Genomic DNA, 528,595 nt, shown 5'->3' with positions numbered 1-528,595 from the left:
GTGAGAAATATGTAAATATATTGCTTTTTCATTTAACATAATTGGAAAAATAATTTATGCCCTGGTAGAAAGGAACTCTTTAGGGATGGAAGTATAACTATACTTCTGTAGGCCCTTTCTAACAGAAACAACCATAATATAGCTTTTTAAAATCATTAACAAAAGAAACTCTGTTAGTTTAAAGTAATGCGTGCAAAGAGATAAAAATGCTGAGACAGGGAGAGAGAGAAGAAAGGAGAGGTAAGAAGCCCAAAGAGCTGAAACAACAATGTATCTAAGCATGAGACCATGAAGCTGTAAGACTATGGAAGGTGGAATATGCCATGTGCTGAACTATGCAAAGTTCTCACATATAGGTTTAAAGATACAAAAATGCAGACCAAGCAGAATTAACAACGGATAGGGGCTCAGCTGCTAGGGTGATGGAAAATTTTTAGAGGACTGTCATTTAATAATTAACAATGATGTAATAGGTGTTGATAAATGTGATCAATATCCAATGAGAAACTTAGGGGCAGATACTTAATGTAACTAAAAAGAAAGGGTATAAACCTGTAAACATTAAGGAGGGGTGTGCCTATTGCTTCTAGATGCACCCATCTTTGCGAGGGTGCATTTTAAAATAATAAATTAATTAAGACTTGTTTCACCAAATCCGGTTTCATAAGTTCTTTTTGTATAAGTTCTCAGGTTATCTGGGGGCTATTTATAACACAAACATCACACTAGTGTTCCTTATATTGGCAGCATCTGATGCCACCTACAGGTAGCTGGTGGTGAGGCCTGCAGGGTTAGCATGAAGCAATAGGCATAGAGTTGCTGTGACAGGTGGGCAGGGCTTGTAGCATCAGCGTGGAGCAATGGGCACAGAGCAGACAACAGCTGGGGCCTGAAAAACAGCAGCAGTATAATGAGAGACAGAGCAACATCAAACTGTATATAGCAGCAGATTTCCTAACAAACTCCACCCCTAGGAATGTTTATATGCAGATCACATAAAAGGACATATGCAGATGTCGACACGTGTACTTGTATGCACAGCTTTGTAATAGTCATTTTCTGCCAATAAAACCACCCATTATAAAATAGAGATAAAATAGGTAATTTATTGCCATTTCACATAGGTGCCCAGTTATGAATTTGCCCCATATCCCATAAAAGTGGGCACCATGTTTTCATGGTAAGTGCCTACTTGAGCATGTAAAATGTTATTCTACGCAATCAGGCCACTTATAAAATCATCCCTGTGAATATGTCCATATATGAGAAAATATCCTTTTAGAATCCTGCATGCTAAAAGTGAATAACCCTTATGGCTTTGCCAGAGAGCAGGAGTTAGTTGAGGGTTTATAGATACATGGGAGGGAATGGAGGCTAGTGGTGGAGGGACAGTTGTGGGCACAGCAGGGCTGCTGAGGGACATGGCCAGTCCTGGGGCAGAACTGGACTGCTGCAGGCTGCCCCCCACTTGTGCTGCCTCCCCTGCACCTTTTTGTCTTTGCCTCTAAGAGGGGCACGGGCCCAGTACTGGCAGGCCACTCGCACTGCCCCCCCCCCCCCCAGTTGCACTGCTGCTCCTGCACCTTTTTGTCTTTGCCTCCAAGGGGGGCCCACGCTGGCAAGCCATTTCCTGTGTGCCTGCTCCCACAGTCACAATCTGTCCTTTCCGTGCTGGGAGTCAGGACCCGGATGATTGCATTAACACGATATCGTGCTAATGCAATCATCCAGGTCCTGGGCGACACGCAGGAACAGGGGAGGACAGATCCGGAAGCAAGCAAGAAGAAGAAGCTTGTCGGCACCGGGCCCCCCCCCCCCCTTGGAGGCCGGGCCCGGGGAATTTTGCCCCCCCATCCTCCCCTCTTGGCGGGGTAAAGGGAAACAATGTTATGAAAGAGGGAACTGGCAGAAGATGATGGGAAGCACTGGGAAAGGCAGAAGGAGAAGCTGGGAAAAAGGAAGAGAGGCCCTGGCATCAGTGCTGAATGAAATAGGGATGGTCAACTCCATTTTTTTCAAGCAGAGAATGTAGACAAAGTACGGTGAGTCACCACAGTCTGATAAATGTTAGAAAAGCTGATAAATGTTTTAAATAAGCTAACACAGCCACAGTCCCACAGGGAGCCTAATGTAACATGTGTTGTTGCTATAGCAACCGTACACTCTGCGTCATGCAGGGATCACAAGAGGAGCAGGAGCCTGTGTGAAGTACATGCTTCTCACCGCCTCTCCCCTCAACAAAAATATTTGCATTCCTTAGTGAAAATATAATTCCTCCCCCAAAACAGACCTTTTGCGTAGTTGTTTTGGTAAGGAGGAGACAGCAAATGGGTTTACAGCTAACATAAATACCCTCTGCAGCTTGGGTACCTATTTGACTCACGTCCCATAGAGTGGCAAGCACTATTCCTACCTCCGGAGTAGAAAATTTGATGGTAGATATAATAATTTTAATTTATAGATCTCAGCCTTTTCATTATCTCATTACAGCTCCTACCTTTCCAGGGTCATGTCCCTTGTAACTGAGTTGGACGGCAGTTCAGATACAGCACTGTGCAGCTGCATGAGTAACAGCACATAGTCCTTGAACAAATACCCTTCAATGCCATCTGTATGAGCAACATTGTGCCAATATAAGTTAAAAGAGAATTCTCACGCCCTAACGCCAGGTAGCCTCAGCAAACATCTGATAGGAGTTTCTGTCTGCTTACTTCTCACAGTACATCCTATTGTGTATGAGTTTTACCTCTTAGACGTTTGGGTTGACTTTTCCTTTCATTATTCATTTTGCAGATCTCTTGGTTGATCTCATATAAATTATTATTTCTATATAAAAAGGGGCATTTTTCATAAGACATACTAATTTATGCTATCAATTGTTTGGGAATTAGATTGTGAACCCACTAGGGACAGAGAAAGTATCTGCATATAATGTGTACAGCGCTGCGTATGTCTAGTAGAACAGTAGAAATGAATAGTAGTACTAATCGTAGTAGGACTTAATTCTGCCAAATTGAAAAGGTAAGTGGTTAAATATTTAGAGACTTTTGAGGGTTGGAAGTCTTTTTTTTTTTGTATTTAAAAGATATCCAGATACATTTTTCAGATTTTTGGTAGGCACCATTTAAAAATAATCATGCCATATAGTGGGAGTAGCTTCTAGCCATACCCGACAGAATGAATCTTCCAAATCCCCTAAATCTATCAGTGCACTGTGCCAGGATTTTCCTCTGAACAGCTGCTTTTGCTTGAGATACCTGTGCAGCTGCATCGTGCTCTGTAAGAGCTGCTTCAAAATGCTCATACTTTTCTCCTCCCTTGAAAGGCCATCATTAACCTGTATGTTTCTACTTTTTGAGGGATAGGGGGCATGGGGTGCACAAATGAAGATACGCAAATGATGACTAGAGTTTCTGTCTGTAGGTTTCTGGTAGCAGTGACTGTATTTCTCAGTGGTGGACCAGCTAATTGGCAAGCTCCAGGTAGGGGGGAAACACAGAGCTCAGTGGGCTGCCAGAAAGCCTGGATCCACTATAGTTGGGGCAGCAGAATCAGCTAGAATGTAGCTAAACAATTTAAAGCCTGTTTTTATATATTTTACTCCACCTGTGTTTTATGCAAGACTGTTTATCAATTTGCAGTTTTATATGTAAGTGTTAGTATGAATGTACTGGGCTATGTCTTCAGTAGGTAAAAATCACAGTACAGATTTTTCTTCTCCTGCTAAAGTACTTTTTAAATTTTGGTTGTACCAGAATGCTGCTGCCTCCCATGATTGGGGTTTACTCTTTAACCATTCAAACTGAATTCTTACTTAAGTTATATCAAGGTGTGCGGCTGTCTGTTGTAGTTGCAGTGTGCCCCCATCACAAACTCTCCTCCCCAAAAAAAACTCTTCCAGAGACTTCTCTGATTGTTTCCCAAGCAGTCCTCTTATCTCACTGATGTATTTGACAGGGCAGGAGCGATTCCTTGTTGCTTCTACTCTATTGATGTGCCAGTAAACAACGGCGCCAGCAGGTTGAGGTCAGTGCCATTGTTAATTTTGGCCTTTTCATTGTGTGGCAGAAATGCACAACTTTGTCCGCAGGTATCATTTGTTACTGCCACACTGGCCAGGCAGGACGTACCAGGGATCTCTCCTATTCCATGAACATACATGAGTGATATAAGAGGGTATGGAGAAGATGTAACTTGAGGTGGGAGGGGATTGAGACAGGGCTTGTGAAGGTTTGTATTGTTATCTTTTGCAGCAAGGGCAAGAACCCAACATTAAAAATAAATTGTTTTGCTTTCAATTTCTTTTTTTTAGAATTGTGCTTTAAAAAAAAAAATTAATTAAATGAAACAAACAAATATCAAAGAAAAACCTCACAAATGAAAAACAAAATGAAATGAAAAGATATCTGCATACACCACTAAGAGAAAGCTCTCAGGAAACTACATAGTAGAGATCACAGGCCTCCCAGTATGCATTGGTCTTTATTCAATAAGCGCAGGTTACACAGGAACAGGAAGTGAGTTGTCCCCTCACTGTCTGCATCTCATAATGCTCTACTGTCACTGTTTCAATATGATCTTCTTACTAAATTCACTGAATTGTTCACTCTTTGGATGCATCAAGGTGCTTGTTTTCCCTTCTTCTTTCTTGTCCTTAAACTGCTCTGGTCTGTTCATCCCTTCATGCTTCCTGCCCTCCTACAGTTCTGATCTTTTCATTCCATCAGGCCTTCTGGCTCCTTACTGCCCTGATCTAGTTATTCCTACCACATTTCCTGCTCTCATACTGCTCTGTGCTACTCATTCAAGAACACCTCCTGCTCTCTTATCACACTGAGCTGGTCATTTTCTGACACCTCCTGGCCTTATAACGGCCGATTATTCCATATGGAGTTCAATTGAAATCTAAGTGACTATATTAAAGTTGTCTAGATTTACGTCAGCTATCCCCATGCAAGGGGAGAGCTAGCTGACTTTGGGGTCCTAATAAAACTAGTGCACACTAAATGTTAAGAAACCCATTCACATGCTAATTCTATTAGCGCTTGCTAAGCTGTAGTAAAAGGGCCCCTTAGTGCTGAAAATTAGCAGTAGCTAGCTAAATTCTTCTCTACCATAGGTGCCAGCTTTATGGGTACAGTGGGTGCTTGAGCACCCCAAATAATTTCACTGTCTAGAGAGGGGGGTACTCTGTGTTGAATATAGCACCCTCCATCTTTTTTAAAAGTGGGTTTCTATGCCTCTGCTCCCCAACATGTGACCTAACTATGCCTCCAGCACTGCTCAGAATATAGATGCTCTGTGGGGCTACATTTTCATAATATCGGTCTACTCACCTAACTTTGAATGTTAAGCAGCAAGTCCCTTTCAAAATCTTCTCCTTACCACACTGGTCATTCTGTCACACCTCTGGGTATTTTACTCCTCTGAGTTTGTCATTCCGTTACACTTTCTGGTCTCTTATCACTCTGGAACAAAAGACAAGAAGCAGACCTTGATGAAGAACCACAGTGGTTCGCTGCCAAAGCATACTGTATGCCCCTGATGCAGCCTATACTCTTGGCAAAACATGGCCATGTCGGACATCTGAGTGTGAACCCTGGGAGCATCAATACGATTTATTAAAGACTGCGTTTTCTTCATCAAAGTCTGCTTCTTGTCTTTTGTTCCACGGTAGATATTGTGGATCGATTGCCTTCTTGTTTTCTTACTTTTATCACTCTGGGCTTGGTGGTAAGGAGCTGCTGAGGAGTAACAGAAGAAATGATAGAGAAGGGTATACTGTGGGCAGTTGAGGAGGGCAGTGGGAGAGAAGGGTTGACAGAGCAGGCAGGGGGTGGGTGGAGGAGAAGATGGCATTGGGTTGGGCAATAGGAATTTACCTACCCAAAAAGGTAGAATACCAGAGAGAAAGAGTCCCAATCAGGGCCTATTGGACTTACTGTGTTACTTCCTCACACCTTTCATTCTCCTACTGAGCAAGTCATTTCTAGCCATATCTTGCCCTCTTGCGGATCTCTGTTATCCATTCCTTTACAGTTTTACCTGCTCACTCCTCTGTGCTGCTCATTCCTTTTGTTGGCAGTCTGAACAGCAGTAGCAGCATCTGATATTAGAATCCATCATCGGATCATTTGTGCTCTGCATTTCTTGTTGATCTGTGATATTTTATGGTTACCAAGAGAAGGTGGGTTTTTAATACAATTGTTAGAACTGCAGCTAGAATGAGTCAGGATCATGTGACCTGCAGAGGTGAACTCATTTGCATAGAGGCTGTATTCAGGAGTAGACACACCTTCAGAGATCTGAGCTCAGGAAATGCCCTATCTCATATGGGTAATGTGAATGGCACATTCTAGTGAGAGGTTGCTCCTGGCGAATACTGTCTGCTCCCTGTGCCTGAGAGGGCAGCTCAGATTCACTGTGCATTTGTGCTATGGACATTTCCAGCTCTTTACCTGCCATGGTGCTGAGGGCCTGCAGACGGTGTGGGCCTCTCTCAGTAAGTGCTGTGCTCTTTTTAGAGAGGTGTATGCGTGTTTGTGTATGTGCTTGGAGTTATGTGCAATGCACCTGTGTACAAGATATTTGAGAATGTGTCAATTCTGTGTTTCTCCTTTTCTTTAGCATGGAAAGAAGTCCAAAGACCTTCCCACTATAGATTGGGTAAGTGCCACTGTGCTTTCACAGAATTCTTGTACTCTGTGGTGAAGGGTCAGCAATGTGGTGGTGTGAGGTTGGGTTAGGCAGCCAGTTACGTGTGCAGCTGGATGTCAGGAAATGAAACCACCTGGGTGTAAGTGCATGTGGATGGCAGAATAACAAGTCAGCTGCATACTTTTGCAGCTAGAAGTCAGGACAGCCAGCTGTGTGTCTGTGCAGCTGGATGAACTCTGGAGGATGCTGTATCACCACTTACAGCTGGTGGAATATTTGATCACCCAGTAACATCTCCATCTAATAAAATCAGAATCCGATGATGAGTTTTACTTACTCTCCTTAACTGAAAGATTTTTCACACATAGCAAAGGGTTGCTGTTAATCATAGTTTAAAATTTGTATGATACCTTTTTGTGGTGAATTCTAAATTGAGCTCTATCACGATCATTTGGCATTGCTATATAGATGGGATGAACTGAAGTTTGTTTTTATCTTGTTTTTGCATTGTCCATGATATCTAAATCATCCCAGAAGACATTTGTTTAACCTGCTCTTAAAATCTCTGATGAATATTTTTACAGATTTTGGGTAGAGGTAACAGAAGTGATTGATATCCTTCTAGAATATCTATTTGGCTATAAAGGGAATGCAGGTGTTGTGGGTGTGTTTCTTAGGGGTCTCACTCCAATTTTGGCTCTGGCCACAGAAGAATTGACCTGCAGAGAAAGGATGTGGGTTCACTTTAAAAGACGAATGGCTCTCAGATGCCTTAAATGTAATTCTTATGGAGACTGTGTTCTATGTTAACAGTGAAAGCCTGAATAAGTTTATTGAAGCTTGGAAGGGTTTGCTTGTGTCCTTTATGCCATGGTGCATGGTTAGCAAAATGCTGGTGGAGATTTCAGCTGCACCATTTAATTACAGCTTTGTTTTGTATACTATGCTGTATACAGACTCATATTTTTCCTGTGTATTACATTTTCTTTTCATCTGTACAAGTATTAACATTTCAGTAGAGAAATGCTTTTTAAAAAAATGCTCCAATGACAGCAGTTTCACCACCTCCCAATGCGCTGTGTACCCTACATTTATGACTAAAAAGATATTCTTATCTATTTTAAGTCTTTATTTAAATATATTTTTCTTGTCTAATCACTGGTGGAAATGTGGCATAACCGTTACCATTTTCTTTATAATGCCACCACTAAGGGCTCCTTTTACTAAGGTGCGCTAATAGATTTAGTGCATGCTAATGATTAGCATGCGCTAAATTCTAAGATGCCCGTAGGAATATAACGGGTTTCTTAGCATTTAGCATGCACAAAATCTGTTAGCACACCCTAAACATTTGAACAGTGCTATAAAGTTCTCTAATTCTGATTTACTATGAAAATGAATACACGCAGCTCATTTGACCTTTCCTCATAGGTGCTGTTTTCACAGACCACTTAAATATCTTGCTTTTCTCTTGCTTTTCTCCTAAATCACCAGGTGTTATTTTACCACAAATTTGTGCTATTTTGGGGTCCCACTTTATGCAATGAAACCCAGTTTCTAATAACTTAGGTTAACAGTAAAATAATCCTTTGTAACTGTAGCTCACATTGATAACTCCCTCCCCTTAATGCGCTAATACTTCTCTGTATAGTGTAAGTAATTTCTGTAACAATCTTATTTTTTTCATGTTGAATTTGTAGTTTATTAAAACTGGCAGATCCTTTTTTTCACTGCTTTTATCTAGCTAATCATGATGTTACAGGTTGTATCTGTGCTTCTGATTTATCATTCCTGTGTAATACCTGGTTTTTGTCATCACAGAAAATCATGCTATTTATTTCTGAAAATTTTTCAATTTTGCCAAGATGATTTTAAAGTTAATCCCTTCTTTCAGTGTGTTCATATCTCTTCTCTGCTGGTGCCAGGGAGGTGTAGTCTTAATGAATTTGGAGAGGTCCCCTGGAATTGGTGGGAGAGAGGGATCCAGGTTTAATACCCATAAGTATTTTCAAAGTTATATTGGTGAAATTTTCAGAATCTTCTCTGGAGATGCATTGATTTTACTGGAAGCTCAACACATGATAAATATACTTTCTAGACTCTGCACCAGTAAAATATAGAATCTGTAGGATAAAAGTACAGTTTTTGAGTGTTATTGATATACTGTTGTGCATTTTCCAATACTCCATAATTTATTTGGAGCCTCTGGATATTACAGGATGAATATATCCTGTCCTGTTATTCGCCAAATGCAGAAGGATAAAGTGTTAACTACTCAAAGCTTTAAGGTTTTCAGAAAGCTGTAACAAGGGAAAACGGTAGGGAAAATACCTTGATCCTGTGAGTATTGTTTCTGTCTTGGTTTCATTGGGGGTGATTTGGAGCAACAAATAATTAAGTGTTGCAAAGCAACTGCTTTAATAGGAGGGATTGGAAATTTCAGGGAGAGGCAGATTCTACATGCCTGAAGAACCTAAAAACTGTTTCTGTGGATGCTGTTGGTGCCTGAGTTTTTGATTACATGACATGATGTAAGAGGCTGTAACACTGAAAAGTAAGCATCTATTTTTTCTTTATAAGATACTAGCACAAGTCGCAGAAAACATGCTTACATTTAAGATGTGATCATTTAGTGTAAATGCCTGTGCCTAGATGTTAGCCAGAATGCACGTAAATTAAAGTATTTTATAATTTACACACAAATTTGCACATTTAGCCCATGATATACCCATAGGTAACGTATGTGCCATCAAAACATGGTGTGTACTTTTTCACTAATCGGTATTCTATAAAAGACCATTTGTGCATGTAAGTGATCACTTATGCATGCAAATGATTAGAATACCAACAAAAGCCATGCTGTAAGCCAAAAGTGGGATGAAGGAAGTGCTTTATTGGAGCTACTTAAATGACCCAACATGGGCCGTGTTTCGGCAACCCTGCCTGTGTCAGAAGTCATTTTTAAGCATAGAGTCAAGACCAAATTAGTAGCTCTGTGCTTCCTTTGCAATCTCAACATCAATTGAAATCCCAAATATCACCATAGATCAGTTACCAAGAAAGTAAAATTAATACTTGGGATTCAGTTGATACAGAGATTGCAAAGGAAGCACAGTGCTACTAATTTGGTCATGACTATATGCTTAAAAATGACCTTTGATGCATTGATGAAACATGGACCTTCTTTGCCTCTCACTTGCAGAGCTGCTGGCTCCTATAAGTTGTTATATTTCTGTCCTCCTCCTGACTTTATAACTGTTCAAGCTGCTAAATTTCTGCCCCCTCCTGACTTTATAACTGTTCTTTTGCCTTGTGTTTTTTATGCTGAAATTGTTTAATAAGGGTACTTTATTTCCAGATCTATGTTTTGAATCTTCTTCCTACTGCAGAGTTGACTGAGGTTTAATTTAATTAATTTGGCTCCCATTGTACCTGGTACCTAGTAGGGTCTGTGTCTTTAAGGGAGGGGCTGCTTACTGGAGAGTTGGGAATTCCTGAAAAGCACACCCTTGTGTTTTGTTGTACTGCATGCCTAAAAGCTAAGCTTTTCTGAATTTATATATTTTAGATTTGTGTGTTTGGATTGATTCATAGATTCTAAACTGCTCTCTTACCTGTGTGTCCCTCTTTCTTAATATCTTCCTTGATAATCTGCTGACTTTACCTCTATCTATCCTATACTGGAGAAAAAAAAAACCTTTTCCTCTCAGCTGCAGAGATGCTAGTTCCTATAAGTTGCTATATTTCTGTCCTCTTCCTGACTTTATAGTCCCTCCCTCTCCCACCCACCCCTAGGCTAGTTCTCCCTATATAGGAAAACCAAGAGACAATTATCTTCAATAAACCCTGATTTGGATAATCCTGCTCATTGATATCCCTTAACATAGTACATCATCTCACACTTGTTAATCATATCATCACGACTTTCATTCAATGCAATGTATGTTGTGCCTTAGTCCTAAAGCAAACCATCTGGATTTTAGAGCTTTCCCCATCTGTCTCCAAATATCAGCTATGAAAGATGAAATCAACAAACTCAAGAAGATTTGGCTGCAATTAAGGAAGCATCCAGGACTACCCAATTCCCAGCCAGTTTACCACAGCACTGCCACAAAGAATAAAGCAACAGAGGAATAGATGGGTCACAGTAGGCTCAGGTAGATTATGACCTGTGTCACAGAGGCAGTCACCCTCCCAACCTTTGCCCCTATATATTTTCTTTGCTACGTTGAAGCATTATGATGCTCAGAAAAGAAATACCGAGGTGGAGCCAGAGACAAGGAATGTAACTCAATCCAAAGGACATCCCCAAAACAATGACTGATCATCTCAAAGCAGAAAATTCTTACTGCTAGGAGGCTCCATTATAAGAGGCATCTCACTTTTGGCTGATAGCATTGTTCTTGTTGGTTTCTTTGATGTTGTGTTGCTCATTCTCTTTGTTCTTGTTTCAATGACTAGAATACTGCCATTTAAAGGAATGGTGAAATACTGTAGAGGCTCATTTTCAAAGCACTTAGCCTCCCAAAGTTCCATAGAAACCTATGGAACTTAGCCTCCCAAAGTGCTTTGAAAATATGCCTCAAAGGCTCTCAAAAGAGGCTATCTGGCTTCTTTCCTTAAAATCCTGGTCTCTTCTGGACATTTATTGCCCTCCACCCTCTGTTATGTGAGGCTAATCAGTGAGCAATGATCAGTGATATTTGAACATATTTCTTCCTTTATTATTTTCCCTTTTTTCTACAGCAGCAGTAGTAATGTTATTTTGTTTAATATACATATTGTTCACTGTTGTTCTTTCTACCTTTGTTGCCATTTGTATTATTATTGCAAAATTTGATAAATAAAACTGGGAAAAAAGGAAACTGCCATTTACATGCATTCCTACCACCTATAACTATATGGTTCCTTATAGAACTACCCCTGTGCAGGGCAATTGTATAAAGAAAGTGCCTGCAGTTAAATGCCTGATATATGTGTTCACACAGGCACATATATGCTGAATTTCCACTTAAGTGCTAGTTTATAACTATACATGTAGCTTATATAGTACATAGTCTAGGGTGGGCATACACATGGGCAGAGTTTGGCGGAGTGTGGATGGGGTGCAAGGATACATACACATCATAGAATACTAAATATTTATACCCACATTTGGGGGCCTCCTAGGGGGGTCCAGAGGGGTTCTCATTCTGAGGGGGAGCCACAGGAGCTCTTTGTAGGGGGGTGGAGTCTAGAGGGGCTATCTTTGTTGGGGGAGTCTGGAAAGTCTATCTTTATTGAGGGTGGGAATGGGTGCCCTATTAAGGCTCTCTTTGTTGTGGGGGGCTGGGTATGGTCAATGTGGCTGGGAGATTCTACCAGGGTGGGGGAGCTGCCATTGGGGACTGGGATCAGGCCCTTTGCAGAGGGAGCAGTGATTTTAGAAAGCTGGTTCCACATATATATTGGGGGGAAGAGTACGCTTTTTTCCTCATTTCCAGCTTTCTAAAATCATATCCTCTGGATATGGAGGGGTTGGGATATGGAGCCCTACTACTATTTTATAAACACTTTGTAGAGCCTTTTGGAAAACAGAATGGGAATTCCACAGATCCTGACATGAACATTTTTGAATTTACCTTCACGCATCGTTCTAAAATGCTGCTGAAAATAGGCATTTTTTTCTCAATGGATCTATTTCATTCTCTCATTCTTGCAGTCACATTTGAAGAAAGAACCTTTGTGATCTGAAATAGGTGTTTTATGGCCCTCTTAGAACGTGCACATGTTCTAATATCCATACAGTATAACCTTAGCACATCAGCACACATAAGAAGTCTCTCTGTTCTTTTTTTGAAATGTACTGTATTGAATAAATGTAGTTAATTTATTCACAGTTTGTAGATTCTTAGAAGCTTCTTGTCCTAAGGCAAGAGGCTTCATAGTTCTGAATGCTACTGCAGTGATGGAAGTGGAATTTGAAGAGAAAGGCTTTATGGCGGACATAGGCGGTCGGTGGCCCAACTGTTTGGGGAGGCTAAAGGGGGTGGTACTTACTTCCATAATTGTCTGACGACACACAGAAAAAAAAATAAGTAAAATAAAATAGTCACAATTAATACCTTTTATTAAATTTAGATATTAGATTGTAAGCTCTATTGAGCAGGGACTGTCTCTTTGTGTCAGGTGTTCAGTGCTGCGTGCGTCTGGTAGCGCTATACAAATGTTAATAATAATAATATTAGATATGTATCATATGTCAAAGAATAAAGTGGTTGCTCAAAGCATAAGCTAACCACAATCGCTCAACTGCAAAACACTATGCACAACTTTGTGCAAAAACACACTCAGAACCTTACTGTACCATAAATATTACACTGGACAGAACCTAATACACCAGTATACCACCCATACGGAAAATGCAGACCGTCAACAATATGAAACAAAGGATCATAATATCACAATTCTCATGTAGAGCCACAAAACACCCTTTTAGGGTGGATAGTGTTCATAATGAGCTCCTTTTATTAACAACTATATGTAGATCCTTCAAGAGGTAGTATGTCATGATTTAGGCTCTACACCCTTTCTGATGTTTTGGTGCCAGCTCAGTAAGGCCAACACACAATCTCTCCACTGCAAAACACTATACACAAACTTGTACAAAAACACACTCACAACCTTAGCAAACCATAACAGCACTAATTACAAGTACAGGACGAGCTACAACTTTATGCGTGGAAAGGCAGCACTGTAATTACACTGGGCTCTAAAACACCAGTACACAAGCTAGTGAAAAAAATAAAAAGGGCTGCAAATACTACAAGCTAGCTGAATACTGCACCTTGAAACACATGACACAACAGATATGAAGGCAAAATACTGAACTGGAAAGTTACCTCAAGAAGTCAGTCTCAGCATGCAGCAATACTAGAAAAATTTAAACTTGCATGCAAAATATCACAGATGCACATTTCCAAAAGCTGACATATTCCAATTAATAAATTCTGAATAAAAAAATGTTTTCTACCTTTGCTGTCTGAGTGTTTAGTTTTTCTGTTAGCTTTGGTCCCAGTTTCTTCTGTTGTATGCAGCAATTCTCTTCTCCCCTGCCCTCACCTCCTCTCCAGGGATCTGTTCTCTCCCCCTGCCTTCCCCTTCTCTCCAGCGATCTCTCCCCTCCCCTCCATCCATCCACCCATGGCCAGAAAATCGCCTCTCCCCTGCCCTCCCCTCCAGCATTCTGTTCTCTCCCCCTGCCCTCCACTTCTCTCCATGTCTTGTCCAGCGATCTGTTCCCCTCCCCTCCCCTCCCCTCCCCTCCCCTCCATGTCCAGTGATTCTCCCTGCCCTCGCCTTAACCGTTTTACTCTCCCTGGCAGCAACGTCTGTGAAGAAAAAAAGCACTGCAGGCTCATCTCCGGCTTCAGCTTTTCCCTTTGCTCTTCACACAGTGTTGTCCCGCCTTCGCGATGATGCATTTCCTGTTTCCGCGAAGGCGGGACATTGTGAAGAGCGAAGGGAAAAGCTGAAGCCAGAGGCAAGCCTGCAGTGCCTTTTTCTTCACAGATGTTGCTGCCAGGGAGAGTAAAACGGTTAAATGCGGGGGCGGGGGCGGGGGCAAGGAAGGCTGCCGGTCAGGGTCAGGGAGAGCAGGAAGGAAGGAGGGACGGTGGGAGAGCTCCCTGGCTGCTGCGCAAGCCCTGCGTTTGTGAGGGCAGCAGCCAGGGGAAGGTCAAGATTGGGCTGGGGAGGCTTAGCCTCCCGAAGCCTCTTATAGGGGGCGCCTATGATGGCGGAGGTAGGAGAGCTGGCAGGTAGATGAAGGCTGTTTCTGAGATAAGGAGCTGAATGGTGTAATACTGTGGTAAAAAGGCAAGTTCACTCCAGGGGAGCAGAAAGATAGATACTTCCATATTGTCTCAGAAGCACATGAGCTCGTAGGGACAGAGTAACCTAGAAGAACACCCACAAGATCAGACGGTCGGTGAGGTGAAGAGACCAATAGGGACAGAGCTTGAGACCAGGTTGCAGAGGAGGTCATAGTCCTTGATTAGAGAGAGGTCATACCCTTGCTGACACATCAGAACAAAGATAGTAAAGATAATCAGGAAATAACAGCAGGTAAACAAAAGACTCACGCTCAGCTGAGAGAAAGAGGGGGTCTCTGCAGGAGAAAAGACCACTAGTAGTGAAGCTTATACAAACAAGCAGGGATGGCGGCAGTATATATGAGACTACATTACATACAATGCATTGCTCACATGTCATGATAGGAAGTGTCTGTGGCACTAAACTTCTAAAGAGTGAGAATATATTTAAGGGTATTAAACACATTATAGAGCTATGCTATAAAGACTAGTATAAGGCTGCTGGGGGCAGAACAAGGTGTGAGGACCTTATTAAAAGGAAGTTTCAGTCCCAGAAATGAGTATTAAGCTCTGGAGGTTCCTTGGTTGGAGTAAAAAAACAGAAACAGAGGCAGTGTTTATTTTTGTTGTGGGACTCAAGCAAAGCCTGGACTGGATTCTTATAGTAAAAAAGAAGAAGAGCAGACCATCGTGATGAGGTAAAACAGGATTTATTCCACACAGATGAATTAAAACTACAAACAACTTTCTCTAACTTCCTAACATGGCCATGTTTCACCCTCTCAAGGGTTATGTCAGGAGCTTTCATAGGGAAAGGATACCCTGGTATATGTTCCAAGTGTGAACAGACCTTCACAACAGTATTCAGAAGTGTGTGTCAGGTGCCTCTCCAGAGGTACCAACTTATAATTTTATCAAAATACAGTCTTTCCTCACAACATCAAGATCAAATACACTATTCATATAACAAAGCATTTAACTATTCACTCTACCATTGAAGTATATAAAAATGTATAAAATGTTCATGCTTATTGGAAATAGCTTTTACTTAACTGGGGTTTTAGTCCTGAGTCCATTTGTTCACTTGAACTGGGCTACTGGTTCCACCCAAAAATTTGGGCTGCATCAGTAACCAACTTGCCATTGTCATGGGTATCTGATCAAAGTACCCAAGCAGAAAGTCAAGCCTATGAACTGAATCTTGAAGCTTAAGTGGATTCTTGTGATAGTTGGTATATAAACAAAGGTGGCATTTGAGTGACTAAACAAGATGGATTCACATTTTGTCATATTAAGAATTAGTTTGTGGGGATAGAGCCACTCTTCCATACATGAAATGTCTAAGCAGAAGGACTCCACTGACAGTAGCCCTATGAGATGAGACTTAGGGATCTAATCATGTATGTCTTGGAGGAAAAATGAGACAGGAGATACGATAGAGGAAAATTTCAATACATGAAAGGTATTTGTAATGCTCTGAGTGGCTGAGGGTCTTCACACCAGGAATACAGTGTGAAGGGGGAAAGAGCAAAGCATCCAGGCTCCTGAACATGTTGGGTGAGTTGGGGTGGGGCAAACTCTCAGGGTCTGTGGGATGTTGTCTTCCTCCTCTGGCTATACCTGCTTCACCCCTTAGGCCCTCTATAACGTTCACTGTCCAAGCCAAAACATGGGTCAAAATATCCAGTTAGGGTGGTCAGCCCGCACTCCCACGCATATTCAGTTCATACATGAACTGAGCCTGCACAGGGAGTGAGGTGTTGGCAGCTGGAAAGCACACTGCTGACTTCCTCGCTGCTGCAGTATAGAAGGCAATTTGGGCAGCAGAACTTTTTGGCTGGCAGGGCTTGGGCATCTCCACCAGCCATTCAATGGTTCTGCAGTTGTGGGGGCCTGAACCCAAAGTGAGGGACCCAGGCCCCCAAGGCACTCCTCTCCGTGACTATACCCGTGACTATACCACTGGTTTGCAATGATTTTCAGTGGCATTATCTGCATAATGCCACTGAATATCAATGACTACCTGGCTGCTGCTACCCAGATAAGTGTTTTTGAATAATAAGCTAACAATTTATTCCTGTGAGTTCTTAAAAGTAAAAGGCCAACACACAGGACTGGAATGCAAAGAAAAATCTCTGAAAACACTGTAGAGTAGTCTGAATTTTCTTCTAGTTTATCTTCACTGGCCGTGGGTTTAGCCATATTTTATCTTTTTCTTTCTTCTGGTTCCTGTTTTTCTGTTTTGTCTTATAAAGATGCAGTACTCTTATCCCCAGTTCCTCCATAGGCTCTCCAAGACACAGACTCTCTGTAGGGTTTTCAACTGGCTGGTATTCAGCCGACCTGGCCAGTTTCTGAAAGGCCAGGCTGGCTGCCTGCAGACCCTTCAAACCGGCAATTTAAAAGCCATTTTTTTCTTTCAGTTTTCACAGCATAGCACAGCTGCCAGCTGGTGATGACAGACATCAGCCTGCCCTGCCAACATCTGTCTGACTCCAGCTCTGGTCACACAGAGGGGGCATAATCGAATGGGGACGACCATCTCTAAGGACGCCCATCTCTGAGGCATCCCGTATTATCGAAACAAGATGGGCGTCAATCTTTCGTTTCGATAATACTTTCAGGGACGTCCAAATCTCAACATTTAGATTGACCTTAGAGATGGTCGACCTAAATGTTGAGATGGTCGACCTTAGAGATGGGCAACCTTGGTTTTCGCTGATAATGGACACTGAGGACGCCCATCTCAAAAACAACCAAATCCAAGCCATTTGGTCTTGGGAGGAGCCAGCATTCGTAGTGCACTGGTCCCCCTGACATGCCAGGACACCAACCGGGCACCCTAGGGGGCACTGCAGTAGACTTCACAAATTGCTCCCAGGTGCATAGCTCCCTTACCTTCGGTGCTGAGCCCCCCAAAACCCACTCCCCACAACTGTATACTACTACCATAGCCCTTAGGGATGAAGGGGGGCACCTACATGTGGGTAAAGTGGGTTTCATGTGGGTTTTGGAGGGCTCACATTTACCACCACAAGTGTAACAGGTGGGGGGGGGGGGGGGTATGGGCCTGGGTTCGCCTGCCTGAAGTGCACTGCACCCACTAAAAACTACTCCGGGGACCTGCATACTGCTGTGATGGAGCTGGGTATGACATTTGAGCCTGGCATAGAGGCTGGCAAAAAACGGTTTAAAATTTTTTTTTTAGGGTGGGAGGGGGTTGGTGACTACTGGGGGAGTAAGGGGAGGCCATCCCCAATTCCCTCCAGTGGTCATCTGGTCAGTTTGGGCACCTTTTCGAGACTTGGTCGTGAAAAAAAATGGACCAAGTAAAGTCGGCCAAATGCTCGTCAGGGACGCCCTTCTTTTTTCCATTATCGGCTGAGGACGCCCATCTCTTAACCACGCCCCGTCCCACCTTTGGTATGCTGCTGACACGCTCCTGTGAACTTTGGTCGTCCCCACGACGGAAAGCAGTTGAAGACGCCCCAAATCTGCTTTTGATTATGCTGATTTGGGCGACCCTGAGAGGACATCCATCTTCCGATTTGTGTCGAAAGATGGGCGCCCTTCTCTTTCGAAAATGCCCCTGACAGTCTGCTTAGTCTCAGTAGACCCTCCCTCTTCCTTTTCCTTAAGTTCCTCCTTCTCTCCTGGCCCCATCCCCTCTGCCCACAGTTTGCATCTGACTTTTCTAAAAAAACTTACTCGCAGCTTCCAAGTTTCTGTCTTCTCCAGTTTCATCGGCCAGTCCCGGGACCTCTGCTGCACTGGCCTTGGTGTAACTTTCTGTTTCCTTATAGGCGGGCCACACAGCAGCAGTCACAGCCTGTGAGTGTCAATCATTTGCCAAGTCTGGTCTGTACTGGCTACAGCACAGCCTGACACTCAGCCACTGTGAGTGATTGCACATCAACGATGCTGCCACCTCTCCACTCCAGGCTATCCAGGTTCTTTCAAAGCAGTTCTTCCTGAAGCAGTGAGCTCCAGTGAAACAAGGCGCTCTTGTTGAAGATTCAGAGTAAAATTTCAGCAGTGCACCAGGGAGGATCGCTTTGAGACAGAGCAAGTTTACATGATTGAACTAAGTCTGGATCATCTTCCTGGTTGGATAAGTATCGGTGTTTAAAACATAATTTTTTTGGCATTCTTGAAAGTATGTTTTGACACAGGCTTGTTGAAACTTATAAAACATTAGGAAAAAATGCCCGTTTCTGAGCGGAATGAAACGGGCGCTAGCAAGGGGCCCCCTCCCTCCGTCCGTCGAAGCTACTTGCCTTGTTCGCTGTGGGCCGTCGAGTGTCATAGCTCCGCCCTCGAGGTCATGACGTTTTGACGCGAGGGCAGTGCAGACACTCCAGGGCACACCGGATATCTCGGGCGCCTCAACTTCCGTGGAGGCTTCAGAACGTTGGGGTTGCCTTTTATATATATAGATACTTTCAGTTTGTTTTCCTATTTAGTAAGTTTGAGCCACATAAGAATAGCCATACTTGGGTCAGTCCAGTGGTCCATCTAGCCCAGTATCTTTTTCCCAACAGTGGCCAATCCAGGTTACAAGTACTTGGTAGAAACCCAAATAGCAACATTCCATGCTACCAATCCCAGGGTAAGCAGTGGCTTCCCCATGTCTATCTCAATAGCATACTATGGACTTTTCCTCCAGATATGCTAACGGCTGTTACCACATCTTCTGGTAATGAGTTCCAGAGCTTAACTATTCATTGAGGGCGGTCTTTTACTAAAGCTTAGCTCGAGGTAGCCCTGCTGCAGATAACTCAAACTAAGCTTTAGTAAAAGACCCCCTGAGTGAAAAAAATATTTCCTCTTATTTGTTTTGAAAATATTTCTGTGTAACTTCCTTGAGTGTTCCCTAGTCTTGTACTTTTTGAAAGAGTAAAAAATTGATCACTTCTACTTGTTCTACATTACTCAGAATTTTGTAGACCTCAATCACATCTCCCCTCAGCCGTCTCTTTTCCAAGCTGAAGAACTCTAACTTCCTTAGTCTTTCCTCATACAAGAGGAGTTTCATCCCCTTTATCATGTTGTTCACTCTTCTTTGAACCTTTTCTAATTCTTCTATATCTTTTTTGAAATACGGTGACCAGAATGAAACACAAAACTCAAGGTGAGGTTGCACCATGGAGCAATTCAGAGACATTATAGTATTCTTGGCCTTATTCACTATCTCTTTCCTAATAAATTCCTAACATCCTGTTTGCTTTTTTGGCCGCCGCTACACACTGGGCAGATTTCAGCATATCGTTTACAATGACACCTAGATCTTTTTCTTTGGTGCTGACCTCCAAGGTGGACCCTAGCATCAGGTAACTATGATTTAGATTATTCCCAATGTGCATCATTTTGCATTTGTCCACATTAAATTTCATCTGCCATTTGGATTCCCAGTCTTCCAATTTCCTAAGGTCTCCTGCAATTTTTCACAGTCCGCATGTGTTTTAATAACTTTGAATAGTTTTGTGTCATCTGCAAATTTAATCATCTCACTTGTAGTACCAATTTCCAGATCATTTATAAATATGTTAAATAGCACTGGTCCCAGTACAGATCCCTGTGGCACTCCACTATTTATCCCCCTCCATTGAGAAAAATGGCCATTTAACCCTATCCTACATGGCCTCCTATTCCATGACTCTTTAATTTTCTCAAGAGTCTCTCATGAGGAAGTTTGTCAAAAGTTCTCTGAAAATCTAGATACACTACATCAACCAGCTTACCTTTAACCACATTTTTATTCATGTCTTTGTGTATCCTGATGATAATTGCAAGGTGGTGGTGGTAATATTGTTTAGGTGAGGTGGCTAGCATGAGTGTAGGCTTATTGCAAATTTAACCAGAAACACCAGAAAAGGAACAAAATGTTCTGCAGTGCAGAAAGTAGTCTAAAGAAGAGCAGAACACATGTCTTAGTATGATAAATAGGCTTTGTGCCACTCTGTAAAATGTCCTGATGTGACCATGTTTTGCCTCACTAGAGAGAAGGTTGCTGTGTTTCTATCTACCCTGCAAGCTGCAAGGCTGACTGTTGCTGCTTTCATTGGATTTTAGCTCTGTTGCGTGTTTGTGCCCTTTGAGACCACAATAGCTGTTTTAGCCACTGATGTAGCCTCTGTGAAATGTCCCAACGTGGCCACGTTTCGCCTCACTAGAGTGGCACAAATAAAGCCTATTTTCATACTAAGACATATCTTCTGCTCTTCTTTGGACTAATTATTGCAAATTTATTCAGGATGATATGGAAATTGGTCAACGTTTGACAGATTTATGCAGAAAACAAGCTTTGTATAGTTTTATTTTTGAAACACACTGTATAGCTTTCTTTGAAAGATAGTGTAGAGAGGGCGTGCTGTGCCGAGCAGCCTTTATAGAATTGCATTTAGCATGAATTTCGCTCCTAACTTTGGGTGCCAACATTTATGCCTGTCAAAAGCTGGTGTCAGTACTGGCGCACAATTTAGAGCAGTTAGGTGCATAAATGATACTATTTTATAACATCATGTCTAACACCTGGGAATGCCCCCTGATCCGCTCATGCTCCTCCAATGGCCACACCCGGTTGGAGTTTCACACTTTAAAATTTAGCTGTACATTTTATAGAAAAGCACCTAGGGCAAATGTGCGCATATCTCCAAATTGGTGCCAATTAACATCAATTATTGATTGCTGACAGCTCATTAATTAATTTGTGCACCCAACTTTGGGTGACCTATATGGTATTTGGGGGATAGGAGTAAATTCTCTATACATTGCTTAAAGTTAGGTGCCGTGATTATGCACACTACATGTGAATTCAGTTATGTTTGCAACTGCTGTTATACTAGCGTAAGTCTATGTTTATGTGCCTAACTTTAGGTAGGAGCATTTACGCTAGCTCAATGGCTGGCATAAATGTTCACATGTAAATACATGCCCCTGACCCACCCATGCCCCTCCCAGTCCACAACCCCTTGAAGTTGCATACTCTACAATTTGAGCATGTAACTTTTACAAGACCAACTAAGGAGCTACATGTGTAACTGTCAGTTAGTGCCAATTAGCAATAATTAACTTCATTATAGCCAATTAGCAGCTAAATAAATCATTAAGGGGCCCTATTACTTTAGGCATATGGACTTCTTAGCATTTAGCGTGTATTAAGCATAGTAAAAGGGCCCCTAACTTATTCTATAAGTTGTGCATGCAAATTTGCATGCTAGTCAGAAATTTGAGCATGCAACTTTCTAGGGGGGAAGTTATTAATGTGGGCCACCATTAAGGCGTGTTAATTTATGACAGCTTGTGCTATTTTAGCACAGGTCTCATTTTATGTAGTGAGACCTAGTTACTGATAGCCCGGGTTAATACTAAATTAACCCATCTTAAGGGGTTGATAACTTCCCTCCTTAGACACACCATGGTCCTTCCAGTATACAGGTCCTGGGAAGGATCAGATGCCAATCAAAGGTTTCAGGTCATGACCATCTTTTTAAAGACACAGACTGCCAGCAACTGTACAGGGGGAGAGGGGAGGGATATGGCAGTCCTCCTACCACCCTTCACCACCAAAACAAACTGAGAGGTTCTTCTACTAAGCTGCGGAAAAAAGGGCTCTGTGGTAGCGGTAGGGGCCATTTTTCCCACGTGCCAGGGCCCTTTTTATAGCAGCGGGTAAAAAGCTCCTTAAAAAAATGGCCATGCAGTAAACCATACAGCGGGGAGTACTTACCGCCACCCATTGAGGTGGTGGCAAGAACTCCTGTGGTAACCCAGTGGTAACCAGGCAGCGCACAGCGATGCCCAATTACTGCCGGGCTAATGCCATGCTATAAAAATTGTTTTTTTCTGGAGTGCTAGAAATGGCACGCGCTTGAGCCAGAACTACCACTGGTGGCCACGTTGGGCCAGCGATAGTTACGGGATAGCGTGCAGTAAGCCTACATTGGGCTTACTGATGCTTGGTAAAAGGGCCCCCTGAGCTTTTAGGAATGGCACATAAATGTACAGTTTAACTCACACCAAAAAGTGGTTTTCAGAGTGTCAATTAGAGGAGTACTGTCCCAGCAGAGAGAGAGAAGGCTGGAGCACAAGAGACTTGAAGGCCAATTCTATAACTGGATAAGCACAGTTACACGCACTAAGCACTATTCTTTAAGGGAGCATGTCAGTACATGGGGGCATACACATGGGTGGAGAATGGGCAGGACATGGGCATATCTTCTAATATGTGCCACTAATTGCATGCACTGCATGGCGTATTTAGGCGCACCAACAAGAATGGAGCTAGCGGAAGTGGGTGTGCGCAAATCTAGTTGCCAACTGATGCTAGTTAATAAAATCTGGGCAACTAATAAAATTAGTGCTCAGTGCATGGCATTGAGACACCTAACTTGAGGCCCCCTTGGCTTCTTCTGGTTCAATGTCCCCAGTGGGAAAGGAATTCTGCAAGAACAGGCTGAGCACTGGAGATAACTATGAGCGGAGGAGGTGCAGACTTTGCAGTCTCTGGGTCACCAAAGGCAGTAGTTTTCCCTCTGGTGGTCGCTAATGTCAGTGGAGTCCCAGTACATGACTAAAGGAAGCTTCCACTATGGCAACAGATGTGCTGTTTGTCTCAGCTATGTAATTTTTCCAAGAACTCTGCTTGGAGGTTCCAAGAATGTCATTACAAAGTTAAAGCTCATGGTACTGAGAGAAAAATATGGAGCTGATAAATACTGCTAGAAATAAGATGCTGCCAAATGCTTCTAGAAATAAGATAATTTAATGCACTGGGGTCATCTGGTAAAACTGGAAGATATTAATATGGACTGCAATCTACAGTTTCTGAGCTTTCCCCATACTAAATTGATATATCCAGGGGAGTTGTTAAAAGAACTACTGTTTTGAATGTAGCCCCACTATCTGTAAAGCTTATTCTGTGCCTAGATCAGTTTGACAGCTTGATTCAGAAGAAGGGCCAACAGATGTTCGGAGGCAGTGTATTATTATGGATTAAGAGCTGGTTAAAAGATAGGAAGCAGAGAGTAGGGTTGAATGGTCATTATTCTCGACGGAGAAGGGTAGTTAGTGGGGTCCCTCAGGGGTCTGTGCTGGGACCGCTGCTTTTTAACATATTTATAAATGACCTTGAGATGGGAGTAACTAGTGAGGTAATTAAATTCGCAGATGACACAAAGTTATCCAGGGTCGTCTCGTCGCAGGAGGAGTGTGAAAGATTGCAAGACGACCTCATGAGACTGGGGGATTGGGCGTCCAAATGGCAGATGAAGTTCAACGTTGACAAGTGCAAAGTGATGCATGTCGGAAGGAGGAACCCGAATTACAGCTATGTTATGCAAGGTTCCGCGTTAGGAGTTACGGACCGAGAAAGGGATCTGGGAGTCATCGTGGATAGGATGTTGAAATCTTCAGCTGAATGTGCTGCGGTGGCTAAGAAGGCAAACAGAATGTTGAGTATTATTAGAAAAGGGATGGAAACCAAGCAAGAGGATGTTATAATGCCGTTATATCGCTCCATGGTGCGACCGCACCTGGAGTATTGTGTTCAGTTCTGGTCGCCTCATCTCAAAAAAGATATAAAGGAATTGGAGAAGGTGCAGAGAAGGGCGACAAAAATGATAAAAGGGATGGGACGACTACCCTAAGAGGAGAGATTAAGACGGCTAGGACTCTTTAGCCTGGAGAGAAGGCGGCTGACGGGTGATATGATAGAGGTCTACAAAATAATGAGTGGGGTAGAGCGAACAGTGAAGCGTTTGTTTACGCTTTCTAACAATAATAGAACCAGGGGACACAAGATGAAATTAGAATGTGGTAGGTTTAAAACAAATAGGAGAAAGTTTTTCTTTACTCAGCGCGTGGTTAGACCCTGGAACTCATTGCCAGAGAAGGTAGTGACGGCAGCTGGCCTTGCTGAGTTTAAAGGGGGTCTGGACAGATTCCTGAAGGAAAAGTCCATTGATCGTTATTACATTTTGGGGTTTTGCCAGGTTCTTGGGGCCTGGATTGGCCGCTGTCGGAGACAGAGTGCTGGGCTTGATGGACCTTTGGTCTTTTCCCAGCGTGGCAGTGCTTATGTACTTATGTACCTCACCTGATAGTTTAAACTGTACAGAGACATTTCTCAAACAAGTTTTCTTACTAATTCCAGGGATACATCACACATCTCTGCCCAGGGCAGCTGTCCCTTTTGCCCATTGGTAAAAGTGGCCTTGATTATCAGGTTTATGCAAGTTCTCATATGAACGTTTTTGATAGTGCTGTACAAGCACATATAATATACTAAAAAACACAGTTAAGCCACAGAATTATGTCAGAACACTAGGCTTTGAGACTGCTTCATGATGCAGGATAGCATATGGATGTTCCATACTATCATGGGCAGATTTCATCTGCCATCATCATTCTCAGTTTATGTAATGCTGGCATACTGCAAATGTGAGAGACAATTGGCACTGACATTTAGAGCTTCTACTTAAGCAATTAGAATGGTGACAAGTACGGAAACTGCATATGCCCAGGGGGTGGAAACACAAGCCAAAATCAACTACTTTTCCTCTGCTCAGGATGTGTCATTTTATTTGCAGCACTTTCCACCTCTCTAAAGTATGTAACTGCTATTGTAATAGTACTACTCATATGCAAGTTAACCTTTCTTATCTCACAAACCAAAGCAAACCTGAGACTGAATAAGACTTGACATGCACATGCTGCAACTTTCACTACTGTCTCATGCTGAGCTGGCTTATGACCATAACTGTGATGTCATCTCAAATCTGTCATGCCATTGGTCAGTGCTTCAGCAAATATGTATTTTCCGCATCTGTGGGTCTAAGTGCCTGAATACAGAGAGACAAGTATTATTACTGATAATATGAGACATACAAAAGGCATAATGAGCCTTCTGTAAATACTAATGAAAAATAAAATAAATACAGCAGAACAATCTTTTTCCTTTATAAAAGAACTGCACAGACATCTTAACTGCCTTGTAAGAAAATATACACAACAGAAACCAGAGCAGACCCGAAGTCCAAGGAAACAGACCCGCTCAGTCTGAGTGATTAATAAAATATTTTTCTCTATTAAGCACCCAGTAACAAAGAAGGGATATATCCTAAGACATTATACAAAATTGTAAGACTGAAAGTTAGTTTATGCCTGTATTTGTCCTTGTAGTCTAAGACTCTTATGTATATAAGTAAAACAAAACGTGCATTTAGTAAGAAGATAATTGAGCACCATAGTGCTTTCAATAAACGATTGATTGAAAAACCACTAGTGGAACATTCTTGACTAATGAACATGCATTTGAGGAGAATCGATTATTTGTTTTACAAAAACCAAAGATACATGACAAGGAGGAGACAAGATAAATTACTGATTAAAACTGAGCAGAAATTAATTTTTGAGTTTAACACTGTGTCTCCCCTATGGCTTGAATAAGGAAATTGATCTATTGGCATGTATATAAAGGGCTATTGTAGCTGCTGATACACTTGTGAATCAACAAAATCACAAGTGTATCAGCAGCTACAATAGTTTAAGCTGCAGTACTGCACAATTAAAGGTACATTGAAATCTGGTGTTATATGAGAACTAGAGTGTTGAATACATCCATATTGAAGAGATTCCTGAGGCAGGCCGTTGTAGCCGAAACACAATTCATGTAGAGTCCATTGGATGTTTGAATAAAATCTTTCTATGATTCACACATCATCTACCTCCATTTTCTTTGGTGTCACGGTCGCTGTGTTTGCTTGCTCTATAAGCTAGCTGTGGTGACTGTTTCGCTGGGAACCTGTATTTTATGAACTTGAAGCATTTTGGTGTGAGTGAGTCCCATACTTATATTTCATTTCTGCCTTACTCTATATTACCTTCTTGCTTGTTTCTACTCTCCCCGACCCCTTTTCTCCCCTTCTCTGTCTAGCATTTGTTTTTTCTTCTTTCTTTCTTTTCTGCCTGTGTCTGCATATAGGTGTGTATGTGGTTGTGGACCATTACAAGAATTGGTTCATGGGTGCCACTTCTACTGTGCTTTGGGTGCTATTGTTGAAGCACTGAAGCATGAGTGCAAGTGATCTGTTGCTGCTGTAGGTACTGAGCCATAGGAGACAGAGAGCACAGAGGAGAATGAGAGGCCATGTGCAGAGGGTATACAGGCCTAGAACACTATTTATGGACCTGAAGGATGAGCAGTGTGTGCGCAGGTATAGGTTCAATAAGAAAACAATACTATACCTCTCTGTGACTAGATGCAGGAAGACCTTGAACCCACAATGTGGAGGGGTCAAGAACTGCCAGTGCATTTGAAGGTTACCACAGCCTTAGCTTTTTTTTCCCCCACAGGATCCTTTCAAACACCCCCTATGGGGTTCTGTGAGTTCCATATGCCAGAGTGGACTCTGCCTCTTCATCTCTGCTTCCCCCTTGGCCGGTGCCTTGGGGCTGCTGTTGGTATTAGTCAGGCAGTTGCTTCACAGTGTATCACACTGTTCCTACAGAGCTTTCTGCAAAGGGATATTTAATATATCACATTTCTCATGCAAGAGGCTGAGCAACACCAAACTATAACTGAGTTTTATCAACTGGCAGGCTTTCCTTCAGTGCTGGGGGCAATAGACTACACCCACATAACCCTAAGACCACCTGCTAGGAATGAGGCAACTTACAGAAACTGTAAATCCTATTATTCTGTAAACATGCAGGTCATATGAAATGCCTCTAATATTATTACAGATTTATGTACAAGACACCCAGGTTCCTGTTATCATCCATATATCCTGTCTCAATCAGGCATCCATGAGTGTTTTCAGAATGGCCAGATCACCGAGGTATGGCTATAGGTAAGCACATAAATACTAAATAAATTGCAGACAAATTTCATAATAAGCAATCCTCCCTCTAGTTATCTATTCAATAATGGAGAAAATTTTTTTTAAAATAATATAATTATACAGTTTACATGAAGGTGCCCAATCCAGTCTTTGAACATATCTAGCCATCTTGTGCATTGGATGTCCTTCAAAATTTCTAAATTGTGCACTTAGCTTGATATTATAAATCACTTTCTGGACGAAGAGGAGAAGTGATTCATATGATATTTATGATTTTGAGCGAATTTTAAGAAGCACTTTCACTAAGCACGAAGCATGAACACTGTTCTCTTCAAGCCTGATCCAGTGTGATTTATAACATTTTTTTGAACAAGCATTGGGATTCTAATATCAAGCTAAGTACACAATTTAGAAATTTTGAAGAACATTGTTTATAACATCTAGAGGCTCATTTCCAAAGCACTTAGATTTATAAGGTTCCATAGGTAACTATGGAACTTGTAAGTCTAAGGGCCTCTTACCAAACTGCTCCAGCATTTCTCAGTGTAGCAATGCTGACAAAGCCCATTCACTTTTCCATGCAGGTGACCTTGGCTAATGACTCCAATTGTCCATCCGCAAGGAGCTGCTGAGGAGAGATATAATGAAGCACAGAGGAAAACAAGGGCTGTAATAGAATGGACTTTTGAGATCCTTAAGTCAAGGGTCAGGTGTTTGGACCATTATGGGGGAGAATTATTGAACACCCTGTCACAGGTTTGTGACATGTTCACTACCTGCTGCATGCTCCAAAACCTGACTATAGCTTGCCAGATATCTGAACCTGTGGGAACAGTTATGGAAATGATGACAGGGATAGTAGAGTGACACTCTTACACAAGTCTTGTTCTGCCTTTACCTCTTTCCTCTTCAGTGTTAATAGTCAGGACAGGTACATTGGCAGAGTTATCAAACAGCAGGGGATACTGTATGGAAGGATTGAGATAACTTTGAATTAAGTTGTCAATAATTGAGTAATGTGTATATATAGCTGTCAAAATGAAAAGTGATATTTCTTGTGTAGGTGCTCCACTAAAACTCATTTCTCCACTAAAGAACATTACAGATTAAAAACAAAAGAAAACCATTTTGAATATGCAGAGTGGTAAAATGGCCATTAATGTACCAAAGAGAAGCATTTTCTTTGCTACTCATGGATAGTACACATACACAGCTACTAAGCAGATGATGCTTGGTTTGATTACTCATACTACCCCTCTCCTCAAGACCCTTCACTGGCTCCCTATCCATTTTCGCATCCTGTTCAAACTTCTTCTACTAACCTATAAATGTACTCACTCTGCTGCTCCCCAGTATCTCTCCACACTCATCCTTCCCTACACCCCTTCCCGTGCACTCCGCTCCATGGATAAATCCTTCTTATCTGTTCCCTTCTCCACTACTGCCAACTCCAGACTTCGCGCCTTCTGTCTCGCTGCACCCTACGCCTGGAATAAACTTCCTGAGCCCCTACGTCTTGCCCCATCCTTGGCCACCTTTAAATCTAGACTGAAAGCCTACCTCTTTAACATTGCTTTTGACTACCTGTAACCACTCGCCTCCACCTACCCTCCTCTCTTCCTTCCCGTTCACATTAATTGATTTGATTTGCTTACTTTATTTATTTTTTGTCTATTAGATTGTAAGCTCTTTGAGCAGGGACTGTCTTTCTTCTATGTTTGTGCAGCGCTGCATACGCCTTGTAGCGCTATAGAAATGCTAAAAATAGTAGTAGTAGTAGTAGTAGATTCCAAGGACCCCCAGCTACCATTATGATCCTGCAGGGAGTTAAGATTAGACTTTTGGACATCAACTATCCAAGCAGTCAAGCTGAGGTTTTATGCTGACAGCATCTTTCTTCTGTTCTTCTGACTTCACATTTTTCATCTTATTTTTTAAAGTTCACCAAGAAGGAAAATTCTTGGCAAGCCTTGAGAGATATAGCAATATGCTTCTGTTAATGGTTTATTGCTGTAGTGTATCTGTCCAGAATTCTAAGACCAAGTTCTACGTCCATCTCTTAGCTGTATTACCTCCTTATTTCCAGGGCAGGATTAACCTTTTGGTGAACCCTATGCAATCAAATATCACGTTTATCTGCTTTTGGTTGTATGACTCCATTCCTCTCACTTTGCGGTCTGACCCCTCGTACATCAGGTTTACATCCACACTAAAAACCTGGTTGTTTAAAAAGGCTTTCTCAATATGATTCTAACTTCACTACGTGTCCTTTTGTTTTCTGGTTTGTTTCCCTTATTTTGTCATAGGTAAATTATTGTTGTGCTATATATCATTCCCCTCCTATTGTGTTTTGCATTATTATTATGCTTGTTTCTGTTTGTATTTTACAGATCATGGTATCTTGCCTTGTTTTATTTTATGGATTGCTGTTTATATTCTGGATTATTGTAAACCGCACTGATACTTGCCTGCTTATTTTCGAAGGAGAAGGGCGGCCATCTTTCGACACAAATCGGGAGATGGCCGGCCTTCTCCTAAGGCCGGCCAAATCAGTATAATCGAAAGCCGATTTTGGCCAGCTTCAACTGCTTTCTGTCGCAGGGCCGGCCAAAGTTCAAGGGGGCGTGTCGGCAGTGTACCAAAAGCGGGATGGGGGCGTGGTTAAGAGATGGCCGCCTCGGCCGATAATGGAAAAAAGAAGGCTGGCTCTGACGAACATTTGGCTAACTTTACTTGGTCCTTTTTTGTTCACGACCAAGCCTTGAAAAGGTGCCCAAACTGACCAGATGATCACCGGAGGGAATCGGGGATCACCTCCCCGTACTCCCCCAGTGGTCACCAACCCCCTCCCACCCCCCAAAAAAATTAAAAGCATTTTTTTGCCAGCCTCTATGCCAGCCTCAAATGTCATACCTAGCTCCATCACAGCACTATGCAGGTCCATGAAGCAGTTTTTAGTGGGTACTGCAGTGCACTTCAGGCAGGCGGACCCAGGTCCACCCCCCCTACCTGTTACACTTGTGGTGATAAATGTGAGCCCTCCAAAACCAACCAGAAATCCACTGTACCCACATCTAGGTGCCCCCCTTCATCCATAAGGGCTATGGTAGTGGTGTACAGTTGTGGGTAGTGGGTTTTGGGGGGCTCAGCACACAAGGTAAGGGAGCTATGTACCTGGGAGCAATTTATGAAGTCCACTGCAGTGCCCCCAAGGGTGCCCGATTGGTGTCCTGGCATGTGAGGGGGACCAGTGCACTACAAATGCTGGCTCCTCCCACGACCAAATGGCTTGGATTTGGCTGGTTTTGAGATGGCTGCCATTAGTTTCCATTATCGGCGAAAACCAATAGCGGCCATCTCTAACGCGCATTACAAAATTCATGTAAAAAAACCCATCAGCACTAAAAACTGAGTGAGACTGTGCACTGGGCGCGGTGCATATTTTCACACTGGAATGTGCACTAAAAACAGCAGTGAAGATACTACTACTACTACTTAACATTTCTAGAGCGCTACTAGGGTTACGCAGCGCTGTACAAATTAACAAAGAAGGACGGTCCCTGCTCAAAGGAGCTTACAATCTAAAGGACGAAATGTCAAGTTGGGGCAGTCTAGATTTCCTGAGTAGAGGTGTAGTGGTTAGGTGCCGAAGGCGACATTGAAGAGGTGGGCTTTGAGCAATGATTTGAAGATGGGCAGGGAGGGGGCCTGGCGTATGGGCTCAGGGAGTTTGTTCCAAGCATGGGGTGAGGCGAGGCAGAAAGGGTGGAGCCTGGAGTTGGCGGTGGTGGAGAAGGGTACTGAAAGGAGGGATTTGTCTTGAGAGCGGAGGTTAAGGGTGGGAACGTAAGGGGAGACGAGGGTAGAGAGGTAAGGAGGAGCTGCAGATCGAGTGCATTTGTAGGTTAGTAGGAGAAGCTTGAACTGTATGCGGTACCTGATCGGAAGCCAGTGAAGTGACTTGAGGAGAGGGGTGATATGAGTATATCGGTCGAGGCGGAAGATAAGACGTGCAGCAGAGTTCTGAACGGACTGAAGTGGGGATAGATGGCTAAGTGGGAGGCCAATGAGGAGTAGGTTGCAGTAGTCAAGGCGAGAGGTAATGAGAGAGTGGATGAGAGTTCGGGTGGTGTGCTCAGAGAGGAAAGGGCGAATTTTGCTAATGTTATAGAGGAAGAAGCGACAGGTCTTGGCTATCTGCTGGATATGCGCAGAGAAGGAGAGGGAGGAGTCGAAGATGACACCGAGGTTGCGGGCAGATGAGACGGGGACGATGAGGGTGTTATCAACTGAGATAGTGTCGAGTGTAGGGGACGAAAGTTAAAAATGTAGAGGCTCTCTTTCTTTTCTAGCTTGGGAGCTCTGAGCCAGAGACCCTCTGTCTTGGGAGCCTCAAGCCAGTGATCTTCTGACCTGGACCCCCTGTGCCAAAGGAACTCTGCCCTAAGACTTCTGATCCAAGTGGATTTGTCAAGCTGGGGACCCTCCAACCCAGGACCCTAAGCCAGAGAGACTGTAGCACGGAAACAGAGAGCCTTGAGTCCTACCCTTTACCCATCCATCCACCCACCTACTTACCAATTAACCTACTTAACCCCTCCCCCCACCACCATGGAGGCTTTCAGTGGTCCTTTCATAGTTACCAATGAGGGTAACAGCCTTATTATACTCTTTATTCTCATTCATGCAGCGGCTATTTTAAAAATGTCATAGGTTCAGCTGTGGCTATTGACTTCAGCTAAATCTGCAACATTTAAAACATGGCCACAACATGAAAAGGAGGGGGGGGGGGGGGTGATGTTTGCTGTTGATTTTGTTCATCACAGTGGTTCTTGGTGTGCTGGTTGTATGTTTTTGTACTTAACCTAATTTGTGAATCATATCGGTCTGTTATACAAAGTGCTCTGGGAAGGTGAGGGGCTCAGGGGGAGGGGGAGTGCAGAAGGGTAGGAATAAAAGTGTAATGTTGTACTGTTTTCTCCTTGGATGGTTGTTTCAGAGTTATTTTGGTGCTTGTTTATACCGTGACAATTTCTCAATAAAACAGTTAAATACAGTGCAATCTGCTTAAGTGCAAGGGACTGGGACCAAAGAAATACATGCAGTTAACCGGAGCGTGCACTTAACCGTTGTGACCCAAAGAAGCTTGACATCTGATAAACATATGTACAGTACTGCTTATTATACATACAGTATACAGTCTCCGTTAACTGATGTTATACAGTCTCCATTAACTGACGTTAGGCTTACTTGAAGTAATCAGTCTTAGTACTCTGTACACTCTTGTGTCTGTGAGTTCCATAGACTATCCACCTTATAATTGAAAGAGAAAAACGCCTAGATTTCGACCCAAATCGGGCGATAGATGTTTATCTCTCAAAAACGAATAAATCGGTATAATGGAAAGCCGATTTTGGACGTTTTCAACTGCACTCCATCGCGGAAGCGTACAAAGTTGACGGGGGCATGTCGGAGGCGTGGCGAAGGTGGAACTGGGGCGTGGTTATCGGCCGAGGAGAGATGGGTGCCTTTCGCCGATAATGGAAAAAAAGTATGCGTTTGTAGCTAGAATTTAGGGCACTTTTCCTGGACCCTGTTTTTTCACGAATAAGGCCCCAAAAAGTGCCCTAAATGATCAGATTACCACCACAGGGAATTGGAGATGACTTCCCCTGACTCCCCCAGTGGTCACTAACCCCCTCCCACCACAAAAAATTATGTTTCACAACTTTTTATTTTCACCCTCAAATGTCATACCCACCTCCCTGGCAGCAGTATGCAGGTCCCTGGAGCAGTTGTTAGGGGGTGCAGTGGACTTCAGGCAGGTGGACCCAGGCCCATCCCCCCCCTACCTGTTACAATTGTGCTGCTTAATGCTTAGTCGTCCAACCCCCCCAAACCCACTGTACCCACATGTAGGTGCCCCCCTTCACCCCTTAGGGCTGTAGTAATGGTGTAGACTTGTGGGCAGTGGGTTTTGAGGGGGATTTGGGGGGGCTCAACACACAAGGGAAGGGTGCTATGCACCTGGGAGCTCTTTTACCTTTTTTTTTTGTTTTTCTAAAAGTGCCCCCTAGGGTGCCCGGTTGGTGTCCTGGCATGTGAGGGGGACCAGTGCACTACGACTCCTGGCCCCTCCCACAAACAAATGCCTTGGATTTATTCGTTTTTGAGCTGGGCGCTTTCATTTTCCATTATCACTGAAAAACAAAAATGCCCAGCTCACAAATTGTCGAATAAAACATGGACGTCTATTTTTTTCGAAAATACGGTTTGGTCCGCCCCTTCACGGACCCGTTCTCGGAGATAAACGCCCATGGAGATAGATGTTTTCGTTCAATTATGCCCCTCTATGTCTGCCAGACGGTCAAAATTGTCATAGCACTGACATCCAGTGGCCTCCAGATAGGTCCGCACAATGTTGAGACTCTCCAGCGCTTTTGCAAAAGTGACAGGAGTTTGTTGAATTTTGTCAGCATGTGCCTCGCTGCTCATTTCATCATCTGTTTCATCATCAGCCGTTGCCTGCGTGTAGGCGCATATCTGGACATCAGTGCTGTCGTCAGCTGTTTGTAGATTGTAATCAACAGCTACGTAGTGATGAAACTCCTTTTCAGTAACACCGTCTGGATGTCAATAGCATGTTCATCTGACACGTTTGCAACAGCTGCATCTGTTTCGTCCCTCTTCACATCCCTAAAAAAGCTTGCCCGCTTGTAGCAGTTCACAATGGTTGCCTGTGTAACATGATTCCAGGCTTCTTTCTGCATATGTAGGGAATCCAACAGTGATAGATTATGAGCCAGTTCAACAGCACGTTTATCCTTGCCAGTCCGGTCATCCATAACGCTCATCAGACAACGTAGCACAAGAGCCCGATAATGTTGTTTGAAATTGGCTATTATGCCCTGATCCATAGGTTGGATCAGAGAGGTAGTGTTTGGTGGCAGGAAGACCACCTTGATGTTTGACAGCCTGACATCATCACTGTGTGCAGCACAATTATCACAAAGCAACAAAATCTGACACTTTTGTGCCCGCATTCTAGTGTCTAACTTTTTTTTTTTATTATTCTTTATTAATTTCAAATTATACACCAAGTATTACACTGGTAAAGAAAAGGTACATTTGTCCATAATTTTTAAAAGAAATATTCAAAGAAATAATGAATCCTGACTAAGTACACACTAGTCCTCAAAATTAGATCCAAGATTTACAATAACCAGAGAATATAGTAACAATTTTAAGGAGAACAAAAACCGGTCAGGGGTTTTTTTCTTTTTCTATTCAAGCATGTTCTTTTCACTTCAAAGATCTTTTAGCAGTTATAAATTCACTAAGTTGTACAGATTCAGAAAAAACATATTTGACCGATCGATAGCAGCCAATGCACTTACAAGGGTAACGTAAGAAAAATGTTGCACCTAGCTGGAGAACTCCTGGTTTCAATAATAAAAACTGTCTGCGTCTTTTTTGAGTCTCCTTAGAGACATCAGGAAATATACGTATCTTAAAGCCCATAAATTCTTTTTCTCTATTTTTAAAGTATTTCTTCATAACCATAATTTTATCAATAGGAATAGCTAAGGTTACTAACAATGTAGCCGGGGCTACTAAGTCCTCTGTTGGTGTCTCCAAAATCACTGATACGTCAAGTGGTTCCTCTTGTTGTTGTATAGAGGGCCCAGATTTCGATTGTGGTAAATAATAAACTTGACTCATAGGTGGAAAAGTTTCATCTGTGAATCCTAAAGTTTCTTTCATATATCTGGCTAACATCTCTCTTGGAGGAATAGTTACAGCTCTCGGAAAATTCAAAAGTCTTAAATTGTTCACTCTTTGAGAGTTTTCCAGATTTTCGATTTTTTTCCTCATATTAGTAAAGTCTCTTATCATATTAATTTGTACCTCCTGCGTTTTTTCCACTTGTTGTACCGAGGTCTTAGATTTTCCCATTAACTCTTTATTCTCTCTTTCTATTGATTCAACATTTTTTTCTAAGTTTTTTACTCGTGACTCCAAGTCCAATATTTGTGGGCACAGTACTTTCCCTAAATTAGCAATCAAGCCCCATAAACTTTCCAGGGTAATCTCCGCTGGTTTATCTTGAAGGAAAGTCAAAGTACCTTGTCTTTGTGTCTCCTCGGCCAATGTCTTCTCTGCTTCTGTATTAGCAATAACCGCCAATCTTCCTCCTGCAAGCTGAACACTATTTTCCAGGCTTGAACGAGGGCTCTCAAATCCTTCCGCCCCTCGACTCTCCGTCGATAGATCATTTCCCCCCAGAGGCTCCGCCATTAGCCCAATTCCTGGGTACTTCGGAGACGACGCCAAGACCGGAGAGAGAACAGCCTGGGGTTGCGGAGGGGGTGCTCGTTGGTCGGGGCTAAGGGTGACATCATGCACAGATGGCGTCTCAGTTCCTCCGTTTGTCCCGGACGCTGCCAGCGTGCTGCCCTCCAACCTTCCAAAAACCTCCGGTCTCCGCAGATATGCATCAAGAGGGCCGATCTGTGAGGAGGTAAGTCGACCTGGGGGAACAGTGGCTGTTGACCTGCCTCTGCGCTTCGGCATTTCGCAAGAAAAAAAATCAGAGCGTGGAGACCTACGACCGGTTCAGGCGGCCATCTTGGATCTCAATGAATTTACCTAGTGTCTAACTTCTTTAGCCACTGCTTCCAAATTTCCCCAGTCATCCATGAATTTGCGTTAGCCTCATATGACACAGGAAGTCGCTTAACATTCTTGAAGCAATGGGGCTCTTTGCTCTTTCCAATGACGAGTGGTTCCAACTTTTCACTCCCATCCATATTGCAGCAAAGGAGGATCATCAGTTGGTCCTTCGACGTGTTACTTCCTGTAGTTTCAGCTTGTTTGAATGCAAGTGTTCCATCAGGAATCGCTCGCCAGTAGAGACTGTTTTCGTCAGCATTGAAAATGTCACGAGGTGCAAACTTGTTCAAGATAGTAGGAAGAACTGAAACAACCCAATTTTCAGTACCAAAGTCATCAGCGTCTTGTTTTTCACCATGCTGTTTCTTGAATTTTATGTTGTTCCTCTCCTTCCATCTTTCCAACCATCCAACAGTGGCTTTGAATTCAGTTAGTCCAAGACTTTCAGCTAGCTGATTAGCTTTCTCCATAAGCAGTGGACCACTGACAGGAAACTGTCTGCTTCTGACTTGAGAAAACCACCGAAGAAGAGCATCTTCTACCTCCTCAGCTTTTCCCGCCCGTTTTCGTTTCTGTTGTGGATTTGTATTGTTTTGCCAGTCTTCCAGAAGCTGGTCTTTCTGCTTCAAGTATGTGAAATTTGACTGGGATTGACACCATATTCTTTAGCAATAGATGCTTGACTTTGTTTGTTTTCTAATTTTTTAAGAACTTCTATTCGATCAGCCAGTGTTAAAGTCTTATAGTTGCGTGATGACAACGACTCCATTGTACACTCTAACAACATTCTTTCACTTCTTCTGCCTGTGGCAGTTAACCAACGAGATTTCAAATTTACCACCCCTTTGTCACGCGCCAATCGGCTTCCATATTCCGTGCATGCGCTTATGTGAAGTCTTTCCTGCAGAGGAGCGGTCTTAAACCATGCATATAAGCAAATCTTGCACTTATCAGTGGTGCACTAAACCGAAGTTTGTCCCCATAGAAATTGATGGCGCCAAAAATGGGACCGAAGTACGGCATGCAGTTAAACAGAGCTTGCGCGTATCCGACATGCACTTAAATGGAGTGTACTGTATATAAATTTTGGAAGAGGAGGAAGAGGCTGTCACCTTCAATAGTAAGTGTGAAGGGATTACAGAGAGTAGGTGGGCTATAGATAGAAGGATGAGGGGCTAATTTGATAGGTAGATAGAGGGGACCATGATCCCAGGTATTATTTTCAATTTCCATTTACTTCCGCTGAAATAAACGGAAGTTAAAACTTTACCTTTAGGGATGGTGTTGACAAATCAGTGCAAGGAAAGAAGATAAAAAGTACTTTAATGCATTGTCCTGAATTGCAAGTAATTCTGTGTGCATGGAATTCCACTTGCATAGAAAGTACAGTAAATTGAAAGTGCATTTTTGTAACACACATTTTTGTCAGTGCTAAAATCCATATCAAATATGGAAGTAAAAGTGCTGAAGAATTTGGGCTAAAAAAACCCCAGAATAAAAAGCATGCTAAGTTTGGTGTGCTTTATTACCTCAGGGCCGTAATCTGTTATTTTCTGCGGGAATTCAGGGTAAGTGTGATTGGCTATGACCTATCAGTTGATCTCCTCAGCATTTTCCTGTGTTTTATATAATATTTTGGTTTCCAGAAGATTTCATAAGGATCGTTTCCTTCTATTTTTGTCTACATTTTCTATTTTGGTGTCATTTTCTAAGTCAAGAAGGGTTCTTTGGGTAATATTTCCAGACAGTTTTCTGAGGCAGAACTGTTCCCCATACTTGTAATTATCCAGACCAGACTTGTGTGATGAGTTACTCTGCTTTTGCGAATTACTAGGTGTGTGACAGAGTGGTCTAATCCAATATGGAACTGCTGGATGTAACTGAGATCATTCTTACAAAGGAAGGCAGGGTAGAAGCATCAGCCTAGAGTGCCTCCAGTTCAGTGGTAGTGCCAATGAAAGGAAGTGTCCTGCAATGAATGTACTGGTGGTGTTGGCTGCTCAGCAATAGATGCTGGAGATCATGAGAATGCCATTGCCTTTCGTCAGTGTTTTGCTTTTGATGGCCTATCCAGGTGTGAATGAAAAGCATACAGTTACCTGTACAGAAGCCATGAGCTTGCTTTTGTGATGGAAGTGCCTTTGGATGGTTGCCATGGATTTGTAGTCCCACCAGAATGCTTCAGAGGAGATTAGCAGAATTGAGTGATTCCAGTGGAGTTACCCATTTCCTTGAAAAGAGTTGGATTTGGAGCAAGGGATAATCTTGAAGGACACGCCAAAACCACAGAGAAAAGAACCCTGTTGCTACTACTACTACTTAACATTTCTAGAGCGCTACTAGGGTTATGCAGCGCTGTACAAATTAACAAATGAGGACAGTCCTTGCTCAGAAGAGCTTACAATCTAAAGGTCGAAATGTCAAGTTGGGGTAGTTTAGATTTCCTGAGAGGAGGTGTAGTGATTAGGTGCCAAAGGCGACATTGAAGAGGTGGGATTTGAGTAATGATTTGAAGATGGGTAGGGAGGGGGCCCGGTGTATGGGCTCAGGGAGTTTGTTCCAAGCATGGGGTGAAGTGAGGTAGAAAGGGCGAAGCCTAGAGTTGGCGGTGGTGGAGAAGGGTACTGAAAGGAGGGATTTGTCAAGAGAGCGGAGGTTACGGGTGGGGACATAAGGGGAGATGAGAGTAGAGAGATAAGGAGGGGCTGCAGATCGAGTGCATTTGTAGGTGAGTAGGAGAAGCTTGAACTGTATGCGGTATCTGATCGGAAGCCAGTGAAGTGACTTGAGGAGAGGGGTGGTATGAGTATATCGGTTGAGGCGGAAGATAAGACGTGCGGCCGAGTTCTGGATGGACTGAAGGGGGGATAGATGGCTAAGTGGGAGGCCGGTGAGGAGTAGGTTGCAGTAGTCAAGGCGAGAGGTAATGAGAGAGTGGATGAGAGTTCGAGTGGTGTGCTCAGAGAGGAGGGGGCGAATTTTGCTAATGTTATAGAGGAAGAAGCGACAGGTCTTGGCTATCTGGTGGATATGCGCAGAGAAGGAGAGGGAGGAGTCAAAGATGACACCAAGGTTGCAGGCAGATGAGACAGGGACGATGAGGGTGTTATCAATTGAGATAGAGAGTGAAGGGAGAGGAGAAGTGGGTTTGGGTGGGAACACAATAAGTTCCGTCTTGGCCATGTTTAGTTTCAGGTGATGGTTGGACATCCAGGCAGCAATGTCGGATAAGCAGGCCAGTACTTTGGCCTGGGTTTCCGCAGTGATTTCTGGTGTGGAGAGATAAAGCTGGGTGTCGTCAGCATAAAGATGATAGTGGAAACCATGAGAAGAGATTAGGGAGCCTAAGGAAGAGGTGTAGATTGAAAAAAGAAGGGGTCCAAGGACAGAACCTTGGGGAACTCCAACAGAGAGCGGGATAGGGGAGGAGGATGAGCCATGAGAGTGTACTCTGAAGGTACGATGGGAGAGATAAGAGGAGAACCAGGAGAGGACAGAGCCCTGGAACCCAAAGGAGGACAGTGTGTCAAGAAGTAGGTTGTGATTGACAGTGTCAAAAGCGGCGGATAGGTCGAGGAGGATGAGGATTGAATAGTGACCTTTAGATTTGGCGAGGAACAGGTCATTGCACACTTTGGATAGTGCTGTTTCTGTTGAGTGTAGGGGGCGAAAGCCGGATTGAAGCGGATCGAGGATGGCGTGAGAGGAGAGGAAATCAATGCAGCGGCTGTGAATGGCGCGTTCAAGTATCTTGGAGAGGAAGGGTAGGAGGGAAATGGGGCGGTAATTGGAGGGACAGGTAGGGTCAAGTGATGGTTTTTTGAGGAGTGGTGTGACCACGGCATGCTTGAAGGTGTCTGGGACAGTTGCAGTGGAGAGAGAGAGGTTGAGGATATGACAGATGGAGGGGGTGATAGTAGGAGTGATGGTGTTAAGTAAGTTGGTGGGGATGGGGTCTGAGGAACAGGTGGTGGATTTCGAGGAGGAGAGGAGATGGGCGGTTTCCTCTTCGGTGATAGCAGGAAAAGAGGAGAAGGAGGCCTGGGTAGGTTGGTTGAGAGAGTGGGTTATAGGATGAAGAGGAGGAGAAGGTTTAGTGGTGAATTCAAGGTTGATCTTCTGGACCTTGTCACGGAAGTAGTCGGCCAGAGATTGCGGAGAGAGTGAGGGGGGAGTGGGAGCGGAGGGCACTTTGAGGAGGGAGTTGAGGGTGGCGAAGAGACGACGAGGGTTAGAGCTGAGGGAATTAGTCAATTGGGTGTAATAGTCCTGTTTAGCGAGGAATAGGGAGGATTGGAAGGAGGATAGCATGAATTTGAAGTGAATGAAGTCATTATGGGCGCAAGATTTCCTCCAGCGGCATTCAGCCGAACGGGCGCAGGAGCGAAGGTATCGGGTGCAAGGGGTCATCCAGGGCTGGGGATTGGTACGCCTTGTGGGACGGGAGATGGACGGTGCAAGGGTGTCAAGAGCAGAGGAGAGAGTGGCATTGTAAGTGGAGACAGCTTTGTCACCAGATTTGGAGGACAAGATGGAAGGGAGGAGGTCAGAGATACAAGAGGATAAGGTGGGGGGGTCAACAGCCTGGATATTTCTGGACGTAGTAGTTAGTATGGGGCGAGATTGAGGGGGAGGGTGCTGAAGTGTGAATGTGATTAGGTGATGGTCAGAGAGAGGAAGAGTTGAAACGCAGAAGTTGGAGGGAGAGCAAGTGGAAGAGAGGACGAGATCAAGACAGTGGCCAGATTTATGAGTAGGGGTGGTGGGGCTCAGTTGGAGGTTGAAGTTGGAGGTAAGAGTGAGGAACTGAGAAACATACGAGTCGGATGGGTTATCAGTGTGAATGTTGAAGTCACCAAGAATGAGGGATGGGGATGAGGGCTCGAGAAAAACGGTGAGCCAGGCATCGAAGTCGGTAAGGAAGGAATGGAGGGATTTATCGGGGGGGGACGGGGACGGTAAATGACTGCAACTCTGAGTGGCAGTGGGTGGAATAGACGGATGGAGTGAACTTCAAAGGATGAGAAGCAGTGAGACTGAGGTAGGGGGAGAGGTTGAAAACTGCAGGAGGGCGAAAGTAGTAGCCCGACGCCGCCACCGCGGCCAGCTGGGCGGGGCGAATGGGAGAAAAGATAACCTCCGTGGCATAGGGCTGCGATTGAGGCAGAATTGTCAGGGGTGAGCCAGGTTTCAGTTAGGGCAAGCAGTTGAAGGGAATGGGAGATGAAGAGATCGTGGGTAAAGGGAAGTTTGTTGCAGATCGAGTGGGCGTTCCATAGGGCGCACGAGAAGGGGAGGGAGGAGGGGGGGAGAAGGGGGATAGAGATGAGATTGGAGCTATCGCGGGAACGTTTGCATAGATGAGGTGAAGGCGAGGACAGGAGTGGGGGACCTGGGTTGGGATTGATGTCTCCCGCGGATAGCAGGAGAAGGAGCAAGACAGTGCGGAGAAGGGTGGGAGAGGAAGGTCGACGAAGGCGACGAAGACGGGGTGCGCTTAGGAAGAAAGGGGAAGGGTTCATGGCAGGAAGGAGGTGTTGAAGGTTGAGAGCTAGGAAGGAGGAGGAAGACAGTAGGGATGGTGAGGTGGTGGGGGACAGGGGTAGGTAGGGTATTGCAGTAGCGAGGGGGGCGGGAGAGGACCGGGATGGGTAGTGAGATCGTGTGATAGATGGCGGTTGGAGGGGGAAAAGATTGGGGAGGGACAGGATGTGGATGGGGGCCATGGGTAGTGACTGAGGTGTTCACAGGGCAGATCGGTGGGCTGGGAGACAGGCAGGTGGTGAGGGTGATCAGTCGGGGAGGGGAGTGATGAGCTGGTAGGGAGATGGGCTGGGAGGTGGTAGTCGGTCAGGTGAGTGGCTAGTAGGCGCAGGTGGATTGGGTAACAGGCGGGCAGGAGCAGGTGAGTGCGGTGGAGAGCACGGCAGTAGTGCTGGAACAGACTGGAATGGTTTGAGGCAGGAGCTGGCGGACTACACAAGCTGAAGCAGACAGACTGGAACAGGCTAGAACAATCTAGAATAAGCTGATGCAGACGGGCTGGAACAGGCTGAATCAGGCAGTCTGGAGCAGGCTGAATCAGGCAGTCTGGAGTAAGCTGGCTGGAGCAGGAGGTTTGGAGTAAGCAGGGAGGCTGGATCAGGCGGACTGGAACAAGGTGGAGCAGGATGACTGGAGCAAGCAGGGAGAAGCTGGAACAGGCGGGTTGGAACAAGCTGGATCACGCGGGCTGTAGCTGGTAGGAGCAGATGGACTGGAGCATGCAGGAGAGCAGGATCAGGATCAGGATCAGGCAGGAAGAGGCTGGATCAGCGGACTGGAACAAGTTGGCTGGATCAGGCGAACTGGAGCAGCAGGGAGAGCTGGATCGGGCGGACTGGAACAAGCTGGATCAGGTGGACTGGGACAAGCTGGGTCAGGCGGACTGGAGCAAGCAGGAAGAAGCTGGATCTGGCGGACTGGAGCAAGCAGGAAGAAGCTGGATCAGGTGGACTGGAGCAAGCAAGGAGAAGCTGGATCATGCAGACTGGAACAAGCAGGGAGAAGCCGGATCAGGCGGACTGGGGCAAGCAGAGAGCGCAGGATCGTGTGGACTGGAACAAGCTGGATGAAGTGGACTGGAACAGGCAGGAAGAAGCCGGATCAGACGGACTGGAGCAAGCAGGAAGAAGCCGGAACATGCGGACTGGGGCAGGCAGGAAGAAGCTGGATCAGGCGGACTGGAACAAGCTGGAAGAGGCTGGATCAGGCGGACTGGACGCAAATTAAAAACGTTCTCCCTGGTAAGTAATAGATAGGGAGCTTCAGTCCAAACATGGTTTCACATCATTGTTCCATAGTGACCAGGAGACTTAGCAAAAAAAAAAGGGGGGGGAGGCAAATAAAGCGGATCGGCTGGTCCCGACCCCGGCCGGGAAACTGTAGAAAGAGCCTGCTTCAAACAGCTGCCATGTCTCTCTCAGGGGTCAGTTTATATGTCTCCTATTCTCTTAACTCAGGAGACATCACACAGTGGACACATTGCTAAATGCTGTTGCTTGATCAATTTTTCTTGTGTGGCAAATGTTTCAGTAAATGATTTGTCAAAGTTACATGAAAGATATTTTAGAGATTCCTGAAGAAGCACTGCTACTCTTGTTGCAGGTATATTACTGGTATTTCCTCAATAGTTTATCGTTTATTATAGTTAATATACCACTCTACATTATTACAATATCAGAGCGGTTTACAATACATTTATTATAAAAAGAAAAAAAAAGAAAAGAACCATAATAAAATAGGAAAGTTCATACAACTCAGATAATTCACTCTAAGAGGAGACCACAGTAATAGAAACATTCACTAATAAAAATATTCAATCCCCTAAACATACAGTTGGAATTGCCATCTTAAACAAATAAGCTTTCAAAAGACGCTTAAAATGAGATTTGCAGAGTTCTGCTTGCAAAGATACAGGAATCTTATTCCAAAGGTCTGACGCCACGACATAGAAGGCCCTCATACGTGTAACAACCAATCGAGCCTCCTTAATCTCCGGTACAACCAAACAAGGTTTCTGAAAAACATAACTCTCTCCCAGGCTCATAAGACTTTACTAACGCTGTCAGAGGTAACGGCACCTGCTCATAATATTCCTTATGCATCAATACTAATAATTTAAATTGTATTCAAAAATACACTGGCAACCAATGAAACTGAATGTAAAGTGAGATTACTTGGTCCTGTCTACCTCGGTTCCCTAAAATGCAAATTGCTGTATGTTGCAATGTTTGAAGTTTTCTCAAACGACACTGAGGTAAACCTATTAAAATTGCATTAGCATAGTCTAACTGAGTCATAAACAGAGCATACAGCAAACATTGATAAGCCTTTTCATCCACATAACCACAGATTGCTTGCAGTAACAAAGATTAAGTTGGCTGTCCCACTGGCTAAGGAGGCAGATATGATTGTAGCATTGATTTGGGAGGTGTTTGCCAGGATGTAGCCACTGCTAAGGGCAAGATACTTTTTGCAGCAGGCAGATTTAAAAACCATTATATATGCCTTCATAATGAGCAGAGTAGGTTTCTCTGATAGCCTATAGGAAGGCTTAACTGAGAAGCAGCTGAAATGCCTTGAGCTATTATGGAATACAGGGAAAGGGGATGGGACTTGATATACCATCTTTCTGTGGTTACAATCAAAGCAGTTTACATATTATATACAGGTACTTATTTTGTACCTGGGGCAGAGTCACAAGGAGCTGTAGTGGGAATTGAACCCAGTTCCCAGGCTGCTGCACTAACCAATAGGCTACTCCTCCACAGGGACGCCGAGAGACTGGGCCGGGCCTAGGGCTAGGCCGCCCCCAGGGCCCCTCCACCGCCCCCCCAAATGCTACTCAGGCCGCCGGAACCGCAGTCCCCAGTCTCCACCCGCCCACCCCCAGCCCCGTCGACAGCCCCCCTCAGTCCGCCACTGGGCCCCCTGCATTCAAATCGGCAGCACTCACCTCTGTGTGAAAGCGCAGCGGCAGATCGCCTCCCTTCGGGCCTTCCCTCCCTATGTCCTGACATTACGGAAACAGGAAGTTACATCAGATGAGGGCGGGACACAGGGAAAGATGGCCTGAAGCAGGGCCGGTCTTAGCAAGTGCAGGGCCCTGTGCAGACCAATTTGGTGGGGCCCCATCCTAGCCCCGCCCTGCCCAAGCCATGCCCCGCCCCCAGCTCCACCCCATTGATAAGATTATTCAATTTTTAGAAAATGTTTTATTTATGAAATTTCAAATAAAGACAAATGAAGCTAAACTTGTACAGAAAAACTGATTGCTATCATGAAACCCCCCTCCCCAGAAATTATTCAGTTCAAGTCCACTACAATTAGTAGTTCCAATTCTCATAACCCCAGGGGGTCAGAGGTGCGGACACACAATCTCTCCACTGCAAAACACTATACACAAACTTGTGCAAAAACACACTCATAACCTTACCAAACCATAACAGCACTAATTCCAAGGACAGGACGAGCTACAACCTTATGCGTGGAAAGGCAGAACTGTAATTACACCGGGCTCTAAAACACCAATACACTACCTCGTGAAAAAAACAAAAAGGGCTGCAAATACTACACGCTAGCAGGATAGTGCACCTTAATCACACATGAAAAACACATGACACAACAGATATGAAGGCAAAATACTAAACTGGAAAGTTACCTCAAGAAATCAGACTCAGCATGCAGCAATACTAGAAAAATTGAAACTTACATGCAAAATATCACAGATGCACATTTCCAAAAGCTGACATATTCCAATTAATAAATTCTGAATAAAATACTTTTTTCTACCTTTGTTGTCTGATCATTTAGTTTTTCTATTTGCTTTGGCCCCAGTGTCTTCTGTTTTATGCAGTGTCAGGGGAGCGTGCCAGGTGCCCTTGACCTGGATTGGCCACTGTCGGTGACAGGATGCTGGGCTAGATGGACCTTTGGTCTTTCCCAGTATGGCACTACTTATGTACTTATGTCTTTCCATTTGATATTTTTTCTCTCACTATGTCCACCATCCTCCTGTGTCCTGTCTACCATCTGTAGCCCTGTCCCTTCTCCAGTTTCAGCATCTGCCTTCAAAGTGTTCCGATCCAGCCCTTAAATTCAGCAATTTCTCCTCCATCCATATCCAGCATTTCTCCTCACTCCCCTCCATCCATGTGCATCTACTTTCCACCCCTCCCCTACATCCATGTCCAGCATTTCTCCTGTCTCCCTTCCCCTCCATCCATGTGCATCTCCTTCCTTTGTCTTTCCTTCCCTCCATTCCTGCCCAACATTTCTCCTCTCTCCCCTGCCCTCCCCTCCATGTCCAGCAATTTCTCCTTTCTCCCTGGGCCCTGCCCTCCTATCCATGTCCATCCTTGTCCATCGATGCTCCTCTCTCCCCTTCCCTCCTCCATCCATCCATATCCAGCAATTCCCCTCCCTCCCCTCCATGTCCAGCAATTTCTCCTCTCTCCCTGGACCCTGCACTCCCATCCATGTCCATCGATGCTCCTCTCTCTCCTTCCCCCCTCCATCTATCCATATCCAGCAATTTTCCTCCCTCCCCTCCATGTCCAGCAATTAATCCTCTCTCCATGGGCCCTGCCCTCCCATCCATGTCCATCGATCAATGCTCCTTTCTTTCCATCCCTCCCACTCCCATGTCCACATGCCCGCCCTCTTCTCTGGTTCAGATATTCTAGTATTTAAATTTACCTCCATTTCAGCAGCTGCACAGCATCAGTGAAAGCACAGTCTGACGTCTCTCCACCAGCCTTCCCTTCGCTTGTTCGTTCCCTCAGTGCCCCGCCTTCTTCTGACATAATTTCCTCGAGGGCGGGACACTGAGAGGGAACGAACGAGCGAAGGGAAGGTTTAGAGACGTTGGGCAGCGCTTTCACTGACGCTGCACAGCTGCTGTGATGTCGGAGCGAGGTAAATTTAATTACCGGAGCGCCAGGATGGAGCTGAGGTGCGCCGCGCGGGGCCCCCTTAAGCGTGAGGCCCTATGCAACCGCCTTGGTCACCTCAGCCTAAGACTGGCCGGCTCGAAGGGAGGTGATCTGCCGCTGCACTTTCACACGGAGGTGAGGCGCTGATGATTTGAATGCAGGGGGCTCAGTGGCGGACGGAGAGGGGCTGTTGACGGAGCCGAGGGTGGGCGGGTGAGACCGGGGACTGCGGCGCCAGGCCCCCCTTGGAATTTTGTCCCCCCTCTTGGCGGCCCTGCTCCTCCATTCCAGTTGTGAGCTTACTTCTCAGTAAGAAGATGAGGGATCATGTGACATGCTCAATCTTCATTGATTACCAATTGAGGTCAAAATTTGCTTCAAAATATTTTGCCTTGTTTTTAAGGCTTTACAGTAGAAGGAGCTAAGCGATTTGAAAGATTTACTAATAATGTTCATTCCAGGGAGGTCTACGGTGCTAGCAGCAGTCATTGCTGAGTATGCTAGATGGAGTCCAGTCATGTATACATGGAAGCAGGTGTTTGCATACCCAGGCCATAGCTTATGAAATCTGATGCCTTTGGAACTTCCATAGAAGAGAGACAAAGGAAGTAACTTTATAAACCATTTTCACGTATAAAACACTCTTTTATGCATGTAAAAGGACATTTATAAAATTACCTTTTGCTTAAAGTATGCATGGTACAATCAGGCACATATTTGTCTGATACTTTAGAGTGAGCATATTCAAGAGAGGAGTTTAGGCAGAGCACAGGCAGAGTTGTGATTTATGCATGTATTTTACACATTAATATTTATGCCTGCTTTCAATAAGGCACAAGAGTCTGTGGCTTCAGTCGAGCTGTTATTTGTACAGTATTTGTGCTAGTATTTCATAAAGACATATGGAAGGACATTTTCGAAAGGATGACCTAGTCAGAATAGGGAATTCCAAGTCAGAACATCCCAAACAGACATCCATCTCACATGTATTTTTGAAAAGGAAATAAATCAAGATTTACTGTTCAAAAATACGTAAGATGGATATCCATATGCTGGAAACGTCCAGGATGAATATCCATTTTACAAACTGGAATGTCCAAATACAGGGAAAAATAAGGGATATGGACGTCTGTATGGAAGCATTCTTTGAAAATTGCCACATAGACTTTCAAGCAGAGCAGAGGGGAAGCCTAGTGGTTAATGCAGTGGACTGTGAACCAAGGAACTCGGGTTCAAATCCCACTTTAACTCTTTTATTTGTAATTGTGAGCCCTCCAGGATCAGCAACATACCTACTGTACCTGAATATACATGTATTCTTGGGAGCTTAGCCGAGTTTAGGTGGCAGAGCCGGTGGTGGGAGGCGGGGCTAGTGGTTGGGAGGTGGGGATAGTGCTGGGCAGACTTATACAGTCTGTGCCAGAGCTGGTGGTGGGAGGCGGGGCTGGTGGTTGGGAGGCGGAGATAGTGCTGGCCAGACTTATACAGTCTGAGCCCTGAAGAGGACAGGTACAAATAAAAAGTAGCACGTATGAATTTATCTTGTTGGGCAGACTGGATGGACCGTGCAGGTCTTTTTCTGCCGTCATCTACTATGTTACTTCTGTAGCCTTTAGGCTTGCAGGTGGCTTATATATTTAGGTATAGTAATTATTTTTCTGTTTCTGGAGGACTCACAATTAAAAAAAAAAAAAAAAAAGCTAAAGCACAATTTGAACCTGGGTCTTATGGTATATACAGTGCACCTCACTACTTACTAGGCTACTCCTCAGACTTGCTGCCTGCTTTGTTAAGAATGCTCATAATACCTGAAGCTGTCATAAAGCCCGGTATCTTCTTTCGGTTTCACTTTCAGGGGAGAGGGAGGGGGACAACAGTCACTGGGGGATTAAGAAGGTGTCATGCCTTAATTCCTCCAGTAGACATCTGCTCAGTCAGGGCACCTTTTTGTACTCTGGATGTGCCTGAAACAGGTCTAACTTAGGATACCTTCTTTTAGACATGGACGTTTCTTCCCCTCAGGGCCGTGCCTAGGGTCTCTGGCGCCCCCTGCAGACTATCAGTTGCCCCCCCCCCCCCCCCCCCCCCCCCCCGGTGAAAATGATTGCTCACCACTTGCCACACTGACAGGAATTGTCAGCAATATTCTTAGAAACAAATTTCTATACATTGCAAAATAAGATAGCAGATGTAATTTCTGAAAGTGGACATATTCCAAACACTAAAATGAAAATAAAATGATTTTTGTCTACCTTTGTTGTCTGGTGACTTTCTTTTTCTGATCATGCTGGCCCAGTATCTGATTCTGCGGCTATCTGTCCTCTTAACTCTGTTTCCAGGGCTTCTTTTCCATTTATTTCTTTCCTTTCCTCCTTTCTTCTTCATTTCTGGTCCTCAGCTTCTGCCTATTTTCTTCATCCATGTGCAGTTTTTCTCCTCTCTTCCTTTTCCCTCATTTCATCTCCTTCATCTGTCTTCCCTCCCCTTTATGTCCAGCAGTTTCTCCTCTCTCCCTGAGCCCTGCCCTGCATCCATATCCATCCATGTCCATCTGTCCCCTGTCCCCTCCATTCATCCCTATCCAGAATTCCCCTCTCTCCCTGAGCCCTGCCCTGCAATCCATATTCATCCATGCCCATCTGTCCCCTGCCCCCTCCATTTATCACTATCCAGCAATTCCCCTCTCTCCCTGAGCCCTACCCTCCCATCCATCCATGCCCATCTGTCCCTTGCCCCCTCCATTCATCCCTGACCCTATCCAGCAATTCCCCTCTCTCCCTTCCATGAACCCTGCCCTCGCATGCTCCTCTCTCCCCTGCCCTCCCGCTCCCATGTCCCAACTGCCCGCCCTCTTCTCCCCCCCTCCAACATCCCTTTCCTTTTTTTTCTTTTAAATTTACCTCAATCTGGCAGCGCAGGCGCAATGTCGGTGAAGGAGGCGGCGCTCCCGACAAGTCTAGCCTTCCCTTCGCTCATGTTCCGCCTTCTTCTGACATCAAGGGAAATGACGTCAGAAGAAGGCGGAACATGAGCGAAGGGGAAGGCTAGACAGTAGACACGTCGGGAGCGCCGCCTCCTTCACTGACGCTGCGCTGCCAGACGGATGTAAAATTAAAAGAAAAGGAAAGGGATCTTCTTGCTGCAGGAGCGGGAGGGCAAGGTAAGCATGGTACGGCGGCGCCCCCCAAAGGACGGCGTCCCCCTGCCATGCTTACCCCGCTTACCGTATTGGCACGGCCCTGCTTCCCCTTCAGTAACTGCTCTTCGACTTCCAGATTTCAGGCTCTCCCAAATCCCACCCAAAATGCGCCCCTTTGCTATTTGGACATATTGCAGTGTTGGACGTCACTTTTAAGCCTCTGCAAAATCAGTATTTGTATGTTTCAAGCAAATGGGCATCCATTTCAGCTTTTTGAGACGCCCATAAGCTTTAAAAATAGGCACTTAAGTGTCTTTTGAGCTCATTTTTAAAAGAGAAAAATGTCCAAAAAGTGACATGTCTGTATTTGGCTATTTTTCTCACAAAAACATCCAAATTGGTATTTTCAAGACCAATTTTTAGACGTTTGTCTATGAAGTCCATCAGAGGTGCGTTCAAATTACAAGGGGGCATGTCAGGGGCGTGTTAAGGGTGGGATTTGGGCATTCCTAGATGTTTTTCAGCCATAATGGAACAGAACAAAACCGTCCAAGACTTAACACTAATATGTTTTGAGCTAGACCTGTTTTTATAACAAATAAGGCACAAAAAGGTGCCCTAAATGACCAGATGACCACTGGAGGGAATCAGAGGTGACTTCCCCTTACTCCCCCAGTGATCACTAACTCCCTTCCACCCCCCAAACATGTGATTAAAAACATTACTCGCCAGCCTCTATGCCAACCTCAGATGTTATATTCAGGTTCATTAGAACAGCTTGCAGGTCCCTGGAATAGTCTAATGGTGGGTGCAGTGCACTGCAGACAGGTGGACCCTGGCCCATACCTGGGAAACTGTGAGCCCTCTAAAACTTACCAGAAGCCCACTGTACCCACATATAGGTGCCCCCTTCACCCGTAAGGGTTATGGTAGTGGTGTACAGTTGGGGGTAGTGGGTTTGGGGGGGCTCAGCAGACAAGATAAGGGAGGAATGGTGAGATGTGTACCTGGGTGCATATTATGAAGTCCACTGCAGTACCCCTACGGTGCCCTATTGCTTTCCTGGGATGTCAGGGGACCAGTGTACTAAAAATGCTGGCTCCGCCTACATCCCAATGGCTTGATTTTGTGCGTTTTGCGTTTCAAACTTTGAAAATGGACCAAAAAACAAAACATCCAAATCACAAAACCTTGTATTTTCGAAAACAAAAGATAGACGTTTTCTTTTTTGAAAATGACCTTCTTTACTATTCAGATTTTAGACGTTTTTGCAAAACGTCCAAAGTCGCACTTAGACGTCATATCGAAAGTGCCCCCTCCCCACATGTCATAGGCTACAAATAGACACCTTCTCCACCTCCAAATCTAGGTGCCCTGATATAAAATTACCTTTTTTTCAAAGAAAGCTCAATCTTAACGACAAAATGGTCAAGAAAATCTGAATAAAATGATAACTTCCATAGACAAGATGGAAAATGACAGATTTTCATCCCTAATAAATAATAATTATGGACTTTTCTTCTGAATTTTTTCACGAGTCATTGGACAAGACTACCTTATTGGTGACGTTATTTCTAGAATCTGACTGTTCTTAGATCTTCAATTTTGTTTTTCCTAGGCTAGTTGGGGCAATAAATTTGTGTATTTCTTGATGTGACAAGAGAATCAAGTTTGTAAGAGAAAATTTATGTATTTAAGATCTCAAGTGAATATACTTTGCCTGCTTTTTCCCCCTTGATGAGCCATGTTAATAATACATTGTTTTTCATTAAAATAGTTATATTTTCTCTGAGCCAGATTAGCTTCTTTCAAGCATTTTTGGCAAATCACCAGCAGTTCTCTAATGTGAGATTGCATGATTCAGTGTCTTCTGTGAATGATCGTTCTTTTGTTTTCTGTTATAATCTATTCCTACCTATTTTGTATATCTCTGTTTTTCTATATTTTCAAAATTATCTCAATATGGAAGACTTACTTTCTGTTGAATGATAAAATGAAAGAATCTGTTTACTAAGGAAACGCATGTTAGGTGTATAATACGTCAGTAACAATTAATGCAGCACATTAACTATTAATATTCTCTAATGACTGCCTTAACGTCTAACATGAAAATTCATGCTACTAGAATTGAAATGGCATGGAATAGGTGGGGGCTACATTCTGCAGTTAATGAGCAGATTATTATTGTGCATTAACTGTTAATGCAGCCAATAATGCCAATCATGCTGTTGGAGTGAAGACTGCCTTCCTAAAAGTGCCAGGAACACACTCAACAGTTACCCCAGAATTTTCAGGTTACGTTGGATTAACTATGGCTATGAATGCACATTAACCACAAAATGCTAGCATGCATTTGGAGGCCCTTTTACTAAGCTGTGGAAGAGCCTACTCATGTGCCAAAACGAGACTACTGTCAGGCTAGTGTGCCCCTTGGTGGTAATTTTCAGATTTGACACGTGCTAATTCTGACAGTAGAAATAATTTTTAAATTTTCTACCACACATGACTTTTCCGGCAGTAATCAGCATTCGGTGTGCGCAGAACATTTACCTCGTGTATAATGCATGAGCCTTTACCACTAGATCAATGGGTGGTGGTAAGGGCTCAGACCGTAAATAGGCGTGCACTATGTGAAGATGATGAGGCTATTGTGAAGATGAAGCTCCCACCTCAGGATCCCAGGTCCCTCTTTCACTCAGGGTGAGCTGGTTCACAGTATGCAGATTTTATGCAAATTATTCTACTACCTCTTTCTGCTCAGGGTGACCTGCTTCTCAAAAAGCAAACACAGTCAGGTCTCACCAACAGGATATTTCTCATACAAATCTTTTATTCCCCCTTCCTGGGGCACACTTCTTCCAGCTTAAAACACCTTTACAAGCTTAAACAGTCCTTCCAGCTTAAACATTTTCTTCTTACTCAGTTCAATCTTCCAGCTTAAGCACCTGGACCCTCAGTCCTTCCTTGTAACATGGACACCCCAGTCCTTCCCCCAGTCCGTCCTTGTAACACACAGTTCTTATACCTGGCACTCTAGGGCCTTCTTACCCTAGCCAGCTTCCTTGCTTTGCACACAGTTCACCACCAGTTCAAAGGGCTCAGCCAGTACTTCACATGGGGACCTCCTGCTTCAGCTGCCAGCTCTCTTCTTCCGCTGCTAGCTCTCCTCTCCCCCTCACCACTCAGGTGGGGTATTAAGTGTTTAATGGCCAAACAGGACCCAGCCCATAACCTGCTGCACCTGTTTCCACCTCCAGGACTCTCCCCGGTCCTAGCGACCTCCAGCTATACCTCCCCTTACTGGCTCCCTTCAGCAACTCACCCAGCCCTTCTCCCTGTACATTTTAGGGGAACAGCGCCCTCTAGGGGCCTAACCAGGGTAGGACAGCCTCTTCCTTCTCACAACTATTTTTAATTTCAGAGTATGCCATCTCCCGGCCCATTCAATAAATGCCATTTTTCCCAGATGTAGTAAAAAATGGCCCGGCATGTGCCAAAAACACGTGCCCACATTACCGCAGCCCACGTTTTACCGCAGCTTAGTAAGAGGACCCCTTGGTTAGCTAGGATGACAAAGAATTTTGTGTGTACAAAATTGATGTAATCATGGCATTGTAGAAAGGAAGTCCAAATCAGAACCTAGGTGTCCAAGTCAGGACATCTGAAGTTCCACTACTATCTTAGAACAGGATATGCCAATGTAGAGCCTGTTCTAAAATGCATGGCAAAATTGATGTTTTTTTTTTTTGCTAATGCTGCTTAAACAGTGAATCCCACCAGTTTGGTGGTTCTATTTATTTTATTTTTTGTTACATTTGTACTCTGTGCTTTCCCACTCATGGCAGGCTCAATGTGGTGGGCAATGGATGGTTAAGTGACTTGCCCAGAGTCACAAGGAGCTGCCTGTGCTGGGAATTGAACTCAGTTCCTCAGTTCCCAAGGACCAAAGTCCACCACCCTAACCACTAGGCCACTCCTCCACTGTAATACCAGATCAATATATCAATTGGATAACTCTCGGAGGTGATGAAATAGAAATCTTTTATATTGAGGGGCTCTTTTACTAAGCCATGGTAGGCTCTATGTGTGTGCAGCGTGTGCCCAAATGAGACTACCACGAGGCCAGCACGCCCTCTTGGCAGTAATTTCAGATTTGGTGCATGCCCATAACGTGTAGATGAATTATTTATTTATTTCCTCCTATGTGCGCCAGTTCCGGTGGTAATCGGCACTTGGCATGCGCTGACCGGTCACCGCTTGTGCAGCGTGTGAGCCTTTACTGCTAGATCAATGGGTGACGTTAAGGGCTCAGGCCGGTTTTGGGCGTGCACTGGTTTCATTTTTACAGCAGGCCCTTTTCCCGTCCCATTAAAAAAGTGCCTTTTTTGTAGATGTAATAAAAACCGTCCCGGCATGCGCCCAATACACACGCCTACACTACCGCTGGCCACTTTTTACCATGGTTTAGTAAAAGGGCCCCTGAATGACCTGATACGAACAATTCTGAAACACAGGCCCTGCCAGGTATTCGATAAAATTTGCTTCCTCTATCCCTTCTTGTGGCCCACTACACTTTTTTTTGTGTGCCGTTGGCGCTGTGTTGATTCCCTCTATTAAAATATCAATAGAGAAACAGAAACATAAAAGTCTCTGTGGTAGTATATGAATGTCTATGTTATGAAATGATAACTTAGTTGTTTATGTGTTGGAACTTACACAGTTATGTCAGCCATTTTATCAACATAGATATCTATAGTATTTCTCCCAAAGCTGTCACAGTGTCCAGTATCCCTTGCCAGTTTCACTTTGAGAGAGGTGAAGAAGGTGACCTCCCTCTAATCGCTCCAGTCCAGCAGTGCTCAATAGGAGCACTTTTTAAAAACTCCAGATATGTGCGCAAATAGAAGACCTAATTCTTGACATCCATCTTTTTGGACATAGACATTCATTACCCTTCTGAAATGGGGAATAAACGTCTATTTTTGGGCCTGCCTAAGTCCTGCCATTAGTTCAGGTCACACCCATTACAATGTAGACATTCTTCAGTTTTAGATGTCCATATCCCAACTTTGTAAAATTGAAACTTAAATGTGTGTGCATGATAGATTTCTAAGTGTCAGTTTGTGGATGTCCAAAACGTGAATGGTATTTCTAAAATAAGCATTAATCTGTGTTACTCTATGAAATAATGCATATAGGGGACTTTTATCAAGCTGTGATAAGAGGACCCCTGTGGTGGCACGTGTGCCGAAGCCCCCTTTTACTGAGGTGTGTAAAAGCCATTGTTTTTTTTAAAGGAAATGGCTGTGTGGTAAATGAACCTACTTGCCGCATGGCCATTTCCTGGGAAAGCCCATACCAGCACCCATTTAGGAGACAGTAAGGGCTCCTGTGCTAACTGGGCAGTGCACGGGGCTGCCCGATTACCACTGGGTAAGCCCCTGGAGTTAAAAAAAAAATTCAGTGCCAGAAATGGTGTACAGTGGGGGACAGGAATTACTGCAAGATTCCTGTGGTAACCTGGCGGTAGTGGGGAATTGGCATGTGCCAAGTCCACGCTAGCTGTATTGTGGCATTGTAAAAGGGCCCAATAAAGCAATAAAAAAAGTTCTAATGTGGATTAAAAATATTGTTAATAACATGAATGTTTGAAATGAACTCAGACTAAAAATCAGAAAAAAAGGCATAACAAATAAAAAATGAATCATTATATTGTACTTCTTTACCGCTAACAACACTAGGTTCAAAGCGGTTCACAATAATCAAAAGAAAGCCAGAACAAACTGCTAGTATAAAGTATCAAAAATTAGTATTTCCTTTTCCTAATCTGTATGTTTTTTTGTCCCAATAAATACATTTGGAAGGGAATCTGATACTTCCCATCACTCATGATTTAATTTCCCTTGCTATTCAATCTCACATTCCTTTGATTTATTTAATTTATTGCATTTGTATCCCACATTTTCCCACCTTTTTGTGGGCTCAGTGTGGCTTACAATACATTATGAATGATGGAAATACATTTTGTTACAATTCGGTTATGGATTACATTGTGGAGAGTTATACGAGACAAAATCAAAGTATCGTTAAGGAATATATCAGTGGAAAAGAACGTTGAAACATTGGAAGGAAACAACGAGGAGCTAAGGGATTCTGGCTTTTGCTTTGTTGCATTGTTGTACAACATTGAAACTGTAGGGTGGATATCGGTAGATCTCAAGGTTGCAAAATAAAGCAGTGGCAAAGCCAGTGAAATGCGAGAATGCACCGGGAATGATATAACCAGTAGAAAAAATGTGGTGATAGTGTTTTTATACAAATCATTGATGAGACCTCCTTGGATTACTGAATCCATTTCTCCACCAGGATACAAAGTAAAAACAATCCAGAGAAGAACTACTAAACTAGTACAGAGCCTGTGCCTAAAGCTTCAGGAAACAAGGCTGAAGGATAGACATATACATATATCTACTCTGGAAAGCAGTGAAATGAGAATACCCACAATACCCCGGATTCTATATATGATGCCTGAAGTCGTTGGGTGCACTTCCAAGATGCACCCATTAATAATTGGGAGCTAACAATCAATTATTGATGTTAATTGGCACTCATTAAAATTTGCGCACACATCTGGATATGTGCTATTCTATAAGGCAAGTCTCCTAGCTCCTATGGCGTGTATCTCAATAGGGGGCATAGCCATGGGCATGTCAGAGGCATTCCGAAAAGTTGCATGTGGCTAATTGGGCTGTGGCAATTACACCAAGCTTTACCAGGTGTAAGTCCAGTGCCCTAAGTTAGGTGCGGAATCAATTCTAAACCCTATTCTATATAAGGCCCACACCCTTTATAGAATAGCGTTAAGCGCTGAATTATTTCGGTGCCTAAGTTTCTTCATCGTTTATTGAATTCCCTCCAATATGAATAATGCACAAGAAGCAAACATTGTTTAGTGGAAAAGACAGTCTAGGTGAAGAAGTCATAACAGGTATAATTTTATAAGGCAGTTTCTTTGTATAAAACATGTCATATTTGTAGAAAATGGATCTTTTAAAATTGCATGACTATAGTAGGTACTTATAAGAACATAAGAATTGCCGTTCTGGGTTAGGCCAAAGGTCCATCTAGTTCAGTATCCTGCTTCTAATAGTGGTCAAGCCAGGTCACAACTATCTGGCAGAATCCCCCCAAAACAGCAAAAGTCCATGCTGTTTATTCCATGTATAAGCAGTGACTTTCCCCAGGTCTGCCTTAATAATGGTTTATGGACTTCTCTTCTAGGAAGTTGTCCAAACCTTTCTTAAATCCAGCTATGCTAACTGCTTTTAGCACAACAATTCCAGAGTTTATCTGTGTGTTGATGTGCTGAGTGAAAAAAATATTTTCTCCTATTTAAAAAAAAATATTATTATGTAACTTCATGGAATGTCTCCTAGTTTTTGTACATTTTGAAGGAATAAACAGTTGATTCATGTTTACCTGTTGTACGCCACTCAGGATTTTGTAGACCTTTATCATATCCCCCTTCAGCCATCCCTTTTCCAAGCTGAAGAGCACTAACCTCTTAAAACTGTCCTCATATGAGAGGAATTCCATCCCCTTAATCACTTTGGCCACCCTACTTTGTATTTTTTCTAATTGCATGTGAGGGAGCCTATAGGATGCTGCCATTCCCCTTAAGGATACTCCCTCACAGTGTCAGAGCCACTTAAAACCCATAGTCCCTCCCTGGTGGAGCCAGGAGAGCATGGTCCAGGAAGTATAAAAGCCTGGGGCACAGCTAAGTTCAGGAGGCACAGAGGGAAGCAGCAACCTTCACCACCTATGTGTGAACTGCAACTGCTTCTGTCAGGTAGGCCAAGTTCAACTTGGAACCTTGCAACTTTGGGATTTTGACCCAAGTAACTGCTAGACACTACACTGGTAACTCTGGGGAACCAGGCCAGAGATGAGGGCAGAGGCATAGCCACGGGCGGGCCTGGACGGGCCCAGGCCCAGCCATTTTCCCTCCAGGCCCGCCCATCCACATCCTTCGCGCGCTGTCACTGCCCTTTTGTCCCGTGGAGGCAGCGTTCAGTGTTTCCATCCTGCCCTGTCTTCCCCAAGCTCCGCTGCAAGTGCATTATCCTTTTCGCCCGTCGCGCTGCACTGCCATTCACACAGGCAGCTTCGCTCCTCCCTGCCGCGTCCATCTGGCCCTCTCTGATGCACTTCCTGTTTAGGGCCAGATGAAAACGGCAGGGGGGAGTGATGCAGCGGAGCCTGGGGAGAAGACAGGGCAGGAAGGAAACGCTGAACGCTGCCTCCGCGGGACAAAAGGGCAGCGACAGCGCGCAAAGGATGTGGATGGGCGGGCCTGGAGGGAAAGTGGGTGAGCTGCTGGGAGTGGCACATGGGAGGGAAAGGAGGAAGGGGCTGGAGGGAAGGGAGAGAGCTGCTGGGACATGGAAGGGAGAGGAAGAAGGGACTGGAGGGAAGGGAGAGAGCTACTGGACATGGGAGGGAGAGGAGGAAGGGGCTGGAGAGCTGCTGGACAAGGGAGGAAGAGGAAGAAGGGACTAGAGGGAAGAGAGCTGCTGGACATGGGAAGGAGAGGAGGAGGGGATTGGATGGAAGGGAGAGAGCTGCTGGACATGGGAGGGAGAGGAGGAAGGGGCTGGAGAGCTGCTGGACAAGGGAGGAAGAGGAAGAAGGGACTGGAGGGAAGGGAGAGAGCTGCTGGACATGGGAGGATAGGGAGAGAAAGAGGGGAGATGGATGAAAGGATGCAGAGAGAAAGGGGAGAGACTGGAAGGATGTGGAGAGAGAGAGGGGAGACTGAACAGAAAAGGGTAGAGAGATAGAGAGACACTGGATAGAAGGAGAAGGGAGATAGAGACACTAGATGGAAGGATCAGGAGAGAGGGTAGATGGGTGGAAGGATGAGGAGTGAAAGAGGGAAGACACTGGATAGAAGGGTAGGGAGAAAAAGGAGACGCTGGATGCAAAAGAAAGAGGGGAGACACTGGAAGGATGGGGAGAGAAAGAGGGGAGCTGCTGGATGGAAAGAGGGAGAGGACAGAGTAGGGAAAGACTGGAGAATAACAGGAAGGGGCATGTGGAGAACAAGGGTGAGGAAAAGATGAAAAGCCATAGGTGATGAATGGAATCCCTGGCAAGAGAAAGACAAAGGAATGCAGAATCTAGAGACCGGGAGCAACACAATGAGAAAAAGTAAATGGCCATACAACAAAGGTAAAGAAAATAATTTTATTTTTAATTTAGGATAAAGTAATATGGTACCTGTATTAATAAAGTTTCAGAGACCAATACTTCCTTCCTTAGGTCAGGAGAGGATACCATAACAGAATTATACTGACCTGAGGCAGGAGGTTTAAATAATTAAACCATTTATACCAGCTCTGTGCCTGGTGTTAGTGCTCAGACCTAACTTCTAGGCACATATATATCCAGTTAGGCTAGTATTCTGAAATGGAAAGTAGGCACCTATTTCCTTTTATAAGATAGGGTCCTATTAGGCTCCCCCTTGGCACCAATTTGTAGTGCCCTGTTATAGAATTGGACTTTATCTATATAGGGTTGGGGTGGAGCTAGGGCAGAGCAAGGTGGTAATCATAAATTATCCATAGTGCAGCTACAGTGGGGGAAATAAGTATTTGATCCCTTGCTGATTTTGTAAGTGTGCCCACTGACAAAGACATGAGCAGCCCATAATTGAAGGGTAGGTTATTGGTAACAGTGAGAGATAGCACATCACAAATTAAATCCGGAAAATCACATTGTGGAAAGTATATGAATTTATTTGCATTCTGCAGAGGGAAATAAGTATTTGATCCCTCTGGCAAACAAGACCTAATACTTGGTGGCAAAACCCTTGTTGGCAAGCACAGCGGTCAGACGTCTTCTGTAGTTGATGATGAGGTTTGCACACATGTCAGGAGGAATTTTGGTCCACTCCTCTTTGCAGATCATCTCTAAATCATTAAGAGTTCTGGGCTGTCGCTTGGCAACTCGCAGCTTCAGCTCCCTCCATAAGTTTTCAATGGGATTAAGGTCTGGTGACTGGCTAGGCCACTCCATGACCCTAATGTGCTTCTTCCTGAGCCACTCCTTTGTTGCCTTGGCTGTATGTTTTGGGTCATTGTCGTGCTGGAAGACCCAGCCACGACCCATTTTTAAGGCCCTGGCGGAGGGAAGGAGGTTGTCACTCAGAATTGTACGGTACAGGGCCCCATCCATTCTCCCATTGATGCGGTGAAGTAGTCCTGTGCCCTTAGCAGAGAAACACCCCCAAAACATAACATTTCCACCTCCATGCTTGACAGTGGGGACGGTGTTCTTTGGGTCATAGGCAGCATTTCTCTTCCTCCAAACACGGCGAGTTGAGTTCATGCCAAAGAGCTCAATTTTTGTCTCATCTGACCACAGCACCTTCTCCCAATCACTCTCGGCATCATCCAGGTGTTCACTGGCAAACTTCAGACGGGCCGTCACATGTGCCTTCCGGAGCAGGGGGACCTTGCGGGCACTGCAGGATTGCAATCCGTTATGTCGTAATGTGTTACCAATGGTTTTCGTGGTGACAGTGGTCCCAGCTGCCTTGAGATCATTGACAAGTTCCCCCCTTGTAGTTGTAGGCTGATTTCTAACCTTCCTCATGATCAAGGATACCCCACGAGGTGAGATTTTGCGTGGAGCCCCAGATCTTTGTCGATTGACAGTCATTTTGTACTTCTTCCATTTTCTTACTATGGCACCAACAGTTGTCTCCTTCTCGCCCAGCGTCTTACTGATGGTTCTGTAGCCCATTCCAGCCTTGTGCAGGTGTATGATCTTGTCCCTGACATCCTTAGACAGCTCCTTGCTCTTGGCCATTTTGTAGAGGTTAGAGTCTGACTGATTCACTGAGTCTGTGGACAGGTGTCTTTCATACAGGTGACCATTGCCGACAGCTGTCTGTCATGCAGGTAACGAGTTGATTTGGAGCATCTACCTGGTCTGTAGGGGCCAGATCTCTTACTGGTTGGTGGGGGATCAAATACTTATTTCCCTCTGCAGAATGCAAATAAATTCATATACTTTCCACAATGTGATTTTCCGGATTTAATTTGTGATGTGCTATCTCTCACTGTTACCAATAACCTACCCTTCAATTATGGGCTGCTCATGTCTTTGTCAGTGGGCACACTTACAAAATCAGCAAGGGATCAAATACTTATTTCCCCCACTGTATATTGAGCTGCTATATAGATAATCTATGCATTTTCTTTTAGACCTGCTGAATTGTACCTAGATATCTTTGTGCCATCATTTATCAAATCTTTCATACAAACTGTAAACATTTGGTAAATGCAGAGTCCAAGATGGTGGCAGGTTCCTGATGCTCATCTGCCTGCTGATATGTTCAGAAAGGAGAAACCAGGGTTTCCTCTTTGAATATGGACTGTTACCTCTATTGGGTCCAATGAACTCTTATGTTCAACTGCAGGGGTTCAAGGGCCATCCAGTGCTTACCCTCTGAAGTCACTGCAGAAGGAAAGAGAGCCCACAGGAGCTTCGGGGAATGATATCTGGGTCTGGATTTGAAATAACTCCCTGTTCAGTTGTGTAAACTATGCTAGCAAAGTTCCTCGACTGCCTTAGCTGTTCTGGTCCTGTGACAGTGAAGTGCATGCAGTTGAGAGGTGGAGAGATCACAGCAGGGACTGAGGTTTTCGATTCCTTGTGCAAGGTAGTGGTGTCTTGCAGTGAATGTGGTAGTCAGGGCCGGTCTTAGGCAGGGGCAACAGGTACGGTCGCACAGGGCCCTGCGCTCCTAAAGGCCTCACATCTCTGGCATGTCTGTCCTTCTGTCTCGGAACACATCCCTGCTCTGTACTTTAGTTTCAACATTTTTATTGATGACAAACAAAATTAGAAACATTCAACATTTGGCAAGAACAAAAATGCCAACATCAAGACATCCACAATCGAATTAATTGTTAAAGTTCGTCATCAAACATTTTAACAATTTTCTCCCCACCCTCTTCCTTTCCCCAGTATGTTTAATTTCCAACGGTTGTACTAATGACAACATCAATGAGACATATTTAACAGCCTGGATATACAAGACTCCAGCGTAATCACAACTTCTATATGCTAAGAAAAGAGTAAACCATCTGTGATGTCATCCATCTTTTATCTTTTAAACCCCACCGCACCCCCTCATTTTATATTCCCAATATTTTTACTCTTTAATGACATTGTAACAAGTCACACTAAACTGGGAGCATACACATTCCAATAATCCAGACATCAAGTAAACAGCCTCCAAACATACTTCACATCATCTTCAATGCAGCTATTATCCCCCCCCCCCCCCCCATAATCCTAAATTATTGTTCCATAATACCCTCACCCTTCATCTCCCCTTCCTCCCCCTGCTCTGTACTTTAATGTGCATCCAGATCCTCCTTGTTGCTACGTCCCACCCCCTTTTCATGTTACTGCTTCCTCAAGGGCAGGATGCAGAAGTGAGAAGACTCTGACTTGGCAGCTGAAGGGATATGAAAATCGCTGCGAGTGTCTGCCGCTCTCTACTGAAACATGGTTGATGCTCATCAAGGTATGGGGTAAGGTGAGGTTCCAAGAGCTTTAAACCTTCTTTTACACTAACAAATTATGGTTTATGGTGGCAGGCAGGGGCAGGGGGGCCCACTGAACTGGTTTGCACAGGGCCCCACTATTTCTAAGACCGGCCCTGGTGGTAGTGTCAAGTTTTGGTGGGAGAGGTACAGGCCACACTCCAGAAGTCCCTGCATTGGATACTTTGCTTGAGACTAGCATTGTTGGACTTGGACTATTAGGTTTGACGTTATCTCAGTTTCTGATAACACAACCTTCATCTATAACATTAGATATAATTTTGGACATCATAGTAGATATGGAGAAAGCTTTGGTCCCTCAAGTTAATTGTTTGACTCAAAATTTTCAGAAGATTGAAGTTAACGTGAAAAAAGGGCCTTCACATATTACTCAAGCAGTTGCTTGATTTATTTAGTTATCTTATTTATTGGTATTTACTTGAAAAACAAGAAAGAGTTGGATAAGACTCAGATGTTACAAGCTAATTTCATCAAGGATAACCATAGGGCTAAAACTGAAGCATTAAAAAATGCTTTGAGAAGTAATTTACATTTTCCAAATGTTTCATGTTTGCTGTTTCTTCATGTAACATGGTTAAAAAGGTATATAGTTGAAGTACTTAATGTTCAAGTCAATTCCTTCTGTCATCAGAATTTCTTATTTCCATGATTTTAAAAAGTTGGGACCTTGAACTCAAGATGAAATTCCTAAAGAAATGGATACTTTAGATGTACATTCTCTTTTACAACAATCAAATTCAGATCTGGTTGTTTCTGCTTCTGTTTTGGTGACTCTTGCATTAAATTCAGAAAAAGAATGGCTTCTTAAGATGTATTTACCAAGAGGAGGTTTATACAGTTTCTTCTATTGTGATCAAGGGTGTTAGTTATATACATCATTAGCAATAAATGCCCGTTTCTGTAAGAAATGAAACGGGCGCTAGCAAGGTTCCCTTCTCCTCCCCCTCCCTCTCCCGTCATTGGCATGCAGGGACAGAAGAGGAAACCTGTGAGGTGTTGCATCCACGTTGTCATCCGTCCCTCGCACTGTCCGACGTTCAGTGTGTGTGGCTGGCTGCGTCGCCCCCGAAGCGGTTTTGTGCATTTGTGTTGCGCTGGTGTTGGGCGCCATCTTCGTTTCGTCACATTGGTGAAAATCGGTGTGGGCGCAGCGTCCTGTCATTCCTATTCGGCGCCATTCGCGTTCCAGAAAATCGCAATGTCAGCGACATCATCACGTTCCTGTTCGGCGCCATCTTGAAAATTGCTCCGGCCGCAACGTCATAACGTTGGACACAAGGGCGTCACCACCATGGAGAGGCTTCATCACCATGAATCCACAAACCCTTAACGGAAGTGGCTGGAGCTTGGGGCCTCAACAGAACATTGAGGTAGCGAATTATGCCCAGAAGGGGCGTGGCTGGGGGCATGGCTGAGGGCGGGTGTATGAGTGAGAGTGAGAGTGAGTGGTGCTGACAGGGTACAGCAGTGCAGGGCTTCAGTGGTTCCCTGCCACACTGTGAGCTTCAGAATTGGAGGTGAGAATTATTAATATAGATTCTTTCTAAAATTTCCAAGAAAGTGTACAGTTAAATTTTGGTTTGTGAAATTGGTCTTCAAGCCAGCACATTTGACATCTTTTATTTTAGCTAAATGGTTGCTTGTTGGGTTAGCCTCTCCGTCGTCTCCGATAGCAGCAACTGAAGATCTTTCATGAAGCAGCTTTCTGGTCTCAGAGCTGACTTCCTGCCACTTATTTCTTTTGTGACTCCATATTGGATATTACCTTGATTTAGGATTCAGCTTCTTCCCAAATGCTGTGGACTTTAGTTATTTCAGTGGTATAATTACAATTTATTCTTCTGTTATTAGAGTTTTTGAGATTTTTCTCTTTCTACGCTGGTTTGATTTTGCTGTGCAAGGATTTATTTGATTTTAGTCTTCAAAACATAAATAACAAAAAACATCTGGTAAAAGATTTTGTGAGGTTGTGAGTTCTTGCACAAGTGGAAGGCAATTTTATAACAGGTCACCAAGTGTCTATAAAATAATGAGTGAAGTGGAACGGGTAGACATGAATCGCATGTTTACTCTTTCCAAAAATACTAGGAATAGGGGGCATGCGATGAAGTTACAAAGTAGTAAAATTAAAACGAATCGGAGAAAATGTTTCTTCACTCAACATGTTATTAAACTCTGGAATTCGTTGCCAGAGAATGTAGCAGGGTTTAAAAAAGGCTTAGATGGCTTCCTAAAGGAAAAGTCCATAGACCATTATTAAAATGGACTTGGGCAAAGCTCTCACCCTTTGTGTCTTTACACCATAATCCCGATTTTCCAGCTGGAACCACCTCAAGAGTGTTTTCCCGATGACGCCAGAAGGGCATCCGGTTTCTGTACCAATTGGTAAATGAGGAGGGGCAATTACAGCCTTTCCAGGACTTGCAAAGAGAGTTTGCGCTACCAGCCTCTGACTTGTTTGCCTACTTACAAGTGAGACATTATGCCTTATCCTTGGGGTGGGTTAACTTGTGTGAAGATGTGCAAGATACACTTAACACTGCACTAACTCTGGGAGCTCAAAATGAAGTTCCGTTAAAGTTTCACCATCGACATTTGCTAGATACCACAGAGGACATTGATTACAGGAACAGAGTGCAGGCTTGGTCTAAGGACCTTGCAGTAGAAATATCTGAAAGTGTGTTACAAAGTTTTGTGCTATCTATTTTACATAGTACTCAGTTTCAACGACATTGGGAGCTGCAGTACAAATTTGCACTCAGATTATACGTGTCGCCATACAGAGCGCATCGAGCTGGCTATGGAACAGCGGGAGCATGCCCTAAGTGTGCTTCAGCAAAGGCCTCACTGGGGCATATGTTTTGGACCTGCCCAAGGGTACATAGCTTTTGGTCACAAGTGCTCGAGGCGATTTGGACTTGTTAGAAGAGGAAGATGACTCTACAACCGCAGATGCTGTTTGGCGTGTATAGATATGCTAAGCCGGAGCTGCCTGGATATCGGTGATTCGTACAGAGATCAATTCTGATGGGGAAAAAAGTGATTTTACTTTACTGGAGAGAACAGCAGGGGCCACTTGTGACTCAATGGAGAACACTTATGATAGATCTGCTGAAGCTGGAGCGTCCTCTAGATTGTCCTCTAGATTGTTCACTTGTCTTTAGATTGTTCTCTTGTCTTTTAGATTGTAAGCTCTTTGAGCAGGGACTGTCCTTCTATGTTTAAATTGTACAGCGCTGCGTAACCCTAGTAGCGCTTTAGAAATGTTCGTTAGTAGTAGTAGTAGTAGTAGTAGTGGAATTCAAGAGATGGACTCAGTGGTGGGCAGGGGGTTGGAACAGACCTGGAGTAGATTTTGGAATACATTGCAGCCGTTGGCAAGGAGACAAATTCTTAAAACTTAGTTCCTGTTTCCTTATACTTTTTCATGATGTACTCGGTGGGTGGGGGGGGGGGGGGGGGGGGTTGGGGGCAGAGGAGGGGGAGGGAGAATTGGAGGGTGGGGGGAGTTGGGGAAAATAACAAAATGTTGTGACAGCACTGAGATGTGGTAATTGTTTCTTGCATGTTATGCTTCTTTGCACTTGTTGTCAATAAAAATCATTGAAACATAAAATGGACTTGGGGAAAATCCACTGCTTATTTCTAGGATAAGCAGCATAAAATGTATTGTACTTTTTGGAGATCTTGCCAGGTATTTGTGCCCTGAATTGACCACTGTTGGAAACAAGATGCTGGGCTTGATGGACCTGCAGTCTGTCCCAGTATGGCAATACTTATGTACGTGTTTTTATAAAATAACATCATAAAAATAGCTGAAATCATTGTTAACATGTGGCTGTGTATATTTACAACATACAGTGGAGAGGGTCAGAGTACACAGCACTAACAGTCCAAAAAAACAACACAAAGGACTTTCAAGTTTGGTACAAGAGAGTTTTATTCATTACCCGACATGAGCCATGTTTCGGCATAAAAACAACGCCTGCCTCAGGGGTCAATTCAGCAAATCAGTTGCTTAGATAATCCGCTGTTGTAACAGAAACTCAAAGCATCAAAGTGTCAGTACGGACCAAACCGCCATAAAAACACACATTTTTATGGCGGTTTGGTGTGTACCGACGCTTTGATGCTTTGAGTTTCTGTTACTACTACTACTACTACTATTTAACATTTCTATAGCGCTACAAGGCATATGCAGCGCTGTACACCAAACATAAAAAAAAGAAAGACAATCCCTTACAAGAGCAGATTGTCTTTGAGCAACTGATTTGACCTCTGAGACAGGCACTGTTTTTACGCCGAAACATGGCCTGTTTCGGGTCATAAATAAAACTCACTTGTATCAAACTTGAAAGCTCTTTGTGCTGTTTTTTTGGGGGCTGTGTATATTTATACCAGCCCTATAACTGGTGTAAGTGTACACGGCTGCAGTAAGCATGTGAGTATTCTATAACCTATGTGCATACTTCATGACCCCACCTGTGTTCTGCCCAGACTCCTCTCACTTGCCTTCTTGTCACTGTATGTACTTTTATGCTTGGAGGAATCTTGTAAGAGGCCTTTCATTTCAACAGGGTTTTCGAGTGATAAATCCTTTATAAGAATTACCCTATAAAGTGAAATCAATGGTGGTCATTGCGGGTGACTTGGTGGCTGTTTTAATTTCTTCCTGTAAGGTCACTTTTCTTTCTTAGATATCACAAGTTGACTGTCTTCTATTTGTTTTTACAGGCAAAGAGCTTGTCAGTTAGTACAAATTGTAAAATGAAAGTTAGGAGAGCAAACACGGAGAGAGGGACAGAGTTCTTCCTCTATGTTGCACATTATATAGGAATAGATCACACATTACCTTCTCATTATTATAGGATTTCCATACATAGTAAAAGCTAGCAGATTAGCCACATCTAGTGACATCACTACACTGATTTGATACTGATTGGAAATTGGTATAATCGTCTTAGAATTGTTTTGTGCCATTCAGCAGATTCCAGCTTGCAGAAGTCTGACAAGGTATTCTCACTCTGTTTCTATTCTACTGCTAACACAGTGGAATTACTGTGAACGGTTACACTTATACATCTCTCTACAGCTGCTTTGTTTGTTCCCGAAGTAAGAGAACTCTCTGTAGCTTGGATGTCCGTGTCACCATTAGGAAGATACTATTTCTCTCTTGAGTCTGTTTCTAATATCCAAGGCCAAATCAAGTTCTTCAGACAAAGGGAACTTTGTAAAGGCAAAGAATTCTTTTCTTTTGTCAATTATATACAGCTGAAGAGCTAGGCCTAACAGCCACAGATTTCATACGTTGCTTCACTTTTGTTAAGTTCCCAGCTCCAATAACTTTCAGGAGTAACTAAGGTTGCATTGCTTTATGCAGTTCTTATACAGCACCATGAAGCGGGAACTGGGTTCAAGTCCCAAACTGGGTCTTCTGATTCTCAGGACAGTTGGGGGTGGGTATACTGCAAATGCAGCACTTAGAGCCCCTGGGGAGAAGGGAGCCAGAGTCACTGAGTTGTGCTGATACCAAGCAGTAGCGTAGCCAGAGTTTAATTTTTAGATGGGCCTGGAGGTGGACTGGGTAGGCACAGGCCTCGCATTTCCTCTCCACCCGCTACCCCCCCCCCTGCCCGCCCGCCCGCCGCCGCTGCATTTCCTCTCCATCCGCTACCCCCCCCCCCCCCGTGACAGCCCCCTGCACATGGTCAGTTCTGGTCATTTTTACTGACCTGAAGAGCCGTTCTCCCTCCAGCACCGGTGATTCCCATAGTCGGGCTTCTTCGCAGGCATTTCCCACCTACTCTGCAACTTCCTGTTTTCCGCAAAGGTGGGACGCAGGAAGTTGCAGAGTAGGTGGGTCGTGCCTGAGAAGAGACCCCGACGATGCGCGCTGGCAGAAGGCTGGCTATGGGAATCGCCGATGCTGGAGGAAGAACGGCTCTTCAGGTCAGTAAAAATGACCAGAACTGACCATGTGCAGGGGGCTGTCACGGGGGGGGGGGGGGGGGGGTAGCGGATGGAGAGGAAATGCGGCGGCGGGTTTCAGGGCAGTAAATGTGAGCAGACCATGCGGATGGGGAGAGTGGGCAGAAGAGGCTGGGCGGGCCTGGAGCAAAAGTGGCTGGGCCTGGGCCCGTCCAGGCCCACCCGTGGCTACGCCCCTGATACCAAGTTGCTGAAGGTAGAGCCTGTGGTTGTGGGGTTTGTCACTATAGTCACTGGGGAAGGAACAATTTCTGGACAGCTGAGAATAATGGCTTATAGTGCCACATCCCAGCATTAGTTCTGTTTGAGCTGGAAGCTGAAAGGAGTAGGAGGAAGCCACAGAGTCAACCAGTCTTTAATGGAACCTACATATAAAAGGTGCTCTGGGTTGAACACCCTTTAAAGGATAGCACGTAGCACTGATTCTGTGCCCAAATTTGGGCACCAAGACTTACATCTGCTGAAACCAGGTGTAATTTCTGGTGCCCAATTTGGGAGTGCATCCACAATATTTTATAATACTGAGTGCAAATTTCCTAAACACTCCTGATCCACCTTTGCCACTCCTATGGCCATTCCCCTTTTTGAGTTGCACACTATGGGATTTGGGCACAATGTTATAGAATAGCACATAGCAAGATGGACGCACAAATCCAAATTGGTGCCAAATAACATCAGAAATTGATTGTTAGCGCCCAATTATTGCTGTTAATTGGATCATTACCCAATTTAATTGCATGCACATCTCAGGATCGTGCTCAAATTTGGGTGTGCAAATTTGGACACCTTTTATAGAATCTGGCGGTTAGCATGTAACTGAGAGAGAGCAAGAAAACAATTAGGCAATCAACCTACAAGATCCATTACTGAAAAAAAGAAGCAATAGATATGAAGAAAACTCCAAGAGGTGCAAAATGTACAAAATGTTCGTTATTCACTACAAAAATATTAAATACATAAATAATTAAAAGCCCAACAAGGCCATGTTTTGCTCTTTCAAAGGGCTGCGTCAGAGGCTTGAAACAGAACTGTCAATAAACATGCAAAACCATCCTACTATATAAATGAAGAGTGACCGACGTGCCGCACATGCGCAGAACAGCGCAGCTGTTCTGCACATGCGCGGCACGTCAAGATCACTCCCGACGTGGTTAGAGGTAGGTCGTAACAGCGCCACTACAGAAATCCAGAACGCCCAGGCAGCGGAGAGAACGCAAGTGAGCACAAGAGCCTTCAAAGGGATGCAGTCACAAAGGAATGTAACAGAACATCATTAGGAGGGGGTTCTTTGAATCTGGTGCCTTGGTGAGGAAAGCTGGTGATGTGATTGGGGGGGGGGGGAGGAATCAGCGGGTCTGGACCACAGCTGCAGGGACAGGAATCCGGACGGCTCTGGCCGCAGGCACTGGGTCAAGCTGGCTAGGGTTGGAGGGGGTGGGGAGAAGGAGGTGATAGAGGGGGGATACAGGATTCATGTGCTTCTCTCTCCGCCCCCGAGCAGGCTGAGCTCCAAGAGCCAAACCCACCTGCTGTGGTCACAGGGACATAGAGGCAGGGGGAGCCTATAAAAAGCCCCAGATTAGAACCCAAGGCCTGAGAGAGATAGCGAGCCGGGGCCACAAGTTCAACGGGACAGAGGCAGGCTGAGCTCCAGGAGCCAAACCCACCTGTTGCGATCAGAGGGAGATAGAGGCAGGGGGAGCCCATAAAAAGCCCCAGAAGGAACCAGAGGGCTGAGAGAGACAGCGAGCCGGGGCCACACGTTTACCGGGACAGAGGCAGACAGAGGATGTCACATCTGTGGGGCTATGACAGTCACAACGGTGAGTGATTAGCAGGGGAGTTGTGGCTTAGCTCCTGGGGCCAGGGACCCGGGACTCCTTAGAGTAAGTGCAATACTGGACTCCCTCTCCGCACTCACAGAGAAACTGGCAACAAGACCCATTAATTACAGTACTAATATCACAACACTTTATCCTATTCCATCCATCTCTCTCTCTGTCTCTCACACACACTCTGTGTGTGTGTGTGTGTGTGTGTCTCTCTCTCTCACACACTCTCTGTCTGTCTGTCTCTCTCTTACACACACTCTCTGTCTCTCTCTCTCACACACACACACTCTCTGTCTCTCAACTCACTCCCACACTCTCTCTTTCACACAGACGCACACACACACACACTTTCACTGTCTCTCTCACACACACACACACACACATATATATACACTCAACTCACTCACACTCTCTCTTTCACACAGACGTGCACACACACACACACTTTCTCTGTCTCTCTTTCACACAGACGCGCACACACACACCTTCTCTGTCTCTCTCTCTCACACACACACACACACACACACACTTCCTCTGTCTCTCTCTCTCTCTCACACACACACACACACACACACACACATATACACACTCTCACTCTCTCTTTACATTTCAGAAATAAAAAATCTTGCCCGTTTTAATCAGACACACACACGGGACACGGAGGGGAGGGGAGGGGAGGAAAGAATCCTGCACACACACACACACACACACACACTTAACAACTGGCTATAAGGAGGTACTGACCCTCCACTGTCACAGGGACTCCTAGCACCTCTCTCTCACACACACACACACACACACACACGGGACATGGAGGGGATGGGAGGGGAGGGGAGGAAAGAATCGCTGGACTTGGAGGGCAGGGCAGAGAGGAAAACTCGCTTACACGAGAGCCTTCCTAGGGCCCGTTTCAAACGGGTTTGGTTCCACTAGTATTAGTATAAATTATAAAATCAAAAGATATCATAAAAAATTAGAATACATAAAATACAAATAACTGTTGTCCATCCATATGTGTGCTATGCCTTAAATTAATATATCTTAATCAATACATACCTCAGTGGTGTTGACAAAACGCTTCACCTACTGGTTTTAAACTACTGAAAACAAAAGAGAAATGATAAACATAGAAAATCACTGAAAAAATAGTAAATTGCACACTAAATAATACTGTGATAGTGCTATGATAGGAGCATCCTATATTTATCCTTTTAAAGCAGCCTATGAGATAGTGGAGATAATACACTTAACAAAATAAATTGCAGTTCTTTTCACATATGTCTGATAAAAGATGGGCTCTCTAGAGTTAAGGCACATATCTTCCTCAAAGTTTACAAAGAGGGGCATTTTCGAAAGGGACGTCCAAGTTGCGATTTGGATGTCCTTGCAAAACAGAAAAATCTAGGGGCAGGGAAACCCATATTTTTGAAACAAGATGGACGTCCATCTTTCGTTTCGAAAATACCGTCAGGGACATCCAAATCCTTAAATTTTGCCGTCCCTAGATTTGGACTTCCCTAGACATGGACGTTTCTGATTTTCGAAACCAAAGACGTCCATGTCAGAAATGACCAAATGCAAGACATTTGGTCGTGGGAGGAACCAGCATTTGTAGTGCACTGGTCCCCCTGACATGCAACGACACCAACCGGGCACCCTAGGGGGCACTGCAATGGACTTCATAAATTGCTCCAAGGTACATAGCTCCCTTACCGTGTGTGCTGAGCCCCCTCAACCCCCCACCCAAAACCCACTACCCCCAACTGTACACTACTACCATAGCCCTCACGGGTGAAGGGGGGCACCTAGATGTGGGTACAGTGGGTTTGTGGTGGGTTTTGGAGGGCTTGCTGTTTCCTCCACAAACATAACAGGTGGGGGGGGATGGGGCTGGGTCCGGGTCCGCCTGTCTGAAGTGCACTGCACCTACTAAAACTGCTCCAGGGACCTGCATACTGCTGTCACGGACCTGAGTATGACATCTGAGGCTGGCACGACATATTTTGAAAGGTGTTTTTTGAGGGTGGGAGGGGGTTAGTGACCACTGGGGGAGCAACGGGAGGTCATCCCCGATTCTCTCCGGTGGTCATCTGGTCATTTCGGGCACCTTTTTGTGCCTTAGTCGTAAGAAAAACAGGTCTGGGTGAAAAGGTCCAAGTGTTCGTCAGGGACGTCCTTGTTTTTTTCGATTATGGGTCAAGGACGTCCAAGTGTTAGGCACGCCCAAGTCCCGCCTTCGCTACACCTCCAACACGCCCCCTTGAACTTTGGCCGCCTTTGCGATGGAGTGCAGTTGGGGACATCCTAAATTGGGTTTCAATTATACTGATTTGGACATCCCTGGGAGAAGGACGTCCATCTTCCGATTTATGTTGAAAGATGGACGTTCTTCTCTTTCGAAAATGAGCACAATTGTCAAATAAAACTCATTATAACAAAGTACTAGTGTCTCATATACTTAGGGCCCTGTTTAGAAAGCAGCGCTAGCGTTTTTAGTGCACGCTAAAAATTAGCATGTGCTAATGTAACCCACTGTTATATTTGAACCTGTGTGGAAGGTACCGATGCATGGAGAGCATCATGAGTCCATCACACACTGGCAGGTGTGCTGATTCGTGAAGTCCCAGTGTTGGGTGGAGCTGATGAATTGCTATTTAAGGGAGGGCAGCGCTGTGTAAACTTGTCCTTGGTATCCTGTATTCCAGAAGACCACAACCCCCACCATGTGACCCGTTGGAGCATAAGAGGGGTACCTGCTAGAAACCTTGAGAAAGGAGCAGGATTTAAGCATTGCTGTTGATCACTTGAGCTGTATTGAGAAGCTAACCTGCGGACTGGAGATTGGAGAGTCTTGTCACAACCTGGGCTTAAGGGTAGGATGCTGTCTACCCGCAGCTGTTGATTCCTTTCAGGGTGAATCCTGAAAGGCTTGGACAGTCAATGCTGATCCAGTTCTCCATTGATGGTGACTTATACTTTGGAGAAATTGATTATGGAGTACCGACTGGTTGCAAGACAGGCTAAAGGGTTGTGCAAGAGTGCATAGCCCAATAAGGAAAGACTAATTGCTCTTGTGACTTTATAAGATCAGAGTTGAGTACTATCTTAGTTGTGTGTTGTGGATTCCATGACCTTTGTTATAGAGTTCATCTTGTTCAAATAAAGTTCTGTTGTTTTTTTCAACTCCCCTGACTACTGTGTGGTTCCTGCGTGTGACCTGGAGGGACCCTGGTTTGAGTAGTGCATCATCCAGTCTCTCGAGACCCAAGCTTCGCTCAGGGAGTCCACCTCCCAAGCGTGAAAACCCGCTTCTGGGTGAGAGGAGCAGGTTACACTAACCATGTAGACGTCCATAGGAATATTATGGGCACCTACATGGTTAGCGCGCACTAAAAACGCTAGCGTGCCTTTTTAAACAGGACCCTTAATATGTAATGTTCCACTTGCTGATTGCTCTCTGCCTTTGTGGAATTCACCACAGCCAAGCAAATAATTCTACCAAACACATTTCCAAAAGCACATACTTCTGTCCTCAAAAACAGCAGCAGCAATGTTGTTTAATCTAAAAGAGCACATCTACAGTTTGTTTAATAAAAGATCCTCAAGGGGTTCAAGAATATAAAAAATGTAATATGTAATGTTCCACTTACTAATAGCTATAGCAAATTCCACAAAAGCAAAGAGCAATACAAATAGTTCTACCAAACACATTTCCAGTAGTGCTAAGGGGATAATCATACACACATACCTCTCTCATCAAAAGCCGCAGCAGCAGCAGCAGCAATAGTGGTTAGTCTAACAGAGCACGCCTATAGCTGGTTTTATAAAGGACCCTCAAGGGGTCATGAAGCCGTTATAGAATTGGCACTAAGTGAGACCCATTGTGGCACCTACATCTTGGGGCCAAGTTATAGAATTGCACCTTTAGTGCACATAAAATTAATTTAATGTGCATTACCCTACAAACAAATGTGTGCTTGTGTGCATTAAGGAGTAAATTCTATAAGTGGCCCCTAAAAATCATCGCAGAAAATTTTACACGCTGATCGCTGTTCTATAAAGGGCACGCTTTCTTTATAGAATAATGCTTAGGGCGTAATTGCACCAGCAAAAAGCTGAGGTAAATGCTGGCACCTTACCTCAGCTTTTTGCTGGTGCAATTAAGCCCTAAGCGTTATTCTATAAAGAAAGCATGCCTAATGGTTAGTGCAGCGGGCTTTGATCTTGGCAATCTGGGTTTGATTCCCACTGCAGCTCCTTGTGACCTTGGGCAAAACACTTAACCCTCCTTTGCCCCAGGTACAAAAACTTAGATTGTGTCCAAGATGGCGCTCTGACCGGACGCACCTGAGTTTGCTGCTGAGGTCCTTTGTAGTTCTTTCTGCTGTTTTCGCTGTTTCTGTGCCCTCCTTGATGGGGAAACGGAGGGGGAAAGTTAGGGAGCATTCCTCGGCTCCTGGGACACCCTCGGCGCTCCGGCAGACGACTCTGCAATTTCCAACGCAGCAACCGGGACCTCGGGGAACTTCGACCCCCTCTGCCGCTCTCGACGCATCGGCGTCGATTGAGAGCGCTAACGGGGCTTCCCTGAGCCCTGTAGAGCGCATTGCTCCGCCTCAACCCGGAAGGGAATTGCCGATAGCCCAAGCAGGGAGGGAGAATGAAGGCGTTCAACCTAACCTGCTCGAGGGAAGGACTGCGGCGATAGAAAATGGTCCCCAACCGAAAGAAATGCTTTTTCAATCAGCTTTACAGGTACTTCCTTTGGAAATTGTTTCTAAATTATCTGAAGTTGGTGCTCAAATTCAATCCCCTCCTGGAATTTCTGGCGTGACTAGACCAGCAATTGTGACATTAGAGTCACTATGGGATATGGTACATAATATTCAAATCTCCATGCAACCTACATTGAAAGAAAATACTGACAATATAAGAACCATTTCTGAAGCTGCGTTATTCCAAGCACAGGTATCTGCGCAGCAGGCCTTGAAATTGGAAAATTTGAATACTAAGTTACAAGAAATGGGAACTTTAGAGACTGCTTTGGTTAAGGACAATGTTTTTCTCCATAAACGAACAGAATATCTGGAGAATCAGATTCGGAGACTTAATCTTAGGTTTCTAAATTTTCCTAAATCTCCTCTGATTTCACCTGTTGAAATGGTTAAGAAATATATGGTGGACATTCTCGGAATGGACAAGGATTCATTGCCCCCCATAACACGGGCCTATTACATCTGGAACCCACAGGGGGGCGATGGAAACCTCCCAATGGTGGGGGATGGAATGAATTTAACTTCATTCCTTGAGAGCTCACTAGAGATTATTACCCAGAGGACTACTATGCTTGTTACTTTTGTCTTGGAACCTGATCGCAATGCAATACTAAGACTTTCCTTAAGACACTTAGAAAACCTGTTTATGGGTTCAAAGGTTCGCGTTTTTCCTGACCTCTCAAGGCCCACTCAAGCTAGGCGCAAGGCCTTTTTGGAACAGCGTCCTAGAGCGTTGGCATTGGGAATAAACTTTGTACTACGATTTCCTTGTATATGTAATTTAACGCTTGAGGGTAAACAATTTCAATTTGTTGACCCTAAACAGTTAAAAGAATTTCTTGATGCTAGAGTAGATATGAATGTGGTGTGCCCTCCATAAAATGCAGGCTGGGATCAGCACCCTGAGGCAGCAACTGGTGGGGATTAATTATTTTTTCTTATTACACTTATATTTCTTAATTCTTGGAACCAATGTTTCTTTATCTGTGGACAAACAGGCTTTAAATGTTATTTCTTGTTTTTATTTTTTTTCTTCTTGTTGTAAATGCCTATTGCATATTCATAATTTGTAGTGAAATAATGATTTACACCAATAAATAAAATAAAAAAAAAAAAAAAAAAAAAAAACTTTGATTGTGAGCCCTCTATGGACAGAGAAAGTACCTGCATATAATGTGCACAGCGCTGCGTATGTCTAGTAGCACTATAGAAATGATTAGTAGTAATTTCGTAGGTGCGGTTTGGCTGAATTCTGTATTTACTCACATAAAATTTTGGAAAGCCCCAGCCACGCCCGCCAAAATTTACATACATTAGGATTTACATGTGTATCATTATAGATTTAGATTGTAAGCTCTTTTGAGCAGGGACTGTCTCTTTGTATCAGGTGTTCAGTGCTGCGTGCGTCTGGTAGCACTATACAAATGCTAATAATAATAATAATACGATCTGTGCGTAAGTCCTAATTAAGGCCAATTAAAACCAGTAATTGGTTGTTAGCAGCCACTTATTGGTGCTGATTGGCTTGTTAAGCAATTAAGTTACGTGTGCAAATAGGCTACACATTCTGATTTGTGCATGCAACTTTAGTTACCATTTATAGAATCTGGGGGTAAGTGTTCTGTGTACTAAACTTTAAAAAAAATTAAACCAAATTGTGAAGTGAACCAAACTCCTCCCCCAACCCCAACCCCCCCCCCCCCCCCCCCCCAAATATCAGGAAACTCCAAAAATTCTGAAAACAAGCTGAAACATTTTTGCCTGTGCACATCTCTATGTGGGACAAAACATTCAAATAAATAGTGAGGTGTTTCATGACTTCACAGAGTTGAAAAATGTATTTATATGTTATTGTGTAATAGACTTCTTTACAGCTTCAGTAAGAGAGAGACGTGTTGGCGGGAGAAATGGAGTGCTCCTTTAATAAGAACACATTTTAGTGGTAAAGAGGGAAATGCTTTTGTTTAAAATGAAATAAGAACTGTCAAAACAGCATTTCCTGTTTTGTTTTCAAAATGAAACAAAAGAGAAACATAATTTAGTTTATTTTACTTCTGATTCCTTTTCAATAAACAGCTAATTCTGCATATCCTTCACCCCACCAAAACCCCCAGACTGCCAAAATGTAAAACAAAGCCCCTAGGCCTCCCTGAATTCCTTGGCATCTTACCAAATCCATAGGGGGTCTTTTACTAAGCCGTGGTAGCATTTTTAGCTTGTGGTAGAGGAGTGTGGTAGCCGTGTTAGTCCACTCTTAAGGTTATCAATAGAAATCAAACAAAATAAAACATGGAAAAGAAAATAAGATGATACCTTTTTTATTGGACATAACTTAATACATTTCTTGATTAGCTTTCGAAGGTTGCCCTTCTTCCTCAGATCGGAAATAAGCAAATGTGCTAGCTGACAGTGTATATAAGTGAAAACATTCAAGCATTACTATGACAGTCTGACAGGGTGGGAGGAGGGGGGTGGGTAGGAAGTATGCATGGGGACATCAAAGCATATCATTGATATTCTAACAGGGTGGGTGTGGATAGGTGAGGGGAGGGTGATCAACAGAGACATACAGCTTTATGGTTTATAATGGGCTAGGAACCCCAGATCCTTGTTAAGTCCTTTCTGTTGGGTGTTAAAATATTCAATCATTCTGACTTCAAAGGTCTTACGTTCTTGTATGGTTTTAAAGTTACCTTTGAGGATTCTCACTGTGAAATCACTGGTACAGTGTCCTGGTCCTGTAAAATGTTGACCAACAGGCGTGGGAACCCTGCTGGCACCAGTATTGTTCATATGATGTCTATGTAAATTGAATCTTGTCTTACCTACACAAGCGCAACCTCACCTGAAGAAACTCATACCAAATCAACCGTCCGTGGGCACATTTTACATGCTACCCAAGATCCACAAACTGGGGAACCCTGGCAGACCAATCATATCAGGTATTGGCACACTCACGGAAGAAATATCTGGATTCATAGAGGGAATTCTGAAACCTCTCGTACACAAAACTAACAGCTTCATACAAGACACCACAGACTTTCTGAATAAATTGAAAAATATCAAGCAACTACCTCCTAACACCCTTCTGGTCACGATGGATGTAGAATCACTATACAGCAACATTCCACATGCGGATGGCATAGCTGCATGTGGAAGACTCCTAAAAACATCCACACTGGACCATCAATACTCACCAGAAACTATTACAAAATTAATCAAATTCATCTTAACTCACAACTACTTCCACTTTAACAATGATATCTATCTGCAAATAATGGGCACTGTGATGGGCACCAGGACAGCACCCCAATATGCCAACCTTTTTATGGCTGAGCTGGAAGAGACATTTCTGCATACACACCAGACCAAACCTCTAAAATACTACCGGTACATCGATGACATTTTTATGATTTGGACGAAGGGTGAAGAAACTCTGAAACAATTTTATTCTGCATTCAATACATACCATCCTACAATCAGATTCAAAATTGACTACTCCCCAGAAAAAGTCAATTTTTTGGACACCACGGTCTCAATCAGTGATGGCTGTATACAAACATCTATATACAAGAAACCCACAGACAGATGTAGCTACCTCCACAACTCCAGCTTCCATCCTTCACATACAAAAAGATCCATCATTTACAGCCAAGCCACAAGATACCACCGTATCTGCTCTGACCCAGGGGACAGAGACAGACACCTTAAAACCCTGACTGAATCCTTCAAACAGAAGGGCTACAACCCCAAAATAATCTCCAAGAATATTGCCTCCTCCCTCAAAACACCCAGGGAGAATCTGCTACAGTACAAAAAGAAAAAATCCACAGACAGAATCCCGCTTGTAGTGACATACAATCCAGAGCTGGAAAAACTGAGGAAAATCATAAGAGATCTACAACCTATACTCCAGGAGGATGAATTACTGAAAGAGATATTCCCATCCCCACCAGTACTGGCCTTCCGACAGCCACCCAATTTAAAACACAAGCTAATCAGAAGTAAACTTCCTTCACAGACTGAAAAGGAACAGAAAGGCACACTTCCCTGTAATTTATCCAGTTGCAAACTATGCCAAATATTTCACAGGACCCCAAAGTCATCCACAAAGGAAAGATATTCAACATAAAGGGATCTTTCACTTGCTCATCTTCCAATGTGGTATATATCATTCAGTGTAAAAAATGTAACGAAGGATGCTATATTGGAGAAACAGGGCAGATGCTTAAGACAAGATTCAATTTACATAGACATCATATGAACAATACTGGTGCCAGCAGGGTTCCCACGCCTGTTGGTCAACATTTTACAGGACCAGGACACTGTACCAGTGATTTCACAGTGAGAATCCCTCAAAGGTAACTTTAAAACCATACAAGAACGTAAGACCTTTGAAGTCAGAATGATTGAATATTTTAACACCCAACAGAAAGGACTTAACAAGGATCTGGGGTTCCTAGCCCATTATAAACCATAAAGCTGTATGTCTCTGTTGATCACCCTCCCCTCACCTATCCACACCCACCCTGTTAGAATATCAATGATATGCTTTGATGTCCCCATGCATACTTCCTACCCACCCCCCTCCTCCCACCCTGTCAGACTGTCATAGTAATGCTTGAATGTTTTCACTTATATACACTGTCAGCTAGCACATTTGCTTATTTCCGATCTGAGGAAGAAGGGCAACCTTCGAAAGCTAATCAAGAAATGTATTAAGTTATGTCCAATAAAAAAGGTATCATCTTATTTTCTTTTCCATGTTTTATTTTGTTTGATTTCTATTGATAGCTTGTGGTAGAAATCAGCTGGCTGTAAATGCCGAGAAACTCATAGGAATATAATGGGTGTTGTTACGTCTGGGAAAGTGAGCCCTTGTGCCCCGGCTGAGCACGGCAAAGATGGAGCAGCACCGCGCTCGGTCAGGCAGCCAGACAACCCCTAGCATCACCTGGGAAGCGACCACAGTTCCCCGGGAGTTGAGCCCCCAGGTGCAGGTGGCCACCAGGACTTCCGGAACCAGCGGGGAGAACGGCCACCAACCAGACAGGCGGGAAAGCTGACACAGTCCAGGAACCAGAGAGGCAGCAACACAGCAGAGTAGTCAGGAGTCAGTCCAAAGTCTGTGCAGGCAGCAATACAGCAGAGTAGTCAGGAGTCAGTCCAAAGTCTGGGCAGGCAGCAATACAGCAGAGTAGTCAGAAAACAATCCAAAGGTCAAAACACAGGAACATAAGCTAACTGGCAGTAGAACACAGACGAGGACCGTGACCTCTACAGCAATAGAAGCCGAAGCATGGAAGGACTGGTGGCAGGGCTTTAAACAGTGCAGGAATTACGCTCAAACATGCAGCTGTTCCAAGATGGCTGCCTCCATCAGAGGAGATGTCTTACGTCCAAATATGGGCTTCCTTCCTGAAGCCGCCCAACTCCAAGATGGCTGCCACAACCTAAGACACCCATCTCCAAGATGGCTGCCCTCTCCTGGAGATGCCCAAATCCAAGATGGCCGCCATATCCTCGAATGCCCATACCCTGCGCAAGCAGGGTGTACACCTGGAGGAGTGTAACAGAGTGTAACAGGTGTCTTGGTGTTTACCTTCAGCTGATTTCTACTGCAAGCTAAAAACGCTCAGTGGCTTAGTAAAAGACCCCCTTAGTGTCCAAAGGGGCAGGAGTGATCCCTAGTTGCTCTTGCCCTATTGGTACCAGGCTGATCCAAGGGTCTACCATTGCTATATTCTAAAATGGCCCCAACCTTTGGTCAGCTGGTGCCATTTTGGGGTATGGTACCAGTGGTATTTCACCGAAGCAGGAAAGAAAGAATGCATAAAGAAAAGTAAATGAATGTATAAATATATAATTAATTACATAAAATATTTTTATGAGAACAAATCTTAATATATGTTTTGCCATAAGGGTGCATTAGGAATATTGAGTTCTTCATACAACCAGTCTGACTCTCTTTGTGTATCAAAAAACATATAGGGAAGCTTTAACATAAGAAAATAAGAATAGCCATACTGCGTCAGACCAATGGTCCATCTAGCCCAGAGTCCTGCTTCCAGCAGTGGCCAATCCAGGTCATAAGTACCTGACAGAAACCCAAATAGCAGCAACATTCCATGCTACCTTAATGGAAATAAGAGATCTTTGCCGCCGGTAAAGTAAAACCTCCTATTTTGGTGGTATCATTGGGATTTGCAGGAAGTTTACCTTTATTGTGATTGGAATGGTACCGCTGGGTCAGGAGTGATTGGAGATTAGCAGGGTGGTCTGAGAAATGAGGAGATGGAATAGGTGCACATTGGAAGGAGGCAGTTTTGTTTCAAGATTTGGAAAAATGGGGTTTTGTTTTAGTGCGTTCTGCTAATAGAATGCACCAAATACTTTAGGTGTTTTTTTTTACTAAGCCATGTTAGTGTGTTTAGCTCGCGGTAGAAATCCGCTGGTGGTAAATGCCGAGATGCCCATTGTATTCCTATGGGTGTCTCAGTGTTTACTGCTAGCTGATTTCTACAGTGAACTAAGGGGCCCTTTTACTAAGCCGCGTAGGTACATACACGCGTCCTACGCACGTCAATTTTGAACTACTGCGAGGTCCAGGCGGTAATTTCATTTTGTAAGTGCGCAAACAAAAAAAGCAACACTGGGCCTTCAAGACTGAGACAACAGGAGTATTTTATTGATAAATGACCCGACACGAGCCGTGTCGCATCATTTATCAATAAAAATACTCCTGTTGTCTCAGTCTTGAAGGCCCAGTGTTGCTTTTTTTGTTTGTGTACTTTCTGTGTATGCTGTTTACCCTCTCTGTTTGATTTTATAAGCGCGTCCACTAGGCACACCGGAAAGTTTCCGGCGTGCGGTTCTAACTGGGCAGTGATCGGCATTGTACACGCGTAGACCATTACCACTCAGTTAATGCATGAGACTTTACCACTAGGTCAATGGGTGGCGGTAAGATCTCAGGCCCAAAATGGACGTACGCCAATTTTTATTTTGCCACACGTCCATTTTTTGCCAAAACAAAAAGGCCTTTTTTGCTGGTGCGCTGAGAAATGGACCTGCGTGCGTCCAATACATGCGTCTACACCAGTGCAGGCCATTTTTCAGCGCACCTTAGTAAAAGGACCCCTAACAATAATACTGCGGCTTAATAAAAAAAAACTCTTAGTGCTTGCTGTTGGGTAAAGCACACATTAGAACAATTGAAAATTAACCCTTTCCAATGTTGCAAAAATGAACTCCCCTCCCCCTTTACTGCAGAACTCTAATGGTTAGCCATGGTTAGGAGAATGGACTGTTGCCGGACTAAGATGATGGCCAGTTAGGAGAGAATGAGCCTCATCTGAGTAAGGAACTGGCTTTGAAGGCAGGGGAATTGGAGATGTAGTGCAATCTGTACAAACTAGAGGGCTGCTAGTTCCAGAAAAATCAGGAGAGCTGCAGATAAAGAGCTGGTAGAAAAGCAGCAGCAGAGTAACAGTTATACAAAAAACATGCAAGAAGCAGAACTGGAGGGAGGAGACTTCCTTTGTAATCAGAAGCAGTACTGTGGAGAACAGAAAGTACTCATTAAGGAGATGTGCTGGAGACCCACAGCGAGCAGAAGCACTGCTCAAAAATCGGAAGCAGAACTGTAAAGTGTAGAAAGCACCAGCAGGAAACAGGAGAGGTGACAATTAGTCAACTTCTCTTGAAGAAGGGAGCAAGGAAAAATGATTAATATCTTTGTAATCAATAAGTTTAGGCATATCTCTGAAAACAGAAGGATAAAAACTTTAGTTGTTACTAAAAATCCCATTGCATGATCTGAAATTCTTCTCCAGTCAAACCAGGAAATATTTTTCTTTGAGAAAACCTCGTCACATAGTAACTGTAAGATATATTGGTCTTTTCTCTAGTTGGAGATAGAAATGAAAACATATTAAAAAAATAACTTTTCCCCATTTGTGCCTTTGGAAAGATTCTGTATTCAATAAGATCCAATTTTTTTATGTGTCAAGGAGAACAAAAATTGAAAACGATCAATACAATTTCCCCCAGCTGTGAGAAAGGACAGTGGCAGGGAGAGGAGAGCAAATGCTTCCCTTCTGTGCCCAGCAGAAATAAACAAGCAGCCAGGAGCTCTAGATGTACCAAACTGTACTAATCTCAATGACGGGTAATTGTGTTAAGGGAAGTTTCATTTTCTGAGGCATGCAGTCTAAGAATTCTGTAGTATATTATGAAAAGGCCTATAAGGGCAGAAGCTGTACTCTGGGAAATAATAAAATGTGCTAAGTAAGGGCAGTTCTGCACACTGTGGTATAATAAAATAAAACATGCTGCCTGTGAGAGGCAGTGACATTATGCTGCTGGACTTTCCCACTAGGCCACTGATTGGGTGGGATTAGAAGAAATTATGGAGGGTGAAAGCAAAGGAGGATATGGCGAGGCTGACAGAATAAGAAATAGAGGAAACAAAGTAATGTAGAAATTAAGAAAAAAATGGAGAGTGAAAAAAGGTAGGCCAGTGTATAAAAATATTGGTAAATAAGAGATGCAAGAGATGAGAGGAAAAGAAAAAAAGAAGGGATGGACAAAATGTTGAGAAAGGAAATGGGATTTGATATCCTGCTTTTCTGTGGTTACAAAGAGGTGTGCATATTATATAGTAGGGGTTCTCAACCCAGTCCTTGGCACACACTTAGCCAGTCAGGTTTTCAGGATACCCACAATGAATATTCATGAGATAGATTTACATGCACTACCTCCATTGTATGCAAATTTATCTCATGCATACGCATTGTGGGCATCCTGAAAACCTGACTGGCTAGGTGTGTCCCGAGGACTGTGTTGAGAACCCCTGTTATATGGAGATACTTATTTTGTACCTGGGGCAATAGAGGGTTAAATGATTTGCCTAGAGTCACACGGAGCTGCTGTGGGAATTGAAGCCAGTTCCTCTGGTTCTCAGGCTGCTGTACTAACCATTAGACTACTCCTCCAGGGAGAGGAGACAGACATGGATCCAGAGGACAAGGAAGGAGGAGTAGGAAGCAGCAGTGGGCGTGAGACATGAGAAAGCAGAAAAGAAGGAGCGAGATTTAGGCAAAGGCACAAGGGTACTATCGATTGTTGCCATTCTAATCCCCAACCCCTTGCTGCCCTGAAACCTTTGACTCAGTTGAGTGGCGTACGTTGTCTAGAGTAACTCTGTTCAAGAAGATGCAATTACTGTTGCAGCCATATAAACCCTACAAATTACTTTTTTGAGCTGTGGTCGCCCTGTGATTCGATATGAGTTAGTGGGGGATGGCAGCTGCACATCAACATTCTCTTTCACCTCCCAGCACTCTCTCACATATATGCATTCTGGTTGATATTCAGCACGAGTTAACCGGCTGAAAACGGCTGCTGCCTGGTTGTCAGCGGCACTTAACCGGTTATTTTTACAGAAAATGACCGATTAGTGCCACAGTGCAAGCCACCTATGTTGGGGGAGAAGTCTGGTTAGCTCCTGATTTTCAGAGCTATCTAGCCATTTTTAGTGCATAGATAAGACTGCATAATTAAATAGCTTTCTGGATCTCTGTGTAGATGTATATTATTGCAGCTCGTGCTGCTAGAATTTCCTCTTTCATTACTAGTCTATTTAATTCCGGTCTTATTTTTCACCCTCTATTTCCTCCACAGTTAGCTCTTTCTCTTGACTTACAATGCCACTCATGCGAGTTTCTTTATTGGTGAGTACCTTATTGTTTACCTGGTTTATCTGTTCCTTAGCAAATCCGTCTACTACCCTGCAGCCCCTTTGCTGAAATATTCTGTTTTTTTTTGTGGGGGAGGGGAACAGGCCCTTTTTTCAAAATAACTGACCTTGTTTCTCTCTTCAGCACACTCTGATTCTGCTCAGTACTACTCAGATACACTCTGCATTGTCTTGCAAGCTCTCAGCTGGCCTCTTAAATTGTAGATTGGTACTTCTAAAACCTTCCTTATTCATGACCTAATAGATGCCTATAACTGTTCTCTTTTATGTCTCACAGAGACCTTGTTAAAAACAGTCAGGAGGGGGTCTTGGAATACTTTTAAAGTCAGATTTACAGCTCTTTGAAGTTCCCTCACCGTTTTCCTATCCAGAACTCAAGTGTTTCAGACAGAGATTCTTTATATCAATACCTGCAGACCCAGTTAAAAGGTATCACTAATAGTGCGGCCTGGCCTGATTTAAAGGAACTTTTTATCAGACTGAACAATCCAATTCCTGATACTGCAGTTGTTGAACCCCTTTTTAGCTGTGGTGGATTAATGACTCACAAGTGCATTCACATGAGTGACAGTTATTTTTTAAAATTTAGTTTTACTAAAAGCGAAGTGGATTGAATTGTAGAGCAATAAAATTATTGGGATAAAAATGTTAACAATAGTTGCAGTCACGGTAGTTAAGGTACTTTTACTTTTTACTCAAAAAGTATTATATTAGGCAGTAACTTTTTTACTTTCACTTCAGTAAATTTTTAAATGAGTTCTTCATTGTCCCTTTACTTAAGTATTAAGATATACATTTATTTTTACTTTTACTTAGGTACTTTGATCTAGTACTTTGAACAACACTACTGAGTGCCCTCCACCTAGAGTTAGTTATTCCACCCTCTCTGGACAGTGCTGCAGCAGTTAGAGGAGACTTATATTTATTTATTTATTTATTTATAGCATTTATATCCCACAATATGCCCACCCATGGGCAAGCTCAATGTGGCGTACAACAGTCTATAAAAACATACAACAATGCAGCAAACAAACAATCAATGTCGTAAAAGGGACAGGGAAATAGCTAAGGAGGGAAAAGGGGAAAGAGTAGGGGTGAACAATGTGTCGCTACGTCAGTTGGAATTCAGAAGGAAGAGATGCCAGGCGGGTTTGAAGCGTATGCTCTACCAAAAAGGAAGGTCTTGAGGCGCTTCTTGAAGGTCGGGTGATCAGGAGTAAGTTTGACCAATTGGGGTAGCCCATTCCATAATTGAGTGCTGAGATAGGAGAAGGAGGATGCATAGGTGGTCTTATATTTGAGGCCACAAAAAACTGGGTAATGGAGGTTTAGTTACAAGCGAGCTGATTTGTGAGAGTTCCTAGGCGGCAGGTTAATTAGGGTGTCCATATAAGCAGGGGCTTCACCATAGATGATTTTGTGTACCAAAGTGCAAATTTTAAAAGCGATTCGGACCTTCACAGGAAGCCAGTGCAGCTTCTCACGCAGCGGTCTTGAACTATCAAATCTCGATTTACCAAAGATGAGCCTAGCCGCTATGTTCTGGGCAGTTTGTAGTTTTTTTAGGAGCGTATCTGTGCATCCCCCATAGATTCCATTGCAGTAATCAAGGCGGCTTATAACTAGAGATTGAACTAAGCTGCGGAATACTTCTCTAGGGAAATTTATTTATTTATTTATTTGCTATATTTGTACCCCACATTTTCCCACCTATTTGCAGGCTCAATGTGGCTTACATTATATTGCAAAAGATATAGTTATGAACAGAGTAAGAGGTTTGTTCTAAATTAACATATTACTATGTAAGAAATAAGGAAGATATGTCTGTGGAATAATTTACATAAGACATAATGAAAAAGAAAAAAAATATGATAATGTGGCTAATGTGGAGGGGCATAATCGAACGTTGCCGGCAAAATAGATAGCTGGCAATCTATTTTGGCGGTGGCGCAACAGCTGGCCGGAACCGTATTTTCAAAAAAGATGGCCGGCCATCTTTTTTTCGATAATACGGTTTAGCCCGGCCAAATGCCAGAGTTCGCCGGGGTTGAGATCGCCGGTTTTGTTTTTCAGTGATAATGGAAAAAACCCCTGGCCATCTCAAACCCGGCGAAATGCAAGGCATTTAGTCATGGGAGGAGCCAGTATTCGTAGTGCACTGGCCCCGCTGACATGCCAGGACACCAACTGGGCACCCTAGGGGTCAGTGCAGTGGACTTCAGAAAAAGCTCCCACATGCATAGCTCTCTTACTTTGGGTGCTGAGCCCCCAAACCCCCCCAAACCCACTACCCACAAATGTACTTAGGGGTGAAGGGGGCAACTACATGCGGGTACAGTGGGTTTTTGTGGGCTCCCATTTACCAGCACAAGTGTTACAGGTAGGGGGGGGATGGGCCTGGGTCCACCTGCCTTAAGTGCACTGCGGTACCCACTAAAAGTGCTCCAGGGACCTGCATACACACTGGCCTCTAGGACTTGTTGCTGCTGTATAACCTTGGCACAGCAGTTGACACCTGAAGACTAATCTCTTTGAAAAAGTCCTTTATTTGAATAAACACGTTTACTCACAGTTAATTGCAGATCAGAGGTTGTACCCCACTGGCAAAGAGTCTCCCTGGTACTGAGATTAGCAGTAGGCCCGAGCTGGCAGAATGGTGTACAATGCCCTCTTTCAGCAACATTTAAGGTAATAACTAAGGCCCAGATGCATCAACCAAACGTAAAAAAATCAAAATTGGTTACTTACGTCAGATGGGGGCGGGCCCAAAAGGAGAGAGACGCGAAGGAAGAATGGAAGACAGAGGCGTCAGCTGATCTTCTTGCCCGTGCAGCGCCTTCCCATAGAGGTGAGAGGCGCTGCACGGGCCCGGTAAGAGGGAGGGGGGCCCGATGGAGGGGGGGGGGAATGGCAGCGAGGACCCGCGGAGGAGGCGGGGCACAGGGCGGAGGGTGTCAGTCAGGAGGCGGAGCTGTGGGGTTGACAGAAGAGTACAGAGGAATGGAAGGGGGCCGGCCGGGGCTTCTAAAGTAAGGATTTCTTCGTTTTGCTTTTTAAATTTATAATGCGGGGAGCAGCGACGACCTCGGACGGGGTGGGGGTGGGGCAAGGCCGTTCAAACAGGACGCTCCTGACGAGCGCCTTTGCCCCCTCCCGGTCCTTTATTTTTTAACTTCTGTATTGCTTGCAGAGGGAGCGGGGAGCAGCAGCGACCTGGGGCGTCAATAAAGGACGCCCCTGGCGCGTGTTTTCACCTCCCTTGTTCTTTTTTTTTTTAGTTCTACATTAGAGTTTTTAGCCGGAGAGCCCTAACGAGAGGTACAGACCTCTCGTTAGATTTCTCGGCGTTTTCCTTTGTTAAACCAATCGGAAAACGTTAGTGCATGTCATTTCAAAAGGGTTTCTACACTAATTGCTCATCTGCACTCCATTTTCGTTAGCTGTTACGGTCCTCGAAAAATGGGCTTTAGTACATGAAACGGTTGGCAATTTCTTCGATAAAGGGTCGTTAAAGGGTTGTTAAAGTTTTGTGCATCTGGGCCTAAGTTCTCTAACGTGGGTAACACATGAAAGGGATCTCAAACTGGCTTACAAAAATGGCCACTACCTCATGGACTACCGGAAACAAAACTGGACACACTCTGACCCAGTTAGCAGGGGGAAAAGCACCATGGGAGTACAGCCCACTACCCTACACCCACCACAATGCATTGCTGATGTGACTCTGCAGTGCACCTAACAGAAGAGGTGCCACACTTACCTGAGAGCCACATCACAACCAGGGAAAGGCTGTCAGAGGATAGAACACATTCTGCTGTCATGGAGGTGGGTACGGCATTTGAGGCTGGCAAAAAAGGTTTTTAGTTTTATTGTTTTAGTGTGGGTGGGGGGTTGGTGACCACTGGGGGAGTACAGGGAGGTCATCCCCGATTCCTTCCGGTGGTCATCTGGTCAGTTGGGGCACCTTTTTGAGGCTTGGTCGTGAAAATAAAAGGACCAAGTAAACCCGGCAAAATACTGCTGAACGCCGCTTTTTTTTCCATTATCGGCGAAAGCCGGCCATCTGGTAGCCACGCCCATGCCCACCCATGCCCGCCCATGTCCCACCTTCGCTAAGCTACCGACACGCCCCCTTGAACTTTCGCCGGTGAAGTGACAGGAAAGCGGTGATGCTGTCAAAAATGCAGCTTTCGATTATACCAATTTCGCCGCTTTTAAGAAATCGCCGGCCATCTCCCGATTTATGTCAGGAAATGGCAGGCGATCACTTTTGAAAATGAGCTGGATAGTAACATAGTAGATGACAGCAGAAAAAGGCCTGCACGGTCCATCTAGTCTGTCCAACAAGATAAACTTATATGTGCTACTTCTTGTGTATACCTTACTTTGATTTGTATCTGCCATTTCAGGGCACAGACTGTAGAAGTCTTGCCCAGCACTAGCCCCGCCTCCCAAACACCAGCCCCGCCTCCCAATCTTGGCTAAGCTTCTGAGGATCCATTCCTTCTGAACAGGATTCCTTTATGTTTATCCCACGCATGCTTGAATTCCGCTACCGTTTTCATCTCCACCACCTTCCGCGGGAGGGCATTCCAAGTATCTACCACTCTCTCCGTGAAAAAATACTTTCTGACATTTCTCTTGAGTCTGCCCCCCTTCAATCTCATATCATGTCCTCTAGTTCTACCGCCTTCCCATCTATGGAAAAGGTTCGTTTGAGGATTAATACCTTCAAATATTTGAACGTCTGTATCATATCACCCCTGTTTCTCCTTTCCTCCAGGGTATACATGTTCAGGTCAGCAAGTCTCCGGTTCCTGCCTCTGCTCAAATCCTGCATACACTCTGTACTTTTGCCCAATCCCAGCTTAGTCATAACTTCATGGTATTGCTTTGGGGTGACATAGTTCTTGGTTTTCATTTTCATTTAAATAATGTTCTTACAGTTGTTTGGTTTTTTTAATTTGTAATGCTTCCAACTTTTATCTGTAACTATTCTTACAAATACATAACCATGTTGTTTCTTTTTAAGACATCACTGTCACAAAATAACAAGCCACTCGACTGGGGCTAACCCTACAGCCACTTAGAGGGTCTTTCCACAGCACAACTCAGGTCTGCCTGCACCTGGTCATGTGCTCTACACTAGCACCCTCCTCCCACCAACTGGGTCCCAACCGCCTCTGGGTGAGTCTCCTGCTCTCAAGTTATCTCCAGTGATTTCTAGGTTACTGGGGCAACACTCCCTGTGGTCACACAGTTCCTAGAAAGCACTCACAGACCCAATATACAAACCACCAGGATTCTTAGTTCAGACGCGCAGAGTCAATTAAAAAATGTATTTTTATAAAAAATATTGAACAGTGAACTATAAAAACAGATGGAAAATAACAGGCAAATAGCATGTAACTGAATAAGGATCAACTATAAAACTACCTAAACATTTTATCACTACCTGGATAGTGTCTAGGAAGGACAGGAAATACAGCTGCTCACAGCTTAAGAATATAACTGCTCACAGGGTCTCAGTAAAGAGGTCTTTCTCTCTCTACTTCCAAACTGAGACTGGGGTAAAATCCAGTATTTCCAGACTGAATTTGAGCTCCTGGGCCAATCAGAGCCCAGAACAACATTTTTAAAAAGTAGCTGGCCACATCACTGCAGGTTACTTTCTCTTTGTGTTAAACTAAAGAAGGAACAGTCATTTCTCTGTAACAGCTTTAAACATAAAACATGCACCATCTGCTGGCCAAACTACAGAAATACACTTCATGAAATATTCTTACAATTTGCATGCTGGAATTCACCATTTCGCCACAACCACATTTTATTTACAGTAAGTTTTTGTTTTGAAGTTTGTGATTGTTCTATATTTTTATGGTGGTTTTATACGGTATGTATGGCCCCATCTTCTTTTTGCTTTTCTTTTGGCTGTGCTATTTCTTAGGTTGCATTCCTCATCTGGTTCCCATATATCTCTCTGTGCATACGCATTTTTTGGTGCGCAGCTACCTTTTTAAAGTCAGCTCTACATCAGAGCTTTCTTCTTGTGTTATATACTATGGCACTGGTCATTTTCAGGTAAGACTTTCACCCTTCTTTTTGCCCTTTGGCACATTGTTTACACTTTTGCGACCCGTTCACTGTTGTAGGCACAATTTCAGCTTCCTGTGCTATTCATTTTCTATTTTTCAGCTTTCAGCCATTCGTTAGTCTCCCAGTGCCATAATTTCTTTTTCTTTTCTAGGTGTTTCTTTGCTCCTTGCATATTCTTTTTTGTGGAACCCAGTATGATTGTCTGTATATCTTGGATATGAAATATCCTTTTCTCTATTCACATCACACTGTCTCTTGATGTTGGTCCCTCACACCTTTTTTTGTGTATCCTTTTCTCTGCATGCACTGTACTTTTTAGTCAGTATTTATCTATTCTATTCTGTACTTCACTACATTTCCACACATGGTTTTGATATTTTCTTGGATTCTTACCTTTTGGCATTTCAAACGCATTTTACATTGCACTCTATTTTCTGTTCTGTAGTACTGAAGGGTATTTTCCTACTAATTTCATGCTTTTAAGCATTGACTCATGCTTTCCTTTGTAATTAACCTTGCACCTCACCCAATATATTTGACATATTGTTTTTATTTTGTTATTTTTACATACAACATTGTGCTACTGCATTTGTACGTTGGATGATCTTTTGACTTTTCTCTCTGTGTACTGTGCTTAGATTCACGTGGAGGGGCATAATCGAAAGGGCACCTAGATGTGGGTACAGTGGGTTTGTGGTGGGTTTTGGAGGGCTCACATTTACCACCACAAATGTAACAGGTAGGGGGGATGGGCCTGGGTCGGCCTGCCTGAAGTGCACTGCACCCACTAAAACTGCTTTAGGGACCTGCATACTGCTGTGTTGCAACTGAGTATGACATTTGAGGCTGGCATAAAGGTTGGCATAAAAGATTTTTAAAGATATTTTTTTGAGGGTGAGAGGGGGTTAGTGACCACTGGGGGAGTAAGGAGAGGTGATCCCCGATTCTCTCTGGTGGTCATCTGGTCAGTTCGGGCACCTTTTTGTGGCTTGGTCGTAAGAAAAACAGGACCAGGTAAAGTCATCCAAGTGCTCGTCAGAGACACCCTTTTTTTCCCATTATGGGTCGAGGACGCCCATGTGTTAGGCATGCTTCAGTCCCGCCCCAGTGAACTTTGGCCGTCCCCGCAACAGAAAGCAGTTGGGGATGCCCAAAATCGGCTTTCGATTATGCCGATTTGGGCAACCGTGTGAGGAGGCCCATCTTCTGATTTGTGTCAAAAGATGGGTGTCCTTCTCTTTCGAAAATAAGCCTTCGAAGGTCAGCCATATTGTGTCTAAGGTTCTGTCTCTTTATCAGTTTATAACTCGTTGTCCTGCACTTTTTTTTAGCATTTATGCACCATGATTTAATATTTTTATAGATAATTTATAATGCTATTGTATATTTTATAATCTGGTTGAGTTTTAAAAGAAACTTTATAAAAAGTTTTATCTTACATTTGCCTTTTGATGATCTTGCATTTATTTATAGATGTATTTTATTTTCAAGTTTTATATTATCTCATGTTTTTTATAAGCCATTTGTCTTTTGAAAATGCATATCTTTGCATGATCATTTTTCTGCTTATGCATTGTTGAATTGTTTTAACACTGTTTTTGGACCTTCTGTGTAGATATTTAATACTTTTTGTTGTAAACATGTTTTTCCCTTGAGTGTATGCATATATTCTTTGTTTTTTCAATGTTCTTATGTATTTATAAATGGTATTTTCTATAAATTTCTATAGACTCCTAATGCAGGTGGCACCGTGTCAAGTCTAATCAAGTCAAGCCCCTGTACTTTGTGTATCTAGTAATAACGGACTTTTTACACGAGACCCGGTGTTGGAAGGTTCATCTACCCCCCTATTTGTTGCTTTTCATTCCTCTGGAGTGACCCAGTGGTGTAACTATGGGGGAGGGGGGCCTTGGGGCCCAGGCCTGCCAATCTTGGCTCATGCCCCCCCCCCCCAGTCAGGTGCATATGCTTTCTGTGTGTAATTGTCTGGCATCCTCCCCCCCCCTCTGCCATAGTCTGGTATCTCTGTTCCTTCCCTTCCCTTCATGGTCCAAATTGTATTTCATTTCTCTCCCTGCCCCCTGGCTCTGCAGTCTTCTGACTTTCTGGCAGCATTGCAGATCATGGCAGCCTTGCCTCCTGTTGACCCCAGAAGTCTTTCCTCTGCACAACTTAATTTTCTAGCATAGATGGGATGATGCAGAAGGTAAGCTTCTGGGGCTGGCAGGAGGCGAGGCTACCTTGATGTGCGACGCTGCTGGAAGGTCAGAGGACTGTAGGGGACATGACCATAGGAGGGGCATGGGCAGGCCAAGGACATTCACTAAAGATGTGCTCAGTATTACAAAATACTGGGGATCTGCGCCTAACTTACACACCAGGATTTACACCAGGTTTCAGTTGCTATAAATCCTTGCACCCAAAATTTAGCATGGAAATCGGCACTAAGTACTATTCTGTAAATGGTTTGCAACTTGGAACGCCGTTTCTAGATTAGTGCTCTGCATGGATTTTTTTATTGAATCTAGTCCTAAAGGTTACCTGATGGAGATGTCAAAGATTTGTATATTTTTGACAATACATAGATGATAGGAATAATTGGAGGGGTCTTTTACTAAGCCGTGGTTGCAATTTTAGCTCACGGTAGAAATCAGCTGGCGGTAAATGCAGAGACGCCCATAGGAATATAATGGGCATCTCTGTGTTTTACCGCAAGTTGATTACCAGGAGCTAAACACACTACCGTGACTTAGTAAAAGATCCCCTTCATTTTAAAAATCATCTTCCTTATCAGTGATAATACCTCCCTGTTCACCAACATCTACAATAGAAGAAATCTTTGTTTGAACTTCGTTATTCAACTGATGCAATGCTTCCTTTTGGTTGTTATCTCTGTTCATGATTACCACTATACCACAGTAGCGTAGCCAGAGTTTAATTTTTAGATGGGCCTGGAGGTGGACTGGGTGGGCACAGGCCTCGCATTTCCTCTCCACCTGCTACCACCCCCCCGCCCGCCCACCGCCACCACATTTCCTCTCCATCCGCTACACCCCCTCCGCGACAGCCCCCTGCGCATGGTCAGTTTTGGTCATTTTTACTGACCTGAAGCGCCGTTCTCCCTCCAGCACCAGTGATTCCCATAGCCAGCCTTCTGCCAGCGCGCGTCGTCGGGGCTTCTTCTCAGGCATGTCCCGCCTACCCTGCAATTCCTGTTTTCCACAAAGGTGGGACGCAGGAAGTTGCAGAGTAGGCGGGACATGCCTGAGAAGAGACCCCGATTATGCGCGCTGGCAGAAGGCTGGCTATGGGAATTGCCGGTGCTGGAAGGAGAACGGCGCTTCAGGGCAGTAAAAGTGAGCAGACCATGCGGACGGGGAGAGCGGGCAGAAGAGGCTGGGTGGGCCTGGAGCAAAAGTGGCTGGGCCTGGGCCCGTCCAGGCCCACCCATGGCTACGCCCCTGCTGTACTACCTTTGTCAGTTGGCTTGGTAAGTATGTATGAGTTATTCTTTAAACCTTGTAATGCATCATTTTCAACTTTTGTCAAGATTGTAATACATTTAGATTTCTTATTTTCAAGTTCACTGAACTTTTTCAACACTATCTTTTCAAATGCTGTAATGAGAGGTATAGGTAGAACAGGCAAGTGTATTTTGGCTCTTTTTTTCACAATAGAATTTTCATGTACACACGCCAGTTTTCTTGAAGAGAAACCAATGATCTTTAATTTTCTGAACAATTTGAATAAATGAACTGCAGTATTGAAGGCACTATATTTTGGACTGGGCACTAACAAAAGACCCTTTTTCAAAAATTTCTCCTCATTTGTAGATATTTGCCTTTGATAAGTTGACTGTTGGTTGTACTAACTGAAAAGTCGCCTCTTGATTCCTTCTCTCCTACTTTTCAGATAATACAACCAATAATTTCTCCCAAATTTATACTATTCTATCCTGTCCACCCTCTCTTATACTTATCATACACTATCAAGCTCATCTTACAATGTTTTGAAATTTCTATTATATGACTTTGTATTTCAAATTACTATGTAAGCCGCATTGAGCCTGCATTATGTGGGAAAGCGCGGGGTACAAATGTAATAAATAAATAAATAAAAATAATCAATTTATCAAAGAAAAGTCTGCCCTCTGTCGTTTGCCAATGAGCCAATTTTTGCTCTGTTCATCACCTTGGAACTCACCCTCAGAGGAATAAGTTTACATATAAGCCTCCTATGGGGAACAGTATCAAAGGCTTTGCTGAAATCTAAGTGCATCACATCCACATCTAACACATATCCATGATCTACTTCTCTGGTCACCCAGTCAAAGAAATCAATCAGATTTGTTTGGCACGATCTTCTTTTGGTAAAATCATGCCACCTCTGATCTTGAGGAAAGGCTAAAGAGGTTAGGGCTCTTCAGCTTGGAAAAGAGATGGCTGAGGGGGGATATGATTGAGGTCTACAAAATCCTGATGGTGTGGAGCGGGTGGAGGTAAATTCATTTTTCACTCATTCAAAAAGTACAAAGACAAGGAGACACTCAATGAAATTGTATGGAACTACTTTTAAAACAGATAGGAAATATTTTTTCATTCAAAGAATAGTTAAGCTCTGGAACTCGTTGCCAGAGGATGTGGTAATGGTGGTTAGCTTACCTGGTTTTATAAAAAGGTTTGGACAAGTTCCTGCAGGAAACGTCCACAGTCTGTTATTGAGATGGACATGGGGGAAGCCACTGCTTGCCCTGGGATTGGTAGCATGGAACGTTGTTACTAATTGGGCTTCTGCCATGTACTTGTGACTTTGATTGGTTACTACTGGAAGCAGGATAGTAGGCTAGATGGACCACTGGTCTGATCTGGTATGGCTATTCTTATGTTCTTATGTTGAAACCCATTTGATTCTGGAAAGGTTACTATCCATTCTTTCAGCAACATCTTTCAGCACACTTTCAGTCGAGTACGAACTTGCAAGAAAAATTGATTTTAAGGAGATAGTTCATGATTTCTCAATGAACATGACTTGGAAAATAAGGGTTCCTTTTACTAAAGAATGGTAAAACTGCAGCACGCATGTATTGCTGAATCACCGCACACTAATACCATTTTCTTTGCATCTGCAACTACCGCGGTCATGTGGTGGCTGTTCCTGCATGCTAAGCCACGCATTAACAACCTAATGCAGCAGTGGCGTTGCCACAGGTGGACCTGGGTGGGCCAGAGCCCACCCACTTAGGGCTCAGGCCCACCCAACAGTAGCACACGTTTAGCGTTAGCTGGTGGGCATCCCAAGCTCCACCAGCTGAAGACTTCCCCCTAATGGTAGTGAAAACGCTACTCTCAACGATACTGGCACCTGTGCATGCTCAGTTTTCAGCACATGCCTGCTGTAGATTGCCAAGGTGGAAAGAAGGTTTTCCCACTAGATGGGATATTTTTTTTGGTGGTAGTGTGGGGGGAAGGGAGAACACTCGGTGCCCACCCACTTCTTGCCTAGGCCCATCCAAAACCTGTTGTCTGGCTACGCCCCTGTAAATGCAGCCTAAACTGATGATGCCTAAATTGAGGTGCACCCATACAGAGTTATGCTAATATATTATAATGACAAAAACAATACAATAGGATTACTTGAACTATACTTTCAATACATTTAAATATTTTTGTGGACCCTCAGAAAATGGGTGATTTCGTTTTTCAAGTATGAGGCAAAACACTTGCACATAAACATCCTGGATCTTCATCGGTCCGTTTCTTTTATATATATAAAAAACTTTTCTTCTCATTCAACAAGACATAGAAATCACTTATATAAAGTTATCTCTAATGGGTAAGTAATTCTTCTCCATGTGACGTTCTTTACTTTAAGACTTCAACAAGCTGATGCAAAAATCCAATGCCTCTCAATATCGAAACTTGGAACAGACTGCGTTGTAACCCATGTTACATCGTGTTAAATAAGAAGAAAAGTTCTTTAAAAAATATAGAAAAGAAACAGACCGATGAGGATCCAGGATGTTTATGTGTAAGTGTTTGCCTCACACTTACTTTTGAGTTACATATGACCTCCAGCTTTGATAGCTTTCGGGCTTACAGGCAGTGTATAAGAAATTAAAATCAATCAATAAATATGTTATAGTTTGGAGCTCATAGCAATAAGTATATAAGCTCCCAATGCATCCTGCAGCTGGTGAGAGAGACTGTTAATGAATATCGTTTGTACTAATAGAATTTTTATATTTTAAACTGGGACCTCAGCCGGATAATTCATACTGTATGTATCTATATATCACTGTCTATAGTCAGCAAAACAAAAACAGAAGTGAGTGTCTGCTGGATATTTTTAGAAGTCAGAGAATTAATTGGCAGGAACATAGAAATATCCCATTATTTACATAAACAAAGTAAAGCACATCCCATGTTAATGTGCTGTAGCATTTTAGAGAGATCCCGGAGTACAGTAACGATCTCTCCAGACAGCAGGGATCATGGACTCTCTCAGTTTACTGCATCATACTGTGACTAGAAATTTCATAATGCAAAGCCCGCATTCTGTTTTGTGCTCCCCTTAACCTCCACATACTCTTGATAGCCTGCTTCTACTGTACGCAGCATGACTCTGGTGGGCAGGAAATGCCTCCGTCTCTATCTGTTGGTCCGTCTCCCTCCTCCCCCTGCCTTTTTATGTTCTTCCTCGGAAGGAGAGAATGATGTTCTTTCCAGCCTCAGTTCAATTCCCGCTGCTGTAAGTTCTCTAGCTCTGCTACTCTTCAGTCTCCTAGTAACCCGGGGATTGTGCGGCTACGCATTACAGAGACGAGTGAGAGGGGACTACAGAAAGTTTTGACCCTGTCAGCCTTAATTTGGGATCATATTTTCTTCTGAGGTAAATACGTTTTCCTTCCCCCCCCCCCCCCCCCCCCCCATCAGTGCGTGTGGCTCTCTGTCTCTGCATCTTGTGCTCTCCCTTTCCCCCCCTATATGTCTTGGAATTACAGTGTGTGCCAATTAGTTGCCAAGGAACTTGGACAAATGGGAAATCCCATTTTGAACTTGTTTCTTGATTTTTACAGCTAACTGTTTCTGTAGTTAATTCACTAGTTGATACATCAGTTCACCCAGATTTTACCTAAAGGATTGTGTTTAATAGAGCAGAAACTCTGTTATGGCAAAGGACTTAACAGTTTGAAAGCTAGGGCAGGCATTGTAAGGACAAATCAGTTTTGGGACATTGTTCCTTCTGTTCTGAAGGTTATTTATAGATGCAGGATTACATAATAAAAATACAGGAGACATGCTTTAAAGCGCACTTGTGTGTGTGTCACTGTATATGTGCATGTAAACATGTATCTATGTGTTTGCATGTGTTTTTTGTTCCATGTAGAATGTGTCTAGCTTATTATAATGATATGTTAACCACAAATTTGGGAGTATACTGGAGTAAACTGTCCATCCTGGTGAGCAGAGTGACTAGATGAGTCTAGAGCAAACGTTATAGGTGCAAAAAATAAAATACTTTAATGGAACTCTTGTCATATCAGATGTATGGTAATATTGATATAATTTTTTTTATAAATGGTCAGAATATCCTTTTATAGTACAAAAAAATGTACAGACTGTTATGGCAGATAATTAACCTGATTCAACCCTTTCCCCCTAGTTACAGAAGTGTCTGAAAAGAAAGGACACAGAAGACAGAGGTGCATTGAGGGGATTAACTATAGTGTTGGTCTATATAGCTACAAAATATTCCAGCCCATCACCCTGGGCCTCTTCCTCTTCATCATGTATACCTTCAAATCCCCATCTTAGGCATTCTTCTTGTACTCATGCAGAACCCTTTATCGAAGGGTTAGCCCAGTCCTAAGCATGGGGATGTGAGACAGTACTTGCTCAGTCTCTATGGTGGCACCTTCTGTTTTGTCAAGTTTCTTGGTTTTGGTTAAGGAAAGGGAGATGCTACCATGAGAATTGTGTGTGTGTGTGTGTGTGGGGGGGGGGGGGGGCTGGACTGCTGGTGCCCCACAACAGACATGCTACTTTGATAAAGGGTTTTGTGTAACTAGGGGGAGGGGAAAATAAAGATTGGGGTTTGAAGACCTGTGACAGGGAGACTGGAACCTGGGGGAAGGAGGAACAGCATGTAGTGTGTTTAGAGGCTGCCCCAAGAAATCTGCTTGGTGCAGCCAAGTTACCTAGTTCCAGAATGGAGATTTTAGGCCAGTCCTGGATTTCCGACATCCCCATCGTGCAGCATTATGGAAGTTGCAGCATTGATTTCAATGGGTAGAATCAGGGATTACAAATATTGCACAGCTTTGGGATGTAAATTTAAAACCATGACTGGTCTAAAAGGCTCCCTCTTGGAACTTGATAACTTGTCTGCTTCCTCAGGCAATGGCCTGTCCTAGCCACATGGTAGCATCAGCCTTGGGTGCAAAACTTGCCCTGTGCTGTAAACTTTCTTCCATATGGGTACTTGTCCCATAGTGAAACCACCTTTTCATAACTCTATGGCCCAGACATCACTGTAAGTTGAGTCTTCTGTGGAGGAGTAGCCTAGTGGTTAGTGCAGTGGACTTTGATCCTGGGGAGCTGAGTTCAATTCCCACTGCAGTTCCTTGTGACTCTGGGCAAGTCACTTAACCCTCCATTGCCCCTAGTACAAAATAAGTACCTGAATATATGTAAACCACTTTGAATGTAGTTGCAAAAAACCTTGGAAAGGCAGTATATCAAGTCCCATTTCCCTTTCCTTTCCCACCCCCACACTATCTCACCATCTATATAAAATCTAATAAATAATTAAAGATATTCTATGTTACTCCTGAAATTAGGTCCTCAATTGGCCATTATTTTCTGACTTTTTGGTTAATAGTTCTAATAAAACATTGAGGGGTCCTTTTACTAAGGTGCGCCAAAAATGGCCTGCACTATTGTAGATTCATGTATTGGACGCGTGCAGGTCCATTTTTCAGCACGCCTGCAAAAAAGGCCTTTTTTGGCTGAAAATGGACATACGGCAAAATGAAAATTGGCGCGCATCCATTTTGGGCCTGAGAACTTACCGCCACCCATTGACTTAGTGGTAAGATCTCATTCGTTAATTGGGCGATAATCATCAGTGTGCATACAATGCCAATTACTGTTAGCGCTGAGCACCGGAAAATGAAGTATATTTTCTGGAGTATGTACTGAACGTGCGTAAAAAATGAAATTACCGCCTGGGTCATGTGGTAGCCGGGCGGTAGTTTTGAATTAGCACACGTTGGGCACACGTAAAAGGGCCCCTCACTCAATAATAGTTACTTTTTTTTCTTCTAATGGACCAAACTGGCTGCAAATATTTTATAAATAAATTAATTCACTGTAAAGTTTTATTTTCCTAGTCACGTTGACTTATCATCTTAAAGTCAATTTCTTTTGCAAGTTCACGCTCGCTAGCTTAATAATTCATGTGCCATAGTAGAACACCTGTAGGTTTTATGACTGAAAAAGTGTGCTAAAGCTGTTTAGTTTCTGTTCTGATCACTGACAGTGTGCAGAAAATCCCTTAAGCTGTGCACATTACCCTGAATATTAGCAAGTTGCAGTTGTTTTTATGTAACTCTTCTTAAATATGGGGCATGGAACTAGGAAACTGAATGACAAATTTTGGCTGCTGATTCGGTTTTGGTTGGTGTCTAGCGCCATACATATGATTCTATCTCAGTTGGTGAGAGGTCATATGTGTGCACTCATTGCCAAACGCTGCTGGCTGTCATAGAATAAGTCCAATCTCTGGTGGCTAGAGAAGCAGCAGACTGGAAGAAGCTGAGGCAGATACAGATATATAGAGGAAACCTACATGGACATAGTAGTCCCACCTCAAGTCTGGCAACTTCTGTGCTGTTTTGGAGGAAAGAACACACCATAAAGAAGAGCACACATAAAGAAAAAACCCACAGCAGAACATATCTCACCACATATATATCACAATATATCTCAAATCTGCAGGCTAATAATTTTAAGTGTACTCAGACAACCAAGGAGACCAATGTGGATCAAAGGATTCTAATCAAGTCTCTAAAGTCTTCAATCATTGCATACAGTGTCATCAAAACTAAATGAGATGAGCCTTTAACTGAATTCAAATGTGCAAAAATACAAAAGGGTCCGTCATCCTTAAAGAAGATCATCATCTTGGTGAGGTAGGAAGTGATCCTGTAGCCAAGATCAGCTCCAGGGGATGCAATATCCTCTTACACTGAGGATATGCCTCCAGAGACTTATGCCCAGGAGAGAAGGGTTAGGATGGCTGTTTTAATTGATTTGATCATTAAGCATGTAGATAGCTGATGGACACGCCTGGCTGATGCGAAGATTCTTGATTTCACGCATCATCTCTCTCTCATATATCCCCCCAGTCTCTCTCTCTCTCCCTCTCTCATACCCCCTCTCCAAACTTTGCCCAGTCTTTCTCTTTGTCCTTTATACCTTTCCATCACCCAATATCTTTGTTTCATACTCTCGTGGGAGTCTGGCACCTACACCTTTTACCTTGGCTGCCTAACAAACTGCATCACCCATGTGTACACTGTGATTCGGCTCTCACCAAGTTTGAACTTTCTGGTACAGGAAGTTTGGGCTAAGAGAGAGCAGAATCACAGTGTACACATGGGAGATGCACTTTGATAGGTAGTTCAACAAATAGCATTTGGGGGCATGAAATCCCAGGTACCAGGGTGAACAGGGGAGGCAATGGATAAGGCACCATTTTATCATCCTTGCCACCCTTGTATCTGTGCGGCCACACATATCTCACTACAGCCTGGATCTACCAATGACAGAAAAAGTATTTAAAAGTGATAATTTAGAGGACCTGAAAGAAATCTCAGTGAAGTGGAAAATGTGATAGGCAAAATCAACAAGCTAAGAGCAGCAAAGCACCTAGACTGGATGATATAAAACCTAGAATACTGAAAGAACTAAAAAATGACATTTCAGATCTACCACTAGAAATCTGTATGCTATGATTAAAATTATCTACGGTACCTGAAGATTGGAGGGTGGCCAACATAACACCAATTTTTAAAAAGGTTCCAGGGATTATCTGAGAAATAAAATGATTGAACACATGGTTTGATGGGACAGAGTCAACATTGATTTTACTGAACACATGGTTAAATGGGACAGAGTCAACAATGATTTAACCAAGAGAGGGCTTGCCTCTCTAATCTGCTACATTTTTTTACAGACATGAATAAACTTGTGGATAAAGGTGAGGCAGTTCATGTATTGTATCTAGATTATCAGAAAGCTTTTATCAAAGTCTCTCATGAGTGTTTGCATTGAAAACACTCCTTCTGAATTCTGGATCATATTTTTCAGAGATAGTAGAACATAATTCCATAGCTGTGTTGTCTGTCTGTCTGTCTCTTCTTTGGTAAATCTCCCATTCCTTTTGCAACAAGACATATTGTTTTCCTTCATCAATAATAGCAGTAAGTCAGAGTTGCTTCAGATTCATTAGAGATTATCCAGGTTTTTGTAGCCCTATGATAGTATTGTCAGGATATTAAGAATGAATATGCATGAGATAGATTTGCATGCATTGTTACTGTTTGGTTAAGTTCAAGTTCTTTTTATTTGATTAACTGCTTAAAAGACAAATTCACCAGAGAGGTCAATACATAAAATTAAAAAAAGAATATGAAAAAGAACGCCAATAAAAAACAGGAAAGAAAAGAAATTCAGATATAAAGAAACTGCTGAGTGTGCTACACTATCAGATCCCCGCAAATAATCCTCCTCACTTACTGCCCCAAAAAACAAGAAACGAGACATATCCTAAAGATCTATGTTGATGGCCTCATAAAAAAGAGCCTTCAACAAAAGCTTAAAAGCTAACTGAGAGGATTCCATCCACAAATATCCTGGTAGCTGGTTCCAGAGCATAGGACCCACCACACTAAACATTACATTACGTATTGAACACAAGAAGATCCAATGACAAGACAGCAGTTAGTAAAGATAGACAACCCGTCTGTAAAATGTTATGAACCATTACCAAAATTTTAAAAGGAACTTTAGCCCAACTGGATGTGCTTTCCCCCAACTTTGCTGTAAGTCTGATCCTGGCCATATTCTTGTGTCATCTAGAGACATACTATCACTGTGTCACGGAACCCCAGATGGTGAGCCCTTGGGCTGCAGCCAAGCTGCAGCAGACAAGTCCTCTGGGGAGGCGCAGAGCAGAGGCGAACCAGGCACTGAATACACACAGGTTACCAGACATGGCAAATAGACAGCACACTCAAGACAAGCCACAAGCACCACCAGAAAAGGGAGATAGACCACTCAGACAGGCCTCACGGCCGATCCGGAATCCACTCGTACAGAGTCCAAGTGTACGGACTTCATGGCCGAACTGGAACCGAATCATACCAGAGGGAAGGGAAAAGAAACAGAATGGAATCTCTTGAGCAAGTACTACTCAAGCAGTGCACACACACTGCACTAAACAGAGCCACAAACAAGGGGTCAAAAGACCCTACACACAGGCAGAAAGAAACTGAAGGGGAAAAAACAACCTCACTTAGACTCACATGGTAGAAACCACAAGTAAAAGATAGGAAAACCACACAGGAAGGCAGCACAGGACTGGGCTTAGAACCACAGCTATAAATAAAGAGTTCTAACCAAGTCAGACAGACATCGCACAGAGAGGTAGCACAGGGCTGGGCTAGTAGTCCCAGCTAAACAGAAGAACCACCCACTGAAGCACAAACAGAACCAAACAGAGAGGACACTCAGGGCTGTGCTAGATCCATAGCTATAACCGAATAATCCTAACCAAGTCAAACAGAAATAACACATGGAGGTAGCTCAAGGCTGAGCTAGTAGTCCCAGCTAACAGAAGAACCACCCACTCAAACAGAATCAAACAGAGAGGATGCACAGGACTGTGCTAGTAGACAGCTAAACGGAAGAACGGCCCACTCATGCTACACAGAGAGACTGCTCAAGGCTGCGCTAGTAGTCACAGCTAAACAAAAAACCAATCCACTCAAACACAACCAGAAACCTCACAAAGAGAACTCAAACAGAAAGCACACAGGAAAAAGTAAAGATAAGGCCACACAGAGGAATACTCACGGCTATGCCATACAGAACTCAAGGATAATGGAAGCCACTCATGAGGGAACACTCTAAGCTGTACCATACAGCACTCAGGGAAAAGAGAAGCCACTCAAAGGAATACTCAAGGGTGTGCCACTAGGCACTCAAGGAAAAAAAAGGGAAGCCACTCATAAAATACACAAGGCTGGCCATGCAGCACTTAAGGGTAAAGGGAAGCCAACTATAGGAATACACTCTAGGCTGTACCATATAGCACTCAGGGAAAAAGGAAGCCACTCATAGGAATACACAAGGCTGGCCATGCAGCACTCAAGGGTAAAGGGGAGCCAACTATAGAAATACATCTAGGCTGTATCATAGAGTACTCAGGGAAAAAGGAAGCAACTCATAGGAATACACAGGGCTGGCCTCACAGGACTCAAAAGTAAAGGGAAACCACTCATAAGAATACACAAGGCTGGCCACACAACACACAAAGGTAAAGGGAAGCCGCTTATAGGAATACACAAGGCTGTGCCACAGAGTCAAATAACAGACACTAGAGGCAAAGGGAAAAGTAAGCAAACAGGGAAAGCTGCCTTTACATACACAGATCAGATAAGGAGCAATGCTCACAAGAATCAGGAGACAAACACAGCAAAGAGTTAAAGCAGGCTAACGGGAAGGGCTGCTTTTAAAACACATCAGAAAGAAGCAGGGCTTACACTGCAGTCAAAGGTTTAGAGCAAACAAAGGGAAAACAAACAATGTTCTTAGCGGAACTCAGCCAGGAAGGGAAGGGAAAGGCAGGCAGAGACAGAGCACACCCAGCTGCACGGGAGCAAGATAATCAAAGAAAGCAGCTAGGCTGTGGAAGCAAAGTAATCAAGGAAAGCAGCTGGGCTGGCAACAACCAGCTCTCTGAACAGTGAAAGGTAACAAGGGAAACCACACAAGGAAACAGAACAGGCTTAAGCTGGAGAGCCTAGACAACAAGAAATGAATCTATTCTGGTTCAAAGCAAAACCACACACAGAAAAACAGAACAGGGCTTTGCTTGGGAGTAAAGTTAACAGGCTAGTAATCCATACAGGTTTAAAGCAAAACAACACACACAGAGAAACAAAAGAGGGCTTTGCTTGAGAGCAAACCTAACAGGAAAGTTATCCATACAGATTCAAACCAAAACCACTCACACAGGGCTCAGGGCTGTGCCCAAAGACAAAGCATAACAAGACCAGTTCCCTCAGAATCAAACAATAGTACAACAAGAAAAGGAAAATAGACCTGTTGCAAAGGCAAAGCAGGAAAGCTCCCTAGGTCCTTATAAAGGAGTAGGCTGATGATGTCACAAGTAGGAAATGAAGCAGAGAGACCAAAGCGAGGGTTGGCTTCAGGGACACCAAAGCGAGGCTTGGCTAACAGGAAGAAGAACAACAACAGGAAAAAACGCAGACTGGAGAGGTCACAGGGCTAGATACAGAGAAGCAGTAGGTCTGAACATAAGGGCACGGCCACAACTGTGACACACTGTTTTCTAGTACAAAAAATGTTCTAATGCCACTGTAATATACCTGTGTGTCTACTTTCTAAATATCAACATTTCAGTAAGTAAAACAAACACTTGTTAGAACCATCAGGTCTAATTCAAACTTGAATTAGTAGTCTGGGAGTTGATCTACTAATGAAGAGAGGGTATGAGGGCACCTAGAATTAGGCATCCAGAGGGTACGCAGTGAGATCCTGTTGTATAAAAGAAAGTAGTCGCTTAGTTCCTTTCATAGACTACTAGTGTAACTGGGTATACATGCTTAATATTTAGGTGCAAGCACATGCCAGCTATGGAGCTGGTTTAAGTGCAAGCACTTAAGTGCAGCAGGTGCCCATATAACTTACAGTAAAGCATATATTTCACCTGTAACAAAAGTATTCTATAAAGGAAAGTAGGAGCCAGTATTCTGTAAGTTACATGCATATAAGGGAGCCCTACCCGTATCTCAACCATGCACCTACGTACGCCTCCCTTGCAAACACTCACTATGGGCTCCTTTTACTAAGTTGCACTAAAAATGGTCTTAGCACATGGGAAAGACCCGCATAAGCGCACCCTAAGGCCACTTTTTAGTGCAGCGGGAAAATGGCTGATTTTTCATTTTCTGAATGAATGGCCATGTGATAAAGTTGCCATTAGTGCATGGCCATTAATGAAAATTACCACATGAGCACTTACCGACACCTAGTCTGTAGGCAGTAAGGGTTCAATTGTTAATCCTGCCCCCAGTCAGCGCGCAGTAACACAGACATGCTGATTAGCATAGAAACGCCCACTCTCCGCCCCAGACATGCCTCCTCTGCAAAAAAAAAATTATATTTTTAGTGCATGGTTTGCATATACACATTGCAAAATTACCAAGGGGCACTGCAACGCTTTCCACGGTAAGCCCTTTTAAGGGCTTACCGTAGCTTTGTAAAAGGGCTCCTATGTATGTTTGGAGAATAGCACTAAAGTGGCATGCTGGCATTTACTTGCATAAGTGAACACATACACATACATATATGCTAGCATTCTAAATATTTATCAGTATGAGCATATAAGTGTTAGCACTTTGTTTACAGAATTGCCCTGATAGTGGCTTCTCTTAAAAGTGAAGTTCTAGATCTGTTTCAGAAGGGTCCTGCAACATCCACAGAAAGTCCTAATTAGCCTTCTCCGGTGAGACGCATCCACCCTGCTGGCCCACTACATCATCTATTAGACCATGACTGTAAACTTTACAGTGTATTTACAGTGTAAAGAACTCTAAGCCAGTGATAACTAATGCCCCTGAACAGCTTGGTTACTTTTTTTCTTCTGTCGTCAGCAGCTGAAAGAGCCTAGAACTAAATACTAGCCCACAAAAAGGCATGAAAATGAACTGAAGTGTCTTTTCAGTGCTTTCAGTCAGCTTTGTGTTTCAAGTTTGATTCAAGATCTATTTAACAATGTCAGAATAGCCCATTATGAATTATTGCAGTATATGAAATAGATCCAAATGCCCTCATTGATTGTAGCTGATCTAGATTTGCAGTTTCAAACGAAGTCTGATATAAATGCTTGTGCCTAATTTTAGGTAGGTGCATAACTGCAGGTAGTTTATAACCTGTACATGCAACTGCCAGACACACCCCTGAACCACCCATGCCCCTCCAGTCCAACCCCTCCCCCCTTTGTAGTTGTGCGCGCTGGAATTTGCGTGCTCAATTTATAGAATACCAACTAGGGGCAGTTATGTGTGTAACTACTAATTACTGCCAATTAGTACCAATTATAGCCAATAATTGTTAATGATAGTTAGCTCATTAGCTAATTAAGGGGCCCTTTTACTATAGCTTAGCATGTGCTAATGGAATTAGCGCATGCTAAATGCTAAGAAGCCCATAGGTATATAGTGGACTTTGCAGCATTTAGCATGTGCTAATTGTGTTAGCACACGCTAAGCTTTAGTAAAAGAGCCCCTAAGTTACATACACAACTTCCCTTATTCTATAATATGCAAGTATAATTTTTATTTATTTATTTATTGGGATTTAATAACCACCACCTTTATGAACAGATTCACCCAAGGCGGTGTACAGCAGGTCCAGTTTAGCATAAAACATTGTGTGCTAGTCGCAAAGTTGGGGGTGCAACTTTATAGAATTAGGGAGCAACTGTGCTGCCTGATTTCTTTTAATAAAAGAGCTTTTAAAATTATAAATTTATATTGTTGGGGTTGTTGGGTTATTTTTTGTTGCTTTAGTGAAAAGGAATTTTTATTTAAGGGGCTTATTTGCTTGCTCTAGGACTTTCCTTTTTACCTCTAGTTCAAAGGGGAGGCAGGCTGGCTAATACTCTTTGAAGGCACAGCATTTTTGAGGTGTTAGCTGGAATGTCTGAGAGTCAGGATTTCAGAGCTTTATAAAACGTGATGCATGTGGGAAAAAGAACCCGAATTATAGCTATGTCATGCAAGGTTCCACGTTAGGAGTTACGGACCAAGAAAGGGATCTGGGTGTCGTCGTCAGTGTGCTACTGCGGCCCGGAAAGCGAATAGAATGTTGGGTATTATTAGGAAAGGTATGGAAAAACAGGTGTGAGGATGTTATAATGCCGTTATATCTCTCCATGGTGCGACCACACCTTGAGTATTGTGTTCAATTCTGGTCGCCGCATCTCAAGAAAGATATAGTGGAACTGGAAAAGGTGCAGCGAAGGGCGACTAAAATGATAGCGGGGATGGGACGACTTCCCTATGAAGAAAGTCTAAGGAGGCTAGGGCTTTTCAGCTTGGAGAGGAGACGGCTGAGGGGAGACATGATAGAGGTATATAAAATAATGAGTGGAGTGGAACAGGTGGATGTGAAGCGTCTGTTCACGCTTTCCAAAAATACTAGGACTAGGAGGCATGCGATGAAACTACAGTGTAGTAAATTTAAAACAAATCAGAGAAATTTTTTCTTCACCCAACGTGTAATTAAACTCTGGAATTCGTTGCCGGAGAACGTGGTGAAGGCGGTTAGCTTGGCAGAGTTTAAAAAGGGGTTAGATAGTTTCCTAAAGGACAAGTCTATAAACCGCTACTAAATGGACTTGGGAAAATCCACAATTCCAGGAATAACATGTATAGAATGTTTGTACATTTGGGAAGCTTGCCAGGTGCCCTTGGCCTGGATTGGCCGCTGTCGTGGATAGGATGCTGGGCTCGATGGACTCTTGGTCTTTTCCCAGTGTGGCATTACTTATGTACTTATGTACTTATGACCTGGACTGGGGGTTTCAGAGAAATAAACCCCCTCCAAATATCTAGTGTGTTTTTATGGGAGAGGCAGCGGCAGCTATTGCAACATGAAAACTAAAATAAAGTGAAACACAGCAATTAGGGAATTGATCCTTTCAAACTGCCTCTCCCCATTCTCTACTCTTCATTTCCAAAGTGTCCCCAGACTCCAAAACTACCCACTGGCAAATGACAACCCCCACACCATCCCCCAAAACTGCTGCCCCAGCATCTCTCTCATCAGTCTCCTAAACTACCCCCTGCAACTACCCCTTCAGTTTCTCTAACACACCGAAGCTACTCCATTTCCTCAAACTATGCTCCTGCTCCACCACCCCACAAACTGCCCCAATCCCCCAAAGCACCTCCTCACAACTGCCTCACCCCAAACTGCCTGTACCCTGCAAAACTACCTCCACAATTGCTTCTCATTTTCCAAATTGCCCTACTCTCAAAACAACCTCCCACAACCACTCTCATCAACCCTAAAATGCCCAATCCCCCAAAACTACCCCAGCAACTGCCCTCTATTAACCCCAGAGACAGACCCTACTAGCCTCAAAGTGGCCTATCTCCAAACCTACCTCCTGTAACTACATCAGAGTATCTCCTGCAAGTACTCCACCATTCCCCACACTACCTTATCCTGAAAAGTAACTTCACAATTACCCCCAGTCCCCCCAATCCCAGAGCTACTCCTCCATCAAGGCTAGATTTACATACAAGCTAGATAGGCTACAGTGTAGAGCCTCACACTACAAGGGTCTTCACATTTCACTGGGGTGGAAAACTTAAAATCTAAAATATACTTCTAACTTGATGAAGGGGTCCTCTTAAATGTTACATCTCAGGGGCCACAATACCCATAAATCCAGCCTTGATTTCTACAGATACAGCACCTAAACAACACACAACAGAGATACACATGCAGACCACACACACAGAACAGACACAGACATATACATGGAATTATATACACAATTCACTATCCCTTATGGGATGCATTTTTTTTCATTCTGATCTATAATTTCTTTGTTATTGTTAATTGTACTGTGAAAGTTTTCTTATTGTTTGCTTTGTGTATTGCTAACTAATATTTGTTGCCATGGTCAGTGTCAGATTAAGTAATTGTAAACTATGCATTGTAAGGAATATGAGGAGAAGAGAGAGAATGAAAGCGCAAGGGGGAAGGAGGGGGCTGGAGAGAGAAAGAGAGAAAGGATTCTTTTTCCCCTGAAGAATGGAGGAATGGGATAAACTACAACTCCCAACAGCCCCTGAGTAGGACATACCATAGAAACAGGGACTTCCATTCCCAACAGCCCCCAGAGGTTGCTAGGAGAAGGACAAGAGGGGGGAATTGGGAAAACCTGTCACAGAGAACTAGGCTAAGGGAAGAGGTTCTGAGCCTACCCAATCAGGGAGAAGAGCAGCTGAGCAGTGGGTGTGGTGAAAAACCCATGGACTGGCAAGGGGAAGAAAAGGGGGAGGAGGGAAGACAAGAGGAGCAGATGGATACTTCTGCTCTGGCTAAACTGGGAGGCAAATATACGAACAGTGGATCCAAAAGAAGTCCTCTCACAAATGATGTTTCCCAAACAAGGTCTTTATTTAAATCAATAAAACGACCCGATACGAATCAGGTTTCGGCCGTAAAGGCCTGCGTCAGGGGTCTATGAATAAACAAACATAATAATCAAAAACACATATATACTATTAATACATAAAGAAAATGGTCAGAAATAAAACATGTAAAATGATTAAAATATATTTATAAAAAATGTAATACCCGCAAAGTAAAATAAACAAACACATACTAAAAGGAACGTACCTATCGACCTTTGATGCAAAAAACTGGTAAAACAGACGACTCACAGTCAAATTATCTATTGACAAAGATATCGACAATAAAAAATAAAACGATCAAAATGTATAATTGTATAAATATTATTAAACCAATAAATAAACATGAAGCCCAAATTATGTTACATAAATACCAAAAGCAATCAATATAAAAAGGACATGCATGTAAAATTTATAAATAAAAAGATGTCACATAAAATTTTTGCTAGATACAGAAAGAACATATAAAAACACTGTTTTCATGTATGTCATAAAGAGGAACAAATTATTTTTGATACTGTCACATATGGAAGATTCGACATGGATTTCAGAAAAAATAAAAAATAAAATAAAATAAACCAAAAATTACTTCTAATGTAAAGCAAGTATAGAGGATGGAAATGGGGAAGTAGGGAGTGAGTGAGACACAAAAGAATAGGCTGGAAAAAGAAAGAGAGAAACAGGGGACAATGGGAAGACAGGAAGAGAGAGAAGAAATGGAAAGGAGATGCTGAAAAGAGAATTTAGGAAAAGAATCACATAAGGAAAGTGGAAAGGAGACTGGATCCAAGACAAAGATAGAAAAGAAAAAACATATTTAAAAAAAATTTGGAATTGGAATGCATCAGCTTTGGAAAAAGTACATCTTTTTCTAGTTTTGTATTTTGTAGCCTAAAGAAAGAAAGAAAGAAAGAAAGACATTTTTATTTCTCATTTACCGGTATTATTTATACTCTGGCTTCCTTAGACATTTTCATGCCAGTTTTTGTCTGTCTGTTTCTTTCTAATTTATTATCTTTCTAATTTATGATCTCTTATTCTGCATGTGTGACTGAGGTGAAGGATTCTGATAGTGTTTAGTTCCTATGTAGGGATCTGTAGCACTCCAGCTTATTCTAATTTCCTATCAGTAGCTGTATTGATGCTGTAGGGCCTAGTGTAATATTTATAGTATTGTCCTACTACATTTTGGGATGACTTGGAGTGTTGGTGCCCTTTCTTCCTCTGTCTCCCCGCCATGACTCAACTCGGAGTTAGCGTTCAGTTCAGCACCATCTGAGTGCAAAGTAGAGACATGTCGGTTGCTGCTATATTCTGTACACTTGATGGGTACTCTGCAGCCTTTGGCGAGATGGTCTGAGGAAGAACAACATCTATAGCAGATTCTATACCTTTTTGAGCAGCTCTTTGTGCTCCTTCAAGGGCTTCTCTCTGAACTCTTGACACTTTCTGAGAGGGTGAGGTTTCTTGTGTATAGGGTACTGTTCATTTAGATCCTCTGCTTTCTCTGTGGTGGGAGAAGTGTCAGATGGTGCAGATGTTGAGGGTGACACCCGTCTTATGTACAGATATAGGCTTCCTGTACTGATTGACTGGCTTCCTGTTCAGAAATTAGCTTGTCTCACTTGATTCAGGTAACTCAACCATGAACCAGGGATTGTTTCTCCTCTTGGCTATGTCTCTTATGAACTTTAAGATGTTCTTCTTTGTATTGTATGCCAACTACTGACCACTTGTCCCTTATGTCATATGGAGGGGCATTTTTGAAAGGGATGTCTAAGTTGCGATTTGGACGTCCTTGCAGAATGGCGAAATCTAGGAGCGGGCAAACCCGTATTTTCGAAACAAGATGGATGTCCATCTTTCGTTTTTAAAATACCGTCAGAGACGTCCAGATCCTGAAGTTTCGCTGTCCCTAGATTTGGACGTCCCTAGACATGGACGTTTCTGACTTTCAGTGATTTTCGAAACCAGATGTTAGGGATTCACAGACAAAAATAAAAATAAATTGAAAAAATGAATTGAAAAAAAAAATTTTAATGTATTTTTATTTTTGTCTGTGAATCCCGTAGTGACCCCCGCTCCTAACATCTGGCTGCACTAGCACACCTTACTTATTTGCAACCTCCATCAGCGTGCATTTTGCACTATCCAACATTAAGATATATTCATTATATTTTACTTTTATTTTTCTATTTGTTAAACGTAAGGAGCAGCGATCTAGCCATCGTTTTAGATTTTCCTTTTTTAGATTTTTCTTTATTCTTTTCTTTTTTATTAACGCATTGGCTCCAGCAGTTCTTTGCTTTGCCACACCACGTCATCCACTACATAATGTCACTACCGTTACCAGAGCTTCCATTTTTTTCATCCATCATCTATAGCGCACATGTTTTACGTAATTCTTTCAATCTACATCTCCATGTATCTCAGCATTTAAAACACACACACACACACACACACACACACACACACATATATATATATATATATATATATATATATATATATATAAACTATATACGTCACCCAACATCATATCTGTTTTTTTTTGCGCCTTTTACACTTTAAATGGACCATTGGTTTAACTTCCCCCCCTTTTTTTTGGCTCACGTTCAGAACCTACTTCGCTGGAAAGTGCGTCTTTTCAATCAAGGGTCTTTTTAAAAGTAAGTCTTGTTTTTTGGTCCCATTTTTGCTCCCAGATAGGCTGCTTTTTTTCGACGTCGCAGCACTTGTAACCACTACAGTATATCACCCAAGCGGTATAGTTTTTTCCAAGGTCTTACTTTATTTCATCACATGATTCCTCCTTAGTTCTTTTGCAATACAGATTTTCATCGCTCTCAGAGGATTTTTCCCACTTTGTTTTTTCGCGAATACAGTTTTATATAGATCATAGAATCCATTATTGTACCTTTTTTTTCTTCACTCCGTCTTTCTGGGCCCATTAATGCTTCGTTTATTCTGACTTCTTTATCACTTTTATTTTCGATGTTTGCTACATTTATTATTTCCATTTTGTTCCAGACCATTATTCATTCCAACACAAGTTTGGATAACTATACATGAACAAATAACCCTGCAAACACTAGCACATCATATGGTTTCTGTGTATACAGGTCAGTGGTTGTTTTAACAATATTATGATTGTCTATACTTTTCACAGAGTTCGCATACACTTCTTCATAGCAAGTCATTTGAAAGTCCATTTGTCCGGATCCTAGTTAAGCACATGATGCCAGTGTACTTTCTTTTCTTTTTTCATTAGGTGATAACTAAGACTGACGTAATTTTTAATGCCCTTTTATTTGGGGGTATCCCCATACGTGTATCATGTCAAGCATTTATAAAGACATGCGTGTTCATCACATATATTTTTTATAACATTTTTTATTTTTTATTTGAAGAATGCACTGAAGTTTTCTAATAATACAACATCCTTCTTTTGTACAACCTTCATCTGTTTTTGACACTTGTTTTAAGGTAGATACATTCATATATATGTACATGACACAGATATGTTTTATTTTTATACCATTATAAACCTTTATTTACCTCACTGTAACCATTAGCCAATCTGTTATTGACGTTATCCTATTCTTTGTTCAAGTACCCTTTAGATACTTAAGAAGGATGCAACTTTTAATGTCTCCCCCCTCAATCCCCTTCCTTTGTTAAAATCTCAATCGATCCCCAACAGCTTAACTGTCATTTTTCTAATTGATTGGTATCTACAATGTTTGGAGTACATGTATATCTGCTTTTATATTGTTTATATATATGTATATGGTATAAGGTTATTAGGTTATTAATTTACTATCTTATTTTTTTCATCCACTAATTTCCCATTTTTTGTATGCTATCTTTATTGTAAACATATGATGAGATCATGTATATTGATATTTTACTTGCTTTTATTAATGTGTTAAAATGTTTTTTGAACATCTTGTATGTTTTTATTTCTTTCTTTATATATTGTCAAATATTTTTGTTTGTAATATTTTTATTGTACTTTCTATATTTTTATTGTACATTCTATATTTATGTATACATTTTTTTCTATTGTAGACTCCTGATGCAGGCCTAGCGGCCGAAACACAACGTTTGTGTCAAGTCTTTCTATTTATTTCAATAAATATTCAACTTTAAAATACAATACCCTTCCAGTTTTTGGCATCCAAGGTCATCTTCCCACTCTCTTCTACATAACACTGGAGGAATTAAGGCATAATCCCCCTTCTCCCTCCAGTGATCACTGACTCCCTCCCAGCCCCCTAAGATGTGACTGTGACAGTACATACCAGGCTCTATGACAGCTTCAGATATGATGGCCATTCCTATTAGAGCAGCAGGCAGGTCCCAGAAGTAGCCTAGTAGTCAGTGCAGTGGACTGTAGAGAAGGGGAAGGCCCTATTCTAATCTAACTGGTAAACTTGTGGTGGAATGTGTTAGCCCTCCAAAAACACTAAACACCTACTGTACCTACATATAGGTGATACCTGCAGGCATAAGGGTTATTGTAATGGTGTACAGTTGGGTACAGTAAGTTTTTGGTGGGTTTTGGAGAACTGACCATACAACATAAGGGGGTAACAGTGAGATGGGTTCCTGGGACCTTCTATGTGAAGTCCACTGCAGTACCTCCTAAGATGTCCTACTGCTTTGCTGGGATGTCTGTGTGGCCAGTCTACTAAGAATGCAGGCACCCCATATATCCCAATGGCTTGTTTTTGTGAGTTATTTTACTTGGAAGTATTTTTTTCGAAAATGGTCCACAAATTTGCTTCTTTTCTTTGAAGGCATAAATAAACATGTGTATAAAGGTGAATCGATTGATGTAGTGTATCTAGATTTTCAGAAAGCTTTTGACAAAGTTTCTCATGCGAGACTCCTGAGAAAATTAAAAAGTCATGGGATAGGAGGCAATGTCTTACTGTGGATTAGGAATTGGTTATTGGACAGAAAATAGAGGGTAGGGTTAAATGGCCATTTTTACTCAATGGAGGAGAGTGAATAGTGGAGTGCCACAGGTATCTGTACTGGGATTGGTGCTGTTTAACATATTTATAAATGATCTGTGAAACAAAATGAGTGAGGTGATCAAAAATTTGCAGATGACACAAAACTATTCAAAGTGGTAAAAACTCATGTGGATTGTGAAAAATTGCAGGAAGACCTTAGGAAACTGGAAGACTGGGCATCCAAATGGCAGATGAAATTTAATGCTGGACAAATGCAAAGTGATGCACATTGGGTAGAATAATCCAAATCATAGTTACTTGATGCTGGGGTCCACCTTAGGAGCAGTCAAGAAAAAGATCTAGGGGCCCTGTTTATTAAGGTGCATTAGCGTTTTTAACGTACCTACAATTAGCATGCACGCTAACTGTGTAGACTCCTATAGGGATATTGTAGGCGTGTGCATGATTAACGCGTGTACACGGTTAACGCATGTTAAACTCTTGCGCCTATAACGTGGCTTAGTAAACAGGGCCCTAAGTGTCATTGTAGACAATACACTGAAATCGTCTGTCCAGTGTGTGGTGGTTGCCAAAGAAGCCAACAGATATGATGACTTATTAGGAAAGGGATGCAAAATAAGACCAAAAATATTATAATGCCTCTGTATAGCTCCATGGTGTGACCTCACCTTGAGTATTGCATTCAATTCTGGTCTTGCTGTATCTCAAAAAAGATATAGTGGAATTAGAAAAGGTTCAAAGAAGAGCAACCAAAATGATAAAGGGGATGGAACTCCTCCCATATGAGGAAAGGCTAAAGAGGTTAGGGCTCTTCAGCTTGGAAAAGAGATGGCTGAGGGGGAATATGATTGAGGTCTATAAAATCCTGAATGATGTAGAACAGGCAAAAGTAAATGATTTTTTACTCTTTCAAAAAGTCAAAAAGACTAGGGGATAGTCAATGAAATTACATGGAAATATGTTTAAAAGAAATAGAAGGAAATATTTTTTATGCAAAGAATAGTTAAGCTTTGGAACTCACTACTGGAGGATGTGGTAACGGCAGTTAGTGTATCTGGGTTTAAAAAAGATTTGGACAGGTTCCGAGGAAAAGTCCATAGTCTGCTGTTGAGATAGACATAGGGGAAGCCACTGCTTGCCCTGAGTTTGGTAGCATGGAATGGTACTGCTATTTGGGTTTCTGTCAGGTACTTGTGACCTGGATTGGCCACTGCTGGAAGCAGGATACTGGGCTAGATGGACCATTGGTCTGACCCAGTATGGCTGTTCTTATGTTCTTAAAAGATAGACACACTGAGCACAAAAACATTCAGCAAATGGCCATTTTGAAACAAAAAGCTGGATTTTTTTTCTGGTTTGAAAATGGTTATGTTCACTACTGGATTTTTGGATATTTTTCATAAAATGCCCAAAATTGGATTTAGATGTCATATTGAAAATGCTCATCTACATTTTTTGGTATTGTTGTAGAACAGATGTTCGGCTTGATAATCATGATCAATTTTTTTTTCAGATCTTATGAACTATGAAGTTAGTAGAGGTGGGGAGTTGTTTTTATATATCATAAATTTCTTAGAGTTAAAAATGTCTCTTTTGTACAAACTCTTGGTATTGGATGTATGAACTGAGATAAGGCCATCTAAGTTAGGGGGTCCTTCTGATGTATTGCACTCCTGGAGATAATGAGCATCTGATTTCAGATATTGTTCAAAGTGATGTGGTAGCCGTGTTAGTCCACTTTAAAAGGTAATAAATAGTAATAAAACAAAACATAGAAAAGAAAATAAGATGATAGTCTAATAAATAAACTAACTTATACATCTTTTGATTAGCTTTCAAAGGTAACCCTTCTTCAGATTAGAAATAAGCAAATGTTGACAAATTTAGCTTTTTCAGATGACTGTATGTGGTATCTTAAGTGGAGTAACACAGCTACCACATCACTTTCAAGATGGAAGATACTGCATACAGTCGAACGAAAAAACAAAATTTGTCAACATTTGCTCCTTTCTGATCTGAAGAAGAAGGGTTATCTTTGAAAGCTAAAATGTATTTAGGCTAATATAAAAGTATCACCTTATTTTCTTTTCTATGTTGCGTTTTGTTTTATTTCTATTTATTACCTTAGATATTGTTCAACAAATTCAACAAATGGACTTTGCATTTTCTAGCTTTTTCATATTAGAAGATCTGAATATCCAGGTGGATACAAATTTGATTGGGTTATGATTATTTTTTAGAATTTATAATTCTGTTTCCACAGGGATTTACACAACTAATCTAGAGTTTCACATGTGAAGGGAAAAACATCACATCTTATGTTTTTCATGAATTATCTGCTACCTGTTGGAGGATTGCTACACAACCATTGGCTTGTCTTAGATCATTTTTAGATCTGTTCAGCTAATTGGCTTGCAGTCCTTCTCTGCTGATCCCATTTAGGCCAAGAAATTGATTAAATATCTATTGAAAAAAGATCTTATTGGTGATAGGATTTTTGAAAACTGGATCGGAGTAACTTTCAAGACATCCTGTCTGCAAATCAGCTGGGAAAGATATGGAACTTAGAAAGGCAAATACAATTGCACCAAAAAAGAGGGACTGTGGCCTACTGTTAAAAGCTGTTCATGTTTTGCTAGTGAATTATGTAAGTGAAAGCAGAAGAGGAGGTGTTTTGAGAGGGTCTGGCATTGTTTGCAGAGAGGAGGGCAAAGAACTTCTTAAAAGCCATGGGAGAGTGAAGCGGCACTCAGTACCTGAGAAGACCACAAGGGAGCCTGGTCTCCAGTGTGTTTTTCCTGACAACTGCTGTGCTAATTGTCCATGCTGATATCATCTATAGGGGCTGGCTTGAGAGAACAAAAGCCAGCCTGTTGAGCTCTGTGGGAGAGTGAAGTGGCACTTAGTACCTGAGAAGACAGTTTGGAGATCCCTTCTCGTCGTTTCTACTTCCTCCAGGGTATCCACTCTATTGGCTATCTTCGTGTCATCCACAAAAAGGCAAACCTTTCCTTCCAACCCTTCAACAATATCTCTCACAAATATAGTAAACAAAATAGGCCCCAGTATTGACCCCTGAGGAACTCCACTAATCACCATCCTTTCTTCCGAGCGGATTCCATTTGCCACCACCCTCTGCCACCTGTCGGTCAACCAGTTGTCTATCCAGTTCACCACTTTCGGTCCTAAGTTCAGCCCTTTCAGCTTATTCATGAGTCTTCTGTGGGGGACCGTATCAAAGACTTTACTGAAATCCAAGTAACATAGTAACATAGTAACATAGTAGATGACGGCAGAAAAAGACCTGCATGGTCCATCCAGTCTGCCCAAGACAAACTCATATGTGTATACCTTACCTTGAATTTGTACCTGTCCTTTTCAGGGCACAGACCATATAAGTCTGCCCAGCAGTATTTCCCGCCTCCCAACCACCAGTCCCGCCTCCCATCACCGGCTCTGGTACAGACCGTATAAGTCTGCCCTCCCCTATCCTCGCCTCCCAACCACCACCCCCTCTTCCCCCCAACTGCTCCGCCACCCAATTTCAGCTAAGCTTCTGAGGATCCATTCCTTCAGCACAGGATTCCTCTATGCATATCCCACGCATGTTTGAACTCCGTTACCGTTTTCATCTCCACCACCTCCCGTGGGAGGGCATTCCATGTGTCCACCACCCTCTCCGTGAAAAAATACTTCCTGATATCTTTCCTGAGTAGATTACAACTAGCGCACGGCCTTCATCCATTTCTTTTGTCACCCAATCAAAGAAGTAAATGAGATTCATTTGGTAGGATTTTCCTTTGGTAAAGCCATGTTGCCTCAGGTCCTGTAACCCGTTGTCTTCTAGAAAGTTAACTATCCTATCCTTTCTTTCAGCAGCGACTCCATTATTTTTCCTACCACCGACGTGAGACTTACCTGTCTGTAGTTTCCCACCTCTTCCCTGTCTCTACTTTTGTGAAGAGGGACCACATCCACTCATCTCCAATCTCGCAGAACTTCTCCCGTCTCTAAAGATCTATTAAATAAATTAAGAGGTCCCACCAGGACCTCCCTGAGCTCCCTCAGTATCCTGGGATGTATCCCATCTGGCCCCATAGCTTTGTCCACCTTCAGGTTCTCAAGCTGTTTATATAAACTCTTTCTTCCATAAACGGCGCAATATCCACTCCATTTCCAGATATTCCTTCGGCAGCCAACCTCGGTCCTTCACCAGGATTTTCCTCTGTGAACAACGAAAAGAAGTAATTGTTTAGCACATTCACTTTATCCTCCTCACTCTCCACATAACCATTCTCATTATCTTTCAGTCTCGCAATTCCATTCTATTCCTAGCTTTTCTCCTTTCTCCAGTATATCTGAAAAAGGTCTTGTCACCTCTCTTTACATCTTTAGCCATTTTTTCTTCCGCTTGTGCTTTCGCTAGCCGTATTTCCCTCTTTGCTTCTTTGAGTTTAATCCGATAATCTTTTCCGTGATCCTCTCGTTGCGTTCTTTTGTATATCTTGAACAAATCCTCTTTTTTGTTCTTATTTTTTCAGCTACTTGGTTGGAGAACCATATAGGCTTCCTGTTTCTCTTGTTTTTGTTTACTTTCCTCTCGTAAAGATCAGTCGCCATATTTTTAGCAGCCTTCAGCTTTGACCACCGATGTTCCACTTCTCCTACGCCTTCTCACTCCAACAGCTTCTTTTTCAGGTATTCCCCCATTTTATCAAAATCAGTACGTCTGAAATCCAGTACTTTGAGTTTTGCGTGTCCACACTCCACCTTCACCCTTATATCAAACCATATTGTGTGATGATCACTATTACATAGGTGGGCACCCACCCGGATATTAGAAACACTTCCTCCATTCATGAGCACTAGATCCAGCATCGCCCCTTCCCTCATGGGTTCCGTCACCATTTGTCTGAGCAAGGCATTTTGACAGGTGTCCACAATCTCCCTACTTCTTTCTGATTCCGCAGACGGGACATTCCAATCCACATCAGACAAGTTGAATCTTTTCCGGAGATGGGAAGGTGGTAGAACGAGAGGACATGAAATGAGATTGAAGGGGGGCAGACTCAAGAAAAATGTCAGGAAGTATTTTTTCACGGAGGGAGTAGTGGATGCTTGGAATGCCCTCCCGCGGGAGGTGGTGGAAATGAAAACGGTAACGGAATTCAAACATGCGTGGGATAAGCATAAAGGAATCCTGTGCCGAAGGAATGGATCCTCAGGAACTTAGTCAAGATCGGGAGGCAGGGCTGGTGGTTGGGAGGCGGAGATAGTGCTGGGCACACTTATACGGTCTGTGCCAGAGCCGGTGGTGGGCAGCGGGACTGGTGGTTGGGAGGCAGGGATAGTGCTGGACAGACTTGTACGGTCTGTGCCAGAGCCGGTGGTTGGGAGGCAGGGCTGGTGGTTGGGAGGTGAGGATAGTGCTGGGCAGACTTATAAGGTCTGTGCCAGAGCCGGTGGTTGGGAGGAGGGGCTGGGGTTGGGAGGCGGGGATGGTGCTGGGCAGACTTGTACGGTCTGTGCCCTGAAGAGCACAAGTACAAATCAAAGTGGGGTATACACAAAAAGCAGCAAATATGAGTTATCTTGTTGGGCAGACTGGATGGACCGTGCAGGTCTTTTTCTGCCGTCATCTACTATGTTACTATGTTACATCAGACACGTTGAAATCTCCCAACAGTAGCACCTCTCCTTCTTACCAATCTGTTGAATATCCTCTATCAGATTCTCGTCTAGCTTCTCCATTTGTGCCGGAGGTCTGTAGATAACTCCCGTATGAATACAGGTTCCATCTTCTCTTTCCAGGATGATCCATAAAGCTTCTTCCTTTCCCCAGGTCCCCTGCATTTCAGCCACTCTGATATCGTCTCTCACATACAGCGCCACTCCTCCACCCCTTTGGCCCTCTTTATCCTTTCTAGAAAGATTATAAACTGGTATAGTCACATCCCATTCATGGGAATCATTGACCCACATCTCTGTAATAGCAGCAATATCCAAGTTTTCTGCAAGCATTATTACGGCTTGCAAGTCTTGAACCTTTTTACCTAGACTGTGAGCATTTGTGCTCATTGCTTTACATCTGCATAGTGAATTTAGGGGTTTTCTATATTTAGATGACCTTTCTCTCTGCCATCAAGTTTATTCTGGGGGTGACTTTCCGAATTCCCTTGTTTCCTTTTGTCACCCCGCCTTCTAGTTTACATGTCTAGAAACATACTGTCTGAATTTCTCCCCAAGGATCCTTTTTCCTGTCACAGAAAGATGTAGCCCATCATTATAGTACAGCCTGTTATTTTTCCACATATTACCCCAAGCTCCTGTGTAACTAAAACCTTCTTCTTTACACCAAGACTCATGCCACTTATTGAACTCTACTGTTTTGCACAGTCTTACCTCTCCCTTCCCCCATGTGGGAATTACTTCAGAAAAAGCCACTGTCTGAACCAAAGATTTCAGTCCCTCCCCAAGCTTCTGGAAAGCTCTCTGTGCTGTAAACTTGCTATTGTTGGCCAGGTCATTGGTCCCCAGGTGAATTACAACATCAATATTTGAAGCCTCGCTCTCTACTCAGATCACTTTCAGTATTTGGTCGGTACATCTGGTAGCTGAAGATCTTGGAATGCATTTCACTAGGTTGGAACCCTTGAACTGTGTTCCTAAGTTAATGCCTCTAATAATGGAGTCTCCAAGCAATAAGAGTTTTGTGCTTTTCAGCAATCTGTCATTTTTGGGGGGGATGTTTCTTGGGTTGTGCTACTTTCATAGCCTCTGGTTCCACCACAGTACTTCTTTTTCCAGCATCATAATGATGCAGCGCAGCAAAAGAATTTGACAGGGGCAAAGTTTGGGAAGGTGAGAGCTTCTGTGTCACAGATCTTAGTCTACCTTAGCCTACTGTGACCCAACTATTCCTCTGTTGTTGCATTCTCTGTGGCAATGGTGGTGGTAAATTGGCAGGGAATTGGGTAATCCTTGATGCTTTTTTTAGTTGAAGCCAATTCTTTCTTGAGTTTGTTGATCTCATCTTTCAAAGCTGATAATTGGAGACAGATGGGACAAGTTCTAAGGCTCCAGATAGTTTGCCTTAGGATTAAAGCATAACATGTATTGCACTGAATAAAGGACATATTGATGTGATTCACAAGTCTAAAAAAGGTTAACTATGATAGGGGATAACAAGGAATAAGATTGACCAATTTCTGTTGTGCTAATTGACCCCACTGATGTCATCTACAGGGGCTGGCTCAAGGGAACAAAAGACTGCCCATTGTTGCGGCACATGGTCCAAAGGGGCATGCCCCTTTGAAGCCCTTTCAAAGCTCATGAGAAGCCTGGAGCCTGGGGGCTCTCTTGGTTGGATATATCAGCAATTTCAGGCATCATTGCTTTTTTCTTGAATTGCTCTATTATTATAGTGAATAGGAATGGATTGCATAAAGGACCCAGAGCTGTCTCTCAGAAAACAGTTGGCCCTGTGGATAAAAATTTAAATCTGTGCTTAAGCTTCCCCTAGCAGCTTCCTCTCTCAGCTCTATTTCTGTTGTCTCACTAAGTTTAGGGACAGATTCACCCTGCTCCCACCTATGACCTCCTAGAATCCGGTGGGTTTAAAGAATACCCAAGTAGGTTATTCTATCCCACTGAGGAGAGATCTTTTTACTCCTGGCAGAACCATAAATCTACATACAGATGAGACTCCTAATTCTCTTAAGCTAGTTCAGTGGACTGAGAAAATTACATCTGAGGAAGTTGTTCCTCCTGGGGAAGTAAACTTAGTAGATGTCTGGAAGATTGTTCATGGTTGGAAGAACTCAAAACCTGTTTTTCAGTTGTGTGAATTTTCCTCTCAAGTGACAACATATGTTTAGGATATTGATACCAAGATTTTGAAATTGGATAGCCATTTGACAACTCTGGAAGCTCAGTGTGGGACTTTTCATGCTGTACTGATTTCTGGAATTAAGCGTAGTTTGTCTATACACATAGACAGAGATAATAGAAAATCAGGCTAGAAGTAAAAATATTTATATCTTAAATTGTATAGTTTGTTCTTTGTTGTCACCTGAGATATTATTTAGACAATATCTCAAGGAAGTCTTAGTTATTCCAGAATCTGACAAAATGATTTTTTCCTCTTGCTGTTGTTTGCCTAAGAATGTGGTTAAGGTAACTCAAGGGGAGATTGAACCTGATATATTTGGCTCAATTGAGTCCTTTAACGTGACAAAATTTTTAGAAACATCTCAAGACAATATATCAGAGCCCAGTACTCTGTTGGTTTCCTTTACTTCTGAAAAGATAACATTTCTGGCATAAGATTGTATTTTAACAAAAAAAGGTTTTGTTTTTTGTGGCGCTAAGCTATAACTTTTTTCCTGGGACTAGGGGGCACGCAATGAAGCTACAAAGTAGTAAATTTAAAAAGAATCAGAGAAAATGTTTCTTCACTCAACGTGTAATTAAAATCTGGAATTCATTGCCAGAGAATGTAGTAAAAGCAGTTAGCTTAGCAGGATTTAAAAAAGGTTGGATGGTTTCCTAAAGGAAAAATCCATAGATCATTATTAAAATGGACTTGGGGAAAATCCACTGCTTTTTTTCTAGGAAAAGCAGCATAAAATGTATTACTTTTTTGGGATCTTGCCAGGTACTTGTGACCTGGATTGGCCACTGTTGGAAACAGGATGCTGGGCTTGATGGACCTTCGGTCTGTCCTAGTATGGCAATACTTATGTGCCACGCAGCAATGAAGAAAAACCTTTTTTTGCAGCTGAAACCACATGATCTTATAGTGGTATGAGCTTCATTTTGAAGTTCCCCTGCAAGTGTTTAAGGGCCCTTTTACTAAGCAGTGGTAGGACTAACGTTCGGGTAGCGCACGCCAAATCGTCAGTACCGCAGGGGTAGCGTGGGCGCCCTGTGGTAGTTTAGAACTTAGCACATGCTGTTTCCCTTAGTAGAAAACAACTTTCTATTTTCTACCACATGGGGTGTTCCTGGCAGTAATCGGCAGAGTGGCCACATTGGTGAGCACTGCCTGATTACCGCACAATTAGTGCATGAGCCCTTACCACTAGGACAATGGGTGGTGGTAAGGGCTCAGGCAGTAAATAGCTCATGCTACCATTAATTTTAGTGTATGACCATTTACTGCCCTGTTAAAAAATGCCTTTTTTCCTAGCTGCAGTAAAACATGGCCCAGTGCACGCCAAGAACACACGCCCACACTACCACAGGCCACTTTATTCCACAGCTTAGTAAAAGGACCCCTAAATTTCCTGATATTAGCTATGTTTTCTTTGATCCATCCCAATTGGAAAGGTTATTGATTGATAGAGAAGCTAGATAATTTTTCTCTTTTTGTCAGTTAGGAGGATTGTTAAAATATAAATGTATAAAGGGTTTAAGGTAATATAGGTACCTAATATTATGAGATGGAAATTATTTTCTTTAGTATCATTGCTTTCCCTTTTTCTCTTCCCTTTGATGTGGACTAGGTTATTTTTCCTCTTGCTACAATGATGTTGTATGTAAGTTGTAGTTCAGAATTTAAAAAAAAAATCATTTTAGGGCATATAATCTTACGTTTAAAGAGGAAAAAACAAAATATATCACATCTAAGATTTCAGTTGAAATCAACCAGAAATATTGTGTAAAATTGTGAAGAAACTCCAGAGCTACACAATATAATCACACCTGATGCACAAATCACAAACCCAATTAAGCTCAGAATTTTGCAGATAATTTTGAGTCAAAAAATGATTTAGAAAGTGCTTGACAGATGTGTGACTGGACCAAACAAAACATATTAGCTTATTAGCAAAGAACAAGATTGACTCATTTACACATCTTTCTGTTAATGATTAGTCATTATTACATGCTTGAAAGTCTAATGGTTGTTTTTATGTCCCATGTCCTGGTTGGCTTGTAAAAAGTTGTGGATCTAGCTCACCAAGCACTCATTTATGTATTGTCAATGAATTTTTACAATTTGGAATGTTTCCAAATAGAGTTGAAGAAGCTGTTATGCAGTCTGTGCTGAAAAATAATTTAGATGTACTGTTACTATAGGCACATTTCCAATTTGCCCTACTTTGGTAAGTTATTATGAGAACCAAGGAGGTTTGATTAGCAGGAGATGGCATGATATCACAAGGCTGAAGCCATTCCTCCTAAGGAGATTTTCATTCTCTCCAGTGCAATTGCCACGATCTTGGTACACCCAAAACAATGTATTTGATATGGCAACAAGCTCTGCCTACTGGCTTCAGGCTAGATAATGGGCCATGCACACTCCTGCCATGTCCTATTAAACCTTCTTGATGAGAACCATACGAGGTCCCATACTTAACTGAATACCCCCTCTCTATACACCTTACCACCACCTTGAAACAGTTTAAGCAGCAACCAAAACTAGTGATGCTGCTTTCTGAACATCTGGCCTCCTAGGCCTTGCTGGACAGTACCTTCTCACCGCCTGCTTGTTAACACAAATCTAGTTTGTTTCAGTTGATTTGTAGCCTGCTTGTATCAACCCAGCTATCCCCTGACTTTCAGTTGGGGGTAACCCACACAGATCAATAGTTACAACTCTAAAACCATAAGATCTACAATTAAATACTGGAATGGGCTGCACAGATTGGCAGTCACAACCCTAAAAGGTAATGGTGCTACTTTGAAAGGTTAAAAGGAGGAGCAGATGTGGGCAGAGGATGGGTGGGACATGGTTGTGTCCCCCACTTATGCATGTAACTTACAGAATAATTTAATTTACACGTACCCTTGCAGCACTATATCTGGTATAATTGCGGGTGTCTGCTAGACATACCAGCAATGGCGTTCCCAGCCTGATGGCACCCGGGGCGGATCGCCGATGCACCCCCCCCGGGTGCAGCGCGCCCCCCCCCCCCCGCCTGCGAAATGACACCTGCCCCCCCCCCGGTGAAATGACACCCCCCCCGGGTACACGCTGCTGGGGGGGGGGTGCTGCGGCGCGCGCCTGTGGACTCCGACTTCGCTAACTTTGCTCGTTCGCTGCAGCTCCCTCTGCCCCGGAACAGGAAGAAACTTGTTCCGGGGCAGGGGGAGCTGCAGCGAACGAGTGAAGTTAGCGAAGTCAGAGCCCACAGGCGCGCGCCGCGGCACCCCCCAGCGGCGTGCATCCGGGGAGAACCGCCCCCACCGACCCCCCTTGGTATGCCACTGCATACCAGTGCTGGGCTATGCTAGTATTCTATAATGGAATGTAGGAACCGCTGTTATAGAATAGGCTCTCACCACATGTCTTTGCAGCACCTAAATGGAGATGCCCAGTTATAGAATTACCCCCTTAAAGTACTGATAAGGGAGGAGGTTGTTTCTTGAGTATAAACCCTGGAATAATAATCATTATTTCCAGTAAACAAATATCCAAACACCAAGCTGTTCCAATTTTGGGCGCGGGCCTCCTCCAGAACTCCTTAATCTTTGCTGGTGGGGATGCTGAGGCCCCATCAGCCAAATAAATACAGTGTCACTGCTCCCCTCCTCCTCACACTGATTCCTTCCTGCTCTGAGCATGCCTCCATTTTCAGCTCAGGCCCACCCAAAAGCAGTACACTGCTGCAGTTGTAGGCAGGGATCACCTAACCCCCCAGCTGAAGATCTTCCCAAAGGTGCCCAGAAACTCCTGTGCACAGCTCAGCAGTTGGCAGCTGCTTCCTGAGCCACCAACACCAGTACTCAGTGCATTATCAGTTTTCGCACATGCACAGAGTGCCAACAGCAGCCGCTGAGGAAGCAGCTGCCAACTGCTGAGCTGTGCACAGGAGTTTCTTGACACCTTCGGGGAGATCTACAGCTGCCTCAATGAGTGGATGTGGTGGTCCAGGAGGTATCCAAGTAGAAGGTTTTTTCACCACAGATATCTCTTGTCTTGTATCTGAAGTATTAGAAAATGCTTGTATAATCTGTAACTTGCGGTTGAATTTAAAGAGGTCTACTCGTGTCTGAAAAGCATTATATCCACTAGTGGGCACAAAAGATAAACCTTTCTGAAGGACACTAACTTCTGTTTCTGTTGGAGTATATTGCGAAAGGTTAAAAATGGGTATTGTGACCTCTATTGGCGATATGGATGTCGAAAGTGGCCTCTGTATTGTTGATTCTGTGGATATGTATGTGTAACCTTTATTATTTTATGTTTATTGTTTAAATTTATGCGTACATATACATTTTCAATTATTTAATGATTTTTATTTATATATGACATTTTTGTATTGCATTATTATTTCATATATTCATATACAGCATTTCATAATCAGTTTTATTATATGTCTCATTTTATTATTATTATTATCTTTAATAATTTATTATATTAACTGTTTTTTATCTCATTTATTATTAATATTTTTTGTTGTCCCTTTATCACACATATCATATATAAATGTACTTTTTATAGACTCCTGATGCAGGCCTGACGGCCGAAACACGACGTGTCGAGTCTTCAAATCTTTAATAAAGTCTTTTTATTTAAGAACGTCTTCCAGTGTCTGGTTTCCTTGGTCGTACTCCCACTTTTTGCACACTGTTGTTTTTACCGTGGGGTGCTTGAGTTTTCCACCTTCTAGTGGATCTTCCCTCACAACTCTGGAAGCACTGACATTTTTAAATGAAGTTGCATTATCCCATAACTTAAACTTTACCAATATAGTAGACTTGAGTCTGGTCAACCTCTCAACACACATCACAGTATCCTGGAAAATAATTACTGCAGTGGCACATATCCCTCAACAATAGGAGCCCTATTCAAAATTATTGGGGGTGCAGTGGAAATAACCCTTTCTTGGACACATACAAGGAATTTTCTCAATATTGGGGGTGCTCAAGCACCAAATAGATCAGTCAATAAACAGTATGGGCTGTTAATCCTACTAAGGTAATCTAATACAACAAAAAAACTGAAAAACAGCCAAACACAAACTCAAAGGGTCGTGTAAAAAAGGAATACACAGCAATAGCTAACCAGTAGGAAATACCCTCAGAAACCAAGGTATCTACCAAGGTCTGAACACCAGGACACTAATATCCACTTGAGATTTTTTGTGCCTGTGATCTTGTCTCTTTCATAGGGTATAATATCCCACCTATTTTCAAGCAAGACTGTTCACAATAGAACTAATAATTCAAAAAGCATTATCAAAAGATAAAAAATTTCCAAGCCACAGCATAGCATAAATGAACTTAGCTTTCTCAAAGCTGGCTTGATAACCCCACATTCAAACTGTTAACTTTCATTCGTTCAACGGGGCCCAAATCGTTTCACCCGCTTCATGGCTTCATCAGGAACCACAGTTTAACATGGTTACAGGGGTGTAGATAGCTAGCTGAACTTCTCTGGACGCCAGCAGTCTTGCTTGAAAATAGGTGGGATATTATACCCTATGAAAGAGACAAGATCACAGGCACAAAAAATCTCAAGTAGATATTAGTGTCCTGGTGTTCAGACCTTGGTAGATACCTTGGTTTCTGAGGGTATTTCCTACTGGTTAGCTATTGCTGTGCATTCCTTTTTTTACACAACCCTTTGAGTTTGTGTTTGGCTGTTTTTCAGTTTTTTTGTTGTTTTTTTTGTGGTGCTCAAGCACCTACAGAGTGGGCTCCTATGCCCTCAACTTTATTTATAACAAATATAAAATGCCTTAGTAAGTTGTATTAATAAGATAAGTCTTATTTTCCCTTCCTCTGGTTCTACTGCTTTCTCTCCTTTCTGAAGTTGACATGAACCAGTTCAAGTCCCTGGAGTTCCTTCTACCCTGTTCTCCTTATAAAGGAGTAGACAAAGGATTGTCTGCCAGATTACTATGTGAAGTAACACTAAATCCTGCAAAGAAGCTTCTCAGAGCCTATGTAGCATGCTTAATAGCACCAATTCTGAACACACAAATATCAGTAACTGTACCTTTAAATAGGGAGCAGTGAATGTACAGAACCGCAGTATGCTTCCTATTGGAAAAGTCAGACAAGTCAGACTCCTATGGATCCATGCACAAAATACATGCCGGCAGAATCTCCCACTCAGAGAATACAGACCAATCCTCACCAATTACAGAATAGACCAAAATTAGAAAAGGAAATACTGAGAAATTACATTCTCTGTAAGCAGTACAGCACAGAAGAAATAAAAATAAAAGGGGATTATCTACTGTAGGGAACAAAATACAAGATCGCTTTCTACTCCACAATAAAACACACAAATTATCTGGATGTCCAAGAAAAGTTAAAAACTTGTGGGACAACAGTGAGCTGTATTTTCAAAGCACTTAGACTTACAAAGTTACATAGAGGGGCATTTTCGAAAGAAACGTCTAAGTTGGAATTTGGACATTTTACAAAGACGTCCAAATTTGGAGGCGGCGAGAAGGTCATTTTTGAAAAAAGATGGATGTCCATCTTTTGTTTCGAAAATACTAAGGACGTCCTTAGATTTGGATGTCTTTGTTTTTTGGCGATTTTCGAAACCAAAGACCTCCAAGTCTAAAACACCAGCATTTGTAGTACACTGATCCCCCTGACATGCCAGGACAGCAATGGGGCATCCTAGGGGGCACTGCAGTGGACTTCATAAAATGCTCCCAGGTATATAGCTGTCCCTTACTTTATGTAAGGAAAGTAAATAAAGCAAGAGAAAAGGAAACCGATATGGTTCTCCAAGCAAGTGGCTGAGAAAATAAAGGCTAAAGAGTTGGCGTTCCAGAAATACACAAAATCTCAAGAACAGGAACACGGGAAGGAATACCGGAGGAAACTGAAAGAAGCCAAGAGAGAGATACGGTCTGGCAAAAGCGCAAGCGGAAGAACAAATGGCTAGAAATGTAAGGAGGGGTGACAAAAGTTTCTTCAGGTATATTAGTGAAAGGAGAATGACTAAAAAGGGAATTGTGAGACTAAAAGATACTGCGAACCGCTATGTAGATAGTGATGAAGGAAAGCAAATTTGCTAAATAGATACTTTTGTTCGGTTTTCACAGAAAGAAAATCCTGGAGCAGGACCGCGATGGACTGGAAAAAGTACAAATGATAGTGGAGTGGATACAGCATTATTTACAGAAGAGAGTGTGTATGAACACTTGTAAAGCTAAAGGTGGACAAAGCCATGGGACCGGACGGGATCCACCCCAGGATATAAGGGAGCTCAGAGAGGTCCTGGTGGGTCCTCTTAAAGATTTGTTTAATAAATCCTTGGAGACAGGAGATGTTCTGAGGGATTGGAGAACGGCGGAGGTAGTCCCTCTTCACAAAAGTGGTGATAGGGAAGTAGCTGGAAACTACAGGCCGGTAAGCCTCACTTTGGTTATTGGAAAAGTAATGGTAGCGATGCTGAAAGAAAGGATAGTGAATTTCCTGGAAGCCAATAAGTTGCAAGATCCGAGACAACATGGTTTAACAAAGGGAAATCATGCCAAACGAATCTCATTGAGTTTTTTGATTGGGTGCAGGAGAATTGAATCAGGGACGAGCTATGGACGTAAATCTACTTAGATTTCAGCAAAGCTTTTGACACGGTTCCCCACAGGAGGCTTTTAAATAAACTGGATGGGCTGAAGATAGGACCTAAAGTGGTGCAACTGATTAGGAACTGGTTGACCGGACAGACGCCAGAGGGTGGTGGTGAATGGAGTTAGCTCGGAGGAGGGAAAGGTGAGTAGTTGGAGTGCCTCAAGGATCGGTGCTGGGGCCGATTCTGTTCAATATATTTGTGAGTGACCTTGCCGAGGGTTAGAAGGTAAGTTTGCCTATTTGCGATGATACTAAGATCTGTAACAGAGTGGACACCCCGGAGGGAGTGGAAAACATGAAAAAGGATTTGAAGAAGCTAGAACAATGGTCTAAGGTCTGGCAATTAAAATTCAATGCGAAGAAATGCAAGTGATGCACTTAGGGAATAGAAATCCACGGGAGACGTAGTGTGTTAGGTGGCGAGAGTCTGATAGGTTCAGATGGGGAGAGGGACCTTGGGGTGATAGTATCTGAGGATTTGAAGGTGTCGAAACAGTGTGACAAGGCGGTGGCTGTATCTAGGTTGTTGGGCTGTATAGAGAGAGGTGTGACCAGCAGAAGAAAGGGGGTGTTGATGCCTCTGTATAAGTCGTTGGTGAGGCCCCATCTAGAGTATTGTGTTCAGTTTTGGAGGCCGTATCTTGCTAAGGATGTAAAAAGAATCGAAGCGGTGCAAAGAAAAGCTACGAGAATGGTATGGGATTTGCGTAACAAGACGTATGAGGAGAGACTTGCTGACCTGAACATGTATACCCTGGAGGAAAGGAAAAACAGGGGTGATATGATACAGACGTTCAAATATTTGAAAGGTATTAATCCGCAAACGAACCTTTTCCGGAGATACGAAGGCGGTAGAACGAGAGGACATGAAATGAGATTGAAGGGGGGCAGACTCAAGAAAAATGTCAGGAAGTATTTCTTCATAGAGAGAGTGGTGGATGCTTGGAATGCCCTCCCGCGGGAGGTGGTGGAGAGGAAAACGGTAACGGAATTCAAACATGCGTGGGATAAACATAAAGGAATCCTGTTCAGAAGGAAAGGATCCTCAGGAACTTAACCAAGATTGGATAGCAGAGCCGGTAGTGGGAGGCGGGGCTGGAGGTTGGGAGGCGGGGATAGTGCGGGGCAGACTTATACAGTCTGTGCCAGAGCCAGTGGTGGGAGGCGGGACTGGAGGGTTGTGAGGGCAGGGATAGCGCTGGTCAGACTTATACGGTCTGTGCCAGAGCCGGTGGTGGAGGCGGGGATAGTGCTGGGCAGAAGCTAGAACGGTCTATGCCAGAGCCGGTGGTTGGGAGGGCGGGCTAGTGCTGGGCAGACTTATACGGTCTGTGCCCTGAAGAGCACAGGTACAAATCAAAGTAGGGTATACACAAAAGTAGCACACATGAGTTGTCTTGTTGGGCAGACTGGATGGACCGTGCAGGTCTTTTTCTGCCGTCATCTACTATGTTACTATGTATGTTACTATGTGTGCTGAGCCCCCCAAAACCCACTACCCCCAACTGTACACCACTACCATAGCCCTTATGGGTGATGGGGGGCACCTATATGTGGGTAATTGGGTTTTGGAGGGCTTGCTGTTTCCTCCACAAATATAACAGGTAGGTGGGGGTATGGGCTTCGGTCCACCTGTCTGAAGTGCACTGCACCCACTAAAACTGCTCCAGGGACCTGCATGCACTATCATGGACCTGAGTATGACATCTGAGCTGGCATAGAGGCTGGCAATCAATATTTTTAATGATGTTTTTTGAGGATGGAGGGGGGTTAGTGACCACTGGGGAGTAAGGGGAGGTCATCCCCGATTCCCTCCGGTGGTCATCTGGTCATTTTGGGCACCTTTTTGTCCTTATTTGCAATAAAACAGGTCCAGGTGAAAACGTTCCAAGTTTTAGGTCTTGGATCTCTGCTATTTTTCATTATGGCTCAAAGACATCCAAGTCTTAGGAAACGTCCAAGGTCCCGCCTCCGATACTTCCCCCCCTCAGACTTGGACGTCCTTGCGACGGAGTCTCGCTAGAGACGTCCAACAATCGGGTTTCGATTATACAATTTGGATGTTTCTGAGAGATGGGACGTCCAAGTGCCGATTTATGTCGGAAGATGGACGTCCATCTCTTTCGAAAATGAGCCTGATAGTAACCTATGGAACTTTAAGAGCTTTAAGTGCTTTGAAAATGAGCCCCAGTGACTACAGCCAACTTGTTAGTGGAGACATAACTTCAGAGGTATGGTACAGTTGCATTTTCAATATGGTAATACTAGAGCCCTGCTAAGGAACAGGTTATTTTGAGTTTGTCTTCACTGGACCAAACTTGCTTTCCTTGTGCCATCACCATCCAGCTGGACAGGCAGTGCCTTAAAAGATGGAGGATAAAGGATTTTTAAAACATTTATATCCCACATTATCCCAAGCAAACTTGGGTTCAATGTGGCTTTCATTTGAAAATACAGCGAGACAGAATAATAGAATTCAGTTTTATCATGGGAGCAAATGGATATGTCTGAAACATTTAACAAAGTTGAGATTAGCATATATACCCAACTGGGCATTTAAAGGTCTGTCCTTTAATGATACCACATGTTCAGGAATCATAGCCATGTATAAACATGCACACCAGAACAGGCATCTATACACACATTGCAAAAGTAAACAACTTCTTCTACAGAGTACATCCAAAACGATATTCTTTATTTTCTCATTTCTGTCTTCCAAAATTCTAGACAGCAGGTGTACAGATAAGCAGGACCCAAAGCAGTCCGAAAAAAGTAGTCAGAAACAACACAGTTTATACCTAATTGTTCAAGCACCCTTAGCATTCACCTTTGGGTTTAAAAAGCAAGACCACGTGCATGTAGGGACTGGATAAATGAATTAAAACAAAGTTTAAATCAAATGCCCGTAATATGTAATACTTGGTAGCAATAATGAAATAGTGATGGAATATTCACATAGCAAGCAGCCTGAGCCAACAAATTTATTTCCCACTGAACATAATTAATTTTGTATAAATTTGATAGGCTAACAGTATGCTGAAGTGGACAATGTTGCCACATTCAGACTGACTCTGGACAGAACTTCTGCATTAAGGAAGCTCTTCCCTTATTATTCAATACCCCCCTGTGAAATAGTAGTAATAAAAAAGGCAAGTGCATTTTTATAATATACCACTGCATTCCACAAATCAAAAGGAGAAAGTTCCACATGTCATCTTTTGTCTTTTGATGTAAGCACAGGCAAAAAATGTTAAATGCTCCCAGTTTCAACTAATTAGTTTTTTTTTTTTAATTGTACTTATGAATAGTAAGTCTGATTGTTAAGCACCTGATTCTCATAACATGAAGTCTGTTTGGTGGCCTGTTACTGGATGAAAACATCTCTGCACGAATACAAGGAGTCCCTATAACCAGCCCCTCCAAATGACACAATGATTTACAATTTAGAACTAATTACTACTCTAACCGATGAAACCAATACTTCCTCTGTGTACATCCATATGCTGCATTAGCTGGTATGTTTGAAAATGTAAGTGAAATCAAAATAAAAATGCTACCAACAATAAAGAACAACAACATGGATAGGTTTGTTTGTTTTGTTTTTGTGAACGAGGATGACTGACAGCTGTGCAGAGGAGAGGGAAAGGGAGACCAACCTAATTGGCTTCAGCTTTTGACATCTCCGTTCCGGCTCACTGCACCACTGTCCTTTACCACTCCCTGCACTGCCTGCCCTTCTTCAATGTTCTGGGCCGCCGGCATTGTCAGTGAGGTAAGCACACTTTATTTGCGACCCTGGAAGCTCTCCCTCTATTACAGCATCCCGCCTAGCTCTGCTGCTCAGTTCCTTTTCAGTATTCATTTTTGTTCATAGTTCAAAACAGCCATGGGAATGAAATCTGTCACAGCTAGGGGCAGGGACTAAATCAGTCCTGTACTCCCCTGGGTTTCACTGACCTTGATCAAAGGAATCCACTCTGAGGACTGTCCTTAGCTTCCTACCAGCTGTACTTGGGTCCCCAAGCATGCAGCACTATCTCTGTTTAGGGTTTTACTCTGACCAAGAAAGGAAAACTCAGAAATGCAGTAAGCTCAAGGTGATGGGAACCCCTTTTGTGAAGTGAGGTCCCCCTTACATTTGTAATAGGGCATTGAGTAGTTTGTGCTCTTCTACTTCCAACACTGGGTGGTTTAACTTTGATAAGAAGTCAGTTAAATTCTGTGAATCCAGTGGAGCCTCAGTGGAACAGAGAGAAGCAATAGTACTACATCTGAACCTGTTCGTGGGATTTTTCTGTGTGGAGCACCACGGATTTTCTGTCTGGAGTCACCACTCCATCTCTGTCTGGTTTAAGTGTCAGAACCCTGTTTTAACCAATAACCTACCACCTTTACTTTTTTGGAATAGTATCTAGCTTTGTGCACAAATATAGACATTCCTGTCTGTGCACTTAATGTTTATTATAAGTGTGCATTATAGTTGTACGTGTTTCAATATAAAAAATGTCAATCTTTACAAAATATGTCTATCAGATTACTTTGTCGTGCTCAGTGCAGGACCATGTTTCCCCCATTGTTTCAGAGTTCACTGTTACCTGTTCAACAAAGAATATTTTCAAACGACTTGACTCTCACTTTTAAAGCACACAGGGGGGGTCTTCCTCATTTGCCTGAATTCATTGCTATTCCTTATTCTCCTGGTTCGCTTACTTCGTTCACTTAATGATCACTGCTTGTTCTCCCAGGTCCTAAGGTTGCTCAATTAGAACTTACCAGAAATCATTATTTCTTTTTCGGCTGCCCCCCTCATTTTGGAAATCCCTTCCCTTCCATATCTGTGCAGAACCTTCTTTTAAGGCATTCAAAGCTGCATTAAAGGCTTGGCTTTTTGTGCAAGCCTTTGATGCTGCCTAGTTTGTTCCTATGGGATTGGACTCTGAGGCTGTCTGCAGTTGCTCTGGGAGTTCTTGTAACCGCTACTTTTTGCTTTTAAACCTTTTCCTTTTCCTACTTTGTACTTGCTTGTAAGATGTTAGTTGTTAAGAGATGCTGCCTTGGCTATCTAAATTGTAGTTCTTTTCTATTTCTTTTATTGTGTTTTATTTATTGCAAACCGCTGAGACCTGCTATTAGCATGAGCGGTATAGCAAATTTTAAAATAAACTATGAACTATAATTGTACTTCAGCTTGTGCAGATGCATTAATAAACAATTATATTCTGGCTGCCTCTAAGGCGACCATCTTCTTTATCAGTTTAACTATTTCCTTATACCTTTTAGTTATAACACACAAAGTATTATGGCTTTAAAAGTATCATACAAAGTAGTATATGACATTTCCATGTTATTCTGAGAACAGGATTCAGTAACTTTACATATCTGTTCAATGAAATCCTTATCTTCTTGGACAGATGAGTTAAACCTCCATGTACAGTAGGATTCATTAGCAAACTGGGTATCGCAATGGACAGATTGTGAGACTGTTGCATGATTAGATTAATACAAGGTGGAGTTTGGCATTCAAAACAGAAGGGATTGTACGATTTGAAAAGAAGAAGTAATCTATTCTAGACAAAGATTATGAGGGAGGGAAAGGAAGGAAATCTTTTTTTAGTAGGATATAATGCCTGCCTTGGATCTGAAAGGACTATTCTAATATAATACACTTAAGCATTTTAAGAGATATAGATACCACAGGCTAATTTAAATTCCTCCCTATGACTGCTTGTATATCACCGTATTCCATCAGCCTAAACACAATATTATGGAAAAACTCAGGTGAGTCAGTAGTGGGCATTCCCTTCTATTTTGATTTTAACCATTTGATTTTAAATTGTGACCTGCTCTGCTCTCTTTTGAGGAGAATGGTAGATCAAGCCAATAAACAGCAAATAGGTAATTAAACTCTACTGAGTATTTTTGAAAAACAGGAGGAAAAGACTTCAGACGCTCAGGGCCCCTTTTACTAAGCAGCGGTAAGCCCAATGCGGGCTTACTGCTTGCTAAACAGGAAGCACCACTGGGTTACTGCAGCAGCCTGGCAATACTTCCCACCCTAGTGCACCAGTCATATCTGGCACTACAAATATATATTTATTTTTGCAGTGCTGGCTGCGTTGCAAGTGCTTTACTTGCTGCATGTTCATTTCCTGCATGAAAGAGAGACTTCCTTTACCCGCTGTGGTAAAAGGGGGTCTCGGTGCGTATGAAAAACACATGCTGATGCCAGCGCAGGCCCCCTTTTGCCACAGCTTGGTAAAATGGGACCCTCAGTTACCTGTGTATTACAAGTACTATTCCAACTGAGGAACTTCTTCATGAGTCTAAAAATCCTCCCACTAAATTTTATTTTAATTATATTTCATTAAATCTTCTTCTTTTTCATTTTCATTCATTTAAAATATAATTATCAATATTGATATAGAAGACCACTTATCTGAACCCTCCCCTCCCCAGATGTGCTGAACAGCGCTGCTGTTTCACAAATAAGCCTCACAGGAGCAATAGCAGTGGAATCCTTGACAAACTTCACTGAGAGAAACAATTTCTGTATCTGTATTCTCACTACATCTGCAACGAAGAAAAATGAATTAATTCAGTGAATTATAATGTCAAAATTATTTATTCATCAGAAAATATCCATGCAAAGGAACTCAAGAACAGGAAGAACTTTGTCACAGAAAATTAAATTTACCTTCATGAAAAAAACGCAGCTTGCTACTTTTAACGCTGCTAAAAACAGTTTCAAAATGGTGCCTAAATAATAAACGAGTCAATCATTAAACCATTTAAAAACATAAGCTCACTGATTGGTCAAATAACGCTGCATTAGCAGATATTACGTACACAGTCCTGCATTGATCTAAATTCATATCAATCAACAGTCTTAACATTGACAGTGCTATTAGAAACAGGCTTTCTAATCGATGGACACGTTAGTCTTTTTGGAGTAAGAGTACCCAATCAGAAAATCTAACGTTGTTCAAGATGGATTAATTATTTTTCCCCTATCACCACCCCTTATATCGTCCTTCACAAAATTAATTACACAGCAGGAAAGATCTTCAAATGTATGACCCTTATCAACACAATGAGCAGTTCGACATGTCCAGTGCCTTTGACATGGTGCAACCATGGCATCCTGCTGCGGGGCTCCTAGATTACGTTTGGTGCCAGTGGAAACGTACTATCCTGGCTGAGAGGCTTTCTTACGTCAAGAACTTACCAGTAACCGCCAACTTCAACTTTTCATCTCACTGGAAAGCAGACTGTGGAGTGCCACAGGGTTCCCCACTATTGCCAACCCTCTTCAACTTGATGTTGATTCCTTGGCAGCGCTCTCTCCAAATTGGTCTTAACCCATTTATCTATGCTGATGATATCACTATCTTCATCCCCTTTGAAAAACAGGGAATGGAGAAAGGTTTTTAACTAAAGCAGAGTTTCAAGATTTTGAATGTAACATATCAGTAGTACCTCAATTTTATACTGTTCCAAAAATATATAAAAATCTATTAAGACCCCCTGAGAGACCTATTGTTTCATCTTGTAAATTCCTTTAGGAACCATTATAAAAATTTATAGATTGGTTCTTAAGGCCTATAGCGCTTGAGGATAAATCATATATATGAGATGCTACTCAATTTTTAATAACTTACAATCAATTCCCTGAGATGGATGTAACATCTTGTATACCTCTTTACCCCAAGATGCTGCTTGTAGATCTCTCTTGAGAAAAGTCCTTGTCGTCATCATCAAATTCCTACTACTTTTGGTGTCTTTAGCAAAGATTGCACTTTTTAAACATTTTTTCCTTTTTAATGGACAATTTTACCTGCAAAAAAAGGAGTAGCTATGGGGGGGGCAACAATTTGCCCCCTCAGTGGCTTGTTTGTATATGACCCAGTTTGAACAGCTATGGATATATGATAATGAGGGTTCAGTTTGATCTATACCGTTGGTATAAATACATTGATATGTTTTCATTTTATGCAGTAAACAAAATAATGAGTGAATCTAAAGAGGATATCAAGAAATCTTATTATGAACAAGCTGAAAGATGACCCGCACGCTGGGTTTGGGCACAAAAGCCTGCTTCAAGGGGTCTGGTAGATCTTTAATGCATTGTATCACAAACCCTAGCCGTTGGACGGTTATTGCAGCTTAGTGTTTCTGTAACCATTGAGGATTCACGACCTGGATGTTGACAATACTCTTTGTTAGATGTTTTGCCATAACATTAGAGATCTACCAGACCCCTGAAGCAGGGTTTGTGCTGAAACACGGCCATGTCTAGTTGTCTTTTAGCTTGTTCATAATAAAAACTTCTTGATATCCTCTTTGGATTCACCTCACTATTTTGTTTACTGCTCATGGTTACATGAGGTTTGCTCCTCCTTTTTTTCTCATCTTGATTTTATTTACATTCAACCAATTTTTTTATTGGTTGAATGTAAGAAATAATAACATCAAGTTCACAAAGTTATCAGATTGTTGCCTGAATTTCTTGGATTGTTTAGTGCAACAAAGAAAAAGAGAATTTCAGTTTCAGTATATGTAAAAGAGGCTGATAGGAATTCATTACTTCAATTTAAAAGTTGTCATCCAAAATCCTTAAAAAAGAATTTACCTTTATCTCATTATTTAAGATATCGGAGAATTTGCACCATTACCAATTTTAAAACACAGTCAAAGAAGCTCACTTCCAAATTGGTACATCGCAGATATTCTAAAAAGTTGTTGAAGCAAGCCTATAGAAGAGCTATTAATAATCATTGGGAACATCTTTACAACCAAGAGACAAGCTAACGAAATAATGAAATGTTTCAAACATGTGTGTTATAGTTTCCCAAGATACTTCTAACAGCAGCATCTGTTATACGTAAACATGGGAGAATTGTACAAACTCATCCAGTGTTTCAGATCATAAAGTTAGAATGGCTTTCTCCAGAAATCGCAAGTTAAAGAACTTTGCATGATAATACTTTATTTCAGAGGAAGAATGGAATCGGTTCCTGAAAAGGTTATTCACCTTTTGGAAATGTAAATCATGTTCTATAATGCTTAACACTACATTTTTTGATAAATCTAGGTGATCAAAAGAAATCAATTTGGCACATTGAACTGACTGCAACAGTAGTTTTGTGGTGTATGCGGCGAAACGAAAATGAAGGTTAGAATGAATGAACACCATTCTTGCCTTTTTCATCAGAAAATGGAGGTACCATTGTAGCTTATTGTGTTGATAAGGGTCATACATTTGAAGATCTTCCCTGCTGTGTAACTGATCTTATGAAGGACGATATAAAGGGTGGTGACAGGGAAAAAAATTATCTGTCTTGAACAAAGTTGGATTTTCTAATTGGGTACTCTTAATCCCAAAGGACTTAATGAGTCCCTTGATTGGAAGCCTATTTCTTGGATGATCCAAGAATGGCGACGGTGTGACTTGCACTGACAGACACGTTCTGAATAGTGCTCAAGCCAACTCTGGAAAGAGCCTCTTACCTGCTGTTTCAGATGGGTAGAGATGAGGGAAAGTCATGGAGAATTCCCTCTGCCCAGGCAATAAACCCCCCTCCAACAGCGGACGCTCGAACACTTTGAATTGCGTCTGGCTCAGGTATGACCTCTACTCCTGCTGCTGGAGTCCGCCCCTTGGAAGCCGACCGACAGTGTCCGATGGGCTTCTTTGAGCCTGTCCCACATACAGCACCACCCCAACCAGGAAGAGAGAGCTTTGTGGGGAGTCCTGTTGCTTCAGGTCCTGTCAGTGAAAGGAGCATTCAGGGAGGGAACGTGCTCGAAGCTGGAACAAACGCTGTAAGCTTGAATATTCCAGAGGAAAGCTCTACTCCTGCTGTGACTGTGAGAATCCTGGAACAAGTTGTTAAAGCACCTCCACTGGTTTTTGGGGGAAGTTGGAAAGACCTGCTGTAGTGACATTAGAGTCACTTTGGGATTGAAATTCCACAACTCTCTCTGCTTTACCAAACTATTATAGTAAAGAATTTCTGAAACTATCAAGGTTTTGGCTGGGTCTACATTGAACAAGTACAAATTAATGATCTCCAAGCAGCAGAGGTAAAAACCCTCTCTGGCAAACTTGAAAAAATGGAAATCGTGGAGCAGTCTTTGATTAAAGAAAGGAATTTTGCCTCTAAAACGCTTGGAATATTTGGAGAATCAATCAAAGAGGACTTAACCTAAGAATTATTAACTTTCCTAAATCTCCACTTGTGTCACCAGTACAAATGGTTAAGAAATATTTAGTAGAAATCCTGGGACTACCTGAAATTCTTTACCACCTATTACAAGGGCATACTATTTGCAAATTACTGGGAAAAACCCAGACAATTTAAACCCTCAAGGTGTAAGAACTTGAACTGAGTTCCTGGAATCATCTCTGGAGGTGTCACACAAAGAACTACTTTGTTAGTGACATTTGTATTAGAATTAGATAGAGATGCTGTACTCAGACTTTCTCCGAGGACAGCAGGCTGCTTGTTCTCACGACTGGGTGACGTCCGCGGGCAGCCCCCACCAACCGGAAAAAAAGCTTCGCGGGACGGTCCTGCACGCAGGGCACGCCCACCGCGAATGCGCGGCCGTCTTCCCGCCCGTGCGCGACCGCTCCGCCAGTTCCTTTTTTTCCGCGTCTGGAGAGAGTCGTGCTTCGAACCGCTCTCCTCTTTTTCAGCCGCCGGATTTTCGATCCGCGTTTACGCGATCGCGCCTTTTCTCAGTTTTCTTAGTTTATCGGTCTAGTTACCGCCCGGCTTCTTTTTTCAAAAAAAAAAAAAAAAAAAGAAACCCTGCGCGTGTGGAGCACGAGCTCCCTTTTTCCCTCGCTTCCAGCGGGGACGCCGCGTTGCGGCCTAGTGGCCGCTCGGTCGTGTTCTTTTTCGTGGTGTATTTCAGCCACCATTGACGACTTGACTTCGCCGACGCGATTTTTCCGTCGATGTCCTCGAAGGTCCCGAGTGGATTTAAAAAGTGTGGTCGCTGCGGCCGGCCGATCTCGCAGACCGACACCCATGCTTGGTGCCTCCAGTGCCTCGGGCCGGAGCACAATATCAAGTCGTGTTCTCTGTGTCTCGGTCTCCGGAAACGGACTCAGGTTGCGAGGCAAGTTCTGCGGGACCGTCTTTTTGGAACTTGCGCCGGCCCCTCGACGTCGACCTCGAAGGCATCGGTATCGACGCCCGGCCCTTCGGTACCGGTATCAATGCCCGAGACATCGGCACCGATGGCAGCAACCCCAGGAGAACAGGTCCCGTCGGCCCGCCGGTCCTCCGGTGAGAGTGGGGGTGAGAGGCCGCGTGGGCAGTCGGCCCCGGTCACTCCCTCAGCTCGTGGGCCACGGGACCGAACCCTGTCTGACCCGGTACCTCGAGACCGAGGGGGATCGACCTCCTCCTCCTCCATGCCCTCCGGCGCCGGTGACGGGCATCGCAAGAAAGATAAGAAGCGTTGTCACCGGTCGCCCTCGGTGCATCTGGATATCGGAGAGGAGGCGACGCCGAAGCATCATCGTCGGGAGGAGAGGTCTCCGTCGGTTGTGGAGGTACCGACGCATCGGGGGTTCCGGTACCTCGGTGCCGTCTCCTGGCTCCCAGCAGCTTCTGGCGCCGACACCCCTACCGACCCCACCGCCTTTCCCGGCAGCGGGCCTGGACGAGTGCCTCAGAGCCATCCTTCCGGGGATCCTGGAAGGGCTGATGCGCCAGGCTGTGCCGGCGCCGGGGGTGCTTGCGCCCTCGGCGCCGATGACTGTGGCGCCGGCGAGCTCTAGCCCGGCGCCGGGGCCGTCGACACCGCCGCCGCTTGCGGTGCCGGTCTCGACCGCCACGCAAGTGGAGTCCCCGTCGACGTCGATGGAGGGAGCTCCGTCCCCGCCGGCGCGGGAGTCCACCGCTCGACGACACCGAGACCCTGGTGCCTCGACGTCGAGCCGGGCCCGGTTCAGGACTCAGCTACATGAGCTTATGTCCGACACCGAGGATGAGGACTCGTGGGGGGAAGAGGAGGACCCTAGATATTTCTCCTCAGAGGAGTCTACGGGCCTTCCACTCGGACCCAGCCTTCACCGGAGAGGAAGCTCTCACCTCCTGAGAGTCTCTCCTTTGCCTCCTCTTTGTGCGGGATATGTCTATCAGCAGTCCCTTTCCCGTGGTCTCTGTGGAAGGCGAGGGCCGAGATGCTTGAGGTCCTCGACTATCCATCACCACCTAGAGAGTCCTCCACGGTACCGCTGCACAATGTCCTCAAGGAGACACTGCTTCGGAACTGGGTGCGACCTTTAACTAACCCCACCATTCCCAAGAAAGCAGAATCCCAGTACAGGATCCACTCTGACCCAGAGTTAATGCGGCCCCAATTGCCCCATGACTCGGCGGTCGTGGATTCTGCTCTCAAGAGGGCACGGAGTTCGAGGGATACCGCCTCGGCGCCCCCGGGGCGGGAGTCTCGCACTCTGGACTCATTTGGGAGGAAGGCCTACCAATCCTCCATGCTCGTGACCCGCATCCAATCATACCTGCTCTATATGAGCATTCACATGCGGACCTATGTGCAACAACTGGCGGACCTGGTCGAGAAGCTCCCGCCGGAGCAGTCCAGGCCTTATCAGGAGGTGGTCAGGCAGCTGAAGGCGTGCAGAAAGTTCCTGTCCAGGGGTATCTATGACACCTGTGACGTGGCATCTCGTGCTGCGGCCCAAGGTATAGTGATGCGCAGGCTCTCATGGCTGCGTGCCTCTGACCTGGACAACCGCACCCAGCAGAGACTGGCCGACGTCCCTTGCCGGGGGGATAACATTTTGGTGAGAAGGTCGAGCAGATGGTGGACCAACTGCATCAGCGGGAAACCGCTCTCGACAAGCTCTCCCACCGGGCGCCTTCAGCATCCACCTCCACAGGTGGACGTTTTTCCCGGGCCCGGCAGGCTGCACCCTATTCTTTTGCGAAGCGTAGGTACAACCAGCCGGCCCGAAGGCCTCGTCAGGCACAGGGACAGCCCCAGCGTGCTCGTTCTCGTCAACAGCGTGCGCCTAAGCAGCCCCCGGTGCCTCCACAGCAAAAGCCGGGGACGGGCTTTTGACTGGATCCACGGGAACATAGCCGCCCTACAAGTGTCCGTACCGGACGATCTGCCGGTCGGAGGGAGGTTAAAATTTTTTCACCAAAGGTGGCCTCTCATAACCTCCGACCAGTGGGTTCTCCAAATAGTGCGGTGCGGATACGCCCTGAATTTGGCCTCCCTGCCTCCAAATTGTCCCCCGGGAGCTCAGTCTTTCAGCTCCCATCACAAGCAGGTACTTGCAGAGGAACTCTCCGCCCTTCTCAGCGCCAATGCGGTCGAGCCCGTACCACCCGGGCAGGAAGGGCAGGGATTCTATTCCAGGTACTTCCTTGTGGAAAAGAAAACAGGGGGGATGCGTCCCATCCTAGACCTGAGAGGCCTGAACAAATTCCTGGTCAAAGAAAAGTTCAGGATGCTTTCCTTGGGCACCCTTCTGCCACTGATTCAGAAAAACGATTGGCTATGTTCCCTGGATTTAAAGGACGCATATACTCACATACCGATACTGCCAGCTCACAGACAGTATCTCAAATTCCGCCTGGGCGCACGGCACTTTCAGTATTGTGTGCTGCCCTTTGGGCTCGCCTCTGCCCCACGAGTGTTTACCAAGTGCCTCGTGGTGGTAGCGGCCTACCTACGCAAGCTGGGAGTGCACGTGTTCCCATATCTCGACGATTGGCTGGTCAAGAACACCTCGGAGGCAGGAGCCCTCCGGTCCATGCAGTGCACTATTCAACTGCTGGAGCTGCTGGGGTTTGTGATAAATTACCCAAAGTCCCATCTCCAGCCATCCCAGTCTCTGGAATTCATAGGAGCGCTGCTGAATACCCAGACGGCTCAGGCCTACCTTCCCGAAGCGCGGGCCACCAATCTCCTGGCCCTGGCTTCGCAGACCAGAGCGTCTCAGCAGGTCACAGCTCGGCAGATGTTGAGACTTCTGGGTCATATGGCCTCCACAGTTCATGTGACTCCCATGGCTCGTCTTCACATGAGATCTGCTCAATGGACCCTAGCTTCCCAGTGGTTCCAAGCCACAGGGAATCTAGAAGATGTCATCCGCCTCTCCGCCAGTTGCCGCACTTCACTGCTCTGGTGGACCATCCGGACCAATTTGACCCTGGGACGTCCATTCCAAATTCCGCAGCCCTCGAAAGTGCTGACGACGGATGCATCTCGCCTGGGGTGGGGAGCTCATGTCGATGGGCTTCACACCCAGGGTCTGTGGTCCCTCCAGGAAAAGGATCTACAGATCAACCTCCTGGAGCTCCGAGCGATCTGGAACGCACTGAAGGCTTTCAGAGATCGGCTGTCCTACCAAATTATCCAAATTCGGACAGACAATCAGGTTGCAATGTATTACGTCAACAAGCAGGGGGGCACCGGATCTCGCCCCCTGTGTCAGGAAGCCGTCGGGATGTGGCGTTGGGCGTGCCGGTTCGGCATGCTCCTCCAAGCCACGTACCTGGCAGGCGTAAACAACAGTCTGGCCGACAGACTGAGCAGAGTCATGCAACCGCACGAGTGGTCGCTCCATTCCAGAGTGGTACGCAAGATCTTCCGAGAGTGGGGCACCCCCTCGGTGGATCTTTTCGCCTCTCAGACCAACCACAAGCTGCCTCTGTTCTGTTCCAGGCTTCAGACACACGGCAGGCTAGCGTCAGATGCCTTTCTCCTTCATTGGGGGACCGGCCTCCTGTATGCTTATCCTCCCATACCTTTGGTGGGGAAGACCTTACTGAAGCTCAAGCAAGACCGCGGCACCATGATTCTGATAGCGCCCTTTTGGCCCCGTCAGATCTGGTTCCCTCTTCTTCTGGAGTTGTCCTCAGAAGAACCGTGGAGATTGGAGTGTTTTCCGACTCTCATTTCGCAGAACGACGGAGCGTTGCTGCACCCCAACCTTCAATCCCTGGCTCTCACGGCCTGGATGTTGAGGGCGTAGACTTCGCTGCGTTGGGTCTGTCTGAGGGTGTCTCCCGGGTCTTGCTTGCCTCTAGGAAGGATTCCACTAAAAAGAGTTACTTTTTCAAGTGGAGGAGGTTTGTCGTTTGGTGTGAGAGCAAGGCCCTAGAACCTCGTTCTTGCCCTGCACAGAACCTGCTTGAATACCTTCTGCACTTATCGGAGTCTGGCCTCAAGACCAACTCAGTAAGGAATCACCTTAGTGCGATTAGTGCTTACCATTATCGTGTGGAAGGTAAAGCCATCTCTGGAGAGCCTTTAGTCGTTCGATTCATGAGAGGCTTGCTTTTGTCAAAGCCCCCTATCAAGCCTCCTGCTGTGTCATGGGATCTCAACGTCGTCCTCACCCAGCTGATGAAACCTCCTTTTGAGCCACTGAATTCCTGCCATCTGAAGTACTTGACCTGGAAGGTCATTTTCTTGGTGGCAGTTACTTCAGCTCGTAGGGTCAGTGAGCTTCAAGCCCTAGTAGCTCATGCTCCATATACCAAATTTCATCATAACAGAGTAGTGCTCCGCACCCACCCAAAGTTCCTGCCGAAGGTGGTGTCGGAGTTCCATCTTAACCAGTCAATTGTCTTGCCAACATTCTTCCCCAGGCCGCATACCCGCCCTGCTGAACGTCAGTTGCAAACATTGGACTGCAAGAGAGCATTGGCCTTCTACTTGGAGCGGACACAGCCCCACAGACAGTCCGCCCAATTGTTTGTTTCTTTCGACCCTAACAGGCTAGGGGTCGCTGTCGGGAAACGCACCATCTCCAATTGGCTAGCAGATTGCATTTCCTTCACTTACGCCCAGGCTGGGCTGGCTCTTGAGGGTCATGTCACGGCTCATAGTGTCAGAGCCATGGCAGCGTCAGTGGCCCACTTGAAGTCAGCCACTATTGAAGAGATTTGCAAGGCTGCGACGTGGTCATCTGTCCACACATTCACATCACATTACTGCCTCCAGCAGGATACCCGACGCGACAGTCGGTTCGGGCAGTCGGTGCTGCAGAATCTGTTTGGGGTGTAAATCCAACTCCACCCTCCAGGACCCGAATTTATTCTGGTCAGGCTGCACTCTCAGTTAGTTGTTCTTCGTAGGTCAATTTTCTGTTGTTCCCTCGCCGTTGCGAGGTTCAATTGACCTGGGTTCTTGTTTTGAGTGAGCCTGAGAGCTAGGGATACCCCAGTCGTGAGAACAAGCAGCCTGCTTGTCCTCGGAGAAAGTGAATGATACATACCTGTAGCAGGTGTTCTCCGAGGACAGCAGGCTGATTGTTCTCACCTACCCTCCCTCCTCCCCTTTGGAGTTGTGTGTTTCATCTTTTGCTAGTCATTCAACTGGCGGGAGCGGTCGCGCACGGGCGGGAAGACGGCCGCGCATGCGCGGTGGGCGTGCCCTGCGTGCCGACCGTCCCGCGAAGCTTTTTTTCCGGTTGGTGGGGGCTGCCGCGGACGTCACCCAGTCGTGAGAACAATCAGCCTGCTGTCCTCGGAGAACACCTGCTACAGGTATGTATCATTCACTGTCCTTGAGACATTTGAATTCTTCATTTTTAGGTTCAAAAGTAAGGGTTTTCCCCGGATTTATCCAGGGAAACCCAAAAGAGAAGAAACTTATTTCTTTTACAACGTCCTAGGGTAGTAGCTTTAGGAGCAAATTTTCAATTGAAATTTCCTTGTGTTTGTAGGATACTGTATCAAACAAAGCAATATCAATTTTTTGAACCTAAGCAGTTAGAGGATTTTTTATTAAGCAAAGAGAGTGTAATTGTGAAAATTTAATCCTGAATGTAACACTGTATAGTAGCTTGGATTAAGTCAACAGAGCATGGTTCAGTCTTTGGTTTAACAATTAGAGAATAGGCTTTGTTATATTAGCTTATAATTTAATTTCTTTTTCTTGGATCAATTCCTAAATTGTGGTCGATAAGAGTTTTTTTTCTATTTCTCTTTGTATTATTGTTTCCCTATGATGATGTTGTATATTTCGTGTATTTTATTCAAGATTTATTGAATATTGTAATTATTAAAATTTGAAAATAAATTTAAAAAAAAAGGAAAGCCTATTTCTAATAGCGCTGTCAATGTTAAGACTGCTGATTGATATGAATTTAGAACAATGCAGGACTGTTTATGTAAGCACTGCTAGTGCAGCGTTATTTGACCAATCAGTGAGCTTATGTGTTTTGAATGGTTTATTGACTGGCTCTTTTTTTGTTGGTGTCTCATTTATAATGTGGTCACCATTTTGAATCTGTTTTTAGCAGCGGTAAAACTAGCGGGCTGCCTTTTTTCATGAAGGTAAATTAAATTTTCTATGACAAAGTTCTTCCTGTTCTTGAGTACCTTTGCATGGATATTTTCTGATGAACAAGTAATTTTGACATTATAGTTAACTGAGTTGGTTAATTTTTCTTCATCGCAGATGTAGTGACAATACAGATAACGAAACTGTTTCTCTCAATGAAGTTTGTCAGAGTCCACTGCTATTGGTCCTGATGAATCTTGTTTGTGAAATAATAGCGCTATGTTGAGCACATCTTTTTTTCAGATAAGTGGTCTTCTATATCAATATTGATAATGATATTTTAAAATGAATGAAAATGAAAAAATGAAAAAAGATTTAATTGAAATATAATTAAAATAAATTTTAATGGGAGGTTTTTTGGACTCGTAAAGAAGCTCCTCAGTTGGAACAGTGCTTGTAATGCACAGGCAACTGAGCGCCTGAAGTCTTTTCCTCCTGTTTTTCAAAATACTCAGTAGAGTTTAATTACCTACTTGCTGTTGTTTTGTTTTGATATTTATCATATTGGCAAGTATTGAGCCTATTGTCTTTTAGTAACATCAAGCCAATAAACCACAAACGATAATGATTCAAGAGTATCAACTTTCAACCACCGATTTGATTTAGAGCCATTATCCATCTACTCTGTAGGTCGACTGACTCAGTTAGACCTTTGTTTTCAATGACTTATTAAACAAAATAAAAACATCATTTTTTTTCTGACAGCTGGTACAATAATTGCATGTCGGATCTGTCCTCCCTTTAAAGCTTCAGGAATGGAAAGCTGGGTCTCTTGGAGCATCATGATATCAGAATTGATCTACTTAAGATAGTGTGAGATGTTTTTCCTTTTGGTTGAATGACTTAAGCCATTTACATTAAGCAACACTATGTTTAGATTACTCCGTTCACCGTTAGTGAACACAGAGAAAGGAGAACACGTTGTGCTGCCAACAAGAAAGTAAAATGGAGCAAACAAAGCATGTTGCTGCTTAGTAAGAAAGAATCTAAGCATATACTCTTTATTGCACAGTGGGGACTGTAGAAACAATCATGCCTCCTGCATGGACAAATTATAGCAATACTACTACTAATTACTTCTATAGTGCTACTAGACGTATGCAGTGCTGTACACAAACACGTAAGAGACAGTCTCTGCTCAACAGAGCTTACAATCTATTCAAGACTGACAAAGAAGGGATTAGGGAATTACATTTATTGTGGATAAAGTGTTGTGGTTGCCGTGTTAGTCCCCTTTAAATGTAAAAAAACAGAAATAAAACAAAATGAAAGGAAAATAAAGTTATACATTTTTGACAAGCTTTTGAAGGCAGATCCACCTTCTTCAGGTTGGTTATGAGCATATGATGACCATATCAAAATATATGTAGTGAACAAAGGAACTATAAGTGATACCTCTGTGGGTAAGCATTTTTCAAAACTTGGGCACTGTATCAATGACCTTATCGTAGTCAGAATATTAAGAGGTAACTTTAAAACAATCCAGGAACATAAGACCTTTGAAGTTAAAATGATGAAATATTTTGACATGACAAATCACAGGACTGGAAGAACACAAGCATCAGGATGATGTAAACTAAAGTTTGTTTATTCTTCCTCCAGCAAATATAAGTCCCAGCTACTCAACACAAGCTGTGTTTCAGTTTTGCAGCCTTCATCAGGAATACACTGCTGAGTCTTCACAGAACAAAATATCCTCACAAAAAAAAAAGTGGTCATAAAAACCTCCTATTCGTGATCTAAAGTGCTCGAGCTGCTCTTCTCTTCCTAGGTTCAGCTGTGCCTCCACCTCAGTATTTGCTGGATGAAGAATAAACAGACTTTGGTTTACATCATCCTGATGCTTGGTGTTCTAACACTCCTGTGATTTGTGTTGTATTTGCCTGTGGAAGCTTTGGATTTCTCCTGTTTTGAAATATTTTGACACCCACTACATAGGAGCACAGATCCTCATTAAGTCCTATCACATTACAAACCATAAATTATAGTGCTGTTGTCACCTTCTGATTACCCATCCTTCTGTCCCTGTTTCTCCCTGTCACTCCTCCCTCCCCCACCTTTACCTCTCCCTCGAGACTGTCATTGGAATGCTTTTCATGTTTCACTATGGGCTCAATTCTATAAATGGTGCCCAAATTTGGGTGCAAAAAATGCATGCTAACTGCTGGATTCTATATATTGCACTTAGTGTTTCGTGTCTAACTCTAAACATATTCTATAACAATGTGCATAACTTAATTGGCTTAAAAAGCCAATCAGCTTTAACAGCTCTTAACAAGCAATAATTTAGAATTTAAACGCATAACTCGCTATCCAGCTTACTCTTTTTGCTGTTACCTTTTCAGTTAATTCTTTTTAAAACCACATTGGTCTTTTTTCCTCATTCATTAGCTTTCTTAACATATACTTTGCTCTTTCTATAGTCCCTTTTTGCAAAATCCATTTCACCTGTTCATTTCTACCCTGCTGGTATAACATTGTTAACTATTTCTAGATCTTCATGACAAGCTGTTGCAGTTCTGGTTTTTACCATACTCCAGTGGCGGCCCTACCATTTGGCCAAATGAGGCAGGGGCCTCATGCGGCACACTTTGTGGAGTGGCATCTCCCTCCACCCTTCCTTCCTCAACCCCCTTCCCTGAATTTACCTTCTTTTCTTGTTTATTTAAAGGTGGCAGCAGCAGCAATTCCCATAGGCTGCCCTACCGCTGGCACCGGCCTCTTCTCTCTACGCGGCCCGCCTCTCTGACTAACTTCTTATTTCCTCAGTGGTGGGCTGCAGTAGAGAGAATAGGCTGGTGCCGGTGGCAGGGCAGCCTATAGGAATCGCTGCTGAACACAAGAAAAGTAGATTCAGGGAAGAGGGTTGAGGAAGGAAGGAGGGAGATGCCAGACCATGGCCATGGGAGGAGGGGGAGGAAGTTGGGAGAGAAAGAGACAGTGTGAACGGAGAGATGTTGGACTCGGGGAGAGAGGGGAGTGGCGTCTCATCCCTCGCCTCAGGTGGCAGATTGCCTTGGGCCGCCCCTGCCTCACTGCATGCATGGATTCATAGTTTTGCTTTTCTAGGGGAATGTAACGGAGAAATCATAACTACATGTAATGGAATAGGCTAGAGCTGGATCAACCTGAAAATCTGGAGCCATTTGGCAACCCTTTGCCAATAAGATGTGAAGATAGCAGCACCCTATTTTACCAAAAGTGATATTTTTGAATCCCAGAACTTTGACTTTAGAGTGATTTCTCCTGTCTTGGCTGTTTTATTAAACCATAGAATAAGGATTCCCAAACTTATGACCCCACAGCCAGTCAGGTTTTCACAATATCCATAGTGAATAAACATGAAACATCACTTTTCACTATTCCACATTAAATTTCATCTGCCATTTAGATGCTCAGTTCCGCAATCTGATAAGGTCCTCCTGCAGTTCCTCATCATCCATTGTGTTATAACAGCTTTGAATAACTTTGTCAGTTGCAGGTTTAATTAGCTTCTCATTGTTCCCTTTACCAGTTATTTTATGTAAATACTGGTCCTCGTATATCACTCTACCCCCCTTTGTCAAACCAGTTCTCTCTCTGGGCTAGATGCACTAAACCTTAACGACCCTCTAACAACCCTTTAACGAAGGAAATTCCTAACTCTTGCATGCATTAAAGGCCTTTTTCCTACGAAGCAAGCAACTAACGAAAACTGAATGCAAAGGAGAAACTACCATTGAAATGTGGACAATTCGAAATGCACTAACCATACCAATGATTGCAACGAATCATTTACCGTCAGAAATTTTACGTGTGCTCAGACCTGTCGTTAAGGCCCCCTGCACCATAAAAATCCAAGCCAGCATGTTTAAAAAGAAAAGTGAGATACAAACACAAACACGTGGCTCTCTGCTTTCCCCTGCATCATTACAAAACAAAACATACTGCTTCTCCCTGCAGCTTAAAAATCCTGTCTCTCCCCTTCTCCAACAGCTTTGAAAATTAACACTCTATCCCCTAAAGCCAATTTTCCCAGTACTGTAAACAAACTGCAAAGAGGTCTTTTGTTACAAAAGGGGATTTACGAGGGTCGTTCTTTTTAGAATTATCTTCAACTGCACTCTTCTGCTAGATCAGACAGCTAAAAGGCTTGCAGGTCGGGATCTCCCCCTCGTATGCCCCAGTCTGACCTAAGCAACCTACATAGGTTTAATACATTTGTGGCTGCTCTGCGCATGCTTAAGGAGCAAATTAACGACGGGGATAACGTACGCTTGATACATTGTACTTTTCTATACCGCACCAAACATTTCTGAGCTGTTTTTTTTGTGTGCATTCTTTGTTGTTTCAAATTCGTTAAGCACTTTTACGATTTAGATTTTTTAACGTTTGGTTGATGCATCTAGCCCTCTGTCTCTTTCTATCTCATTCATTATCCCCCATTGTTTACACTTCTATCTCCTTATGTTCATTTATTACATTACAGGACACTTATACCCCACACCTCATGAGTTCAGTGTGGCTTACGTGTCACAAAAACTGGGCATTCCTAGGAATAATTACATCAATGAGGTCATATTTTATTAAAACAGTTAAAAAAATAAAAAATGACTGGAGATAAGCTACTGAAACAAATATTTTCTAACTAAAAAGGATTTTAGCAATTTCTGAAATTTAATATAGTTAACTTGACCTCTAATATAGCAGGGAGGACTGTTCCAGTGGGAATCAGCCTGATATGCAAAGGTACTAACATGATAGCTCTTATTTTTAACTCTCTTGTGATTGGGGAAATGAAGCAGTAGGAAATCCCTAGAGTTAAAATTTGAGTTCCTAGAAGACAAATGGATAAGAAAATCCATTTACAGGGGCTATCCCATGTAAAATTAAACAAAACCAAGGAACACAACTTAAACACTACACATGCCTGCTTTGGCAGCCACTAGTGTAGCTGCACCAGCAATGGAGCGACCCTTTTATACTTTGGTACCTTAAACTACTACTACTTATTTCTATAGGGCTACTAGACATATGTAGCGCTATACACTGGACATGAAGAGACAATCCCTGCTCGACAGAGCTTACAATCTAATTAGGACAGACAAACAGGACAAATAAGGGATAAGAGAATTACTAAGGTGGAAATTATAAAATATGGGTACTGAACAAGCGAGTAAGGGTTAGAAGTTAAAAGCAGCATCAAAATGTGGGCTTTTAGCCTAGATTTGAAGACGGCCAGAGATGGAGCTGTTGTGTTCAACAGTGTTTGAACTCTCTTAATTATCTTATGTCTACAGCCCAAGTAGACTACACATTACAATAATCGACATGGGACAGGACCAAGATCTGCGCAATCAAATCAAACATTTCTGAAGACAAATTAGAATTTATACGTCTCAAATTCCACAGTATCTTAAGACTCTCTCCACTTTCTCCTGAACCTTCAATTCAAATGTAAGAAATTTATCAAAGAGCACACCCAATATTTTCAATTTGGATTCCAAAGGAAATGTTATTCCATTACCATTTATATCTTCCTCATTAATGGAAATAAAAGGAGAGCTAAATACTAAGAATTTACCCCCTGTTTACTAAGCCGAGTTAGCTGCTGCTGTGTGGCAATGCCAACACAGCCCATTCAAAGTACGGGGGGGGGGGGGGGGGGGGGAAGGAAAGGAGAAAGAGATACTGGACACAGGTTAGAGGGAATGAGGAAGGGAGACAGAGATGCCATACAGCAAGGATGGAGAGCAGAGGGCAGCAGTTGGCCCCTACTATTTGGAGGCCCTGGCCTTTTTGCCGAGCTTGCTGAATGCATGGTAGCTATGCCCCTGCTTGTTCTCTATTTTTTGTCTCACCTTTTCATTGTCCTTTTCATCTTCTCTCTGTCTCCTGTGTCTTATCTGTGAAAGCCCTCTCTTCTGTGTATTGTGCTTCCTCCCCATCTGTTTCCTTCACCCTGTATCTGTTTCCCTTTTCTGTATCTTCCCCTCTCTCCCCCACCTCTCAATCCTCATTGCCACTGATCTGCAGGAAGGGGGTCCAGTTTGTTGGTGAGCTACAGGAAGGTGGAACTAAGGTCACTAAGATGCAGGGTCACTAGCTTGCAGTGTACACCCCCAGTAGTAATTTCCTAGTGCTAGACTTTGTAGGAACATAGCAGGGGGGAAAGAAGGGAGTAATGCCAGCTATATTTCTGGGTAATGAAATAACAGCACTGCAGCACACTTGTAAATATTCTGCCATAGGTAATAAACTGCTTCTCTGTCTTGTGCTAATATTTCTCCATTGGTCAAGTCATAATGTTGTCAGGTTTTATGTAACTAACAAGTTGAATAATTTGATGGGATGCACTTGTACTTTGTTATAGTACTTGTCACGAAATGCCTAGCCACCCACCTGGCCTATCCCGTGGCCATTTAGAGGGTCTATCCCAAGCACAGCTCAGGTCTGCCTGCTCCTGCTGCTTGTGCTCTACACTAGCACCCTTCTCCTACTGACTGGGTCACAACCGCTTCTGGGCGAATCTTCCACTCTCAAATTATCCCAGTGATTTCTAGGTTACTGGAGGCCACACTCCCAGTGGTCCCACAGTTCTCAGAAAGCATTCACAGACCGAACACACAAACCACCAGGATTCTTAATCAGTCCAGACAAGCAGAATCAATAAACTAAAAGGAATGTTTATTGTCTGAAAAATTAGAACAATGAACAGAAAAGGTGCAATCAGCAAAACAATAACTGGTAACTGAAATATAGATCAATTATAACACTAACTAAACATTTCTTTACTATCTAAATAGTACTTGGGGAGATTAGGGACCTATAGCTGCTCACAAGTTATCAAATATAACTTTTCATAGGGCTTCAGCAAGATCTCTCTCTCTCTCCTCTCTCTCTCTCTCTCTCTTCTCCCTGGTTGAAACTGGAGCAAATGGCAGTACCTCCTGGTTAACGTCACAAATCCCGCCAATCAGAGACCAAACAACAACTTTGAAAATAGCTGGCCACAATCACTGCAGGTACTTCTTCATTGTGCTTAAACTAAAGAGGATCATTCACTTTTCTGCAACAGCTTAAACATAACTACATCACATGCTGGCCAGAGTAGAGAAATACATTGCAGAAAATATCAAACAATTATCACAGGCTGAAAAACTCACTGTTCTGTCACAGTATTAAGTACAATGGCAGTACTTTTTCTTGTAATGAGTTACTTTTTTTTGTAATACAAGGGATGTGTAACTGTTTTCTGTGTCTTTGGTTTTGCACTGTAATGCAGAGTATGCTTCTTGGGGTTCAGTTTAATTTTGTCTTCATATTTCTACAGTTTGTGGTTATTTATTCTAAACTTCATGAGGGGCTACCTCGGTTGCGTGAAAAAGGGCAGGTATTCTGTAAGCATCAAATGTCTGTGTAGGACTGATCTGTACTAATCCAGCTTGTTTTGTTTTCTAATCTAGACTGCCCCTATTTGACTGACTGTACATTTGTCCTTTAGATTGTAAGATCCTTTGAGCAGGGACTGTCCCTTTATGTTAAATTGTACAGCGCTGCATAACCCAGTAGCGCTTTAGAAATGTCAAGTAGTAGTAGTAGTAGTAGTTCTAATAGGTGTATCAATGTTCTTGCCCACTGCAATGCTCAGAGTGTTATTGTTTTTTTTTTTGCTTTTTTTTTTTTTTTCTAGGAGGACCTTGTATGACCCCCTGGAAATTTGCTTGTAAACATATTTGATTCTGTCATCCAGCACGTTAAGAATACTTTTTACTTGTAGTAAAAAAGTAGTTTTAAGATCTGTACTTCATTACTTTTACTTGAGTATTTTTTGGGATAATACTTTCTACTTTACGTCACTGTTTTTGAAGCCAGTACTTTTAGGTTTCACTGTAAGTACTTTTAAAAAGTAACAAACCCGTCTCTGGGAATGATATGTTTTGGAGATGGAATGAAGGAAGAGGCCGAGGCAGCAGAGGATCGATTCTATCAGGTTTAATGAGGGAACAAGAGGCATAGACAGTTGTTGTGTGCTGCCTAGATGGATGGAAGATACAGGGGTTCTAGGCTTGAGATAGGTTATAATTAAGCTTATGGTGATAAGTGGCTTGTAAGCTGCTCACAGCCATGGCAGAACTAACCCTGGATATACAAGCTTGGGGCACGCATGGCTCCTGGGATTGAATATCTGGTATGTGCGCTGAACCCAGAAGTTAACCGGGCACCAACCGATATTCAGACCAGTGCCTGGTTAACTCGAAGCATAAAATTAGGACAGCCTTTCTGCTATTCTAGCTTTATGTGCTTACTTAGTCTCTGCCCAAACTATGCCCCCAGTACTGCCTTAATCAGAGACCGGCTGGTTATCAGAGATATTTAGTGCCGCTACTTGATTAAGGTCTGCTGAATGATCGCCGATTGGCCAGAGTGAGCAGGGTTTAGCTTAAGAACATAAGTGTTGCCATACTGGGACAGATCAAAGGCCCATATAGCCCAGTATCCTGTTTCCAGCAGTGGGCCATCCAGGGTCACAAGTACCTGGCAAGATCCAAAAAAGTAAAATAGATTTTATGCTGCTTATCCTACAAATAAGCAGTGGATATTCCCAAGTCCATCTTAATAATGGCTTAGGGACTTTTAGGAAATTATCCAAACTTTTAAAATTTTATCTTTACTGACTATAGTAATTCATTATGGGGTCCATTTACTAAGGTGCGCAGAAAAAATGGTCTGCGCTGGTATAGACAAGTGTATTGGACGTGTGCAGGTCCATTTTCAGTGCACCTACAAAAAAAGGCCTCTTTGGTTTGGCCAAAAATGGACGTGTGGCAAAATTGGCACACATCCATTTTGTGCCTGAGACTTTACCGCCACCCATTGACCTAGTGGTAAAGTCTCACGTGTTAACTGGGCAGTAATGGTCTACATGCGTACACTGCAGATTACCACCCGGTTAGCACCACGAGCCAGGAAATTTCTGGTGCACTTAGTGGACACACGTAAAAAATAAAATTAATGCCTGGGCCACACGGTAGCTGGGCGGTAGTTCAACACTGACGCACATAGGACGCGTGTAGGTGCTTACGCGGCTTAGTAAAAAGGCCCCTAAATCTGAATGAGTCTTCTAAGCAAATCTCTAGAATTCAGATGATTCAGAATTCAGCCATTGGGCTAATATTTTGGAAAACACAGCTGGATTATGTAAGCCCTTTGCTGGAAACATTGCATTGGCTGCCCATGAAATCTCGGGTTATTTTTAAAACACTTTTTACTTACTGCTGCTTAGTAAAAGGAGCCTCTAAAGAACAGATGTTCTGTTTTGTTTGACTGAAAAGGGGGATGGAAGGCCTCTAGTACCAGATCAGGAGAATCAGGCCCCATTTTGTTGTGTGCCAAATTTTATGTCAAATGAAAAGAGAGGCTTACAGCAAATGGGCACTTTTTCCTCAGCCCTCTTCTGGAGACACACAAGCTAGTTGGGTTTTCAGGATTACTACAATGAACATGCATGAGATAGATTTACATACAGTAGATCTCCTGTTATAAGCAAATGTATCTCATGCATATTCATTGTGATGATCCTGAATCTGACTGACTAGTGTGCCTCCAAGAAGGGCTGAGAAGCACTGTTCTAAAATGCTGTCAGCTGAAAGGAAAGAATTGGAGATTCATTTAATGGATACTGTATTTTGTAATATAGAATAAGGGAATTGGAGACTCAGGCAGTGGATAGTGAATTTGATACGGGGTGTACAATCATTCAAACAAAAAGAAAAACACAATAAAATAGAGAAAGTTTCATTTTGTTTAATTGGCCAACAAAATAAAATAAATCCCCAAATGAAAACATCTTTGTTGTTTTGGTTTATTGTATTTTGATGTCATTAAAGCCTATGGAGGAAGCATTGCTTGTTTTGTTTTTTTCTTCAACTCAGACAGTTTAAAAGTCAGTAGGAGATGAGGGGAAGAGCAGCAAAAATCAGTTCTAGGCACAAATTTAACCAGCCAATCCCAACTTGCCTCAGTGAAATGGAAGCAGAAGCTGCAACAGATGCTGTTTTCAATAAGTTTTGTAATGGAGTTCAGAGAGTAAAAATAGTGGTTGAGAATATAAGAAATGCCAGATGGGGTCAGATCAAAATTCCATTAAACCCAGCATCCTGTCCACATCAGTGACAAAGGTCACTAGTACCCAGCAGGATTGTAAAGATCTAGCCCTTTTTGTTCATAACTAGGAACAAACAATGACTTTCCCAAGTCTACGTACTAATAATCATCAGGGCTGGTGCAAGGATCTTAGGTACCCTAGACAAAACCTTCAACCTTGTGGGCCTCCAATTAATCTTTAGACCCCCACAATCTCCTCGGCACCTCCTCTCACAGAATAATCTAGGTAAATGGGCCCATGGTCCCTGCAGGTAAAAGCAAACATTGATGGTTCATTGAGTTTATGCTGTTGTGTCAGTGAGACGTTTGTGAGCCCTTGGTCCAGAGGTGGCCGCAAGAGAGTCACTTAACCACCTCTGGGTAGACCGAATCTCCTCAGAACTAAGAGTACTCCCAAGAACTAGACTGGACCACAAGTGGGATGAACTGAGGCAGTTTTATTAGTAGCAAAAAACACAAGGCTAAAAGGGTAGCCAGATGGCACAGAAAAGGAAAACAGGCAACCTAGCTGAGGCAAGGCAAACAAAAAACATAGAATAAGGTAAAGTAGAACAGCCTAGCTGGATAGGGAAATCAAACATAAGCAGCCTAACTGCACATCTCACTACGAGTAGAAAAAAATGCAAAGCATAAAGTATACAGTAAAGGTAAAGTAGAACAGCCTAGCTGTATAGGGAAATCAAACATAAGCAGCCTAGCTGTGCATCTCAATACTAACAGAGCAATGCAAACATATGGACTACAATAGAACAAAATAGACTAGGCAAAGAGCTCACCCTAGCGGGACAAAGACAAACAGGCAATACTTGGCTGACAGAGAACACTGCTAGTGGTTAAGAAAAGGGTTCATTTCTGTCAGTGCACTCAAATGAGCCGCTGAACAACCGTGGCAAGCTCCCTCAAAACCAGAGTGGAGCAGAAGCAAAACAAAGGGAAAAGAGTCTCCTGAGGACCTGCACCACAGGTAGAGACAAGAGCGGGTCACTCCACTCACAGAAGACTAGAGATGTCACCTAAGACAAGCAAACAGTCACTGAGGCACCCGATCCAAATGCTTCCAAGGCAGGCAAGATAAAGCAACAAAGCCTGAGCCGATGCTCCCAAGGCAAGCAAAGTGAAGAAGCCAAACCTGAGCCGATGTGCCCAAGGCAGAAGACTGAACAGCCCAGCATAGCAACCAAGGGCCAGGAACAACCCACGCAGACCCCTCTGCGCTCCAAGCACTGCTCCTTTGTCCAGAGATGCCTCAAGACGTGGCCTCAGCCGCTGCACCTGCAGCACTCCCCATCATCCAGTACACACAGGCCCAGATGCATCAACCAAACGTTAAAAAATCAAAATCGTAAAAGTGCTTAATGAATATGAAAAAATGAAGAATGCTAAAAAAAAACGCTTCAGAAATGTTCAGTGCGGTATTGAAAAGTAGGATGTATCACACATTCGCAATCCCCGTCGTTAATCAGCCCCTAAAGCATGTGCAGAGCAGCCAAGCGTTATGCTGGCTGGTCTCTGCGCATGCTGCAAACGTCAAAACAACAAACAAAAAGCCACAACACATACACGTGGCTACCCGGTCTGCACCAATATAAAAGTACAAAAAAAAGGATCGGGGGGGGGGGGGCAAGGGCACTCGTCCGGAGCGTCCTGTATGGACGGTCTTGCCCCCCCTGGCTGCTCCCCGCTGCTCCCTGCTTTCCCCCCCGCACGAAAAAGCGAAATTTTAGCAGCCCCGGTCCCCCTCCCTTCCTGTTCCGCTGTTGAAGGTTTGTCTAGGGTACGCTTCAACTCTCGGCGGCCATTTTGAAATGCCGAGAGCAGGACCCGCACAGGATGCAGCAGGGCAGCTAGCAGCAGCGCTCTGGGCAGGAAAGTGGGGGCTCTTTCTTTCCTGCCCCGAGCGAAGAGGTACCTCTAGACCACCAGGGATAGTAGCGTAAGGGGAGGGGAGGTGACAGGGGGGAGGGAAGGTGGTGGGGAGAAGAGGGGGTGACTGGGGGTGTGGCGATAGCGTGAAAGGGGCGTGGCGATGGCACACAGAAGCCAGCTTAAGAAGTGCTCAGTGCTGATGACATCACCAGCTTAGCCTCTACCACTCTACAGTGACCCCACAGGTCACTGACTGGAACTGCAGGTAATTTTAGAAGGTTTAGAAGGAGGAACAAGGCACTGACGAGCAAGGCACGGATGTCGGCGACGACAACTGTGACAGTCGGGGTTTATTATTTTGCTTTGACTGCAACTGGTCTTTAGTGCCTTCCAGAAATTTCTTTCTTTCTCATTTATAACCTACTCATTAACTAAGCGGGTAACAATAAAAACATTCACAATCTACTGCCCTAGGCAATTTCCTAGTCTTTACTAATGGTAGAGCCGGCCCTGCTAATAATGATCTATAGATTTTTATTCCGAGAACTTGTAGAAACTGTTTTTAATCCTAGCTATGTGAGCTGCTTTCACTGCATCCTTGGGCAACAAATTCCACAATTGTGTGCTAAGTGAAAAAATATTTTCTCCAATTTTGTGTTGTGTGCTTTCCAGTAGCTTCATGAATTGCCCCCTAGACTTAGTAGTTTGACAGGGTAAATAACTGTTCCCTATTTACCCATTCCACTCCACACATGATCTATAGAGACCTCTATCATATTTCCTCTCAGTCTTCTCTTCCGCAGTTCAAAAGGCCTTTGTTTAGCCTTTCCTCATAGGGAACCCATTTCATCTACATTATCATTTTTGTTGCCATTCTCTAAACCTATCTAATTCTGCTACATCTTTTTGAGAAAGGACAACCAGAACTGTGCAGAATCTTCAAGGTGTAGTTGAGATATAGATTGATACAGAAGTATTATGAAAACTCCTGTTTTGTTTGCAATTCATTCCTTTCCTGATAATGCCTAATACTCTAGTTGCTTTTTTGACCACTGCCAAATTCAAAGGAGGATGTAGTAACAGTGGTTAGCATATCTGGGTTTAAAAAAGATTTGGACAAGTTCCTGGAGGAAAAGTCCATAGTCTGCTATTGAGACAGACATGGGGAAGCCTTTGCTTGCCCTGGGATTGGTAGCATGGAATGTTACTACCATTTGGGTTTCCGCCAGGTACATGTGACCTGGATTGGCCACTGTTGGAAACAGGATACTATATGATTAAACATCTCTAAAACTCTACAACTGAACACAAAAGCTACCACTACCTTCTCCTCTTCAAATCTATCTCTTTAAAAACTCTATGAATAACCACACGAGCTATAGATGCCCTCTCTAAATTGCACAACACTATTGTAACTCCACCAAATGTAAATTGTAAGCAACTTTGAACCAAAATTTGTTTTTGGATAATAGTAGGATACAAGAATGCATAAATAAAGAAATAATTTAAAAAAAATAGATTGTCCACAATCCATAGTTCCATCTCCTCATCCTTGCTCCTCGCAGGTCTCCCACTAAACCAATGGCGTAGCCAGACAGCCAGTTTTGGGTGGGCCTGAGCCCAAAGTGGGTGGGCACAAAATATAATGAAATGATTACTTGTTATTTTTTTAAAGTAATATATTATCAGTAATATATTATTTTTAAACACTACAAATTAGTACAAGTACTTAAGGACCTATTTTACAAAAAGTTTTTTTTCTGCCAACGTTTACAAAACATATGCCAAAATAAAGAAAGCCAATCACAAAAGGAGATTAGTTTCAACATAATTATTTCTATTTAAGAAGACAGTTACCATTTTGTATTACATCTCTCAATGGTTCGCACTTCGCAGTCAATTCTGGCACAAAATTAAAACTGCAGTGCCTACAATCTTAAAAACTAATCACTTTGCCAAATGCTTGTATCTCAGGCTAACGAGGCGATGACACGTTGGTGAAAACAAGTTTTGTAACAGCCCGATTAGATCAACTGTCATTTAGTCTATTTATTTTAGTGGTTTCACTGACTTCAGGCAACCAAGGGGGGGGGGGGAAGGGGGGGAGACGCCGCGGAAGTTTGAATCAATCAGAAAATAACCCTAATAAGATCCAACAGAGAGAAGGGACTCCTCTGTTCGACTCTTACCTCTTTGGCTGGGCTAGTGTTTAACACACCAGCACCAGATTAGCGGGGTCGTAATACAGCCGCAGGAAGCTGTGCAAGATCCTGTTGATGCCCAACCCCCAGGCGGTTATCACCAGCCCGTCCTCGTGAAACAGGTCCAAGAAGATCTGATTCTCATACTCCAGCAATGGAGCCATAACCGGCTCCCTTTGAAAGAAACCGGAAGTAGAAGTCGTCGTCATCATCACCATCAATTTCCGATTGCATCGACAGGACCTTGGGGCCAATGAAGTTTAACGACAGGACAGAAGACGGCATGAACCTATCTTGTGGCAGACGAGAGGCTTCCGGGTTAGCACTTAGTTAGTAGCTGCAAGGAGATTGATGAGCGGCAGCTGGCAGGCAGCGTGTGGGAATCGCTGCGAGCCGAGCCTGTGACGGGAATCGCTGGTCAGGAAGTGGAACACTGCTGCTGGGCGGGCCTGACCCCAAATTGGGTGGGCCCAGGCCCACCCGGGCCCGCCCGTGCCTACGCCCCTGCACTAAACCACCTCTCTCTCTCCTTCAATCTGTTGAAAATTATGATGCCCAACGTATCTTCCACCAGTGTTGCTACACTCACATAAACTGTCTCTTCAAGTTACTTTATTGGCTGCCTATCCATTTTCATATATAGTGCAAACTCCTCTTACAGACTTACAAGTGCATTCATTCTGCAGCTCCTCGGTGTCTCTCATCTCTCCCTACACAGTAGTGTTAGTTCACACTTCCAAGAGACTCTCAACAGATTTTTTTCCTGGGGGCCCCAATATGGGTGAGTGTGGGGGGGGGGGGGGGGGAAGAGAAAGAGTAAGTGTCCCCAAGACCATTAAGTTTGGAAAGGGCATGTGCCTTATTTGTCTTCAACAGTGTTGCCATACTGTGTTCCAACATATTTATTTATTTATTGCATTTGTATCCCACATTTTCCCACCTATTTGCAGGCTCAATGTGGCTTACAGAGATCTGTTATGGCATTGCCATTCCAGGGAGTCAGATACAATTGGTGATGTAGATTGAGAAAGAGATTGAGAAAGGGAAAAAAGTTCTAAGAAAATAGATATTGAGAGATGAGTTTCAGACTAGTGAGGATTGGTGTGGTTGTAGAGTTAAGCTATGGGTCCTCTTTGTAGGCTTTGTTGAAGAGATACGTTTTCAAGGATTTTCAAAAGTTAGGTAGTTCTTTGTTTTCAGGTCAGCTGGTAATGCATTCCATAACTGCGTACTCATGTAGGAGAAGGAAGTCACATGTATAAGCTTGTATTTTAGTCCTTTACAGTTGGGGAAGTGTAGATTCAAAAATTCAATTAAATGACCCAATCTCACTTGGCAGAGAAAGAAGCCTTTGAGCGCATTATCTCTAGCTTCTGGGATCAAGTTTCACAATAAGAGCCATGAAATCATGACTCTGTTGGAACCTTGCATCTCTTTTGGTGCCTTAAGTGTTCATATCGCTTTTGGTGATGCGTTTTGTCTTCTTTTGATGCCTTGGGGAGTTCATAGAATGCTTTGCTCCTCTTGCTGTGCCTTGAGATGCAGTTGTCACTCTTTAGTTCTGTTATCCTTCTAAAAGTGCCATTGGGTGTTCAAGCTACTTTTCATGCCACATTACCCCTCTTGTGGTGTCTTGAGGTGCTGTTGCTCCTGCTCTATCTCTGGCTGTCTTCTAGGCTAAAAGCCCACCTTTTTCCGAATGCTTTTAACTCCTAACTGCTATTTGTTCAGTACTCATGTCTGATTTATCATTCTCACCTTAATTTCCTTATCCCTTATTTGTCCTGTTTGTCCTGATTAGATTGTAAGCTCTGTTGACCAGGGGCTGTCTCTTCATGTTCAAGTGTACAGAGCTGCGTACGTCTAGTAGTGCTATAGAAATGATAAGTAGTAGTAGTAGCTGCTGATGCCAGCCTGCATTGTTAGAGTCAATATGATGCATTATTTTCATCAATCTTTGAAAGGAACAAATAAATGACAGAACATTATGAGTGTAAGAAGGTCTAATCTGCAGAGAATAGCAGTATCAGATCTGTGGAATAGAAATGTTAAATTACAGAGGTAAAATAGATAACTAAATAAATAAACTGACTTGCAGAAGTAACAGGGAGGGGCAAACAAAACAAATAAAGCATGAAGTCAAATATTGTTTCCCTGCATATCCCTGTTATTTGATCAGATCGACACTGTACATAACTTTGGATGAATCTCTTCATGAAAGTTGTTAATAAAGCCCAAATGAATGAATGAATGAAAATAAATAGTACATTGTGAATTCTGCATAAAGTTAGTACAAATTGAACCTGCCAGATTAATCTGATACATTTTTCCTGTAGAAAAAGGAGATCCTTGCAGTCTGATTTGAGGATTAGGTCAAGATATTCTTATTTAAATATTTATAACCCACTCTATTTTAAAACATTCTCTAGTTGGGGTACAAGCAAAAACATACAAAATAATAAAAACAAACAATACAAATAACACTATCAGATAGCATCAAAAGCCCTGCAATTTAGCTTCCAAATGCTGTTACTGTTATCCATCCAAAGAGAAAGGAATACCATCAAAAGCCAGTTGAAATAGATACGTTTTAAAGGATTTCTTAAATACTTCTAAATCTTGATTGCCCATAAGTTAGTAGGCTTGGAGGGGCATTTTCGATATGACATCTAAGTCCAACTTCAGAAGTTTTGTAAATATCTAATTAAGAAGTCATTTTCCAAAAAAAAAAAAAAAAAGTCTATCTTTTGTTTTTGAAAATACTATTTCTAACAAGGTTTTGTGCTTTGGACGTTTTGTGTTTTGGTCCGTTTAAAAAACAACAACAACGGAACAAGATGGCCGCCGAGCGAACATGCTAACAGATAGCATTCCTGCAGCTCTCTCACTATACCTTTAGAGATGCCGAAGCGACGAGGCAAGTCTGCTTCCCGGGCCCCAGAGCGAACGGTATCTTCCTCTCAAGATATTCGGTCTTTTCTACAGATGACTGCGGTACCATCATCTACAGCATTTGGAGTGTCGGGAGCTAGCCCGCTGATGCACTAGTGCAGATGGAAGCACAGCAGCGTCTCCTGGGCTTGAGCTTACGCTCAGCCCCGATACACGGGAACCGCCCCCTCAGCCGTTGGGCTACAGCACTCCATCGGAGACGACCCTGAATCGATCCCCAGATAGTGGTGAGACCGACCAGAGTCTGGAGGCGGAACAACGAGCATTTGGAGTGCCGGGTGCCTTGATGGAGACACCGATACCAACAACGATTTCGGTGGGAAGTGTTGCTGGCTTGAAAACGGACTTGCTTTCACAGAAAGAGGTATCACCACCGCTTTTTTCTTTTCAAATGCGTAAACCAGCTTAGGTAACTATGGACTCTTTGTGGACTCTGATAGTAGATTTAGGGAAATCACTTACTCCTCAGATAAACACATTAAACCAGGAAATGAAAAAACATGAGGAAAAAATAAAGAATATGGACTTAAAAGTAGGGGAATCGGAACAGATAAAGGAGAAAAATGATACTGATATGAAAGTACTTCAAGCACAGCAAGAGGTTATGATTAAGGATTTGACTTCATTAAGAAGAAAGAGTGAATTCCTTGAAAATACTGTTAGAAGTAATAACTTACGTCTGTTAAATTTTCCTAAACAAATTACCAAATCTCCTAGAGAAATGTGGAAGAAATACTTAATGGAGATTCTTGGGGTAAAAGAGGAATTGATTCCTCCTTTTACTTATGTTTATTACCTTCCAACCAAAGAAGACTCTGATAAAAAAAAAGAACAAGATCAATTGATGAATATCACTGCTTTACTAGAATCTACAGATACTGAAGATACAATTCTCACTACGTTAATAGTGACTGTGGCGCTTGCACCAGACAAGCAATGGTTGATGTCTATGTTCTTTAAAAACAAAGATAAAACATTTCTTGGTCAGAAAGTTCAGATGTTTCCTGATATCTCCAGAGAAACACAAAAGCGTCGGAAATCATTTCTTTTAATGAAACCAGCAGTAACTCAGCTGGGAGCCACGTTTTACTTGCGTTATCCATGCAAGTGTGTGGTTCGGTACCAGTCAAATAAGTACATATTTTTTGATCCGGCTCAGTTAGTAACATTTCTTACCTCAAGGCAGAATAGGGGCATTTAAAACATCATACCCATTGATTAGGTTAAACACTGTTCAACACTGATCTGTTATCATCGTCAGCTCTATCTTTGATAAAATTATTTCAAACATAATCCATTTCTAAACATCTTGTTCCAAAATGTGGACTTGAGCATGAAATTTCATATGTGTTTTTCTTTGAATTATTTTTCTTTAATAATGTTGAAATGTATTGCTTTCCAAACAAGTTTGTGCTTGATTATAATGTTGTAAAATCTTATAAATAAATAAAAACAAACAACAACAACAACAACAACAACAACAAAAACGTCCAAGTGAAAAACATAGAAAATCAAGCCATTGGGATGTAGGTGAGGTCAGCATTTTTAGTAGACTAGTCTTCCAGACATCCTAGGAGATAATGGGACCCCCTAGTGGACTTCAAAAACATGCTCCCAGATACACATTTCACTGTTGCTCCCTTATCTTGTCTGCTGAGCCCCCCCCAAAACCCACCGAAAACCCACTGCCCACATCTGTACACAATAGCCCTTATGGGTGAAGGGGGCACCTGTAAGTGGGTACATTGGGTTTTTGGTGAGTTTTGGAAGGCTCACAGTTTCCACCACAAATGTGACAGGTAGAGGGAGATAGGGACCAGAGTCCTCCACTCCATGGTGCACTGCACTGACCACTACACTACTCCAGGGACCTGCATGCTGCTCTAATAGACCTGGCTCTAACATCTGAGACTATCATAGAGGTTGCTAAATCATATTTGTACTCACATTTGTGGGGGGTGGGAGGGTGTCAGTGACCATTGGGGGGTATTGGGGGTCACCCTTGATTACCTCCAGTGGTCATCTGGTCATTTAGGGCACCCTTTTGTGCCTTATTGGGTATAAAAACAGGTCTAGCTCAAAACATCTTAGTTTTAATCCTGGACACTTTTGCTTTGTCCCATTATGGCTGAGGAACACTCAGATCCCACCTTTAACATGCCCTGATATACCCCTTTGTGATTTGAATACATTTCTGACAGACTTCTTAGAAAAACATCTAAAAATTGGTTTTGAAAATATCAATTTGGATGTTTTTGTGAGAAAAACATCCAAATGCAGATTTATGCCACTTTTTCAACATTTTTATCTTTTGAAAATGAGCTCCAAAGTGTTCCATAATTTTGGGCCCACAATATAAAAAAATCCAATATAACTAAATGACAAGAAGGAAAATCTAGTCAATCTTGTGCAGTTGACCTAAGAAGCCTGGTTGGTTGATATGTATGTAGATTTAAAGCAATTACAACCAGTGTGTTGTTGATACTTTTGAAATTAAAATTTTTTTAATAAAGAATTTGCCATTCAATAGGCAACCAGTGACGTTTAATCAAAACAGGAGTAATATGCTCAAACTTGGAGATTTCTACTGTAACACAGGCAGTGGTGTTTTGAGCTATAGTAGAGATCTCAATAATCTTTTAGGTAAACCTAAAAGAAAACCATTGCAATAATCAAAGAAAGGAGTTGCAACTTGCAAGACTCTGCACTACATTTCTAAAATTATGACAACAATCCTTTAAATGATTAACAACTCTCAATCTTTGAAAAACCTTATGTACAATCTTTTTATATAGGCTTCATGGACAAAGAAGAATCTAGATTCGCACCAATATATCAAACCTCGTGAACTATAGGCATAACAGCATCATCAACAGTAAAAGAAGTAGGAAAATTGGACAAAGGTAGAGTTGTTAATAGCAAGACTTGAGTCTTGGCCATGTTTAATTTGAAGCAATTTGCTTTCATCCAGGTACCCATCAAACACAAACAGACTTTCCCCCCATGTGCTCTCAATACAAAAGCAAAATTGAATATCATATGTGTATAATTTATATTGTAGAGTCAAACAACCCAAAAGTCTACACAGAGGAAGAACACAGATTAAAGAGCAAAACTGAAAGGGCAGAGAAGTCCATGAGATAATTTGAAAAAGGAAGATTGTTGAAGACCATTAACTATATGAGTATCTAACTGTCAAAAAAGAAGAAAATCAAGTGAGAACCATACCTATTATACCCAAAGACTCCAAACATCTAAACAGAATTTCATGATTGATCGAAACAAAGGCTTTGTCAAAACCTGTTGTAACAATATCTAAAGTAGAGATTAATAATGTCTCTGTATTGTGATGAGACCTAAAACCAAATTGATGAATATCAAGAATGTTGTTACAGTCAAAGTCAAGCAGTTGGTCATACACCATGCTTTCAATAAGCTACTCCAAAAAAGGTAAAGAAGAAATTGTTTTGCAACTGTCAGTGAATAAAAGGTTGAAAGTCCTGCCTTTAAATAAAGGACATACAGCAGCCTTTTTCAAATTATCAGAGAGATAACCTTCATTAAATAATTTATTGACTAAACTCATTAAAACAACGAACTACAGTTTTTTTTCAAAAATTTTTGAGTAGAAGGGTGACTAGGATCTAGTTGACAGACAGACAGACAGACAGAAGGTTTTACTTTAGATGGGGCAGCCTGTAGTTATTTATTAGTTAAAAGTACAAACTCTGTCCAAGATACAGTAGTCTCATAAAAAAAGAGAGATTTCAACAGGAAGTGGTAATGAATCAAAAAAATTAAGGGCCCTGTTTACTGAGCTGCACTATAGGTGTGCTAGCGTTTTTTGTGCACGCTAAAAATTAGCATGCGCTAACGCTAGAGACACCCATAGGAATATATGGATGTCTCTAGTATTAGCATGCGCTAAAAACGCTAGCACACCTTAGTAAAAAGGGCACTAACAAAGCTTGAAATTTTAGTAGAAAACCCTTCAGCAAAGACCTTGTAAGATAATGTACTAGGCAATGTCTTGACTTTAGTATGGTCCTCAGTCAATTTTTTAACAGAAAATAATGCTCTAGAATGTAACAGAGAAGATTCAGTTTTCTTGTTAAAATACGCTTAATGCCATTCATGTTCCAATTGTAATGTATGCTTTAAGTCCTTCAACTCAGTATCAAATCAAGGTGCATAATGTGTTCTCTTAATACGATATTCCTTAATAGGAGCAATTTCATCTAATGAATATGATATTGAAGTGTACCATAGAGAAAGAGAGGCATTAATGTCTAATGAATTTGAATCAATCAATTTAAACTTTATTCCATTTGCAAGATCTTCTAATGAAAAATTCCCATGACATGAAAAACCTTCAGTAGTGGAATGAACCCAGTCCAAATAGTTAATAAAAACAGAGAAAAAAAAAACCGAGAGAGTGATCAGTCCTTGGAAGGGGCTGCAGAGAGTCAATCTTAGCTACTAAATTCCTAGAAGAAGTGTCAGCAAAAACTAAATCCGATGTATAATGATTACTATGAGTAGATCTGCAAACAAGTTGCTGTCAGTATAATAATGAAAATAGTATTAACAAGATTCAAACCCAAGGAAACTAAAAGTTCTAAAAAAGAAGAGAAATCCTTATACAATAAACCTGGAGTACAATAGCATAACATTCTGTTAGGTGTAGGTGACATTACTAATAAGATTTCCATACCCTCTAAAACTGGTAATTCTTTCTTCACAAAATCATACTTGTTTTGAAAGACAGTTACCATGCCACCCCCCTCTTCTATTACAATGTGTCAGCGAAATCAAAGCATATTTGTTTAGCCACAATGGGTAGCCAGGATTTGGTATCAAGAATATTATTCTTAATTAAATCAGTAATAGACCTTGTATTCAATAATGCTAAAGACAAAGGTGCCAAAGGCTCAGACAATTTAGAATTGTTAAAGGGTAATTCAGTCAGACACTTATTCTTCCTAGAAGGATGGTGTGGAAGAGCTAATGTACCATAGCAACGTTTACCAACTATAACGACTCTGATGCTGATTCTGACTTTTACACTTATGGCACACACCTGTGATGTCACAGATAGGCAGAGCTGCAGATGTTCCAGGTCAGGGAGCCAGACACGTTACTTAGTTCAGGATGGATTGCAGGCACAGATGACAACAGGAACAGCAGCTACAGATGACAACATGAACAGCAGCTACAGGTAACAACAAGAGCAGGAAAGATGGTCAATCTCCTCTCCGGTGCTGACTTCAAATATTATTTGAACCATCATGCTGCTAGGTGGGTGTGCAGCTTGTTTGTACAGTGCATGCAAAATAGTTATTAATGCTCAGTGTCATCTTGTAAGGACATACCAAGTGTGTGTGTGTGTGTGGGGGGGGGAGGGGTGGTGGTGAGGGTTCCATAAGTAGGACTGGACTTATTTCTTAGTTTCTATGTGCCAGAACTGGCGATGGGGGGGGGAGGGGGGGGGAGGGATCAGGGGGCAGGATTTCCCTCTGAATATACACCAGTAGAAGGAGCAGGGTCCATGCAGTCCTCTTTCCCAAACACAGTTTGACTTGAGTGGCAGGGATGGCCTGGCAGTGATTCTGTTCTATACTCTGAGGGAGTAATTCTATAAATGTATGCCTATGTGGTACCTATTCTATAACAGAAAATAGATACCAACTTTCCTTTCTAGAATACTAGAGTAATTGGGTATGTACATTCATAGGTGTGAACACTTACTCCAGCCATAGAGCTGGTACAAATATGTACGCCTGTGTTCTGGTATTCTGTAAGTTATGTGCATAAGGTAAAGTTCTACCCACGCCCTGCCCAGATGCTGTCTATGTGTATGTGCACCTGTCAAATTTGTGCCATATTATAATACATGCATATTTACAGAGCAGTGCTTAGGTAGAAATTCAGCATCTACTTGTGTAAGTGTACACATATGTGTGCATATTCTGGTAGTCTAATAACTTATGCTTGCATGTAGCGCCTAACTGTAGGTGCTCATGTTATACAATTACAGTGAATATGAAAGTTCTTAAGAGTCAATTATGAAAATTCTATTATAAGGGGGGAAAAGACGTCATAAAACTGTGGCAGCATCTCAGTGGATATCATGAACTACTTCATTTTAGTGTTCACTGTTGCCCACAGTTAAAACAGTAATCATAGGTCAAAAAAAACCTCCTTAGAATGCAAATAGTGTCCAAAGTCTCTACTAATAAATGCACTGTTCAAAAAGACTTTAAGTGATTAAAAAAAAAAAACAGCACTTACCTTGTGTCAGCAATGTTTAAATGTCCACCTGCAAAGACAAAGTTGCTGCACATGATTGAATGCATTATCATGTGCAGCAACTTTGTCTTTGAAGGTGGACATTACAAGATTGGCGACACAAGGTAAATGCTGGTGGGTTTTTTTTTTAATCATTTAAAGTTTATTTGAACAGCACATTTGTTAGTAGAGACTTTGGACACTATTTGCATTTTAAGGAGGTTTTTTTGACCTGTGATTACTGTTTTAACCGTGGGCAACAGTGAACACTAAAATGAAGTAGTTCATGATATCCATTGAGATGTTGTCACAGTTTTATGAGGTCTTTTCCTCCTTTATAACAGAATTTTCATAATGGAATCTTAAGAACTTTCATATTCACTGTGTTGGTTTAGGATTATTTAACCTGTGTTTTGGAGTGAATTAGATCCTGTTTTTGTGCTTTAACATGTCATACAATTACCCCATCAATGTCTGCAGTGGGAAGATGTGATGGAAAACTGCTGCCCAACCTTGGGAAAAGAAGAGGTACTCTTCACTAAGGCACTGTTAGGCAGGTGCCTATACAGTCTAATTAGAAATCGGAGTGTCTGTAAAGGTCAAGGCTGGGTCTGGTGCTTTTCAACATTTTTTATTAATGATTTAGACAATAGCTTGGAATCATCCATCAATTTTACAAGCACTCTCCAAGCTGGAAAGAAATGCAAGGACTCTGGAGGACAGGATGAAAATTAAAAATGATCTTAACATTTTAGAGAAATGGAAGACATAAATAGAAATAAGTACAAGGACAAATCAAGGTATTACACTGTCCAACCAGCAATGCTGGATTTTAAACAGACCACAAATTGAATATGGATCAGCAATGTAATACTGTTATGAGATTGTTAATCACTGGCAAACATCAGATTGCACAATAAACTAGACTGCTGTTTGTCTTTTCTGTAGAGCTGCTAAATTTACACAGCACTACTATACTATATATATAGAGAGAGGACTCAGCTTGTCCTCTGTGGAGTCTAGTCAAGAGATACCACTGAACAGATTGTACTAACAATAGTTTAATTATTCTATTTTTTTCCACAGAGTGTTTAATCCTCCTGAGATAGTAGTCATGTTCTCAGTGGGGTCAAGTGGCAGGGTGTTAACTCTGTATATCATACATTTACTTAATTCAACTAGATAGAACAATCCTTAGCTCAGGGCTTATATGATACTTTTGGACTTATCCAAGAAGAGGCTGAGACAGGGGCATAGCCAGCCCTCTGATTTGTGGGGAGCCCAGAAGTGGACTGGGAGGGCGATACATTCTCTCCCTCCCTTCCCCCAGCGCACCAAAAACAATACCTTTCTTGGTGAGGATGCCAAAGCCTCACCAGCCAAACCTCATCCTCACACTGTGCAGTACAGAAGTCAGTGGTGTGCCACCAGCTGCTGAACTTGCAGGCGCAGATTAAGAAGGCCAAGAGGGAGTATGAAAAAAAGATAGCATTAGAGGCAAAAAAACATAGTAAAAATTTTTTTCGGTATATTAAAAGCAGGAAGCCGGCAAAAGAATCGGTTGGGCCGCTGGATGACCGAGGGGTAAAAGGGGCGATCAAGGAAGACAAAGACGTAGCGGAGAGACTGAATGAATTCTTTGCTTTGGTCTTCACCGAGGAAGATTTGGGTGGGATACTGGTGTCGGAAATGGTATTTCAAGCGGACGAGTCGGAGAAACTTACTGACTTCACGGTAAACCTGGAGGACGTAAATGGGCAGTTCGGCAAACTGAAGAGTAGCAAATCTCCTGGACTGGATGGTATTCATCCTAGAGTACTGATAGAACTGTAAACGAGCTTGCGGAGCTACTGCTAGTGATATGCAACTTATCCTTAAAATCGAGCGTGGTACCGGAAGATTGGAGGGTGGCCAATGTAACGCCCATTTTTAAAAAAGGCTCCAGGGGAGATCCGGGAAATTATAGACCGGTGAGTCTGACGTCGGTGCCGGGGAAAATGGTAGAGGCTATTATCAAAAACAAAATTACAGAGCACATCCGAGGACATGGATTACTGAGACCAAGTCAGCATGGCTTTTGTGTGGGGAAATCTTGCCTGACCAATTTACTTCAATTCTTTGAAGGAGTGAACAAACATGTGGACAAAGGGGAGTCAGCTGATATTGTGTATCTGGATTTTCAAAAGGCGTTTGACAAGGTACCTCATGAAAGGCTACAGAGGAAATTGGAGGGTCATGGGATAGGAGGAAATGTCCTATTGTGGATTAAAAACTGGTTGAAGGATAGGAAACAGAGAGTGGGGTTAAATGGGCAGTATTCACAATAGAGAAGGGTAGTTAGTGGGGTTCCTCAGGGGTCCGTGCTAGGACCGCTGCTTTTTAATATATTTATAAATGATTTAGAGATGGGAGTAACTAGCGAGGTAATTAAATTTGCTGATGACACAAAGTTATTCAAAGTCGTTAAATCGCGACAGGATTGTGAAAAATTACAAGAGGACCTTACGAGACTGGGAGATTGGGCGGCTAAATGGCAGATGATGTTTAATGTGAGCAAGTGCAAGGTGATGCATGTGGGAAAAAAGAACCCGAATTATAGCTACGTCATGCAAGGTTCCACGTTACGAGTTACAGACCAAGAAAGGGATCTGGGTGTCGTCGTCGATAACACACTGAAACCTTCTGCTCAGTGTGCTGCTGCGGCTAAGAAAGCTAATAGAATGTTGGGTATTATCAGGAAAGGTATGGAAAACAGGTGTGAGGATGTTATAATGCCGTTGTATCGCTCCATGGTGCGACCGCACCTTGAGTATTGTGTTCAATTCTGGTCGCCGCATCTCAAGAAAGATATAGTAGAATTGGAAAAGGTGCAGCGAAGGGCGACTAAAATGATAGCGGGGATGGGACGACTTCCCTATGAAGAAAGACTAAGGAGGCTAGGGCTATACAGTTTGGAGAAGAGACGGCTGAGGGGAGACATGATAGAGGTATATAAAATAATGAGTGGAGTGGAACAGGTGGATGTGAAGCGTCTGTTCACACTTTCCAAAAATACTAGGACTAGGGGGCATGCGATGAAACTACAGTGTAGTAAATTTAAAACAAATCGGAGAAAATTTTTCTTCACCCAACGTGTAATTAAACTCTGGAATTCGTTGCCGGAGAAAGTGGTGAAGGCGGTTAGCTTAGCAGAGTTTAAAAAGGGGTTGGACGGTTTCCTAAAGGACAAGTCCATAAACCGCTACTAAACGGACTTGGAAAACTCCAAAATTCCAGGAATAACATGTATAGAATGTTTGTACATTTGGGAAGCTTGCCAGGTGCCCTTGGCCTGGATTGGCTGCTGTCGTGGACAGGATGCTGGGCTCGATGGACCCTTGGTCTTTTCCCAGTATGGCATTACTTATGTACTTATGTACTTATGAGCATGTATGAGGAGTTCTTGCATCAGCGGTTGGAGGCATGCCACTGACCTCTTCTGTACTGCAGCAGCGTGAGGAGGAGGGGAGCAGCTTGGCAACAAATGCCTTTGGCTGGCAGGGCTTCGATATCCCCGCAAGCCATTTAAACAGAGTTGCATGCTTGCAGGGGGCCTGAGCCCAAGGTGAAGGGGGAGGCAGGCCTCCAAGGCCCCTCCATGGCCTGGGTTGAGAACTGAGAAATATTAGATATAGGACAAGTGAATATGGTACTGGTCTGGTGGCTCATTGGCAAGCACTGTACATTGCCATGCAGATGACCTTGGTCTGATTTCTTAGGCTTCTATTCCTCAGACCAGTTGGGGCAGAGAATGCTGGTAGGAGGAAGTCTCAACCATCATTTAGTGGTGGCACCTAGGGGTAGATATTCAAAAGAGCTTAATCGGGCAGGGGAGGCTCTAGCCCAGTTAAACCCTGCTGAGCGAGCTGGCAGATGATATTCACAACACTTAACTGGATAGGTTAGGGGTCGGCTGGGGCAAAGTTAGGGCAGAATATCAACTTAGCCAGTTAGTAGCGATTTTCAATCCACTAACCAGCTAAGCAACCATATAAAGTTAGGACAGCAAAACAGCTATTCTAATTTTATGCACTGAGTTAACCAGACACTGGTCTGAATATCAGGGTTGGTAGACGTACCTGGATTTTCAATCCCATGCATGCCCTGGCATTGAATATCTGGGGTTAGTTTGGCCACTGGCTGACTATCAGGACTCTGGTGATTGGATATAGGGTTGACAGCTGCATTCAGAAGGGAGCCATGGCTTGTGTTTCCGGATGAGGGTTGTTGCTGTAATGGCTAGACTAAGTTTTTGGAAAGAAATACAAGAACTTTCATTTTGTCCCTCCAGCAAACTCGATAAACTTCAATTATACTCATACCTGGAAGAATTCTTTAGAAAACTCTGCTCAAAGGTACATTTTCACAAAACAGAGACTCCCAACAGACTGCAATACAATTTTAAACTAAAGAACATGTATTTCACCCTACAAAACAATAAACTAGACAACTACACAGAAAGTTTCAGACATAGGGTTAAATCACAACTTTCCAGCAAACAAAAGATAATTGTACACAACCTCTCTCCACCAGAAAGAGCAGCCATAAAAACCCTACAAAATAACCAAAACATTGTCATCAAATCTGCAGACACAGGAGGCTCTTTAGTGATTATCAGTGCTTTTTTTGTGCCGGTACGCAATGGTACGGCGTACCGGCACCTTTTTTTTTTGCTCCCCCCGCCCCGTGAGTCCATGTCCTGCACGCAGTGCCAGCCCCCATTTCCGGCCGCTGCTGCTTCTCCTGTTGAGCAGCAGCGGCCGCTACACAAAGAAAAAGATTTTTTTTAAAAACTTCAAACCTGGCTGAAACGCGGCACCCCGGCACTGTAGACAGCCATTAGGCATTGGCTGTTGCCCCGCAGCTGCTCCTCCTCTTGCCTCTACATCACTGCGCTCCTTCGGGGTCTTCCTCCAGGGGCAGTGACGTAGAGGCAAGAGGAGGAGCGGCTGCGGGGCAACAGCCAATGCCTAATGGCTGTCTACAGTGCCGGGGTGCCGCGTTTCAGCCAGGTTTCAAATTTTTTTTTAATCTTCTTTTTCTTTGTGTAGCGGCCGCTGCTGCTCAACAGGAGAAGCAGCAGTGGCCGGAAATGGGGGCTGGTGCCACGTGCGTCGCGACTTCGCGCCGTTCGCGGGAAACTTGGCAGGGAGAGGGAAACCAACAGAGGGAAGGATTGGGGAGAGAGAGAAAGAGGGAAAACAACAGAGGGAAGGATTGGGGGGAGAGAGAAAGAGGGAAATCAACAGAGGGAAGGATTGGGGAGAGAGAGAAAGAGAGAAATCAACAGAGGGAAGGATTGGGGAGAGAGAGGGAAAACAACAGAGGGAAGGATTGGGGAGAGAGAGAAAGAGGGAAAATAACAGAGGGAAGGATTGGGGAGAGAGAGAAAGAGGGAAAACAACAGAGGGAAGGATTGGGGAGAGAGAAAGAGGGAAAACAACAGAGGGAAGGATTGGGGAGAGAGAGAGGGAAAACAACAGAGGGAAGTATTGAGGAGAGAGAGAAAGAGGGAAACCAACAGAGGGAAGGATTGGGGAGAGAGAGAAAGGGAAAACAACAGAGGGAAGGATTGGGGAGAGAGAGAAAGAGGGAAAATAACAGAGGGAAGGATTGGGGAGAGAGAGAAAGAGGGAAAACAACAGAGGGAAGGATTGGGGAGAGAGAAAGAGGGAAATCAACAGAGGGAAGGATTGGGGAGAGAGAGAAAGAGGGAAATCAACAGAGGGAAGGATTGGGGAGAGAGAGGGAAAACAACAGAGGGAAGGATTGGGGAGAGAGAAAGAGGGTAAACAACAGAGGGAAGGATTGGGGAGAGAGAGAGGGAAACAACAGAGGGAAGGATTGGGGAGAGAGAGGGTAAAACAGATGGAAGGATGGGGAGAGAGAGGGAAAAACAGATGGAAAGCTTGGGGAGAGAGGGGAAAAACAGATGGAAGGATTGGGGAGAGAGGGGAAAAACAGATGGAAGGATGGGGAGAGAGAGAAAGAGGGAAAACAGAGGGAAGGATTGGGGAGGGAGAAAGAGGGAAAACAACAGAGGGAAGGATTGGAGAGAGAGGGGAAAACAGATGGAAGGATGGGGAGAGGGAGGGAAAAACAGATGGAAAGCTTGGGGAGAGAGGGGAAAAACAGATGGAAGGATTGGGGAGAGAGGGGAAAAACAGATGGAAGGATGGGGAGAGAGAGAAAGAGGGAAAACAGAGGGAAGGATTGGGGAGGGAGAAGAGGGAAAACAACAGAGGGAAGGATTGGGGAGAGAGGGGAAAACAGATGGAAGGATGGGGAGAGAGAGGGAAAAACAGATGGAAGGACGGGGAGAGAGAGGGAAAACAACAGAGGGAAGGATTGGGGAGAGAGAGAAAGAGGGAAAACAACAGAGGGAAGGATTGGGGAGAGAGAAAGAGGGAAAACAACAGATGGAAGGATGGGGAGAGAGAGAAAGAGGGAAAACAACAGAGGGAAGGATTGGGGAGAGAGAGAGGGAAAACAACAGAGGGAAGTATTGGGGAGAGAGAGAAAGAGGGAAACCAACAGAGGGAAGGATTGGGGAGAGAGAGAAAGGGAAAACAACAGAGGGAAGGATTGGGGAGAGAGAGAAAGAGGGAAAATAACAGAGGGAAGGATTGGGGAGAGAGAGAAAGAGGGAAAACAACAGAGGGAAGGATTGGGGAGAGAGAAAGAGGGAAATCAACAGAGGGAAGGATTGGGGAGAGAGAGGGAAAACAACAGAGGGAAGGATTGGGGAGAGAGAAAGAGGGAAAACAACAGAGGGAAGGATAGGGAGAGAGAAAGAGGGAAAACAACAGAGGGAAGGATTGGGGAGAGAGGGGAAAACAGATGGAAGGATGGGGAGAGAGGGGAAAAACAGATGGAAGGATGGGGAGAGACAGAGGGAAAAACACAGATGGAAGGATTGGGGAGAGAGGGAAAAACAGATGGAAGGATGCGGAAAGAGAGAGGGAAAACAGATGGAAGGATGGGGAGAGAGGGGGAAAAACAGATGGAAGGATGGGGAGAGAGAGAGGGAAAAACGGAAGGATGGGGAGAGAGAGAGGGAAAACGGAAGGATAGGGAGAGAAAGAGGGAAGACGCTGGATGGAAGAATGCAGAAAGAAATAGGGGAGACACTGGAAGAATGGGGAGAGAAAGCAGAGCTGCTGGATGGAAAAGGGGAATAGAGAAAGACTGGAGAATAAGAGGAAGGGGCATGGGGAGAACAAGGGTGAGGAAAAGATGAAAAGCCACTGCTAGATGAAGGAAATTAAAGAATGGATAGTAAGAATGAATTAAATGTGGACAGAGAGAGAGCCTGAAAAATATTGAAGAAAGCAAAAAAAAAGGAGACAAAAATGACAAATGGCACAGAAGAGTTAAGCGAAAACAAAGGAAAGCAGAATCACAGACTGGGACCAATATGGAAAGAAAAACAATCACCAGACAAAAAAGGTAGAAAAAAATCATTTTATTTTCATTTTAGTGTTTGTAATATGTCCAATTTGAGAATTTACATTGGCTGTCTTATTTTGCACTGGGTATACTGGAGCTGTAAGAGCTTACAGAGATTATTTATAATGAAAAAAAATCACATTATTTTTTCTCCTATACTAGTATAATATTTTCAATGATGTCTGTTTATATGTGCCATGGCTGGTATAGGGGGTGTGGTTAATGTGGGTGTAGCTATCATAGGGGTAGAGCCATATGTGGTGACCCCGCCCATAATGAGTACCGGCACCTTTTTTTCTACAAAAAAAGCACTGGTGATTATAGACATACAAAAATACATTGAAGAAGGACACAGACATGTCTCAGACAACACATACTATAGGAAATGAACTGAGGAACTCACACAGGATTATACAAAAAGTTGACAAATCTTATCAAAACACTTCCAAAGCAAGTACAGCCACATCTAAAAAAAAAAAAAACAACACTCATACCAAACTATCCTTCTGTGGGCACATTCTACATGCTACCCAAAATCTTCAAACCTGGAAACCCTGGCAGACCAATCATATCTGGTATTGGCACACTTACAGAAGAAATATCTGGACTTATAGAGGGGATTCTTAAACCCTTTGTGCACAAGACAAATAGGTTCATACAAGACACCACAGACTTTCTGAACAAATGAAAAAACATCAAGCTGCTATCACCAGATACTTTGTAGTAACGTACAATCCAGATCTAGAAAAATTGAGAAGACTCATAAAAGATCTACAGCCACTATTCTAGGAGGTCTCTGAGATGCCTATTATATCTAATTTTTCATTTAGTGCAATATATTCTAACTCTCCCATCTTATTTCTTAGGCTTCTGGCATTCGCATAAAGACATTTCAAACTATGTTTGTTCCTATTTACATCTTGCTCAGCAGTTGACAGTGTTAATTTGCAATATTTTGTTTATTTAAAGACAACTGTTTTACTATGGTCTCTACTGCAACCTCACTATCAGGATACTCTATCTTCCCTGTTTTGGTGATATCTTTGAAAGAAACCTTGTTCTGAACCATGTGTTTTTGAATGACTGTCAGCTTTCCTCCAGGTTCTAGTTTAAAAGCTGCTCTATCTCCTTTTTAAACGCCGATCCCAACAGCCTGGTCCCACCCTGGTTAAGGTGGACCCCATCCAGTGGTATGCTGGTAAATGTTTAACAACAGGCTCTCTCCCCGGTCCCCCTCTGCGCCCCCCCCCCCCGTCCACCTCTGCGCCCCCCCCCCCCACACACAAATTGCACAGCTGTCTATAGCCAGGGAGAGAGCCTGGGGGGGGGGGGGGTGGCAATGCATTACTCCAGGAAAAAAATTAAATGATCCCAAGTTCCAATCTAATTCATGTTTAATGTGCGATAATATGCCATAAATAAGTAAATAAATATAAACTTTTAATGTTGAGCACCTGATTCTCAAAGTGAACATATTCCAAACACTATAATGAAAATAAAATTATTTTTTTCTACCTTTGTTGTCTGGTGACTGTTTTTCTGATCAAGCTGGCCCAGTATCCGATTCTGCTGCTATCTGTCCTCTTAACTCCGTTTCCAGGGCTTCCTTTCCATTTATTTCTTTCCTTTCCTCCTTTCTTCTTCATTTCTGGTCCTCAGCTTCTGCCTATTTTCTTCATCCATGTGCAGTTTTTCTCCTCTCTTCCTTTTCCCTCATCTCATCTCCTTCCTCACTCTTCCCTCCCCTCCATCCATGTCCAACATTTCTTCTCTCTCCCCTCCTCTCCCCTGCCCTCCATCCACCCATGTCCAACGACCCTTCTCTCCCCCTGCCCTCCATCCACCCATGTCCAGCGACCTTTCTCTCCCCCTGCCCTGCATGCACCCATACCCAGCGACCCTCCTCTCCCCTGCCCTGCCCTCCATGCACCCATACCCAGTGACCCTCCTCTCCCCTGCCCTGCATGCACCCATTTCCAGTGACCCTCCTCTCCCCTGCCCTGCATGCACCTATACCCAGCGACCCTCCTCTCCCCTGCCCTGCATGCACCCATACCCAGTGACCCTCCTCTCCCCTGATCTCCATCCACCCATGTCCAGCAGTGACCCTCCTCTCCCCTGCCCTGCATGCACCCATACCCAGCGACCCTCCTCTCCCTTGCCCTCCATCCACCAATGTCCAGCAGTGACCCTCCTCTCCCCTGCCCTGCATGCACCCATACCCAGCGACCCTTCTCTCCCCTCCATCCATCCATGCCTGCGACTCCCTTCTCTCCCCTGCCACCCCCTCCCGAGTTGTTCAGCGAATTCTCCTCCCTCCTCCCTCCCTCCGGATCCGGTCACTCATCGACCTGAGTCTGAGTCACCCTGCCTTGTCCTTCGAATTCTTCGGGGCAGGCAGTCTTGCCTGCCCGCTGCCAGCGATGACTCTCCCCTGCCGCCGGATCGCGCTTCAAAATGGCCACCGAGACTTACAAGGGCGGCCTCCAAGACTTCAGTAGAAGTCTCGCGCGGCCGCCTCTGGAAGTCTTGGCGGCCATTTTTAAAGCGCGAACCGGCAGCGGGGGAGAGTCAGTGCTGGCAGCGGGCAGGCAAGACTGCCTGCCCCGAAGAATTCGAAGGACAAGGGTGACTCCTCAGAGTCAGGTCGGTGAGGGACCAGATCCGGAGGGAGGGAGGAGATCCGGCTTGCACTTTTTAACAACCGGCTCACAAGTCGGACGAAAATTTAACAACTGGCTCTTGCAAGCCAGTGCGAGCCGGCTTCAGCACACCACTGAGCCCATCATTCCGGAATAGGCTCCCCCTTCCCCGGAGTGTTGCCCAGTTCCTTACAAATCTAAAACCCTTCTCCCTGCACCATTGCCTCATCCACGCATTGAGACTCCAGAGCTCTGCGTGACTACTACTACTACTACTTTTCATTTCTATAGCGCTACTAGATGAATGGAATGGGGAGCACTTCAGAAAATGCTACTCTAGAGGTTCTGGATGTGAGCTTTCTATCTAAGAGCCTAAATTTGGCTTTCAGAACCTCTCTCCCGCATTTTCCTATGTCATTGGTACTCACATGTACCAAAACAGCCGGCTTCTCCCCCCAGCACTATCTAAAATCCTATCTAGGTGACACATGAAGTCTGCTACCTTTGCACCAGGCAAGCAAGTGACCAGGCAATCCTCATGTCCACCAGCCACCCAGCTATCTGCATGCCTAATAATTGAATCATCAACTACAACAGCCGTCCTAACCTTTCCCTCTTGGGCAGTAGCTCCTGGAGACACATCCTCGATGTGAGAGGATATTGCATTCCCTGGTGTGCTGGTCCTGGCTACAGGATTACTTCCAGCTGCACCAGGGTGATGCTCTCCTTTTAAAAGACCTCCCTCCTCCAAGGCAGCACAGGGGCTGCCAGACTGGAGGTGGGACTTCTCTACAACATCCCTGTAGGCCTCTTCTATGTACCTCTCTGTCTCCCTCGCTCCTCCAAGTCTGCTACTCTGGCCTCAAGAGAACATACTCTTTCTCTGAGAGCTAGGAGCTCTTTGCATCGAGCATACACATATGACCTCTCACCAACTGGGAGATAATCATACATGTGACACTCAATGCAAAAGACTGGATAGCACCCCTCTCACTGCTGTCTGCATCTTAGTATTATAGAGTTGTTTAATTAAAACTTCTTAAGGTACTAAGGATATCAGATAAATTTAAAGAGCCTTAAGATCAGGGGCTTAGCTACGGGTGGGCCTGGATGGGCCCAGGCCCACCAGTTTTGTCTCAGGCCCATCCTCACCTTCTCCCACCCCCGCCGTAGCGCTGCCTCCTCTCCTGCACTTCACGGTCTCTGTCTCCCACCCTCGCGGCAGCGCTTTCAATTTGCTATCAGTGCTGCCTGCCTGACAGCTGACAGACGCGGCGCGATGTCCTCCTGCTCCGGGGCCTTCCCTCTGCCACGTTGATTCAACTTCCTGTTTACGCAGGGTGGATTGCACACGGCAGAGGGAAGGTCCTGGAGCAGGACGTCATCGCGCCGCGTCTGTCAGCTGTCAGGCAGGCAGCGCCGATAGAGCGCTGCCGCGGGGGTGGGAGACGAAGACCATGAAGTGCAGGAAAGGAGGCAGTGCCACGGTGGGAGAAGGTGAGTGGAGGCAGCGCCGATAATTTGAAATGTGCTGGACCGTGTGTGTGTGTGGGGGGGGGGGGGGTTGTAGTGCCCACCCATCCAACCCGCTGGCCCACCCAAAAGTTGTCTTCTGCCTACGCCACTGCTTAAGATTAAATAATGTAATTTGTAATTTATTTAGTGTGTGCTTCGCAGAAATTAATTAAATGTAATTAAAACTCTAATGAAAACGCTCCTTTTATTGTCGTAATTAGAATAATTGACTATAAATGAAGAGTTGAGCTAGAACAAGAAGGGAGTTACCACCTTGGTCTACTTGTGGTTGGATAATGTTGGTTATGGCTAACAGGGGAGATTTTGTTCCATGGTCTTTCTGAAGGCAGATTGGTAAGCATGGAGACTCTTTTCAGTCAATGTTCAGCCAGTAATGGTCAACGTTATACCCCAGTATTCCTGGTGCCTGTTTGGGTCTAGGGCAGCTGCCAGGAGTTATCTGTATATTGATGAAGTTCAGAGGTGATACCTAGATGGCTACCCAGTTAACTAAGGACAGCCCTTTTGTCTCTAAAGTTAACTGGATAGGTATGTAGATACTGCTTATGAATACTGGGGGTGCTTGGGTAACTTCAGGCTCTACCCTTGTATTGTCCTGTCACTAAACCAGATAGTATCGCTCGCAGTAGACTGCCTGGATAATCAGTGGCAGTATCTGGGTATCAGCCACTGAATATGAGGGTTTCATCCAGTCAGTGTGATTTAAGCAAGCAGGAGCCTCTCGCTTCTCTGTTTCTCAGCTCATTGCTCTTACCACAAGATGTGTGTGTTGGTTTCAGTACTAGATTAGCAGGATACGATGTAGGGCAGAATTGAAATTCATGAATATTTGAACGTTACTCTCCATCTTTTTATCATTTTTCCCTGTTAGTTTTATTATTGCCCTCTTTTAAGAAAATTTAAGATTTTAATAAAATATTAATGATGGAAGATGTGTTAATCATTGTTCTTTTGAAACACATGCTTGATTCTTCTGAATGACTCACACCTCCTGACTTCACTGGAAATCATTTTTTGTTAGCATAGCATTTAATGCTTTTCGTGATTATTTTTGAACTACTGTAAACTTCTGCAGGCAGTGCAGGAAAACTGAAAATAATTCATGAATGAATTGAGCTCACAGAAACTGGGAAAGAGCAATATTTTGCTACATCTTCCCCCAGTTTTTCTTGGCCTAACAATTCCACTCTTATATATCTGCTTCCTGAATGGTAGACTGCTTGAATAGCCTTTTACTATCATTCATGTCATTGACTGTGGCACAGAGAGTAAAACTGGATTACGTTTTTTTTTTGTTTTTTTGTTGCAGGTGTAGCAGTGAATCTTAATTATCATTCGGTTTTCCAATAGGTGAATTGTAAATGCTGACAGGGCAATATTCAAAAACAATGGTGTGGTCAGCATTGGGCAGTAACTACAGATGTGCTTGTTGAAAACCCTGTGCTAGTTAGTGGATGAAGTTTTGGCTGGACAACTTGATATAAGTCCAGAGGTTGCCCATTTAAAATTAGCAGGGGCCAGGAGTGTTCTAGGCGAAGCCAAAATGTACCTGTATAAGATGAGGAGGGGCCAAGTGCATTCCAGGGGGTAGGGGTGGGGGATCAATGTTTATTCAGATACCAGTGATATTTGGATACATTTATTCATTTAGGAGGACCACACAAATAGCAGTCATAACTCAAACAGCTAAGGGTTCGATATTCAAAGCGATTTAACTGGCCAGAAATGGCTCCTGGTCAGTTAAATCGCTTGTGCAGAGCTATCCACTGATATTAGTGCTGCTGAATATCACCACAGACCACTAAAGTGAAAGCCGGCTATTTTGTGGATGGTGTAGGGGTGGAGTTATCACTTAACCACCTAAGTTATGTGGCTATATTGAACTGCCTAAAACATACTCCTTTATACTAAACATTGCATTTAATCGCATAAGAAATATCCAGCCACATAAATCCAGATTTTCAATTCCAGTGCTGCAGCTTGAGTATTGTGCTCAATTCTGGTTGCCATATCTCAAAAAAAATATAGCAGAATTAGAAAAGGTTCAAAGAAGAGTGACCAAAATGATAAAGGGGATGGAACTGCTCTCATATGAGAAAAGGCTAAAGAGGTTAGGGCTCTTCAGCTTGGAAAAGAGATGGATGAGGGGAGATAAGATTGAGGTCTACAAAATCCTGAGTGGTATAGAACGAGTAGAAGTAAATCGATTTTTTACTCGTTCCAAAAGTACAAAGACTAGGGGACACTTGAGGAAGTTACTTTGAAATACTTTAAACAACTAGGAGGAAATATTTTTTCACTCAACGAATAGTTAAGCTCTGGAACTCTTTGCCAGAGGAGGTGGTAACAGCGGTTAGCGTATCTGGGTTTAAAAAAGGTTTGGAAGAAAAGTCCATAGTCTGCTATTGAGACAGACATGGGAAGCAACTGGTTGCCCTGGGATTTGTAGTATGAAGTGTTGCCATGATTTGGGTTTCTGCCAGGTATTTGTGACCTGGCTTGGCCACTGTTTGGAAAACAGGATACTGGGCTAAATGGATCATTGGTCTGGCCTAGTATGGCTACTCTTATGTTCTTACACTTTTTGAAACAGTAAAAAATCAATTCACTTCTATTCGTTCTACACCACTCAGGATTTTGTACACCTTTACCATATCCCCCCTCAGCCTTCTCTTTTCCAAGCTGAAGAACCCTAACCTCTTTAGCCTTTCCTCACTTGAGAGGAGTTCCATCCCCTTTTTCATTTTGGTTGCTTTTCTTTGAACCTTTTCTAATTCCGCTGTATCTTTTTTGAGATATGGCGACCAGAACTGAATATAATGCTCAAGGTGTGGGCACACCATGTAGTGATATAGAGGAATTATATTATTCTCTATCTTATTTACCATCCCTTTCCTAATAATTCCTAGCATCCCGTTCGCTTTTTTGGTTGCCACCGCGCACAGAGCAGATTTCAGCATATTGTCTACAATGACAACTAAATCTTTTTCTTGGGTGCTGACCCCCAAGGTGCACCCTTGCATCAGGTAACTATAATTCAGATTATTCTTCCCAATGTGCATCACTTTGCATTTGTCTACATTAAATTTCATCTACCATTTGGATGCCCAGTCTTCCAATTTCCTAAGGTCTTCCTTTAATTTTTCACAGTCCGCATGTGTTTTAGCAACCTTGAACAGGTTTGTTTCATCTGCAAATTTAATCACTTCACTTGTTCTGATTTCCAGATCATTTATAAATATGTTAAACAGTATCGGTCCCAGTACAGATCCATGCGGCAGTCCACTATTTCTCCTCCACTGAGAGAAATTCTTAACACCTGAGCTTCAAATCTGGTGGAGAATTTGTCCTAATACCAGTTGCTAACATTTATGAAAGGAATAAGGGGAAACATCTGATGGTGAAGCACCAGAAGTCTCCATTTGCAGCCCCAGGGCTTTCCCCTAATGTAATTCATGCTTCTTGAGCCAAAGGACATGATAGCTATCAAACACTACACAATACACCCTGAATCTTACCAATAGGTGTCACTATTGTGCAATCGCTTCTTCACCCCGAGGTTGTGAACCCCACCCCTGCAGTATAGTTCTAGCTCCTGACAACTCAAGTAACAGAAGGTGGATCTACAAATTAAACTCGTATCTTTGCATGAGCCACAAGGTTAGCTTTTCGTATGTAATATCTTGATAAAATTTGTAATGTATATTGTATCACTATATTATCACCACATAGCTGCCATGCAAAGAGTAAATATGTACTGGAATAGTATGGAGTCCTGTAAGTCAGGATTAAGGTGCATTGGTAGATGTGTATTTATGAGTCTTAATACTAGAAAAATTAGGGATGTGGTACAGCAGGACTGAGGTGCCTATTATATCTGTTTGTGTGTAGGTTTCAATAATGGAAAAACAGTGTGATAGGGCAGGATTGAGAGCTGTGCGTGTGAAGGACTCAATACTAGTACAGAAAGGTAGTATGTAGAATGGTTCAAATGAAATAAACTGGCAATGATATTCTGAAGAAAACAGAGAAATTTCTTAGCAGAATTTGGCTTTGTAATTTTGATAATGACTTTCTTCTGTTGTATGTTTGTGACAGTCCTTCCTAGAATTCTCTACAGGGACTGTCTGATTCTCTTATGGATGAGTGATGCTCTGCAGCTTGCCTGACCTCCTTTCCTCTTCCTGTTTTGCTGTTTGTAGGAATACTTCACCCATGTTGCTATCTTTCTTCCTGCCTCAGGCCTCCCTGCGGTTTCTTTGTTTTATTTATTTATTTATTTTGCCTCGCTATCACTCATGAATACTGTTTTCTTTTCCTGTACTGGAGTTTATTCACAGCTGTTCTAGTATATAGCAGACCAATCTGTGGGCTTATTTCAGGCCTGTGCTTAAAACGACAGCTATCCGGCAGCAAGTTCATTTTTTTCCATGTCATTTTATAAACAATAGCATTGGAATGCAATTTATTTTACATGTGGTTTAGCTGTTCCTTTTTTATTTGGTGAGAATAGTGTAGGAGAAATGTACTGGCAGCTACCATTAGAAACTGAAATCTTTGCTGTCTTCACAGAACAGGTACAACCCTCATAGCCAGGGCTTCAAACCAGTTACTGCCAAGATGTATCCTACACCGTTGGCTTCCACTGTAATTACAGTGAGATGTACAGTATCTTTTTGTTTTCATGAAGTATGAGAATTGACAATTACCAGTTGCCTTTGCTGAGTAGAGCCACATGGGAGGGAAGGAAGCATGAAAAACTAGACGGAAGGGAGAGAAGGACAGAAATTAGGAGGAATGTGATAGAGAGGATGAAAGAGCTCAGGGGAAGGAAGGATGGGAGAATGCAGCCAGGGAAAGAAGAGAATTACAAAACTGAGGGGAAGAGGGATAGAAGATATATACTGGGAAGGAGAAAAGGATAGACAGTTGAGAGGAAAAGATGTGAGAATGGACCAGAGACTATTTTAATTGAAAATTGGAAGCATTAGAAAATCAATATAAATCTAAAAAATTACTTGTTCTAAATTTCTCTGTCTTTATTTATTGAGGTATTGTTTTAAGAAATAGTTGAAGTTTTGCTGTTGCCATGCCCTGAATAGATGTCTTTCTGAATTTTTCAACATTTACATTTTTTTTGTCGATTAAAGAAGAAGAGGAGGGTGTAGACTATGAAGTGATAGAGAATAAACCAGAATTTGACGTAACAAATGAGTCCTCACAGGATACTACCATTGTATGGGCCACACACTTGGTTACCTTTGTTTCCTCTACAGATAAAATAACTTTATTTATGGTATACTTTAAGAAAAAAAGTTGGGTTTTTTTGTGGGCAAAAGTTGCAAATTTTCCTGGATTTAGCTAGAGCTACTCAACTAAGATGTAAGACATTTTTACAGTTAACATCTCAGACACTTGCGGTAGGTCATTTTTATTTGACATTCTCCAGCAGGTGCCTTGTTAAATTTCAGGCTAAGTACATGTTTTTAGATCCAGACCAGTTGGTGAAGCTTTTGCTTCAGAAGGAAACTAAAATAAGGCTTATGTGACCTTTGCTGGGGTTTGGTTAATTTGGGTTGCATTTAGTTGGCAATTTTATATGAAGCATGTTTTTCTTTTAAATTTCATTTTAGGGGCCCTGTTTACTAAGTGTCTCTAGCATTAGTGTGCACTAATTTTTAGCACACACTAAAAACGCACCATACCTATAGAGCGGGTTAGCAAACAGGGTCCTAGGTTTTCATATATATTTGATTCTTTGTTACTCCCTGTATGTCTATCTAATTTTTTTTTTACGTTGCTGTTTAATTTCATATGTACTTGATGCTTTGCCTTGTTTCTTTTTTGGGGAGGGGAGGGCGACATGGAAAAGAAATAAAACAAAATTGGGAACAGACACCAGTAGTTGACTATAATGATAAAAAACATTCTGATTTTTAGTCACACCTTTTTTTGAAAGGTTAGGTTCATACTGACAGGCATAATCAACAACAGGTGCTGATCACGTGTTTTTAAAATAGAATACATTTTGGAGGTACAGATTGATAGAAGGTCAGCATACATCTGTAAATCCTTACGATTGGCTAGGGTGTTCATGAAGCAGCAATACATAGCCACGATATAAAAAATATGTCTCCATATAAGTGGCCACATAAATAGCAGTCCTAATTTCATACAGATAACTTATCCATACAAAGTTAGGAGCACTTATCAGTGATCTGACTTACAAGGATAAGATGGCTGAATATCCAAGCAGAGTAACAAAACAAAAAAAAAAACTAAGGGTAGCAAATGTTAATATAAACTGTACACAAAATATGTTTTCTTAAACTTGAGATTGGATTCGTTCCCAATAGCAAGTTCTAAATAATGCAAACTCTTACCTTCAGAAACATAGAGGACTCCTCATCTTCTGGACCCACAATCCAATACAATCCATGCAGCCAGCGAAAAACATCTCCTCTGATCTTCACCAGTCGACCTCCAAAAATCTACAGATCCCTCGACAAGGACCACTTGTTTTGCGACATAAGATGCTGCTTCAAGAGGTGGTGTGTGTGTGCGCAGTTACACCTCTTGAAGCAGCATCTTGTGACGCGAAACAAGTGGCTTTTTTTGAGGGATCTGTAGGCTGTTGGTGGTTGACTGGTGAAGGTCAGAGGAGTTGCTTTTTGCTGGTTCATTGGATTATATTGGATTGTGGGTACAGAAGATGAGGAATCCTCTCTGTTTTAGAAGCTAAGTGTTTGCGTTTTTTGGAACTTGCTATTGCCAACCTATGTGAAAAATGTTGTTGGAACTGTTTGCATGATTTTTTTTGTGGCTATTTTTGTATTTTACTGGGTATTGGGACTATTCATTGGTGATTTCCTTATGATTATACCTGTTTTTTTTAGGGGGGGGAACAGTGGATTTTTCTCCTTTTTGGAGGTTTTTTCCCCACTGTTCTCTTTTTTTCTGGTTGGTAGAGGAAGGCCTATGATAATAAAATACAGGACTCCAGTGAGTGGATGATTTGTGAGTGTGTTTGATTATTTAAGAAGCCTCCTGTGAACAGTTCCAATCTCGAGTTTAAGCAAACATATTTTGTGTACGGTGAATATCCACACAAACGTATACATGTAACTTATACATATATCTTTATGTAGATAGCCTCCAACTAAATATTGGGCCTACTGTAATTTTGTAACAGGGCACCAAGGGTAGGCACCAACAGAGGTGCCTATGTAGGCATTATTTTATAAAGATAGTTAAGCACCTATTTGTCTTTATAAAATACTGGTGTAATTGGCAGAGTTGTAGGTGCGATCATTTATACTTGCTTGCATACAACAGAGAATAAATCTTCACAGAGAGTGCAGGACAATAAACAAGAAAACTATGAAAACCCCACATTTACAGCATAGTAAACTCAGGGGGTCTTTTACTAAAGGTTAACTCACGTTATCTGCAGCAGGTCCCATTTTATTCCTATGGGTCCTGCTGCAGATAACTCAAGCTAGTCTTTAGTAAAAGACCCCCTTAGACTGTCAACACACACACAACTACTGTAAAGTGCTCAGGCATCTCAAAGCCTGGATTGGCCGCTGTTGTGGACAAGATGCTGGGCTCGATGGACCCTTGGTCTTTTCCCAGTATGGCATTACTTATGTACTTAAACACCCCAATCCAGAGCATCTATCATAGGCAACCCCAAAGCACTATATATGTGGAGAAAAAAGCTCAAAGACATAAAAAAAAACTCCACAACATTTAGGCTTACTATGTTTAGATGTCAAGGGGGTGTGGGAATCCATGCCAGTATGGCAAAATGCAGATGACATTTACAGTTGCCCTGAGCCATATATAAGTGCTTATGTATGGGGCAGCTATAAATGTCAATGTTTGCCCCCTCCCCAGTTACCCCTGATGTCTTCATGATGAAACTTCCCTAAGGCATCTGATCCCCCCCAAGACAACTCCCTGAGGGTTCTGCCCCTCACCAGGCATCTCCCCCCCCCCCAAAGAGGCAGGCTCCTAGCAGAATCCCACTCCCACCAATTCCCTCTCTGGCCTTACTGGAGGTCCCTGGTGTCTAGTGGAGTTAGTGATGCCCGCTTGCCCATACTCTCGATGAGTCTGCTGGGCTCGATGGACCTTTGGTCTTTCCCAATATGGCAATACTTAATATGGCCTTTGAGGTCTCAACGCGCTGAAGTGTAAACTCCTGCCCTTCAATACTACTTTTCAAAAATAAACACTTGTTTGTAAATATTGCAGAGAATCTTGCAAAACTATAACAATAATAATAATGGAGGAAAGAGACCTCAGCTGGCTGTGGCTGTGAATTATAATTGCCAGTATTAAATATAAAACCAGATTAACTCTGCTCAAAGCTCTGTTTCTATCATTGGTCAAAATACCTCCATAGGACACTCAGGGCTCCTTTTACAAAGCTGCGCTAGCGATTCCCATTTTTAGCATGTGCTAAAAATTGTGTGCTAACGCTAGAGACACCCATATATTCCTATGGGTGTCTCTAGCATTCGTGCATGCTAAAAACATTAGCACGCCTATAGCGCAGCTGAGTAAACAGGGCCCTTAAACTAATAAGTTTAAATGTGCATGCTTGCACTCTATATCAGTCTGTGCTTGCACTCTCTGTCAGTCTCTCTGTCTAATACTTTTGAATATCAATGTTTGCACTTTCTTTGTTTTCTTAAAGATATTTTGACAACATCAAAGCAGGAAAAAAGGTAACACAACTGTGGCTGTTGTAGCGATCCCAACAGGTACCCATTTCACCTCCCACAGCTTCTTCAGGGGATCCATATAACATGGCGAATCTTCAAGTGCTGTATAAATACATTTATCAGATACACACTTTAACATTTTGGAATAGCTCCAGCATGTCTAAAAGAAGAGATGTCAATTACAAAACTTATCACTGGTATTCGCTTACTATATGTGCCTTTTTCATGGACATCCAGCCTGCTGTGTAGGAAAAAGAAAAATGGCGTTATTATAAAATAAACGCTGACACGTACGCAACATGATCACTAAGCTGTGATCCCCTCTGCTGGAAAAACACTTAAAAATGCAATTCATTCAGTCAGTCATATTGCTTAAACTGTGGGGTTCTACAGACTTCAAATAGTGTATCCATCATTGTTCTCGCTGCAATAACCTTCTGTCTTCATCAGCAATACAAATACTAGCTGGAACACTAGCAAGAACCCAACAGGACAAGTCATTGAAAAGATGTTGAAAAGCTGTGCTATGGGTTACTAAAGGTGCCCCCAACTTTTGCTGGTTGATGTTACACCTACTGTATGTTCATTCATGTGGACATTCAAACTTCTAATGGTTTTACCCATATAGATCTTATTGCAGGGACATTTCAAAATATATATGATGTGGTTAGACTTGTAATTAGTGCTCTTCTTTGAAAAATAAACTTTACTATCCACCGGATTAACAAACGTATCACTCTCCACAGTAATTTTTCAAGTCTCACAATGTCCACATTTATAATGTCCAACTGACTGATCTGTTTCTGTGATGTTGTGCACATTATTAATGCTGGACTCAAAATTTCCTTGAGGTTACAACCTCCAGAGAAAGCAATCAACAATTGTTGTTCAGCAAACAATGGATGCGTCTTTATGATTTCCAAATTCTTATGTAAAGCATTAGCCACTACTTCTCATCCTTTGAAAATCAAACCACACACCTCTTTTGGATCGCTAGGGGAAGAATTTCTTGGTGTCAATAACCAAATTCAATCATTGTATTTGACTCGTGTATAAGCGGTCTTTAAAACCTTGTGGGAATACCCCTCAATTTCAAATCACCCAACAATTCATTTGCATGCTTCTTGAAATCCTGATCACTCATGCATATCTTTCGATATTGCAGCAACTGGGAGTATGGGAGACTGTTTTTAAATGTCTTTGGATGACAACTACCATATTCCAGGAATGTGTTGCGATCGGTGGACTTTTTATATGCTTAGCTGACAAATGTCAATCATTCCTGTTGAATACTGACATCCAGGAAGTGTATCTCCTCAAATGAACAATTGTACGTAAATTGTATGGCTAAAATACATTTATTTAACCACTCCACAAATGTAGAAGAGCACTAATTGCAAGTCTAACAATGTCATATATATTTTGAAATGTCCCTGCAATAAGATCTATGTGGGTAAAACCATTAGAAGTTTGAACATCTGCATGAATGAACATAGGTGTAACGACAGTCAGCAAAAGTTGGGGGCACCTTTAGAAGCTTTACATTTTTTCAATGACTTGTCCTGTTGGGTTCTTGATAGTGTTCCTGTCAATATTTGATGTGGTAATGCAGATAGAATGTTATTGCAGCAAGGGCAATGATGGATACATCATAAGGGCAATGATGGATACACTGTTTGAAGTCTGTAGAACACAATGGTTTAAGCAATATGACTGAATGAGCTGCATTTTTAAAAGTGTCTTTCCAGCAGAGGGCAGCACAGCTTAGCGATCATGTTGTGCCTGCATCAGCATTTATTTTATAACGCCATTTTTGTTTTTCCTATACAGCAGGCTGGATGTCCGTGTAGGAGGCACATATAGTAAGTGAATGCCAGTAACAAGTTTTTTAGTTGACTTCCCTTCTTTTAGAAATGCTGCAGCACTATTTCAAAATGTTAAAGTGTGTATCTGATAGAAAAATGTATTTACAGAGCACTTGAAGATTCGGCATGCTATATGGATCCCCTGAAGAAGCTGTGGGAGGTGAAACGGATCCCCGTTGGGATCATTTCAACAGCTGCAGTTAAGTGCTTCCTTTTTTCCTGCTTTGATGATGTCAGAATTTCTTTGAGAAAACAGAGAAGACTGGTACAGAGTGCAATCATTAATATTCAAAAGTATTAAAGACAGAGAGACTGACAGAGAGTGCAAGCAGAGACTGATACAGAGTGCAAGCATGGACATTTAAATTTATTAATTTAAATATTTAATAAAATATTCCAAATTTTTTTTCAGCACATAAGCAATCACTATATTAAATAAAGATTGAGGTGCCCTTTTACAGAGCAGCGGTAAACCCAAGCAGCGGGCTTACCACTTGCTCTTCTGGGAATACCGCTGACTCAATGCAGCCACCAGTGGTAGTCCCGCCCAGAGTGCGCACCATTTTCGGGGGAAAAAGAAACCCCCCATAAATGGTTTGCATGTCAGTAACCCGGCAGTAATCAGGCATCGCTGCGTGCTGCCCGGCTACCACCGGGTTAGCACAGGAGCCCTTATTGACACATCAGTGGGTGATGGTAAAGGCTCCCTGTCGCATGGCCATGCGGTAAGAGTTCTCTCACCGCATGACCATGTGTGCCTGAGGTCTTTTTATCCGATATGGTAAAAAGGGCCCTGGCATGTGGGAAAAATGGCCCCTGCTAGCCCAGGGCCCTTTTTCCCACAGCTTGGTAAAAGGACCCCTTGATGCCCTATGGAGGTTTTATGACCAATGATAGAAACAGAAAGTTGTGAATAGAGTTAAGCTGGTTTTATATTTAATACTGGCAATTATACTGCACAGCCCCAGCCAGCTGAGATCTTTTCCCTCTATTATTATTATTATCATTTTGCAAGTTCTCTGTAATATTTACAAACAAGTGTTTATTTTTGAAATGTAGTATTGAAGGGCGTGAGTTTCCGCTTCAGCATGTTGGGTTTTTATACTTTATTGGTGGTTATTTTTTATCTGTTGTTAGTTTCTACATTTTGGGGCCTGAAGCAATAATCCCATGATATTACCTCCATGGGTCAAACTTCCATTTCTGCTAGTGGTCATGATGGCCATATTTGAACTGACAACAGTGAAGAGTGGGAGTGAGTGGACATTGTCCCTGCTCCGCTAGGCAACAGGGTGGTAGAGAGTGTGGAGGAGAGATACCTCATGGAGGGTTGCCTTGGTGAGGAGTTACTTGGACGGGAGCAGGGTTCTATGTTTGTTTTCCTTACATGCAGCTTTCAAAAAGTGCTTCTCCCTCTGTACATAGAGATTCTTATGCATGCAGTCCTGTACCTATTTTACAAGAGGCTCTGGGGTCCTTTTACAAAGGCACGCTGAAAAATGGCTGGCGGTAGTGTAGGTGCGAGTTTTGGGTGCGCGCCGATCCATTTTTTAGCTCGCCCGTAGAAAGGCCTTTTTTTTGCCGAAAATGGATGTGCGGCAAAATGAAAATTGCTGTGCATCCATTTTGGGTCTGAGACCTTACCGCCAGCCATTGACCTAGTGGTAAAGACTCACGCGGTAACCGGGCGGTAATGACCTACACGCGCTAAATGCCACTTGGCGCACGTCTGTTAGGCGCGCCCAAAAATAAAAAACATTTTTCAGACGTGTGCCAAAAATGAAATTACCACAAGAGCCATGTGGTAGTTGGGCAGTAACTCCATTTTGGCGTGCGTTGGGCACGCGTAGATGCTTACGATGCTTGGCAAAAGGCCTCTCTATGACTAGCAAAGTCTCTGTAAAATGCTATGGGAATTCTCTATATCCTCCCTTCATAATCTATGTAAAATCTGCCTTATTGTCTTGCTTGAGGTTGCTAGCATCTTCTAAAAACAAAACAAAACCCCGAAAAACAAAACATGAGGAGTCTTACATAACATAATCTGCCTCTGTTTTGCTTTTTCGTGAGTACTTTATACTGTTGTTATTATCTCTGAATCTCACCTGCCATATTTCAACCTCCTTATTCAATCTTTTGAGGGCCTGTTCCCCCCCCCCCCCCCCCACACTACTTTACAAGAGATGAGCTAAAATGTCTGTCTATATTGGAGGCTGGAAAAATGGCTTATTTGAAAACTCAGAATAATTCGTGGTTTCTGAGAGACTGCTGGAATAACTTAGCAAAAAGAAAACATGTTTTATATGTTCACTTGAATTGTAACACTGTCTTGAACTTCTGGTAAGGCAGCATATCGATTTTCAATTATATTAACAAGAAACTGGGAACGAAATTGCAAAATCTGATAACTTCTTGCCTGAGCCAAAGAAAATTGATCAGAGGATAAAAGAGAGACACGAAAAGCTTGTTAAAAAAAAAAAAGAAAAAGAAAACAAGCACAGAATTCAAATAAAAGAGATACACAGAACAGAAAAAAAAAAGATGTTTGGACATTACTGGAATTGTTTTTTTCTCAAAATAACCCTGAGGAAACCAGCATTAAAAGTGATCCATATTCTACTTACTATGCAGGCCCCTCAAACATAAACAGAACTGAAGACTTGCTCTAGCGTAATGATCCCTTAAGGCATCTACAGACCTCCATGATCCTTATCCAGCAGAACTAGTAAGGCTTTCTATTCCTACTTTACAGTCCTGGATTACATCTATTATTTCTGCTAGTTTTATATCAGGTCGATTTCTCGTAGCCATCCCTGCACACTCTCTCGAGGGAGAGCCAAAGGCCATGGAGGAGTTCGTGTGTGACAGGCCGCCTGGTGTCGAGTGGCGTCGGGTTGTGGCGTGCCCACCCTCGCAACAAAGTTCGAATCAGGAAGCTGGCACGAGGATTGCCCCAGCCGCGGAGCTTGGCAAAGAAGGAGAAGCCTGTGATGCGTGAAGTGACTGTTGTCCTCGAGGCGCCCTGCTCGAAGGAATCTGTGACTTAACGTGCAATGAGGTGGTCAGGAACCGCACCCTCTGTCCATCCTTGTCGTATCAGGTATTGAGAAACATGATGAAAAGCACTCTGGTAGGCTCGTAGTGTAGAATGAGCTAAAGAGCTGGTAATGAGTATGTGCATGGTGTTGAGGTCAGGTGCCACAGATGTTCGGGAAGTGGAGTCGGCTGCCTGGTCGCCATTGGGGCCAGCTGTCGAAAGAGGGAGAATTGAAAACGTGAGAGGGCATCAGCAATACGGTTGTCAACTCCTGGCATGTGCTTTGCGCGGGTAGTCAGGTTAAGTTGCAGGCACCGGAGGACAAAATGCCGGAGGAGTGCAGCAGTGTGAGGGCAGCGCGCCGTCTGCTGGTTGATGATGTCAACGACCGCGGCATTGTCTGACCAAAGGACTACACTTTTATTGGCCAGTGCGAGGCCCCAAACGTGTACAGCAGCAACAATGGGGAACAATTCGAGGAAGGTGATGTTCTTGGTAAGGGCGGAGTGTGTCCAATGTAGTAGCCAAGGGGCTGCAAACCAATCCCCGTTGAAATAGGCTCCACACCCAGAGGATCCTGCAGCGTCAGTATAGAGGCAAAGGTCGATGCTGGACGATGGGGGAGATTGTATCATGGCTCTACCATTGAAGTCCTTCAGGAAACGAAGTCAGATGTGCAGGTCCAGCTGGAGGGGGCGTGAAATGCGCAGGTGGTGGTGCTTACGCGCTATGCCAGCAGTTGAGGCGGCAAGCCTGCGAACAAATATTCTACCCATAGGGATGACCCTGCAGGCAAAGTTGAGGGAGCCAATAAGGGACTGCATCTGGTATAGGGTGAGCTTGGGTGAGTGTAGGGCGTGTACGATCTTTTGTGATAGGCCGAGCAACTTGTCCTCTGGGAGTCTGATGGTAAGGGTTGTGTCAATCTCAATACCTAAGAAGGTGATGGTCGTGCATGGGCCAGAGGTTTTGCTGCTGGCGACGGGTACTCCAAAGTCCAGGGCAACAGTGTGAAAGACATCCATGAGGTCTCTGCAGGTACTAGATTGGTGAGGCCCAACGAAGAAGAAGCCATTGAGGTAATGTATGATGGTTTTCGTAGTGGAGCGCTGAGACACTGCCCAATGCAAGAAGGTACTGAAAGCCTCGAACAGGTTGCAAGAGACTGCGCACCCCATGGGCATGCATTTATCGAAAAAGTAGTGGTTGTCAAGTAGGAATCCAAGTAGGGGGAAACAGTCAGGGTGTATTGGAAGTAGTCGGAAGGCAGACTCAATGTCTACTTTTGCCATAAGCGCATTGCGCCCTGCTGCGCAAACCAGGGACACAGCGGAGTCAAAAGACATATACTGGACCATTGCAGCGCCCTCCGGTATGGAGTCATTCATAGAGTGTCTGGGAGGGTATGATAAGTTGTGTATGAGGCGGAATTATGCCCTGCTCCTTTTTGGGGACAGCTGTAAGGGACGAGACAAACATTCTCGGGAAGGGCGGATGGAGAAAGGGGCCTGCGATTCGTCCAGCTGAATGCTCCACTGAGAGTTTGGCAGAGATGATGTGTGACAGGCGGGTTCTGAAGCATGTTGTCGGGGCTTGGTCACATAGCGGGATGGGGCCCTGAAATGGTATGCGAAACCCATCCTGGAAGCCTTGGAGGATTAGGTTTGCAGCTTGCCGGTCTGGATATTGTGCCAGCCAGGGCCTCATCGCATCTATGCGGATGGGCGTGGGCGCCTTGTGCAAGAGGTCAAGGTTTGGAGGGGACGGCGTGTCGGGTAGCAGCTTTTCTAGGACACTGTGCAAGGGGGTGTGGAGTACCGCACGTTGCGCACAGGTGCTTGTATTTGCAATCCTGTAAGGTGCAGCTGCCTTTGTTGTACTTCCAGCACACCTCTCGGGAGAGCGTGGTAGGCCTCCCTTTTTTATTTCCGGGGAGGGGAGGTGCCCTGAGTTGGGTGGAACGCCTGGTAGAGGTGCTGGGTCTGGTGAGGACATTGCGTAACCACAGACCTCCGTCGTCCATATCCCACGCCATGGTAGGGTTCGCCTCCATTTTGTCCCTGAAGTGCTCATCGTATGCCAGCCAGGCATAGCCTTCGTGCTCCCGATAGATGGTGAGCACTGTTTCCAGATAGCAGAGCATGGGGTCGATCTGGTCAGGCTGTTTCCTATGCACGATGCTCATCATGCGTGCATAGGATGTGACCCAACAGGCCAAGTTGCGTGGCAATATTTTGTTGTGTTCCGGTAGTAGATCACCCTTTTTTACGCGCTTCTTCGTGTGTCGTCTGTGTCATCCTTCGGCCAGCTTGAAGATGTCGAAGTACCGCCTCCGTAGGACCTTTTTGCGCAGGGACCTTGGAGCCCGCTGCCATAAGCGCTCTGGGGGAATAGCATATGGGAGTGCCGAAGCAATGGGAAAAGCATGCCTTCCTCTGGCGGGGGATAGAGAGGAGGAAGAGGAGGAGGAAGACGAAGAGGAGGAGGAAGAATCAGAGGAGGAGGAGGTACTGGACCGCCTGGAGTGCTTGCGCTTCTTACCTTTCTTCCTCCGCTTAGGCGCCTGATGGTTGAGCCGCTGGGAGTCAAGAATGCTGTCTGTCATAGGGCTTGGGAGGCCCTGACGTTGATCTGCATAAGCGGCAGTTTCGTGGCTCACCGGCCTGGAAGGCGCGCTTGCAGGTCTGCGATGTGGTGAGGCAGGAGACCAGAGACGCTCCCGAGTCGCCGCTGTAGCCATAAGCCGGACTTGTGTGGGTGAGGGAGGGGATCTGCGACGGTGATGGGACATGCAGCAAGTCCGATGTCTCCGGGCGGACCTGGAGGCGCCAGAGCTGCTTCTGGAGCTGCGGGATTTTGTACCGTGGCTGTAGTGAAGGCCGTCGTCCCAATCGCGGTGGTGTCTGCACAGTGGCCTGTCTACAGTGGATCTGGAAACCGACCTGTGTCTGCTCCGTTTGGCGCTGTGTACGTGCAGCGCCTGCCTGCCTGAGGATGATGATCTGTGGTTTGAGGAAGGTCGGGATGAAGGTTGCGAACCTGGGCTGGGTTCCTGCACCGGGCCGCCGTTGCGTGGGTTGATGTTGGAGTCGGGTAGGCAGGGATTAGCTGGTAGGTCATGTGGGCGCAGCGTGTCAGCTGCATCGCTAGCAGATAACGCAGCGCCTGGTACAGTATCCGGCTGGCAGGGAAGAGCAGGGGAAGCAGGCATGTCTGATGTCAGCGGTATGGAGGCACGTGGCAGCAGGATGCAGTCAGAGTTGGTAAACCGCTGTGGGCGCTTAATCTGCCTTGAAGATGCACGTTGCGGCTGATCTGCTGCAGCCAGGGTGGAAGTTGTTTTTGTGTCGCGTGGCCGATGAGGCATGCTTGAGATGTATGCCAACACGTGGTAAATGAAGGAAACAAAATGGCCGACCTCTCCGGAAGACGGCCAAAAGTGGCTGGCGTGCAGCAAGGGAGCGAGACCCGCGGGTATAGCAGCACGTGGTGAATGAAGAAAACAAAATGGCCGTCCGAAAGACAGCCAAAACGTGGCTGCCGTGCAGCGCGAGGTAGCGTTACCCTCGAGGATATCGGAACACGTGGTGAGTGAAGAAAACAAAATGGCCGGCCTCTCCAAAAGACGGCCAAAATGTGGCTACCGTGTAGCGTGAGGCAGCGTGACCCGCAAGGCTGATCTGATAGCCGGCTAGCCGCACGTGGTAAAAGAAGAGAGCAAAATTGACTGCCTTCCAGAAAAAACGAGGTGAGCGGCAAAAGAAGGAAATGTTAAATGGAGAAGGGCATACAGGAGCGTGCAAGAAAACGTTAGTACATAACTGCTCACCGTGGTATTGGGCGTCCCGGTACTGCCGCGCTGGTCATTAATGCCAAGGGCGTGGCACCACGGCACAGGAAAGGAAAATGGGAGAAGCGGCAAAATAAAAGGCGGCCGGGAAATCAGCTGATTAGATAGCCGGCTAGTAACGCGATAGGGAAAACAAAAGGAATCAGCTGATCTGAAAGCCGGCTAGAAATGCGATAGGGAAACAAAGAAAAGCAGGTTTTACCGTGTGGGGAACCACGTTGGAAACTCCCGCGCTGCTCTCTGCCCGTGATGATTGCGAGATGGCCGGCTCTGTGGAAAAAGCAAAATTTTAAAAAGGCGCGACACCGCTACACCGCGATCGCGAACAAGGAAAGGGAAATGGCCGGCTTTTGTGAAAAACTGAGAAAATAAAAAAAAGGGAGGGAAATCAGCTGATCTGATAGCCGGCTAATACTGCGATTGAAACTCCCGCGCCGCTCGCTGCCAACAAGAGGCTCCCTAGCCCTCGTTGGCAGCTTTTATGCTTTCCCCTGTAGCCCTGCCCCTTCCGGCTTCCCAACCAACGGCAAGGGGGTCTCCTGCCGCATCATCTCAATCGCTGATGGGGAAGCCGGAAAGGAAGGGTCGCTCTGACGCAGGAGCTGCCGGGCAGCAGCCGCCATGTTATGTGCGGCTGCTCGGCATGCCCCTCGCCGGCCTACCTATGATCCCTTAAGGCATCTACAGACCTCCATGATCCTTACCCAGCAGAACTAGTAAGGCTTTGTATTCCTACTTTACAGTCCTGGATTACATCTATTATTTCTGCTAGTTTTATATCAGGTCAATTTCCATCCCTTCCGGAAGACAGCTATTGTCTGGCCCAGACAGAAACATATCCAGTATCTAACCTGTTATTTTTTGCAAAGATAGCAGAAGCTTTGGTTCTGCTGCATTTAAGAGATCATGTTGATAGTGCTGTCACCTTGCATCCTAAACAGATGGGCTTTCGTCTGTTCTATAGTACTGAATCTGTGTTTATAGCCTTATCAACTAAGGTCTACACTGTGCTATCTCAAAGCCAGGCTGTTCTTTTATTATCTTTAGACTTGTCATCAGCGTTTGACCTTGTAGACTACACTTTACTTCTTCAACGATTAAGCCAAATTGGAGTCAGTGGAGCCGCATGGACCTGGTTCCAATCTTACTTATCTGGCCAGTCTTTTCATGTACTTTGGCAGTGGGCTCTCTCTTATCCTTTTCCAGTGCATTCCGGTGTTCCATAGAGCTCTTTATTGACCCCACTGTTGTTCGTTTTTCTGGCCCCACTGGCAACCCTTATTTCTGACATAGGTTTTGTGCCATTTATTTATGCAGATGATGTGCAAATTCTGATATTTTTTGATTCCATGGTACCATCATCTCTTTCCACCCTGGTCCCTAAACTTGATCAGATTTTGCATGGGATTTAATCACACAGAATTAAATTGAATTTAGGGAAAACAAAGGACATGATTTTCTCACACTTTCCGGTCTCTCACTCCTTGAATCAAGTGCATCTCTGTGACACTGTTATACCAGTTTCAGATTTTTTATAAGATATTAGGTGTTACTATTGATGCAGGTCTTACTTTTTCTGCCCATGTTTCAACAGTTGTGTCTAAAGGATTTTACCATCTTTGCCAGATTCGGGCTTTGCGTCCTTTTTTAGAAATTGGGGCTCTCTGTATTCTCACGTATGCTCTGATTCTCTCCACCCTAGACTACTGTAATGCTTTATTTGTTGGACTGTATTAACGGGAACTTCATTGCCTTCAGGTTTTACAAAATGTAGCAGTCAAGTTAATCACTGGTGGGAGGAAGTACAACCATGTTACCCCTTTGTTCAGGCAGGAACATTGGCTCCCCATTTCTATTCATATCAAGTATAAGATTTTGATACTGATTCATAAGGCTCCTATCCTAGTACAATATTTGTTACTTTACACTCCATCTCGAGTACTCCTCTCTTCAGCTCAACACCTTTTAGTCATCTCTGTTGTCCAGTAGGTTCCATTGATGACCCTTTGGAAGGCAATGTTTTCAGTTACCGACCCTACCCTTTGGAATGCCTTACCTGGGGAACTGCACCTTATGCAATCTCACTCAGATTTTAGAATGGCTCTGAAGACTTATCTGTTTAGACAAATCTATAGGCCAACATTTGGAAGTTGAATGCCATGTTGGAGGGGTTTACTCCTGTGCTATAGCCTGTGAAGTTTATGTTCCTTCCTGCTGTTTTTTTTCTTCCTCTTTTCTTACACTCTTTCCTTCCCATCTGTTTTCCTTTCTGATCTTCCTCCTTTTCTCCTGTATGAATTGTACTTCTTTTCTGTTGTTCTCTCCCAAGATTATGTTATTGTTAACTGGTATGATTATGTTTTCCTTTAGCGGTACATCAAATTAAAGAGAAACTTAAAACTTGATCTATGTAAGTATTTTGGACATGGTAGTTTCCTCCTGCCTCTTTATACGTCCAATTCATTCAGAACCAGGGCTAGGATCTGGCATAATGATCTGTCCTCTTTTTCCCTGTTTTATATTCCTCCACTCCATAACATGCCTAGTCCTTTTGGAATCCTGTAGTTATGATTCCTAAATCTGACCGTGTGCACTTTAAGGGCCTCTTATATCAAGCTGCGCTAGTGGTTCCCATGCGGCAATACTGACGAAGCCCATTACCGCACCAGGGACCGCTAACGCAGCTTGATAAAAGAGGCCCTAACTTTGTTTAGGACATTTAGGTCAGAAAATAGACATTTAGGTTCATGCGTGGAAAACTGTGATAGTATTTTATAAAAAGATAACCGAACACCAAGTCTTGTATTAAATTAGCATAGGGTGCAGGAAAAATGTTTATTTGGTGAGACACAAATCAGAAAAAGCATTATAAAAAAGAAGTAGAAAAAAGAAGTGGCGTCACTCAGTGCTTTAGGTTTAAGTACATCATTTACACATATAAGCAGAGATTTTGGTTATTTACACGTGGAAGTGGCAGGTTTCATGAAACTGCATGTTTAAGGAGAGCCCATGAAGGAACCAAGCTCTGGAAAGAAAACCTTTTGCATTTTGAGGTGGCTTTTAATCTTAAGAAAGGAAGTACATTTCCTTCCTCAAGCTCTCCTCCAAAATTCAGGAGCAAATGAGAAGTTAGCTGTCACTCCATGGCAAAGTACACATAAGACAGCAGGCCCAAAAGGTTGGGCTTCATAAAGGCAAATGCACGTGAAACAGGCTTAAAGCTGGCAGATGGCTTTGTTTATGCTGGATGGACTTTTAGTTCTGATTTCTGTGAAAGAAGCTGGACTACAAGTCCATGCATATGTTGAAATAAAATGTGGCTTGGAAGAGCCTGACTAGCAAAAATGCATCCAACCTTAGATAGGCACAGACAAATAAGCTGTCCACGCCTATTTGTAGGGGAGACAAGTTTATGGTCTCTCCATGGCCAGTTGTATGTACAAAAAAGTCAAAACAAAACTTAAACCAGCTGTATGTGTGACAGTCCATAAATCATAGGCACTCCAATGTCAGATGTACTTGAGACAAACCCCAAAGCATTGGCTGTCCACAATCATCTGTATGAAGGGGTACACTGACAGTGATGTTGGATTCCAGGTAATAAGGGTTATAGGCCTTTACTCATCATTTACAAGGTTGCAATATTGACTTTGAAGGCCCTCTGAGTAGATCTACCTATCTTTCTTCCCTCACAATTCTTTATTCTCCAGCAAGAGTTCTCCGTTCTTTTAACAATCACCATATAATCCTCCCAAGTCCCAAATTTGCATATTTAGAATTGTCACGAAACGCCAAGCCACCCACCTAGGGTTATCCCGCAACCACTTAGAGGGTCTATCCCCAGCACAGCTCAGATCTGCCTGCACCTGCCGCTTGTGCTCTACACTAGCACCCTCCTCCCACCGACTGTGTCACAACCGCCTCTAGGTGAGTCTCCCACTCTCAAATTATCCCCAGTGATTTCTAGGTTACTGGGGCCACACTCTCAGTGGTTCCACAGTTCCTGGAAAGCACTCAGAGCCAACACACAAACCACCAGGATTCTTTATCAGTCCAGACAAGCAGGGTGAACAAACAATTGTATTTATTCTCATAAAAATATTAAACAGTGGACAGAAAAAGTGCAATCAGCAAACAGTAACAAGTAACTGAAAATGGATCAATTAGAAAACTAACTAAACATTTATATACTGTCTAAACAGTACCTGGGAAGATCAGGACATATAGCTGCTCACCAGTTATCAAAAATAACTGGTTTTGCAGGGTTTCAGTAAAGAGCTTTCTCTCTCTCTCTTCTCCCGGGCTAAAACTGAACTCAAAACCAGTAACTGCTAGTTAGCTTCAAACTCCAGGCCAATCAGAGCCCAGAACAACACATTTCAAAAATATACTGCATCTTGCATTAGTGTTAAATTAAAGAAAAGAGCATTAATTTCTCTGTAACAGCTTTACAGCAAAGAACCACCACTTGGTGGCCAAATAGGAGAAATACACTTCAGGACATAATTAAGGCAGGAGAATATTCAGTACATTTTACAGGCTTAAAACACACTGTTTCTTCACAAGAATCAACCAGACATTGCACATTGTTCTTTTTCTCACCTCACATCTGGAGCACGCTTCCTCTTTCCCTCCACAGTAATACCTCCTTTAAAAAATTTAAGACCAAACTTAAAATTTGGTTATTCATGCGGGCATTTGGAGTACCAGATACATAAAGTTTACCAGTTACCCTTCTTTCCTTGTGTTTCCCATTCCTACCTACGATGTTTTTATTTTCCCTTCCCCAGTTCCCCTTTCTCAACTTGTTCATCTTCTGCTCTTTCTGAGTGTTTTTGCTTTCATATCAAACAATGGAGTTATTTTCCTTCTTCGTATGTGTTGTTTTTGTATATACACCGCTCTGTTCTGCAAAGTCAGTTTGGGTGGAATAGAAAGCACTAATAAAACTATAAACTATCGATTACTGGTAATTACTGGTTAGGGGAGAGTGGGCCCTCTACTGCTGTGGGCCCTCAGACACTGCCCCATTGATGGTGTGGTCAGTCCATCAATGGGAAAGATCGTAAAGGATGGGCTCTCTAGAGCTAGCTGTACATGACAGGCACTGGGAAAACAGGCTTTCCAAAGTTAGTCATATCTGAGTCAGGGCCCAAAGCCTAGGCTCTCTATTACCAGCCATGCTAGATAAATACTGATGTCAGAAACTGACCCAGGCAGAAGTGCTTTGCTATATTAGAGACAATGTTCATAGGCCATTTTCTCTGTGGCATGTGGCTATGGCTAAAAATCACATCTGTTAAACATTCTTAAGTTAAACAAGTATATGGCTTGTTTCCCTCCTATATTAAGGGCTGCCATAGTCATATATTCTAATTAGTAAATGTGTTGGCAGTATATGGGCTGTGGAGTGCCAAGTGTTTTGTATCTCTTCCAAAATATTAAACATCTATGAAAAAAATTACAGCACAACTAATGAATAACATAAAATCCATTCAGAAAATAAAAAAGTAAAAGCTCTTATGTTTATTAGGAAAGACAAAATTGCACTTTGTATGGCAGATTACCACATTCCTAAGAATTCCATTAAGATTTTGGGTGTCACTATTGATGATGATGAGTTGAATTTCCAGTCATGCATTTCAGATGTGACTAGGAGATGCTCCTTTATTTTCAGAATGATCCATTTTGTTTGGACCCTTTTGATAACAATTAACTTGCAATTCTAATGCACACATTATTGTTAAGACGTTTAAATTACTGAAATGCCATTTTCAAGGTTTGAGATTAGTTGACATCATCAGACATCTTCAAATGCAGTGGATAAACTTTTCAAAGGTGCAAGGAAATTCAATCATGTTGCTCCACTATTGAAAGTGGAGTACTGCCTTCCAAACCTCTTTCAAAATCTTGATGGTAGTCCATAAAATATACTAGCATGAAATGTTGCTACTATTTGGGTTTCTGCCTGGTACTTGTGACCTGGATTGGCCACTGTTTGAAACAGGATACTGGGCTAAAGGGACCATTGTTCTGACCCAGTATGACTATTCTTATGTTCTTATGTACTACTTCAGCTTACCAGCATTCCTATCTTGGTTGCTGTTTTTTTTCCCTCTCTTCTATCAGGATATGTAGTTTATTGCTTTCTGACTTAATGTTTATACATTAATGACTGTGTAAACCGTCTATATGTTTTCTGCGGTGAGCACTATATCAAGAGCTAAATAAAATTGAAACCTGAAACTTGATTTGGGACCATGGATTAGCTTGTCTGTAATAAACTATATACAGAAACATAGAAAACGTAGGCAGGTAAAGCACCATATAGCCTATCCAGTCTGCCCATCTATGCCACCTATTCTCCCTATCACTCCCTTAGATGTCCTATGTACTTGTTCCAAGCTCGCTTGAATCCATCTCCAGCACTTTCACCAGGAGGCCGTTCTGTGAATTCACCACCCTTTCTGTGAAGAAGTATGTACTCAGGTTGCTTCTGAGTCTATCTCCTTTTACTTTCATCCTATGCCCCCTCATTCCAGAGCTTCTTTGCAATTGAAAGAGACTTGCCTCCTGTGCATTTATGCCACATAGGTATTTAAATGTCTCTTATCATATCTCCCCTCTCCTGCCCTTCTTCCAAAGTATACATATTGAGATATTTAAGTCTGTCCCTAAATGGTTTCTGATGAAGGCCACAAACCATTTTAGTAGCTGCCATCTGGACCATTCTGTTTATATCTTTTGAAGGTGCGGTCTCCAGAATTGTACACAATATTCTAAATGAGGGGCATCAACACCTCCTTTTTCCTACTGGCCATTCCTCTCCCCTTTCTACCTGTTTGGCCACCTTAAGATCATCACATACGATCACACCCAAGTCCCGTTCCTCTTTCATGCACAAAAGTTCTTCACCCCCTAAACTATACTATTCTCTGGGGGATTTGCAGTCCAAATGCATGAGCCTGCATTTTTTAGTACTAAATCTAAGCTGCCAAATTCCAAACCATTCCTCTAGCTTTGCTAAGTCCTTCCTCGTGATATCCACATCACCAGGTGTGTCTATCCTATGGCAGATTTTGGTATCATCCGCAAAGAGGCAAACCTTATCAGACAGCCCTTCAGGAATCTCGCATACAAAAATGTTAAAAAGAACTGGCCATGAACCAAACCTTGCGGGACGTCACTGACAACATCCTTTTCCTCAGAATGAGCTCCATTTACCACTACCTTCTGTCACCTTCCACTCAACCAGTTCCTAACCCAGGTTCTTAATTCGTTTTGTAGGAACATTACTCATGTAAAGTCCTGCCTGGTCCTTCTTTTGCAAGATGATTCACTGTGGAGTGGTGAAGGCTCTCTATCCTTTCCATACTCTGGAATTTTCTGAAGTGGGGGGGGGGGGGGGGGCGAAGCCATAACTATTCTTCATGGTTCATTGATTCCAGTAAAAGTTCACACACTGTATTAGTGTTCCCAATAAAAGTGCTTTACTGTGAAGAGCTGTTTCACACACAAAAAAAATAGCGGCATATAATACAGGAACATCTGTTCTATTTGTTTCTTTTTCTTTTTCCTAATCTGCTGGTGCAATTATAGGCCCATTTGTCTAAGTCCTGGACCTGTCACTTTTGTTAAAATGGATTAGCTGTCATGTTTCTAGAAGATACTGCAGGAATTCGTTGGCTTCTCTACCTGCTTTTGAGGAAGGAGTGTCAGGAGCCATGAAGAGTCCTGAAACGCAGAAGAGGCACAAGGAATTGAACAGTTAAAAATTGGGGAGGGGAGGGAGTGATGGGCAATGGTAAGAGGAGGAATGATAGGAAATGACTAGAGAGAAGATAGGGCAGATAAGTAATGGGGGAAGGAGAAAATAGAAATGAAGAATGGAGAGATGGGGGGGGAGTGTCAGGATTACAGACAAGGGGAAAAGAAGGAGTGGGAAGAGAAGGAATTATTAAAGGTGAGAAGGGATTGGTGAGATGAATTAGAGGAGGATCACAAGGAGGGAATCAGCTGCCTTCTTCATGCTAATAGGAATTTTGCTCTGTTTCTCTGTTACAGGGTAACTATACCTGGGTGCCAATGTTTGGGCAGAGTGTGAGGCTGCAGCCAGTTCCCCTACAGAGTCTTTCTGAGCTGGAACGAGCCCAGCTACAGAGTGTTGCCTGTCACCGACTGCAGACGAAGAACCTAAGCTGGGATATCAGAATCCCTAAAGGTAAGTGAGAATTCATCTAAAGGACTTTACTCTCAGCAAGCAAAACGCTCTCTAACATCAAACAGAAGTCAAAAGGGAACGCTGCATTCTGGTATTTGACTAATAAAGAGCTTTGAAGGAAAAATACTGTGATACCATGCTGGGATCAGCATTGAACTGCTAAGGTTGAACTTTCAGCACTGCAAAACCCAGTGTCTGTTGTCTATAGCCCAACCCTCATTTACTTTTGGTACCACTTGAGTTCTCGTAGGATCAAAACTCAAGAGTGATACCTCAGCTGCTACCTTTTCCTATTTTGGAAAGAAATGCTCTTGTTTTCAACCACTAAAATATTTGTTGCCATATTGGTTCCAGGAAAAATGGGATAATTTGTAGGTTGAGATATCTTTTATTAAACCAACAAAAGAAATTATTCTTAGAAGCTATTGTATTTTAGCTTCACAGTTTTCAGATGTCCTTTTTTAGTGAAAAATGCTATCATTTTCTCCTGTATTCTTGTTAACATATTTATTATTACAGTGGCATTCAATGAGGAATTAAAACATCTTCCATTTTCTTCTTACCAAATCTCCCTCTTAAAAGCCTCAAAAGTTAGTTTGTATGTGGTATGGCTAAATGCTTAACCCTGCTCACAGGAAAAGTGTAAAGGATGGGATATGACTGGAGTGGAGTGGAACGGGATGGGTAGATGTGAAGCGTCTGTTTACTCTTTCCAAAAATACTAGGACTAGGGGGCATATGATGAAGCTACAATGTAGTAAATTTAAAACGAATCGGAGAAAATGTTTCTTCACTCAACGTGTAATTAAACTCTGGAATTTGCTGCCAGAGAATGTGGTAAAGGCGGTTAGCTTAGCGGAGTTTAAAAAAGGTTTGGACGCCTTCCTAAAGAAAAAGTCTATAGACTATTATTAAATGGACTTGGGGAAAATCCACTATTTCTGGGATAAGCAGTATAGAATGTTTTGTACTTTTTTGGGATCTTGCCAGGTATTTGTGACCTGGATTGGCCACTGTTGGAAACAGGATGCTGGGCTTGATGGATCTTTGGTCTTTACCAGTATGGCAATACTTATGTACTTTTACCTTATTTAACATCTAAAATCTCACAAGATAAGGATACAGGGTGCTGTTGGTTGCAAGCTTCATTATGTTTGATTCCTAAGACATTATTGGGCCAATGCTAAAACCTGGGCACTAACAGTTACACAAGCGTTTAAATATTAGCATAGTTGTGCGTATGTATGCACTTATGTGTGTATATGCTAACGTGCTGCCTAAGTGCTATTCTGCAAATACCTGCTCAACTTACATAGGATGTATACACAGGGACAGGGCTCCTACTTATGCACATAACTTGCAGAATACTTAAGTGGGCTCCTACTTATGTACATAACTTGCAGAATACTTAAGTGGGAATATGCAGCCCTTAGACACAAAAACTTAAATGTTAAGCACATTATATCTGGTTATGCTAGTAAGTGTCTACTTTCCTTTATAGAATAGGCTGTTATCATGCACCCTCTGGTCACTTAGTTGTAGGCACTCGGTTACAAAATTACCCCTTAAAGGGTCTGGGAACACAGGAGGGCTGCCGAGAGACCAAGCAGGGCCCAGGGCAAACAATCGAGGGCGGCCCCCTGCAGGCCCCCCCACTGGGCCTCCTGCTCCCACCCCTTGGGTCCCCTATACCTGGCAGTAGCTTACTGTTCACTCGGTACGTCTCCTGCTCCTGTGTATCGAGTTGTCACATTAACTCTGCTTTGCTGGCCATGTGTCCTTCTTCCTACCAAGCCCCCTCCTGCCTATGTGGAAATAGAAAGTATTTCACATAGGAGGCGGAACTTGGCTGGCAGAGCATAATTAACACGATAACCCAGCACACAAGCAGAAGACTAATCTAGCCTTCTGCCTGTGCCTGCCACTGGAAGCTTGAAGAAAGCAGCTTTACTATTGGCAGCGCCGGATCCCCCTTGGAGGCAAGGCCCGGTGGAATATTGGCCCCCCCCGCCCTTCCTTTCAGCGGCCCTGGAACATAGTTTATGGCCATAGATCACACTATGCTTGTGCAGGATCAGGACACTGTCTTCTATAATCGCAGGCCTTACTCTGCTTAGTTCTTGAGATCTCACAGGATCAGAGTATAGGATTCTCCCTGATTTAGCTGATAAAACTCTAGTTGTATGTGAAAATCAATGCACAAAGACATCTTTGCATGCTGGTTTTTGCAAAATCGATAACTACATCTCACCGAAGTGTGACAATGTTACTGTGTTCTGGCTTTCACTTGATTTTGAATTAAAGAATTGTTTTGCATGATATTGCATCACACCAGATTATCATTTCATAGTAACATAGCAACATAGTAAATGATGGCAGATAAAGACCTGTACGGTCCATCCAGTCCGCCCAACAAGATACTTTATATGTATACCCGAGTTTGATTTGTCCTTGCCTTTCTCAGGGCACAGACCGTAGAAGCCTGCCCAGCACTGTTTTTGTACTAAGAGGCAGATGCAGCAACCAAACGTAAAAAAATCTAAATTGTTAAAGTCCCTAACGATTTTAAAATAACGAAAAATGCACCAAAAAAAAAAAGTCACACATGCTGAGATCGGTATTGAAACGTACAATGTATCAAAGAATCACAATACACATCGTTAATCGGCCCCCAAATCATGCGCAGAGCAGCCAAGCGTTATGTTAGCTGCTCTGCGCATGCCACAAACAGTCAAAACACAGTCAAATCACAAGCACATGGCTCCCAAATCAAAACAAAAATAAAAAAAAAGGGTCGGGAGGGGGCAAAGGCACTGGTCAGGAGCGTCCTGTATGGCCGTCCTTGCCCCCCCCACCCGTGGTCGCCGTTCCCCCCGCCCCACTTCCCCCTGCATTCTAAATTAAGCAAGAAGAAAAGCAAACGTACCTTTAGCAGCCCCGGCCCCCCTCCCTTCCTCACTACTCTGTCTCCCCTCAGCTCCACCTCCCGACATCCTCCGCCCTGTGCCCCGTCCCCTCTTGGGGTCGTCACCGCCATTCCCCTCCTCCATCGGGCCCCCCTCCCTCTTACCGGGCCCGTGCAGCGCCTCTCTCCTCTGTCTGAAGGCGCTGCACGGGCAAGAAGAAAGCTGATGCCTGCCTTCGCCCAGCTTCTGTCACGCGTCTCTCTCCTCCTGGGCCCGCCCCTGTCTGACGTCGGTAACCTACGTAGGTTTCAGCAAGGCTTTTGACACGGTTCCCCACAGGAGGCTCTTGAATAAACTAGAAGGGCTGAAGATAGGACCCGAAGTGGTGAACTGGATTAGGAACTGGTTGACGGGCAGACGCCAGAGGGTGGTGGTAAATGGAGTTCGCTCGGAGGAGGGAAAGGTGAGTAGTGGAGTGCCTCAGGGATCGGTGCTGGGGCCCATTCTTTTCAATATATTTGTGAGTGACATTGCCGAAGGGTTACAAGGTAAAGTTTGCATCTTTGCGGATGACACCAAGATTTGCAACAGAGTGGACACCCCGGAGGGAGTGGAAAACATGAAAAAAGATCTGAAGAAGCTGGAAGAATGGTCTAACATTTGGCAATTAAAATTCAATGCGAAGAAATGCAAAGTGATGGACTTAGGGAGTAGAAATCCAAGGGAGGCGTATGTGTTAGGTGGGGAGAGCCTAATAGACACGGACAGGGAGAGGGATCTTGGGGTGATAGTATCTGAGGACCTGAAGGCGATGAAACAGTGCGACAAGGTGGTGGCCGTAGCGAGAAGGTTGCTAGGCTGTATAGAGAGAGGTGTGACCAGCAGAAGAAAGGAGGTTTTAATGCCCCTGTATAAGACGTTGGTGAGGCCCCACCTGGAGTATTGTGTTCAGTTTTGGAGGCCGTACCTTGCGAAGGATGTTAAAAAAATGGAAGCGATACAAAGAAAAGCTACGAGGATGGTATGGGAGTTGCGTTCCAAGACGTATGAAGAGAGACTTGCTGACCTGAACATGTATACTCTGGAGGAAAGGAGGAACAGGGGTGATATGATACAGACGTTCAAATATCTGAAAGGTATTAATCCGCAAACGAATCTTTTCCGGAGATGGGAAGGCGGTAGAACGAGAGGACATGAAATGAGATTGAAGGGGGGCAGACTCAGGAAAGATGTCAGGAAATATTTCTTCACGGAGAGGGTGGTGAACGCTTGGAATGCCCTCCCGCGGGAGGTGGTGGACATGAAAACGGTAACGGAATTCAAACATGCGTGGGATAGGCATAAAGGAATCCTGTGCAGAAGGAATGGATCCACAGAAGCTTAGCTGAAATTGGGTGGCGGGGGGAAGAGGGGTTGGTGGTTGAGAGGCTAGGATAGGGGAGGGCAGACTTATACGGGGTCTGTGCCAGAGCCGGTGATGGGAGGCGGGACTGGTGGTTGGGAGGCGGGAAATACTGCTGGACAGACTTATACGGTCTGTGCCCTGAAAAAGACAGGTACAAATCAAGGTAAGGTATACACATATGAGTTTATCGTGGGCAGACTAGATGGACCGTGCAGGTCTTTTTCTGCCGTCATCTACTATGTTACTATGTATTACCGTTTTCATCTCTACGACCTCCTGCGGGAGGGCATTCCACATATCCACCACCCTCTCTATGAAAAAAAAAATTCCTGACATTAGTCCTGAGTCTGCCTCCCTTCAACCTCAATTTATGTCCTCTAGTTCTACCGCATTCGTGTCTCCGAAAAAGGTTTGTTTGCGGATTAATACCTTTCAAATATTTGAATGTCTGTATCATAACACCCCTGTTCCTCCTTTCTTCCAGGGTATACATGTTCAGGTCAGCAAGTCTCTCTTCATACGTCTTGGAACGCAAATGCCATACCATTCTCGTAGCTTTTCTTTGCACCTCTTCCATTTTTTAAACATCCTTCGCAAAACTGATCACAATACTCCAAGTGGGGCCTCACCAACGACTTGTAGAGGGGCATCAACACCTCCTTTCTTCTGCTGGTTATGCCCCTCTCTATGTAGCCTAGCATTCTTCTGGCCACAGCCGTCACCTTGTCGCATTGTTTCTTCACCTTCTGATCCACAGATACCAACACCCCAAGGTCTCTCTCCTGAGTCGAGGTTACTAATTTCTCCCCTCCTATTCGGTATCTCTCTTTTGGGTTTCTGCACCCCAAGTGTATCACTCTACAATTCTTGGCATTAAATTTTAACTTTACAATATCAATCTTCAAAGCACTCCTTACACAGATATACTATTTACATATCTTGTTTTATTTTATGTTATTTGTGTGTGCTCTATATGAAACAATTACAGTGCAATACTAGACATTTTATCGCAGCACTCCTTACATCCACCCCGCACGCACTCACATTCAATCCATTTACCACCTTCACTATAATTAATTCAATCCCATCATCTTATCATAGAACCCTGCTAGCACCAATCCGATCAACTATACGGGATCCAAAATCTTCACAGCTGTGGTCTCTCCACTACAAACTCCATGCCACAGCGTGCAACCACCACGTTTGTGATGCGGCAATGTCCAAAAAGTCAATGTAAAGTAGATGGCAATGCAACTATATGTGAGAACGTGGACTCTTCCTCTCCCCAATTCAAGGGCTATCAATTGGCGACTTTGCTGTTTCTGGCTGGATGATGGCTACTACGATAAACATAAATTTTCATTCACCAACATATCCTTAACCACCGCTGGTTAGTTGATCGGATTGGTACTAGCAGGGTTCTATGATAAGATGATGGGATTGAATGAATTATAGTGAAGGTGGTAAATGGATTGAATGTGAGCACGTGCGGGACGGATATAAGGAGTGCTGCGATAAAATGTCTAGTATTGCACTGTAATTGTTTCATATAGAGCACACACAAATAACATAAAATAAAACAAGATATGTAAATAGTATATCTGTGTAAGGAGTGCTTTGAAGATTGATATTGTAAAGTTAGTGGTACTCTGGGTTTAAGATATTTCCCCTGTGGCATATTAAATTTTAACTGCCAGACCCTCGACCATTCTTCTAAGGTTCGGAGATCCCTTCTCATTGTTTCTACTTCCTCCAGGGTATCCACTCTATTGGCTATTTTTGTGTCATCCGCAAAAAGGTACACCTTTCCTTCCAACCCTTCAGCAATATCTCCCACAAAGAATTGGCCCCAGCACCGACCCCTGAGGAACTCCACTGCTCACCTTTCTTTCCTCCGAGCAGATTCCATTTACCACCACCCTCTGCCACCTATCGGTCAACCAGTTTTTTATCCAGTTCACCACTTTTGGTCCTAAGTTCAACCCTTTCAGCTTATTCACGAGTCTTCTGTGGGGGACCATATCAAAGACTTTGCTGAAGTCCAAGTAGATTACATCTAGCGCACGGCCTTCATCCAGTTCTTTGGTCACCTAGTCAAAGAAGTCAATAAGATTCATTTGGCAGGATTTTCCTTTGGTAAAGCCATGTTGCCTTGGGTCCTGTGACCCGTCGTCTTCTAGAAAGTTAACTATCCTTTCTTTCAGCAGTGACTCCATTATTTTTCCTACCACTGACGTGAGACTTACCTGTCTGTAGTTTCCTACCTCTTCTCTGTCAACACTTTTGTGAAGAGGAACCGCATCCGCTCATCTCCAATCCCAAGGAACCTCTCCCATCTGTAAAGATATATTAAATAAATCTTTAAGAGGTCCTGCCAGGACCTCTCTGAGTTCCCTCAGTATCCTGGGATGTATCCCATCTGGCCCCATAGCTTTGTCCACTTTCAGATTCTCAAGCTATTTATAAACTCTTTCTTCTGTAAACGTGCAGTATCCACTCCATTCCCAGACATTCCCTCGGCAGCTGACTGCGGTTCTTCCCTGGGATTTTCCTCCGTGAACACCGAAGAGAAATAATTGTTTAGCACGTTCGCTTTATCTTCATCACTGTCCACATAGCCATTCTCATTATCTTTCAGTCTCGCAATTCCATTCCTATCTCTTCTCCTTTCTCCAGTATATCTGAAAAAGGTCTTGACACCTCTCTTTACAGCTTTAGCCATTTTTTCTTCCACCCGCGCTTTCGCTAGCCGTATTTCCCTCTTCGCTTCTTTGAGTTTAATCCAATAATCTTTTCCGTGATCCTCTCATTGCGTTCTTTTGTATTTCTTGAACAAAGCCTCTTTTGCTCATATTTTTTCAGCTACTTGTTTGGAGAACCATATAGGCTTCCTGCTTCTCTTGTTTTTGTCTACTTACCTCACAAAAAGATCAGTCACCATATTTAGAGCAGCCTTTAGCTTGGACCACTGTTTTTCCACATCTCCTGCGCCTTCCCACACCAACAGCTCCTTCTTCAGGTTTTCCCCCATTTTATCAAAATCAGTACGTCTGAAATCAAGTACTTTGAGTTTTGTGCGACTGCACTTCGCCTTCGCCCTTATATCAAACCATATCGTGTGATGATCACTATTACATAGGTGGGCACTGTAAACGGGACCGCTGCGCCAGTAGGGGGAGGAAGGAAGTCTCCTCCCCAGGATTAATCCAAGCCCCACAAATTGCCACCAGCAGATACTTTCAAATATTCTTTTCTTTTTATTTTTGTTTCCAAGTTACAAACAAAAGCTTCAGTCCAGCCCTGGGTTAGGGCTGCCCCAGGCAGGGTAGTGCTGCCCCTCACCCAGCAATCCAAAGTCTCTGACCTTTCTTGAGGGCTGCAATAGTCCCCTTTGGAAATACTTCCTTTTCACAGTACGTATCACAAGCAGTGCTGGCCTTTCAACAGGATTGTTCCCTCCTGTCCAACCAGGGTTTCCAGCTCCCACAGTCCTTACCCAACAAACAGGAGCAGCTGGGGAACCAGGCCTATAACTCTTCCAGCCCTCTGCACCCCCACAGCAAACAGTTCTAATCCAAAACAGGCTTCTTCCTTACAACAGGTTTTAAATCAAAAAAACTTTTAAACACATAGCTTTCCACCTTCAGGTGCTACCTGCCTCAGAGCTCTCCAGCTCCCATTCCATCCTGCTTTCTGCTTCTTGCTCAGCCTCCTTAACCCCCTCCTCCACCCAATCCATCCCCTCCTCCTCCTGCTTCTTACCCCACCCTTCCCTCTACAGGTGGGAGGCATGATGTATTGATTATGGAGCCGGGGAACTGAGCTTCTTCCTTCTCTCTCCCTCTTGTGGTCAGAGTTGGTATACAGCCATCTTGTCTATCCCTGGGGCTTCCCTTGCTGGGACGGGCAATGCATTCTGGGAGATGTAGTTCAGGATTTTGTTGTTTCATTTTGTACCTCTGGGCTGTAGCCTTGTCACAGCACCCACCTATTGGAAACACTACCCCCATTCATGAGCACTTGATCCAGCATCGACCCTTCCCTCGTGGGTTCCGTCACCATTTGTCTAAGCAAGTCACTTTGACAAGCATCCACAATCTCCTTACTTCTTTCCGATTCTGCAGACGGGACGTTCCAATCCACGTCAGACAAATTGAAATCTCCCAACAGTAGCACCTCCCCTTTCACACCAATCTTTTGAATATCTTCTATCAGACCCTTGCCTAACTTCTCCGTTTGTGCAGGAGGTCTGTAGATAACCCCCGTGTGGATACAGGTTCCGTCTTCTTTTTCCAGGACGATCCATAAAGCTTCTTCCTTTCCCCAGGTTCCCCGCATTTCAGCTGCTCTGAGATTGTCTCTCACATACAGAGCCACTCCTTCACCTCTTCGGCCCTCTCTATTCTTCCTAAAAAGATTATAGTCTGGTACGGTCACATCCCATTCATGGGAATTGTTGAACCACGTCTCCGTAATAGCAACAATATCCAAGTTTTCTTCAAACATCAGGGCTTGCAAGTCTTGAACCTTTTTACTTAGACTACGAGCATTTGTGCACATAGCTTTCCATGTGCTTAGTGAGTTTAGGTGGTTTACTATATTTACATGACCTTTCCCTCTGCCACCATGTTTATTCTGGGGGCGACTTTCCGAAATCCCTTGTTTCCTTTTCAGGCTTATTTTCGAAAGAGGACACCCATCTTTCGACACAAATCGCAAGATGGGCGTCCTTCTCACAGGGTTGCCCAAATCGGTATAATTGAAAGCTGATTTTGGGCGTCCCCAACTGCTTTCCGTTGTAGGGACGACAAAAGTTCCCGGGGGAATGTCAGAGGTGTAGCGAAGCGGGACAGGGGCATGCCTAACACATGGGCGTCCTCGACCCATAATGGAAAAAAAGGGCATCCCTGACGAGCATTTGGACGACTTTACCTGGTCCTGTCTTTCTTACGACCAAGGCACAAAAAGGTGCCTGAACTGACCAGATGACCACCGGAGGGAATCGGGGCTGACCTCCCCTTACTCCCCCAGTGGTCACTAACCCCCTACCACCCTCAAAAAACTTATTTAAAATATTTTGTGCCAGCCTCAAATGTCATACTCAGGTCCATCACAGCAGTATGCAGGTCCCTGGAGCAGTTTTAGTGGGTGCAGTGCACTTCAGGCAGGTGGACCCAGGCCCATCCCCCCCTACCTCTTACACTTGTGGTGGTAAATGTGAGCCCTCCAAAACCCACCAGAAACCCACTGTACCCACATCTAGGTGCCCCCCTTCACCCATAAGGGCTATGGTAGTGGTGTACAGTTTTGGGGAGTGGGTTTTGGGTTTTTGGGGGGGACTCAGTACACAAGGTAAGGGAGCTATGCACCTGGGAGCAATCTTTGAAGTCCACTGCAGTGCCCCCCAAGGGTGCCCGGTTGGTGTCCTGGCATGTCAGGGGGACCAGTGCACTACGAATGCTGGTTCCTCTCATGACCAAATGGCTTGGATTTGGTTGTTTCTGAGATGGACGTCCTTGGTTTCCATTATCGCCCAAAATCAGAAACGACCAAGTCTAGGGACGATCATCTCTAAGGACGACCTAAATTTCAAGATTTGGGCGTCCCCAACCGTATTATCGAAACAAAAGATGGGCGTCCATCTTGTTTCAATAATATGGGTTTCCCCGCCCCTTCATCGGGACGTTTTGAGAAGACGTCCTCAGCAAAACATAGGCGTCTCTTTCGATTATGCCCCTCTTTGTCACCCCCACCCTCTAGTTTAAATGTCTAGAAACATATTGTCTGAATTTCTCCCCAAGGATCTTTTTTCCTGTCACAGAAAGATGTAGCCCATCATTACAGTACAGCCTGTTATTTTTCCATGTATTATCCCATGCTCCTATGTATCTAAAACCTTCTTCTTTACACCAAGACTCAAGCCACTTATTGAATTCCTCTGTTTTGCACAGTCTTTCTTCTCCCTTCCCCCATGTAGGAATTACTTCAGAAAAAGCCAAAGTCTGAACCAAAGATTTCAGTCCCTCCCCAAGCTTCTGGAACGCTCTCTATGCTGTAAACTTGCTATTGTTGGCCAGATCATTTGTCCCCAGGTGAATTACAACATCAGCATTTGAAGCCTCACTCTCTTCTCAGATCACTTTCAACACACAATTCTAAAGAATGCGCCTTTAAAACAGACACCAGAGTGATCAGATTCTATGTAATAAAATTGATTGGATAAGTCACAGGTTTATAACACTTGGCACAGGTTAAAACACAGTTGCAATGAAAACACCTTTAAGACAATTCCAGCATAAAAAGATGAAATCACTAGCACAGATGTTCAAAACACAGTTCTATAAAATCCCTTTAAGACAATAACAGCATAAAGATATAAAATCACAGTGCATATAGTCAATAGGATGGAGACAGATAAGGAACTTATAGAGGTCAGACTCTCTGCAAGTGAAAGGACAGGTTTTTTTTTTTATTAATAGGATAGAATAAAATGGGGGTGAAATAGAATAAAGGAGTCAATAGTTTATCAGGAAGATATTAAGAGCAGGACACAGGTAACCTCAGTTACCAATCAAACCAAGTCTGAAAATGCTCAGCGTAGCTCACAAGGTAAAGACTGCACATAAAGTTTTACTACCTTGGATCAGTGAACTTGCAATTTATTTATTTATTTGCAAGCAGGGCTTCATGTGGAAAAATATACAAATCCTTGAAAGTTTGGCATTTTTGCATGTTCTTTCATACTTATTTGCACAGACATATCTGAAGCATATCAGCACAATGTTTAATTCAAATTTCACAAAAATGTGTGCTGTTTCATTAGTTAGTTTTAACATCAGCTGCAAAACTTACATTGAACATTGAACATGCAACTATAAAAGGTTCATATAACAATGATTCTGAAATAAAGAAAGTACAAGAGTGCATTGCAACCAGATGTCCTGAACCCTCTGAAGAAGCAGTGAGCTGGACAGAAATGTATATTTGACACTGTTTTAGGGGTCTTTTATAGTAAGCTTAAGCTGGAGAGAAGGCTACTTCCAAATTTAGATACGTCAATCAAAAGCTCTGTTTGGAAAGTTTAACGCATATGTTTGTGGAAGATATTGTAACAGAAAGTCTGCTTCCAAAATGGTTTCACTAGCAGAAGAATCCAAACGAAAACAGGCTGCAAAACTGCAAAACTGCCCCTGCTTCTAACACACACTGCAGTTGTACAGCTAGAAGTGGAAAAAATCTTTGATGTGAACTACTGGTCACATCATTCACTTTGCAAATATATATACATGTATGTGCCTGGGAAATAGATATAAATATAAGTGTAATGCTGGTCCCTGATGCGATGGGGCCAAGGGTGACTCTAGTGGTGGCTACACAACAAATTAGTGGTATCTGTGGCTGTAAAATCAACTTCTCTTCCAAAATCCTCTCTCCAAGGACATAGAAACACGTATAAACGGTCCCCGCCAGCTTCATGTGTAATCTATATATAGTCTCTGAACAGGCACAAAGAACCCACATAGTAAAATAACTGAGGGAGGCAACCCAGGGTTAAGATACAAATATCCATTTATTGGACCTTCTCCAAGTGCACAAATATATATAAAAGTAATGCTCTAACACAGCAATGCAGTCCTCATCACAAGGGAATGTGAATCACTCCTCTATTCCTCTAACACATGTCTCTTCACACTCCATCACTCCTCAGGCTTTGCAACCACTCACATCTTTGGGTCAGTCCCTTCTCCCTTCTCTTGGACTCCAATCTCATAAATTTTCACAACTCCACATGGTCGACCTTGAAGTCTTAATGTGTGGTTGAGATGATGGTGCAGGGATGAGGGATTTAGATTTATTAGGAACTAGGCAACATTCTGGAAAAGGGGGGGGGGGGGGGAGCCTGTTCTGAAACTATAGACTCCACCTTAACCAGGATGGAACCAGACTGCTGGCGCTAACATTTAAAAAGGAGGTAGAGCAGCTCTTTTACTAAAATGGGGGTAAAGCTGACAGTTGCCCAGGAGTGCATGGTTTGGTGTTGAGTATCTGTCAAGGATACTACTGAAGGAAGTTTAGGAGTGTTTAATGGGAGAACAGAGTAAAGGATGCAAATTATCCCCATCAACTTCAAAGCAGCTTGTAGATGCAAGGAAAAAACACAATTTGAAGTTTCTATATACAAATGACGTGGTGGAAGGAAGAAAATCAATGGGACACTATCCTGCTTATAATCAAAAGAGAAAAACGCCTATATTGTGACCCAAATCGGGAGATGCGCGTCTTTCTCCCGTGGGCGCCCAAATCGGTATAATCGAAAGTCGATTTTGGACGTTTCCAACTGCAATCTGTCGCGGAAATGGGGCGTGTCGGAGGCATGGTGAAGGTGGAACTGGGGCGTGGTTATCGGCCGAGGAGGGATGGGCGTCTTTAGCTGGTAATCGAAAAAAAAGGCGTTTTGACCACGATTTTGGGTCACTTTTTTGGACCCTTTTTTTCACGAACAAGTCCCAAAAAAGTGCCCCAACTGCCCAGATGACCACTGGAGGGAATCGGGGATGACCTCCCCAGACTCCCAGTGGTCACTAACCCCCTCCCACAAAAAAAAAACGACTTTAAAAACTTTTTTTCAGCCTTTATGCCAGCCTCAAATGCCGTACCCACCTCCATGACAGCAGAATGTGTTCTATCCTCTGACAGCCTTTCCCTGGTTCTGATGTGGCTCTCGGGTGAGTGTGACACCTTTTCTGTTAAGGGCACTGCAGAGTCACATCAGCAGTGCATTGTGGTGGGTATAGGGTATTGGGCTCCGTGATTCCACTAGCTTGTGTTACATGCTCACGATGTTGGTAGTTGGTAGGCTCTACTCCCATGGTGCTTTTCCCTCTGCTTACTGGGTCAGAGTGTGCCCTGTGTTGTTTCCGGTAGTCCATGAGGTAGTGGCCATTTTTGTAAGCCAGTTTTAGATCCCTTTCACTTGTTAGCCACGATACAGAGCTTAGTTCTTACCTTGAATGTGGCTGAAAGAGGGCATTGTATACCATTCTGCCAGCTCTGACCTACTGCTCATCTCAGTACCAGGGAGACTCGTTGCCAGTGGGGCACAACCTCTGATCTGCAGTTAACTGTGAGTAAGCGTGCTTATTCCAATAAAGGACGTTTTCGGAGAGATTAGTCTTCAGGTGTCAACTGGTGTGCCAATGTTATATAGCAGCAACAAGTCCTAGAGGCCTGCATGTATGCAGGTCCCTGGAGCACTTTTAGTGGGTACCACAGTGCACTTCAGCCAGGTGGACGCAGGCCTATCCCCCCTCACCTGTAATACTTGTGCTGGTAAATGGGAGGTCTTCAAAACCCACTGTACCCACATGTAGGTGCCCCCTTCACCCCAAAGAGCTATGGTAGTGTTGTACATTTGTGGGTAGTGGGTTTTGGGGGAGGGGGTTGGGGGATCAGCACCTGTGGTAAGGGAGCTTATGCATGTGGGAGCTTTTTCTGAAGTCCACCGCACTGACCTCTAGGGTGCCCAGTTGGTGTCCTGGCATATCAGGGGGGCCAGTGTACTACGAATCGTGGCTCCTCCCATGACCAAATGGCTTGGATTAGGACGTTTTTGAGCTGGGCGTTTTTAGTTTCCATTATCGCTAAAAAAAACAAACGCCCAGCTGAAAACGGCCATTTTTTCGATAATACGGTCTGTCCCGCCTCTTCACGTACCCGTTTTCGGACATAGACGCCCATGGAGATAGGCGTTCGCGTTCGATTATGCCCCTCCACGTTATCAGGGTACAAATTATATCACAATGATAAAGTGGATCATATTGGAGGGGGGTTGCGCTATATGTTAAAGAGGGAATTGAGTCAAACATAATAAATATTCTAAATGAAACAGATAGAAGCATGGAATCCTTGTGGCTAGAAATTCCATATGTGAAGGAAAAGAGCATACTGGTAGGGTTGTACTGCCATCTGCCAGGACAGAACGAACAGACAGATGAAGAAATGTTTACAGAAATTAGGAAAGCTGTAAATTGGGCAACATTATAATAATGGATGATTTAAGTTACCCCAATATTCACTGGATAAATGTTAGATCAGGGAGTGCTAGGGAGGTAAAATTCTTAGATGTAATAAATGACTGCTTCTTGGAGCAACTGGTTCAAGAACCAACAAGAGGGGGAGCTATTTTAGATCTAGTTCTTAGTGGAATGAAGGGCATGACATGAGAAGTAATGGTGTTGGATATGATGAAATTTGAGCTGATATCTGGAGTGAAATCACTAAGGAAATCTACTGTAGCAGCATTTAATTTTTGAAAGGGCTACTATGACAAAATGAGGAAAATGGTTAAAAAGAAGTTAAAAGGATTGACCACAAAGGTTAGGACTTTAAAGCAGGCATTGACATTGTTTAAAAATACCATTGTGGAAGCACAGACCAGGTGTATTCAAGAGCAAACGACAGCCAGCATGGTTAAAAGGTGAAGTGAAGAAGGCTATTAAAGCCAAAAGAGCATCCTTCAAAGAATGGAAAAAGGATCCAAATGAAGAAAATAAGAAGCAACATAAGCACTGTCAAGTTAGATGCAAAGCATTGATAAAGAAGGCTAAAAGAGAATATGAAGAAAAACTTGCTGTGGAGACAAAACTTCATAGTAACAACATTTTCAGGTTCATCAGAAACAGAAATCCTATGAGGGAATCCATGGGACCATTAGATCATGAAGGAGCAACAGGGGCATGTAGGGAGAACATAGCAGAGAGATTGAATGAATTCTTTGCTTCAGTTTTTATGGAAGAACATTTAAGAGATCTACCTGTACTGTAAGTAGTTTTCCAAGATGTCGATGCAGAAGAACGGAAAGAAATTTTGGTGAACCTGGAAGATGTACTGAGCCAAATCGACAATTTAAAGAGTGATAAATCAACTGGACCGGATGGTATACACTCCAGGGTACTGAAAGAATTCAAACATAAAATTGCTGATCTGCTGTTAGTGATCTGTAACCTGTTGTCATCCGTAGTACCTGAAAATTGGTTGGTGGCCAAAGTAACGCAGATTTTAAAAAGAGTTCTATGCGTGATCCGGGAAATTACAGACTGATAAGCCTGACGTCAGTGCCAGGCAAGATAGTCATTTCTGAGATGGATGTCCTTGGTTTCCATTATCGCCGAAAATCGGAAACGACCAAGTCTAGGGACAACCAAATCTAGGGACAGCCAAATTTCAGGATTTGGACAAACCTGAGGGTATTTTTGAAATGAAAGATGGATGTCCATCTTGTTTCGAAAATACAGGTTTCGGGACGTTTTGCGAGGATGTCCATATCAAAACATGGATGTCCCTTTCGAAAATGCCTGCCTCAGGAGTCTAAAAGCAAAAACAATATATTTACATACAAATTATAAAGCATATTTGTAAACACTAAATTAAAAACAGAGCAAATATTAAAAATTACAGTATAAACATTAAAAAGTTGAATAAGTAAATGGATAAGTATATACACGTATCAATAAAAACAATACTTAAAAGATAACAATTTAAAAGAAGAGGTGACCAAGAGAATTAAAATTTTAAAAAAAATGAATATATTCAATACTTAATTGATATGAATGCAAATAGGATGGGGAACCTTGCAAAGGTATTAAAATATATATATTATATAAAATACATATAAATATAAAATATATACCTTTGCAAGTATCGAATATATTCATTTTTTAAACATTTTTTAATTCTCTCTTGGTCACCTCGTCTTTTAAATTGTTATGTGTATCCCACAACTGATATGTAAATTTCAGTGAAACTGATGGCAAACAAAAGACTGACTGTGTAGGAACCGATGGTAACTATAAAACTGAACTTGCTTGAAATCTGAAGAATATCTGATAATGTGTCAGTACACGAAAACCAAAGAGATCATGCAGTCTACAAAGGAAGTTGCAAATTCAATCTTAAAATGGTATTCCAAAAGGCATACAGAAAAATGTAGTGAACCCAGAGGAGGATAAGGATCATAAAGAAGACCTCAGAGAGAGGTGTACAAATGTGTGAATGTGCCTTCCGCAAGGAAATGCATGATAATGAGAGTGTTGATTTCCCACAGACAAAGAGAGAAAAAAAGTACGCAGATGGTGAGGAATAAAATGTTGGGTTAAGAGGTCAAAAATCAGTGTATACTGTGAGAGGGTAGGTGAAAGGGGATCCGGAAAGGCACGCAGAAGGGGGATGCAGGCAGCCGGGGAACCCTAACAGGGCAGACTTCATGTGCACAACACCCACATTCAGAAAGCTGCGCTACCGGAGGCAGAGAGGTTGGCCGGGTTAAGGAAGAAGGGGAGGAACTACCAGTCCCAGAATCCCTCTCTTCCCAACCCAGCTGTGCAAGAGTTAGGGGAGGAGATAGAAGATTGGGAAATGGTCTCTGAGGAAGGTGATGAGGGCCAGCTGGAGAGGTTGGGGGCGGGGGAAGTTGAAGAGGAGGATAAAATGGAGGTTACTGAAGGACTAGAGGAGGAACAGATGGAGATTGGAGCTCTGGCTCAAACCCGAAAAGCTGCTGTAGGAGGGTGGCTAGCTGTGCCTTGGAGAGACTGGTGGAAGACCAGAGGAGAGAGACTGAGGCACTGGGGGGAGATCTCTACTAAAGAGGAAACAGGTGCAGCCCCTGGGAGAGAAAGAGGGCTGGACACAATTGAAACCTAAGTCTGAACCAGGTGGGACCAAAGCTATGTAGCTGTGCTGTAAGAAAGACTGTGTAAACTGTTTCATACTGAAAAGGTCTGGGCCTGCAACCTACCAAGCTATTGTGTTTTCTTTCTGAAAATGTACTGTTCCCTAAAAGAAGTAATTTTGGCTAAAGTGAAGTTATATGGCCTGTTTAAACCCTGAATGAGACTTTGGCAGCAAACCTTAACAACCTGGGAGTAGGGTGTTTTCCTTTTGTGTCTATGCTGAATGGAAGCAAGAAAATAAAGTTTTGTTCTATAAACATTATGCCTTGATTGAGCCTCTGTGGAAACAATAGAGAGAGGAGGAAGTCCTGCAAGCTCTCAGGGGGTCTGGCGCAGAGTTCCCAGAACAGGCCAAGGTGGTGTGGAGCGAGGCAACAGTCAGGTGAAGAAGGAAGCTAAGCAGGGTTGAGCCTGGCTGGGTCCTGGAAGGGGGACCCAGCCACAGTATGTGTACAGTAAAAAAGGAGGGAGGTGTGCCGATGAAAACAAAAACATAACGTGATCAACGCATAACTATAGGAACAAGTTCAAAATGAATGCAGACCCTATAAGAGTAACAAATTAAAAGTGTAGACAAAAATGAGAATATGCAGTCAATCAAAACACAGATGCTGGTTAAACATAGAAAGCGGTGCATTGTGAACATAGTGACTTTAAATGTAATAAGTTAAACAACATGGCGCTATGTTTTGCCCTCCGTCTGTTTCAGGGGTATAACCACAAGACCTGTGTGTTCTTAGGCTTCACCTGATAATATATTGTTCAGTGTTTGAGCATCTTGCAGTCAGAAAAGAAGTTCATGGCCTAGCTGCTAAGCCAAAAAAAAAAAAAAGAAACGGCACCAAGGGCCATCAAGTGTGGGATAATCAAGTCCTTTATTAATAACACGATATGAGCCATGTTTTAGCGTGAATACACCTGCAAAAAGGGGTCGAACAAGTTAGACTCTTGAGGAATATTCAAAACTATAAAATCACAGTTCAATAAGTCAAACAACCGGAGCTTTTCAAACTGAAACGTAGAAGTAAATTTGGAACCGCACCGCCACAAACCACCTTCCTCACGATTGTGCTGGTTATTTGACTCATTGAGCCGTGATTTTATGGTTTTGAATATTTCCCAAGAGTCTAATTTGTTCGACACCTGATGTAGGCGTATTCACACTGAAACATGGCCTGTGACAAGTTATTAATAAAGGACTCTTGACAGGGGCAGACTGACAGTGGTCTGGGCCCCTGGGCAGTAAAGACCATTGGGGCTCCCCCGGCCACTGCTCCCTGCCCCACCACTGCACCACCATCCCCTCCCGCCCCCCTTACCACCACAGTTGCTGCCCCTCTCCCACACACCCTGAACCAAAGTGGGCCCTCACCGGTCCTACATTGAAGGGTCTTGGTGGTCTAGTGGCTTCATGGGGGGCAGAAAAGAACCCCGCTCTTTCCTGCCCGCTATTGCTACTATGCTTGGCACTGCTGTGTTTTCAAAATGGCTGCTGAGACTTACCGTGGTAGTCTCACGGGTCTCGGCAGTCTTGCAAGACAGCTGCAGGAAGCATCAGCAGCCATTTTTGAAACACGGTGGCACTGCTATGGAGAGTAGCAGCAGTGGGCATGAAAGAGTGGGATTCTTTCCTGCCCCCACAGAGGCCATTAGACCACCAGGGCCCTTCAAGGTAGGACTGGAGAGGAATGTAATGTGCGGTGGTGGGCAGATCCTCTGGGCCCTCGGGCACTGCCCAGTTGCCTGAATGGTTAGTCCATCCCTGACTCTTGATTAGCCCAATGATAGCGGGGATGGGACGACTTCCCTATGAAGAATGACTAAGGTGGCTAGGGCTTTTCAGCTTGGAGAAGAGACGGCTGAGGGGAGACATGATAGAAGTATATAAAATAATGAGTGGAGTGGAACAGGTGGATGTGACGTGTCTGTTCACACTTTCCAAAAATACTAGGACTAGGGGGCATGCGATGAAACTACAGTGTAGTAAATTTAAAACAAATCAGAGAAAAATTTTCTTCACCCAACACATAATTAAACTCTGGAATTCGTTGCCAGAGAACGTGGTGAAGGCGGTTAGCTTAGCAGAGTTTAAAAAGGGGTTAGACGGTTTCCTAAAGAACAAGTCCATAAACCACTACTAAATGGACTTGGGAAAAATCCACAATTCCAGGAATAACATGTATAGAATGTTTGTACGTTTGGGAAGCTTGCCAGGTGCCCTGGATTGGCCGCTGTCATAGACAGGATGCTGGGCTTGATGGACCCTTGGTCTTTTCCCAGTGTGGCATTACTTATGTACTTATGATGGCCCTTGGTTTGTTTGTTTGTTTTGTTTTTTTGGTTTGGCGTATGTACTTTAACCCTTTAAATGGCTTACTTGCTGCCAACCATTACCAGGCTTCATTAGACTCTCATTGAGAAGAAAGCATCAACAACAACTTGTAAGCTTTTGTGACTGCTTTCATAAATGCAATCAATTAACACTTCTAGGATCTGATCTGTTTGATGACTGAAGAAATTGCAGGAGCAATTCTGCATCCCAAGTTTTACACAGGGTGGATGATAAATCATTCTTTCACACAGAGATTCCCTTGATCAATATTTATTTATTTATTGCACTTGTATCCACATTTTCCCACCTATTTGCAGGCTCAATGTGGCTTACAAAGATCTGTTATGGCATCACCATTACAGGATAAAAAATACAATTGGTGTTAAAAGAGATCAAGGATGACAGATAGGAACTAAGCAAACAGTTATAGAAATACGTCATTCAGAGTCAGGGTGGAGTGGTGAAGTGTTATAGTTAAGTTACGGGTTCTCGTGGTAGGCCTTGTTGAAGAGATAGGTTTTCAGAGATTTGCGAAAGTTAGTTATTTCGTTGGTTGTTTTCAATTTTGTTGGTAATGCATTCCACAGCTGTGTGCTCAGGTAGGTAAAGCTGGTCGCATGTGTTAGTTTGTATTTTAATCCTTTGCAGCTAGGGAAGTGTAAGAAATGTGCGGGCTGATCTTTTAGCATTTCTAGGAGGTAGGTCGACGAGGTCTATCATGTAGGTCGGGGCGTCTCCATAAATGATTTTATGAACTATCGTGCATATCTTGAACGTGATTCGTTCTTTGATACCTGCAGACCTAGTCAAAATAAATCAGTAGTGCTGCAGCCTGGTCTGATTTGGTCTGATTTGAAGGATTTAAAAAGAAAAAATTAAAGACTGAACATTCTACTTTCTGCTACTGCAGCTGTCGAACACCTTTTTAGCTGTTCTGGTTTAATAATGACCCTGTATAAGGCATAGTCTTTTCAGACTTTAGTTTTACTAAAAGCAAACAAGTGGACTGAATTTTAGTGCACTGTGCAATAAAATTGAGATAAAAATGTTAACAGTATTTTCATTCATTGCAGTCTCAGAATTTATTATTTTTACTTTTACTTACGTGCTTTGACTTAATACTTTGTTTACTAACATATGTTAAGCAATTTTGTAACAAGCCATAACAAACTCTGTTTTATGCAATAACCCTGGTATTCTATTTATCGCACTGAGTTTACATGTGGAAATCGAAGTATATTCCATAACAATGTGCATAACTTTCCCCCCTGTTTACTAAGCTGCGCTAGCAGCTGCCATGCGACAATGCTTTATCGGCATTAGCGCGTGGCAGCCGCTAGTGCGGTTTAGTATGCAGGGGGTGTTAATTAGTTAACAAGCTAATCAGCTTAGATAATCAGTACTGATAATTGGATGTTAACAACCAATCAGCACTAATTGGCATTAATTAGAATTTACACATATCACTTGCTAAGTGTATTCTATAGCGTGATGCGTGTATATATAAGTTGCATAATTGAAAAGCGGGTGTGGAGTGGGCAGGCCATGGATATTTCTAAAATCTATGTGTGTTGTTATAGAATACACCTGCTCCACATTTAGGCATTGGGATATACACCAGGTTTTACTTGGCTTAATTGACCGCAACTAAATGTAGTTTGAATGGACCGGCGCTTGACGTATTCTATAAAGCACATGGAAATTTAAGCTTATTCTACAAAGTACACCTAAATTAACCTGTACTTTATAGAATACAGTTTGATTTCCACACGGCATTCTCAGCGCAATATATAGAATCTAGTCCTAAATGGTTTATAAAATCGCATATTTAAAAATAACCAAATAACTGACCAGCACATAACCTTTGCGGACAATTTTTCTGAGTAATTCTAATAGCTGCAGTGGTGAGGAGAGAGGGAGTAGGTCTGGAATGGAATGGCTGCATGCAGTTTTCAAGTTGACAAGCCAACTACAGAAAAAGTTATTAGGTTAGTTTTCCATGACCTTCTTTTTGTGAAGCCACGTTGACTGTTCTTTACTGGTCTAAATTCTTCAGAGGAGCAGTTATCTTTGATGATGTTTTTTCCAGGACCTTGCTTCATTTTGCTGGCAAGATTTGCCAGTCTGTAATGTCTCTAGAATCTCAGAGTACACTGATCATGTAGTGGCAGACTACCTAATTTCTGGAAAGACACTGTATTTGCTAATTTTCATTTTTGTCCTGAAGGTTTTACTGCTTGTATCCTTGTAATAAGAATGAGAATTTAAGAAGTAGTGAACCTTTATGGTTTATTATGCTTAATATACCACCTTTTTATAAGGATACAGCAGAGCGGTTTACATTACCTTGTATTCTGTAATCATACTGTAAACAAATACAATCATTTACTAGGTAAGCATGAGATATACCACTTAATGAACAAAGAACGAAGGGAAAAGCCTCAAGGGCCCTTTTACAAAGCAGCTCTAAAAGTGGCCTCAGCGTGACCTTACGTAGGTCTTTCCCGGGTGCTAAGGCCATTTTAGGCACTGCAGTAAAATGGCCGAGTTTCTATTTTTGGCATTTATGGCCACGCGCTAATGTTGCCATTAGTGCATGGCCATTATTGCGTGGGCTCTTAACGTCACCTATTTTGTAGGCAGTAAGAGCTCACGTGCTAATCCTGAATTAATCAGTTAGCATGTGCAATGCCAACGTGCTAACCTATTGGCATAGATGCCCCCAGACCTGCTCTCTTGGCAAAAAAATTACAGATAATTTTTAGCGCATGGGTAATACACACACATTTGAAATGTACTGTGGGATGCCTCAGCATGGCACACGGAAAGGCCTTTTAAGCTGTGGTAAGCACGCGGTAGTGCTTACCACAGCTTAGTAAAAGGACCCCTAAAGTTAAGTGTTAGCACTGTGTCCCGTCATAGGCATAAAATGTTTTCCTTAAATGTACATCTAAAGTCAACATTAGTCTTTCAGATCCACAATTTATGAACAAAATATTCTCCTGGAAAGAATGTATGTGAAAAATTGTTGCTCCCCTAATATGTACACACCTTTAGACAGATATTTAAGGAAAGTTTTTTTATGCCTATGACTGAACACAGAGCACTTACAATTTAAGGGCCCCTTTTACAAAGGCGTGCTAACGTTTTTAGTGTGCATGAAAAATTAGCTTGCGCTAAGGGCCCGATTCTATATATGGCGCCTAAAATTACTGCACGGTAGGCAATTACGCTTGGGTGTATTGTAAATGTACACACAGTATTTAGAATATGCTTAGGTGTAGTTTATGCAACTGAATCTACACGCGTCCATTTACGCCACCGAAAAGCTGGTGTAAATACCTGCATGTAGATTTATGCGCACTAGCCAAACATTTCATAACAACGTGCGTAGATTTTGGAACACCCATGAAATGTCCATTTCCACGCCCCTAAGCATGCCCCTCTTTGCCTGTGCGCAGTACATTATAGAATATGCTTAGCAATGTATGCACATAAATTCTAATTTTTGCCCATAAGTGCTCTTTATTGCATGTTAAGAGGTGTTAACAATGCTTAACAGGTTGTTAAAACAATTAATCTATGTGCGTATTCATAAAATAACCTGGATATACGTGCAGAATCCGGGGGTAAACGCTAAGATGCCCATTATATTCCTATGGGCATCCTAGCATTTGACACATATGAAATTTTAGTGCACGCTAAAAACGCTAGTGCGCCTTTGTAAAAGACCCCCTTAGAGCAGAAACTGATTTTCTAAGAAGCTTTATCTTTCCTTCTTTTTTCACTTGAGTGGTATCTCCTCAGGCTTACTTACTGAATGACCAGATTTGTTTATAGTGTACCATGAAAAGGTTGTGTCAGCTTTGGTTAACTTAGGGTTGCACTGAAACATACAGTCTGACCAGGGATGCCTAAACCTTTGCAAACAACTGCCTCAAGAGGTGAAAACTTCTCCTCTGCCCTGATCTGCCACTGCAGCCACTGCATCCTCCTTCCCTTCTGGGATTTGATCTACTTCTGCCAGCATCTCCTCCTTCCTAGGTTCCAGTCTGTCCCTCTTTCCTCTCTCCTGGGCCTCAATCTTCCTCCTTCTTTCCCTCTTTGGCCTCATTCTGCCAATGCAGCCACCTCCTCTCTCCTTGGCCTTGGGCCACAATGACAGATGTTGATAATTTTGCATTGCGTTGGCAGATTCTGGCAGTTTCACATTTTTCTTGATTTATTGCATTTGCAAGGAAGTCTGATCTCTATTCATAAATATCAGTATGAACTTATTTATATACATATACCCTGCTTCTTAGTATCAGTAAAATCAATATGCAGCTGTGCCTCACCCCGTTAAAGTTAACAAGATATTTAAACAGATATCTGGTTAAGGGCACTGCTCAGTGTAACCAGATAAGTTATCTGGTTGATTTTTATATCTGCTATTCCTGCAGGCTTTTCTAACCAGTTACAGTTAATTGGACATTGGCCAAAAATAAACCTGTCTGCATGCCCAAATTTTTTAATTTAAAGATTTGTGTGGGTAACTTCTAATGTTATCCCCCAACATATTTTCTGGATGTTTGTCCCATTGGAGTTAATTCTATAAAGGGCAAGTAGGCATGTAAAATACCAATATTCTAGTCATTCACGATCATATGCAGGGCCGCCAAGAAGGACAGGGGAAAGTGTGTGTGTGTGTGTGGGGGGGGGGGGGGGGGGGGGCAAGATTCCCTGGGCCTGGCCTCCAAGGAGGGCCCGGTGCTGGTGATTGAAAGAGACTGCTCTGCCACCCATGGGTCTTTCTTCCTGCCACGTCCTGCCTATGTGGAAACAGGATGTTACTTGACAGGAGGTGGGACACAGCAGGAAGAAGGACCTTTGGTTGGCAGAGCATTCTCATTTTCTGCGGGGGGGGGGGGGGGGGGGGGGGAGGGAGGAGAGGCCCTGCTCATATGTGAACACATATGCACATAAATGACAATAATCTGGCTACATATTATTCTTCAATAGCATGTACTTTGCAGGAGGGGATTCACATGGACAGAGTCTGGGCATAATATATGCTTAAAAATGTATATTATAGAATGCTATGTTACACTTGCATCTCCCAAATATAGGTATGCGATTTTACAACAGTATAGCTGGTATATACCCACTTACACTAGTAGTCTATGGAGGAAAGTAGGCTCTTACAACAATACTCTATCCTCTGCCTTAGACACTCTTGCACCTTTGATGACCCGTTCTGTAAGGCGTACAAAACCCCAACCTTGGCTGACTTCTAATATCCGCTACCTACGTTCCTGTACCCGCTCCGCCGAACGCCTCTGGCGGAAATCTCGGGCCCTTGCTGATTTCTTACACTTTAAGTTCATGCTGACCTCCTTCCAATCTACTCTTTTACGTGCCAAACAGGATTATTATATCCAACTGACCAACTCTCTTGGCTCTAATCCTCGACTTCTCTTCACCACATTGAACTCTCTTCTCAAGGTGCCCCCTCCCCCAACTCCCCCTTCATTATCTCCTCAGACCCTTGCTGAATTCTTTCACAACAAGGTTGAAAAGATAAACCTTGCTTTCTCTACCTCACCACCTCTCCCTCCACTAGTCCGTTCCCCTCTCTCTCCTTCCCCTTATTCCCTTTCCTCCTTTCCTGAAGTTACTATTGAGGAAACTACACTTCTCCTTTCTTCCTCAAAATGTACCACCTGTTCCTCTGATCCCATTCCCACCCACCTTCTTAATGCCATCTCTCCTGCTCTTATTCCTTTTATCTGTCACATTCTCAACCTCTCACTTTCCACTGCGACTGTCCCTGCTGCCTTTAAACATGCTGTGGTCACACCTCTCCTTAAGAAGCCTTCACTCGACCCTACTTGTCCCTCTAATTACCGACCCATCTCCCTCCTTCCTTTTCTCTCAAAATTACTTGAGCGTGCTGTTCACCGCCGCTGCCTTGATTTTCTCTCCTCACATGCTATTCTTGACCCACTACAATCTGGTTTTCGCCCTCTCCACTCAACCGAAACTGCGCTTACTATAGTCTCCAATGACCTATTACTGGCTAAATCCAGAGGTCAATATTCTATCCTCATTCTTCTTGATCTTTCCGCTGCTTTTGACACTGTCGATCACAGCATACTTTTCGATACCCTGTCCTCACTTGGATTCCAGGGCTCTGTCCTTTCCTGGTTCTCTTCCTACCTCTCCCTCCGCACCTTTAGTGTTCACTCTGGTGGATCCTCTTCTACTTCTATCCCTCTGCCTGTCGGCGTACCTCAGGGTTCTGTTCTTGGTCCCCTCCTCTTTTCTATCTACACTTCTTCCCTTGGTTCATTAATCTCATCCCATGGCTTTTCCTACCATCTCTATGCTGATGACTCCCAAATCTACCTTTCTACCCCTGATATCTCACCTTGCATCCAAACCAAAGTTTCAGCGTGCTTGTCTGACATTGCTGTCTGGATGTCTCAACGCCACCTGAAATTAAATATGACCAAAACCGAGCTTCTCATTTTCCCCCCCAAACCCACCGCCCCACTCCCCCCGTTTTCTATTTCTGTTGATGGCTCTCTCATTCTCCCTGTCTCCTCAGCTCGAAACCTTGGGGTCATCTTTGACTCTTCTCTCTCCTTCTCTGCTCATATCCAGCAGATTGCCAAGACCTGTCGTTTCTTTCTTTACAACATCCGTAAAATCCGCCCCTTTCTTTCCGAGCACTCTACCAAACCCTCATCCACACCCTTGTCACCTCTCGTTTAGACTACTGCAATCTGCTTTTTGCTGGCCTCCCACTTAGTCACCTCTCCCCTCTCCAGTCGGTTCAAAACTCTGCTGCCCATCTCATCTTCCGCCAGGGTCGCTTTACTCATACTACCCCTCTCCTCAAGACCCTTCACTGGCTCCCTATCCGTTTTCGCATCCTGTTCAAACTTCTTCTACTAACCTATAAATGTACTCATTCTGCTGCTCCCCACTATCTCTCCACACTCGTCCTTCCCTACACCCCTTCCCGTGCACTCCGCTCCATGGATAAATCCTTCTTATCTGTTCCCTTCTCCACTACTGCCAACTCCAGACTTCGCGCCTTCTGTCTCGCTGCACCCTACGCCTGGAATAAACTTCCTGAGCCCCTACGTGTTGCCCCATCCTTTGCCACCTTTAAATCTAGACTGAAAGCCCACCTCTTTAACATTGCTTTTGACTCGTAACCACTTGTAACCACTCGCCTCCACCTACCCTCCTCTCTTCCTTCCCGTTCACATTAATTGATTTGATTTGCTTACTTTATTTATTTTTTGTCTATTAGATTGTAAGCTCTTTGAGCAGGGACTGTCTTTCTTCTATGTTTGTGCAGCACTGTGTATGCCTTGTAGCACTATAGAAATGCTAAATAGCAGTAGTAGTAGTAGTAGTGACACCCTGAGCAAGGATTGAGAGTGGGCCTGTGAAATAACACAGCCAGACAAAGGGATATAAATGAAAACAAGGGTTTATTTAATTGAATCCTGAGGCCTGTTAAATCATAGGACCAGGAACAAAAGATAGAATGCCTCTGTAGTTCAATAAGCAGTCTTAAGTAGGCCTCAGACTGGCAAGGCCCGAACATAGTCTGTGGCTGGTAGGGCGGCCCCGCCTCAAACACAGCCTGTGAGTCTTTCTCAGTTCTTCTCTGAGTATTAGGGTCTGGGTCCAGCCAGACCTCAGAGCAGTGGCATAGCCAAGGGTGGGCTTGGGTGGGCCCGGGCCCACCCACTTTGGGTTCAGGCCTACCCAGTAGCAGCATACCTATGATGTGGCTGGCAGGGAACCCCAAGCCCCACCAGCTGAAAACTCCCAACAAGTGTCCCTCCTACATACCTTGTAAGTAGCAGATCTTCGCCTGCAGTGAGCAGTGACATACATACTGCTCGCACCGGCCCCACAGCCTTCCCTCTGATGTATTTCTGCCTAGGCAGAAACAGGAAGCTGCATCAGAGGGAAGGGTGTGGGGCCAACATGAGCAGTGTGTATTAGTTGCTGCTCGCTGCTGGTGAAAATCTATTTAAAAGGTATACGGGAGAGGGGGGATGTTTGAGAGACCATATGGCATGCAGGCAAGAGAAGGAGAGACCAAATCACCTGTGGAACGGGGCAAGGTTCTTCTGCCCACCCATCTTGGGCCCAGGCCCACCCAAAATTGGGTGTCTGGCAACGCTCCTGCCTCAGAGCAAGACTTGTCAGTCTCAAACGAGAAGCAAAAGCAGCTTAGCCAGGTCATAATTCTTAACCATAGGTGGTGGTGGTGGCGGTGGCAAACACTGGAGCTTTGATTCCTTCTTCACTCTGGGCCTGCAGGCCTGCTTAACCTCAGTCAGGCCCAGTCTTATATACTTCCTGGTTTAGGCTCCACTCCTTCTCCCGGCTTACTTCCGGACAGGACTAGTGCTCTTAAGATGGCTCAGGCTGTCTAAGTGGAGTGGAGGAGTGGCCTAGTGGTTAGGGTGGTGGACTTTGGTCCTGGGGAACTGAGGAACTGAGTTTGATTCCCGGCACAGGCAGCTCCTTGTGACTCTGGGCAAGTCACTTAACCCTCCATTGCCTACCGCATTGAGCCTGCCATGAGTGGGAAAGCGCGGGGTACAAATGTAACAGAAATAAAATAAGGGACTGTTCTTTAGGGTGAAGGGCAGAGTTCTATAAACCCCTTCACAAGGCCCTTACTTTCCTTTATAAAATATGCTTCAAATAGGTGTCATATAGAAATCTAAATGTAGGTGGCCCTTTATGGACTTGCCCTCATTGTGTTTATAGTGATATATTATTGTCATAAATAATGAAACATTCACATTAAATGAAAAATGGGGATCCAGTAACTTTAATGTTCTCTCTATAAGCTAAAGCCATAAAATATTAAGAAGATCAGTATCTTGAGAAATTGTCTTTAATTAATCTTAGATATACAGTGGGGGAAATAAGTATTTGATCCCTTGCTGATTTTGTAAGTTTGCCCACTGACAAAGACATGAGCAGCCCATAATTGAAGGGTAGGTTATTGGTAACAGTGAGAGATAGCACATCACAAATTAAATCCGGAAAATCACATTGTGGAAAGTATATGAATTTATTTGCATTCTGCAGAGGGAAATAAGTATTTGATCCCCCACCAACCAGTAAGAGATCTGGCCCCTACAGACCAGGTAGATGCTCCAAATCAACTCGTTACCTGCATGATAGACAGCTGTCGGCAATGGTCACCTGTATGAAAGACACCTGTCCACAGACTCAGTGAATCAGTCAGACTCTAACCTCTACAAAATGGCCAAGAGCAAGGAGCTGTCTAAGGATGTCAGGGACAAGATCATACACCTGCACAAGGCTGGAATGGGCTACAAAACCATCAGTAAGACGCTGGGCGAGAAGGAGACAACTGTTGGTGCCATAGTAAGAAAATGGAAGAAGTACAAAATGACTGTCAATCGACAAAGATCTGGGGCTCCACGCAAAATCTCACCTCGTGGGGTATCCTTGATCATGAGGAAGGTTAGAAATCAGCCTACAACTACAAGGGGGGAACTTGTCAATGATCTCAAGGCAGCTGGGACCACTGTCACCACGAAAACCATTGGTAACACATTACGACATAACGGATTGCAATCCTGCAGTGCCCGCAAGGTCCCCCTGCTCCGGAAGGCACATGTGACGGCCCGTCTGAAGTTTGCCAGTGAACACCTGGATGATGCCGAGAGTGATTGGGAGAAGGTGCTGTGGTCAGATGAGACAAAAATTGAGCTCTTTGGCATGAACTCAACTCGCCGTGTTTGGAGGAAGAGAAATGCTGCCTATGACCCAAAGAACACCGTCCCCACTGTCAAGCATGGAGGTGGAAATGTTATGTTTTGGGGGTGTTTCTCTGCTAAGGGCACAGGACTACTTCACCGCATCAATGGGAGAATGGATGGGGCCATGTACCGTACAATTCTGAGTGACAACCTCCTTCCCTCCGCCAGGGCCTTAAAAATGGGTCGTGGCTGGGTCTTCCAGCACGACAATGACCCAAAACATACAGCCAAGGCAACAAAGGAGTGGCTCAGGAAGAAGCACATTAGGGTCATGGAGTGGCCTAGCCAGTCACCAGACCTTAATCCCATTGAAAACTTATGGAGGGAGCTGAAGCTGCGAGTTGCCAAGCGACAGCCCAGAACTCTTAATGATTTAGAGATGATCTGCAAAGAGGAGTGGACCAAAATTCCTCCTGACATGTGTGCAAACCTCATCATCAACTACAGAAGACGTCTGACCGCTGTGCTTGCCAACAAGGGTTTTGCCACCAAGTATTAGGTCTTGTTTGCCAGAGGGATCAAATACTTATTTCCCTCTGCAGAATGCAAATAAATTCATATACTTTCCACAATGTGATTTTCCGGATTTAATTTGTGATGTGCTATCTCTCACTGTTACCAATAACCTACCCTTCAATTATGGGCTGCTCATGTCTTTGTCAGTGGGCAAACTTACAAAATCAGCAAGGGATCAAATACTTATTTCCCCCACTGTATATTATAACGTGAAGGTGCTCAGAAACTTTAACCTGATTCAGCTTCTGATTGGAAAGATTTCAATCATTGTACCAGTCCAACAAAGTTCTATAAAATTGTTTCAGTAAGTGTAGAAAGAAATACAAATAGTTCTTACCTTAAATCCTGATGCTGAGCAGTAAAAATATTTTGATTGTTGAAATCTAAAAACTCACTCTGCCGAATCAGGTTAGAAATAAAGCTCCCAATGTGAAAAAGTGACCAAACTCAAACATAGTCTTGACTTAATATATCTAACATCATTTATGCCCCAATCAGGCATGATAGAGGAATTAGATGGTTGATAGAGGGGTGAGAAGTGAAAAAGACAGATGAGATACAAATGCTGTATATATTCAAATATAAACGTATTTGAGTATAAATGAAGATAACAGTCCCCCCCCCAAAAAAAAAAATATAAGGGGGGAGGGGGTTTATATTCGTATGGTAACTTCTCCCCTCTCACCCATTCCTGATGATGGGCACTTCTTACTCCACTCCCGCCACACACACTGTCCGCAGTTACTCTGAGAGTCTTGGTGAGAGCGGGAGTCGGCAGACACCGAGCATGCACAGATGCTCAAGATCCTGTTCTGGCCCAGTGCATAGTAGCTCTGTTTGTCAGCGTCAGCTGAAGGAGGGTTACCAGTGAAAAGCTGATAACCCTGAGAGGTGGAGGAAGAAATTCTGGTGGTGGAGGCAGATGAATATAAACCAAGATCCCTACTATCCACTTCTACTATCACCCCCGCCCAATCACTTCCTCTTTCTTCCCTACTTAATCTCTACACATTGTATCTGATATTCTAGAATGACAATGTCATAACAAAACTATGTAAGCCACATTGTGCCTGCAAATGGGTGGGATAATGTGGGATACAAATGCAATAAATAATAATAATAATAATTTATGGACTTTTTGGCCCAAAATAGCAGTTTATATTCAAGTATATACAGTAATAAGAGGTATGAAGGGGTGATGGATAGAAGAAGCAAAGAAGAGAGATGGGGAGAAATGGTATGGGAAGGATAGGGAAAGCTGAAGGAAAAGAAGATGCCTCTGCCAATTATGTGGAAACTTTTAATTTTATTGTTTACAGTGTAGATCTAGTTGTAAGTGTAGAAATAGATTTAGCAATCATCTGTAATATTATGAGTGGAATCTCATCTCACTGATCCAGGTCTGGTCATTGCAGCAGTGGCTCTGAGGCTGGGAACTATGCACAAAGGCTCATTCTGGAACCCTGTATCATGGACTCTAAATTTATCCAGCAGGTGTTTCCTTAACAATATGATTATAATGAGGATGACAGTACTCTCCCCCAGGGTGCTGCACTCTCACAGCATCCCCAACCCCAGCTGATCCCAGGCATGGAAGACTCAACTCAGGAGTTGAGCTGGGGACCTTCTGCTTGGAAATGCTTAATCTTGGACTGAGCCACCAGGCTGGTCCCAGCCCCTCCTTTCTTACAGTTCTTGCCAGCCCAGTTTGTTTTTTAGTTTTATCCTGAAGGTTACTGTGAACATCTATATCAGATATCTCTGGCTGTCTTCAAATCTAGGCTAAAAGCCCTCCTTTTTGATGTCGCTTTTAACTCCTAACCCTTACTCACTTGTTCAGCACCCATTCTTATCATTCTCACCTTTGTAACTCCCTTATCCCTTATTTGTCCTGTTTGTCTATTCCTAGTTAGATTGTAAGCTCTTTCGAGCAGGGACTGCCTCTTTATGTCCAGTATACAGCGCTGCGTACATCTAGTAGTTCTATAGAAATGATAAGTAGTAGTAGTAGAAGACAGAAGATCATGGGGCTCATTTTCAAAGCACTTAGACTTTCAAAGTTCCATGGGTTACTATGGAGCTCATTTTCAAAAGAGAAAAACATCCAAAAAGTGGCATAAATCTGCATTTGCATGTTTTTCTCATAAAAATGTACAATTTGGTATTTTCAAAACCAATTTTTAGATGTTTTTCTATGAAGTCCAACAATTAAAGCAAATTGTGAAGGCAGTCCCCTCCTAATACTTCTGTCTGAACAACCATATACAATAATGGAGAAGATAGATAAAGAGTCAACCGGCAGTAAATCTGACCATACAATAAATTTATAGGTTCGAGAGGTGACGCCTCAAGAAGCCCCCGGCTGAATAATTTAAAGGCTCAAAGGGGCTGGGCTGCTTCATCATTGGCAACCACCTCTACAAATTTTTCTCTTATTGCTTTTCCTTTACTTAGAAATTTCACTATACAAATTACTTAGCTTTCATTCCATCTAGGCTCTCAGGACGCTGAATATGACCATGACTATGAAGTCCGTCAGAAGTGCGTTCAAATCACAAGGGGGTGTGTCACGGGCAGGACCTGGGCGTTCCTAACACTTGGACGTTTTTTAGCCATAATGGAACAAAACACAACTGTCAGACTAAAACTAAGATGTTTTGAGCTAGACCTATTTTTAAAACAAATAAGACTGAAAAAGATGCCCTACATGACCAGATAACCATTGGAGGGAACCAGGAGTGACATCCCCTTACTCCCCCAGTGGTCACTAACCCCCTCCCACCCCCCAAAAATGTGATTAAAAACATTACTTGCCAGCCTCAGATGTTATACTCAGGTCCATTAGAACAGCATGTAGGTCCCTCAAGTAGTCTAGTGGTGGGTGCAGTGCACGGCAGACAGTTGGACCCGGGCCCATATTACTCCCTTACCTGTTACACTTGTGAAGGAAACTGTGAGCCCTCTAAAACTCATCAGAAACCCACTGTACCCACATATAGATGCCCCCTTCACCTGTAAGGACTATGGTATTGGTGTACAATTGTAGGTAGTGGGTTTTGGGGGCCCAGCTGATAAGGTAGCAATGGTGCTATTGAGACAGACATGGGAAGCAACTGCTTGCCCTGGGATTTGTAGTATGGATTGTTCCCACGATTTGGGTTTCTGCCAGGTACTTGTGACCTGGCTTGACCACTCTTTGGAAAACAGGATACTGGGCTAGATGGACCATTAGTCTGACCCAATATGGCTACTTTTATGTTCTTATGTATATGTGTACCTGGGAGCATTTTATGATGTCCACTGCAGTGCCCCTAGGGTGCCCTATTGCTTTTCTGGGATGTGTGGGGGACCGAGCTACTAAAAATGCTGGCTCCTCCTACATACCAATGGCTTGATTTTGTACGTTTAGCACTTGGACATTTTTTTTCTCAAAAATAGACCAAAAAACAAAACATCCAAATCACAAAACCTTGTTCAAAACAGTATTTTTGCAAAAAAAAAAAAAAAAGATAAGACGTATTTCTTTTTTGAAAATGATCTTCTTTCCTATTCACATTTTGGACGTTTTTTGCAAAACGTCCAAAGTCGGACTTAAGACGTCATATCGAAAATGTCCCTCCATGTAATTTTGCAGGTCTAAGTGCTTTGAAAGTGTGCCTTCCCTTCATACTTCGGGTCTAAATGTTCACCAGAAAGATATGGCGCTTCATCTTCTGTTTTTTTTCAGAGTAAAGTAAGTTTACAAAAAATCTGAGATGTTTATTCTCCATGGGCTGGTGAGGAGGAATGCCAGCCTCTATTAGATCCTTTTCTGGATAGATCAGATACTGCTTTATAGAAGTCTGTCGCAGAGCCCATGTGATTCCCTTCTGTTCCATGAAGGGCACGTTCCCTTCAAGAGTTATGATAGTGACAGATGAGCTCTAGCGGATAAGGCCTCTGTGAAAACAGTTTTCCAAACTGCAGGGCTTAATTTTCAGATAAAAAGGAAGTGGAACTGTGATAGCAGGGTGCATCACTGCTACTGTACCAAGCCCACAGTGTCCTTTGATAACAACACAACTGAGCAGCGAGTAGGTGCAGTGCTAATAAAGGTTACATAAGAAGGAGGCAGGAGATAGAAACACTGGCACCGCAAATATAAGCAACAGACATTCCTAGGAAGGAGCTGACTCAGAAGAACGGCATGGAAGGGCTTGTATGTGCATTAAGAGATGTTTGCAGTATTTCTTATTAGGCCAAAAGCCTGTACATCCTGTCATCTGCTGCCTTCACATCTGGTTTGTGTTTTGGCTAAAAGAAATTCTAGCAGTGAAGTGACAAGTTACAAAAATTACAAAGTGCCTTTCTTGGACTGTAGCAACAGACCAAGTAATAAATTCTTAACGTCTCCCAGCACCAATCAAAGACTAAAAGGACATTGTGTTTGAAAGAGACTAGTTTTCAAAATCATTAAGGAGGCCAGCATTCCCCTGGCACTGCTAGTCTGTTCTCCATAATAAACACATATGCAGGTAAGATTATATGTTGATGTGAAAAATATGAGTAAAATTGTGAGAACAGCCTTGCTGCTGGCATGTGTCTTGACTTCAGTTCTGCAGTTACATTGGCATCCAGTCCTACTTCTTGCTATCTTCTAGTAAACCTTTGGGCTGCCTCTTTTCTCCAACTTCCTCCTGGCACCCTAAACAGGTCTCTCAGCCCACAACATGGGAATGGCAGCAACGGTAAGAAGGAGCCCAGATTCATTCTCTGCAGCTGTCCTTCTTGCTCTCCCCAAGAATGAAGATGCTGGATGCATTACAACACTGGAGAAGTACAAACAAACACATTTTGTTCTTTACAGCATGAAATACAACATTAGAAAAGATAGGGCCAATTTGGTGCCATGCAGTGCTGCAGGTAGGAACTAGGTTCATTTCTCAGGCTGGGCTTTTGCCTCTCCAGCCAGCTGAAGCTGGAGATACTGCTCATGAGGACCATTGCTGCAAAAGCTGGGCTGAGGAGGGAGGAAGACATAGAAGGGCAAAACCCTGGGTAAGAACATAAGAATAGCCGTACTGGGTCAGACCAATGATCCACCTAGCCTTATCCTATTTCCAACAGCGGCCAATCCAGGTCACAAGTACCTAGTAGAAACCCAAATAGTAACACAATTCCGTGCTACTAATCCCAGGGCAAGCAATGGCTTCCTAATGTCTATCTGAATAGCAGACTATGGACTTTTCCTCCAGGAACTTGTCCAAACCTTTTTTATACCCAGATATACTAACCACTGTTACCACATCTTCTGGCAATGAGATGCACAGCTTAACTATTCATTGAGTGAAAACATATTTCCTCCTATTCGTTGCAAAACTAGTACCATGTAACTTCCTTGAGTGTCCCCTAGGCTTTCTATTTTTTAAAAGAGTAAAAAATGGATTCACTTTTATTTATTTGTTTACTACATTTATAGCCTGCCTTTATACAAGGTGGTCAACAATATTCACATACATAGTCTTGAAAACATAACAATCGCTAAGCATGTTAAGCTAAAAGATGATCACTAGGCTGGTCCTAACTAAGAGAAAAAAAAACACAGAGAAAGAGAAAGAAAGGTAATCAGATAAGTCTTCATTAGCCAAAAGGCTTTCACTAACAGATGCGTTTTTAGCAGCTGCTTGAATTGTTGAACGTCTTCACATGGTCTCAGGTACCTGGGCAGAGCATTCCTTACGGATGGGGCAGCGATAGAGAAGGCCCGCAGTTTACTCGTTCTACACCACATAGGATTTTGTAGACCTCAATCATAATTCCCCTTAGCCGTCTCTTTTCCGAACTGAAGAGCCCTTACCTTTTTAGCCTTTTCTCATATGAAAGGAGTTCCATCCCCTTTATCATTTTGATTGCTCTTCTTTGAGCCTTCATAATTGCAAACATAGGTGGCAATTCTATAAATTGGCACCAAAACTTAGGTGGTCTAATGCCTTTCGCGTATTGCCAAGATTCCATTATGGAATACCAGCGTAATTGGGCATTGGTGCGCCTAAAGTTAGGTGCCAACAGTTACACCATCAGGCTTATTTTCGAAAGAGAAGAACGCCCATCTTTCGACACAAATCGGAAGATGGACGTCCTTCTCACAGGGTCATCCAAATCGGTATAATCGAAAGCCGATTTTGGGCATCCCCAACTGCTTTCTGTCGCAGGGACAGCCAAAGTTCACGGGGGCATGTTGGAGGCGTAGTGAAGGCGGGACTTGGGCGTGCCTAATACATGGACGTCCTCGACCCATAATGGAAAAAAAAGGGCGTCCCTGATGAGCACTTGGACGACTACCTGGTCCTCTTTTTCTTATGACCAAGCCACAAAAATGTACCCTAAATGACCAGATGACCACAGGAGGGAATCGGGGATGACATCCCCTTACTTCCCCAGTCGTCACTAACCCCCTCCCACCCTCAAAACAAAATTTAAAAAATATTTATTCCAGCCTCTATGCCAGCCTCAAATATCATACCCAGCTCCATGACAGCAGTATGCAGGTCCCTGGAGCAGTTTTAGTGGGTGCAGTGCACTTCAGGCAGGCGGACCCAGGCCCATTCCCCCCCACCTGTTACACTTGTGGTGGTAAATGTGAGCCCTCCAAAACCCTCCACATACCCACTGTACCCACATCTAGGTGCCCCCCTTCACCCGTAAGGGCTATGGTAGTGGTGTACAGTTATGGGTAGTGGGTTTTGGGGGGGGGGGTGTTGAGGGGCTCAGCACACAAGGTAAGGGAGATTTGTGCCTGGGAGCAATTTATGAAGTCCACTGCAGTGGCCCCTAGGGTGCCTGGTTGGTGTCCTGGAATGTCAGGGGGACCAGTGCACTACGAATGCTGGCTCCTCCCATGACCAAAGGGCTTGCATTTGGTTGTCTCTGAGATGGGTGTCCTTGGTTTCCATTATCGCCGAAAATCAGAAACGACCAAGTCTAGGGATGACCATCTCTAAGGACAACCTTATTTTCAAGATTTGGACATCCTTGACCATATTATCGAAATGAAAGATGGACGTCCATCTTGTTTTGATAATACAGGTTTCCCCGCACCTCCATCGGGACGTTTTGCGAGGACGTTGTCAGCAAAACTTGGGCGTCCCTTTCGAAAATGCCCCTCCAAGTCAGTGGCAGTCATAACTGTTGGTATCTAAGTGTGCCCTGAAGTGCATGTAACTCATAGTAGTATATAAGTTAAGTGCATATCTCAGACTTGCCCATGCTCCGCCCATGTTTATGTCCCCTGGCACTTACACACTAATCTTCACATCCTATATCTGGCACCTTGAGTTACACATGCAAATTTGGATGCATGTCCAATTTGCACGCACAACTTAATGAGCCAATCAGTGCTGATAATTGGGTAATGACAAGCAATTATCTACATTAAATAGCAATAATTAGAATCTATGTGTGCATCTTTTTAGGTGTACTATACAAAAAGATGTACGTAAATTCTAGTGTGTGGATCTGAAAAGGGGGTGTGGCCAAGGAAGCGGCATGGGCGAATCAGGGCTGTTCCTAAAATTTATGTGTGTTAATATAGACAGGGTGCTGGGCTCAATGGACCCTTGGTCTGTCCCAGCATGGCGATGCTTATGTACTAATATAGAATTAGCAGGATCTGCACCTAATTTACACATGGGGATTTATACTAGGTTTTCATTGGTGTAAATAATTGCGCCTAAATGTAGTTATGGTTCCTGGCACTATGTGTTATTCTATATACTGTCCCAAAAAGCAACAAAGCAGCCAATTCCAAGCTCCTGGCATGTATGTTGTAGAATAGCAACTTGCAAGCCAATTAGTAGTACCAATCTTACATGTGCTATTATTCTATAACCAGTGTGTGGTGGCGGCCAAAAAAGCAAACAGGATGCTAGGAATTATTAGGGAGGGATGCAAAATTAGACCAAGAATATTATAATGCCTCTGCATCGCTCCATGGTGCGGCCTCACCTTGAGTATTGTGTTCAATTCTGGACACTGTATCTCAAAAAAGATATAACAAAATTAGAAAAGGTTCAAAGAGCGACAAAAATAATAAAGGGGATGGAACTCCTCCCATATGAGGAAAGTCTAAAGAGGTTAGGGCTCTTCAGCTTGGAAAAGAGACGGCTGAGGGAGAATATGACTGAGGTCTACAAAATCCTGTGCGGTGTGGAGCGGGTGGAGGTGAATCAATTTTTCACTCATTCAAAAAGTACAAAGACCTGGAGATACTCAATGAAATTATGTGGAAATACTTTAAAAACAAATAGGAGGAAATGTTTTTTCACTCAAAGAATAGTTAAGCTCTGGAACTCGCTGCCAGAGGATATGTTAGCAGTGGTTAGCTTATCTGGGTTTAAAAAAGGTTTGGAGAAGTTCCTGGAGGAAAAGTCCATAGTCTGACATTGAGATGAACATGGAGGAAGCCACTGCTTACCCGTGGATTGGTAGCACGGAACGTTGCTACTAATTGGGTTTCTGCAAGGTACTTGTGACTTGAATTGGCCACTGCTGGAAGCAGGATACTGGGCTAGATGGATCATTGGTCTGACCCAGTATGGCTATTCTTATGTAACTTATGTGTGCAGATGGTACCTATCTTTAGGTGCCAATGTTTAGAATTGTCCTTATAGAGTCATGGCATCTTACCCATCAGTCCATTTGGTTCTGATTGAATTAGGAACCCAGAGAAGTAGAAGGAACTGGTGAGTCAAACATCTCTATCTCTGTGTCTGTCTCTGTCTCCATCTGTGTCTATCTGTTATGCATTGGGGATGTGCTTTCATTTGAAATGAAATAGGAGAGGTTGCTGAAATTTCCTAATTTAATCTATTTCATTTTGAAAAAAAATGAAAGAAAAATAAACTGTATTTTGTTTCCTTTTTGCTCATTTCTGAGTTTGTTTCCTGTTATTGCTACAATGCTAAGAGAAAGTTTGCGAACCCCCTAGAATAGTGAGCATGTGAGCACAGTTTATCCTCAAAACATAATTAGATCCTAGTCTAAACCATTTCGAGAGAGAAAGGTAAAGCCATTAATGAAAAAAATAGCTTGGACAAATTTATTTTTCTTCAGCAATTCTATAGTACAGTTACTTAAATGTTTAGTGGGATCTTGCCTCATGACTCACTTTTGGCTCAGCTTCAACTTACAGACAAACAGTATGTCATCTCCTCTGGATTTTTCCATATAAAGCAGAATTCGTGATGCCCCTCAGGTCTTGATGTACCAAAGCAGCCCCACACCATGAAGTCTCCACAGCCATGCTTGACAGTCAGAATGAGGTTTTCACTTTGGAAAGCAGCACTTGATTTTCATCAAATAAAATATTTTTTATTGAGACTGAAATGTTCATTTTTTGACTTGTCTGTCCAGATGCTCTTTAATGAACCTGAAACAGACAGCAAGGTTCTTTTAAGAAAGCAGCATAGGCGGTCTGTGGCTCAGCTATTTGGGGAGGTTAAAATGGGCATGGGGACATGAAGAGCGACAACCTTATGCATGAAAGGCAGCACAGTAAATATTACACTGTGCTCTAAAACACCAATACACTATCTACTGAAAGAAATACAATAAAACAAATAGGACTGCAACAAGATCTCTCTGCAAATACTGCACCTTGGTCACACATGAAAAACATATGACACAACAGATAATGACACAAGGGACTAGAGATCAATAAAGGATATGAAGGCAAAAAACTGAACTAGAACCTCAAGAAGACAGACTCGGCATGCAGCAATACTAGAGAAACTGAAATGCAAAATATCACAGATGCACATTTACAAAAGCTGACATATTCCAATTAATAAATCTGAATACTTTTTCTACCTTTGTTGTCTGATCATTTTGTTTTTCTATTCACTTTGGTCCTAGTATCTGTTTTATGCTTTTCTCTTTTTTTTTTCTTGTCTTTGAAATATCTCCTGTCCATTTGACAGTTTTCCTCTCTCCATACCCACCATCTTCTTGTGTCTTATGCGTCCTGTCCACTATCTCCCTTCTGTGGACCTATCTCTATCCTTCCTCCAGGTTCAGCATCTGCCCTCAAAATGTCCCAATCCAGCCCTTATATTCAGCAGTTTCCCCTCTGTCTTTGTCTTGCCTTGAGCTGCATTTCTACCCCTTTGTCCCTTTCCCTTACTGTGATCAGCATTGCCCCTCTGTGTCCCTACCCCTATCCAGTGTTGCCCCTCTATGTCATTATCCCTTTCCCTCTATACCTAGCATCTCTTCTCTGTCTCCCTGTCTCTCTCCTCTCTCTTCCCTTCATCCCACACCCTTCCCCCTTCCCACCCTGGGGCCATGATGTCTCCCTTATCATCTCACTCCCCTCCCCCACAGTTCAATATGCATAAGAATATAAGAACATAAGAATATAAGTGTTGAAATACTGGGACAGACCGAAGGTCCATCAAGCCCAGCATGCTGTTTCCAACAGTGGCCAATCCAGGTTACAAGTACCTGGCAAGATCCCAGAAGCAGTGGATTTTCCACAAATCCATCTTAATAATGTCTTATGGACTTTTCTTTAAGATGCTATACAAAACTTTTTTAAACCCAGCTAAGCTAACTGCTTTTACTACATTCTCTGGCAAAGAATTCCAGAGTTTAATCACACGTTGAGTGAAGAAATATTTTCTCTAATTTGTTTTAAATTTACTACTTTGTAGCTTCATTGCGTGCCCCTTAGTCCTAGTATTTTTGGAAAGAGTAAACAAGCAATTCATGTCTACCCGTTCCACTCCACTCATTATTTTATAGACCTCTATCACATCTCCCCTCAGCCGTCTTTTCTCCAAGCTGAAGAGCCCTAGCTGCTTTAGCCTTTCCTCATAGGGAAGTCATCCCATCCCCTTTATCATTTTCGTCACCCTTCTCTGTAACTTTTCTAATTCCACTTTATCTTTTTGGAGATGTGGTGATCAGAATTGCACACACTACTCGAGTAGCGGTTGCACCATGGAGAGATACAAAGGCATTATAATGCCTTCATTTTGTTTTCCATTCTTTTCCTAATAATATCTAACATTCTATTTGCTTTCTTAGCTGCTGCTGCACACTGAGCAGAGGGTTTCAACGTATCATCAACGATGACACTAGATCTATTTCCTGGTTGGTGACTCCTAATGTGGAACCTTGTATCACGTAACTATAGTTTGGGTTCCTCTTTCCCACATTCATCACTTTGTACTTGCTCACATTAAACGTTATCTGCCATTTGAATGCCCAATCTCCCAGTCTCGTAAGGCCCTCTTGTAATTTTTCATAATCATCTTGTGATTTGACAACTTTGAATAACTTTGTGTCATCAGCAAATTTAATTACCTCACTAGTTACTCCCATTTCTAGATCATTTATAAATATTTTAAAAAGCAGTGGTCCCAGCACAGACCCCTGGGGAACCCCACTGTCTACCCTTCTTCATTGAGAATACTGACCATTTAACCCTACTCTCTGTTTTCTATCTTTTAACCAGTTTTTAATCCACAATAGAACACTACCTCCTATCCCAATTTCCTCTGGAGTCTTTCATGAGGTATTTTGTCAAATGCCTTTTGAAAATCCAGATACACAATATCAACCGGCTCACCTTTATCCACATGTTTGTTCACCCCTTCAAAGATATGTAGTTGGTGAGGCAAGATTTCCCTTCACTAAATCCATGTTGGCTTTGTCTCATTAATCCATGCTTTTGAATATGCTCTGTAATTTTGTTCTTTATAATAGTCTCCAATTTGCCCAGCACTGACGTCAGGCTCACAGGTCTATAATTTCCCGGATCTCCTCTGGAACCTTTTTAAAAAATCAGCGTTATATTGGCCACCCTCTAATCATCAGGTACCATGCTTGATTTTAAAGATAAATTACATATTACTAACAATAGTTCCACGAGTTCATTTTTCAATTCTATCAGTACTCTGGGATGAATACCATCCAGTCCAGGAGATTTGCTACTCTTCAATTTGTCAAATTGTCCCATTACATCCTCCAGGTTTATAGAGATTTCATTCAGTTTCTCTGACTCTTCAGCTTTGAATACCGTTTCTGATACCAGTATCTCTCCCAAATCTTCCTCGGTCAAGACCAAAGCAAAGAATTCATTTAATCTCTCCACTATAGCTTTGTCTTCCCTGAGTGTCCCTTTTACCCCTCGGTCATCTAGCGGTCCAACCGATTCTTTTGCTGGCTTCTTGCTTCTAATATACCTTTCAGTTGCTGCAATGCCCCTGTTGTCAGCGATTAAGGCAGGTTGGCAAGCACCGTCAGACCACAGGGAGCAGGAGTGAGGGAGAGAGGAAAGCTTCTGGCAGCTTGGGACAGTAAGCTGAGGTCGTGACTGCCGTTGCGGAGGCTAAGCCTTCCCCAGCATCTTATAGTCTGCGGTTCTTTGTGCATGATTTTCCAGCGTGCTCTTGGAGTTATCTTGGCAGGGAAAGTGCTCCTGGGTACAGTCTCTGTAATCTTCAATTGTTTTTACTGGTAGACTAAAAAGAAAATTCTATATAACTTGGTTCCTGCATTTATGCATCCCTTGTGTGCATACATTTACAGAATATTAGCATTTTCATGGGTAAATATATGTGCTTCCCCCATGAGCATGTTGTGTATATATAAACAGACATACCAAGTCACATGCATTTGGCCATGTTCTACAGCTCGCATACTAATGTCCCCTCATCTCTTGCATTTCAGGGAGGCCCCTTTGAAGAAACCCCTCCCAGAGCACTTCCATATCCAGGCCCCACCGCAAAAGCCAGCCGGCCTCCCCCCAAGAAAAAACCTCCCTTCTAAAAGCTTCCCACTACCTCCCGGACCTACCTGAAAGATGCCCTGGTGGTCTGAGGTAGGATGGGCAGTAGCATTCCTCATTTGCTGTTGCCCGCACAGGTTCAAAATACTGGCAGCAACCTCTCGCAAGACTACTTCAATAGGTCATGGCCACGGCAGCAGGGATTGGGGATCACTGCTGCCTGCCCTACCACAGACCTCTGGGGCATCGTTCAGGTATTTCTGGGGGAGGAACAGGGTTCTTGTGAGAGCACTTCAGGAGGAGGGATGCTGTTGGAGGAGGGGGTTCATTGGCAGGAACCGTCCATTATCCTCATGCTGGCGGTGGGAACTTTAGGAAGAGAATGGAAGCTCAGGTGGGGGTGGGCTTTGGAGAAGAGTACATGCTTTGGGGGGCTGTTGTGTTGGGGGGGGGGACTTTGGCTGGAGGGTACATGTTCTGGGTGGTGGGTGGGTTTAAAAGGAATGTATACTTGTGCCACTAGCACTGCAGAGATGTGACTTCCAGCTAGCGCAGGGCCTTTCTTCTGCCATGTTCCGCCTCCTCTGATGGAGGAAAGATGCTAGGCTAGCAGGAAGCAGAGTCTCTTCAGAGGTACTGGCAATAACAAGTTTTTGAGAACCGGGGGGGGGGGTGGAGAAAATGAGAGAGATGCTGGACTGCTGGAGTAAGGGAAGGAAAGGGAGAGGGTGTCAGGGGAGGAGGAGAGAAACAGATGCTGGGATGGGGTGGGGGGAGGGAGAAGAGATGCCAGGACTTGTGGACAAAGAAGGAAGAGGGAGAGATGCTGGACCTAGGGGACAGAAGAGATAGGAACACTTGTTTACTGCTTAGTGTTGTCTACTTCTATCAGGTTTTAGAAGAAATATCAAGACATGGTTATTTAAGATATATGCTGTAAACTGATTATTATTTTTTATTTAAAAAATATGTTGTACATTGATTACTTTTGTATATTTCGTTTCTGTATTTTATTGTTATTCTTGGGAATGTGTCCCTGTTTCTTTGATTCTGTGAACTGCTTAGAACTTTGTGGTTGTAGCAGTATATAAGTATTATTGTTATATTATGCTACCCTTGTGGGGGGGGGGGGGGGGCAGGAAAGATGGAAGAGAGAGGAAGTGTGGTGACTTGAGGGGGGATAGGAGAGAAACAAGGGAGAGGAAGAGATATTGGCATGGGTGGGGGTGAGTAGGAGGAGATAAGGACATGAGTTATGTTGGACAGGACAAGAATAGGTTCAGAGAGAAGGGAGAGGCTCAACATGGTGGGAGGTTAGGGGCAGGGACACAGGGGCAATGGTGGGCAGGGCAGATAGGGACATAGAGAAAAGATGGATGGTGGAAATGCAGAGAGAAGAAATGCCAAATGGACAGAGAAACCCTAATAACATAGCTAAGAAAAGAGAAAGGAAAGGAAAGCAGAAACCGGAGACTGGGACCAAACAATAAGAAAAATAAAATGACCAGACAACAAAGGTAGGAAAAAGAGTTGTATTTTCTATTTATTGATTAGAATATGTTAGTTTTTGGCATGCATATCTGTTAAAACTGGTTTTAAACATTGCTGGGGCCTGCAAGAAAAACTTCCAGCATTGCGTGGGTAAATCTCCAGTTTTGGAATGGGCCGTCCTTGAAGTCTCTGTATATATACAATTTGTAATACAGTTGTGCTGTGAACTTCAAAACCGTTGTAATTTCCTTTGAGTTGTTGTACTGCTATTGGCCTTCCTTGAGCATAAGTTTCCTGTTCCCATTGACGTATGGGCCTGTACTATTGGCTCAGACTTTAGGATTCTTGCCTGTTGGGTAACTCCTACCCCCTCCCATCAATGTGCTTCCAAGAGAGAGGCTTCATCTGGCTCATGTGAGCAGCTTCAACTGTTCTCCTCTCAGCAAAGTACCTCTTTTATACCTGCTTTTACATCAAATCTCCAACACAGTTCCAGTATCTGTTGATTGATTCATCTGTTTCCCACCTCCCTTCCGCAGACTGCATTAAATAAGTGCCTGCTATTTTTTATCTGTTGCAATAAAACCGTTGGAATTTTAGAAAAGGACCAGATTTGATAAATGGTTCCTAAAAACATTGGTGCCAAAAAAAGGCACTTAGTTTTATTGTATAAACCTTGCCTAAAGTTAAGTGTGATTTATAGAATAAGGGAATAGCCTGTTTCCATGATTAAAGTTTAGGCGCGACCATTTACACCAACTAAAACCTGGCGTAAATGTCTTTTAGGTGCAGATTGGGTGTGCGTTATTTTTAGGAATGTCCATGCCACGCCCACAACACGCTCATTCCCCTCCAATGGCCACGCCCCATTTTGTGATCCATGCATTAGAATTTACACACATCACTTTACAGAATATGATTAGAAAGTTGCGTGTGTAAATTCTAATTAGTGTCAGTCATTGCTTGTTAGTGACCAACTATTGGTGCTGATTAGCTTCTTAAGCACTTATGTTGCACGCACAAATTGGCTATGCGCGCTGATTTGCACGTTGCACGTGCAACTTTAGTCACCATTCATAGAATCTAGGAGAAAATGTCTTCACTGGAGATTGGTATCAGGTTTAGCTGAACTGATTAGCAGTGCATGGGTGCTATGAGATCCATTGAAAATATGTGCATAAGTGCTAGCAGGACATCTAAGCATATTCTGTAAGGGTGTGTATGTGTAAGTGATATAGGGGTCCTTTTACTAAGCTGCAGTAAGCACTAATGTGTGCATATCACAGCAAAAAAGGCCATAGCGCAGGGCGCGCTCAGGCATCCCATGGCAATTTTGGCAACTGCACGAGTTCTCGTGCGCTAAAAAATAGATTTTATTTTTTGGCACTGAAGGTAGGTTGGGGGGCAGAGAACTGGAGTGTTCTGTGTTAATTGTGTACTGCAGTTACATCGCTGCAGGCTAACTGATTAGTGTATGGTTAGCGCGTGAGCCCTTACCGCCTACAAAATAGGTGGTGGTAGGGGATCACACACTAAAGGGATAATTAGCTCGTGGCCATGCATTCAAAAAATAGAAAAATTGGTAATTTTACCCACATGGTAAAAATGGCCTTAGCACATGGGAATGACCTGCGCAAGCATGCACTAAGGCCACTTTTTACTGCAGTTTGTTAAAAGAGCCCCATAGTGTGTAAATGTGAAGGGGGGGGGGGGGGAAGCATACACAGGGGCAGAAAACAGAGGGTAGGGTTAAATGGCCATTTTTCTCAATGGAGGAAGGTGAATAGTGGAGTGCCACAGGGATCTGTACTGGGACCGGTGTTATTTAACATATTTATAAATGATCTGGAAATTGGAACGACAAGTGATTTGATTAAATTTGCAGATGACACAAAACTATTCAAGATTGTTAACACATGTGGACTGTAAAAGTTGCAGGAAGACCTTAGGAAATTGGAAGACTGGGCATCCAAATGGCAGATGAAATTTAATGTAGACAAATACAAAGTGATGTACATTGGGAAGAATAATCCGAATCATAGTTATCTGATGCTAGAGTCCACATTGGAGGTCAACACCCAAGAAAAAGATCTAGGTGTTGTTGCAAATGTTTGGACAAGTTCCTGGAGGAAAAGCCCATAGCCTGCTATTGAGATGGACATGGGGGAAGCCACTGCTTGACCTGGGATTGGTAGCATGGAATGCTGCTACTATTTAAGTGGATTGGCCACTGTTAGAAACAGGATGCTGGGCTACATGGATCATTGGTTTGACCCAGTATAGCTATTATGTTCTGCTTATGTGTGTAACTTACCGAATATTGTAAGTTACAAGCACCCCTGCCATATTTATGTGACTGCAGGCTGGAATAATTGCGAGCATATAAATTTGAGGTGCGCCAATACTGGGCTATGCTTTTATTCTATTCAGATTCTGGGTGCCCAGATGCTGTTATACTGTAGAATAGGTTGACACCATGCAGCATCAGGGTGCTTAAATGGAGCTGTGCAGTTATTCAATTGCTCCCTATCTGCCCAAAATATGTAAACGTGGTCCTGTAATTCTGCTCAGACTGCTGAACATGACCTTTTGTTTTTCATAGGTCCTCTGCAATTTCTTTTGGTTCCTGGCATGATGCTTCTCCGTTAATTTATGCTGAAGACCAAAAGCTGAACCTTTAGACCTATAAATAGGGCAGAATATCCAGACACAGTTGTGCAGATTTACTCAGCAGGGTGGTTTATTTGTTAGCTAATTATTTAACCACCTGATTGTAATTAGCCAATTAAGTATGTTAAGAAAATTAGGGGTTCGCTTGCTATTTCACACACCGATTTTAATCTTATTGTTCCTTCTTTATACATTATTGTGTCTGAAGAAATACTGAAAAGTTTATTGCACAAGAAAAAACTGATTTCAATTAAACAAGGGTATCATTGAAAGAAATGGTGGTTTTCTTTCTTTCTCTTATTTTAATAATTTGTTTTTATTGGTCATCAAAGAACAATAACCAATACCTCGGCAATTTGTATAAACTCTTGTCCACAAAAATGTGATTCAATAATCAATAAAACAATAATATTTTATTTTAGACACCAATGAAAGTTCCCCCTTTATAAATGTTTTTAAACAATTTTATGGCAGTGACAGTGTTGGCATTGGTGTATGGTAAACAATTATCAACCATTAGTGTGACCATTGGTATATATTTACTATTCCATTTTTTGGCTTTTTGTATTTATTGCTTATCTAACCAGTATCTTACAGACTTTATCTGTGGACAATTTACTTTGGTGAGAAATATTTGTTATATCCTTTATATGTTTGAGACATTATTCATGTAATATTGATTTACTTGGATTTTTAAATTGAGGTTTGATGTAATACTCTAATTTAATAGCTTAGAATCATATGTCCTTTCAGATATTGTTATATGATTTGCTTTTATTTATTGTAATAGTATCTTTAATTTGTCTTATTTTTGTAATTGTTTTGATTTATTTATAATTTTTATTTTAGTTATGCCTCTGATAAAGATAATCGAAACATGGCCATGTTGGGATATGTGTTGAGTTAGACCAATAAAGATTTTTTGACATTTCTTTTGTGTTATCCTGGTTTCTTCTGAGATCCTCTGCTGTTGTCTCATTATACTACCTGCAAGAAGAGTAGAGGCGATCCTTAACTTTGGGCGTTCTCATAAGTGTGGCTTATTTTTTTCCTGCTTGTTAATAGAGAAAGCAGAGTTTCTCACCCGTAATGGGGAGTCATCAGGGTAAATTAGCCATATCTTCCCTCCAGCCTTCCTGAAGAGTTGATAATGAGCTTTGAGATGAACTGTGTTTAGAAGATAATTACAAGTTTTGGTCTATTTGAACTCTAGCAGGGTTGATACAGACCCCAATCACTCAATCTAGTTTGCTTAGGAAATCACCTTTAGAGACATTTGGATCCCTGATGCAGGCCTCTATGCCGAAACACGGTCTGTGTTGGATCCTGGACTAATTACATAAAGGACTTTTATGTGATTGCACACCACTGTGCATGTGGTTTTCTTTCTTCACTGTCTGACTTTGTGCTGTTATAAGCAACATATCAAGGTGCACCAGAAAGGTCTTTCAAATCAGGGCAATGGCACCCAATACAACTTGGATTATTTCTTTGACTTTTTGTCACGATGTCTTGGTCTCTTGATTACATTTGTTTGGTATTTTATCCATATATTGAACAGAATAGTCACATGGTACCAACACTACTATTAGTATCACCATTCTTGTGTTTTTCTCCTTAACCAGATGAAAACACAGAAGAACAAGTCTTTACAAAACAAAAAGTAACCAACACACAGCGAAGATTATGAATGTACACCAGACGACACTCTGTATGTTCAAACCATTTATTAACATCCATGACTCGACACGGGCCATGTTTCGGCCACTAGGCCTGCATCAGAAGTCTGACCGGGATGTATAAGTGCACCAATATCATATAGTTATAAAAAGGCGTGGGCAAAGCTGGTGCCCCAAAAGGAGTGATTAATGATACCGCTATTATCAGTGTAGTGACTTTGCCTCTAAACTGGCTAGCTCAAACACCCCCGCCCCCATGGCTCAGCTTTCAGCTATGCATAACTGAGAGTTGAGCCACTGTGGCAGTGGTGTTTGAGCTAGCCAGCTTAGAGGCAAACTCTTTTCTCCTTAATCACACATCTGTTTTTCTTTAAGTTTTTTTTTATTGGTGGAAGTGGGAATGTCCCAGCGGATCACAGCTTCCTTATTTCCCACAGTTAGGTCAGGATTGTGATACCACTGTTTTTTGATACAGCAATGTTGTATAGTGTTTCTTTGGTTTCCAGTAGATAAGCTATGCTACCTTATTGTGCTTGATATCAGCATGTTATACTCAACTATGAAGTATGCAATAATTTCCAGTTCTGACCTACAAAATTTGCATTTGGCTATCTTATATTTGTTTCTATACTGGCTGTGAACTTTCTTGATCTGCTGTCTAGGATTTCTGGGTTACCAAAATAGTGTTCATACATTCAGTGGGACCCCTTTCTAAGATTTTCTGGCAGCAGTAACATGCTCAATTTTTCAGTAACTACATGTAAAATTGTTATGTAACCTAGACTGGTTCCCATCTTTTGAATACTTCCAGATGTTGGGGAATGTATTATAGTGCATTTCTGTCCCAGGACCCCCTCTAGTCCTAGAGAGGGTCAAGTTCCCAGGCTGCAGGAGGTTAAATGTTTACTGAGGGATCCCCTGGGCTGACTGTTGTGAGACTGGGAGGGAATCCAGGAAATATAGAAATAAACTGAGGTGGATGACAGAGCTTTCAAAGCACTGCAGCGCAGAAGGTACCACTCTGTTGACTCCGACAGCAAGAGGCCTGTGATAATCTCTTCCTGTCTGAAAGGGAATGTCTAGGCTCAGCCTGAAAATTGGATGGTTCAGGAGGATGGTCACAGCTTTGCAGAGCCTTTTATTTTTAGGCTACAGGTTCAGATCCCAGCTAAAAGGGCTTACAGGAAATCATTTGGCAATCTATCTAGTTTCAGGGTCGTTTACATTTTGGCTTCCATCAGATTCCTGGTGAATTCTGCTGCACAACTCATCATTGGCTTGTGACAAGAGTATGAGGAGAGAATGGACAAGGTTTGGTTTCATGCCCCTCAAGTAAATGCAGGGTACCCCACTGCTTTGTTTCATAGAAATCACCGGTCTGCAGGCAGCGCTCAATAGTAAAACAGAACTGCAGCTATTAGGTAAACACATTAAGAAAAGCAGTATACGAGAATATTTACAGGAAAATAAAATAGTAGATTAGATATCAGGCTGGCAGACAAATACATCAACACTTAGGAGTAAATATTCTGAATCATTTAATCAGGCAGGAAAAGCTCCTGCCCAGTGATATTGCAATGAACTGGCCATCTTCAGATTTTCAGCAGCAGTTAACCGGATAGTGCAGCTGAAAATACAGTGAGACCACTACGGCCACTATCCAAGTAGGACTAGATTCAGTAAATGGCACTCAAAATTTGACACAGAAAAAAAGTCAGCGCTCCAAAAATGAGCGCTCATAATAGAATTTATAGAGTGCCAATACAGCCCCAGCATTTTATAGCACTGCACGCAAATGTTAGGAACGCCCCTGATCCACCCATGGCACCTCTCATGGCCATGCCCCCATTTGTACATAAGTACATAAGTAATGCCACACTGGGAAAAGACCAAGGGTCCATCGAGCCCAGCATCCTGTCCACAACAGCGGCCAATCCAGGCCAAGGGCACCTGGCAAGCTTCCAAAACGTACAAACATTCTATACATGTTATTCCTGGAATTGTGGATTTTTCCCAAATCCATTCAGTAGCGGTTTATGGACTTGTCTTTTAGGAAACCGTCTAACCCCTTTTTAAACTCTGCCAAGCTAACCACCTTCACCACGTTCGGCAACGAATTCCAGAGTTTTGGGTTGCACGGTATGGGATTTGGGCACACATTGTCTTAGAATACTGAGTAGAAAGACGTGCACGCAATTTCAAATTAGTGCCAATTAATGATAATGGTAATGATAAACTGGTCTTATATCCCGCTAATGCCTTGCAGTTCAAAGTGGGTTACACATCAAAGAGACCAGAAAGAGTCTTCTGGGAAATACCAAAAGTACAACCTGATCAAATCTATGAATGTAAAATATGTTTCTGAAACAAATTGAGTTTTCATTCTTTTTCGAAAATCAAAATATGAATGAGAAGAAAGAAAAATTCTTGCAAAATCCTTCCAAAACCTAGCTGCCTAAAAAGCCAGACTTAATTCAAATAATCATAATCTTTTCTTCCCCTTCAGCGCAGGGGAGGAATAACCAACATCACCTTTAAGTCTTGTAAAGGTTGGGCACACAGCTTGGATCGGTGTCCAAATATCGGCACCCAATTTTGAGTGCCGTATATAGAATCTGGTGGGTAGTGTCTGGGTGTTCTGGGGTCAGAGTCAAGGTCAGGGTGGCACTAGGATTTACCCAGTTATTGGAACTATTCAGTCCACTAACTGGGTACATGCCCGGATAAAGCTATTCTTATCCATGTACTGGTCTGAATTATTGCTGGTACCAGGATGAGTTCTGGCAGCCAGCCACAAAGTGGATGATCAATGCCAATGTCTGTATTAGGCTTGGCGTTGATTAACTTGATATAATTAAGCCTGTGGTGATCAGCACCTTTAAATTTGCTGAATTGCAGGGGTTGAAGTATTTCTCAAATAATAGAAACCTGCTATAGTATTATTGTACAGGTAGTTAGTCCCAGGCACTGTATCCTCCAACTCTAAATTTAAAAAGGGATTGAAAACATTTTTTTTCTTTAAGGCATACGAGGCAGTACTGGATGCAGCACCCCGACTCCTTCCCTTTCTCATTTTCTCTTTTTCTAATTTCCTGCAGTGTTCTACATAGATTGTTTTGTTTTCTCCTGAAATCCTTGTTATGTGACTGATTATTTGTTTTCTCTCCTTAGCCTACTTGTTTATTGATATTATTGATTGTAAAATCACCTTGTTGTAACTATAATGAAAGGCAGTATAGCAAAACCATAAATAAACAATGCTAACTAAGCTAGATGAGGTACCTGATTGGAAAAACAGAGGAAAAATCAGTCAGCCAGCCTGCAGCCAAATGCTGGAGTCACAGACTAAAAAAACAAAACAAAACACTGTAGTGTTACCCCAGTCTGTTGGTTGCCATTGATTAAACGCTTGACTTTATTTTCTCACTTGGGGGATGATGCAGAAAAGCTTGAGGTAGAGCTGTGTGCTGATGTCTGACCGCGTGGCATGCATAAGGTGAAATAGATTTACATTTTATGCAGGTAATGGGGGGGGGGGGGGGGGGGGGGGGGGGGGGGTGAGAGAGAGAGAGAGCATGTCTGACACATGTGCACACAGGTTTTGCGGTAAACCTGATCTTTGTGTGCATTTTCATAGGGAAACAGAAATGTGAACACACATCAACACCTGCTCTTTTGCACTTAAATATGAGCCTTGCAAAAATGTTATGCTATGTTAAATTACACAGTTCTTCTATTTTGCAGTAACCAAAAATAGTTCTATATGGATCACATAGTCAAGACAACAGGACCAATCATCCAGGAATTACAGTAAAATTTAATTATAAACTTATATTAAAATATTCTCCAAATAAGTAGGCATTTACAAAAAAATGTAATAATTTGATAGAATTCGAATCGACAATAGTAGCGAGTTCCACACATAAGCAGCTTGATAATAGAAAGAAAAGTCAAACATTTTAAATCTTTTAACCTGTTTAGGCGATGGAAGTAGCATTTGATTGTGAGTCCTGTTACAAACACCGTTAGAAAGAAGATTTGCCCAAAACTAGATACAACAGAGAATCACTGTACAAAATGCAAAAAAACAAAGGTGCAAAGTTTAAATTGTACTCTGGTGTGCACAGGCAGCCAATGTAATTTCTTGAGTAGTAAAGAAACAGAATCAGATCTTTCAGCAGAGAATATCAATCTAGCAGCTGCATTTTGTACCAATTGCAGACATTTTATCAAAGTTTTAGAACAACTCGTGTAGACAATGTTGCAATAGTCTAATCTGGACAGTATCAAAGCCTGCACCACCAGTCTAAACTTTTCTGTCTCAAAGTATTTACGAATCACTCTCAGTTTTTTAAACTTTTAAAAGGACTTAGCATTAGCAACAAATGACTTTACTTGATTAGAAAATATCATAGAGCAATCCATGTCTACCCCCAGGATCTTAGAACAAGACTCTAAGGCAAAGGTGTTAAAAAAACTTATAGAATGTTGAGAGAGTTGCAGAGTCTGATGGACTTGGCCATAAAATTTTAGTTTTTTTTTTTTTTTGGGGGGGGGGGGTTCAGTTCCAGTCGATTACTCACAATTCAATTTTCAATTGTTTGTACACAAGAGGTGATATTATGTAAGGTAGTCGACTATTCCCCTAAAATTGGAAACAACATTGTAACATCATCCATATATATGTAACATGGAACTTTAAATTTCTCCAAAATAACTCCTAAAGTTTGGAGTAAAACTTTAAATACAGATGGAGACAAGGGTGAACCTCGTGGAACCCCTCAACCGGGGCTCCAACTAACAGAGAAAATACTGTCTTTCTGAATTCTGTAGCTACGAGTTGACAAAAATCCCTCAAACCAATCACCCTGTCATTTATTCTGATATCATTCAACCTGGTCAACAGAATTTTATGATCAGCCAAGTGAAAAGCACATGATAAATCAAATTGAATCACTATTGCTTTATGCCCTGATTTAAAAATCTTTACCATGAGTAATAAATTAGGCTACCACAGTCTCTGTACTATGGCTCTTACGGAACCCCAACTAAAATGAATGCAAGATGTTTTTTTTCCATTAAGTAATCACCTAGTTGTTTAGAAACAAAGCCCTCCATGATGTTAGTGAATAATGGAATAGACGCCACCGGACAAATTTCCATTTGGATTCTTTGGGATAGGTGTTAAAATGATTTCTTCCATTACCTGGAAATCTACCACCAGACAAATACCAAATTGTCGCGTTCTCGAGGGCCTTTGCATTCTGTCAGGTCCTCGAGGCAGAACCGGGAATCGTGAGCCCTTGGACCCCTGCAGAGGAGCGGCAGAGGCAGGCAAGACCACCCTGGAACTGGACATACGGAAGGACAGGACTGGAACTCTGGATTGGAAGTAGGCAACTGGAACCGGCAGAACAGGAACCGCTTCACCTGCACTTAGCCACCGTTCCGCTGGAGTTGAGCTCCAGCGTGCGGGTGGCCGGCAGGGCTTACAGGACAAGGCCGGAACTGGAGATCCAGAGGACCCACCCTGGGTCTAGGAAACACAAGGAAGCAATACTAAATATTAGACTGCACTGAGCGCTGCACGCAGCCGCTAAGCGAGAAACACAAGACAGACTATGAAGACAAGACGTACAAGAGCTTAGCAGGAGCAAGGACTAGGGCAAAATGCAAGCTAGGCAGAAGGGGGTTCAGGGAATACCCACAGGGTAAACCCACTAGCTAGGTAGAGGCAGGATACAGGATAATCACCCCGGAAATACACACTAGCTAGACAGAGACAGGATTCAGGATATACACTCAGGATATACAAGCAGGGTTCAGGATACACACTCAGGATATATGTTAGCTAGGCAGAGCGGGAAACCGGGTAAACACTAGCTAAGCAGAAACAGGATTCAGGATAGACACTCAGGATATACGCTAGCTAGGCAGAGCGGGAAACCGGGTAAACACTAGCTAAGCAGAAACAGGCTTCAGGATAGGCACTCAGGATATATGCTAGCTAGGCAGAGCGGGAAACCGGATAACACTAGCTAAGCAGAAACAGGCTTCAGGATAGGCACTCAGGATATATGCTAGCTAGGCAGAGCGGGAAACCGGATAACCCTAGCTAAGCAGAAACAGGCTTAAGGGTTGACACACAAGCTGGGCAAAGCAGGGCTCAGGGTTAACATAAAAGCTGGGCAGAGCAGGACTCAGGGTAAAGAGAGAAAACCAGGAATAACAGGCCAAGGGTCTTGGACTGAAGCTACAGCAGCTCCACACACAGCCAGAGAAATAAACCCAGGCTGTAGCTGAGTATCTCCAATAAACCCAGGCTGTAGCTGAGTATCTCCAAACCCAGGCTGAGAACAAACAAAGACTGAGGCTACAAACACCGAGGAAAGCACTAGAAAGACTAGCAGTCCCCAGACACACAAAGAGAGAGGCAGAGCCCACCCGGAAGGACTAGCAGTCCACAGGTACAGAAAGCAGATGGGTAGGAACCCAGAGACAGGCTTAGTAGCAGCGCAGCAGAACTCTCACTAACCTGCTGACCTTTAGGCATGACACCATGCAAAGGCCCTGAATGCAAGCACAGCACTTCCTTATGAAGGCTCTCACTGATGAGTCACCACCAGCAGGACAGAAGCAGGAAGTACACTGACCCCAAAGAGAGGCTTGACACACATAGGAAGTGAGCCCACAGGAAAGACAAGCAGGAGCCATCTTGGAAGCTGGCATAGAGCCAGTGGCAGCCATCTTAGATGCTGGCTCCCTAGAGAGGCAGAGCCCACACAGGTGAGGTCTAGTGGAGTAATCAGCACACAAAGTGTCATGTTTTCAAAGCTGGAAACTGGGTTTGTGAGCCCTTGGGCCACTGCCGAGGAGCAGCAGCGGCAGGCAAAACCACCCCCAAACCAGGGACAGGACAGAACAGGACTGGAACCCCGGACTGGAGTTGCAGCTGAGGCAAGCAGGCTAGAACAGGCAAAGTAGGAACCCTAGTCTTCACCTGCGCTTAGCCGCTGTCCCCCAGAAGTTAAGCCTCTGGGTTCAAGCGACTGGCAGGACTTTGCAGGGCAGGGCAGGAGCTGGATACCCACAGGCTGAACAAGGACTAAGGGTCAGAGGGGAAAGGAATCTACAGGGACAGCAAGGCAGAAGCCTGGGCTAGAACTCACAGAAAGACAATACAACACAAGGCAGGGAATAGACAAGCCAGGGGACAGAAACTGGAAGCTGCAAACAGCCTCTAAACAGGGGGGAAAACACTGACTAACAAGACACAGAACTAAAAGCTGCAGAGCAGCCACTAAGACACAAGCAGACAAAGACTAAACACAAAACTAAAGCCCAGAGACAAGACTAGCAAACTAACAACAACCTAAACTAACTACACACTGACTGGCTAGAACAGACAAGAATCAAGGCAAGGATTCAAATTAGGCAGCAGAGCAACAAGCACTAACATACCAGGGCCTTAGAAGCAATGCAAAGGCAAAGCAGCAAGGTTTCAGAATGGCTAATAAGCCCAGCAGCACCTGGAGCTCAGCTGCAACCATCACCAGGAAATTACAGGTGCTGTGTAGGTTCAATGCAAGCAAGCAAGACTGGCAGCCCGGAAGATCCGGACCGGACTGCTCTGAAATCTGGAACGGGTGACGGTCCACATCAGCCACCGGTTCTGGCCACCAGAGGGCGAGGTGAGCACAGACGTAACACAAAGCCAGAGCAAAAACTAAAACACAAAGACAGACAGAAGCCAGCATAGCTGCTGACCCCCAGAAAGAAGGTAAGGCTGAGGATGGTCATGGCCACAGACGTGACACAAATCAAGTAGTTAATGGAATCAAAAATCCATCATTCGTATTATTCATTAAATACCCTGGACATGAGTCTAAACTACAATTAGATTTAGTAAAACTTTTTAGTAATGATTTAACTTCTACAGGAGTCATAAGTACAAAATTGCTCCATAGCCTATCCACAGGAGCATCGTTCATGTAATTCATTAACATGGGCTTTTCTGTAATATTAACATTCAGTTGTCTAAGAATAATTGCTACCTTTTCTTCAAAATGAGGCTAAGGTGGAAGCAGAAGGAGAGATAACAGGTGAAATAATTTATGAACATGTAATTGATTATCCCCTATTTGATTGGAATAGCATTTGTGTTTCTTTTTCATTATCAATTGATTATATAGTGGTATCTTTGATTCCCAAATCTTTTTATGTTCCAGAGACAAATATTTTCGCCAGGTCTGTTCGCTCTTCCTGCAATCTTGTTTTAAAGATAGAAGTTCGTTGTCAAACCATTTTTCTGACTTGCATGAGATCTTAATCTTTGTTTTATATGGTGCTATATCATCAAGTATGTCTGAAACATAATTATACCAATTCTTGGGGGAGGGAAGGATGAGGGGGGGGGGGGGGGGATAAAGAAGGAGTAATTGAAACATGTATATTGCTATAGGTTTATAGAGGAACCTGATGTGTTAAGAATGGTTGAGAATAATTGCTCCCTTTGTTTCTGCTCTGTTATACCCTTAAAACATTTATAAACATTTATTATGGAAAAAAATTATACTAATTCTTAAACAAGTAATTTGGGGAGATGTTCTCAAACTCCAAAATAGACTAGCATCTATCTTACCTCTAGTTTTCCTCAGAACTTTGAATCTGCTTTTCTTAAAATCTGATTCTTGCCAAAAAAAATGGTGAAATCAAGTAAAAAATGATCAGGCCAAGTACAATTATTAAAAGTTAAATTAAAATCCTGTGGATTAAAATAAGACTTTGTAAGAATGTCTAAGCTATGACCTTTATTATGAGAACTAGATATATTTGGCCTATACCCTAAAGTGTTTAAAAAGTCAAGAAACTCCCGAGCCTGAATATCTGATGTATTATCAAGATGTAGATTGACTTCTCCAACAAGCAATGTTACCGAATACTGCAACATATATTTGGCTATAAAATCATGCAGAGGATCCCTACAACTCGTCTATTTTCCTGGAGGGCTATACACAACAACACAACATAATGTACCAGAGACACCAAGGGTGGCCCATCCCAGTGTTGGAGATTTACCACCGCAATGCTGGAGATTGAAGGCCACTAGGCCAGTGAGTGAGATTTTTCTTGCGGGCTCCAGCCATGTCTAAAACTAGATCTGGCAAATGCACATTCCAAAAACTGACATATTCCAATCAATAAATAGAAAATAACATTCTTTTTTCTACCTTTGTTGTCTGGTCCTTTCATTTTCCTCATCGTGTTGGTCCCAGTCTCTGGTTTCTGCTTTCCTCTGTCCTCTTAACTCTCTTGCTAAGGCCTCTCGGTCCAACTTGCATCTTTTCTCTCTCCAAGTCCACTATTTATCTTCCCTTTGTGTCACTATCACTCTGTTTAGTGTTTCCTGTGTCCCTGCTTCTATCCTCCCACCATGTTAAGTATTCCTCTCTCTGTGTCTGTATTCTTGCCCTATCCAGTATCACCCTTCTATGTCCCCATCCCCCCTCGTGTCATCATCCCTTTGTGTCCCTATCCCCCCCACCTGTCCGTCATTATCCTTTTGTGTCCCTATCCCCCCCACCTGTCCATCATCATTTCTCTGTGTCTCTATCCCTCCCCTATCCAGTATCACCCTTCTGTGCCCCAATCCCCCCTCATGTGTCATCATCCCTTTGTGTCCATATCCTCCCTCCACCTGTCTGGAATCCAGTGGCGTACCTAGGGTATTTGACACCCGGGGCCGATCATTTTTTAATACCCCCTTCCAAAATCCAGTACTAGGCATACTAAGAATACAAAACACTTAGGACCTACAGAGCAATTCTACCATACCATAAGCAGTAATTTCTATGAGTCACACAAGGGTGTACCTAGAAAAGGTAAGCATTTTAAACATTGTAATGAACACTAGAACATCAATTCACCTATTATAAAACTAAACCACCAGAATAGTACAGATTGTCAATCCTGCACAGTCAATGCCAACAGAAAGTCATGTCTTTTTCACAGACACAGATATACCCTAATCCACTATAGAATAAGTAACCACAAACTAAAATTAGAAATATTTAGATAAAAATTAAACTGAAACCCCAACAAACCAGATTCTGCATACAATGCAACACCACCGAATCAGAAACAGTGATAGTGATGTATGTCCCCTAGTACTGTACAAAATATAAAGATAGCAGATTTATTTATTTATGACATTTATATCCCACATTATCCCAAACAAGTTTGAGTTCAGTGTGGCTTACAATAAACAGTATAGGATACATAACAAAGAATAATGCATAAGAAAGTAATTTGTTGTAAGAATCCAATTTTACAATACAGTATCAAACATACTGGGATATCTATGGATGTTTATGAATGAGAAATTGTACATGAAGCAAAGAGAAAGTTAATGGTAAATAGAGTAATAACCAATTCAGGTAATAATTAATTGTTTGAGATATGGTTGCTCTTTGTGAGGGTTTGTTTGAATAGGAACAATTTGAGGATTTTGCGGAATCTAGTATATTCCTGTATATTTCTTATTTTGGGTGGTAAGGAGTTCGAGTATTTGGTTCCTAGGTAAGTGAAGTCTGCAGAGTGGACAGTTTTGTAGATCACTTTTTTGCAATTTGGGAGGTGTAGTCTGAGATAGTTTCTTGCCTCATATCTAGTTTTTCTTTGAGGTTAAGTTTATTAATGGTACCATATAGTCTGGAGCTGTGCTATTTAGTATTTGAAAGATAAAGGTACATAATTTGAAGGTGATTCTTGCTTTGATGTAAATTTGAAAAAAAACTAAGAAATACCAATCACCACTTTTCAAATTAACAAATAGAAATAAAACAAATATAGAAAATAAGATATTTACCATTTTATTTACATTTAGCGTTCCGAGGCCAAAACCTCCTTCCTCAGGTCAATACAGCATACTGTCTTGACCTGAGGAAGGGGGTTTTGGTCTCTGAAAATTAGTCAAAATGTGTTAAAATTAGTCCAATAAAAAGATTCCTTTTTCGATTTATTAACACAGCTACAATACTACTTGATCCTAAAGCACAAAAAAAACACTAATAATAATTATTATTTACAGTTTGTCTCTGGTTTCTGCTTTCCTCATCTTCTCTTCACTCTCTCCCTTCCATCCAGCATCTGCCTTTTCTCTCTCCCTGCCCCTGCCATCCAGTGTCTGCCCCCCTCTCTCCCTACCCCTTCCATCCACCATCTGCCCTCTCTCTCCCTCGGTCCCTTCCAACCACTATCTGCCCTCTCTTTCTCCCTTCCATCCAGCATCTGCCCTGTCTGCCCTCTCACATGCAGACTCGACATGGAATCGTGTTTTGGTAGCAAGGTGCCTGCTTCAGGAGTCAATGTATCTGATGTCTGTAAAAATGTCTGAGGCTTAAATGAGCACAGATAAAACTTTTGCACGAGCCCAAACTCCGCTGCAGTTACACACTGCAGAACAAGTGATTACAGATATCAGACATCAGATACACTGACTCCTGAAGCAGGCATCTTGTTGCTGAAACACTGTTCCATATCGAGTCTGTATGTGCCTTAATATCTATTTAATAAATCTGTTGCAACCTCCTTCTGGAATGCATTGAATACATTGGCCTCTGTCCCTTTCCTACTTGTTTGATTCCTGTGGACTGGTTTACGTGGGGAATTTTCCTGTTTGCGGAGTGCAACAATCTACACATGCATCTTATAGCATTCTATAGGTTTCGTGTGCTAGTGGGAGATACCTATGTCCCACCCAAGCTCTGTCCATGTATAGGCCCTCCTCGCAGATGCACGCTATGCCACTTATGTGTGTCCTTATTGATTGATGCTTAGGACAAGTGTGCACGCATGTGGCAATTAAGGTGCCATTCCTATGCACATGTGGTGTCATCCACTGGTGAACAGTTACAGAATTACCCTTATAGTAGATGTATGCATCCCAGCTCAAGAAGCAACATCTGACTTAAAATCATGATTTCTGCTATTATTCTGAGACAGCATGATGACACTACACAAAAACCGATTTTGGTTGAAGGTTCCTACTTTCATTGCCCACAATATATCATCCCCTTCCCCTTCTATACAAACATAATCTGACAGCATGATTCATATATATTTAGTTCAAACATGCCATTTTATACAGAAAGGTTCCATAATGGATGGGCCACTAAATAGAAGCTCTAGTGCCACCCACCAACTGCAAACATTCAGCTCATAGGTCCAACAGCACTCAGCAAACAAATTTGCACTGTGCTATGCAATAAATAAAGCTCTCAGCTTGGTGAAGGCGGTTAGCTTGGCAGAGTTTAAAAAGGGATTAGACAGTTTCCTAAAGGACAAGTACATAAAGCACTACTAAATGGACTTGGGAAAAATCCACAATTCCAGGAATAACATGTATAGAATGTTTGTACGTTTGGGAAGCTCGCCAGGTGCCCTTGGCCTGGATTGGCCGCTGTCATGGACAGGATGCTGGGCTCGATGGACCCTTGGTCTTTTCCAAGTGTGGCATTACTTATGTACTTATGACTTCCATTCTCACAGTAGTTCTGATATTCACATCTTGCAGTCAGAGTTGTTTACTTGCTTGCTTGGAAGGCCAACTGACCTCCAACCACATCAAAAGATCTCATTAGTAGTGAAAGTCTTGGAGAAGTCTCAAGCTTGTCATGGGAAAAAAAATCCAAGAAAAGCAAACCTGTAAAACAATGAAGTCAGTTTGCAAGTTATCCCTGATATTAATTGGCCCATAATTTCATTAAATTTTGATCTTTTATTCAGGCTTGAAAAACACCCTGTCCTAAGTCCAGAAATAATGATACTAATCTAGAAAATTGTATCCATAGTGTCAGCTTAGGTCTACTTCATTACAAACTCCATAACATTTACAATATTACAAAAGCACAATAATCACTAATAAAAGATCCAATGCTACCTATCTTCCAATAAAAATATTCACTTTAATTTTTAATCTTAAATTATGATTTCAATATTTAATCCTTTGTCTTTGTAAAATATTTAGGGGGTGTGAAACCCTGGGTGAGGTTTCTGGGGTGTCCCTGGAAGTAACTCAGCCAGACAAGATAGATGAAGGTGAAAATAAATGGTTTTATTCACCTGAGCCCTGGGACCTGTTACCTCACAGGTCAGGGATCTCAGATGCAACAGTTTCTCTGAGTTAGTAACAGTTTTGAGTAGGCCTCTGGCTAGAAAGCCAAGCAGTCTGTGGCTGGTGGGGCTGCCCCGCCTCAAACACAGCCTGTGAACTCTCAAGTTCTCTGAGACTCAGGTCTGACTCCAGCCAGACCTTAGCAAGGCTTGCAAGTCTTAACAAGAACAAAGTTGGCTTACCTCAGCCAGGTCACAGCAGCTAACTGATTTCAGTAAAGGTATAAACTTGGGGCTTCAGTTCTTCCTTCATGGGCCTCCTTAACCTCAGCAGGGTTGCCAGGTGGAAAATTTTTTTCCCACCCAAACCAGCCTAAATCCAGCCCAAAACCCGCCCAAACTCAAACCCCGCCCCTGACACCCCCACCCCCGCGTCATCAACTCCGCCCCCGCCGTAATCAACCCCGCCCCCGCTGTAATCGACCCCGCCTCCCCCATCATCGGCCCCGCCTCCCCATCATCGGCCCCGCCCATAACGTCACTAACCCCGCCCAAAATGTCACTAACCCCGTCCCCGCGGCCGAAAAAAACGCCTAAAAACGCCTAAAAAACCGCCCAAAAGACAAAAAAGAAGCCCAAAAAAACGCAACCCGCCGCGGGCAAAAATTTCCCGCGGCGGGTCGCGGAAAACCGCCCAATTGGGCAGTAAAACCGCCCACCTGGCAACACTGAACCTCAGCCTGGCCCTGTCTTTTAAACTCCCAGGTATTGACTCCACCCCTCCTGACTCACTTCCTCCTGGGGCAGGATCAGTGCTGTTAAGGTGGCCCAGGCTAGTTAGAGACAGACTTTTCTTAAGGGTGAGGGACAGTGTTCTATAAACCCCGTCACAAGGAGTCTTTTACTAAGGTGCACTAGCATTTTTAGCTTGTGCTAAAAATCAGCTGGTGCGAAACACTGAGACACTCATAGAAATATAATGGGTGTCTCGGCATTTAGCACCAGCAGATTTTTAGCGTGAGCTAAAAACACTAGTGCACCTTAGTAAAAGAACCTCTTAGTTATATAAAAAAAAGTTTTTTCTGTACACGTATCATCAGATAATATCAAATACTGGGAGGAGAGCATGGCCATTAATGAAAAAATAGAAAATTGGGGGTTTTACTGCCCTAGCGAGTGAAAATGATCCTTATAAGGGTGTACTTAGGCCATTTGTTACTGCAGCTTAGTAAAAGGACCCCTTGATTACCTAATAATGGCTGAATATCTGAAGTCTTTTCTCCCTAAATTAATAATCTTATATTCAAAAATTAAAAACTCATACCTGCATATAGTAGATAATTTAAAACATTATTTGGGAGACTATATAGTCCGATATTGGATGTGAGTTAACAATGCAATCCAAATGAAACAGTATAGTTCTCTTATTTAACAGCATCATTAAAAAGAGTTGCTTTCTTAGCTTTTTTTTTCCCTGGAGGCTACATCAGATTCACATTCTTTAGTTTTGGTTGCATAAAAACACTTGAGATCCTCATTACAGTTAACAGAATCTGGTGCCTCATTTGCCATTGTGTAGACCTTTTAATTATCCAATTTAGCTCTTAGTCTTGCATAACTTTGCAAAATGATTCTATTCTCCAAAGCTCTTACTGTTTTTCCATATAGTAGATATTTTCTTCCACTCATTCTTTTTTTGTTATTTCTAATGCAGCAAATGTTGGAAAAAACTACACAAAAGGAGCTGAGAATGTTCGTTTCCCTTTCTGGAGGCAAAACAACTCTCCATAAATTTAACAGAATGGGATTGAATTTGTTGTGGGGGAAAAAAATCTATTGAAAAGACACATAGGGCTCCTTTTACTAAGGTGCGCTAATGGATTTAGCATGCACAAATGGTTAGCGTGTACTAAATGCTAAGAAGCCAATTTTATTCCTATGGGCTTCTTAGCATTTAGAACACACTAACATTTAGCGCGCACTATGGGCCCTTTTACTAAGCTGCAGTAAAAATGGCCCTGCCCTAGCGGTGGGTGCTGTTTTTGCCTCAAGCTGCGGCCCTTTATACCGCAGTTTGTAAAAAAAAGGCTGAAAATAGCTATTGCCATATGGTAAGATTTTTCTTACTACATGGCCATGCGAGGGGGAGCCCTTACCGCCAGGGGCATAGCCAGACAACAGATTTTGGGTGGGCCTAGGGAAGAAGTGGGTGGACACCAATTGTTCTCCCCCCACCCCCACCACCCAAAAAACATCGCAGCTGGTGGGAAAACGCTTCTTTCCACCTTGGCAGTCTGCAGCAGGCATGTGCTGAAAACTGAACATACGCAGGTGCCGGTATCATGGAGAGTAGCGTTTTCGTTACCATCTGGAGGAAGTCTTCAGCTGGCCGAGCTTGGGATCCCACAGCTACCACTAAACGTGTGCTACTCTTGGGTGGGCCTGTGCCCTAAGTGGGTGGGCCCCGGCCCACCCAGGCCCACCTGTGGCTACGCCACTGCTTACCGCCACCCATTTAGGTGGTGGTAAGGGCTTCCGCGCTATCCCGGCGGCAAGTGAGTAGCATGCGGTGCTGCCCGATTACCGCCACGCAAATAAAGTCATATTTAGTCTAGCATGGGAAATGGCACATGTTGGGGTTGGAACTACTTCCAGTACTCGTGTTAGGCCGGCAGTAGGTCCAGATTAGTGTGCGGTAAGCCCGCGTTAGGCTTACTGCCACTGTGTAAAAGGGCCCCTCAATCTGTTAGCACACCTTAGTAAAAGGAGCCGATAGTTTGAAAATGAGTCAGATTGAACCAGGAGTCCAAAGAAATCAGCTGGTCCAAAAAAATGGCCCAGTGAATTTTCTATGGAAGAAGCAATTCCATTTTCTATAACATAGAAAGTGCTATACCCAGAAACAGTGTTTAGGGATTGCTCTGTTCAAGCTGCCTCACCCCTCTTCTCTGGTCACAGGCACACAAAGAGCCAACACACACAAAGATATACACATAACCAGGGCTTCTTTTCAGCCGGTACGCACCAGTATACTGTACTGGCACTTTTTTCCTGACTGCACTTTTTTACAGCCACAGGCAGGTCAATCACAAGCTCCCCTCTCCCCTACCTATAGGCCCTCTCTGGGCCTAGATTAAAAGCCCTAGTGGTCTAGCGGCCACTTTAGGGCAGGCATGATCCCCACTCGCTCCTGCGCATGCTGATTTCTCAATCAAAATGGCTGCTGCGACGTCCCGCTGTAGCAATTTTGAGATTGGAACTGGCATAGATAAGTGCCACTCCTGCTTATGCCGGGGGGGGGGGGGGGGGAGGTATCAGAGGAGGGAGGATTTTAGAGGGAAAAAGGGTCTGGGGAGTGACTATCATGTGTGGGAGGGCATGATTGTACTCTGGAGGGTCTTCTGGGAAGGTGGGGGCCTTGACTGGGGAAGCTGGTAATTATCAAGCACCAGTCCCTTTAAGAATGCTCCTTGAGAGAAGAGTAACACAGTTTTTGAGGTTGATTGCAAGTTGCGTTATTCATTTACTGTGGAAGGTGTAAACCGCATTGAGCCTGCCATGAGTGGGAAAGCGCGGGGTACAAATGTAACAAAAAAAAAAGGCACCAGCCTGTGGTATTGTTACCACAGGTTAGTGACTCCTATGTTAAATGTGAAATTTTACGACAGTTTAGTTATTAGCTCCCATAGATATACACACATAAATAAAACACAGAATTACACACAGATAGATATATAGCGGAGTTAGAAATAATTTCATATAAGGCGTGCTCTGAATGCTTACCCCATCACGTACCACCCCCCAATGCTGCCATACTCATGTCCCTGCTGGGCTGGCTTTAGTGATTCAGATGTGTACTTTATTATTTTTTTGTTGTAAATTTTAATATGAAAGCTAGTGAACCATATATCTTTCTTAACTGTTGCAATGTATGATGACACCTATTGCCTGAACTGTGTAGTTTATTACGTTTGGTAAGTATACTGCCAACTAGTGGTAAAAAAGCATAGCAATACCTGTTGCCATGGCACAGTAGCACCCTGTAGTTGAACTGTAAAATCCAATCTGGCAGTGACATCTAATGGTTTGATATATTATATTTATCTTTCTTTCAAAACTAACAGAATGTTTGGGTACTGCTCCATTCCCTTTTCCCCTCCAGGTTAAAGAGAGACACAGGTTAAAGAGGGAAACATTTCGCAACCTGATACAATCAATGGTACTAAGCCATGTAGACTACTGCAATGGAATTTATGCGGGATGCAAAGAACAAACATTAAAGAAACTTCAGACCGCTCAAAACACGTCAGCTAGGCTTATCTTCGGAAAAACGCAATTTGAAAGCGCAAAACCCCTCCACGAATAACTACACTGGCTCCCAATCAAAGAATGCATTGCTTTCAAAATCTGCACTCTGGTCCACAAAATTATCTATGGTGAAGCCCTGGGATACATGACAGACTTGATCGACCTACCAACTAGAAACACATCCGAATCAACACGAACGTACCTAAATCTGCACTACCCAAGCTGCAAAGGACTCAAATACAAATCAACGTATGCATCCAATTTCTCCTACATAAGCACACAACTGTGGAACACATTACCAAAAGCCTTGAAAACCACGTTCGACCACCTAAACTTCCGGAAAAAAACTAAAAACTAACCTATTTAAAAAGGCATACCCTACCAATCAATCATAAATGCCTGATCTCTGCAACACAACAAAACTAAAGTACGTAATGGACATAACACAACTCTTCCGTTGTAAGATTCCCTAATGTGGCTGTGCCACATGAACTTTATCTTACCACAACATCACTTTGTATTTGTTTACACTGGAGTCTGCAAACGCCTCTCTGGTACTATGTAAGCCATATGAGCCTGCAAATAGGTGGGAAAATGTGGGATACAAATGTAACAAATAAAATAAATAAAAGAGACAACACAGGTACACACATTCACACACAGAAAGGTTGGAAAGAATTTCAATGAGCCATGCTGCATGTGATAGTGGAATCCTTTCTCCTTCAGTTCTGTTATTTTTTTCCTTGACAATTTTGAAGGTCTGCACATTTGAGGGTAATTCTATAAAGAGCCACCTAGTTGTAGTTGATAAGGAGGCATGTAAATAGCAGTAGTTTAGTCATTAACATGTGTCAATGTCTACTTACTTGCATAAATGACCTCATAGAATACCGAAAAGTGCAAAAGTGTGCACCAGTTGACATGCACATAGGCATCAGGGTTTGCCCTACTATAGGCGGGTGGCAAGTCTTGAGGGACAGCAGTACAGGGCATCAGTGCCAGAACACATGGCAAAGGTAGCAGCAGTGAAGTCTTTTAAAAGCTACTGTCACCGGTGGGCCTTTTAGCATTCCAGTGCATGCACACCCAAAGCCTGCCCTGTCCCGCCCTTTCTGGCAGCATGTAGGAGGAGGCGGAATATAGAAAACCTTGAGCACACTGGAATGCTGTAAGGTCTTTCACTTGCAGCTGCTTTTGAATGGCTTTTCTGCCACTGTCTTGGTTGGCTGTGCTAGCATAAGCTGTTGGCCCTCCCCAATTGAAGCCTGTATTTTCTTTGGGTTGTTGTGGGGGTGGAAGCAGCAGTGACAGAGGAAAGGGAACATAAGAGTAGCCATACTGGGTCAGACCAATGGTTCCTCTAGCCCTGTATCCTGTTTCCAACAGTGGCCAATCCAGGTGACAAGTACCTGACAGAAACCCAAATAGTAGCAACATTCCATGCTACCAATCCCAGGGATAGAAGTGGCTTTCCCATGTCTGTCTCAATAGCAGACTATGGACTTTTCCTCTAGGAACTTGTCCAAACCTTTTTTGATCCCAGATACACTAACTGCTGTTACTACATCTTCCAGCAGCAAGTTCCAGTGTTTAACTATTCATTGAGTGAAAAATATTTCCTCCTATTTGTTGTAAAAGTATTTCCATGTAACTTCATTGAGCGGCCCCTGGTCTTTGTACTTTTTGAAAGAGTGAAAAGGTGCTGGTCAATCTTGTGGGGGTCAGGGAAGATACTGGACACTTTGGTGGGAGGGAGTAAGGGAAGAGGGTGGAGATGCTAGACTATAGGTGGGGCAAAGGGTTAAGAACATAACCATTGCCATACTGGGACAGATCGAAAGTCCAAGACCAGTATCCTGTTTTCAACAGTGGTCAATCCAGGTCACAAGTACCTGGCAATATCACCTAAGGCTTCTGATACCCTTGGGTTGGCCCTGATGAGTAGATTTTTAGGTGGTGAATGGGCGAGACACATCAGAATTTACACACATCCTAGCACACAAATAGACATTGGCATTTACACCAGCTATAGGGCTGCTATATGTACTTGTTCCTTAAATATAAGCACACATTTTTGGCTACTTGTGCTGTTATTCTACATGAAGACGCTTAGTAGAAGACCTGTTACAGAATTACCCTCCACGAGACGTATTTCCCATCCTAGATTAAACTTCAGTATCAATCCTTTCAGCTGTGAATCTTGAATTCCACAGAATATCTTATCGTGCAAAAGGTTCTTTAATGTTAAAACTACAACTTGTTGCCAGCTTTCTTGAGCCTTTTGCTACCTCACCAGTACTTCCGCCCAGGGGCATAGCCAGAGTGCCAGACATGATATTTTGGGGGCCCCGAGTTAACATGGGGGGGGGGGGCACTAGGCATATAGGTGTGAGTAGTGCTTGGTATACTCCTAAATAATGCCTTAAAGTTCAAGTGGCCTAATGGTTAGTGCAGTAGGCTTTGATCCTGACAACCTGAGTTCAGTTCTCACTGCTGCTCCTTGTGACCTTGAGCAAGTCACTTAACCCTCCATTGTCCCAGGTACAAAAACTTAGGCAGGGCCGCCGAGAGGCAGGGGGGACAAAATTCCCCTGGCTCGGGCTTCCAAGGGGGGCCCGGTGCAGGGGTCTCTCTCCTTCTCCTGCTCCCAGGCTGCCGGAGCTGCAGTCCCTGGTCTCACCTGCCCGCCCTCGGCTCCGTCGATTGCCCCCTCTGTCCACCACTGTGATCAGGCCCCCTGCATTCAAATCGGCAGTGCCTCTTCCCCGTGTGAAGGCGGCAGATCGCCTCCCTTCGGGCCCTCTCTCACTGTGTCCTGCCCTCGCGGAAACAGGAAGTGAGGGCGGGACACAGTGAGAGAAGGCCCGAAGGGAGGCGACCTGCCGTCTTCACACGGAGGTGAGGCACTGCCGATTAGAATGCAGGGGACCTGGTCACAGTGGCAGACGGAAGGGAGCTATCGACAGAGCCGAGGGCGGGCAGGTGAGACCGGGGATTGCAGCGCCAGAGGCCTGGGAGCAGGAGAGGGATGTGACAGTGGTAGGGATTGGGGGGGCCCCGGGGGCGGCCTTGCCCCAGGCCCGGCTCAGTCTCTCGGCGGCCCTGAACTTAGGGGGTTGTTTACTAAAGCTTTGCTCGAGTTATCTGCAGCAGGGCCCATTTTATTCCTATTGTCCCTGCTGCAGATAACTCGAGCTAAGATTTAGTAAACAACTTCCTTAGATTGTGAGTCCTCTAGGGACAGAGATAGTACCTGTATATAACGTGTACAATGCTGCATATGTCTAGTGGCACTATAGAAATGATTAGTAGTAGTACTAGATAATGGATTTTCTAAGGAAACAGTCTGTCCTACATCAACATAAACCCCACACACACTTATGAAAACTTTGGAAACACTGACATTTTAAAATATAGTCACATTATCTCATAACTTAAACTTTGTCATTATAGTAGATTTGAGTCTGGTCAGCCTTCAGCACACATCACAGTATCCTGTAAAATAATTACTGCAATGGCACATATACCTCTGCTTTGCTTTATAACAGATACTAAATGCCTTACTAATAAGCTGTATTAATAAAATAAGGAAATATCTTTGAAATTGTCTTTTCTGTTCCTCTGGTTCTACTCTTACTCTCCTTTTTGAGACTGACACTCACTAGTTCAAGTCCCTGGAGTTCCTGACAGTGTTCCTTCTATCCCCTTCTAGACGTGGTTTTTTGCTTCTATCTTCATTCTTGCCATGATCTTTTAGATATGTGTGTTTTTTTTTTAAGTAGGTTAGCAAAGAACTTTATTTTGCTATGAAGGGTAGACTAAGGAATACCGTCAGGAAATTCTTTCTTTTTGGGAACACTGTCAGGAACTTTGTCTCTCTTAGAAGCTAAAATCATAATGAACTTACATTAGATTTGTGATAAACACAGAAGATCCTTACCTCCTAAAAAATGGGTAGTGGAGCCAAAACATAATATAATGACACCATGGGAAGAAGGAATCGCATGCACAAAGCAGAAGTTTTGAACCTGTTAGCGAGTCTTCTACCCAGTGCTCACCAGATATTTATTTATTTATTTGTTACATTTGTACCCCGCACTTTCCCACACATAGCAGGTTCAATGCGGCTTACATAGTAGTAAGATTACAATGTGTAGTACAGGTTAAGCTTAGCAGAGTAATGGGGATATGTAGATAGGTAATAGTATAAGGGAGAGGGGGTAGAGGAGGTAGGAGAAGGTGCTAGTTTCAGGCTAGATTGGGATAGTCAGGGGATAGGGTCAGGGTAAGCATAGGGAAAAATTAGAGGGGGGGGTGGTCTGAATCATTGCCGTTGTCGCAGGAACAGGTGATGAATAGAAGGGTTCATAGAGTTAGGTTGTGGCGTTTGGATAAGGTTCCTTGAATAGATGGGTTTTTAGTGATTTTCTGAAGGGTAGGTAGTCATTAATAGAACGAATGGGTCTGGGAAGAACGTTCCAAAGTTGACTGCCTTTGAAGGAGAAGTTGGAATCAAACGAGGATTTATACTTGAGTCCTTTGCAGTTAGGGTAGTGCAGGTTGAGGTAATTTCGTAAGGATTGCGAAGTGTTTCTAGTGGTCAGCACCTCAATAATAGCAAGACAAAAACTGTTCAGTGTCACATACTTTATACTTTATGATTCTCAGGAGTGGCCTAGTGGTTAGAGCACTGGTCTTGCAATCCAGAGGTGGTCAGTTCAAATCCCACTGCTGCTCCTTGTGATCTTGGGCAAGTCACTTAACCCTCCATTGACATAGGTACAATTTAGATTGTGAGCCCTCCTGGGACAGAGAAATATCCAGTGTACCTGAATGTAACTCACCTTGAGCTACTACTGAAAAAGATGTGAGCAAATCTAAATAAATATAGCAAACTTAACAGCACCAATTCTGAACACACAAATATCAATAGCTGTACCTTTAAAAAGGCAGCAGTAAAAATACAGAACAGCAATATGCTTCCTACTGGAAAAGTCTCTTATGGATCCCCACAAAAACTATATACCAGCAGAATCTCTCACTGTGGACACATGCAGAACACAGATCAACCTTCTCCAAGTACAGAATAAAGGACCAAAAATTAGAACAGGAAACACTGAGAAATCACATTCTCTATAAACAGAACAACACAGGAGAAATAAAATAAAAAGGCATTATCTACTGTAGGGAGCAAAATGCAAGATTACTTTCTACCCCAAAATAAAACTCACAAATAAATTAATTATCTGAAAAACCCATGAAATGTTAAAAACTTGTGGGACACTGTCTCCAGCCAAAGTGTTTAAATATATTCCGCAAAGACGTGCCATGTGAGTTAAGTGGGTTTTTTGCCAAATAGTGGACACAGCATACTAGTGTATATGCATCTATAAACTAATATTCCAAATATTTATACCAGTAACAAAAATAAAACACCTCTTGCCCAACCAGGTCCATCAATATGAATCCTAGTAAATGAAGGGGAAGGGTGGGGGAACAGAACGGTGTCTATCAATATTACCCCCTCCTTTTCCTTAGCACCAACACCAATGAAACATGAATATAGGGACATAGATAAAATCCAGATACCCTAGATCCCTTAGACCCAGTCTATATCACCTTAAATCAGGCTTCAATAAAAAAAACTCAGGCTTTTACTCAGTCAGCCACGTCCCCGGATCCTCTTCTGCCTCAGCAAGGCCCTGACATGCCTTGGCTTATCCTGCCCAGGAATCTTGCCATTTTTTTTCTTCACAGTGGATCTGATAGTCTCCTCCAGATCTGACTTTATTGCTAAGATTCAACCTACGGGGATGTTCAGAGGCAGGCTGATCCAACTTTAATGTAAAGAAAGCAAAATGCTTATGTTCCTGAGAAGGAAAAGCCACATCAAATCAGGATATGGCAGCAGAGAGTGCGGAGACACAGCTGAGTGGAGAGCTGGGGAAAATGCCAGATCCTCTGGATTTAAGGTGTTATAGACTGGATCAGGTGGATCCAGATCATCTGGCTATTACCCTGTACCTAAATATAGCACCCAGCAGCAGAGGGGGTGTTCTTCAGAGCCCTGAGCAGGCACATATATTCAATAAAACACACACAGAAAAAGGTAGCAGGATGATACAGAAATTATCCCATAGCCCAGTATCTCCCCTGCCCTTCCATACCCCCAATCCCTTTATCCCATAGCCCAGTATCTCCCCTGCCCTTCCATACCTCCAACCCCTTTATCCCATAGCCCAGTATCTCCCCTGCCCTTCCATACCCCCAACCCCCTCATATAAAGCCCAGCACCTCCTCTGCCCTTACGTAATCCCTCCTTACCCCTCATGGTAAGGAGGAGTAGCCTAATGGTTGGTGGAGTGGGCTGAGAACCTGGGGAACCAGGTTCAGTTCCCATTGCAGCACCTTGCGACTCTGGGCAAGTCACTTAACCCTCCATTGCCCCAGGTACACAATAAATACCTGTAAATGTAAACTGCTTTGATTGTAACCACAGAAAGGCAGTATATTCCAACCCCCCTCATTTTTTTTATATAAAGCCCAGCATACCCTCTGCCCTTCCATACCCACAACCCCCTCATATAAAGCCCAGAATGTCCCCTGCCCTTCCATACCCACCCACCCTACCCTCATTGCCCAGCATCTCTCTTGCCCTTCTCTGTACCCCAACCTCTCATAGCCTGGCATCTCCCCTGCCCTTCTGTACTCCCCCACCCCCCAAACCCAGCATAAGATCTTAAAATAGTTTTTTTTGTCACCTGGGCAGTGGACACTGGGTGCTGGCAGTAGTGGAGAGGAGGGCTGAGTTGAATGCAGCAGCAGCTCTTCCCTTCACAGGCTCTGCTCTCTCTCCTGCAGCGGCTCACTCTCCCTCAGTCAGCGGCAGCTTTGCGGGCTTTTCAGCAGGCAGCACCGACTTCTGATGCTCCCAATGATTCTGAGCCTGCCCCTGCGGCCCAGATGTACTGGCTTTTCTTTTCAGTGGCTCTGCTCACTCTCCCACAGTGGCATCATGGGCTCTGCTCTCTCTCTCCCGCACCAGCTCACTCTCTATCAGTCAGCGGCAGCTTCGCAGGCTTTTCAGCAGGCAGCACCGACTTCTACTCATTGCTGAGCCTGCCCCTGCAGCCTGGATGTGCTGGCTCCTGCCTACTGGCACCATGTGATTCAACATGGTGCCGGTAAGACAGGAGCCTGCATGTCCAGGTCATAGGGGCAGGCGCCAGCGTCACTGGAAGCAATCGGAGGCACATTGGCGACGCAGGCACAGAAAACAACAGCTGCTACATCGGTCAATCAGAGGCTCACCCAAAGACTTCAGCACCTACAGCAAACTGCTATAGATAAAGGTTGGTGTCTAAAAATCAGGCACCTCTTTGGCCGCAAGCGTAGGGGGGCCTGTGAGAGGGCTGGGAGGCCTGGGCCCCCGAGGCCCCCCATGTAGCTACGCCACTGCCGCCACCTTCAATTATTTTCAATAAAGTATGGGTACCTTTCTTTTACTTTTATTTTGTGTTTGCCACAAACCTGGATAGAGGAGGGGAAGGAGGTGGTCACTAATTCTTAACCTTTCTCTCCTATTTTAAAGATTGTAGTTCTTTTCTGGGGGGGGGGGGGGGGGGGGGGCGAGGTTTATTTGATTGTAATTGTAAACCACTCTGATTGCGTGTTAGAAGGGTGGAATATCAAGAGACAGAATAAACGAATAACCTAAATGATTTAAAAAAAAACAAAACCCTTATAACCCCCCTGTTTACTAAGCCGTACTCGTGGCTGGTGGTGCACTAATGCAGACACAGACCATTCACTTTGAATAGGCTGTGTCAGCGTTGTCAAGCGGTAGCTGCTAGTGTGGCTTAGTAAATGGGGGGAGGGGGTAAATTTGTTATTGGTAATAAAATGTATTTATCAACAATAACAAGTAATTGTACTCAACATAACACAGATTCTGACATTTTTTATACAACAAATGAATGTCATAAAAGAAAGCATATGGTATCCTCAAAATTGTGTGAATATTTTTAAACTCATGCCATATGTGGCTTTATTTATTTATTAGGATTTATTTACTGCCTTTTTGAAGGAATTCACTCAAGGCAGTGTACAGTAAGAATAGATCAAAAATGAGCAATTGGCAATTACAGCAGTAAAAGTATTCAAATAACAATACAAAGCATGGCATGGTATACTACTTGCAATGTCAACACAATACGTAGTAGAACATTATAATTAATAGTGAATGGTAAGGCAATGTTGTAACATATAGTTAGAAAGTAAGGGGACTGATCTGAAGAAAGTTGCACTTATTTGAGGGTTATGAGAATGCCACAAGAATTTACCCCTTTCTGTTTTCCCAAACTGAAAATAGATGATCAAAGGCACATGAAAATGAAAGCTTACTGTACTTGTTAACTATACTCAGCTCAGTGTTCTCTTCTCTTACCTCCTACTCCTCATTTTCTGATTAGAGAGGTGAACAAAATCTGTCAAGAGCTGTGTCCATGAACCCGTGATCCCAAGAGATTATTTCCCCACTTTAATAAGGGCCTCCAGATCTGTGATATGTCCAGATAATCCTCTCTCTGTTCAAAAGTTAGTTTTTTTTTAGTTGTATAAGGCTTACAGTTCTGCTGGAATACAACTTTCAAGAGAGGCCTATCTGGTAGTTTCAATATTTGTCTATACCAGTGATTTCCAAACTGGATTCCGTGGAACTCTAGGGTTCCGCAAGCTGTTTTCAAGGTTCCACAAGTGAGGAGCTCAGCAGCATGCTTCAGCTATCGACACTGGCATTCCTGTATAAACTCAGTTCAGCAGCATGAGCTGAGCATGCATAGGAGTGCTGGCAACGGTAGCTGAAGCATGTCACTGACTTCCTCACTGTAAGGGCATGGACCTCTTCGGCTAGACTAAAGCAAAGGTAGGCCCCTTCAAAGCAGCACAAGGGTCAGGGGAAGATGCTGGATACAGATTATGGTGAGGAGGGGAGTTCTGAGAGAGTAGGGGAGATGCCAAATCAAGGGTGGGGTGGTGGGAGAGAGGGGAGAGAGAGAAGAGTCATTGGACTCAGGGGTGCATGGGGAAAAAGAGACCCAAGGTGCTTGACCACTGGGGAGGCAGATGAGAAGAGAAATGGGAGCCACTGGGGGGAGGGGGGAAGCAGAAGCTGGATGGGAGGTGAGGAGGAGGGGTTCTCAGCATATGAAAAAAATATTTTAGGGGTTCTGCCATTGGTAAAAGTTTGAGAATCACTGGCCTACACTATATGTAAATTAGGGGGATGCTGTGTTTATTTTTCACTGGAACTACATTTTCTAGGAAGCCAAGTTCAAATTGGATTACTAGTGGATCACAAGACAGCATTCTTGCCCTTTCCTTTTAGATCCATGAGATAAATTCTAAGCAAAACATTTTCATCACTGGATATCTCCAGCATCTATGAAAGAAATTTCCCTTCCCCTCACAAGTTCCAACAACAGCATAAAGATGCAGGCATGGAAGCAGCAGGAGAGGGGATACTGAAAGAGCCACAGAAGAAAACAGTATTTGTTTTTGCAAGATTCAGAAGTCCATGTTCTGCCCCAAAGCATTCCTAATTATTCTGTTCTAGTAACTCAAATATTCTTTTTCAACATTATTTTTTCCTTTATTATACAATAAAAACCAAGATCAGAATCAGAATGAAATTATAATGCAGTGATCACATTGCTGTAGAATGCAGGCATCACCTTCCTTAGCATCCAGTTTATCACATGGCGCTCTGTGGTTCACTGCCAGTTCTGTATCCCAGTCTTATACCCTGGCTGATATTTTGGATTGCTCTATGACAGGGGAGATAATGTTGGGAGATGAGGTGCAGCACAGCACAGCTTTAAACCCAGTTATATCATGGTCAGCGCAATCAAACCTCTAATATTTACATTAACAGCATGGAATCCACTGTGGCTAGAAATGCTTTGGTGTGGATGATGGGAATTTGGGACTTTGGCTATTTAAAGCTGTTTAGTCCTATAAAAGCTGATACCCCTGTGTTTCTATGCTACTTTATTTCACTATGGGCCCTCGTATTAAATAATTGCATTTTATTTTATAGCACCATTGGGGAATTGTTTTTGGCATCTATTTTCAAGGATAATTAACATAAGTAAATTGTTTTTAGACTTAAAGTATGCAAATATGTTTTTGGCTAATAGCTACAAACAGGAATTCAATCCAGACTCTGACCACTGAAAAATAATCTTCCGGGGTAGAAGATTAAGGGGCCCTTTCCAAGCTGCTTACTGCAGCAAAATATGTCTTAACCCGGCGCACACTGAGGCATCACATGGTAATTTTTGGATGTGAGTGCAAGCTATCCCCATGCTAAAAAATAAAATTTATTTTTTAACACTGGGGGCAGGTCTGTGAGTAGAGTATGGGCTTGATCTGTGCTAATTGGTTAGTGCTGTTACATTGCAGTGCATGAACTGACTGGCATGTGCTTAGCGCGAGAACCCTTACAGCCTACATAATGGGTGGCAGTAGAGACTCACATGCTAATTGCCATTATTAAGGAAAATAGCAAAATCTGCTATTTTACCCCAGCAGTAAAAATGGCCTTAGTGTGCGGGAATGACCTACGTAAGGACATGCTGAGGCTACTTTTTACCGCAGTTTGGTAAAAGGGCCCTTAAGTCTGTGAGGGATGGTCAGGGAGTGAAGCAACAGACACACTAGTCCAATTTCGTACTATGCCCTGGGGTGACCTCCATTCCTGGGGGAGCAGTTTGGTATTTGGGTCTGCAGCAAGTTGCTGGCTGTATCTGCTTGTGTGCCTTGTGAGTCTGGGTCCATCTTCTGAACCGGAGATTTTCCTAATGCCTCGAATGGAGCATTTCTTCAATGCAATAGGCACAGGAATGAATCAACTCGGGGCTCAGATGGGTTCTGTAAAATTTGTTTTGCTGTCTGAATGGCGTTTTCTGCCTTTCCATTTGATTGAGGGTATCTTAGGAAGGATGTCATATGATGAAACTCATTTGCACAAATTATGCAAATTCTCTGGAGTTGAACGGAGAATTGTCAGTAAACACCTCTTTTGGAGTACCATGACCCACAAAGGCCCTCATTTGTTTAACTGCGCTAGCGATTCCCAGCACGGCAAATGCACCGGGCTGCATTGTATTTGCCATGTAGGAATTGCTAGTGCAGTTTAGTAAAACAGGCCCAAAATGCCTTTTAAGGCAATATATAACTGAAACTCAGTTGCATAAATTATGCAAACTCACTGGAGTTGAATAGAGAATTGTCAGTAAATACCTCTTTCAGAATACCATGACACACAAAATGCCTTTTAAGGCAATATATAATGATTTTGCACTTCTTGCTATCCAGGTGATCTATTCCAAAGTAATTGCTCAAGTAGTCTACCAATCGGAAGTATTCAGGTTACTTAAATTGAAATCTGTTGATTCCTACCTTTTTTACAGCAGGCCACCACATGATGATCGAAGTAGTAGTAAGGCTTTTATTACACCAAAGAAATTGTATGCCTAATGTGGCCATGTTTAGGCCTAATACTATGAGCTTGGCAGCTGAACATTGGGAATTCACAGGAGCAGCTTGGAGGCTATTTTCTAGAGGGAAGTGTGCATTGGCTTATCCCCCTTTAGTCATTGCCCCTGATGCAGCCTTTGTAGATGAAACGTGGCCACATCAGGCATAGTGGGTCCCTTTTACTAAGCAGCGTGTCTATGTGTGCCCAACACGCGCCATAACGGAGTTACTACCCAGCTACCACGTGGCTCTTGTGGTAATTTAATTTTTGGCTTGCGTCCAATACACGCGTCAAATCAATAATGTTTATTTTCAGACACGTGTATCGGATGTACGCCAAGTGGCATTTGAAGGGCGTAGGTCATTACCACCTAGTTACCATGTGAGACTTTACCGCTAGGTCAATGGCTGGTGGTAAAGGTCTCAGACCCAAAATGGATGTGCAGCAATTTTCATTTTGACACACATCCATTTTCGGCAAAATATTTTAAAAGGCATTTTTTGTAGGTGCGTTGAAAAATAATTCTGCGCATGCCCAAAACATGTGTCTACACTACTGCAGGCCATTTTTCAGCGCACCTTAGTAAAAGGACCCCAGTATTTCTTTGATGCAATAAAAGCCGTACTACTAATCCGATCGTCTTGTGGTGGTCTGCTGTTTTTTTTCTGCTGAACCAAGCATCGCATTGCAGATCTCTTCCTCTACTTTGATCTCTTCCTCTACTGGATCAGTTTTCTACCTTTTTGCAATGACCTAGTAGGTGTCGAGTGAGGATGTAAGGGTTCTTGAGCAGTGTCTAACTGGTTTCTGGCACACGCATAGCATATCTGGACAAAGTTTTCAATTTCACAGTTCATGGACAGCCAGAAAAGAACTTTTCTAAGTTGTCGAATGCATCCGTTGATACCAATATGACTTTTGGGAACCGTTTTAAGGAAGGGGCTAATGTCAAGCATGGGGTGGCATCTTTTCCCCCAGGAGGAGCTGCTTAGTGTTTGCTGTCTGTATCTGCTCTTTTGATTTTATTTCTGTGTCCTGATGGTCTCTGCAGGGGCCAGCCTAGGTGTGGGGTATTTTTTGACCTGCTTTTCTGGGTCATTATTTCTTGTTTTATGTTTCAGGATTCTTGCCCTGATCCAATGTGCCTAGATTGTAGTCCTTTCCTGGGTTCTAGCTATGTTCCAGTGTCTCTGGATTCTAGTCTTGTCTTGGGTTTGTGTGTTCTTCCAGTGTTCCTAGATTCTAGTTCTGTCCTGGGATTACCTTTCTCCTCTGTGCCAAGCCATGGTTTTCCTTGTTTGAATTTTGTTCATGTCCTGCTACAAGGTATCTTGCTGTATAAATGTTAAGTTCTGTTCAACTTGCCATGTTGTATTGAAGGCAAAATGTCATTATTCTTGCATTTGAGATACTCTGTGGACTTCTACAGCCTTTGTCCTGACAATAACGTCAGGGGAAAAAGGATCTCAGAGTGACAAAGGCATTTAAAATAGTCATTTTGAGGGCTTCCTTCCTTAATGGCCCCTCTTTGATAATAGGCCTCTAATCGGTGTAGTGAGGGGGTGACATGTTCTCTTTTATGGTGACTACTCAACTGTACAGTTAGCACAAAAGTTGTAGCAAAATGACATGGATTTCCTATATGTTCAAGAGAGGGAAGCATGGAAGATATTTTCTAGTCTGCAGTTCAGAGGCACAAATGACAGAGTAATTTTATAAGGAACTTAAGCTGTAGAACAACATTTTGCATGCTAAAGTAGGCCCTTATAGAATTGCCCAGAGTATATGCATGTAAAAGTACACACTGAGAATTCATAGAGCTAATTTTCACGTGAGATAAGTGTAGGTGTGGCTGTAAAAGCATAGAAAGCTAGATTCTGGGATTCTATGCTTTTACAGCCACAGCAGCCTGGTTTATTTTGAAGTTGTATATCAGCTGGTGACCTATTGCCCCTGATGCATCCATTTTTATACTGACTAAACATGGCCATGTCGGGCATTTTATCTTGAATACCTGGGAGCTTGTAATCTACTTATAAAGACATAAATTTTTTTTATAAGGTCTGCCTCATTGTTTCACTCTCCCTAAAAGGGTCTATTTTTCTGGATAGCAACTGAATATCACAGTTTTCTGATTAATTTTTGATCCTGTACCAGAATACCTGATAATTTTATACAGCAAAGATTTTTTTTAAACCCCAAAATGCTGATTTGGATGTTTTGAGAAGAAATCCATCCAAATGATGCTTTATGACACTTTTTGGACGTTTTTCTCTTTTGAAAATGAGACTCATTGTGTATCTGAGTGTATCTGGATTTTGGAAGGCAATTGATAAAGTCTCTTAAGAAATAAAAAAAAGTCATGTGATAGGAGGCAACGTCCTGTTGTGCAATAGGAACTGGTTAAAAGATAGAAAACAGAGAGCTGGTACTGTTATTTGATTATTTTTTCTGCTGTTATTGGCTGTTTCTTATGTTTGACTTGAGTGAATTTCTTCTAAAAGACAGTAAACAAATCCTAATAAATAAATAAATACATAAATAAATAAATAAATAAATAAATAAATGACCAAGTTTCTCAGTAGAGAATAGTGGGAGTGCCCCAGGGATTTGCACTTAGACAGGTGCTTTTTAAAATGTGTATAAATGATCTAGAAATGGGAACAAAGAATGAGATGCTCAAATTTGCAGATAACACAAAATTGTATAAGCATGTTGAATCACAAGTGGATTGGAAGAATTTACAAGAAGTTTTTGTGAAACTGGAAGACTAGGCATCCAAGTGGTACATTCATTTTAATATGGGTACATACAAAGTGATACATTTAGAAAATAATCCAGACTATAGCCACATGATTCTAAGTGCAACGTTAGGAGTCACCACCCAAGAAAAGGATCTAGGTATCGTGGTGGACAATACGTTGAAATCCTCTGATCAGTGTGTGGTGGTGGCAAAAAAAGTAAACAGAATATTAGGAATTATTATTTATTTACAAAAGCTTGATATACCATAGATTGTATTGGAATGCAGCAAAGTGGTTAACAAAATTTTCTACTTCAAATCCATCTCTTCAAAAACTCTATGAATAACCACACAAACTATAGATGTCTTCTCCACATTGCACAACACTATTGTAACTCCACTAAAATGTAAATTGTAAGCCACTTTGAACCAAAATCTGTTTTTGGATAATAGTGGGATACAAGAATGCATAAATTTGTTTTAGATCCAGATAGGGATTGCTTATCTGCCGTCATTTACTATGTTACTATCAGGCTCATTTTTGAAGGAGAAGGACGCCCAGCCGATTTTGGGCGTCCCCAACTGCTTTCTGTCACGGGGACGATCAAAGTCCATCACAGTAGTATGCAGGTCCCTGGAGCAGTTTTAGTGGGTGCAGTGCACTTCAGGCAGGCGGACCCAGGCCCATCCCCCCCTACCTGTTACACTTGTGGTAGTAAATGTGAGCCCTCCAAAACCCATTATACCCACATCTAGGTGCCCCCTTCACCCATAAGGGCTATGGTAGTGGTGTATAGTTGTGGGTAGTGGGTTTTGGGGGGTGGTTGGGGGGCTCAGCACACAAGGTAAGGGAGCTATGTACCTGGGAGCAATTTATGAAGTCCACTGCAGTGCCCCCTAGGGTGCCCTTTGGTGTCCTGGTATGTCAGGGGGAACAGTGCACTATGAATGCTGGCTCCTCCCATGACCAAAGGACTTGCATTTGGTCATTTCTGAGATGGGCGTCCTTGGTTTCCATTATCGTCGAAAATCAGAAACAACCAAGTCTAGGGATGACCATCTCTAAGGACGACCTAAATTTCAAGATTTCGGTGTCCCCAACTGTATTATCAAAATGAAAGATGGACGTCCATCTTGTTTCAATCATACAGGTTTCCCCGCCCCTCCACCGGGATGTTTTGCGAGGACGTCCTCAGCAAAACTTGGGCGTCCCTTGTATATTATGGACTCGAAAGGAACTTAAGGGTTCCTTCAACGACAGAATTTATATTGATTCCATTGGCGTGCCAAGGGGGGTGCCAGATGAATTCAAGGCCCGCAACCAGATTGCAGCGGGTTTTGAATCCTTATTCTGGTGGGTTACCATTAACAAAAATGCTGACTGGATTAACTATATATATTACAACCAACAGCGTTTCATCAGCTACACTAGAGATGCTGTTAAGGGTATTGCTGAGCAACTGGATGCTACCAGCCGCATGGCCTGGGAGAACCAGATGGTTCTCGATATCATGTTGGCCAAGAAAGGGGGCGTGTGCACTATGTTAGGTGGCCATTGTTTCACCTTCATTCCCAACAACACTGCCCCTGATGGCATTATCACAAAAGCTTTACAGGGACTACTTTGACTGAGGAACTTTCTGAGAAATCCAGTATTGATACATCCTGGACAGGATGGATGGATAATGTTTTTGGCAAATGGAAAAACTTTATTATTTCAGGTCTCACAACTTTGATCATTGTAATAGCTATGCTTGTGCTCGTTGGCTGTTGCATTATACCATGTGTTAGAGGTTTAGTACATCCCTTCCTAATGATGCTATAACTACCCTTGCTTGTGATATTTAAACTCCTGTCTGATTTGCTTTCATTTCTTTAGGCATTGTCATCTCTCCTTTATTGCAACATCTTAAACACCCTTACTCCCTTGTGGTCCCTTGTGGTTCCGTTCCACTTTTCCTGCACCTCCACTTTTGTACATACTCCCCCTATTGTTTCCACCTCTTTAGTGCTCATGAGATTGCTTGGCCATGACGAGTAAGATAGGACTAGGTATCCCATCTTGCTAAGGGACTCCTTATGGCCTGCAACCTAAGACAGCCTTCGGTTGGGGCACAAGTCTCTATAGCTTTGAGGTGTGAGCACAGGCCTGGGTGCAGGACCTGGCCTACTGCTGGATTCGGTCCAATCTTATACATGTGAAGCCCTTCCTATGAAGGCCTTCAAGGGTGAAGATGTATATTATGGGTATTATGCAGGCCTGACAACCCACTTTGGTTCAGGCTCTGAAATGACAGTATAACTGACAAGGCCCAATTCTATGTGACTTTCAGCTGAACTCTAGAGTGAGTCAAGAACTCATGATCTGCTGAGACACAATGTCACAAGCCATATGAGGAAGGGTGGAGGTGCAAAATAACTGACCACAAAGGTTTAGTAATGTGACAGTTAACAGATGTTCGGGAGAAAGAAGGAAGTATATAGTTCTTCGGGAAGATGAAAGGGCTTCCAAGAAATGTTAGCCACTTCATTATCATACAATCAATTATCTGTAACCAATTTATTACCATATAGCCTATCATATGTAACCAATTATCATTTAGCCAATTACCTGTAACCACGATATTATCATATGCTACTGAAATAACCTGTATAAAAGTGATTGTATCAGGAAACTAGAGTCAGGGTATCAGATACAGCCAATACTTATGTATAGTAGTTCTGTACTCTCATGAGAAATTACTATTTGTTATCTGTGCTTGGTAAGTAATAAACAATTGCATTTCTCATACCTACGTAGCCTTGGTTTATTTATTCCACCTATTAGGAGGTGGCTGGTCCATACAACTTTAGTAAGGGATAAATAAACCTAAATAATTCACCCTTTCGATTATGCCCCTCCACGTTACACGTGTTCTCCATTTGTTATTTTAAACATCAGGCTATCCAGTTCCTAAGTTGTAAGATTAAAGTATTTCCAGATGTGGCTAAAGTCATGCAAAAGAAAATATAGTTAGTTTTTATTACTACTACTACTTATCATTTTATTACTAAGCTTTACAGTTCTTCAGATTGTTGCTATTTCATCTCCCTTTTCTAGTACCTCTACTTCTACAATCCCCAGGAGCACGAATGCTGTTGCTACGGTATCTCACTTTCTTTTTTTAGACTTTTGAAGGTCTAACTTTTTTTTCCTGGAATTGTGTACTCTTTCTTGCTGTCATGCATTGTGGTTGTTTACAAGTGTTTTCTTAGATCATGCATTTAAAATGTGCAATGAATAAAAAGACTGACATTCAGAACTATTTAACTGAGCTGGAAAACCTCCTGCCTGGTTAAATAGTGCTGAGTGGGTTGAGAGCAGATATCCAGCAGTCTGGCGGTACTTAAAAGAGGCTGCTGCTGAATATCAGCTTTGACCTGGAGTAATGTCAGGAAGTATTTTTTCACAGAGAGGGTGGTGGATATGTGGAATGCCCTCCCGCAGGAGGTGGTGGAGATGAAAACGGTAATGGAATTCAAACGTGCGTGGAATAAACACAAAGGAATCCTGTTTAGAAGGAATGGATCCACAGAATCTTAGCGGAGATTAGGTGGCGACGCCAGTAATTGGGAAGTAAAACCAGTGCTGGGCGGACTTCTACGGTCTACGCCCTAATCGTGACTAAATAGATATGGATGGGCTGGAGTGTAAATTTTAAGGGGTTTCGATGTTAGCTTCAGAACTTAGTACAAGAACAGTGCTGGGCAGACTTCTACGGTCTGTGCCCTGAGAATGACAAGGACAAATCAAACTCGGGCATAAAGTATCACATAACTTGTAAGATGAGCTTATCTTGTTGGGCAGACTGGATGGACTGTACAGGTCTTTATCTGCTGTCATTTACTATGTTACCACTGCAGCCCTCTCTGGTTAGGAGTTACCTGGATACCACTGATATTCAATGCCGGTGCCCGCTGTGCAAATGGGACCTCATAAAAAAACCCTCTTAACTATGCCTGGTTTGTTATCTGGGTACTGGCACTGAGTGTCAGCCAGACCTGGATACCTTTTGGTGGCTGCAAAAATCCCAGATATTCAGTGCCAGTCCCCAGATTAGGGCCAACACTGAATACTCAGGGTGTTATTCATGTCACGGTGGTCAGCAGCACTGTTCCCTCTAAGCTGAGCGAGAATTCTCCAACTGCATTGCTGCCAGTGTGTGTGTGTTTGGGGGGGGGGGGAGGTGCTTCAATATTGTGATTTTATTCTCTAGAGCAGGGTTGTCCAACCTTTTTCTATCGGGGGCCACATTTTATACTTTGTAATGTTTGGAGGGCCAAAACACGTGTGTGTGCACACACTCACTCTCTTTTTCTGAGAATCACATATGTGCCCCCCCACCTCCACCCATTCTCTCTCTCTCTTATATGTGCCCCCCCCCCCCCACTATCACCCATTCTCTCTCTCTCTCTCTCATATGTGCCCCTCTGCCTTCACCCAGGGGCGGACTGACACTGATTTGGGCACCCAGGCACTAAAGGCCATTGGCCCCTAACCACCTATCAAAAGTGATTAAAATAGATGGAAACTAGGGGAGAGTGGGCTCTTTACTGCTGTGGGCCCTTAGGCACTTCCCTTTTGTTCAGTTGGTCAGTCCGCCCCTGCCTTCACCCATTCTGTCTCTTTCATATGTGCCCCCTGCCTTCACCCATTTCTCTCATATGTGCCCCCTGCCTTCACCCATTCACCCTAGTAGCACTCTAGAAATGTTAAGTAGTAGTAGTAGTTATGTGCCCCTTGCCTTCACCCATTTTATCTCTGTCTCATATGCATACGCTGCCCCCCCCCCCCCCACACACACACACACACTGTCACCTATCTTTGGTTCATTTTTATATCAGTTGAGCATAAAGTAGCAGAGGAAGAAAAACCTGAAAACAAAATGAAGAGTTCTCTTATTTTAGTTAGACTCATCATGCCTCACCTGGTTTCAGCTAGAAAGTCCTCTGGTGAGATTCCTGCTTCCCTGTTGAGTTTGAGTTGTGTGGTGCTAGATGTTTGGGTTGGTCTCGTGGTATCAAGTCTTGCGAGACTTGAAACAACGGGCTCAAGCTCACAGTTAGAGGAGTTGCAGCAAGGAAGCAGGGATCTCGTTGGAGGAATCTGTGTTTCTACTGAGCTTCTGCAGGCCAGAAAAATTAAGTTGGCAGGCCAGGTTTTGGCCAGTGGTCCGTGGGTTGGACAAGGCTGCTCTAGAGACAGGCAGGTTCCTTGGAGGTATGCAAAGCTTGCCTGTCCCTCACTATTGAAAATGTGATAGTGAAACAGCACCACCCACTGGCAGAACTGTAGAAGGAGGACTCCTGCTCAACTTAGTGGGAACAGTGGGACTCAGCACTGCAAAACTTCTGACTGCTGCAGGCTGAATATCTACCAGAATAAAGTTTAAAAAAAAAAACACAACAAAGCAAAGCTACAGAAGACATTCTAATGCTCATTCTTATCTTATTCCAGCAGATGGTCCAAAGCGCAGGAAATCCCTGAGAAGAAAGCTAGACAGTTTCTCTAAAGAGAAGAAAGGTAAGCACATATTGGAGATAGTGGCTTAAAAGAGAGAAAGGGTATAATACTTATCATTTAGGAGACACCGCAACCCAAAAAAGTTAGACACCACACTCCGAAGGGAGGTATGATGTCATTCAGAGAAACTGTGCTCTAAAGAAAGGAGGCATCCGATATGTGTCATAAATACGAGAGAGAAAATATATGATGTGTATTGGATACTACACTGTTAGACAAGGAATGATGTTTTTCCATTATTGTACACCTAAAAAGGAAAAGTTTGATGTTATGTTCAAGTTGCATGTGCACAAGAGATACTGTACATGGCCCATGACAGACACATCAAATAGCTGCACTAGTGGAGTGTATGGGGCTACTACTACTACTAATCATTTCTATAGCGCTGCAAGACGTATGCAGCGCTGTACACTTGAACATGAAGAGACAATCCCTGCTAGACAGAGTTTACAATCTAATTAGGACAGACAAACAGGACAAACAAGAGATAAGGGAATAACAAAGGTGGGAATGATAAAATACGGGTACTTAACAAGTGAGTAAGGGTTAGGAGTTAAAAGCAGCATCAAAAAGGTGGGCCTTTAGCCTAGATTTGAAGATGGCCAGAGATGAAGCTTGGTGTACTGGCTCAGGGAGTCTATTCCAGGCATATGGTGCAGCATGATAAAAGGAACGGAGTCTGGAATAAACTCCCTGAGCCCATACGCCAAGCCCCCTCCCTGCCCATCTTCAAATCCTTACTCAAAGCCCACCTCTTCAATGTCGCCTTCGGCACTTAACCATTATACCTCCATTCAGGATATCTAGACTGCCCCAACTTGACATTTCGTCCTTTAGATTGTAAGCTCCTTTGTAAGCTACCCTAGTAGCGCTTTAGAAATGTTAAGTAGTAGTAGTAGACAGGTACTGAGGACTAGTAGACTAGGCAGCATAAGCAAAGACACTTCACACATAATCACATTTTCTTTTCATAAGAGGGAAGAATCACATTTTCCATATACTAAATTACCGAGAGCCAGGGCAGGATTCAGGAGCACAGGAAGCAATTTGCAAAGATTAATTTGACCCTACATGTAGCAAATAGTTCAACTCATGACATCATGTCTTACAGTTTATTCAGATTTGATAAACCGCCTCCCTACTATAGCAATTGAAGCGGTTTACAATAATAAACTACATTAAGCATAGAAAAAGAACCCCATAAAAAATAATAAAGCACAATCACCCAAGAACTCGCAACCAACCACACCAATCATACAAAGTTAAAAGCAAAAACAACATCCATCTTCATTTTCATCTGAGATCACTAATCTTCCAACCAGGCTAACCCTCAGGAAGTGAGACTGAAAAAGCCTGCTGAAAAAAAAAACATGCCAGAAGTAATCTTGTTGTTAATTTGTACTTCCTGTTGGCTCTCCACATGGTCACAAGCCATATCCTTCTCCTCCTCTCCATGACCGGGTTTTACTTCTTTAATGAACTTGAAAAGAAACAGAGACTACTGTACTTGTTGAAATGATACTGCTTCATGGGTAATCAGCCGCCAATCACCATTAACACCAGTCCACTGAGACCCTTACAAAGAATGTATATGAAAGAGGTTTGCATTCACAAAGATTAACATGGGTGCAAATCTATCTCATGCAAAGTCATTACAGATGTCCTGAAAACCTGAGTGGATTGGTGTCTACAAGAACTGTAGGTTTCCTACTTCTGTACTGCTTTAATGTAGGACATGACATCCCTTGGTCATCACTTCCTGTCCTTGAAAGTGGCCAACAGGTCAAGGTTTCAGTTTATCCCTAATGAATATGCATATGAGAGATTTTCATTCTCACTACTTCCATTGTATGCTAATCTCTCTCATGCATATTCAGTAATTAAATAGCTAATGAGTTACAAAAATCTTTCAACTGGTTACACTATTAGAATCTATTACCTCTAGTAACAGTTCACACTTAGTATTATAGATTTATCTAATCTTTATTTTACTGTGCTCTTAACGTTACTTATAATTATATACACTAGTGCTTCCTGCCTCTTTTCTTACACTCATATCATTTATACACTCGCACAGACTGAGCCCTTTATCACCAATATAATAACAATCCATCAAATTACAAGATTTCTTATCCACTTAAGTTCGTTAGTCTTAAGTCCACTGGCTATAAATATACTCGTTGTTTCTGTATGCTCTTCTTAATCTGATACCACTTATCTGCTATATGTTTTCTTATTAGCCCTCTGATTGGTGCATTTGATGCTCCGTCATGTTATTATTACGATTCTCCAGTGAAAAAGTCTCTCTGCACACTGTTTAGGTCTGTGCTGCTTATAGCATAAATCTTTAGCGCTTTAGTAGGCTGTTACTAGAGGTAATAGATGCATTTTCAGTAGGGATATCTTGTAAACCAGGCCCACTGGCAGCCCTTGAGGACTGGGAGTGAAGACTAAGGCTCTACCTAAAAGGACCTTGTTCATAGATTAGCGTGTACCAGGTAAAAATCCTACAAATAACTGTAGATTAAAACAGATACATCTGTTTGGTAATTTTATGACGCTTTTTTCCTTCCTGTAAAATGTTTTACATGCAAGAAAGGGCTTAGGTGAGAGTGTGCTGACTTTTGTGCAATCTGTGCACAGGTATTTCCAGGGTCATAGTTTGGGTGAAGTTGCAGTGGACAATACATATAAATCTTCTGCTCAGTGTATGACAGTGGCCAAAAGAGCAGACAGAATGTTAGGAATTATTAGGAAAGGAGTAGAGAATAAAACAAATTGCCACAATGCCTCTTTATCACTCCATTACTGTACTTTGAGTAATGTGTGCAGTTCTGGTTGCCACATCTCAAGCAAAGGTATAGATATAAAATATAATGGATGGCTTATTGTTCAGAAATAAAAGAATCATAACAAAGAGATATAAATACATAGACACTTAAAAAAAACAGATTTGGGCATCAGGAATAGACTTCCTGACCCCCTACATCTTGCCCCATCCTTGAACATCTTTAAATCTAGATTGAAAGCCCACCTCTTTAGCATTGCTTTTGACTCGTAACCACTTGTATCCACTCGCCTCCACCTACCCTCCTCTCCTCTTTCCTCTACACATTAATTGATTTGTTTGCTTTATTTTTTGTCTACTAGATTGTAAGCTCTTTGAGCAGGGACTGTCTTTCTTCTATGTTTCTGCAGCGCTGCGTACGCTTTGTAGCACTATAGAAATGCTAAATAGTAGTAGTAGTAGTAGCAGTTTATATGTGATACAAAGATAAATACATTATAGGACAATTCCATAACACATTGCCAAAAGATTGGCGCCTACTTTCCTCAGGCTGTTAGCCTCTTCTGTAAGAACACAATGGGGTAAATTCTATAAATGACGCATAAACGCCCCCCCCCCCCCCCACTTAAGCAGTATCCTATAAGCTGCGCCTAAAGTTCAGCACAGTTTGTAGAATATATGTGTAACACCCCTGATCTGGGTGCTCCTGGATTCAGGAGTCTGACCTGGTTGAAGCCTCCCGAGGGCAGTCTCTGTTGGTCCCTTACTGGCTTGATGCCTCTACCTGGGGAAAGAAGCGTTAGTGGGTATGATTACCCTCTTCTGTCCTAGGAAACCCAAAATCAAGTCCAAAGCAAATTGTGGAAAACAAGGCTGGCTGTTAGATTAGGCAGCTCTGAAGTCAGCAGCTCACGCAAACTCAACCAGTTTATTCTTTAACTCTGCAACAGCAGGAACATCAATCCATTTCAACTCTCCAATATTGAATGCAAAGCTTTAATTTAATTTGGCATTTATAACCCATGGTTTACATTTAAGTATGTTATCAAAAGATTATCTAACATTAATTAATAATAACAGTGGAACTGTTCAGCATATAGTAAACAATATTACATTGCATCTTATTAACTAGCTAGACATGGTTGAGCATAACTGTTTATGTAAGATCATATTTAATATGAAACTTGATAGTCTTTGGAACTCATCGTCTATAATGTAGATCCTTCACCATTTCTATCGGGACAAATTTAGGTTCCGTGAGTGTTCTGCTAGATTTTGCAGGTGGTTTCATGTTTCATCTTCCGTGTCTGCATTCTACTCCCTTGGATATAGTTACAGGTACTTTTCAGCAGGACTGTATACACTTTTTACAGACTCCTGCCCATGTCTATCCCAGAGAATAGTGTCCCAAAAGCTATACTCCTCTCATGGTCTCAGGTACAGACCTCCTATGGATTCCTGCCCATGTCTATCCCAGAGAATAGTGTCCCAAAAGCTATACTCCTCTCATGTTCTCAGGTACAGACCTCCTTGGATTCTCCAAGGTGACCTTTGCTTTGGATCCTCCATGGACTTGGGATGGGAACTCCCTGGCTCTGATCCCATACTCTCGGGCTGGGTCTCTCCTCTGCCCACTGTAGCTCTCCTCTTTCACAATTGTTGCTTTGCTGAGCCACAACTTCCCTTTATAGCCAATGGTTTTACTTCTTCTATTTGGGATTCCCCTTATGTCCCCCAGGTCAGTGGCAGGGGACCATCAGGCAACCAAAGACCTCCCCTCCTTAAAGGGTAAACATTCCTTTTTATCTCCTTCCAATCTCCTCCCCCCCCCCCCCCCCCTCCATCACTCTTCATTGCCAGGGCACTATTTCTCTGCATTTTATTTCAAACCCCCCTTGGGCTGGGCTTCCTCCCACCAGGAACCTCCCAGTCATTCCCCCTAGTGACTCTCCTAATAATCCCAACCTAACAAAGGATTGCACAGATCCCGCACCTAACTTTACATGTGTTGGTCTCAATTAAAACTAATTAGTGCTAATAATTGCTTGTTAAAAAGCCAATTATTTGCACTAATTGGCTTGTTATTCAATTAAATTACATACGCAAATCAGGAACACACCTAAATTTGCGTGTGTAATTTTTGGCAACCTTTACAGAATCAGGGGATGAGCGTGTAAGTATTCTTATAGTGTATAAACCTCCATCAACATGCCTACATTTGGGTGCATGCAATTAGGCCAGGTGTACGACTGGCGTAAATGGGACTAAGGTAGGACGTTATCAATGTGAGCTATTGTTAAGGCATGATATTTTACAGTTATCCCTGGTTATAAGTAACTAGGTCTCATTGCATAAAATGGAACCTGTGCTAAAATAGCATGAGCTGTGGTAAAATAACACATCTTAACAGCCCATGTTGATAACTTCCCCCTAAATGTGACAGTTACTTGCTTAAATTACAGTATTCTGTAAAAGCACATAAATATCATCTCTGACTATGCCCCACCCATACCCCTCCCCTGTGAACATTCCCTTACAATTATGTGCTATACCATTTACATCAACTCACATAAAAAAAGAATATACTCCAGAGAAAATAATGCTACAGAAGTCTGCTTAGTGTTATATTTTTCAGAAGAAAAAGCCTCAGACCCCACAATCTGCATTCTCAGTGCTCACGTGTCTTTCAATCATCGGCATAAAAACCTTCTGGAAAACATACCTTACTTTGTAATATTCACTTTTTCAAATGTTGTAATTCATGAATTAGTAAAAACTGTTTTACGTATCTTGAAAGTGTTCCACAACCTGTGCTCAAACGATCCAGCTGATAGTGGCTAACGTATCGCAGTGAACTCACTGCTGCTTCAGGGACTTTCAGTGGACCTCTACATGCAGATGCTCTGTCAGTCACTTATGCGTTTGCTGTTACCACATCCTCTGGCAAAAAGTTCCAGAGCTTAACTATTTGTTGCGTGAAAAAAAGAACACTCCAAGCACATAAGCACATATTCCAACAATGGCCAATCCAGGTCACAAGTACCTGGGAAGATCCCAGAACAATAAAACAAATTTTGTGTTGCTTATCCTCGAAATAAGCAGTGGATTTTCCCAAGTCTATCTTAATAATGGCTTATGTACTTTTCTTTTAGGAAAGTATCCAAACCTTTTTTAAACCCTGCTAAGCTAACTGCTTTTACCACATTCTCTAGCAATAAATTCCAGAGTTTGTTTACACGTTGAGTGACGAAATATTTTCTCCAGTTTGTTTTAAATTTACTACTTAGTAGCTTCATTGCATATCCCCCAATCCTAGTATTTGTGTGCAAAGATCATAGAATAGTGCTAAGCCTGTGGCTGCTATTTACACGCATAAGTGTACACTTATCTACGTGGATGGAAGTATTCTATAAATGTAAGTGCACAAACAGAACTTAAATTTAGGTGACCTCTTATAGAATTAGGGGTTTGGGCTTGATTTTTATAACAGGGACCTATTTTTTAAGCACAAAGGGTCTATGTGCCTTTTATGTCTTTTTAAAAGAAACCTATTATCAGCCTCAATTTTTATTTATTTAGATTTTGCTCACACCTTTTTCAGTAGTAGCTCAAGGTGAGTTACATTCAGGTACACTGGATATGTCTCTGTCCCAGGAAAGCTCACAATCTAAGTCTGTACCTGAGGCAATGGAGGGTTAAATGACTTGCCCAAGATCACAAGGAGCAGCAGTGGGATTTGAACTGGCCACCTCTGGATTGCCAGACTTGTGCTCTAACCACTAGGCCACTCCTCCACTCCACTTGATAGCACCCAAACCATTTAGCAGAAATTCACACCTGCTCTGACGATAATATATGAGCGTTTTCCCTATCCATAAACCAGAATATTTTATAAAACATGTGTGTACATCACAACTCTTTCCCTGTTTCCCCAGACTACAGTTCTGGTCATGCCTATGCATGTGTACATAGAAATATCCATGACCTTGTTGGGGCATTTACTTATATGCACATAGCTGAGTTCACAATTTAACAAAAGCTCTTTTTCACATGTAAAACAGCTTTTACAAGTGGGAAAACTTTTATAAAATTACCCCCTACCACACTTGTAATTATATATATAATCAATCTTCTATTACAGAGATGAAAACAGCTAGAGTGAAACAGCCCTTTTTAATAACGGAAAAAGAAATGGAGATAAAACTTTTAAAAAGTAAACAAGGTTAACAAACCATACCTACCAAATATGACATATTTCAAGCATGATTATGTGGTCTGTGACTAGGGAATATGTGACAAAAATGTGCTCAAAATCACTTGGCTTTGGTATTCCTGGAGTGGAACTGCTCTTTTCTTCTCCACTCCTGTCAGAAAATTATTGTCTTGATAATTTTTTTCACGGTTGGGAAATCAAACTGTGAAGATGACTTAACAGAAGGCAGCAAAATTCTTAGTACAAAGCAATGCAAAAGAATTCTAACTGCTACCGGCAAGTGGCAGCTGCAAGAACTCTTTAAAGCAATATAATGGTGAATTGAAACCGTATCACTAATAGGATATAAATCACAGGTAATGAGTCATTAGCCAGAAAAATGCCTTTGACAATTATAGTTCTCACACACTGTTGAATGTAGCAGTTTGCTAGCCATTGTTGATGATCTGATTCCCATTATCAGGAAAGGAAAACAAGACAATTATCCGAGAAGAATGAAAAAAAAGGAAAGAATTATTTCATTTGAGAGCTATCACATTCACATTTTGGTGACTTATTTTGTTGTCCAAAGACCATATCAAGCATGGTATATTATGTTTTTTTTAATGTCATGTACTTTATTCACTTAATTTCTGTTATCCTTCTCCTTACTACTGCCATTATTTCTTTCTATAGTGCTACTGAATGTATGTAATGCAATGGTACCCTGTACTTCAAAAAAGGATTGATTCATTTTGCTGCTGCCTTCAGCCCTCTGTTAATAACAAGTTCGCAGTACAGTGGAGTGGAGTGTCTCATGCTGCAGTACCCTTTATTTCTGGCTTCACAAAGCAGTGTAGTGAGAGGGGAAGATGCTTATCTTACATTCTGGGTCTTTTGGGATGGGGGAAGGAATCTCTTCAATTCTAAGACCCACATACATGGGGGTAATTCTGTAAACATGGTACTATCTTTTCTCCTATTTTCCCCTACCTTTCTGTACTGTGATTGATTGGAGTTCTTTTCCCTTACTTTCTTTAGTAAGCGATACTTTGTAAACTGCCTTGGTTGTTCTAGTGAAAGGCAATACTTATTTATTTATTTGTTACATTTGTACCCCACATTTTCCCACCTATTTGCAGGCTCAATGTGGCTTACATAGTACCGTAGAGGCGTTTGCCAATTCAGTTGATAGCAGATACAAAGTTATATTGTGGTCAGATGAGGTAGGTGTGGATCAGGCATCATGGTGTCGAAGGAAGTGAAGATTTTAAATTGTCCAGTACGATCATTAGTTATGCTGTGTTGCTGGGTGCTGGGATTTATGTTGGATTGGTGGGATAGGCCTTTTTGAAGAGGTGAGTTTTGAGTGATTTCCTGAAGTTTAAGTGGTCACGGATTGTTCTCACAGCATATATCAAGTCTGAAATAAATGATGAACGATAACTAACATTTATGTTCCGAATACATGTGTAAATGATTAGATACTGGCACATACATGCACATATGTGTGCACATATACACATACTGCTGAAAGTCTGCTCAAGTGATCTTCTGTAAATATGAGCATATCTTACGATAGCATGTATTTGACAGGTGGGCATAAGCATGGATGGAATCTGGGCAGAGCATGGGTAGGATAGTAATTGGTCAATATAGCCCTAACAAAAAAGCCCCCAACCAAATAGCTCCTGGAAAATTAGCCCCTGACAAAAGGGCTTGCTCACAATTTGCCCCCTGACAAAAGGGCCCGCCCAAGTGCATTTTATCTGCTCTTGCTGCTGCAACTGTGTGTCTTCGAGCCAAGGTATGTTTCCCCTTTGCCACTCCAGTTTCATTCCTCACTGTCCGGAATGTTTCCTTATTCCTGCCTGTCCTGTGCAGTCCGTTATCTCTTTCACCTTCTCCCCCCCCCCCCCAATTATCCAACATTCCTGTGGGCCACCAGCAGCGTCAACAAGGAAAACAAGCTGCTTTGGCTGGCCCCGGAAACATTTTCGAAAGAGAAGGGTGCCCATCCTTCGACACAAATCGCAGGATGGGCGTCCTTCTCACAGGGTCGCCCAAATTGGCATAATCGAAAGCCAATTTTGGGCGTCCTCAACTGGTAAGGGAGCTATGCACCTGGGAGCAATTTCTGAAGTCCACTGCAGTGCCCCCTAGGGTGCCCAGTTGGTGTCTTGGCATGTCAGGGGAACCAGTGCACTACGAATGCTGGCTCCTCCCATGACCAAAGGGTTTGGATTTGGTCGTTTCTGAGATGGGAGTCCTCGGTTTCCATTATTGGCGAAAATCGGGGCCGACCATCTTTAAGGACGACCATCTCACAATTTGGGCGTCCCCGACTGTATTATCGAAACAAAAGATGAATGCTCATCTTTTTTCGATAATACGGGTTTTCCCGCCCCTTCGCCGGGACATCCTGTGAGGTTGTCCTCAGGAAAACTTGGGCGCCCCTTTTGATTATGCTTCTCCACGTCCACATTGGTAGGACACAACAGAGAGAACAATTCCGGGGCCAGCCAAAGCAGCTGGTTGATGCTACTAGTGGACCACAGGAACATTGGAGGATTGGCGGGGGAGGGAAGGACAGGAGAGATACTGAACCGCGGAGGGTAGGCAGGAGAAAGAGGGAGACATGTTAGACTATGTTGGGAGGTGGGGATAGAGGGGAAGAAGAGATGCTGGACTCTTAGAGGGAGGGAGACAGAGTTTTTACTATACTTCTTATTTTTGTGAAGGGCTATGGGCTATTTTGTTACAGGGGCTATTTTGTCTGGGTTATTTTGTCCAGGCTATTATGTCAGGGTGCCTTCTGGGTGGAGAGCTTCTCTTGGTGTTTGGGAGGGATGGGGGGGGGGGGTCCTTGGGGGGATAGGGGACCTGTCTTAGGATCCAGGGGCTGGGTTCCTAACTAGGAAGGCTTCCCAGAAGCATTGGGTCACATATTAGCAGCCAAATGCGCCTTGGGAGCAGAATATAGCAACTTGTGAGCTTTTAAACTAAGCTGTAGTAAGAGACATTTGAACTACCACTTAGTAACTAGATCCCTAAGATAAGAACATAAGAATAGCCATACTTGGTCATACCAGTGGTCCATCTAATATCCTGCAGTGACCAATCCAGGTCACAGAAACCCAATTAGTAGCAATATGGGAGGAGTTCCATCCTCGTTATCATTTTGGTTGCTCTTCTTTGACCCTTTTCTAATTTTTTGAGATACGTTGACCAGAATTGAATGCAGTACTCAAGGTGAGGTCGCACCATGAAGTGATTCAGAGGTATAAATTATAATATTCTTGGTCTTATTTTGCATCCCATTCCTAGCAACCTCTTTGCTTTATTGGCCGCCACCACACACTAGTTAGATTTCAGCGTATTGTCTACAATGACACTTAGATCTTTTTCTTGAGTGTGGACTCTTAAAGTGGACCCTAGCATTAGGCAACTATGATTCAGATTACTCTTCCCAATATGCATCACTTTGCATTTGTCCACACTAAATTTCATCTGCCATTAGTAAATGTTCAAAATAGGCTAATTTAGGAGAATAACTCTCAAAATTAGAAGCATAAATCCTTTGATTATCGGGCCAATTATTCTTGTTTTGCACATTGTTGTATCACGAGAAACATGGAAATCTTTAATGTATGCCCTTTTTATTGCATAAGAGAAGTACTGGTTTCAATTACACAAGGGTATTGTGGTGAGAACTTTTAATTCTCATTGTTATACTTAGAGTTCACAGACTTACTCTTACTATTGTGTTTCAGTGTTTAAGATGGTTTAAACCCAGTAAAAGGAGTTAAGATTTAGAGTAGCTTGAAAATGTGGGCTTTTAGGTTTGATTTGAATGGGGATAGAAAGGGAGTATGCTGCACTGACTCAGGAAGTTTATTCCAGGGGCACAGTGCAACAAGCTGCAAAGAATGGAGTCTGGAGTTGGCAGTGATACAGATAAGAGTGATTTATTCTATGAGCAGAGTTCTGGAGGAGGGGTGTACGGAGAGACGAGAGCAAAGAGGTAACGAGGAGCTGCATAATGAATGCACTAGTGGACACCATTCCCTGTAAACTGAGTGGGAGTCCTCTACCTATAGTCCTGGCAGTGGGGAGCACTGTTTCGCTATCACATTTTTAATAGTGAGGGACAGGCATGCTCTGCAGGACTCCAGGGAACCTGCCTGTTCCTATTGCTTGAAAACACAATATTGAAGCCCCCCCCCCCCCCCCCACTGGCAGCAATGCAGTTGAACTCCCGCTCAACGTAGAGGGAACAGTGCCAGTGGCGTAACTGGACCACATATTTTGGGTGGGCCTATGGACAAATTGGATGGGCACAATGCTTTTCTTTTCTCCCTGCTTTTCATCCCCTCCCCCCAACCCCAACTCAAAGATGAAATATCCAAGCTGTCAAGGATTCCTAAGCTCCACCTGCTGAAGACCTTCTTGAAAGCACCCAGAACTCCCTCCAGTGCAGCTTGGCAGTTTGCAGCAGCTTTCCTGAGCTGCCCGACACTAGTACCTGGCACATGCTCAGTTGAGCATACAGCAAGTACTGGTGTTGGGTGGCACAGGACAGCTACTGTCAACTGCTGAGGTGCATCGGAGGGAATTCTGAGTGCCTTTAAGGAGGACTTCAGCTGGTGGGGGGGCATGGAGTTCCCTGCCAGCTTCAGCAAGGGTATGCTGCTGCTGAGTGCACCTGTGGCTATAGCAGTGGAATATACGTATGGGTGGGTAAAAAAATCTTGAGCTACATGTGAAAGTGGATAGGGAACCAATGAAGTGATCTGAGGAGTTTTGTTAGTATAGTGCCACTGCCAGAATATAAGTCATTCAGCTGAGTTTTGAAAATGAAGTAGAGAGAGAGACAGTTCAGTAGGAGACTTTTGAGGAGCAGGTTGCAAATAATGAGCAATAAAGTCAGAAATAATGAGCGTATGAATAAAGGTTTTGGTAGTGTTTTCAGAAAAGAAGGGATGAATTTGATGAAAAGAAATGATAGATGCTAGTAGTGTGTTGGATATGTGCAAAGAAAGAGAGAGAGGAGCCAAATATATCTTCAATTACATTCTTGAGACCAAGAGAAAGAAGTGACATCAACAACTACATGGGTCAACAGAAGACTGTAGAGTCAATGAACTGAAGCATCAGCAGCCCATGTGGGCTAAAGGAAAGAGGAGATGGCCTTAATGGCCTCCTTCGGCTGACAAGAATGTGCTACTGTCAGCAGTCCAAGTGGGTCAAAGAGACAGAGGCATGTTCATCATTCTGTAGGCTGTAAAGGAGGAGAAGGAGGGGGAGTAGGAAGATATATGCCGGTGAAATGATTGGATACACAGTAAAAGAAGGACTCCTGGAGATGAGGGGGATAGAGAGAATGAGAGAATGTTGTGCCGAGGACAGGGGCATGAGGGAATTGCAAGAAAGACTGTTGAGGAAGGGGGAGTTGAGAGAGTGATGGAAAATGCTGGAGATGAGAGATAAGGGGTTGATACAAACTCACATCAATGTAGCTATTCAGAAGGATGATACAGGCATCCATTCCTGCTATTCCATCAACTCCTGAACTGGTACCTTTTTTCATAGAAGCACCCCTGGACCTCAGGGATTGTCAGAGGGGATTACCAGAGTGCTAAACCTGGCCTTCTTAGTTCCTACTAGTTCTTCTACTGCAGCTGCTCCCCCTGGCTCATTTCTGGTCTTGAACTCGGTTCCACATACTACTCCTGCCTTGGATGGGGAAGCAGGTTAGATGAGGGAGCCACAGTTGTCTGCAATAGATTGTCAAAAGTTTGAAAATATGGTGAATTACAGAGGAGTTGGAAAGAGTGGAACAATGAAGGAAAAAGTATCTCATAAAAGATGCTAATCCAGTACAGGAATGAGGTGCATTGTTAGAGCGATGTGTACATTCTGAGCACTAGAATTATAAGGACTGTTTTTTGTGGCAGGACAGAATATACTAGCATGACTATGTGTCTGCAGGCTTTCACCGCTGGAATAGCAGGGGGTTCTTTAAGCAAATACTGAGGAACATTAAACGGGTTCTCCGTGGATGTGGGTGTGGATGTGTGCATGAATACTGGAATAGCAAGGAGCACAGCATGTCAGGATTATGGTACATTTACAAAGCCGTATATACAAATCTCAGTGGTTGTATGGCAGTGGGTGCTACAGGTCAGGACTGAGGCACAATATCAGATCTTTTGTGATTTATTTAATTCACAGCTATGCAGTGGGGGCAGAGAGAGAGAGAGAGAGATACTGGTTTCATGTGCATGATGCTTTTTCATTCCCTAGCTAATAATTTATTCTTTTTAAGCATGCGTTTTTTCTCTTTTTCCTGCGGCTGTCTCATGCTGAATGATAGGAATGTGCTTTTCAATGAATCTTTATGGAAACATTATGCTCAGCTGCCAACATTACTCTGTAAATAAAGCTAATACTTATCCAACCACTGTTTCATGTTGGCCCCCAATGTCAGACAGGTTTACGTTGGAGCTGTGCTTATGTTATGTTCCACTGGCTGGAATCCTGGCAGTGCTGGGACTTGTTTTCTTCTATTTTTATTTGTGTAGATATTCAGAGCTCAGAAGATTCTTACCGTGCTGTATTACGTCTTTTCCTATGCTGATTTTTGTCTGTATTAGCTTTGGATGAATGGAGTAAGCCTGTGTGGCCAAATATTTACAGAGAGGGCAGCACCACTGGAATAGGTCATTCACTCCAGCCTTCTCTTAACAACAGTGGAAAAGGTCACACACTGCATAAGAACATAAGAGTAGCCATACTGGGTCATACCAATGGTCCATCTAGCACAGTATCCTGTTTTCCAAACAGTGGCCAAGCCAGGTCACAAGTACCTGGCAGAAACCCAAATCATGGCAGCACTCCATACTACAAATTCCAGGGCAAGCACTTGCTTCCCATGTCTGTCTCAACTGCAGACTATGGACTTTTCCTCCAGGAATTTGTCCAAACCTTTTTTAAAACCAGATACGCTAACCGCTGTTAACACCTTCTCCGGCAAAGAGTTCCAGAGCTTAACTATTCTTAACCACAGGAGAGCAGGTCACACACTGTGTATCGGACACATGCCAAATATGAAATTACCGCAAGAGCCACATGGTAACCATGCGGTAACTCTATTATGTCACACATTGGGCGTGTGTAGACGCTTACACAGCTTAGTAACAGGGCCCCTTAGGTGTGCACTTTATAGAATAGCAGATCTGGGCTGAGACCCAAATAAGTGCCAGCTAATACCAATTATCGATTGTTAGTGGCTCGTTAACTAATTCATTTGCATGCAATTCTGGGATCCACACCCAAATATAGAATCCGGGGGATAGTGACTCCTCTTGAGGTGGTGGTAAGTACCATATGCTAACTGCAGTATGCATTAAAATCCATGCCCATTCTCTGTCCATAACCTGCCCAGTTTCAGCTCCTTAACACAGCATGCAATTAATGCATGAATTAGTGCATACTTGGCACACTTTTGTAAAAGGGCACCTCTGTTATTAAACCGCTGCACTTACCTGTTTTAAATCAGGGCATAATACGGGGCAGATCATGAGTGGTGTTATAAGATATCTTTTCAGTGGCAAAATTCAGCTACTAAATGGATAACATCCATTTATTTATAATGCAATAAATAGAGATAAAACAGAACCAAAAAATAAATATGATGATACATTTTTATTGGACTAACGATACTTTTTTTTAATTAGCTTTCAAAGAGAACACCTTCTTCTGATCTGAATTAAAATGTATTGCCTTTAAAAGCTAATCAAAAATGTATTGTTAGTCCAATAAAAAAATGTATCATATTTTTCTTTTGTTCTATTTTATTTCTATATATTACCTTTAAAAGTGGACAAACAGGGCTACCACACCATTTTATCCATTTGTAAATGCAGAAATAGCAGTTATAGCTTTAAATAGATAAGATATCCATTTAAAGTTGTAGGTGGATTTTCAGTGGTGCCATTTATATCTCAGTTCATATCTCAGTTTCCATAGGAAATAAAAAAAATTTTGTTTAGATTTTTTCTTGAGTTGAAGAAATATTTTAAAATATAGCTTCTGTTCATGAATGGTAGTGACTTGAGAATGTAAACCTTGTTTATAATTTTTATGTTATTTGTATGTTATATTTTGCTTTGTGTTTGGTATTGTATTAATCTTATTTTACTGTGGTATTATTTGTGCTTTATTACTTTAAGTATTTATGTGTGGTGCCTTGAAGCAGAACAGAAGTGTTATTAAATTAAAATTAAATTTCAGGGATCAATATTCAGCACGATATAACTGGGTATGAAGGCTCCTATGTGATTAAGGGGCTCATTTTCAAAGCACTTAGACATACAAAGTTTCATAGGTTACTTGTAAGTCTAGGGGGTCCTTTTATTAAGGTGCGCTAAAAAATGGCTTGTGGTAGTGTAGGCGCGGGTTTTGGGCACGCGCCAATGCGTTTTTCAGCGCGCCTGTAAAAAGACCTTTTTAAAAGTTTTGCCAAAAATGGACGTGGCAAAATCAAAATTGCTGCATGTCCATTCTGGATCTGCGACCTTACCACCAGCCATTGACCTAGTGGTAAAGTCTCACATGGTAACCGGGCAGTAATGACCTACACGTGCCAAATGCCACTTGGAATGCATCCAATACATGCATCTGAAATAAAAATTACTTTTTGGCCACGCTTATCGGACGTGCACCAAAAATGAAATTACCGCAAGAGTCACTTGGTAGTCGGGTGGTAACTCCATTTTGGTGTGTGTTGGAATCGCAGAGATGCTTACCGAGCTTAGTAAAAGGTCCCCTAAGTGCTTTAAAAATATGCCTGTAAATCATGCTGACTGGGTCCAGTGCTGATATTCAGTGGCACATAACAGAGGAGTACCACTGAATATCAGTACAGACTGATGCGGTACTATCCAGTTGGTGCAAGGGCAGTCTGAAGGCAGAGATAAGGTGGAGCTGGGAGCATTTTGGATACCATTACCACTGATATTCAGTGACAGTGACTGCTGATCTATTAGCGCCAGTATCTAGATTTGGCCTGTTCCTGAATATTTGGTCCCAAACCTGCCTGTGGCAGTTAGTGTTTCAAAAAACACTGACCGCTACAGGCTGAGTATCACCCAATAAGTTGATATTTTATCCATTTAAGATGATGTGGGCTTCTAATGTCTAATATCAATTCCCATTCCTTAGAAGCACCACTGCGCAGGAGCTGTAGTCTCCTGTGCACAGATACATCTGCACCCGGACAGAAGATAGAGCCTGGGCTGGAGAGAAGGGGATGCTGGTAGCTGTAGTATTCATAATAGCCACAAGGTGTCAGCATAATCTACTGTAATCAAAGGATGCATATATCTTTTTATTGCTGCTGATACTCCCATGTCTCAGAATAAAAATATCTGTTTACTATTCATATTTTTCTTCACCGTTTTCTTTTTACTTATTTTGTAAAGCAAGAGAAAAAGGAAACCGATATGGTTCTTCAAGCAAGTGGCTGAGAAAATAAAGGCTAAAGAGTTGGCGTTCATGAAATACAGAAAAACTCAAGAAGAGGAAAAAGGAGAGGAATACCGGATGAAACTGAAAGAAGCCAAGAGAGAGAGAGAGACGTCTGGCAAAAGCGCAAGCGGAAAAACAAATGGCTAGAAAGCTAAGGAGGGGCGACAAAAATTTCTTCAGCTATATTAGCGAAAGGAGGAAGACTAAAAAGGGAGTTGTGAGACTGAAAGATGCTGTGAACCGCTAAGTAGATAATGATGAAGAAAAAGCAAATTTGCTAAACAGATACTTTTGTTCTGTTTTCACTGAAGAAAATCCTGGAGAAGGACAACGATTGACCTGTGTGGTACCGGAAGGTTGGAGAGTGGCCAATGTAACGCCGATTTTTAAAAAGGGTTCGAGAGGAGTTCCGGGAAATTATAGACCGAGTCTGACGTCGGTGCCGGGAAAAATGGTGGAGGCTATTATTAAGAATAAAATTACGGAGCACGTACAAAAGCATGGGCTGCTGAGACAAAGTTAGCACGGATTTAGTGAAGGGAAGTCTTGCCTCACAAATCTACTGCATTTTTTCGAGGGGGTGAACAAGCATGTAGACAATGGGGAGCCGGTGGATATTGTATATCTAGATTTTCAGAAGGCGTTTGACAAAGTGCCTCATGAAAGACTCCAAAGGAAACTAGAGAGTCATGGGATCGGAGGCAGTGTACTATTATGGATTAAGAGCTGGTTAAAAGACAGGAAGCAGAGAGTAGGGTTGAATGGTCAGTATTCTCGATGGAGAAGGGTAGTTAGTGGGGTCCCTCAGGGGTCTGTGCTGGGTCCGCTGCTTTTTAATATATTTATAAATGACCTTGAGATGGGTGTAACTAGTGAGGTAATTAAATTTGCAGATGACACAAAGTTATCCAGGGTCGTCTCGTCGCAGGAGGAGTGTGGAAGATTACAAGAGGACCTCTTGAGACTGGGGGATTGGGCGTCCAAATGGCAGATGAAGTTCAACGTTGACAAGTGCAAAGTGATGCACGTGGGAAGGAGGAACTCGAATTACGGCTATGTCATGCAAGGTTCCGCTTTAGGAGTTACGGACCGAGAAAGGGATCTGGGAGTCATCGTGGATAGAACGTTGAAATCTTCCGCTCAATGTGCTGCGGCGGCTAAGAAGGCGAACAGAATGTTGAGTATTATTAGAAAAGGGATGGAAAACAAGCATGAGGATGTTATAATGCCGTTATATCGCTCCATGGTGCAACCGCACCTGGAGTATTGTGTTCAGTTCTGGTCGCCTCATCTCAAAAAAGATATAAAGGAATTGGAGAAGGTGCAGAGAAGGGCGACGAAAATGATAAAAGGGATGGGACGATTACCTTATGAGGAGAGGTTAAGACGGCTAGGACTCTTTAGCCTGGAGAAAAGGCGGCTGAGGGGTGATATGATAGAGGTCTACAAAATAATGAGTGGGGTAGAGCGGACAGATGTGAAGCATTTGTTTACGCTTTCTAACAATAATAGAACTAGGGGACACAAGATGAAATTAGAATGTGATAGGTTTAAAACAAATTGGAGAAAGTTTTTCTTTACTCAGCGTGTGGTTAGACTCTGGAACTCATTGCCGGAGAAGGTAGTGATGGCAGCTGGCCTTGCTGAGTTTAAAGGGGGTCTGGACAGATTCCTGAAGGAAAAGTCCATTGATCGTTATTAAATTTTGGGTTTTTGCCAGGTTCTTGGGGCCTGGATTGGCCGCTGTCGGAGACAGAGTGCTGGGCTTGATGGACCTTTGGTCTTTTCCCAGCGTGGCAGTGCTTATGTACTTATGACCTGCAAAAGTACATATGAGAATGGAGTGGATATAGCACCATTCACAGAAGAGAGTGTGTATGAACAAGTTGAAAATCTAAAGGTAGACAAAGCCATGGGACCGGATGGGATCCACCTCAGGATATTGAGGGAGCTCAGAGAGGTTCTGGCGGATCCTCTTAAAGATTTGTTTAATATATCCTTGGAGACGGGAGAGGTTCCGTGGGATTGGAGAAGAGTGGATGTGGTCCCTCTTCACAAAAGTGGTGATAGGGAAGAAGCTGGAAACTACAGGCCGGTAAGCCTCACTTCGGTTATTGGAAAAGTAATGGAAGCGATGCTGAAGGAGAGGATAGTGAATTTCCTGGAAGCCAGTAAGTTACAAGATCCAAGACAACATGGTTTTACCAAAGATAAATCGTGCCAAACGAATCTCATTGAATTCTTTGACTGGGTGACTGGAGAATTGAATCAAGGATGTGCTATAGACATAATCTACTTAGATTTCAGCAAAGCTTTTGGCACGGTTCCCCACGGGAGGCTCTTAAATAAACTTGACAGGCTGAAGATAGGACCCATCGTGGTGAACTGGATTAGGAACTGGTTGACGGACAGACGCCAGAGGGTGGTGGTTAATGGAATTCACTCGGATGAGGGAAAGGTGAGTTGTGGAGTGCCTCAGGGATCAGTGCTGGGGCCGATTCTGTTCAATATATTTGTGAGTGACATTGCCGAAGGCTTAGAAGGTAAAGTTTGCCTTTTTGCGGATGATACCAAGATTTGTAACAAAGTGGACACCCCGGAGGGAGTGGAAAACACGGAAAAGGATCTGCAGAAGCTAGAAGAATGGTCTAAGGTTTGGCAATTAAAGTGAAATGCAAAATGATGCACTGAGGGAGTAGAAATCCACGGGAGACATATGTGTTAGGCGGTGAGAGTCTGATATGTATAGAAGGGGAGAGGGATCTTGGGGTGATAGTATCTGAGGATCTGAAGGTGACGAAACAGTGTGACAAGGCGGTGGCTGTAGCCAGAAGGTTGCTAGGTTGTAGAGAGAGAGGTGTGACCAGCAGAAGAAAGGAGGTGTTGATGTCCCTGTACAAGTTGTTGGTGAGGCCCCACCTGGAGTACTGTGTTCAGTTTTGGAGGCTGTATCTTGCTAAGGATGTAAAAAGAATTGAAGCGGTGTAAAGAAAAGCTACAAAAATGGTATAGGATTTGCGTTACAAGACATATGAGAAGAGACTTGCTGACCTGAACATGTATACCCTGGAGGAAAGGAGAAACAGGGGTGATATGATACAGACGTTCAAATATTTGAAAGGTATTAATCCACAAACAAACCTTTTCCGGAGATGGGAAGGCGGTATAACTAGGGGACATGAAATAAGGTTGAAGGGGGGTAGACTCAAGAAAAACGTAAGGAAGTATTTTTTCATGGGGAGAGTGGTGGATACTTGGAATGCCCTCCCACGGGAGGTGGTGGAGATGAAAACGGTAACAGAATTCAAAAATGTAAAGCGCTAATAGACGTACATTGCGCTGTACATTTGAACATGAAGAGACAGTCCCTACTCGACAGAGCTTACAATCTAATTAGGACAGACAAATAGGACAAACAAGAGATAAGGGAATATTAAAGTGAGGATGATAAAATAAGGGTTCTGAACAAGTGAACAAGGGTTAGGAGTTAAAAGCAGCATCAAAAAGGTGGGCTTTTAGCTTAGATTTGAAGATGGCCAGAGATGGAGCTTGATGTACCGGCTCAGGAAGTCTATTCCAGGCATATGGTGCAGCAAGATAAAAGGAATGGAGTGTGGAGTTAGCAGTGGAGGAGAAGGGTGCAGATAAGAGAGATTTACCCAGTGAACGGAGTTCCCGGGGAGGAATGTAGGGAGAGATGAGAGTGGAGAGGTACTGAGGAGCTGCAGAGTGAATGCACTTATAGGTCAATAAGAGGAGTTTGAACTGTATGCGGAAACGGATAGGAAGCCAGTGAAGTGACTTGAGGAGAGGACTAATATGAGTATAATGACACTGGCGGAATATTAGACGTGCAGCAGAATTTTGAACAGATTGAAGAGGAGAGAGATGGCTAAGTGGGAGGCCTGTGAAAAGCAAGTTGCAATAGTCTAAGCGAGAGGTGACAAAGAGTGTGGATGAGGGTTCTGGTAGTGTGCTCAGAAAGGAAAGGGCGAATTTTGGTGATATTATAGAGAAAGAAACGACAGGTTTTAGCAGTCTGCTGAATATGTGCAGAGAAGGAGAGGGAGGAGTCGAAGATGACCCCAAGAAAACGGTAACAGAATTAAAAAATGCATGGGATAAACTTAAAGGAATTCTGTTCAGAATGAATGGATCCTCAGAAGCTTAGCGGAGATTGGGTGGCAGCACCGGTGGTGGGAGATGGGGCAAGAAGGACGCCCATCTTTCGCACAAATCAGGAGATGGGCATCCTTCTCCCAGGGTCGCCCAAATTGGCATAATCGAAAGCCGATTTTGGGCGTCCCCAACTGCTTTCTGTCGTGGGGATGACCAAAGTTCCCAGGGGCGTGTCGGAAGCTTAGTGAAGGCGGGTCTTCGGCGTGCCTAACACATGGGTGTCCTTGACCCATAATCGAAAAAAAAAGGGCGTCCCTGATGAGCACTTGGACGATTTCACTTGGTGCTTTTTTTTTTTTTATGACCAAGCCATGAAAAGGTGCCCAAACTGACCAGATGATCACCGGAAGGAATCGGGGATGACCTCCCCTTACTCCCCCAGTGGTCACTAACCCCCTACCACCCTCCAAAAATTTTTTTTTAATATTTTTTGCAAGCCTCTATGCCAGTCTCAAATATCATACCCAGCTCCATGACAGCAGTATGCAGGTCCCTGGAGCAGTTTTAGTGGGTGCAGTGCACTTCAGACAGGCGGACCCAGGCCCACCCCCCCTACCTGTTACACTTGTGGTGGTAAATGTGAGCCCTTCAAAACCCACCAGAAACCCACTATACCCACATCTAGGTGCCCCCCTTCACCTGTAAGGGCTATGGTAGTGGTGTACAGTGGTGGGTAGTGGGTTTTGGGGGGGGCTCAGCACACAAGGTAAGGGAGCTATGTACCTGGGAGCAATTTATGAAGTCCACTGCAGTGCCCCCTAGGGTGCCCAGTTGGTGTCCTGGCATGTCAGGTGGACCAGTGCTCTACGAATGCTGGCTCCTCCCACGATCAAAGGGCTTGCATTTGGTCATTTCTGAGATGGGCGTCCATAGTTTCCATTATCGCCAAAAATCAGAATTGTCCAAGTCTAAGGGTGACCATCTCTAGGGACAACCTAAATGTCAAGATTTGGGTGTCCCTGACCGTATTATCGAAACGAAAGTTGAACGCCCATCTTGTTTCGATAATACGGGTTTCCCCGCTCCTTCGCGGGGACGTTCTCAGGAAAACTTGGGCTTCCCTTTCGATTATGCCCCTCTACGTATGTTACTATGTATTTATTTCTATCATTTTTAAGGTTGGGGAGCATATTACTCTTTAGCACACTAAGGAGTGTAAGTTGATCTTGATCCATAAGTGTAACTGGGAAAAGTAATTTCAGCTTATAGCTTTTATATGGCTGGAGAAATAAGGAGGGTGATATTCAAAGACATTTATTTATTTATTGGACATTTCTATTCCTCCTAATATTTAACCCTGTAACCTCATGAGTTACCTGGATAAGACCCTTGATTTCAAATTTTGGAGGCAACCAATGGATTATTTTTGGAGGGCAATCGATGTCCGCACAAAACTTATCTTTCTTTAATACAAAAAGGCTATGGGTGGTCTAAAGGAAGAATTTGAAGTTTCCTAGATGGTGGTGATATTCAACTGTTATCAGGCTATCTTTATCCAGATATCTTGGCTATACATATAGCAGGCCTAAAGCCATCTAGATAAGATATTTGAGACCCATTTTGAACAAGTATTTCTGAAAGATCATCCTTTTTGTGCTGAGGAGGTATTTTATAAACATTACATTTATGACATTTTTTTTTTTTTACTTCGGAGACTTAATACTGACAGTGTGTTTCACCAATGGCTAGAAATGTAAGGAGGGGAGACAAGAAATCTTTCAGATATATTAGTGAATGGAGGAAAACTAAAAATGGAATTGTGAGACTGAAGGATGCAGTGAACCGCTTTGTGGAGAATGTGGAGAATGCTGAGGAAAATGTAAATGTGATAAACAAATACAGAAAATCTTGGAAAAGGACCACAATTGACTAGCAAAGGTACATATGAGAATGGAGTGGATATAGCACTGTTCACAGAAGAAACTGTTTATGAACAACTTGAAATTTGAAAGTGGACAAAGCCATGGGACCAGAAGGGATCCATCCCAGGATATTGAGGGAGTTCAGAGAGGTTCTGGCGGGTCCTCTTAAAGATTTGTTTAATAAATCCTTGGAGATGGGAGAGCTTCCGTAGGATTGGAGAAGAGCGTATGTGGTCCCTCTTCACAAAAGTAGTGACAGAGAAGACGCTGGAAACTACAGGCCAGTAAGCCGCACTTTAGTTATTGAAAAAGTAATGGAAGCGATGCTAAAGGGTAGTGAATTTCCTGGAATCCAATAGGTTACAAGATCCAAGACAACATGGTTTTATCAAAGGTAAATCATGCCAAACGAATCTAATTGAATTCTTTGACTGGATTGCGGACGAGCACTAGATGTAATCTACTTAGATTTCAGCAAAGCTTTTGACACGGTTCCTCATAGGAGGCTCTTGAATAAACTTGACAGGCTGAAGTTAGGACCCAATGTGGTGAACTGGATTAGGAAATGGCTGACAGATAGATGCCAGCCAAAGCGTGATGGTTAATGGAATTCACTCGGAGGAAAGGTGAGTAGGGGAGTGCCTCAAGGATTGGTGCTGTGGCCAGTTCTGTTCAATATATTTGCGATCGACATTTGTGGGGGTGACACTATTTGTATAATGTAAAATTCAACATGGCTGATCTGGTTTGCAAGTTTTATTTCACGCTTGTGATGTATTATGAAGCATTTGTTGACAATAAAAATGATTAAACATATTTGCGATCGACATTGCCAAAGGGTTAGAAGATAAGGTTTGCCTTTTTGCAGATGATACCATGATTTGTAATAGAGTGGACACTCCAGAGGGAATGGAAAACATAAAAGGATCTACAAAAGTTAGAGTGGTCTAATGTTTGGCAATTAAAATTCAGTGCAAAGAAGTACAGCGTAATGCACTTAGGGAGTAGAAATCCAAGGAAGCCATATGTGTTAGGCAGTGAGAGGCTGATATGCAGAGACAGGGAGAGGGACCTTGGGATGATAGTGTCTGAGGATCTAAAGGCAACGAAGCAGTGTGACAAGGTGGTAGGTATAGCCAGAAGTATGCTAGGCTGTATAGAGAGAGGTGTAACCAGCAGAAGGACATTTTTTTAACTTTTTTAAATTTTATTTGTAATGCAATTTTACAAAATAATCCAAGGATAATCACTTGTACAGAATTATTGAAAATCCAATAAGGAAATATTTTGGAAAAATAAGCATTAGAAAGGAAAATAATAAAGTAAAGCCTTCAAAATACTCTAATCCTGAGGTCTCAAGAATATCAGAAAGGCTAAATTGGAAAAGAGACGGATGAGGGGAGGTATGATCAAGGTCTACAAAATCCTGAGTGGTGTAGAACGAGTAGAAGTAAATTGATTTTTTACTCATTCCAAAAGTACAAAGACTAGGGGACACTAGAGGAAGTTACATGGAAATACTTTTAAAACAAATAGGAAGAAATATTTTTTCACTCAATGAATGGTTATGCTCTGGAACTCTTTGCCAGAGGATTTGGTAACAGTGGTTAGTGTATCTGGGTTTGGAAAAGGTTTGGACAAATTCCTGGAGGAAAAGTTCATAGTCTGCTATTAAGATAGACATGGGAAGCAACTGCTTGCACTGGGATTTGTAGTATGGAGTGTTGCCATGATTTGGGTTTCTGCCAGGTACTTGTGACCTGGCTTTTGGCCATTGTTTGGAAAACAGGGTACTGGGTTAGATGGACCATTGTTCTGACCCAGTATCGCTACTCTTATGTTGTTTTTTTTTGTTACATTTGTACCCTGCGCTTTCCCACTCATGGCAGGCTCAATGCAGCTTACATGGGGCAATGGAGGGTTAAATGACTTGCCCAGAGTCACAAGAAGCTGCCTGTGCCTGAAGTGTTCTATCTCTTGCTATTGTAACCCAAGGGGTTAAATAATCTCAACTGGGCTGAATAAGGGTTCTGTTCAGTGACATCACTCTCAGACATCACTCAGCTGAGCAATTGGTTGTCTGGGAAACGGCTTGTTGGGCAGTTGGGAGGTAAGGTTGAAGCTGGTAGGATGTGTGTTAACTGAGTACAGCTGTGTGTTACAGAAAGTTTATTTTTAAAGAAAATATGTTCTGTGTGTAAGGTGACTGATTTAGGAAAGAGGTGATTGCTGGTAACTACAGTGTTTCAGCAGTCTGTCACATTTGTAATATGATGAAAGTGTGGTGACTGATGAAACTGAGAGCTGTGTGTGACCAGGCTGGGCAGTAAGTAGCACAGCTCCTGACTAATTCTGCCATGGGAAAATCTGGATTTAGAATAAATCTGAAACTGCTGTAAAAGCTGTTATTTAGAGTCCTGGCAGATAAGAGGGAATAAAAAAAAACACTTCTTTTAAGTGTTTGATTAAGGATCACCTAGTTGGGCTGAGTATGCAGTGAGCCCTGTTGATTGTAAGAACTGAGTATCTTATTAATTCTGGTGACGGAATATGTTAATACTGGAAGAGGATAGGGGTTATTGAATTGATTTCTGATGGGATAACTGTGGGAGGGAATAGAATAGGGAAAAAATAATTATCTGTTTTTTTAATTGGGATAGCTAGTTAGGGAAAACATTTAAGTGTGCCTACAGAAAACGTGCTAAGTGGTTTAGTTAAGTTTAGGGTTTTTAATTGTTGATTTTTAGAAGCTTGGGTTAGTAGGTGCTTCAGCTCCTGAAACCTGCACTCTGGCCAGAGATTATCACTGCAGTGAGTCATATGGTACCCAACGTGTAAAAGAGGAAAAGAAAGAAGAAGGCGGGAATTGAAATATCCTTTCGCATCTGTGATCCGCTGGACTGAAATCATCAAAAAAACAGTAAAGTCAAGAGAGTAAAATAATAAACTTTTATACTTACCTTGTGTAGTTTGGAGAACCTGCAGGAGAGAAGAGAAAAAAAAACAAAGGATCAGTTCTTAATATTTGACATATGCAGTTTAGAGTTGTTATATGTGATTAGAATCAGAAGTTAAATAGATACTTATCTGATACTGTTTAATTGCTGGAGGTGGTGTCTGGGAGAGAAGCTGGGGAAAGAAACATAGAATTAAACATAGAATTAGATGATAAAGGTAAAGGTTATCCAAATTTGTAAAAGTCCATGATGTTAAGTTGTAACTATATGCTGAATGTTACTAAGTTGATGTGAATAGCAACCGAGTGATTGCAGTAGGAGTTGCAAAACTTGTGTTCACTGAAGTTAAAAATTTAATACAATAAATTTGTTTTTTCTGAAAAATTCATTCCATCTGAATTAATATTTTTTTTTTGTATTCCTCATCTTGCTCCTGAGGAATGTCAGAGTGTCTGGCCAGACTACATCTCAGAGGCACTCTGAGTTCTTGATTGGAAAGTTTAATTCTCAGGAGAGACGGGGGTTACACTATAAATATTTGCCTTTGGAAAATTAATCACTCAAACATTAGTACACCTGAGTTCTCCAAGTTCTCAATTTTTTGACGGAGTACATTATTCTCAGTCATTAATGCAGCATTAACCTATTGAACACTTTTTATCTGGACCTGATGATCTTCCATGGATATTTTAAATTGTTCAGCTTGAGACTATAAATTCTTAACATCAATAACAGTACCTGTTAATAGCTGATTCATGGCAAAAATCTGACCTGATAATCCCTTCCCTAAATCGGAGATTGAGGTCCAAATTGATTCTAGAGCAAAAGTCTACCACGGGAAATCGTGCGCACCAACTTCAGAACTACCGCTGGGTGCCCGTGCTACCCCGGTGGAAGGGTTGATTTGGCACATGCTACCTGTGTGGTAGACCTAGTGTGGCTTAGTATAAGGGCCCCATCGAGAGCAGAGGGTAGGGATAGATAATGGCAGATGCATTGGAGGTCTATAATGACTGTGCACATCACTGATATTTGATGCTTCACAAAACCATTTGATATCTTTCTGATGTCTTTATTAGGTGGCTGGGGACCAATGTTTCCTCTAAGGAGTAGCTTGGTGTTTGCAAATTTTTTTTGTGTGTGAGCAACAAGTTTTAAAAACTAACAATTTTTGAGCGCCAGTATTAGCAATGCATTAGCACAAAAAACCCCATTTGTGAGCAACCATGTAAAATCTGTGAGTGACGCTCCTAAAATGTATGAGCAATTGCTCATGTGCTCCGCTTAGAGGGAACATTGCTGGTAACCTTTACAGATTATTACTCAAAATGATTTCATCCTAGGCCTCAGGCTCCTGTGTAGCTTTTTATTCCTAGCCAGCAGTTACTCTGATAAATTGAGGCAAGAGAAAGTGTAGATATAAAGCATAACATGAAGCTGCTGCTTTGCTTGATTTATGGTTACTGAAAGCAGAGAGTGGGTAATTAAAATGTAAAAAAAAATTGACTAGTTTACTGTTTCTGATACAGATTTGTCTTCAGCAGCAGTGGGAAGCTAGCTAGGCCATGCTTATATAAATTTTTACATGGCCCTCCAACGCAGTCTGTTATGCATCTTGATGTCATGTCATTCAGCCAAGCGCATTAGTCTTCAGTTCTAAAAGTAAGAAAACCAGAAAGAATAGAAAGACAGATACTTGTAGAACCAATAAATCTGTTTTATGAAGAGAAACAAGCAAGGGCCTGTTCTGCTGATGCATGCTTAGATCTCTGTAAGGATGAACTGCTTGTCTATGTCTCTGTGAGAATCAATAATTTAGTGTTGTAATGCAGCTTACCATCCTGTACCTTAGTGAAAATGGAACAAGCTCACATTGTACAGGGAGAAAGAGCAGGCATAATGTAGGGCACAGGGATTAGAAATAATAACATTTCAGCGTTAAAGACAAACACACTGTAAAATGAGAGATGTAGACATGCAGCTTAAGTTTTTGAGTGCTGGTGCAGACGAAAGTTTTAAAAAATTGCTTATAATATCTTCCACCAATCTTATTTTTTAGGAAAACAGAAAAATTCTTTCCTAATTCTGTTGGATGATAATCTGTTCTATGTAGTTTAAGATTGGCGCTGCTGCAGTTATATTTTGACTCATTAAGTTTCAATGAGAATTATCTGGGTAGGAGAGACACCCGCCTGGATAACTCCTGAACAGGCCCAACCTGGATATTCAGCAGCAAATACCCAGATAGTGCCTCTGAATATCTCAGCAGACCACAGCAGCAGCATCCGATTACTGCCAGGGCAGTTCAGGGGCAGAGCGCCACTTAGTAAACATAGGTCTTAGAGTAAAGAAGGGAACAATTACATCATTAGAGTGCTAAGCAGCTTGTGGAGTCCCTCAGGGTTCCTCATTCTCTCACCAAATTTGTTTAATCTATATTTAAGTAAGATGGGGGATGCTTTATCAACAGAGTATTAGACTTCTCATATGCCGATGATATTTTCTTGTTGTGTACCGCAATGGATACATTTGAAGATATTATGGCCTTGATAAAGGATATAATAGTTAAGACTGTTGGGCAAAGGATAATTTTTTTAAATTAAATAGGTTAAAAACGAAAGTAGTCTGGTTTGGAGCATATGATTTGTTACCTAGGAAAATCTGGACTTAGAGTCAGGAAAAGAGCTATTAATTGAAGATCATTCCAAAGTATTAGGGGTTATTTGGGATTCAAAGTTATCATGTGAATTGCAAATACATACTCTGGTTAATTTTTTTTTTAGATTAAGACAAATAAGAGCAATATGCTTAGTGCTATTTCCTTTCAGTTTTAGAAGCATAGCACAGGCTATTCAGATTCCCTACTTAGATTACTGTAATTCTTTATATGGATGGATCTTGAATAAGCTGATTAATAGGTTGCAGGTTTTGCAGAATACGGCAGCAAGATTAATATTTGGGGTGGGTAGGTTCTAGAGAGCTACACCACATCTGCAAAAGCTGCATTGGAGTCCTATTGATACAAGGATTAGGTTTAAATTGGCCTATTTGATTTTTAAGTCTTTATATGGCGATAATTTCAAACGTCTAGTCCACTATTTGGATTTTCCATTTGCTTTCTGCTCATCATGTAAAGTACAGTGTTAGAAGCTGAATTATCCACCTGTAAATAATGTGTGGTTCAAATCTTTGTTGGAGTTGTCATATTTATATCAGGGGGTGAAGGTATGGAATCCACTGCTATTAAGCATTCAACAGATTAAGATATATTTTACTTTTCGAAAAGCTCTTAAGACCTATTTTTTTTAAAGAAAAGTTCAGTAGAACTATTTGTAAAATAGGTATGTAATTTTTTTCCTTTTGTTTATACTAACCTCACTGTTTACAAAGCCGAGGGACATTACTGGCACAGCCCATTCAAAGTGACTAGTGAATGGGCTGTTGGCAGTACCGCACAAACAGAGGCCCAAATGTTGGATTATTATAATTTTCCTATTATGAAGGTCTTATATTGTGTGATCCACTTAGAATCCATTTGGAAAGTAGCAGAATATAAGAATAGCCAGTAAACTAGGCTGCGAAGCTGCATCCCAATTATATTTGTGCATTTGACTCATGTAAAACCACAAACCTTGCCAAAACTGTAAAATCACAGGGCAGTGCCAAAAAACAGTGTTTATATGTGGCTTCCAATATCCCACACTTGAGACATCTACAGCCTGTTGAAAACCCCATTTCCTTGGCTTGTACAAGGTGAATATAAATATGCAAAAAGCATCTATAATGTAGTTCCTGAAACTTAGTATGTTCCACCATAAGATAACCTTTTCTTAAGCTCTCTTTTAATGTGTCAATTGAGTAGGTCCCAAAATCCCATGTCCATTTATCCACCACTGCCTGGAGAGGTTCTGTGCCTACAACCTTTTTAACTCCTTCATGGTATCAGCCAACCAGGCCTTTCTGGACTGCTGGAAGAGGCCAATACTGGAAGAGGATTCATGAAAGTCCACCCTATAATTAGTTGCAAAAAAGATAAATAATGTTGGATTTGCATGTAGGGATACCAATCACAAGTCAGGAGACCATAAGTACATTTCACTGTGGAATAATCCAACAGTACAGACTCATCTTCCTCCACAAGGTGGAGCAATGTCTGCAATCCCACTGGCCCCCGGCGTTTATAACAGGGATCTGTAAGAGCCAGGGGAAATCAGTGTCGGGACTTGGAAAACACTGACATAATCTCAGGTGAAGGCTAGATACATTTGTACCATATGCAAACTCGTTGAAAATATTCCCACCCCAAACCCCCCACCCCCTTCAAAACACATCTATTGGTAATAAACTAGGCATACAGGCCCCGAACAATAAGAAGAGTGCAAAACTATGATCCTCCAAAGAGAAAATCAAACATAGTTAAACAATTGCTAGACCCCCACAGAATGGAACAAGAAACTATGCTATGGTGCATCAATCATAGACAAAAGCAAAATATTCTCACAAAAGTGTCCACAAAGCGTGTGGAATTGTATCTTCATATCTTCATGTAGAGGAAGACTCGCAAGAATGTTCAACTGACTGCCTGGTCTGGTACTTGCTCCACTCTGGAATGCAATGCAAACGGGGTATAGTTGTATAGTGAATTGGAGCTGGAACATGTCGGTTCTAGCTCTTTCCACAATCCCACCTTCTGGAAAATGGTGCAAGTCTCCACTACTGTTTTAATTCGATAGGTCTTTCCACTAATCACAAATGTAAGATTAAATGGAAAAAGCCACTTATAGCAAATGCGTTCTCACTGCAATAAACTGGTCGCTTCTTTAAAATTGCAGTGCTTCTGTAATGTAGTAGAGGACAGATCTTAGTAAAGTTCTATTTTTTCCTCCTGGTTCCTCAAATTTGTAATGCAGCATGCCTTGCATAGAACTTTCTCCTTAATTGAATAAGCATGAAGACAGGCAATAATGTTGCATAGCTTGTTGGTACATGGTGGGCCCAGCACACAATGAACCCTTTCAATTTTGATCTCTGGGTCCTGAACCACCACAGATGCATCCAATTTAAAGACCTATGCACATATCTCCCGTACAGTTTGGGAGCAGTTTTCCTCCTCCTCCACATCCTCAGTGTCCAGCTGCACAACTGTATCTCTCAATGTTTCTGTGGTTTCCTCTATTATGTGCTCCACAACCTCGACCCTGTGGCCAAGATCACCAAGGCCCATGCGTAAGTCGCTAAAAGGTTATTTAAGCTCCATTGCTCTCTCTGCCTTGTCCTTTTGCAAGGCATGCTTTAAATCAGAAAGCATGATGTTTAAGTCCTTCTTCAGCAATGGGGCAGTTACCCAACATCAGGATAACAACATAAGTATTGCCATACAGGAAGAGACCGAAGGTTCATCGAGCCCAGTATCCTGTTTCCAAGAATGACCAATCCAGGTCCAAGTACCTGGCAAGATCCCAAATGAGTAAGACAGATTTTATGCTTCTTATCCTAGGAATAAGCAGTAGATTTTCCCAAGTCCATCTTAATAATGGCTTATGGATTTTATTTAATGAACTTGTGCAAATCTTTTTTAAACCCTGCTAATCTAACTGCTTTATTCACATTTTCTGGAAATGAATTCCAGAGCTTATGTACACAATTTTCTCCAAGTTGTTCTAAATTTACTACTTAGTAGCTTCATTTGCATGCCCTCTATTTTTAGTATTTTTTAGAGAGAGTAAACAAGTGATTCAAATCTACCCATTCCATTCACTCAGGATTTTATAGACCTCTGTCAAAGCTCCCCTCAACTGTCTCTTCTCTTTCTCACAGGGAAGTCATCTCATTCCCTTTATCATTTTCATCACCTTTTACTGTACCTTTTCTAATTCTGCTATATCTTTTTTGAGATGCTGTGACCAGAATTATGCACAATTCAAGGTATGGTCATTCCATGGAGTGATACAAAGGCATTATAATATTCTCAGCTTTGTTCTCCATTCCAGATATGCTCCAACACTTGGAAATATTTGGCTCTATATCAGCCTGTCATGGCCAGCATTTTAAAAAACTCACTGACCACCACAGGCTGAATATTGGCTGGAACAATGATACTGTCCTGTGGCTCATACTCCCTCTTTTGATGGCATGCAGAGGCTCTTTGGCCGTTGAAAAACCGTGCTCTCAAGTCCTTTCGTGGTGGGGAAGGAAGTGGGGGAGACGGTTTTTCAAGGCTTGTAGGCTTGTGGGGTATCCTCTAACATTTCCTAGTAGAACTGAAAAAACACTGTCAGTCAGTCCAAATGAGATCATTCCAAAATGAAACCATTTACTGAGTTGCTTGACACAGGTGAGTTATTTGGCAGATAGCTCATTTTCATCCAGTACAATCCATGCAGAAAATCAAAACTCAATAATGTGAGCAAAGCAGTCACAGCAGTCTGGAGACACTAGCAGTTTCTTTACCACTGTGATAGTGTGTGTGAGGTTTGAGCGTGGGTCTTCAGAATTACAGTCAAAGGTAAAAAGGAAACCAAAAATTCTTTGCAGGAACACAGAATAAGGAATAAAGTCTCTGGAAACTCAGATGCAGTCTCAGATGCTGAGGCATCCTATAGAAATGTGCCAAGCAGCGTGCACTACTCTCGTGCTAAAAAATAGTTCTTATTTTTTTGGAACGGGAGGTGTGCTTATGAGTAGAGAGTAGGCGTGCCCTGCTCTAATTGGGTAGCATGAGTACATTGCTGCACGCTGCCTGATTAGTGTGGGGTTAGCATGGGAGCCAAAGCACCTACTAAATAGGTGGCAGCAAGGGCTCCTGTGGTAATGGCCACATACTAAGTGGGAAATTAGCACATGGCCATTAATGAAAAATATAGAAATACAGCCATTTTACCGCCGCGCTAAAAGTGTCCTACAGCCATTTTACCACCATGCCAAAAGTGGCTGCATTGCACAGAAAACCCACGTGCTAAACACAGTGCTGGCCACTTTTTAGCATGGCAGACCCCTTTATGTGGGCCTGCTGCTCACAGGCCCCAAATCACAGTTTATGCAGCCTTATTACAGAGTTGCACAACTGCCGGTCTGGCTCCAACCAGGCCTCAAGAACAGCTTCCTCACAATATACAAGTTAAAGTTTGGCCTCCCTTACCTTACACATAAGCTGTAAAGACATACCCTGTAGGACAACTTCTTTCCTCTTGAGGCCTCCTTGCCTGGTCTGAGTTGTGGGTTTTTATTTCTGCATGGCCACTGTACCTTCCCTGTTCTAGGTCCTGCCTTTTAAGGTGGTTCCTTAACTATGAGAGAGTGCTATTAATGGGGAGCGGTAGTTTCCTATAGAATCCCTCACAACCACCTATTCCCTAGCAAAGGATCCATCCTGGCTTTTTCACACGGTAGTTAGTATTTACAGAACTTGATACAATCATGCTGTTTAGTGAATTATTTAAGTTACTATCCTGAACAAACTGAAGTTAAGCTTTTTTTTATTTTCTTTAGACAGTAATTCTGTAGAATTTCTACCTATCTGGATGTCCTCCTGACTCCAAACAGGCACATCACTTTATAACACAATTAAGGCAAATCTTCAGTCACATGAAGGATTGTGTGGGATTAGCTCCCCTTTCACCCTTACTATTCTTCTTTTTTCCTCTACTTCAAGATCCTCATTGACTCTGAGAACTCTTCCCTTTAGTCCCAGCCACCTTCCTTGGACAAGAGAGAAGGGAAGGGAAATGGGACTTGATATACCGCCTTTCTGTGGTATTTTGCAACTACATTCAAAGCAGTTTACATATATACAGGTACTTATTTTGTACCTGGGGCAATGGAGGGTTAAGTGACTTGCCCACAGTCACAAGGAGCTGCAGTGGGAATTGAGCCCAGTTCCCCAGGATCAAAGTTTGCTGCACTAACAACTAAGCTACTCCTCCAGGAAGGAAGGAAGAACAAGACCCAAAAGTAGGCTCATGAGTTTTATAGAAACACATTCCATGGAAAAGATCCCCCCCTGCTGATAAAACACGATCCTCTGACCTTACTCATTCAGTGTCAGTGGGTGCATTGATGTAACGAGTAAGTGACACCATTATAATTAGTAGTTGGAGCTCTTGTAGAACAGTGATTCTTAACTGGAGGCACATCTAAATAGTTTATTTTTCATGGTATCCATAATGAATAGGGTAAAAAAAGAAACAAGAAGAGGTCTCTATGCAAATCCAACAGGAACCAAAGGAAAGTAGAGGATGACACAAATGACGATCAAACAGGGAGATGAGTCTTAAAAGTTCTTTAATAAAAGCGTCAGGATGTATTGTAGACCTGACATAGGCTGTGTTTCGGCGGACGCAGCCGCCTGCCTCAGGAGACACAATCAAACTCAAACTTATATTGATGTGTCTGGACATTACACCATCTTGCAATAGGCTCAGGAATCACTTCCCATTCCTGTTTGGCTTGTCTGAGAAGTTAATTTTCCAGCAGCAATGTTGCCTTCGACAGAGATCATTTTGGTGCAAGTACTTTTCTGCCCACTTAAATCACTTTGAATGTTGGCCAGATGGTATCCAATTATGTCTTTTTACAGGATTGTTCTGGGAGGCATGGTGCTGGGGCAATCATTATTACTGAATTTAATTAGCAACATTTCTGTAGGGAAGCTAGGGGACCGATAGTTATCATAGTGGAGGTGTAGGGTTGAAAGTTTGTCCGAGGCATTAGCTCTGCCTTCTCATCTGCAACTATGATAGCATTCCAGTGCAGAGCTGTACCAGTTCCATTCCACACAAACCAGAGGGGGTAGAATTTGCAACACATGGACTAAGCTATTCTACCAGCTATATTTTATTTTCTGACCTTCCTTCTAGGATTGTCCTAGTCATTAATGTTTTATGAATTAAAGACCAGAACATTTGTCTCAAACTCAAAAGTCCCCTACTAAGTCATAAGTAGCTGCAGAATGTATCTAATTACTTATGTGTTCAACTCACAGCAGATCAAGACTCAAACTCTCTCTATATTCCAGAGTGTCCTCCTAAGGCATTTGGCATACCCTTGTCTCAAGTGATTGCCAATGATCGAGCACATAAACAGAAGCAGGAGGCAGTGAAGGAGAGTCGCCGTGACTGTCTGGCAGTGGAGGCAACAGTGACTGAATTCCTAGAACAGAAACAGAAGAACCGACATTCATTGCTGAGGTCCTCACTGGAGATCCATGATGCACCGCTGTCCCCAAAATTCATAGACAATACGTCTCGAGCACAGAGAAGGGTAAGATACATATGTTATATTTGCATCTCAAGACTAATTGCATGTGCAGTAGTTACACATATTTAGAATTTTAAGGGTGAACGCTCAAAAGATTTGCTCATCTAACTTTGTGAGTTACCTACACTGTGAGCTTTAAAACTTCCTTTTTTCCCCCCTGCTGAATGGGTAATACCACAAAATTTAGCCAGGCAATATGAAGCAGAGCAGGAGACATTCTTGTTCTATTGTTATATATGAGGTGGACACAACTGATATTCAACAGTTGTCCAGCTAAAGTTATCCAGATAAGTTATCCAGTCATAAATTTATCTGGATAAAGTTATCCAGCTATAGTCAGTGGAAAACCTTTCTGGATAAGTTCTGCTAAATATGCAAATAGAGTTATCTAGATAACTTTACCCAGATATGTTTTCCACTTGCCTCTTAGTTTATAGGGATTTTAGTTTTCTGAGCTGTTACTTTTCAGTGGCCTATTCTGTGCGTAGTTTGGGGGGGGGGGGTGATGAGGGCATGTCCCCCCCCAAACGGCTTTCCACCTCCTGCCCAGAGTGGTGCGGCATCTCCCACCTCCTTCCCTGTAGGTTCCAGTATCGCATTCCCCCTCCTATCCCATCCCATCCTCTCCTCTCTTCTCCTCCCCTCTCCTACCCCTACACCACCAATGGTGCTACAGTCTTCAAGGTGTCCAGTTCAGGGCAAAGGAGGTTGTTCAGGGCTGCTGTCAGCATTAGTGATGTAAGCACACTGCCTTCAGCCTGCCCCAGAAGCCTTTTCTCTGCAGCATCTCGCCTATGCAGGAACAAGAAGTTGCTGCAGCAACGAGAAGGCTTCCGGGCAGGCCGAAGCAGCGTGTTTACATTGCTAACACTGCTGGCAGCCTGGACAGCCTGAAGATTGCAGTGCCGGGTGAGATGAAGGAGGAGAGCGATCCCAGACCTCGCGGGGGAGTGGGGGGGGGGGGGGGGGGAAAGGGAGAGGAGAAGTGCAATTCTGAACCTTGTGGGGGGGAAGGGAGAGAGAGCAATCTCGGATCTCACAGGGGAGGGGGTGTGATCCTGAACCTCATGGAGGTGGGGAGGGGGGATGGAATGCAATCCTGGATCTCGTGGATATGGGCGGTGGGGGAGGAGCATGATTCCGGACCTCATGGGGTGAGGGGGAGGAGGATGATGAGGGAGGGAGATGACACTGGATCTTGTGGGGTGGAAGAGGAGGAAAGGAGACTGACACTGGACTTTGTGGGGGAGTGGTGTGGAGGAGGGAGGATGAGTGACAGTGGACTTCACGGGGGGGGGAGTGTAAAGAGTGAGACAGGGTGACACTGGACCTCATAGGGAAGGAAAAAGGGAGAGTGATATTGGACTGCACTGGGGGAGGGAGAGAGGGAGGACAACACTAGTCCACACGGGCAAAAGAGAAGAACAACAACATTGGACTGCACCAGGGGAGGAGAGGAGAGAGTGAGGGTAACACTGGACTGCACCGGGGGTGGGGGGGGGGGGAGGAAAAAGGGAGGGTGATATTGTACCTTGGGGGCAGTGGAAGGATAGTGACACTGGACTTCATGAGGGGGTGGAAGAAGAGAGGGACAGTGACACTGGAACTCATCGGGGAGGGGGCGATGGAAGGAGAGAGGAACAGTGACACTGGACCTCATGGGGGAAGAGGGACGAGAAAAAAGACGCTAGATCACAAGGGTTAGGGAGAGAAATACCAGATCATAGGGAAGAGGGAGAGGAATCAAGAGCTTGGATGAGGTGCTAGGGAAGAGAGGGGGAGAAAAACTGGGGGGGAGTGAGAAACATGCTGGGATGGGGGAGAGAAAGAGGCTATGCAGGGGGGGACAGATTGGGAAAGATGTATTCATGGAGGGGGAGGGGGAGAGGGAGAGATGCAGTACCATGGGGAGGGGGCAGGGGATAGAAAAGGGAGAGATGCTGGCCTTGGGGTGGGGTGCAGGGCAGAAGTGAGATGGGGGGATGGGGACACTGGGGGTAGATACTGAACATTGGAATAGGGCCAGTGACACAGAGGGGAGGTGCTGGACAGGACAGATAGGAACACAGAGGGAATGACGGTGAACATGGAGAAAGAAAAAAGTCAAATAGTAGATAGCGGAAAGCAGAAGATTGATGGGACTGTTGTGGAGGGAAGGAGCAGAAGATGGATGGGACTGGGAGGAGTGGGGGGCAGAGAAAAGGAGCAGAAGATGGATGGGACAGGGAAGGGTGGGGCGGAGGGAAGGAGCAGGAGATGAATGGGGCTAAAGGGTATGGGCAGAGGGGAGGCGAACAGCAGAAGATGGGGCTAGGGGGTGTGGGGAGGGGAACATCGTAGAAGATGAGGTTAGGGGTGTGGGCGGAAGAAGCAGGAGATAGATGGGACTGGGGGAGATGGGGAGAGGGGAGAGGAACAGAGCGGAAGATAGATGGGGCTAGGAGGTGTGAGTGAAGGGGAGAGGAAGAGGAACAGAGCAGGGAATTATGGATCAGAGAGATGGAGTGGGAATTTGAGGGTATAGTGAATACTTGGCAGTTTTAGATATGAGTGGAGTCGTGTATTGATGGGTTGGAAGAATGAGTGAAGATGTGAAATGAGGGATATGAGAAGAGAGGCAAGAAAAGGTGATGATGTGAGGAAAGGTTGAGACATAAAGTCCACGACCTGGAAGATTGGAGAGAGGATGAGAGGCATTGAAAAGGGATGGGGTACTGGGGAAGGGGTATGGGAGAAGGGGATGGGACTCTGAAGAGGGTTGAGTGAGAGTGGAAATGGGATTTAAAAGATGGCGAAAGAGAGACTATTGGGCATGGGGAATAGGGTAACAGACAGAAGAATGGCCTTGGACGCAAAGGAAGGAGAGACAGGGATAGAACTGCGACTGATAGGTTGATGAGATGCAGTGGAGGGAAGAGGAGGCTAAGAAAGTGAGTACAGAGGATGGGACTGGGGGACTATGGAATTAGGTGAAAGATGGGGGGTGGGTTTAGGAGACTGGGCAAGAGAGAGACAGAAGGAACAATGGGAGTGGTGGAGAGGGAAAGAGAGGGAGATGGCAAAAGCCAGTAAGTAGATGAGAATGAGGAAAAAAAACCCTTAAATAAAAGATATGTAGAGAAGAAAAGGAAGAAGACAAGAGAGAAGAAATGGAAAAGCCAACCTGGAAAAGAATTTAGGAGATGACTGACAAATGGAAAGTGGAAAAAAGATTGGAACCAGCCCAATTAGAAAAATAAAATGCACAGACAACACACGTAGAAAAGAAAACATTATTTTTATTTAATGCTTTTTAAGGACTAAGAAGTGCCTGCTTTGTGAAATGTACATTTTTTTCTGTTTTTGTATTTTGCAGAGTGCAGGAAAAAATACATTTCTGTTTCTCTTTTACCAGTATTTGCACTGCTTACAGGCTCTTTCTTTCTTGAGGGGATCTCCATTTTAGTTTTTGTGGGCCCTATTTTGTATCACGTGAGGGTCTGTCCATGTTATGCATATGCAACTGAGGTGAAGGATTCTGCTGGAATGTATTGTCTATGTAGGAATGTGTAACAGTTCAGCTTATTCCAGTTTTCCACTAGCAGATATTTTGATGCTCTAGGGTCCAGTGTAATATTTATAGTACTGTCTTTTCATAGGTGGATTAGGGCTGTTGTGTGTTACGTTTTCTGTATAGGTTATGAGTGTCCTTTTGCAGGGTTTTGTGTTATTTCATAAAGTGTCTGGCCTTATTTAATAGCAGGTTCTGGAGCAAACAAAAACCCATTTGTGCTGCTCCTGAGGTGATGATCACAATTTGAATATTTTTGTTTGGTGAGTTGTAAGGAGGATAAAGCACTTATGTGGCTGAGCTAACCGCATCAAACACAGTGCTGGCTTAATGCAATACATCCTAGCTGGTTAAGTGCTGAATATCACACTAGTTATGGGATATTCAATGCAGGTGCATGGACATGGCTTGGCATTGAATATCCGGGAATAAAGCCGGCAGTTATCAGCAAAACGCTGACTGCCGCCAGCTAAATATCTAGCCCAGTATGTCTTTTGGAGAGGGGTTACGTTGATGCTACTGACTGTTCTGTTATTCTGCTGTAAAATATTTAATAAACCCCTGTACATTTTAAAAAAAATATCTGGATAAATTCCTGGATAAATTCTATAAACTGTTTTTAAGGTCGATCCATGGAAAGTCATTGGTTATCCCTAGGGGTTAGTAGCAGAGAATCTTGCCACTTCTTGGGATTCTGCCAGATATTTGTGACCTGCATTGGTCACTTTTGGAAGCAGGATACGGTGCTAGATGGACCTTTGTTCTGATCAGTAGGGCAATAGTTTTGTTCTTATGGATATGGTTAGGGGAAAGGGGAGAAGAGTGCAGGAGGGTCAATAAGGGGAAGAGGGCAGAGGGAGGAAAGAGTAAAGAAATAAAAGCACATGGGAAGGGGCCTTAAAGGGAGAAGGAGAAGAAGGACAATGCTTGGGAAGGGGCTGTGAGGTGAGATCAGGAGTGATGCTGGGATCCTTTATTCATGATCTTTCTAGATATATGAAATACCAGTTTGGAGGAAGGACTATTCTCAGACCTTTGGAAACTCTCAATAATTAGACCATTCTTGAAAAAATCTAATTTGCCTAAGGGAGACCCATGAAGTTACAGGTCAGTCTTAAATCTTCTGTTTTTACAAAACTTTTGGAGAAGGCAGCAGTTCCTACATGTAGTTCCTATATCCAAAAAGATTGGCAACCCATGTCACATATGAATCTAAACCTTCACAAAGTACGGGACTGATAATCAAAGCCATTTACATGGATAAGTGCCACTTTCTCCATGAAAAATTGAGCTGTCTAAAGATCTTTGTCATTGAGTAGCTGAAAAGATACATGTAGGGTTCATAGCTTTCATTCAGTACATTTAGCTCAGGGGTGTAGAACAGCATGAACAGTCAGGATTTTCTAAAGTGCGTATGCTGTTTTGTTGCCTTGCCCCCCTCCCCAAACCAGTCCACTGCCCACATGCTTAGTGACTGCAAAGTAACTGAAAGTTTTTAGTGCATGTAGTTTACTGCTTTGAGGGGTCCTTTTACAAAGGCTTGCTAGCATTTTTAGCGTGTGCTAAAGTAAGTGTACATAAATATTAGAGACGCTCATATATTCCTATGGGCATCTCTAGAATTTAGCCTGCACTAAAAACGCTAGTGTGATTTTGTGAAAGACCCCCCTAATTATCAACGGCAAGCAATGCATGATGGTTCCCTTTGAAAACTAGCTATGATACCTTGTGCATATAGGAAGGTTTAATCAAACGGCCCTTATAGTATGTAAGCAGAAAGCATTTTGGATCTTAATATTTTACAGCTTTTCAAAAATCCATACTTTAATTGAAAATTGCTTGCATTTATTAATCCCAATATAGCCTCTGCTGTGTCTATTTGATATTAAAAATATTATTCACAATGTTTTTTCTTTTGTTTTTGGATAAAGTAGTGTGGCTCTCGTGTTAGTCCACTTGAATGTATAGGAATAAAGATTATTAAACAAAAACAAAACAAACAAAAAAAGAAATATAAGATGATACCTTTTTTGGACTAACTTAATACATTTTGATCAGCTTTTGTTCCGTTTCAAAATATGTATTGTTAGTCTAATAAAAAGGTGGCACCTTATAGCTCCCTTTTAAAACACATTTTAAATATCAACCTTTAGTTCTTTTCTGTTGGGCATAATTATGTTTGATTCAGATCCTAATTAGCATGCAGCTTTTTTGGTTCTACATCACTTACTTTCAAGCTGTGCCTGTGTGGGATGAAAAGTATCTGGAAACTCTTTTTGTTCCAAGTTAGAACCCGCTGGTTTAGTGAGAAAATTATTGGTCTTACAACATGACAGTCATTTTGCAACTCTGGGAACAGGTATTTTGTGTTTTAATAATTTGTATTGTTTCTATTGTATAATAAATAACACAGAATTATAACAGGTATTGGCATATAGGACTTGATTTTATAACTGGATGCCTATGTGAGAAGTCCAAAAAGGTGCCAGTTTTAAGCCTGTTTAATGAAGGCACCATAGGCAACTATGGGAGCAATATTTAGCCAGTGACAGTCAACATTTCTTTAAATGCTGGCTGCCAGCAGCTAAATTAGACCTGGATATTCAGTGCCAACCCCCTATCTGGATTCTAGCACTGGATATCCATGTATTTGGCAGCCCCCCCCCCCCCCCCCTGATTGTTACCCGAGCTGAGATTCTGCAGCGGTACCTGGTTTGGCTATCCTAAAATAACTGGATAGTTATCTGGGTACTGTTGCTAAAACTTGGTGGTGCTTGGGTAACCCCTGGTTCTGCCCCTACTCCTTCCCTGTACCATCCTAGCACTAACCAGATAGTAAATAGCCAAAAGAAGCACAAAGAGCCTTCAAAAATGGGGGCGTTTCAACTGTACTTTATTGATCAGACCCGACAGCTAGAAATTCTTGCATCAGGGGTCTAATAGTATCTGCAATTCTATTTCCGTCAAAATCAAGTAATGTTTTTGGGTTAGTGAGTCTGGAGTTTCCTTGATGTCTGCAAACAGAATTGGGATAAACCAAAGGTTTTTCTTCAAATGAGGCAGGAAGATAGGACCCAGGGTGGCCTTTTCTTCCCGCATTTTCCTTGCTAAGTGTTTAACTAAATTCTTCAAGAATAGATAATGTTTTATTTGACCCTAAACAATTGAGGCTGTTTCTGGATAGTAAAAAAGCTGAAATAGCCACTTTGAGCTATTAATAAATGGTGCCCCAGATTAGGTGCTGGGATGATTTGTGCTAAGCTGGTATTCTGTAAAGGACAGTCTGCACAGAGTACCCTTTATAAAATTTTAGGTTAGGGGCCCTTTTACTAAAGGGTTGCCATGCGGCAACCCAGAATACCACCAGTCCAACATGGGTGTTGGCTGTAGTTCCACCTCCAGCGTGCATCATTTCCGGTACTAGCGGAAATATTGCAAAAATATTTCCACAGGGGGTTACCTGGCAAGACTGCCCAGTTACCGATGGGTTAGCATGGGAGCCCTTACCGCCACCTCAATAGGTGACAGTAAGTGCTCCCCCCCAAAATGGCCACGCAGCAAGTGCAAACTTACCAGATGGCCGTTCCTTGTTTTGACCTTTTTACCCTCTGTGGTAAAAGGGGCCCTGGCTGCAGCAAAAATGGCCACTTCCACTAGCACAGGGCACCTTTTACCGTAGCTTAATAAAAGCGCCCCTTAGTGCGTACGTCATGCCTAACTTTGGGCATGAGTACTTATGCCTGCCAAAGACTGGTGTAAATGCTGGCACCCAACTGATGGCGGTTAGGTGCACAAATCAAGGGATTCTATAACATTGTGCCTACATTCTGGAAATGCCCCTGACACACCCAGGCTTCTCCCATTCCCATGCCTCCTTTGGAGTTGCACGCGATAAAATTTAGGTACACGTGTTATAGAATAGTGCGTAGGGCAGATCAACATGCAACTCCTTTTTACTGCCAATTAAGTGCTTGTTAATTCCAATAATTGATTGTTAGTACCTAATTGACTAATTGGGCTCCGCAACCAAAGTTTGGATGATTTATACAGAATCCGGGGGTTTAAGTAACTGACCTGTCATTCCTCTATGGGAAGCTGATGTAGTTGTTTAGAGTGTACATTTATTTATTTATTTATTACATTTGTACCCCAAGCTTTCCCACACAAGGCAGGCTCAATGCGGCTTACATAGTAACAATATAAAGAATTACAAAGTCATAAGAAGAATAAACAGTTTGTAGTAAAACGCAGAATAATGGGGTTAACGGATAAGTAAATTGAACATAGAAGGAATTGGGTGCAGAAGGAAATGATGGTTGCTCAGCTTATGCCTTGATTGCTTTGCTTCCCTTTTTTAAAACGTTTATAGTTGTTACGTCTACTCTCCATTAGGGCAATCTCCTTGTGTATTATTGGGAGCTTTTTATGAGGTTCGCAGTGTTTTTCTTTTCCTCTCTTATTATGTGTCCTTTTTTCATTATACTGTCAAGTGCTCCCTTACTTTCTGTATGAGGTGTTCCTTGTATTGTTAGATAAAAATAATAAACAATAAATTGAGAAAAGAAAAGAAATTCATTAGGCCTATTTTGGGGGGAAGAGGGGAATTATTTTTCTGGAATCCCTTGTCCAATCTGGCCCTTTTCCAAACTTGATGTGTCTTTTCACGGGATTTCCCCCCATGCTAGGTTTCATTTCATTCCATTAAGAACTAAGGGGTCCTTTCACAAAGGCGTGCTGAAAAATGGCCTGTAAAAAAGGCCTCTTTTTTGGCCAAAAATGGACATGCGGCAAAATCAAAATTGTTGCGTGTCCATTTTCGGTCTGAGACCTTACCGCCAGCCATTGACCTAGTGCTAAAGAATCTGGGTGGTAATGACTTAAGCGCGTCAAATGCCACTTGGCGCGCATCCATTACGTGCGCAAGAAAATAAAAAATACCTTTCAGACGCACGTAGCGGAAACACCCCAATATTGAAACTACCACAAGGGCCACACAGTAACTGGGCAGTAACTCCAATTTGGCGCATGTTCGGCGCGCTAGCGTTTTTAGTGCACACTAAAAATTAGCACATGCTAACACTAGAGAACCCATATATTCCTATAGGGCCCTACATTCCAAAAAAATGCACATTGAGCACTATTCTATATTTGGCTGAGCTCTGCGCCCAACTTTTAGGCGCAAGGATTTACACCAACTGAACCCAAAATTAGGCATGGATTCCCCCAAATTCTATAATAGTGTGTGTTTCTTTAGTGAACACTCATGACCCACCCATGGCCACACCCCCTTTTCAGTTGCATGCAAAAAAAATTCACACACGCCTCTTTAGCGCTTAGGAAGATGCGCATGTAAATCCAGATTGCTGCATATGCAATTTTATGCACCATTTATAGAATTCCCTGCACATGTTTGGAAACTTGTTTGGCCCCCATATGAGAGACAGATATTCTCAACTGTTCTCCTTTAATTCTTTCCAACATCTGTTGGGTTGGAAAAAAATAAACAGCCACAATGTAATCTACTACTAATCATTTCTATAGCACTACTCCTTGTTCTCCTAACCGTCTGCTCCGCAGTGGTGTTCCTAGGGTCGCTGACACCCGGGGCGGATCGCCGATGCGCCCCCCCCCCAGGTGCAGTGCCCCCCAGGTGCAGCGCGACCCCCTGGTGAAATGACGGACAAACCCCCCAGGTGCATCTTTACCTGCTGGGGGGGTGCTGCGCATCTGTCGGCAACACTCGTTCCCTGCTCCCTCTGCCCCGGAACGGGTTACTTCCTGTTCCGGGGCAGAGGGAGCAGGAAACGAGCGTTGCCGACAGACGCGCGGCCCCCCCCCCCCCCCAGCAGCGAAACAATGGACACCTTTTCCTGGCGAAACAACACCCCCCCCCCCCGGGTGCATCTTTACCTGCTGGGGGGGTGCTGTGCGCCTTCGACTTCACTCGTTCCCTGCTCCCTCTGCCCCGGAACAGGAAGTAACCCGTTCCGGGGCAGAGGGAGCAGGGAACGAATGAAGTCGACAGACGCGCGGCACCCCCCCAGCTGTGTGCACAGGGCGGACCGCCCCCACCGCCCCCCCCCTTGGTACTCCACTGCTGCTCCGTACTGTCAATGATCACTGACTTGTTTTACCTGGCCCTAATTTTCCTCAACTACAATCCACCAGAAATTGCACTTTCTTTTTTGCTGCTTCCTCTTTTTGGAACTCTCTCCCCTTCATATCCACGCAGAATCTTCCATTAAGACTTTTAAACCTGCGCTAAAAGCATAGCTTTTTGTACAAGCCTTTGAAACTAAGTGTGTTCCCATGAGAATGGACTCTGTGGCTATATGTTATTGCTTTTAGATATCTGTTGATTTTGTTTGTTTGCTTTGTACTTCCTCTTGATCTATACGTAAGTAGTAAGTTTGACTTTAGCTAGGATTTGTTATCTTTCCTATCCAAATTGTAGTTCTTTTCTCTTTCAATCTTTTTATATTTTGTTTATTATAAACCACTGAGTCCTGCTAGTTAGCTTTAGTGGTATAGTAAATTTTAAATAAACTATAAGAGCAGACACAGTGAAACGTATAGGTGGTCATTTGGCATAGATATGGGAGGCAGGAGGAGACAACACCAGCAGGGAACAGCAGACACAGCGAAATGCCTATGCAAGAGAGCCAAATAGCATTAACTCTAAGTACAGGCACTTAAGGAAATACAGAAAATAAGTTTACAATTAATTACATTATCCAACATATACAAACTCTTTTTTCATCCCACTACACAAAACCTTCCTGTCCCTCTTCCCCCATGAATTGGTATCCTCTTGTCTCCATTGCTTTCTGACTTTTCATCTGAGCTCTTCTTTGACTTTCCACTATTTAGGCCTCTCTCTCTCTCTCTCTCTCTCTCTCTCTCTCTTCTGTAACTCTCTGCACTGAGAGTTCCTGAGGCACTCCATTCTCCAGGCCTCTCCTTCACACCACCTCCATTTTAACTTTCTTTGCATGTTGGGTCAAATCAATGGTACATTGAGCTTAGCATGTTATCTCTGAGAGTGGCCAGAATGAGTCATTTGACTTTTCTATGTGGGATCTGATGAGTATTTTTAAGTGACTCTGAGACTGGCTGCTGTTGGAGAAAGGATGGTTCGTGGACCATTAGTTTATGGTTTACTACAATTTGATATACTGCCAGATCCTGATGTGCAGCTCTTTGTAGCAGACTGTTCCCTCTAGATCAGTCCTGGGTAATGGGCTTCCATCTGTTAGTGTCCTATGGCATAGGATATATTGGAGATCCATATAAGAGAAAGAAACCACTAGAAGAGAAGCTGGAGGAAGAAGCTTCCTGGGAGTGGTGCATGAGAATGGCAGACACAGGCATGAAAAGAGAGAAAGAGCAGAAAAGCTACATGGAAACAAGAGTCATAGAAGGAAATAATGGTTAGGGAATAATCAATAATAAAAAGAAGCAAGAACTGGGGGGGGGGGTCACATGATGGCAGCAGTGCAAGTCAGAAAGCTCGGCTTGGCTCCCTCGTTCGATAAACCCCTTTTTATGGTACCCCCCGCGGTGAATTTTTCAGGCCAAATCTGACCCACTAGTGTTGGAACTCAGGGAGAATCGCACAGAGGTGGAGCGGTGGTGGAGAAAGCTGGGAGAAGCCTGTTATGTCGATCAGAGCAGCTCGCATTGGCAATCAGCAGGCCACAGGAAGCCATGCATGCAAGATGGCAGCCCAACAGCGGGAATCCTTCACACCGAAGGCTTCCGATGACACCATCCATGCAGCATATGTCGCAACTCTTAGACGATAAGCTTGCTAAGTTGCAGCAGCAATGCATGATTTGAAGGACTCGGTGGCCGGCCAGGCGGTGCATATACAGCAAGCGGAGGAGCATATCTCCGCCCAGAAGGATCGAGTGCAAGCGATGGAAGAAAAACTGTGAGCACTGGAAGTACAGCATGCATGACTTCTACAACAGGTGTAAGACCAAGAGAATCGGGGCAGACAAAACAATCTGCGTATTGTGGGCCTTCCAGGAGGTGACCCGGTTCACATGGAGAGAGTGCACCAGGTGGGAACCAGGAGAGAAGAGGCTGCCAGACCATGCCCAGTTATCGTACACTACCTGAACTATGCTATTAAGGCTAGGCTTCTGGAACTGTATAAACGCGCACATAATTTGGAATATAAAGGCTCTAAACTACTTCTATTTCAAGATTTCTCACCACGTGTATTGGAGCAGCGGAGGGTCTTGGCACCTTTTTGCGCCCAGCTGTTCAATCGGGGTATCAAGTTTGCATTTCAGTAACCGGCACGGGTGCGGCTTATCCATAACAATTGCAACTTGGTCCTTACAACAGCGGCGAAGCTGCGTGCCTTCATAGAGCAACTACCACCTTCTTGAGCGAGAGAGTGGGACTGTTATTATTTAATGTGATGTGAGCTACGACCATGAGAGGTGTTTCTCCCTTGAGTTCATTTTCTGGTATCCCTAGACAACTTGCTAGAATGTGATTTTGGAAGTTTAGCCTAGGGTATCAGTTGTTGGTTTTTTTTTTTTTTTTTTTACTGTTCTTCTTCATGCTTTCTGTTGTTATTGGTGGGATTATCTGGTGGGCCCACAATGTAACTGTTTAATATGTATTGGCTGGTTAGGGGGCGGGTAAGGAGGGAGCGGGGGGGAGGGGGGGCTATAGAAGTGAAGCATGATGGGTGGGAAAGGGACAGAAAAGGGACAGGGGAGCCAAGAAATGCAAGAGGGAGGGGGGTATGGGGTTATATGAATCTGATATGTGTGATTGTGGGCTTTGGATGGGGTGTGGAGGGGGAGAGGGTGTGTGTGTGGGGAGGGGGAACTGTGTTGGGTTTTTGGGGGATGGGGAAGCGGGGTCTCAATCTGCTGTTGGTTTTGATGCGAGGGTTGGGGGGAGAGGGAGGGACTCCATGCCTCTGAGGGCACTACTAACTGATGTTGATATGATGGAGGAAATGCCATATTTTGGCAGGGGCAGAAGAGCTGGGCTGCCGTCTCTAGCCAATGAATTGAATGGTTCACACTATTTCATACGCTCCTCACCAGATGGGTGGAATGGGTGATCTACGAATTGCTACGTTAAATGTGGGTGGGATACATTCACCCATGAAACGCACTAAGATTTTAAATTATGCCAAACGAACCCGGGTGGATGTCCTTCTTTTGCAGGAGACTCACTTAACCCACGTTGAACATGCTAAATTAAAACGAGACTGGGTTGGAGAGCTGGTGTCTGCATCTTACAATGGTAGGCAGTGGGGGGTGGTAATCCTCATTCACAAGAGGTTGGAATTTCTTTGCCATAAGACTATCTCAGATCCGGAGAGCCGCTATGTGGTCTGGTTGGGTGAACTCCATGGGAAAAGGATAGCTATTTGCTCTGTATATGCCCCAAATGTTTATTCACATAGTTTTTTTCTCCAAATTGATAGCAGTACTGGCTGCGCTCCAAGGTTATCCATTACTGGTGGGAGGAGATTTCAACATTACGGCTGACCCTCTGATTGACTGTAACCCCCCAAAGGCAAGACCCAAAGGCCTAGAGGCACGGGGAGCAGGGGAGCAGGGGCGTAGCCAGACAACAGATTTTGGGTGGGCCTAGGCAAGAAGTGGGTGGGCACTAAGTGTTCTCGCCTCCCCCCACCACCAAAAAAATTATCTCAGCTGGTGGAAAAATGCTTCTTTCCACCTTGGCAATCTGCAGTAGGCATGCACTGAAAACTGAGCATGCGCAGGTACTAGTAACGTGGAGAGTAGCGTTTTCGTTACCATCAGGGGGAAGTTTCAGCTGGCAGAGTTTGGGATCCCCACCAGCTACCGCTAAACGTGTGCTACTGTTAGGTGGGCCTGAGCCCTAAGTGGGTGGGCCCCGGCCCACCCAGGCCCACCTGTAGCTACGCCACTGACGGGGAGTCAACTTCTTAATGCAGGAGCTAGATCTTCTTGACATCTGGAGGGTGCTCCATCCTGATGAACGTAATTTTACTTTCTTTTCCCAGGTTCACAAAGTGCAGGCGCGGCTGGATTGCATACTACTTTCCCACACTTTTTTGTCTTTAGCTAGAGAAGGAGATATAGAAGATGGGGTAGTTTCTGATCATAGCATGGTATGGGTGTTGATAGGTTTTTCAACTCGGAAGCAGCCAGGAAAATGGCGGATGAACCCCTCCCTCTATTTAGATGATGAATTAAAAAGATTTCTTGGGGAGGAGTGGCAGCACTACCTGGAGGAGAAAGACCCCTCCGAGGTGGATCCAGTAGTTTACTGGGAGGCTGGGAAAGCGGTCCTTAGAGGAAAGATAATTGAATACAGCTCCCGACGGTGAAAAGAGCAGGAGAGGGACCTACTCGCTTTAGCATGACAGCTGCACTCCATTGCTGGTGAGGGGAGGATCAGAGCAGGCCCGGCAGGAGTACATGGACATTAAAAGCCGAATTAACTTAATCTTAAATCAGAAAGCCCTAGGGGATATACAATTATACAAATATCAGCTGCATAGATGGGGGAATAAGGCGGGTCGGCTTCTGGTGGCTCTGATTCACAACAGAGCACCCAAACAAGTGATCACTAAAATTAGGGATAAAACAGGTGCATTGACTAACAAGGAGAAAGCTATACAAGAGGCTTTTGTTGACTTTTATAGAACATTATATGACAAAAGGGCATTGTGATGTGGAGAGAAGGGAGCAATTTTTCAGGGAGTTGGAGCTTCCAAGTCTTTCTCAAGCTCAATTACAAAATCTCAACGCCCCAGTAACCGGGCAGGAGATAGATTAAGCTTTGAATCGCTTAAAACTAGCAAAAGCTCCGGGGCCAGATGGACTAGGCCCGGAATATTACAAAATATTAGGGCATCGTATTGCTGGTCCTTTTCAAATTCTGTGCCAGGCGCTGTGCACTAGAGGGCAAAATATTGGCAGGATGGCACATGCAACCGTTGTGGTGCTCCCCAAACCGGGTAGAGACAAGGAATTGCTGGGATCATATCGCCCCATATCCTTATTGATTCAAGACCTTAAGCTATTTGCGAGCACATTGGCCTCCAGGCTGGGGACAGTGTTGCCCATGTTGGTGAATACTGACCAGACTGGATTTGTGCCTGGAAGATATGCATCTGCTAACATCCTCAGATCTTTGAGCGCCATTCAGGCAAAGGTGGGGGAGCTCGGAGGACACCATAATCGCCAGTCTAGATGCTGAAAAGGAATCCAATAAAATTTTATGGGATTACTTGTTCTGGGTACTTCCACAGTTTGGTATCATGGGAGAATTTCTCATGGGTATCCGAGCTCTTTATACCTGCCCCTCGGCGCAAATTCTGGTGAATGGACAACTCATTCGCTCTTTTACGTTGCAAAGAGGGACAAGGCAGTGGTGCCATTTGTCGCCAATGCTGTTTGTCCTTTCGCTAGAACCGCTGGAATGTAAAATTTGCGAGGAACTTTACAGGGGGATGGTGTCATCTTTTATTTGGTCAGCTAGGAGAGCTCGCATAGGGGTTGCTAAATTAGAACAGCCCAGGGCAAAAGGGGGCGTTAACTTACCAGACTTGTGTTTATATAATGTAGCTGCCCTACTTCGTTGGCTGCATAAGATACATATGGGGGCATCTCGTTATGCTCCTGGGTACATATGGTCGCAGAAAGCCTCCCCCTATACTGCTTTTAATGTTCTTCAAGCCAAGGGAAAGCGAATCACCCTATTGCCGCTGTTAAGACCACTATGTAGGGCATGGGAATGGTGGCATTTAAGATTGAGGGGAGCGAAGGGAGCCTTGCCATTCCTAGAGCTTGTGTGCAATCCAGATTTTCCTGCTGGCCAGGTCTTCTCTGTGTGGGATCTATGGCAGAAAGGGGGTTGCAGATATGTGGGGCAGATTGTTGAACTCAGAGGGGGAAATGTACCCCCTTTTCAGAAATGCAAGGCAGAATGGCATGTTCCTGACACTTTTTTGTTCTCATATTATCAACTCAGACATTATATCACGTCCACTTTGAGAGCTGGGGATGGTAACCCTGCCTTTACCCAACTAGACACGTTATTTATGCAGATGCCGGCTTCTTCCAACAAGCTCTCTGGGTGGTATAGGTTAGGAAAGGAGCAGCGAGTCTCTCAGACCCTAGACAGACTAGCACTACAGTGGAGTGAGAGCTTAGGGGAGTCCTTTACCAAACAAGATCTGTCCACTTGTTTTGAGCTGGCTTTTAGGATTACACCAAATGTGAGACTACATGAAACCCAGTTTAAAATTCTTCATGATGTCTATATTTCAAAAAGCAAAGGAAAATTAATAGGATTATGGGACACTGACATGTGTGATAAATGCGAAGCGAGAAAGGGCACCACGGTGCATCATTTTTTGGAATGCAAACTCCAATCTTTCTGGTCTGGAGTCCTTCCTGTTATAGAGGGAGTTTTGGGAGTAACATGTGAATGGACCTATGGGTCTCTTTTATTAGGTTTAGACTCTGACCTTGATAACCAAGGCCTTGTGGAGCCTCAGTGATGCTTTACACTTTTGTCGCTATTGTTGGCTCGCAAAACAGTGCTCCGCCATTGGATGGGGAAGGATCCTCCAGTCTTGGCTGAGTGGAAGACTAGCATGACGCAAATGGCAACTTGGGAGTTGATGCGTATATCAGCCTCTGGGTCTGGGACAGTACAGAGATCTCTGGAAAACAGCACAAGCCTTGCTGGGCGGGCAGACAGACACAGTCACGGGCTACCTGAGATGGGGCACGGAGTGGGGGGGGAGGAGGGTTTTGTTGGGAGAAAACGAAAATGAGAATGGCACACTAGGATTTGTAATTAAATGCTGTACTGGTTGCATTTTCTATGCTGGCTGTATACAATAAGTTTTATCTGCTCAGATGTTTGCTGGCTCGTTATGCTTGTTTATTTATTTAGATTTTGCTCACACCTTTTTCAGTAGTAGCTTAAGGTGAGTTACATTCAGGTACACTGGATATTTCTCTGTCCCAGGAGGGCTCACAATCTAAGTTTGTACCTGGGGCAATGGAGGGTTAAGTGACCTGCCCAAGATCACAAGGAGCAGCAGTGGGATTTGAACTGGCCACCTCTGGATTGTAAGACCAGTGCTCTAACCACAAGGCCACTCCTCCACAATGTGACCCATTCTTCAATAAAGATATTTGGAAAAAAAAAAGAAGCAAGAACTGGGGGAGTGTGAACAGAGAATAAAGAGCAGATGGAACATTGAGAAGAAACACAATGGAATTCTGATGGATAATTTTTTAAAAGGAAAAATGTTTTAGATTTTTTTCTTTAGATATGTCACTCAGTCCTTGGGGGCAGTTTCTCCAAGTGGGTCACTCAGTCTTTATGAATTAGTATATGCACTATCTTCTCATGCAGTATGTGATGTGCGGGATATGAAATAGTCCATTTGTATTGAGCAGGCTTTGCATACAGCATGTGATACTCTGTTTCATCTAGGGGGCGCTGTCTGTGGATTCCATTACTGATTTGGATGATAATAATTCCCGTCTACTGGAAGCACTACAGCTTTCGCATCCAAATGAGCTGGAGAGTCGGAGACTGATGGAGAGAAACAAGAAGTTAAGTCTTAACCCCATCTACAGGCAGGTGCCGCGTGTCCTGGAGAGGTGCTGCCAGCATATGGAGACTTACGGTAAGGATATAAAGTGATGCATGTTCAAACAGACATATATGGGGGTGGAAGAATAACACAAGGGGTGATGCCTGAGAAAAGATCGAGAAGGGTAATCAAGCAGGGTGAGGGGATGATGGTACAGAGATGGGTAAGATGAGAGTAGAGAAACAGAGTAAAAATGTTGGGGACAGTATTCAGTGGTATGGCTGCTGCATAAAGGTAAAAGGATGACTTATCCTTTTATCTTTATACTCAGTATTCAGGGGCCCTATCTGTTTAGGTAGAGCCATTCAACATGCATGTACGTGTACATGCACACATATCCACCTTCCTCAGGTCTATGTGCAGTATGACTAGAAGGATAGTTATCAGAAAGCAACTTAAATTTGCTATTATCTAAATATCTTTTGGCCCAATCTTTAGCCTTTGTTTCTCCTATTCCAATATGAGTAACTTTTGGCCCTGCCCATGGAATATCCCGTGTAGCTCCTATTCTTATATGGGTAACCTTTGGACATACATGATGGTGAGCTGGTGCAGAATTATTTTTTTAAAGGACTTGTTCACCCAAAGGTACAGTAACTGCATAAGACCTTTTCAATTTCGACCCTATGGAGTGCGATAGGATAGAAATACAGCAGATGCTGTCTTGCTTTCTGCCATAGTGTTGGCAGAACTCTCAATCCAATCACATCTACTTTTACATTACAGGTCTTCACACTGTGGGCATCTTTCGAGTGGGAAGTTCTAGGAAAAGAGTTCGGCAGGTACCACACAAGAGCTGTGTCACTAACTACAGTTTAGAGTTTTTACTGTGTGTAGTGCTGCACGTACACACGGTCCCATCCTGCCCCCCCCCCCCCCCCCGATAATGGCTCCTGGCCGGTTAAATAGCCTTAAGCCAGCTAAGCGCTAATATTCAGCACGAGATAGCCAGTTAGCGCCAATACTCACTGACTGGCTGGCTAAATTTAGTGGCTAGGTAGACCTGTGTAAATAGCAGGTCTATCTTTGGCCGCTATAACTTAGCCAGTTAGCCAATGAATATCAGCACAACTGGCTATGTTTTTAGTTTCCAAAACCCCCAGAAATTCAATGCTGGTCACCAGATATGTCTCCGGCACTGAATTTTCGGGTTCACCGCCGACCATTGAGGGTTAGCCGGCTCCCTCCCGCAATCTGTATATCGGCCCCTTTATAATTTCCTGCACAAATTTGCAGGCTGTTGTGCCCCTATCACGTTCAAAGCAAACTTACATGCATATATTTGCTTTGAAAATTATCGTAGCAAATTGACTCTCACAAGATTACATTGGCTACTTTACGTGGTGAGTCTTGCCGAGACAATTCCCTTGCATATTTTTCAAAATTGAAAAGTGTGCACATAGACTAATTTATTTATTAGAAGTCGGAAGTGGGGTATCACTATGGCATGATGTGCATTTCAAAACAGGGATGGTCCATGGTAAAGTGTATTGCGAAACAAGATGTCATGTCAGAATTAAGTCCCCCTGCCAAATTCTAATAAAAAGATGAGTACTCTTTTTATATTTGAAATAATCATAATCAGATTGTAAGAATACTAATAAGAATAAAAGTTTCATTGAAAGTTGAAGATTAATTAATATTGGACCCATGACAATTATGGTGTACGCATCTTGGTGAAAAATCTTTTGTTACCAAGTGACATGTCTGAAGGTCTGACATATAAGTCACAAGGAGATATTCTATGGAGATGGTTTAATATTCAAGACATTCTTGAGAAACCCCCTAGAATTGAAGGGTTTGACACTTTTTCAAATATTAATTTTATAGGAGCCATTTACGTGTGTATATCAGCATTTTATCAAAACATGGTTTATACAGTTACTCACAACGTCTAAAAATCAACATCCACTTTGCTTTTTAAGGGTTTTTAATTTTGAGATCCTTTTTCTCCTCTTTTTAGAGCAACAAACTCTAATGTAATTAATAAATGTTGCATTGTTTGCTGAAGATATAAACTATGAATCTTACAAGGCCTTCCACTGCTTTTACAGTGATTAATATTAATAGTAAAAAATAATTTCTAAGCACTTTACCCCTCTCTTTTGTTCTCTTCCCATTTCTCCTTTCATTCTCTCACCTCCTTTCATCTTTTTATGCTTCTGTTTATTTCTACATATCTATAACCATCCATGATTCTTTTGGTCTCTCCCTCTCTTGTCTGGTATCATATGTCCCTATCACTCTTCCCTTCTCTGTGGTTTTAGCTTCGGGAGGATTTTGATAAAGGTCTGGATGTTTATCTGGATGACAGTCAGAGTGTCCATGATGTGGCTGCTCTACTGAAGGAGTTTCTCCGTGATATGCCTGATCCTCTGCTTCCTCGGGAGCTCTATTCAGCCTTCATTACTGCAGCAGGTAGGAATCAGCATACAGGGCTGTAGGATTAAGAAAAGTGAGACAAAGCTGGGGAGAAATATATGGAATGATGGATGGGGGAGAGATCGGCTTGGGGGAATGATGGATGGGGAGATCAGGTTGGGGAAAAGATTTGTGGGGGAAACTGAATTCGATTGTGAGATGAAGGTAGATTAAGTGCATGGGAGAAATGAGTAGTGAGTTTGTGATGGACAGCAGGTAATAGTTAATCAAGGAGATTATTGAAACAAAAGTGTAGAATTTAAGAAGCAGAGATGAAACAATTTGTGCAGTCCATTTTGTTTGTGTGATTGGCTCCAGGACTCTTTGTTCAATAAGATGCATAATCTCAGCATTTGTCTCTGTATGTAATGCCTAAGGAACATCTTTAGTTTTTAAGTGTACAGATGAAACAGAATGATCCAGCTGAAATGACACTGAGGGTCCATTAGAAGTTCTCAGGTTACCTGAAGACATTTTTTTCAGCAATGTTTCTTGTGGGCCTTCTTTTGAAATCATGGATGCCTCGTACTTTGATTCCTACCTAAGGGGTCCTTTTACCAAACTGCGGTATAAAATGGCCTTAGCACATAGTAACACAGGACATTTCTACGTACTAAGGCCTTTTCCACCACATCCTGAAAATTGCTATTTTTCAATTTATTTTCTTCAGGCTGTGTGTTAATGCAACAACTGGAAAAAAAAAAAAATAACACCAGAGCACTTACTGCCTCCTATTTAGAAAGTGCTAAGGATACTTACATGAAACTCCCCACTCCACCCCCCAGCAATGCCAACACAGCCCATTCAAGGGGAATGGGCTGTGCCGACATTACTGCACCAGCAGCTGCTAGTGCGGCTTTGTAAACAGGGATCTACAGTGGGGGAAATAAGTATTTGATCCCTTGCTGATTTTGTAAGTTTGCCCACTGACAAAGACATGAGCAGCCCATAATTGAAGGGTAGGTTATTGGTAACAGTGAGAGATAGCACATCACAAATTAAATCCGGAAAATCACATTGTGGAAAGTATATGAATTTATTTGCATTCTGCAGAGGGAAATAAGTATTTAATCCCTCTGGCAAACAAGACCTAATACTTGGTGGCAAAACCCTTGTTGGCAAGCACAGCGGTCAGACGTCTTCTGTAGTTGATGATGAGGTTTGCACACATGTCAGGAGGAATTTTGGTCCACTCCTCTTTGCAGATCATCTCTAAATCATTAAGAGTTCTGGGCTGTCGCTTGGCAACTCGCAGCTTCAGCTCCCTCCATAAGTTTTCAATGGGATTAAGGTCTGGTGACTGGCTAGGCCACTCCATGACCCTAATGTGCTTCTTCCTGAGCCACTCCTTTGTTGCCTTGGCTGTATGTTTTGGGTCATTGTCGTGCTGGAAGACCCAGCCACGACCCATTTTTAAGGCCCTGGCGGAGGGAAGGAGGTTGTCACTCAGAATTGTACGGTACATGGCCCCATCCATTCTCCCATTGATGCGGTGAAGTAGTCCTGTGCCCTTAGCAGAGAAACACCCCCAAAACATAACATTTCCACCTCCATGCTTGACAGTGGGGACGGTGTTCTTTGGGTCATAGGCAGCATTTCTCTTCCTCCAAACACGGCGAGTTGAGTTCATGCCAAAGAGCTCAATTTTTGTCTCATCTGACCACAGCACCTTCTCCCAATCACTCTCGGCATCATCCAGGTGTTCACTGGCAAACTTCAGACGGGCCGTCACATGTGCCTTCCGGAGCAGGGGGACCTTGCGGGCACTGCAGGATTGCAATCCGTTATGTCGTAATGTGTTACCAATGGTTTTCGTGGTGACAGTGGTCCCAGCTGCCTTGAGATCATTGACAAGTTCCCCCCTTGTAGTTGTAGGCTGATTTCTAACCTTCCTCATGATCAAGGATACCCCACGAGGTGAGATTTTGTGTGGAGCCCCAGATCTTTGTCGATTGACAGTCATTTTGTACTTCTTCCATTTTCTTACTATGGCACCAACAGTTGTCTCCTTCTCGCCCAGCGTCTTACTGATGGTTTTGTAGCCCATTCCAGCCTTGTGCAGGTGTATGATCTTGTCCCTGACATCCTTAGACAGCTCCTTGCTCTTGGCCATTTTGTAGAGGTTAGAGTCTGACTGATTCACTGAGTCTGTGGACAGGTGTCTTTCATACAGGTGACCATTGCCGACAGCTGTCTGTCATGCAGGTAACGAGTTGATTTGGAGCATCTACCTGGTCTGTAGGGGCCAGATCTCTTACTGGTTGGTGGGGGATCAAATACTTATTTCCCTCTGCAGAATGCAAATAAATTCATATACTTTCCACAATGTGATTTTCCGGATTTAATTTGTGATGTGCTATCTCTCACTGTTACCAATAACCTACCCTTCAATTATGGGCTGCTCATGTCTTTGTCAGTGGGCAAACTTACAAAATCAGCAAGGGATCAAATACTTATTTCCCCCACTGTAAGTAGGTGTACATGAGTTAGTGCACAGTTATGTCAGTGCGCAAACTGTTTTTCGCATCCACACCCAGTCTCTGCCAATGACACATGCCATGCCAAAAAAATTAAAGAAATTAAGTAGTGTGCGATTACATGCACACTAATGTCAAAACTAACGTGTTAGGACATTTTTACCACATTAAGCTGACATTAATGTTTATGGTGGTTTAGTAAAAGGACCCATAGGTAAATTATAGGGGTGGGCAGCCCAAGCATTTAAGTTTCATTTTGTTTCCTGTGCCGTTTATGGAAATTTTCATTTTGTACATTTTTATAAGAACATAAGAATAGCCATACTGGGTGACACCAATGGTCCATCTAGCTCAGTAACCTGCTTCCAGTAACAGTGGCCAATCCAGGTCGCAAGTATATGGCAGAAACCCAAACAGTAGCAACATTCCGCGTTACCAATGTCAGGGCAAGCAGTGACTTCCCCAAGTCTATCTCAATAGCAGATTATGGACTATTCCTCCAGTAACTTGTCCAAGCTTTTTTAAACCCAGATATGCTAACTGCTATTACGACATCCTCTGTCAGCTAGTTCCAGAGTTTAACTATTTGCTGAGTGAAAAAATATTTCCTCCTATTTGTTTTAAAAGTATTTCCATATAATTTCATTAAGTGTCCCCTAGTCTTTGTACTTTATGAAAGAGTGAAAAATTGATTCACTTTTACTCGTTCTAACAATTGTTTTCATTAGCAGTGTAGGTTCTTTTGAAAAGCGTGTGCACTATTCATGAAGAACATGCACTTTTTCATGATAAAGTGTGCATGCACGCACCATTGCATGTGCGCAGCTAGACTGCTCGTGAGTGCACTATCGAAGAGTCACACTCTTTTCTAAAAAAGTGCATATTTTTTTAGATGAGCAGTCACTCTTTCAGAAATGCGTGCACTATCAATGACACATGAAAACACCCAAAATATCATGTTTTTCCTGTCGTTTTAGGCAAAGAATAACAACAAACTGCAAGGGAAATGCCAATAACATTTTCCATGCCGTTTCAAATTAATCTACATCGCTAGTAACTTCTTTCTAAGAAAGGACTGGAACACTTACCTCATGCTTCCACCCTGTTCAAATCTTTCCAAAGGTTACACAAAGGTCTTATATTTATGTAGGAAAAAATCCTGGTGAAAAATATATATTGATTTCACTATAATTTGTTTAAAATCAAATTTGAGACCAAGGAATACAAAAAGAAAACCATCATAGTCTGCTAAAGAAGATATGACATATATGATCTAAAGTCCAAAAATAAGGGATCCCTCCTTCTCAGACTTGTCATCCTACACTTTGACTACTGAAATTCCCTTTGCATAGGTCGGTAATCGTACAACTGTAAAAGACTACAACTGGTGCAATCCCCAGCTGTTCAAACCTTTTGACTACATCACCCCACTGCTTCATTCCGAACATTGGTTACCAGTTCGTTTATGTATTAAATTTAAAATCTTAACCCTATTTTCAAGGGTTGTCTCCCATCTGTTCCGGACTAGCTTAATCGTTTATTCACTCCTTATGTTCCCACCCGCACTCTTCACTCTACCAATACAGAGTTACTCACACTTTTGCGACTGCTCCCCTCTCTTGCTTGTCTTAGTATCACCTGGGCCTCTGCCATCAGCTACACAGGCCCCAGACTCTGGAACTCTCTCGTACCCCAACTCCATCTTGAATCTTCTTACCTCAAGTTTAAGAATGCACTCAAAACTCACCTTTTTATCTAGGCCTTCTCTAACTCATGATGTGCTGGCTTTGGTAACCCATATACAACTGTTTTTTGGTCACTCTTCACTTCTCTTTCTTTCTGTTTTCCCTCCTCTTTCTTTTATTAAATATATACTGTGTAAACCGCATAGAAACCAGTACTGGCCTCTGTGGTATATCAAGGTTCTGTGATTAAATAAATAAATAATGGAAATAACAAGAGGCCCCTTTTTGCTAAATAGTGGTAAGTTTTTAAACTAACTGCACCTTAATTGTAAAAGTTAAGGTGTGTTAAATGCAAAGCCTGTATGGTAGATGCAGGGAGCATGCCCAGCATCTGCCCTGCAGTTACCACACAGGGCAGATACTTACTGCATGGGCATTGTGTTACTAGAATTGTTAGATAGTACAGGTTTACCCGTGTTACCTGCCAATTCATGTAAAATGGTGCCAACCAAAATACAACAATAACATGATTTGCAGTGGTATTATAACCCACATCCCTGTGATCAATCTCCCACCTCAATCAAGGTCTTCCTCTAATTATATACCTCCCTTCCAAAATCCAACTCCGCCAGGATAATTCCCCCATCTGATTTCCCCTGATCTGCAACTGTATTATCACAAGATCCCCCTTGCCAATAGGAAAGCCCCACCCCTATAGGTAATAGCCAGCCAAATGCACACTGAGACCCGCTGACCCCTCCGGTCACACACCCACACACTACTTGGTATTCTAGTATATGGGATAGGAGTGGTTCCCTTCTGCTCCTGCCCTGGATAAGGCTTGGGTTCAAAATGGAGGATCTATCCCCTGCTGGAAGGTAAAGTGACCCCTAGTAGTAGCAGGACATAAAATAAAGATTTGTTATTTCTCAAGTAAAGTTTTAATACTAGATTCCTGTCTGCTTCCATTGTGAAAGTTTGCCCATCAGTGGTCTCTTCCCTTAAAGACTCCAGTTTCTCAGTCAGATTCCTTCTGCTTCCAGTCAAGCCTTGGAAGCAGAAGGAAGAGATTCTGGAGAAAAATTTAAGATATTATTAAAAAAAAAATTTTTTCCAAAGGCAAAATTATCATATTCCTTGGAAAATTAACAAAACACAGATTCTTTTCACAAATAAAATTCTTCAAACACCCTACCTTGTTCTGCAAAATAGAAGAGTTGGTTTCCTTAAGAACATAATGGTCCATCTAGCTCAGTATCCTGCTTCCAACAGTGACCAATCCAGATCACAAGTTCCTGACAGAAACCCAAATAGTAGCAGCATTCCATGCTACCAATCCCAGGGCAAGCAGTGGCTTCCCCCATGTCCATCTCAATAACAGACTGTGAACTTTTCGTTCATGAACTTGTCCAAACCTTCTTTAAACCCAGATATGCTAATTACTGTTATTGCATCCTCTGGCAACAAGTTCTAGAGCTTAACTATTCTTTGAGTGTAAAAATATTTCCTCCCATTTGTTTTAAAAGTATTTCCATATAATTTCATTGAGTGTCCCTTGGCCTTTGTACTTTTTGAAAGAATGAAAAATCGATTCACTTTTACCCATTCTACACCGCTCAGGATTTTGTAAACCTCAATCATATCCCCCCTCAGCCATCTCTTTTCCAAACTGAAGAGCCCTAACCTCTTTAGCATTTCCTTATTTCATTGCTGAAACTCTGTTGCTAGAGTCACAGAAAAAAGAATGACACTTCTGAATTCAGACTATCCCATGTTGTCAATCAAAAACATTTCCATGAAAATTTTTTATAATTTAGATAAACAATTGGACCCCAGAGTTCTAAATTAAATACCTGTTTTGGCAGCTTCCTAGGCAAGCTGCATATTTTATAGAAAGTAACTGCATCCAAAACTTTCACTGATGTGTTAGGACAATGTAATGCAGCCACTTGCCTTATCCATATGGAAACCTCTTTTTGTCCACTTAGGAGGTAAATTCTATACAGAGCTTCTAATTTGTAGGGTAGCAAAAAGGTGCATAAATGGGAGTACTGTAGTCATGTATGCGTTTAAGTGGCCACTTAGGTGTGTAAATGACCTCTTCAGGAATACCAACTAGTAAAACGTATGTGCTATCTGGGCCACCGAAGGGGAGGGGCAAGATTACTCTGGGCTTGGTCTTCAAGGGGTGCCTGTCACCAGCAATAGAAAAGCCACTTTCTTCAGGTTTCCGGTGGCAGGCACAGGCAGAAGGTTGGTTTGGTCTTCTGCTCCTGTGTGCCGGGTTATCAGGTTAACGCTGCTCTGCTAGCCACATTCCGCCTCCTTTGTAAATGACTTCCTATTTCTGCATAAGCAGGAAGGGACGCAGCAGGAAGAAGGACACGTGGCTAGCAGAGCAGAGTTAATGCGATAACGTAGTACACAGGAGCAGGAGATAGACTGAGCAAGTAGTAAACTACTGCCAGGTTTGAGGCCTGGGGGGGGGGGCTGCAGGAGTCCCACCCTCAAGATTGCCCTGGGCCTGGCTTGGTCTCCTGGTGGCCCTGTGTGCCATGATGGCACATATTTTGCTGTTGGCAACACGTGGGCTCGGCTTGGGTAGAATTGGGAGGGGGGCACAGGTACATGTATAAATTGTTGAACACTATAATTTAAGTGTGTTCTTTTTTTTTTTTTTTTAGGAATGTTTTATAGCATTTTTTAGTTATAGTAACACAGAATACATAATAATCTCCAGTTGGCAACCTCAAGTCTAGATATAACAAATGAGCATTGTGTTATTTAAACATAAATCCATGATAGCTTTCAAAGTATGGTTAAGCTCTTGAGAGCAAAGAAACATTTCAGCCGTACCCTTCATAAACTGAACAAAAATTTCTACATCACGCCTCAACTATATGAAAGGTGACAGGGGTTATGATCTCTTACCCCCCCCCCCCCCCCCACGTTTTTTTTCCTTTCTCTAGTACACCTAAGCATGAGAATTTACACATTTAAGCATGTTTTTGGTCACTCACACTTGCATTCTATAAAGAAAAATAGGCACCTCTTTCTCCTTATAGAATAAGCTTGAAATATGAGCAATAACCAGTGCTTTCAGTAGGTGCTGTGTTGTACAATAATCCTCTTAAGGGGGCATTCTTTAAAGGGCACCAAAGTTTAGGCACCATGGTTTAGTGGAGGAATGACCTGGTGGTTGGTGCAGTGAGCTTTGAACCTAGCAACCAGGGTTCAATCCATTGCAACTCCTTGTGACCTTGGGCAAGTCACTTAACCCTCCATTACCCCAGATACAAATTTGTTTTTTTAAACTTAGATTGTGTTGTCCCTAGGGTCAGAGAAAGTACCTGCATACAGTGGTGGAAATAAGTATTTGATCCCTTGCTGATTTTGTAAGTTTGCCCACTGACAAAGACATGAGCAGCCCATAATTGAAGGGTAGGTTATTGGTAACAGTGAGAGATAGCACATCACAAATTAAATCCGGAAAATCACATTGTGGAAAGTATATGAATTTATTTGCATTCTGCAGAGGGAAATAAGTATTTGATCCCCCACCAACCAGTAAGAGATCTGGCCCCTACAGACCAGGTAGATGCTCCAAATCAACTCGTTACCTGCATGACAGACAGCTGTCGGCAATGGTCACCTGTATGAAAGACACCTGTCCACAGACTCAGTGAATCAGTCAGACTCTAACCTCTACAAAATGGCCAAGAGCAAGGAGCTGTCTAAGGATGTCAGGGACAAGATCATACACCTGCACAAGGCTGGAATGGGCTACAAAACCATCAGTAAGACGCTGGGCGAGAAGGAGACAACTGTTGGTGCCATAGTAAGAAAATGGAAGAAGTACAAAATGACTGTCAATCGACAAAGATCTGGGGCTCCACGCAAAATCTCACCTCGTGGGGTATCCTTGATCATGAGGAAGGTTAGAAATCAGCCTACAACTACAAGGGGGGAACTTGTCAATGATCTCAAGGCAGCTGGGACCACTGTCACCACGAAAACCATTGGTAACACATTACGACATAACGGATTGCAATCCTGCAGTGCCCGCAAGGTCCCCCTGCTCCGGAAGGCACATGTGACGGCCCGTCTGAAGTTTGCCAGTGAACACCTGGATGATGCCGAGAGTGATTGGGAGAAGGTGCTGTGGTCAGATGAGACAAAAATTGAGCTCTTTGGCATGAACTCAACTCGCCGTGTTTGGAGGAAGAGAAATGCTGCCTATGACCCAAAGAACACCGTCCCCACTGTCAAGCATGGAGGTGGAAATGTTATGTTTTGGGGGTGTTTCTCTGCTAAGGGCACAGGACTACTTCACCGCATCAATGGGAGAATGGATGGGGCCATGTACCGTACAATTCTGAGTGACAACCTCCTTCCCTCCGCCAGGGCCTTAAAAATGGGTCGTGGCTGGGTCTTCCAGCACGACAATGACCCAAAACATACAGCCAAGGCAACAAAGGAGTGGCTCAGGAAGAAGCACATTAGGGTCATGGAGTGGCCTAGCCAGTCACCAGACCTTAATCCCATTGAAAACTTATGGAGGGAGCTGAAGCTGCGAGTTGCCAAGCGACAGCCCAGAACTCTTAATGATTTAGAGATGATCTGCAAAGAGGAGTGGACCAAAATTCCTCCTGACATGTGTGCAAACCTCATCATCAACTACAGAAGACGTCTGACCGCTGTGCTTGCCAACAAGGGTTTTGCCACCAAGTATTAGGTCTTGTTTGCCAGAGGGATTAAATACTTATTTCCCTCTGCAGAATGCAAATAAATTCATATACTTTCCACAATGTGATTTTCCGGATTTAATTTGTGATGTGCTATCTCTCACTGTTACCAATAACCTACCCTTCAATTATGGGCTGCTCATGTCTTTGTCAGTGGGCAAACTTACAAAATCAGCAAGGGATCAAATACTTATTTCCACCACTGTATAATGCGTACATCACTAACTACCCCTAGCAGGGCTATAGAAATGATTAGTAGTAATTCTGTAATGACACCCAGATTCCATTATAGAATACTAATGTAAGTTGGCATTTGCCCATTAACATATAGATGCACCCACTTATGCCATATTAATAGCAGGTGTAAATATGTGTGCCTAAATGTGGCACTTTAGCGCATAACTTACAGTATTCTATAAGTAATGTGTGTAAATGTGGAACCCACCTGGGCCCCGCCCATATGTACACCCCCATGCATTTACACACTAATTCCTGGATTCTATATATTGTGCTGAGATTTCCACACAAAACGTATTCTATAACAATGTGCATAACTTAGTTAACAAGCTAATCAGTGCTGATAATTGGATGTTAACAAGCAATTATCAGCAGTAATTGGCATTAATTAGAATTTACGCACAGTACTTGCTAAGCGTATTCTGTAAAGTGGTGAACTCCAAATTCTAATGCACACTGTCAAAAAGGGGATGTGGTCATACGTGTGGAATAGGTGGGTCGTGTGCATTCCAAAAATTTATGCACAGGTATATAAAATAAACCTGCTCCATACCTAAGTTAGGCACCAGTATTTCCACCAAGGTTTACTTGGAATAAATGGCCACACCTAGAGTTAGGTGCTGTCATGGCCGCTAGGCATATTCAGAAAAACCCGCTAGGTGTATTCTATAAAAAACGCCTAAAGTAGGTGGTGTGTATAGAAAACACAACAAGCTCAAGCCTAAGTGCTGGTATTCTATAACTTATATGCACAATTGGCACTTACCCTTAGGAGACATGTTACAGCATGAGGGCATGGACACCCTGTATAAGAGGCTTGGGGAGGCTAAGCCTCCCTAGCTGCAAGCGTGACCTCCATAAATTTCTTTAAAAACCTACATCAGCTCCTGCAGATTATTAGGCGCTAAAGCCCACCACAGTAACCAGCAATCTCCTGTCTCAGTGATTGGTGTGTCTACCCCCTCCCCGACTCTCGGCACTGCTAGGGCCACTCCTGGTGCAGGCGTCTCTCCTTCTCCCTCCCCGCTGTCCTTCTACCTTACCTCCATAGCAGCACCACAGAGATTAAAGCAGGGCTGCCTCAGCCTTCCCCGAGAGCCGTCCCGCACTCCTCTGATGTATGTTCCTGTTTCCTCTAGGGTGGGACACCTCTCAGGGAAGGTTGAGGCAGCCCTGCTTTAATTGCTGCAGTGCTGATATGAAGGCAAGGTAAAAGGATCGCGGGGAGGGAGAAGGAGAGATGCCTGCACCTGCGACCTGGGGAGGGAGGCCATGGTGCAGTATTCTGCTAACATGAAGTGCCTGCCTAGAGACCTTGTTGCAGTTATGTTTCAATTGTGTTTTTTCACTAGGTGGTAAATTAGTGAGTTGGTGTTTTAGGGCCTGGTGTAATATTTACAGTGCTAGCTTTTCATAGATAAGGTTGTTGCTTTTTGAATCCTGGGAGATAATGCTGCTATGGTATGGTACGTTTCTGAGTGTGTTTTGCATTGTGTGTTGGTCTTATTGAGGTGACATCAAAAGTTTAATTTTAGTTTGTCATAACATCAGACATGGTTGTATAAACTTTTGCTGGATCTGATGTGTTTTCAGGTGGTTATCTTTATAGTGGACTTGTGTGTGATCAGGTTTAAAATATGGGTCACTGTCTTTTGAGGGATCTTTAAATACAGTTGAATTGTTTCCATATATGTATGTGGTTTAGTGTTGGTAAATGCTTGAAATAATTGAGTTTAAAACACGTAACATGTCACCCATGTGGCAGAAATCCATTTTTAGGTGCACATGAAGGCATCACTTGCCAATAAGAGTAGCCAGAAGCCCTTCCTTGGTCCTCAGTTCCGTCATGACCATGCTAAATTTATACACCAAGGATCGAATATTCAAAGTAATTTAAGTGGGCAGGAGCGTCTTTTGCCCGCTTAAATTGCTTGTCACTGCCTAACTGCCGATATTCAGTGGCACTAAAGCAGTGAGTGTCACTGAATATCACCTCTGACTGGCCCTCCAAAAAGTGGACTGGTCAGAGACAGTGCGTTGAGAAGGAGCCGGGGCTTATGCGGACGCTGGCAATATTCAGCTGAGGGCTAAGCAGGTGAATTTAGTACAGTTCAAAAGCTGAATATTGGGCTGGAACCCATATTAAAAAAAGGTCTCTTACCCCTTAGATCTTCCTTCTTGCTCCCCCTGATGAAGTCTGTAGACCCCCCCCCCCCCCGGCTCCCCCAATAAGCTGTAGAGCCCCCCTCCCAACCCCCTTCCACAGGTCAGCATCCCCCCTAACCCCCTGGTCAGTATAGGACCCCCCTGGGGGCATACCTGACCTCTTTGGTGGTCCAGCAGGGCATCAGTGACAGGAGCAAACCCCCCTTGCTCCTGCTCAAAATGGCTGCTGAGGCCCCTCATGGTAATTGTAGTATTGTAAGGCTGGCGCGAGAGGTCATGGCAGCTATTTTGGAGGAATCTGTTGCTAGGGGCAAGAGTGAGAGTGTTTGCTCCTGCTCCTGCTCCCAACGTCCTGCTGGATCACCAGGGAGGTCAGGTAGGCCCAGAGGGGAGGGTCCTATCCTGACTAGGAGATGGGGGGGGATGCCGACCTGTGGGGGGAGGTTGAGAGGGGGCTCTACAGCACATTGGGGGGGGGCTTACAGGCCTCGTCGGGAGGGGATATCAGAATATCAGCTGGATCTGCATAGGCTCAAGGCAACCAGCCCACAAAATGTTAGCCCCTGATATTCAGTGCCAGGACATAGCCCGGCACTGAATATCAGGGGCTAATCTAGACGGCGACAGTCAGCATTTAAAACAACACTGACCACCACTGGCTGAATATTGGGAGGCAAGTGCACTGGAAGAAAAACCTCACTCATTGACTTTCAGTCTCACTCATTCGGGTAGTACATCTCATTGTTTGGAATGGGTCAACCTTTGCATCTCTGCAGTCCGATCTAGTATCTTCCTTCCCTTCCCTACTCCCATGGATAGCAGTTTCCTTACCCCGTCCCATGCACAATAAAAGTATTAGATATCTATTCATTTTTCTATGTGTTAAAGTAGGTGTATATATTTCCAGAATACTGCAAATACTGTTCTGTTTATTATGTTGTTTTGGTGCCTAATTCTGTGGAGTGTATGCCTGTGCTTATCATCAGTGACAGAGGTTACTAGAGCAACTATTGGTTAATGTGTATGCTTATATGTCTTTTGCTCATAACTATGGATCTGTTGATTTGTATGCTCATAATATGTAACATTAGACATAAATAGGTAATTCAAGTCAAGGCTCAACAAATCCATGGTGCCTAGAAATTGGACCTTGGCAATGGCAATTTTGTGTCATCCAAAAGTCCTGGCCATCTACACTGCAGAAATGTACTTTCCTTCCAACTGCACTGTACAGCCACCGAGCTGTCACTTTGAGCAACAAGGTTCATGAAGAACTTGTTGGTCTTGCAGCTCCCAATCTCATGAGAGAGCAAAATCAACAACCTCTCTGAGGGTAGAAGGGGAGGGAGAGAAGGTATATAAGAGAGGGGGGAGTAGACTGGCTGTGGGGAGATAGAATGAGAGAGAGAGGCAAGACTAGCTGTGCAAAATGGGATGAAAGAGAGAGACAGACTGGCTGCAGACCTCTAGGGAGACGTAGGAATCAACTATGAACAATTCTTTCAATCCATTGTAATTCTATTGCCTAAAAGAACTACATATATCTACTGAAGTTTATACTGTCTAATTTTTCTTGCTACTTTTATTCTTTAACATATGTTCTCTGACAATTATAGAGAGACTCTGCCCTGGCCCTGCCCCAGCTCCTCCCACTTTAGCCTCCCCAAAGAGCTGAGCCACCAACTGCCTATGAATGAGGGGGTTAATGTTCTTTCCTCTGTTCTTCTCCATCTGTTCATACAGGAGACCTACTTTCTTTCTGACCCTCTGTCCTTCACTTGTCTCTATTGGAGAACCACTACTAACATGAATATCGAGACATGGTTCTGTGATGGATATTTTCTGGGAAGAATGACTCCTGTTACACTGCAAACAAATTTAGGGGACCCCCCCTCCAGGGAATCAGTTATTGATCCCAGCATTGCTAATTATGAAGAGTGGAAAGTAAATAATAGGACTGATGGAGGTCTCCAATCCTAAGCCAAAACTCCTTTTTTTCTTCTTCTCCTCCCTATAATAACAAAATCATGAGTGGGTCCTTGGACGAGAATTGGTGGGATTTCTGAATAGACTTGAATGTTATTCTTCTATTTCCCTATTCCTAAGAGAATTTAAAAAAGCCTCCAAACTACAAAAATGTTCTCCTTCTCCCAAAGGGGCTTCTTTGTTTGCACCAGTTCAGATACATTTTACTTTCAACTGTCTTCAGATATGAGATATCAGCTGTTGGGTGATGACAGCCTCAAGATATTAATAAAGACATCCACATTAAGATCCAAAATAGGATGGGGAATCTAAAAGGGTAAGATTACAGTCTTACTCCTAGCTTGAGCCCAAAGTCCACACCCTCTGCTTGCCTCAATAATAGTTTTTATATACAGCATAAGCATAACATGGGCTCATTCAGGAAGATGCAACACAGTTTGTCTACACATCTTTCTGTATTAATGGTACGTAGGTGTTGTGTTGCCGACTAGTGGTTATATTGATAAACTGCATGTACTTGTTTTGGTCTTAACACAGAATTTCACCTTTGCTCCGACTGGTTAAATCTAGGGTGGGAAGTAATACATTATGGGAGATCTAACTTCACTGTGAGAGAAGCCTTTGTTTTTTCGCTGTAGCTCTCAACTAAGTCCGCAGCTCCCTGTAAACTCTGTTTCACTTACATAGAAACATGACGGCAGATAAAGGCCGTATGACCCATCCAGTCTGCCCATCCTCTGTAACCCCTAATTCTTCCTGTTCCTAAGCAATCCCATATGATTATCCCATGTCTTTTAAAATTCTGGAACAGTCCTTAACTCCACCACTTCCACTGGGAGGCCATTCCACGCCTCCACAACCCTTTCTGTGAAATAATACTTCCTTAGGTTACTCTTAAGCCTATTCCCTCTTAACTTTGTCATATGCCCCCTCATTCCAGAGCTCTCCTTCATTTGGAAAAGGCTCTCTTCCTGTACATAAATGCCCTTGAGATATTTAAACGTTTCTATCATGTCTCCTCTCTTCTAGCGTATACATGTTGAGGTTCATAAGCCTGTCCCTATAATTTTTGCATTCAAGACCACTTACTAATTTCATGACCCCCCTTATCCATAAGGCCTATGGTAGTGGTGTACAGATGTGGGGAGTGGGTTTGGGGGGGTTTGTGGGGCTCAGCACACAAGGTAAGGGAGCTATGCACATGGGAGCTTTTTTTGAAGTCCACTGCAGTGCCCCCTAGGGTGCCCGGTTGGTGTCCTGGCATGTCAGGGGGACCAGTGCACTGCGAATGCTGGCTCCTTCCATGACCAAAGGGCTTGGATTTGGTCCTCGGGTTCCATTATCGCCGAAAATCGGGGACAACCATCACTAAGGTCGACCTAATGTGGAGATTTGGGCATCCCTGACCGTATTATCGAAACGAAAGATGGCCGCCCATCTTGTTTCGATAATACGGGTTTCAATGCCACTTCGCGGGGTCATCCTGCGAGGACGCCCTCAGGACAACTTGGGTGTCCCGTTCGATTATGCCCCTCCACATCAACCATGCTGCCATGTTTTGCAACGACTGAGGTCTCCTTAATATTGACTCTTTGTACCATATATAGATAATATTACAATAATCTATATGAGCCAAAACCAAAGTTTGGACTATTTATCTAAGTGTTTCAAAACTATAATTTGCTCTAATGTGTCTGAATTTCTATAATAATCCAAACATTCTTGTGGTGATCACCTGTACTTCAGGCTCAAAAGTTATACAGTTGTCCAAAATCACCCCAAGGATTCTAAGAGTAGATTCCAAGGTATGTTTTTGTTTGTAACTGTATTGAAAGGACTGCTCAGAACCAAAAATGTAGTCTTTTCTTTGTTAAGTTTTAGTTTAAATGTAGCGGCCCATGTTCTAAAACAGCAATCACCTATTTTATATCTGGTATTATATCTTGAATATTGTTTGTAAATGGGAGGTGGTTGTAATATCATCAGAATAAATGAATGGGCAAAAGTCTACCCTATCTAATTTTTACCCTAAAAGTGCGATCATTACATTACACATTGCATTCCATGCAGATGATATTACCAGCGACATCTTCACTTCATAAGATTGTTTGACCAAAAAGCCTTTAAACCAATCATGGACCACCCTTCCAAATCCATAATAATCAAGTAGATTCAATAATATCTCATGGTCCACTAAGTCAAATGCACTCAGCATATCAAATTGCATCAGCAAGATTCTTTTCCCTACACTAATCTCTTTTCTGACTCCAGATAATAATGTGGCCAGTAAAGTTTAGTGCTGTAGTTACTTCTAAAGCCAGAGCGAGAAACATGTAAAATATCATAGTAAGTCAGATTTCAGTAAGTTGTCTTTACCAAGAGAGGTATAGATGCTATTCGTCTGTAATTAGTTTTATCATAGTACATTTTGGGATGGGAGTAAGTACTATTCTGCCTTTCTCAGAAGGATATCTTTCTGTTTAAAACTCTGTATTAGACATTGTGTTAGATATGAGAGGAATTCCTATGGTACATTTTTCATTAGATACACAGAACAAGCGTCTAATATACAATTAATTATGAATACTTCAGTGGGAAAGCTTTAACAGATAGTGTATGGTTTTACTTCTGCTGTACTGACAAAAAACATTGTTATTCCTTTGTTTGGGATATCTTCTCTCATGCTTGATAAGCTTGTTTTTCACCCGCCTTCTTGTAATAATCTGTGATTTATAAGTGTGGCTAAAAATATGTTCTCATCTGCTAGTGTTTCTCTTTGGAATGCTTTTCCAACCTTTCTGCGACTTGAACAGAGCTATTGGAAATTTAGGTAAAAGCTTAAGACATTTCTTTTTGGTTCATAACACGATTGTTTCTATTCTCATCTTATAATCGCGACTTTTGTTGAATTCTGTTTTTACTTTTATTTTTGTATTTATGTAGGCAGTTTCAATTTTGTGCAATCTTTTGTAAATCTAATTGTACATCACATTGAGCTCATTTCGGGTTTATAGCTATTGGAGTGGAGGAGTAGACTAGTGGTTAGTGCAGTGGACTTGGAGCCTGGGGAACTGGATTTGATTCCCACTACAACTCACTGTGACTCTGGGCAAGTCACCTAACCCTCCATTGCCCAAGGTACAAATAAGTACCTGTATATACTATGTAAATTGCTTTGAATATAGTTGCAAAACCCACAGGAAAGTGGTATATCAAGCCTCATTCCCTTTACTGTATTTCTATTGAATTAGAAGGGGGGAAAGCAGAGTCCAAGATCTATTTGCTATCACCCTTGTCCCATCAAAAAATAAAACAGGGACAAAATCTAGAGGACTGAGGTGTTACAAAAATAAAGGTTGTCTTATTTTATCTACTTTTTCTCTGAAGAACTGTGCCAGCACTTCTGCTGAAGGGGAGGTCTCCCTGACAATAATTCCTGAGGTTTTAACAAATTCTTCACTAATTTGTAACATTGTTTAACATCTAACTAATTTTTAGCTATAAGAGATGTATATTAATCTGACTTGACTATTTTTTTATCTTGGCTTTATATTCATTCACATCAATTCTCCATTTCCTTTTATTAGCTTCTGTTTTATTATTTCATTTCTCCTACAACTCCTTTTATCTTTTAATAAATCATGATTAAATCACATTGGCTTCTTTTCAGCTGAACTCTTTGTCATTGTTATTGGAGCTATTTCATCCAGTACCATTTTACTTATTTTTATTTTTACTTTTGGATATCATCCCAATCAGACATTAATTCACCTGAAACTGTATCATGATATTTTAGCATGCTGATTGCCTTAACCCAAAAAGATGTAACATCAATCATGCCTCTAGTTTTACTTTGAATTGTTTGACATCTTCTAGACTGGTTTTTTACACTCTTTCCAGGGAATAGCGAAGGCTAACTTACTATGATCTGACCGTACCACTGGGTCCCAGGAACAATCATCCACACATTAATTGTCCAGCAAAAAGATCTAATTGTTGTCCCTTTATATGTGTAGAAGTGGAAAGATATAAATTAAAACCTAATGATTGTTTTGTGATCAAAGTTAAGATTCCCTAACAATATAATGTTAGTGCTAGTCACACTAATATTAGAGACAAAGTCCATAAATTCATCTTGTGCTATCTTCCAATTGTTTGGTGGCCAATAGAACAAAATCCTAGATAAAGAATCAATCAATGAATCATCCTGAATTGAACAAGCAAATAACTCTAAAGAGGGAGAGATATGGTTTGATAGCAATTGAATGTGGAAAAGGGATTTATTAATTAAAGCTATTCTACCTCTTTTTAAATAATTTCTCTGGAACATGAATTTTGGATTTGGAATTCTGATTTGCATCCATTCTCCACAAGTATTTAGGCTCAATTAATCTCAATTAATCTTCATGACCAAGAACATTATAATGCTGATAGGCATCATTGTTGGCTTTAGAACGGTGCTGGCAAGAAGAAATTACCGGTATATTTGCTTCCTAAAACACTAAATCCAACCTTATGAGCCATCAATAAGTGCATTGCATTATAAACATGAACACTAACAAGCTACTGATAATAGTATACCTCATTACCATAATCTACCACGCACGGACCACCCCCAACATCAATAACAACCCAACCACAACTCACCAACTCTATATACAATCTACAAACAACTCACCAGACCAAAAACATAATAACCAACCAAAAGGAAAACCCCACACATACGAATATCACCAACAGAAAGAGAAAAAAAAAACAACAACGACAAATTCAACTGCCGAGGAAACAGACAATTAATAAAAATAAACACATCTAACCTCCCCACAGAACCATACCGCTCAATTCGAATAGGATACATCAATGCGAGATCAGCAGTAAGCAACTCAGTAGACATACTAGACTGGATCACCACAGATAATCTAGACCTTTTATTCATCATGGAAACATGGTTCCACAGCCCTACAGACCCCGCCATCAAAGAAACATGCCCACCAGAATACAAAATCGCCCACTGGACAAGAAATGGAAAAAGAGGTGGCGGAATAGCCATAATTTACAAATCCGAGTTCACTATCACAACCACAGGCGAATCCACCTCACCACAACTCGAAATCGCCTCGACGAATATAACTCATCCGAACCTACAAGGTCACCTCAGTGCAATCCTATTCTACAGACCACCAGGGAAATGGAAAGACTCCCAAACGCAACTCATGGACTTCATCTCGAACACATGTGTCTCTGCCTCAAACATCCTCATAATAGGAGATATCAACTTACACCTCGAAGACGATACCTCAACAGGCACACAAGATTGCAAAGAATTCTTAAAACTCTGGGATTTACACGCACCTAATATCCAACCAACGCACGAAAAAGGACATACACTAGACATCATCACACACAAATTTGACTCAGATTCAACTCTCCTACTAACAGACACAAGATGGACACCCACACCATGGACAGACCACCACAAAGCACATGTCTCCCTCCATTGGTGAAGAACGCAAAAAAATGCAGTCAACAAACATGAAAGAACAACATATACCACGAGAGGAAAAATAGACCCCACAACATTCTGGCAACAGATATACCAAAATGAATGGTCAACAAACACAGACACCATCCAATTCCTCCAAGAATGGGATGACATATGCAAAACAACATTAGATACAATTGCCCAAATCCAAACCAGAACATCACGTAGGAAAAAACTAAACCCATGGTTCACCGAAGAGCTGAAAAAACTCAAAACACAAGTCAGAAAGCTAGAACGCGCATGGAACAAAAAGAAAGATGAAACCACACTGAATGCCTGGAAATCACTTCGGAGGAAATACAAATATACCATAAAACAGACTAAAAGACAACATTACAAAACAACACCAGTTACAAACAACAGCAAAGATACACCAGGGGTCGACGACCTCGCGAAATACTTCAAAGAAAAAATTACACAATTACGACTTAAAATACCCACCAGCCTTATTGAATACGCCACACTGCTGAACTGCCTAGACCCAGAAGACGGAATATACCCAGCAGACAGGTTCTGGACCGAATTCGAATTACTGCCAGAAGACCTCATCTCTAAAACTCTCAAAAGATTCGCCAAATCCCATTGCAAACTAGATATTTGCCCAAACAATCTCATGAAATCAGCTCCTCAACAGTTCATAATAGACCTAACGAACCACGTAAATTTCATGCTACAAAACGGACTTTTCCCAAAGGAAAAAGGAAAAATGTTACTCACCCCAATACCCAGATAAAAAGAAAAACGCGAGCGAAATTACCAACTACAGACCAGTAGCATCTATTCCACTAATAACCAAAATAACTGAAGGGATGGTAACCAAACAACTCACAAATTATCTAAATAAGTTCTCAATACTGCATGATGCCCAATCAGGATTCCAATCAAATCACAGCACAGAAACAGTACTAATTACCCTAATGACCAAATTCAAACAAATGATTGCCCCCGGCACCAACATACTCCTCTTACAATTTGACATGTCAAGTGCCTTTGATATGGTCGACCACGGAATCCTATTACACATACTCAAATATTTTGGAATTGGAGGCAATGTCCTAAATTGGTTCAAGGGGTTCTTAACCATGCGCTCATATCAAGTCACATCAAATTCAACCACGTCTGCAGCATGGACACCTGAATGTGGAGTACCACAGGGATCCCCCCTCTCGCCAACAATTTTCAACCTAATGATGACCCCCTTGGCAAAACTTCTATCAAATCATAACCTTCACCCTTATATATACGCAGATGATGTAACGATATATATTCTCTTCAAACAAGACATTAACGAAATCTCCAACGAAATCAACCAAAGTCTACATATCATGAATACCTGGGCAGATGCATTCCAATTGAAACTGAATGCAGAAAAAACTCAATGCCTCATACTTACCTCCCAATACAACACAAATAAATTCACCGCTATTAATACACCAAAACTACAATTGCCAATCTCCGAAACTTTAAAAATCCTTGGAGTCACTGTCGACCGCCACCTAACACTTGAGACTCATGCAAACAACACAACCAAAAAGATGTTCTACTCCATGTGGAAACTGAAAAGAATAAAACCATTCTTTCCAAGATCCGTCTTCCGTAACCTAGTGCAATCACTCGTACTTAGTCATTTAGACTACTGTAACTCACTATATGCAGGCTGTAAAGAACAAATACTGAGGAAACTACAAACAGCCCAGAATACAGCAGCCAGACTCATCTTCGGAAAACCAAAATACGAAAGTGCAAAACCCTTACGTGAGAAACTGCACTGGCTCCCACTCAAAGAACATATCACCTTTAAAGTATGCACCTTAGTCCACAAAATCATTCACGGTGAAGCCCCTGCATACATGACTGATTTAATAGACCTGCCACCCAGAAACGCTAAAAGAACATCCCGAACTTTCCTCAACCTCCACTTCCCTAACTGCAAAGGGATAAAATACAAAGTACTGCATGCATCAACCTTCTCCTATATGAGCACGCAACTCTGGAATACACTACCACGTAACCTGAAAACGATCTACAAATTAACCGACTTCCGCAAACGATTGAAGACTTATCTCTTCGAGAAAATCTACTGCAAGGATCAAAACACATGAAGCCCATACACGCCAACAGAAATTAATCAATACACTCTCCTTGAATTCTCTCACCCCGCATTTCCACCACAATTAATACACCACCCACAAATAAAATTGTTATACCCTAAGGTTATCTGCTATTGTTCTATCGCCCCATCTTTTCCCCATTGTATCATTTCATTGTTCTATGCCCCAAAGATGTTCTGACTTGACTCTGTCTCTCATAACTCTTCACAATGTAACCATAATTGTACTGTAACATATTGTACTTCCATCACTCACAATGTATTGTAAGCCACACTGAGCCTGCAAATAGGTGGGAAAATGTGGGATACAAATGCAATAAATAAAAAAATAATAAAAACAACAAACTAAGCATTAAAAAACAAACCAACCAATAAATTAATGTGGCTATGGCTAATACAACTTTCATATACAACTTATTCACTGCAAATTAAAATATCCTGCCTTAAAACCGTAGATAGATAAAATGATCCTTTCAGAATGAAATATTGAGGCTAAGCCATTAATCCTCAGTTAAACATAATAAATAAAAATACACAGATTTGCGCATAAATTTGCACACGAAGGGACACACAAAGGGGTGTGACCTGCCCCTTTGGCATGCGGCTTCAGCATGATGCCTGAAGTCAGCACGTTCATATGGCTCCTCTTAATGATGCCAGGTAGAATGCTGCAACTGTAGACTCCTCCAACTATTGCTTGCCCAGGAATAATGAAAATGATAGGTTGTGATACCATAGTTAGTAAGATCAGTCCAGCTATAAGTTCCGGCAGCAACGTCCAGTGATGAGAATTGGGTAATAGCGTTCTTAATGCCTCAGGAGTCAGTGCATTTAAATGACTTCTCTTGATGATGTCAGGCAGAATGCAGCTGAATCCTCCCACTATTGCTTGTTCGGGAATAATGAAAATGACAGGTAGTGATAACCTCAGTTAGTAAGATCAGTCCAGCTGTAAGCTCCAGCAGCAACACCCAGCAATCGAAAGTCTGATTTTTTTGTAACTTATGAGTCTGATAGGATTTTGACGTTATGCTTTTATGTACAGTTTTATTGATAATGTAAACTGTTCTCATATGTTCAGTGAAGGGTGGTATAAAAAATGCTTTTAAATAAATAAATAGATGTGGAGGGGCATTTTCAATATCACATCTAAGTCGGACTTGGACGTTTTGTACTAAATGTCTCTGAATAGCAAATGTAACCGTTTGCGAAAAAAACAAAACAACTTTTTTTTTTTTAAATATACCGTTTGTAACAAGGTTTTGTGCTCTGTGTGTTTATCTTTTTAGACCATTTTCGGGGGAAAAAAACCCACACAAGTGAAAAATGTAGAAAATCAAGCCATTGGGATGTAGGAGGGGTCAGCATTTTTAGCAGGAGTTGTCTCCTGTGTTGTCTCCCAGACAACACAGGAGAGCAATGGGGCACCCTAGAGGGCACTGCTGTGGACTTCAAATAAATGCTCCCAGGTACACATCTCACAGTTGCTCCCTTATCTACTGGCTACTACCAACAACTGTACACCACTACAATAGCCCTTATGGGTGAAAGGGGCACATATATGTGGGTACAGTGGATTTTTGGTCAGTGGACTCGCAGTTTCCACCACAAGTGTGACAGGTAGGGGGAGATATGGGCCTGGGTCCACATGTCTACAGTGCACTGCACCCACCACTACACTACTCTGAGAACCTGCATGCTGCTTTAGTGGACCTGGCTAAAACATCTGAGGCTGCCATAGAGGCTGGTGAGTACTATTTTTATTCAAATTTTGGGGGTGGGTGGGTGGGTGAAGGGTCAGTGACCACTGGGGGAGTAAAGGGGGGGGGGTTATCCCTGATTTCCTCCAGTGTTCATCTGGTCATTTAGGGTACCCTTTTGTGCTTTATTTGTTCTGAAAACAGGTCTAGATCAAAACGTTGAAGTTTTTGCCCCAGGCATTTTCGTTTTGTTCCATTATCACTGTAAAATATACTTGTTTTAGGCATGCCCTAAGTCTGTCCTAATCCTGCCTTCGAAATGCCTCCAACATGCCCCATTGTAATTTGGACAAACTGGTTGGTTTGCTGTGCTTTCCTATCAAGTACTGGATTTCCTAGATGTTATTATATGTGTTTTATATGTTTTATTTCTTTTATGTAAACCGTTCTGTTTTGCTATACTGTTGTGTTTTACGGTATAGTAAATAAATAAATGATGATGACAGATAAACGTCTGCAAAACAGGTTTAAAAATACTGATTTGGATGTCTTGAGAAGAAATCTATCCAAGTGGTGCTTTATGACACTTTTGGGACATTTTCTCTTTTGAAAATGAGCCCCATAGATTACTGATTTTTGACTTGTTCCTCAGCAATCAAATCTCTCAAACAGATCTGCCAAGAAATTCTTCAGAGCCTGCTCTTTATTGAAAAATGTTATGTTGGGATCCCTTCCAGATCTGTTTCTGTTAGCTGATCAGGTTGCATAAAGGACTGCCAAAGACCCATATTCTGAACTGAGTGGCGAGGGGATGGCATCTGGGAAGTTGCAGAAGAGTTCAGGCCATATGCAAACTGTCAGCCTGAATTATCTGCTCATAAAGGATGTCTGCCTTGGGGAAACAGAGTGGGTGTGCCTTATAAGGGGTGTAAATTAATTTTGGCTATGTATACCCATCCGCTCATTCCAGAAATAGTGTGCATTGGAGTACTAAGCAGAGGTTTTGTCTGGTGGCCCAGAACTGAAGGAGGCATAGAAAGATTTTTGAAAAGAGCACATCACATTCCAAGCTGCTCAACACAACACAACACAGCACAGCACACCATGACCTATCTAAACCATCTGTGTTTTTGTGGGAGGTTACCAGAACTGAGAAGCTGTGGTTCAAAATTCAGGATCTGATAGTTTTATACTCCTACTCAAAATGTCTTGCGTTTGGCATAATCTCATCACAAGCATCCACTATGACATCCTATGACAACTGAGCATATGTGAATCATGAAAAGCAGATCATCTTTGGAATACTTTTCATGATTCACTTATATTTTCTAGTATTGCCATCTTTTGCTCATTTTGTCCTGACTTGATGTGAGGAAAAGTTTTGTAGCTCTTAGTTCAATAGAAAAGTTTTACCTTTTTTTTTTTTTTGCTTTAATTTAGACCTTTCTCTGATCATTTTCACAAGGAACTGTAGAACTGTACCATAGTTCAATGTTGATTCCTGCTACAGTTACTGAGGTTTCAGAATAAATCTCCTATAGGGTATGATGACAAAGACAGGATTGGTATTGTCATGATGACTAGATACAAAATCATTCATCAGGAAATGACATCATGACAGAAGAGTCTCAAGGAAAACCTTCTTAGGCATCAAGGTGGTAATTCTTTAACAATGCACTTATATTGAGGTGACTAGAGGGCACCTGTGTGGTAGTGGAATGCCACAGGTGAGCCTAAGTGAGCAGGGGCCCACCCTCTCCAGTCGGTTCAAAACTTTGCTGCCCGTCTCGTCTTCCGCCAGGGTCGCTTTACTCATACTACCCCTCTCCTCAGGTCGCTTCACCTGCTCCCTATCCGTTTTCGCATCCTGTTTAAACTTCTTCTACTAACCTATAAATGTATTCACTCTGCTAGTCCCCAGTATCTCTCCACACTCGTCGTTCCCTACTCCCCTTCTCGTGCGCTCCGATCCATGGATAAATCCTTCTTATCTGTTCCCTTCTCCACTACTGCCAACTCCAGACTTTGTTCCTTCTGTCTCGCTGCACCCTAAGCCTGGAATAAACTTCCTGAGCCCCTACGTCTTGCTCCATCCTTGACAATCTTTAAATCTAGATTGAAAGCCCACCTCTTCAACATTGCTTTTGACTTGTAACCACTTGTACCTCTCGCTTCTACCTACCCTCCTCTCCTCTTTCCTCTACACATTAATTGATTTGCTTACTTTATTATTTTTGTCTATTAGATTGTAAGCTCTTTGAGCGGGGACTGTCTTTCTTCTATGTTTGTGCAGCACTGCGTAAGCTTTGTAGCGCTATATAAATGCTAAATAGCAGTAGTAGTAGTAGTAGTAGTGTATCTAGTGGGGATCCCCAAACTCCACCAGGTGAAGACATCCTCTGCTAGAACCCCTGTGCCATCTGAACACTGGTGACGTTGATGGTGTGCTTCCATGTACCAATGCCAGCACTCTCTGCATGCTCGGTTCATGCACATCAACTGAGCATGCACAGAGAGTTCTGGTGTTGGCTTCTGGAAGTGTGCCACTGACTCCATCAATGTTCACATGCCCGGAGTGGGGTGGGGATGGGGGGGAGAAGATTTCTTGTGGTGGTCCTCAGGTGGCAGGTAATATTTTTTTAGGTACAAGGTGGAGGGGGGGAGCAGTTGGCTACAGGGAGTAAATGCATGGGCCCACCCACATGTAACTTATAGTATTCTATAACTTATATGCACTCCAGTCCACCTATGCTCTGTCTGACCCCATCTATGTGTACACCAACTTATAAAATGTACCCTATGTAAGCTATACACATATTTACAGAGCAGTACGTAAGCAGAATTTTGGCATTTTCGTGCATATGTGCAACATAAACATATAGATGCCATGATTCTAACCATTTATTCACTTAATCTACACAATTTTTAGCACCAACTTCACAAAATTACCCAAATCTCTTCCTTCACCAATCAATGAATATGAACTGGGTTTACACCCTTTTGTTTATGCTGATGATGTGACCATATACATCCCATTTGATGATGAACATCAGAGGATTCCATCCACTATAATACATGAGCTAAACACTTTAGAATCTTGGGCTACAACATTTAAGTTAAAACCAAATAGAAATAAAACTAAATTTTTGGTATTGAGCAATCCATATAAATCACTTACTATTAAAGATATATTAGTTTATGGTAGAAGGTATACTCTGGAATCACAATTAAAAATTCAAGGGGTAATATTAGATAATTTTCTTACTTTTGAGCTGCAAAGTCAAGCAGTAACAGTGAAAGTGTTTAAGATATTATGGAAGCTTTGACGGATTACAGCTTATTTTGAACTAAATACATTTCAACTTATAGTGCAGACAGTGGTACTAGAATATCTTGATGACTGTAACATATATATGTGGGGAGTCAGGTATAGGTTCAGAAAAGACTTTGCAGAATATGGCCGCATGACTAATTTTTAAAACCTCAAAGTTGGAGAGAGTCACACCTTTGTAAACTGTGTTCTTTGATTTACCTTATTGTTCATGGTTTAGTTCCAAATTATACCCTAGATTCTATAGAGTGCGACTTGAGTTACATGTGCAAATCTGGGTGCATTCTGGATTTGCGCATGCAACTTAATTAGCTTAACAAGCCAATCAGCACCGATAATTGAACTTAACAAGCAATTAGTGACACTAATTGCATTAATTAGAGTTTATATGCACAAATGTCTAAGTGTATGTTATAAAGTGATGCGTGTAAATTCTTCCCCTACATAAGCACGCAGCTATGGAATGCCTTACCACTTGCCATGAGAAAAATCCGCGACCTAACTTTTGAAGATTACTGAAGACCAACCTATTCAAAAAGGCATACCATAATGATACAGCTTAATTACCAGTCAACGAAACTCAAGCCTGAACTAGATAAAACCCAACTCTCTATACTAGACTACAAATGACTACTCTACCACGAATGAACTTTAACGCATTACCACCCTATCCCCAATTCCGAATATGAACTCTTTATACTTGACTGTTTAATCTACTATGCCAATCATGATCTCTAATGTAATACCACTTGTATCACTCACTCCGGAAATGGCAATCGCCATGACGGAATAATGTAAGCCACAGTGAGCCTGCAAATAGGTGGGAAAATGTGGCATATAAATGCAGCAAATAAATAAATAAATAAAACACGGATCTGAAAAGGAGGCATGACCATGGGAGAGTCATTTACACGCACAGTTATTGAATATGCCCATTCCACACGTAATTTAGACATTGGCATTTACACCAAGTTTTCATTGGCATAAATGGTCGCTACTAAATATAGTCACAGAAAACAGGTGTTGGGCATATTCTATAAACTATGGGCCAACTTCTATAAATGGCACCTTAAAAATCGGTGCTGAAAAACCACGCAGTTAGCATGATTCTATAAACTACACCTAAAGTTACACGTAGTTTATAGAATATGCTCACTCACCATTCTTGTGACTGAAATTTAGGCGCAGATCGGGTGTATTCTGTAAAACTGCGCATAGCTTTTTGAAACTCCTACAATCCACCCATTCCACACCCACGGCCACACCCCCTTTTCAACTGGATGTATTAGAATTTATGCGCACTGCGTTATAGAATGCACCTAGAAAGTTGTATGTGTAAATTGTAATTAAAGCCACCAAGTAGTTGTTAAGTACCAATTATCGGTGCTAATTGGCTTGTTAATCAATTAAATTGTAAGTGCAATTTGGCCATGCAGCCAAATTAGCGCGCACAACTTAAGGCTCCATATATAGAATTTGGGGGTATGCCTAGATTTAAGCATATTTTATAATCCACGCCTAAATTTAGACATGGTTTATTTAATACACCTAGGTGATGATTTTTTAGGCATGATATATAGAATCTAGCCCTACATTTCTAATCTTGTAGGTTTATCTAGTAGAAATTATTATAGCTTTTCTTGACAATATTTAACTTTACACTACCCATCTCCTTAAAAGATTGTTTATAAAACTGAATTTTCACTATTGTTTTCATGTCAAGCAGCAAACCTATTACCAATTATAAAATATTCCGTAAAATGTTAAAAGCTTTTTTATTTCAAAGGTTCTTTTCATGTTGAATGTTTTTTTTCATTTGATTTTATTAATGATGTAAATTCTTGAATATGCCCAACTTCTTAGGCTGTCAACCACATTGAACTCATGAGGTATGTGCAGGTCATAAATGTCCATTGTAATGTAATGCAGAGGCGTATCTGGACTTTGGCAGGAGGGGGGGCCAGAGCCAGAGTGAGGGGGCACGTTTTAGCCCCCTCCTGGTGCCGCCGACCCCCCCCCCCCGTCATTGCCGGCCCCCCCGCCGCCAACTTTGACCCCCCCCCCCCTGCTGACAGCCCTCTCCACCCCCCAGCCCATGCCAACCCGCCACCGTCGCCTACCTTTGCTGGCGGGGCACCCCAACCCCCGCCAGCCGAGGTCCTTCCGCTGCAAAGCTGGCGGGGGACCCCAACCCCTGCCAGCCGAGTTCCTCTCTTCTGTTGCAGCAAAGCTTCCTTCAGTTTCAAATTCTGAGTCTGACGTGCAGGACGTCAGACTCAGAACAGGAAGCTTTGCTGCAACGGAAGAGAGGACCTCGGCTGGCAGGGGTTGGGGTCCCCCACCAGCAAAGATAGGCGACGGCGGGTTGGTGGCGGGAGGGGGTGGAGAGGGTCGTCGGCAGGGGGGTCCAGAGCCAAATCTACGGGGGCCCAGGCCCCCGTGGCCCCACGCAGATATGCCCCTGATGTAATGTAATGTAACAAAGTAGAATACCTCCCAGATGGACACATGATTGGATTAAGTCAGCTAAGGGGGGACAAGTGTATAGGCCCATACAAGTCACTCTAATACATGAAGAACAGTATGTCCACTTGCTGACTTTCCTGCTCTGCTTTTTAATATGTTGATATTTGAGGGGGTTTTTTGTTAGTTACATTTCTGTTCTTACATGTGTGTGTCAGCTGTTCTGCTTACTACAGAAGGAAATCGCTGTGAGATAACTTTTCCCTTCTTGACCAAGCATAATCTCCTACCTAATCAGACCCATGGCAGGGTAACATTTGAAGGTGTGTTTTTATGGTTTCCTGTGTTCTTTTCTTAGCTTTGGATGCCCCGGAGCAGCTGGCAGTGCTGCAACTGCTAATATACCTGCTGCCCCCTTGCAATGGTGACACGCTGCTGCGTCTGCTGCAGTTCTTGAATACAGTGGCTCTGCATGCCCAGGACTCATGTACAGCAGATGGACAGGAGGTAAGAAGTCTACAGCTGAGACGCTTCATTTTTGTGTGCAGGGGTGCGGTTTACAAAAGCACCTTTTTCAACCACACCTGGGGACCTGAGAACTCTGTGAAGAGTTGTGTTTCTCAGAATTTTCAGAGCATCTTATAAAATGTTTTGGTTTAAGGCATCTGATGGAGTCTTTCTCTGAAACTAGTTGTTATGATAATGACTCCATGTACATTAATGCTAAACTGTGTGAGGGGGGAAGGAGAAAATCAGAAAGAGTGAGCAGGTGTTGTCTCTGCCATGGGCACTCTTTACCCTTTTTTAAAATTAAAATGCTTATATACCACCTATACAGCACCAAACTTTCTTCATGTGGTTTACACAAAATCACACTAATAAAATCAAATATTGTAACAGGGTTTCAATCAAAAAAAATCCAGCACCCCAATCTCCTCATAATTCATCATCAGCCAGGAAAAAGACATGTGTTTAAATTATTTTAGAACTATTTCTCATTATTTTCCAATCTCAACACTTTAGCATGCATAAGGGATGGGAATTTGCTGGGGTGCATTCAGTTCGTTAGCATGCCTTAAAAATATTTAGTGCTTACAAAGTCAATTTAATGCACATGAAGCTATGAATCAACATACATATAGTTAAAAAGTTTGAAACAAAGCAAAAAAAAAAATCTAGGGGCCCTGTTTACTAAGCCATGCTGTAGGCACGCTAACTTTTTAGCATGCGTTAAAAATTAGCACACGCCAAAACTAGTAAACAGGGCCCCAGGTGTTTGGGGGGAAAATGTTAAGATGATCCCAGAAAGAACTAAAATATTTTTCTGTGCAGATCTCCAGCTTACATCTCTTTTTATATAAACTTTGCTGCTTTTTAGTTTGATCATTTTTGCTTTCTTGTTTTTTGAATTCATCGATGTTATTACTTTTGTATTGTATTGTTTAAGGCTAATACTGTGTGCAATCTGGATGTGAAGATTGCCAGCACATAGAAAAGTGCAGGCCAAATCTGAATATGGTGGCACCCTTAACTAGTGCTTATTAAAGTTATTACCAGATTATAAAACATTCAGGAATGGAGTGATGTGATGCCCTGAGAGGAGTAGATGTGCTACCTTTCCTCTCCAGAGATCCCACGCTCAGCTGGCCCCTCACTCTGACTGCAGTGCCCTGATTTTTGGAGATCTTACGTCGGACTTCTCAGTTGGTGAGCATATGGACAGATATCTGCGGCGTTCTGGTGGTGAAATGTCCAGTAGAGGCCCAAAAAGTGACAGAGAAATGTTGAAGCGTGTGGAGGCTAAGATGGCAGATGATGCTGCTCTGGCAGGGACAGCATTCGCAGAACAACAGCTCGTGCAGCTTACAACAGCAGTTAGTCGAGCTTTGGAGCCCCGTCTTTGTCATCTTTTTGAACATATCTCAAATGTGGAGATTTGTTTTTGGTGGATACAAATAAACAGATTGGTGAGCTTGAACAGCTGGTGTCTAATCTGGAAGATGCCACCTCGCAGCACTAGAAAAGCAAGTCAAAGATACAGTGAATAAACTTGATAACCTTAGACTTGTGGGGCTTCCATAGATGAACCTACCTAACGCTTCACTACCCCAATTGCAAAGGTATGAAATACAAAATACTAATAAAGCAATCTTCACATGCCACCAGCCTCTTCTTTATAGGCACACGACTTTGGAACTCACTGCCTAAAGACCTGAAACTCACAGAAAACTACCTAGAATTCAGAAAAAAACCTGAAAACACATTTTTTTCAAGAAGTCTTTCCCCCCTGGATCTGCCTAATCCTACACCACCATACATCACGAAAAGTTCAGAAATGGAAAACAATAATATTAACCTCTCTCAGAATATGCTAATATATCAACCTAAGCGTTTATTGTACTTCTGTATTATGTACTAGACTTCTACAAATCTAAATTTTGTAACCGCCTTTTTAGCAATATGTAAGCCACATTGAACCTGCCATACGGTGGGAAAATGTGGGATACAAATGCAATAAATAAATAAATAAATAAAAATATCAGTGCGATCTCTAACAACGGTATTGGAGTGCTGGCTTACAACTGAATTTGCGCTGTCTGATAGCGCAGGAACTTTGAGCTTGGAGCGAGTGCATAGAGTGGGGTGCATACAAGATGGACGTCAGAGGCACTGGATGGTTATTATCAAAATCCATAATAACATCCATAAAATGGAAATCTTGAGGCTCTTGTCAGAAGAGGGACACTTTAAAATCTGAGGTTGTGCGCATTAAAAATTTTCAGGATTATTCAGCCTCTTTATTGGCGTGCGGGCGGAAATTCACATCTCTGTGCGGTGCTACATGAGCGCCAAATTCACTTTATGCTGCTCTATTAAGCCCTGCTTAAGGTGTTCCTCAGTGGCCAATGGAAGCTGTTTAACTCCTTCCTTCAGTGCGGCCCAGGATTATGTACATCAGTTGCAAAGTCCCAGCATGGCTGCTACTTGAATCTGGACTGAGTCACTGGGTTTCTTTTAGTTTTCTGGTAATAGTTATTGCATTGCCAGTGCTGATGGATTTTAGTTTATGTTGTTACTGATTGTGAGTATAGACCTCATTTCAATGGGGTAACTGTATTTAGAATTCTTTTCTATTTTATTGTAACAGCTGACATGGGATTGGGGGTTGGCTGGTCATGGGTCCTCAATTGAGTCAAGCATGTGATCTCACTCTCTACTTCATATTTATGTGGTAGGAGCTGTAGGATAGTTATTGGGAGGGGAGGGCGGGAGGAGGGAAGGGTTGGGGGAGGGTAAGGGGTGGAGGTGGGGAGTAGGGGAGTTATTTTGGGTTCCTTTGGGAGAGTGTCATTACGGGAGCTGGTAACCCACTATGGATGACCTTGGTTCTTGGGAGATTGTGTTACTGTAGGAGCTGCTATATTTCCTTGCTTCCATTCCTTGTCTTTATGGGGTAGGATTCATTTATTTAATATGATACTAACACCCAAGTGGTTACATGTTTTCCAGCTTTTGCCCTTATATCTAACCCTATGTGATGAACATTTGTTTCATCAGCTTCTGCAACATTATTTGTGGAGGGGACAGTGATCTTATTTGCCTACTGCAGTCCTGCAGAAGTCAAGGGTGCATGGAGGGAAGGAATTGTTAAATATTAGATACTTGATGGTGGCATGTGGCATGAGGCATATCAATGACTGATACATGGATACGAGTCATTTTTCAGTGACCAGTTTAGAAACCCAGTTGGTTCGACGTATTCATTTTAGCCAATTGCTGCATGCCACTATTCATTTACCCCCAGGGTTGTACAGACCTTACCCTTTACTCCACACTTGCAGGAAGGTCTGGCAATGGGTGTGCCATTGTTTTTCTGCAACTGTAACTCCTTTTCTCTCCATCTGTGATAGCCCAAAGTTCCCACCAGCACAGGGGTTTAGTGTTTTCTATTTGGGCACAATGAGGTATAAAGAATTTGGTTCATGTACTCACTGATGAGGGGCACATTAATCCTTTTCAGATTTGCAAAGAGTATGACCATCCTCCATCCTCTGCTTTTGCCTACCTGCAACTGAAACCCTATATTACCTCTTTACAGTGGACAGATTTAACGGAGGATGTACAAGATGTGTTGCCTGAAGCTTATACATTGGGATCACAACTTACAGTGCCAGTAGTTTTCCATCATCGTTACTTGAAAGATACCACACCGCACATTGATTATGTGGCATTAGCAGCAGCGTAGTCTCGTGACTTTCATTGTGACCTTTTACCACACATTCTTCACGATTTTGTAACTCAGCTTCCACAGAAGGTCATTAGTGTGTTACACCAAGAAACTTTATACAAACTTTCACTACGCCTTTATATAATCACCTCATCATGCTCACAGGACAGGCTTCCAGACAGGAGAACACTGTCCCAAGTGTGGTTCCGGGACTGTCACTTTGGGACTGTCACTTTGGGGCATATGGTTTGGACTTGTCCTATGATACAGACTTTTTGGAAAGCGCTTCTCTCCATGCTTAGCAAACTATGGTCTTGTGATTTCTGTTTGGATAGGGGGGGGGGGGTGGCAGCTATGTTTTCTCTGATCGCCCGATAACCACGCCCCAGTTCCGCCTTCACCATGCCTTCGACACGCCCCCATCAACTTTGTCCGCATCCGCGACGGAGTGCAGTTGAAAACGTCCAAATTCGGCTTTCGATTATACCGCTTTATTCGTTTTTGTGAGATAAACGTCTATCTCCCGATTTGGGTCGCAATATAGGCGTTTTTCTTTTTCAATTATAAGCTGGATAGTCATATTATTCACAAAAAAAATTTTCAATTTTTTAATATAAAACATTTTTTTACATAATTTAATTTTAGTCACTGATGTTTTTTATTTCACATTTATTCATTTTTTCAATTCTCTCCAAAATTCTAAAATTTATGGTCTGGTTAACACAAAATGTATTACTTTTTTATATGCTTTGATTTACAGTTGCCACGTTTAATTGATTTGTCTTAAATAAATATATTCTGTTTTTTCTTCCATGTGTATTTTTTATGTTTACTCTATATAATACCAAGAATTCTCTATATGCCACCACGTTTTATATACTTGCCATTATCAATGTTTTAATTTTATTATTTGTTATTTTTCATTCCAATTGTATTTTGTTAATCTATTTCAATTCAATTTTATTTTCGTATAGATTTGTTTGACCCCTGATGCAGGCTTTGATGCCGAAACACGGCTGGGTCGTGTCGTCATCTGATTATTAATAAAGTTTTTTTGTATTTCCTCAATATCTGTCCTCACTTTTTCATTTTCATTGATTTGCGTGAGTATTTTCCTCTCCGCTTTTTGTTGCTCTACTTAAGCATTATAAATCCTAGAAGCTTTTCATCAACTGGTTTTTCAGTCATCTAAGTTGAAAGACTTTTAATCATATGGGCCACACAATAAGGAAGTTAGAGAGGTTTGCTGTAGGAACTAGGGATGTTGCATGCTTTAATAAATTGTGGGCAATTCTATTATTGGGCTCCAACATTAAGTGCCTATATGCAGTTCACTGAGTGCTAATTCTATAACGGCATCTAGGTGCGAAGATTCTGTTATAGAATTGTAGCATCTACAATTAAGAATACCCACTTATACCATATCAATAACAGGTGTAAATATGCACATTGATGGTACTATAACTCATAACTTGTAGTACTCTGTAGTTATTCACATAAGTGGGTGTCCTACTTATATCTCTGTTATGACCTACCCACATGTGCCTGCCTTTTGCTTTTACATGCTGTAATCCCCCAGGGGTACTTCTATGTGCCGAGGGCCTGCTTGTGGCTCCAGTCCAGCATCACAAGCCCACAGCCAGGGCTCACTAGCACTTTGCCTCTGAGAAAGGCTCAGAGACAAGTTTCCTCTATGACAGCCTGTAATCCTAGTCTCAATATTTGGAGCTCCTCTTTCACTCAGGGTGAATGTTCCTCATTTATCATCCCTTCTTAGAATCCTTCCCAGGTAACAGATCACCTTTCTAGTACACCTGATGGGCCCCCTGCCACCTTTCTTGAGAATATAACCCTGGTTTCTCAGCTTTCACAAATATGCAAATTGGATACACCAGATGCAAATCCACTTTATTAGCACTCTGCTCCAGTCTTGTGGGAAGCAACTTCTTTCCAGCATATCATTCAATTTCGAATAATACACAGTTCCATTACTACCATGTCCATAGCCAGGTAAGTACCTTCTTGGTTTTTAGAGGGATCCTTCTCTCTTAATTTCCAGGGGATCAACTCGAGCAGGCTTCCCCATCTCCTCTCCTCCTTGGAGGGTGCTTTTTATAGGGTGGCTAATAATCCTCCCTACTTCTTAGGCCCCTCCCCCTGGTTCCAGAAAGGTCCAGGCCCAGAACTCTCTCCACCTTTCCCTCACCTACTCTGAGAGCTCCCCCTGGTGGCCTCTTCAGGGAAGGGCAGGTCCTATACCATGAGCACCCCCTAGCTGTCCCTTCAGGTCATTACATGGACATACCCCTTTTGGCTCCCTCTAGGGACCAGATCAGGGCATTTTCCAGACTTTTCCCTGGGACGGCGGCCTCCTTGATTCTATAAAAGTCGCCAAAACTTTTGTACGCAAATTTAGACATGCCTCCAATTTGCACACACACTTTAATAGAATAATGAGTCAATTGGTGCCAATAGTTGACTTTTTCACAAACAATTATCGGCACTAATTAAAAGGGGGGTGCAGAAATGGGAGGGTCATGGACATTTGGAGATGGATCGGGGGTGTGGTTTTGAGTTACATGCGTAATTCAAGGAAATAGGTGCTCTGTGTGTAAATTAAGATGCGGGCATTTGCACCATGTTTTCATTGGTGTAAATGGTGGCACCTAAATTTATGTGTGACCTCTCCGCTTATGTGTTATTCTATTGGCGCGGTTTATAGAATACTGCTTAAGCAGGTTTTTTAGGGCGCTGATTTTTAGGTGCTGTTTATAGAATCTAGCCCTAAGCAAATTATGCACCTACTGTACACTGCCTTGAGTGAATTTCTTCAAAAAGGCTGTAAATAAATCCTAATAAATAAAATTATAGAATAGCACTGAATGCACATATACCATTTATGCACTTACCCACATAAGAGCTAGTATTCTTTCATTTTAGCACGCAAATGGTTTATACTTTTAGGTGCTAAAGTTATAAAATGAGGGGGTTAGTGTGTGGAAATCAATTTAACACACGTTAACCTATTAATTAACTATGCAATGGATCTGCATATGTGAAAAAGTCCCAATGTGCATAAAAATGTTTAAATGTGTTTGCCAAGTCCTCTACCGGACTTGGCGAACGCATTTACGGTACTATGTAAGCCACATTGAGCCTGCAAATAGGTAGGAAAATGTGGGATACAAATGTAATAAATAAATAAATAAAATTAATGTGTGAAATGAACCAAAACATGCTTGAAAATTGGCAAAAAGCCCTAAAAATCCAGAAACAAAGCAAAAATGTTTTGCTTATGCCAGAGCGTCCCAAACTGTGGGTTGGGGCCCCAAATGAGGTCACAAAGCCTGTCTTTAGTGTCATAACCTAGGTGGATTCTCCATAGGTTTATAAGTATTCTGCAGCTCCGGGGGTCATACAGTTTTATTTGGCTGCAATCATGGGACAGCTACAGAAAGATAGGGAAGTACTGGCCTATGCACATCCTTATGAGGAATGTGACACACTGAGGATGTGGTAGCAAGAGAGGTTAATATTAGGAAGCACAGTGATGAGAAATGATACTCGCCTGGACTACTGCAATTCTCTTTATGCTGGCCTTCCCCATTCTCCTCTCAAATGTCTTTAATTAGTCCAATCTACAGAAGTCAAATTACTCCAAATTTGACCATGTTGCTCCCCTCCTCCGTTCCAAACATTGGCTATCAGTTTCCGCTCATATAACAATCAATAACCTTCTAGTTTATAAATCCAAGCTCCCCTCAGCTCCCACCTATCTCAATAGCTACCTCATCCCCTATGCCCCCTCTGGTGTTTCCGCTCAGCTGATAATAATCTTTTGGTCTTACCCTCCCCATCCCAACTCTGTCTCTCCATCTCTCGCCACTCTGCATTCCGCTATGTTGGTCCTAAGTTCTGGAATGACCTGCCATTATACATCAGGAATCAACCCTCTCTCCCTGCCCTTTAACAAGCTTTTAAGACTCATCTCTTTTCTGTTTGTTTCTCTGTTTTTGGTTAATTTTAATATTACTACTGGCTCTCTTGTTATTATATAATCGCTTTGTAAACCGCTTAGCTAACTGTTCTTATTATGTGATTGTTTTGCAAACTGCTTAGTTGCAAATGTGTATGCCTTTTAGCAGTATATCAAATGTACGAAATAAAAAAATAAAAAAGCTAATATAGGGATATTATGTAGGTCAGGAAGTCCAATAAATTGTATTAGACTTGGGTTTTTATGTTTCTCTGCTTTGTGGAAGCACTCACGTGGCTCAAGAAATGCACTCATTATATTAGGAATGTTAGAGTAAAGTGCTATAGGATGAGTATTGATCTGAGATGCTGCCTTTGAAATAATTAGTGACATCTTATTTTTCATAGCTTTCTGAACCAACTATGCTGTGTGAAGTGGGATGACAGCTTTCATATTAGTGATGGATTTTGTAACTTGTGGCTTCTGTCCTTTTGTTCCACAGATGCCTGGAAACAAGATGACGGCCGCTAACTTAGCCATGGTGTTTGGTCCGAATCTGCTACAGAGGGAGAAGGAGAGCAGCCTATATTGCACAGGCATGGAAGACAGTGGAGCCATCATCACTGTAGTGCAGACCTTGCTTGAGAACTACCAGGCACTTTTCATGGTAAGGAAGCCAGGCAGAATGGGCCACCTCTCAAATGTTCTCTCTGTTTGTGTTCTACTTTTGAGTACCTCATTTTTCACGTAAGTGGCAGAACTGGGAAATCCTCCTTCCCCCTACTTATTAATACCACAATCTCACCACCAGGGACCCAAGCTTTCTCTTTCGTTCTCTTCATCTTGATTTTCATTGCTTTTCTCTATTATCTCTTCTTATTCCTCCTTAGCCTTTATTTCTTCATTTCCTAAATTTATAATCCACCTAATTTGCAGAAGCATCCTAGGTAGGGGACGAGTGGGGTCCATATTCACAGGAAGTTATACATTCATTGGTAGCCGGTGAACGTATAAGTATCCTGTCCATGGATTTTCAGCCACTGCATGGATAGCATCGGATCAAAAATCCATCTGAATTGACAAATATTGTCTGGTGAGTCATGAGATTCATATTCATAGGAAGTTATATATTCATTGGTAGCCGGTGAACATATAAGTATCCTATCCATGGATTTTCAGCCACTGCATGGATAGCATCAGATCAAAAATCGGTTATCGTTTATTTATTTACTATACCGTTACTTCTTACATAGCAAATCAGAACGGTTTACATCTTTAAAAAATATAAATGACATATTATAGCTCTAAAATACAAATAACATACAACAATATTCTAATAGAAAAGAAATCCATTTGTAATAGGACAGCTCTAACAAAAACTTCCATACCAAACCAATTACATATATCACTCATACATATCATATCACATCAAATAATACCTTAAAACAGTATATATTCCCTGTTCAAATAAACCAGATTTCATTTCCTGAGTGGTTTTCTATAATAAATGGCACTAGATTATTCTTTATAAACAGCACTAGATGTCAAAAGCTTTTTCAAAGAAATAGGTTTTTAAAGCTTTACGAAAGAGCATAAATAATTATTCTAATATATTTTGGGAGAGAATTCCACAATGATGGTGATAAAAAGAAAAATGCTGAAGCTCGTGTTGATTACCACCTCGCTCTTGAAGGCGTTGGGATTACCAACCTATTATCAGTAAGTGCACGTAAAGTTCGTGATGGTGTGTATGGAATAGTTAAATTTGCAAGATATGATGGTGTGGATAAATATAACGCTTTATATGTAAGGATGAGAACCTTAAAAGAAATTCTCAAATGGATTGGAATCCAATGTAGTTGACATAATAAAGGCATAGCCTTGTCATATATTGAAGCTCTACAAATTATACGAGCAGATGTGTTTTGAATAGTTGTAAGCGTTTCAAGTTGAATTTTGTAATGCTCGCATAACAGATGTTACAATAATCAAGGCGTGTCATAATGTACGCATAGGCCAAGGTACGCAATGAGTTATTATCTATTGTATTTCTAATGGAACGTAATTGCCTTAGATAATAAAAAGATTTTCTTACTACCTCTGATATCTGATCATTAAACGATAGAGCTGAATATATATTCACACCTAAGTATTTGACAGATTGTACCGGGACAATTTGCCTGTCAAACAAAGTAGAAATTAAAGTCGGTATTGAACTTATGACCTGTTATCCAACTAACTATTGTCTTTTCAGGATTTAGTAACAGTTTGTGCTCAAAAAGCCAGCTGGCAACCTTGCTGAGACATTCTTGTATAGGCTTTAAATCTAAGTTTAATGGATCTACATAGAGGGGCATAATCGAACGAAAACGTCTATCTCCATGGGCGTTTATCTCCGAGAACGGGTCCGTGAAGGGGCGGACCGAACCGTATTTTCGAAAAAAATAGACGTCCATGTTTTATTCGACAATATGTGAGCTGGGCGTTTTTGTTTTTCAGCGATAATGGAAAATGAAAGCGCCCAGCTCAAAAACGAATAAATCCAAGGCATTTGTTTGTGGGAGGGGCCAGGATTCGTAGTGCACTGGTCCCCCTCACATGCCAGGACACCAACCGGGCACTCTAGGGGACACTTTTACAAAAGCAAAAAAAAAGGTAAAAGAGCTCCCAGGTGCATAGCACCCTTCCCTTATGTGTTGAGCCCCCCCAAATCCCCCTCAAAACCCACTGCCCACAAGTCTACACCATTACTATAGCCCTAAGGGGTGAAGGGGGGCACCTACATGTGGGTACAGTGGGTTTGGGGGGTTGGACGACTAATAAGCATTAAGCAGCACAATTGTAACAGGTAGGGGAGGGATGGGCCTGGGTCCACCTGCCTGAAGTCCACTGCACCCCCTAATAACTGCTCCAGTGACCTGCATACTGCTGCCAGGGAGGTGGGTATGACATTTGAGGGTGAAAATAAACAGTTGTGAAACGGCATATTTTGTGGTGGGAGGGGGTTTGTGACCACTGGGGGAGTCAGGGGAGGTCATCCCTGATTCCCTCCAGTGGTCATCTGGTCATTTAGGGCACTTTTTGGGGCCTTATTCGTGGAAAAACAGGGTCCAGGAAAAGTGCCCTACATTCTCGCTAAAAACGCATATTTTTTTTCCATTATCAGCGAAAGGCGCCCATCTCTGATCGGCAGATAACCACGCCCCAGTTCCGCCTTCAACACGCCTTCGACACGCCCCCATCAACTTTGTCCGCATCCGCGACGGAGTGCAGTTGAAAACGTCCAAATTCGGCTTTCAATTATACAGCTTTATTCGCTTTTGTGAGATAAACGTCTATCTCCCGATGTGGGTCACAATATAGGCGTTTTTCTATTTCGATTATAAGCAGGATAGTGAATCAAAAAGAAATCATCAGCATAAGAATATGAACTGATACCCAATGATTGAAGAAGCAATGCCAGTGGACTGAAAAATAAATTACCCAATAACGGTGACAAAACTGAACCTTGTGGAACACCACAAGAAATATTATGAGCTTTGGAAATAGATGAATTCTGTACCACTTTCTATGAATGACTTTTCAAAAAAGAGGAGAAACATTTATAAACAATACCAGAAATTCCCAATGAATGCAAATGTTCTAATAAAGTGTGATCAATCAAATCAAATGCCGCAGATAAGTCAAATGAGATAAGTAATGCAATCCTGCCCTGTTCAAGTCTAGAATGTAATTCACTCAAGAGAGCGGTCACTACTGTCTCTGTACTATATCCTTTTCTAAAACCTGACTGCCTTGGATGTAATGCATTTATAGATTCAGAGTATGATTGAAGCTGCGAAAATACAATAGTTTCCATTATTTTTGACAAGAAAGGAAGATTTGAAACAGGTCAATAATTACTTGGAGAAAGAGGATCAAATGACGGCTTTTTTAAAATGGGCTTTACCAAGGCTTTTTTAAGAGATATTGATATTACACCTTCCATAAGACTCTTTACTATCATTTCATATAGATAAGTTTGTAAACCCAAAGATAAAATTTTAAGCCAATCTGAAGGAATAGGATCAAGAGAACAGTATGTAACAGAGAGACTAGACACTGTCTTTTGAAATGATGTGAATGAAAGAAACTTAAATGAATGCCATGATCCTGAAAGACTTGAGAAGGGTTTTTCATTTAATATGTTGGTAGCGTTTAGAAACTGTGCAGGAAGAGGAGTAGTCTGGGCAGCACTACAATAAGGTAATGTAATTCCTATTTCACATAAGGGATCCACATTTGCGTTGGGAAACCTGGATGCAGGATTTTACATCTGCTCTGAGGCATGTCTAATGCTTGCTCTAAGGAGCAACTGTAAATCCTGATGTGCCTAGTCTCTGTGATGCCATGTCCCCATCCTGTTCAAATAATGAGTGGAATGGATCGGGTGGATGTGAAGCGACTGTTCACGCTATCCAAAAATACTAGGACTAGAGGGCATGAGTTGAAGCTACAGTGTGGTAAATTTAAAACGAATCGGAGAAAATTTTTCTTCACCCAACGTGTAATTTGACTCTGGAATTCGTTGCCGGAGAACGTGGTACGGGCGGTTAGCTTGACGGAGTTTAAAAAGGGGTTAGATAGATTCCTAAAGGACAAGTCCATAGACCGCTATTAAATGGACTTGGAAAAATTCCGCATTTTTAGGTATAACTTGTCTGGAATGTTTTTACGTTTGGGGAGCGTGCCAGGTGCCCTTGACCTGGATTGGCCACTGTCGGTGACAGGATGCTGGGCTAGATGGACCTTTGGTCTTTCCCAGTATGGCACTACTTATGTACTTATGTAACCCGATGCCAGATTCCCAAAGCCCCCTCCCACATGAAACACCAGATTTTCACATCACTTGACCCTCCCTAACATGAAAGTCCAAACCTCCCACATCACCTGACCCCCTTAACATGAAAGCCTAGACCCCAACATCACTCAACCCCCCCCCCCCCCCCGACCTGAAAGCTTAGATCCCTGACATCACACAATGCCTCTGCCAGCAAAGAGCCCCCTCCTTGAGGCCCTCATGTGTGGGCATGAGCCAAACATGTGGCAGCCTCCCACAGACTCACCTCCTCAGGACCCAAGGCATGCCAAAATGGGCTGCAAGCCCCCTCCCCACTTCCCCAACCCATTCTCTGGACATACTGGGGGTTCCTGTTGTCCATTTGAGTTGAGAATGATGCTCACTTGCTCCTGCCACATGGCTGCTGGGTCTCCAAAATGGCTGCCAAGATTTCTAGTTGTAATATTGCAGTGTTATTACTAGGGGTCAGGCTTTCATATATGGTCTCAGATGTCATGTCAGGGGGTTGGGGAAGCTGGCATCGGGGTGGGGATATGTTCAGGTGTGTGTGTGGGGGGGGGGGGGGTAGGCGTTGATCCTGGGATTGGGGAACAGCAATGTTAGAAAGCTGCTCCCACATCTGTGTGTGTGTGTGGAGGGTATGTTTTTTAATATTTGGCAGAGCCATTTATAAATAGTATAGGAATTCCACACACCCTGACTTTCTAAAATACCCCTCTACGGACTTCTTTTAGAAAGCTGCACTAGTAATTCCTATGGGGTAAATGAGAGGAAGCCTATTCAGTTCATGTAGGCTTCCTCTTACTTGCCACATGGGAATCGCTAGCGCACTTTTGTAAAAGAAGCCCTATATGTAAAGGGGTGCTGAATATACATATTAATTTAAGTGCTGGTGTTTAAATTGATGCAGCCACTGCCTTCACTGAAAATTGACTCTAATAAGAACAGCTTTTGTGGCATTTTTGTCATCATTGTCCCTGGATATTTATTTATTTATTAGGATTTATTTACCACCTTTTTGAAGAATTCACTCAAGGCAGTGTACAGTAAGAACAAATCAAGCATGAGCAATAGGCAATTACAGCAGTAAGAATATTCAAATAACAATACAAAGTATGGCATAGTATACTACTTACAATGTCAACACAATATGCAATAGAACATTTTAATTGACAGTAAAGGGTATATGCAAAGATGAAACATATATATAGGTAAGAGAATAAGAGGAGTTAGAAAATACGGTGACTAATTTAAAGAAAGGTGCACATGAGGTCAGAGAGATGGTTAAATATTATATCAGCTAGGGTAGGAGTGGATAAACATGTCCTGCTGCAGTATGTGCAGCCCATGTCATTCCTTGGTTGTGTGAGTAGACCAACAATTTAGTTACTTCTGCCATTAAAGGCCTGGTTGAAGAGCCAAGCTTTCACCTGCTTCCTGAAGTAGAAATAGTCTTGTGTTAAGTGGAGCCTTTCAGGCAGTGCATTCCAGAGTGTGGGAGCTACTCCAGAGAAGGCTCACTTGCGGGTATCACATCGTGTAATGTCTTTTGGAGAGGGTGTGGTCAGTGATAGTCCTTAGGACGACCTTAGTGTCCTTGGCGGTGTATAGAGGGTCATCCTGTTTTTCAAGTACTCAGGGCCATTTCCTTTAAGGGCCTTGAAGATCAGACATGGAGTTTTAAATTTAGCCCTGTATTGTACTGGTAGCCAGTGAAGTTTTTGTAAAAATGGTGTGATGTGGTTAGGTCACTTGCAAGCTTCTACGAGTCTTGCTGCAGCATTCTGAATCAATTGAAGCTGGTGCAGGCCCTTTGTAGTCAGACCATTGTATAGTGCATTACAGTAATCTAGTCTTGATGTTATCATTGATATTAACAAGATTTGTATTTTTAGGGGATTTTAATTTGCCCTTTGATTAAATTTTTATTGTTCTCAACAACCACACCGAGTTTGGGTTAAAGCAGCAGTTCCTAAACTGTGCGCAGCGCTCCCTACTTTCCCCTCCTGCAGGTCTGGCATCTGCCGCTTCCTGCTTCTTCCCCTGCCACCGCTGCAGTGCTTGCAGCTTACATTTTTGGGCTGTCCACGATTCACACAGGCACTGCAGGGACTTCCCTCTGCTGCGTCCAGCCCTTAGAATAGGAAGTTGCATCAGAGAGGCCCGGACACAGCAGACTGGTAAGGACCCAGAGTACCTGTGTGAATCGCAGGTGGCCCGAAAATGTAAGCTGCAAGCACTGCAGCGGCGGAGGGGGAAAGAGAAGGAAGCAGTAGCGATCCTGGACCTACAGGAAGGAAGGTAGCGAGCAATGCTGGATTTAGGGAAGGCAGAGGTGTGCTGGTGTTAGAGAAGGGGGGCTGCAGAGAGGCAGAAGTGTGCTGTGTGAGAAGAGGGGGGCTGCAGGGAAAGAGAGACCCATATGGGGGGGGGGTGCAGAGACCCATGTGGCTGGGGGGGGAGTGCTATAAATCGAAAAAGTTTGGGAACCTCTGGGTTAAAGTGTTTGCAAGACTGTTTATTTCAACAGATAGTATGTGAAATGACACATCAGGCAGGTCATATGCTAAACTTGGTATTTGTTCATCAGATGCTATTTCACCCATTGATTTCAACGCCAACCATTAGAGATTTGGGTTGGTCAGATCATTATTTGATTACAATTGATTTTCAGTTTCAGAGAGATTTTAAATTGGTTGTGAACCTCTTACAGTTTTGAAGGTTAGACCCAAGTTTGATTTGACAACACTGAAAGACTTGTGGGGTTAGAAACTAGATTTTGACTGATAATATAGATCATGATACCATGGTTAATACTTAGACAAAATCTTTGTTGGAAGGTTTAGATTTAGTGGCACCTCAGAAAACTGTAGTGTATAAAAAAATCTTTAGAAAAGGACAGATGGCATACTGCAGTTCTGAAGGAAGTACGCAGAGGAGTAAGAATGGCTGAATGTACATGGAGGAAAGCACAAGATGATTCATATCTTTTGAAGTTAGTTGAATATAAAGCTTTATGTGAAACCACTAGAAATTCCTATTTCCAGGATAAAATTAGGATGGCCATGAATAGACCTAAGAAATTGTTTCAGACAATTTTTTGATCAATGGAGGTGTTGCTCAGTCTTTGTCTTTGAATGGCTCCATAAAAAACTCAGATTAGTGTAGTAAACTTGGAATCTTAGGCTCATGTTGATGGATCATTAGAAACTTGGTCAGAATTTCAGATGGTGAATGATGAAAATAATAGTTACAGTAAAGAATTTGGGGCTCATTTTCGAAAGAGAAGGACATCCATCTTTCGACATAAATCGGAAGATGGATGTCCTTCTCCCAGGGACGTCCAAATCGGTATAATCAAAACCCGATTTAGGACGTCTCCAACTGCACTCCGTCGCAAGGACAGCCAAAGTTCAAGGGGGCGTGTCGGATGTGAAGCGAAGGCGGGACTTGGGCGTGCCTAACACTTGGACGTCCTTGACCCATAATCGAAAAAAACAAGGACGTCCCTGATGAACACTTGGACATTTTCAACTGGACCTGTTTTTCTTATGACTAAGGCACAAAAGGTGCCCGAAATGACCAGATGACCACGGAGAGAATTGGGGATGACTTCCCCTTACTCCCCCAGTGGTCACTAACACCCTCCCACCCTCAAAAAACATCTTTAAAAATATGTTGTGCTAGCCTCTATCCAGCCTCAGATGTCATACTGAGGTCCGTGACAGCGCATGCAGGTCCCAGGAGCAGTTTTAATGTGTACTGCAGTGCACGTCAGACAGGCGGACCCAGGCCCATACCCCTCCCTGCCTGTTACATTTGTGGAGGGAACAGCGAGCTCTCCAAAACCCACCACAAACCCACTGTACCCACATCTAGGTGCCCCCTTCACCTGTAAAGGCTATGGCAGTGGTGTACAGTTGTGGGTAGTGATTTTGGGGTGCTCAGCACACAAGGTAAGGGAGCTATGTACCTGGGAGCAATTTATGAAGTCGACTGCAGTGCCCCCTAGCGTGCCCGGTTGCTGTCCTGGCATGTCAGGAGTGTTGGATTATTTGTAGTAAATAATTAGCAGATTTTAGTACACACAGCTTCAGCTTTAGAAATGTTAATTTCTTTCTTCATCTCTCTCTCATTCACCCCTGAATAATTCACTGCTGAGTCACTTTAAAGTTGAAGTAACAAAACATCTGTTTACTCACAGTTTGTAGTTAGATTATAATCAGACAGGCTTATATATACATATTACTATACATTTGTATTATCAGCTCCTTCCATGTGCTTAGATGGTAATGGATGCTCACACCACCATAGATCCTCTCAGGTTAGGAGAGATCATGAGCTCCATGTGCTCCATGTGCTGCATCTGCTGCATCTACCCCCACAGGAAGTTGCATAGCTGTGTGACCTCTCTAAGTAATTCACATCAGAGGTCACAGAGTAATCACAGAGAAATAATAGGTGACAGGCAATGCATGTAAAATACAATTACATTCCAACAAACCCCTTCTCATGCATAACTGTCATGCAATTATTTATTCATACAAAGTCCAAGCTTTATACGCAGATTCACAAAATGTTCTCTGGGTAACGGTTTGGTCATGATGTCAGCTGTCATCTCACTGGTGTGACAATAGTGTAGACTGATGACCCCTTCTTTTGCCAACTCTCGCACGTTGTGGTATTTCGTTGCGATGTGCTTGGTGCGTGACTGAACCTTGTCATTCTGTGACAGTCGGATGCAGCTCTGATTATCTTCCATTAACTGGATTGGTCTCTGTTCAGCTATTCCGAAATCCAGCAAAAGTTTTTCAATCCACATCAGTTCTCTGCACGCTTCCGATACGGCCACGTATTCAGCTTCTGTAGAAGACAAACTCACAATACTTTGTTTATGACTGGCCCATGAAATTTGTACATTTCCATACATAAACACATATCCACTTGTGGATTTATAATCAGAATGATCCCCTGCCCAATCTGAATCACAGTAACATATTAGTTTTGGATTACTATTGGCTGAAATCTTTAATTTACAATCAATGGTACCCTTTAAATACCTTACCATCCTTTTAACTGCAGTCCAATCTGATTTGGTAGGTGAGCTGACCCTTCTGCTCAAAATTCCTACTGCATTTGCTATATCAGCCCTGTATGTGGTAGTTAGATATAAAAGCTTACCTATGGCTGATCTATATTGGATGTTATCTGGTAAAGGTTCTCTTACTGTTTCATCCTTCAGAAAATCAGTGATCATGGGAGTGCTTACAACTTGGGCATCTTGCATACCTAAACTTTCAATAAGCTCATTTATTTTCTGCTTCTGGCTTAGAAGATAAGAACCATCATTTTGTTTCTCAATTTCTATACCAAGATAGTATGACACATTACCCAGTTCTTTTATCTCAACATTGAGGTTTAAACACTTTACAATGTCCTTGTACTCTTGCTCACTTTTGCTTGCAATGAGCAGATCATCAACAAAAGCTAAAATGTATGCATATTGTCCATTTGTGCACCTAGTGTACAAGCATTTATCTGCTTCACCTTGCTTAAATCCTAAATTTGTCAATATTTCATGCAATTTTTCATTCCAACATTCTGCACTTTGCTTTAATCCACAAAGACCTTTGTTTAATTTACACACTAGCTGTCTTTGTTTTGTATTTATGAAACCTGTTGGCTGTTCCATGTACAAGTCTTCAGTTATATCTCCGTGAAGAAACGCTGTTTTCACATCAATGTGTTTGACTTGCATGCCTTTTGAGACTGCAATGCTCAGAAGTGTTCTTATTGTCGTGTGTTTCACTACAGGTGCAAACACTTCATCAAAATCTTCTCCATATTTTTGAAGATATCCCTTTGCCACTAATCTGGCTTTATACCTTTCCACTTTTCCTTGTGCATTCCTTTTTAACTTGAATACCCATTTGCATCCTATAGCTTTCTTGCCAGGAGGTAATTTTGTAAGAATCCAAGTATTATTTTTATCCAATGCATCTATTTCTTCTTGTGCAGCTTTATGCCATTCAGCAGCTTCTTCTGCTGGCATTTTCTCAATCTCATCCCATGTTAAGGGCTCTTGAGCTTCTGCTGACTTTGTTAGGTAAGACAGTCTTGGGGGTGGAACACCTTTGTTTTCCCTGGATGAGCGTCTGACAACAGGTTGGTCTGACCTTTCCGCATCCTCTAAATCTGAGAGTCCTTCTCCAATTGATTCCCCTTCTCCAACTGTACTGTCTTCTTCAATGATCCTTTCTGTGTCTGCTTCCTCTGCCTGTTCCTCGTTAGATACAGGTGAGTTGCTTTCAGACATCTGCCTTGGTATGGCATTTATATACACTGGCATGTCTATTATGGTTCTAGTTTCATATTCTGGATGATAAGGCTCATCTGGGATAATCCAGCCTTTATCAACCCTTTTGTTTTCATCAAAATATGTAACATGTCTTATGCCAACAATGCCAGTTTTCAGATTCAAAATTCTATATCCTTTGTGTCCTGGAGCATAGCCAACTAAAATGCCCCTTTCTGTTGTGGAATCCAGCTTATGCCTTCTTTGTTTTGGTACATGAGCATATGCTGTACTTCCAAATGTTCTTATGTGTGACAGGTTTGGCTTCCTACCATGCCATGTCTCATGTGGTGTGCGCTCAGCGCCTTTAGTTGGCATTCTGTTTTGTAGGTACACTGCTGTGAGAATGGCTTCCCCCCATAGTCTTTTAGGGAGATTGCTATCTGACAGCATACATCTGGTCATTTCCACAAGTGACCTAAATTTTCTCTCTGCAACAGAATTTTGCTCTGGTGTATAAGCTACTGTTGTGATATGCTGAATGCCTTCTTGTTCTAGAAATGTGCGCATGCTTTGTGAAGTGAACTCACCACCATTGTCGGTCTGAAGAACCTTTGGTTTTCTTTCAAATTTATTGCTCACCATGGCTACGTATTTCTTCAGCATGTCTGTGACTTGACTTTTTTCTTTCAGCAAATAGGCCACACAATATCTAGAGAAATCATCCAAGAATATTAGCACAAATCTGTTATTTCCCAATGATGGGATATTAAACGGTCCACATAAGTCACTGTGTATTAAGTCCAGTACTTTATTACTCCTATTTCCTGTGTATGCAGGAAATGAGGGTCTCACACCTTTTTGAGTAACACAGTCTATGCATTTCTCAATTTTACTAGCATCTGCACTTATCTGAATGCCGGTGGCTAGTTGCCCACTGTGAAGATCCTGGATCACCTTAGAATCACGATGTCCCAGGCGGCGGTGCCAGATTTCCAGACTACATTTACCATCATTCTTCCTTACTTGCGCCATATGTGAGGCTTCACCTGAAATGCTCAGCTTATAAACATCATTATGCATAAAAGCTTCAGCATACACTTCATCATTTTTAGAGATTGTGCACTTACTGTTTTCAAAATGAATCACAAATCCCTTCTTATCTAATGTAGATACACTAAGCATATTGCAAACTGCTTGGGGAATATACAAGACATCACTTACAGGAATTTCTTTAACTTCATTAGACACTTTGCATTTTAAGAATCCAATACCTTTTGCTTGGATCTTAGCAGTCCCTGCGTTTGCAGTTTTAAGAATACCTTCCTCTGGACACATTTCCTGAAAGAAATCCTTACAATTGGTTAAATGGCATGTGCTCCCTGAATCCAAAATCCAAGTACTTTCATTTGAATTATTATTTACCATAGTCAAAGATTTTTCTGCCATTAGATAGCCCTTGTGTTTATCTTTGTCCTTCATACATTTCCTGGTTTGAAAATTCTTTAGTTCCATTGGCTTAGGTGAGCTAGAGGGAGTGTTTTGTGTTTCCTTACACCATTTAGATACATGTCCCTCCTTTCCACATGAGTAGCAAATCAGCTTGCCCTTGGGTGGAGTTTTCCCATAGCTCCGCCTTTCTCTGTTCTTTGCCAAGAAATTTGTTTCATTTCTCTCTGACTTGCTTTGAGAACAGATCTCCTCAGAATCATTTATTATGCATTCCTGCCTTAGTTTTGATGTTGCCTGTTCAAAAGATTGCCCTTCAATGGCCTCATTTACAGACCTAAAAACATCAAACTTCTTTGATAGTGAGGTAAAAAGAAATGCTCTTTTCAATGCATCACACATGGGAATTCCAGAAAGTTCTAACTTTTGAAATGAAGACATAAGATGCATAATGTGATCATTACATTTACTTTTATCCCTTAATTTGGTTTCATTCAACTCTGCTAACCAAATTGGTTGCTGCTTTGCATATGTAGTTGCATACATAGTTCTCAGTTTATATAAAATGTCCTTTGGTGTATCTTTTCCCTCCACTAATATGGCTTGTTTCTCTGAGAGAGCTTCCAAAAGCATGCACTTCACATAATAGTTTGCATTGTCCCATTCAGCCATATTTTCAGCTGTTCTGTCTTGGTCTAAGCATATATTTAATCTTTTTGCTCGAAGGAGACATATGAATCTTAGTTCCCACTGCCGATAATTAAACTCAGTTAATTTAGGCACCTTGAGAGAATAGAAAAATGGTGAATTTCTTCCCTCAGCCATTTTCTTAGCCTTCTGTCTGCTGTGTGGGGGGAGAGAGAGACAGACTGAATCTTTCCTTTAAAACTTAAGAGAAAAATGTGGCCTTTTTTTCTGCCTGGTAATATTTCTCTTCTTTTTCAATTCCTGGCCCTGGGCCCATAACCCTTTTGTTGGATTATTTGTAGTAAATAATTAGCAGATTTTAGTACACACAGCTTCAGCTTTAGAAATGTTAATTTCTTTCTTCATCTCTCTCTCATTCACCCCTGAATAATTCACTGCTGAGTCACTTTAAAGTTGAAGTAACAAAACATCTGTTTACTCACAGTTTGTAGTTAGATTATAATCAGACAGGCTTATATATACATATTACTATACATTTGTATTATCAGCTCCTTCCATGTGCTTAGATGGTAATGGATGCTCACACCACCATAGATCCTCTCAGGTTAGGAGAGATCATGAGCTCCATGTGCTCCATGTGCTGCATCTGCTGCATCTACCCCCACAGGAAGTTGCATAGCTGTGTGACCTCTCTAAGTAATTCACATCAGAGGTCACAGAGTAATCACAGAGAAATAATAGGTGACAGGCAATGCATGTAAAATACAATTACATTCCAACAAGGAGGACCAGTACATAACAAATGCTGGCTCCTCCCATGACCAAATTGCTTTCATTTGGTTGTTTTTGACATGGACGCCTTTGGTTTCGAAAATTGCCGAAATTCAGAAACATCCATGTCTAGGGATGACCATCTCTAAGGACCACCAAATTTAAGGATTTGGATGTCCCTGACGGTATTTTCGAAACGAAAGATGGACGTCCATCTTGTTTTGAAAATGCAGGTTTCCCCGCCCCTGGATTTCTCCATTTTGCAAGGACGTCCAAATCACAACTTGGACGTCCCTTTCGAAAATGCCCCTCTTTGTCTCCTTTACGTACTTATTGTGATCTATGTTCTTCTGTACTGTTTCGATCAATGTTAGATATAGTAGCCCCACTGGTGACTTAAATAGTGAATAAATCACATTCAGAGGGCCATTTTGGCTGATTATATGAAATTAGCAACTGTAAAGCTGTTATTGAAGAAAGGTTCTATGGATGTGGCAGCACCTAGTAACTATAGACCGATTTTAGTATTACCTTTTTTGGCGAAAGTAACAAAATAGGAAGTACTAAAGCAATTGCTAGATTTTGTTGAGAGAAATAATGTGTTAAATGAATTTCAGTATGGATTTAGAAAGGATCATAGTGTTGAATTTTTACTGTTATCTATGATAGATGAATTGAGGGTTGGAATGGATCAATAAATATTTGTTATTGTTTAACATCATCTGATTATTTTAGTTGCCTTCGCTGTGATTGTGTCAGTCATTGGAATGGATCAAAACATATGTTACTGTTTGGTAACTTTGGATATTGCTTCTGTATTTGACATGGTTTGAGTCCTATTTAAAGAGAAGATCTTTTGTAGTCAAAATTCGTGAGTCAGAATCTGATAGTTATGGAATTAATCATGGTGTTCCATAAGGGTCTGCTTTATATGCCTTACTTTTTAATTTATACATGGATTTTTTGAGTAAGGTATTTCAGAGTTTAAAGATATTATTTAGGGTGTATGCTGACAATATACAATTTTTCTTTCCTGTTAGGACTGATGTTTAAGAATTTTCTGGGATATTAACCTTGTGCTATGATAAAATTACAAAATGGATGCAGCAGCATAATTTATTTTTACATTTATCTGAAACTGAGATCATGTATGTTGGTAGACAATTGGACCCTGCATTACCTGCTATGTTGAATTATCGGGGAAATATTTTACCGTGAAACCTTTACGTCAAAATTTAGGGGTGTTGTTGGATTCAGATTTGACAATGCAGAAGCAAAGTGATCAAGTAATTTCAACTACCTTTTTTCAGCTACATGTCCTTAGTAAGCTGAAGGGAATGGTGTCTGTTAGTGATTTTCAAACGATTATGCAGAGCCTGGTATTAACTAGAATAGACTATCATAATTCTCTTTATTTAGGAATGTCATCTGACAGATTCCAGACTCTGCAGGTTGTCCAGAATGCAGCAGCACGTTTAATTGTGGGTGTACAGAAATCAGACCATATCTCTCCAGCTTTGAGAAGGCTTCATTGGTTGCTGGTGAAATTCAGGATGATTTTTATGGTGTTATGTTTGGTTCATCAATGGATTTATACAACAGTTCCTGCATATTTTCTGAATGTGTTACCCATGTATCAACCAAGACGTGCTTTACAATTGCAATTAACAAAGCAGTTAAGCACTCCTGCCTGTTCAGCATATCATTTTCTGATACTCATGCTCGAACCTTCTCAATTGCTGGTGTGGGCACGTGGAAAAATCTCCCGGGCCATCTGAGACTTGTTCAAACAAGCAACAATTTATGACACTTTTGAAGACTCATTATTTTACGAAAGCTTTTTTGGAGGGTTAACCTTGGACCTATTTGGAATAAGTTTCTCTAAAAACTGGAAATTAAGAACTGCAAAGCGAGAAGGAAGCCACTCTAATAAGGAACTGGGCTACTTTTAGCTCTCGCCTTCTCCAGGGAGAACTAGCAACGTGGAATTAATTTAAAACCAACATAACGTAAGCAGCTGTGCAGACTCTGCAGGGATTGACCAGGAGGAGAAAGGGACACAGAGGACAAGAGACAGGGACTTTTCACAACAAGTTCCCAGTTATTTGTTTTGGCTAGAGACAGCAGGAGAGAGATGGGAATGGTGTAGAAGTTTAGGTGGAAGAAAGATAGGGGACTGGGGAGAGAAGGGGATATATTCTTTTGAAGGAATACTGAGACAGCCTTAGGAAACCCATTTCCAGCCCTATAGTTGAGAAGAAAAGACAGATCAGAGACAGATTTGCAAAACCCGATCAGGTACCGCATACAGTTCAAGCTTCTCCTACTAACCTACAAATGCACTCAATCTGCAGCCCCTCACTACCTTTCTACCCTCATCTCCCCTTACGCTCCTACCCGTAACCTCCGCTCACAGGACAAATCCCTCCTCTCAGTACCCTTCTCCACCACCGCTAACTCCAGACTCCGCCCTTTCTGCCTCGCCTCACCCTATGCTTGGAATAAACTCCCTGAGCCCATACGCCAAGCCCCCTCCCTACCCATCTTCAAATCCTTGCTCAAAGCCCACCTCTTCAATGTCGCTTTCGGCACCTAACCATTGTACCTCTATCCAGGAAATCTAGACTGCCTCAATCTTGATTGACTGCACTTTTTGACCTTTAGACTGTAAGCTCCTTTGAGCAGGGACTGTCCTTCTTTGTTAATTGTACAGCGCTGCGCAACCATGGTAGCGCTTTAGAAATGTTAAATAGTAGTAGTAGTAGAATCACAGAACAGAGTGGTATGCTGTTTTTGGGAAGTCAGAGGGCAGAAAAAGGAGCCCCCCAAACTCCAGGAATTAAATCACAAACACATTTCATGGAAAATGTATCTGGAAATGCTCACACACTGATGTTCTAAAAAGCAGGCGTATGCATATCTTGCCATCTGCCTTTCTAGTTTCTTCAGTTTACCACCATTCTCACCATTTTTGTCCTTTCCTGTGGAGACTTGACAACCAGCATTTAAGCATAGATGATTGGGGCCCGCACAGAGTGGCGGATGCAGCTCTGGTCACCTTGTTGATCAGACTGGATGAACCATGTGGGTCTTTGTCTGCCATCATTTACTGTGTTACCACCCTCCCCATGTCTCTTCCATTGTCTCCCTTCCCTTCCCTTTCTGCCTCTACTGTGCCTTCTGTTTCCTGACCATAGATAGGATGGGATGGCAGTCAGATGCTTGTGGCTAAAGAATGAAATGCTATAGAAGGAAGACTTCTGATTCTGTATACCTGGAGTGAGTAAACTACAGCCTGTAAACCAAACCTGTCCGCTGGGTTCTAAATATTTGTCTCACTCCTTTTCACCATTATCTCAATAGAGTATAGCCTGCTAACATGTATCTAATGGTCATCATCATCTGGGGCCCTGAATAACAACGTTTAATGGCATACAAATATCAATGCATTATGAAATGCAAAGCTGAGAGTGATGAGATCAGCAGAGCTACTGGCTTGCTTCTGCCTTGGCTTTACTTGTGGTGGCACTAGCAGCAGTGCAGGTCAGATAGTGGCACCAGTACAGAGACCAGGATCAGCAGCAGCACCAAAACAGGCGCAAGCACTAGCAGCAATAACAACACAGGCACGGATGGTAGCACCAGCAGTGACACAGGCACAAGCACCAGAACCAGCAGCAGTGAATAATTGTTGCTAATTTTTTTTTTTTAATTAAAGAAGTGAAAAAATACATGAAAACCTTAAAGTACAGAAAATTACAATGATAGAATCTGTTGAGTAGGACACTGCAAATAAACCCTTTGCCCTAAGGCCATAATTGCTCTTTGAGGCGAGCTCCTTAAAGTACAGTGAAGGCGGTAAAAGAAGGCTCTTGTCAGTCATATGGAGCATGATTAAAGGCTGGTATTTCTTTGTGTGTATTCTTGTGGCTGCGTTTAGGAAGTGTTAAATTTAGGATGGGGCATTTTGAATATGATATACTGGTTACTTGGGGTAATTGTCATTTTTACGTGATTGTTGTAGGACGGAAAATGTATCTAATTTGCAGCAAGTGCAGACTAAGGAGCTGAGTCAGGCTCAAGGACTTTTGGTAATACCAGCTCAGGTTGCGTTAATGAATTGCAGATCACTTAAGGGAAAAATATAGTTTATTTGAGATATAGTTGCTACTTTCAAATTGGATATTATATCTCTTACAGAGATCTGGTTAAAATTTGGTGAGGAGTTATATTTAAATAATTCTTTACTGGTGAATTATTCCTACCTCTCTTCCTTTCATGAAAACAAGGGTGTGGGGGGAGATTGGCGATTCTTTTTTCTAATCATTTTTCTATAGAGCAGAAATCTGTGGCTGATCTGTTGTATAAAGAATTTTTATTGGTTACAATTTCTTCTCCAGTGTTTTTTTTTTAATCTGGCTCTACTTTACTTCCCTGCATGGTTTTCTTTGATGATGTGGGATATTGTTTATCAGACAATTAGTCAATTTGGTGACTAATTTCAGTGATGATCTAATTTTGGAAGATTTTAATATTCAGTATCATAGGGACATTAATCCTCGCACTGTTAGTTTTAAATCATATGTTACAGAGCTTGGATTAAAACAATGATAGTCCCACTCACATAGGAGGGTATATTTTGGATCTTGTTTTAGCTGAGGTACATACTACTTTGTATCTTGAGTATTTTACCATATTCTTGGACAGATAATTTTTTTAATAAACTTTTTGTTGAGTTTTAAGCAAGTAGAAACGCGAATGATTGATGATATACTTTATACAAGGGGGTTAAGTAAAATTGATCCAAAAACTTTACCTCCACTCTGTAATCTATTTCCAGGAGATTTCTGTGTGAATTCACTGGAATCTCAAGTGGAGGATTGGTTTAAGATTTTAAATGCAGCGGAAAGCCTTTTTGGCATTTAAATCTAGAGTTGTGGATCTAGGGGCCACTTTTTTTTTCTTAAATTTCTGTGTAAATGTTTGCTTTCCTTTCAGAACAAGGATTATGTTTTTTTGGGGATCCAATTCAGTTAGAACAGTTTCTTAAGGGTAATAAATAAGTATTTATAGAGAAGTGCACAGTAATTATGACATTATACATCTATTAGGTTTACCCTTATGAGTTTCTTGATTAGTTGTGGTATATAGTAAGTATATATTAGGCTCTTGGAGTGTGTCTGATAGGAGCTTATTCTATAAAGCAGAGTGGAGGAGTAGCCTAGTGGTTAGTGCAGCTCCTTGTGACTCTGGGCAAGTCACTTAATCCTTCGTTGACCCAGGTACAAAAGAAGTGTCTCTATATAATCTCCCTAATGGTATAAAAGTTGCCAAGAATTGTGTGTGAAATAATACAATAAATAGAAGTTGTTGTATTGCCAACCTCCTGAATAGAGAAATAAAACAATCTGACTCAGTTTTGATAGATACACTCCAATTAGACTTTAATGCCTGCCCAGTTCTTATAAAGAAAATGATTTTTATCAGAGCTTTCACAAGTTGGATAAAGTAATTCACTTTAAATTTTCAGTTTTAAAGTTTAAAAGCTTTGCAAACTTTGCTTCAGAAGAGTATCAACTTTCAAACAAGTTCTGTACAACTGAGAAAAGCCAATTGTTTTTGTACACTGCACTTACAAATCTAACTGTGCTACTATATAATTACTCTGATTACACAATTACAGAGCTAAGGATCCCTGCGGCATGTAGTCTTGGCAGGTAATGCTTTCTTTTCTGCAGTATTAGACCAGTGGGACAGCTAAGCACTGGAGTTACACTGGCTTCTTACCTAGGCCAGCTGCGCCCAGCCTTTGCCTCTCGGGGATCCTGAATAGATGTTGCATCACAGAGCCCTGGCATGGTACATCACTTTACTGTTTGCATCCCACACGTTGTCCCTGCAGGTGTGATAAAGGATCTCAGGGGTTATATTCTCTGCTGTCTTTGTGCATTATCCTTGCATGAGCAGTACAATATCACAGAGTTTACATTTCCTGTTGGTTGTGTCCGGTATCCCCACAGATGTAGTTTGTTTGAGTTGTTTTCCAGTTTCCTGGAGGTCTGTAGAATAGAATACAGCATAGTTGATTGAGTAGAGCTTGGTACTTGATTTTAATTGAGGCAATTTCCAGTTGTGGTGTAATAGATTTCATTATGGCTTCTACTATTAGAAAATGCCATCACGGCCGGACAATTGGCCCAAAGAAAGCGAAAGGTAGTGGTGGTTGGAGATTCACTTCTCAGGGGTACCGAAGTGCCCATCTGCCAGACAGGTATGTTGTCCAGAGAGGTGTGCTGTCTGCCGGGTGCCAATATTCGTGATATTGTGGAAAGATTGCCTAGACTCATCAAGCCTACAGACCACGCTCCTATGCTACTCATCCATGTTGGCACAAATGATACAGGTAAGTTTCCTATTGAACGTATCGTACGAGACTTCGAGGCTTTGGGTCAGAGGGTAAAGCATCTAGGTGCACAGGCTGTGTTCTCATCGATCCTCCCTGTCGAAGGTAAAGGGCGAATGAGAGAAGCTCACATCTTGGAGATAAATGCGTGGCAGCCTGGTTGGTGCTGATGAGAGGGCTTTGGTTTCGTAGACCATGGGATGATTTTCCAAGAGGCACTGAGCGGTGATGTTGTCCATCTGTCAAGGAAGGGGAGGAGTGTCTTCAGCAACAGGCTGGCTAAAGTACTAAAGAGAGCTTTAAACTAAAATTGATGGGGATGGGTATAAAAGGCCACGAAGCCATAATTAACCTCAAGGAAGGTAGGACATCTAATGCCTCTATAGAAGGGAATAAAAAGAGTAAAATCTGGAGAGCCTTGTATACCAATGCCTGTAGTATGGGAAACAAACTTCTAGAACATGAGGCTACAATGATGGAAGCGGACTTGGATTTAGTGGATATAGCACCGTTCACGGAGGAGAGTGTGTATCAACAACTAGAAAAACTAAAGGTGGACAAAGCCATGGGACCAGATGGGATCCACCCCAGGATATTAAGGGAGCTCAGAGAGGTTCTGGCGGGTCCTGTTAAAGATTTGTTTAATAAATCCTTAGAAATGGGAGAGGTTCCGAGGGATTGGAGAACGGCGGAGGTGGTCCCTCTTCACAAAAGTGGTGATAGGGAAGAAGCTGGAAACTACAGGCCAGTAAGCCTCACTTCGATTATTGGAAAAGTAATGGAAGCGATGCTGAAGGAAAGGATAGTGAATTTCCTGGAAGAAAATGAGTTGCAAGATCCGAGACAACATGGTTTCACCAAAGGGAAATCGTGCCAAACGAATCTCATTGAATTCTTTGATTGGGTGACCGGAGAATTGAACCGGAGAAGGTGGTAGAACGAGAGGGCATGAAATGAGATTGAAGGGGGCAGACTCAAGAAGAATGTCAGGAAGTATTTTTTCACGGAGAGGGTGGTGGATGCTTGGAATGCCCTCCCGCGGGAGGTGGTGGAGATGAAAACGGTAACGGATAAACATAAAGGAATCCTGTGCAGAAGGAAGGGATCCTCAGGAGCTTAGCCTAGAATGGGTGGCAGAGCTGGTGGTTGGGAGGCGGGGCTAGTGCTGGGCAGACTTATACGGTCTGTGCCGGGGCTGGTGGTTGGGCGGTGGGGATAGTGCTGGGCAGACTTATACGGTCTGTGCCAGAGCCGGTGGTGGGAGGCAGGGATAGTGCTGGGCAGACTTATACGGTCTGTGCCAGAGCTGGTGGTGGGAGGCGGGGTTGGTGGTTGGGAGGCGGGGATAGGGCTGGACAGACTTATATTGTCTGTGCCCTGAAGAGGACAGTACAAATAAAAAAGTAGCACATATGAATTTATCTTCTTGGGCAGACTGGATGGACCGTGCAGGTCTTTTTCTGCCGTCATCTACTATGTTACTATGTTACTATGTTACTATGTAGTGGCGGTCCCGGAAACGTGGTTCAGGGAGAACCATGACTGGGATGTTGCTATACCTGGTTATAATCTATTCAGGAAGGACAGAGTAGGAAAAAAAGGGTGGAGGTGTGGCATTATATGCTAAGAATGATATCCAAGTGACAGAACTGCAGGACATGTGGGGTATGGAAGAAGCGCTGTGGGTTAAACTGGAAAGAGGGAAAGGAAAATGTATCTATATTGGAGTGATATACAGACCTCCCTCACAGTCAGAGGAAATGGACAGAAACTTAATTGAAGACATCCGCAAGATAGCTAGGAAAGGGGAAGTACTACTGATAGGTGACTTCAATATGCCGGATGTTGATTAGGGTGTCCCGGCTGTGGGGTCGTCTAGAAGCAAAGAGATCTTAGATTCCCTACAGGAAGAATTGTTCCGGCAGTGGGTATCGGAACTGACGCGGGATGGAGCTGTTCTGGACCTGGTGCTTACGAATGGAGAGTACGTTTCTGACATCAAGGTGGCGGACCATTTGGCATCTAGTGATCATCGTATGGTATGGTTCAATATTAAAACAGAAGAGAGGGCTCACTCAAGATTGAAGGAACTAACTTTGCCAAGATTGGGGGAATTTCTCAAGGAACTTAGCGGGATGGGAACAGCTGAAGGATGTAGAACAGCAATGGACAAGACTGAAAGGAGCTATATTAAAGGCGACTAACCTTTCTGTTAGAAAATTACATAAAAGTAAGAGGAAAAGAAGGCCTCTCTGGTACTCGAATGTAGTAGCTGCAAAGATAAGGGAAAGGAGGCTAGCCTTTGCACGTTATAAGATGACTCAGAAAGATGAAGACAGGAGAGAATACCTAAATAAGTGAAAAGAAGTTGAAAAAGCTATCAGGAAAGCGAAGCGGCAAATGGAGGAAAAGATAGCTAATACGGTAAAATTGGGGGACAAGACCTTTTTCAGATATGTAAGTGACAAGAGGAAGTGCCATAACAGCATTGTGAGGCTCAAAACTGAGGGAGAGAAATTTGTGGAAGATGATAAGGAAAAAGCTGAACTGCTTAACGATTATTTTAGCTCAGTATTCACGAATGAAAGACCAGGGGTAGGGCTGCAGAAAACAAAGGCTAAAGGGGATAGATGTATGGTAGACCAAGACCCGTTTACAGAGGACTGTGTTCGTGAGGAGCTTGCCAAACTAAAAGTAGACAGAGCGATGGGGCCTGATGGGATACACCCGAGGGTGCTTAAGGAACTCGGAGAGCAGGGCCGTGCCTAGGGTCTCTGGTGCCCCCCTGCAGACTATCAGTTGGCAACCCCCCCCCCCCCTCGTGTGGCACAAGATGGAAAGGCTTACAAGCCTTTCTTGCGAAATACTTGATCGCAAATAATTTTTTATGATTTTTAACCGTGAAAATGATCGCTCACCACTTGCCACACTGACAGGAATTGTCAGCAATATTCTTAGAAAACAAATTAATATACATTGCAAAATAAGATAGTAGATGTAAATTCTCAACGTGGACATATTCCAATCACTACAATGAAAATAAAATTATTTTTTTCTACCTTTGTTGTCTGGTGACTTTGTTTTTCTATTCATATTGGTCCCAGTCTCTGATTCTGCTGCTCTCTATCTGTTCTCTTAACTCCGTTTCCAGGGTTTCCTTTTCATTTATTTCTTTACTTTCCTCCTTTCTTCTTCATTTCTTGCCCTACATCCATAAGTAAAAGCTGTGTTCTACTCTGTGGAATTGACTGGAGGAGGTATAACGTGGATCCAGCTTTTGCCTATTTTCTCCATCCATGTGCAGTTTTTCTCCTCTCTTCCCTTTCCCTCATCTCCATCCATGTGCATCTTCTTCTTTTTTCTTTCCTCACCTCCATCCATGTCCAGCACTTCTCCTCTCTCATCCCCTCCATCCATGTTCAGCATTTCTCCTCTCTCGTCCCTCCCCTGTATCCATATAAAGCAATAATTCTCTCTTCCCTCTCCTCCATCCAAGACCAGCATTTCTCCTCTCTCCCCACCAACTCCTCCATCCATCCATGTCCAGAGAATCTCTCTTCCCTGCCCTCCCCTCTCATCCATGTCCAGCGATTCTCCTCTCTCCCCTGCCCTCCCCTCTCATCCATGTCCAGCGATTCTCCTCTCTCCCCTGCCCTCCCCTCTCATCCATGTCCAGCGATTCTCCTCTCGGCCCTGCCCTCCCCTCTCATCCATGTCCAGCGATTCTCCTCTCTCCCCTGCCCTCCTCTCTCATCCATGTTCAGCGATTCTCCTCTCTCCCCTGCCCTCCCCTCTCATCCATGTCCAGCGATTCTCCTCTCTCCCCTGCCCTCACCTCCCATCCATGTCCAACGATTCTCCTCTCTCCCCTGCCCTTCATGTGCAGCGAATCTCTCTTCGATGACCTCCCCTCCCCTCCATGTCCAGCATGGAGAGGAGAGGGGAGGGCAGGGGAGGGAGATGACATGCTGGACATGGAGGTGAGGGCAGGGGAGGGGAGAGAGAATTGCTGCACATGGTGGGGAGGGCAGGGGAGAGAGGAGAATCGCGACTTCAGGTAAAAGATTTTGGAGCGCGAGAACAAGAACAGAAGGGAGCGGGCAAGTGAGCCGGACCTCAGGAAAAAGGTGCCGGTACGCTGTACCGGTGCGTACCGGCACAAAAAAAGCACTGTATGTATCCCTCATTGATAAGTCTCTGACTCTAAAGTTTAGCAATTTCATTAAAGCAAAATGTATTTTCACATATCACAAACTCTTCCTATCCAAGCAGAATGTTTTATATTTATTTATTTATTTATTTATTTATTTATTGCATTTGTATCCCACATTTTCCCACCTCTTTGCAGGCTCAATGTGTCTTACAATACATCATGAATGGTGGAGATATATAAGAAATAAACATTTAGTAATTACACACAAAAAAGCAATCAGATTTTCACTTACCAGCTCTTCAACACAGCTAAACTTCCTCTTTGAACCTACTGTTTGAACCATCAGCCAATGAAATGGCTTTTAGCTGTAGATATCCCAGGTTACCTGATAATTATGCACACATCATTGCAGTCATGCCCTCCTCTCAGTGTACATGCTCAGAAAAAAAAAACTTTGAACCACTTACAGATTTTAACAAACAATTACACTATTTATTTTTTATTTCTCCCCAGTCTCACTTGCACACCAAACCTGTCCTCTTTAATTTGAATGTTGTTCAAGCTCACCCTTAATGAGGAGTTCTTCCCACACCAAAGACATATATAGCACTGGTTGTACTCTTTGAAGCAACTTTGGCAGAGCTTGTCTGCCTCAGTTAGCACTGCTGGTCTGCCTTCACTTCCTGACGCAGAGAGGGAAGGGCAGAGGAGAGAGGAGAATCAGAACTTCAGGTAAAAGATTTTGCAAGTGAGCGGACCTGGGCGGCATCCTCCAGAGGTCGGCGCCTCCCTGCGGTGCTTACCCCGCTTACCGTGTTGGCACAGCCCTGTCGGAGAGGTTCTGTCGGCTCCGCTGATGGACCTCTTCAGTGCTTCCTTAGAAACTGGAGTGGTCCCGGTGGACTGGAGAAGGGTGGATGTGGTTCCTTTGCACAAGAGTAGAAGTAATGAAGAGGTTGGGAATTACAGACCTGTCTGTCTGACCTCGGTGATGAGTAAGCTAATGGAAACGCTTCTAAAAAGGAGAATTGTGACATTTCTTGAACTATATGGAATGCGAGACCCGAGGCAGCATGGCTTCACTAGTGGCAGGTCATGTCAGACGAATCTGACTGTCTTCTTCGACTGGGTGACCAAACAGTTGGATGTGGGAGGGGCGCTTTATGTAGTATACTTGGATTTCAGCAAAGCCTTTGACACGGTTCCGCACAGGCGACTGATAAATAAATTGAGTGCCCTCGGTGCGGGACCTAGAGTAACTGATTGGATAAAAAATTGGTTGAATGGTAAGAGACAGAGGGTGGTGGTAAATGGAGCTTGCTCTGAGGAAAAGGAGGTCATCAGTGGAGTACCGCAGGGATCGGTCCTAGGGCCAGCTCTTTTTAAAGTCTTTGTGACTGATATTGCAGAAGGGCTGTCTGGTAAGGTTTGTCTCTTTATGGATGATACTAAACTCTGCAACAGGGTGGACACCCTGGAGGGTGTGAATGACATGAGGATGGACCTAGCGAAGCTAGAGGAATGGACCGATATTTGGCAACTAAGGTTTAAGCCCCAAAAATGCAGGGTCATGCACTTGGGTCGTAAAAATCCGAGGAAACGGTACAGTATAGGGGGTGTAGTGCTTCAGTGTGCGAAGGAAGAACGGGACTTGGGGGTGATTGTGTTTGATCACGTTAAAGCTTTCAAACAGGTAGAAAAAGCGACAGCCAAAGCCAGAAGGATGCTTGGGTGCATAAAGAGAGGCATGACTAGCAGGAAAAAGGAGGTGATAGTGCCGTTGTATAAGTCTCTGGTGAGGCCTCATTTGGAGTACTGTGTGCAGTTCTGGAGACCGCACCTATGGAAACATATAAACAGGATGGAGTTGGTCCAGAGGGCGGCTACGAAATTAGTAAGCGGTATTGAATGCAAAACTTATAGGGACAGGCTTAGGTACCTCAACATGTATACGCTGGAAGAGAGGAGACATGATAGAAACGTTTGAATATCTCAAGGGCATTTATGTACAGGAAGAGAGCCTTTTCCAAATGAAGGAGAGCTCTGGAATGAGGGGGCATATGACAAAGTTAAGAGGGAATAGGCTTAGGAGTAATCTAAGGAAGTATTATTTCACAGAAAGGGTGGTGGAGGCGTGGAATAGCCTCCCGGTGGAAGTGGTGGAGTCGAGAACTGTTCCAGAATTTAAAAGGCATGGGATAAGCATGTGGGATTGCTTAGGAACAGAAAGAATTAGGGGTTACAGAGGATGGGCAGACTGGATGGGCCATGTGGCCTTTATCTGCCGTCATGTTTCTATGTTTCTCTTTTCCCTTTTCTGGAGCAGTATATAATTTTGTAGCCTGGCAGACATATGTCATAGTAACATAGTAACATAGTAGATGATGGCAGAAAAAGACCTGCACGGTCCATCCAGTCTGCCCAACAAGACAACATATGTGTAAACTTTACCTTGATTTGTACCTGCCTTATTCAGGGCACAGATCGTACAAGTCTGCGCAGCAGTACTTCCCGCCTCCCAACCACCAGTTCCACCTCCCATCATCGGCTTTGGCACAGACCGTATAAGTCTGCTCTCCACTATCCTCGCCTCCCAACCACCAACCCCTCTTCCCCCCACCTGCTCCGCCACCCAATGTCCAGAATAATCTTTGTCAGGGATCCATGTTTCATTTAGGAAGGCCAAGCCGAGGTCTTCATCGGTTATCTAGTCTTTTATTGTTTCTGTTTTGTTTACCACTGATCTGGCATTGATGTAACACACTGATATTCGTAGGTAATCATCTTCTGGTAGTGTGACTGTAGTTACTTTTGTTAGTTGACGTTTACTTGGGTCTCTGTGATTTTTGGTTTCCTTTCTGGTTGTTTGCTGTGTTTGGGTGTGTATTAAATGCCCCGTCCTGCTGAGTGGGCTCTGCCTGGGACGAGGACAGCTCTTCCCACTGGATGACGCAGGTTGATTAGTATTGGTATGTTGTTGCTTTCACCTTGAGTCAGGTCTACTGCAGATGTTAGAAGCATTAAGATTGATAACCCTATTAGAATTTTTGTAATGTACATGTTATCACTTGGGAGTGTGGGGAAGGTTAATGTGATGCCAGGTCTCTGTTTTTGTTGTTTGATTTTTTTTTAGGCATGTGTGTGTGTGCATCTGAGGTGGTCCACGGTTTCTTTTTTTTATCTGGGGGTTGTGAATTCCTTATGCAAGGAGTTTCCCCATGTGCAGGTTTTATTCTCTCCAGAAAGCTGTGGTGATGGATGGGGGAGGTTGGTACGGCACAGCTCTCAAGGCTCATCTACCAACCTCTGGTGGTCTCGGCTTGCTCCACCTCGTGGTGCTGATCACAAATGAGGGATCTTTGCTGGCAGCGGTGTCAATGGGCTGAAGATGTTGGCGCCTCAGTTGCCTTTGGGGAGTGGTTCCTGGCCTGACTTCTCCGATGCTTGTCCTCCGGTGCTCATCCTCCATGCACCCATCGATGGCACTGGGCTCACCTCACCACACAGTGCCAATCACAAGGGTGGAATTCCTGCAGTAAGCGGTGGTTGTAGAGTGAGAGGAGACAGAGTCCCATCTGCTGGTGCAGCCCAGCAGGGCCTCTGGTCAGCAGGACTCCAGTCACTTGGCAGCCAGCAGCAGCAGCTCTGCCACATCCGACCCACTGGGTTCGCAGAACAATGATCGGTGATGTTCCAGGCTGGACACCTTTTCTCCCAGTGTGTTCAGGGAGACTCAAGTTATGGTTGAGTTTCCGCATCTGGTTCTTGACTTGTCGAGAGCCTTTTGGTTGGGCTAGATTGTTCTAGATTGGGCTGGGCATCGACAGGCCTCCGTCTAAGTTCAGGTTTGATTTGTCTGTTTTGCTAGATTTTACTATACCAGCTCTGAACTTTCTTGTCCAAAGTCTAGTATCAATTTCATATTTTTAGGCTTTAGTTCACCTCATACTATGTCAGGTTTTGATCTGCTTGTGGTATCTGAAGTATTTGTGGTTTATCCAGTTGTTTTTCCTTGTGTGCTGGACTAATTCTGAGTTTTGTTTTGCAAACTCTTTCTTTTCCCATGTGCGAGCTTCCTGGTGTTAAACTGTATGAAGTCCTACCCTGTAGATGCAGCGTGTGAGATTTTCACTGGTGTTATAACTTATTGTCATCTCTTTCAGGTGTCAGCAGATCTGCAGAATGAGGTGCTGATGAGTTTGATGCAGACAGATCCTGATATCATTGATTACCTTCTGCGGAGAAAGTTTCCAAGCCCCCTGTAAGTTATTCAGTACAAGCATTAAAGATAACAAGTGAGCAATAAAGATATTAACTGTGAAACAACAGGGAGTAATAATATTGCTGTACATCTGGGAACTTTCAGAAAATTGGGTGTTGCTTATGCTAAGATTAGTGGTGGAATGGGAATAATAGCAATAATCAGTGCATTTTTTTCTAGCAAAAAAGGTGCCAGATTGCAAATGCTAGGCTATCCTTCAGGGTGAGGTGATCACTGAGGGACCCACCCCACAATAGCCAGGCTTACTATAACCAGCCACAGAATCTGTGTAAAGTCAGAGCTTGGGCTCTTTCATTAATACTTGGGGACCATGACACACATTTACCAGGCAATAGAAAAGGTGCCAGTACTCAGAACTTCTGAGTAGCCCCTACAAAAAAACGCTGGTAATGGTAAAAATAATAATGATAATAAAATAAATATGCCTTTTTTTATACTATTATAACCCTTAGATCTAAATGAACATGGCTTTTCTATACTATTATAACCCTTAGATCTAAATGATCGTACTGGACAATCTAAAATCTTCATTCCCTTCAATCCTCATGACGCCTGACGCACACCTACCTCATTTGACCACAATATAACCTTGTATTTGTTATCAACCGAATTGGCAAATGCCTTTACGGTACTATGTAAGCCACATTGAGCCTGCAAATAGGTGGGAAAATGTGGGGTACAAATGCAACAAATAAATAAATAAATAAATTTACAGTAAAGAGGTTAATAATAGCCTCAGTAATAGATTATATATTATTTTGTAGAATGTATTATTAATGCATTTTCTTTCATATTGTTATCTGCTCTGAATTTAAGGGCCAAGCAGAATATAAATGTGTTGAAATTAAATCAAATTAAATTAAAAGTAAAAAAATATAAAGGGGCCCTTTTGCCAAACTGCAGAAAAATTGGCCTTAACTTGTCCTTACACAGGTCATTTCTGTAGGTTAAAGCCATTTTTACTGCTGGGGTAAAATGGCCGATTTTTCTTTTTTCTGTATTAAGGGCCACGTGCTATTTTTCCAATTATTATGTGGCCATTAGAGCGTGAGTAGGGACTCTCATGCTAAACCTGTGCTAATCGATTAGTGTGTGACAATGCCCACGTGCTAGCTGATCGGCGCAGGACATGCCCGCTCTCCACCACCAGAACTGCCCCAACATTAAAAAATAAATTTTATTTTTTTAGAATGTGGGTAGTGCGTACACATCCAAAAATTACTGTGGGACACTTCAGCACACTCCACGGTAAGCCATTTGTTTGTTGCGATAAGCACTCGTTAGCACTTGCCGCAGCTTTGTAAAAGGGCTCTAAAATGAACACTGAAATGATTATGAAAAATGCTTAGTAAACAACCAACCTTTTAAAAGTTTCTAGTATCAGAAATAATACTTTTCACATCTAATTTTGGAGAGTAATGAATTCCAGAAGCTTAGATAAACTACATTAAAATGTTTCTTATTGAGAAGAGATAAAACAATATAAGAAGCCTTTGGAAGGTCAAACATTTGCATATATTAACTGACTGGACAATAGACTGGGCCTAACCTTCAGTAGAGATATCAAGTATGGGGAACATTCTCCATACATCATTTGCATATATTTGCATTTGCATATATTAACTGACTGGACAGTAGACTGGGCCTAACCTTCAGTTGATATATCAAGTATGGGGAACATTCTCCATACATCAGCTTAAAAGCTTGTCAAATCATTTCAAGTTTAATATGAGCTTCTATTGGCAGCAAATACAATGATTTTAACAAAGGAGTCACCCTGTTGTATTTTTAATTACATACTGTAGCATGACCTTAGAAGCTGTATTCTGTAAAAGTTGCAATCTTAAAAGCAATAATTTTGGGATACCTAAATACAAAGAGGTGCAAATAGCTCAACTGTGAAAATACAAACGTGTGAACCAGTTTTTGTAAGTCATCTAGAGAGAAAAATATAAATATAAAAATCCAGCTGCCTAATTTGAAATTTGTCTTCTAAGCCTTAGTCAATCCAGACTCCTAAAGTGTGGACTGGGTTTGGAATCATCCAATATGTCAGCTAAAGGTGGTGAACTGACTTTCCCACCAATCCAGAGTAATGTATTTTCTATTCAATATTTAATTTAAGAAGATTGGCAGTCATCCATTTCAAAATGTTATTAAAGCAAATAGAAATATATTTTTCAATCAACAAGTGATGTAGACACAGGGAATATTATCTGTACATCATCTGCATAGATATAGGAAAGGTCAAGAGATTTCAGATTTGCTTCCAATGAACTGAAAAATTATTAAACAATATAGGGGAAACTGGGAAGCCTTGAGGGAAAAGGCTTTATGAAGAAAGTCACACAGTGTGTTCTGCTATGGCATGTAGGCATGGGGGGAGGGGGTAATACTATAAGGATCCACCTAGTTATAGGCACTATTCCCTTTAAGCTGAGTGGGGGTCCTCCAACTGCATTGCTACCAGTTGGGAATGGTGCTTCAGTGTTGTGTTTTCAATCTCTAGGAAAAGGCAGGTTTTCTGGAGTCTGCAGAACTTGCTTGTCCCTCACTATTGAAAATGTGATAGTGAAACAGCACCCCCTGTTGGCAGGACTATAGATGGAGGACTTCCACTCAGCTTAGAGGGAACATTGGTTGTACGTAGCAAGAAGATGCATAAATGGTGGTATTTTAGTCATTCACATGCTTAAATGGCCTTTTATGGAGTAATGATGCAGAAAAGTACATGCCGTGTGATTTGATGGTAGATACATACATACATGGAGTGCCCAAGTTTGCACATAAATTATAAAATACTGTAATTTATGTGCATTCCAACTTAAAACTAGGCACAGACATTTACACCAATTACCAGGCTGTTGTAAGTGCTTGTGCCTTAAATATAACTGCATTTTTGGCCACCTTTCTATAAAGAAAAATATGATCAAAACCGAGCTTCTCATTTCCACCTCCAAACCCACCTCCCCGCTCCCCTTGTTTTCTATTTCTGTTGATGGCTCTCTCATTCTCCCTGTCTCCTCAGCTCGAAACCTTGGGGTCATCTTTGACTCTTCTCTCTCCTTCTCTGCTCATATCCAGCAGATTGCCAAGACCTGTCGTTTCTTTCTTTACAACATCCGTAAAATCTGCCCCTTTCTTTCCGAGCACTCTACCAAAACCCTCATCCACACCCTTGTCACCTCTCGTTTAGACTACTGCAATCTGCTTCTTGCTGGCCTCCAACTTAGTCACCTCTCCCCTCTCCAGTCGGTTCAAAACTCTGCTGCCCGTCTCGTCTTCCGCCAGGGTCATACTACCCCTCTCATACTACCCCTCTCCTCAAGACCCTTCACTGGCTCCCTATCCATTTTCGCATCCTGTTCAAACTTCTTCTACTAACCTATAAATGTACTCACTCTGCTGCTCCCCAGTATCTCTCCACACTCGTCCTTCCCTACACCCCTTCCCGTGCACTCCGCTCCATGGATAAATCCTTCTTATCTGTTCCCTTCTCCACTACTGCCAACTCCAGACTTCGCACCTTCTGTCTCGCTGCACCCTACGCCTGGAATAAACTTCCTGAGCCCCTACGTCTTGCCCCATCCTTGGCCACCTTTAAATCTAGACTGAAAGCCCACCTCTTTAACATTGCTTTTGACTCGTAACCACTTGTAACCACTCGCCTCCACCTACCCTCCTCTCTTCCTTCCCGTTCACATTAATTGATTTGATTTGCTTACTTTATTTATTTTTTGTCTATTAGATTGTAAGCTCTTTGAGCAGGGACTGTCTTTCTTCTATGTTTGTGCAGCGCTGCGTACGCCTTGTAGCGCTATAGAAATGCTAAATAGTAGTAGTAGTAAAGAAAAGTAGGCACCTATTTTTTTTATTGAATATGCTTGAGACAGCCACCATAACCAGCACCTTTAGTAAGCACCATCTTACAGAATTATCCTCCAAATACCAGCAAGAAGGAAAGCATAAATTGAGAGGAAGAGATTTGCCTTAGTGACAAGCACCTGCAGGAAAGACACAATGGATGTACACTTCAATTTCTGTCATGATCAGATTTCCCAGAAAATATTGGCCAAACCCATTTTCCAGTTCTAAACCTTTCCTTCCCTCTTTACCACTATCTCTCTCTTCTTTCATTATCTGATATATGCTTGTGCTCCTTTTCCTTCTTTTTCTGCACTGGACTCTGGAATTTTTGCCCCCCAGTGGTGCAGGCCATAGATTTTCCTCTCTGAGGTTTCCCGCGCCTTTGCAGTCCTTCCTCCTTTGTTGTTTTGCTCAGTCCCTTTTCTATTTTCTCTTTCTCACCTCCACTTTCTTCATTACTCTCACCCCTCTTCTCTCTCTTTTGTAGTTTCTCCAACTCTTTCTTCATTTGCTTTTTTTCTTTTCCTTCTTTGTCTCACTGTGCTTTCTCTTCGTTTCTCTTCTCCCTTTTTCACTGTTTCCCTTTTGCTCTCTTGCTTTCTTTCCCCTAATCTTGCCCATCCCTTTCTTTGATCTCTCACTGTCTCTTTTCTGTCAATCAATTGAGAAATAATATAGGATCGTACTGGCAGTGCAGTACAAGTAGCTGTGCTTTTTCTCTCTTGGTGCTGTTCTTCCTCCTTGAAGAAAACAGGCCATGGTGGGAAGTGGGAACATCAGTACAAGGGACAGTACCATTTCCTGCTGTCCCTTGGAGCTGCTCTAGCTCTACTCTAGGCACTATAATACTGTAAGGTTCAAAGTGCTCCTGAAGATTCAGGGGCAGATGCTCAAAAGTTCGAGTAGGGACCTCACTCTACTACGAAATTAGTGCAAAAAAATAGCCGATGCATGCTCAAACTAACAAGCATGCAAATTACTGACACATTAAAATTGCAGCAGTAATCTGCGGCTTAGCACTAAATGTCAATTTTCCTGTCAGTGCCTGAGCGGTGATTGGCTCAGGCACTGAGAGGAAAGTTGACGTTTGAAAAACCCCATATGTCACGGCACGCATCAACCCCTTACTCCCAGCCTCCAACCTGACACCTCTTCCTGCCACCCCCACACATATCCCTGGTGTATAGCGGCATCCCGCCATGCCCCCACGTAATCCACCCCCTCCCCCATTTTGACCTGAAAAAATGCCCTGGTGGTCTAGTGTTCCCCCGGCCCCTCCTCCTACCCAAAAATGCCCCTGGCCCAGTCCAGCACTTCTCCCTCCCCCCAATATTAAATAAAAAAGATTCTTGGGTGGTCTGATGCCCTCCCCCAGACCCAGCTTGTCACCCTCTTCCCTCATCCCTGATATTAAATACAAAAGATTCCTAGATGGTCTAATGGTCCCCTCGGCCCTCCTTCCTTTCACACAAATTCCTTGGTAGTCTAGTTTTCCTCCTCCCTCTCCCTCCCCCAGTCCCTCAAAAAACCTCCTGGTACTAATGGGTCCCCACCATCCACCCAACCCCATGCCTAAAATGGAGCAGGAGCAATGCCTACCTGCTCTTGCCTCCAGGCACCATCATCTACAAAATAGATCCTGGGATGCACTGGGCGGAACCAGTTTACCATATACGGGAGGGAACGTGAGTGTGAAGGGGATCAAATCACTATGAAACTAGGCTAATATGTGCCCTGAGTCTTCTGTATGTGTGTATATGACGGAAGAGGCTGTCAGCTAAAGGACAATAACAATACTAATAGCCTGAATTCTCTCCATTTCTTTCTTGTCTTTGTGCATTGTATTCAAAGAAGATATAGAGACAAAGTGTATTGTATACTAATCATTGGTGGGTAATCCCCCCCCCCCCCAGCAATAAATACAGTATAATCTTCCAGAAAAATCACTGGACAAAGTTTTGCTGATCCAACTTTAAGTCTCTTTGGGGCCCTTTTACTAAAGCTTAGCGCATGTTAAGTGCCACATGGCCCATAGGTATAAAATAAAATACACCACATTTTGTAAAAGGACCCTTTATTCTATAGACAAGAAAACTGAGGTAAAATCCACTTCTGTACGCAAAATAAATTAATCACAATGAGGTGATATTCAAAGCGATTTAAGGGGCTCTTTTACTAAGCTGTGTAAGCATCTACGCGTGCCCAACACGTTCCAAAATGGAGTTACCGCACAGCTACCATGTGGCCCTTGTGGTAATTTAATTTTAGGCGCACGTCCGCTACGCGCACCCAAAAAATACTTGTTATTTTCTGGTGCAAGTCAGTTATGCGCGTCAAGTGGCATTTGGCACATGTAGGTCATTACTGCACAGGTCTTTACCACTAGGTCAATGGCTGACGGTAAGGTCTCAGACCCAAAATGGATGCTCTGCAATTTTCATTTTGCCGCACGTCCATTTTTTTGCAAAAATTAAAAATGAGCTTTTTTACAGGTGCACTGAAAAATAGATTGGCACGCCCCCAAAACCCATGCCTACACTACTACAAGCCATTTTCAACATACCAAGGGACCCCTAAGTGAGCAGGAGCCTCTGCTGCCCGCTTAAATAGCTTCCTGCCACCTAACCATGGAAATTCAGTGACACTTAACCGGACAATGCCGCTGAATATCCCCTAAGACCACTCAAACAAAAAGTGGGCAGGTCAAGGATGGCACTGGGGAGGAGCTCCAAGTTAATCAGGTGTTGGCAGTATTCAGTGCTGGTACCTGCATAGCTAAGCGGATTCATTTAGGACAGCTCATGAAAAACAATAAAAAACTGCCCTACCTACAAAAAGATCACTTAACAATAAAATAACCCTCAAGGGAGAGATTAATGAAAACAGCATCAAAAAAGAATCAATCCTGTTTATCTGGGCTATATTAATATATGTAAAGAGAATTTGGAGGAGGGACAGGAGAATTCAGTATAGGCTGTAAAATACAGCCAAGCTTAATTTCAGTGATAATTGCAGCAAATTCGGCTCACTTAAGAAGCTCTATACATCATTAAAACTCCTGCCATTATTTCCACCCCGCCTTTTCTCCATATATTTTAATTTATCAAAAATGATTTTTTTGTTGTTTTATTGTATAAAAAGACTAACAGGTCCACAACGGTCTAATAAGCATTATGTCACAGTATCCATAAGCTGGAAAAACAATCATAAAAAATCCAAAAAGGTTTGTATAAACCGGCACCGGAATTTCAAAAAGAAGCAGTAGAAGCAAAACTTATCTCAATCTGCCAATACTTGAAACTTTCAACATTTTTTTATAAGCTGCTCCAAGACATCCATGTTTTCAAAAGTTAGTAACAGACTCTTTCAATAGTAAACTCAGAGTGGCAAACCAGCTTATTTTCGAAAGTGATGGGCGCCAATATTTCGACCCAAATCGGGAGATGGGCGCCCATCTCGAGCACTCTACCAAAACCCTCATCCACACCCTTGTCACCTCTCGTTTAGACTACTGCAATCTGCTTCTTGCTGGCCTCCCACTTAGTCACCTCTCCCCTCTCCAGTCGGTTCAAAACTCTGCTGCCCGTCTCATCTTCCGCCAGGGTCGCTTTACTCATACTACCCCTCTCCTCAAGACCCTTCACTGGCTCCCTATCCGTTTTCACATCCTGTTCAAACTTCTTCTAATAACCTATAAATGTACTCACTCTGCTGCTCCCCAGTATCTCTCCACACTCATCCTTCCCTACACCCCTTCCCATGCACTCCGCTCCATGGATAAATCCTTCTTACCTGTTCCCTTCTCCACTACTGCCAACTCCAGACTTCGCACCTTCTGTGTCCTGCACCCTACGCCTGGAATAAACTTCCTGAGCCCCTACGTCTTGCCCCATCCTTGGCCACCTTTAAATCTAGACTGAAAGCCCACCTCTTTAACATTGCTTTTGACTCGTAACCACTTGTAACCACTCGCCTCCACCTACCCTCCTCTCTTCCTTCCCGTTCACATTAATTGATTTGATTTGCTTACTTTATTTATTTTTTGTCTATTAGATTGTAAGCTCTTTGAGCAGGGACTGTCTTTCTTCTATGTTTGTGCAGCGCTGCGTACGCCTTGTAGCGCTATAGAAATGCTAAATAGTAGTAGTAGTAGTAGTAAAGGCGCCCAAATCAGTATAATCGAAAGCCAATTTTAGGCGCCTGCAACTGCACTCCGTCGCAGAAATGGCCAAAGTTGACAGGGGCTTGTCGGAGGCGTGGTGAAGGCGGGACTGGGGCGTGTTTATCAGCTGAGCAGAGATGGGCGCCTTTGGCCGATAATTGAAAAAAATGGGCGTTTTTAGCAAGAATTTAGGTCACTTTTTTTGGACCCTTTTTTTCACGAACAAGTCCCAAAAAAGTGCCCTAAATGACCAGATGACCACCAGAGGGAATTGGGGATGACCACCCCTGACTCCCCCAGTGGTCACTAACCCCCTCCCACCAAAAAAACCCCAACTTTAACAACTTTTTTTTGCCAGCCTGTAAGCCAGCCTCAAATGCCATACCCAGCTCCATCACAGCAATACGCAGGTCCCTGGAGCAGTTGTTAGTGGATGCGGTGGACTTCAGGCAGGTGGACCCAGGCCCATCCCCCCCACTACCTGTTACACTTGTGGTGGTTAATGTTGAGCCCTCCAAAAAAAAACCCAAACCCACTGTACCCACATGTAGGTGCCCCCCTTCACACCTTAGGGCTATGGTAATGGTGTAGACTTGTGGGCAGTGGGTTTTTGGGGGGATTTGGGGGGCTCAGCACACAAGGGAAGGGTGCTATGCACCTGGGAGCTATTAAAAAAAATTTTTTAATTTGTAAAAGTGCCCCCTAGGGTGCCCAGATGGTGTCCTGGCATGTGAGGGGGACCAGTGCACTATGAATCCTGGCCCCTCCCATGATCTTGGATTTGTTCGTTTTTGAGCTGGGCACCTTCGGTTTCCATTATCGCTGAAAACCAATAGTGCCCAGCTCAAAAACACCCAAATCCTAGGCATTTGCCCCGCACAACCCGAATTATAAAAAAAAAAGATGGGCGCCCATCTTTTTTTCGAAAATACGGTTTGTCCCGCCCCTTCGCATGGCCGCCCACGGAGATGGGCACCCACTTTCGATTATGCCCCTCAAAGTCATCTTAAAAGAGAAGCAAACTTCCATTAAGCGTGATGATGTCTTTGATTTTCACACAAGTTTATTGAAAACTGAAATGGGATTAAAAACAGAACAGGGCGCCAGGCAATGCGAGACTAGTGTGGGACAAAAGTTTTAGCTTGCGGGGGTTGGGGGAACGGCAGCAGGAGGGCGGCGAAAGCGGCGGCAGGAGGGTGGTAGCAGGGAGGCAGTAGCAGCCGCGGGGGGGGGGGGGGGGTGTGGAAATGGCGATGGGAGGGTGACGGTGGGGAGACGGGCCAAAATGTGCCCCCCTACCTTTGGCTCTGGCCCTCCCTCCCATCGAGGTCTGGCTACGCCCCTGAGTGCATGTCAGCAACAGACCAGGGTTGACATAACGTGCTCTCCGATACGCTTGATGCACTGCTGTAATAGGATATCCTTTGTCCAAGAAACATTGACTCAATAAATCTGCCTGATGTTGAAAATCATGTAAAGAACTACAAATTCTCCTGATATGCAAGAACTGCAAAAATAGAAGCCCTGGGCAGACTGTCTCTCCACTGATCCAGAGCTGCGAAGCTACCCATTCCAGGAGGGAGACTTTTTGGCTGGTCCTGGATTTCTGCCATCCTCATCCTGGTGCATTATGGGACCTGTAGCACAGGTTTCAATGGATAGAATCGTGGACTACAAATACTACTTTGGAATGTAAGTTTAAAACCAGGACCGGCCTAAATGTTTCCCTCCTGGAATGGGTAGCTTGACAGCTCTGCTGATCTAATCCTATCGCCTTCCCCACCTATTTTTTGGACAAAAGTAAAAATAATGCATGCTGTGAACAGTTTGCATACAGGCTGAGTGCAGGAAATATTCCCATGGGCAAACAGCAAGAAGCAAGACAGAAACCAGTCTGTCAGACTGATCTGATTTCTTAGAAAGTGGTGCCTCCATGTGGATGTTTACTGTTTTAGGCAGAGGAACTTAAAAAACCACAAGAATGGGTTATGGTTTGTTTTTTTTTTAACTCTAGTTCCATCCTGTTGTCTTTCCACCTCCTTAATTCAGTTCAGTTGCATTTTTCTTAACCACCTTTCAGAATTCCCGAAGAAGTCCTGCACCAATGTATAATTCTGCACACAAAAGATCTCAATTCTTCAAAAATCTTCATTATTTTATTTTTCAAAATAGTTTAGTTGGAAATCTATAGCCTGCTTTTAAGGGTTGAAATCTGATCTCATTCCCAGTAAAAATGAGTTGTCCCAGACAGATTACAAAAAGCAGTACAAAAAGAGGTTACATTCCACATTAATATAACATCAGTCTAAAAAGAATCAGTAATGGCTTATTGGAAACAGTTCCATAAGTGGGTGCCTCCATTTAGGTACCCCAGTACTGCACGGTGAGAGCACATTCTACAATGACATCTGGGCATCCAGATTCCGTGATAGAATGCTGGAGGGGGGGGGGGGGGGAGGAGAGGGGAGGAAGGAGGGGGGATGCACCACCTGTAAAAAAAAAAAAATTTAGCACCCCCAATCATTTTGAAAAGTTGGCTCCTATGCCTAAAGATATAAGCCACCTGCAAGCCTGAAGGCTATTAAAGTGGTGTACATTCAGGTACAGTAGGCATTTTTATCTGTTCCTGGTGAGATCAATTTACCATTAAAAAAAATGTTGCAGAAGGGTTTGAACCTGTGTCCCTTGTTTTATAGTCCACTAACCACTAGGCTACTCTCCCGTACTGCAGCAATGTCTGTGTGGCCATTTTAATAAGAATGTTGCCAGACAGACCGTTGTGTGCCTTGATTTCTCCCCTTTATAATTTAAACTTTTCAGTTTGTAAAATGGTTGTTCAGGATGGATGTCTCCAGCGTAAGGATGTCCTTCACACTTATTTACAAAAGGAAATCTGGATGTTTGTCCTGTTTGAGATGGGCAGATTTTTTGGACATTATGAGCAGGACATCCCAATTCTGACTTGGACGTTCTTTCAAAAATGCCCCTCCTGGTGTATGTTTGGTCATATACATCAGTGTTTCCCAAGTCCAGTCCTGGAGTACACCTTGCCAGTCAGGTTTTCAGGATATCCACAATGAATATGTATAAACTTGATTTGCATACACTGCCTCCATTATATGCAAGTATCTCATACATATTCATTATTAATTAATCTACATACATGGGTTAGAATAGATTTTATAATTAGTCCACTGTATCATCTACTCTCATACCATACTAATTATTGATTCTCAACAACCTTATTATATCCTCTATATTTTTTATTACACTTCCACAAAGTTCATACAATCACAAACCGTCCCACATATTTCTCAAAGCTGTGCTTTACCCCAATAACATACTCTACACCATGACATAAGTATCTCACAATTATATAAATAAATAACATCAGTCCATGACGCGGTAATCACTCCGCATCAACTTAATATCTTAATTGTCCACAGTCTCTTGGTGATCACCTTACGAAGGCTTCACACTCTAATAGCTGGTTTGTACATCAAGGTTGTGATCTCAAATAAGAAAAACGTCTGATGAAATCCTCTCCACAAACCCTGTTACAGGGTCAAAACTCCAGAGATAAGCAAATCAACCCGCTGTGATTTCTGTCCTTCGGCGGGTATTACTTAATTTCAGCTTCTCGTCCATGCAGAAACAACGTTTGATCCCACATCACTCATTCGTCCACCATTCATCACGAATTGGTCCCAGTCTCAACACAGGCCATGTTTCAGTTATCTCTTCATCAGGAGATCTTTCTCAGCTACATTACAGCTTCTAGGCACACCCGGGGTCCCTCTGCCTCCGGTTACACCTACTTCGCAAATCACAACTATTTGAGATCACAACTTTGATGTACAAACCAGCTATTGGAGTGTGAAGCCTTCGTAAGGTGATCACCAAGAGACTGTGGACAATTAAGATATTAAGTTGATGCGGAGTGATTACCGCGTCATGGACTGATGTTATTTATTTATATAATTGTGAGATACTTATGTCATGGTGTAGAGTATGTTATTGGGATAAAGCACAGCTTTGAGAAACATGTGGGATGGTTTGTGATTGTATGAACTTTGTGGAAGTGTAATAAAAAATGTAGAGGATATAATAAGGTTGTTGAGAATCAATAATTAGTATGGAATGAGAGTAGATGATACATATTCATTGTGGATATCCTGGAAACCTGACTGGCAAGGGGTGCCTCTAGGACTGGACAAGGGAAACACTGGTCTACATGTGGCAGGGACATGTGTAACTGACATTATTCTGTAAGTTACACACATACTACAAATAAGTACATAAGTACATAAGTAGTGCCATACTGGGAAAGACCAAAGGTCCATCTAGCCCAGCATCCTGTCACCGACAGTGGCCAATCCAGGTCAAGGGCACCTGGCACGCTCCCCAAACGTAAAAACATTCCAGACAAGTTATACCTAAAAATGCGGAATTTTTCCAAGTCCATTTAATAGCGGTCTATGGACTTGTCCTTTAGGAATCTATCTAACCCCTTTTTAAACTCCGTCAAGCTAACCGCCCGTACCACGTTCTCCGGCAATGAATTCCAGAGTCTAATTACACGTTGGGTGAAGAAAAATTTTCTCCGATTCGTTTTAAATTTACCACACTGTAGCTTCAACTCATGCCCTCTAGTCCTAGTATTTTTGGATAGCGTGAACAGTCGCTTCACATCCACCCGATCCATTCCACTCATTATTTTATACACTTCTATCATATCTCCCCTCAGCCGTCTCTTCTCCAAGCTGAAAAGCCCTAGCCTTCTCAGCCTCTCTTCATAGGAAAGTCGTCCCATCCCCACTATCATTTTCGTCGCCCTTCGCTGTACCTTTTCCAATTCTACTATATCTTTTTTGAGATACGGAGACCAGTACTGAACACAATACTCCAGGTGCGGTCGCACCATGGAGCGATACAACGGCATTATAACATCCGCACACCTGGACTCCATACCCTTCCTAATAACACCCAACATTCTATTCGCTTTCCTAGCCGCAGCAGCACACTGAGCAGAAGGTTTCAGCGTATCATCGACGACGACACCCAGATCCCTTTCTTGATCCGTAACTCCTAACGCGGAACCTTGCAAGACGTAGCTATAATTCGGGTTCCTCTTACCCACATGCATCACTTTGCACTTGTCAACATTGAACTTCATCTGCCACTTGCACGCCCATTCTCCCAGTCTCGCAAGGTCCTCCTGTAATCGTTCACATTCCTCCTGCGACTTGACGACCCTGAATAATTTTGTGTCATCGGCGAATTTAATTACCTCACTAGTTATTCCCATCTCTAGGTCATTTATAAATACATTAAAAAGCAACGGACCCAGCACAGACCCCTGCGGGACCCCACTAACTACCCTCCTCCACTGAGAATACTGGCCACGCAATCCTACTCTCTGCTTCCTATCTTTCAACCAGTTCTTAATCCATAATAATACCCTACCTCCGATTCCATGACTCTGCAATTTCTTCAGGAGTCTTTCGTGCGGCACTTTGTCAAACGCCTTCTGAAAATCCAGATATACAATATCAACCGGCTCCCCATTGTCCACATGTTTGCTTACCCCCTCAAAAAAATGCATTAGATTGGTGAGGCAAGACTTCCCTTCACTAAATCCGTGCTGACTTTGTCTCATCAGTCCATGTTTTTGTATATGCTCTGCAATTTTATTCTTAATAATAGCCTCCACCATCTTGCCCGGCACCGACGTCAGACTCACCGGTCTATAATTTCCCGGATCTCCTCTGGAACCTTTCTTAAAAATCGGAGTAACATTGGCTACCCTCCAGTCTTCCGGTATTACACTCGATTTTAGGGACAGATTGCATATTTCTAACAGTAGCTCCGCAAGTTCATTTTTTAGTTCTATTAATACTCTGGGATGAATACCATCAGGTCCCGGTGATTTACTACTCTTCAGCTTGCTGAACTGACCCATTACATCCTCCAAGGTTACAGAGAATTTGTTTAGTTTCTCCGACTCCCCCGCTTCAAATATTCTTTCCGGCACCGGTGTCCCCCCCAAATCCTCCTCGGTGAAGACCGAAGCAAAGAATTCATTTAATTCTCCGCTACGGCTTTGTCCTCCTTGATCGCCCCTTTAACACCATTTTCGTCCAGCGGCCCAACCGACTCTTTGGCCGGTTTCCTGCTTTTAATGTATCTAAAAAAGTTTTTACTATGTATTTTTGCTTCCAACGCTAATTTCTTCTCAAAGTCCTTTTTTGCCCTCCTTATCTCCGCTTTGCATTTGGCTTGGCATTCCTTATGATCTATCCTGTTACTTTCAGTTGGTTCTCTTCTCCACTTTCTGAAGGATTGTTTTTTGGCTCTAATGATTTCCTTTATCTTACTGTTTAGCCACGCCGGCTGACGTTTAGTCTTTTTTCCCTTTTTTCTAATACGTGGAATATATTTGTCCTGAACCTCCAGGATGGTGTTTTTAAACAGCATCCACGCCTGATGCAAGTTTTTTACTCTGCGAGCTGCTCCTTTCAGTCTTTTTTCACCATTTTTCTCATTTTGTCGTAATCACCTTTTCTATAGTTAAACGCTAGCGTACTTGATTTCCTAGTTTCACTTCCTTCAATGCCAATATCAAAACCGATCATATTATGATCACTGTTATCAAGCGGCCCTCGTATCGTTACCCCCTGCACTAGATCATGAGCACCACTAAGGACTAAGTCTAGTATTTTTCCTTCTCTTGTCGGCTCCTGAACTAGCTGTTCCATGAAGCTGTCCTTGATTTCATCAAGAAATCTTATGTCCCTTACGTGTACAGATGTTACATTAACCCAGTCTATATGCGGGTAATTGAAATCCCCCATTATTATTGTGTTGCCCAGTTTGTTTGCATCCCTGATTTCCTTTAACATTTCCGCATCCGTCTGTTCGTCCTGGCCAGGCGGACGGTAGTACACTCCTATCACTATCCTTTTCCCCTTTGCACATGGAATTTCAATCCACAGTGATTCCAAGGAGTGTTTTGCTTCCTGCAGAATTTTCAATCTATTTGATTCAAGGCTCTCGTTAATATACAATGCTACCCCTCCACCAATCCGATTCACCCTATCACTACGATATAATTTGTACCCCGGTATGACAGTGTCCCACTGGTTATCCTCCTTCCACCAGGTCTCAGAGATGCCTATTATATCTAATTTTTCATTTAGTGCAATATATTCTAACTCCCCCATCTTATTTCTTAGGCTCCTGGCATTCGCATATAGACATTTCAAACTATGTTTGTTGTTCCTAAGTACATCATGCTTAGTACTTGACTATTAACTGGCAATCTTTTGTCTGATTTTTATTGTTATTTAAAGATACCCGATCTACTACAATCTCTTTTGCAACCTCACTATCAGGATACTCTATCTTCCCTGTTATGGTGATATCTTTGAAAGATACCTTATCCCGAACCATGCTCTTTTGAGCGACTGTCGGCCTTCCCCCCATTTCTAGTTTAAAAGCTGCTCTATCTCCTTCTTAAACGCCGATGCCAGCAGCCTGGTCCCACTCTGGTTAAGATGGAGCCCATCCTTTCGGAATAGGCTCCCCCTTCCCCAGAATGTTGCCCAGTTCCTAACAAATCTAAAGCCCTCCTCCCTGCACCATCGTCTCATCCACGCATTGAGACTCTGGAGCTCTGCCTGTCTCTTGGGCCCTGCGCGTGGCACAGGTAGCATTTCAGAAAATGCTACCCTGGAGGATCTGGATTTCAGCTTTCTACCTAAGAGCCTAAATTTTGCTTCCAGAACCTCTCTCCCACATTTCCTATGTCATTGGTACCCACATGTACCAAGACAGCGGACTCCTCCCCAACACTATCTAGAATCCTATCTAGGTGACACGTGAGGTCCGCCACCTTCGCACCAGGCAGGCAAGTCACCAGGCGATCCTCACGTCCACCAGCCACCCAGCTATCTATATGCCTATATACAACATACGCTCCCCTTGCATCTATGTGCAGTGCTATTTATGCGCACTGTTACAGAATAGTGCTTAGGTGCCCTGCTGGCACTTTCATGGGTATGTATATACTGATACATATAAGTGGTATTAGTATTCTATCCAGTCAATATTCAACCAACAGCGGTCAGCGTTTTTTTTTTTTTTTTAAACAATCATTGTGGGCAAAATTAGGCCCCAATATTCAATGCCAGACTATGTCTAAACACCAGTATTGAATATCCAAGTTTGACTGGATTCTGTCAGGCTGCTAATTCTTATGCGAGTACTGACCAATATTCAGTCGGGACCCATATAAAACACTTATGTGAGTCCTGGATTAATATTGGCCAGGGCCTGCTCAAGGGTATCAGTTCAATTCACTCCTTATCCCCCCCCCCCAATTCCAATCCCCCTCCCTCCCTCCTTCCGTAATCCACCCTCAAACAGAAGAAATAAGCCTGACAAGACTCCTCCGCTAGCATCCCCCAACTCCATGTATGCCCTCTAGCCTAGACCTACCTTTACTATTCCTGGTGGTCTAGGGGTCCTAAGGACTAGCTAGGACCGTGAGGCTGCCGCTAGAGGTTATGGCAGTCATTTGGAGGCTGGAGAAACAGGAGGTGGAGAATGTGTCAGAGGTGCAGAGGTTAATATGGGGAAGAGATTAACAAGGCCTGTTTTGTATTTGGCAGAGGTTCCGATGTCAGCGAGGAACCAGGAGAACAGCATAACACTTCCAGTGATTCCAGTACCCTGAGAGGTAAGAAAAACTCCATGTGTTGTCTCCTCACAGTGCACCATAAGAAATCCCAAGGAGCAAGGAGTGAGCACCTGCAAACCTACCAGCAGCAGTAGTGTGAAAAGAGGCAGCCTCTGGCCAGCCCCTGTGTGTTCCCTCAGCCAGCGTCCCGCCCACATGAAATTGTATTGTATTAGCAGATTTATATTCCGCTCTTTAACATAAAGCTTCTCGGCAGATTACAATCAATAAGAGCTTCCCATACAGGAAGGATTTACAAATAAATAATTTTAAAAAAACGTTCTAATGCATTATCTTTACTATCTAACAAGCTAATAATATAATTACATTCTACATTAAAATTTAATCCAACCTTTGCCTTGAAAACATATGAGTTTTAAGACCTTTTCTAAACAAAATATAGGATGAATTACGATGTAACTGAATCGGCATAGTATTCCAAATTTTAACGCATTGAAAAATAAATGAATGTCCCCAGATCAATTTACAGTTCACGTTCTTCATAGAAGGAAAATTTAAGAACAGCCTTTCCTTGCTCTTTAAATTAAATCCATTGCTTGATAATGCTAAAAATTGAGTTATTGTTTCCAAGCATAAGCCATAAAGGCTTTTATAAACTAGCAGTAGCTTCATATATCTACTCAGCCTGAACATTAATCAGAGGAGGTGGAACCAACAGAGGGAACACCCAGGGGCTAGCCAGCGGCTGCCTCTTTTTACGCTACTGCTGCTGGCAGGTTTGCATGATTTTGGGGGGGGGGGGAGGGAGGAGGGAGGCTCCAGAGGAAGTTGGCTCAGGGCCAATCACAAGGAGCAGAGAATGACCTCAGACCTACTGCAGGTTAGGACTATGATATATTAGCAGAGCTGAAGATTGTGCTGCACGGTAGGGATGCACATTCATTTCTGGTTGATTTTTTTCCCCAAAATGACAGGAAAAAAATGGAAAGTCTAGGGGGATTTTGTCTGGAAAGAGTATCCTCTTTCAAAAAAGAGTGTGCACTCTTTTCTGATATTATGCTCATGTGCAAATAGCATACGCATGCATGTACTTTCAGGAAAGTGTGCACCATCTTTGCAAATAGTGCGTACTCTTTGTGAAAAGCACACACTCTTCTGAAAGTGTGCCTTTTTTCCGAAAGTGTGTGCTGTATTTCCGAAAGAACATGCACTCTTAATGATATTGTTCCCATAACAATAAAATACAAAATAAAATCCCTGAAGAAAATGAAAATTCCTATAAACAACGTGTGAAACAATCTGAAACAAAAATATTTGGGCTGTACACCACTACTGTATGACAGAAGGATATCTGGCACGGTTGTATGTTTGTTAATGTGTTCTTTGCTAGAAAGAAGGTTCTTTGGATGTCTATATCTGCATACACACTACTGATCTCTCTCCTCTCCCTTTTCTGTCTCACTATAATGGGCAAAATATTCAAAAAAGGGTGACTTCCTAAATTTAGGTCCCAAGATAAGTGCCTAAATGTATCCCCTGTTTTCCACTCAAAGTTCACTTACATTCGGGAATTTGAAAAGTTATGCTCCTAAATTTAGGTGTAACACCAAAAAGGAGAAAAAGTTCCTTATGAAAAAATATAGAAGAAAAGGAAGTAGGGGAGGACCAACAAAAAGGGAAAAAAAGAAACTTTGGAGTTAAACAATGACAAATACAACATTTATTATAATAAAAAGAGTAATATAAAGAATAGGCCAATAGGTCTATATAAAACAAATCCTCAAAGACTGTTTTGCAGGATTTGTTTCAAATTTTGTTGATCTTCCCCTACTTCCTAAATTTAGGTCTAAAAACAAACAAAAAAGGCAACAGTCTCCTTACTATGGTAGAATAATAATAAAAAAGGTAGACTGATAGAAATAATTTATTGGTGTGAATCAAAAAAACAAACCCGACGTGGCCACGTTTCACCCTCAGGCTGCGTCAGGGGTCAGAACTAAAAAACAAGGGGTGATGGAATTCCCCTTCTTAAATACTTTTATTTAAAAACAGTACTTGGCTCTCTGTTCCACGTTTCAAAGCTTGTATTGCTGCAAACAGCTTTGAAACGTGGATCAGAGAGCCACGTTCTGACCCCTGACGCAGCCTGAGGGCGAAACGTGGCCACATCAGGTTTGTTTTTTGATTCACACCAATAAATTATTTCATGTGTTAATGTTTTCTATCAGTCTACCTTTTTTACTATTATTCTAAATTTAGGTCTGCCATTCATTTGCCTAGATTCAGGGCTGGCGTTAGGGGGGTATAAACAGTGCAACTGCCCTGGGACCCAGTACTACAAGGGGCCCCAAACCTGCCTAAAGCTGATCAAGATAGAACATGCTATGTTAAACTTTGGGGTCCCTACTACATTTCTGCCCTTCACCCCAGCATGTTTGACACCAGCCCTATCTAGACTTAGGAACCTAATTTAGGTGCCTAGTGCTAAAAATCAGTGTTAAGCTCTTAACAAATTTTCTCCACCCTAAATTTGTTCCTATTGCCACCCAGTCTTTAGGTTCTTAAATTTAGTTTAGAGAAATTTTGAGCATAAATTTAGACACTCAGCCCGAGTACATTTTCAGAGGCCAATTTAGGATCATAACACTCAGGAGCTTAAACCCTTTGGAAATTGACCCCTTTATCTGCAGTTTACACACACTCTTCCACTCCATCTTTCTTCTCTGTTCCCCATATGCTCTTTGATATTTACTGTACAGAAGTTAACCTTTGGTATTCCTAGGTGCTTCAGAAGAAGTGATTTACCCATTGACCCAACGCCGTGCCTCCCGCTCACAAGAAGACCTGACAAGAAAAGATTATTCTCCATCCCTGCAGCAAGATTCCGGGGAATTGACTTTCTGGGGACGAATCGTAGAGAGACCCAAATTCCTGCCACTCTTCAGTAAAGTTCAGCGGAGTCCCCAGCAGAGTCCTGAGACTCCCCAACTAGGGTGGGAAAAGCTGCTGGCTACCACCCCTAAAAACCAGACTCCAAGCCCTGTTTTTTTCTGAATGTCAGAGCCTGACTGCAGAGCTATGCAAAGCCCATGGCTGCCAAAGCCCCTCCTCATCTGTGACAGATGTCAGTAGCAGTATGGTCCAGACCTTTGCTGCTGAAGGGCCCTCACTCCAGGATCCCAGCCCCATTGTGTGGGTACCACAAGACTCTAGCAGCAGCACAGAAGGGGGAGAAGCAAATCTGGAGCAGAGACTGTTGGGGGCCTACCAGGGCCAAAGCCCTCAGCCTCACAGAGAAACCATGGTGTGACGGTGGAATCTCATGCACAGCATTACGGGAGTGCTTGATCTGGGGTTTATGTTTTCGGTGGATATAAAATTTTAACAAGATTTCTGAGGCATTGTCAAGAAGTTAGATAACTTTGAATGTGGAAAGAAGAGAGAGATAAGACAGACTTAGTCAAAGCTCTGTGTACAAATGAGAGTATCATAAATGGTATACAGCATGAGATCTACCAGTCATGTTAAAGTGCTATATGGATCGAGCACAATCATTCCATCATGGTACAACATTACATGGACTACACTGTCACTCTGCAATGTCACAGCGCCATGCTGACTGCATGAGCTTACCATGTTGTGATAGTATTACTCAGATTGGAGGATGCCACCAAGTCAGATCACAACATCATGTTAATGGCATCACCAAGCCCACATTTACTGCATGATGTCAACATGTCGTGTCACAGCACAGCACAGACTGCATGTAACTATACCAATACCATTTACTGCATTGCACGCAAGTGCAGCTTCTGAGTTACTAACATGGTGGGATGAATGGGGTGAAGGGAGTTTGTCTTCACATTGAATAACTTTCTGGCTCCCCTCTCCCTCCAGTTCTGATTTTGCAGTGTTATAATATATTCAGGCTTCTACTAACCAGCTTTGAAGCAAAGTGTTACTTTCAAAATGACAGATATGTTTGAACATATTATCTGATGCTAAATACTGCCACCTCTGGGAGTGAGCAGGAAGAATCGGTTTCTGAAGTTCTAGCTCCGCTTTTTCCCTCGCTTTAAAATAGCGAACACTCTAGAGCAGTGTTTCCCAAGTCTGGTCCTGGAGTACCCCTTGCCAGTCAGGTTTTCAGATATCCAGGACTGGACTTGGGGAAACACTGCTCTAGAATAGGGGTTTTCAGCCCAGTCCTCAGGATCCACCCATTCCGTCAGGTTTTCAAGATATCCACAATGAATATGCATGAGATAGGGTCGCATACAATAGAGGACAGGGTTGAGAAGCCTGTTCTAGAAAAATAAAACAAGGTTTTCATATTATACAATCTTGTACATTCCTAGAATAAAAATTGAAGAACCATGTTCTTGGATCCATTCCTCTATATTGTGCCTCATTATACACTCCAATTCACTTAGAATCAGCGCAGAAAAAAAATGGCTATTGGGTTCCCTCTATTTGGTAAGTCCTTTGCTTGACCGAACAATGATACTGCTGAGCCACCAGCAAGCTCACAACTACAGTTTTCAAACAAAAGTAAATCTGTTCTCATTTAGAACTCTGCATGCAATTTGCATAGTTTGCTCTGCCTATGGAAACAGCCTGGATTTGGTACATTATAGCGCTACATTCCTATGAGAAAATGTAAAATGTATTACACTGTAACATGGTACACCTGTGGTAACCTGGAATTGGCTAACTATTCTGAATTTGACATACTGCACTGCAGTATTCCTGTAGTAATACTTTGGGATCAATATTCAGCTAGCAGCACTCAGTGTTTTGCTGACTGCTGCGCTGGCATTATGCCTGGAAATTCAATGTCATGCAATGTCCAGGCTCTGGCATTGAATTTCCGGGTTTACAGAGCCAGTGAAACCATAGCCAGTTAAGTGCAATATTTAGCACTTAACTGGCTATGGCGAACCGCATAAAGATAAGACTGACTTCTTTGTGGTCCTATTTATGCGTCTACCTTGGCCAATAAAGTGCTGAATATCGGCACTTAACTGGCCAAGTGCTGACTCCGCACCTGGAATACCCCCAAAATAGTTGACTTTGAGTTGGACACTAACCAGGGCATTTTCAGCAGCATTAACTGGTTAAGTGTTGCTGAATATGACTGGTTAGCTGCGAACAAGTGATTTAACCAGACAGTGCCATAGCGAGGGCAGCTGACACCCAGGGTGGGTCGCCACTGCGCACCCCCCCGGGTGCAGCACGGCGCCCCCCCCTCCGGCGCGCACCCTCCCCCCCCCGGAGCGCATTGTTACTTTAGAAGCGAGGGGCGGGCGGGAGAACCGATCCGCCCCCGAGTTCACGTCGCTGGAAGCTGCATCGGCTCCATTGGTTCCTTGCTCTCTCTGCCCCGGAACAGGAAGTAACCTGTTCCGGGGCAGAGGGAGCAAGGAACCAACGGAGACGACACCCCCCCCAGTAGCGTGCACCCGGGGTGGACCGCCCCACCGCCCCCCCTTCCTATGCCAATGTAACCAGACAGGAAGTGTTTTTGGATGGTTAAATCACGTTGATTATCAGCCTCTTTGGATCTAATTCAATAACATAAGAAACCCATACAGGATCAGAGCAAAGGTCCATCAACTCCAGTATCCAGTTGTAAAAACGTAACCTACTAAAGTAACCATAATGCTAATTTTTCTTACCAAAGTACCAAACTCTGGAACTTATTACCCAAGTATATCAGACACTCGGATGATTATATGTCATTTAAAAGTTTACTTAAAGGCCACTTCTTTAGATCTGTGTTCAGCTAATATGAAAAGATTTTTTTTAATATTGTATTCTTGTATTAATGTTAATTGTATTGTAATGCTTCTTAATTTGTTATGTAAGCTGCATTGAACCTGAACTTTCTTGGGAAAATATGGGGTAGAAATGTCATAATAAATAAATAAATAAATCTTGTTTCCAGCAGTGGCCAATCCAGGTCACAAATACCTGGCAGGATCCCATTCTACTTATCTCCAGAGATAAGCAGCGGTTTTCTCAAAATGTACATTTTTTAAACCCAACTGCTTTTACCATGTCTTCTGGTAATGAATTCCAAAGCGTAGCTGTGCTTTGAGTAAAAACACAGTTTCTCCAACTTGTTATAAATGTTCTACTTAATAACTTCATGGACTGTCCCCTAGTCTTTATACATTTTGAAAAAGTAAACAACCAATTTGTGTTTACCCATTCCACACCAGGTATGATTTTAGACTTCAATCCAATCCCCCTGTACCATCTCTTCTCACAGGCATTGAAGAGGAACAGCTGAGGAGCCATACCCTGTTTAGGTTTCATCATAGGAAAGCTGCTCCATGTCCTTTATTCTTTTGGTTGCCCTTATCTGTTGCTTTGCTAGTTCTGCTGTCTTTTTGAGATGTAGCAACCAGAATTCCATACAGTACTCAAAGTGAGGTCTCACTATGGAACAATATAGACATATTATGGTGGTCCTTGTTTATTTATTTATTAGGATTTATTTACCACCTTTTTGAAAGAATTCACTCAAGGCGTTGTACAGCAAGAATAAGTCAAACATAAGCAATCGACAATTACAGCAGTATAACTATTCAAACAGCAATATAAAGTATGGCATAGTATACAATTTACAATTTCAACACAATACAAAATAAAACATTTTAATAGCCAACATAGGATATAAGCAAGGGTGGAACATGTAGATAGGTTAGATAGAGTAACAGGAGTAAGAAAATAAGGGAATTAATTTAAGAAAGTTGCACATAAGGTAAGAAAAGTGCTTGAATATTAGCTAGGGTAGGAGTGGATAAACGTGTGTGTGAGAGAGAGAGAGAGTCACCTGCTTTCTGAAGTACAGATTGTCTTGTGTTAAGTGAAGCCTTTCAGGGAGTACATTCCAGAGTGGTGGGGCTGCTCCAGAGAGGGCTCGCTGGCAGATATCACATTGTGTAATGTCCTTTCAAGGCGGTGTGGTTACAGATACTCCTTGGCTTTGGGAGGACCTTAGTGTCCTTGGAGGTGTGTACAAGGTGCTCCTGTTCTTCAAATACTCTGGGCAATTTCCTTTAAGGGCCTTGAAGATTAGACAGGGAATTTTAAATTTGGCCCTGTATTGTACTGGTAGCCAGTGAAGTTTTTGTAAAATAGTATGATGTAGTCACGTCACTTACCACCTTCTATTAATATTACTGCAACATTCTGAATCAATTGGAGCTAGTGTAGACCCTTTGTAGTAAGACCAATATAGAGAACATTTCAATAATCAAGTCTTGATGTTATCGTGGCATGCACAACTGAGACAAGATTTGCCTTCTCAATGTAAGGAGAGACAGCGTAGTTGTTGCAAATGATAGAAGCAACTCTTAAAGGTTGCTTTGATTTGGAAGAGATTTTGATGTCACGTATGTGCCCACTTTTGTTAGGGACTCATAGAAGCTCAGTTTTACTTGAGTTCAGGGAAAGTTTGTTGTTTTTAGCCCATTCTTGAAATGATGTTAGACAGGCAGTCAGTTTATTTAGGGCTGTGGGTAAATCAGGTTCAATAGGTATGAGTAGGTTCACATCATCCGTGTAGATGTAGAACTGAGTGTCCCTGGACTGCATCAGCTCAGCTAGTGGCTTGAGGTAGATATAGAACAGAATAGGTGACAGTATCAAGTCTTGTGGTACCCCACAGGTCAGTGCCCATGGTGGCGATGAGGTTATGCCAAACAGTATGGACTGTTGCCTGTCTGATAGATAGGATCTGGATCAAGCAATTGTTCCATTGATACCTGTTTATGCCAGGTGTGCTGGCATGATATCATGATCCACAGTGTCAAAAGCTGCTGAGAAATCTAGCAGTACTAACACCAAGGCAAATCCCTTCTCTTGGTTTCTGGGAAGATCATCTAGTAGGGATACAAGGACTGTTTATGCTCCATAACCAGATCTGAGTCCAGATTGACATGGATCTAGTCAGTTTCTCTTTTCTAGCCAGTCAGTGAGTTGAACACAGATGATTTGTTCTATAAGTTTTCCTATAAATGGGATGTTAGACACTAGTTGGTAACTTTCAAGTTTGTCCTGGTCAAGGTTGTTTTTCATTAGCAAAGGACTCACCACTGCCCTTTTAAATGCTGTTCGTAGTTGCCCATTAGAAATAGAGGAATTCACAATTTTTGTGGCGCCTTCTATGAGACCCCTACTTGCCTGCTGCACTATCTCTTAGAATTTTTTCAAGGCCCTCCTCTGTTATTGCATTAAAAGAGTCCCATATGTCTGTGTCAGGAGGGGGTGAATTTGTGTGCTCCTGGTTAACTGATGGGAGACTGGGTGGGGCTGCCTGTAAATCCTTGTAGAGACTTTTAATTTTGTTAGCAAAGTATACAGCAAAATCATTACAGTTCAGTTTTGACTGGGTAGGCTGTTTCTGTTGTGGGGGTTGTCATATGCTGTTTACTATTCTGAACAGGTGCTTGGTTGATTTGGCAGCCTGTTCAATGCATTGAGAGAAATATTGCTTTTTGGTTGCTGTTAAGGCTTTGTCATGTATTTCCTACAGTTTAGCCTATCCTCATCCAAGTGAGATTTACACCATCTCCTTTCCAGTTTCTGTCCTTCACGCTTAAGGGTCTGAAGTTCTGGAGAAAACCAAGGTGAGCGTTTGTGAGTGGGGCATAAGACTTTTTTTAGTGATGCTGTTTTCTCTAAGGTCTTAGCTAAGTGTGTATTCTAGATATCAACCTTTCTGATACTGTAGTTAGCTTTTCATCCAATGTTCTTCGCTTCTAGTTTTTGGAATTACCTCCTGAAAGAACTTAGATACCTATCAATTTATTTGTGTTATAGGAAACACCTGAGAACATGGCTCTTTTAGAAATATCTGTGTTAAGCTTCTCTGTTTTGTTTTACTAAATAGTGTTTTGATGTATTATTCTCTGGGTTGTTCCTAGTTCTCTTGTTTATAATCCAAATCAAGCAGGTTTCACGGAATATAGCAAAAAATGATAAGGGGATCTATAATGAAAAGCATGAAAATGTCTCAATTTTTAGAGAGGAAAAGGCCTCGAGAAGCCCCCAGCAAAAACATTGCTGTTAGGGGCTGGACTTCTTCATCAGCGGCCCAAAAACCTCTCCTTCTATTTTAAATATTGTTCTTTCTACTTTATTTTTCATTTTATCTCACTCAAAATGTAAATACTTAACAAAAACCGGATTGCACTTAACTTCGTCCGGTATCGTATTGTGCAGATCCTTCTAACACGTCGGCCACGACCAACGATGGCCGCCGTTTCATGGACCTGCTTCAGGGTCTATGGTCCGCGTGTTACCTGCAAAAATAGAAAATGAGGATCAATATCCATAAGAGTTGTTTAAGTCAGGCAAACAAAAGATCATTCAATACCTCTGCTTCGATACTCCTTCTTAAAACTTAAGAGAATGAAAAAATGGCCGCCCTTTAAAGCCAGCCACGTCAGACGCCATGCTTAGATAACAGCCAATCAGCATGGAGATTCTCAGAGGCTGATTTCCATCTCCAAATCAGAACTCTTAAATCCAAAACTTTATCCAAGGGATCGTATATAGATAACAGCAGCAGAGATTCAAAAAAACAGCAGCAGAGATTCAGAAAAAATGGCACCATTCAATTCTGCCATTCAATCCTGTCGGAGCTAAAGAGTTCAGGTGAAAAATTCATCTTTGCTCATTTTGAAGAAGCAACTGCTTTCTATTAATACCTATACGTATAGGAGAATTCTCAATCTGTTGAAGTACTGCACATATCAGCTGCTTGAATGTATGGTTAAACTGGTCACAGTGACTGGCCAGAGGTGATGTAATCCTCTTAGTCATAATGGGACTCTTATGCTCTGTCAAATGAACCAGAAGGGGACGTGTGATTTGCCCCACATACAACTTATCACAGGGACATATAATACAATACACTACATAGCTGGATTTACAGTCAGTATTAATTTTCAATATATATTCAAAGGCTGTTTGTGGATGTTTAAAACTTTTCTCTTCCAACATAATAGAACACGTCCTGCAGTCATTACATTTCTTGTGGCCATTCCACACCTCTGTAACTGTGTCCCGAGCTGGTAGAACAGATGGACAGAGCAGTTCTTTTAAATTCTTAGATCGACTGTATGCAAAACATATTTGGGTATCACGTTCTGTGATATGGATAGTCCAAAGCCTCTAGGAAATTCTCAGCAGTCAGCTTTTTCTTGACTGTGATCTCCTTCCACACTCTGGAGCTGCCATTTGTTTCAGGTAGGGAAAACTTAATTAGAAAATGGTCTGTCCATGATAGGGGTGTTATTTCAATACTGCTATCCTGGTATTCTGGGATGTCAATCCCTATGTAGAATATCAAGCCTAGTATGTGACCCTTTCCATGAGCTAGAGAAATGATCACCTCTGTGAATCCTAGTGCTGTCATTGTGTTGAGGAAGACAGTTGTGGTGGTATCTGGGATTTTGATGTGCAGATTGAAATCTCCCATAAGCACCATCCTAGGTAAATTCGGGGTCACTTGTGTAATCAGATAAAGGAGTTCTTGCACAGATGATGTGTTGTTATGAGGTGCTCGGTATACCATGAGCAGCCAGATTGGTTTCTCCTCTTGTAGCTGGATTAAAAGAAAGTCTGATTCATTTAGCTTGCGAATGATGATTCTGTGCAGTTTGATTGTATCACGAATTAGGATTGCTACCCCTCCACCCTGCCTTTTTGGTCTTGGTTAATGTTGGATGCTGAAACCTGTTGGACATAGTTCAGCCAGTGGTAAACCCCCGCTTACATCAAGCCAGGTTTACTTATTCCTAAAATGTCAAGATGCTGTTTGTGGATGATGTCATGGATCACTGAGGATTTCTTAGCAGCTGATCTGGCATTCACCTGGCATCCTCTGATTCCACAGGGTGGACTGGTGGTGCTGGGGGTAACTTTGGTATGGCAGTTAGGTGATCTTTTGAGTACTGTTATGTAGGTGTTCAACCTCTTGCACTTTTGTCTTCTCTTTGGTTGGTGGGGATTATAGATTCCTCTCCCAAACACCACTGGGATCCCCAAGGTCTTTCAGTCTGCTGGGCCAAGGCACATTCTTTGTGTCAGAAGCTCCTTAAGCAAACGTCACTGGGTGGCACTACAGTCCTAAAAGACTCTGTGGAATAGTAATCTTACCAGTTGGCACTATAGGATTAAAGGCTTTAAGTTAACAGTTCTGAAAGAATAAACCCTTTATATTATGTTATATTATCCATTCCTTTTCTAATAATTCCTAACATTCTTTTTGTCTTTCTGACTGCCAGTACACACTGAGCCAATGATTTCAATGTATTGTCCATGATGATGCCTAGATTGTTTTCATTGATGACGACTCCTAATATGGAACCTAGCATCATTTAGCTATAGTTTGGATTATTTCTCCCTATCTGCATCATTGTGTACTTGTCAGCATTAAATTTCATTTGCTGTTTGACTGCTCAGTCTTGTAAGGTCCTCCTGAAATTTTTTACAATCCTCTTGTAATTTAAGAACTTTGAATAATTTTGTGTCATCTGCACATATTATTACCTCACTTCTTGTTCCCTTTTCAAATAATTTGTAACAGATTTGTAAAAAATCAAATATGTTAACAAGTGGAGAAAGCATGTGGAATATGGCTCATGGAATTTTGTCTTTCTACTTTGCATGTGTTTGTGTGTTTATATCTATGTTGTGTTTGTGTATGTTTTTAACATGGAGGGGAAGGCAGAGAGGCAGTTTGAATGGAGTGGTAACCATAAGAACATAAGAGTTGCCATACTGGGACAGACCGAAGGTCCATCATGCCCTGCATCTCATTTCCAACAGTGGTCAATCCATGTTACAAGTACCTAGTAAGATCCCAGAGCAGTACAATACATCTAATGCTGCTGAAATAAGCAGTGGATTTTCCCCATCTTAATAATGGCTATCCAAATCTTTTTTAAACCCCACTAAGCTACTGCTTTTACTACATTCTCTGGCAATGAATTCCAGAGTTCAATTACACGCTGAGTGAAGAAATATTTTCTCCAATTTCTTTTAAATTTACTACTTTGTAGCTTCGTGCGTGCCCCCTAGTCCTAGTATTTTTGGAAAGAGTGACCAGAATTGCACACAATATTCAAGGTGTGGTCGCACCATGGAGCGGTACAAAGGCATTATATCGTCCTCAATTTTATTTTCCATTCCTTTCTTAATAATACCTAACATTCTATTTGCTTTCTAAGCTGCCACTGCACCCTGAGCAGAGGGTTTCAACGTATCATCAACGATGACACCTAGATTCCTTTCCTGGTCAATAAGTCTTTGATTTGTTTTTTGATTGCAATTTATATATTTTTCAGTTTTCACCAATACACATATCTACTCAATCTTGACAATAAAGGATTACAGTGTAGGTGGGTGTCTTATTTTATCATTGTTATTTTATTTTATTTACATTCATTTTTTATTTTATTTGATGTTCATGTTTATGTAGTTATTCGACAATTAGTCATGAGTGGAGGAGTAGCCTAGTGGTTAGGGTGGTGGAGTCTGGTCCTCAGGAACTGAGTTCAATTCCCACTTCAGGCACAGGCAGCTCCTTGTGACTCTGGGCAAGTCACTTAACCCTCCATTGCCCCAGGTACAAATAAGTACCTGTATATAATATGTAAGCCACATTGAGCCTGCCATGAGTGGGAAAAGCACAGGGTACAAATGTAACAAAAATAAAAAAAAATATATTACAATATTTATATTTTTCATTGGTTATTTTTGTTACATTATTTTCTGGTAATTTTAATTAATTTTTTTATAATTGTGGGATATTTACATTTATATTATGGTGACTCTACATGTAATAAACATTTTACATTTATATGTTATTTCTGCTAAAATATTTATATATATATATTTTATTGAGTTAACATTTTGTTTGCCATTTTAACAATATATGTATTTATACACATTTTTATATTTGTTTGTCACTATAAAGGTTTTTAAATCATAGGCGGTCGGTGGCCCAACTGTTTGGGGAGGCTAAAGGGAGCAGGGTTAGGGGTGGGGCCAGGGGTGGAGCTTAAATCCATAATTGTCTGATAACACACAGAAAAAATAAATAAAAATAAGTCACAATTAATACCTTTTATTAAATTTAGATATTAGATATGTATCATATGTCAAAGAATAAAGTGGTTGCTCAAAGCATATACAAACCACAATCGCTCAACTGCAAAACACTATGCACAACTTTGTGCAAAAACACACTCAGAACCTTACTGTACCATAAATATTACACTGGGCAGAACCTAATACACCAATATACCACCCATATGGAAAATGCAGACCGTCAACAATATGAAACAAGGGATCATATCATCAAAATTCTCATGTAGAGCCACAAAACACCCTAATTCATGTTTAATGTGGGATAAAATGCCATAAATAAGTAAATAAATATAAACTTTTAATGTTGAGCACCAAATTCTCAAAGTGGACATATTCCAAACACTATAATGAAAATAAAATGATCTTTTCTACCTTTGTTGTCTGGTGACTTTGTTTTTCTGATCATGCTGGCCCAGTATCCGATTCTGCTGCTATCTGTCCTCTTAACTCTGTTTCTAGGGCTTCCTTTCCATTTATTTCTTTACTTTCCGCCTTTCTTCTTCATTTCTTTTCCTACATCCGTAAGTAAAAGCTGGGTCCTCCGCAGACTTGACTGTCCAGTGGATCCAGCTTCTGCCTATTTTCTTCATCCATGTGCAGTTTTTCTCTCTTCCTTTTCCCTCATCTCATCTCCTTCCTCACTCTTCCCTCCCCTCCATCCATGTCCAGCATTTCTTCTCTCTCCCTTCCCTCTCCTCCATCCATGTCCAGCAACTCTCCTCTCTCCTGCCCCCCTCCAGCCATCCATACCCATCCAGCGATTCTCTCCTCTCCCCTGCCCCCCCTCCAGCCATCCACACCCACCCAGTGATTCCTCTCCTCTCCCCTGCCCCCCTCCAGCTATCCATACCCACCCTCAACAATTCTCCTCGCTCCCCTGCCTCCGTCGCAGCAGTCGCAGTGAAAGCCTGTCTCTAGCCTTGTAAGCCTTCCCTTCATTTCCGTCAGTGTCCCGCCCTCGCAGAAAGAGGAAATGACGTCAGAAGAAGGCGGGACACTGACGGGAACAAAGGGAAGGCTTATAAGTGAAATATTCAGATCCTTTTCTCAATAGAGAAACCTCAAACTTGTAAATTTCCACCAATCTCTTTTCACTCATATTTTCCTATTTACCACATAATCAGGCACTCTTTTATAATTTCAATTCTTTCTATCAGGCCTTACACACGGAGCTCAAAGCTGTATGTCCTCTCAGTCCAAATCTTCAGTTGCTCTCTTCTCTCTATTCCTGGGCAGATTTCTAACAGGAGCTGCTCATCCAATCAGAGAGCTCTATTTGAATGCAGATTAACATACAGACACTCTAATGGGAATTTTTAGTCAAAAACACTAGATAAACCCTTTGTTTTTGGATCAAACTTCACATTTTTTATCAGAGCCATGCCCTAACATTAAGGCTGTAAACATTTCCAACAATTTTTACCCATAAATATGCAAATGAGAACCTCCCAAAAACAGACTAATTTGCATATGGCTTGAACAAATTTGAGTACATAGCATACCAATCCCACTTCCTAGCACCTAAATTCTGCAATTAGATTTAATACAAATACTTTTAAAACTTATTTTTAGTACTTTTAAAATCTCAGGTGTCAGTGCAAGTCTCTTTGGTATAAACTGATCATGCAGGAAGTCATCCTCATTAAATATCTCCCTGGCAACCCAGGACACCTCCAGCCAACCCCCCTGCTCTCCCAGCAGTAAGGTAAACAAATTAAACCATAAACCAATTTCTACAACTGGTTACACAAGGCTAGCGACCGGTTTCACTGCAGCTGCTGCTGTGAGGATGGAGGTAAATCAACAATTTAAACCCCCCAGAGCAGCGGGACTCCGGGGAGAAACAGCTGATCCATCCTGCTACAGCAGGGGAGGCTTAGCCTCCCCAAGCCTCTTATACAGGGCGCCTATGTTTAAAATGTTATGTTATTTGTCTTGTAGCCCCTGACGCAGCCCTGCTGGGTGAAACACAGCCTGTGTGGGGCTGATTAGAATATTTGGTTTCCAGTTAATAAATTTATATTTATCTTCTGCTGATCTGCTTTGTTGTTTTTCCATCTTGGAGCTTGCAGATCGTCTGCCTTGCTGTTTTCTTGGACCCTCCCAGTAACCCTTTCTCCCTTAAATGAGATAAAGAAGAAGGCAGTGCCAGTATATAATTCTTTAAATACAGATCTTTGGTTTCAAATGTGGGTAACCCCCCCCCCTTTTCCCCCAAATAAGGTAGCCCAAACAACATTTCATAGGAGGAAATTCCCAGGTCCCTTTGGGGTTGCAGCCCTGACTCTTAGTAGTGCAAATGATAAGCACTTTGTCCCGGGTAATTTGGTTTCTAGCATTATTTTGGAAATCTGCTTTTTCAATGTTTGATTCATTCTTTCCACCTTCCCAGATGAGGGTGTGTGCCACGGAGTGTGGAAGTGCCAGGTAATCCCAGACCCTCCATCACTCCCTGCAAGACTTTGGAGGTAAAATGGCTCACTTGGTCTGAATCTATATTTTCCACCAACCCATATCTGGGAACTATTTGTTCCAAGATTATCTTTGACACCCCTTGTGCTGTGGTTGAAGCCATTAGAATTGCCTCTACCCAGCCTGTCAGATGATCTACAATTACTAGCAAATATTTTAATCTCTGCACTGGGGGTAGTTCTGTAAAATCCATTTGTATACTTTGGAAAGGTCTAAGCCTTGGTTCCCTTCCCCCAGGGATAGCTTTTCTAAGCACCTTTTTATTTATTTTCTGATATATCACACATCTTTCACACATTTGTTTAGCCACAGTATATATTCCCAAGCCTCCATATCTACTTAGTACTGCATCACACAGGGCCTGTGTCCCCTAATGACCCCTCATTAAAGTACGGCCATCACCTCTCTTAGTATAGCTTTGTTTAACATTTGCCTGCCATCAGACAAAAGCCATTTTCCTTCCTCTGTTTATATAGCCCCTAGCTGGGTGAGCTTATCTTTCTTTTCCCTCATAAAACAGGGTAACTGTTCTACTTCTGGGATCGTAGGGATCAGGACATATATATTTGTGGGCTGTTCTTGTAGAGCAACTTCTTTAGCCACTTCATCGGCCAACCTGTTTCCCCTAGCTTCTGGGGTAGATAATTTCTGATGCCCCAGGACATGCACCACCGCAATCTCCCTTGGCAGCAGCAGATTCTTGAGCACCCATGACACCAATTCTTTTCCTCTACTTGTGATTAATCCCCTTTCTTTCCATATTTTCCCAAAAGTGTGTACCACCCCAAAAGTATATTATGAATCGTAGTAGTAGTATAGATGGTTCCATCCTGTTCCTTCAAGATCAATAATGCCTGACTCAAGGCATACAGCTCACAGGTCTGAGCCAACCATGTATTGGGCAGTCTCTCTGCTTCCAATACTTCCTGGGTATTTCCATCTATTACCACATATCCACTATGTCTTTTTCCCTCCAACACCCGGGAGGATCCTGTACAAGTCTCCTAAGACCTGTTACCTGAAAGTCTCAGCATCTTGCAGTTAACCTTGACATACCAGCACACCTGAAGTCTCTTTCTTTTCTGATATTTTCTTTATTGAATAACACAACAATGTACTCACAGTCAGCAGCTCAGATGTATTGCCTCATGGCACAGAGACTTCGTGATTCTGACAGTTGCTTCAGTGGATGGAGACAGAAATCTGAGAAACCCAGCTTTGCTGAACAGGTGAAAAAACACAGCTGGGTTTACAGGAGAGGATCAGAGCTGGTCTGCTGGAAATGTTATATCTTAACATACAAATATGTCCAAGGTAAAAAACCAAGTTCTCTTCAGAGTGTTTAACAGGACATGAGCTGACAAAGTAAAATGGAGACAGAATCATAGAGAGGGAGAAAGAGAGAAGGCCAGAAAGTAGGGCACACACAAGCCCAGAGGAGAAGGTAAAGACCAATAGAAACAGAGCTTGTCAATGAGGTGGCAAGAGTGGTTGCATTACCATAAACTACACTACATACAATGCCTAGCTCACAAGATGACCTAGCAGTGAAATAATAACAAACATTAACCTATTCCACGGTTCCACTGTAACTTAGGCAAGGCTGTCAAAAGACAGAACAGATCTGTCCACATATAATCATCTCCCTGTGTGCAATGACCTATCCCTTAAATCTGGCCTGATTTTTGTCTGATATTCAATGATGTCTGAACAGTCATGTGATATGTCCCGATCCCCACTTTCCCCTTTTGATAGGAAGGAAACCGGATTAACACAATTCTCTGTAGTGAGGACTAAATCATCCTTTTCCATTAATATGGCTTCATACTGTAACAACCTAGAATCAGTTAGCCACCTGTGGGCTCTCTGAGTAAGTATGGTTCTTACAGAGTGAGGTGTACTCACTATCAAGGCTCCACCAAAGGTGAGCTTCCGGCTTTCTTCTACCGAAATTGCGGTGGCTGCCACTGCTTGGACACAAATGGGCCACCCTCGAGAAACAGGGTCCAGCATTTTTGAGAGAGATGCTACTAGGTGCTTCTTCCCTCCCCATGTCTGTGTAAGAATCCCCAAAGCCACCCCATCATCTATTGACACAAACAAGTGAAAAGGTTTTTCCAAGGATGGCAGGGCTAACACAGGGGCATGGATTAAATCTTCCTTTAAGCGTCTTATCCATTCTTCTTCTTCCTTTTCCCATCTTAATCTATCAGTGGGACTATCCACTAGTTTGGCATACAGTCAGTGGCATGCTGGAGCCGGCTCGCAAGAGCCGGTTGTTAATCTTTCTACCCACTTGCGAGCCGGTTGTTAAATATCGCGAGCCAGCTCTGGCTCTCCTCCCTCCCTCCGAATCCGGTCCCGCTCACCGATTCCTTGTTCTTCTAATTCTTCGGGGCAGGCAGTCTTGCCTGCCAGCTGACTCTCCCCCGCTTCCGATTCGCGCTTTAAAAAGGCCGCCGAGACTTCCAGAGGCGGCCTCGCGAGACTTCTGCTGAAGTCTCGGTGGCCATTTTGAAACACAAATCGGCAGCGGGGGAGAGACGAGAGTCAGCTGGCAGCGGGCAGGCAAGACTGCCTGCCCTGAAGAATTAGAAGAACAAAGAGTCGGTGAGGGACTGGATCCGAAGGGAGGGAGGAGAATTCGCTGACCACTCGGGAGGGGCCAGGGGTGGCAGGGGAGAGAAGGGAGTTGCTGGGCATTTGTGGATGAGGGAAGATAAGGGTCGCTGCGGGTATGGGTGCATGCAGGGGAGAGGAGGGTCACTAATGGATATGGGTGGATGGAGGGCAGGGGAGAGGTGGGTCACTGCTGGACATGGGTGGATGGAGGGCAGGGGAGAGGAGGGTCACTGCCTGGGTATGGGTGCATGCAGGGCAGGGGAGAGGAGGGTCATTGCTGGACATGGGTGGATGGAGGACAGGGGAGAGGAGGGTCACTGCTGGACATGGGTGGATGGAGGGCAGGGGAGAGGAGGGTCACTGCCTGGGTATGGGTGCATGCAGGGCAGGGGAGAGGAGGGTCATTGCTGGACATGGGTGGATGGAGGACAGGGGAGAGGAGGGTCACTGCTGGACATGGGTGGATGGAGGGCAGGGGAAAGGAGGGTCACTGGGTATGGGTGCATGCAGGGCAGGGGAGAGAAAGGTCGCTGGGTATGGGTGCATGCAGGGCAGGGGAGAGGAGGGTCACTGCTGGACATGGGTGGATGGAGGGGAGAGAAGGGTCGCTGGTGCATACAGGGCAGGGGAGAGGAGAGGAGGGTCACTGCTGGACATGGGTGGATAATGGAGGGCAGGGCAGGGGAGGGTCACTGCTGGACATGGGTGGATGGAGGGCAGGGGAGAGGAGGGTCACTGGGTATGGGTGCATGGAGGGCAGGTCAGGGGAGAGGAGAGGAGGGTCACTGCTGGACATGGGTGGATGGAGGGCAGGGGAGAGGAGGGTCACTCCTGGACATGGGTGGATGGAGGGCAGGGGAGAGGAGGGTCACTGCCTGGGTATGGGTGCATGCAGGGGAGAGGAGGGTCTCTGTTGGACATGGGTGGATGGAGGGCAGGGGAGGAGAGGGGAGAGAGAAGAAATGCTGGATATGGATGGAGGGGAAGGAAGAGTGAGGAAGGAGATGAGTTGAGGGGAAAGGAAGAGAGGAGAAAAACTGCACATGGATGAAGAAAATAGGCAGAAGCTGAGGACCAGAAATGAAGAAGAAAGGAGGAAAGGAAAGAAATAAATGGAAAGGAAACCCTGGAAACGGAGTTAAGAGGACAGATAGCAGCAGAATCGGATACTGGGCCAGCATGATCAGAAAAACAGTCACCAGACAACAAAGGTAGAAAAAAATCATTTTATTTTCAATATAGTGTTTGGAATATGTTCACTTTGAGAATCAGGTGCTCAACATTAAAAGTTTATATTTATTTACTTATTTATGGCATTTTATCGCAATTAAACATGAATTAGATTGGAACCTGGGATCATTTAATTTTTTTTTCCTGGAGGAATGCATTGCCACCCCCCCCCCCCCTCAGGTTCTCTCCCCGGCTATAGCCAGCTCTGCAATTTGGGGGGGGGGTGTAGAGGGGGACGGGGGGGGGCGCAGAGGGGGACCGTGGAGAGAGCCTGTTGTTAAACATTTACCAGCACACCACTGCATACAGTCCCTTTGTCTTTTGAGCAAAAGAGTCTATCCACAGCCTACAGTATCCTATCAGACCTAGGAATTTTCTTCTTTCTTGGTCTTTGAGAGCTGTGATTCTACAATTCCTTGTATTCTTTCTGGATTTATTCACCTCTGTCCTTCACTGATTAAATGTCCCAAATATTTCACCTCTTTTTCCACATACTGTAATTTTGTTTTAGTCACTCACAGACATTGCTCTCCCAGAAAATTTAGCAAATTATCAGTGACTTCTTTCACCGTATTTTTCTTTTTCCCCGTAATCAATAGGTCATCTACATACTGGAGAAGGGTGGATTCAGGTTGCACCTGGAACCTTTCCAGAACCTGCCCAAATAAATTCATGGATTCTGTGAACCCTTGTGGCAAAACAGTCCACCAGAACTGTTGCTTCCGTCCAGTATGGGGATTTTCCCATTCAAAGACGAATAAATCCCTAGACTCTTCCACCAGGGGGCAGGCTCAAAACACATCTTTCAAATCTATTACACTAAACCATTTATGATCATGTGGAATTTTGCTTAGTAGGATATAAGGATTAGAGACTACAGGGTGTCTGACTTGTACTATTTTGGTCAACTCTTTTAGGTCCTGCACTAACCTATATGTTCCATCCGGTTTGAGAACTGGAAGAACAGGAGAATTAAAGGGTGACATGCATGGTTCAATTAACTTGTCCCTTATTAATTGTTCAATCGTTGGTTGCAGACCCTTTCTTCCCTCAAAAAAATAAGGTATTGCTTTTGACATATCACCTCACTTTCCTGCTTCAGTTTAATCTTCATTGGAGGAATTTTTAACCCCCCCTTCCCCCCCGATTCCCTTCTCTGACCCATACCTCAGGGTTAATTCCCATTCATCCTCTGCAGTAAGATGGTTCGTTTTAATAGTTATGTGCTCATCTATGACTTGCATACTCAGACCTAATTGTGCTATTAAGTGGGTACAGTGGGTTTCTGGTGGGTTTTGGAGGGCTCACATTTACCACCACAAGTGTAACAGGTAGGGGGGGATGGGCCTGGGTCCGCCTGCCTGAAGTGCACTGCACCCACTAAAACTGCTCCATGGACCTGCATACTGCTGTGATGGACCTGAGTATGACATTTCAGGCTAGCATAGAGGCTGGCACAAAATATTTTTAAAGATGTTTTTGAGAGTGGGAGGGGGGTAGTGACCACTTGGGGGAGTAAGGGGAGGTTATTCCCGATTCCCTCCGGTGGTCATCTGGTCAGTTCGGGCACCTTTTGTGGCTTGGTCGTAAAAAAAAAAGACCAAGTAAAGTCAGCCAAGTGTTCATTAGGGACGCCCTTCTTTTTTCCATTATCGGCCGAGGATGCCCATGTGTTAAGCAAGCCCCAGTCCCGCTTTCACTATGCTTCCAACATGCCCCCATGAACTTTGGTCATCCCCGCGACAGAAAACAGTTGAGGGCACCCAAAATCGGCTTTCGATTATGCCGATTTGGGCGATCTTGTGAGAAGGACACCCATCTCCCGATTTGTGTCTTTCGAAAATGAGCCCAAGATTACACTAACCAAGGGCACTCTTCTCTCACTGGTTTAGTAAGTCACCAGCAGTCACACCGGAATAAGCCCCCACAATAGACCATACAACCTGTGTCTGTGAGGTCCTGTAGCCAACTGCAAGTGTGACTTGTCTATTGGTCAGCCTCTACTCTTGTTGGTTTGGAACTATAAATTTCCCAGGTTACTGGCACATTTTGTACTGGTTGACCAGCATACCAGGAGCCATGAAATCCAAATTTCAGTACTTGTTATAGGAGAACTGGTTAAATTGTGCTCTGTGGTCTGGCTGCCAATATTCAGCAGCACTTATTTGGACTGTGCTGCTGAATATAGACACTTACTATCCATTTCTAATGTGGGCAGGAGAGAGGCATTCTAGAGGCGGCATCAAGGAGCAGCCAGCAGCTATGCGAGTGTTGGCAATATTCAGTGCCAGTGCCACATAGCTAAGCGATGAAATAGAACTGCATAAATAGCAGTCCTAACTTTGGTCACTTAGCTATGTGGATCCCTTCCCTCCTCCCTTCCAAAATGGTTTGAACCCTCTCCTGAACCTCCTTCACATGGTTCTTAGAATTATTTTGGATTGTTCTCTTACTTTTGAACCTCAGATTGCTAATTTATGGAGAAAAATTATTTATCAACTAAGACAATTACATTTAATAAGATCATATTCCCATAAACATAATTTTAAGAAAACTGCAATTGATACAAAACACTGCAGCTTGATTGATTTTTCAAATTAAGAAATGTGATAATGTTTCTGGTCATCTTTGTAGGTTCCACTGGCTTCCTTTGAAAGCCTGTGTTACTTTCTAAAATAGTGGTTTTTCATATTTTGCATGCTAATTCACCAGATTTATTGATCCAACTCTTGTCTCAATCATATTTTTCTTCATCTCGGGTACATAAAACATTGGTATTAAGATATCCTACTGTTAAAGGATTACAATATAAGGGAAAACCTAATGCCATGTTTTCTTTTTGTGCTATGTCTATTTGGAATGATCTGCTTCAATACATTACAGCTGAATCAAACTACACACAATTCCAAAATAAATTGAAAACCTTTCTATTTGTTAAGTTCTGAGGCCTTACGTTGCTGATAGCTCTAGTTTGATGTTTTTTTTAAATAATTTTAACTTTTATTGACAATGTAATTCCCCATTGTTAATTATTTGGGTCTCTTATATTGTAAGCTGCTTAGAACCTCTAGCTGGAATTTGCTTGGTGAATAAATTTCATATTAGATTAGATCAGTTTCAAGCTTAAATCTTTTTTTTTGTACTGCACCATAAGTAAGACTTTCTGAGCGATTTACAATCATTAAAATTACAAATACCAAGCTCTGAGGAAAGGAACTACAGAAGTGATAGGCTAAGAGGAACAGTAATAAGATAAATAGGACAAAGCTTATTGACTTACAGATTCAACAACAGCATCCACATAACCCAAATGCAGAGGTAGACCAGGGAACTAAGTAGGTTCTGACACAAAAGTGTCTTTGAATAAAAAGGTTTTCGACCTGATTTTAAATTTGCCAAGAGCATGTTTCAGACAAAGATGTAATGGTAACAAGTTCCAAAATGAGGGTCCATTTATGCTAAAAAGCTTTGTCTGAATGTTATCAAAGCAAACGTGCCTGAAAGAAGGGACAACTAAGAGATTAAGGTTAGAAGACTGAAGACTCCTAGAGAGCATGTAGGGGGTTATCACATGAAAAAGATAAGGAGGGAAACATGAGTAGCATACTTTAATGATTAAAAGCATAATTTTGTAAGAAATACAATGAGTGATAGAGAGCCAGTGTTCATTTTGGAGAAAAGACATAATATGGTCAAATCTGTGATTTTGTCAACAAATGTATAGCTGATTTTTGGACGAGATGATGATGGCAGATACCTTGTGACCTGGCACCTTGAAGAAGTGCATTACAGTAATTGAGTCAACAAATAACCAAGGAGAGAGAAGATCACCTCTTCGAAGGGGCAATACTAGGAACTGATATAGTAACAAAGTAACATAGTAGATGATGGCAGAAAAAGACCTGCATGGTCCATCCAGTCTGCCCAACAAGACAAACATATGTGTAAACCTTACCTTGATTTGTACCTGCCTTATTCAGGGCACAGACCGTACAAGTCTGCGCAGCAGTACTTCCCGCCTCCCAACCACCAGTCCCACCTCCCATCACCGGCTTTGGCACAGACCGTATAAGTCTGCCCTCCACTATCCTCGCCTCCCAACCACCAACCCCTCTTCCCCCCCCCCCCCCCCCCCCACCTGATCTATTAGAAGACTTATGAGGTCTGCATAGCAAGGTCTCCAGGGCCAGTCTGGGACAGCCAGAATAATTCAACCCAGGTGAAGAGCAACTGTGGCTATGATTAGCCAGGGAGGGAACACACAAAACAGAGAGCTCCATGGCCAAGGCTTAAGGAGGGCATGCAGGTCTGACCCATACTCTTTTCTTTGACTGGGAAATTTGGCATTGCATCTCATGGCCATTATGTTTATTAAAAAACTGCAAAAAACTTATTTGTTTAACAAAGCCTACCCCGAAGTCAACAATGCTGTTTAACTCCCTTATTCTTTTCCCGTTTTGTTAGTTTATCCGCTCCTTTCCTTCTGTTAGCTTCTCTTGTCAATTTTTGCTATTGTATAATGTAATTGTATTGTAACTTTGTTAGCCACATTGAGCCCGCATAAGCTAGGAAAATGTGGGATACAAGTGGACCAATAAATAAATAAATGGCTAATAATCCGGAGAACAAATGTAGAACAGAGATGGCAAATGGGATAGATCATATGACGTTTGAAGTAGCTTGTTTTGATTACATTATAATTTTGTTCTTTAAAGGACCATCCAGTGTCACTCCTAAAATGTTAATTGAGTTTACTACAGTAACCTGAGTGCTGGACACAAGAAATGGAGTTGAAAGAGTTAGTGAATGTGTGTGGCCTAGAATGAGGGCTTTTGATTTATCTGGATTAAGTTTTAGTTTATGAGTATGCGATCATTCTACCACGTTGTTCAATTTGGAGTTGAGGGTATCGATCTCATGACTATTATTAGCATGTAGTCTAGCTATTATCAGTATGTATGTCATCAGCATAGATGAAGGGGGTGAGATCAAGTGATTGGATAAGAGTTAGGGGGGGCAGTATATTGAAAAGAGCTGAGGTGAATATTGATGCCTGTGGAACTCTGCATGTTAATGAATAGAAATTTGCCACTGAACTATATAATGTCTATCCGTGAGGTAGGAAAAGAACCAGCTGTGTAATTTATCTGTGATGCCAATTGAATACAATTTTGTCAGAAGAAAATTGTGGTCAACTAAATCAAATGATACAGAGAACTCCAGGGAAATTAAAACCATGATATTATCTTTATTTTACTTTACTTTACATGCATTCTTATATTCCGCAAATACCCAATAAGGTTTTGTGCAGATTACATAATAAAAGAACCAGCCATATCTGGAGAATAACAGATACCAGCATGAAAAATACAATAATATAAATTATAGCCTAACAGCCAGTGAGAAATCACTTAAAAAGGTAAGTTTTCAAAGCTTTCCTGAAAAGAGAATAAAGTCACAATGATCTAATTTCAAACAGAAGTTCATTCCACATAAAAGGAGGTTGATACATAAAGGAGGCATTATGACTGTTCCTACATATCAAGCCTTTTGGGCCAAGAAAATGCAGAAGCACAGCATCACAAATATGATATCTAGAAGACTGTACACAAATTAAATCAGACATGTAAGCTGGAGCCAAGCCATAAAGGATTTTATGGACTAATCAGCTAGTGTAGCTTTATTAGCAAAGGAATCACACTATCAAATTAATGAGCTGAAAAAATCAAATGAGCCACAGTATTCTGAATATGTAGTAATTTCTTAAACTGTAATTTAGAAATTCCTGTGTAAATAATGTTACAATAATCTAACTTAGAGAGAAGACAACTTTGGACTACTGTGTAGAAAGCAATTACAAGAAGATTGTAAATTTGTCTGAGTTTCCTCAGAATTAGGAACAATTTCCTTACAACTAAGCTAACCTGAGAGTCCAACTTCAATGTACCTGACAGTGTAGTTCCTAATATTTTGGTATACGTTTTGCAGAACATGGGTGGTGAGACCAAAGAAACCAGTTTCTGTGAAACCTACATAAACCTGTCTGTTTGGGGTGTAATATGTTGGTCTTGTCACTATAATCCTCAAGTTGGTTAAGTACTATGTTTTCTGTTAGTTTTGATATGAATGGTAATTGAGCGATTTGGATGAAACTTTCAGACTGCTGAATAGCCTAGTTTAGAATCTTTTATGCTGGGGGCAAATGTAGGCTGTCTTTCATAGAATGGGGAAACAACCAGAATTTAGAGTGTTAATAATCATGGTATCAATAAATGCAAGCCCTTCAAAACCCTTAATGAAGCTGGAAGGAAGAGAGTCATGAGGTGCTGTAGTAGTTCGAATATTATGAAGTACCTAGGAGAGAGTATGAGGTGTTTGACAGTTAAAAGAGGAAAAGCAGCTACCTAGTGCATAATTTGAAGATTTCTGAGTGTTGGTAGTAATAGATGGGACAGTAGATGGGGAGGTATTGTGAAAAGTAGTCTATAAAGAAATCCAGCATTCCTTTCATAAATATTAAACATCACCTATCTTGAAAATGAAGATGCTCTCGTCTCTTGAGCTGAAGGGTCCAAAAGAGCTCCTTTTTGGAGTTACTCAATCCTTCACTGGGAACTCATTATTCATTAATCAAACCAGAGAAGGAAGTCGTGCGCTACTATAAAAGATGGTGAATTGGAGATGGAACGCCAAGCTGAGCTTCCTGCAGATAAAGCATTGAAACTACTGCTTTGAGAAGCATTGCCTGCCTAATTTTCTATTTCAGATCATGACTATTTTCAGTTTATGTGACTGATTAATATCGCACTTATTATTCATTTTCATTGGCACAGTATTATTTTTGTGTGTATATTCCAGAGGCCGCATAAAAACCGCACACAATTTCCACGCCAATGTCGGCATGCTGACATCATCCATGTGGGGACAGTAGGCAACATGGCAACAAGCAGGAGGCAGCTAAATTTCAGTAAGCCAGGCACTCTCCTTCTGGCAAGGCTCTTTCTGGAAAAAGATCAAAGATATTTTCTCATGGTAAGCCACAGGACGAGAAGCTACAATTCATACTGGGGGGCCTGGCAGCACCTCACTGGAACCTACAATTGTAGCATGATATGATGAATTTTCAGTTATTGATTTTGCTGGATAAAAGTGTTGTGCTATGCAACTTGATCAGTATCAGAAAACAGATCTGACCTCCATCATCCTCCTTCAGACAACAGAAAGCCTAGAACAATAGAACTGGCTGTGTGGTTTCTGAAAAGTTAATCACATTCTCCAAGAACAGAATCTACATTTTGACAGCAATCACAGAGATTGGATATAACAAAAGAAAGCCCATCTACCTGAAACTCCCAGACAACGACCCACCTAATCTTGTCCAGTGCTTTTGTGTGTATACTACTGCACAGTAGTTGGTCAGATAGGAAATATGTGACCAGCTAAAGCAATATTTTCATGTCTCCATCGCAAAAAACAGAGAGAACCAGTTTCACCTATCTCTGAGTTTTGATTGGATCAATACACCCCACCTGACCAGCCTATGGCCCAACACAGTCTCTGCCCCTCTTTTTCTGGACCCTGGACCTGCAATGCTGTCTCTGGACCTCCACTGAAGCTCTCTGGGCCTTGCTGAACTTCACACACTTCCAATATAAGACTTTCTCCAGGGTCCATTCCCCAGCAACTCTGCACATAGAAGACTTCTTTCTCCAGCAAAGGATCCACATTAAATAAAGATATTAAGGATGTACACAGCAAATATTGTGGCTTGTTTTTGGAATTTGGGGAATTATTCCCAATTTTTTGGGGTGATTTTATTTTAATTCATTTCAGGCATTGCTCTAGTGAAACCTTTAAACACACATCAGAACCTTTTCATGTGTTTTAGATTAGATTAGATTTATTATTTGTTTTCCGCCCTTATCCAAGGAGGATTACAATAAATACATCCATAAAATACTCAATAAACAAATTACAAAAAGCAGAAAAATCAGGACAAATCATAAATACATCACTGAATCTGAAAAATTAAAAGCCATGAACAAGTGAAAGTCTCCGAGGTGCTTCCGAAATGCTGACTCACAGGTCTCACGTTTGAGCCCCAATGGCAAACTTCCATTCAATAGGTCTGTGGATGGAGAACATACCCATCCTTGTGAGTTCCAAGTACATATGCTGCAATGCAGGTTTCACCAGCATATGCTGATGCTCTGAGTGTAAAGATCAAGATGGCGTATATCACTGGACTGCAAATCCACGCGCCCACACTACCGCATTCCACTTACTACCACGGCTTAGTAAAAAGATCCCAAAATATTGCTACCTCACTCCTTGGTCTACACAGACATTCAGTGCTGCTCATTCTCCAAATAGCACACTGAATATCCATGAAGAAGTAAATGCTGCCACCAGCATTTATACAGTGCCAGTCAGATTACGTGCTAACACAGTCAGATCTCCCTCCCAACCACCAAAACTTCCAACAATTCGCTAGATTCAAGAAATAACAAATCACCACCATTAAATTTTACATGATATATCACAGGAACTTTTTACAATTAAGATGGCCCCATCACCAAGACTCTTGGGCAGAATCTGCCAAAAGTCTTTATGACGCCTAAATTCTAATGTTCCTTTTTTTTTTCTGTCACCAGCATTTAAAACAAACACCGATCATGGAGTTTAAATATTGACCTGACGGCAGTTACAAATTGTAACCCCCATAAGTCACATTTTCATAATAATCTTGTCAAGAATAGAGACCAAGGCCCACACACTAGAAATGGCACAAGCAAGCCTTCGCCTCTCCTTGGGAGGAGGCATAAGGTCTGGGAATCATTTTCCAGTGAAGAATCCCATCAGAATTTAGATGATTATTCTCCACATCAACTTTAATCACTAAATTATTCAAATTAGAGCATGGCTTTCTGCATCTGCATGTCAGGATGTGATTCTAGCTATTGTCCACTGTTATTATGACACCTGTTATTAGGAGAAAACAGTTATTCAGCTCTGCTGAGGGATACAGGACAAGTATCCCCTCACTGCACTTCACCAAAATTATATGCATTAGATTCTACAAAATCATGTCTCATATCAAAAGCATTATCTACTCAAGGCCCTCAATCTATAAAATGAATCCACTTGTGCTTCAGTATTTGTTTCATTCTTCCGACTGCAGCAAGAATCCAGTGAACCTCACTCATCTCCATGCAATTAAAAGAGTACTGTCAGTGGATACAATACAAGTTCATTCTCCTGATGACATAGATCACGCAATTTACAGACAAATCTTTTAGCAGAGAGTATTGTTGATGGATAAAATATTTTCATTTGCTTGAAGACATAGATCATATTATATACAGACAAACCTGTCCAAATCAAAACATGAAGTGAAAAGTGAAACATAACCTGATTAAATGCTTAACATATCTCCGGTTCATGCCAGCATCAGGACAGGATAACTTGGCTATATCATTTGAACTAAAGAGACTCACTCTATCGCCACTATTTTTCTTTTACCAAAAATCCATTGAATCACCTTTAAACATCTAACAGTGTGATAATCTATTATTTCTACTGTGTGCACTGACGAAGAGCTGGGGCAGCAGGTACAATGCACCTGGCAGTGATTCTGGTCTTTCTAAGTCTCTCTGGCACTGCAGGAGAGTCTGTTCAGCGTGGATGGACCCTGACAAGCTGGGACAGAGAAAGCTTTTTTCATCAAGGAGATGCTATTCTGGGCGGAATATTCCTGCTGCACTCCAAAATGGTTTATTCTACACAGATATTTACCAAAGCACCCCAGCCAGCATCCTGTGAGAGGTAAGCAGCATATCTATGTATGAGAAATGACGATAGAGTTCTTCTGACCTGCATTCTAAGAAACACAATTAGTAGGGGTGGGCTGTCATTTATAATAGACCACAAAGGAAAGGGAATCCAAAAGCAAAGAAGCAAAAGTTAATATCCAAAAAAGAACACAAGGAGCCTTCAAATACGAGAACGTCTTGGCTGCACTTTATTAATAACACCCAATGAGGTTCACGTTTCGGCAACAGATGCCTGCGTCAGGAGTCTATTGATGGTATTTGATGATGAAAAACAAACGTGTTGAAAAAGGAAGAAAGAGATGCCAAAAAATGCAAGAACAAATTTAAAACCTGGTAGGGTGTTCTGATGAGTTTGACTACTTTCACAGTGCGGAACACCCTACCGGGTATTTAATTTGTTCCCGCGCTTTGTGGTGTCTCTTTATACTATATATTGCATGGAAATTTAAGTCTGTTCTATCAAATTTAGGTATATTTAGAGAATACACCTAGGTGTATTTTTTCCCTCATGGATTTTTCAGATACCATATATAGAATTTAGCTCAAAGTGTGCATGCAGTTATGAACCCTGCCTATGGATTAACCTCATGGATGCACACCCTTTTGGTATCTAGTGTGCCTTCTTTCAAGAAAATTGGCCCCATCAAAAGTGCTATTCTATAAGCCATGCTTAAAGTTAGGTGCAGTTTCTAGAATAGCATGCATGCTTGGTAATGGTGCCCAACTTTAGGCATGGCCATTTGCACAAATTGAAATGTGGTGCAAATGTACGCACCAAACACACAGCAAGGGTGGAAGTGGGACAGTAACAAGGCAAACTACTGGTAAAAAGTGTCTTGATAATTCTCCTTGTTCATTGTAGGTACTTCTCTAAGGGGAGCTCAGTTAAGCCATAATCTCTTTGGGACAACTGACGACCCCTGAGGAAGGCTCTCCAGCCGAACCACCGCCCGTGTTGGGTCCTTTTATTGGGTTAGATTTGCTACTGGCAAATATACTTTTGAACACTTTTTACCAGTGGTTTGCCTTGGTTACTTGGTACTATCCCATTTCCGCCCTTGCTCTGTGTGTTTTGTTCTTTTCTTGTGGAAGGTGCGCAGACCCCTTTTTTGTTTTTTCCTCATCCGCAAATGTACGCGCCTACATTAGGCACATATCCCTATTATTCTATAATAGCATGCGTTAATCTTAGGAATGCCAGTGGTCCACCTATGACCCTCCCATTTTCATACCCCCTTTTTCAAATCACATGTAATCCCATACCTAAATTTACATGCGTAAAGTTCAATTAACTTTAGTACCAATAATTGCTTGTTAAAAATCCACTTATTGGCACTAATTAGCTTGTTACTCAATTAAATTGCACACGCAAATTGGGCTTATGGCCAAATTTGTGCATGCAATTTTTGGCAACTTTTACAGAATTAGTGGAAATACACAAAAAGGGCATTCTTTCCAAATACTGTGTCTTTTTTTGCATACACCCCATAATTCTATAAAAGCTTCCAAAAATTAAGCATGCAAATTTGGGCATGCAATTTAATTAAGTAACAAGCCAAGCGGTGCCAATAATTGGCTTTTTAACAAGCAATTACTGCACTAATGAATTTTAATTGAACTTTACACATGTAAATTTAGGCACAAGATCTGCGCCTAAATTTTATGCGTGATTTGAAAAAGGGGGCAAAGAAATGGGAGGGTCATGGGTGGAACAGGGCATTCCTAAGATTAACGCAAATTGTTATAGACTAATGGGATACACACCTAAAGAAAGTATGTGCATTTGCACCACATTTCAGTTGGTGCAGATGGCCATGCCTAAAGGCAAAACGAAGAGAGCAACGGATATGTTTCCAGCTTATACAGAGGAGACGTTCCTTGACACAGTGACTTATGCGAAACATGATTTCATGTCGGTTAAAAGATGTCTCCGAGATGAATAACTACTTGTGAAAACAAGAATTCATAAAAGAAATAGTAACATGGTAACATAGTAGATGACGGCAGAAAAAGACCTGCACGGTCCATCCAGTCTGCCCAACAAGATAACTCATATGTGCTACTTTTTATGTATACCTTACATTGATTTGTATCTGTCTTTTTCAGGGCACAGACCATATAAGTCTGCCCAGCACTAGCCCCGCCTCCCAACCACCAGCCCCTTGATTTGTATCTGTCTTTTTCAGGGCACAGACCGTATAACTACTACTACTACTACTACTATTTAGCATTTCTATAGCGCTACAAGGCGTACGCAGTGCTGCACAAACATAGAAGAAAGACAGTCCCTGCTCAAAGAGCTTACAATCTAATAGACAAAAAATAAAGTAAGCAAATCAAATCAATTAATGTGTACAGGAAGGAGGAGAGGAGGGTAGGTGGAGGTGAGTGGTTACAAGTGGTTACGAGTCAAAAGCAATGTTAAAGAGGTGGGCTTTCAGTCTAGATTTAAAGGTGGCCAAGGATGGGGCAAGACGTATTAAGTCTGCCCAGCACTAACCCCGCCTCTCAACCACCAGCCCCGCCTCTGCCATCCAATCTCCGCTAAGCTCCTGAGGATCCCTTCCTTCCGAACAGGATTCCTTTATGTTTATCCCATGCATGTTTGAGTTCTGATACCGTTTTCATCTCCACCACCTCCCACGGAAGGGCATTCCAAGCATCCACCATTCTCTCCATGAAAAAATACTTCCTGACATTTTTCTTGAGTCTGCCCCCCTTCAATCTCATTTCATGTCCTCTAGTTCTACCGCCTTCCCATCTCCAGAAAAGGTTTGTTTGCGGATTAATACCTTTCAAATATTTGAACGTCTGTATCATATCACCCCTGTTTCTCCTGTGAAAGCTCTTCTAAGCTAAGTACATTAGATGCTATAAAACTGAATATTGAAAGTTGAAATTTGCTAGTTGAAAGTAGAAAAATAAAATGATGACAAACATGGATCAATGACGAATACATGCCCACCATAATGAAATACCTGACTTATATATATAGCCTGAATGGTGGTGACATGATTATCTGATATATCCAATATTCAAAAAACCCTTTAAGTGTTATATAAAAGACATTGATATGGATTGATTGGAGCTGGGTATTGATAAGGATTAGTTCATGCCTAAAGTTAGGCACAATTACTGGGCATAAGCAATATTGTATAAACCATGCCTAAACGCCAATTTTGTTTTGGAGCCGTATATAGAATCTAGCCCATAGTGTGCACTATTGATGACATTGTCCCCTGCCCCTGAAACAAAAATAGAGGACCAAAGAAAACAAAATGAACAATACTACACAGAATATGAGAAACAAAATGTTTTGGGCTGCCCACCCCTAAAATTTCATTGCAACTGCTCTTTGCTGCCCCTGAGAAGCTGCTCTCCTTGGCAGCTGCCTAGTTATGCCTAATGGTTGGGTCAGTCATGATCTGGTCCACAGAACTAATATTTAAATGACAATCTAGTCTATCTATGCAGGTTTAATCTGCTCGGCTAATTTCCCCACATTCTTTTTGCGCTTTTTTTTGCCTTTAATTTGTCCTCAATTCATTTGATATGTCATACAATTATATTATTTTTTTCTTCTTTTTGGAAATTAGATTGATATTTTCTATGGGGACAATATTCAACCTGCAGCATTCAACATTTTTGTAAGTGCTGACCTCCATGGGCTGAGTTAGGTCTAGATATTCAGAGCTGACACCTATCCAGGTACTATCACTGAATATACAGGTGTTTGACAGCACCGGGAAGATATTCTGGCACGGCCAAAGTATTCAGTGCCTCACCCAGAGGCCCTTTTACAAAGGTATGTAGGCGCCTATGCTCATCCAATGCGCATCAATGTGGAACTACCACCCGGCGTGCCCCAGGCGGTAATTCAATTTTTTTACATGAGTCCGATATGTGCGGCAGAAAATATTTTTTATTTTTTAAGTGTGTGGCGCTAACCGGCCGGTAATCGGCAGTGTACGCGTGCTGATGATTACCGCCCAGTTAACACATGAGACCTTACTGCTAAGTCAATGGGTGGTGGTAAGGTCTCAGACCCAAAATGGACGCGCACCAATTTTTATTTTTCTGCATGTCCATTTTTGGCACTGAAAAATGGACCTGTGCACATCCAATGCATGTGTCTACAACAGCACAGGCCATTTTTCAGCACACCTTAGTAAAAGGACCCCCCCCCCAGCTAGCTAACCACATACGGTTAGGACAGTATTATGGGGTCCTTATATTATGTTGAGTATTATTAGAAAAGGGATGGAAAACAAGCATGAGGATGTTATAATGCCGTTATATCGCTCCATGGTGCGACCGCACCTGGAGTATTGTGTTCAGTTCTGGTCGTTTCATCTCAAAAAAGATATAAAGGAATTGGAGAAGGTGCAGAGAAGGGCGACAAAAATGATAAAAGGGATGGGACGACTACCTTATGAGGAGAGGTTAAGAAGGCTAGGACTCTTTAGCCTGGAGAAATGGCGGCTGAGGAGTGATATGATAGAGTTTTACAAAATAATGAGTGGGGTAGAGCCAACAGATGTGAAGCGTTTGTTTACACTTTCTAACAATAATAGAACCAGGGGACACAAGATGAAATTAGAATGTGGTAGGTTTAAAATAAATCGGAGAAAGTTTTTCTTTACTCAGCGCGGTTAGACTCTGGAACTCATTGCTGGAGAAGGTAGTGATGGCAGCTGGCCTTGCTGAGTTCAAAGGGGGTCTGGACAGATTCCTGAAGGAAAAGTCCATTGATCGTTATTAAATTTTGGGGGTTTTGCCAGGTTCTTGGGGCCTGGATTGGCCGCTGTTGGAGACAGAGTGCTGGGCATGATGGACCTTTGGTCTTTTCCCAGCATGGTGATGCTTATGTGCTTATGAGCTGTGATAGTAAGTGGCCCACAGTAGTGTGGTAGTGTGGAATTGCCGTGCGCCCAGGTCACTTATTACCATGGCTGTAAAAACCCTCTTTTTTGAAAAGAAGGCGGTACGTGGCCATGCACTAATTAAAAATTGGTGCACAGCCTTTACTACCCAAGTCCTTACCACCTCCTATTTAGAAGGGGGTAAGGGCTCATGTGCTAACCCAGCAGTAATCGATCAGTGTGCACCGCTGTCCAATTACCGCTGGGCATGCTTACACCGTGCCCCCATGCTTGAAAATATAAAAATGATTTTCTGGCATGGGAAACAGTGCATGCCAACATCAGAACTACTAACTAGTGCCTGGGCATGCCCGGTGGTAGTGCTGATTTCCTACGCACTACCTGTGTGGTAGTCCTACCACCTTTTAGTAAAAGGGCCCCTTTGTGAGGTCCAACAACCCCAGTTAGCTATATGGCAACTGGCATTGAATATCTGCAGTAGCTGGATAATTTCTGGATCTGCCCCTGGAGCACCCAGACATTAACTGGATAGTGTCCCAGTGATCAATGCTAATATCAGGTTAAGTGTTACAAAATATTGGCTCCTAGACTGGCCAGCGTGATTTATTCAGGCAGAAGCCTTTCCTGCCTGGTAAAAGCTATTTGAATATTGACTCCTATGTTTGTAGATTGAGTTGCTGAATTCCTTCATGCTGTATAACATTAAAATTCTTAAAAAGTATAAAAATACTGAACTATAATCAAACAACCCACTGGACAAAAAGATTGCATTTTGTTACAAATTATGTTAAAAGATATAACCATGAATTATATAGAAGGTTTTTTTTTTTAGCTTGGTACCTTAACTGGCTGGACATCCAGTTTTGTAAAATTTATAATCACTGATGCATCTAATTGCCAGAACTCACATAATTCAAAACCCCAAGTGATGCCACTCTTTGAAAGGGAAAGGGGGGGAAAGGGAATTGATACACCTCCTTTCTGAGGTTTTTGCAGCTACATTCAAAGTGGTTTACATATATTCAGGTACTTATTTTGTACTAGGGGCAATGGAGGGTTAAGTGACTTGCCCAGAGTCACAAGGAGCTGCAGTGAGAATTGAACTCAGTTCCCCAGGATCAAAGTCCACTGCACTAACCACTAGACTGCTCCTCCTCCTTTTTAAAATGACTGTTTTCGCTGTATATGCTGCAGATCACAGGTGTATCATCTCAATGTCCTTTTCCTACCTACATAGGAGCCAACTTTTCAAAATGATTGGGGGTGCAGAATTTTTTTTTACAGGTGGTGCATCCCCCCTCCCCCTCATCCCTTCCCCCCCCTTGACCCCCTCCCCCTTGTCCCCCTCCCCCTTGACCCCATGTTTTTTACCGCTGCTGCCGCCCTAACTCCAACGAGGTAAAATAGATGACTTTTAAAATTTGGAGGGAGGGGGCCTGGAACTCGAAGGGAGGAGGGAGGGAGGGAACGAACTTCCGGTGGGTGAACGAACTTCCAGTGGGTGCAATATTGGGGGTGCTCGAGCACCTACAGCACCCGCGGAGTCGGCGCCTATGCCTACCTAGATACCCTATGCAAAAATTGGGTTTCATACTATCAACTGGTAATTAGAATAGAGAAATTGATGAGCATATGTATCATATTACTAAGTTCACCAGGGAGCACATGCACAATTGAAGTATCTTTACTTTAGGAGATGTTTGGAGGAAAAGTTTAATGTGAATAAAAGGGGCCCTTTTACTAAGCAGCATAAGTATGTGCCCAACATGCATCAATTTGGGGTTACTGCCCGGCTACCGCGTGGCTCTTGCAGTAGTTTCATTTTTGGCGGGCATGTCTGAAAAATAATTTTTTATTTTCTGGCGTGCGTCCGCTATGTGTGCCAATTGGCATTTGGCACACATGAGACCTTACTGCTAAGTGAAATGATAAGTAGTAGTAGTAGTAATGGCTGGTGGTAAGGTCTCAGACCCAAAATGGACGCGTACCAATTTTAATTTTACCGCACATCCATTTTAGGCAAAAATTTATAAAAGGCTTTTTTTGCAGGCGCACTGAAAAATGGATCTGCAGATGCCCAAAATATGCACCGACACTACCACAGGCCATTTTTTCAGCGCACCTTAGTAAAAGGACCCCAAATTCTTTTATTGTCGTCATCTTGTTTCAAAGTGGATGATGTTTCTATTCCTATTTTGAATCAAATCTGGAATCTTGGTGTTACATAAGTACATAAGCATCGCCATGCTGGGACAGACCAAGGGTCCATCGAGCCTAGCACCCTGTCACCGATAGCGGCCAAAAGAGCAAGCAATTTGTCCCGCCCATCCTAGAAATACTGTATTCCCTGATCTATTCAATAACATTCTATGGCTTTTTCCTCCAGGAAGCCGTCCAACCCTTTTTTGACGTCTGCTAAGTTAACCGCCGTAACCACCTTTTCCGGCAGTGAATTCCAGAGTTTATGCGTTGAGTGAAGAAAAATTTCCTCCGATTCGTTTTAAATTTACCACACTGCAGCTTCATCACATGCCCCCTTGTCCCTTGTCCTGAACATGAAATACTAGGTTTTGAAAATTATTCAAACAGTTTTTTGTAAGTTGAGAGGGGTCCATAAATTGAAGGAGTTGTTAACCACCTCTAATTTTCACACAGTAATTCAGGCTTTGATTGTTCCTCATTTTGATTACTGTATTGGCTTAGACAGGTATATCATAACATATTTTGAAGGTGTTACATATTATGCAAATTCAGTAGCTAAAGTACTTTTAGGCTGCTCGGGCTACGATCATATTTCACCAATGTTGCAGCAACTTCACTGGTTACCCATTGAACAAAGGGTTACATATAAGGTATTATTATTGGTGTTTAAGGCCATTACCAATTCTATTTCACCACAGATATCCACTTTGTTGAGAATTTATACACCATCAAGGAATTTAAGATCTTCTCAATATTTGTTGGAAATTCCTTATGTACAAGATATAAGATTAGAGGAATATCGTAGGTCGATTTTTAGGGTTGTGGGCCCAACACGATGGAATTGCTTACTAGTGTTTTTAAGAAAAGCACCGAGCATGGCCTTTTTTTTTTTAAAAGAAAGAACTAAAGATTTTTTTTTATTGCAGCAAGTATACAGTGTAAAATCTGAGTTATTGATGTGTTAAATTGTGCTGCTAAGTAGAGCTCTGTAAATGCTTATATTTAAGAAGAGATTTAAAACCACGTAACATACATATTTATTATAGAATAGAGTAAGGTGTGGTGATGTGTAGATATTATTTTTAATATGTTTATATTTATTTATTTATGTATGTTATTATTGCAAGCCGCCAAGAACATTTTGGATTATGTGGGTTAGTAAGGGGTCCTTTTACCAAACGGCAGTAAAATGTTTCCCACAGTGGCATTGTCTTGCAGCATTGCTGTGTGCTGAGGCCACCTTTTACTGCCATGGATAAAAGGTCATTTTCTTTAAAGGGCCAGTAAATGGCCATGCACTAATGAAACACATTGTCACACAGTCATTTTCTGGGGGAGCCCTTACTTCCTCCTATTTTGGAGATATGTACTTATATACCAATCTAAACCATATTATTATAATGAACACATTCTTTAGGTGGTGATGGCTCCAACGCTAGAAAACAAAAAGTAATTTCCTAGTGTCAGAAGCTGGAAATGCCACCGGGCTCCTGAGCAAGCCCAGCAGTAGAGCTGATTTCCCACACGCAAACCTGGCAGTAGCCCTACTGCTGGGTAGTAAAAGGGTCCCCAAGTCAGGGGTTTTCAACCCAGTCTTTGGGGCACACCTATTCAGTTGGGGTTTTCAGGATATCCCCATTGAATTCAATGGGGATATCCTGAAAACATTGGCTGGGTGTGCCCAGAGAACTGGGTTGAAAACCTCTGCCCTAAGTGATCTACATAAACAAATAAAATAAACATTAATGAAGGTAAATTCCAACATTTTTTTTCTTTTTGAGGTGGGTTCAAATGCTAGAGTGGCAAGCACGATTACCACCAGGTCCAAAAGAGCAGTTAGCTGACATGGAGATATGCTTGAGGTCTACAAAATCCTGAGTGGTATAGAATGAGTAGAAGTAAATTGATATTTTACTTGTACCAAAAGTACAAAGACTAGGGAACACTCGAGGAAGTTACATGGAAATACTTTTAAAACAAATAGGAGGAAATATTTTTTCATTCAACGAATAGTTAAGCTCTGGAACTCTTTGCTGGAGGATGTGGTAACAGCATTTAGTGTATCTGGGTTTAAAAAGGGTTTGGATAAATTCCTGAAGGAAAAGTTCATAGTCTGCTATTGAAACAGACATGGGAAGCAACTGCTTGCCCTGGGATTTGTAGTATGGAGTGTTGCCATGATTTATTTGGGTTTCTGTCAGGTACTTGTGACATGGCTTGGCCACTGTTTGGAAAACAGGATACTGGGCTAGATGGACCATTGGTCTGACCCAGTTTAGCTACTCTTATGTTCTTATGACTGTCCAGAACGGGATTTTTTAAAGTATGTAAGTTTTGCCTTAGCACAATCAGAAAATAAATGCATACATTTTGATCTTACTCACAACACAACCACAATATGCTCCCTTCAAAATTCTGTGTGCTTTGGATCAACATATTTAGGTAGCATTTTTTCAAAAAGTTGTTATTTAGCTACATAGGGCTTTATATGTATAAATGCCTCTATTTACATGTGCGAACCTTCTAAAGTGACTTGCAAAATCTCTTTTATCTTTTGTTCTACTTGTATTTGTTTGATAAAATCTAGACAAAATAGCTTTCTTTCTTTTCCAATGATATTAATCGAAGAAAAATATTCTCTAGAGGGAGATTGCTCTTTTTAAAAGATTACATCTCATAATTCTGTTAATAAAATCAACAGTTTGAATTTCTTAAGGAAAAGGTATTGCCTTCTAGCACTAAGGGCAGGGAAAATGTTCTGAAGTACTTTTTTTTCATCTTTCAGTTTTCATAGATTATCATTCAGGTTTTTTCTTTGCGCAAAATGTCTGTGACTGATAGAAGAGTTCTATTTCAAAATTGAACAACTGTGCCATTTCTTTCTTTCAAGGAGGGCTCACATTTAATAGCATTGTAATTTAAAAACGGAGGTGTTTTTAGTTTAATTTTTCTGGGAAGCAAACATTTCAATAAGCTCCTAGGGTAAGAGTCTGGCAATCAGAATTTTCCCTGATGTTCAAAAATGAAAATTTCCTATAATTTCAAAATATAAAACTGGGGGGGGGGGGGGGGGGGGGGGAACATTCAACAAAGAATCAACTTTAAACATTTTCAAACAGAAGAAATACTTACAATTTGATTATTTCAGATTGTCCATACTATTACCAAACTCCCATCCATGATGACTAAGAAGTGGAGCATTCATACAGTATCAGGCAAGGTCAACAGAAACAAGCTCAGATGCTCAGCTCAACTGTTCCATCATCATCAATCTGATGCAATAAGAGCATTTTAGTGGATAAATAGTAGATGTCTAACACAGAATAATGTAAGCAAATCCTTTCACAGCAGCATTGCAGCACTAAATAATAATCTACCAAAAAAAAAAAACTCGAATTAGTGAACAAGCTGTTTCCCCATAGATCTTACAAAGAGTCATACAACATGATCCTACTTTGGTATTTAATTACCACATCATTTTGAAGAAATCTGCCTAAGACTCTCATTATTTTCAGTTTCCTACACATCTCTGCCAGGTGTTTTCGTGATGGGTTGATCACTTTTCTTTAGGGATATGCAGAGAAAAAAAATGTCGGTGTCATTTTTCATTTTGACTGCTCTTCTCTGGTGTTTCATTCATTTCTTTTCTCAAGTTCTCATTTACTTCATTCTGTTATTTTTCCTCCATTAAAGTCAAGGAGTTAAGCAATTCTTCCTATTTTTGACTCTAATATGGGGGTTTATAACCAACCCTCCCCCCTTTTACTAAGCCACGCTAGTGATTTATGGTGCGGTAATGCCGACACAGCCCATTCAAAGTGAAGGACTGGGTTGGCATTATCGAGCGGCAGCTGCTAGCAAGGCTTTGTAAAAGTGAGGCAAACTAGCACAAAGAGTAGATGAATATCCCAAGGTACTGGGAGAGAAGCAAAACAACACCAACAGTGGTATCATCACTCCAAGGCACTGTGGTGTCATTTTTCATTTTGACTGCTCTTCTCTGGTGTTTCATTCATTTCTTTTCTCAAGTTCTCATTTACTTCATTCTGTTATTTTTCCTCCATTAAAGTCAAGGAGTTAAGCAATTCTTCCTATTTTTGACTCTAATATGGGGGTTTATAACCAACCCTCCCCCTTTTACTAAGCCACGCTAGTGATTTATGGTGCGGTAATGCCGACACAGCCCATTCAAAGTGAAGGACTGGGTTGGCATTATCGAGCGGCAGCTGCTAGCAAGGCTTTGTAAAAGTGAGGCAAACTAGCACAAAGAGTAGATGAATATCCCAAGGTACTGGGAGAGAAGCAAAACAACACCAACAGTGGTATCATCACTCCAAGGCACTGTGGGGTCCTTTTACCAAGCTTCAAGAAAAAGGGCCCTGCGCTAGCGGCAAGGGTCATTTTTCCCGTGTGCCAGGGCCCTTTTTACCGCAGCAGGGTAAAAAGCCCCAGACAAATATGGCCGTGCAGTAAAAGAACTCTTACCATATGGTCATGCATTGGGGAGCCCTTACCACCACCCAGCGGGCAGCACGCAGCGATGCCTAATTACTTCTGGGTTACCACCACACAAGCTATTTCCGGGGGTTTTCTATTTTCCCAGAAATGGCGCATGATTGGGATGGAACTACCGCTGATGACCGTGTTGGGCCAACGATATTCCTGAGTTAGCATTCGGTAAGCCCGCGTTGGGCTTATTGGTGTTTTGTAAAAGATCCCCTGTGAGAAGGGCAAAGCTCACAAACAATGGCATGAAGACCCCAGATTACTGAAAGAGGGACAAAACAACACAGAATGGAATTAATTGTCAAAGAAATGCAGAGTGATACACTTTGGGAGAAGAAATCCAAAGGAGCTGTATGAATTAGGAAGTGAGAGGCTGACATGCACAGACCAGGAGAGGGACCTTGATGTCACCGTGTCTGAAGATCTCAAGGTGGCAAAATAGTGTGATAAGGCAGTGGCCAAAGCTAGGATAATTCTAAACTCCACAGTGAGAGGCATTGCTAGCAGAAGAAGGTGTTAATACTGCTATACAAGCCATTGGCGAGGCCCCACTTGGAATATTGTGTGCATTTTTGGATGCCATATATCACTAAGGACATAAAAAGACTTGAAGTGGTTTACAGGCCAAACGCTAAAAGACATACGAGTCCAAATCCACACTAGTGGGGGCAATCGAAGTTACTATTTGAGTGCAAATATTTAGATCATCTGTGGCTGAAATGAAGTCAGATACTTTCCAGCCATTTGGTGGACCAAGAGAATAATATTTTCAATGAGCGGCTCTTTGGGAAGAAGGCTTTCCTGCTTTGAATATGTCCTGGTCAGAATTAGAAAATCATTATAGGCGACTTGTTCTTTACTTTATGGGGAATAGAATGGATAGTTCCAAAGACGGATAAAAGACTGGCAAGGCGTAATGCTACATGTGATTCTAACAATATTAGTTATGTTATACAATGCCCTTGTGGCTTACTATATGTTGGGCGCTCTAGCCACTCTGTTAAATTTCGGCTTAACGAACATAAGTCAGAAATAAAGAATGACGTGCTGGCAGCTCCTTTGGTAACCCATTGATTAGATAAAAAACATGAAGTGGCTGATTTAAAATGGCGAGTATTAGATAGAATTACTTTGGGGTGGGAGGGAGGTAATATTAATGCTCTTTTGAACTATAAAGAACAATGGTGGATATTTAAACTGAATACAGTTTCCCTGAGGGCTTTGAATTTAGAGTTCGATTGAGGTTTGCTGTTGTAAGTTTGTGATTGGTCCAATGTGTCAGCTAATCTATTTAAAACACAGTGTCTCAATCGAGCGCCATTTTGAAAGAATTTGATGTCAGCTAAGCTGTGAAATTTATGGTTTGGCATGAGTATTTATAAGTATATGCATGTTTTATTCAAGTTTAAAAGATTTCATATATAATTGTTAAGGAGAGGATTTTAATGTAAGTTTGTTTAGGACTGCCCCTGATGCAGTCACGAAACATGGCCCATGTCAGTAGGCCTGTTAACCTTAGATAATTAGATTTGTAATAAAAGAAAGAAGGAAATGTTATATAAGTGTTGGGAAAAGACATATGAGAACAGAATTGAAGACCTGTATATGCATACCCAAGAGAGATAGAGGAGATATGATACAGATGTTTAAACACTTGAAAGGTATTAATATACAAGCAAATCTTTTCCAGAGATGGGAAAGCAGTGGAATTAGAAGACATGAATTGAGGTTGAAGGGTAATAGACTTAGGAGAAACATAAGGAAATACTTTTTCACAGAACAAGTGGTAAATGCCTGGAATGCCCCCCTGGTGGAGACAAAACAATGGTGAAATTCAAAAATGCATGGGATACACACAGGCGATCCCTTTATATAAAGAGGATGATTCACAACAAAAGCTTAAATTTTATGTGTTTTGCTGGGCAGTGATGGTGCTTAGAAGACAACTCTAGTGCTGTCATTTTCTCTGTTTCTAGTAGTTGGGAACGAAGGCTAGTGCTGGTACTTTGCACTGGTATTTTTTCCACCTCAATTTGACTTCAGAGATGGGGAAGCAGAAGGGTGACTGCTGAAAAGAACCCCTACCAACCTAGGATCTGTTTTCTGTTTCACTCTTCTTGTGCTACACCAGACCAGCCATCATCATAGAAACACCTCCTGTGAGGGAGTGGATGGTATAGGGAAGTGTACTCCCTCACTAATGATACAGTTCAGCCACCTTGCATGAGGTGGTGCTAGTCTGCCAGATCTGAGGCTGAGTCTGAGTCAGAGGGGTGAGGCTCGGGCCAGAGGGCATTAAGGGCCTTTTTTACAAAGCCGCACTACTGATTCTTGGTGCGGCAAATGAGAGGAAGCCTATTCACTTCCTATGGGCTTCTTCTCATTTGCCATGTGGGTATCGCTAGCGTGGCTTTGTAAAAGAAATCCTAAATGCCCTGAGTCAGTGAGAGAGGAGGAGACCTTAATACAGAGGTTTCCAAGAGGGAGGTCCAGATAGGAGAGGACTCCACTTCAAGCTAAGTTGTAGTACCTGAAGAGACAACCAGGGAAGTGGTGTGGCTCAGGCTTCGGTATCAGAGTTGTGAGGAAAGGCTGGCAAGGTAGGAGACACCTTGAGTTACATTCAGAAAGTTCTTGCTTTGATGTGAATAGACAATGTGATGGGCTAGGCTGGGAGCTAGCCCTAATTAGAGACTAGACTTGAGCTGAATGAAAGCCTGTGAAGTAACAGGGGCATATGGTGTGTCAAATAACAAAATATTTTCCTTTTTTTTTTGCAAACCCTGTGTGTCTGACTGAGTTTGTGCCTAATCCAAGCCATACCCGTGACCACATTACCACACGGGGGGGGGGGGGGGGGGGGGGGGGGGGGGATTAAAAAATCAGCACTAAGCACTCTTCTGTAAAGGATGTATATAGAATAATGCTTAGTGCTGATTTCCACGCCTAACTATAGGTGCCAGACTTATGCCTGCTGAAACCTGATATAAATGCTGGCATCCAAGTTAGGCGCACTGAAGCAGTATTGTATAACTATGCACACAACTTTTCGGAATGCCCCTAACACACTCATGCCCCTCCCATGGTCATGCCCCCTTTTGAGTTATGTGCTATTAGAGTTAGGTGCCCTGCCTTATAGAATAGCGTCCAGCCAGATGCATGCGTAAATCCTAAGTGGTACCAATTAAGTTCAATAATTGGTTGTTAGCACCCAATTCTTGATAGCTAATGACTCATTACTCAATTAATTTGCATGCACAGTTTGTTCACAAGATGGTACTATGAGTATTTAATTTAAAAAGAGAGATTTACAAAAGGTTGCAAACATTTAGCTATTTGTGCTTTCATGTTTATGATACTAGCAAGAACTGGCAGACAGCACAACTTTAATTATCTTAATTATTTTTTATTTATTGGGATTCATTAACCGTCTTTTTGAAGAGATTCACTCAAGGCAGTGTACAGCAAGTACAGTTTAACATAAATTTTGTTAAAAGCATAACAATAGCAAAATAACCAAAAATAAATATAAATACAATAAATGAGGTAAACTTGAAAAAAGTATAATAAAACCTAATAATAGAACTACCATGAAACAGTATCAAAAATATACACATTTAACAGCACTGGAATTCAAATGCCAGAGATACATTACAAAGTCAGCATAATACTAATGATACACCTAATAAGCATGCATTAGAACATTGAACTAACATAGATATGATGCTAAAGATTTTCTACAATATGGCTTACCATATAGCTGAGGGACCAAGAGCAGATATATGATGGGAACAAGATGCGTGGTACAGAGTCAGTTGGGATAATTTGATGGTTAGCTAAACTCAAGGCAAGTCCATTGTAATTAGCCATGGATATTCAATGCTGGTGCCTAGACATAGTCCAGCATTGAATATCTGGGGCTAATTAAAAAGAAGATTAACAAGCCATAGGATAGGAGGCAAGAGCATTTATTTTTGAAGCATATGGACTTCACAAAAGGCCAAAATTGACATCTATGTGCTTGAAAAATCCAAGTACCAATTTGAAAAGCAGAAAAGATACGTCCAACACTATAGTATGTTCAAATAGCAAATGGGGCATATTTTGGGTGGGATTAGGGAGGGCCTGAAATCTGGATGTCCAAGAGCAATTGACTAATGAAGTAGGATTTGATGTGGTGCGTGTACACTGAGTGCTCTCTAAGTATTACCGAACCACACCCTGAGGCTGCAGTTTGCGAAATATGCCACATGTTAGATGAATAAAAATACAGTGAAAGGGATCGATGAGGAGGCAGGTGAGTTTTGGGTTTACAAGCTCATATGAAACCAGTTGCCACTGAGCGCATTCATCATTGTTGGGCAGGGCCGATGCTAGTCATGATGGGGCCCAGGGCAGATCCTAGGGGGGAGGGGGCTCCAAAGCTTGCTTGCAGATTGTCCTTCTTTCAACTTCACGCAGGTTTGGGGCACCCAATGACATGGGGGCCCAGGGCAATTGCCCTCTTTGCCTACCCGTAATGCCAGACCTATTGCTGGGTTATATGTGTATGAACAAGGTTTCCCTGCAAGCAAGTGGTGACCTTTAAATTGATTTACTGAGTCACACAATGGCAGGGTCCACCTGAAATTGCACCTCCCCCCCCTTAGCCCCTTCCCTCTAGAGCCTTTCGTCTGCCATGTCCTGCCTTCAGGAGCAGTGGGACACAGCAGAGGAAAAGCTCTGCTGACCAGAGAGGCAGCTTTCAGCACTTTCTCTGCCTCGGGCCCCTACTGTGTGTGGAGGACTGACCTGTAGGCTGAGGGTGGGGTGGAGTGAGGTTTTAAGCTAGAGTGATGCAGGACCCAGGTGGATGTAGGAAGGGAGGGAAACAGGAAGGGAGATATGCTGGACCCAGGCCTCCCAGTCAGGATGGAGATATGTTGAATTAGTTTGTGGGTTAACAGAGGGGGAGAGATGCTGCTCTTGGAGGGGGGGTAGAGGAAAAAGAGACCTGGAGCAAAGGGGAGGGAAAAGAGAGGGGGAAGATGTTGGACTGGGGGGTGGAGACAAGAGATAGAGACTGGACCAGGGGAGAGACACTGGATCAACAGAGGGAGGAAGAAAGAGATGCCAGAACAGGGAAGATGGGAGGAGCAGGAGGAATATACGTGAGGAGGGGCAAGGACACAGAATAGATGCTGTCTGTGGAGGGAAGAAAGGGACAAGGGCAGGGACCTAGAGGGGCAATATTGGACACAAGGGAAGGGATAGGGACACAGAGAGGGATGTTGGACAAAGATAGAAACATAGAGAAGAAATACTAAAAATGAGGGTAGGGAGGATAGGAACAGGGACAGGGACACAGAGGGGACAGGACAGATAGATACTGAGAAAAGATGAGTGCTGGACATAGAGAAGAAGTGTCAAAAGGAGAGGAGACCCTGGAGAAAGTTAAGAAAAAATCTGAGAAAAGCAGATCCAAATTAGAAAAATCTCTCTGTTGCTTTGACTTGGAGCATTATTTCCAAATAATCACATCTGCTTTACTATTGCACATCTCCTCATTTGCATTCCCTTCCTCCTTTTCCACTGTCATTATTTTTTAGTTTTAGTTTTCTTTCTCTCTAACCTCCCCTCATTCCTTGGCTTTATGAATAGAATGCAGAGAATTAGCACCTCTTTCCATTGCTAGTTTTAAGTAAGAATTGCTTTTCTTTAGGTTCCAGGTTCGTTTCTTTCGGGACATGCTGGCTTTGGTCTTTGCCCTTTGTGAGATTAATCATCAATCGGAACTCTTGCCAAACTTCACTCTGGGATTCCGGATTTATGATTCCTGCTATACAGAGCGTCGAGCCCTGGAAGATGTTCTGAGACTGTTGTCAGGGGGCAGACAGACACTGGTGCCAAATTACAACTGCCAGGCACAGCCAGACCTGGTGGGCATAGTGGGTGATGCATTAACTTCAACATCAGAAGTCATAGCAAGGATATTAGGAAATTACAGGATTCCTCAGGTACAACATTCTTGTCTGATAAAGCATTGCATTACATTCAAATTTATTTCATGCATATTGGTTGCATATATCCTGAAAATCCAACTTGCTAGAAATCATTTGCTCAAAGTCACAACAAAATCAGTGGGAGCAAATGAGAGAGAGAGAGAGAGTGTCATAAAACATAGTTGCTGTGAAGGTTAAAAAAATGTGAGAGAAATAGGAGACAAGTAGCAGAGGTTAAAAGAGACAGGAGAGAGGTAAAAGAGAAGAGAGATGGGGGTGGGGAATATAATAGAGTAAGCAGGTGCAAGATATTTACCATGTTGTGAATGTGGTTCCTTTGAGTAGGCATGTCACTGGGCTGATGGCAATACTTGAGACATTGATGTGGTCAAGTTCCATTTAATATATCCACTCTAGATGGTGGAGATGAAGTGAGGTGGATGACCTAGGTACATGGTTATTGACCCAAAGAGGTAAAGTTTTGCTTTCTGATACATCTTGGGAGTGTGTAGAAACTAAGGGGTCTTTTCACAAAGTCGCGGTAAAAAGTGACCTGCACTAGTGTGGGCATGTCTTACATAAGAACATAAGAGTAGCCATACTGGGTCAGACCAATGGTCCATTTAGACTAGTATTCTGTTTTCCAAACAGTGGCCAAGCCAGGTCACAAGTACCTGACAGAAACCCAAATTGTGGCAATACTCCAAACTACAAATAAATAAATCCCACTGCTGCTCCTTGTGATACTGGGCAAGTCACTTCATCCTCCATTGTCCCAGGTACAAACTTAGATTGTAAGACTTCTTTTAGGCATTCACTGGGCCATTTTTTACCATGGCTGGGAAAATGGCTATTTTTTAATGAGTCGGGAAATGGGCCTGCACTAATATTAAAACTAGTGCATGCCTATTTATAGCCTGAGCCCTTACCACCATCCGTTGACCTAGTAAGGGCAACCGCAGGATTTGTCGCATGCCAAAATCGGAATTACCGCCGGGCACACACGTCACCCCAGCAGTATGCCAATGGGGCATGCGCTACCCAAGTGAAATTACAACACAGGCCATGCGGTTAACTGTTTCATGCCAATCTGGTTCTCTTGCTTCGGAATATACAAGGTTGTTCCACTTTGACAGTTCCTCTAAAAAGCCTACTATACAGTCCCCTTGAGCTTAGGTACCCTAATCTCACATGCCCAGTTGCTAGGTCAATGAGAGATTCCTTCACTGAGGGGCCCTTTTACAAAGGCACGCTGAAAAATGAGCTACGGTAGTGTAGACGAATGTTTTGGGTGCGCGCAGAATCATTTTTCAGTGCACCTGTAAAAAAGGCCTTTTAAAAATTTTTGCTGAAAATGGACGTGCGGCAAAATGAAAATTGCCGTGCGGCCATTTTTGATCTGAGCACTTACCGCCAGCCATTGACCTAGCGGTAAAGTCTCACACGTTAACCGGGCGGTAATGGTCTACACGTGTCAAATGCCACTTGACGCATGTCCATTACATGCATCCAAAAATAAAAATTATTTTTCGGACATGCGTATCGGACTCACGCCAAAAATGAAATTACTGCAACAGCCACATGGTAGCGGGTGGTAACTCCATTTTGGCATTGGGTACATAGACGCTTACGTGGCTCAGTAAAAGGGCCCCTGAGGTAGCTACTGATCTACCTGCTGTGCCTTTCATTGCCTTTTCCAAATGTGTAAGATGCTGTGCTCCTTGAGTGAGGGCTGATGTTCCATCAATCAGTGGGGTACATTTCTCCTGGGATCTGACTGCAGTGTGTAAACTTTAGGGCTGTTCCCCAATAAGAGGACCGTGACTAAGCTTGATACCCAATGCTACACCAATATCTCTTTTAGGAACCAAGTACACTATGATAACCCCTTTGGTTGCTGCCTGCTCCTCTCTATTTAGCATGTTTCTCACAATGCCTCCTCTAGTCATTGCATACATGTGAGGGGTATCAGGTGGGAGCATATCCACAGGACAGTCAAATGAAGAAATTGCCCTTCAACCAGAGAAACCAAATCTGAATGGCCCTTTCAATAAACATTACAGCTTCAGTTATCAAACTATCCCAGAATACCAGGACCAGGTGGTCACACTATCGTGTGGCATGAATAATTAGCTTTTCTCTGATTCAGAAGAAGATGGGTTTACCTGATATTGTGAAACTTGGATTAATAACGTACTTTGATTGTTTTGGACAGAGATCCTTTAATAACCTAAATAGTTCACTCTGAGTCTATAATTGAAGGTATGTGAATCCTTTGTTTAAATGGACAGCTTAAAAATTAGTAAAACTTAAATATCAGAACTGAATCAGGCAAACACCAGGTGCAGTTCTACAAGGTGCTAATGTGGATGGATTTCTCTTCTGAGGTCTATTATAAATAAAGAACAGAGTTGTTCTGAGGAACTTCTGCAATATGGGCATTTAGATATACATAAGCTTGTGTAAAAACCATTCTTCTTCTCAGGATTTCTGTCGTACAAGGATATGGCTTATGTTATTACAAAAACCTTACAGAAGTTCTAATTGCTCCTTCTGATGGAAATAATTTTTCTTACCTGACTATTTTCTTACAGCACAGCCCCCATTTAGAGAATGAATCACTAAGCAGTGCTCACATTTAAAACAAGGGAAAACCCATGCTATTTTCTGTGCATCACATTTTATTCAATGGGAGCTAAGAGAAGCAAAAAAGAGGGACCAATCTCCACAGGTTAGATAGCAACAGCCAACAGTTCGTTGGAACTGCCAAGGAGAGAAAGGAATAAAAGGTCAGATGCAGACCAATGCATTGTAGACTCCTGATGCAGCCGAAACATGGCCTGTATTGAGTTCTTTTCATGATTTTCATGATTGTGTACTTCTCCATGTGTTTTCATACAAACTGCTGTCAATAAAACATTTTTAAGAGACCTTCTACCTACACACTGGTTCTTGGTCATCTCTGCTGTTTAATGACAATGGCTATTTTTAAATAATTTAAGACATCTGCATCAAGTATGTTCATATTTTTCAACTGATGATTTACAAAAATTAGTACAAGCCTTAATTTCTTTCTAAAATTGATTATTGTAATTCACTTTGGGCCCTTTTACAAAGCTGTACCACCGTGTCACCACATGCCAAAGTGGCCCTACTGTCAAGCTCATTCAGGAGCCTGGCAGAACTTTTAGCTTCTGGTGCATGGTGATTATGGTGCTAGAAAATACTCTTGTATTTTCTAGCATAGGAGGTAATCAGGCATAGCGGTAATCAGGCAGTGCCTCACACTGCCCGGTTACCACCGGGCTACTGCTAGAGCCCCTGCTGCCTCCTAAGTAGGCAGCAGTAAAGGCTCCCCCAGGAAATGGCTGCATGCCAAAGCCTTGGCTTAGCGCACAGTTATTTCCTTCCAGAAATGTCTTTTACCAGTGGCTGTAAAAGGGGGGCCTCGGCGTGCAGGTTTGCCACGTGCCAACACCTCTGCAGGGCCCCTTTTACTACCATTTGATAAAAGAACCCCTTTATTTGGGTTCATTTTCTAAATCTTTCATAAGGCTTCATTTGTTTCAAAATACCGCAGCTAGATTAATTTTCTGTAAGACGAAGTATGATTATGTTACACCATTATTACAGACCCTTCACTGGTTACCAGTCAAAGTCAGAATCCTTTTTAAAACTTTATTCTGAGGGACCCTTTTACAAAGGTGCGCTGAAAATGGCCTGTGGTAGTGTAGATGTGTGTTTTGGACGCGCGCAGAAACATTTTTCAGCGCACCTGTAAAAAATGCCTTTTTAACATTTTTGACGAAAATGGATGTGCGTCAAAATGAAAATTGCCGTGCATCCATTTTACCGCCAGCCATTGACCTAGTGGTAAAGTCTCATGCAGTAACCATGCGGTAATGACCTACTGGCATCAAATGCCACTTGACAAGCGTCCGAAAATTATTGTTTGGATGTGTGTATTGGATGCACACCAAAAATGAAATTGCCACAAGAGCCACGCAGTAGCTAGGTGGTAACTCCATTTTGGTGCGCATTGATACTTATGCTGCTTAGTAAAAGGGCCCCTTAGTATTTGGATTTTAAACAGATCCTGTCCAGGTTATCTCTCTACTTTGATTTCTATCCAGTCTAGTAGAACTACAACCAGATTTCTTCATAAATTATGGAGTTCCTCTCTATTTTATTTCAAAATTTTTTTATTGATGACACAACAGAAAATACAACCGACAAGCTCAGTTTACACCAAGTTAGACACAACTCAACTTAATGAGCACCATATATTGGGCTCGCCATCAATAGTTTTAACATTTTAATCCCTTCTCCCCCCCCCCCCCCACCCCACCCCTACCCCAGGGTTCCTCTCTATTTTAAACCTCACCTAGTCTCAACTACTAAAAGATTTATTTTTTTTTTGCCTGTGGTTCCAATATGGAATGCTTCCCTGCATCCATTCGGACTGAACAAATTATTTGCAGTTCCGAAAATTACTCAAATCGTGGTTCTTCACTAAATGCTCCTTTTACTAAACCACTCTAAAAAGTGGCCGACAGTAGTTTAAGCAAGTGGATTTCCCATGCACTCTGGCCACTTTTTAGCATGGCTCTAAAATGGCCAACTTTTTATTCCTGTCATTAAGAGCCACGTGCTAATTTCAAAATTAGCGCAAGGCCATTACCGCCTAAGCCCTAACAGCCTCCTGTTTCATAGGTAGTAAGGGCTCATATGCTACTTGTGCGGTAATCAGGCAGCATGCAGCAATGTTGCCACACTGCCCGATTACCACCGGGAGTGCCTACTCCCCACCGCCCTGCGCTAGAAAATAAAATGGGGTGCATTGATCTCAGAATTACCATGAGACATCAAAAGACGACCCACGGTAGTGCTGATTCTGCGCATGATACTCGCACAGTAGTCCTAAATTGTCTTTGTAAAAGGGCCACTTAGTGTTATTCTTGATTTGTATTATTGTTAGACTTCTGTTAGTAATTAGATTGCTTGTATTGTTGGGTTATATATTTTACACAATTGTTATTATTTGATTATTTAATGCTGTTGTAAACTGTGGTGAGCCTTTTTTGGTTTGCTACGGTATATAAGAACTGATATGTTAATGTTAATGTTACTGAGAGCTACTCTCGAATGACAAGGGAGTCAATATTTAAACCCCATGCTCAGCTTTTCTTTTAAAAATATCCCGTAGAAAATCAGAACACAGACAACTAAGCATGTGGCAATAACTGGCCGCAGCTTTATCGAAAAATGTTTAACTTCCCCCCAACATTGTATCATTCTCCAAATTTCAAACATTTTCCAAAAGGAGAATAATACAAGCGAAGAAAAGGGACAAATCTCCACGAAAAAGAGCAGGAACCAAACAGTGGAGATGACCAAGGACAAGGGTGTAGCCAAGATTATTTCTTAAAAACCTTTAATAAGCAGGTTGACATAAAACCATGCAATAAAATACATGATATTCAAGAAGGACTCGACACATGTCGTGTTTCGGCGGTAGTGCCTGCTTCAGGAGTCCATAATATACAAAGATCTGAACCAGAAAAATGAAAACATACATAAGTAAGGATAATGAAATAAGAAAACCACATGAATAAAAAGTCCAAAATCAAAAGAAAGTTAAGAATAGACAAAATAGGTGCTGTTGTGTAGGATGCATGTGAAACAGGGCAGAAGGCCGAAAGGTCTTAAACACAGTTATGAAATGTCATAGATAAAAACTTATTGATAGAAACTTATGAAAGTGGAGGAATAGTATAGAGATACCTTTCCAGATGAAGGAAAAGGACTGATATATAATAATCAGATACTGGTCTGAAAATTCAGATGCACCCAGTGTGTTTAACAGACAAACATGCATAATTTAACATGCATAAATTGACAGAAAAACAACTTCAGCTAAGTAATGGAAAAAGCTGTACTGATAGGATTGAAACAAATCTCTTAGTATAACATGCCTAGAAAAGGTATTGCAGAGACACCTTATTCAAGCAACTCATTTCATGTGAATGAAAAGCTGTGAACACAGGCTGAAAAATGAGCTGAGAATTACATATATGTGTGCATAACCTATTTTAAAAAGGGTGATAAAAAGCTGAGTAATGAAAGAAACACTTGGATTTAAAAGTGTTCCTTTCCTTATCCAGCTTTTTTAAAAATAGGTTATGCACACATATAGATAATTTTAAGGGAGAAAAGCTGGGTTTGTCTCCCTTTGAGGTACGCGCTCTTTTCAATGCTTGTTTATTACTCTACTGCAGCTCTGTGAATTTCACTCATGTCACATTGCATTAAGGGATTGGTCTGTGTTCTCAGCTCATTTTTCAGCCTGTGTTCACAGTTTTTCTTTTTTCTTTATTTATTTATTCAAATTATTACCAAGTATTACACTTGAACAGAAAAGGTACCACATCTAGAAATTTTTTTACAAAAAAAAGAAATTGGGGTAATCAAAAATCAGAATAGGTACACTCAAGTCCTCAATTGGTGATCCAAGATTAACTATGTGGAGTTATACAACAAAAAATATTTAAGGAAAATTATTGAGCCTGTCTAACAAAAAGTTCCATTACTCATATTAAGCTCTTATATGTTAATATCAATCTTAACATATATCATCCTATAGATCCTTTGGTTACAAGAAAATCTGTAAGTTGTGAAGATTCGAAAAACACATACTTGACCGACAGGTAACAGATAATACATTTACAAGGGTAGCGTAAATAGAAGGTAGCTCCCAGCTGGAGCACACCTGGTTTTAATAACAAAAATTGTCTGCACTTTTTTTGAGTCTTCTTGGAGACATCAGGAAATATACGTATTTTGAGACCCATAAATTCTTTGTCTCTGTTATTAAAGAACATTTTCATAATCCAAATTTTGTCCGGGGTTAGAGCAACAGTTGCCAATAGAGTTGCTGGTGTTACAAGATCCACAGTTGAGGTTTCTAATATCGCTGAGACATCTAATGGCTGATCTGGTTGTTGTATAGAAGAAGAGGCCCCTGTTATCCCACTTGGTAAATAATAAACTTGAACAAACGGTGGAATAGAATCATCTGGAATCCCAAGAGTCTCTTTTAAATACCTTTCTAACATTTCCCTTGGGGCAATTGTTACTGCCCTAGGGAAATTCAAAAATCTTAAATTATTAGACCACTGGGAATTTTCTAAAGTTTCAATTTTCCTATGTTCACAGTTTTTCAATTTACTTGAGGTGAGTTGCTTGAATAAGATGTCATTGCAATATCTTTGCTAGGTATGTTATACTAAGGGACCCTTTTACTAAGCCACGTAGGTGCCTATGCATGCCCAACCCGTGTCAATTTGGAGTTACCGCCCAGCTACCACAACGCCCGGGTGGTAATTTCCGTTTTTACGTGTGTCTGCTACACTCACCGGAAAATAATTTTTCTTTTCCTTTGCACGATGGAAACCGGGAGGTAATTGTCATTCTATATGCGTAGATGATTACCGCACGGTTACCGCATGAGACTTTACTACTTAGTCAATGGCTGGTGGTAAGGTCTCAGACCCAAAATGGACACGTGCCAATGTTTATTTTGCCAAAAAAATGTTAAAAAAGGCCTTTTTTTTACAGGTGCGCTGAAAAATGGATCTACGTGCACCCAAAACACACACCTACACTAGCGCAGCCCATTTTTTGGCACACCTTAGTAAAAGGACCCCAAAAAGATTTGCTTCAATCCTACCAGTACAGCTTTTTCCATTGCTTAGCTGAGTAGCTGAGGTCAGGTTCAGTTCAGCGAAGTCTCCCCTTGGAAGCAGAATTGTTAGTATGCCCTATCCTATGGCACAACCAGTTTTCATTTCTGGGCTGGAGGATCAGGCTCCTGTGGACATATCTGTGGTTGATTTATGGAAGTCATTGACAAAGGTTGAGAATATGCTACAGAACTCTGTTACTCAACTTTGTGTTTATTCAGAGCAGACAACTAAAAAATTTCAATACATAGACTCCTTGAATGTTCCCAAGGCCTTCAGACTATTGAGCCTAAGGGGGAAACACTTCAGTCAACATCCTCTGTGGGTATTAAGGACACTCTGACACTACACAGTAAGTGTGAGGTATTAGAGAATATGTATAAAATTAGGAACCTTAGGATTCTTCATTTTCTTGTGACTCTATTGTCTTCTGAAATTTTGTTTTGCAAATATCTTAAGGAGGTGTTGTCTCTATCTGTAGCTGATTCATTACAATTTTCAAATGTATACTATCTACCACAGAAGAAGATTGAAGGAGAAGCATTTGATGTTTTGGACTCTGCTACTCTTTTTGTGATTTTATTATCAGAAACAGATAAATGTATGATTATGCATGCTTTCTTTTAAAAACAAGGATGCTTTATTTTGTGGCCAGAAGGTTCAAATTTTCCCTGATGTGGCTAGAGCCACAGAGGTAAGACGTAAAAAATTTCTGGAAATGAAGCCACATCTCCTTGCATTGGGAATTTTATTTTATTTGAAGTTCCCTTGCAAGTGTTTGACAGCGCTTAAGGTTCAAAGTTATGGGGTCTTTTTACTAAGGTGCGCTGAAAATGGCCTGCGCTAGTGTAGGCAAGTGTTTTGGGTGCATGCAAATCCATTTTCAATGCTCTTGTAAAAAATGCCTGTTTAAATTTTTGCCAAAAATGGACGTGCAGCAAAAAAAAAATTAGTGTGTCCATTTTGGGTCTGAGACCTAACTGCCAGCCATTGACTTAGCGGTAAGGTCTCTCACTTTAATCGTGCAGTAATTGTCTACACACGTCAAGTCGGAGTTACCACCCAATTTTCGCCATGCACCAGAAAATAAAAATTATTTTCAGGTGCACGTAGCAGACCCACGTCAAAAAGGAAATTACTGCATGGGCCACATGGTAGCTGGGCAGTAACTCCAAATTGACACGCATTGGGCATGCTTAGGTGCCTACATGGCTTAGTAAAAGGACCCCTCTGTGGTTTTGGATTCTGGCCAATTAGAAAGTTTTCTGATGCAAAAAGAATCAACTCTTGGTGCCAATGTAGGAGGGAGTGAGTTGTCAATGATAGTCATTACTAAGTTTTGTGGTACTGTTTTTGGTACCCATTTTCCCTTTGATTCTATTCTTTGATAATATTTGCCAATGTTCCAATTAATGTGGGCTTGATTATAATTAATTTGCTTATTTTTGATGCCTTATATTTAAGAAAAATTTCATGCCTGTTTTTTGAAACTGATAAAGAAATTTTTTTAAATTCCTGCTATACCATTGGTCTGTAATGATTTTGGTTGGCACTGTCTGGATAGTTGCACTTATCCAGATAGCAGATGCTGCTATTGGGACATGTGTTTTGTTTTTTTTGTTACAGTTGTCCCCTGTGCTTTCCCACTCATGGCAGGCTCAATGTGGCTTACATATTGTATACAGGTACTTATTTGTACCTGGGGCAATGGAGGGTTAAATGACTTGCCCAGAGTGACAAGGAGCTGCCTGTGCCTGAAGTGGGAATTGAACTCAGTTCCTCAGGACCAAAGTCCACTACCCTAACCACTAAGCCACTCCCTTTAAATATTGGACCCATGGGGTTTCCACATTAACTAGGGAATTCTGTATATGGTGCCTAGCATTATGCACTATTTTCAGAATGGAAAACCATTATAATGGAAGCAAGGCACCAAAATGGCCCCAAAATGGCAGATCCAAACGGAACTACACTTACATGCCATGTTATAGAATAGCCCCTAAGTATTTCTGCACAGAGGAGGCATAACAATGGGAGGGACATAAGCTGGTCAGGAGTGTTCTGTTAAATTGTGCGCAGTGTTATAGAATTCAGGGGATCTGTGTCCAATTTGCGCACCAGGATTTACACCTGGTTTCATTTGGTGTAAATGCTGGGCATGGATTCCAGCACTACATACAATTCTATATAGTGCACTTATCCCAAAGTGCCCTTTATAGAATACCATTCAGCACCGATTTCTTTTGGCACTGAATTTTCAGCACCACTTATTGAATCTAGTCCTAAAACATTAATGCAGCTTAGTGAATCAGCCTCTTTGGGCCCGATATTCAGACCACGGGATTTAGCCGGGCTGGCTCCTGCGGTCAGCGCCGAACCTGGCTATTCAATGCTGGGCCGTTTCCAGTGACCAGAATTGAATATCTGGTTTATTTTTGGCCAGTTTAAGCATATCTGGCCAAACCTATATACAGTGCTGGCCAGTTAAGTTTAAACCACTAAAGATATACCTGCTATTGGCCGCCAAACTTAGCTAGCGATGTTCTGAATAATAGTGGAAAGCCAGTTATATCACACAATATATCCAGTTATTCATTGGGGGGGGGAGGAATTCTACTTATGGCGCCTAAAAAATCTGCACAGAGAACATTTCCGCCTAAGCGTATTCTATAAATGGCACCTAGATTTAGGAACAGTATATAGAATACACTTAGTTGATATCCCGGGGCCTAAACTAATTGTGTCAATTTACACCAATGATAACATGGTGTAAATCCCATATTCTGTAATTATATATGTAAATTTTGGAATTCCCACTTCCCCGCCCATAACCATGCCTCTTTTTGCCTGCACACGTTAGAAGTTAGGCCCAGTGCATTACAGAATATGCTTAATGAGTTGCATGCATAAATTCTAATTATTGCCAATTAGTGCTCATTATTGCTTGTTGCGTGCTACTATCAACACTAATTAGCTTGTTAAGCCAATTAAGTTACGCATATTGATATAGAATATGCCTGGGTTTTGGAGCAGATCTCTAGGCATGCTATGTAGAATCCAGGGGTAAGTGCTAACTTGCAGTATTCAGCAGGAGGTAACTAGCAGAAGTGTAGCCAGCATTCATGCAAGGTTGAAGGTCTGAGCTGCATAGGCACCATTTAATTCAAAATCCATTTGGGGGAGCAGTCACTCCTCTTGCACCCCATCTACCCACGCCTCTGATAACCAGCGATCTCCTGCTGAATATTGCCAGATAGCTGGTTAAGTGCCATTTAACTGGCCAAGAACCATTTCTGGCCAGTTAAATAGTTTAAATATCATGCGGTTTATGTACCAATAAATGAGTTGGAAATACATTATGCTAGACATTCACTGGATTGTTTTGCTGGTTGGGACACTGCTTAGAGAATCTATGTAAGAATTATTCAAAGATAGAGTGCATAAGGTTTGAGACTACACACAGTACATATCTTTTTCACAGTATATAAACTTTAATTCTGTTAATGTTTCCTCATTAGATTAGTCATGGAGCCCAGCATGGCATGTTTAATGACAAGATCTCATTCCCATCCTTTTTCCGTACTGTCCCTGGCAACACAGTACAGCCCTATGCACTTGTCCAATTATTGCATCACTTTGGATGGACTTGGCTGGGGATTCTGGCCTCTGACAATGACCTCTGTGACTGGAGTAGTCAAGTGCTGAAATTGGAACTGGAAAGGTCAGGATCCTGTGTGGCTTTCCTGGAGAAAATCCATGACAGTTACTCTTGGGAAAAGATTGAAAAGATTGTGGAAGTGATTCTAAAATCTACTGCAAATGTTATTGTGTGTGATGGTTATAATGTGCACTTCAAACCTGTCCTGGAGTCTTTACTTAGGCATCATCTCCATGGAAAGGTCTGGATCTTCTCCCCAAAATTTGGCATGGTGGAGAGCTTGTTCTCCAAAGAGGCCTGGAAACTATTAAGTGGCAGCCTGGCTCTAATCATTCACACTGGTGAGATGCCCGGCTTCAAGGAGTTCCTTTACAATATCCATCCCGCTACGTATCCAGACAGTGTCTTTGTTAAACTCTTCTGGGAAGAAGTATTCAGATGCAGGTGGCCAGAGGCTCATTTTCAGTCTTATGGTGATGGAAAGAGGATGGAAAAATTACAGTTTTGCACAGGAGAAGAGAAGCTGCATGAACTTGACCCATCTATATTTGAATTTGATGACTTCAGCTATGCCTATCATGCTTACCTAGGAGTATATGCATTTGCACATGCCTTGCAGGATTTAACAGCAGGGAGGCTAAGAAAAGGGCTTCTAAGCAGTGGAACCAGTGATACTATATATAATATACACCCCTGGCAGGTAAGTGAGCAGTCATCTAATTCTTAGTATTTTTTAAGTAACATGATTCTAACAATAATAGAATCAAAAAGTCCCAAAACATATAGCTGTATAAATAAAATTATTTATATTCATCCTAGTCACCATCTGGGTGTTAAAATTTATCTATAGAATAACAGATGTATTTTATTGCACCAACATGAAAATTTCAGTAGATCACAACTTACAGTATACTTCCTGAAAGAAGGATGCTGTCTGCCAGTGATACATCTGACTCAATTTATGTATCATATTCACCCTTTCTTAAGTGTTGCACGTGAAAATGCCTAAATGTCAACTCACGGTTTTCATGCCTGTCCAGTTTTAAGTGAAGCTATTACTCCTATGGGGCAATTCTATCAATTGGTGCCTTGGTTTAGGTGCACGAATGTCAATTCTATGACAGCATCTTGGCACCAAGATTCTATTATGTCAACACTGTTTTGCCATGCCATTGTCAGGCATAAGCTGGCATGCCTATGTACGCCAAGCGATATGCATAATTTATAGTATTCTATAAACTGCTCACATAAATGGGATATACCCTCATGCCCTGCCCATGTTCCACCCACTTGTAGATGGAAATAATTTTTCACTCAATGAATAGTTAAACTCTGGAACTTGTTGCCGGAGGATATGGTGACAGCCATTAATGTATTTTATTTATTTGCAATAACTTCCTATACCACTTTAGCTGGTGGGCAGAACAAAGTGGAGTACAGGCTAAATAGGAAACAAGAAAAGAACTCCATTAATATATAGGAAAGCAGGGAGTTAAGAGAAATAAGTATTGCAAAAAGAGGGTAAAGCAAACACACAAAAGAAGGACAGGGTCGAAGGGTAAGAATGGTAACTTCAGCAAACTGTTTCACCAAAAACTAAGTGGAAAAGCCAGGTTTTCAGCTCAGTTTTAAAATCCTTAAAAGAGGAATTGCTATGGAGAGAAAGGGGGAGATTGTTCCAAATATAAGGAGCCAGGAAGAAGAATGTACTGTGATGGGTAGATTCCAACTAAGCAGAACTAAGCGGTGATCGTTTAATGAACAGAGGGTTCTGGAGGACAATAAGGAATAGTTAAACAAGAGAGATAGTTGGGGATACCAACAGGCATATTTTCAAAGCACTTTGGGAGGCTAAGTTCCATAGGTTTCTATGGAACTTTGGAAGGCTAAGTGCTTTGAAAATATGCCTCTTTGAAATTGAGGGTATCTGGGATTTAAAAAAAGGTTTGGACAAGTTCCTGGAGGAAAAGTCTGCTATTGAGACAGATATGGGGAAGCCACTGCTTGCCCTGGCATTGGTAGCATGGAATGTTGCCGCTCTGAGATTCTATATGGAATGTTGCTACTATTTGGGTTTCTGCCAGATACTTGTTGCCTGAATTGGCCACAGTTGGAAGCAGGACACAGATAGAGATTGTTTACTGAGACTCTTTTCCCCTAACATATTTCTTTCTGTGGATTAAAAATTAGTATTTTTCCTGATGTTACATGAGCTACCCAGAAAAAGAATCCAGGCGGTAATGACCTACGCGCTTCAAATGCCACTTGGCGTGTGTCTATTATGAGTGGCCAAAAATTAAAAATATTTTTCAGATGTGTGTCTCAGATACGTTCCAAAAATGAAATTACTGCAAGAGCCACGCGGTAGTCAAGCGGTAACTCCATTTTGGCGTGTGTTGGGCATGTGTAGACGCTTATGCAATTGTGCTGTGAAATATAACGATAGCAAATTAATTTTTTTAAATCTGCTCAATTTATTTCTTGCTGATTAAGTACCATTATCTTCTTCTCAAGTTGGTCTTCACCCATAGGTTGTTAATTCAGGTCAATGCCATTAGGTTAATGTAATCACAAGTGTTGCTGTTATTTTTTCCTATTTATTTTTTATTTCCTTTACTATATTTCACGGATTTAAAGCTCATTCCCATTATTAACGGAGGACTTTGTGAGAGACAAGCTTAACTCTTTTCTATTTTACTGAGGGGTCCTTTTACAAAGGCGCGCTGAAAAATGGCTTGCAGTAGTGTAGGCACGGGTTTTGGGCACATGCTGATCCATTTTTTAGTGTGCCTGTAAAACAGGCCTTTTTTTTGCCGAAAATGGACATGCAGCAAAATCAAAATTGCCACGCGTCTATTTTGGATCTGAGACCTTACTGCCAGCCATTGTGTCCAAAGAAAGTGAAACAGGGTAGACAGAGTTGCTTGCTGTTCTATAGATGTCTCTAAAAAGTTGTTAACCCCATATCTTGAACATCCACAACCGGTTCCAAAGAATCCACAGAAACACTATAACCTGGGGTTTTAGACTTAATAGGCAGATCTGCTCTAATTACTTGTGGTAAACCAGAATCTGGAATCCTTAAACGTCTACCATATATTTAATGAACATTTTTTAATGAAAATTAGGTATTTTGGAAAATTTATCAGAAACAAATGTTTATTATAGAGATTATTTTCCAAGTTTTCAGTTTTAAGTTTTCAGTTTTATCATGGAGAAAGAGATTGTCTTTAAAGTCACATTATGCTACAAAACTGATTCCATCTTAGTTTCCACTGTTTGAACACGTGCAGTTAAAGTATTCAGCTCCTGATGCTGAGCATTGAGCTTTACAGAAAAGTCATTGTTTAGCAAGGATTGTGCTTGAAATTGTACAGAAAGTAGCGTATCCAGCTCTTCCATAGCTATCCATATTGAGTCCAATGAGATTTCAGCAGGACGACGTATGTCATAGTGAAGACAGGATTATTTCTTGCCGGTTTCACTCCTGCAGTTATTGGTTCAGGAGCCCTACTTGCTGCCATTGAGGGAGTTGTGCTAGCCTGCAGCAACACTTTGGATGGCTCAGTAGTAGCAGCCACTTCCTCCTATCCAGAGTTATCTCTCTGCTGGAGCATCCCACTCTTTCCTCCACCAGGTCCAGGGATGGCTGCTATTGGCTGGGTTTAGAGTTATATGAAACGCTAAGGATGTTGCTGCAACCTGCTCCACCAGCACTCCAAATAGCACAAGACTGGATGGATTTATTAGGTCTGACCGTGCAAGGTGAAGAACCATTGGACAGTAGGAAGGTGCAGATGGTGGAATTTCTTTACCCACCCTACTGCTACCCTTCCTTTTTCTCCCCCATTGAAAGCAGAGGTAAGAACTGAACAAGGCAAAAGAGAATCCTAATGCCATAGGCGCCCGCCCGGTATAAGAGGCTTGGACAGGCTAAGCCTCCCCTGCTGTGCTCTGAGAGGTTTAAATTGTTGATTTAACTCCATCCTCACAGCAGGAGCTGCAGTAAAAGCCCTCTAGCCTTGTGTAACCAATTGTAGAAATTGGTTTATGGTTTGTTTACCTTACTGCTGGGAGAGCGGGGGGGGGGGGTGGGGGGGGGGGGTTGCCAGGGAGATATTTAAGGAGGATGACTTCCTGACCTGCACTGAGAACAGATAGCAGCAGAATCAGACAACCAGACAACAAAGGTAGAAAAGATCATTTTATTTTCATTATAGTGTTTGGAATATGTCCACTTTGAGAATCAGGTGCTCAACATTAAAAGTTTATATTTATTTACTTATTTATGGCATTTTATCCCACATTAAACATGAATTAGGGTGTTTTGTGGCTCTACATGAGAATTGTGATGATATGATCCCTTGTTTCATATTGTTGACGGTCTGCATTTTCCGTATGGGTGGTATATTGGTGTATTAGGTTCTGCCCAGTGTAATATTTATGGTACAGTAAGGTTCTGAGTGTGTTTTTGCACAAAGTTGTGCATAGTGTTTTGCAGTTGAGCGATTGTGCTTAGAATATGCTTTGAGCAACCACTTTATTCTTTGACATATGATACATATCTAATATCTAAATTTAATAAAAGGTATTAATTGTGACTTATATTTTTATTTATTTTTTTTTCTGTGTGTTATCAGACAATTATGGATTTAAGCTCCACCCCTGGCCCCACCCCTAACCCCGCCCCCTTTAGCCTCCCCAAACAGTTGGGCCACCGACTGCCTATGCCTAATGCTCAGAACTTGATGTTGGCCATCTTCCTCCACTCCCAATCCATTTTTTGCATGCGAATGCAGCCATGCACTTTTTCAAAAGTCATTTTCTGTATGTAAAAACAAGCTTTACCTGCAGAGAAAAGCTTTATAGAATTACTCCTTATATACATAAGTTATAGGTATAAAGTTATTTGGCAGCACTATCACTCAGTATTCTCCTATGGCATTGTGCTTTCTTTGCACTTTGAAAATTAAGGGCCATGTTTACTAAGCTGCATTGTAGGCGCCTTAACATTTTTATTGCACGTTAACCATGTACGCGCATTAACTGTGTATGTGCCTACAATATCCCTATAGGCGCCTACATAGTTAGCTTGCGCGCTAATTGTAGGCATGTTAAAAGTGCTAACGGGTCTTATTAAACAGGGCCCGAAATGAAAGAAACACGGACAAAATTGTATCCACTTCATTAAATTTTGTTTTCAATAAACACTGAGTACAGTGAGTAGCCAGTCTTATCTTCTTCAGTGAAAAACCCATGCTGTCCAAAATTTCATAGAAAGTACCTTTCTCATCTCTTATCCCATCCAGGGGGCCCAAAAGAGGTTAAGGTGATCCCAGTAACTCTAGCCTCAATGATACCATTATTCAGGGCACAGTCCTTGAAAACACGAGGCCCGATATTCAACCAGCGGCAGGCAGCACTTTTTCTGTCCGCGGCTGGCATTAAATCTGAATATTCAATGCCAGGTCATTTCTACAATTGGCATTGAATATCCAAGTTTTTTTTAATGGCTAAAAAGTTAACTGGTTATGCCAATATTCAGCACTAACTGGTTAACTTTTTAGTGGTTAAAGATACAGCAGCTGTTTATGCGGGGGGGGGGGGGGGGGGCGCAGAGGTGGACCGGGGAGAGAGCCTGTTGTTAAACATTTACCAGCACACCACTGCGTAGAGGTCTTTATCTGCCATCATCTATATGTCACTCATGTATGACAAATGCTTTTAAGGTATTTTTATTTACATTTCTGATTGACTTTCTCTTCTATTGAAGGTCCTTGATTATTTGAAAAAAGTCCATTTTATCACTAGATTCAAAGAGGAAATAATGTTTGATGTTAAAGGAGAGGTACCAGCAGTGTTTGATATCCTAAATCTGCAGATACTCCCTGATGACACCTCAAAATTGCTTAAAGTGGGACAATTTGAATCCAGACCCTCTCATCGAGAAGAAATCAGGATCAATGTCAGTGCTATCCAATGGACTAAAGAATATGCTCAGGTTATTAGATGAATCACTTCATTCCTTTGCATGTTGAGTTACACTGTGCATGTCAAAATAAAAATAGCAACTGGATTTAATGTATTTATAACAGAGCTGGGACCAGTGAATAAGGAAATTTACTTACTGAATTATTGGCGTGAATTAGTGGAGGAGTGGCCTAGTGGTTAGAGCGCCAGTCTTGAAGTCCAGAGGTGGGCAGTTCAAATTCTGCTGCAGCTCCTTGTGATCTTGGGCAAGTCACTAAACCCTCCATTGCCTCAGGTACAAACTTAGATTGTGAGCCCTCCTGGGACAGAGAAATATCCAGAGTACCTGAATGTAACTCACTTTGAGCTACTACTGAAAAAGATGTGAGCAAAATCTAAATAAATAAATACATTATTGCTTCAGGTGGAACAGTGACCAGAAATTACTTTTACATTTTTTAAGTCCTATAGAAGTAGTATAAATGGGGAGGTTGTGCCATTCCAGGAAGTACAATATGTAAGAAGAATTGAAAATTGCCATGAATTTTGCAACAATCTCTTTTATCTTCCTGCCAACACTTCTAAAGCACAGCCAGCAGCAAAAGAGAGCACAAATGCTCTTATGAGTAGAGAAAGATTATAAAGCGTAGATGCAAAATACATCTCAATGAATATACACAGAAAAGTACACAACATAAACCTACCTGGAAATACTCTGGGGCTGACCAATAGTCTTTGGGGCTCATTTTTGAAAAACGTCTAAAAAGTGGCAAAAAGCAGGATTTTGAAGAATTTCTTCTCAAAACGTCCAAATTAGTAACTTTGAAACCTATTTTGCAAATGTTTATCTATGCAATTCATCTGCACTGCATCCAAATCACAAGGGGTAATTTTGGGGGCGGGCTTAGGGCATTCTTTACACTTAGATGTCTTACAGCCATAATGGAACAAAACAAAAATGTCTAGGTGACAACGTCTAGACCTGTTTCAGAAGAATAAGGCACAAAAAGGTGCCCTAAATGATCAGATGACCACTGGAGAGAATCAGGGATGACCTTCACTTACACCCCCAGAGGTCACTGACCTCCTCCCACCCCCTAAAGATGTTGTTAAAAATATTACTTACCAGCCTCTACGATAGCTTCAGATGTTAAAAAGCCAGGTCTATTAGAGCAGCAAGCAGGTCCTTGGACTAGTGTAGTGGTCAGTGGAGTGCACTATAGAGAGGAGGACCCAGGTCCACATCCTACTCTACCTGTTACACTTGTGGTGGAAATTGTGAGCCCTCCCATACTCCCTCAAAACCTACTGTATAGGTGACTCCTTCACCCATAAGTGTTATTGTAGTGGTGTACAGTTTGGTACAGTAGGTGGGTTTTGGAGGGCTCAGCATACAGTATAAGAGGGTAATGGTGAGATGTGTACCTGGGAGCTTTTATATGAAGTCCACTGCAGTGCCCCCTAGGGTGCCCCATTGCTCTCTGGGATGTCTGTGTAGCCAGTCTACTAAGAATGCTGGGTCCTCCTACATCGCAATGGCTTGATTTTCTATGCTTTTCACTTGGACATTATTTTTTCAAAAATGGCCGAAAAAGATAGATGTACAGAGCACGAAAATAACTTCCAAGTGTCCATTTTTGAAAAAAAAAAAAAAAATAGGATAGACATTTTGCTGTTTTGAAAATGGTCATATTTCCAATTTGGATTTTGGGACGTTTAGCGCAAAACGTCCAAAGTCTGACTTGGACGTCATATTGAAAATGTCCCTCCATGTGTCCAGAGAACATGTTCAGTCTCTGAAAGTTTCCAGCATCCATGAAGTGAAAATAGTACTGAGGGTAAGTTTTACTGTGCCCTCACTAACATTTTTTTACTTAGTATGTTATGTCCCATTTTAATATGAACTTAAAAACTTTACTGAGGACCACTGTAAAATGTTATTACTATGAATTTCATTGCCTAGGCCCTTTTATTTAGATAAGGATAACAGGAAAACCTTTCTTTACAACATTGTGTAGCTTATTTTCGAAAGGGAAGGACTTCCATCTTCCGACACAAATCGGGAGATGGGCGTCCTCCTCCGGAGGTCGCCCAAATCTGCATAACCAAAAGCCGATTTTTTGCGTCCTCAACTGCTTTCCATCGTGGGGACGACCAAAGTTCACGGGGGCGTGTCGGCAGTGTACTGAAGGCGGGACGGGGGTGTGGTTAAGAGATGGGCGTCCTCGGCCGATAATGGAACAAAGAAGGGCATCCCTCGTGAGCATTTGGTCGACTTTACTTGGTCCCTTTTTTTTCACGACCAAGCCTCGAAAAGGTGCTCGAACTGACCAGATAACCACCGGAAGGAATCGAGGATGACCTCCCCTTACTCCCCCAGTGGTCACCAACCCCCTCCCACCCTACACACATCTGATTTCTGATGCATGGCAGCTATGCGCGTCAAGTGGCATTTGATGCACGTAGACCATTACCACCCAGTTACCATGGGAGACCTTACAGCTAGGTCAATGACTTGCAGTAAGGTCTCAAACCCAAAATGGACGTGCGGCCATTTTTATTTGGCCGCACGTCCATTTTTGGCAGAAATTTTAAAAAGACATTTTTTGTAGGTGTGCTGAAAAATAATTCTGCGTGTGCCCAAAATACGCATCTACACTAGCGCAGGCCATTTTCAGTGCACCTTAGTAGAAGGACCCCTTAAGTGGTAAATAATAAATCTTTTGTAATGGAGGAATTCCTTCTTCAGGATAGGGAACAACTTCCTTACAACACTTGTTAAACATCTCCCAAACCAAACAGGTGGGAGAACAAGGAAAATTAAGAATCCTCTAATTCAAGTTTCTAGAAAAATTGTCCATATTTTCCATCTTATAAAGTAAAAATGGTCTATTGTGAGTCAGTTGAGAAGTGGCATAAAGAAATCTTCTTAACCTGAGTGAGCAAGTTTTCCAGAAAACTTTACTCTCAACATCAATTATTCCTTTATCCAAAGTTTTCAAGGATGCTGAATTAAACAACTAAGCAATAGCAAAAGTTACATAAACCTTGTGTAGTGCCTCCAAAACAGTCCATATCGAGTCCAAAGTTACTTCAAAGGGTCTTATCAGGAGAACATTACAACAGTTCCATTGAAGGACAGAGCTGCAGACATCAACAGACTGCTCCCAAATAAAATCTCTCCATCTGAAACTGGATTACTCACCACTTGAATCCCAGGAGAAGGTCCTTCCTGTGCTATGAATGAAAACCCTGCTCTCAAGTCAGAATGTCTGCAGGAGAAAGAGCTAACTGGCCTGCCATAGCCAAAGTGAATGGAGAGATTCCTTCCACAGCTCCTTGCACTGGCTGCTCAACACCCTGCAGAACAGGAACGGACACAGGACTCATTGTGTTGAGTGATACATCGCTTTTCAAACTGAGGCTTTTCTCTGCCTTGGTCAATGTGGAGCTTAACAGGGTTTAAAGAAAGGTTTGGACAGGTTCCTAAACAAAAAGTCCATAAGCCATTATTCAAATGGACTTAGGAAAACCCACTGCTAATTTCTGGGATAAGCAGCATAAAACCTGTTTTACTCTTGTAGGATCTTGCCAGGTACTTGGACCTGGATTGGCCACTGTTGGAAACAGGATACTGAGCTTGATGAACCTTCAGTCTGTCCCAGTATGGCAATGCTTATGATCCTATGTTCTTATGTCTGCATAATAAAAATTATTATCCTGCAAGGCATCTCTCTGAAGTTTCCGTCAATCAAGTATGATCCTTTAACTATGAACCTTGCTGTCACCTGCCATGAAGGCCTCTGTTTTTTTCTGTAATTTGTCTGCATTTCACAGACTCTCCTTTTTTGGACCCCTTCGCTCCCACTGTTTCCAATCTGAATTGTATATCTCTTCTGTATAGGGAGAATCATCAGAGAAGAGGCTGTCTAAGAATTTTATCTTCTCCTGAGCAAGTTATTGTGTCTCCCTTCCATCATATGTTAAGTTTTGCTGGGTACATTAATGCTTGCTGTATTCTGTGGGAATGCAATGTTCTTTTAAATTCTCTAAACTGTTGGCGCCTTCTGTACTAGTCCACACTGATCCTGGAAGGACCATATTCAGCTGTCCTTGTATTTTAACACATCCTCTTTCCTGGGGAACCCCAGAATTATTTCCTTATGCTTAGTATCTTTGCCAGAATCAGCCTAGTGTAGGAGGTCTCCAGGGATTCTGTGGGCACTTTCAACTACATTGTCATCTAGCAATGCTAGCAATGTTTATACTTATTTTAGTAATTGTTCTAGGAACAGCACTGTATTCCCATTTTCCAAGTCCTTCAGCACTCCTATGACATGCATGTTGCACTTCCTAGAGCAATTCTTTATATCAACATTTTGCAAACATTTCTGTATGACTCTGCACTGAGCACCAGAATTGTGTTTTAGTATCCTCAGCTCATCTCCTGTCTGTGAAATATATTGTTCTACCTGCTCCACTATCTCCACTGTCTCCTTCAGTTCCATTCTCACTCCATTTAGCTCCATTTGGATCATGCATAGCTTTTCACTTATTACACTATTTTCTTCTTTTATGGTCCTTAAAATTACTTCTGTATTCTTCACCTGCTTAGGGCTCACATCCAAACTCCCTGCCACTGGAGATCTGCTGCCTGTTGAACCAGGCAAAAAAATGCCCAAATTCTCCACAACACCATCTTGCTGTGTTCAGCATTCCTGCATGTTTTACTGCCTCATTACCTTTTCCACTTTTAACATCTCTGATGGAGTTCTGGCTGTTTTCTTCTACTCCATTCATGTGAACATTTTGTTCAGTTGCACATGGTGAGAGCCCCTAAGGAATGTGTTCACTCCTTATTGAAGCATCATATGGCCTCCCTTAGGGCTTTCACATAATTTAATTTAGGATTTATATTCTGCCCTTCCAAGGGAAGAAGAAAGATCCCAAACCAGCTGAAAAACATTTAACGAGAGATAGGATTGATATGACCAATTCTGGGACCAGTTCAAACACTCACAACTACTTGACCATTGGGAACATTTCAGAGCTGACTGGTTACAGAACTGTGAGAAAACTCTGAACATCATCGCCCCTCTAACCTGAAAGACCAAAACCACTTGACCAAACAAGGCTTAGTTCGATGCCGAACTACTCACACAAAAACAGAAATGTGGACAACTAGAGCGGGAATGAAAAAGAAGCCCAACACAAAATCAAGACAGAAGTGGAGATAAGCTATCAATGATTACAAAAAAAATGACAAATGAAGAGAGAAAAACATGGTACTCAAAACAAATCAGTACAGATGTCTCTGACACAAAAGCTCTCTTCCACTCAGGCGCTAAACTATCTGATACATCTGCTATAACCCAACAACACAATGCCAAACCTCCGACAGCACCAGAATTAGCAAACTACTTCCAAAATAAAATTGTCAAAATCAGATCCATGTTCACTAACCCAAGGGATGTAATTACTATAACCTGTGATACCAACCCTATAGCCATAGCAGGGGACAGGATCTGGACTGCATTCAACCCTATAAACTGGAAGGACTTCATTTCGCTGTACCACAGATATTCCAGATCCTACTGCACACTGGACCTCAGCCTTCTACACCTAATGAGTTCTCCTCCAATCGAATTTCTACTCAACTTGTTCAACTGAATTCAACAGCAATTTTCAATGGGTCAATGTCTACCATAATGGGAGAAATCATCATTATTCCCTTAATCAAGAACACCAAGGAATAAAGTGAAATGGTTTCCAACTATAGACCTATGGCCTCAATTCCATTGTTCATTAAACTCACAGAGGGCCTGGTCTGCCTTCAATTAAACAACTATCTCATCCAATATGTCATTCTGTATGCTTCTCAATCAGGATTCGGAACCCACCATAACACAGAAGTCCTTGTATCCATAGTTGATAAAGCCAGAGGTATTCTGAGTAGTAAGGGCAGGGCACTATTTCTTCAATTCAATCTATCATCTCCCTCCAACTTAGTAGACCATGACATCCTCCTCTCTGAACTCAATAACATTGGAATAGGAGATAAGGTCCTGACTTGGGTCACAGACTTCTTAACCACAAGATCATATACAGTAAAACAAAATGAAACACTCTCAGAAAATGGGATCAACCCCTGTGGAGTCCCCCAAAGATCACCATTCTCTCCCACACTATTCAACATCTTCCTCTGTACATTAGGTTAATTACTCTCCCTAAAGAGCTTCTTAGTTATCATTCCCATACTGTCCTCCCTAACGCAGGCCACTGGAATGATTGGAGACTACCTTCAGCTGATTAGCTCATGGATGGACAGCCAAAAACTGAAATTGAACCCAGAAAAAATGAAATGCCTACTGCTAGACTACAAACCAGACCCACAGGAAAATCAGATCCCTGTTGGAAACCTCTCTACTCACTACAATCAACAACTAAGTTGTTGGGAGTTCACCTGGATCAAACTCTGTCATTCAATCTACACATCTCAAATGTGGTGAAAAGCTCATTTTCAACAATGAGAAGACTACGGAGAACATGGAAATTCTTCAAGACTGTACAATTCAGATTATTGGTATGGTCACTGATATTATTGAAACTAGACTACTGCAACCTTCTATTACTGGGAGCCCCAAACAACCAATTATACAAACTACAGTCCAAAACACAGTGATATGTCTAATATACTCACTAAATACTCATGGAAGAGTAGCCTAGTGGTTAGTGCAGCAGACTTTGCTCCTGGGGAACTGGGTTTGATTCCCTCTGCAGTTCCTTGTGACTTTGGGCAGGTCACTTAACCCTCCATTGCCCCAGGTACAAAAAAAAGTATATGTAAACCACTTTGAATGTAGTTGCAAAAACCACAGAAAGACAGTATATCAAGTCCCATTTCCCTTCCCTAAAGAAACATGACTACATTTCCCATCTCTACTTAGAACTACACTGGCTACCAGTGGAGGCTAGGATTCAATTCTAACTAGCTTGCACATTCAAAATCTTCACAGGAGAATGCCCAAGCTACCTGCCTACACATGTGGAATTCACTACCCTTAAGAGATTAAGAAAACCAAATAACTCCCCCCTTTTGCATTTCCTTCTCCAAGAGGAATAAAAAGAACCAGTGCCTATGAGCAACTTATAACATACCAAGACCCAGAATCTTGAAGGACTTGAACTTAAACCTGATCTAATTACACGACTATGGACAATTCAGAAAACATGTAAAAAAACATTTTAAAAGAATCCTAGGTTAGCCGCTCCACAATTTCTAGCTGATCCACTGTAATTATTATCTACTACAATGTCTAGCTGTTCCACTGTAATTAATATCCATGACAATTAGTATCAACTGTAAGTCCTGAGGTGTTGTCTCAGTCCTGCCCTTTTATCTAGTTCCCACTCTGTAAACTGCTTAGAACTTACCATGGCACAAGTGGTCTAGAAATACCAAATAAAGTAAACTCCAAGCTACAATCACAGTTACCAAACAATTTAAAATATGTTAAACACTACATACCAAAACAAATTACATATGTGAAAAGGGGAATGTTGACCAGATTCCCTACATGCATGATATAAACAATCTAATAAGTATCCCACTATTCAAATAACTAGTAATTCCTTGGGATAATGATGAACTCCACTGATTTTACAAACAATGGCTCCCTGGGAAGATGAGGAAAAGGAAGAATTGAAAACTAGATTTCAGGAATAGCAAACAGGATACAAGGAATTATTAGGAAACGGATGGTAAAGAACACTATAAAGATTCTGTATCACTCCTTGCGTTCAATTCTGGTTACTGTATCTCAAAGATATAGCAGAATTAGAGTGACCAAAATGCTAAAGGACATGTAACTCCTCTTATATAATAAGGAAAGACTAAAGAGGTTAAGGCTATTCAATTTGGCAAAGAGACTGTTGAGGGGAGATATGATTGAGGTCTACAAAATCCTGAGTGGTGTAGACAAGTAGAAATGAATCAATTTTTTTTACTGGACACTCAATGAAGTTAATGGAAATACTTTTAAAACAAATAGGAGGAAATATTTTTTTTACTCAATGAATAGTTAAGCTCTGGAACTTGTTGCTGGAGGATGAGGTAACAGCAGTTAGTGTATCTGGTCTTAACAAAGTTTTGGGCAAGTTCCTGAAGGAAACGTGCATAGTCAGCTATTGAGATAGACATTGAGAAGTCAGTGCTTACCCTGGGATTGGTAGCATGGAATGTTGCTACTATTTGGGTTTCTGCCAGGTACATGTCACCTGTATTGGCCACTGTTGGAAGCAGGATACTGGGCTAGATGGACCATTGGTCTTACCCAGTATGGCTATTCTTATGTTCTTATGAAATTGTCTAGAAATTTTAAACCATTCATTTTATTCTTTTACATAATAACAGAGAGGTCATTATTCAATGAGATGACTGCTACATAAAGATAAGCATGTTATATTTCCACTTACCTCTATGTTAGGGTTTCAGCCAGCCTATCCATTTAAGTAGGACAGCTGAATATGCCGCTTTAAACTTAAGCGGGTTGATTATCCAAGTAGTGCTGAATACTGGTTGTCTCCTCATAACCTCTGTCCCCCAATCCCAGAACATTTCCTGGCCCTCCACCTCCTAAGCATGTAGCATTTGTCTGGACATTGAGATACCCAGCCAAATGTTAAGCATTTTTTAACTCTGAGTTGTGAAAAAATAAGGATTTATGCAGTTAGCTCCAATATTAGCTGCACACATCCTTTTTAAATACTGATTTCAAGTTACTTGTATATAACCCAGATTAACTTGACTTTTCTTGCGGTATCTTCTCACCTTACAATAATGTTTAACTGAGCACTTGTATCTATACCAGCTTATCCTCCTCTTCTCTCATCTTCCACCACTCTCATTTCTGGAACTTCTTATATCCTACATTTATTTATGTAATTATCCTGGTAGTGGTATTTTTTTTTCTGATGTGACAATTTTAAATAAAGTGAGAGCTACTTACTGACCATGTGAATACTTGTATTTGTGCTTGTCTCCTTCTAGATCCCTCGCTCTGTATGCAGTGATAGCTGTCCACCTGGATTCAGGATTTCTCTACAACAAGGGCAACCCAACTGCTGCTTTGACTGTGTCCCCTGTCCTACTGGAGAAATTGCAAATGAAACAGGTGAGAGCTTTGTTGCAACTTGAACCTGAATGATATTAGCATGTAAGTAACACCTGCAATTCTCCCATCATATAGAAGAATTCCATAGAGCACTTAAAAACTTTCAAGGGGGTAGCATTGTTAGTCTGTTGTACTAACAAGTGTTTCCTGCCTCTGTTATTTTTGTACAGCACTTAGCACAACTGATCTGATATGACATTAAAATGTTTTAAGTCAAACACATCTGTGTCACATTATCTTCACAGTGATGGATGTCATATAATCACTATATTTCAATGAAATGCCATCACATCTGCATTTAATGTAAATGGTAAATGGATCCTCAGACAGCCCATGAGTATATATACTTCTTTAACTCAGCACTGGCCAAATTCTTTATTGATCCAACCATATGCTTTTTTTTAATGTTTTCAATTTTTTTATATTCTCTGATACAATTATACACAAAGCATAGTGCTATAGCACTTATATGCTCAATCTGTTTCCAGTATGTGGGAGAGGTGGCAACATACTGGAAACAGATTGAGCATATAAGATTTGTAGGTAATTATCAGACTCATTTTTGAAAGAGAAGGACGTCCATCTTTTGACACAAATCGGAAGATGGACGTCCTTCTCACAGAAACGTCCAAATCAGTATAATCAAAACCCGATTTTGGACGTCTCCAACTGCAGTCCGTCGCAAGGACGTCCAAATTTCAAGGGGGCGTGTCGGAGGCATAGCGAAGGCGGGATTTGGGCGTGCCTAACACTTGCACGTCTTCGACCCATAATCGAAAAAAGCAAGGATGTCCCTGACAAACACTTGGACGTTTTCACCTGGACATGCTTTTTTTATGAATAAGGCACAAAAAGGTGCCCGAAATGATCAGATGACCACCAGAGAGAACCAGGGATGACCTCCCGTTACTCCCCCAGTGGTCACTAACCCCCTCCCACCCTCAAAAAACATCTTTAAAAATATGTCATGCCAGCTTCTATGCCAGTCTCAGATGTCATACTCAGGTCCATGACAGCACGTGCAGGTCCCAGGAGCAGTTTTAGTGGGTACTGCAGTGCACTTCATATAGGCGGACCCAAGCCCATACACCCCCCACCTGTTACACTTGTGGAGGAAACAGCGAGCTCTCCAAAACCCACCACAAACCCGCTGTACCCATATATAGGTGCTCCCCTTAACCCGTAAGGGCTATGGTAGTGGTGTACAGTTGTGGGCAGTGGGTTTTGGGGGGCAGCACACAAGGTAAGGGAGCTATGTTCCTGGGAGCATTTTATGAAGTCCACTGCAGTGCCCCCTAGGGTGCCCGGTTGGTGTCCTGGCATGTCAGGGGGACCAGTGCACTACAAATGCTGGCTCCTCCCATGACCAAATGGCTTGCATTTGGATGTTACTGACATGGACATCTTTGGTTTTCAAAAATCGCCGAAAGTCAAAGCCATCCATGTCTAGGGACATCCAAATCTAGGGATGTCCAAATTTATGGATTTGGACATCTCTGATGGTATTTTTGAAATTAAAGATGGACGTCCATCTTTTTTCAAAAATACGGCTTTCCCCACCCCTAGATTTGGACGTTTTGCAAAGACGTCCAAATCGCAACTTGGACGTTTCTTTCGAAAATGCCCCTCTATATCAGAGAATATAAAGCATTGAAAATATAAAAAATAAAAAAGCATATGGTTTGATCAAAAAAGAATTTTGCAGGTGTTGAGTAAATGAAATATATATACTCATGGGCCATCTGAGAATCAATTTACCATTTATATTACATGCAGATGTGATGATGTTTCATTGAAATATATTTAAACTGCTTTAAACATCCATTTTCACTTTAGGTGTTTTACAATAGCAATAACACCATTCAGACAACCAATAAATGCATCCCCCCCCCCCCCCCCCCCAGTCATCTCTTTTTATTATAAGAGTAATTATTCAAACACAACAATGTCTCCATTCAAACTCTTGGAAATTCTTGCTGGTGCAATGCTCATGACTCACGCTATAACTACCTCTGTTCTCTAGTACTCAGGACCACATAGAGCTTTGCCAGTAGACCACAATCAGCATTTCAACTGAAAGGAAGCTCTGGAATGAGGGGGCATAGGATGAGGATGAAAGGGGGGTAGACTCAGAAGTAACCTGAGGAAATATTTCTTCACGGAAAGGGTGGTGAATTTGTGGAACGGCCTCCTGATGGAGATGGTAGAGACAAAAACTATCCGAATTAAAGAAAGCTTGGGACAAGTACATAGGATCTATAAGGGAGATGAATGGATAGAGATGGCATGGATGGGCAGACTGTATAGGCCATATGGTCTTTATCTGCCTTCGTTTTTCTATGCTTCTATTACAATCATGGTAACCCACTAAGATCTTTCAATGCACTAGGCCTGTAATAAGGATGGACAACATAGGATGCAAAATGCAAAACAGGAAAGACCCTCTACACAAGTCCGAGAGCTAACAAGAGAGTACAGGATAACACACTGACTTCTACTCAGGGAGTACCATACAGAGGCACTGACAGAAGACCTGACACGGGGCCATGTTTCAGCAGATGTACCTGCCTGCTTCAGGGGTCTTATGTAATGCTCTATAAAACATATATATACATAATAAATCACTCAAAACATCAGAATCTAAAAGCAAAAATATGATAGCAAACATTATAACATAAAACTCAAAAAATAAATAAAAATGTATATTAATTAATTAAAATTAATTAATTAATTGTGGACTACAAACAAAAGGCATGATATTATAACTTACCATATTGTAAAACATCATATCATAAAGCATTGTATCATTTAAGAAAAGGCATATAAATAATTGATATACAAATAAAAGTTATTCTCTGATGTGTCTGTCCTACACGAACCTTCTACATTGTCACTCTGTATCTGTTATACCGGAATTGGCGATCGCCATCATGGTTATTATGTAAGCCACATTGAGCCTGCAAATAGGTGGGAAAATGTGGGATACAAATGCAATAAATAAATAAATAAATAAATAAAAGTACAGTATCTCAAAATATTTATTTATTCGTTAGAATTTAACGTACTGCTCTAACTAACTAGCAGACCTGAGTGGGGTACATAAAATGATATAAAATCAAAACAAAAAGTGGGAAAGGAACTCAATTTTTTAGACAGGAAAGATGTACCTCATTCACACAATAATAAGCAGGGATCAAACACCCAAACTATAGGGATCAGAAGGAGGGGCATAATCAGGTAAAGGGAAGAGAAGGAGGAAAGGATAAAAGGTCAGTGAAAGCCCCGTGAGCATTAACCCCTCTCAGAAGTCTGAGTTAAAGGATGTTGAAATAACCAGGTTTTCAGTGCAATTTTTAAGTTTTTTAATTAAGGTTTAGCCGTGATAGTCAAAGGAAGAAATTTCCAAAAGAAAGAGGTGGAAAAAAAGAAGGCACGGTGATGAGTAAATTCAAGCTGGGTAGACTTAGGGCTTGGAAGTACAAGGCGAAAGTTATTGATAGAGCAAAGTAAGCATACTGAAGAATAAGGAATAATCAAGGATGCCAGATAGTCAGGAGTTCCAGCTCGAAATGCCCTAAAAGTCAGTGTAAGAAGTTTGAATATAAGGATATTGTAGTGACTCAGTATTTCTGTAACTCAGCTCTACTCTGTGCGTTAGTTTAAAAAAAAAAAAATATATATATATATATATTTGGCATCAAAATCTGTTCTCTTCTTTTGCTCCATTCACTTCTCTGCCTCCAAATATGAGCCTTCATTTGGAAATATTGTATTTTTAATCTGACCTTTTCCAATGCATTCTGAATTGAGAGGATTTGTGACAGACTCCTCCAGATGTGAATATGAACAAAAAAGAATGCCTGGTTTATAAGGAACATTGTAAAACAATGTGAACACAGAAAGATTATAGAACAAAACTTTGATAGTTTCTCCCCATATGTTCTATACCAGATGCTGCACAATGTTGGGAGTGTCCAGAAGACCAGTGGCCCAACCCTGAACGCACAAAATGTCTCCCCAAGATTGTTGAATTCCTTTCTTATCAGGACCCTGTAAGCATTGCTCTAGTTTCCCTAGCTGTCTTGCTCTTCTTCATCACACTATATATTCTGTGCATCTTCATCCAACAGAGAGAGACACCCATTGTCAAAGCCAACAACAGGACGTTGAGTTATCTGCTGCTAGCTGCTCTGATGCTCTGCTTCCTCTGTGCATTAATGTTTATTGGACATCCCCTGAGGGAAATCTGCCTCATAAGGCAGTCTGCCTTTGGAGTTATTTTTACCATCAGTGTATCTGCTGTCCTTGCCAAAACAATCACTGTCATCATTGCATTCAATGCAACAAAACCCAACAGCCAGCTTAGGAGGTATGTGGGACCCAGGACTCCCATTGTGCTAGTTGTCTCCTGCTCATTTCTGCAAATCCTCCTTTGCATAGCATGGCTACTTGTTACTCCACCATTTCTGAAAGTGGATGCTCAGTCTGTCAATGGGAAAATCATCATTGAATGTAATGAGGGTTTTGATGGATTTTACTATTGCATGCTTGGATATCTAGGAATCCTGTCTCTGGTCAGTCTTGTGGTTGCCTTCCTTGGAAGAAAGCTTCCTGATCGCTTTAATGAAGCAAAGTACATCACCTTCAGCATGGTGGTGTTCCTCAGTGTCTGGCTATCATTCATCCCTGCATACCTCAGTACACAGGGCAAGTCTATGGTTGCTGTGGAGATCTTTGCTATTCTGTCCTCTAGTGCTGGGTTGCTGGGCTGTATCTTTCTCCCAAAGTGTTATATAATTCTCTTGAGATCTGACAAGAACACCAAAAAACACATCAATGTCAAGTCTCATCCCAGCAGGCAATGCTAGAGGAAGAAGATTCATGTTTATACTTAAACTGTAACTGGTGATATTCAGCCCAAGGTGGTCAGCGGATTTAAAATCGCTGAATTTGCAGGCTGAATTAGACCTGGATATTTAATGTTGGATCATCTCCGGGTAAACAGCAGAGAAGGTCCAAAACGTCATGAGAAAGATCCAATATAGCAAATGCAGTGAAGAAATGGAGATGCTTTCTGGAACCAGTGATCTTCATTCCTCCCAGCAGACACAGTAAAATGTTGATGACCCAACATGGCCATGTTTCAGCAAATAAACTGCCTGCGTCAGGGGTGTCGGGTCATCAGCATTTCGCTGTGCCTACTGGTAGGAATAAAGATTACTGGTTCCACAAAACATCTCCATTTCCTCACTCTGTTTGTTATTTAGGATCATGTCTGGGTATCAGCATTGATGTTCCAGGTCTTTGACAGACTCAGACGTTATGTGGGTGTCTACTGATATTCAGTATGGGCACTCACATATCTAACTGGGCAAAGAAAGGACTTCTTTTGAAGTAGTGGGCACCAACACTGAATACTACTGGTGTCTGCATATCTTCTGGCTCTGTTCTGACTCCACCCCAAAACGCCCTGGCACAAATGGGATAGTCAGACAGGATAAAAAGTGGGAAGTAGACCAGGTTGACCAGGAACAAAATGTGGACACTTCTAAAGTTGATAAAACGTTTATTGGTGAAGACTCGACACAGATCTGTGTTTCAGTGGTTAGCCTGCTTCAGGAGTCTTCATATAGTATATGCGAAAAGAGTCACAAGGTAAATGATGGTTGGTGAAAATGGATGAGAAAATCTGGTCTTGAAAAAGACTTCTGTGGAAAAACAAAGTATGCAGCATGTGTCGAGTCTTCACCAATAAACATTTTATCAACTTTAGAAGTCTCCATGTTTTGTTCCTGGTCAGCCTGTTCTACCTCCCACTTTTTTTTCCTGTTTGTCTACTGTGGGATTTCAGTGTTCCTCTGCCCAGGCAGATTTTCACTGTACAAATGGGATAGTGCAATAAGTGCCACACTGGATTTTCAGCAGCACTATGTGGATAACTGATGCTGAAAATCCAGGCACAATCCATTCAGTGTGGTTTAAGTGGTCAGGAGTCTTTCTCTTTCCTGCATTCTTAAACCATGCTGAATATTGACTCCTAAGGATCATAAAAATGTTCCAGTCATTTAGATAACTGAACATACTGATATTCAACATCATAGGGTCAAAATTCAGCAAGCTTTAAAAGTGCAGGAGAGCAGGGCTGCTGAGAGGGGGGGGGGGAGAGGGGGAGGAGGGCAAGATTCCCCAGGCCTGGCCTCTTAGGGATGCCCGGTGCCAGGGTCTGTCTCTCTCCTGCTCCTGTGTGTTGGGACCCAGGTGATTGCATTAATGCAATAACCCGGTTCCGGCACACAGGAGCATCGAGAGTGACAGACCGAGAGAGGAGAAGAGAAGACAACACAGGAAGGTAAGGTTGTGGAGGCCTGAGTGGGGGGGGGGGGGGGGGGGCAGGGGCTCTGTCTCTCGGGGGCCCTGCTGGAGAGTACCCTGCCTGCATAAATCATACTGAGATAGCTGGCTGCTGAACTTCAGTAGCCCTTAACCAGGCAGTGGCACTGAATATCAGCTCTGATCACCCTGGCACAATCCTGGCAGTTCCAGTGCAGTCCAGGGATGGAGTCTAGGCAGACCTGGAAGTTATACGGGTACCAGCAATATTCAATGCTGATACCCACATACCGAACCAGGCAAATAGGATCACATAAAATTCAGTCCTATCTTTGCCTGGTTAGGTATGCGGGTACCAGCCCTAAGTATAGTCTGGGATCCACACAAGTTTCAGGTTCACGGAAGACCTGGGTATTCAATACTGGTCTCCCAACATGGCCTGGCATTGAATATCCAGGTCTAATTTTGCAGTGGGATGAGCACTTAAAACAATCCTTCCCAAACTTTTCATGGCTATGACCCCATGATTGTGTCCAAATAAAATTGTGTGTCCTCTTGGAGGTGCAGAATAATGATGCACCTACGGGGAGTCCACCTAGGTCATGACTTCAAAAGCAGGTATTGTGACCTCATTTGGGGTCCCTTGGAAAGCTGTGGCTTAAAAAAAAACCACTAACCACTGCCACCTAAATAGTTCCCTGAATCATTTTAATCAAAAATGATTCTGAATGTGCTGGATGCTTTTATTCTTTATTATGACGAGGAATGCATGCTTTAGGAAATTTATAGTTCAAACTTTATCAGAAACATGAGATGTCATTCTCAGACAGATAGACCTTTCTGTTACTATAATCATATGATGGAGAGAAACCTTTTGTTATTCAGTTATATACATCTTATTATTGATTTCCATGTCTCATCTATAACGGTTCACTCTGTTGTACTTACCCATTAGTAGACTTTTTAAGATGACACTTCAGCATTGATATACTTACTGCTATACATTATTATGTATATTTAAGAAGAACAATTGAGATATTGATGCTCTTAAACAACTAATAGCCTAAATAAATAAATAAAATAGTGAATGTAAATTATATTAAAAACATATTTGTATAGTCTATATACATACATAGACCAAAATAAGTTGATATTTAAAATAATAAAAGCAATGAACTTTGGAGTCAACAGCATGAATTATTAATGCTAAAAACATGGCGGTGATCACCACATAACTTCTGGCCAAAAGTTTGCTGGGAGGCTTTATGGCGGACAGAGACAAAAGTTGACCAGATAGTGCTGATATTACGGCGCTTGATTTACAGCAGGAGCAGCTAGTGTCTAGAGTGAAGTGCTGGTGCTTAGCGTTATTTATACATTCAGGGTACAACCCCTTTAACTTGCACTGCTGAATATACATATGACCAGAGAACACACTGGTGGTGACTCTCTTCTGTAAGGACAATTGCAGAAAAGCCTTTCAAGAATCCTCCTTGATTCATCTCCCATACTTCATTCTCTCCCACTCCGTTTACAAAAGGACCTCTGGATCACTTCATTCAAGTGCATGAAGAAACTGTTCAAGTTTCTATTGTCTTTATCTACATTTCTTTTAAACAAAGGGGTCACTATTCAGCCGTCGGTGGTGAGTGTGTTTGCTCACCTTTGATGGTGTTATTCCTGGATATTCAAAGCTGTGATCTGTGCGGGCTATGGCTTTGAATATCTGGTTATTTTAAGCTGGTTAAAACATAGCTGCATAAAACAATATTCAGTGCTTAAGCGGCCATGGGACACTGCATAAAAAAGGCCAGACTTCTATGTGGTCCAATTTATGCATTAAACCTGGCTACTTAAATACTGAATATCAATGCTTAAGTAGACAAGTGCTAACTCTGCCCCTGGAACACTCCTAACATGGCCGAATTTGAGAGCAACTATAACTGAGATATTTGTCTGCACTTAGGGGCCCTTTTACTAAGGCATGCTGAAAAATGGCCCATGGTAGTGTAGACACGTGTTTTGGGCACCCGCAGAATCATTTTTCAGCGTACCTGTAAAAAAAATGCCTTTTTTATTTTTGCCAAAAATGGACATGCGGCAAAATGAAAATTGCCATGCGTCCATTTTGGATCTGAGACCTTACCACCAGCCATTGACCTAGCAGTAAAGTCTCACGTGGTAACCGTGCGGTAATTGTCTATGCACATAGAATGATGATTAACAACCAGTTTTTGCTGCGTGACAGAAAATAAAAATTATTTTCCGGCACCCATAGCAAACACGCATCAAAAATGAAATGACCGCAAGGGCCACTCAGTGGCCAGGCGGTAACTCAAAATTAACTTGCGTTGGGTGCACATAGGCGCCTATCCTGCTTATTTTCGAAGGAGAGGAGCACCCATCTTCCGAAACAAATCGGGAGATGGGCGTCCTTCTCCGAAGGTCGCCCAAATCGGCGTAATTGAAAGCCGATTTTGGGCGTCCTCAACTGCTTTCTGTCGCGGGGACAACCAAAGTTCAAGGGGCCGTGTTGGCAGTGTACCAAAGGCGGGATGGGGGCGTGGTTAACAGATGGGCATCCTCGGTCAATAATGGAAAAAAGAAGAGAGTCCCTCGCGAGCATTTGGACGACTTTACTTGGTCCATTTATTTTCACGAAAGGTGCCTGAACTAACCAGATGGCCACCGGAAGGAATCGGGGATGACCTCCCCTAACTTCCCCTGTGGTCACTAACCACCTCCCAACCCGAAAAAAACAACTTCAAAAACCTTTGTCTTTTTTTTTTTTAGAGTATGTCCTTCGCTATGCCATGCCTCCATCCCTGCAACGGCAAAGATCCAAAATGTGGATGTTTCTGTGTGAAGGACATCTATGCCTTTGCTATGCCTCTGACACACTCTTTATTTATTTATTTATTTATTTGGATTTTGAATCACAAGTAGCAGCAGTGGAATTGGAACTGGCCACCTCTGGATTGCAAGACCAGTGTTCTGGCCACTAGGCCACTCTGCCCCACTCCCTTGAAATTTGGCCATCCCGGGGGTGGGGGAGGTATGTGTGTGTCAGCGGAGGCATAACGAAGGCGTGGACGTCCTTCTTTCAAACATTTTGAACGTCCTCAACTGCCCCCCACAGGGACAGCCAAATTCAAGGGAGCAGAGTAGAGTGGCCTAGTGATTACAGTACTGGTCTTGCAATCTATTGGTAGCTGGTTCAAATCCCCCTGCTGCTACTACTTTTTTTGTTTGTTACATTTGTACCCCGCGCTTTCCCACTCATGGCAGGCTCAATGCGGCTTAAATGGGGCAATGGAGGGTTAAGTGACTTGCCCAGAGTCACAAGGAGCTGCCTGTGCCTCAAGTGGGAATCGAACTCAGTTCCTCAGTTCCTCAGGACCAAAGTCCACCACCCTAACCACTAGGCCATTCCTACTTGAGATCCAAAATCCAAATAAATAAATAAAAAGGGTGTCGGAGGCATAGCAAAGGCATGGATATCCTTCTCACAGAAACATCCACATTTTGGACATCCTCAACTGCTGTCGCCCGGATCGGTAAGGGAACGGCTTTTTCCATTCAGTTAGTGGGACCAGTGCACTACAAATGCTGGCTCTTCCCACAACCAAACAGATTGGATTTGGTCGTTTCTGAGATAGGCGTCCTCACTTTCCATTATCGCCGAAAACCGGGGACGACCATCTCTAAGGTCGACCTAAATTTCATGATTTGGGCGTCCCCGACCGTATTATCGAAACAAAAGATGGACGTCCATCTTGTTTTGATAATACGGGTTGCCCCGCCGCTTTACGGGGCCGTCCTTACAGATGGGCACCCTTAGAGATGGGCGCCCCCGTTCGATTATCCCCCTCCACGTGGCTTAGTAAAAGGGCCCCTTAGCCGGTTACGTGCCGTTGAATATTAGCGACTAGTCAGCAGCAGGATAAATCGCTTTGAATGTTGGCCTCTTAATTTCATGTAGTTATGCAAAGCCTCTCCTATCCCTTCTCCTTTCATTATTGCTGAGTTCCTCAGTTTTCAGCTACGCTTTGCTTAACCTCAAAGAATGAATAGAATAACAAGTTATCTCTTTGGTCCTGTTAACCTTTTCTCTTCCTCGATGGACCTAGTAGAAAACATTGATAAACATTTCACACAACTCCCTCTTCACCATACTATCCTTCCTCAGGTTTCATGCATCCAGGCTTCCTTCATCTAGAAAGGATGCATATTCTGAGTTCAGGCTCTTCTTCCTCTGCGTGGGTCCTTATTTTCTGGTTTACAAACTGCTTCTGTATATCTCCTGGACATTCAAACATTACCAACCCACTTGTCTTTTGTGAGTACAATTTCCTGCACTGTCCCCCATTCTGGCTGTGCTATTTTGCGTTCAACTCTTATCAGGGCCCTGCTCTGCTCCTTTACAAAGAGCGGGTAGGGCTTGCTGTTGGACCTCCTTACTTTCCTCACCAAAGCATGGTCAATTCACTAAACCTGTCTCTGAAAGAAAAAAGTTAGCAAATACATAGGATCATTGTATGAAGTGCTTCCATTATGAAATGCACTACTGTGTAAAGTTGGCCAGAACCGTGATCTTGTTGAATTCCTCACAAATAAGTCATCGTTCCATTCTTGTGGAGGAATAGAATTACTTGCAAGTAGTTTTATAAGAGAAACCAGTGAGAACTGTACGCCATAGCTGCTACAGCCAAAATGGAATTGGTTTCATGGGTGTTTTGCAGGATTTAAGTAGTTGCAAAGTTCTGAACAAGGACTTGTAGAAACTGAGGACACCTGTCACTTTTCCACTCATTTTCTTATGGTTCCCTTTGGCAGGTCTGACTTTGCCCTAGCACTTGCAGGATTCAAAATATATGTTAATCTGGTAGGAGAAAAGAATTCCCCCTCCCACCTTTTACAAGGTCATGCTAGTGGCTGCTGCGCTGCAATGTCGACACAGCCTAATCACTTTGAATAGACTGTGTCGACATTACCGCAATGGCAGCTGCTAGCATGGCTTTGTAAAAGGTGGGGCTTCTTTGTTAATGTTTGATAGAGATGAAATTTATATTGTACAAAGACTAAACGATATCTACAAAGGTAGACACAGGTGAGATGAAAACTGAGGGGTCCTTTTACAAAGGTGCGCTAGCATTTTTAGTGCGTACTAATGATTAGCACGCAATAAATGCTAGAGATGCCCATAGAAATATATAGGTGTCTCCGTTTAGCGCATGCTTATTTTTTGGACACAGTAAAAATGCTAGCACGCCTTTGTTAAGGACCCCTGAGCTTGCAGAGAACTGGTGCACCATAGTTGCCAACATTCACATAGAAGAAAGCAATTGATGAGGATGATGTTACGACAATATGGCCTATGTAGAGTCGGCATTATTGATCTCTAGTGGATTTTATAATGCTTGCTGCTTAGTTGAAAGAAAATCAAGAGGGATATTTTCTGGGGGGGGGGGGGGGGGGTTGATAGCTATGCAATCTTAGTAAGTAACATCTTATACAATCATAGATTTAAAGGTAAATGAACTCTGCACTAATTTCCATCAAAAGTAGCAGATTAACTTGTATTGCCTGCCTATTCTGAGGGCAGTGAATTGCGGGTTACTGGCCTGTGTACCAGATGTTGAAGCCACATTCTGCAGGCTAGTGAATGGCAATGAGTTGTCCAAGTCCTGGCAGGGGAAGGAGAAGAGAAGGGATGCTGACACAGGTCCTCTTTCCATCTCCCGGCCCTGATTCAATATCCAATCTTCTGTGACCTAAAAAATTGACCTTTTTTTTTTGTATACAGCAGGGTTGTGGTTCTTCCTTCCTAGAACCAGAATCATACCATCCTCATGCAGCAATTCATCATCAACATGACTGAACCAGTTTCCCTCCTGCTGGTAGAGCACCATATTAAAAATAGCATTGGCTAATCTGATGCTATTTTCTGTCCTAGATATGCCTTATCTTTTCTACAGATGAAAGCTGGGAGCCTTTCAGAGCAGAAGTGGGTCATGTCTACATTTTGCATTTCTAAGTAGAATGTTACCTTCGCTTAAAAAAAGAAAGTGTAGATTGCTGACAGATTAAAGCCAATTCAGACATTTCTTGTTTTATTTTACTGAAAACTTGTCATAAAGTGAGTGTTTATCATCACTTTTAGAAAAAAATCACAGGATATTTTAAAATTTTGCTTAGAAATGTAAAAAGTGGACATGAACTGCTTTTTGCTCTGAAGGGCTTGGGTCATAGTTCAATGACCTGATTCTCTTTTGGGGAACAGGAAATAAGTATTTAATGTTGGCAAGAAAACCCTATCATATACCCTTCCCCTTGTTGGTTGGAGAAGAGGGGCTATAAGATAAGGTAAGCAAGGGACAACTACTCCCAAGCATATGATTTATTTATCTTGCAAAAGTTTACAATCCACCAAGCCAAGAGAAATCTCCTCTCAGCAGAATACAGTAAATCAAGATAAAAATAACAAAACATAAAATAAACAACCAGACAATACAACAATCACAGGAAAAGACCTAAAAAACAACAACATGAAATCACATCCGGATCCCTCCTAGTTCACCCCATCACCTCCTAAATGGAATCTATAGAGAGGAATTTACTCTCCCCCCCCCCCCCCCAATCCAATTTCTAAGTTCATAATCATTCTGTGTAAGCCTTCGCATCTATCCCTTAGAGGCCCCTCAAACATATGATGCTCCAGAGTGGAGCCCTCCTAGAACTCCCCCACATGATATCCACATTCCCCACTGACTGTTATCTCACTCTGTTAAAAGCTTAAGAAGTTGGCTCCCTCCAATCCAGTTTCATCATCCTCCACTGACTGCAACTGATGCCTGAGTAAATGCACATGTTCATAGTCACTGACCTGACCTAACTTCCTCTTTATGCTCCTTTCTGTAGGACTTGTAAGTCAGAAGTGAAAAGGCTTCCTGTCTGAAGGAGGAGGGTCCAGCATCTCCCGAACATCTGTGACAATAGCAAATATGTTATGCTTTTTGCTAGAACTGTACCACTGCTGCACAAGAGCTGCACATCCCTGGCATCTCACCTGGTTTAAAGCAGAAGCCTCCCATGTTGGTTTTAAACTTCTGCCAGTAGCTGGTCTGGCCAAAAAGAAACCAAACCAGTTAGTAACCCCACAATTTCAAGTCAAGGCCCAAAGGCATGATTACCATTTTGGGGAGGTTGAAGGACAGGGTTAAAGAATAGGAAACAGGATTATTTTTTTTTTTGGTGTGGGGGGGGGGGGGGGGTGGTAAAGGGCTTAAACCCAGGTCTAAATCCCACTCATCTAGTTAAAATTAGCTATACTTCAGGAGGTATAGTTAATTTTTTTCACATTAGTAGGCCTGTAGTTAGTCTTTTTACTGTTAGTACCTAAATGTTAAATCAAGTGTTAATAAAGAGGTTATTTGCATAACAGTGTTTTGGCATTACCCCTAGTGTTTCCAGTGACAGCATCTAAAATGCTTATATACAAACTGAAATTATCTGTGTTGCCAGTCCTTGTAAATGAAACATTCATAGGATATCACATCACACAAAAAACATAGGACATTAAACAATTTATTTTCATATATCAAATGTAAATTATTTAAAAGAAGTATCAAGAATTGACACAAAACAGACCACCTTTAATAGCTCATACATTTGTGTCATTACTTGTCATATGCTTCAGTATTTTTGTTTATGCTTTTTTTCTCATCAAGCATAAAAAATGTGCACCACAATATAAACTGTTCAAAACTTAAATATACAACACAGGTGTGAGACAAAATAAAATCTTGGGGTCACTATTCAAAGCAATTTATCCAACCAGAAACAGTTCCTGCCCAGTTAAATCGCTTGTTGGGGCTAACCAGACATATTCAGTGACACGTAACCAGATAGCGTCCATTTAGTGTCCAACTCGAAACCGGTTATTTTGAGGGTTTGCAGGGGCGGAGTCAGAACTTGGCCAGTTAAATGGCAATATTCAGCACTTAACTGGCCAAGATAATCGCATAAGTAGGACTGCATAAAAGTCAATCCTATCTTTATGTGGTTCACCATAGCTGGTTAAGTGCTTAATATTACACTTAGGATGTCTTTTACAAAGGTGCGTTAGCGTTTTTAGCACGCACTAAACACTAGAGATGCCCATAGGAATATATGATAAGAAATGACACAAATGTATGACCTATTGAAGTAGGACAGTTTTGTGTGGAGTCTTGATGCCTCTTTTAACATTTTGATTCAAATTTAAAAAAGAGAATTGTTTAATGTATTATTGTTTTGGTTTTCTTGTGAGCCTTTGCATATAAGCATTACCTAGGGGATTAAATGCACTAACAACCACGAGTACATGAGCTTCTTATGTGGCAATTGAGCCCATTTAAGCAACAGGTTATAGAATAAATCTTCTATCAAGCAACATTTAAAGTATATTTAAAAAACAACAACAACCATCATTACTCAAAGAACAAATGAATGTTCAGGGTGATGAAGGACCAGGGCTTTTTTTGAGGGGGTACTTGGGGGTACTGAGTACCGGCACCCTTTCTATTGACTGCTAAAATTGACCCCTGGTCCCCAAGTTTTAATGAACGAGCTCAGGCTCTACACACCAATTCTGCCTTGTCATAGATTCTGTGACTAGTTGCAAGGGCCCTGGCTATTGTAGGGTGGGTCCTTCAGGAATCGCCCCACTCCCAAAGTGTGGCCTGGCATTTGACTACCGGCACCTTTTTCGCTAGAAAAAATGCACTGTGAAGGACAAACTATTATATAAACTAGTTACTGAAATTTATCAGAGGGATATGGAGAAGGGAAACAGAGCACAAGAGGTATTTTAGGCTACAGAAATTTTGAGGGACAGAAATATCTGTGAGAAGGCCAATCCAGGACAGGAGAAGTCTGAAGAGACAAGATACCCAAGATGGTGAAGGTACAGAGAACCGGAGAAAATAAAGGAATAGGAAAAACCAAGGGAGGACTATAGAAGAAATACACAAGAAACATGAGGTAATTTTGAGAATGGAATCAGGCAGGTGAAGTACGTATATATCCTCATAGCAGAACCTTTCCTGGAAGACAGCAAAATTCTGGAGATACCCACAGGCAGGTGCCAGGAGGTGAATTCTACATTCTCAATATCCAGGCCATGAGGGCCCGAGACTGGAGGTTGGGATGCAGAAGGGACTCCTGTGTTATGAGATTCAGAAAACAGTGCAATCTCCAGGAAAAGTCTGCAGTTCAAAGACTGGTAACTCTTACTAGAAAATCTTGTTTACTTAGTCCTCATTCAAATGTCTTCTTGGTCTTTTAAGATGGAAACAGCCAGTGATTTTTCTTTGGGAGCGTCTATTACACAGAACATGGCCTCTTCTCTGCATGATCTCCTTTCCCTCCTTGCATAGCCTCTCCACCTTTCTGCCTCCCACAACTTTAGTGCCAATCCTCCATATTTGCAGGCACTTATTGCCCTCGTCTCCTGCTTCCTCCTTTCGCTGATCTCCGGAGTCAGCGATCCATCTTTTCATCACAGACTTATCCTTTGGCCACACAGGTTTTCCAATTCTGCAAACTACTACAGAACTTTTGAAAGCAGTATTCCCATCCTTGTCAAAACTGCAGAGTTTCTTTTCATCATTGTAATTCCTCGCAACAGTTATAAGGTAGCATACTTTTTCTTCATACAACTCTTTAGATTTAGGGGATTGTGTCAGGATGCACCATAGCCTCTTGATATCTGCCTGAAAAGTCGATGTTATTGGGTTGGTTCTTAGCTTTATGATGTAGCTGATCTTATTTTCCTTGTCGTTAATAACCATGTCTATACGACCGTCTTTATGATCTTCTTTAGTGGCACTGCATCTTGATAGCTGTTGGTCTTCAGATACGTTAAGCTGTTCATGGTTGCCAGGTAAACCATTGCCATTTCTTTTCTTTTTCTGGTGTTTTTGTGAGAATTCATGTTTTTCTGTAACCTGAAATTCAGGCACCTGGATTAAAGTGTCCAGCATGATCTGAAAGGTCATTGCATTTAATAAAGGTCGCATATGCAAATAAAGAACAGACTGTACAAACTGCTCTTTACTGAGAAGATTATTCCAGACCTCTTCACACAGGAACAAGGTTTTTATGTCATTTACCAGCCATTGGCAGGCTGTTAAGAGAACAGACGCTACACCATACTCATATCTATTGCACACACACTCCACAAGCTCTTTCATGTTTATCACTTCCTGTAGCCTTTTGGCCAGCGATGCTTCAGAAAGAACTGACTTAAGGATTCTCTGTACTCTAACAAATTCTCCAGGTCCAAGGTGATACTGTCCCCTTATAATTTTGGCAAGTTTACTGCATGCATAGAAGAGGACTTCTTCCTGTGTGATCCGTCCTTTCTTCTCCATTATATCCTGCACATACCGAAGCACTTCTCTGGCGAGGGAACTGCACGCACGTGATAGATCAGTTGGTGTGTTGTCCACAAACAGGATGCAGTGCTGCAGGCACTGTTGAATGAAACCTTTTCTCAGGTTATGACATGCTTGTAATAAATTCCCCTCCAGTGCCCTGTGTTTCTCCTCAGCCATACTTGCTCCAGCTAGCATTTTCCAGCTTTGTTTGAGGATGAGGACAGCCTCATGAAAAGCGCTGTTGGTTTGTTGATTTAACCTTTACCCCATAATGCAATATACATTCTCATAGTTTTTTTAGAAAAACAAGGAAGTTGATGTTTCACGACAGACAGTAAGGTCTTTGTTCTGATGTATTATTGCAACATTTAAAAGTTGGATTAGTAGCAGAGTAAAGTTACTACTGTAGATGTCCCTAAGTTATCAGAGGCAGGTTCAGCCAGTTCTGTTGCTGATGCCTATTATTCTGAATGCAGGCATCTGTACTTTTTAACTGCAAGATGACTGACCATGATGCAATCCAGAGAGGACAGAATACACAAATTAAGATGGGCCTGGTTACTCAAACCAAATTCTTTATTAGGTTCTAGAAGTAAACATTACAGTAGGGATTATAACAATCAGGTACATTTTTATATTACTTGTACATCAAGACAATTCCAGTGCAATATCCTTATTTCGCATGAACACATTGTTTGTGCATTGGTAAAGTTTTGACAGTTACATGCTGATAAGGGATTTGAGGCTATGGTAAGAGGCTGGGAAGTAGACTAAGGAAGAAGGTAAATGGGGAGATTGGGAAGGAGTTATGGGGTGTTGAACCCAAATCCTTTCATGCTTTCCATTCTGTCTTACCTAAACAGTGCTATTGTGGGAATCTATGGTTTCCAACCATGCAAATGTAAGACTTTGTGATGGATTGGGGTCAGGAGAGAATTAGTTATCTGATTCACCATTGTCTAGGTGCAGAGCTACCTGATCGGTTTTGTTCATGATTGATGCTGCTTCTAGCTTAAAGGTTTCTCAACTTTTGCCATCCAGTAAGGTTGATGGGTTTTTCTCTGTTTCAGTTTTTTAGCTAGTGTCATTATAGCTGACAGTAAAGTGAAGCTGCTTATTGTAGCAGGTGCTCTTCGAGGACAGCAGGACAGGTATCCTTACATCTTGGTGACAGCCCGGTGCAGGATGGTACCCATCCTGTAACTTTAAGAGGTTTTTGGCAGTGGCCCCACCGTGCATCCATGAGTGCCTTCCCACCTGAATAGTTTTCCTATTTTCTTCATAAAAGTTTTTTTTCCTCTCTCCCTTTTATTAGTGTTTTCGGCATTTTTAAGTGTTGTTTCTTGTGGCTTCAGCGATCCTCTTAGGCTGGAGCACTGAGCTCAATTTGAGCCCTTTTGGCCTCACCATTGAGCCTTTTGATTTGGCTGCAGTGCTTTTGGACATGCCCCAGAAAAATCCCAGTGGCTTCAAGAGATGCGCCCAATGTAATCGGGTGATATCTTGCACTGGTCCACATAATTGGTGTATGGGGTGCTTGGGGCCTGACCATGACCTATCTGTGTTTTTTTGCTCACAAATGAAGTAAACAACACAGAAGGCATGTCAGGCCTACCAGAGGGGACTCTTTGGATCCTCCAAGTCAGGCCCATCGATGTCGGCACTGGAAGCATCAATCCGGTGCATCGGCATTAAGGAGTTCTCCACCTCCCTCAACATTGGGCATCGGTAGCAAGCCCAGGGACTGATCTGTATTGGACCTGACCACGAGGACATGAGTGGATTTGATGTTGTCCCAGCACCGATGCTAAGCATCGACATCGGTCCCCTTCAAAACACGGTGCCAGGAGCTCTGAGGCAGGGGCATTGGCATCACCAGCACCTACGAATTATTGGCACTGAGAGGACTGCTCCCCTAATGTAATTCTGGTGTTGCCACAGCACCCAGTTCTCAAGCAAGTCCCCTGAAAAAGACATCATGCTTGGAATGGTTAGTGGCAAAAGAAAAAGAGGCTTCTCAAGAATTTGCTGGATAGATACTATCAAGGAAGATACTGGAATGAACATAGCAGAACTGAAAGAAGCTGTGATAGATCGGAAGGCATGGCGAACACTGATCCATAGAGTGACCAAGAGCTGTATTCAAATTATCAGATAAGGAAGGAAGGAAGGAAGGAAGGAAGGACTATCTGTCACTATTTGTTCTTTGACATAATTTTCCAGAAGATGAATGAATTCATTTTTAATTTGTGGAGACAAGTATGAATTCTATCAACTTAAAAAAATTTCCTTTGTTTGCTGATGACGTGGAGGGGCATAATCGAACGGGGCGCCCAAGTTTTCATGAGGGCGTCCTCGCAGGATGACCCCGCGAAGGGGTGGGGAAACCCGTATTATCAAAACAAGATGCCCAAATCTCAGCATTTAGGTCAATCTTAGAGATGGTCATCCCCAGTTTTCAGCCATAATGGAAACCGAGGATGCCCATCTCAAAAACGACCAAATCCAAGCCAGACTTCGTAGTGCACTGGTCCCCGTCACATACCAGGATACCAACCGGGCACCCTAGGGGGCACTGCAGTGGACTTCACAAATTGCTCCCAGGTGTATAGCTCCCTTACCTTGGGTGCTGAGCTCCCCAATACCCACTCCCCACAACTGTGTACACCACTACCATAGCCCTAAGGGGTGAAGGGGGGCACCTACATGTGGGTACAGTGGGTTTCTGGTGGGTTTTGGAGGGCTCACATTTACCACCACAAGTGTGACGGGGGATGGGCCTGGGTCCGCCTGCCTGAAGTGCACTGCACCCACTAAAACTGCTCCAGGGGCCTGCATACTGCTGTCATGGAGCTAGGTATGACATTTGAGGTTGGCAAAAAAAAATTTTTGGTTTTTTTTAGGGTGGGAGGGGGTTGGTGACCACTGGGGGGAGTAAGGGGAGGTGAACCCCGATACCCTCCGGTGGTCATCTGGTCAGTTTGGGCACCTTTTCACGGCTTGGTCGCAAGAAAAAATGGACCAAGTAAAGTCGGCCAAATGCTCATCAGGGACACCCTTCTTTTTTTCCATTATCGGCCAAGGACGCCCATCTCTTAATCACGCCCCAGTCCCGCCTTTGCTACGGTGCTGACATGCCCCTGTGAACTTTGGTCATCTCCGTGACAGGAAGCAGTTGAGGACGCCCAAAATCGGCTTTCGATTATGCCAATTTGGGCGACTCTGAAAGAAGGACGCCCATCTCCCGATTTGTGTCGGAAGATGGGTGCCCTTATAAAGACAAATGTTCCAGCTTTTGTCCCATTTCTGCAAACAGTCTGCAGCAAAAACCATCCAAATTCTAAAACCATGAAGTTATAAAGTGTTGAGTGCCTCCTTTACTCTTTTTTCCTTCTTGTTGAACTGCAGAGAAAGATCCACCTTTATTCTGAAGAGGTTCACTTCCCCTCTTAACCAGTTTAACTCTCAAGTCATCTGGAACAGGTTTTGGCCAAGTAGTGATATCACAATAAAGTAAAATATCATGCGTCACCATTTCTTCAAACTCTTGGTCTATACTAGCGTCTCTTTCTTCTCCATTATTCTTTCTCAATACAGTAACAGATATCCTGAGATTTGTTTATGAATCACTTTTTGCTTTTCAAGCAACTAAAATAGAGATGAAGATTTCTAAACTTCTTTTGCATTCTTACAATTATAAAATTTTTAGAAATTCTTAAAAACTTTACTTTTTTTGAAGATATATGTTAGTTAATTGAATTGTACATTTCCCCTTTTTAATTCCTAGATATATATTCTAGCTTATTTTAATTGTTAACTTCTTAGAACTGTGAGATGACAGACGTATATAAGAGATAACATAGCAGCTACTCTTATATACCTCTGCCACCTCACAGTTCTAAAGGGATTAACAATTAAAAGAAGCCAGAACATATATCTAGAAATTACATAAAATAAAAAATTAAATTAAAACGTGGAAATGTACAATTCAATTAACACACATCTTCAAAAAAAGTAAAGCCTTTAAAGAATTTATAAAATTTTTATAATTATAAGAGTGCAAAAGAAGGTTAGAAATCACCATCACATGTTAAATTGCAAGCCCTTCAGGAGACAGGAAAATAGCTACTGTACCAGAATGTAATTTGTTTTGAGTTATTACTGAGAAAGGTGTGATCCAAATCCAAATCACAGAGGTCTTTTACTAAGGCGCACGCTAAAAATAGGCATGCGCTAAACGTTAGAGATGCCCATAGGAATACATTGGGGTCTCTAACGTTTAGAACGCACCAAAAATGTTTTTCCAAACAGCATTTTCAAAAGGAAAAGATAGACTTTTTTTTGTAGAAAATGACCTTCTTTCCTGTTTTGATTTTTGACGTTTTACAAAAACATCCAAATTCAGACTTAGATGTCATATCCAAAAATGCCCCTTGTGAACTTCACTTGCCCAAGGTCACAATGAGCTGCAGTGGGAATTGAACCCATGTTGCCAGGATCAAAGCTTGCTGCACTAACCATTAAGCCACTCCTCCTCTATTTTGGATGTTTTGCATTTGGATGTTTTTTGTTTGCAAATGGACCAAAAACTAAAACGTCCAAATCACAAAACGTCCAAAATACAAAACATTCATAGTATTTTCGAAAAAAAAGATAGACATTTTTCTTTTTTCGAAAATGACCTTCTTTCCTGTTCTGGATTTGGACGTTTTGTGTAAAACGTCCAAATTCAGACTTAGACATCATATCGAAAATGCCCCTCTTTGTCTCATTAATCTATGCTTCTGAATATGCACTGTAATTTTGTTCTTTATAATTACCTCTACCATTTTGCCTGGCACCAATTTCAGGCTCATTGGTCTATAATTTCCCAGATTGCCTTTAGAACCTTTTTTAAAAATCGGCGTTACATTGGCCACCCTCCAATCTTCCGGTACCATGCTTGATTTTAAAGATAAATTACATATTACTAAAAATAGTTCTGCAAATTCATTTTTCAATTCTATTAGTATTCTGGGATGAATACCATCCGGTGCAGGAGATTTGCTACTCTTCTGCGCCATTACATCTTCCAGATTAATAGAGATTTCATTCAGTTTTTCTGACTCATCAGCTTTGAATATGTTTTCTGGCACCGGTATCTCTCCCAAATCTTCCTCGGTGAAGACCAAAGCAAATAATTCATTTAATTTCTCTACTATGGCTTTTTGTCACCCTTCTCTGTACCTTTTCTAATTCTACTATATCCTTTTTGAGATGCGATGATTAGAATTGAACACAATATTTGAGGTGCCCCTTTTACCCCTCAGTCACCTAGCAGTCCAACTGATTCTTTTGCCGGCTTCTTACTTTTAATATACCTAAAAAAAAATTACGGGTTTTTGCCTTCAATGCAATCTTTAATTTCAAAGTCCCTCTTTGCCTTCCTTATCAGCGTTTTGCATTTGACTTGCCATTCCTTATGCTGTTTCTTATTATGTGCTGAATGCTGTTTTCCCAGGGTTTTGGTAGTTTTTCACTTCAGGTTTCCTACCTTTGGGAAAGTGACAGGATTACTCCTTGAGGTATTGTATCGCCCCTGAAGCAGCTATGCTAGGTGAAACACAGAGCCAGAGGATAAGCAGCAGCGGTGGCCCAGTTGGGGTTGAGGCTGGAGGAAGGCGTGGGTCACAGAATGGTCAGAAAGCTTACTTGAGGCCATAGCCACTACAATTAGAGGGAATGGTGCACTGGGAAGCACCTAAGGTAGGCCGCCCCCACCACCTCACCCTTGGTACATCACCGAGTTATGCAGCCCCATAACTGTGGAATAACCTCCCACTGGCAATCAGATCAGAATATTCACATACATGGTTAAAAACTCTCCTCAAAACCTGGCTTTTCTCATCTACATTTTCTGATTAGCTTTTCATTCTCTTTTTCTTTACCATTTCTCTTTTCCATTTTGTTTTGTTTTAATAATTGTAAACCACTTCAATGTTTTATTACGAGTGGCGGGATATCAAGCATCAATAAAACAAAATAAATAAAACTTACGATACTTCTTGTGACTGAAAATGGACAGAACCTTCACATTCTGACTTGTTGCCATTAAGTCCATAACTGGAGACCCCCACTAATGAACCACACTCTGGAAGGTATCCTCTGCTACATTCCACTCTCTGCTAAGAAAATCCGCCTGAACATTCTGGATATTAGCCACACATGTTGGGTGGAACTCAATCTCCAGAACAGTTCAGCAGTGCATCAATAATTGCACCTCTTTCATGATCTCAAGACACCTCATTATTTTTTGCTTGTTGACAAATGCTACTGCCATTATGTTGTCTGAAAGAATGTGAACTTCCTTGTTCTGTATCAGAGGTAGAAATTCCATGAGAGCCAAGTAAATCACTTGAGTTTCCAACCGATTGATGGAGCATTGCATGCCCGGTAGAGACCATTAGCCTTGGATCCATCTATTGAGACAATGAGCTCCCCATCTGGAGAGATTTGAATCTGTTATCACTATAATCAAATTTGGAGATGTCAAATTCTTTCCCTTGGATAGATTGCTCATTTGCAACCACCACTCGAGACTCCTCTTGACTTCCTGAAGCAATGAAAGAACTTGGCTAAATTTCTGGCTCTGGGAAAACCTCTGAAATAGATGCATGTGCATTTTGGGCCATGGAACAAACTCCAAAGTTGTCACCATCAAACCCAAGACTTGAAGGTAATACCAAATTTTATTCTTCTGCAGAAATAGATGTGGAATCCAACTTTTTAAATTTTTAGTTAATTAATTAATTGGGGGGGAGGGGGTTGCTTTTCTGCTGGTAGAAAACTTTTCTCTGCTGTGTATTGAACCTGGCACCTAGATAAACCAATATCTGAGATGGATAAATGTTGCTTTTAGAAAAAAATTGACCACCTAGCCTAACTCTTGTAGCATCAGTACCACTCAAGCCACAGCTACCTTGCATGACTGGAAGGACTTTGTTCATGTTAGCCAATTGTCCAAGTAGGGACGAACTAAAATGTTTTCCATGTAAAAGGTTGCTGCCACTACAGCTACAACTTTGGAGAATGTCCTGGGTGCCATTGCCAGTCTGAAAGGAAGGGTGCAAAATTGGAAATGTTGTCCTAGCACTGCAAACCTGAGGAAGTGCTGATGTACTACTCTGATAGGAATGTGTATATGTCTGTTGGATCCAAAGAAACTCTCTTTGGTGAACTGCAACAATTACTGACTTTAACGTTTCCATCTGAAAGCTTGAAAAAAATCC

General features: G+C 42.6%; 2 protein-coding genes and 1 long non-coding RNA gene across 5 annotated transcripts; all 3 read left to right on the top strand.

Annotated features, from left to right (window-relative positions):
• The first annotated feature begins 6,358 nt into the window (after window positions 1–6,358).
• Window positions 6,359–9,205, top strand: LOC115473770. The gene is made up of 3 exons (XR_003942745.1): window positions 6,359–6,502; window positions 6,628–6,666; window positions 9,101–9,205. It is a non-coding gene; the product is annotated as an uncharacterized LOC115473770 (long non-coding RNA).
• An 88,265-nt stretch (window positions 9,206–97,470) lies between these two features.
• LOC115474819 (rho GTPase-activating protein 6-like) lies at window positions 97,471–435,287 on the top strand. 3 transcript variants are annotated; one of them, XM_030210489.1, is made up of 12 exons: window positions 97,471–97,622; window positions 208,798–208,954; window positions 294,472–294,534; window positions 329,057–329,301; window positions 346,334–346,529; window positions 347,223–347,278; window positions 348,764–348,914; window positions 377,718–377,866; window positions 386,066–386,230; window positions 414,286–414,383; window positions 431,106–431,173; window positions 433,917–435,287. In XM_030210489.1, exons 2-12 carry the CDS (start codon window positions 208,819–208,821, stop codon window positions 434,186–434,188), a joined length of 1,599 nt encoding a protein of 532 aa, XP_030066349.1. In that variant the 5' UTR covers window positions 97,471–97,622; window positions 208,798–208,818; the 3' UTR covers window positions 434,189–435,287. The 3 variants fall into 3 exon arrangements, with proteins under 3 accessions (XP_030066349.1, XP_030066348.1, XP_030066350.1); XM_030210488.1 differs by having other exon boundaries at window positions 294,469–294,534; XM_030210490.1 differs by having other exon boundaries at window positions 294,469–294,534; window positions 433,894–433,948.
• Window positions 435,288–460,244: 24,957 nt separating this feature from the next.
• Window positions 460,245–509,444, top strand: LOC115475056 (extracellular calcium-sensing receptor-like). The gene is made up of 6 exons (XM_030210794.1): window positions 460,245–460,453; window positions 477,754–478,048; window positions 489,294–490,133; window positions 495,207–495,434; window positions 504,453–504,576; window positions 508,528–509,444. The coding sequence occupies exons 1-6, from the start codon at window positions 460,245–460,247 to the stop codon at window positions 509,442–509,444; spliced, it is 2,613 nt and encodes an 870-aa protein (XP_030066654.1).
• The last annotated feature ends 19,151 nt before the right edge of the window (window positions 509,445–528,595 follow it).

Source organism: Microcaecilia unicolor, chromosome 7 (assembly GCF_901765095.1).
Source record: "Microcaecilia unicolor chromosome 7, aMicUni1.1, whole genome shotgun sequence".
Classification (NCBI taxonomy): Eukaryota; Metazoa; Chordata; class Amphibia; order Gymnophiona; family Siphonopidae; genus Microcaecilia; species Microcaecilia unicolor.
The sequence above is the reverse complement of the archived record's forward strand: the minus strand, read 5'-3'. Positions and strand labels throughout refer to the sequence as shown.

What these genes read in the sequence shown, in the direction of transcription:
- LOC115475056 (XM_030210794.1), top strand. Translation starts at nt 460,245, where the DNA reads ATGCACCTGGCAGTGATTCTGGTCTTTCTAAGTCTCTCTGGCACTGCA. An exon ending in CAGCCAGCATCCTGTGAGAG is followed by an intron (nt 460,454 to 477,753) that starts GTAAGCAGCATA and finishes GCTTTTCTTTAG; the next exon opens with GTTCCAGGTTCGTTTCTTTC. An exon ending in ATAATATACACCCCTGGCAG is followed by an intron (nt 490,134 to 495,206) that starts GTAAGTGAGCAG and finishes CTTCTATTGAAG; the next exon opens with GTCCTTGATTATTTGAAAAA.
- LOC115474819 (XM_030210488.1), top strand. Translation starts at nt 208,819, where the DNA reads ATGTTTGGGCAGAGTGTGAGGCTGCAGCCAGTTCCCCTACAGAGTCTT. An exon ending in CTAGGAAAAGAGTTCGGCAG is followed by an intron (nt 347,279 to 348,763) that starts GTACCACACAAG and finishes CTGTGGTTTTAG; the next exon opens with CTTCGGGAGGATTTTGATAA. An exon ending in AGCCTTCATTACTGCAGCAG is followed by an intron (nt 348,915 to 377,717) that starts GTAGGAATCAGC and finishes TTCTTTTCTTAG; the next exon opens with CTTTGGATGCCCCGGAGCAG.